The sequence below is a fragment of the Schistocerca serialis genome, chromosome 1 (genome assembly GCF_023864345.2).
Source record: "Schistocerca serialis cubense isolate TAMUIC-IGC-003099 chromosome 1, iqSchSeri2.2, whole genome shotgun sequence".
In the NCBI taxonomy this organism is placed as follows: Eukaryota; Metazoa; Arthropoda; class Insecta; order Orthoptera; family Acrididae; genus Schistocerca; species Schistocerca serialis.
Window position 1 is genome coordinate 677,167,401 of NC_064638.1, and position 527,066 is coordinate 677,694,466.

The 527,066-nt window shown below is 39.7% G+C and overlaps 1 protein-coding gene, 1 non-coding gene and 1 pseudogene across 3 annotated transcripts; 2 read left to right on the forward strand and 1 right to left on the reverse strand.

Annotated features, from left to right (window-relative positions):
- Positions 1-35,676: 35,676 nt before the first annotated feature.
- LOC126480126 (ionotropic receptor 25a) lies at positions 35,677-452,897 on the forward strand. Of its 2 annotated transcripts, XM_050103840.1 has the most exons (19): positions 35,677-35,828; positions 102,719-102,798; positions 123,015-123,158; positions 146,315-146,474; positions 160,229-160,371; positions 168,313-168,536; positions 183,502-183,659; positions 192,974-193,091; positions 209,940-210,152; positions 224,454-224,648; positions 266,350-266,549; positions 283,134-283,272; positions 298,593-298,843; positions 330,334-330,533; positions 378,507-378,639; positions 403,905-404,035; positions 434,473-434,656; positions 448,438-448,510; positions 452,386-452,897. In XM_050103840.1, exons 2-18 carry the CDS (start codon positions 102,726-102,728, stop codon positions 448,481-448,483), a joined length of 2,712 nt encoding a protein of 903 aa, XP_049959797.1. In that variant the 5' UTR covers positions 35,677-35,828; positions 102,719-102,725; the 3' UTR covers positions 448,484-448,510; positions 452,386-452,897. The 2 variants fall into 2 exon arrangements, with proteins under 2 accessions (XP_049959797.1, XP_049959799.1); XM_050103842.1 differs by lacking the exon at positions 224,454-224,648.
- LOC126429947 (5S ribosomal RNA) lies at positions 263,639-263,756 on the forward strand (annotated as a pseudogene).
- A 5,084-nt stretch (positions 452,898-457,981) lies between the features above and the next one.
- Positions 457,982-458,056, reverse strand: Trnas-uga (transfer RNA serine (anticodon UGA)). The gene has a single exon. It is a non-coding gene; the product is annotated as a tRNA-Ser (tRNA).
- Positions 458,057-527,066: the final 69,010 nt, after the last annotated feature.

Sequence of the window (527,066 nt, forward strand, 5' to 3'; positions counted from 1 at the left end):
ATGCGAGTCCAGTGTTTGCTAACCCACTCACTAAGTGCTAGTCTGAGATGAAGAGGTTGGCAATGGAGGGGAAGTCATGGTAGGCCGCATCAAACCAGCTAGAAAACTGATGACACCTGTGTCCTCCTTTCCAACCTCATATATATATTGTTGATGGTGACAAAGAGAATGATGGTGGTGAAACCCAATGCTGGCATGTAGCCTGCTACTCTCAGACAGTACTGAGGGGAGGAGGAATTTAATATCCACATACTATGTGTTACATGGATGATGCCAAGATGAGACTGTGGAGATGTTTGAAACTTAATCCAGAACATGAACGCATTTCTGATACATTCTGGTGATCAGTAGCATCTCCTACAATTCCCAAACAAATGAAAATTTCTTCTGCCACCAGGTACTCGCAACTTCGAACTTTCGTGGCATCATACGAGTGTGCATTAGCGACCACTGCTGCAGAGGCGGGCCAAGACTTTGAGCTAAAGCCTTTTTGGTGAGTTGCAGAGGATACACTATCATGTCTGCCTTCACAATAGACCGAAAGGCAGTCACTTTGATACTCCTTTTGCGACTCTCATCATACACTGTGAGACAATGGTGTGTACGAGACGAAATACTGCCTTACACAGCAGTGCGGAATGCTCATCCCCACGCACCTGTCCCTCACAATGCCATCCCCAACAGCTGACCGTTGGAACTGATTTGCCAGTTCAGAGGATAGCAAGGGCATTTTTACAATCAATATTTATTTATGTATTCAGTTCCTTGTTGATCAGTTTGTAGCCTGCAGCCCACTCTCAGACTGGACAAGGCATATTATATTTCATTACTTACACATTAGTATTGACTCATACGTACCTTTAGCTAATATTAATGACAATACATCACATTATATGAGTAGTAGGACAATATATGTTCTGAAGATTTTGTTTGTATGGGTTGCATACATTCAGAGACAAACCTATTGCTAGCTGGCCGTGTTGGCCGAGCGGTTCTAGGCGCTACAGTCTGGAACCGGGCGACTGCTGCAGTTGCAGGTTCGAATCCTGCCTCGGGCATGGATGTGTGTGATGTCCTTAGGTAAGTAGTTCTAAATTCTAGGGGACTGATGACCTCAGAAGTCAAGTCCCATAGTGCTCAGAGCCATTTGAACCAATTTGAAAACCTATTGCTCTGCTAATTGATTTATGAATCCCACACTCCCCTTCCCCCTCCTCTACACACATTCCTCTAGGAAATACCCAACTCCTACCCTTTCCCCTTGCTGATACAAGCACATGTTTGATATCAGTTTAATTGAATAATTAATTAAATCTATAAATTAATTAATCCTTCCCCTTCTGAGAAATCCTGCAGCCTTCCTCCCTCCCCTCCCCTTCCATAAAAAAATTCTGCGCTGAGCTGTTGTTGTGGAAGGAAATATTCTTTATTTTTGGAAATTATAGCTGTTACCTTGCTGGAAAATTTTCTGGAAATTTGTGGGAAAAAGCTCTATGTGTGCTCATCTTGATGAGGCATCAACTCAGCCAGTGTACAATGTCATTGCCAGAGGACATCCCTCCCCCCACCTCTCATCATCTCACCTCCTCTCTCGCCACACCTCCCAGAAAATATTGGCGAGAAAATTCGCTGAGCTAGTGGAGTGGAAGGATCCCGCAAGTGGAAATTCAATTATATTGAAGAGGACATAATAATAATAGTAATAATAATGATAATATGTTGTTTATTTGTCAAATTCAATTTGGATACCAATTTGCAGGGTTTGGAGCTCTGTTTTATTTGGTGCGAAAGCTCATTATTCTCTGTTGTTTATTTAATTTTGGAAGATGCAGTTCTTGTAAAATAAATCATGAAAAAGTAATTAAATACTAAAATAATTAATTTTTTTCTGATCACACAAGGAATACTGTTATGAAACGCAAAAAAACATCACTTGTAAGTACAGTAGTCACTTCGTTAAGCGAAAAAACACTTGCACTGCAGCTGTGGCATCAGAACGGAAGCAACCTTCTTCCTTTGCAGTAGCTGCAGCACAATCGGAGCAGTGGTGCACCGTGCACATCGAAATAATGCTTGGGGGCCATGCCACACACCGAAACTGCTGTCAGGGCTTGCTATCAGAGCCATACACTGGGCTTGCGTCACCGCAAGGAGCTCGACCATCGTAGCAGCCACCGGACCGTGCTAATTCCCAGAATAAAAGCATCAGGTGCTGGCATCTCTCTGAAACCAAGCTCACTTCCTGCCTCTCTCTCTCTCTCTTTCCATTTCTCTCCCTCTCCCCCCCCTCCCCCCCCCCCCCCTTTCTCTCTCTCTCTTTCCCCTACTCCCTGACTCTGTCTCAAGTGGTTGCTTCCTGTTTCTGTGTGAACCAACGTGTGCAAACACGCACAGACCGAGATGTTCTCTCCACGCTCTCCACCACTCTTTCCTACCAACTCTGTCCACTCTCCCCCCAAGCAGACCTGGTGCTGGTAGTCGGTATATCCCTTTGTTCACACGCTTCCGGTGACATGGAAACCTATATCGGATGGAACAAAGGCATTCCAGAAGAACTAGATATCGTGGGTTGTGTGCCACCAGAAACCATACTGACCCTACTTTTGTGCTGAAAACAGTAGGGGATACCTGGGAAACCCATATAACCTTTCCGACAATGCTGAGCTGTGTATATCTTGGTAATAGGTCCCCCACTGTAACAAATTGAGTGACTAAGTGATTAAATCGGTACCTTCTGTGTGGGACAGTTTTACCTTGCATCCTATTGGTGGATACTACGATTCCTATATGTGGAGGAAAATTCTGGAATTCAATCCCACAATTGCCCGATTTCCTAACCCTACTCTTCCCCCATCCGGATTTTTCCCCCACCTCTTATCGGTGGATATTGACACAGTCAGGTTGTTTGGCTGGAAGTCTATTGCACTGGAGAGCTGAGAAAATTAAAATTTCAGCCCAGTTACGCCATGTCCATACACATTTTGCAGGAGAGGTTGGACAGATGCTGGCCCGGAATACTACTATCGGAAACAATAAACTGATCAGTTGGGAATTTGACGTCTTCATTGGAAGCGGTCCTGTATAAAATGATAGTGCCCTGCACTATTCCTAAGCTGCACGCTCATCTCTCGGCATCCACAGTCCGGCCGTTCCGGACAGACAGAGGTCGGAGAGAGTGCCACCATGACCGCACATCTTTCAATCAGTTTGCATGGGGAAGATAGTCTTCCAGCGAAAACACTCCCCACACTGGATCTTCTCAAATTTGCACGTGAAAGTCGGAGAATACTGGCAACACACGCTATCGCGAAGGCTGCCCAACGCATACATTGTATTAGTTCGCTAATCACCCTCCCAGAGGGCGCCGCGAGTGAAGACGCAAGCTGCATTACATGTGACCGCTTGCCCACTAACTCACCCTCCCCGCAACCGCCCGGCGCAACCGATCGCAGACTGGAAGACTCGCTAATCCCCATTTTGTGTTTCATACTAGAATGTCGTGTTCCCAGTTTGGCACAGCTTTGCCACAGGAAACACGAAAAACACGAAGCCGTCGTAGACGTCCGTCTTCTGGTCGGCTCCTGATCGTTGTCAGAAGGAGGCTAGTTTTTGATTACGCAAAGGTTTCTGTTATTCGGAAAAGAATAACCCGCATTTCTTTCCGTAATCAATATGAATTTTGTAATTACCTAAGGAACCTTTAACAATGAACAATAAAAATTGCATTTGCAAATGAAATCATTAATAAATGGGTCAGCTATGAGTTGTATAGAAGACAAGGAGCGGCCTTTGTCTACGACCGGGATGCCGCAGTATTCTGTGCTGTAGCAAAGGCTGTTTGACATTTCTAAAAATAATATGACATGGAGGTGAAAAAAATAATGGAAAAGAATAGAATAAGAAATCTGGTAAACACTAAATATATTCAAATAATTCTCACAAGCAATTAGGCTTATCTATAAACAGTATAACTTACATAAGTAATTTTCTAACTGTATGGTGCGATCAGATTTCAGCCTGTCCTGTGCCGACTTCTTGGTTCACGTTTTTGTCACAAATTACAGTCATTACTTTTCTCCTTCCTTCGAGACAATTCTTGCACCGTTCAACACCTTCATAACAATAACTTGCCGGTTTACAGTATCGAACATAAATTATTTGAATTTTATTAATCAATAACTGTTGTCTGCACGCTGGCAAGAGCGCTCACTTTTATGGCTTACAGACGACCTTCTTTACGCTTTCACATTACAAGCAGAAGTACGATAAAATCTGAAGATCTGCAAAGGTTTTTTACTGTCATCTATTATTTAGATCGAAGTGGAATGTTCAGGTCAGCTTCTGTTACAATGTTTCTTTGACTGCGCAATCGATGTATTTGCGTCCGCGCTAGATGCCCGTCTTTACAGTTACGCAAATTATATAAAACAATTGTCTTTCAAAGAATAGGTCTCATCTCATAAGTTGATCATTTAATATACAGATAGGTGAATGCCTTTCCAAGGGTACTCACAGCTTTCATACGACGGAAAGCCCGATAATATTACACAGTCTAATCACAACAAAATATTACGACTGCGGGAGTCTGAAAACGATCAAAGGGCCGGAAATGGCTACTCTTGGCGACTGTGACTCTGGAAATATCAATTTCTCACGTAAATTTATAATCTCCTTATGACTGCAAGTAACTTTCCACGTAAAATATCTCATACTTCTTACGATTATCGATGCATAGAAATCGCGATCTTCCATGTCAAATCCGTACCTCTCTTGTGACCAGGCATAGCCCCACCCATTTCATTTTTCTTTCAGAACGCCGACCACAGGAATTGTAGCTCCAACAGCCTAACATTTCCGATTATCATTTAGCATCCGAAAAATTATGGTATACCCACACTCGCACCAGCTGGGTGTCGTTTTGCATGGGGTTGGGACACTTCCGGCGAGTGACATTTGCACGGAGTTACACTTTCACGGAGCTCAGGGCTCTTGCCAGGCTAACCGGCTTTCCACAGGTGCAGGCACACTAAAGAGTCTAGTAGTTCAGCACATCTATTCGTGCGAGCTGGCTCGCTCTCAATCCACAGCAGTGAGCAACTGCGTATTGGTTCAGGGTGGCTCATTGACGCGTTTTGTGGCAAATTTATTTTTAAGGCTGTTGTATTAGTGAAAACTTGCAATGAAATTCTTCATAATGAGAAACGGCAACGAAATTCAACATCTCTTTTAATATTTTGATGATCCAAAGAATGGGGGGGGGGGGGGGGCTTGGTAAGTAAGAAACATGTTGCAGCCCTAAGATGACTGCCGTCTTAGAACGAAATTTAAATTGACTAACCTATATTTCGCTACCATTTTATTTAAACGTTAAACATAAAAGCACAGAATATCAATGAATATTACTTATTTTTCTTTTCACTAAGGGACCAACCTCTGGTACCATTTTTTTGAGTAATGCTAATTCGAAGCTACGCTCTTAAATCTGCCAGTGAGCTTCTATGGGTGGATTTCGTTCTCTGCATTGCTTAGAAAACCAGCATGTATATGTAAGACTAAAAATCGACATAATCGTAGCTGCATACTTCTAAAGTCGTGAAAATTTACGTTGAAGAAACAGAAGTCGACGAGACTAATTTTGCTGTGAAACTATGATCACCCAAACCTCACTCTGTTGGTATATAAGTTCTAGCTGCCGCCAAGTTTCCACACTGTCAGCATAACCTGAAAATCAGTCAATCTGCGCGACCCTTTGCAAGCCGAAAAGCATTTTATGGTAACTTGATCTAACTGCAGATTCGTTCGTTGGGCGTTCATCCACAAAAACAAAAATGTATTGTCGTAGTGAAAATGTTGGCACAATTATTGAGATCTTTATTTCTCTGCTCCCATATGATGAAGACTTTCTTCAGTCATATCGCTTAAAAGCGTTTTTTTCCTTCTGTTTTTTCCCCATCAACTTCTCGCCGTTCGCCTTTCAAGTGTCCATGAAAGTGTGCATGAAAGCTATTGTAATGTTATTCTAGACTGAATTTTTTCGTTGTGTTCAAAGTTTTGAAGCACATTAATAGAACACTAAGCGTATCATGATACCATCACGTACAATAAACATATAGACGACGCCATTACAGAGCTTCCACCACCTTGAACTATCCCCTGCTGACATGCAGGGTCCGTGTATTCATGAGGCTGTCTCCATACCCGCACACGTCCATCCCCCCGATACAATTTGAAACGAGAACCGTCCGAGCAGGCAACATGTTTGCAGTTACCAACAGTCGAACGTCGGTGTTGACGCCGCCAGGCGAGGCGTAAAGCTTTGTATCGTGCAGTCTTCAAGTGTACTCGAGTGGGCCTTCAGTTACGAAGGCCCATGTCGGTGATGTCTCGTTGAATGGTTCGCACGCTGACACTTGTTGATGGCCGAGCATAGAAATCTGTAGCAATTTGCGGACGGGTTGCACTTCTGCCGCGTTGAATGGTTCTCTTCAGTCGTCATTGGTCCCGTTCTTGCAAGATATTTTTCCGGCCGCAGCGATGTTGGAGGTTCGATGTTTCACCGGGTTCCTGACATTCACGGTACACTCGTGGAATGGTCGCTCGGGAAAATCCCCACTTCGTCGCTACGTCGAATATAGGATTTATATTGGGAAGTTTACGCTTTCATCTTAGATCATCACTGTATCAGTAAATTTAAATAATTTCCCTTCCTCTGTATCGTTAATCGGTGGGTAGTCGGATGCAGCCTCACCTTGTCAGGATTCAGTGATATAATATCGGTGTTCATGGTGCTGCTGCTGTTGTGTTGACTGAAAAATCAGATTTTGAGCCGCGCCGGGTAGCCGCGCGTTCTAGGGCGCCTTGCCAGGGTTAGGGCGGCTCCCCCCGTCGGAGGTTCGAGTCCTCCCTCAGGCATGGGTGTGTGTGTTGTCCTTAGCGTAAGTTAGTTTAGGCTGGATTAAGTAGTGTGTAAGCCTAGGGATCGATGACCACAGCAGTTTGATCCCTTAGGAACTTACCACAAATTTCCCAAATTTTCAAGGACGTCACACACATCCATGCCTGGGGCAGGATTCGAACCCGCGACCGTAGCGGCCGCGCGGTTCCAGACTGAAGCGCCTAGAACCGCTCGGCCACTGCGGCCGGCTTTCAGACTTTGAAGGAATACATGAAGTACTACTATATTAATTTTATTGCTATTATTATTAAGGCAGTCCCATCTACTACGAATAATAAACTGAAAATGACAGGTATAGACGAATCTTACCCATATGGTAGGTGTCTCTTACAGAATGGAAGAAAAAAGATTGCAATTTAACATGGAGTCGAACGTCTGCCCATATACATAAAAGTCTACTGGTTAATAATTCAATACAGTGATGACCAGCAAACAATTTCTCTGTTAAAGGTGTATGTAGCGTACCTACAACTAATTGCGTGCGGCTAAGTGGCCGGCTGTGTAAATCTTTCAATTCAACGTCGCTTCTGCGACATTCGTGTCTTTCAGACACCCCAGCTATCTAACGGCGGAAGGTCGATCAAAGGCAGGCTTAAATTTTCCGTGGTCGACCGGGATTTGATTCCGCACCTCTCGAATTCCAGTCACGCGTTTCACCATTAGAGCATTAGGATAGGCTAAAAACATCACATTTTAATTGCACAAAAGCTTGTATGTCTTACTGGAGTAGGTCTAGAATACAGAGAGGATCATTTTTCGGTATACTTCAAGTAATAATAAGTCCTCTTTCCCGCGTTCTCAACGTAGTCCGGAAAAATGGCGTGTTGCATGTCATTCGCGTCAGGGCTGTGACGGACTTTGGCTGCGATTTTCTGTCACCACTTTTTTGCTGTCATGTGTAGGCCTACATGCCTTCTGCCGCACAAGTGTAACACAATCGCTCCAGTTTAAGTGTTTAGCCGGTCTTACATCTAACTCAATGAGGAACCAAACAGGTCTTCTGCACAATTTAGCTTGAAGCGCAAATGTGAGTTGACTTGGTAGTGGGCTAGAGGGGTTGTTTGTGATTTTAATTTGTAAGAATCAGCTTATAGACGCTATTGGAATCATTTGTCTAGCACTATGATAGAGCTGAAATGAGAGTGTGCAGAAGATATGTTGTTTGTTCTTGTTTTGATCTTCGGTACGAAGACTGGTTTCATGCAGTTTTCCTTGCTGGTCTCTTCTATACAAGTCTGTTCATTTCTCCATAATAACTGTAAACTATGTCCACCTTAAATTTCTTGCTCTATTCAAGCCTTGGTCTTTTCTACAATTTATACCCCGTAGACTTCTCTCCATTAACAAATTAACTGATTAACTATTCCTTGATGCCTCAGGGTGTGTTAACATATACCTTCCTCTATTCAAGTTGTACCATAAAACTCTTTTCACCTCAGCTGAATGCTGCACCTCTTCGTTAGATATCGCTCTATGAATTTGCTTCAGCATTCTTCCGTAACACGGCATTTCAAAAGCTTCTATTCTCTTCGTGTCTGGACTGTTTACTGTCTTCGTTTCACTTCCGTATGACGTTACTAAGCAGACAAGCTTTCAGAAAATACTTTCTGACATTTAAATTTTGATTCTATGTTAAACAAATTTCTCATCTTTTCTGAAAAGAGTTACTTGTTATTGGCAACCGACAGTTCGTATCTTCGTTAATTCCGCCAGTGTCCGTTATTTTGCTGTCCAAATAGCAAAACTTGTCCACTAGTTTTAATATCTCATTTCCCGATCGAATTCCTTCAGCATTACTTACTTTAATTCGACTACATTTCACAACTTCGTTTACTTTTGCTGATGTTCACTTTACAATCTGTTTTTGAGAGACGGTCACCTCCGTTTAACTGCTCTTGCAAGTCCTTTGCTGACTCTGACAGAATTATGAAGTCTTCGGCGTAAGTAAGTTTCTATTTCTTCTCCCTGAAATCCATTTCCATTTCGATATGTCCTCCTAGCTGAATTTGTTTTGTAGTGTATGGACATATTGAATCATATGGGGAAAGGCCAAAAATTACTGCAAAAATCTTTTGCAGTACGAGGTTTCGAATCGGGGCATCCTGCAGATTGGTATAATAGAAGTGTACCATGTCTAGTAATGCAAAAATTATAGAAAACAGTCGTCAAAAGGTGCGTACATTCAAAAATCTTCTGGCAACTATAGTTGGCTGACACTTCAAAATACCTCTTTCTACTTCTCTGTCAACTGAAAAACAGAAGAAATATAACTTTTCAGGACTTATTTACAAACTACGTCTGCCATAGAATGTACCACTGATTATAATTGGCCCCCTTGCAACGCGCAGTTTGGTTTATACGGGTGTCATTTGCACAGTGAGTAGTTCATATTGATGTATTTGGTCCTTGTAATACAGAGGTCACTTTCCACATTGTCTTCTAAAATTCGTTATAAGTTGCCGTTTGTTATAGAACAGTTTATTATTTTATGTGATTATGGGAACACACATATTCCAGGGGCAAATTTTACTGGAGAATATTTTAGTGAGAAATAATCTGAACAATAGAATCACATGCCTGGTATTACACAATGACTCTGTAGACCATCCTGTTTTCATTTTTTTATTCAATATTCTCAATATTGCGATTTTTTCTGTTGTGGCGTTGATCCAAATATCTAGAGAGCAATTTTAATCATCTCTTAATTTTTCGGAAAACAGTAATTCGTTGTTTTTTTCGCCGTCTGAACAAACGAAAGACATGCTAAAGAAACTGCTATTATCTCTTTGTCAACGACGGAATATCACCACTTTTCCTCTGTTGGTACGGCTATTTGGCTCACAATTTTGTCATTAATTAAGGTTTGTCGGTCTCACAACTGACGAACAATGTTCGACCTATCTGTACGGAAGTAACCTGCTAATGTCTTAATTAACTTATTTAATACACGACAGGTTTCTAACCCTAATGACGCATCTTCAGGTGCCACCATATGATTATGGAATTATAAATGAGTGGTACTTATATTGAGTGTCGAGGTGTGCGCCCCAGTTGCTGGTCCTACGCTCCAGTGTGTTTATTTGGTTTGCTTGTGACCTCTCATGAGCGACTGGCTCGACTGTCACTCATTTATGTTCCTGTACTTTTGTGGTGGCACCTGAAGATAGGGCTTTAAGCTTCGAAACTTATCGTGTAATAAATATGAAATTACTGGCAACTGAAGAAGGTTTTTATGCTAGTAATGCGTTCCCCTATTGCTGATGTTGACCTGATATTGTACATTACTGGCCATTATAATTGCTACACCAAGAAGAAATGCTGATGATAAACGGGTATTCACTGGTCAAATATATTATACTACAACTGACATGTGATTACAGTTTGACGCAATTTGGGTGCATAGATTCTGAGAAATCAGTACCCAGAACAACCACCTCTGGCCGTAATAACGGCCTTGATACGCCTGGGCATTGAGTCAAACAGATCTTGGATGGCGTGTACAGGTACAGCTGCCCATACAGCTTCAACACGATACCACAGTTCATCAAGAGTAGTGACTGGCGTCTTGTGACGAGCCAGTTGCTCGGCCACCATTGACCAGGCGTTTTCAGTTGGTGCGAGATCTGGAGAATGTGCTGGCCAGGGCAGCCGTCGAACATTTTCTGTATCCAGAAAGGCCCGAACAGGACTTGCAACCTGCGGTCGTGCATTATCCTGCTGAAATGTAGGGTTTCGCAGGGATCGAATGAAGGGTAGAGCCACGGGTTGTAACACATCTGACATGTAAAGTCCACCGTTCAAAGTGCCGTCGATGCGGACAAGAGGTGACCGAGACGTGTAACCAATGGCAGCTCATACCATCACACCGGGTGATACGCCAGTATGGCGATGACGAGTACACACTTCCAATGTGCGTTCACCGCGATGTCGCCAAACAACGATGCGACCATCATGATGCTGTAAACAGAACCTGGATTCATCCGAAAAAATGATGTTTTGCCATTAGTGCACCCAGGTTCGTCGTTGAATACACCATCGCAGGCGCTCCTGTCTGTGATGCAGCGTCAAGAGTAGCCGCAGCCATGGTCTCCGAGCTGATAGTCCATGCTGCTGCAAACGTCGTTGAACTGTTCGTGCAGATGGTTGTTGTCTTGCAAACGTCCCCATCTGTTGACTCAGGGATCGAGACGGGGCTGCACGATCCGTTACAGCCATGCTGATAAGATGCCTGTCATCTCGACTGCTAGTGATACGAGGCCGTTGGTATCCAGAACAGCGTTCCGTATTACCCTCCTGAACCCACCGATTCCATATTCTGCTAACAGTCATTGGATCTCGACCAATGCGAGCAGCAATGTCGTGATACGATAAACCGCAATCGCGGTAGGCTACAATCCGACCTTTATCAAAGTCGGAAACGTGATGGTACGTATTTTTCCTCCTTACACGAGCCATCACAACAACGTTTCACCAGGCAACGCCGGTCAACTGCTGTTTGTGTATGAGAAATCGGTTGGAAACTTTCCTCATGTCAGCACGTTGCAGGTGTCGCCACCGGCGCCATCCTTGTGTGAATGCTCTGAGAAGCTAATCATTTGCATATCACAGCATCTTCTTCCTGTCGGTTAAATTTCGCGTTTGTAGCACATCATCTTCGTGGTGAAGCAATTTTAATGGCCAGTAGTGTATGTTTGTACCGTTAAGTCGGTAAGTTTATATAGGAGACCGTCTTGATCACTAGTTAGTAGTTTCTGTCGGGAAAGTACAGCAACTTTGTGCTACAATGCGGTATGTCACCACATCCGAATTACCGATCTCATTCAGTTTCATCAAAAGAGTGGCGCACTTGTTGCGTCATTGGTGTAGCTACCTCTGTGATACAGATTTTTTCTGAACTTGATTGTATCACTGAAATCTAAATCTTCAGTAATTATCCATGTCCCGGTCACCATGACCGTCCTTCCACCCCGTCGGTACAATCGTAATTCTCTTCCGATCATCTCGCTGTCGACGAGGCAATAAACTGTAACCTTCCTTCCTTCCGTCATTCAGTTTCACCTCTTCAATTGACAACTCAAGCACTCTCTTTTTGTCCCCCTGCAGCAAATATTAATTCAGTTGTTGAAGTTGTTGATATATTCTGATGGCTAAAAATTCCACCAGTGATCTCTATACGTATCATCGTCTATATATTCATTTAGCTTCGACTGTACATATTCTTTTCTGGTTATGTGAGCTTCCCTCCAAACTAGTGCGTGTCACTTCAATAACTTATCACACTGCTGATCAGTCCTCCGCGCGCGTGCTCTGTTTAGATAGCTACTCAAAGCAATCAATATCACTTGACCTTTCAGCTGGAGACTCTGTTTGTAGGACAGATGTGCCTTTTCAGTGCCTAAAATTCATCCCCGTACTGAGTTATCCGCATGATGTTAACATATTTTATTCTGATCGTATGGCGAAAATACTGAAATGAGCATCATGGTGAAAATCTGGAAAAAACTAAATAATCGACAGTACTAACAGAGCTTGATTGTAACCTTCACTAACATATGGTTGAGATAGTGGAAAATAATCATACATCCAGAAGTATCCCGGTAGCGTTAATTGATATGAGGTTTATGAAAGAAATGTAACATTTCGTGGTCAAACTTAATACATTGTTTTGAAATCGCACCTACATGGCGATCATTCTCCAAATATGTCTTATTAAAGGTCTCTTTTGTTAGAGCAGTTTCAGGCACTTACTTTGGTAACTCGAGGTCACAGTGGTCAGTGTTCACCACACTCTTACGATCGTTATCACAGTTTCGGTGTGATGCAGCATGCAATCTCATTACCAGACGCTATTATGCTTTTATAGGAAAAAATTAATCTTTCCTCTTTTTTTCCTCAATATCGCCCATTGAAAACAAGTGTCTCACCAATGTTAAATGGTCGCTGTTCATCACATTTGCCAGTAATCGGATGAGCTGTAGTGGTAAACCATATAAATGTCCTTCAACAACGCCTGTTGCCCTTCTGATTGTGGCAAATAATTCACGTTGAAACGATCCTATTTGAAATGAGAAAACAATTTTCTGATGTAACCTCTTCGGGGCACTTACCTCATACATGACACAAATATTTCCAGATGTCTCCACTGCCCAAAGCTCTGTTTGAAATCCAAAGAGAACAAAATGTGACAAACGTCAGTCTCTCTTTCCGTTCCACGCTCCATTTTCTAGCACTTAAATAACGTTCTTCATAACCTTGAACAATGCCACATTCAGAGTTACCATAAAAACGTATCTAGCACCTCAAATAAAAAACGACGTTTGATGAACATACTTAAGCAAGCTGCGTGGCAACAAGCCAACTGAATCTTCACGAAGTTATGAACCAATCTTTTTTTTGGGACAGTTTTGCCCGCATGGGTAGATTACATATTTTAGTATTGTTCAAGGCATATGCTGCAAGAAACAACGATCACAACGCTGTTGCCCACACAGTTATATTAAATAAAATGTGGTTTAAAAAGCAAAGAGGCGACTGTGCTCCGTGTTTCAGCTTGGCATTTGCGCTGCGCCACGTTTGCCACTATACCACTAATGCACGCAGCAGTTCAAGTGGAAAGCAACAGTTCCTGTAGAAAATTCTGCATGTTACCATGTTGCCAATTCGTGCAGATGGCCGTTGTGTGAATTTATTTCAGAGATTACAAAATCAAGGCGCAAATTCGCAATGGGTATTCGAGGCAGCTGTTGAATGACGCTGCGACAGGACAAGGGAATGAATGTTTTGAACAGGCTGTATCCACCTGCACAGAGTTATAATTCTCATCCATTGTGGAGTATCTTTCATTACCGAAAAATCATGAGACAACTATATATGTAGTTTGGAGGTCTTTTGGGACGATTCTAGCTTCGCATCCTCAATGTGTGGATTCAATTCACACTCAGGCAACTATTGTTAACAAGCACGAACAGACCCACTTCACCTCTGGTGCCACCAGTTGAACAACGTAGGACAGCGCCGTGATTCCAAATCCACATTAAACATGATGTCCCTTTCCTGCCGACTGGAGGAGCGTCGTTGTAGGTTGGGTCTTGACAGGGGCGGAAGTTGCACCTAGTAGAAGCTCTATTACCAATACGCTGCCTTATGCCAGAAATTTTATTTCATTAACGAACCAATCATTATGTAAGGTCGTTGCATACTTATTTCTTATTGTATTTGAATTTGAGAATTTTAAAATCTATATACTGGACTGGGTTTCGAACTCAGATCTACCCTTTCGTCGGATTTGATCCCTTTGGGACAATACCGTGCCATCGTTTCGTAGTTTGCCCAAGATTCCATACTCTACAAGAATTCCATGAAATGAGACTGTCTGGATTCGAATCCTGGTCCGGCACAAAATATTTCATCATGTCATTTCGAGCTGTAGGATGTGCACACCAAATAACAGCTCAAAAATAATTATGATTTTAAACATCTCTTCATGCGGTGCCAACAATAACGACAAGTACCTGTTTCGACTATCAGTCAGACATGGAACTTGTCATCACATCATTTTAGGTTCCAACACCCACTTCTAACTACTGTTGCAAAATAATTCAATAAGTAACACTTCTTAGAGCGCAGTCAACAACGGTGATATGTGTTGGGTTCGACTTCCAATCAACCAGAACTTTTCGTCATGTCCTTTCCTGTACACATGTTCGCGTGTCTCGTTAGTGGTGACACTGTCGTGTGTGGATACTATTTATTTGTTCAACACAACATAAGCGATTAATTGCAACAAATAATCGTAAGACTGTAACGAACACCTACATCTACCATTTGTTTCTGGTTTGTAGGGAATGGCAAGAATCAGAGAGTTTACACTGCGTGCATAAAATGTAGCAGACAGTTCACTGTGCACATCCATCTCCGGCAAGTGTCAGAGGTATTTGGGATTGAAACGTACGTGGCACTCGAACGAGTTGTGACTTGACATTTACTTGCAGGCACAGGCTGTGGCAGTGAAAGACTGGATGTGTCCAGCGTCCTCATGGAATCAACCATAGGTAACGTCTCGGTGTTAGTTGCTGTCTGTGTACTGATGTAAGTCTCAGCTGCGGTAAAGGCTGGCTTGAGTCTGTCGATGGATGTTATGACGGAAGAGCCATTGACATCGACATCAAATATTTTGTCATAGCGTGCCAATACCACGTGTCGACCATCGAATGGTGGTTGGAGAGGTATTCCAATGGCATATGTTTTTGCAGTAGAGTAAGTCGCAGAAAACGATTGGTCGTTGGTAGAATGTTCTTTTGAAACAGCAGGACGAAGCTTGCAGATCTGCTGGTGAAATTTTTGTGCAAAGTCTTAAAGGTGAACACAGACTACTCTGACGTGACGTGTTCCCACGTCACGTCAGGCAGCGTGGGACCACGTCAGACATGAAGCTATGTTCACATTGGCCTGACGAACAGCAGCATGAAACAACTACTTCGTCTGCACTGTATTTTCCGACAGTTTGTTTTGAACTTGCAACCATGAATGTACTGCGTGTTTTTGACATGCTGGAAGAAGGAGAAGAAGAAATGGCTGCTCTGTGTATTGCATCCATTTGCTCGTTTAGAGAATGGGGGCGAGACGAATTCGGGGGGTTCCAAAATTTAATGACTCAACTAACAGAAGATGAAGAGCGGTTTAAGTGGTATTACAGAATGACAAAAACTGAATTCTACCACTCCTGAGCTTGGTGGTCCGATAGTAGAAAAACGCTCCACTCAACTCAGGGAAAGCATTCCGGTGGAGATACGACTTGCAGTTTGCTTGAGGTAAGTGCTAATACTTTATTGTATTATATATCTGGGAGGGAAAAAAATATCAAAGATACATTATGGAATTTTTATTGATTTTCTTTTCACAAAGTACGTTTTATTATACATCAGAAAGGTAATTACAAATTAGAAAAGTTTTCTTGCTGTTTCTCTTGCCTAGTGTAGGACAACGTTGAGTCCGTTGAGCAGTTCAAGCTGTGTTCAGATCGTTGAGGAGATGGTGTTGAGGAGGATTGATAGAATGATGATGGATTTGTATTAAGAGTATTGTGGTAACCAGGGTTCACCTGAAATGAGCTCCCACGTGCTGCTTGCAACGCTGCCCCCAAAACAATGGTGCTCACTTCCATCTTCACTCTAATTTGCTCGTCAGGACGCAATTTTTTCACATTTTTCGCCATGCTGAGGAAAAAAAGTTCGCGTTCACCGTCCACGTTGTCACTTGATGTAGCGTGTGCCCTTTGAAGAAGTACTTGGGAGCACAAGCGTTGGTTTTCTTTCATTATTTTAACCATTTCTTGCACAGATGACGACAAACATTTTTTTTCCAACATAAGGCCTTACGGGCTTCGCTGAAGGTTGAGTAAAAGTTGTTGGAGAATCTGACACATTAGCAGTGGGATTGTCGATGGCCTCCGCCATTGTAGGGACTGCACTTTTCAGTAGATCGTTTCTTGGTGGATTGGATTGAGAACTTTCAGACGAGGCCACTTTCGTGTCTGTTTCATCAATCGGACATAAACCAGTTTCTTCTCGTGTTCCATCATAATCTTCATTATTGGGGCTGTCTTTCGCATTTCCTCGAGTTTTCCTTGTTACGAGAGTTGGATTCAAAAAAGCCATTTCATCTTCAAATTTCCATTTGCTCAAACTCTTTGCTGTCTGTCCTGATTTTGTGGCTCTACGGTGTTTAGCCTGGATGTACGCATTCCGCAGTTTATTCCAGTTGTCTTTACATTCATTACCTACAACAGAGAAATTAGTTTAAAATTCTAGGCTAGTCTTTATAGTGCGTTTAAAATTAGTTGCGAATTTTGGCGTTTGGCTTGCCGGAGGCGACGTGACTCCGTTACCCAGGCAACACCAATGCCGAGCCAGGCTTTCCCCCCGAGCCGCCACCGGTGTCGGCCTGTAAGGCGTTCCTGTCGCCAGGCCGTGGGTAAACACTACCACAATTGTTTCTTTGCCACCAAAGAACGTTCTCTGTTCATTATTGTCGTTACTCTACTGCTAAAGAATGTTTACCTGGCGGCCGGCTCCTTTTAGGCGTGGCGATATCGCCGCCTGCTGGCACGCGTTGGCAACAACACTCCCCTCCACTCGCTCCGTACCGAACTGTCAAAAGTGGCAAGTAATTTTAAACGCGCCATAATTATCTATTAGTTATTCATTTATTCTCCTTTGGCGCTCAAAGGCAAAGGTCGCGTAGTTGCCAAAGGACAACGTGAAGATTAATAATTCAGTAAGTGGGCATTTTTCACTGTTCACAGGTACTTGGCAACTGGCAATTCTTACAGAACATTGGGTTTTTCTTTTCGGATTGGATTTTCAACTATTGGAGAAATAGTTAAAGAGTGTTGTGAGGTAATTTGGAAAACTCTACGACCGATTTACATGCCAGAACCAAACAAAGATGAATGGGTACAGATAGCCAAGGATTATGATGAGGAGTGGAATTATCCACTCTGCATAGGAGCTTTGGACGGCAAGCACGTTCAAATCCTATGTCCAGCTGGTGCTGGTTCATTGTACTATAACTACAAAGGAATATATTCCATTCTTTTATTGGCTTTGGTAGATGCAAATTACAAATTCACGCTTGTTGACGTTGGAGCTTACGGCAAAAGTAGCGATGGAGGAACTTTTGAGCGATCTGAGATGGGGAAAAAGATTTGAAAGCAACAAATACGCCGTTCCAAAAGACAAAGAGCTACTACCATCAATGGAGATTCCTTATGTAATTATTGCAGATGAAGCCTTCCCTCTTAAAACCTATTTGATGCGTCCATACAGCAAAGCAGCCATTACAAGTGACGAAGACAAGGTATATAACTACCGTCATTCAAGAGCTCGACGGACTGTAGAAAATGCGTTCGGAATTCTAGCCGGGCGCTGGAGAATATTTCTAAAGCCTATTGAAACTAAACCAGAAACTGCCGATCTAATAGTATTAGCTTCCACCTGTCTACACAACATGCTTCGGAATACATCAAAAAATATTTCCCCTTTCGAGGAACAAATCAGGTTGGAAACTGAACACATTCATGGTGTAGCCAACCTCGAACACATTCGTAGAAATTTCGTGAGATAAGCGGCCATCACCATAGATAAGTTCAAAAAGTACTTCGTTTCCGATTATGGTTCAGCAAGTTGTCCTTGGCAATGGCACTCCATTCGAAAGGGTAGAGTTACTCCATGACACGTCCAGTATTATTTACTTAATACGCGCATTCGTTATAACCGACCGTTTTAAGTTCAATTGGGTGTTATTTTTAATTACAATTCATATAATCCAATTTATATAATAGATATCTGTTATATTCATATCTGGTTTTACTTGTTATGGATTGATACTTTTTTCCTATCAATATAAAATATAACGCCTATTGAACTATTATAAATTGTAAAAAAGAAAAACTAATAAAAAATATGGAAACAGTAACTGTTTTCACTAACCTGTAATGCCGAGTTTTTCTCCTATTTCGTCACAAGCCTCTTTCCTTGAATGCTGGTTACGATATTCCCGGTTTGTAGGGTCGTACAGCACCGGATTTGACCGAACTTATTCAGTCAACATCTCCTCCATCTTCAAATAATAATTGCAAACGGTAGAGGAGAAACCACTGCACACTTCTGACGCCTTCCCACGACTGACGAAAATCTAGAACTTTAGATATTCTTCCCACGCGTCATTAAAGGCGTGTAGCGTCAGATTGGATCATCCAACGCATTCCCACGTCACATCAGCTCAATATAAACATGAGCGCAGAAAACCCTGTGTTGGATTTTTATATCACGCGCGTTATGACGTGAGCCTACGTGTTTCCACATCACGTCAGAGTAGTCTGTATTCGTTCTTATGCTTCAGTAGTATTGTTTGATGTGCCAGTAAAGAACTCTCCCAGTAGTCGAAGTGTTTGCCTATACACTATTTCAGCTATTGTTCCTTTGAGGCCTTCTTTGAAAGCTGTCTGCAAGCCTAGTAGAACAACAGAGACACTGTGGCATGGCATCTAAGTGAGACCTTCAGTTGTCGATAGAGCTATCCTACGAGACCATAACGGCGGCGTGTTAGGTGCAGATTCGAATACGGTTCATATAAAGCAATGCTGATAATGCTTTAAAGAGGTATGACTCGAATTGCTTGTCCTGATTGGTAGTGACGTGGAGAGAGATACCAAAACATGAGATCCGTTCATGAAAGATGGACATGACTACAGTCGGTGCCGCTGCAGCTTTTATGTCAAAGATTTCAGCCAATGAGAGAGAAGCGATCAAGCGGTTTCTGACCGTATCGGTACCCTTCTGATGGTGTAAATATGCAGTAATGTTGGTTCAGAAATGCTGAAAGCGTTGTCTCGGTGGGATAAAAGCACCGAGCGAAGTTGTAAGAGGCCGATCTATTTTGTTGTGACAACAAGTATTGCACTGGCGAACAAACGACGCAATCTTTCTCAATGTTTGGGAAAAAAAAATGTCTTCTTCATACGTCGTACAGTAGCTCTTACTCATGGATGAGAGGTTGTGAAGGCAGGAAATTGCTTGTTTGCAAATATCTGCCGCAGCTAATGGTCAAGCTTGTGCCATTGATACATCGCAATGCAACTCTACGTTCGAACTCCGTATTTGGATGCGCCAGAGCTGCAAGCCGACGATGTTTCAAGGCCTATCTTCAGTTCGCTGTCTCCTTTCTGAGCGTAGTCAAGTTCTATGAGGTCAAGTTCCTTCGTGATGGCGTCAGTGTGAGATATTGCAACTGCTGGGCCATTCTGCTCACTGTCAACATGTTGAATATCTGTAGCAAATTCTGCAATAAAGTCCAAATGCCGCAACCGTCGCGGTGATATCTTGCCTGTCTTCTAATGAAAAGTGAACACTGTAAGATGGCAAGAACTATGCCCCTTACATGAAGTCATTAAATATCACCTAACTCACGTTCAGCGAACAGTAGGGCTGATCAAAAATGACTGACAAGGCACAATGCATCTTGTAGAGGGTATAGTATGGACGTATTGGAATAATTAATGTTGGGTGATGGTTTTAAAGTAATTCACACGACATGAAAACTTTGTGGAAACGCGTCGATTTACTGGAGGCCAGTTTATACCAGGGAAGTATTCGAGTGACCGTGGCCAGCTGGGGAGCGACGAAGGGAAGCGACAATAGGCAGCTTAGGACGGTTCAAGCTCTGAGAAAGCGGTAACGGGGTGCGCCCTCCAGCTGCCTTAAGATGAGTGACAGTGAGTGGGTGGTTGACCCCGACTCCATGCTGGTGTACCGGGAAGCAGATGGGGAACTTGTATGCCTGTTGATAAATGTCCATCGTCCCGTTTTCAGTGAAACATGCGAGAAAGCCGCCCAAAGCTACGGTGGAGCGGTCAACAGAGGCCAAAATATGCGTGTTCGTGACTATAGCAACTTCACGCTAAATTCACGGTCTGCAGAGTCTGAAATAAATCAGGTGAAGAGCGACAGAATGAAATACGCCGGCTTCCGATGGGAACGTAGGACTAAGGAATCTGAAGTACTCTCCTGGGAGTCAGAATTCCGGAAAAATTGGTGTTTTGTGCAGACGCTAACCTTGATGGATGGCCTGGGAGGAGCTAAATAGCAGAAGTTGAGAGGAAGGGAAATTTTGTGGGAATTTGTTCACTTACCAGAGCACGCATTGGTCGGCGCTGGGATGCGACACATAATTAAAGCAACTTGCGCTGCAATTGGCGTAATTGGTTTTCCTGGAGGGGAAACCAAGGCGAAGAGCGGACTGGGAGAAGTCTCCGTATTAGTCTTCCGTTCCCAGCCTGCCTAGAGTGCGGACGTGGCGTTCTTTACTCAGCTTGCCTGAGAGAGAGTGAGCATCTCTGCAGTTTAGGACTTAGCAAACGGAACGATTGAGCTTGGAGATAGAAAGTTTTCGTTCAGCTATGTACTGAGCAAGATAGCTAGAAGTGAACAGACGAGCGCGACCTTGCAGCACCACGAGGTCGGCCGACATCCGCATAATGACGTCGACCCGCCACGCTGAATTCGGTGATACTGCGCCCGCTCCGGCTACTGATTAATTTGTTGGATCACGTCGACAAAGTTTCCATGAGGGTTTCATGGGTCGTCTATTGTAGAATTCTTTTCGCATTTCGCATTACGCCTGGGTCAGTCGATAGGAATTACTTTTGGGTTATCGCGCTTTACTCCATGCAAACGCAATTTATTACCACTGCCTGTTAGGAGAGTCATGTAATGTGATGATTGAAGGTCGTCAGTTAAAATAAATCTGTGCTAATAGACTGCATCTGTTTTCAATCAAGTAGTTGAAATCCCAAGTGACTTTCTTAATTAAATTTATGTTCAACATTTGCATCTGGTGTTCAATAGCTGAATATAACATCAATGTGCACCACTTTTTAATTAAAAGGGATCAATTCTGAATTAATTCATGTCAACACTGCCACCGCAGTTCAATCAGGAGTCACAGGGCCTTATTACTTTCTTTGCGTTATCCGACATTGCAGCAGTTTTGCACTCTCTGTTGATCTGTTAGTCAATTACCTGGGGTGAACACACACCAAAACCAGATAAGTGACGGGTGGGGTGTTACAACACAAATGGTTTATGGTCTGTGAGAAGCATAAAATGTCTACCTTAAACAGGTGCCTAAAATTTTTTGATTGAGACATATGCTACACAGAGCCACGTGGCTACCCCAAGCGGCGCTATAAGATTTAATGTTCATCTTTTGTAATGGACTTTCCTGCCGCAAACAGCATAGGACGTAATTATTACTATTTTTACAACTGACCGTCCTGCGATACACACAATGCGATTCTTAGACATATGAGAACATTTTCATTTCGTTGTACTGTTTTAATACCTGTATCCTTGTTTCAGTATTTTGTTCTTATTGGTACTACGGCTTTACTCATCATTTAAAAACAAGGATTGCCTTGACAATGTACAATATTGCAGACACCGCCGCTACATGGTGGAATCTGGATAAAGCTCTGTACAGGGAAAGTATAGCTATCCTTTTCCCCTCCACTTGCTGCTGCCTGCAGTTAATGATTGGCTGAAATCGCAACATTTGACATTTCTAGCTGTAACGGGACCCACTGCTTCGTCTGAAACATAGGACATATTATGTCTTTTTGCCTGGTTCCTCGAAAGCAATTGCACGGTTTGCTTTCAGCTGTACTTGTAGAGGCCAGAAAAGAGCAAAACTTCGTATCATTCCTAATGAAGGGAGAGATGCAGGGGAAGAGTTTTTATACATTATAGTAAATCATATTAAGATTTAATACTCCCTAAAGGGTAAAACACGTAACAAAGTTCCGTAGTGTTTCTGAACAAATTTAGCATCAAAGGTTGTTATTTTATTTTATTTGTTTTTTAAGTCTTCAGTCTTCCGACTAGTTTGCTGTGGCCAATTTCTCTCCCACGCCAGCCTTCTTAATTTCAGAGAAGCACTTGCACCCCACGTTCTCAATTATTTGCTGTATGTGTTCCAGCCTCTGCCCTCCCCTACAGTTTTTGTCCTTTACAGGGGCTCTTGTACAGGGGCGTGCAAGAATTTAGCTCGCGAGCCATGTCCTGACACGTGGGCCATGGCACTCACAAGGGGAGGCCGCCAATTGTGAAATTCAGATTCGATTCATACTGCGCATAATAAAAGCTCATGGCCAAAGGTGTAATGTGGCAAAGCACCAAGATGCACTTCTCAGCCGTTGTCGACAAAATCGACAGTTAAAAGAAACCGTTGCGGTGAAATACTCTCTACGATTAACAATTTTCTACAGCGTTGTGGCGCAGCGGTGAGCACTCGGGTTCGTAGTCCGAAGGTCGCCGGATCGAATCTCGCGCCATGCAACTTTTTTTTTAATATTAGTTTTTTGTAATCCAAATATATATATATATACTATTAATGAATTGCTTATGCATGTTGGTGAAGGCGGATCGCTCTCCAATTGTACCGCCTCCATTTTCCCCTTTTTTTTTAACAGGTGTACCAAAGCTCTCCCGTCCGCACTCATTTTCGACGATGTTATAAGTTGCGCTAGGGACCGTGTCTACCTTCTTTCGAAGTTAGCACGCAACTACGCTGTTATGCGGCGGCTCGTTTCGGCCCATTCAACATCTGTCCTTCAAGTGTAACGAGCGAGTAACGGAGTTTATATTTCATACCTGCCACAGCAAATTTGTGTTCGTGGTGTCTCTATTCTAATTCGAACGTTTGACTTACACTATACGTATTCGTTTCGGAATATCGTTTCTACGTCTTCCGTTAACTATACGTGGATAACATTTGTGAAATACAACTTTGTTTGCGGAAAACATAATGATGTTCGAAGTCGCCAGTTTTTCCACGACAAACGACTTTCAACAACTTATTATATGCATAATTGTTGCAACTGATTGCCGGGAATTTACAAAAAACAAATACTAAAAAAAAAATTAAAAAAAAAAAAGGTTGCATGGCGCGAGATTCGATCCGGCGACCTTCGGATTACGAACCCGAGCGCTTACCGCTGCGCCACGACGCTGTAGAAAATTATTAATCGTAGAGAGTATTTCACCACAACGGTTTCTTTTAACTGTCGATTTTCTCGACAACGGCTGAGAAGTGCATCTTGGTGCTTTGCCACATTACAGCTCTGGCCATGAGCTTTTATTATGCGCAGTATGAATCGAATCTGAATTTCACAATTGGCGGCCTCCCCTTGTCAGCCTGTCTGCACATTTCCCCCACCACCACCTCGGCATGCTGTCTGACTTGAGGAGTGGGAAAACTGCAAACGCACCGCCTTTTAAGGGCAATGCAGTCACACTGCATGTAACTTGGTTTTATATTTTACATTTCTCAACAAGATAGTTCGCAAACGAAACAAATTTTCACTCGCTGAAAACATATTGTAATTCTCATTTGGTACAAACTGCGGGCATGTGGATGGACGCAGTCAATATCACAGACTGCCACGTAATTGCAACTTATTTAATTCTGTAATCGAGAAAAAGCCTTTCACACACATATGTTGGTCGAAATATTGTAACACGTTTCCAAGCTCTTTATGGAAACATGGAAACTGTACCCGAGAAAACAATTTAGATATCCTTGACAGTTTAACGTAAAAGGATTCGTCTTTAAAACGGAATTACATTGCGTACTGGACTGTGTTTGTCAGACATTGTTCCTTCTACAATGCGACTTATTTTAAAAAATACGTCTGTGTATTAACGTGAGCAGTGTGCAGTCAACTATACTTAAAATGCGAGGTTCGCAATGCACTCCGGATGTTCTAAGTTTTGCTTCTGCACTCCTTTTTCCTTTATAAATTCAATAGTATCGTGTTTTAAATCGAAAAATCGTTCCAGGCATGCCCCTTGACTTAACCAACATACTTTGCAATAATATATAAATTGTCCACACTATTTGTTCAGTTCCATCGGAGACCGTTGCCACTGACACTGCAGTAATGCCTGAGACTTCAGCAATATTATTGGACATGAAGAGGGTTTTAAGGGCGCACGACGGCAATAGCAATTTTACTGTTAGTGCCACCAGTTTCTTAATGAGCTCCATACCTGCAAATTTAGCACAAAGTGCTTCTTGATGTACAGAACAGTGAATCCCGTCTGTCGATCGTTGTGATTTTTTACTCTCTAACTGCCAACTCAATAGTACTGTGATGTCGTTTCATAGTAAATTTACTGCACTCGTCGGTTACCCAACTTTACATTGCTTACGAGATGTTGAGAATTCTTATCCTTCTGTTATTCTCATTTCTCTTTAAAGGCTTCTGACGATAGATTGCTAGACTGCCTCTTCTTTTGCAAACACTCACTGGAGCTGTGAACTTCTTTTATATCGTGACCAAATAGCGAAGGGTAAACAGCGCTAACACCACGATTCTTCCGAACCGAAGAGAGTTGTACCGGCAGAAAAATACCGCTCCGCAATAGTAAGTGAAATTTTTATATCTCAGTGCTGTCTGTTCCGCCGAACATGTCCAACAAAACAGGCATCACTCAGGTGTACACATTTCTGCAACAGCGCGATGGCTCCTTGACGTTTGTTTCAGTGCGAATGCTCTAGTAGCGTCCGAACTCCTATGGGAATCAATAAGTTGCGAGCAGGGGGTTAATGGACGACGGACGCTGCCCTGGAACGCGTTTAAGTTCAGAATTTGGGTCGGACAGTAAGCGTGTCCTGACGGCCGAAGTCGTTAAGGCAATCGTTCACTCGAGAAGCAGAGCATCCGGTTTCGAGCCCTGGTTCGGCACAAATTTTCAGCTCTCGCCATTGCCCAACTACAATCCAATTTTCGGCTGGAAGCTCCGAGTTTCCCACCCATTCTTTCCCTTTCCTTTCCCATCCTCTACTTCATACAAACTAAGTGAAATGTCGCGTTGTAGCGGGTACTTTTTTATTGTGACAAGTCACTGAGGAATGAAATAAATAGGAAGTGCAGGGAAGCTAAGACGAAATGGCTGCAGGAAAAATGTGAGGACATCGAAAAAGATATGATTGTCGGAAGGACAGACTCAGCATACAGGAAAGTCAAAACAACCTTTGGAGACATTAAAAGCAACGGTGGTAACATTAAGAGTGCAACGGGAATTCCACTGTTAAATGCAGAGGAGAGAGCAGATAGGTGGAAAGAACACATTGAAAGCCTCTATGAGGGTAAAGATTTGTCTGATGTGATAGAAGAAGAAACAGGAGTCGATTTGGAAGAGATAGGGGATCCAGTATTAGAATCGGAATTTAAAAGAGCTTTGGAGGACTTACGGTCAAATAAGGCAGAAGGGATAGATAACATTCCATCAGAATTTCTAAAATCATTGGGGGAAGTGGCAACAAAACGACTGTTCACGTTGGTGTGTCCCGCGATATACCATCTGACTTTCGGAAAAGCATCATCCACACAATTCCGAAGACGGTAAGAGCTGACAAGTGTGAGAATTATCGCACGATCAGCTTAACAGCTCATGCATCGAAGCTGCTTACAAAAATAATATACAGAAGAATGGAAAAGAAAATTGAGAATGCGCTAGGTGACGATCAGTTTGGCTTTAGGAAAAGTAAAGAGACGGGAGAGGCAATTCTGACGTTACGGCTAATAATGGAAGCAAGGCTAAAGAAAAATCAAGACACTTTCATAGGATTTGTCGACCTGGAAAAAGCGTTCGACAATATAAAATGGTGCAAGCTGTTCGAGATTGTGAAAAAAGTAGGGGTAAGCTATAGGGAGAGACGGCTCAAATGGTTCAAATGGCTCTGAACACTATGGGACTTAACATCTGAGGTCATCAGTCCCCTAGAACTTAGAACTACTTAAACCTAACTAACCTAAGGACATCACACACATCCATGCCCGAGGCAGGATTCGAACCTGCGACCGTAGCAGTCGCGCGGGCCGGACTGCGCGCCTAGAACCGCAAGACAGGGAGAGACGGGTCATATACAATATGTACAACAACCAAGAGGGAATAATAAAGAGTCGACGATCAAGAACGAAGTGCTCGTATTAAGAAGGGTGTAAGACAAGGCTGTAGCCTTTCGCCCCTACTCTTCAATCTGCACATCGAGGAAGCAATGATGGAAATAAAAGAAAGATTCAGGAGTGGAATTAAAATACAAGGTGAAAGGATATCAATGATACGATTCGCTGATGACATTGCTATCCTGAGTGAAAGTGAAGAAGAATTAAATGATCTGCTGAACGGAATGAACAGTCTAATGAGTACACAGTATGGTTTGAGAGTAAATCGGAGAAAGACGAAGGTAATGAGAAGTAGTAGAAATGAGAACAGCGAGAAACATAACATCAGGATTGATGGTCACGAAGTCAATGAAGTTAAGGAATTCTGCTACCTAGGCAGTAAAATAACCAATGACGGCCGGAGCAAGGAGGACATCTAAAGCAGACTCGCTATGGCAAAAAAGTCATTTTTGGCCAAGAGAAGTCTACTAATATCAAATACCGGCCTTAATTTGAGGAAGAAATTTCTGAGGATGTACGTCTGGAGTACAGCATTGTATGGTAGTGAAACATGGACTGTGGGAAAACCGGAACAGAAGAGAATCGAAGCATTTGAGATGTGGTGCTATAGACGAATGTTGAAAATTAGGTGGACTGATAAGGTAAGGAATGAGGAGGTTCTACGCAGAATCGGAGAGGAAAGGAATATGTGGAAAACACTGATAAGGAGAAGGGACAGGATGATAGGACATCTGCTAAGACATGAGGGAATGACTTCCATGGTACTAGAGGGAGCTGTAGAGGGCAAAAACTGTACAGGAAGACAGAGATTGGAATACGTCAAGCAAATAATTGAGGACGTAGATTGCAAGTGCTACTCCGAGATGAAGAGGTTAGCACAGGAAATGAATTCGTGGCGGGTCCCATCAAACCAGTCAGTAGACTGATGACCAAAAAAAAAAAAAGCGGGTACTTCCGAGAAGGAGCGAGCAAAGCCTAGACAGGCCGAGCCTCGGACCATCCGCGGCCCGCACACCCGGCACTCCATGGCCGCTCCTGCTCTAGCACCACGGAAGTTACCTCCTGATGCCTTAACACACATCCGATAACCCTGCCCTTTCTTCCTAATTATGTGAGGTTAAATGTTTTGTACATCGATGTCTTTGGTTTCCAGATGGTTGAAACAAACAGAGATGACGTTTGACTGGACCAGTACATCTGCTTATTGCTTCATTTCATTTTGTAACTAAAGCAAAATTGTTAAAGACTCCTGCATGCTTTTCTTATCCTTTTACTTGTGCTTACTGTATGGTTAGAGCAAACAAATAAATAAAATAAGATAAAAGAGCTCTTCGTCCAGGCCGTGAAGGCCCAAGGGAAGCCTACCTGTTGCCGTGTCATCCTCTGCCTTGCTGTATCATACAGATGCTGTATGAAGGAGTTGTAGCCACCACTCCGTTTTACTGCCGTTTTGTAGACCTCCCAGACCGTAGAGCCGCTTTTACTCAATCAGGTAGCTCCTCGACTGGCATCACGAGGCTGAGTGCACCCCGCATCAGTTCTCTCAACAAAGAAAAGGTTTTGGCATTACTGGGAATCGAACCTGGGTACTCAGCTACGTAGGAGGACAAAAGAAGAGAAGAAAATCTTATAAAACACGCAAATGTAATAGAAACTGTACAGTCGATTGGTTAAATTCCTGGAATTTTACATCTATTTTTGTGCTAGACTATGCCATTTCAAACGTAAATACTAGACAGAATATGCTTGTAAAACAATGCTGGTTATTTATTTTTTAAGTTAGTTTCAGACCCAGATATAGTGCTTTGTACATGATTTAAGTGTCCGTTATACTGTAATTGCTATATGCAAGTGTCGGATGTTACTTATCAAGTTATTGTGATTGTTTCATGCTTGGTTGTACATCTGTGAACATCTGCGTGCCCATTATCACTAACGGATATATGTTTTAGACAATACTTTGCTGCTGGTTCAAATGGCTCTGAGCACTATGGGACTTAACTTCTGAGGTCATCAGTCCCCTAGAACTTAGAACTACTTAAACCTAACTAACCTAAGGACATCAGATGCATCCATGCCCGAGGCAGGATTCGAACCTGCGACCGTAGCGGTCGCGCGGTTCCAGACTGTAGCGCCTAGAAACGCTCGGCACCCCGGCCGGCACTTTGCTGCTGTAAATAATCCTTTACTAATAAATGAGAGCTGACAACATCACTTCGGTAAGAAACTTAGCCGGAGAAAAACCTTTAATCTGATCTGTTAAATACAGTGAGGTGAGAAAAATCATGGGATACCTTCTAATATCGTGCTGGACCTCCTTTTGCCCGGGATAGTGCGGCAACTCGACGTGGCATGGACTCAACGAGTCGCTGGAACTCCTCTGCAGAATTATTGACTCATGCTACCTCTACAGCCGTTCATAATCGCGAAAGAGTTGCCGGTGCAGGATTTGGTACAGAACTGACCTCTCGATTACATCCCATAAATGTTCGATGGGATTGATGTCGGGCGATCTGGGTGACCAAATCATTCGCTCGGACTGTCCAGAACGTGCTTCAAGTCAATCACGAACAACTGTAGCCCAGTGACATGGCACATTGTCATCCATAAGAATTCCATAGTGCTCTGAAAACACGAAGTCATGAATGGCTGCAGACGGTCTCCAAGTAGTCGAATACAACCATTTCCAGTCAACGATCAGTCCAGCTGGGCCACAGGACCCAGTCCATTCCATGTAAACACAGTCCACACCATTATGGAGCCACCACTAGCTAGCGTTCCGCCTTGTTGATGACTTAGATCCATGGGTTCGTGGGGTCTGCGTCACACTCGAACCCTACCATCAGTTTTTACCGACTGAAATCGGAGCTCATCTGACTAACCTACTGCTTTCCAGTCGTCAAGGGTCCAACCGATATGGTCACGAGCCCAGGAGAGACGCTGCAGGCGATGTCGTGCTGTTATCAAAGGCACTCGCGTCTGTCGTTTGCTGCAATAGCCCATTAACACCAGATTTCGCGGCACTGTGCTAACGGATACGTACGTTGTACGTCCCACATTGATTTCCGCGGTTACTTTACGCAGCGTTGCTTATTGTTAGCACTTACAGTTCTCGGTTGTTAAGTGGAGACCTTCGGCCATTGCCTTGTCTGTGTGAGATGTAATGCCTGAAATTAGAAATTCTCGGCACTCTCTTGACACTGTGGACCTCGCAGTATTAAATTTCCAAACGATTTCCCAAATGGAATGACTCATGCTTCTGGCTCCAAGTACTATGCCGTGTTCAAAGTCTTTTAATTCCCGTCGTGCGGCTATAGTGACGTCGAAAACCTTTTCACATTAATCACTTGAGTACAAAATATGTCAGTTTCGCGAAAGCAGTGCCCTTTTATACCTTATATATGTGATCCTACCGCCATCTGTATATTTGCATATCGCTATCTCATAACTTCTGTCAACTCAGTGTACTGTATATCTACCTGTACTGCATCTGCCACAGTATCTGCAACACAACTATCAACAACTTCTTGGGCATTCTCTGTACTATCTAAACCAACAATATCGTCTACTGTTCCACTGTGCACAGCGCAAAAATCAGCTGCACTTGCGATTCACTGTGCATGTGGCCCAGACTGTCCGGTCCCAACACACCAGCCATCACCACCCAATGGGGCTGATGCTAGTACACTTAAATCACACATGTTGCTATACCCACACTTAATCAGTTCGCTTCAGACCACACTCACTCCTGCTACCTCAGAGTCCACAGTTCCGCTGGATATCGGAGCTAATACTTGTTACATTACTCACCTTAACTCCAGCAACGTCATTTCTCTGTGCCTCATGTAACTTCTGAGGAACTTGTATTACGGCACCACCAAGAACTAATTTAATCTTCTCACTCAAAACATCGTCCACCCACCCATGACGTTCTTCTGTACTCTTCACAGGAGCGATAGGTTTAATTAAATTAACGATAGTCGGATGTCCTGCAGAAACAGGTAAACTACCCACAAACCTGCTCCTCTCCCTTTCGGCTTCCACCTTCTCTCTCCTCTCTGCTTCCTCTCTTTCCATTTTTTTGATTCTCTCCATAATCAACATATTGGTCACATACCAAGGCCTGCCTCTGCAACTTCTCTCTGTACTTCAGATTTCTATGATAAACTAATTCCTTTTCCCCAGCATCAAGTGCTTCTAATCTGTTAGACAGCTCCACCTTCTCCGCTAGCAACTTACCCACTTCACCTCTTAGGATTTTAAACACATGTAGTAGCTCCTTGTGGTCTCGACTACTCTGCTCCCTGTGGTGCTGACCATGATATGATTTCCTCTTATCAATTATATAAACACAAGTGGAAGAAAGACACTTAAGCACTTCACTATTCCTACGCTTCCCACTGCTTAAATTCTGTTCCTTGTTTTTCGCTCGGCACAAAAATCAAATAACCGTATCAGTATCATATCACTTCTTGCTATAACTTAAGTGCTCTCACAACAAGTCCTAAACACCGAAACAACGACTGAACTTAGCTTCACATCCTGAATCACTACTCATCGTTAACATCTATGCTACTAGACGACGAGTCACTCCCGTTGCTCGTGATACACAAATTGCCCTTATGAGCCAAGTGAGTGCTGACACTTATATTTACGCCATCTCAAAAATACCGTTTGCATTCACCTGTCACATGCTAAACTTACAAGTACAATTAAACCCCTGTCAAAACGCATTGACTCACATGACACTAGCCGTCCGAAAAAAAGACTCCACACACCCCACCACATATCGATGAAACTGCACCCATGCAGAGTCTTCTTCATCCACAGATGGCAGCTGTAGGCTGCAGTTCGGATGTCACGCTGTGGAGGGGGGGGGGGGGGTGGTACACACTCCCCTGTCCACTGGCAGTGACGTTAGCTCTCCTGGCACTATTCTATCGGGAGAGCGGAGGAATGATGGACTGGTGGAGTCCAGTGGTAGATTGGTGATTGAGAGAAATACCTTATTGTACTTTAGTTACACATCTCGTCATTATCAATGTGAGGCAGACACGCCCCATTCTGGTGTGGCGGGCAGGCAATGGCCAAGAGATGGCTGGGTTATGCCCCGGCAAATAGGTAAACGCGTCAGCGCCCTGCTGTGCTGATGTCAGGCCAACAGCAACCCAGTGGCCCGTCACTTGTCCAAGGCTCTGAGTCAGCAGCGCTCAGCTTCTTGTGCTGCAACGGCGTTCTGCTGTTGAATGCCCGTGCCATCCGACTCAGGCCTGGCTCCTGTCCAGCGCGGCGACGAGGAAAGACTGTCATGCTATTTGGTTCCGCCAGTTTTCTGTTAAGATTTTTGCTTTGAGGCGGAAGTGAGACGTGTGCCAGCCAGACTTGTGAGGAGAACTGAGTAAAATGTTGCGACTAATGTTTCAGCAAAATCTGTTTGCAGTATGTTATCTTCACGGACATCAAGTAATGGTACAATAGTTCGAATTGCATTATCTGAAAATATTCATTCATCGGCTGAAAATAGTCTTAGAACACAGGAATTTGCTTGTCCGTTTTCCAGATCCAGAAATTAGTACGACTGGATGGACAGCAAAAGAAATAATCAGAAGTGTTGTTGCCTGGAGATGTTTCGGGAGCTGTCAGTGTGCATTCTCTTTACTACCAGTGTAAATCGTCGGTTTTGGATTATGCCAGTGAGGTGTGGACTTTAAATTAGAATACGTTTCAAAACCTAAAGCTAGTTTAGCAAGTAGTGATGACACATGATAGAAGAGACAGGAAGAGAAATAAATGGATCAAGAAACAGACTGGCATGGAAGACGTGATCATGACTGTAATGAATTAAGTGGAGACGTACCAGACACGCGACTAGACGTGCAAAACGAGGATGCAGCAGACAACACAAGATGGAGAACTTAAATGAAGGTGGCTACATCATATTAGAAAGCGTACTGTAGGCCGTAATACGTGCAAAATTCTACACGTGACCGTCATCCAACAGTGGATTTCTTTATTTCCAGATTGGTAAGTTCTTTCTCAAATTAATTGCAATTTATGCCTACTATATTCTTCTCAGAGTTTCTTTCCGTCTTCCACCGTCCCTTGTGATCCTGCTTGCCAAGCAGGTAAATTCCTCTATCACTTCTATCTCGTCTCTTCCAGTTCTTATTCTTAAAGATTCATATTCTTCTTCAGTACTGCATAGTCCTACGATAACGTGTGCAGTAAATCCTTTCCATTGTACTGAGGAGCTTCTGAAAATCTCCTTCCGTCTCCGTGACCACAGCAATGTAATCTGCGTAACACGGCATATCTGTCTTTCGCCCATTAATTTTGGTCCCCACCTAAGTAGTTTCGCGAACTTGATCTACAGTTTCCTGCGTGTAGGCTCTGAGTGTGAGAGGAGAGAGAGCACATTCTTGTCTCACGCCTTTTCTAATTTTTGTTTCTTGCTCCTGGTGAAAATTGCCAATCATAGGTAATTTGTTCTTATAGAAGCTAAATATCCTCCGCATGTCTTTGTATTTTAGATCTGCTTACTTCAATACTCAGAACATCTTTTACCAGAAAACATTATCAAATGCATTTTCCATGTCTACAAAGGCAATACAAGTTGGTTTACTTTTTTGTATTCGCTTTTCGATAAGAAGACTCAGCACCAGAACCGCCTCTCTTGTTCCTAATCATCTCCTGAATCCAAACTGATCAATACTTAGCATATCATCCATCTTCTCCTCAGAATAACCTTTACGAGAATTTTTCATGCAGGCGATATTAGGCGTAAGGTTTGGTACTCTTCAGTATAGGATCGATGATGCATTTCTGGAAGACAATTGGTATCTCTCCTAATCAGTTTCAGCAGCATCATTTTCATGCTGTCAGCAACATTCTTGATTACTTCTGTAGGAACGCCGTCGCACCCGATGCTTTGTCCTCTTTATCTTTAAGAACTTTCTTAGATTCTTCGTCTTCTTTGTCATCCTCGTCTGATCCCATTCTTGTCCTATTACATCTTCCGATAAAGGTGTTCCGTCATACAATTCCTCTAAGTTGATGATCATGATCTAATAAATTTTAGACTCTAATGGAAGGGTACTAACAAAGAACATTTTTTTTTGTAAACTGACTTAGTTTCGTGAATGAACTGTAATCTAATCTTTTTTCTTATCCTCCATGGATTTTCTTTCTACCCCAGAAGGTAAGTACCCCAATGATGGGAACCGCTCCACCAATTAGTTTCATGAAAGACAAAGTTTATTGTAAGCAGAGCTGATCTCTGGAACCTTGCTGTGGGATTGCTCACATATTTAAAAATTTAATATTTCAACATATAGAACAAGCACTACAAATGTAGTAAAATTGTTACTCGGAGGGGCACGCAACAGAAAAATTAGAGGTACGTCTGTTTCAAACTTAGATTACTTTTGTACTATCTCCTTTTCTAAAGTGGCTGCTTGGTTACAGCTTGAACCGTGACATCAAATGAATTCCACGAAAGTACAGAGGGACATAATTCAAACAATTATTTAAGGTGTGACAAATCGGGCGTAATGAAAGAAGCAACTGTTCAACGTTTTCGAACATGATGGTCGTATAATAATAATCCCAGTAAGGGTGAAAATTTAGAAGCACCCACGAACATAAAGGTGCGATATTTCGCTGCTTTGATATGAGAGTTCTCCACCAACGCGTTTAGCACTGTGTTCAGTACAGTGGAACAACATTGTGTGCAGTGCAGCAACAGTGAAGTCCACATGCACGTATGATATAATTAAGTGTCTGAATATATGCGCTATGCATCAAACGCAGTGTCATTCCATTGTCTTCCAGTTTTCTGACTCAAATTGTGAATGATATTATTTTTCTTCATTTTATGCCCACGACAATGTTGACAATGCTGACAATGTTGACTGGAACACTCTGTTTCAAATTCCGAAGGTGGCAGGGGTAAAATACAGGGAGCGAAAGGCTATTTACAATTTGTACAGAAACCGGATGGCAGTTATAAGAGTCGAGGGACATAAAAGGGAAGCAGTGGTTGGGAAGGGAGAGAGACAGGGTTGTAGCCTCTCCCCGATGTTATTCAATCCGTATATTGAGCAAGCAGTAAAGGAAACAAAAGAAAAATTCGGAGTAGGAATTAAAATCCATGGAGAAGAAATTAAAACTTTGAGGTTCGCCGATGACATTGTAATTCTGTCAGCGGCAGCAAAGGACATGGAAGAGCAGCTGAACGGAATGGACAGTGTCTTGAAAGGAGGATATAAGATGAACATCAACAAGAGCAAAACGAGGATAATGGAATGTAGTCGAATTAAATCGGGTTATGCTGAGGGAATTAGATTAGGAAATTAGACACTTAAAGTAGTAAAGGAGTTTTGCTATTTGAGGAGCAAAATAACTGATGATGGTCGAAGTAGAGAGAATATAAAATGTAGACTGGCAATTGCAAGGAAAGCATTTCTGAAGAAGAGAAATTTGTTAACTTCGAGCATAGATTTGAGTGTCAGAAAGTCGTTTCTGAAAGTATTTGTATGAAGTGTAGCCATGTATGGAAGATTAGATGGGTAGATCACATAACTAATGAGGAGGTATTGAATAGAATTGGGGAGAAGAGGAGTTTGTCGCACAACTTGACTGGAAGAAGGGATCGGTTGGTAGGACATATTCTGAGGCATCAAGGGATCACCAATATAGTATTGGAGGGTAGGGTGGAGGGTAAAAATCGTAGAGGGAGACCGAGAGATGAATGCACTAAACAGATTCAGAAGGATGTAGGTTGCAGTAGGTATTGGGAGATGAAGAGGCTTGCACAGGATAGAGTAGCATGGAGAGCTGCATCAAACCATTCTCTGGACTGAAGACCACAACAACAACAACATGCTCTTGACGTAAGACGGACACTGAATGATGTATATGATGTACATACTAAATGTCTGAGACTGTAAAGAGTCATTAAAAGCAATCAAATCGCTTTTTTACTTTTTTTGTACAGTATGTGGTTCCGCGCCATCAGTTGCAGTAAATGAGACCGACAAAACAGCGCTCCATATGGCATGTGACGGCTGAAGTAGAAACGTGACATTTATCAACCGCCCACCGTTTTAGCGAGCTGGCGTTGCCATCGATCACCGGTTTGTTGTGCTTCGGGAGCTGCACACACTGGTCGCGTCCCATTTCGTGACGCGCGCGCCGCCAAGACAGTTCATCGATAAGCGAGCTCGTCCGGCCGGCAGCTGACCACGGCCGGCCCACCGAGGAAGGTGAAGGCAGGGCCGCGTGCGAGCTTCCTGCAGGCGAAGTCGGCCCGCACGCCTCCTCGCCAGGACGGCGTTGCACGCTAAGGTAAGTGATTTACTGTCAGAGGAAAGCAGTCGAATAGCTCTACATCAACGGTCACTGACTACTCCTAAATGTAGGAGAGATCGAAGTTAAAGGAAGGAAAGAAGACTATGAATTGGAACTCTGGCTCCCTAGAACCGGCTACTGAAACTGAAAAACGTCTGCAGCTATTTGTTTAGTCACTCTTTCTATACAACCTATAAGATAGTTATTATGTTAAGAGCAGTCAGAACGTTTTATCAGACAACAGAATTCTAAGTGAATTCCTTCTGTACATGTTGACCGATCAACCAGTTAGTCTTAGATTATGTAATCAGCTGTAATGAAGAAAGCGGTTCTTAATCCGAAGTTTTTACCGCTAACGGTCGTATTGTAGGTGGAATACCCTTTCCTCTTTACCAGCCGGCGGGAGTGGCCGAGCGGTTCTAGGCACTTCAGTCTGGAACCGCGCGACCGCTACGGTCGCAGGTTCGATTCCTGCTTCGGGCATGGATGTGTGTGATGTCCGTAGGTTAGTTAGGTTTAAGTAGTTCTCAGTTCTAGGGGACTGATGACCTCAGATGTTAAGTCCCATAGTGCTCAGAGGCATTTGAACCATTTGAACTTCTTTTCCATCTTGGAACTGGCTCAGCCAGCCAGCTACAGAAAGACTTAACGCTCTAGTGTGCAGTATGAACTACTGCATAACTTCTCATACACGCAAAGCATAGACAGAAATGACAGTAAATATAAGCGTGGCTGTTGGTTAGAAATATATCCGATAGCTAATTAAGCTATCAGCTGTGTACCAGTTTCTCTGCACGACGTTAAAAAAGACGAAAAATCATGTACTTCTGATCAGAAATTGGCACATCTCTCGTATTTTACTAACGTTGTATGTGTCCGTGAACTATATGATTTCCTGCTCCCCTGAAAGTAACTCCGCTTCTTGTCCACTTCAATGTGTTACACAGTTCTATAATGGCGACTCATCACTTAATGAAAGCCAACATCGCAAATATTGATTTATTTAAAAATGATGACCGGTTTCGACCTTTATGCCGGCCGTCTTCAGATTCACGGTACCATATGACTGAAGTCGGCGGTGCACAGAACACACACACACATCACATGACCGTTTACTTCACGCTTTTACCATTTTCAAGGCTGCGGTTCCTTGCGTACACCCACCAAACTGTATCTCTTTTACCAATTCAACAACGCTGAGCTTTCTTCTTCCTTCCTCTTAAGTTACTTCTTAGACCAACCTGACTCCTATACCTCAAAGACATCGTCAAGCCCATCCTAATATGTATACCAAAGCTCACACTTTGCTGCTTTTGTGACTCTCCTTACAATTTCCTTGAACGATTTTTACAACTCGACTTCTCTATTGCCCCAAGAGTCAATCTATTTAACTGCTCACTTCTTGACTTGAAATATTCGGAGGTTATAAGACTAGAGGAAAGAATACAGATTGGCATTTAACACCTCGTCGACAGTGACAGAGGGAACACTTGGCCAGCTAATGTAGGAACGCAACAGGAAACTATGACCTGTTTGGATGAACCGGCAAGACATTCGTCCAAAGTGATTTGGAGGAACGATGTAAAACTAAATGTGGAAGACCAACGAGGATATTTCGCTCGTTCCTTCTGACCGCGAGTCAGTTTCTTAAGCCTGAGTGCCATCACTTTTGGCAAGCAATGTCGATTTGAACCATGATTCGTTGAAACATTAGGAGGGGCTGCGGAAAACGGATGTACGATTATCCTAATGAAGGCGTTCGGTTAAACAGGTACTGGCGACTTAGGCCATTAATGTATTCGACTCTTGCCTTACGAGGAAAGTAATGTTCTCTTCCTCCTAAGGTGTGACGTCGGTAACATAATAAGAAAATACACTTTTGATCATTTTTGTGCTGGCCCTTCCTTAGTAACAAACATACCCGTATACTGAGCATATGCACCTCTTCAGGATACTCATGCTTTAACAGAAACAAATTTAAATTATTATTTTAAGGTTTTTAGGTGGATAATGTAGATGAACTGCAACTTGTCAGAAGTTGGTTCATCAGTTTAGCGAGACAGTTATAAAAAACATGAACAACAGAAGAGACGTATTAAAAATTGACAGTTTATGAGAATTCAACAAACAATAATAAAAATAATAATAATAATGTTGACTGGTACTCACCTTCCATGCCAGGGTATAGTAGTCACATTTCTGCCAATTTTATATCCACACCTACGCGACTAGCAATAATTCGGAAGCGAAATTCGAAGATTAAAGGTATTCCAACGACCTTTCGAACTTTACCCTTATTCGACAAAGGTGCCGTAAAATTTTAGGTCTAAAAAAAGAAAACACAAACTCAGCTTCCTTCGAAACCGTGGCATCGCGTATACTACGCCAACAACTGGTGCTGGCAAGTACAACGAAAGAAGATTAGTGTTCGGCGTTGCATCGACGAAGAGATCGTTGATGAGGGAAGCCAAACTCGCAAGGAAACATCCCGGCATTGCCCTTCACTGATTTAGAAAAGCCATGGGAAATGTAAATCTGAATGTCTCCAGCAAGAACAAAAATAATTCTCAGGGAAGTTATACTTAACCTGAAGGTTCATTTATAAGTTTATTTGTTTACTTCGTAGGGCCCTGTTACAGATGGTATGCCCTTGCGTTCCGCCGATCTTTGAACTGACACATACAGACTGTTATAAGGGGACCTACAACTGAGATGGGCTCAAAATCATGGTGCGAGACGGCACGTTCCACGTAATCAAGTGATTACCAGAGACGAAAGAAGCAATAAGTCCCAGAATGAAATACCGGGACCGCCCGAGAACTGAAACCCAAACCTCTGGATTTGTAGTCTGACGCTCACCACCTGAGATTCCGAACCACACAGTAACTCTGGAATTACCAACTGGATCTTACGACAAATAATTATGAGAACTGAACAGGTTTCCAAAACCACACTCAAGTAAACACGAATGGTAAACATTAAGAACGGCTTTTATCGTATGAAACACCTTAAAATTTCGAACGTTTTATTGAAAAAAACTGTTGCACCTACCTCCTCGACTTCAATATGTCGTACTACCTAAGAATCTGGTGGCACATTTTCTCCTTTCATTCCAGTAAAAAATCACAATTTAGCTGCTTAGCTGTGGGACTAAGGGCTTATGCAAGTTCTGGGGTAGTTTTCAATCATATTTAACTTTGAATAGCTTATCCTTCCGTTTGAAACTGAGAGAGGCATTGTAAAGAGAATTCTGAGAATTATATACTAACTATTTTCGCAGGAATGGAAATTACACATCCAGAATTTCAGTTTTTGCTGGGCGGTACCTGACAGCTCCGAGCAAAGTCCTAAAGCATCAGTGCACTTCAGGAATACGGAAGAAATTTCTCCTCCTGCATCAGGCAGCGTCTTCTAGCCATACAGAAAAGTCTGTGATGTTCTTGCATCGAAGGTAAAATCTTCTAGGTTGCTAGGTAGCTTCCTGCTCCTCTTAAAATTTCTTGCTCACAGGTCAACGTTTCAGCGTCAGCTGGGACCGTCTTCAGGACTCTTCTGGTTTCTGTTGTTAGTTAGTCGACTTGTGAAGAAGAAATCTGATGAGGAAGATGACGCGGCTGACAACCTAGAAGATTATACCTTCAGTAACAAGGACGGCGTAAGCTTGTAGACTTATATTTTCGTAGGTCATTCTCATGACACAGAAAACCAGACACCCTTGCATTTGCCTTCAACTGCTTGAATCTTCTCCCACTAAATGAATCACTTTGTCATATAAGGAGAAACAGACGTTTACGCCAAGTTATTCTTTATAGTCACCCTCGAATTCAAACATTTTATTTGTAGATTCCATCTTAAATAAGGCTCAGTGCCGATTTCTTCGGCCACCTATCGACTAAAGGATTTTTGTGTTTCAAAATAGCTTGTTACATCACTTAACGACAATCTAACGAAGTAAAGCGGACAGTGCGGACATACATATTTATAGAGTGGGTGTCAACCGTCTTTCAGCTGAAGTAACGCCACCAGCTTCGCGACTTCCTTTAAGTGCAAACACTTTGCTGTTCTTGCACTGAACTGTCAGTGTTTTTAATCTACACTGATGAAAAAAAAAATTGCAACACCAAAAAATTATTAATGTAGAGTAATAAAATTTCGAGAATAAATTTCTATAGGTACAGTAGTTAAGTGACTAACACTGAACGCTCACAGGTTAATGTAAGCGCAACATAAGACATTGCAAATGTGAAGAGCTGGTACATTATCAACCGGCGTAACAGCTAGAATGTTGAATGCAAACTTGTAAATGTACATGTATTGTGTTGTGCAGGTGCCAGAAGTCAGTTTGTGGGGCGGAGTTCCATGCTTGTTGCATTTGCTCGGTCGATACAGGGACGGTTAATGCTTTTTGTGAATGGTGCTGGAGATTTCGTCCAATGACGTCCAATATGTGCTCAATTGGAGACTGATCTAGTGATCGAGCAGGCCAAGGCAACATGTCGACGTTCTGTAGAGCATGTTGGGTTACAACAGCGGTATGTGGGGGAGCGTTATCCAGTTGGAAGACAATCTCTGAAATGCTATATATGAATGACAGCAGCCGGCCGCGGTGGCCGAGCGGTTCTAGGCGCTTCAGTCCGGAACCGCGCAACGGATACTGTCGCAGGTTGGAATCCTGCCTCGGGCATGGATGTGTGTGATGTCCTTAGGTTAGTTAGGTTTAAGTAGTTCTAAGTTCTAGGGGACTGATGACCTCAGATGTTAAGTCCCATAGTGCTTAGAGCCATTTGATTTTTTTTAAATGACAGCACAACAGGTCTAATGCCTAGTCTCCTGCTGCCATATGAAATCGCACACCAGACCATAACTCCAGGTGTAGGTCTAGTGTGTCTAGCATGCAGACAGGTTGGGTGAGGTCCTCAACTGACCTCCTCCCAGCCCACACATAGCCATCACTGGCACGAGGGCAGAACCAGCTTCCATCAGAAAAGATGAAAGAACTCCAAACTGCCCTCCAATGAGCTTTCGCTTGACACCACTGAAGTCGCAGATGGCGGTGGTTTGGGGCCAGTGGAATGCACGCTGCAGGGCGTTTGGTTCGAAGTTGTCCTTGAAGTAACCGATTTGTAACAGTTCTTGCGTCACTGTGTTGCCAAGTGCTGCTCAAATTCCTGCTGCATATGCAGTAAGATGCGACAGAGCCATAAGCCAAACACGATGCTCTTCCCTTTTGGTAGTGCCCCATTGGCATCCGGAGTCTGGTCTTCTTGCGACCGTACTGTCTCGTGACAACCACTGCCAGCAATAGCGTGCAGTGGCTACATTCCTGCCAAGTCTGTCTGCATTATCGCAGAAGGAAAATCTCGCTTCATGTAGCTCTGTTACACGACATATTTTAAACTCTGTGAGGTGTTGATAATGGCCGGCCGCTGTGGCCGAGCGGTTCTAGGCGCTTCAGTCGGGAACCGCGCTGCTGCTACGGTCGCAGATTCGAATCCTGCCTCGGGCGTGGACATGTGTGAAGTCCTTAGTTTAGTTAGGTTTAAGTAGTTCTAGGTCTAGGGGACTGATGACCTCAGATGTTAAGTCCCATAGTGCTTAGAGCCATTTGAACCATTTGCTGATAATGGCGTCTTTGTCCCCTTGAAAAACCTTGACTAACATCAACTCACCACATCCAATCTCAGAGGCAACTAATGCACACGACCCTTACAGCGTGTATTTAAAGCATACCTGATTTGCATCCTCAAAGTGGCGCTATTGGGGCCACTCTTAGGCGACTGGAACGAAATTTGAATAGTCATAAACTGTCGTTTATGTCGCACAGTTCCTCCTTGGTGTTGTGATTTTTTCCGTCAGTGTACATTAGAAACGTGCCGACCAGAGTGAAATTGCTTTTCTTGCACTATTTTAAGGATATCGAAAAACATGGGTACGTTGTTAAGAGCTTATTCTCTAGTCATCTAGGTAGGATTCGTAAGACTAATATTACGGTGCTGCCTGCCTGCCTCCTGCGACTCTTTGTTAAAACGATGTGCTATTTTGTACCACTCTGTCAGCTATCTCCGCAGACCGTTCACTGTAAGTCCATAAAATCGCCTTCCCATTTCAAAAATATCATCAAAGATTTCGCGTTTTAAGCCTCCTATAATATTTTTACAACTGACCTCATCTCAAATCTTTGCTATAACTCTTCTTTTCAGTGTGTTACGTGGAACATGAAATGACTTTGCTCCTGAAGAAGATGACATCTTATCATTCTTTACTGGCTCAGTCGCATTTTCCATCGCAGGAGTGTACCATGTTTGTTGCTCCGATTTCTAGTCATGATGTCCTAGTACCTGAAACAATACTGAGCGACGGCAGCAGACTGTTTTCAATTGATTTTTTTATTAGGCCGAATACGAGGGTTGCAGCTTTAATGGTACCAACTACTTATTTACAACTTTACAAAATAAACAGGTTTCAAAGATTTACTGTCCTTCAAAGTAGTCATTAGTATTGTGTATAAACCGTTCCAGAGATGTGGAACTCTTAGGATACCCTTGGCACCGCCAGTTGATAGTTCGAGTGGAGCAGTCTGTTAATCGGAATCCCAGTAGTTGCGAAGCCGATGCCACGAAGTGATTCCTTCAGTTTAGATACGCATGCTGTCAAGATTGTTTAGCGTATGCTGCTGAAGTTATGCTGGGAATCCCTTATACATCTTCCATACAGTCCCGATATCTGCCCATGTTATTCCCATCTTTTTGGAGCCCTGGAGAAAGACATTCGTGGTTGTCTGTCTGCTTCAGACGAGAGGTGCACGCTTGGGTTCAATCACGTTTCCAAAGGCAACATCGAAAATTTTTACGTGAAGGCAATGACCGTCTTGTCTCACAATGGGATAAATGTATTAACAGTTGTTACAAGGCGTTCTATGCCCAAACTGTCCTACGACCTATTTTATAAAGCAATATGCACATCACAACAGTCAGTACAGTCGATTCTTTATCGCTGTGTGATAACTGCACATAACATTCAATACTGCCAATGATTGCACAGCTAATTACGTCTTGTTTTCCTTTCTTCTTGTTATGGTAAGCGCGTCATGTTATTTTCGGCAGCCTTGGGAGCTTTCTCAGCCGGCTCATGATATCGAAGTTAGCTGAGAAGGAGTGGGGAGTCATGTACTTGGTACTGGTACTTGTTCATCGCTGTAGTCAGCCCCCCCCCCCCCCCCCTCCACCCAAAGCAGGTAAAGGATACAGAATATTCACTGCATCCCGTCTTCGCCCTGCAGGTGTGCAGAGGACGGCCTGCGTTTCGTAAAATCTGCATTGCATAAGACACTATGAGAAATCCCTTCTGGAGAGAATAAAATCTGAAAAGCCAGATGTAGCACTTAGAACTTGAGGCCGCGGGAGGGGCCACTGTTCATGGCCATGCTGCGAAGGAATATCCTTTTAAATTCAAGTAACAGGGACTTTGATTGGCTCACAGTAATCATTTCTGAAGAAGGTGTACTTTCCCAAACACGTCTTCATGCAAGCCTTTTGGTTGGTCGTGGCTAGAAATCATCCACGAAGTGGGAAACATTTTCTGCCTTCCTTCCCATGACAGACCACTATTGGTTGACTGTGATAAAATCTCTGCGAGTAAGAATTTTTTAAACTTATTTATAGTGCTGTTATTGGTCAGAACTTGCAAGGTCTGCTGTAATGGGCCTGCAACACTCCTACACTGGCAGATCCAGCCCAGTTTCGGACAGTAAAAGTCAGAGGGCGCTTGCTGTGAGGAGATAAATGAGTACACACTTGTTCCAGGTAAATCGGGAGTACACTTCACTTTAGGCAGCCACTTAGAGATGTTCAGATGTCCCTGTGTTAGAGCTGAGTTCAGAGGACAAGGCTGGACTAAGAATTTCCAGGCCGGCCGAAGTGGCCGTGCGGTTAAAGGCGCTGCAGTATGGAACCGCAAGACCGCTACGGTCGCAGGTTCGAATCCTGCCTCGGGCATGGCTGTTTGTGATGTCCTTAGGTTAGTTAGGTTTAACTAGTTCTAAGTTCTAGGGGACTAATGACCTCAGCAGTTGAGTCCCATAGTGCTCAGAGCCATTTGAACCATTTTAAGAATTTCCAGCAATTACTGCCACCGTCTTCCACACACAATTCGTTAAGGAATGGTATGCATGGGCCATAGATGCAATCACTGAGCAAAGGGGCAACATGTGGCTGGATAATTTACATCAGGGTTCATTTGCGCAGCTTTAACGTTCGCGGACACGTAGTTACTACCATCATACCCTTTGGCGATTTTGTTAGTGTTTTCACTTGTTTTCCTTAAACCATTAACCATTTTCCGAGTAACTGTCTATATCCGCATTACAGTTTCGTGTTATGCTTTTTTTCTGTCCAGCCACTTGTTCCAAGGCTATAGTTCATACCTACAACCTTTCATATATTTATTAACTGTTTACGTGCTTAATTGAGTGGGTAAATCATTTGTTCAGTGTCTTATGGTGATAATTTGTTCACTGTCTTATGGTGGTAATTTGTTCAATGTCTTATGGTGATAAATCAAATTCTTATAGCGAGCTTTACTTTCCTTTTATAGCCAGATGAGCCCCTACATTAATATACACATGTGAGATCTGGTACCCGTACTTTTATGTATAATTGGGCCAACCCCAAGTAGTTTTCCTTCAGTAACACGTTATCCATTGTGCAACATCGTTTCTCTTAAATTTACGTGATCTTCTTAGTAGGAGCTTCCTTTCCCTGTAGTTCACCAGGACTCGGACTTCAGCATCTTACAAAGAACCCCTTGAGCGCGATGTCACAAGGTAGACCAATGATATTTATGACATTCGACTCCCCACATATTGTCTACCATGCAGCCACAACATTGGCTGCTAATGGCAACAAGGAATGGGACTGGAGGTTTCCAGTGGTAAGCATAGCATGAGGCTATAGAGTGTAGCTGGACTGCTTAGTTGACGAGTAACTCACTACAGTGCTAGAGGTGTTGCTAAAGGAGAGCAATGGCAACGATAAATAAACCAAACTTTGCATTATATCTATAACAGCAGTTGCTGAAGTTGACATCTCGTCAGAAAGGAACCCAAGGAATTTCGCAGAGCAAGAAATAAGTGTCAGATAAAATATTAAATATTTTGCGTTTCTGCAATATGAGTCAGTGGAATGTGTGGTATCGTATACGCTCGACTGTGCGGACAATGCACATGAGGAGTATAATGATGACAATACCTGCTTAACAAGTGAAAGTGATATTAAAACAGGTCTCGAGCCATGTAGTCCATCATCCTTATCATACAGGGAGCCACAAATCCAGCCTCTACTGAAAGTAGTAAAGGACAATCGTTGTCCAAGGAGCGGGCACTGAACATAATTACGTGCATGAAATATCATCAGAAGCATCGCAAAAAAAAGAACAGATTTCTAATACGTTTGCAGCAATCTGGCCGTGTAGTGCATCAGAAAAACTACGGATATTCAAGGTAGAACAAGGCACACGCATTGCAAAAACTGAAGTTTGCGCGTTTCAAGGACGTTCACTACAATTTACAGGATGTGCTACGGTGACCTGCTACGGTATGCACATCAAATGGCGCGCGACGTACACTGAAGAGCCAAAGAAACTGGTACACCTGCCGAATATCGTGTAGGGCCTCCGCGACCACGCAGAAGTGCCGCAACACGACTTGACATGGACTCGACTAATGTCTGGAGTAGCGCTGGAGGGAACTGATACCATGCATCCGTCGGAATGCACAATGGACATGAATGGATGCAGGTGATCAGACAGCAGCATGCTTACGTACGTGTCACCTGTCAGAGTCGTATATAGACGTGTCAGAGGTCCCATATCAATCCAACTGTACATGCCCCACACATTACAGAGCCTCCACCAGCTTGAACAGTCACCTGATGACTTGTATGGCCAGTGAATTCATGAGGTTGTCGCCATACCCGTACACGTCCATCCACTCCCCACTATGTACAATTTGAAACGAGAGTCGTTCGACTAGGCATGTTTCCAGTCATCAACAACCCAATGTTGCTGTTGACGGGTCCAGGCGAGACGTAAAGCTTTCTGTCGTGCAGTCATCAAGGGTACACGAGTGGGCCTTCGGCTACAAAGGCCCATATCGATGATGTTTCGTTGAATGGTTCGCATGCTGACACTTGGTGATGGCCGACCATTAGAATCTGCAGCAATTTGCGGAAGGACTGCACTTCTGTCACGTTGAAAGATTCTCTTCAATCGTCATTAATCTCGTTCTTGTAGGATCTTTTCCCAGCAGCAGCGATGTGGGAGATTTGATGTTTTACCGGATTCCTGATATTCACGGTACACTCGTGAAATGGTAGTACAGGAAAATCCCCACTTCATCACTACATCGGTATTGCTGTGTCCCATCACTCGTGCACCGACTATAACGCTACGTTCACTCACTTAAATCTTGATAACCTACCATTGTAGCAGCAGCAACCAATCTAACAACTGCGCCAGACACTTGTTGTCTTATATAGGCGTTGTCGATCGCAACCCCGTATTCTGCCTGTTTACATATCTCTGTATTTGAATATACATACCTGTAACAGTTTCTTTGGTGCTGCAGTGTAGATCAAATAAAGCGTCAACTTGACCATGCACGGCAAACTGCGGAATCGGCCCGAAAATTTGTGGATGAGATAAACAAAGATATCCCATCGGTTAGCAAGGCATTTGTTTTCAACTCTGACCAGCTGGGATCTGAAGAGGAAATGCATATGGAAGGAACCCTGGAAATTAGAAGTACCAAGATATAACATCAATGCGGTGACGCTTTTGTATACAATTACGTCGGCTGTTAATGTGGGTGGTAAACTGGTTGGAAAGTTATTTATTGTACTGCGAGAAGTTGGAGGTGCTCTGCTCCCCTGCAATTCTTTCTCGTGTGCGTGATCTTGCAAGGGCGGAAAGGAATATTTGTGCCACAGCAAACAAGAATGGGAAAATGGGCGTAAGATAACTACAACTATGGTATAAGCAGTAGTTTTGGATAATAGGTGGTCAAAATAACTTCTTTTGCTGGATTCCTGGTCTACGTGTAAAAATCATACTCCCATAGAGTAAACCATCCCCCTTGAAAAGTTTGTGAGATTGCAACACATACTACCGGACACAAACAAAACGAACAAGCTTCTTCCGAACAGGCCGTGAGGACCCAACGGTACCGACCGGCCTCCGTATCACCCTCAGCCCTTCGACGTCACCGGATGCGCATACGGACGGCCACGTGGTCAACACACCGCTCTCCTGGCCGTCATCAGTTGTCGTGACCGGTACTGCTGCTACTTCTCAGTCAAATAACTTCTTAGTTGGTCTCACAAGAGCTGAGTGCACCACGCTTGCCAACAGCACTCGCCAGACCCAGATGGTGATCCATCCAAGTGCTAGCCAAAACCGACACCGCTTAACTTCAGTGATCTGACGGAAACCTGTGTAAGTATTGCGGCAAGGCCATTGGCATGCCACCTGGAACCACTGGACATATCCATCCTTTGGATATTTGTTTTTTCCGCATTACCTGCAGCTACGTTTAAAGGATAGCCAGTTTCGCGATAAACTTCACGGCAGATTGTTTCACATTCGAATGCATGCCATTATACGATAACGTTGGAAGCTGAAGGAGTGAATTAAAATTTGTGCTGCAGCCGGGACTCGAACCACTATGGAAGTGGCGTGGATCTGCTAGGGGTGATCAAATGACCTGGAAAATTCATTTCAGTGAGTCCAAATATGGATTTCAAGGCGTTAATAGCGATGCTGGCTTTAGTTAGGTGCTACAATATGATTATCAGGTGGTGGTGGTGGTGGTGGTGGTGGTAATGGAGCTCAGGCGACTTCGCAAATGGTCAAATGTCATCAAGTTAAGCAAAGCACCATGGTAAGCTTCACAAGACACCATCCAGGAAATGCTGCCAGATCTGGGCTGCATTCCGAAGACTGAATGTCATGAACATTCTTTCAGACAATCCAAACAGTGTGACAATGGCTCTTGTGTGAATGTCTGCAGGTGCCTTAAGAATCTGTGTCAATGTCTTCATGCAGCCAGTTGTGCTAAATACACTCTGAGAAATAAACGCACCACAGAGGAATTATCCAAATGGAAATCGGTAGATGTGATGTACAAGTATAAAAAGCAAATTATGACAATTTGATAAAAGGTGGACGATTTATTCAGGAGAAAGAGCTTCACAAATTGAAGATGCCAATAACGTGTTGGTCCACATCTGGCCCATATGCAAGCAGATATTTTGATTAGCATTGATTGACAGAGTTGTTGGATGTCGTCCTGAGGGATATTGTGACAAATTCTGTCCAATTGACGCATTACATGATCAAGATGCTGAGCTGGTTGCAGGGCCCTGCCCAAACGTCCTCAATTGAAACGAGGGTTGGGGGGGGGGGGGGGGGGTAGATCTGGCGACCTCGCTGGCCAAGACAGAATTTAGCAAGCACGAGTGCAAGCAGTAGAAACTCTTACCATGCATTATATTCCTGAAATGTAAGCCCAAGATGGCTTGCCACTATAACGTAAGGATGCCATGGATGAGCACCAAAGGTAGTCTGCTACGAAAAGAAATGACACATCAGATCACCACTCCTGGTTGTCAGGCTGTATGGCGGGTGACAGTCAGGTTGGTATCCCACCACTATTTGAGGCATCTCAGGACGCATCTTTGGCCAGGAATCTCATTGAATGGACTACAGTTGTCTTCTGTGATGAGTCCCGCTTCGAACTGTACCCCAATGAACTGCGAATACATATCTGGAGATGCCTGAGACAGAGGAGACTACCAACTTGATTGTCACTCACCTTATGGTCAAACAACTAGGAGTGATGGTCTGGAGTACTATTACTTTTCCTAACAGGACCACTTTGTTTGTCATCCATAACGCCCTTATAGCACAGCGGTATGTCGACGATATCCTATGCACCATTTTGTTGCCTTTCATAGCAAGCCATTCTAGTTGTACATTTCAGCAAGATAATGCCCGACCACAAACGACGAAAGTTTGTAGTGCTCGCCTTCGTTGTTGCCAAACCCTGTCTTGGCCAGCAAGATCGCCGGATCTCTCCCCAATTGTAAACAGTTAGAACATTATGGGCAGGGCCCTTCAACCATCTCAAGATTTCGATGATTTAACGCGCCAATTGGACAGAATTTGACACAATATCCCTCAAGAAGACATCCAACAACTCTGTCAATCAATGCCAAACCGAATAACTGCTTGCATATGGGCCAGAGCTGGACCAACATGTTATTGGCTTCTTCAGTTTGTGAAGCTATTTCTCTCGTATAAATCGTCCGTCTTTTCTGAAATTGGCCAGCCGGAGTGGCCGAGCGGTTCTAGGCGCTACAGTCTGGAACCGCGCGACCGCTACGGTCGCAGGTTCGAATCCTGCCTCGGGCATAGATGTGCGTGATGTCCTTAGGCTACTTAGGTTTAAGTAGTACTAAGTTCTAGGGGACTGATGACCTCAGAAGTTAAGTCCCATAGTGCTCAGAGCCATTTGAACCATTTTTCTGAAATTGTAATCTTTTTTTGTCTGTGTATGTACATCATTTGAATAATTCCTTCATCTTTAATCATTTGTTCGTTTCTAAGTGTATAACGGACCCCACTAAGAAGTGGCTGAAGTCCTGCACATGCAGTACTAGACACCAGTCTGTCACCATTCATGCATCATGCATTTAAAAGGCAGTCTCCATACGGGTGCCACGATTTGTCTGTCTCGGGGATTAAGTGCAAGGCAGAGGACGATGGCCTTCTCGATGGTCAAATGATGCCTCGTCACAACCTGGCTTTGAACTGAGCCTTGGCTTTAGTGAAACAGTGACTGTCTGGGCTAATGTGGAGTGTAGCCGGACCTACAGATCCCTGTGGTTTGTGCCATACGTTTTTATACTAAAATTGTTAGCCCTGTAAGACACAGTGCCTCAGCATTTCTATAGTTGGTCACAAGTCACCACAGACAGCAAGAGATGGGTAGATCAGATGTGGTTGCAATGTGATGAACTGCCGAATGTTTAACTACCCTTGCATCAAATGTGCAACAGTTGGACGAGTGAGCTACAGAAATTTGGCAACAGTGTTAAGATATGGTTTGGAGTACTTCACTGGTTTCATGTTGAGGAAAGTGGCCTACTGCTACTGTCTGGCTATCTTCAAACAAGTCACTGAGTTAATCAGCTGGGCGTTTCTGATGTCAGCTATCAGCTTGTAGTGGTGAAGATAATCGACACCCAGGATCGACACATTGACATCAGCCACAGTGAACATGCGAGGGAATGTGGAGTGTTGCCTGACGTCCAAATCCCTGCGGTGTGTGCCATGAGTTTTTATACTACTACTGTTATCCCCTGTAATAGACAGTGTTTCAGCAGTTCTGTGGTCCCTCAGCATGGCTTACGGGAATATGACAGGCCAGAACCCGTGTTGATAAGATACTTCATGCTAGCGGTTCGTTCCATCACAAAAAGGTGCGTTGATATTGCACTGCAGCCAGGTCCATATAAGTCTAGCGACAGCAGGTACTTGGGTGCATGCGGGGCAGCTGGTACTTTGTTGTGTCATTGATGAAGCGTACATATGACCAGCAAAACTTATTCAAAGACTGTTATGACGTCAGCAATTGGTGCTGTTACTGGGCCTGATATTCTTCGGCCATGAGTGTGCCAATTGGTCGAATTCATGCAAGGTTAGTGCTTCCACCTGAGAGCCCACATTCTGGACTAGGTTGTGCAGCTCAGTGTCTGCTGTGGTAGGTGTATGAGGCATGATTCACTATGGGGTGAAAGTTCATGCTAAGGCTATGGCATCGTGAGCTGCCAAGGCTGTGCTATTATGAGCCATTGTGAGCACCTGATCAGCCAAGTCTGCAGTGGCATCTAACTGCATTTCTGTCAGGGCGGCAATTACTGCCTGCACCTGAGATGAGAAGCACCCAGAGAGAATGCAACAGTGAATCCAGAACCATGTCAGACTGTTCAAGGCTTCGCAGGTGGCATGTGAACTGAGAGACTTCTATCGAAGCATTCCTCTTGGCTTAGCAACTGATGCACCCATTGTTCTTGTAACAATGAAATCCATTGGGTTTACTCTTCCTTCAACCATTTGTATGGAGACTGCATCGGCAGGGTTGACTATACCCCACACTTCGGCTGTGTGGTTTTGGCTTAGTTGGGTCATGAAGTGGCTAAATGTGGCAAAGATCACAGGTTACGCTGTTGTTCAAGAAAGCCACCTCCACTTGATTGAACCACATGAATGGATCACAGTGTCGTAAAGGCAGCAGCCTAACCAACACCTGTCCTATTCTTGGCGTCACTCTGATAGCGTGGCGCTGATGTGCACACAGAAGTTTTATTCAGCTGACTTAGCGCGTGTAGAGCCTGTCTGTAGCTCGCTCTCCAGGCTCTGGTTGCATTCGAGCAGATCATCTGTTATCCTTTGCACTTCCTCTATCGGCGCCATCCTGCTTTAGAACTAAGTTATTTTGCCAGGATGGGGAAGACACACACTGTAAATGACACAACACACACAAGAATAAACATTCGAAGTTCCAAGTAGTGTCCACGTGTAACTATGTACAACTACATAATTGTTAGTATGCGAGGACATAAGTATTGGTCAGTTCACATTTCTGCATCACTCTTTCTGACGAAAGTTCGTCACACCCAATGTGTTAGCCTACAGATCATGCCAGGGTCACCAGTGAAGTGTGAATATGTGGAAATCGCCACTTTTTAACTCAGCTGGGTGATCAGCCTGCTTTACTGTTGCACCCACACCCTATGTTCGGGAAAGAGACTGTGGTGACAGTATGGTGATGAGAAACGAGATAGAGTCAGTTGCTAAAAATACATTTATTTGTCGCAAATCAATACAAAGGCAATTGACACATAAGTTCTGTTTGTAAATGCCAAAGCATTTACGGTTATGTGGCCTCGGTAAATGCCATTAGCACATATGGTTCACTCTTGTCGAATGTCACAGGGCTCGAACACTGGTGCTGGAGGGTGTAGTCTCCTCTGTGATACTAGTATGCTGCACAGTCGGGTTGGCACAATAAAACAACGGAATCATGTCTGAATGAATTGTGTAAAATAAACTTCCAGTGCACGCTGGTGGAGAGCCTATGGTAGGTCTACTCATGTGGTCCATGGACAGCAGAATCAGACTAATGTATCCCATATGAAAATGTCACTCAGCTCGCATTGCTTTGTTTGACTCACCCCATGCACACCACACTGTTGCCAAAATTCGGCCTAACGGTATATGTGTACACTAGCAGATACCAGGTGCCTCTTGCTTAGTGCTGGCTGTGAACTGAAGTTCTGCCATCAACGCATTTCTGCACTATGGTGGACACAATATTGCCAAATGACAGCAATGGTTTAGTGTACAGTAATGTGCTGCACGTGATCGTGCTGCTGAATCTTTGTTTAAATAATTCATACAGCAGTGACCGTGCAGAAAAACGACCTAGAATATTGAAGTGAAATTATCCCGACTCAAAAAAAACTCGAATTTATAAAGATTTACCAAGCACTGAAACATTTTTAGGGACGAAATTCTTCAGTTTTTCCTCTCTGATGTTATGAGGGCGTGCTAGAAAGTAACGCCTCCGAATTTTTTATGTAAAATCTCTGAAAGCGTTTTAAATAAGACAAACACTGCAGGGTGTAACACAACAGTGTGTAATGTAACTACGACGGTGCATGAAAAACAGCATGCTGTAATCGAATTTCGAATTCAGAGACTTCATCCACACATCGGGCCACCTCTTCTTCAGCATGACAATGCCAGCCCACGCATGAGTGCTGCAACTTCTGCAACAATCCGACACCTTGGGTTCACTGTCACCGATTATGTTCCATACAGTTCCCACTTGTCTCCGTGTGATTTTCATCTGCTTCCAATAATTACAGGGCATCTTTGAGGACTTCACTTTGCTAGTGATGAAGTGGTGATAACCGATGTGACATTGTGGCTTGGTGAACAAAGTCAAACATTCTACAGTGACAGTATCAACAAGCTGGTCTCTCATTGGGAAAAATGTGTTTGTCACTGGGGTGAATATGGTGAGGAATTAATAGGTAGAGAATAAAGATGCAGAATGTTAATACATTTGCATTATTTAAAAAGCTCTAAGAGCTTTCACATAAAAAGAAGTCTGAGGCATTACTTTTCAGCACACCCTCGTATACGTCTAATATCTGCCCATTTTACAGAAACTAAATTATTGATTGTGCACACTCAAGGGGTAGGCTCCTGTATTGGCTGCTTCCTTTTGTAACTACTTTAAAACATGAAGTTTATTTACAGATGGTTATAATCACGAAAAAATGGCTCAGACTTTCGTATATATAAATCTTATCTGTTGATCATAACTGCTTGGTATATGTACACATTCAACAGATTGATTGGCAGTACACTCCCACTTTATTGAATTTATCTAGAACTTCTCTCACTTGAGCATATAGTCACATAAATTTTATCTAAAATGTTAATCTTTTATTATATTGTGCGCTAATATTTTCTGCACATAAATTGCATCTTTCTGGTAAGACAACTGAAACGAGATGTTAATCACACTTACCTATGAAAAGTAACTTTTACTCCTTTGATGTATTTCAATTTGAATCTGTAATAGCAACAGATATACACCACTGCTGCTACTAATAAACAAGTGTGTGGAAACAGGGCAAAAAAGTGTCACATTAAAGTTTCAGCTTTAGTTCAAAATACCCAACAGAATTACAGCCTACACATACAATTTTTGTTTGATGTTGTCTACATGTGCAGTACACCACAGAAAAGCAGGAAAGGACAGCAACACTCCTATATCCGTTCATAATAAGAATAAACCTGATGCAAACAAATACAAACGCGATGATTGGTCACAAGCCGTAGCACACATACACTGGTATTGCTGCGCTCTTGGAAGTAGGTCCTACTTATGTATTAGATATCTTACTACTAAGTTACTTTAAATGAAACTTTAAGATATTCAAATGTATTAACAGCCATCAAGGTTTTTCTTAATCACGCTTTAGCTACGCAGTTTTTATTTCAAAAATCGTGTACAGTCATAGCCCCTGCAGCGTTGTGCTCTGATTGTCGCGCTGTTAATGCGTAGTAATGAAAATGGCTGAGGCCGCTTTCTCTTCCATAGTGAAACGCGCTCGTGGAACACAGTTAAAAAGTGTCGAGAAATAGGCTGTTCTTAATGTTTTTCATTAATCTATGGACATAATGGGCTTTGAAGTTTTCCCATAGTTGTACATACCGCAGTTGATTAATTGATTCGTATCGAACTTTTTTTTTTAATTTTTGCGAGCATTAGTGTTCCATTTTCATACACTTTGGTCTACATAAGCACACCAGACAAAACGTTAATCACCCCAGAGATATCACCCTCATATCGTGAAACACCGCCTCCAGCCTTAATAATGGCTTTTGTTTGGGAAGGAAGTGAGCCCCAAGTTTCTTTTGATGTAACCTGTACAGCTGAAACCGAGCAATGGTGATTAGATCCCACAGGGCTACTAAACTTATGCTATGTTAATTTCTGTGTGTCACCCACTCTTGCAAATAGTCCCCGATATTTTGTGTAGGACTAAGATCATGCAATTTCATGGGCCAGTCGAGGCGCGATAGGGTGCCAGAGTGTTAGCCAAGCCAGGAACATATGCGTGGTGTTGCCATCTTGGAAGACAGGAATGTCCACAGCATACTCATCTGCATCCACATCAGTACTCTGCAAGCCACGGAGGGTACATATGGTACCACACAGAAGAAGATATAGAAGCAAGAACATACTTGCTCACCCACAACGTTGAAGTAAACATTCTGTTTCATGTTCACTGTACCTTGAATAAGTGGTGCCATGTCAGTCTTACGAGAAACATCCCCAAAACATCACAGAACTACCTCTGACCTGAACTATGCTTTTCAGATAATGCCGTTTAATCGTCTCGTTGAGCCATCAGTCTACTCGATACCATGTATCACTTGAAAAGAGCCAAATTAGCTACTCATAGGACCATACTACATGTCTTCTGTCAGCTACTGTCCAGCTTTTGTGTTGTTATGAAAACTGTGGGAGAATATTCATGTTCTGGCCACTTAAAAGCTCAAAAATTAAGGAGCATGATGCGTGAACAAAAGAAAAGATGGCAAAGGTGTATCTCCTCAACAAACTGCTAGAAATTCAAATGAAGGTCATTGATGATGCAAAAAATGCAAAAACTGGAAAATGCAATCTTCGTTTTAGTAAATTCTGGAGTCAATGGAGAGTTTGTCGAATATGAGGATCTTAATCTGCATACACTGATGGAAAAAAAATCGCAACACCAGAAAATACTTAATGTAGAGTAATGACATTTCAGGAATACATTTGTCTAGGTAACGTATTTAAGTGATTAACATTGCAACATCACGAGTTAATGTAAGCGTGAGATGAGCTATTGAAAATGTGTTAGCTGATATATTAATAACCGGTGAAACTGCCGGAATGTTGAATGCAAGCATGCAAACATGCATGCATTGTGTTTTACAGGCGCCGGGTGTCAGTTAGTGGGATGGAGTTCAATGGCTGTTGCACTTGGTCGGCCAATACAGTGATGTTTAATGCTGTTTGTGGATGACATTGGAGTTGTCATGCGGTGATGTACCATATGTGCTCGATTGGAGGTAGATCTGGTGATCTAGTAGTCCAAGGCAACATGTCAACACTCTGTAGAGAATGCTGGATTACAACAATGGTATGTGGGCGAACGTTATACTGTTGGAAAACATCCTCTGTAAAACTGTTCATGATGTTCATGAATGGCAGCAGAAGAGGTCGAATCATCAGATTGACGTACAAATTTGCAGTGAAGGTGCATGGGATAACCACGAGACTGCTCCAGCAGTCATATGAAAATGCACGCCAAGGCATGCCAGGCTGGTCCAGTCAATTGCAGGCCCTCCACCGGCTTCTTCTAACCAACACACATATATCACTGGCACCCAGGCAGAACCAGCATTCATCAGAAAACACCCTGCCGTCCAGTGAGCTCTCGCTTAACATCATTGGTTCAAACAGTGTTGGTTTGGGGTCAGTGGAAGGCACGCTATATGGCGTCTGGCTCGGAGCTGTCCTTGAAGTAACCGATTTGTAACAGTTCGTTGTGTCACTGTGGTGTCAAATGCTGTTCAAATTGCTGCTGCAGATGGGGTACGATGCACCACAACCATACTCCAATCAGAATGGTCTTCCCTCTCCGTAGGGCCACATGGCCATCCAGAGCTCGGCCTTCTTGTGACCACACATCCTCGTGATCACCGCTGCCGGCAATCATGTACAACAACTAGATTCTGGGCAAGTCTTTCGGCAATATCGCAGAAAGAACTTCCAACTTATCGTAGCCCTATTATATGACCTCGTTCACACTTAGTGAGGTGTTGATAATAGCTTAGCTTAGTTTTGAAATGTGAAGTAAACAACTCAAACTGGTATATAGGCTTAAGTCCATGGTTACTAACTAACGTAATGTTATTTTACAGCCTTAAATTTCGCTGTGACCTCCTTCTCAAATTTGCAAACGAAACTTCGCTGACACTTTGTTTTCATGTACCTATGTTATTTATATAGTTTACTCATAATGGCCTTACCACTACAGTAAGGATAGTGCACACTGACACTCAAATGACACACACGCAGTTTCCCAAGGTGGCTGCCAAGGGTAGCCCAGTCACCAACTGCTGTCATGCACAGCACTACAACAGTGGCACCTGATGTGAATGACATCTTTAGATGGGCATGCACAGGGCTCTGGGGCGCTCAGTTGTTAAATGTGTTCAAGACGTGCAAACTGCTGTCATTGTATAGCTGTTGATTTTACTCCATGACCAATAAGTTGCATTTCTTTTATAACCATGTGTACTAGTTAGAACCCAAGTGGTCACATCGAGAGTCGAATATTCTGTGTTTCGGATTGTGTGGTTTTTCTGCTGTTTGGCTCTTCCATGGAGATCTTATTCCAGTCACTTTTGCAACAATAGCAGGTGAATATGGCCATGCTGGAATTTTTTATGCCTACTGAAGTGGACTGACAAGGCAGCCAGTCCACAGTGACGGGTAGCCGATAGAAAGGCACGCGTACACACTCACGCCGACGGGCGTCAATTCTGGAACAGGATAACTATTGAATGGTAGCAAGAAAAGTACGTAGCTGCTTTATACTTAACTTTATTATTTGATGACTACAGCATTCTTCTTGAGACATTTATACTATAACTCTCAAAGCAGGTAAGGCTAATGGTGCCTTGCTAGGTCGTAGCCATGGACTTAGCAGAAGGCTATTCTAACTGGCTCTCGGCAAATGAGAGGAAGGCTTCGTCCGTATGGTCGCTAGCAATCTCCTCGTACAACTGGGGCGAGTGCTATATCGTCTCTCGAGACCTGCCTTGTGGTGGCGCTAGGTCTGCGATCACACAGTGGCGACACGCGGGTCCGACATGTACTAAATGGACCGCGGCCGATTTAAGCTACCACCTAGCAAGTGTGGTGTCTGGCGGTGACACCACATTCCTCCCCCGCAAATCGGCGAACTTTCGTGAGATAAGGCTTCCGCCCGCCGTGGAGAGGACCCCATGTTGACGTATGCGACGAGGTGGGGAGCCTAACAACAGGCGAGGCTGTGCCACCCGCACCCGGCCATTCGGTCCGAGGGGAGCTAGGAAACGCCTGAAAAGCTAGTCCAGGGTGCACGTCAACATGCGGTGTATGCGCCCGTAAAGAAACATGAGGGGCCGAAGTGTCGAACTCCATTGCGTCGGGGTAGCCGACGCGCGATGACGTCATGTGGTCCGGAGCGGTCGGGAGGTCCATGGCGGAGGACAGCTGGTCACGGGAAGCGATCGGCGGCGCGTGACCCTGGGAGGCGCTTGGCGGCTGCAGCGAAGCGTCGAATGCGGGCGGCGCCGGCGGGAGAACAGGCGGCGGCGGCGGCGGCGGCGGCGGCGGCGGCGGCTGCGGCTGCGGCGGCGCGTCGCCATGGGGCAAATGGGAAGGCATCGTCGGTAACACCTGGGGATGAGGCGAGCCAGTAGATGGGTCCCCAGGGCGCTGACCGGACGGCACCGTCGCTGAAAGCAGACGGGGAGCGGCAGAACCCGTGCGACGACAGAGGCGCAGCTGATTGAGATGCCGACGCACCTCACCAGAGGCCCCCAAAACCAAATACATCGCGCGGCCGAGGCAGCGAAGAATGCGCCCTGCGAGCCAACGCCGTGAACCGCAATAGTTGCGATAAAATACAACGTCGCCTGGAGCAAAAGCAGGAGTCTGCCGCTGCACAGGAACCTGATGCGGCGGATGCAGCAAAGACATCAAGGTGCGATGTCAAAGGTTTGTGGTCTGTGAAGATGGTGAAGTGACGACCATACAAGAAATCATGGAACTTAGTAACACCAAACACGAGAGCCAAAGCTTCTTTCTCTATCTGTGAATAATTTCTTTGCGCAGACGAGAGCAATTTGGACGCAAAGGCAATAGGGCGATCATGGGAGCCAACTTTGTGCGCAAGCACAGCACCAATCCCGAAATCCGATGCATCTACCATCAACAAAAGGGGTTTCTGGGGATCGAATGGCGTAAAGCACGTATTAGAAAGCAACGCCGATTGCAACTGGCGAACGGCGCGTTCGCATTCCGTCGTCCAGAGAAACGGAACACCTGTACGGCGTAAGCGATGAAGCGGAGCTTTAATGAAAGAGGCATTGCGCACAGTCACTCACACCTTGTGATGCTAAATCGTTTAATGTTCTCGCGACCTCATGACGCAATGCGTGAGGAACATTGCTGCTCTGAAAAATTTCGGTTGCGCGTTTACTTTCAGTTCCAAATGTGCTTCATAGTTTTTAGCGCAACCAAGGCCCGGTGCAAAAATGTCTGCAAATTCGTCACATAAGCAAGAAACACTGTCTGAAGGCACAGTCTGATTCACTGAGAGGACCTGATTTACAATAGATATGTTAAACAACTGAAATAAATCTAAGCCAAACAAGTTCACTGCCGTAGAAGAACGAAGAACGTAAAATGACACCAGTTTTGTTTGTCCCTTGTATGTGGCAAGAAGGCTGCACTGTCCTAACACAGGTATTGTCTGTCCTGAATATGTGGTTAGCTTAACATTTGCGGAACGCAACGGAGGTTTGCCCAGTTGTTTGTACGTGTCGTGATTGAGCAATGAAACTGCAGCTCCGGTATCGAGCTGGAATGGTATCACTTTGCCTTCAAAGTCTAAGTCCACAAAAAGTGTATTGTTCTGCTGACGACAAGAGCGACGGTTTTGTGCAATTTGAACAGACACTGGTACAGAATCACTTGCTAATTGACGTGATTCTGGGGACGTCGACGCACAGTTTTTGTGGGACGAACACAGGCACTGTTAGAGAAAGTGTCACTGGACGAAGTGGAATTAACGACATGAATGTCCATGGGCGAAGGTCCACGAGCCTGAGCGTCCTTGGTTCGATTCCGGCGCGAAGCAAAGGGCCTGGAATGGTTGTGATTGTCTGAACGGAGCTTTTTCTGGCAAACACTTTGAACATGTCCTTTCTTATTGCAGAAAAAGCAAATAGCTTGGCGTGACGGGCAATGTTCACGCGAATGTCTAGTAGCACACCGCGGGCATGATTTCACTGCATTTGTGTGCTGGCGCGGCACACCTGGCTTAGCGCGCGGCGGCAGCTGTGCGGACGTATGTGAGGGCAGTTGACCGGGCCGCGCAGCTCGAGAGCGCCCGGCGGGCCGGTTAATGTTACACACAGCTGGCGAAGTTTCAAAAGATTCCTGAGCACAGTCAAGTGTGTCCTGTCTATCCAATATGTCTATCACTTGTTGAAGGGAGGGATTAACTAGTTTCAAAATTTGCTCCCGTATGCGAACATCAGAAACGTTCTGTGCAATTGCATCACGCACCATTGTATCTGAATAAGAAAGACCACAGTCACATTCAAAGGCACAGTCCCTAGTAAGTCCTTGCAATGTTGCTACCCACTCCCTATTAGTTTGACCGGCCGTACGTTTTGTACGAAAAAACGTATACCGTTTTGCAACCACATTAACTGTTTCTTTGAAATAGACATCTAATGCAGACAAAATTTCCTCGTAGGACAGAGTTGCTACGTCTCGTCGGGGAAACAATTTCACTATCACACGGTAGGTGGACACACCGACACAAGAAAGCAAAAACGGCTGCCGCTCATTACCTTGAATTCTGTAGGCAGCGAGGTGGAAGGCGAACTGTCGGGACCATTCCTGCCAGGTCTCTTGGTTCGGGTCGTAGTGCCTAAAAGGCGGTGCAACGGCAGGTTGTGGCGGCGGTAGCGGTGAAGCGGCGGCGGCCGCATCGGTGTGCAGCGCACGTTGACCCTGGACGAGCTGTCCAAGGGCATCCAATAACGCCTGCGTCTGCTGATTCTGCAAACGATAAAATTCGGACAGTACATCTGGCGAAGCGATGACACAAATAAATTAGGGCAAAGCAAAACACAAGATCCTTTGTAGACTCGTCGCCAATGAAGTGGACTGACAAGGCAGCCAGTCCACAGTGACGGGTAGCCGATAGAAAGGCACGCGTACACACTCACGCCGACGGGCGTCAATTCTGGAACAGGATAACTATTGAATGGTAGCAAGAAAAGTACGTAGCTGCTTTATACTTAACTTTATTATTTGATGACTACAGCATTCTTCTTGAGACATTTATACTATAACTCTCAAAGTAGGTAAGGCTAATGGCGCCTTGCTAGGTCGTAGCCATGGACTTAGCAGAAGGCTATTCTAACTGGCTCTCGGCAAATGAGAGGAAGGCTTCGTCCGTATGGTCGCTAGCAATCTCCTCGTACAACTGGGGCGAGTGCTATATCGTCTCTCGAGACCTGCCTTGTGGTGGCGCTAGGTCTGCGATCACACAGTGGCGACACGCGGGTCCGACATGTACTAAATGGACCGCGGCCGATTTAAGCTACCACCTAGCAAGTGTGGTGTCTGGCGGTGACACCACACCTACATTGACCAAGACTAAGTCGTCGGATATTCATCTGACGCCATTCTTCCGCCCTGATGACTGTGCACAAGATTTAGATGCTAAGGATAAGTGGCTTAGCCAACATTTCATGGCGTTCTGGGTGGTCGACATAGAGGTCTGTAAGGCTCTTTTCTTATCATGGCTACCCCCTCGTATTATAACTTACTATGCCAGTTAGCTACTCGGCAATAATCAGCATCGCTTCCTTTTGAAAATATGTGTAGGTTGCTATCATCCTATCACCACAAGCATACACAGGTAGTCACTGAGTATACTGAACTCTACCAGTGTTGCAAACAGCTTCAGCAATCATATCGAGCATGGACGGCTGGGCTTCACGCCCTAAATTGTAAATGTTGGTTCATCATGACAAAGTCTCAGGAATCTTACGCAGACATCATGGTCAGAGATGCAATCATTCGTTCAGTCCCAGATAAGAAGGTGAATCAACGTGCCCTTCAGTTAGAAGAAGTTTTAAATACAGCAAAGTCGTTTGGGGTCACCTGTGCCACAGGCCACCAATTAGAAGCTTCGAGTGGTGTCGCCCTTCTTGATAGCGTGCATCCCCAGCGCATGTAACCTAGAGCAGAGAGGGAAGAGGAGGTAGCTGCAGTACAAACAAGCCAACTGGGCCGATGCAAACAGAAACGTCATCGACTTCAGGAATACTGAAATCCACTTCCTTCATGCCCATCTTGTTTCCTCCTATAGCTTGAGCGAGAAGCCTGCCCCAGATAGTGGGGTAGTGGACCTCTTGCCATAAAAGTAAAAGAAAGGTTGCGAAGCAGCAGTATGTCAATCTGCACGTCCTCTCCCATACACTTAGATATTCATACTTTATCGCCGTCTCGTTCGCCGTTGTCTGCTGGCCAGAACAAACTTTTCAGTGAAGTGCAGATGATGTATAAGTCATTAACAATACAAGTTGCATGGGGGCTGGCATGTCGCTACTGCTACTCTACTCAGAGACATACACCAGGCTAGGGTACCAACCAGTGGTATGCGTCAAGTGCTGATTGGTGAGTTATAAGAAACAACAGATTGTTATTCTTGGCCAATTCAAGGCTGACCCAGTTTACAAGTCAGTTACCCATTCTGTTACATACAGCGTTAGATTGTGTGAACAATTTCACAGCACACATCACCCACACATCACCCTCAAACCCTCTGCCTGTCTTCGCTTTTTTCTGCTGCGGCTGGTACCAGTAGTTTTATGTAACCAGTTTAAGACGAAGCTGGATTGGCTTATCATCACTGGGAGTGATTAGAGTGGTTTCCTCAATGGAATCGGCTGCACCCTTAACAATCACAAAGAAGCCATCCAGTCAGCTCTGGCTCTGTGGCAACTTCAAAGTCACTTTTAATGCACAGTCAGTCATAGACACCAACCCTCTGCTTTTCTTGGAGGACTCACGAAGTTGGCTGGGGATCAATTCTTTTCTAAAATCGACATGGCCAAAGCCTACCTTCAGATTCCAGTGTATGAGGTATCAAAACAGATGCTTGTGGTTAATATGCCTTTCGGCCTCTGTCAGTATCAATGGCTAATGTTTGGAGTCGCCAGTACACCAGCTATCTTTCAAGGTTTTTTAGAACAGGTTATCATTGTTGCCTCTCATTGAATTAACTATCTAGATGATTTCGACGTGACAATTGCTACCATGAAGGATCACCTACCTAACCACCATTCTTTGCTTACCTTGAATGTAATCTCACTAATCCCACTTTTTCCGGCCTTTCATTGTTTATTTGGGTCTTGAAATTCCTCCACAGGGCGTGTGACCCCTGCAAAAACATATCGCCATTATTTTGGCTTTACCCCATCCTTGTAATCTACGAGAATGCATGCATTCCTGGGCAAAGTGGCGTACTATCATAGGTTTAGTCCCAGAGTGGCTACTTTCTCCCTCTCCCTGAATCTACTGCTTCGGAAAAGGGCTTCTTTTGTTCGTCTGTAGACTGCGAGTGTGTGCCTTTGTGTAGCTTAGGGATAGTCTTCGCTCTACGACATACCTTGCAACATTTCAACCCAGCAAGCTTGTGGTCCTGGCTAGGAAAGTGTCGCATTATGGTGTGTGGGGTGGTTCTGGCCCATCAACATTCAGAGGGCTCCGGACAGCTTACTGCCTTTACATCTAAAACATTCCACTCAGCTCAGCATCATTATTCCCAGGTGGAAATAGAACCTCTTGCTATCTTATATGCCTTAAAAAATTTCTTGTGTTCTTGTGTGTTGCAAAATTTGATTTACTTACCGACCATAAGCTCTTGGTTTCCCTGTTTGTCATGTCAGCGGCCTTACTGTACAAAGCCACTCATCGTCCTCAGCATTGGACTCTGTTCTTGTCCCAGTACAATTACGAGGTCTATTTTTGCTCCACGTCACAACATGTGATTTCAAATGCTCTGTCCTGGTTTCCCTTGTACACATGATGTAACATGGTTGGCATGACTGTGGACAGGCTGAGTGTCAGACTTGGTTCAGAATTTTTATGTATTGCGGCATCGCTTCTCCGCTCTTTGATGACGTTATTCTCCTGTCGACAGAAAGGCTTAACACATACATCATGGTTTCAGTAGCTCTGCAGCAGGATGTGATCCGCTTATTACATCAGGTTCACTGGAGGATCTCTCACACAAAACTGTTGGTGAGCCACCATTTGTTTTGGCCAGGCATCGATCGGAATGTGGAACACCTCGTTGTGGCATGCCACAAGCGTTCAGATCAGCAGGTGGCAACGCCTACTATTTTTTCGCCGTGGCCAGCCTCTACACAGTCTTGGGAATGAGCCCACATTTTGCTGATCCTGCTTTAGACACTTCCTGATTATTGGCAACCGATGCTTTTCGATTTTCTTATGTCGTTCGTTGTCAAAGCAGTCTCGAAGACATTCTCCACATAAGGCTTGCATTGCACCTTGGTTTCAGACAATAGTCCTTAGATCATGGTGCAATCTTTCAAGGACTTTTGAACACGCAGTGGCATTTGCCACGTTATGGCACTCCCTTCTATCTGCAGTTGAATGGCAAGGTAGAATGTCTGGTCCGAACATTTGAAATGCAGACTCACAAGTACTTAGAAGATTTACCAGCTGAGGAAGCTCCCATATTTTTTAAGCTCGTACAGAACTACAGCAATTGTGACAAGAGTACCGCTAAGCTCCTGCATGGCTTTCAGCCACGAATGCTGCTCATCCTCTTGCTGCCAGACAGGTATCCCCCAGCAGCGCCAGTTTTGTCAACGTTTGTGCCTGACACACCAGTCTGGGCCAGAGCGTTTGGATGGTGTGCACACTGGATTCTGGCTGTAATCAACAGCCATCACGGTTGCCATGTCTTCATGGTTTGCAAAAAAAAAAAAAAAATGGATCTGAGCACTATGGGACTTAACATCTGTGGTCATCAGTCCCCTAGAACTTAGAACTACTTAAACCTAACTAAACTAAGGACATCACACACATCCATGCCCGAGGCAGGATTCGAACCTGCGACCGTAGTAGTCCCGCGGTTCCGGACTGAACGCCTAGAACCGCTAGACCACCGCGGCCGGCTTCATGGTTTGCACCAAAGATCGACTCATGGCACACTACCAGAATCAGCTGCATTCCAGGATGGGAGCACAGCCCCCTTCTAGGGACGTGACCCCAACACCTCGTTCTTCGTCAGTTCTGGCCACTCAAGGTGTCGAGCAGCCCTGGTCTTGTCCATCCATCCTGATTGTCGGAACTTAGTCTGCACCAGTGGTGGGTTTGCTTTCTGCAGTCGGTGCCAGCACCTCCCTCTTCACTGAACAGATACCACTGTCAGTGGGGATGGAAGCCAGGTCTCCTCTCTAATCCTCCATTGTCACTGCCCATGTCAGTGCCGCTTGCCATGGATTCTGATGTCCAGATGGCTCTCACCCCCTCTCATTGGTCCTGTCCACCAGTCATCTTGGGATGTGGATGCGGTAGAGGTGCCCTTTCATCTGTACACATTGGTCTGAGTGGATCAATTACTTCTCATGCCTTTGGCTGCTGCCACCAACACTGCCATATATGTATCTAGAGTCACAACATTGTAGACAGTGATGCCTGATCTTCCACCTGCGAGGATGGTGTGTAGCAGCCCACTGATTACTACACCTACTGTGCGTAGTGGATGTACGTCGAGTCACTATGGCAAGTATAGTGAGTCCCAACATCAGATTGTGTGTATGCAACTACATGAGACTGCCACCAGAGACTGTCCAACCACCATGCATGCGTAGCACTACACCAGTGACACCTGGCGTGGATAGCGTCTTTATGAGGACATGCACAGTGTCTCCTGCCCCTCCATTGCAAAATGTGTTCGAGATGTGTAAATTTCTTTCTCTGCGTTCTTGTTGATGTCACTCTGTGACCCAATAAATTGCAAATCTTTAATGGCAAAGTGTTTCTTTGCGTTTCTAGTTAGAATAGACGACATCTGTTCATTACGGGCCATCTAAATCCGTATCATATTCTGGCTGGAAAAAAGCATAGATTTTCTTTTTAATTAAGTAAACGATTGTCTCTCCTCATGTAATTTCAGCTGTTAATGTACAAAGCGGAAACGACATTGGTCGCATTACCAAGAAATGATTCGTTGAAGAGTGTTTGTGCGTAACTGCGTTTCTACCCTCACCTGTGTCCTTATTTTGTGGAAAGCTTCTTGAAATTTGATCAACTCAATAAGCAAAAGCCATGATGTTTTAATTATCATCTCGAAAAAGGAAAATGAAATAATTAATTTTGTGTTTGTTGGTTAGCAATTACATGTCTGAAGTTCTGATATATGCTGAAATTCCTGCATCACGGTATCACAGCATGCTGCTATAAGAGGCAACGCATTTCTGCATTTGAAGAGGAGCAGTTCTGCAACAAACACGTGTGAGTGGCAGAAGTGGGTGGTGAAAATGCATCATCATGTGGACAGTGGTTAGGCTGTCCAGACAATTCTAGTGCTGCCAAACAAGTCTGAATGATGCGGAACAAAGTAGCAGAACACTTCTCTGGGAAAAACCAGATTTTGTGGCCCTGGTGCTGGAAGACCAGAATGTCACAATTGATGTGATAATGGAAAAAGTGAAAATCAGCCACGGATCAGTTTCAGACATTTGAACATGACAACTGTAGCCACCCAGGGTGTTCCCATGTCCCCTCACACCCATTCAAAAAGCCATCAAATAAGCAGAAATGTTTCAACTATGCCAGACCAATTGAGATGAATCCTGTAGCTGCCTAATCGTCAAATCGCCACAGACAAGTATTGGATGTATCACTATGACCAAAAGACCAAGAAGCAATTCCAGCAAAGAAAACATGCACATTCACTACCACAAAAAAGATGTAGACGCAAACATCATTAGTAGATGCCAAGTATTTTTCGCAACCACCATGGTATGGAGGTGACAGGCTGTGCACGTAATGTGGCGACTGTCCCAACCAGGATCACTTTACTGAAATTACCTGATGAGCTGACAAAATGAAGCGCCTCGGGTAACTGTCCAAAGCGGCGCTTTTGCTCTACAACAGCGCTTCAACTCATTAAATGGTATAGGCATGCGAATTCAAATACAGAGATATGTAAACAGGCAGAATACGGCGCTGCGATCGGCAACGCCTATATAAGAAAAATGTCTGGAGAATTTGCTAGATCGGTTACTGCTGCTACAATGGCAGGTTATCAAGATTTAAGTGAGTTTGAACGTTGTTTTACAGTCGGCACACGAGTGATGGGACACAGCATCTCCGAGGTAGCGATGAAGTGGGGATTTTCCCGTACGACCATTGCACGAGACCAACAACGAATGAAGAGAATCGTTCAAGGTGACAGAAGTGTAACCCTTTCGCAAATTGTTGCAAATTTCAATGCTGGGCCAATAACAAGTGTCATCGTGCACATCATTCAACAAAACATCACCGATATGGGCTTTCGGAGCCGAACGCCCACTCGTGTACCCTTGATGACTGCACGACACCAAGCTTTACGCCTCGCCTGGACCCGCCAACACGCCGGCCTGTGTGGCCGTACGGTTCTAGGCGCTTCAGTCTGGAGCCGCGTGACCGTTACGGTCGCAGGTTCGAATCCTGCCTCGGATGTGTGTGACGTCCTTAGGTTAGTTAGGTTTAAGTAGTTCTAAGTTCTAGGGACTGATGACCTCAGATGTTAAGTCCCATAGTGCTCAGAGCCATTTGAACCATTTGAACACGCCAACACAGACGTTGGACTGCTGATGACTGGAAACATGTTGCCTCGTCGGACGAGACTCGTTTCTAGTTGTATAGAGCAGATGGATGTGTACGAGTATGGAGACAACCTCATAAATCCAAGGACCCTGCATGTCAACAGGGGACTGTTCAAACTGGTGGAAGCGCTGTAATGGTATGAGGCCTGTGCAGCTGGAGTGATATGACATCCCTGTTACGTCTAGACACTACTCTGACAGGTTACAGGTACGTAAGCATCCTGTCTGATCACCTGCATCCATTCTAGTCCAGTGTACATTCCTACGTACTTGGTCAATTCCAGCAGGACAGTGCGACACCCCACACGTCTAGAATCGGTACAGAGTGGCTTCAGGAACACTCTTCTGAGTTTCAACACTTTCGCTGGCCACTAAACTCCCCAGACATGAACATTATTGAGCATATCTGGGATACCTTGCAACGCGCTGTTCATAAGAGATGACCCCCTCGTACTCCTGCGGATTTATGGGCAGTCCTGCAGGATTCATGGTGTCAGTTTCCTCCAGCACTACTCCAGACATTAGTCGAGTACATGTCACGTCGTGTTGCGGCACTTTTGCTTGCTCACGGAGGCCTTACACGATATTAGGCAGGTGTACCAGTTTCTCTGGCTCTTCAGTGTATTTTATCTAACCACCCTACTCCCCCTTCCCCTTCATCCCTCCCTATTCCTTGCATAGTCCTAATATGGCATCTGGTATCTTCTTGTCGTTTCCTAACACGAAGACACCACTGTGCAGCAAGCATTTCAAAAATGACGAGGTGATTGTTGTGGTGTAACTTTTCCTGACCGGTCAAAATGCTGACTTCTATAACTGAATCGTCTGCTAATATTTCATTTCTGCGTTATAAATTCTTTTATTATCCGCACTGCCTCTGAGCAAAAAGGAAGTATAGATGTAGACGCTCCTTGCAGTCTTACGAGTTTTGCTTGTTCGTTGCAATAAATTATTATGTTGTTCTGTTGTGTGAATAAATAAAATGCATTTACATACGTGGACGTTTGGTGACCCTGAGTTTTCGAATTACGCGCCAGAACGGTCGCATCGCACACCGATAAGTTAATCATCACGGCCGAAACGAAATACAATTATGTGGTGACTGCACTTAATGAACAAATGACTACGGAAATACAAGACATTCTAGCTTTGCCGCCAAGTACTGGAAGATATGCCTCTACCAAGAATGCGCTTGTAACGTGCCTGTCGCAGTCAGAAGCTAAGCGACTTGAAATATTACTCCGCACTGAAGAACTCGGCGATCGCACATCATATTAACTACTTCGTCGTCCTCCTACGCTATCAGTCAACGCTGTTAACTACGATATTCTGCGGAATATATGGTTCTCGCTCTTGGCTGCGGATGCACAGAGAATACTTCCAGTTTTCTCTTGTGATATCGACGCTCTCACTCGAACTGGTGACTGAATAGTCGAGATGTATCTATTAACGGGCGTCGCGACGGACTCCGCCAAACTACCGCTTCTCTAGGAGCACTACGAGGTGCATTCAAGTTCTAAGGCCTCCGATTTTTTTTCTCCGGACTGAAAAGAGATAGAAACATGCGCATTGTTTTAAAATGAGGCCGCGTTCATTGTCAATACGTCCCAGAGATGGCAGCACCATATGGCAGATGGAATTTTACCGCGAGCGGCGAGAATGAGAACTGTTTTAAATACTTAAAATGGCGACGTTTTCCTTACTTGAACAGCGTGCAATCATTCGTTTTCTGAATTTGCGTGGTGTGAAACCAATTGAAATTCATCGACAGTTGAAAGAGACATGTGGTGATGGAGTTATGAATGTGTCGAAAGTGCGTTCGTGGGTGCAACAGTTTATTGAAGGCAGTACATCGTGTGACAACAAACCGAAACAACCTCGGGCTCGCAAAAGCCAGTCTGACGACATGATTGAGAAAGTGGAGAGAATTGTTTTGGGGGATCGCCGAATGACTGTTGAACAGATCGCCTCCAGAGTTGGCATTTCTGTGGGTTCTGTGCACACAATCCTGCATGACGACCTGAAAATGCGAAAAGTGTCATCCAGGTGGGTGCCACGAATGCTGACGGACGACCACATGGCTGCCTGTGTGGCATGTTGCCAAGCAATGTTGACGCGCAATGACAGCATGAATGTGACTTTCTTCTCGTCGGTTGTGACAATGGATGAGATGTGGATGCCATTTTTCAATCCAGGAACAAAGCGCCAGTCAGCTCAATGGAAGCACACAGATTCACTGCCACCAAAAAAATTTCTGGTAACCGCCAGTGCTGAAAAAATGATGGTGTCCATGTTCTGGGACAGCGAGGGCGTAATCCTTACCCACTGCGTTCCAAAGGGCACTACGGTAACAGGTGCATCCTACGAAAATGTTTTGAAGAACAAATTCCTTCCTGCACTGCAACAAAAACGTCCGGGAAGGGCTGCGCGTGTGCTGTTTCACCAAGACAACGCACCCACACATCGAGCTAACGTTACGCAACAGTTTCTTCGTGATAACAACTTTGAAGTGATTCCTCATGCTCCCTACTCATCTGACCTGGCTCCTAGTGACTTTTGGCTTTTTCCAACAATGAAAGACACTCTCCGTGGCCGCACATTCACCAGCCGTGCTGCTATTGCCTCAGCGATTTTCCAGTGGTCAAAACAGACTCCTAAAGAAGCCTTCGCCGCTGCCATGGAATCATGGCGTCAGCATTGTGAAAAATGTGTACGTCTGCAGGGCGATTCATCTACATCTACATCTATACTCCGCGAGCCACCTTACGGTGTGTGGCGGAGGGTACTTATTGTACCACTATCTGATCCCCCCTTCCCTGTTCCATTCACGAATTGTGCGTGGGAAGAACGACTGCTTGTAAGTCTCCGTATTTGCTCTAATTTCTCGGATCTTTTAGTTGTGATCATTACGCGAGATATATGTGGGCGGTAGTAATATGTTGCCCATCTCTTCCCGGAATGTGCTCTCTCGTAATTTCGATAATAAACCTCTCCGTATTGCGTAACGCCTTTCTTGAAGTGTCCGCCACTGGAGCTTGTTCAGCATCTCCGTAACGCTCTCGCGCTGACTAAATGTCCCCATGACGAATCGCGCTGCTTTTCGCTGGATCATGTCTATCTCTTCTATTAATCCAACCTGGTAAGGGTCCCATACTGATGAGCAATACTCAAGAATCGGACGAACAAGCGTTTTGTAAGCTACTTCTTTCGTCGATGAGTCACATTTTCTTAGAATTCTTCCTATGAATCTCAACCTGGCGCCTGCTTTTCCCACTATTTGTTTTATGTGATCATTCCACTTCAGATCGCTCCGGATAGTAACTCCTAAGTATTTTACGGTCGTTACCGCTTCCAATGATTTACCACCTATGGCATAATCGTACTGGAATGGATTTCTGCCCCTATGTATGCGCATTATATTACATTTATCTACGTTTAGGGAAAGCTGCCAGCTGTCGCACCATGCATTAATCCTCTGCAGGTCCTCCTGGAGTACGTACGAGTCTTCTGATGTTGCTACTTTCTTGTAGACAACCGTGTCATCTGCAAATAGCCTCACGGAGCTACCGATGTTGTCAACTAAGTCATTTATGTATATTGTAAACAATAAAGGTCCTATCACGCTTCCCTGCGGTACTCCCGAAATTACCTCTACATCTGCAGATTTTGAACCGTTAAGAATGACATGTTGTGTTCTTTCTTCTAGGAAATCCTGAATCCAATCACAAACCTGGTCCGATATTCCGTAAGCTCGTATTTTTTTCACTAAACGTAAGTGCGGAACCGTATCAAATGCCTTCCTGAAGTCCAGGAATACGGCATCAATCTGCTCGCCAGTGTCTACGGCACTGTGAATTTCTTGGGCAAATAGGGCGAGCTGAGTTTCACATGATCTCTGTTTGCGGAATCCATGTTGGTTATGATGAAGGAGATTTGTATTATCTAAGAACGTCATAATACGAGAACACAAAACATGTTCCATTATTCTACAACAGATTGACGTAAGCGAAATAGGCCTATAATTATTCGCATCTGATTTATGACCCTTCTTGAAAATGGGAACGACCTGCGCTTTCTTCCAGTCGCTAGGTACTTTACGTTCTTCCAGCGATCTACGATAAATTGCTGATAGAAAGGGGGCAAGTTCTTTAGCATAATCACTGTAGAATCTTAAGGGTATCTCGTCTGGTCCGGATGCTTTTCCGCTACTAAGTGATAACAGTTGTTTTTCAATTCCGATATCGTTTATTTCAATATTTTCCATTTTGGCGTCCGTGCGACGGCTGAAGTCAGGGACCGTGTTACGATTTTCCGCAGTGAAACAGTTTCGGAACACTGAATTCAGTATTTCTGCCTTTCTTCGGTCGTCCTCTGTTTCGGTGCCATCGTGGTCAACGAGTGACTGAATAGGGGATTTAGATCCGCTTACCGATTTTACATATGACCAAAACTTTTTAGGGTTCTTGTTTAGATTGTTTGCCAATGTTTTATGTTCGAATTCGTTGAATGCTTCTCTCATTGCTCTCTTTACGCTCTTTTTCGCTTCGTTCAGCTTTTCCTTATCAGCTATGATTCGACTACTCTTAAACCTATGATGAAGCTTTCTTTGTTTCCGTAGTACCTTTCGTACATGATTGTTATACCACGGTGGATCTTTCCCCTCGCTTTGGACCTTAGTCGGTACGAACTTATCTAAGGCGTACTGGACGATGTTTCTGAATTTTTTCCATTTTTGTTCCACATCCTCTTCCTCAGAAATGAACGTTTGATGGTGGTCACTCAGATATTCTGCGATTTGTGCCCTATCACTCTTGTTAAGCAAATATATTTTCCTTCCTTTCTTGGCATTTCTTATTACACTTGTAGTCATTGATGCAACCACTGACTTATGATCACTGATACCCTCTTCTACATTCACGGAGTCGAAAAGTTCCGGTCTATTTGTTGCTATGAGGTCTAAAACGTTAGCTTCACGAGTTGGTTCTCTAACTATCTGCTCGAAGTAATTCTCGGACAAGGCAGTCAGGATAATGTCACAAGAGTCTCTGTCCCTGGCTCCAGTTCTGATTGTGTGACTATCCCATTCTATACCTGGTAGATTGAAGTCTCCCCCTATTACAATAGTATGATCACGAAACTTCTTCACGACGTTCTGCAGGTTCTCTCTGAGGCGCTCAACTACTACGGTTGCTGATGCAGGTGGTCTATAGAAGCATCCGACTATCATATCTGACCCACCTTTGATACTTAACCCAGATTATTTCACATTCGCATTCGCTAATAACTTCACTGGATATTATTGAATTCTTTACTGCTATAAATACTCCTCCGCCATTGGCGTTTATCCTATCCTTGCGGTATATATTCCATTCTGTGTCTAGGATTTCGTTACTGTTCACTTCCGGTTTTAACCAACTTTCCGTTCCTAATACTATATGCGCACTATTTCCTTCAATAAGAGATACTAATTCAGGAACCTTGCCCTGGATACTCCTGCAGTTTACCAATATTACGTTAACTTTTCCTGTTTTTGGTCTCTGAGGACGGACGTTCTTTATCAACGATGATAATGTCCTCTCTGGTAAGCCGTTAGGTATTTTATCCTGGTAGGTCGAGAAGTAACGCAAGTTTCATCGATTTCGGGTGAGTAGTTAATTAGAAAAAAATCGGAGGCCTTAGAACTTGAATGCACCTCGTACAAGCACAAGTGGCTGAAATGTCTAAGCAAGTCGCGGCCAATCTGGCCTCACAAAAGATTTGGAGCTGTGAAAAAGGAAATGCGGTCGTGAGTCAGTAGCGATGGCGACTGATTTCAAGCCGAACAGCTGTCGACTTCCTTTCTTGGCACAGGTGCGGTTCTCTCAGTTTACCCTTCCTCTTGTCTTCCACAGCGGAAAACCGACTGTAGTTACCTCTATACTGTGAATGAATCTCGCATTAATGCTTACAGCTACATCAGCTTACATCTAAGTTTAAACCTTTGACGTGAATTCATGTAAAGATTCATTGTTGCCAATGTGCTGTATCCTATTGTCGGAGAGGACTTCTTATCTTTTTATAGTCTCCTCCCAGATCTTCGCAATCACCGCCTGCTTAATTCTGCAATACATTTGTCTGATCGTTGGTACATATGCCATGTCAACAGTGCTAGCATCAAAGTGATCCCAGGTACTTCACCATACAACGACCAACTTTGTCAGTTCCCCGCAATCACTCAAGGACGTATCCAAGGGGGGGGGGGGGGGGGGGAGGGAAATCCAGGGAGTCTGCCCCCTCCCGCACTGTCACCTCTAAATGAAATTACACACGTCCTAGCTGCCGTGTAGTGAAATTGAGACTTACGGTATTTTGATCTTCAGTCATACAACGAAAGAGGGATACGCAATATCAGCAGTTAGCAAGGCCAACGATAGATAGTTTATATCTATATACATCAGTAGTACTGTCGGCTATCGCCCATTCCTATTTCAGCCAAGACCAATTTGTTGGTCTTTCTTGAGCTCAGTTGTTGTTTTGCTAATTAGTTCAGTTATTTCTTGCAGTTGAATTTGATGTAAATGCGACCGTTTATTGTTTTTGCACTGTGGTAGTTTCTAATTACGGATAAGTCTGTAAAAAGACCGGAAAAGGAAACCGATGTTGTTTCGTCCGTTAACGTTATTGCAAGTTAAAATTATGTGCGCACTACCTTAAGAGCCTAATTACCTATCGATAACAGTTTAATGTTAGCACTGGAGTCGTTATTCGGAGGCTGCTACAACTTTGCGGTTGCAATATTTCGGTATTTCACAAGGCAACGGAGCGGTAAACATCATGACAAATTAATTTTAAATTGGTGCATGACAGTTCAGCGCAATTTGTCTGTGTTGCCCAAGAATCGCGATGGTCAACAAAAATATCAGCCAAACGGCAATGGTTACATTTCTTTGAAAGATTTGCTCAATAACACAGCTCTACAAAATAAAATTTTTTTTTCGTTGCCACGGAAGTTTGAACGAAAATGGGATATTGTTATAATACTCATTCCGAGTATATTTGTACTTTTTCCAAATTGGCTCTGGTTTTTGAGCTATAGGTTATTTGTGGAAATGAGAGTTTCATGTGGATAATATCGACTGCAGGGTCCATATATGGTGTAATGTATTTGCTACCTGTTTTTTAATTAGTGATATTGTACCACCTTTATTAAACAATTGTGCTCAGGGAGTGCATCTGTGTGGTTGAGGATTACATCATGCAAGGATCACACTGTCAGCATGTGTTCAGTCCTGTTGTGCGGTGCGTGTGTTGAAGATATTGAGGGTTGTACAGATTTGAATTCGGCGGTACTCGACATTCATTTGTTGGCCGAGGTAATCCCCGCAACAGCCGATAGGTAGCGTTCAGTGCAAACAAGAAAAATGGCGATGGTCGAAAGTCACACACATGTGCAGTGCAGCTTCAAGGAGATAGAACCTTTTCATCGTGACGTAGCAAATAAGAGGTGAGTATTCATTTCACACAAAACAATTAATGATGTTTGTTGGATGTGATTGACATGCAAATACAAGAAAGTTCTACATAATATGTAGTATTTGTGCAATTTTGTTTTAGGAAAACATGAGTTCTTCACGCCGTCGTTGCGTGAACCATCCAGATGAGTTCTGCTACATTTGTGGTGAATACGTTCTTCAAAAGAACAGGAAGAATATCACTCCTTTTGTGAAGGAAGCGTATCTGGCATATTTCGGAATTAAACTTGGAGATCAAGACAAGGCGTGGGCACCCCATAAAGTTTGTAAATGCTGTGTGGAGTGCTTACGGCAGTGGACAAAACGAAAAAGGAAAAGCTTAAACTTCGGAGTGCCTATGGTATGGCGAGAGCAGAAGAACCATACAGATGATTGCTATTTTTGCATTGTTAATGTGAAAGGTTTTAATAGGTTCAAAAAACGAAAGTGGGAATATCCCGATTTGGAGTCAGCAAGAAGACCGGTGGTGCACAGCAACGATGTTCCTGTACCAACCTTCACAACATTACCCACGCTAACATCATCAGATGACGATGTGCACGGCGAGGAATGTACAAGTAGTGGTTCGGAATACGAAGGACGTTCGACCAGAAGGAGCTCAGTGACTTGATACGAGAACTCAATCTTTCAAAGCTAGCATCAGAACTCTTAGCATCCAGGCTTAAGGAAAAGAACTGTCGTCATCCAAGTGTTAAAATAACAGCTTACCGGACGAGAGAAGAAAACCTTCTTCCATACTTCAACCAAGAAGAGGTTATAGTGTATTGCAGCAATATACCTCGACTTTTACTTGAATTGGGGCTGCCGGAATATAGACCAGAGGACTGGCATCTCTTCATAGACAGTTCCACTAGAAGTTTAAAATGTGTTCTCCTACACAATGGCAATCGTTACGCATCTATTCCAATTGCCCACTCAACAAAACTTTGTGAATCATATGCTAACATCAAGATGGTTCTGCAGAAAATTCAGTATATGCAGCACCAGTGGTTGATTTGTGTTGATTTGAAAATGGTGAACTTCTTGCTTGGACAACAAAGTGGATACACAAAGCACCCATGTTTTATCTGCATGTGGGATAGTAGGGCAAAGCACGAACATTGGAAGCAGAAAACATGGCCTCCAAGGGAACATATGGCTGTTGGTGAAGCAAACATCATTATTGAACCTGTGGTTAGTAGGGACAAGATTGTTCTTCCACCATTACATATTAAGTTAGGACTAATGAAGCAATTCACCAAAGCTTTAGACAGAAATGGTAATTGCTTCACATACATCTGCAATACGTTCCCTGGACTCAGTAGTGAAAAACTTAAGGCAGGAATATTTGATGGTCCTCAAATTCGCAGGCTCATCAACGATACCAATTTTACAAGTGTCATGACTGTCACTGAAGCATCGGCCTGGAACAGTTTTGTCGCTGTTGTAAAATGTTTTTTGGGCAATCATAAAGCTCCCAATTACGAGGAACTGGTCAAAGACATGCTCACTAACTTTCAAAACTTAGGAGCTAACATGAGCATAAAATTGCACTTCCTTCACAGCCACTTGGATCGATTTCCTCGTAATCTAGGTGATTTCAGTGAGGAACAAGGAGAGCGGTTCCATCAAGATATGAAAGGAATAGAGGAAAGATATAAAGGAAGACGGGACAGGCATATGATGGCAGATTATTGCTGGAATCTGCAACGTGACTGTTCTGAAGAGACCTATAAAAGGAAAGCGTGCAGGAAGCGGTTCGTCATGGACGGAAAATGATATACTTATAGAGAAACTTTTCAATTATGTTTTATACGTGGACAAATGCCTATCAGGTTTTCATAGAAGCTATTTATAAAGATTATTTTCTTTTTTTAATTTTAGTTTGTAGCGCTCGAGTTCAGTATTAGCAATTTTTTCAAATTTTTTGAATAAATCATGCATTATCTCAAAAACTAGAGCCAAACTGCATAAATGGTTGCTATATTCGTCCTCAGCACCACTAACCCATCCTAAAGCCACACAAATATCCTTGGCAAGAAAATGAGTGTTGACCAGTGTAATCTATCATTAGTAGTCCAAGTGGCAAAATATCGTCCAATCTGGTCACTCGAGCGACACTCTGTTACGAAAATCGTTTTCGATACGGAACGATAGGGAAGGGTTTGTGGAGAGTGGAAGGAGTATGTGATGAGAGAGCATTCCATAGTTAGTTCGTTTTTAAAAGATTTGTTCTGCGGGCTGCTTGAATTTGTCGGAATCGGCTGTTCCCTGCACCCTTTTCTCCCCCTTTCGTCCAAAACCTGTTTACGCTCTTATACAGTATTGTAATAATTGAAGCTAGCAATTCCATGCGCAATTAAATCTTATAATGTGCATGCATTCATGCACTAAAAATGACTAAATATGCTCAATTAAAGGAAAACGAGCAATGTGAAAATGAAATCTTTTGTTGTGATGCATTTTATTTCGTTTTAAAACAATGTATAACAACCAGTGTTTCCAAATTCTCCACCGATTTCGAATGGCTCTGCGTGTTGAGCCGCTGAGGTAGCGTTCAATGGTTTTCGGAGGCGAGATGCCGCAATCTTGAAAATTGTTTTCTGTGATTTCCCATTTAAATTTAGGCAAATCTTTGGTTGGTCCCTTACTAGAAGCCCACAGCCAATTCCTTCCGAATCCCTTTCTTTCCTGACACTTTCCCGTCACCTTAAAGATGCAGCTCCTCTGAGCATCTCATAGTCCCCTAGCATTAAAAGCCACATGATAAATAAATAATAATCCAAATTTTCCTTATTTAGGCTCATGCATTTGCTGCAGGAGCATTCTTTAATACGGAAAATGATCTTTCTTACACTGCAAGAAGTGACAGATGCATGCTTAAATAAGGAAATTTGGGGAAGTGTAATGTTGAATAATTCTAGTATCTTTGCGTTTCCGCCACTATAAATTATTCTAGCTTCTCTGTCGAACGGAGATCTTTTTACTCCAAATTCCTACCGGTATCTATCATGATGTCCAAAAAAATTTGCGCGCGTCCAGTTATGATAACTTCCTCAGCTCAAATCCTGAATTAAAGAAGATAAAATGACCTTGGAGGGTGAAGGAAACTTGGATCTTGACTGCTTCTTAGTGGTTTGGCAAACTACAGTGTTCCTAAGTAATGAGATTGTATCTCCGTTTGGTGAAAACTCCGAGATCGTTGTAGAATAAAATGGTTCATGGTGCTTTATGGAAATTTCCAGAATGAATGAAAACCATTGGTCTTTTTAAGGCCCTCTTTAGAAAACTGGAGACCACTTTGAGAAAATCCTGGCTACGTCCTTGATATCACCCGTCCGCCACCTACTTCAGCACTGGTAAGACACTGAACGGAACATCACATAGTCACTACAACAGGGCTGTCAGTTTATGCACGGCCTTGTCGTCAGCATCCAGACAAACTAAAGACCGCAGAGCAAGAGTTGTCTTTTATGTTTTCATAAGGGATTTGTTGCCCTTCAGGTAGTAGCTCGGCATCCCCACTCCATATTGTTCCTAAGAAGAATAACACGTGGCGACCATGTGGTGACTATCGTCAGCTGAATGGCAGAACGATACCTGATCGTTATGCTGTGCCACATAATGAAGGCTTTGCTATGCACATTCACGGTAAGACTATTTTCTCCACGATAGACCTCATTTGTGTTTTTTACCATATACCAATTGCACCAGAATATGTACCCAGAACTGCTGTTTGTGCTCGATTTGGGATTGAAGAATTTGTGCGAATGACATTTGGACTGTGCAATGGCGCCCAGACTTCCCAGTGCTTCGTGGATGAAGTAACTAGAGACTTAGATTTTTGCTGTATCGCCGGCCGGAGTGACCGTGCGGTTCTAGGCGCTACAGTCTGGACCTCTACGGTCGCAGGTTCGAATCCTACCTACCTCGGGCATGGAGGTGTGTGATGTCCTTAGGTTAGTTAGGTTTAAGTAGCAATAAGTTCTAGGGGACTGATGACCTCAGCAGTTAAGTACCATAGTGCTCAGAGCCATTTGAACCATTTTTATTTTATTTATTTATTTATTTATTGCTGTATCTACATTAATGACCTTCTTGCAATGTCATGCAGTGAATGAAAGCATCTAGCATACTTACAGAAACTATTCACTAGGCTACAAGAACATGGTTTAGTGATCAACCAGCAAAAATGTGTCTTCAGAGCAACGGAAGTCAAGTTCTTAGGGTAGATTATCAATGCACAAGGGATGCTTTCACACTGGACTCGCATTCGGGAGGACGACGGTTCAATCCCGTCTCCGGCCATCCTGATTTAGGTTTTCCGTGATTTTCCTAAATCGTTTCAGGCAAATGCCGGGATGGTTCCTTTGAAAGGGCACGGCCGATTTCCTTCCCAATCCTTCCCTAACCCGAGCTTGCGCTCCGTCTCTAATGACCTCGTTGTCGACGGGACGTTAAACACTAACCACCACCACCACAAGGGATGCTGCCCCCTCAAGACAGAGTGGAATTCTCAGTTCCCTCAGCCCACTAAAATACAACAATTACGTCGTTTCTTGAGCTCGACCATTATTTTTAGACGTTTCATGTTTAATCGTGCATTTTTGGCAGTACCTCTCAATGAAATGTTGAAAGGTTGACCTAAACCTGAAGACACAGGGATGAAGGAAAGCATCTTCGGCCAAAGTGAAAGCTGCTATTGCAGAGACCATATTTTTAGCTCCTCCTTTTCCTGATGCACCTCTCTCTGTTATGGTGGATACATCGTCAGTTGCAGTTAGAATTGTGTTACAACAATATGTGCAACATAACGAGCAGCCTCTAGCTTTCTTAAACAAGAAATTATCGATATTGTCATGATCTTTATGTGGCATATGCCTCGATCAAAAAGTTTAGGCACATGCTTGCAGGTAGATATTTTATGCTTCTCACAGACCATAAGCCATTCGTGTTTACTTTCCAACAGAAGGCAGACGCTAGCTACAACACCTGAACTTCATTGCGCAGTTTTCTATGGAATTTCAGCAAGTTGATAGTAAGCAGAATGGACCACTAGATGCACTATCTTGTGTTGACGCCATTGTGTAGGAACTTGACTTCGTAGAACTTGTCAACGCCCAGGAAGGTGGCAAAGAATTGAAGGCATACCTTGAGGCATCGTCAGGCTTACAGCTTCGACGCATCCAGATACGGAGATCGGAAGTAGCGCTATACTGTGACGTATCAATGCCACAAGCGCGACCGTTAATTACTACGGATTTTCACAAACATTCAATTTCGTCTCTTCACAGCCTCTGTCATCCACGAATAAGGGCTACTGTATGATTGAAGAAGGCATTTATCTGGGCAAATATTGAGAAAGATTGTAAGGCATTTGTTCGCCAGTGTAATGCTTGTCAGTGCAACGAAGTAACTCTGCATGTGACAGCTTCGTTCGGTACCTTCACTCCACCGACTCAACACTTCGAACATGAACATGTCGAAAGTATTGGACCTTCGCCACCGTCAGAATGGTACCAATATTGCCTGACAGCAATTGACCATTTTTCTCGTTGGCCTAAAGTGTATTCTAAAAGACCATCAGGAGCAACTGTAGCGTGACCTTTTTCCGTGAGAGGATCTCAAGCTTCGGCGTTTCTCTCCATGCCACGACTGATCAGGGCAAGCAATTTCAGTCATAGCTCTTTCAAGCTCTCTCAGTATTGCTTGGCTTGATACGTATTCGAACCTGCACCTACCACCCTGTCACTAATGGTCTCGCGGAACGGCTTCATCGACAGTTAAAGACTTCGCTCAGATGCCATGCCACATAGCGCTGGAGTGACAGCGTACATGTTGTACCATAAAAAAAACAAAAAAACAAAAAAAAAAGAAAAAAAACCAGACAGCCTGTAAAGAAGACCTCTACGCAGCAACAGCTGAATTAGTGTATGGGCAGACATAGCTATTACCAGGAGAGTGCTTTACTGACATATCAGACAGTGTTACTGAAGTCTCAAATTTTGTGCAACATCTTCGCACGCAGATCCACAAGCTCCGTCCTGCCATTTCTAAACAACATTCTGCCCAGCGCATTCGTTTCCTGTGACTAAGTCCTGCAAACACGTTTTTTTCCAGCACGATGCTGTTCGAAAAACTCACCAATCATCATACGGCCCACACAGAGTATTAACATGCCACAAGACATTCAATGATATCAGTGGCAGTTCCGTCACAATACCCATCGACAGACTCAAGATAGCCACAGCAAACGCCGGAACAACAGCCACGCCTAGCCTTCCACCGCCACAACCCATGCTTCCAAGTGAACCTCAAGTCGTAACTCGTTTTGGACGATGCATACGTTTCAACCCCAAATATTGTCGGCACTTGGGAGGGAGTGATGTAGACAGTATGTGGATCGCCTGCTAGTATTTCATGTGTATAGCGTAAAATCTTTGATTCTCCGCAGTGCCTCTGATTAAAAAGGAAGTATAGATGTAGACACACTTTGCAGTCTTACAGTTTTCGGTTGCCAGTTGTAATTAATTATTATGTTGTGTGCACCAATGAACTGCATTTACACATCACATAACCAAGGTCTCTGCTAAGTCATTCATTATTGCGAAAAATGTGTTACATTAACGAGTGCAGTAGTAAGGAAATATAAATACTATTACCAAGTTACATGGGCACAGTTTAATTTTTTCGAGCTCATAATTGCAACTTCATGACAACCCTTCATACAAACATATTCTTGCAATATGTCAGAAAGCAGAAATAAATCACAAATTTACTTTTGTGCAGCCTCTCAGAAAATAATTTGCGGAAATATTACGCACAGAGAAATAAATTAGTACCTTCTTCTTAAAACCATGCCTTGAAAACAGTTACATTCTGTCTGACATTTTTTTCACCTACACCTAGAAAAGATTTTCGCCCCCCCCCCTCCCCCTCCCAGATCTCCACATATTCTGGACAGACATTATACTCCATCTGCACCCATTCCCTTATCCTACGATTACCACACCTGTGACCATCGATGCTGCAAGTATTTCCAATTGCACCATCCTACCACCACCTATACCAGTCCTGCAACTGGGAAAACGTACACTATGAAAGAGAGTGCCACCTGTAAAAAGACGCATTCATGTACCAGCTGTTATGCAAACATTGTTCAGCCTTCTACATTGGTATGAGTACCACCAAGTCATCAGTTACGATGAATAGGAACAGACAAAGGGTATATACTGGCAACACACAATACCCCATTGCAACGCACGCCCTACAGTATGACAGTTGTGATCTCAGTGCTGGTTTCACAGCATATGTCATCTGGATTCTTTCTCCTGACACAAGTTTTTCAAAACTCTGTAGGTGGGAACTGGAAATACAACATGTGTTTTGTGCTCATCACCTCCTGGCCTAAATGTTCGTTAGTCTCTTATATTCTAAGCATTTTTTTCAGTAACTGTTGCTTTTCTTCACTCCCTTTACGTTGTTTTTGACGCTTGCATGATGTTTTTCTCAGTAATATCTGTCTTTCTTATCTTTCTGTCTTCCGCTTAAAGTTCTCAGGTTTTCAAACCGCATCCAGTGCAGGCACCAAAAGCCCACTTAACTTCCAGGGACAGCAAATCTTGGTGCCAATCGGTTGCGCTCAGCTGACTTTGGGTCTTCGGCTTGTAGTGCTCCCTGGTGAGAGACAATGATAGCTTACATTCGCCTTTAGGACAAGGTGCTTTTGATTTATTTCGCACGAAATTCAAAATTGTGAGTTAATTACAGAAGTTCTTAATCTCATGTACGTTGTTGCAGTCTTCACACCACAGTGTGTCGAAGTGCCTGGGCTACTTACGCAGTTTTTAGCACCTGCAGTTTACAATAATGAGAACTTTACAAAAAATTTCTCTAAAATATACTCCACAACTAAAAACATACTACGAGTACTTTTTCACGAGGAAAGTATTCCAGTTCTTATTATCTTAACTGACTAACACTACACGTTACAGACTACAGAGAACTACACAGATATATTGGTCCGATTTCCTTGTTTATCGCCGATGGCTACACTAAGACCGTGGACACCTGTTTCCTTCATTAACCTGAAGCTGAATTTGACCTTCAAGTAACTTCCAGCGAGAAGTTAGTTTCCAATTACATCAGTTTACGAGTAGCTTTGTATTTTTATGTAGCATTCATTCCAGCGGATTGAATCTGCCAATAACACAGAGACTTGTAATTATATTTCACAAGCCTGGAGATACAGAAATATTTATTGGTGTACTACACTGGAGTGGATGATCAGCTGACAGGTTTTGTGATGTAAGCTAGTTAGCTTAACGAGCCTGTTACTAGAATATGATCTATGCCGTACCAGTGTTTTATGTAGTTTTTGTCTGAAGCAGCCGGCCGAAGTGGCCGAGCGGTTCTAGGCGCTACAGTCGGGGGCTGCGCGACCGCTACGGTCGCAGGTTCGAATCATGCCTCGGGAATGGATGTGTGTGATGTCCTTAGGTTAGTTAGGTTTAAGTAGTTCTAAGTTCTAGGGGACTGATGACCTCAGAAGTTAAGTCCCATAGTTCTCAGAGCCATTTGGACCATTTTTTTGTCTGAAGCATTCTGAAAATCAGGCAAACTGCCTCCATAGTTCCCTCAGTCATGCCCGTTTCTATCATTAGGCAAGACTAGGCAGCCGCGCAAGGCGGCAAAATTTTAGGGGCGACAAAGACCGGAAAAGCAATAATTTTAAATCAGACAGCGAAAAAAAAATGAGAAGATGAGGTAAAAGCACGGAAAAGAGAAAAATTAAAACACGGAATTTTTTTACAAAAGCGCAAGGAACGGTTACGTACGAACTTGCAGCATGCTGTAGGTGAAAAATCTCCACTGTCTATCCTGTATCCTGTGTGGTTTATTTACTGTTGTTGAGTTGGCCATAGCGCCGCTTTGATCGTCTCTGCAGGGGCAATTCTTGTACATAGGCTTTTGTCTGTATTGTCACACATATGATACGGATGGTCTGAAAATGATCACAGGTGTCCGAAACTAATCAATATCAAGAAATAAAATGCAACTTGTGACGCAACTACAACGATTTATTTCAGTTAGTTACGTCTTTACTTACTTTTACGAAAGTAAATACATTGCTTCCACCTAAATCTCAACTGAAGTAGCCACTACTGAGTAAGAAACGGAACTCGCTTAGACCACTGAGCCACCGGTGTAGCTAATAATAGTTGTAGAACTCTCGATAGAGAATGCAAACAAAGTCATGTGTTTATTTAATCGCAAGAAAGTGGATGCTGAAAAAGATGGGATCTATACCTCATTCTAAAAATATTTCAATTAAAACAGAAACGAAATAACACCACAATTATCTAGATGATCTAGTTTAATGCTTCTGCATGACTCCCGTCAGTATAGCATAATTTACAAAATCAAGAAAATATTTATTCACGGCAGAAAATAGTTGTTCGTCCATTTTCTTACAACTGAATAAAATAAGTAATTGATGACAAATTTGGTTGCACTGGTATATTCAGTTGCATTCTGCTTTAAAATATTCAGCACATTATTGCCATTTTAGTTTTTTTGGGCAATATTAGAAACTGAGGACAAGAAATAATAAGTTGTGGACATTCGTTGCCCTCAATCAGTTTTAAAGGTACTAAGGAAAAAGCATTAAAATTGAGGACTGTCAACAGAAAATGAGGATGTCTGGTCACCTTAGTTTAATGATTAAAAATATGACAGGAAATTTGCATTTTTATGCGTTGGATGGTGGTGGTGGTGGGGGGGGGGGGGTTCGATATCCGGAAGATCGATGGTACAATTGTAAAAAAGAGGGGGGGTCATTTTTCAGTTTTCGCCTACGCTGGCAAAACACCTACCAACGGCCCTGCCCACAGCAGTATTGACCTCGGAAAATTTTATTCCTTAAGACGGTAAGGTGCAAACTGTGTTGCAGAAATTCGTGATAATTGATTGTGAAGACTACTTCAGTACTGGAAAACGGTGTGAGCTGTGAATAAAAACTGCCTGTGGTAATTTCATTGCGATTAATGTTTCTGCTGATAAATAAAAAGCAAAGAAAATTCTCAGTGCTAATGACAATGAGTTAAAAAAGTAAAGCAAACTGTCAAAGCACACATTTTATGGTGAGAACCATGACAAAGTGCTCTACCAACTGAGCTACCGAAGCACGACTCACGCCCGGTACTCACAGCTACTTCTGCCAGTACCTCGTCTCCTACCTTCCAAACTTTACAGAAGCTCTCCTGCGAACCTTGCAGAACTAGCACTCCTGAAAGAAAGGATATTGCGGAGACATGGCTTAGCCACAGCCTGGAGGATGTTTCCAGAATGAGATTTTCACTCTGCAGCGGAGTGTGCGCTGATATTAAACTTCCTAGCGGATTAAAACTGTGTGCCCGACCGAGACTCGAACTCGGGACCTTTGCCTTTTGCGGGCAAGTGCTCTACCACACTTGCACTTGACCGTGAAAGGCAAAGGTCCCGAGTTCGAGTCTCGGTCGGGCACACAGTTTTAATCTGCCAGGAAGTTTCAATCGGTATATTGATGCTAAAGCTCCCAAAACAAACAGTAACTGAATATCAACATTTCATAAGGGAGGGTTGGGACACTAGCGGGCCAACCCTACATCTACATCCATACTCCGCAAGCCACCTGACGGTGTGTGGCGGAGGGTACCTTGAGTACCCTCCCTTGGTTACCATTTTTTTCTATTTGATACTAAAATACTTGATTTCGTTTATGTATTGACCAAAACTTTTATTACACTGCAAAGATAAACTAATGGGACATTTATAATAATATGTGAAATTCAGTAATTTAGTTACTTCACTGTGTATTGACTTCAAAAATAGCACTTTTTTTATTTGAGATAGTGAAATTCATGTTAATTTAACTGTAGCATCTAAAATCGAGTCAGTTGGCAAAATTTCAATATGGCAGCAATAAACAGTTGAAAGGTGAAGATCACTGACCATAGATTAGATTAGATTTACTTTCATTCCAATTGATCCATAGTGAGGAGGTGCTCCAGGATGTAGAACATGTCAGGAAAATAATAATACATGACAAATATATATAACTGAAACAAATAAGCTACTGTACCTTCCACAGGTCTCAAGTGGAATGATCATCATTTTTCTAATGAACACTATGTGAGAGAATCATTCTACTAACACATTTACAAAGATCACATTAATGCATCGAATTTAAAATTTAAAAAAATGTTTTTTATTTATATGATAATAAACATATAATAGGACTACTACAATACCTACTTACAATGAACGCATTACTGCACTGAAATGGTGCAGAAGTATATATATATATATATATATATATATATATATATATATATATATATATCAGTTGGTTCTACTGAGGAATTCATCAATGGAGTAGAAGGAGTTGGCTACCAATAAATCCTTTAGGCTTCTCTGAAACTGAATTTCATTGGTTATTAAGCTTTTTATGGCCGCTGGTAAGTTATTGAAAATATGTGTTCCTGAATAATGCACACCTTTTTGTACAAGAGTAAGTGACCTTAAATACTTATGAAGATTATTCTTATTGCTAGTATTGATTCCATGAATTGAGCTGTTGGTTTGAAAAAGTGATATATTTTTAATGACAAATTTCATTAAGGAATAAATCTATGGGGAAGCAGTGGTTAGTATCCCTAGTTCCCTAAACAGGCTTCTGCAAAATGTTCTTGAGTTCACACCACATATAACTCTTATTGCACGTTTTTGTGCCCAGAAAACTTTGCTTGGCTTGATGTATTACCCCAAAAAATAATCTCCTATGATATTATGGAATGAAAGTAAGTATAGTGTGCCAGCTTTTTCATTTTTATTTCCCTATGTCTGACAATTCGCATTGCAAATAGAGATTTGTTAAGACGCTTAAGCAGTTCTGTGGTGTCCTCCTCCCAGTTGAATTACTATCAAGCTGTAATCCCAAGAATTCAACACTGTCCACTACTTCTATCCACTTGTCATCGTATGTTAAGCAATACTCGTAGGACATCCCTTACACGTTCTGAACTGCATGTAGCGTGGTTTTTTCTGTTTTTTTTTTTTTTTTTTTTAAGTTTAGTGACAAAGAATTGGCTAGGAACCAGTGATTAATGTCCACAAATATTTTATTAAGCGATCTTTCTAAGACCATGACGTCATTTAACTGAAACCAACATCTAATTCATGTGACTCGGGGCACGAAGCCGAGCATGTCATTACGCATTTGTAGTGCACAGTTTATGACATTTCTGTTGCGTATCAAATGTTGTGCTTTTTAAGTAGATGCAGAGGTAAAGACCTTCACATATGCTCAGATTAGATAGTTATTTTGTTTCCTACAGATTAGGTAAAGTGAAGAAAATCTCAGTTATGTAAGAGAACTACTTTAAAGTACTTTCAGAGCTATTTCCATAAGCTGAAAGTTAGTAAGGATGTAGGTCCATGGATGTAAAACTTCGTGAATGACTAAGATTTTGAGGCGACACATCGTTAATATCTCGCACACTACACGAGCATAATCAACATTTTGTACTACATTACGCTTCCCATCTTGATATCGTTTCGGTCTCTGTAACTAGTGGATTAAGCAAAAGTCAGAAATATACTTTCTTACAAAAGCTTCCTAAAGCATTTCACACATATTCTTGAGGAATCGTTAAAAAACTAATGCTGCGGTCGAAATTGTTATTTTGTCTTCCAGTCCTGTGGAAGCGGCGAACTACAAGAATTCACAGGGCAAAAAAAAAGTATTCACTATTCACTGAAGAAGAGTCATTCTGTCGCTTGTTAGAAGAACTGTCTATGCGTTTCAACTTGACCACATGTAAAAACGACAACTACTGCTTTATTATCAGGAATTACGGAGAAATTGGGTTTACTGCACTATTACATGTGTAAGAGTAGCTCTATAGTTCGCTGAATTATCAAAATCCATGCTTTATTTCAGCTGTAAATGAGAGAAACGGTAACTGCCAGCTCCACTTCACACAACGCGTAATGACGGGAACTCGGCTTTCTGCCCCGAGTCACGTGACTTAGATGTTGGTTTCAAGCATTAATACGGCAGAGATGCGCGGTCTGTGATATAAATGGTCTATGTTACTGACGCGAACGTCAACTGAGGCAGTGACACTAACCAAACAGTTTTAAAACGAATGTACCAAGTCTCGTCCTGTGCCAACCCTCCTTATCCTCGCCTACAGTATTTTTATTTCATCAGTTTCGATTTTGATGAAATTTTGTATAAATTACACGTTTGAGAAGCCTAATATTTGATATGAGAGTAGAAGGGCGTTGTGGCAACATCGTTCATTCCGTTATTTTATGGGATAGCAAGAATAAAATTCATTACCGGTACGAAAATGTAGATTATCAGCCCTGTATCTTTGACAATTTGCTGATATAAGCTTTTATTAAAACCACATGCTACAGTGCGAAAACTGCAACTGTAGTTTCACACTTTTGACATGACAGCTGTCTTAACATAAACAAACACGCAATAACGAAAACACAACAATAAAACACAAAACACTGCAGTCTGCCAACAAAGGCGTTACAAGCTACAGACCTGAAGTCACTCGACATTAATGCGAGCCTCACGATTTCTTAAGGTGCTATCCATCTATATCAGAGGATGAAAGTCAAGGCAGAGAAGAATGTACAAAGCAATAGATTTAACAAGCAACGCTTACAATATGGAATGGAGTTATTCCTAAGTACGCACATATTAATTTAAAATAAACATTGTTTACAGTTCATTGTACCCTACAGGTCCTTCTCCCGATCGACTTTCACCGATTTATTTGCGAATTTGTTACTTACACTGTCTTTAAGCTTTCGTTTGTCTGTTTTCACGGTTTTTTTCTTCTCGAACTTGCCCAGTCACAAAGCACTGTTGTAATTTTTTCGAATGAAGATTTTTTCTTATTATATCTTTCAGTTATATGAAGATAGTAACTGTTCTCGAAAGAACAGATACTATTGATGACCGTGCAGCTTCTCTAGAATAAATGGTGATAAACTCAACCCCTCTGCTGCCGACAGGTGTTGTTGATATACTTCGATGGGGACAGCTGAAAATGTGTGCCTTGACTGGGACCCGAACCTGGGATCTGCTGCTTACATGGCAGACACTCTATCCATCTGAGCCACCGAGGACACAGATGAATTGCGCGACTGCAGGAACTTATCACTTGCACGCTTCCCGTGAGACCTACATTCCCAACTGTCCACAATCTACATACGTAATGTACCTAATGGATATTTGCCCATCCACTCATTACTCGCGCACACTACGGTGACGATTCCCGTAAGAGTTTGGCCAACCTGTGCGCATTCGCACATTCTACAGAAGCTGCACGGTCATCAGTGGTATCTGTTCTTTCGAGAACAGTTACTATCTTCATGTATATAGTTAAAGGTTACCCAGCCATTGACCTTCGTCTGTGCGAATGCGCACTGCTTGCCCGCACTCTTACGGGAATCGTCACCTTAGTGTGCGCGAGTAATGAGTGGATTGGCAAATATCTATTAGGTACATTACGTATGTGATTTTTCAAATTTCTAAACACATTCTTCGAATTAAATTTCACGTAGTCCTATTCTGAATACAATGCCACTTTCCTTGATGTTGACCAAGTTAACACTGATGGCCAACTACAGCCTATAAAACAAAAGCAGTACTTGCATTTTCACAGTTGCTAACCTTTCCAAGTTAATAGTCCCCCCACCCCCACCCTCCCCCCCACCTCCTCCCTATACAGCCTTGACATTCGAGACAGAGGTATTTGTGCAGATACAGGCTCTTTACATCTCCACAATATCTGCGTCAGGCCCTATACTACTTACATACCCATTTCTCCAGACCACGACTGCTATCTGTGTGACCATTAATGCTGTAAGACTTTCCATTATACACTCCTACCATTGTCTATACTGGCAAAACATATACTATCAAAAGGAGCACCGCCTGTAAGTAAAAAGACCCATGTTGTGTACAAGCTGATAAGCAAACACTGTTCTACCTTCTTCATTGCTATAACTATCACCAAGCTATGGGTTATGTTGAAACAGCATAAGTGGAGGATGTATACCGCCAACGAACATATCCCACTTGTAACCTCCCTCTTACTAACCGGCCTATTCTGCTTGCGATATAAAATATGACCATGGATTGCATGTATGCCTAATGGATTTTTTCTAATTGTATATATTGTACAACCGACCCTTCTGATGGAAAATCTATTAAAACTAAAAGTAATTAGACTGAACAGGGATATAATTCGGAAAATGAAAGTTATTTTGTGCATTCACTCACGAACAACACTGGGCAGAAAGGGGTACCATTGATCATGAATCCGAAAGTTACACTAATCAACGAAAAGGAAGTAATTAACAGTCACCTGCCCACTAGGGCAATTTACATCCAAAATCCTGTACAAGATGACGGGAAAGAAACCATGTATTATTAAACACTGATGTAGCAACTAACGGTTGCCACGTTTTTTTTTTTTTTTTTTTTTACACTAATTTTAAGTGAGTATGTAATGATAAAGAAAACTGAGAAGTCACTCTCACGTTAAGTTTGGCATTAAATTTTGAAAAAGGCAATCGAGTAATGATTTGAAAATATGCAGTTAAACTGTACGTTAGTATTTAACTTCATTACATGAAGAATAACTTTCAGTGACCTCAGCATAATGTCATCAAAGAAATTTAGAAAAAAAGCAAGCACTATTAGAATACGTGCCAAACCAAACAGCCATGTGCTCCAAGCTATATGTAAAATAAATAAAACTTCCGCACTCTTAATTTGTGCATTTCTTTAGATTTGGATTTTTTCCAGTGATTGTTTCGCAAACTTGAAAAATGAAATTGCTATACTTTCGTCATATACTGAAGCCTCTGTTGTACAACAGTTAATTGAAAGTACACTGAGGCTAAAATTCTTCAAAGAGAAATTATTCATTAATGGACTGGCTGCAACTATTCAATTTCTTTCTTATGACATTCAGTTAGCATATTAGGGGAAAAAAAGGAACAAGGATCCTGCTTGGTAACAATGTCTGGGGGCAATGAGGACACAATCGCCCTGAGTTTAACTGATTATTATTTAAATAAATCTTATCAATCAAATCACATTCAGTTGTGCTGCTGGGTTAGCCATTAATACTTTCTACCAGTGGACACTCTTACTTCAGTGCTGTGCATACGCCAAAACTCGGAGCCGATAACGAATCTGTGTTGCTGGAACTGCTGCTGTTGTTGAAGACGGTAACATCTTGTGGAGCCACGGCTAATTACAGGAACGGGCAATCCTAATTAATACAGCCTCTTCCGCCCGTCCACTGTCCTTCCTCCTGCTACTAGTCACCTGGCCGGCGCTCGTACATGATGCCGCCAGAATGGTACTCTCTACGGCGAGAGCGTTAACACCATACTTCTGCACACTACAAGTGCTGGAACCTGTCTCTCGCTCTCTCCACGCGCTCTGCGCCACAACTTCCTACCCTAAGATTTTACAACGCACAAGCACTGCTATTATCGTTGCCAGTCGATGCAAATAACAATTCCTTTGGCTTTTCCCAGAGCTTATAAGTTTCACAGTAAGACACAGATAAATACAATGAAAATTCAACAGTCTTTTACCTAAATTTACACATACAGTGAATCAATGTCATTACTTATTAAAAGAAAGCATTTAAATTATAAATATTTACGTACAATTCAGATATATATATATACTCCTGGAAATTGAAATAAGAACACCGTGAATTCATTGTCCCAGGAAGGGGAAACTTTATTGACACATTCCTGGGGTCAGATACATCACATGATCACACTGACAGAACCACAGGCACATAGTCACAGGCAACAGAGCATGCACAATGTCGGCACTAGTACAGTGTATATCCACCTTTCGCAGCAATGCAGGCTGGTATTCTCCCATGGAGACGATCGTAGAGATGCTGGATGTAGTCCTGTGGAACGGCTTGCCATGCCATTTCCACCTGGCGCCTCAGTTGGACCAGCGTTCGTGCTGGACGTGCAGACCGCGTGAGACGACGCTTCATCCAGTCCCAAACATGCTCAATGGGGGACAGATCCGGAGATCTTGCTGGCCAGGGTAGTTGACTTACACCTTCTAGAGCACGTTGGGTGGCACGGGATACATGCGGACGTGCATTGTCCTGTTGGAACAGCAAGTTCCCTTGCCGGTCTAGGAATGGTAGAACGATGGGTTCGATGACGGTTTGGATGTACCGTGCACTATTCAGTGTCCCCTCGACGATCACCAGTGGTGTACGGCCAGTGTAGGAGATCGCTCCCCACACCATGATGCCGGGTGTTGGCCCTGTGTGCCTCGGTCGTATGCAGTCCTGATTGTGGCGCTCACCTGCACGGCGCCAAACACGCATACGACCATCATTGGCACCAAGGCAGAAGCGACTCTCATCGCTGAAGACGACACGTCTCCATTCGTCCCTCCATTCACGCCTGTCGCGACACCACTGGAGGCGGGCTGCACGATGTTGGGGCGTGAGCGGAAGACGGCCTAACGGTGTGCGGGACCGTAGCCCAGCTTCATGGAGACGGTTGCGAATGGTCCTCGCCGATACCCCAGGAGCAACAGTGTCCCTAATTTGCTGGGAAGTGGCGGTGCGTAGGATCCTACGGTCTTGGCGTGCATCCGTGCGTCGCTGCGGTCCGGTCCCAGGTCGACGGGCACGTGCACCTTCCGTCGACCACTGGCGACAACATCGATGTACTGTGGAGACCTCACGCCCCACGTGTTGAGCAATTCGGCGGTATGTCCACCCGGCCTCCCTCATGCCCACTATACGCCCTCGCTCAAAGTCCGTCAACTGCACATACGGTTCACGTCCACGCTGTCGCGGCATGCTACCAGTGTTAAAGACTGCGATGGAGCTCCGTATGCCACAGCAAACTGGCTGACACTGACGGCGGCGGTGCACAAATGCTACGCAGCTAGCGCCATTCGACGGCCAACACCGCGGTTCCTGGTGTGTCCGCTGTGCCGTGCGTGTGATCATTGCTTGTACAGCCCTCTCGCAGTGTCCGGAGCAAGTATGGTGGGTCTGACACACCGGTGTCAATGTGTTCTTTTTTCAATTTCCAGGAGTATATATATATATATATATATATATATGGGGAGCAGGTGCCATGTATCCTGCATTTTCATTGTTACACGTGCCCCACATTTCATGACTTTTTTTCTAGAGGGAAACAAATTCAGGGAATGTCCTACAATTTAAACAAACAGAAATGCAGGTGCACACAGTTAATCAATTTTATCTGCATAAAATCCAGTAATCGCTGGGTTATCAATCCAAATAATTATTGCAGTTATGTAGAGGGCACTTTATTTACATGATGACCGTGTGTCATTGTTACTCAAAACATTATAGTATGACAACAAATCTTAAAAACAAACACTTCCTTCAAGAATTCAGTAAGTTTAAATTTACTACAAATATTATGAAAAACATAGTCAATATTGGCATAGAAAAATTCAGGCATCATTTAAAGGTACATAAAGAGTAGTAAAAAAAACTTTCAGAACAGGATAAGAAGTAGTAATTACAAAATTCATTACATAAATGTGTATAATGAAGATGAATTTTTTTAAGTGGGCTCTCGCATTGCGCTAGTGAGTGTGTTTTAAATAACGTCGATACCAAACATAAACATTTACATCAAAACGCTTAACTGCTGGCACTGAAATAAAACCAAATGGCGTTGCACACGCACATTCACAAAGAACGCCGCAGCGCCAAAGAGCCGGCAACGACTCAGTTCAAGCGTATCATTGTTGCGTGCGCTATAGCGGCACGCTAGATCTCCATGTTTGTGTATGCAGTGGCATTTCAGAACATTCACCTGCCTCAAATTGTTGTTACTCACTCCTGAGTAATCTCAAGGAGTCCTCTTTTTAATTCCATCACAATGGACAACTCAACACTGTCCATTAATATACACGTGTACCAAGACCTGAAACTTACAGTTCATCTAAGTGCATCGGTAATAACTCACATCATACAGATTAAAATAAAATTTTAACATAATACATACATATACAAAGTTCACAAACTCACTAATACTAGAATAGCACGTAATGGCTTGGTTTCTCTTTTCTCATTTCGGACTAATTAGTCCTTGACTGGTACAATTATAAATTGACAATATTACGCACACCTAACAGCTTTCCTGATTAAGGAAAAGCAAAACAGTAAGCGTTAGTATGAGGTGCATTGATAATCTCAAATTGTCCATTGTAAATTAATTTAAATTTTGAAATTTCATGGTCGATCTCGCTTGACTTTTTGTGTGCTTTAACAAGTTCAAGATCGCCAATAGCAAATTTGGCAAACCGCGCCTTAGCGTCATGACGCCGTATTCGCGCTTCACCTTTCTTTTTAACCATTTCTTATAGGTGTTCTTTCTTTACTTCAATGTTAATATCAACTCTCGGAGGGAAATCAATCATTTCTTCCACTAAACTTTTAGACTTATGGTCTAATAGTATTTCTTTCGGAGTGTAGCCCGTGGATTCATTCGTCAAGGCTTTCATTATTTTCTCGAAATCACCAACGTAATTGCCCCACAATTTGTGATTGTGGTGACAATACGTTCGGCAAAGCCGACCTAATTCACGCATGTACCGTTCCGCGGGATTCCCGCTTGGGCAACAGTCCGAAATGTGTATTACTTCAGTGCCATTACTATTCATTCCTTCATTACATAATTTGTAAGTAAATTGCGCTCCGTTATCGGACAAAACCGCTTTTGCTTTGCCGACGCGCACAAGGTAATCATTAACAAATCTGGTATAAACCGCTCTAGCTGTTGCCTTCCTTATCGAATATAAGTTGATGAACTTAGAAAATGTTTCTAGGACCACTAATATGTACGCGAAATTCCCTGAAGTCTTGGGCAGTGGACCATAGAGGTCCGTACGAACCAAATCCAGCACATCGTTAGGTCTTATGCTGTGCATACGGCCACGGTTCATGCAATTCGTTACCTTCACCCTCTGGTACTTATCACATGACTTTATTCTTCCAGCAACTCTCTTTTGTATATTATTAAAATTTACAACTTCCGCTAGCTGCTCAGCACACATCTTTGGTCCGTAATGACCATAAGCTAAATGACAGTACTCAATTATCTCTGTGAAGTACTTGGCTGGCCAACAAACTCGCCAGTTATTGCTATCTTCACCTTCACGTTTGTACAAGATATGGTTATATATTTTGTAATACTTTCTTAGTTTCTCCTCTTCTCTACTCTTTTCGTCATACTTGTTCTTAACAGTTATTAGACAGTCGTCCTCGTTTTGATGACGACGCATGTTTTTACAGATGCTCTCTACTCTTTTACAAACTTTTGCATCTTGAAAGCAGTGCAATTTCAGTACGCCTTCAGACTCGTCCTCCACAAGCCGATGATCGGTTTCAGGCAAACGTGACAGCGCGTCCGCTATACAGTTGTCTGACCCTCTCACGCAACAAATGTCATAATAAAACTGCTTCAAGAAAAGAGACCACCGTGTCAATCTTTCATGCAGTAAACGACAATCCTTCAGATAGGTGAGCGCCTTGTGATTCGTGTGAATTATCACCCTTCGGTCCCACAAATAACCTTTAAATTTTCTGAAACGCCATACGATATCGAGACATTCTTTCTCAGAAATCGTATAGATTCGCTCACATTTCGTCAAATTTCGGCTTGCGACGCGACTGTTCTGTGCTTTATTTTCTCCTACCTCTTTAAACAATTCTACTCCTAAGCCATAATTTGATGAGTCCGTTCCCGTATGAAATGGCAACGCAAGATCAGGATGGTAAATATGTTATTCTGTAGTAATTCATTATTCAGTCTTTCAAATGCGGCCTGACACTCGTCAGTCCATACAAATGGCGTATTTTTTCGCAACAAGTTGTTCAGGCTTGGATCGTTGAAGGCGTGCCCCTACACTAACTAGCGATAGAATCCTGAGAGCCCTAGGAAACTCTTTTACTCTTTCCTAGTCTTCGGCGGAGGACAGTTCTTTATTGCCTCCGCTTTTTTGTGGATATTTAGTGATACCCTCTGTTGTCACAATATGACCAAGAAAATTCAGTTCTTTCTTCACAAAATCACACTTGCGTAACGCACTGAAAACTTCATCTAACAATTCGCAATGTTCTCGCCACGACGAATTCGCCAGCAGCACATCGTCCACGTACACTGTCAGTTTTGAGCTCAGGGCAGCACCTAACACCTTATCTAGGGCCCTGATAAAGACAGAAACAGATATATTTAGGCTGAATGGCACTACCTTGTACTGGTAACATCGGCCTGCACATAAAAACGCCGTATATTTCCTACACTATTCTTCTAAGGCTATTTGCCAGTACCCATCTCTGAGGTCAAGGCTAGTCATAAACTGTACATTGTGAAACTTTGCAGTATATCTTCCATATTTTCTGGTCTATCTGTCTCACGTTGAACAACCTTGTTCAACGTGTGTGCGTCTATCACAATCCTAACACTACCATCTCTCTTATCTACTATTATTAAGGGATTGTTATAGGGGCTGGTACTCCTCTCTATAACATTCCAGTCTAACATCTGATCTATCTATTGTTGGACAGCCTCCTTCTCGGACAGCAGTATCACATACGGTCTTACAAAGAATGGTTCATGGGGTATTACATTTAACTTGCACTGATACCCAATAACAAGCCCCGGTTTGTTGAAAACACGTTCTTGTTTCTCATTATTACGTCATATAGGTCTCGTTTATGCTCAGGTGGGGCGTTTGGCAATCTGTCTACAATGCTCTCTAATTCGTCTTCCAAACAATTGTTGATGTTCATATTGCGGATACCGTAGTATTCCATTTTTCTGCCTAAACCAGTCTCATTAGGACAAGTAACAAGATGAATAGGTTTGTATTCACTACTCACATCGTCACTCGTTTCATCAAAACTCACATTTACTTCGGTCTTGTCTTTGAAAATGTACTTCATGATCTTATTATTGCAGTTAATAATTGCACAATATTTTAACAACCAATTTAAACCCACAATAATATATGTGCACAGATCTGGCACAAAGACAAATTCCTGTTCAAATGGTTCTCTTTGAATCTCAAAACATACAAATATTTGGTTTGTTATCGGTTTACTATTCCTTCCGGTAGCACTTATTATTTTGACTCCCATTACTGTCATTACTACGACTTCTGGTTTATCTTTCAGTAATTCAAAAGTTATTCCTGACATAGCACTTAGCTCTGCCCCTGTATCAATTAAAATTTGCATTTGTAGGCCGTGCATATTAACGGGCACTGCAATCTATCTACACCTGCCATTATCAATGGTTTGGTCTTCGCACAACAAATCCTCGTCTACCTCCAGGTCGTTCCAGAAAAATCCGTCCGGTTCCGGTGCCGACAGTTGTTTATCCGTCGGTTTTCTAATTCTTTGTGTTTGGACGTTTTTGATCTCTATTTGTCTGTCTTGCGGTAGTTGAACTTGTTTTGATCTCAACACTGTAATCTTACTATCAATTTCATCGATTAATGAACTTTGTTTAACCAATAGTTCGCTAATTGTCACGTAAGGTAGGTATTCTTCGGAAAGATGGCTGTCATCTTCGAAGATTTTTGGAGAAAAGTGCTCTGTTTTTTTCTTCTATCTCATCTCCGGATCTCATGCAACCCTCATCACTCTCGTCTGACTGTATAACGTCAGGTTTGACCTCGTACATATTGTAATCTATGTGACTTTCAATTAGTTGTGCCGGGTCATTATCGCCAAATTCATCTCGCCCCTCCTCGTAACATCCGCCTCTGTTTTCAATAGGACTAGCGTCGCTGGGGTTGGCTACTTCAAAAACTTCAGTTGCCGTTCAGGTCCAGTGCGTTCCATTTTAAAACGCTAATTTCTTGTGGGCTGAGAAGCGTCAATTTCTGTCTGCTCTCCCCATTAGCGCACCTCCCATACAATCCTCTATAGCTTTTCAGTTAGTCGTACATCCGACCGAACTGGCCTAACAACACCTCCTCGCGTTCCACAGTTCCCTGCTCGATAACGGAAACTTTATTCGAGATCGGCTCTATTACTTCTGCTGGCAACTCATGCTCTACTGAAACTTGCGTAACCGTTGCTTTAATAGCGGCCGCTTCCTTCTCCCCCTACCGGTACACTAATATCATTATTACATTTACGAGCAGTGACATATGCGTCCACTGCCGTTTCCAGCGCAGTTAACATGACTCTAGGTGCGTCGCTCTCTTTACTCTCTCGCACATCCTCCCATCGCTGAGTTATCCTTTCGGATTTATCATAGGAGTATTGTCTGGGTTTTCGTTTGGGCCGCCAAGGTCTTCCCACGCCCGGTGGGCCCCTAACGGGCGGGGCTAGTTGTTTTCCTGACTAATTCCGACAGACCTGTTGCTACCAGACTGCCGTGATGTATCATTCCGCTCCTGTCTACTATCATTTCTCCAAGGACCACGTACCACATTTGCTTGATACTGGCCCCAATCATTTCTACAGTTGTGGCTATTGTTACTATGACCATTATTGTTATAGTGCTGTGCATTGTTATTACCATGGTGATTGCTACCAATATTATCATGGTTATTGTTATTGTTCTGGTTGTGACTATGGTGGTAATTGTTACCATTCCCACGACTTTTAACATTTTCGCGGTTATCCGCCGATTGTCTTTGTTGTCTACTTCCTTTAAGAACGCAGCAATCGTTCTCGAATTACTGCCGATGTATCTCTTGGAGTCATCTGGAAGCTTCTGCCACAGCCCCCAGACAATCTCTGATTCAGTTTTCAGATCGCGCAAATATTCCAATTTGCGGATCCAGTTTTCACAAAATTCTTTCATGGAGCCGCGCGTGTTTACATCGTAGGGCCTCGACACTACGAAATCGCGCCATACACACTCTTGTTTCTGCTCTGACCAATACTCTTTCAAGAATGCATTTTTGAACTCTTGAAACGTCATGTTTGTTATATCGAGGTTTAAGCCCCATCGCTTAACCTCGCCAGCAAACATGTCGATTACTGCATTTATTTTTCTCTTGTCTGTCCATGATTCCGGCAATACCCTTTCACAATTTCTAATGAAGTCGGTGGCGTGCAGTCCACCCTGTTTTTTGAGGGGATCGAAGCTCTCCTCCTTCGCTAATACTTCAGCGCTATGTGCGTGGTATGACACATAGTGCAGATTTTCTTCTAATCGTTTATCTTACTCATTTATCCTTGTAAGTACTTGGCAAGTGGTAACTGATAACGTTTCCACCTCCTCTTCTTTTCATTACGCACAACCGATTGTCTATTTATTTCATTACACACAACCGATTGTCTATTTACTTTAGCACCTACGTCTGATACTAAAGTCTGTAAACTCGTTATTTTCCCTACATCCTCTTCTCGAGCTACTGCTTTCACTTTTTCATCTACCTTGCTCTCTATTGTGGGACCAACAGTCTCTACCAGTTTCTGTCCTATCCTCCCTACTTCAGTTTCGAAACGACTATTTATGTCTCCTATCTTTGTTTGGGCTTCCTCCCTGTCATGCGTCAGATTACCGATTTCGGTATTCAATGCTACTACTTCTGCTCCAATTTTACCAACCTTTGTGTTAACAATTCCAGTATTACCGTTAACAGTTTTAATTGCTTTATTCTGGTCATCTATTTTTGCTGACTGGGCATCCATTTTACTGATTAACAAACTGAACAAATCTTCTATATTTCCGGAAATCACAGGTTACAACACTGGTTCTGTATTAATAGATTCCTCGTATCCGCCATGAATAGGTTCTGTTTTACTTTTTATTCCGTATTCCATAGCATTTTCAAGTGCCTGGAATTCCATTTCTGCCATTGTTCGATTTTCAGCAGCAGCCTCTTTGATGCTAGCCGCCGAATTCTGAGCAATGGGTCCCGCTTCATGGGTCGTGCATTGTTCAACCGACTGTTCCACATTTGGTACAATCAAACTACTCGTTTCGCCTAATTTATTCATGTTACCCAGATTGCTGATTACTGTGAAATTTAAATGTGCGGCTTATTTCTGCCACTTAATGTTATTGTATGTGAGCGACTTTGTTTGTAGCAACAAGTTACTACTCGCTACAAAACTACACATTGCAAATTCGTGCCCAGAACAATACCAAACTGATATTGTCCTGTCACCTGCGTCGCCACGTGTAACCTCCCTCTTACCAATCGGCCTATCCTGCTTGCGATATGAAATATGACTGTGGATCACGTGTATGTCTAATGGATTTTTTCTAATTGTATAAGGCTATCTTTCCCGAAGAAGTGATACCGATAAGTAGGAAGAAATTGTAGAACCGACCCTTCTGATGGAAAGTCTACTATAACTAAAAGTTATTAAACCAAACAGGGCTATAATTTGGAAAATGAAAGTTATTTTGTGCATCACTAACGAACAACACTGGACAGAAAGGGGAACTACTGAACATGAATCCAAAAGGTACACGAATGAACGAAAAGGAAGTAATTCACTGTCGCCTGCCCACTAGAACAATTTACATCCAAAATCCTGTACAAGATGATGGGAAAGAAAAACATGTATTATTAAACACTGACGTGGAAACTAAAGGTTGACACGTTTTTGTTTTTTGACACTAATTTTAAGTGAGTATGTAATGACAAGGAAAACTGAGAAGTCACTCTTACATTATGTTTGGCATTAAATTTTGGAAAAGGCAATCGAGTAATGATTTGAAAATATGCAGTTAAACTGTATGTTAGTACTGAACTTCGTTACGTGAACAATGACTCTCAGTGACCTCAACATAACATCATCAAAGAAATTTAGAAGAAAAGCAAGCACTTTTTACTTTGCCATTACTTATTTTGCAAATTGGATTTCATATTATTGACTGAACAACTGAGCCTTTTTTACTGACTTGAACAGAATTAAATACTAGAATCCGCGCCAAACCGAACAACCATGTGCTCCAAGCTATATGTAAAATAAATAAAACTTCCGCACTCTTAATTTGTGCATTTCTTTAGATTTGGATTTTTTCCAGGGATTGTTTCTCAAACTTGAAAAATGAATTGCTTTACTTTCGTCATATACTGAAGCCTCCGTTGTACAACAGTTAACTGAAAGTACACTGAGGCTAAGATTCTTCAAAGAGAAATTATTCATTAATGAACTGGCTGTAACTATTCAATTTGTTTCTTATGACACTCAGTTAGCATATTAGGAAAAAAAAGGAACAAGGATCCTGCTTGGTAACAATGTCTGGGGGCAATGAGGACACAATCACCCTGAGTTTAACTGATTATTATTTAAATAAATCTTATCAATCAAATCACATTCAGTCGTGCTGCTGGGTTAGCCGTTAATACTTTCTACGAATGGACACTCTTACTTCAGTGCTGTGCATACGCCAAAACTCGGAGCCAATGACGAATCTGTGTTGCTGGAACTGCTGCTGTTGTTGAAGACGGTAACACCCTGTGGAGCCACGGCTAATTACAGGAACGGGTAATCCTAATTAATACAGCCTCTTCCGCCCGTCCACTGTCCTTCCTCCTGCTACTAGCTATCTGGCCGGCATGCGTACATGATGCCGCCGTTATGGTACTCTCTACTGCGAGAGCGTTAACACCACACTTCTGCACACTACAAGCGCTGGAACCTGTCTCTCGCTCTCTCCACGCGCTCTGTGCCACAACTCCCAACCCAAAGATTTTACAACGCACAAGCACTGCTATTATCGTTGCTAGTCGATCCAAATAACTATTCCTTCCGCTTTTTCCCAGAGCTTATAAGTCTCACAGTAAGACACAAATGAATACAATGAAACGTCAACAGTCTTCTACCTAAATTTACATATACAGTGAATCAATGTCATTACTTCTTAAAAGAAAGCATTTAAATTACAAAAAATTTACGTACAATTCAGAAAAAATATATATCGGTAGCACGTGCCATGTATCCAGTATTTTCGGTGTTACACACTGCAGAGCACGCTCTGCAACATGACAGTTGTCACCTCAGTGCGGGTGTTGGTGTCCCCATATATGCTTTTGGATTCTCTCTCTTGACACTAGTATCTCAGAACTCTGCAGGTGGAAAGGGGCATTACAACATTTGCTGGTTGCTCATCACTCACATGACCTAAATTTACATTATTTTCTAAGCTCTCAGCATTTGTTTTTAGAAGCGATTCCTTTTCTTCACTCCCTTTATACTGTTTCTGGCTCTTTCAATGTTTTTTTTTTATAATCTTTGTCTTGCTTATCACCCTATTGTCTACCTTCTAAGTTTTCAAATCTTGTCTAGTGTAGGAACCGACAGTCAGCATCTCCTTTTCACCTCATCCGGTAAGCCTTCCCTGGCCCAGGGTTCTGGGCAACTCTTTCATAGGTCTTCTCAGTAACTAAATCTCACCAGTCCTTTTCCTTCAATCCTCTTCCTTTCCCTTCACCCTTTCTGCCAGAAGAAGACGCCATTGGCTCCAAAAGCTTGTACATTTTCAAATCTTTCATGTGGGTTTTCTCCTGCTGTCACTTTGTGAGTACTCACTTACTTACCTTTTATCCATCCAATTATATTTTCAAATTCTTATTGTATTCTATGAATGATTCCTCTTTAACTGCAATTTTTCAACTATAATTAAGCTTATACCCTAATGAGACCTGTTTTGGTCAAAGATAAATATTTGTCGACAGTAGTTTATGAAACTGTGTTGTGAAGTTAAATATCCTGAAAAGTTGATGTAAACGCAATGTGATCATCTTTCTTTTAATGTTAAATGTATCTTGAAAAGATTATATAATTGACACTCCTTCAGTTTATATTTCAGGGATTTGTTTCTTCTAACATTAATGACATATTAGTTGTATTACTTTATATTTCATTGTAAGTAATCTAATTGCATTTACTTTTCTTGCAGTTTCATCATGACTCTGCTATTGGTGATGACTTTACTCAGCAACTTACTCTCAGTGTTGGGGCAACCAACAATCAATTATCGTAAGTTAAAAGAAATATACTGACTTGAGCATATTGAGATGAGGGATATACTTATCATCGCAAATAAAGCAAGAATGAAAAATATATCTTGCAAGATGCAAATTTGAAGTCATTTGTATATGACACTATGTGCATTGGCTGAAAAAGGATCAGTAATATAACACCACATGAAACGAAAAAGAAAATGCATAATTATGATTACCTGAAATCATCGGTGAAGCAGGAGGCGATCTTCTATATTTGAGATTCTAGTATCATTTTAGAACACTTCATTGTCTAGATCACAAGTTTTGTTGTGTAGATAACCAGTTACAGCCTTTTCAATAGCCATCTTCAGATTTGTTGATCTGAAAATGGCCAATGAACTGCCTGAAACTGCTTATCTCTGTAACAAAACTAGTGATCTAGGCAATAAAGTATTCTAAAAGGATACTAGACTCTCAAAATGCACAATGCTTCATTTAGAAATTTTGAAGCACTGTTTGTGCCAAATGTCAAAAACTAAAGTTCCTTAGAAGTTGTGTGAGCATAGGCTTCTGCAGGCATGGTCTTTCCAACAAAATATTCTCAGGTGTGTGGCCACATTGTCACGTTCTTATACAGACAAAATTAGCGCCTCTACTGTGAGTGGCATTTTGCAAATGTGCGACTGGACTGGTGCTGCTCTTGGACCTTTTATAACGTTACTTAATCCTGCTCCTAGTCGCATACGTCAAGAGCATCATTGAACCTAATTTTAAATTTGATGGCTGCTGTGAGGACACTGCATATTAGCATGTGCCTATAGGAACAGAAGAGGCATGCACAACGTAGTCAACACAATAAGTCAGGGTGGTAGAACATCACAGTGAGTGCAGCAAAACTGTATAGTCCAAGGAAGATTATGTGGCAGCAAGGCATCCATTTTCCTACAGGAGAAGTATAAAGAAGGTTATTTAAATTGTAAAGCAACTTGCCAGAATGAATTACAATGACAAGAATCAAGAATCTTTATTCACCATAAATCGTTTCACAATGATATGTGACACATACATGCTCCCATCATCTTGCTTGCTTGCAGGATAATCTGTCTGTAAACTGAAGAGCAAGCAGGTGAGTCCTCACCCTATCCAACAATTTCACAAGGAGCACCTACAGGCTGTTTCACAATCTTACACTGACCATTTGCAGTGCACCTTTTGAATCAGTGGAGACACATTGAACCTGAGGAATGCCTCTTTTTCACTGAATGCATTAACACTACACAAAAGACAGAAATGGTAATTAATATTACTAGCACAAGAAACATACACTAACAGAAGCCACATAAAATGCTGCACACTACTGCCAGACAAGAAACTGATTCTTAATTATCCTGTCCAGCACTGGTAGCACTCTTCTGGGAAAGATTAGTTCCACCACTGCATGCACTGCTCACTTCTCAGTTTACAGACAGACTATATCTCACATATGAGCCAGCAGTGCTTGCAGTGCTACCCCGTTGGGTGTGACAGCAAACGTAATGGCCAACACCATAATACACACACAATTGTTTCAGCTACCACTAGGCACTGCAATAGCAGTACTATGTCACTGTGGTGGCTGGCTTCTCATTTCTTAATACCCAGCAATAGGAATTAAAAATTGCCCTAAGCCAAATAAAAAATAAAAGAAAGAAATAAAAATTACTTTCAAAGAGGATATCCATCCGCATCATCTCACTTTTGCGACCCAATATGAAATCAAGGTCACTGATGTTCTTGATGACCAATGCTAGGAGTAGGATGAAATTCTGAATGGGACACTGGCTGAGTAGTAAATAACCTCTCTGATGAGGACTTCTTGAAGCACTGGCTTAAACGTTGCTCGATACAACAACTTAACAATGTGATCAAATGTTCAGAAAAGTTATATTAAGGATTTATTGAAGTTTTTCGGATTTCACATTGGCAGGGTGTATATGCCCTGGGACAACTGGGGAAACCCCAGGAACTTTTTCATTCGGGGAAAAATCCATGAAAAATATGAGAATTCTTTTAGTATTCCAGAAGTTTTTCGTTGACTTAATTCTCAGTTAAATTTTTGCAGTTTTGACTGGTACGAACTGATACTGCGACAAAGAATTTTACTTTAGCCCGCTATTGCAGATAGCACTGCAGCAATAAAACATAACGAGAGAATAACGGCAGACTAAATTTTAGCTGCAAAGAAAATGCGCCATTGCAACAACAAAATACAGCGCACACAAAAGTGCCTGTCGACAGCACATTGTGTGAAAAGGCTTTAGAAGGAAGACTGAGCAATGCGTCGTAACAACAAATTGCTTTCGATGAGCGTGACGTCACAACTGTTTACATTTCTGAAAGGTCGCGGTAAAATACTGCAAATGGTGGTTTGAGAAGCGTTACTTTCAAAGCAAATTTACTTTTACACAAGATGAATTATGTTACGTTTGAGAGTGTGTGATGAGTTTCATAAATCACGGAGCGTCCTACTCTAGAACTGTAAGGACCAGCCGCTTAGAAAAATTTAGGGCCCAGAGGACCAGCCATTTATGCCATTATTTTTTGATACTTGCACATTAGTGTTTGACGTACCATATATTAAAGTTTAACATACGATAGAAAAGACCAAGCTTAAAGGTTTGTTTTTCGTACTTATTTTAGTTCTTTCATATATTACAAATTATGCAATAGGTAACGTTGGCAACTGGTGTAATTATCCTTCAAAAAGAGTGCGAGGTGAGTTCTTGAGCAATTTCACTTGTAATACGCTTTTCTATGAAAAAGTAAAAGTGCTCAACGGAATTATTTTCAGCCAGATAACCCACGAAATGTTTGGTGCAGAGCACTGAAATTTATAATTCTGCTGGTCAGAAATATTCAGCTGTTGCAATTTAAGCTGTACTCTTTAAGATCCTGCCTAACCACATCTACGGAAAAAAACCGCAAAACATTTTTGACGACCATTGTTGGATTGTGAAAGCATTGTTTTTCTTGTAGCTATGCTGTATGTATTTTAACTTAAACCAGTAACTTTTCGTAGTTGTGTGTTCGCGCTACTTAGATGTTGCTATTAGCCAAGACCACCTACAATAATGTATGTAGATGAATGTATTGTAGGTCGTCTTGTATTAGCTGACTGAATCACGTGCCCTATGCTCTCAATATGCGCCACAGTCTAACATGTCACTGCCGTGTAAGGTCACGTGACATGTGCTATGACTGGCTGACCAAAGCGCATTGCAGTAATGCAATTGAATTTCAGCTCTTCGGAAGGTAACGTGTTGTAGTTGGTGGAATTCGTGGGAAATTATATTGTTACTTGACGTGGAAAAATGTATTTTATCTCGGGATGTAGTGTATTTTTAACGGGGAAAATATATGATTTTAGCCAGGAAATGCAAAAAAAAAACAGAAAAAACGGATTTCTTTTTTTTAATTGCCCACAAATACACCATGTGTTGAACTATTCAGGTTTCATGCTATGATGGATTGTAGTGGAAGACATGAAAGAAAATTCTTAGGTAACAGATCACTGTTACTATTCAAATAAGTATTTTATGGCACCCAGAACATAGCTTTCTTTTCCCATTAACTCTCAGCTACGTGACTGGCCCCAGAAAAAACTTGATTTGTACGCTCTACCAACACCACATACACACCAGCCCCACCATAAGCAAAACGTGTCTAATCAAGGGAAGGGAGACCTGTAGCAATGAACACTTGGATCTGCTACCTGAATTTAAATTTTGTCAAATATATTACACTGGTATGTGCTATTAGTGAAGATGATTGATTACATGAGTGGCTTCTCCATCAACATGCTACTTTTCTATTTCCCATATGTGCTGCACCTTTATTTCCCCTCTGGCTTTATATCAGTATATACCGTAATTATTTTCTTTTTTGGCATTTTGAATCTTCCTTGGAATAATATGCAAAAAGGCAATCACTCACCTATAGTGGATTGATGTTGGTACATAGAACAGGCAAAAAGAAACAGTATTCACATTAACTTTTGAAGCCTTGCTGTTCCTCTTACACAAGTACACACAATCACACACGGTGTCACACAGACAACCAAATGCGTGCTCCTGCAGCAAGATTAACTACTGATCATCAGTTATTGAGAGCAGTTGCCTGGGCAGATGAAGATGGGGAGGGGACAAGGAAGGATGCATGAGACAAGGAAGGGGTAGCAGGATTTTGTGACACAGCATTTTCGGCTGATGACTCAGTGGCTGCCCAGCGAGATGAAAGGAGTTCCAAGAGTAGATCATGTAAGAGGGAGAGGGAGAGGGAGGGGAGGAAAGAAGAGTAAGGTAGAGATGAAGAAGGAGTCAGACACACAGACAGAGAGAGAGGCTGCCTCCATGTGGGGGACGAAGAATGGTGGGAGAAGGCAGTACACAATGTGATCAGGGAAAGAGTGGCATGGACAGAAGAAAGAAATACAAGGGAAGAGGAGGCAGTGGGAAGCAGGTTAGCAGAGGTTTAGGTCAGGGGGATTGTGAGAGTGCAGGGTATGTTGGAGAGACACCTGTGTAGTTCAGAGAATCTAGTGCTGGAAGGGAGAATCCAAATGCCTTGCACAGCAAAGCAGCTATTGAAACCGTTTGTGTTGTGGCATGCAACATATCCTATAACTGGTTGGTCATGCGTGCAATTTGGCAATGGCCATTTATGTGAGTAGATAGTTGGTTACTTTTTATTCCCAGACAGTATGCTGTACATGAATTGCAGCATAGCTGATATATAAAGTGGTTGCTTTCACATGTGGCCCTCCTTTTTATTGGGTAGGAAATGCCTGTGGTAGAAAGTGGTGGTTGGGTGTATGGGACAGGCCTTGCAACTGGGTTGACCACAAAGAAATGAACTGGGGGGGTACAGGATTTGGAGCAACATGGACTAATTCCGTTAGTTGGGTGGGTGATAGAACATTACTTTGGGTTATGTGGATAGGATTTACTCTGGTTTCAGGGCACAATCAGGGGTAGTTGAAGCTCTAAAGAAAGATGTGACTTGAGCTTTTCAAGGCCAGGGTGATACTGGATGATCAGAGGAATGCTGTGTGGTAGCTGGTTAACAGGTTTACTGATGTCAGAGAAGGAGATGGCACAGGAGATTCACAATGGTAGGTGTGGAAATTAGATGCAAAAATACACAATAATGATGGAGGAAATGTGAACACTAGGAATAATTAAAATTATTGGTGGGTAGAATTTAGGACATGAAGATGCATCAACAATTAGTGCAATCATGTAGTCATGTGTTGTGAGCGGATGAGACCATTAATAAATTGTGGCTCAGAAGTCAGAATGTATGGGGTTTTGAAGGTCATCATAAAACAAAACATTGGAAAGAAGATAAATAACAGAAACTGCACAGAGTAGTGCATTATACAATAGTACAAAGGAAAGCAGCACAGAGTTGTGGAATTGCCATTAGGCAAAATCAAACAATGGGAAGTCCAGGTTGGAATATCAACAATTATAGAAAGGATAGATTGCTACTCAGTGTAAAGATGTCACATTGAGCTGCAGATCGGTAGAAGGAAAAAACTGTTACACCTAAGGCCTATCACCAAAGCCTTCATCAGAAAAGAAAAATACACACACATTCACACAAGAAAGCACACCTCACACCCACATGACTGCTATCTCTTGCTACTCAGGATGGACTGAAACTGAAATGCATCAAATGGGAGTATCAGTCTGTAATGGAACAGGGAAGTGGAATGGATGGCAGGGTATGGGCAGGAGATGAGTAAACAGTGCTGCATGAGTCAGTGTGCAGTGACTAGACATGGCAGACAAGCCTACCTCTTGCAGCTTCGGGAGGCTGTGGGGGATGGAGAGACGAGCAAGGGGGTGGGGGGGGGGGGGGGGGGGATAATAAAGAAGAAAGGAGAGGAGCAGAGAAGGCGAGAAGATCAGTGAGTGTATTGGCAAGGAGCAGTGCACAATGAGGGTGAGGGGACATGAGTTTGGAGAAGGTGATAGGATGGATGGGGCAGAAACCTTAGCAAAAGATCTTGCTGAAAACCCAAGGAAATTCTGGTCTTACGTAAAATCGGTAAGCGAGTCAAAGGCTTCCATCCAGTCACTCACTGATCAGTCTGGCCTGGCAACAGAAGACAGCAAAACGAAAGCTGAAATTTTAAATTTAGCATTTGAGAAATCTTTCACGCAGGAGGATCGTACAAACATACCGCCGTTTGAGTCTCGTACAGATTCCTGTATGGAGGACATAGTGATAGACATCCCTGGGGTTGTGAAGCAGCTGAATGGGTTGAAAATAAATAAATCGCCAGGTCCTGATGGGATTCCAGTTTGGTTTTACGGAGAGTACTCTACTGCATTGGCTCCATACTTAGCTTGCATTTATCTTCAATCTCTTGCCCAAGGTAAAGTTCTGAGCAACTGGAGAAAAGCGCAGGTGACACCTGTATATAAGAAGGGTAGAAGGACGGATCCTTAAAATTACAGACCAATATTCTTAACATCAGTTTGTTGCAGGATTCTCAAACATATTCTCAGTGCAAATATAATGAATTCCCTTGAGACAGAGAAGTTGCTGTCCATGCATCAGCACAGCTTTAGAAAGCACCGCTCCTGCGAAACACAACTCGCCCTTTTTCACATGATATCTTGCAAACCATGGATGAAGGGTATCAGACGGATGCCACATTCCTTGACTTCCAGAAAGTGTTTGACTCGGTGCCCCACTACAGCCTCCTAACTAAGGTTACAGCATATGGGATTGGTTCCCAAACATGTGAGTGGCTTGAAGACTTCTTAAGTAATAGAACCCAGTACATTGTCGTTGATGGTGAGTGTTCATTGGAGGTGAGGGTATCATCTGGAGTGCCTCAAGGAAGTGTGGTAGGTCCGTTGTTGTTTTCTATCTACATAAATGACCTTTTGGATTAGGTGGATAGCAATGTGCGGCTGTTTGCTGATGATGCTGTGGTGTACGGGAAGGTGTCCTTGTTGAGTGACTGTAGGAGGATACAAGATGACTTGGACAGGATTTGTAATTGGCGTAAAGAATGGCAGCTAACTCTAAATTAATGGAGATGAATAGGAAAAAGAATCCTGTAATGTTTGAGTACTCCATTAGTAGTGTAGCGCTTGACACAGTCACGTCGATTAAATATTTGAACGTAACATTGCAGAGTGATATAAAGTGGGACAAGCATGTAATGGCAGTTGCGGGGAAGGTGGATAGTCGTCTTTGGTTCATTGGTAGAATTTTGTGAAGATGTGGTTCATCTGTAAAGGAGACTGCTTATAAAACAATAATACAACCTATTCTTGAGTACTGCTCGAGCATTTGGGATCCCTATCAGGTTGGATTGAGGGAGGACATAGAAACAGTTCAGAGGTGGGCTGCTAGATTTGTTACCGGTAGGTTTGATCATCATGCGAGTGTTACGGAAATGCTTCAGGAACTTGGGAGTCTCTGGAGGAAAGGAGGCGTTCTTTTCGTGAATCGCTACTGAGGAAATTTAGAGAGCCAGCATTTGAGGCTGATTGCAGTACAGTTTTACTGCTGCCAACTTTATTTCGCGGAAAGACCACAAAGATAAGATAAGAGAGATTAGGGCTTGTACAGAGGTATATAGGCAGTCATTTTTCCCTTGTTCTGTTTGGGAGTGGGACAGGGAGAGAAGCTAGTTGTGGTACAAGGTACCCTCTGCAATGCACCATATGGTGGATTGCGGAGTATGTATGTAGATGTAGATTCAGAAACTGTTGGGTGGAAGGTTTGGGGACACTAGGTCACCATAGGTTGAGGCCAGAGTGGAGAATGTGTTCTAGGGATAACTCCCATCTGCACTGTTCAGAAAGGCTGGTGGTGGAGGGGAGGATCCAGATGGCCTGGGATGTGAAGCTGCCATTGAAATCAAGCGTGTTATGTTTAGCTGCATGCTGTGCAACTGCATGTTCCACTTTGCTCTTGGTCACGGTTGGGCACTGACCATTCATCGTGGGTATAGCTGGTTCATAGTCATACCAATATAAAATGCTGATGAATGATTACAGCAGAGCTGGTAAATGACACGGATGCTTTCACATGTGGCCTAGTCTCTGTTATGCTAGGATAAGCACGTGACAGGACTGGAGTAGGAAATGGTGGGTGGGTGGACTGGGCAGGTGTTGCACCTGTTTCTTCCACAAGGACATGATACTCCTGCCAAGGGCTTGTGATTGGGAGTGGAAAAGGGATGGCCTAGAATGCTGTAAAGGTTGGGAGGGGTGGGGGAGGGGCTGATGGAAGACCACTTTAGGACAGGTGCAAGTGGGAAGAGTCTTGGGCAGGATGTCCCTCACTTCAGCTCAAGCTGATAGGTAATCAAAGCCTTGAAAAGGGATGTCGTACAGTTGTTCTACTTTAGCATGGTACTGGGTGACAAGAGCAGCTCTCCTTTGTAGCCTGTTCTCAGGGATAATATGAGAATTTGAGGTGTGTGGGGATGTGCCATCGAAAATCTACCTGCTCGCTAGGTCTGGGGGTAATGCCTTTTTGTGAAGGTTTTTGAGAGACCTTCAGCATACTGGGCAAGCCCTCAGAGAGGAGGATGTCAACGTCCATTAAGGTGGAAGGCTGGGTTGAGAAGGATCAAGTGAAGTGGATGGGAGAGAAGGTGTTGAGTTTGTGAAGGAACGAGGATAAGGTGTGGTGACCCTGAGTCAACATCATGAAGGTATCATTGATAAATCTGAACCAGATCAACGGTTTGCAAGAGCAAAATGGACCACCCATTTGCACACTGTACAACTGAGCATAACGTGATAGATTTCAATGGCAGCTTCACAGTCTGGGCCATATGGATCCACCCCTCCACCATGAGCTTTTCTGAACTGCACAGATGGAAGACATTCTTACAACACATTCTCTGTTCCCAAAATCATCCTTGCCTCAACCTATAATAACCCACTGTCCCCGAACCTTCCACCAAACAGCTTCCACCCCTCTTTCCTACCAACATCACCCAACTCATGTCCCCCCACCCCCATTGTGTGCCAATTTACCCACAAATCATTTACCCTTCTCTACTCCTCTCCTTTCTGCTCCCCCCAGTTTTTTTTATTTTTCTCCCCTTCCCTTCTCTCCCTCCCCACAGCCTCACAACACTGTAAGTGGTAGCCTTGTCTGCCACCCGTAGTCCCTGAATGTTCCACCAGGCAGCACTATTTCCTCGTCACCTCCCCCCCCCCCCCCCTTCTCCCCCCCACACACACATTGTACAGTGCTATCCCCTAAAGACTGTTGCTCTCCCATTCAGCATGTTTCATGTTTCAGTTTCAGTATGTCCTGAGCAGCCAGGGATAGTGGTCACATGTGTGTGAGGTGTGCTTGCTTGAGTGAATATGTGTGTGTTGTTCTTTTCTGGTGCAGGCTTTGGCTGAAAGCCGTATGTGTACCAGTCTTTTCATTTTGCCTCTCTGCTACTCAATGGGTCATCTTTACAGTGAGTAGCAATCTACTCTTTCCATAACTGTTGATATTTCAGCCTGGACTTTCCATTGTTTAATTATATCGAGTTATAATAGACACCACAAAATGTCATACAAATGCCAACAAGACATCAAAATTGTTGTTCATCTGTAAGTTGTAGTTATGGTCCCATGCAGTTTTCCATGCTGATCTAACCTGTAGTAGCCTCTTTGTCACTGATTGACTACTGCTACCAAAATTCATTTGAAATTGCTTACTATAGTCCCTTGCCTCCCTTTACAATTTTTACCCCCCACACTACCTTCCATTACCAAACTGACAATCCCTTCATGCTTCCAGGGTCATCCTATCAACTGTCCCTTCTTTTGTTCAAGTTGTCCCATAAATTTCTGTTTTCCCCATTTTGATTTAGTACCTGCTCATTAGTTACTTGGTCTACCGTACTTTCCTGATCTTCAACATTTTGCTGTGGCACAACATTTCAAAAGCTTCTATTCTTTTATTGTTAGAACTGCTTATTGTCCACATTCCACTTCCATATAATGCTGCACTCCAGATCAATGCCTTCAGACGATACTTCCTAACATTTAAATTTGTATTATATGTAAACACATTCCTCTTTTTCAGAAATGCTTTTCACACTGTAGCCAGTCTGCATTTTATACCCTTTCTACTTGGGCCATCATCAGTTATTTTGCTTCCACATTCTTAGCTGATCCTGATAGAATTATAATGTCGTCAGCAAACCTCGAGGTTTTAATTTCTTCTCTCATACTTTAATTCATTCTCCAAATTTCTCCTTAGTTTCTTTTATTGTCTACTCAGTATACACATTGAATAACACCAGGTATAGGCATATGTTCACAGTTCACCTCCATACAATGCTACACTCCAGATTAATGCTTTTAGAAAAGACTTCTGAAACACTTAAATTTATATTTGCCAATAGAGCACTTGATATTTATACAGCTGCCTCTCTTTTCTCCAAAGGTCTCTTTAGTTTTTATGTTGGTGGAATCCATCTTTCTCCTATTAATACATCTTCCTATGTCCTTGCATTGCTCATCCACCCTTGTACAATTTCTGTGCCTCATTCCCTTCTTGACTACTGCTTCTTTTTCATGTCCTTCAAACTCATAACTGCAGTCTGCTTTTTGTATAAATTGTAAATAACCTTTGCATGCTGTATTTTATCACTGCTACCTTCAGAATTTTCTAAGAGTATATTCCAGCCAACATTATAAAAAGCTCTCTGTAATGTTACAAAAGCTATAAATGTGGGTTTACCTTTCTTCAGTCTATCTTATAAGATAAGTCATGGTGTCAGTATTGCCTTTGCATATTCCCAAAGTTCTCTGGAACCCAAACTGACCTCCCCTAAGGTAGGCTTTTATCGTTTTTTTCTGTTCTTCTGTACATAATTCAAGCCAGTATTTTGCAACAGTGAATTATTAAACTGATAGTTGAGTAATATTCACACCTGTCGGCACTTGCCTTATTGAGAATGAAGTTGTTATACCCTCCTTTAAGTCTGTCTCATATATGTTGAAAGCCAGATGGAACTGATTTGTTACAACTGGCACTCCCAAGGATATCAATACTTACGACAGAAAGTCATCTGCTCCAGGGTCCGCGTTTTGACCTAAGTGCTTCAGTCCTCTCTCAAATTCTTCTTACAGCATCATATCATCCAACTCATCTTTATCTAATTCCTCTTCTATTTTTTTAAATATTGCATCCAGGTCATTTTCTTTGCATAGCCCATCAGTATATTTCTTCACCTTACACTTTTCTCAGTACTGGCTTTCCATCAGAGCACCAGATATTTATACAGCTGCATCTTTTTTCTCCAAATGTTTCTTTAATTTTCTTGTTGGTGAATCCATTTTTCTCCTAGTCATACATGCTTCTGCATCCTTACATTTCTTGTCTGTCCTTCTGCACTTCCCATCAGTTTCTTTTTTAGATGTCTGTGTTCCCGTTTCCCTGCTTCATTTCCTGCATTTGTATAGTTTCTCCTTCCATCAATATCTTATGCATTATCCAAGGATTTCTATTGAATATTATCTTTTTGCCTATTTGACCTTCACCTTCTGCTGCCTTCACTATTTCATCTCTCAGAGCTACCTATTTATCTTCTATTGTGTTCCTAATACCTGTTTAAGCCAATCAAAGCTGAATATCCCCTTTAAAACTTTCAACAATCTCTGATTCTTACAACTTATCTAGACCCATGTCGCTAAATTCTTCAGTTTTAATCTGCAGTCAATAACTAATCAGTTAGGCTATGGTTCACATTTGTTCCTAGTCATCTTTTGCAGCTTAACATCTGGTTTCAAAATCTTTGTCTTACCATTATGTAATCTGTTTGACACCTTCCTGCATCGCCAGACCTGTTCCACCTACACAAGTTTCTTTCATGATTTTTAAACCAAGTATTAATGATGACTACATTATGCTTTGTGTGAAATTTTATCAGGCTAATTCTCTCTTTTCTTTCCACCAGCACATATTGTCTTACTGTTTTTCCTTCTTGTCCTTTTTGTACCATCAAATCATAGTTCCCCCATCACAATTAAATTTTAATGTCCCTTAACTGTCTGAATAATTTCTTTTATCTCATCAAACATTCTCTCAGTCTCTTCACCATGTGCAGAGCTATTAGACATATAAACTTGTAGTACAGTGGTAGATGTAAGGCTTGCATCTGTCTTGCTGCTTACTATGCTGTCATAGTAGCTCACCTGCATTCCTATTTTCTTATTCATTATTGGACTTCTCCTGCATTACCCCTATTTTGTATTGATTACCCTATAATGATGTGACCAGAAATCCTATTCATACTGTCACTGAATTTCACTAATTTCCCTCATATCTAAACTCAATCTATCCATTTCCCTCTTTAAATTCTTTTACCTGCTTAGCTGATTAAAGTATCCAACATTCCGTTTTCTGACCTGTAGAATACAGGCTTTATTTTTCCTAATGAAGACAGCCTCCTGAGTAGTCCCTACCTAGAGATCTGAATGGGAGACTCGAAAATATCTTACCCAAGAAGACACCAACATCATTCAACCATACAGTAGAGCTGCATACCATCAGGAAAAATAACTGCTGTCTTTTCCTCTTGCATTTGGCTGTTTGCAGTAGTAGCATATTAGTGCCATATTGGCTGATCTTATAAGGTCATATCAATCCTCCAGACCATAGGCTAAGCAATTATTGAAAAGGCAGTCACCCCAAAACACATCTTTGTCTGAGCTCTCCACAGATACCCCTTCGATGTGGTATGGCTGTTTGTATGGTACAGGCACACAAGCCACCCCAGGTTGGTAGGGTCCTTTCATCATACATAATAAACTAAAATTTTAATCAGTGGTATTTGCAGGGTGTTTTACAGAGTTAACTGATCTTAGCATGAATACTATGCTTGTTTTGATAGATGATATGTAGATATGGTCATTGCACAGCTGTGGGTAGAGTAATGCCACACTCAGTTTCTGCCTATTCTTGTCCAAGAGAGTTGGAGCTCCATCTCTAATGAAGTTCATGGGAATTAAATTCTTACTTTCCATCACTACATTAACCCTTTCTGATCCACTCTTGGACTACGTCCAGTGTTATAGTTTTCCATTATGGCTCTGTTATCAGACAATGTCCAACATGGTACCATTATTGTGCCTTGTGTCCAGTCCATTGTTGGAATTTGTTAGCTGCATGGCAGCACTTAGTATGTACATCTGACAACTCAAAGCATGTTGAATTCACATGTTTCTAGTAGGATAATGGTTGGTAGAAAACGTGTAAGTGATGATGTTGGCTGGTGGCTACTCGAAGACACTGAGGATGAAGCTGAATTTAGTGATGAAAGTGATTCTAGTGAATGAGTATCTACCAGTGAGAAAAATGCGCAACCTGTAGTAAATATCGGGAAAGTTTATCGTGATGGTGACAATGATCTCATGAATTTTCCTTTTGTTACGCAGCAATGTCTCACCATTCCTCATGGTGTTTGATCAAAATCCAAACTTGAATATTTCCAACTCTTCTTCAGTCTTATTAGTGAAATTGTGAATGCTACAAATATTTATGCTAAAGAAAAGAAACAGGAAATCACTCCACATACAAAACATTCAATTTGGCACTCATGGAGAGATGTTTCATTATAATAGTTAAAGGCTTTTCTTGGTGTAGTATTGTTTGTGGCCTTGAGTTTGAAGGTGAAATTAGTTGACTGTGTTATAGAAGACTGGCTAGAATGAACACCATCATCTCCATCAAAAAAGATTATGTTTTTTCTCACATACCATATTATGGAAAGACAACTACAGAAAGCCTAAGTCATCCAGATTTACTTTTTGCAACCTGAGTGGTGATTCACTTGGCACAGCAATTGCTAGCTTGTGTGTGTGGTTGAGGTTATCACATCTTTACTGACAGGTTGTACACAAGTCCTCAACTTACTCAGAAATGACACAAAATGAAATTTCCTCTAACAGTTGCAGTTATGCCTTATAGGAAGGATTTCCTATGTGATTTGAAGAAGACAAAACTTATTGAATGTGAGTTATGTGCCTATAAAAGTAATATGAAAATTATGTATCTTTCATTCCATGACAAGAGTTTAGTGATAATGCTGGTTAGAGTTGGGTAGAAACTTTTGCCCTCAAACCCAATTGATCACTGATTGCAGAAAGAAAGAGCCTGTGCAGTTCCCGCTGTTTCTTTGGAATACACTAAGTTTGTGGGTGGAGTAGACAGGTAGGATCAGTACTGCAGTTGCTGTGGCTTTTATTATACAAATATACAAGTGGCAGAAAAAATTATTCTCCTGGATGATTGAAGTTGCTATAGTGATCAGGTAGACTTTTTACTCAGCAGACAAATATGTATGTGGAGAACAAGTGCAGACTCATCTTTCCTAGAGAAGGAGTCTAATCAGATAGCTAATCAGTGAGTGAGAAATACCGATTCAAAGAAGAGAGGAAGACTATCATTGTCTGACTCTGAGGAGAGACTAAGTGGGAAGATGCATTTTATACTGCAAAATTGGGGAAAGGATCAGTGAAAGATTCCATGGTTTGAAGCAAATGCAAGGCAAAAGGGAGAAGAAAAGAAACAATTTTCTACAGCAAAACATGCAAGATGAAGTACAGACTTCAACTGGGAGAATATTTTAAGAAGTACCACACAGAAAAAAATTATAAACAACCATAAACATAAACACTATATTATATTTCAAAAATTAGTGTAAAAGAAAATAAAGTTGTAATCCCTTTAATCCTCATCTGCATAAAATAAATAAGTGTTGGGGAGAATGAAGTGAGTATGGAAACTGGATTGTAAAGAGTTAAGTAGTTGTTACAATAGGGAAGGAAAATGTGATTTCCTTGTATTAATCCTCTGTTGCAGCATATTTGACATCCCACGAAATATGCATGATTGTATATAAAAATGAAATGCCAAACTTCATACAGTCTTATGCTTTCTGGACCAACCTGTATGCCTCAAATTGATGTTGCACATGTTTCTAGGTAATATAACTTTACTCTCTGCAAAGTGCAAAGTTCATGTTAGTTTCTATTCTTTCTTTTAAATTATCTGAAAATTTTTGGTGCACATTCGTACAAAGTAGTTAACTAGCTGGCTAGCTTCTGTATCATATGAATAAGAAGGAAGTGAAAGATATGGATGGTAATCAGCAGAACAGACAGAGAAAATAAAATGCAGAGAACTATGATCAGCTACAACTTTTTCTTCTTTCTTCATCAACATGCAATATCTACATATACATACACTCCTGGAAATTGAAATAAGAACACCGTGAATTCATTGTCCCAGGAAGGGGAAACTTTATCGACACATTCCTGGGGTCAGATACATCACATGATCACACTGACAGAACCACACAGGCAACAGAGCATGCACAATGTCGGCACTAGTACAGTGTATATCCACCTTTCGCAGCAATGCAGGCTGCTATTCTCCCATGGAGACGATCGTAGAGATGCAGGATGTAGTCCTGTGGAACGGCTTGCCATGCCATTTCCACCTGGCGCCTCAGTTGGACCAGCGTTCGTGCTGGACGTGCAGACCGCGTGAGACGGTGCTTCATCCAGTCCCAAACATGCTCAATGGGCGACAGATCCGAAGATCTTGCTGGCCAGGGTAGTTGACTTACACCTTCTAGAGCATGTTGGGTGGCACGGGATACATGCGGACGTGCATTGTCCTGTTGGAACAGCAAGTTCCCTTGCCGGTCTAGGAATGGTAGAACGATGGGTTCGATGACGGTTTGGATGTACCGTGCACTATTCAGTGTCCCCTCGACGATCACCAGTGGTGTACGGCCAGTGTAGGAGATCGCTCCCCACACCATGATGCCGGGTGTTGGCCCTGTGTGCTTCGGTCGTATGCAGTCCTGATTGTGGCGCTCACCTGCACGGCGCCAAACACGCATACGACCATCATTGGCACCAAGGCAGAAGCGACTCTCATCGCTGAAGGCGACACGTCTCCATTCGTCCCTCCATTCACGCCTGTCGCGACACCACTGGAGGCGGGCTGCACGATGTTGGGGCGTGAGCAGAAGACGCCCTAACGGTGTGCGGGACCGTAGCCCAGCTTCATGGAGACGGTTGCGAATGGTCCTCGCCGATACCCCAGGAGCAACAGTGTCCCTAATTTGCTGAGAAGTGGCGGTGTGGTCCCCTATGGCACTGCGTAGGATCCTACGGTCTTGGCGTGCATCCGTGCGACGCTGCGGTCCGGTCCCAGGTCGACGGGCACGTGCACCTTCCGCCGACCACTGGTGACAACATCGATGTACTGTGGAGACCTCATGCCCCACGTGTTGAGTAATTCGGCAGTACGTCCACCTGGCCTCCCGCATGCCCACTATACGCCCTCGCTCAAAGTCCGTCAACTGCACATACGGTTCACGTCCACGCTGTCGCGGCATGCTACCAGTGTTAAAGACTGCGATGGAGCTCCGTATGCCACGGCAAACTAGCTGACACTGACGGCGGCGGTGCACAAATGCTGCGCAGCTAGCGCCATTCGACGCCCAACACCGTGGTTCCTGGTGTGTCCGCTGTGCCGTGCGTGTGATCATTGCTTGTACAGCCCTCTCGCAGTGTCCGGAGCAAGTATGGTGGGTCTGACACACCGGTGTCAATGTGTTCTTTTTTCCATTTCCAGGAGTGTATATACTCTGCAAATCACTTTGAGGTGCATGGCAGAGGGTAAGCCCTATTGTACAAGTATTAGGGTGTCTATCTGTTCTACTCTCATAAGGATCATGGGAAGAATAACTGTTTGAATGCCTCTCTGCATGCAGTTATTATTCCTATACTCACAATCCGTATGTGAGCAATACATAGGACGGTATAGTATATACCTAGAGTAATCATTTAAAGATGGTTTTTGAAAAATTCGTAAAAGATTACACAAAGCTATGACCATTCATGGTGCCCTTCTCTATTTATATTCAATATCCCCTGTTAATCCCATCTGGTACGAGGGCAGTTCAATAAGTAATGCAACACATTTTTTTTCTCGGCCAACTTTGGTTGAAAAAACCGGAAATTTCTTGTGGAATATTTTCAAACATTCCCACTTCATCTCGTATAGTTTCATTGACTTCCGACAGGTGGCAGCGCTGTACGGAGCTGTTAAAATGGCGTCTGTAACGGATGTGCGTTGCAAACAACGGGCAGTGACCGAGTTTCTTTTGGTGGAAAACCAGGGCATCTCAGATATTCATAGGCACTTGCAGAATGCCTACGGTGATCTGGCAGTGGACAAAAGCATGGTGAGTCGTTGGGCAAAGCGTGTGTCATCATCGCCGCAAGGTCAAGCAAGACTGTCTGATCTCCCGTGTGCGGGCCGGCCGTGCACAGCTGTGACTCCTGCAATGGCAGAGCGTGCGAACACACTCGTTTGAGATGATCGACGGATCACCATCAAACAACTCAGTGCTCAACTTGACATCTCTGTTGGTAGTGCTGTCACAATTGTTCACCAGTTGGGATATTCAAAGGTTTGTTCCCGCTGGGTCCCTCGTTGTCTAACCGAACACCATAAAGAGCAAAGGAGAACCATCTGTGCGGAATTGCTTGCTCGTCATGTGGCTGAGGGTGACAATTTCTTGTCAAAGATTGTTACAGGCGATGAAACATGGGTTCATCACTTCGAACCTGAAACAAAACGGCAATCAATGGAGTGGCACCACACCCACTCCCCTACCAAGGAAAAGTTTAAAGCCATACCCTCAGCCGGTAACGTCATGGTTACAGTCTTCTGGGACGCTGTAGGGGTTATTCTGTTCGATGTCCTTCCCCATGGTCAAACGATCAACTCTGAAGTGTATTGTGCTACTCTTCAGAAATTGAAGAAACGACTTCAGCGTGTTCGTAGGCACAAAAATCTGAACGAACTTCTCCTTCTTCATGACAACGCAAGACCTCACACAAGTCTTCGCACCTGAGAGGAGCTCACAAAACTTCAGTGGACTGTTCTTCCTCATGCACCCTACAGCCCCGATCTCGCACCGTCGGATTTCCATATGTTTGGCCCAATGAAGGACGCAATCCGTGGGAGGCACTACGCGGATGATGAAGAAGTTATTGATGCAGTACGACGTTGGCTCCGACACCGACCAGTGGAATGGTACCGTGCAGGCATACAGGCCCTCATTTCAAGGTGGTGTAAGGCCGTAGCATTGAATGGAGATTACGTTGAAAAATAGTGTTGTGTAGCTAAAAGATTGGGGAATAACCTGGTGTATTTTAATGCTGAATAAAACAACCCCTGTTTCAGAAAAAAAATGTGTTGCATTACTTATTGAACTGCCCTCGTATAAGCCCCATACACTTGTGCAATATTCTAGAACCGGTCACATGAGTATTTTTGTAAGCAATCTCCTTAGTAGACTGATTGCACTGCCAGTACTCTACCTGTAAACCAAAGTCCACCACCTACTTTACACACAACTGAACCTATGTGATCATTCCATTTCATACCACTGCAAAGTGATACAACCAGATATTTGTATGAGTTGACCAATTCCAACAGTGACTCATCGATATTATAGCTGTAGGATACTAGAATTTTTCGTTTTGCGAAGTGCAAAATTTTACATTTCTGAACATTTAAAGCTAGTTGCCCATTCCTGCACCACTTTAAAATCTTATCAAGATCTGACTAAATATTTATGCAGCTTCTTTCAGATAGTACTTCATTATAAATAACTGCATCATCTGCAAAAAGCCTGATTGTACTATTGATATTGTCTGCAAGGTCATTAATATAAAACATGAACAGCAAAGGTCCTAACACACTTCCATGGGGCACACAAGAAGTTACTTATACATGTGACAATGTCTCATCATTCTAGATAACATGCTGCATCCTCCCTACCATAAAGTCCTCAGTCCAGTCACAAATTTCACCTGATACACCATGTGATTGTACTTTTGACAATAACTGTAGGTGTGGTAGTGAGTCAAATGCTTTTTGAAAATCAAGAAATTCATCATCTACATTATTTCCTTGATCCAAAACATTCAGTATGCCATGTGACAAAAGTGCGAGTTGGGTTTCACTAGATTAATGTTTTCGAAATCCATGCTGGTTGGCATTCTGTAGAAGATACCTCATTATGTTTGAGCTCAGAATATGTTATAAGATTCTACACCAAATCTTTGTCAAGGATTTGGATGGTAGTTTTGTGGATCACTTCTGCTACTCTTCATTTAGATGGGTGTGGCCTGTGCCTTTTTCCAAGAACTGGGCCTGGTTTTCTGTTCAAGGGATCTACAATAGATTATAGTTAGAAGAGGGGCAAACTCAGCTGCAGGTTCAATATAGAATCTGACAGGGATTCCATCGGGCCCTGGGACATTTTTAACAATTTCAGCTGTTTCTCAACACCAGTAACACTGAAACTTATTTCATTCATCTTTTCAGTGGTATGAGGATTAAATTGGGACAATTCTCCTGGATTTTCCTTTGTAAAGGAACATTTGAAAACAAAGATAAGCATTTCAGCTCTTACTTTGCTACCCTCTTTTTTAGTTCCTGTCTCTTTCACTGGGGACTGTACACAGCTTTGGTGCCGCTAACAACCTTTACATATGACCAGAATTTCTTTGTGTTCTGTGAACGATCACAAAAGTATTTGGTTTCCTTTCAGGGTCACTGTAGACTGTTCTCTTTTGATGCTTGTGTTTCTGTCAGTTTATCTGTGATCATAAACATAATTGTTTCTTATGACTTCAAACAGTTCCCTTCCAATACACAGTAAGACTAAATAAGTCCAACAGTTTTGCATTACATGCAGATTGTTCAGTGATCAACATACTACACAATTTCTAATAAAATTGTCATCACAAAAGTTATATGATGCATAAACGGTAATTGTAAAACTAATTATATAATTTTTAACAAACTATGGTATTAAGCTTTGAAAAAATAACTATTTTATTTTTATTTTGGAAACTGAGTGCTACATATTCTACCAGTATGGAATATATTTGTATTATTCATAGTGGTGTAATTAAAGCTTACTTAAAAAGTAATTTGGGTTCACGGGAATTGAAAAGCTGAAATTTTGTTTTATTACTACATAACATTTAGATTTACATAGTAATAGAGAAATTATGCATATCTAACATATAGCTGTAAAATGCAAACCATTTCTTTTAGTCCGTTCTGTTTAAACAACAAATATTGCATCAAAACATGTACACTAATTTTGTTCATTTTCAGTCCATGTAAATGATGACAGGAATGTGATTCCAGATAAAGCTCTTAAGCAAGTTGTTTCTGACTTATCAAAACAGGGGATGATTTTTGATGGTGTTTTTAAGGCTACAGCAAATGGCTCTGATGTTGAGTCTTTGATAGATTCTAGTAAGTATATTTAACAAATTCCAAAATTTATTTTTCATGTTTAATGAAATTGGAACCTATAACTTTATTGTTATTAATTCATTGACTTACTAGCAAATAGGAGTATGTTATTCTCTGTATCTTTTATTTATTATTTATAGTTTTTGATCTAACTGAAGGAAAGCAGTATTTCAGTAGCTCTGTTTTCATTTCTCTTCAAAGACAAGAAAATAGTTGGATTTAAAGAGCAGCTAGATGTTGATGTTAAGTATACTGTTTTATTTCTGACTGCCTTTTTTCTTTTCACGTCATCTAATCTAGATATGGAGCAAATACAGGATGTTTCAAAAAGAACTTTACAACCTTAAAAATTTGTATCAATTTATTGAAATGAGATATAGAGCTCAGTATAGTGTTATTTTGTAGTGAAATGCATCAAGTTATTTTTAAAACCTTAAACTAAAGATGTTGTATGTGGCTTCCATTGGTTATCCTGCAAAATCCCATCGGAAGTCAATTTCTTCCCAGACTCACTGTAGCATTGCAGATGTAACTTGCTCAGTGGCAGCGTAAATTCTTGCTCTAAGTTTAGGTAGAGAGCTGGCACAGGAGGTACAAACATGATATCCTTGATCAATCCCCATAAAAAAATAAGGTGGTGTCAAGACTGGGGAATGTGGAGGCCATGCAACTGGCACATCACAGCCAATCCATTGACCTGGAAAGTGGTCCCTGAGAGAATCTTGGATGTCAGCCATGTAGTGGGCTGGTGCACCATCTTACATGAAGTAAACATTTCGTTCTTGGTCATCCTAACCAATCTGTGGTATCAAAAATTGTTGTAACATATCCAGACAAACTGAGAAAGTTTCTTGTTGACAATTCTTTCTATTCTGTAGAAGAATTTCTGCTATATAATTTGTGATGCGAATGTATAATGATTTGTTTCACATCATTACAATCTATTGTGCAAAATGATCCATGGAACATGTTACTAACTAACTAAATAAATAACTTTATGTTTGTTCTCTCCATGCAATGGATAAACTTTTTTTTAAATAAAAACCTAAAATTAAATGTTTCCTTTCAGTTTATGTGTCTGGCAGTCCTCTGATTATAATATGTATTTTTTCAGCTTGCATACAGAAAATTAATCTTTGTTGTACTCCTTTTACCCCTAAAACAAAAATGTATAAACTCTTAGTACATCACTATCATTGTTTCATGCACTACATAATCATTCTTTGAATTACTTTAAGGAATGGAAACTTTCCAATTTGAGAAAATTGCAATTATTTATTTATTTGCCATTAAGAAAAATATTAATTTATTTGTCCATCTATAGACAATAAGAAATGTATCGGTGTTGTCAACATATATATGTACACATTACAGACACATATGTATATTACATAATGTCTACAAGAACAAATATATAAATAGATATGGAGATAAAAAGGATAATTTATTCCTTGCAATTTCAGTACTTGAGATAATGCAACAATCCTTTATGTTGTATTGGGTACTAATCCAAGTAGATTTTTACCCACATAAGACAGGATACAATATGTAAAATGTTTGCTTTTCAGGCTATATTTGTAAAATGTTGATGTTTAGATCTCTCTAAGTATGAATATTTACACTTCTACAATGTGACATTAATTTACTCAAAACTCTATCAAGTGACTGCAGAAAAGTATCAATATTTCGAAAGGAGGATCTATGCATACCTATAACAAAGAAAGGAGCAGTGCAAAATATGGATGTGAGAACTGTAATTCTGAAATCTTTGTGAACACAAAATTTTTTCACACACAGCACTTTTCCTGTGGTGGTTCCTTACACTCAAGTAAATGGCAGCACCACCCCCTTTAATGTTTGTTTTTCAGTAAGATGTAGTTAGGTTACAGCTGTCTCATTTGAAATAGTGAATGTAATCTATTGATTTCTGGTGTTCTGTAACATCTACAACATGTGGCACCCATCCTTTTCTAAATGATTCAAAAGCATCTATTTTGTTTCCTGTGCCTTGTACATCATAATGCAAAACCTATATATTATGCTTGCGTGAATTTAAGCCTGTGTTAGGCATATGTGATTCACATACACTGGCATTATCTAGTGTACATTGTCAGTCTGAAAAGTTCTCCCCTGATAGTGAAAATGACAATTTATGTTTTCAAAGGAGTTTTATTTTTCAATATAATCTCCTCAAATGTGAATACTTTTCATTCAGCAGTGTTCCAGTGAATGGCAATGTGATTTGCGGATAGTGTTCTGTTTTACTTGTATATTTCTCTTTGATTTGAATTTGGTATTACATTTTAGCATGACACAAATAATTTGATGTGTGACCTTTTATGATGTCTGCTGATGTTGATTTGATCATAATTTGTTGTAACATGATCTATTGAACTACTGTGTGTCTTAATCATTGTACTGGGTACTACTCCAAGTAGGTCTTTAGCCCCATAAGATAGGATACTTTCTGTAGTGTTCATCCAGAACACTTTCTTGACTTCTTTCACATGGATCATGTTGGATGTTTTCAAGATCACATTTAAACTCGGCCCTGTATGTCCATCTTTCCAGAGATGGTTGCGGGACCTCAGCTGTTCAGATCAAATGTTCAGCAGATGACATTTGAAGTGATCACTGTATCAAAAATCTACAGATACAGTCTCTGAATGCTGGCACCTATTTTGACCAGAACAGTAGTTGGTATCTTCCTACACATTGTCCAGGGGGCTGAAGATCACCTATCACCAAAACTGGTAGTCCATTAAAATCACAATTTGGAAATTAGATGGCTGAAAGGTGTTTGATTTGACATTCTGTAAACTTGGCTGCCCATTTTTTCATGGTGGAAACTGAAGGTGAACAGCCACCATATGTATTTATAAGACACAACTGAATTGTGGTCAGTGTTAAACCTTCTTTTGCAAAGAATTAAATCAGTGCACAACACTCAATTTTTCTATTTTTGTCGCCACTACTGCTTCAGACAACTGCCTACAGTCAGCTGCTGACTGGAATGATTTGCAATTTGAGATGGTGTCAACTAATATTTGTATGAACATAAGGTGTAAAATATCATGTGTGTAGTGCTGTGATCTCTGGGTGAGGCTAAGAACTTTTCAGACAGCCCTTGTAGCACTGGTGGAGGATTTTATTGCCCTATCAAAACTTCACAATTGTTTTACAGATGTATTGCTTCAGAGGCATGGAATTTAATGACTGGTTTTTGCAAGACTTTGTAATTTTTGTCCTTGAGAGAATGGCCTCTGTGTGGTATAACACTGCAACACTGCACATTCTTACCAGGTCCTCTTTTTTTTTTTTCGCTAGTGGGTGAAATATAGTCAGAATCACAATGTTTCAACATTCGCTATTACGATGAATCTATTGCTTAAATACATTAATGCAAAAACCAGTAGTACACAGTAATTCTGTTTGTACAGTAAAGAATCACTTCACTTAAGTTGTTTCTGGTTGAATCTTGTGGAAAATGTACATGTTTTACGTTGGCTTTGTTTTGTCTAGGGGTTTGCTTTGCTGTTAGATACAAATTGTAACATGTGTATAGAAACAAAATATGCTAATAATTACAAGCTTTGGCATTTCCTACAGTGAACATGGATAAAAAACAATCAAATAAAAAATTAGAATTATTCTACGTTACAAGTTACAAATTTGATAGAATTAAAATGCATTATTTTGAAATGAGGAATAAATAATTCAAATGAATATATGTCACCAGTTACTACCTAACAAAATTTCATTGCCAGCCTCATCATTGCAGTTTCCCAAGTAGAAAATCTAAAAGCTTGTTGTGCCCTCCTTTGAAATTTGCAGACAATATGTTGTCATAATTTGCAGACAAAATGTTGTCATCACTTCGTATTCCTTGTACTTCTGTTTAATATACTTCTTTACCTACAGTCACTCCTGTGTTTTCTTTTTCTGTTACCTTTTCATCACAATAAATGCAACACAAGCTCCCAAGCAAAGAAGGGGATTCATAGTAGACTGCTTGCACAATGAGGTTTGTTCTTTTGACAAATTTTTGTGCATACCCTTTTATTCCCTTGCATCTGTGATTGAGCATGATGAAAGAGGCATGGTGTGGATGTACCTAAGCACACAGCAGAATGGGGCATGTGACTCTCTGCCTGGATACACCAAGAGCTGTGATACACACAAGTCAAAAGATGATAATACAATACATCAATTATCAAAGCTACAGTTACAAAACTTTTGAAAGTAGATTTTATGTTCTGTTCTTATGTCACTTCTTCAGATTTAAATGTGAAATAAATAACATTTTTGATAGTGATCATTGACATAGCTCAAATTTAAATATGAGACTTAAATGAACAAAAGTTTGATTTACTTTTTAATTAAGCGGATTTTAATGTTTGCACATTGACAAGATAGTTTGTTTGGCTTTAACTTTGATGACAAAACAGTGAATTACTATATTTCCACAAAAATGTCTTCTGTATCATGGAGTCGTGTATTTCACATATTGTGAGGTCCACTACTTGAAATATCTATATTGCTATATGTAACAAGATGAGCTCTATTGGTCAGTTCCATTACAACAGTTAACTTACTGTTTACTATTTCTTGAGTATATGTTATTAGTGAGTCCAACCCTAATCTGTTGAGATGTAGACCATGGTTGTGTGTAATCGTCATCCTTTTCAGCTTATGTCAACAAATGTTACATTTTTAAACTTGTGCATATATTTTGGATTTCTTGATTTGCACTTTGCACCCCTTTACTTACATATAGCCAACCGGTATGTCATGACAGTGTGGAATGGAGATGATGATCACATTTTAGCTTCTCAGCTCATTCAGTGTCGTTTTGATTGAAATGACTAGGTCTCCTACTTTGTCTCGTCCTATGTCATTTGTTGCCACCAAGAACCTGAAAAAAATCTTTGTTTGCTAATGCTGTTATCTCACCATGGTTCATAAAGTCACTGCCCGAAATTTCATGGCTGGTGTAACTGTGCTAGTTATTTTGTGACTGCTTGTAGAGTAAAATTCAGTAGCTAATTTTTGCCCTTGACTATCTGCATCTAGACATATTGTACTTGTTCTTGCTAGTTAGTAGTTACTGATTTGAGGCCTTCCAGTACTTTTGGTGCTGCATGATAGCACTTTTTGCTTTGTCAGTTTTGTTTATAGTAACTCGTAATGCGTATGAGAAATTCTTAATTTTGGCTGAAACCTTCCCCTCTGTAATAATTACATTAAGGCCTTTGAATATGTCTGCTTGTGTCTGTATATGTGTGGATGGATATATGTGTGTGTGCGAGTGTATACCCGTCCTTTTTTCCCCCTAAGGTAAGTCTTTCCACTCCCAGGACTGGAATGACTCCTTACCTCTCCCTTAAAACCCACATCCTTTCGTCTTTCCCTCTCCTTCCCTCTTTCCTGACGAAGCAACCGTTGGTTGCGAAAGCTAGAATTTTGTGTATATGTTTGTGTTTGTTTGTGTGTCTATCGACGTGCCAGTGCTTTCGTTTGGTAAGTCACATCATCTTTGCTTGCTAATATATATATATATATATATATATATATATATATATATATAATATGATGCACATAGAGGGGAACAGCTCTATATATATATATATATATATATATATATATATATATATATATATAGTTATTATATATATATATATATATATATATATATATATATATATATATATATATATAAAAACAAAGATGAGGTGACTTACCGAACAAAAGCGCTGGCAGGTCGATAGACACACAAACAAACACAAACATACACACAAAATTCAAGCTTTCGCAACAAACTGTTGCCTCATCAGGAAAGAGGGAAGGAGAGGGGAAGACGAAAGGAAGTGGGTTTTAAGGGAGAGGGTAAGGAGTCATTCCAATCCCGGGAGCGGAAAGACTTACCTTAGGGGGAAAAAAGGACAGGTATACACTCGCACACACGCACATATCCATCCACATATACAGACACAAGCAGACATATTTAAAGACCAAATATGTCTGCTTGTGTCTGTATATGTGGATGGATATGTGCGTGTGTGCGAGTGTATACCTGTCCTTTTTTCCCCCTAAGGTAAGTCTTTCCGCTCCCGGGATTGGAATGACTCCTTACCCTCTCCCTTAAAACCCACTTCCTTTCGTCTTCCCCTCTCCTTCCCTCTTTCCTGATGAGGCAACAGTTTGTTGCGAAAGCTTGAATTTTGTGTGTATGTTTGTGTTTGTTTGTGTGTCTATCGACCTGCCAGCGCTTTTGTTCGGTAAGTCACCTCATCTTTGTTTTTATATATAATTTTTCCCACGTGGAATGTTTCCTTCCATTATATATCAAACAAACACAAACATATACACAAAATTCTAGCTTTCGCAACCAACGGTTGCTTTGTCAGGAAAGAGGGAAGGAGAGGGAAAGACGAAAGGATGTGGGTTTTAAGGGAGAAGTAAGGAGTCATTCCAGTCCTGGGAGTGGAAAGACTTACCTTAGGGGGAAAATAGACACACACTCAAACACCATTCAGGACACAATGAAAGGTCCTAATTTCAGTTTTCTGCAATGTGGGCTTGAAATGATTGGTTTTGAAAGATCTCTTCCTATTAATGATAATTACCTCTTCTCTCTTGTTGTGCGACAGTGCTGATCATGATGTGGAAGTCATTTTCTTGAGATTATTCCCATGCATCTGAAGATTTTTCTGCAATGGTTCATGATGCACATAGAGGGGAACAGGTCTACTTGAAGCTCATAGAAACAAAATACTTTTCTTTCATGACTGTTCCACTTTTTAGTTGTCAGACACTTAGGGACTGAATATATGTCCATACACCACGGTGGTCCATACACCATGTTGGATGAGAACACAAGTGTTATGTTACAAACATTAAAACAAGTGAGGTGTTGCAAAAAATCTGAAGGTACAGCATTTTTAATTTTTCTGCCACCCTCTCAGATAAATTAATGCAGCATAGTATGAATTAATATATCTTTGGCACATTCAGCTGGCATCTGTATGAATTAATACAACTCCTTTGTCTATGCTGATAAACCTTATAGATACCTACACAACTGCACCCTACTGTATACTGACATGATCCTCTATTAGTGGACTACAGTTTACAGTAGTAGTGCAATCCAATATCTTCAATTTTCTATCTTTAAACATTTTAAATTATGATTTTTGGCCTGTAAGTGTATGGAAGACCTTTATTGGAGGCCAAAATTTGAATCTGATTTTTGCCCAGGACATGTAAGCATTATAATATGCACACTTATGTTTACAAATAATTTACAAAAAGTGCATTTGAAAGCCCGAGTTGTTGCTCACCTTACTGACGTATAACCATTGTCTGCTACTGGCATGGTTAAGCACATACATGGCACGTGGTGTACGTTGCATGCACACTTTGTGAGTTCATTGGTACCACTGCTACAGAAAGGTTGTCCAAGTTTGTGACACCATTTTTCTGGGAAAGTGTTTATCGCATTGCCTCAAAGTGGTTTGCTGTGGCATGTGCATACTGTGATTATTGATGCTGTGATGAGTAGGCTCATCATTTATGGCCAAAGGTAATGATTCCCCATAATAATTAACATATTTCAGTGATCAAACCCAAGTTTAAAATGTTTTCTACTTTATTCTGAACCCTCCCTTTTGTAAAATGTCTGTCATCCTATGATTCTGTTGAGGGTCGAAATGTTTTTCTTTTCGTAAGCATTCACACCTTGTTTTTCACCTCGACTCATGGGTACACTAGTTTGCCATATTTGTTAAGCATCCTTCACAATCCTTTTTTGAGATGTTATATTTTGCGCCCAGGACAATTAAAAACCAATTTTATTTTGCATTTTATGTGGTTTTTGGCATCAGAGAAATTGAAAACTGATGTTCTTTTGCTTTTTAAGCAATTTTTGGCCTCAGAACAACTGAAAACTGATTTATCTTTATGAGTGTGATACAACCTTGCTCAGTGGGTGGGCTTACCTAATTAACAGTGCCACAACTGTTGACTGCCAAACTTGTGCAGTCATGCACATTGCACTGTACAAGTGATGTAATGTGCAACTTAGACCAAAGCCATCATATGTCATATATAGCCCATATCAGTTTGAAACTGGAACTTTTATTATAAAAACTGATGACATTTCAACAATAACTCATGAATATTACCTAACATGGTTAAAATTTCATCAACACAGCCTAGTAATTTTCAGTTATAGAAAATTTATTTATTTTTATCCATCCTTGAGCATTTTTATGCAATCAGTGTTGTCATAGAGAGTTTTAATATTACTGTACATATAAAATAAATACAGAAGTATCATATAAACTATTGACATACTATGCTAAATACAAAATAGTTTACAGCTAAAAATAATTTAGTATTTCAAATCATCCCTAGAACAGTTTTGAAATTCTGAAATATTGGGGAAGTCTTTTCCTGTCAACCATTTTCCATTTATTGTTTTAAAGTCATTAAGTGAGACATGATGCTCACATAAAGGTAAGGTATTAAATAATTTTATTCCCAGGTCTTTATAACTTTTCTGTGTTTCCTTTAATGTAGCTGTGGGCATATCTATCTGTTTCATTTCCCTAGTTTTATATTGGTCTATAGCTTCCCTTAAGATGTTTTTTTTTTTTTTAATCTTTAGTCGGCAACATTATATAAAAGGTGATGGGACAGTCAATACTTTTATGTCTTTTAAAAAGTGGTCTACAGGAGGTTTTATAGTTAGTAACTCCAGAAATAGGCCTGATAGCCTTTTTTTCAGATCAAAAATTTTTTTTTGACCCCTGGAGAATTGCCCTATATAAGGATACAATACTGCAGATGGCGGTGAAAAAAGACATAGTGAGAGTTAAGTAACAGAGGTGTTGTACCCATGTCTGTAGTTTAGCCAATAAGAAGGTAACTTGTTAGAGGTTTCTGAATACATGGTCTGTGTGTTTGTCTCAGTTAATTTGGTATCAAAGTATATACCAAGTAGATCAACAGCTGAGTACTCAGTTTCACAGCTTGTTAAACTGAAACTATATTAACTGTCTAGTTGAAGGGTAGCACACTGAATTTGAACAGTACAGATTCATAGGACATGCTACTATGAATATCATTCACAAATATTATAAACAGTAAAGGGCCAATCACAGAACCCTGAGACATGCCTCAGTTATATCTAAGTATTGGGACTTTTTCTTGGCTTCTGGTATAATAAAAATAAAAGAATATTGAAAAATTCTTCCTTCATACAGCAATATTTTCAGATACAGATAATGAGAAACACATTCCTTTAGAAAGTTTCTAAGTTATACTGTGAGATTATTGTCTAATCTCTCCAATTGAGAGAAGATGGATTGTCAGTGGAAAATCATCATTTGACATTCAGTGTAGAACAATGAAAGTTTCAGAAAGTAATGTTGCATGAGCTTGAGGCCATGTGTTCGCTATGCACAAATAATGAAAAGAATTCATGATGCTCTGAGGCCACAAATATTAGTGTTCATTGGAAAGGTTTTTGCCTCCACAACATATGTTTTGCCCACTGTCATAACTCTGATGGCAGATATTAAAACTACGCTGCACAAATCTTTTACAATATGCTTAGAGAGATAAACCTTAATTTATTTCTCCTCTTTGTAAGTTTGCACATAAATATAATTGACACTGTAATTGCACACATCTCCCCACAATAAAATGTTCAGTCTTCATAAACTTTCATTAAAACAGCAGTTCTCAGAAGCATTTAAGGAGGATATTAACTTGTTGTTGTATGACTTATTCAATTTCTTGAAACTGTCATTACCTTCATGAAAAATGCTTTTAATTTGTAGCTCTAAAGTTCTTCACACTTGTTTTGTAACCATTTTGTAAATTTTACGTAGCATCTGGTTATTTTGGACAACAATTAAGTCTCTTGTAACTGTAATCCTGTCAAAATTTACATTACTTGTCTTTGAAATTATACTAGAGTTAGAAATTTTATCTTGTGAAACATGGATGTCACTGGTTTCATCAATTGAATTTTCTCTTTCAATGACAATACTGTCTTCACTATCATTACTATTAGTGTTCCTGACTGTTGTATTACTGAACCCACTATCAGTACTTAGCTTCAACTTAGGAATTTTGTCACTATCAACGTCAAGATGATCTCCCACCTCCAACAGTGTTTTACTGTTTTCTTTTAACTAATCACTGCTTTCCAATTTGAGCTGTTCATTGTTAAATTTCATTTCTAATTTCAGTTCTAATTTTGTGCACCACTATTCTCTTTTAAGTTTTAACATAAACTGTTCACTGTCTTCTATTTTGAAAACCTGAAACCATTGTCTTATTTGGACATGTTTTCTATTTTTAAAGCCTGAAACTGTTCACTACTTTTCATTTTGAGAGCACAAGACTGTCCACTTATGTGGATGTGGTTTTCTACTTTGTTTTCTATTATGACCACCTGAAACTGCTCACATGTTTGAATGGAGATTGATCTCAACACTTCTACTAATTTTTGTTTACTTATTCTGAACTACCCACACATTGATTCAGCACATTTCCAATGAGCCCACTCACATCTAGTGCTTTTATTACTCAGTTTTTATTATTTACTATGATATTAGAAACAAAATAGTCAAAACTACAGATTTGATAGCATGCACTTACCTCCTCCCATCCAGTAACTGAGCATAAATATATTTTGTTGGACTTTTTATTCTCATCTGTTACTAATACTTGTTGCTTTTTGGAATAACCTGTTCACATTATTTTATCATCTAATGTTAGTTGCAGTTCACCTTCAGTCCTTGCATTCTACATATAACCTAGCAGATACTACCTTTCTCATGAAGTTTCTATGCAATTTCTCCTTTACTGTAATATACAAATCAGCAACAGTGGCAACCAAAAATTAAAAGTGGCCTGTCCACAATAATTACATGAATGTTCTCTGTTGAATAAAACTATCATATTTTCAGAACAAAACAAAAGTATTATTATAAAGATATGTTCATCAATGTGCATTTTTGCAGATAATTGCTTGCAGATATAAATATGTTACAACTAAAACATGACAGTATCCAAGACCTGAATTATATGACCAACCACATAGAACTGTTGCACCACAAATAATTTACTAAGTACACCTTGTGACGAAGGAGGCTGGGATTTTGTTACTTCCTCTCTTGTTTTGCAATCTGCCTCCTTAAATTCGTTTTTTCACTTTTAACTAATTACCATTAACACACAAGAGTATAATCTGCATTTTCATAAAAGAGGAAGGTTGGTCCTCAGTTTTAAAGAATGTATCTAATTTTGTGCTTAGTTTTGTGTATATCATCAATTTCATAATTTATTTTGACTATTCCTAGTTAATATTTTTTGTTATAGAGTGAAATCAGTAATTGTTTAGTAACTTAAATTATGTTGTTGACTTACAAACAAATATAAATTCTGTAATAGTGATAAACATTTGGAAAGAGAATCTCTAGGATTCTTAAAGTATTTATTTGGCTCTATTTGAAAACATGTTAGCAAAGCCAGCTCTTAATTAATTCCAAAATAATTACTGGTTTCATCAAAAATGTATAACTGTATCTGCTAATTTCATCATTTATACAAATAATTTGGCCTAACTTTTGTAGTAGAAGAAACTTTTAAAAAGAAGGGAGTTTTTGATATAGTCACTTAATTGAATAAGTTTTGTTTTAATTGTAATTTCTGTAACTTTAACATTGAATAATGTATAGTTCCAGTACCTATTATTCTGCTGATGTATAAAGGCTCAATTTTTGGTCCTGAGAAGTCAGTCCACGGCTGAGTTTCAGACGAGGAACCCGTATTGGATAGATCAACAACAATGCATCCGTGAAATAAGTATAACACAAATAGGCTGTGTGTTAAAACAATGACAGTATCTGTTCAATATGTACCATACTATTCTGCAAAAACTGTAAACTGTGTGGCTCAGTTTTTACTGCTCATAGATATTGAACAGTAAAGTATTTATTGTAGCAGTATGCTGATGTTTGCCTGTAAACTATTAACGAAGCTTATCAAAATTTGCCAGTAAGTAACTGGCCATATAACTGCTTTTTCACCCAGTATAACAACACAGTACATTGACACCAACGACCATCAACAAAGAAATAAAACAGGCGAACATCACAACCTGAGTGAAACTGAGACACATGCCACATCTAACACAAAAAGCAACAGAAGCAGGTGAGACTGGAGGCAGCTGGATGCTGTTATATCGGGGAGTTGGCTGCTGATACAACAAGAACTGCCTCTATGATGTCGGGAAATTACCACACAGCTGGGCTAGCCAAGGGACCAGAGTTTTAAGATGATTGATGCAGCGGAAAGCCAGAGCTGTTTCAGCAGTGATGGCAGCCTGATAACTTCACTCAACCAAGCCATGGTTTTGTTGTGGCTTACATGATAGAAACTGATGCTGTAACAAAACAATGATGGATCAAGTCCATTTAAATACTCATCATTTTTCTCAAAGGTATTTCGTTCTGTTAGCCACACCTATGATCATTTATGAGTGTCCATATATGACAACCAGACAGCACCACTGGACTCTGCTGCTGCTATTTGCAGCTCTGCAACTTGTGCCAAGTCTGATACTGACAGACCACATTGGGTCCTGCTTCAGCTTCCGTCAACCTCCTATCCTTGAGATCTACAGTTAAAGCGCAGGACATTGCAGCCAGTCAGCCAGAATCACCCATCTGGGCATACTCCTTGCTGCCTGTATTTATAAGTGTGAGAAGATACTGCTGCTGCTGTGAGCCACCTCATTTATGATGTATCCGTGTTGTGATTCTGTCCACCTCCTCTTACCCCATCCTGTATAGCTAGGCAGTCTTTAGTCCACTTCGCATGCCCCTACATGGTGCTGGATTCAGTGTCCTTGCAGAATCACTGCCATCATCACCCACCGGCTGCATGGTGCTTCCAGCTGTTAAACCGCCCACTGATAGCCAAGTCTCTTTGCAAACAGAACAGGTTTTTTTTATGACAGCATATTGGTGGATAACAGACATTCATTCACCACTCCACTTCTGCCTCATCCAGAGTGGTGGACTACTTACCATCTGACCTCTATTAACTTTCACCACCAACAGTAGAGGCCTGCTATCCCCCCCCCCTTCCCCCCTCCCCATAATGGTCTCTATAAGTGGCATGAGAAGTCATCACAGATGTCTGCAGCAGGATCCAAGGCCAGGTCTCCAGCTACAGCCTGCAGTTCATCAGCGTAATTTTGGACAATGAGGTTTTTATTTTTATTTTTGTGGTCTTGGTGATTTGTTTAGTATGCAGCCATGGTGGATAGGAGTGATGGGCATAGGAACATGAAGTTATAATTTGTGAAACTTGTGGCACCAGTGGATTTACCACAGTTCAGAGTAAATTGTATGTAAGTACAATTCATGGTTGGTGAGATGCCAATATTGTAATTTAGTGGGTCATGAATTACCTAGTATGCAGGCTGTGGCAGCTATGTATAGATCTTTCTGACATCACGGGCATGAGACACATCAGTACTAAATCTTGATGAGCTATGATACATCTTAAGGATTAATATCATTGTTTTTGTACTTATGCTTGAGTGGTTTTGGTAGCTGCCCTTGCTTCATTAATGTTTGGTGTAAATTAGATAATTTGTATTGTTGATAGATAGAGGTTGCATATGTGATAGAAACATGAGCAATGCCAATACAACAATCAGTCAAATCTTTGATAAATCAGGTGGTTGAACTGAGTGAAGAATGCCATATTACAGTGGCAGGTGGACACTTAAACAACTGCTAATGCATGTAGGCACTGTGAGCAAGTTTGGATGGCAGAGCAAAAGCTTCATTCAGTGCACCTGTTCCTTCTGTGCATCCCATGGCAGCTAGTCTAGTGGCTCCTTTCTCAGCTGGAGCAACAGAGGATTTGTCAGCATTTACTGACAATCTGGATTATGCTTCTTGTCCAATAATTAGTTGGATGAAGTGCATTTGCACATGACAGAGTTATGATTGATGGGTGAGGCAAAGCCATTTGTAATGTATTATGAGGGGTTGAGTAAGGCATGCACATTTGAATAACTATAGGCATTGCTGCAAGCAGAATAGTTCCAGATTCTTCAGGGAACAGCTTAACAGAAATGAAACAAGTTGGTGAAAACATTCTTAAATAGAATAAGAAAAATTAGTACACAGGCATATGAGTTAATGCAGAATGAGGAAACAAATAAAATTATGCTGCAACAGGCAGAGCAAAGAGCACAGAGCACTAGACATGTGTCTGAGGGCACTTTGTAATCTACCCTCTCACAATTTGTTGATGTCACTACTATTGTCAATGGTAAAGTCTCTTTTTCTCAAAAATATGAGAGGAGAAAGATTTACAATGAACTTTTTACTTCTTTTCTTGTAGTTGGCTCCAGTTCTTCATGTCTTGGGGCTGATTCTTGAAGCTGCAATTTTTGACATTTTAGGTTCTCATGGTCCCAAATGATGTACTTAATTTTGAAGAATGCCTATGCAAATTTTTGTTTTCATTTTAAATTTTCACATTAACGAAGCTGAAATTACATTGTTCTTCCAAAATACAAAAACATGTCCAGTCACATCAGAGGCATACCTACTACTGCTTCCTCACTCTGTGGTAATAACAATATTCCAAAGAGTTTACAAATTTTCTTGACAAATGAAATTCTATTAATTTATTCATGAATCCAGAAATAAACATAATAAACAGTATCAGATTGTGTAATTAATAATAGAAATTTTAAGCGTACCAAATATTTAGTAATTTCAAATGTTTCTAAAAAAATAATTTTAACTGTACATACAGAGTGAGTACATATCGATTGTAACAATGAAAATAAAGTAATTTCTTTTTATAGATTTTAGCTTGAAATATAACAACTCATGTACATAATCATATGAAATTTTTTAGAAAAACAACTGAGATAATATTAACCTGTTCAAAATTCGAGAATATTCCTGGTATCAACTACTTCTGTTGAGAAAAGTAATGCTAAAGGAGGATGTCCCTTCACAATATCCCTCTCACAAAATTTGGAAACAATGTGTTTACAATATTTTGTGACTTACTACAAGGTTTGCCAAATGGTGTACAGAATGATGCCAAAAGGTAGAATATAGATGTATAGAAGTATCTGATACATAACATATTACAGAAAATATAAGAAAAATATCTACTATACAAGCCATAATATATTCATGTATCAGCACATAGCATTCAGATTTTCAGACCTGTGGAACATTCTGTCACAAAGCAAATGATACGAAGTCAATATTACAACACTAAAATTATAGAAATAAGTGCAGAGACAATGTAAATTACTAGAATTAAAAATAGCAAGTTTACCTCTTCAAAAGAGAAGAGAAAAAAAATTCAGAGTCTAAATGTACGAAGAGTGAGCCAACTTGAAGAACTCAAAATGACGGGTACAGATAACACAAAATCAATCAGCCACATCAACCACAGTATTTAAGGATATGTTGATCCATGAAAGGAGAAAATAATCAAAAAATATTAGGACCTAAGCTTACGATGTGGGGATCGACCCATGAATCCAAAGCACACTGGCTACACACCAGCAAAAAATGTTTTGACATTACAAAATGAATAAAGTATTAGTTGAAAACAGTCTTGGTTGCAATTTTAGTTTTTTTTATTTATCAAGTACACATTTCACCTTACTTAGGCGCCTTCAGGCTGATCTTAATTTGATATTTCTTAGGATGATCCTTTAGACAGTGTAGCTAAAGGGTATCTTCGAGTACGTCAGGCCAACATTGCCTTCGTTAACCTCAGTAAATGCATTCTAGATGGATTTGAGTGACTTCAAGACCTGCATAACATGTACACATTCACAGGAGCAAATTATAGAATAAGATAGGGTGTTAGTAGCTAATGGGTTCTACTCATTTAGTATCATGGTATGTATGTAACAAATTCTTAAGCACAGATCTATTACAAAACATAATAGTATAGTTCTATGAATGTGCAAGTACAGTGTGTCATAGATTTAAACTCAGTCAATAGATAAGACAGCAAGATAATATAAGCATCAGGAGAAGACCAAATAACCACAGGATAATGGAAAAGAGCAGGAGAAAATGTTATTGCAAAACTAAAAGAAATTGTAGATATCTGGAAAACTGAAAAAAATCCCCACATATTAGAAGACAGCAATCACACATCGTCTGAACAAAAAAGGAAGTAAAACAGACCCCAAAGACTATCGTGGGATCTCTTTATTGTCAATAACATACAAAATTGTGTCTGAAGCCCTACTAAACAGAGCAGAACCTCAGCTGTATTGAAAACTAGGCGAATACCAAGGTGGATTCAGAATAGGTCGATCATGTGTAGAACAAATCCTTAACTTCAAAAATTCAATGGAATATTTGCATAGTACTTCAAACAAAAGTTATGTCATCACGTTTGTCGACTTTGAAAAAGCATATGACAGTACAGACCGAGAATCCCTTTTTGAAGTGTGAGCAGAATTTGGACTAGATCCAAAGACAAAAGACATCATAAAAGAAACACTTACAGAGACCAAATCCAAAGTAAAATTTATGGGAGAATTGAGCACAGAATTTGAAATAGACGCAGGAGTACGACAAGGGGATGGGCTGTCCCCAGTGCTCTTCAGTTGTGCTCTTCAAAAAGTTGTTTGAGAATGAAGAAAAGCAGGTGCACCAGCACACAGACTGGGACCAAAATGTAAGGGCATAGAATTAGACTGTTTAGCATTTGCTGATGACAGGGCACTGATCACCCAAGACATTACCAATGCACAGAAACAGCTAGAATTATTGCAAGAGCAGGCAGCAAAAATTTGATTAGAAATTTCTTTTGGAAAAACAAAATTTTTGACTGACATCAAAGATGCACCTTCTGATCTCAAAACTGGTAATAACTACATTTCTCAAGTAAAAGAATTTAAATATTTAGGTGAATGGATTGCAGAAAATTGTAATGAAAAGAAATCTATCAGATCAAGAGTCCAGAAAATGAAGATGGCATTTCAGTTAACAAAAAACGTTTACAACAAAAAGAGTTTCTAGTGGAACTGCAAAATATGACACTACACAACTGTAATTAAACCTGAAGGTCTCTACACATCTGAGACACTAAATCTTCAACACATAACACTAAAAGGGGAATTAGATGTGAAAGAACTTAAAATAATGAGGAAATCCTAGGACCAAGAACTAAAGATGGTGTGCATTATCCAAAACCAAATGCAGAAATATATAAAAATATCTCCAAAATAACAGACACAATGTGCCTGAGAAGAATCCAATTCATGGGGCATTTAGAAAGAATGGCCTCAAACAGGTTAACGCACAAAATCCATACATTTTTAAAGAACAAAACTACAAGATCAAACTGGTACAAACAGACAGAAAAAGACCTGAGAGAATTAGGGTCTCCAAATCTACATGACAGAAATGAAATCAGAAAAATCACAAACACATGGGGTTTTGAGGAAGAAGAGAGAAAAACTAGCCAACATATGTGGTCTGCACAATGAAAACTAGTCCATTCATTGCGTATGAAGGAAGGCCAACAAATGTTGATTACACATTGTCCTAAGTGATCCATCTGTGAAGAAGAAGAAGAAGAAGATAAGACAGAACTTTAGAAATCACAACATCTTGCATACTACGTTCCTGACAAACAAAGCACAATTATAGAGTTGTACGAACTGGCAAACATAGTGTACATTTTCTTCCACACTAGGAATCACTATGCATCCATGTTCAAGGTTAAAGTACCTGAGATTTTACCAATTTGCTTTGCTTACCTGTATCTCCTTTATCTTTACACTTACAATTGGCAGTTCCACAAAAGGATATCCCTTTATTACTCACACACTATTTGTCAAGGAGGGAATGGATAGAGAATCAAAAGTATTTGGCTAGTGCAATTAAAATTATTATGCAAATAGAGGAAGTAGACATAGTGACTTAGATACAGGGTTAATGGAGAGGTTTTTCCTCAGAAGTGCTATGGGTGTGGATGTGTAGACCACACTCAGAAATAGTGCCACTATCCACAATGCTATGAGTGCAGGTTGGTGGGGCAAAGCAAAGTAGATGGCATCATTATAAGGATGGGAATGCCTCAGCTACCAGATGGTATTCATAGTAAGGCATAATGTTAAAAGGGCCTGCACAGAAGTGAAGTGTTGCTAGATGGGTGTGGTGAAGGGAATGGAACATAACTTTTTTGTGGACAGAGTGGCTCATGTGTTGATGACTTGTCTGGGCCTTTTGGGTAGGAACAGACTGAATTTTCCATCATCTACAGTAGATGGAGAGGGGGACATTGATGTGCCATCATTTGGGACAATATTGCTCAATTTCTGTAGTGGAACAAGGAATTTTTGGCAATATATGGAAGTATTCCTCCATGCTGCTGAGGATACGCTGCAATCCTGCAGCTGGATTTTCTGAATAAACGTAACACAAAAATTGATTTTTCACAGAACACTATTAAATTCAGTGAGCCATTGTTCCACCTGGTAACAATCACTGGAGATGACACTTTGTTGTAAGGTTTGTAATCAAGAAGGTGGAACTGAACAATTTGTGTACACATTCATTAACTCTCAATTTGCATGATATGGTAACAACAGTTGTGCAGAAATTACTCTGGGTGAGCAAACAATATGTTGTCTGTTATATATCTGTTGGAACACAATGACAAATTGGATACTTCACACTGTTCTGCACATAGGAGTGTGGCATGCTGTACATAGGATTGTGGCATGCTGTACGTAGGAGTGTGGCAGTCTTGCATGAAGTAGACAGAAATTACATAGTTCCAATAAGTAAAGACTATTTTTGCTCTGGCAAAATAGATATGCTAAAAGGATTATTGATTGCCAATATGAACATTTTGTCAAGGATGATTTACATGGATTGATTGTGAAGACCTTCACCACAAGCAAAAACCGTCAGTGCATCTGCATTACACTAGCAAACACAGCTCTTAAGAGGGAAAGACAGAATAGCTATGGAAATTCTGTTAATACAATTCATGAATTTTTTCAGTCCTAGAGGGCCATGAACAGTGACACATGTGACACAGCATCAAATCCCAATGGAGGATAATCCTCCTATGTACAAAAAACCATACACAGGTATCTCAGTACTTGCAAGCAATACTGCAGGAATTCACCAATCATCAGTTGAAGGATGACATTACTGAAGAGAGTCCATGGGGAGTGCCCCTTCTAACTGTGCCAAAGCATTCATTAGATTGGGCAAATAAATACAGATTTTGTTGTGATTACCAACATCTGAATTGAAGAACAATGATGGAAGCATATCCTACATCAAATATAACAGAAACATTGGACAATGTTTGTCATTGTAAATAATTCTTCATGATTGGTTTAAAGAGTGGCTATCACCAATTGGAAGTAGTTCCAGAAGTCTAGCCAAATACTGCATTCACCATTCCATGGGGAACTGCTAATATTGGTGGCTGCCATTTGGGCTTAAGAATGCACCAGCCACATTCCAGAGGTTATTAGAAATGTGGTTTATTTGTCTCATGACATACACTTGCAATTCATTTGGTTTGCGAAGAGGAGACATGCCAAAAATTGATAATACTGTTAAAGCGATTTTTTATGCTAATAAATAATAGCACTAAAATAAATAATAAAACTATAATGATATCTCTTGGAATATATAACATGTTGTGTCCTGCTCAAATTTCCAGTTTGTCCTGCATGAATTCTTACACAGAGTAATAATGTTTCAGTGTCAGTGCCTCATGTAGCTTTCTTTTAAGTTGACCTAAATTCACCTGCATTATCTTGTTCCCTTTTAATTTATTACAAATTTTCGTTCCCATATATTGAGGTCCATGGGCATACAGTTTGAGGCAGTGGATGGGGAGCATAAAATTGTCTTTTTTTCTAGTATCATATGAATAAACAAAATGGTTTCCCTCAAATAATTCATGTCTGGTGCACAAAAGGTAATAACCTCATATATAAAACATGGTTCTTTATGATTTGCAGTGCACATATTTAGAATGATTTGTTTCTGTATTTTTAGTATCCACACTATGTTTGTCAAGTTAGCCAAAAAACAATCCCATACCTAATCATGGATTCAAAGTGCTGTTTTTCGTATGTCCGTGTCAGTTGCTGTTCATAATATTTGCATTCCAAAAGAAAAGCTGCTCAGTTTGTTTGCTAGGTATTCAATGTGTGCCTGCCACCTTAAAAATTTCTTTCTACATTTAAACCTAAGACTTTGACTGAGTCAACTTCTATATCTTTGTTGTTATGAACAATCTTAATGTGTTCACATTTTGACTGTTTGGTTTTGAATTGCATTGTGTGAGTGTTAGATATGTTTAGATTTAACCCATTTAGCTGAAACCAAGTTTCTAAGGTACTGAGGGTACTGATCACAGATACGGGATTTTTTTTCCAAATCCTGATTTTCAACTAAGAGAGAAGTATCATATGTGAACAGAACTGATGGGGAGCTGGTATTGAATGTTAAGTTATTAACATAGAAAAGAAACAGGACTCAGCCTGGTATGTATCCTGAGGTATTTTTTCCAGACAGAAAAATAATTTGCACCATTTAAAGGGATGCAAACTCTTTGCTTTCTCTTTGATATGTTGGATTGAAGCCATTGTAGGGCACTGTTGCTAATGACATACTTTTCAAGTTTTTAAATAAGTGATGCATGGTTTACAGAATCAAATGCCTTTGTGAGGCCACAGAAAATTCCTGCCATCTTGTTTCTCTTGTATAACAAAGTACTTATTTTCTCAATGAAACTGTTCACTGCATCTTTCCTGTTTTTCCCCCAGCTGGAAACCAAATTTATTGTTTAGAATAAACAGGATATTTTTTGATGAAGTTCTGGATTCAGGCAACAGCAAGTTTTCGAAATATTCTAGATATGACTGGGAGAATTGAGATAGGATGATAATTTCCCATGATCTCTCTTGATCCCTTCCTCAAGAGTGGTTTGACTTCAGCAAATTTCGGTACCTCTGGGAAACAGCCCTCTTCAAAACATTGATTTATTATTTGAGTTAGTGGGTTTGCAATTTTATTGTGTATCACTTTAATAACTTTGGCGGATATTCCATCCCAACCTGCCAATTTTTTGTTGTTTAATGTTAGGATTGCATTTTCTATGTCCTTCACAGAAACTTTTAAAAAATTTGTAAAGTTTTCAGAGTTTTCATTTAGGCCAAAGAGATTCACTTTGTTGTAATAATGTATTACATCTACAGCAGACCTCACTACATTTGTAAACAATTCATTAAAGTACTCTGGTATATGAATTGGACTTACAATAGTATTTCCTTCAATGTCAATTTTTGAAATTTCTTGGTTACAGGCTTTAACGCCAAACTCAGATTTAATGACTGATCACACAACTTTTGTCTTATCTTTATGGTTTAAAATTAGCCTGTTATTTAAAATTATTTTAAATATGGTTTTATAGAGTCTAATACATTCAATGAAATCAGTATCTTTATTATATTTTAATTCTCTGTGTAGGTGCCATTTCCTTCCACTGGAAATTTTTATGTCCTGGGTAATCCTCTATAATTTATTTGTCATTTTAATGCTGCAGTCTAGGTGGAAATGTTTCATTAAAGACACCAAGAAAACTATTTAGGAATTTCTCAAAGTTTTCATCACTTGAGTTACAGTGATACAAAGGCCATTTTTTTCTCTTTCATCTTATTACTAAATATTAGTACGTTTTCTTTGCTAAAATTCCTTCTCATATATAAAATGTTCCTATGTCTCTGTGGCAGCTCAATGAAAAATGCACACTGGTTTGAAATACCTAGATGTTAACAAAAATTATACACATCTTGATATACATATTTAATTACAACACTGTCAATAGAGGTTACTGATTGGCCATTGTCTCAGGTAGATTCAATGAAATTCAATTTTAAACCATATTTCTTTACTAAGTCAGTGAATCTTGAAGCATAGCTACTGTTACATGTGATATCAACATTAAAATCACTAGCTATTACAATATTTTTCTTTTTTTCTCTGCAAAGGTCTTTGAGCATAATTCAAAGCTGAGATAAGAATAGTTCTGTTGTTGACCTCCCTGGGATTCTGTATACTGAGACTATTACAATATTTGCTATTGAGTCCACTATTTCCAAACAATAACTCTCAAACACAAACTCTTCATTTAAATAGTTGAAACAATTTCTGGTCTCATAATTTATATCACTATGTAGAAGTATCCATGAACCACCATGTAACTTGTTTCTTCTGCAAAAGCTACTTGCTAGCATGTACTTCTCTATTTTGTTTAAATTTTTTTTTGTCCTCAGTAAACCAGTGCTCATTTAAAAAAACAACTCTAGTATTTTCACATTTTGACACAATTATTTCCAATTTGTCTATTTTGGTGTTTTGATTGTCTGAAGCATCGGTGTTTAAACCATTTATATTCCAGTGTATAACATATCTGCCATGACTGTTACTAATAGGCTTTAGCATATTTCCCTTTCTTTTGTATGTCGTTTGAGATTTCTCATTGTACTATTACTATATAAAACTTTAAAGGGGCTTTTGTGGGCAGAATTTATTTTAATGGTATGTTCACTTTTAGTGTGATTTTGCATTTATTGTATGCTGCTTCAGTATGTAATTTTTGTCTGCTTTTCAGTGACAGACAGTGTGCTTTGCAGAACTTGTACTGTATTCAGCTCACTTATTTTTTACCTGAAGACTTGAGATGTCCATTTTCAGTGCACTGATTGTAAACTGTAACTCAACACACGTTGATTCAATGCAGGGAATTCTTCCTTACAGTTTAAATACTTTTCCTTCTTAACAGCAAAATTGACATTATTTCATGAAGAAACTTGATGAACTATCACCTTGTCTGCCACCTTGATACTTTGATCCTAATGCCAATGACAATAATGATGATGATGATTATGATGATGATGAAAAAGTCTGTCATATATCATTTTGTGCAAAACATAATCCTTAATTTTTTCATTTTGTTGATTTTGTGTATTCTTTTTAATCACATGTGTGCCATTTTTGACTAAAGATTTACATATTTGTTTGTAGTGTGTTTTGGATACAATTCATCAATTGATCAGAATAAAAAAATTCATATCATACTGGATACAACATTACAAGATGTGTCTTCTGAAGCAGTGAAGTATTTCACAAGAGCCCTGGAACTGCCAACAGTCTCTGCATCCTGTGGGCAAGAAGGTGATCTGCGGTATGTAAGCACAGTGCACAGCATTAATGTTTACACTCATCTTCTCATTAACATTACAATGTGTAAATTGCAGTACAGAACTAACAAACAAAAAATGGGATAAATGGATTTTCTGCTCTTAAGGGATGGCATTCTGAGGACAGAGACTGTTGATCAGTGAAAATAATGTGCAGTGGAGAGGACGTACATTGGACAACAGTATGGAGACCTTTTTACACCTCTGCTGTCCCTCAAAAAATATAAAATAACCTACACTGCCTTTGGTCTGCAACTCTGAAAAGATGTCTGTACTCTTCACCAACACCAGCCCTGCAAATAAACAATTCAAGATAACAGTGTTAACCATTGAAATGCATAGTTCCAAAATAAACAAATGACTGACACAGAAACTGTTTTATTTGGATAAATGGAATAGGCAGACACTCACTTTCACCAATTTGATGTATATCACACAGATGTATTTGTCTGAGAGAATGTTTCTCACATCAGGAAAAAGAGCAATAGCTTTAAAGCTCCTGTCACACATCCTTCATATGTAACAGAAAAACCTGAAAAGTGCTCGTCCTGATAGTAAAAATGACAAATTATGGTTCCAAACAAGTTTTATTTTTCTAATATCAGTCCATCAATGTTCCAAAGCCATTATTCCCTCTCTGTAGTGTTCCTCTGGAAGTGCTGCAAGGTACAATATATACAACTACAACTGTTCTTTGGTTGCACAAAAAGCGCTGACCACTCAGGAATTTCTTCAATTTTGAGAATAGATGGAAGACCAAGGGAGACAAATATGGGGAATATGGTGGATGTTCCAGCACTTCATAATGCAAATCCCTCAATTTCCCCATTGCCAAGACACTTTTGTACACAGTGAGCACAGATAGCACCCAGTTTGCACAAAGCTTTCTTACATTCAATTCCTGGTGCAATATGTGAACAACACATTCGTTTGATATCCCTAGAACATTAGCAACTTCATTCACCTTTATTTATCAATCTTCCAAAATCGTATTAAGGGCTTTGTTGATGATTTCTGGTGAGCTTGCACTTTTTTTATGTCTTTCAAGTGGATCATCACGGATGCTTTCAGTGTCACTTATAAACTTTGCTGCTCATTTCTTCATGGTGGAATTTGAAGGCAAAGAGTTGCCATACATGTTTGCAAGCCCCAAACGAATTTTGGTCAGTGCTGAACCTTCATTTACAAAGAATTGAACCACTGCACAACACTCAATTTTCTCCATTTACAACACCAGCCACACAACTGCTTCAAATGACTGCCTACATTCAACGCCTACCTGGGATGATTTGCAATTTTACATGATGTCCACTAACACATGTACCCATGTGAGGGGGAAAATGTCACACAAGTAGTGCTGCAATTTATGGGCAAGGATGAGAACTTTTCAGACAGCACGCACATACACAGACACAATGTCTGCTTGTGTCTGTGTATGTGTGGATGGATATGTGCGTGTGTGCGAGTGTACACCTGTCCTTTTTTCCCCCTAAGGTAAGTCTTTCCGCTCCCGGGATTGATTGGAATGACTCCTTACCCTCTCCCTTAAAACCCACTTCCTTTCGTCTTTCCCTCTCCTTCCCTCTTTCCTGATGAGGCAACAGTTTGTTGCGAAAGCTTGAATTTTGTATGTATGTATGTGTCTGTTTGTGTTTCTATCGACCGGCCAGCGCTTTCGTATGGTAAGTCACATCATCTTTGTTTTTAAATATATTTTTCCCGCGTGGAATGTTTCCCTCCATTGTATTGATATCATTAATTTGAACCCAACAATTACGTTTGTTATTGTCACTGTTGCATTTCGAAATCTTTTCTGTCGTCTTATTTTCTCTTTCTGTTTTTGCCAGTAGTTTCACTTTGTATTCACCTTCTCCTTTTTACCGTAATCTGCTGTACAATTTTATCCCGCCTATGTATACTCAATAATACGTAACCCACTTCTAAACCATTAAACAAAAAAATTTTTTTGCCGCTTTCAACACTACCGCCGCTATAAAATCCACCATTTCTAGTTCACAAACAGTTCCTTTCACCTTTTAAACAACCATTTCGGCTAGTTCTAATAACTTTCGCTTTATTTCCATTTCCGTTTTTCCCACATCACTGATAATTTTTAGCCGCTTCCCACAGGTTTTAACGTCATTATTTCTTCGTCAGACAATTCTTAGCATCATTTTCATAATCTTCCACCACAAAACCACTCCTTTTAAAATATTACACGCAGTTTTTTCGAAATTTTCTCGAATTTCTCCGTCCTCTAACGTGTTTTGGCGGCAACACAACCACCTAACCTTTGTGCACATCGTTGTCTACCAACCCAAGTCCAACATAGCCCAGCTGTAACCAACACCTTTTCGCCTTTTTTCACAACAGATCTCCAGTTACTTTCAAGTCCACCTTTATCCCTCCCCGTATATTTTTATTTTCATTTTCATTTCAGCCTCATGTTACACTTTCCACCTTCTAATACCATGTCACCCTCACAACACCCCCACAACGACCCCATTAAGTTTTATTTACATTCCCTCCGCAAACATGCCTTCGCCCTAGCCAGATTACGCTCCCATATTCTATTTTCTCAGGCTTGTCTGACATTTGGCATTACCCCCAAAGGCCTCACACTTAAAGTTCCCATCTCTGGCTGCAACCCTTCTTTCCATCAGTCCCTATACCAGTTCCAAACTGAACAATCCATTGCCCTCACCCACCTAATCCTTCACCTACACATCAACTCAGCCAATGAACACACCCGTCAACTCCTATCCCTAATAAAAGTCCTTAATCTTTCCTCTCCCACATCCACACCGGCTGTTCAGAGCATCCTCCTACAGGCCAACCGTAAATTAGAACAGCATGCCACCCTCCACCTCAAAAAACTGTCCTACCTCCTGGTTTCCCACCTCCGGAAAGGCAACTCACTCACCCTTCACAACCTTTCCAGCAAACCTCAACCTCCTCTCATTGCACACAAACCCAGTCTCTCTTATCTACTCAATCTCCCACTTCCAGCTCCACTCCCTCCAAAACCGCAAAATTCCAATCAACACAATCTGGAACCACAACACCCTAATTCAGTAGTTAACCTTTCCTCCAAACCTCTCTCCCAATCCGAAACCTCTGTCCTATCCAAAGGCCTCACCTTCAGCCCCACTCCCAGATTCAACCAAACAGCCCTCGTCAAAGATTTACTGTCCTACACTCGTACTCTCTGCTGGAAATATCACGTTGCAACGAAGAAAAATGATCCTAATCCTACTCCTAATGATCCAACTCCCCAAGACACCATCCAAATTGAACCCTGCCTGGAACAGTTCCGTCCTCCGTCACAGCGGGACCCACCTCCTCTTCCTCAAAATCACCCTCTCCAAACCTTCCAGGAATTTCTGAGTTCCAGCCTTGCATCTCAATCCTTCTTAAAAAACCTTAATCCTACTCCCAACATCACAACTGCTGAAGCCCAGGCTATCCGTGATCTGAAGGCTGACCGATCCATCGTCATTCTTCCGGCGGACAAGGGTTACACGACCATGGTACTTGATCGTCGGGAGTATGAGGCTGAGGGACTGTGTCAGCTTTCAGACAACACCACATACAAAGTTTGCCAAGGTAACCCCATTCCCGATGTCCAGGCGGAGCTTCAAGGAATCCTCAGAACCTTAGGCCCCCTGCAAAACCTTTCACCTGACTCCATCAACCTCCTGACCCCACTGACACCCCGCACCCCTACCTTCTACCTTCTTCCTAAAATCCACAAACCCAATCATCCCGGCCACCCCATTGTAGCTGGTTACCAAGCCCCCACAGAACGTATCTCTGCCTACGTAGATCAACACCTTCAACCCATTACATGCAGTCTCCCACCCTTCATCAAAGACACCAACCACTTTCTCGAACGCCTGGAATCCTTACCCAATGTGTTACCCCCAGAAACCATCCTTGTAACCATTGATGCCACTTCCTTATACACAAATATTCCGCACATCCAGGGCCTCGCTGCGATGGAGCATTTCCTTTCACGCCGATCACCTGCCACCCTACCTAAAACCTCTTTCCTCATCACCTTAGCCAGCTTCATCCTGACCCACAACTTCTTCACTTTTGAAGGACAGACATACCAACAATTAAAGGGAACAGCCATGGGTACCAGGATGGCCCCCTCGTACGCCAACCTATTCATGGGTCACTTAGAGGAAGCCTTCTTGGTTACCCAGGCCTGCCAACCCAAAGTTTGGTATAGATTTATTGATGACATCTTCATGATCTGGACTCGCAGTGAAGAAGAACTCCAGAATTTCCTCTCCAACCTCAACTCCTTTGGTTCCATCAGATTCACCTGGTCCTACTCCAAATCCCATGCCACTTTCCTTGACGTTGACCTCCACCTGTCCAATGGCCAGCTTCACACGTCCGTCCACATCAAACCCACCAACAAGCAACAGTACCTCCATTATGACAGCTGCCTCCCATTCCACATGAAACGGTCCCTTCCCTACAGCCTGGGTCTTCGTGGCAAACGAATCTGCTCCAGTCCGGAATCCCTGAACCATTACACCAACAACCTGACAACAGCTTTCGCATCCCGCAACTACCCTTCCAACCTGGTACAGAAGCAAATAACCAGAGCCACTTCCTCATCCCCTCAAACCCAGAATCCCCCACAGAAGAACCATAAAAGTGCGCCACTTGTGACAGGATACTTTCCGGGACTGGATCAGACTCTGAATGTGGCTCTCCAGTGGGGATACAACTTCCTCAAATCCTGCCCTGAAATGAGATCCATCCTTCATGAAATCCTCCCCACTCCACCAAGAGTGTCTTTCTGCCGTCCACCTAACCTTCGTAACCTGTTAGTTCATCCCTATGAAATCCCCAAACCACCTTCCCTACCCTCTGGCTCCTATCCTTGTAACCACCCCCGGTGTAAAACCTGTCCCATGCACCCTCCTACCATCACCTACTACAGTCCTGTAACCCGGAAGGTGTACACAATCAAAGGCAAAGCCACATGTGAAAACACCAACGTGATTTACCAACTGACCTGCCTACACTGTGATGCATTCTATTTGGGAATGACCAGCAACAAACTGTCCATTCGCATGAATGGACACAGGCAGACAGTGTTTGTCGGTAATGAGGATCACCCTGTGGCTAAACATGCCTTGGTGTACAGCCAGCACATCTTGGCACAGTGTTACACCGTCCGGGTTATCTGGATACTTCCCACCAACACCAACCTATCCGAACTCCAGAGATGGGAACTTGCTCTTCAATATATCCTCTCTTCCAGTTACCCACCAGGCCTCAATCTCCGCTAATTTCAAGTTGCCGCCACTCGTACCTCACCTGTCATTCAACATCATCTTTGCCTCTGCACTTCCGCCTCGACTGACATCTCTGCCCAAACTCTTTGTCTTTAAATATGTCTGCTTGTGTCTGTATATGTGTGGATGGATATGTGTGTGTGTGCGAGTGTATACCCGTCCTTTTTTCCCCCTAAGGTAAGTCTTTCCGCTCCCGGGATTGGAATGACTCCTTACCCTCTCCCTTAAAACCCACATCCTTTTATCTTTCCCTCTCCTTCCCTCTTTCCTGATGAGGCAACAGTTTGTTGCGAAAGCTTGAATTTTGTGTGTATGTATGTGTCTGTTTGTGTTTCTATCGACCTGCCAGCGCTTTCGTATAGTAAGTCACATCATCTTTGTTTTTAAATATATATTGTTACAGAGAAGGATACTATATCTGCAATTCAGCAAAAGTTAATAATGTGAATTAAAGAATTGTAACTATGTAAATGGAAAGTTCTGGCTGAAAGCCAATAATTTAAGAATGATGGTAACAGTTCTACTAACGATAAGGAGGACACTGAAGAGGGAATGCCAAGATAATTAGCTGGACAGACTTTCATGATAATGAGGGACCTAATTACCCATGTGGGCAAGGAAAGGAGGGTTTGAGGACATACTGAGAGTGAAGGAGTAGGAAAGTAGCAATGAGGGAAGACTTTTGTAAAAGGAATGGACTAACAATTGGCAACACTTGGTTTAAGAAGGAACATCATCTAACATAATGTAGTCATGATCTTTTGAGTAAATCTGTGGTAGACTACATGATATGTGACCACAACAAAAGGAGTACAGTCATGGATGTCATAGTAACACTTCCTGTAGCCTACACTTCCTGTAGCCTCAAGTAGTAATCACCATGTTTTAGTTGTGACAGTGAGAGCGTTTAGATAGGAAAAGTGGGCAGAAAGGCATGAAAGAAGGACAAGAGTGTGGAAGTTGAAAGAAGAGATATCCAAAAAAGAATTTCAGAAAATAATAAAGAACAGTATAACAAAGGATGAAACACAGTCAGTAGAGGAACTGGGAAAGTTCGAAACAATGATGGTGGAAGCAGCAGAAAAATTGTGTTGTAGAACCAGTAACAAGAAAAATTGAAAAGATAGCACCCCTGTGAAATAATAGAGTAAGGGAGAAAGTTACAAAGAAAAACAAAGAATTCCTTATATGATTACAGAGGAAACAAGAAAGGAATACACTGAGAAGAAGAAAATGGCTAAGAGACTGATTGAAGCAAAGAAAAGGAAATAGATAGAAGAGTGGAGGAAAATGACAGAAGCAGGCAGTGAGGAGAGTAAGAAGGTCCTGTAAGGAATGGCCTAGCATAAGAAGAGAGGCATGATGAAAATAGTCAGGATTATCAATAAAGAAGAAAATGAAGCTGAGAATGCACAAAAAATCAAGGAGATGTGGAAGTAATATTTCAAGGAGTTAGTAAACTCCAATGGAAATGTGGAGGAGGAACATGAAGAACCTCGAGATTTAAAGGATGTCAAGATGGATATAATATGGACAGAATAAGAGGGAGCAATAAAATTAGGAAAGGAGGAAAAGTGCCTAGACTGGATGAAGTAAGCATGGAGATGATGATAGTAGCTGGTATTGATGCATGTTGCATATCTGAATCAAGAGAACAGTACAGAAAGGAAAAAGGGCATCTGAAGACTAGAAAAAATGAGATCATAGTACCAGTTTTTATGGAGGATTTGTAGGGAATTGTGAAAATTTTAGAAGTATTTTTATGTGTCATCCTTACTAAAGTATTTTAGAAGATCTTGTAAAAGAGAGTACAGGAAATAGTACAAGGAGGTTTGAAAGAGTAACCATGAGAGATTAGACAAGAAATATTGACTGACTCTAATTTTTAGTGTAAGGCAGCGCTAAGTGAGACACTAGAAATACTGTAAAGTTTTAGGAATGGTGTTCTTGGGCATTGAGAATATGTATGACAGTGTGAAAAGAAGCAAGATATGGGAATCCCTTTAGAAAAGAGGGATTGGAAGGCTGACTATGTAGAAAAAATATAAAGGAAAAGTTTCAAGAAAATGTAGGTTTTTCACATGTAGGAGAAGAGAAGGAGAGGGACAAAAAACTAAACATTAAGGAGTAAGTGGGTGGACATTATGTATTGAAACTTAGTTCCAAAAAAATTTGAAGTGATGGTGACAGTGAGGAAAAAGATGAGAGGAGCAACAGATATACGTATTAGAGGGGCAAGTATTATAGAAAATGGCAAGTTTCAGATACCTATGGAGCATAACAAAAAACAGCAAGAGAAATGATAAGGAGATTAATGAAAGAGGAAGGCAAGTCCAAGTGTAAGAAGCTTGGTTTGGAACAGGGTGCCACCCAAAAGCAAGCAGTTGTTATATCGAGTGCATTATCCTCCAGTACTGACATATGCATCAGAAACATGGCTAATGAAGAAAAGGCAAGACAGAAGGGAACAATTGACAGGAATGGGGGAAAGAAATACAGTAGAAGAAGAATGGGTAGTTTTGAGGGATGAAGTAGTAAAGGCAGCAGAGGATCAAGTAGGTAAAAAGACAAGGGCTAGTAGAACTCCTTGGGTAACAGAAGAAATATTGAATTTAATTGTTGAAAGGAGAAAATATAAAAATGCAGTAAATGAAGTAGGCAAAAAGGAATACAAACGTCTCAAAAATGAGATTGACAGGAAGTGCAAAATGGCTAAGCAGGGATGGCTGGAGGACAGATGTAAGGTTATAGAGGCTTATCTCACTAGGGGTAAGATAGATACTGCCTACAGGAAAATTAAAGGGACCTTTGGAGAAAAGACAACCACTTGTATGAATATCAAGAGCTCGGATGGAAACCCAGTTCTAAGCAAAGAAGGGAAAGCAGAAAGGTGGAGGGAGTATATAGAAGGTCTATACAAGGGCGATGTACTTGAGGACAAAATTATGGAAATGGAAGAGGATGTAGATGAAATGGGAGATATGATACTGCGTGAAGAGTTTGACAGAGCACTGAAAGACATGAGTCGAAACAAGGCCCCGGGAGTAGACAACATTCCATTAGAACTACTGACGGCCTTGGGAGAGCCAGTCCTTACGAAACTCTACCATCTGGTGAGCAAGATGTATGAAACAGGAGAAATACCCTCAGACTTCAAGAAGAATATAATAATTCCGATCCCAAAGAAAGCAGGTGTTGACAGCTGTGAAAATTACCAAACAATCAGTTTAATGAGCCACAGCTGCAAAATATTAACGCGAATTCTTTACAGACGAATGGAAAAACTAGTAGAAGCCGACCTCGGGGAAGATCAGTTTGGATTCCATAGAAATATTGGAACACATGAGGCAATACTGACCCTAAAACTTATCTTAGAAGCTAGATTAAGGAAAGGCAAACCTACATTTCTAGCATTTGTAGACTTAGAGAAAGAGTTTGACAATGTTAACTGGAATACGCTCTTTCAAATTCTAAAAGTGGCAGGGGTAAAATACAGGGAGCGAAAGGCTATTTACAATTTGTACAGAAACCAGGTGGCAGTTATAAGAGTCGAGGGACATGAAAGGGAAGCAGTGGTTGGAAAGGGAGTGAGACAGGGTTGTAGCCTATCCCCGATGTTATTCAATCTTTATATTGAGCAAACAGTAAAGGAAACAAAAGAAAAATTCAGAGTAGGTATTAAAATCCACGGAGAAGTAATAAAAACTTTGAGGTTTGCCGATGACATTGTAATTCTGTCAGAGACAGCAAAGGACTTGGAAGAGCAGTTGAACGGAATGGATAATGTTTTGAAAGGAGGATATAAGATGAACATCAACAGAAGCAAAACGAGGATAATGGAATGTAGTCGAATTAAGTCGGGTGATGCTGAGGGAATTAGATTAGGAAATGAGACACTTAAAGTAGTAAAGGAGTTTTGCTATTTGGGGAGCAAAATAACTGATGATGGTCAAAGTAGAGAGGATATAAAATGTAGACTGGCAATGGCAAGGAAGGCGTTTCTGAAGAAGAGAAATTTGTTAACATCGAATATAGATTTAAGTGTCAGGAAGTTTGGACAAGAAGAGAATAGAAGCTTTCGAAATGTGGTGCTACAGAAGAATGCTGAAGATTAGATGGGTAGATCACATAACTAATGAGGAGGTATTGAATAGGATTGAGGAGAAGAGAAGTTTGTTGCACAGCTTGACTAGAAGAAGGGATCAGTTGGTAGGACATGTTCTGAGGCATCAATGGATCACCAATTTAGTATTGGAGGGTAGTTTGGAAGGTAAAAATTGTAGAGGGAGACCTAGAGATGAATACACTAAGCAGACTCAAAAGGATGTAGGTTGCAGTAGGTACTGGGAGATGAAGAAGCTTGCACAGGATAGAGTAGCATGGAGAGCTGCATCAAACCAGTCTCGGGACTGAAGACCACAACAACAACAACAGTGTAACTCAAGAAAGGATTTGCCCAAAAGCTAGCAAAATTTTTGGTCTTCCCTCTACTATTCTGTGCATTGTTACTATTGCTCCTAAATTATTGAATTAAACTACAGGTGAGTATGAGTACATTACAGCAAAATAGTGAACCATATTTAAGCTAACAAGGAAATTCTACCACATTCTGAGTTGCCACTTCACCACATGAATCTGACTCATGCAAACAAAATAAAGAAAATTATCTCAAAATAACACAATCTGTTGACAGCTGTGAAAATTACCTAACAATCAGTTTAATGAGCCACAGCTGCAAAATTCTAACGCGAATTCTTTACAGACGAATGGAAAAACTAGTAGAAGCCGACCTCGGGGAAGATCAGTTTGGATTCCATAGAAATATTGATGTATGTGATAAATACTCTTACAGGCATTCTGTGCTCTGTGCATGTGCCGCAAAACAAATAATGATTACAATATTAAAGATGAAAACATATGAAAATCACAGTTTACTTAGAATACCTGGAGTGTGAAGAAAGAACTACCATCACTGAGAAGCAGCAGAACAATCTCTGAGTACATGAGCTGCAAAGACTTTTCTCCATGAGAAAAATTAAGTTGGTGGAAGAAAAGTATTGGAAACTGTCAAAAGAAGAGAAAGGAAAATGTCTTCAGATAATTATTCATTGTATCATAGTTTATGAGAGATAACATTGTTCACAGATGTCTTGTGTGGATGTTTGTAATAAGAAAATATTACGTAATTATATAACCTGTAGCAGTTGATAGTGTAGCAAGCAGGAAGTGCATCCCTCAGAAATTGGAGATTCCCTTCTTTTCCATCTACACATGCAGGACATCACAAAAGTGACCATACACATCAGGAATGTTTGTATCTAAGTTGGTACTATGTACATCAGAATGTTTTTTTATCTTTTTATTTTTTGTTTGATGCAATCCACTGTGACATATAATTTATAAATGTGAAACTGAAGGTTCTGTTTTGGATGCATCTCACAGTGGGCAATCAGAGACATCACCAAAGATGACAATTATGAAGTCAATATCTGTTCGACCATTATGGTTAGTCTAAAAAAGTCCTGAAGACTATTAGTAGCTGAGTTCCCATAAACTTCACATCAGTCAACCCAAAGCATATTACCTCAACAGAACTTCAGAGTGTACATTCCATGCCTAATGCATGGGTTGCTGGAAGATGGTCCAGACAAGTGGTTATGATTTTGTGAAATTATGCTTGATCACTGTCAAGTTGATCAGAATTTCTTACTTAACATTTTGTGTTTTTAAGAGGTCACATTCAAGCTATTGGGTATATAAACCAACATAAATGTACTTACTGGTACACATAAAACCATCGTATTGTCTTGGAACAACAAATAAATCAACTCAGTGCAAATTTGTGGGCCAAAATATCTGCACATGGTGTTATTGGGATGTAGATTGAAGGAAATTTCACTGGAGACAAGAATTCAAGAGGTTACACCAGGACTCATCAAGCATATGAACTATGATCAACCTCTACTTCCAACAATGATGGAGTCCCTGTGCATTATGCATTTGCTTGTATAACATAGTGTAATAATGTTTTGAAAGGAAGGGTGCTTTGCCATTATGCTGCACTTGAATTCCTACCATGATTCCCCAGTTTTGCCACAATAGATTTTTCCCTTTCAGTCATGGTTAAAGATGAAAACTATGGAAGGAAACCACAAACTCTTGCTGAGCTGAACTGTTACAGTTAGGACACCTTCCACAACCTGGACAACAACATTCAACTGTGTATGCTTGTTTTCACATACCAGGTAGATTTCAACAGTGTATTCATGAAGAAGAGAGACAGTTTGACTATAAAAAGAAGTGGTATGCAATGAAATTTGTTGATAGGCCTGTATCATGTTTGAATTATTAAAAGTTAACGTAAGCAATAATAAGTGTGTCATGTCTTTTGTGCTGGCCTGTACATTTTGTTTAGGAAGCAGTAAATTAGATGCTATGCACACCAGTAATTACAGGATATGATCATCACAAACCCGCCACTAAGTACGAATGAAATTGTAAAGAATAGACTAGAATATCAACCTGAAGTGTTCACCTTACATATTGGAGACAGCTGATTGACAGATTACAACAATAAGAAATTTTTATGTTCCTTAGTAGGTTTATTCTGACATTATTTTTATTTTTATTTTCTTTTGGAAATAGGTAAAGAAAACTTATTCTAATTTCTGCATCAGTGAATATTGTTTTTATAGATAGTCTCATGACTCCCAAAAGGCATGAGACTAGTTTATCAGTGCTCTTTCTGCCAGTTCCTTAATAAAATCACACAGTTCCTGCAATTTATTTGTTCTAAATCTCCAAATCACATTACATCTCTTCCTTTGTAAGATGTCATTGCATATAGTAAGCACTGAAGTAATAAATGTTTACTAAAATAAAAATAATAATTTAAAAAAATCTTCAAGGTAACTCACAATCCACGAGTCAGCAGGAAGTTGGAGCACCAAAAATGATTCATAAGTATAAACATCATACGCTAACACTAGTTTTACATTAACAAGATTATAAAATGTATTAAATACTAAAAATTATAAATATATTAATTAACAAATGATAACTCTGAAACATAAAAAATAGGGAAAGATCTCAATGAGAGAATTCATAAAAACGGAAGAATGTGTCTTCTTTTTGTGATGCATATCTGATGTAAACAGATCAGTAATATTAAAGATATGTGTCCTTAAAGCTGAAGGGTTTTTTCCAATTAGGAACTCGAGAAATATTTTGTAATAAGACAGTCATGCATGTTTTCACCCAAGCAAAACAGTTTAGCAGTAAACTATATTGAGAAATATTTTTTAGTAAGTCATTCATCTTATTACCCAAGTAAAACATTGTAGCTGGAAACTACATTAAGAATAATGAAATTGTTCTTGAAACTTCAAGAATTTCTTAGCAAAGTAGAAACACAATACAGGGTGTTCACAAATCACGTACCATTTTTGTCTTATTGTTAAAAATGTTGACTTTTTTGCAGGTAATATAAAAGAATGTATGCAATACAGGGAAGAACAGCTGTTGCTGCTGACTGACTGTATCCGGGACTACCTGAACGCTACATTTTCTAGGAGATAAATTAGCTGTGCAGAGCCAGGACTTTTGGCTCCCTGCTCACTTGATATGATCCCAGGGGACTGCAACCTTTCAGTTGTTCAAGATCAATTATTTTCACTTGGTGCACTTCAGATGTGATGAATTCCCAGATGAAAACATCCACTGAGGTCACGTCAGGTGAGTAGGGAGCCCAAAGTCTTAGTGATGCACAGGCAGTCCATTTCCTAGGAAATGTGGCATTCACATAGTCACAGATGCAGCTGCTCAGGACGACAGCTGTTCTTTCTTCTGTTTGTACAGCCTTTTGTACTCCCTGCAAAGAAGTCAAAATTTTAGCAGTAAGGCAGAAATGGTAAGTGAATTTATGAACATCCTGTATTTATCTATTAGGCCTATAGTTTCCTCAATATATTTTCAGAAACAGTAAAAGAATTTCAGTAAACAGCTTGATAAAAAGAAATGTATTTGTATACTGGTATCACACTGGACCCGTTACTATTCATATATACATTTTTACTGTGTGATAAACTGTTCTTTGTACAACGTGATTTTAATCATTGATAACACTGTTTGATTTCATTATTTATATCTGTTGTCTGTTCAGGCTGTTTGCACAAAACATACATAAATAGTGTAGTACATTGCTAAACATATTTATTACCTGTAGTCTTCCATCAACTGTAACACTTGCTTCTCTCTCTCTCTCCCCCTCCCTCTCCGTCCCTCCCTCCTTCCCTCCCTCTCTCCCTCTCTCTTTCTCTGTCACACACACACACACACACACACACACACACACACACACACACACACTACTTCCATGTTTCAGAAAGTATATATTTAATTTTCAATTGCTTTTACAGTTACTGGAGAAACATAGACAAAAATCAAGAGAAATACCTAATACAGGTAATGCCTCCCATAGACACCATTCCTGAATTCGTTCGTAGCTTCTGTAGTGAGCAGAACCTCACTAATGCTGGGATTCTGTTTGATGACACATTCAGTAAGTATGCCTTTTGTTTCACCTTTATCTGAATAGACAAAATAATTTGCTTACAATATTTTTGGCTGAAACTTACTGTTTGATAATGAAAAATCAGGAAAGAGTCATAACAGCAAATGATAAATTTATAACAGGGGCCACCTCTGAACTTTGTTTAATATTATTTTCAGAGAGAAATATATGTTCAGCAGAAGAAAAGCTTAGCTCAAGTCCTACAAAGTTACAGTGTTTGGGGTAGTTAGTTGATGTTTAGCAAATCACTGTTAGATTTGTCTTTGATTATTTTCTGCATTGGCATTTATTGTGCAATATTTTTCTAAATTTGTTACTTCAGGAAAAGTGACTCTTTCATCTTGTTGTTTGAGTGATCACCCCCTCCTTTTTATCCTTCACTAACTTATATCTCTCTTCTCACTGTGGGAGGAATGAATAGTTTCAAATGCTAGGAAATTATTATTATTTATTTATCATGTTCTGTGGGACAATGTGAGCCAAAGTCACTTAGTCTTGGAACAGGTAAGTACATAATTTAAAGAACATTTATTAAAAGAGATGGGAATGTACTTGCAGTGGGGAGAATTAGAATTCTGAGTAACCTCAGTGGTGACCTACATGAAGTTTGTGAACTGGCATTGCATATCAGTTTGCTGGGGTAAGATTTTTTTAGTGAGAATACAGAGTTGCCTCAAAATATAATCCCACATGAAATAATAGTGTTAAAGTAAGCAAAGTAAACAAGCCTTTGTGTTTCAGTCTGAGAAATGGTAATTCTTACAGCGAAAATACTAGCATTCAGTCTCTGCACAAGGTGTGGAATGTGATACTTCCAAAGCTTTCCATCTATCTTGAGTCCAAATAATTTTAAATGGTTCACTTCACTGACTGTCTGACCACCCAAGTGCAGAAAATTTTCCTTTTACAGGACTTCTATGTCAGATACACTATGTATTACATTTTGTTGCGGTTAAGCATTAATCTGTTCTCTGAAAGTCATGTACTAATGTTACCAAATACGCTGTTAGCTACATCACATATGTAAAATTCTATGTCTTTCAATATAACACTTGTGCTAATAGTGTGGAAATGGAATGGCTATTAATGTGCAGTGTTTGCAGAATGGATTTGTAGTTAGGGGTTCTTAGCCAATAAATAGATGGCAATAACACTTAGAAAGTGTATTTTTTGTGTTAACATACACTTTTTTAAATGGAACAATGCCTACTGATGTTAACAAACTAAAATTAGATAAATTAGAATGTCAATGATGTTTGTTGTGGGGTTCTAGTGTGGGTCGTTTACGAGGTATCATCTTTGGAAAAGTTCCCACACCAATACTTGTACAATATATGTGGTAGCACACACTGAAGAACAACATACATGCATAACTAGTTATGTGGATTGTGACCAGTAATGAGTCAGTTGACCATCGCTGACTGTATTCAGAATGATCACCAGCAGCAGCAATACAGGCTTCTAGTTTGGTATGGAATGACTGCTGTACATCTGTTGGCATTTCAGCAGAGATGTCTAAGCAGGCTGCAACAATGCATCATTGCGTATTATCAGGTGTAGTTTGTATGTTCTCATAAAGGGCATCTATCAGCTCTCTCACAGAAAAAAAAAGTCTATAGGAGTCAAATCTTGGAAATGGCAGCCAAGATGCATTTCCTCTGCATTGATTTGGAAACAATTCATGAAGATATTCTGTAGTATTTTGTGCACTATGTGCTGGACAGCCATCATGTTGGTACCACAGGTTCTTCCTAGTCTTCAGAGGAACATCTTCTAGCAGTCATGAAGGTTGGTCTGTTATGAGGCTGCATATTTGTGTGCGTTCAGTGTTCTGTCTCTGAAAAATGAGTCTATGAGCTAAATAGTTTACACTCCATGGATGCTGACATTCCACCTGATGAAGCCAATGGGGCTTGTCAACAGACGAATAATGCACATTTTGGCAGTTTACCTGGATGACTAGTAAATGTGATTTCATCACTGAACAAGATACATGTTACATCTGATGTATTCTCTCTTAATGCCCATGTACAGAAGTTAACATGATTCTCATAATTGTTTCCATGCAGCTCTTAATGGGAGAGATCTAATAGGGATGGAATCTATGTCAATGGAAAATACATAAGACACTTGCCTGACTTACGCTACTTCCTTGTACGATTGCGTGGGAGCTAATGTGCAGATCAACTGCAGCAGTGGCAAGAATATTAATTTCCCTCTCTTCTGTCATCACTTGTTTCCTTCTGTTATGTTGTCTAGGAGTTACACTATCACTTTCAGGCAACTGGTCGAAGAGCTTGGGAGTAGCATTAGGAGTGATTTAAAATGGAATGACCATATAAAATTAATCGTCGGTAAAGCAGATGCCAGACTGAGATTCATTGTAAGAATCTTAAGGAAATGCAGTCTGAAAACAGGGGAAGTAGGTTACAGTACACTTGTTTGTCCGCTGCTTGAATACTGCTCACCAGTGTGGGATCTGAACCAGATAGGGTTGATAGAAGAGATAGGGAAGATCCAATGGAGAGCAGCGCGCTTCGTTACAGGATCGTTTAGTAATCTCGAAAGCATTACGGAGATTATAGATAAACTCCAGTGGAAGACTTTGCAAAAGAGACACTCAGTAGCTCGGTACAGGCTTTTGTTGAGGTTTTGAGAACATACCTTCACCGAGGAGTCAAGCGGTATATTGCTGCCTCCTACACATATCTCTTGAAGAGACCATGAGGATAAAATCAGAGAGATTAGAGCACACACAGAGGCATACCGACATTCTTTCTTTCCACAAACAATACAAGACTGGAATAGAAGGGAGAACCTTGCGGAGTATGGATGTAGATGTAGATGTAGATAAATAATACTGAGATGGTTGACGTCTATTGGGATATCTTCCCGCATACACTGTACAAGAATGAACTGCATTCTCAAGGAACACACAAGCACACTGTAAGCAAACATAACTACACTATACCTAGCAACTGCACGTGTTGAATTTCACAAACAAGTGTGGCAGTGGAATCTTTTCAAAATATGGGATCTCATAAAGGATTTGCACTATAATCCTGCAACAAACGCAACCGACATTCCAATTTAACCTACTTTTAGTTTGTTAATGTCAATAGGCACTGTTCCAATTATAAAAGTGTGTGTTTGCAAAAAAGTTTTGCTTTATAATTATTATTACAATCTGTTTATTGGCTAACAGTATGAGCCTCTGACTACCAATCAATTCCGCAAAAACCGCAATTCAGTAGCACTTTCCTTTTCTGCAATATTTGTGGTGTGAGTTTTAGGTTATATATGTCACAAAAAAATCAACAGACCTAGAAGAGACAGTATCATGTACTTTTATATGTTCTTCTTAACAGGATTTAGTTTACAAATTGTACTTTTAAGTCTGCATTACACGCACATTTGTTGACAAAACTGTGGTAGCTATGCTAACAGTGTTCTGTTTTTATTTAAGGAACTATAATATTCTTTTTGAATGCAAGTTTAAGGAAATGTAATGCTATTTTCACAAGCAAACTTTGAAGACCTTGCTAGGTGATGATGAAACGGTTTCCATACAGTACTGTTAGAGTAGTAACTATGCAGCTAAAATGAGGCTAAATTCAAATATGTATCATTAGTCATTATGTATGTTATATTCTGCTATTAAGAGAAGTTTTGTGCTGGAATAGAAGGACCTATCGTTGATGTTCTTCAACAGAAACATCCAGTAGCAAAAAGGTTGTAGAACTTGGAATCACTCTTAAAATCCCTCTGTGTGGTAAATACTAGAACGTAGTGAATATAAAACCTGTTACATCGTGCATAAAGTAACTTCAGCTTTGAAACAAAACCAAATTTTACATCATCATTTTTGACTAAATACAGTTTTGAAGCAACTATAGACAAGAAGTATGGCTATATGGAAATTAAAGTGTTAGGAAAGTGAAGTGATTCTTTAGATGCCATGAATGCTTACATGAAATTTCCAGAAGTACAAAGGAATTATACAAAAGGGGATGATAAGGGAAGTAGACATACATATAACAACAATAAGTGCAGTGGCCTAAGTGATAAAAAGAGAAAGTTACTAGTTCCGGGTGATAGCTATGGAAAAGATATTTAAAATAAACTAAATGAAATTAACTTCAATGTGACATCTTTCATAATACCAGTGTACCTATGTGTGGAGTAATAAATGACTACAACAAGCAATCTGAGCCACTACTAGAAAAATGATGTGTGCTTCCGTTTTTTCTTTCTTTTTTTAAAAATTTATTTGTGTAAAAAACATGAGGCTCTAATTATGTGTATCACAGTACTGCTAAGCAGATAGTCAGAGCAATAGTGGAAGGCCTAAATAATTAACAGAATGTTAACATCATCCTTTTGAATATACCTACTCAATAAGACTTAATTCATACTTAATATGTAAACAAAGAGATCAAGAACACTAATTGGAAACTGTAAAAATGTTTGATGCATGTCCAAATAAGTCTTTTCTTGAACATCAGTCCCTTAAAAGAACTCATTATATTGGGCGCACTGGAAAGCAATTTATGTGTCAGCAATTCAATATAAAAAAGTTCCAATCCACAGACTGTGTTAAAAATGAAAATAGAGGGGCAGCCAAAACCACACTCTTATGCTGAGGGTGTGATGGAGAAAAATGATTAACAGTTGGCCATTGAGAGGCAATGAAAGCTGTAAATAAAACACTCGCCTATGCTGAAGTTTTATGCTCACCAACAACCATAACGTCACCTATAAGACAAGGAAAATCATCAACAGAAGAAAATACAACAGCCACATTGAAAGCACATGGAACAGCAGGTACACAGAAAGTACTGTGATTTTCTTATCTGAAGAATTTTTAACCAAAAGCATTAAGAAGAAGCCTCTAAGATAAGTCACACCTCAATGAACTAGTATACCATAGGGGAAAAGATGACTTAAAACATTTAGATGTAAACATACACGTGTTTACTGTAAGAATTTTACAACAGAATGTGCAATAGGTGCCAAGTAAATTAGATTTAGGTACTGGTAGCAGCAGGACTACTATATGTTTCTATTACAAGGGAAGTTGGTTTAAGAGAAAACGAAATTAGTGTTTACAACATAACAGCCTATAAGAAGCTGACTTACTTCTGCAGATATGAAAATGATAGTGGATGGGTTATGGTATATATACACAATGAAATGAAGGATTGCATTCCATGGTCAGTGGGTAACTGTATAGAAATGTTATTTGAATAAGCAGCAGCACAAAGTTCAAAGGGGAAAAGTGTGTGACATTAGAGGCATACAAATCACCGGTCAGATGAATTGTCTTCTAAAGCAGCTAGATGTGGTTTTAGACAAGGGTATCAGGGAATTTCCTTACATAATTGTAGCAGGTCAGATAAATATTACCATTGGAAAAGACAATTGTTCTACAAGGAGATTCAACGAGCTAATCAACACCTGTGATGTTGGTCCCATAAGTGCAGTAAAAATACAGACACTAATGGATCATGTAGTTACACACTTTATATTAAAGACAAAAAGTAAAGAAAGGTCTTAAATGCAGCCATTTCAGATCACTACCCATCAGAGGGTATTAGTTGAAGTTATCAGACAAGATAGCAAGGTCAGAAAAAACCTTTTAAATAGTTGCAGCAGATCTATGCAGGCTGCAAATATTACTGCAGTCTGAAGTCTAGTATGACATAGGTTTCACAGGAAACATAAATAAGGGATGCAAAATATTTTGCAAAAAATTAATCTGCTACATAAATCTTGCATTCCAATAATATGTAGAAATACAAATGTTAATTACAATAATAGCTCAGTCACAACAAATGTAATAAAGTAAAACTAACACAAGAACACTGTGATACCTATATGGACAAGAAGAAGTCATATAATGAAAAGATGAGAGAAACCAACATCAAATAATACAAGAACAAAACTGCAGTTTCTACTAACCTCACGAAGACCATGTCGTCCCACATAAGGAAAGAGAGGGAATGTATAGACATGAAAAACAATGGGAATGTAACTATCAAGAAGAAGGGAAAGAAAGTCATGGTTTCTCAAAAAGTTAGGAATATTTTAAACCAAAATTATTTCAGATTATGTCAGATAGTGGACAGATTAATAAAGGAACACTCCAACAACAATGGATAAAATGAAAATGTTTATTCCTTTTTCCAACAAATGGCTCTGAATTAGTAAAAATAATATGTGGTTTAAAAACAAAAAGTACTGTGGGCTACATGGTATGTCTACCAGACTAATGTTTCAACAGATAATCTACAAAAGAAAGCTCCATGAAATACAAAAAATGGAAACAATTACTTCAGTGAAAATAATATTTTTATAGATATTAACTAAACCATATACATGCAAATGCAAATACATTCAAACAAAACACATAACTGAACACTACTATTATAGCTTGGAGAACTGGATCTAAAGACACAGAAAGTTATAAATCCTTGAGGTGATAGTGGACACATCCTTGACATGAGAGAATCTTGTAAAATATGTTATTAATGAGTACAAGAATATTTATGATGAGAAAAATTTGGAGGACAATAAACACATGAACACTACTAATAACATGAAATAGCAAGCCCATTAATCATTACCAAATTTTATCATGGTCTGACAAAATGCTGCAAATGTTCATTTTCAAGGATCACTAAAGCTATAAAAGAAAGCTGTCAAATGCATGGCAAAATTAGCTCCCTGAGATTCCTGCAAAAATAAATTCATAGAACTAAAGATATTAATATTAACATCATTATACATATATGAAACAATTATTTTATGCCAAAAATAAACATGCTACATTTTTAAACAGAGACATCCAAGATTATATCACAAGAAGTAAAAAGCAGTGTGATTTCAGTTGCCTGAGACTGCAGTCATGTGTGCGAGTTGCATTTATGTGTGTGTGTGTGTGTGTGTGTGTGTGTGTGTGTGTGTGTGTGTGTGCGCTCGCGCGCTCGCACGCACATGTGTGTGTGTGTGTGTGTGTGTGTGTGTGTGTGTGTGTGTGTGTGTGTGTGTGTGTGTTAGTGTGTCTTTTGTTGACAAAGGCCTTAATGGTCAAAAGCTATAATTGTGAGAATCTTGTTGTACCTATCTGCTATATGGTGAGTGGCAACCTTCCTTCTCTAATATTGTTACATTCCATCTTGGATTCTCCATTGTTTGAAGTAAAAATGATTATTACATTGAAAGAAATCACCTCAAATTAAATGGCAAAGGGCCTTTGAATGCAGGATGCTTTCTATACAGCAGTTTGCCACATGATATACAGATCACAGAAAAGTATATCTATTTTCAAAACTAAATTAAAATGTCACTCATGTCAAAGAATATCATGAAGTTAAAAATTAAAGTAATATAACTGTATAAGCATTGAATTTTTTTGGATAACCTTCATTGGCTTTAATGCACGATAATCATATCTGTACATATTCATTGCTTTTAAGTTGTTATTTTATTATAAATAAACATTTTGTCTATTGATATATGTTTGTGTCACTCATTGAAACATTTTTTAAAAAAATCTGTGAGTGTGGTTTTGTGTGTGTGTGTGGGGGGGGGGGGGGTTGATGGGTGTGAATGTGTTTTTAGATTTTTATAATAAGATAATCATTAATTTTGTTGGTGTATTCATGTGACTGTAATTTTTAAACTCCACATAAATGTTTTACCATTGTACAGAATGGTCCACAGACAAATAAAACCATTACTTTTACTATTATTATAAGACTTTTTTATTTAATGATGCTAGTATCTAACAACTGCATAATAATTCTACTTTTGAATTATAAATTAGCTGACTCTTATTTAACTAAAAGCAAATATCCTATAACAATAAATTCATTATTATGGAAAATAATTTAGTAAAATTTCACCTTCCATCTTCTGTCTAAACAGTCATGGACCATAAATATAAATCCTTGCTCCAGAATGTCCCAACAAGACATATAATCAATGAAATCAAATTTAAAAATATTGGAGAACAGCTATCAACATTTAAGCAACGTGAAGTGTTCAATTACTTTATTCTTGGTAGAATGGACACTGTTAACAAAGTGCTTGAGGCTGCTGCTGATATGGAGTTTTATGGTCGCCAGTTTGGATGGTATGCTGTTACACAGGTTTGTGTCTGTTGTTGTATGCTTGCTACTGTCTGTACATGCATGTTATATTCTCCCTCTCTCACATAAAAGAACCTACGAAAATTTAGCCTTTTGTGTGTACCATGCTGATTTTCACACAGAGGAATGTGAAAAATTAGCAGAAGGATTTCTTCTTCCTACATTTTCTTAAACTGACATCACATCTGTTGAAACTTTTTCCTCATAATACAACTTTAAATTATTCAGCTGAATTTTTGTTTTTTGTTTGTACTTTCTCTTAGATTTGTCATGTGACTTCACTTGCAAGATTCACTTCAGAAAAAGTTTTGTTTACTTACTTGTGTGTTCCATCATACCTTAGAATGTTACTTGGAATGGTGTGGAACAAGTTAGTTTATTTCCCTTTGTTAAGTTGCAACTTTGCAAACATTGTGGGAGACATTCTAAAATATATTTGCAATGATCCAAAAATATTAAACAACTAGCTGTACCCAACGATGCAAATGGAAAGGAGAAAGCTGTGCTTATATGGGAATTGGATATACAGTCTAATCTACTTTTCACCCATGTCTCTGTCCATCTACTCCTCTCCCTCTCTTTGTCCATCTCCTCCACCTCCCAACTGTCCATCTCCTCCTCCCCCTCTCTTTGTATATCTCTTCCCCCACCAAATCTCACTGTCCATCTCCTCCTCCACCCCGTCTCACTGTCCATCAACTCCTCCCCCTCTCTCTGTTCATACTTTCCTTCCTGTGTCTCTCTCTCCATCTCTTCCTGCCCCACTCTCACCCCTCTCTCTGTTCATTTTCTCCTCCCCCTCTCTCTCCAACAGCTCCTGCCCTGCTCTCACCCCTCTATCTGCCCATAACCTCCTTCCACCACACTCTGATCTCATCCTGCCGTTCTTTCCCCCACTCTCTGTCCATCATCACCTCCCCCTTTCTTTAGAAACCTTTTTCTCCCCTCTCTTTCCCCACCTCCTCCTGTCCAGTCTCTCTGTCCATGTCATTGTTTCTCTTTCTATGTCCATCCCCCCCCCCCCCCTCACCCCTCAGCCCATCTCCTATTGTTCCCGCTCTCAGACATTGAGCCTTGTTTATTGTTATTGTAAATTCAGATTATAAGCCAATATGCTGTAATTATGACTTTCCTGTTTGAGTTAACTTTTCTGTTAGCGTTTATAAGAGTGCAAAGCTATATATATTGTCTATGGAGCAAGAGGTGGAGCAAACAGAAAAATAGACAAGTCAGAAAGATATGGAAAAGTAAAAGGTATAGTTACTGAGGAGAAATGCTAAGACCGAAGAAATTAATGTAAATTAAGGCCAGGTGGGTGGCGAGAACCAAGGACATGTTGGAGCACCAGTTTCCACCTGTGGAATTCTGAGAAACTGGTGTCTTTGGTGAAGAATCCTGTTGGCATGTGTGAAACAGGCACTGAGTGTAATGTTGTAGAGCACGCTCTGCAACAGGGTGTTGTGTGTTAAGAGTATACACCCTCTGTCTGTGCCCATCTCTTCTTTGCTTTATGGCTTTAGGCCTGGTTTATCTAGCATCAAACTGTAAAATCTCTGGTTATAGATGTGCTGGAATGTTTTGAAAGCCATTCTTTTGCCTATGCTTGGTTCCATTATCTAAACAAAGCATTTGATACTGTGCCAAATATATAATAATATCTAAATTTCAACAATATTGTCGCAGAAGAAGCTGAGTAGCACAGTCGCCGTGGTGTAGTGGCTATGCTACTAGACTGTTGCATGAGGGGTTGTGAGTTCAAAACTCACCTGAATTTTAATTTCTATATACATTTTGAGTACATTCTAGAAGTATCCACAAATGCCAAGAACCATTGTACTGGAATATTCTGTAACTTTATATATATCATATGTGTTCTGGGCGGAGGCATTTTGCTTTGCGCTCTTGTATGTGCAAGTGCTGAATAAACCTTCATTAAGTGAAATTAGTGTTCGTCATTCATCTAATTACACCTTCTTCTACGTGACAATATTCTAGTGTAGATGCTGGCTATTGTGACTTGTGAGAACGTACATTATCGATGACACAGTGGCTCCCATCAAGCCACGATAGAGTCGCCATTTATGTGGCGAGAAATCAAGCTCAAGCTAAATTCAGCAGATCGCGATCTATTGGAGAAGAGGACGTTATGATGACAGCAACTGTGTGCCACCACATGAGACATCCTACCAGGTTCTCTGGTAATGACGGCCAAGATCCAAACAAGTGGCTGAAGGTATAAGAACATATAGCAAAATTTCACAAATGAGATGACACCATGTGTTTGGCTAATGTATTTTTCTACTTGGAGGGCACTGCCAAGCAATGGTATGAGAACAGTGAGGAGAAGTTCACAAGCTAGGAAGTATTCCAGGTGGAACTGTGCAAGTATTCCGGCGACACAATGACAGAAGCGCATGGCTGAAGATAAATTAAAGTGCAGGGCACAGCATCCAGGAGAAACTACAGCATCCTACATTCAAGACATCTTGAAGTTGTGTAAAATAGTGGATCCTAGAATGAAGGAGGAAGATAATGTTGCACATCTCATGAAGGGCATTGCTGAGGACATGTATCAAGCCCTACTCCTGAAAGAGGTTTCGACAACAGACGACTTCATAAAATGGTGCCAGTATATCGAGACACTGCATCAAAAAAAAAATTACACGCAAGAAGTCTGAACAGCTTCCAAACATTGTATCGATGTCTGTGATGGAGGAAGAAACTTATTTCACAAGTGTTCTTCATCAGATAGCGAGAGAGGAAGTTCAGAAGTCACTTGGATCGCACAGCGAGCAAAAAACCGAGGCACTTCAAGGGGTCATAAGGGAGGAAGTGGAACAGACCTTGAACCCAATCTCCCATCATTTATTTCCGTTTAAAACAGTGAAAAAGTTGAGACCCAGGCAAAGTTACATTCCTACAATGCTGTATAAGGAACCTCTTTGGACACTAAGGAAGACTGGCATCTGGAGGACCCAGGATAACCAACCAGTATGTTTCCACTGTGGACAACCAGGACATTTGGTGCACTGTTGTCAAGAAAGGTGGTGGATATTTGATGATGCCTGCACCAGAAGACAACAGGCCTATCTTAGTCAACGCCAACTCTGGGATGACGAAGATAAACAAGAAGATGTGGATGCAGAATGACGTAGGTCACCATTGCCACAAGCTAGCTGTTGGAGAGGTCGCTCTCCAACATGCCGATCAAAGTCTCCATCACCGTTTAGAAGCTCCAGCCTATCACCTAGCCACCGCAACCTGGTAAACTAAAGGGTGCGACCTTCCTTGGAGGTGAGGTCGCTGAAGAGAAAAATCCCCCACTGTCGATCACTGCAAAAATGATAGGAAACTAAGTTGATATCCTCATGGATGGCTGACCAGCTCAAGCTATTGTGGACTTTGGAGCATCATATTCACTCATTTTGGAGAAGTACTGTTGCCAGTTGCATAAAAGTGTATTCATCGACAGCAAAACATCTCTGCTGAAGGTGGCTAATGGGAAATATATAAAACCTACAGGAAGATGTGTCATTCATGTGGGTATAAGTGGCCATATACAGTTCTTAGAATTTGTAGTCTTACAAGAGTGTAGTCATGATGTCATTCATGGATGGGACTTTTTAAAAGCTTCTCAGTCAATTATAGATTGTGGTCCTTGAAGATTATGCTAGACAAGATGAGATACTGTGGACAGATAGAGGCGCATCTGAGTGTGTGGAGACTATGTGTGCTGAATGAAGTGATCATTCCTGCAGTCAGTGCTAGAAACATAACTGTCATGTATCATGCCATGCGTCAACCCTTGGATTCTGTAGTGGAATGTAAGAGAAGCATACCACTGAAGAATAACTTGACTATCCCAGCCTCAGTCACCTTGTTTAAGAATGGATTCGGTGAATTGTGGATAGTTACCTGTTGCTGAGAACTGCAGATCCTTCCAAGATGCATGTGCATAGCAAATGCTGAGCCATTAATTGCAGAACAGCTAAGCATCATAGAAACCTCCCATGCTGAGTCTTTGGGCAAAATTAGCACAACCACTACGAGACAAGATCTTCTAGTTTGACTGTCATCAGATCTCACTAAGGAACAACAGAAGAAGCTACTTGCCATTCTTCAAGAGTCCTCTGAATGCTTCAGTCCACAGGTGAAGAGAAAATTAGACATATTGATGGTGAAGCACTGGATTAGCACTGGAGACAATCAACCAATAAGCCAGAGAGCATACTGTGTGTCAGAAAAAGAATGTCGAATAATTAGGGATGAGGTAGAGAAAATAATGAAGAATGACATTATTCAGCCTTTGCAGAGCTCATGGTCATCACCAGTGGTTCTCATCAGGAAGAAGGATGACAGTTGGCACTTTTGTGTTGATTACAGGAAGCTTAATAAGATAACTTAAAAGGACGTTTACCCTCTTCCACGAATTGACGATACACTAGACTGTCTGAAGGGGGCTAAGTTTTCCTCAACCATGGACATGTACTCAGTATACTGGCAAATTGAAGTAGATGTGGCTAATCGTGAGAAAACTGCATTCATCACCCCATCACCCTGGAGGGGCTTTATGAGTTTCAGGTAATGCCATTTGATTTGAGTAATGCACCAACAACTTTTGAAAGGATGATGGGTAATCTTCTAAGTCACCTGAAGTGGACGATGTGTCTTTGTTATTTAGATGACATTATTGTGTTCACAGAGACATTTGATGAACACATAAAAAGACTGATGGCCATTCTTAAGTGTCTCCAACAAGGCGGACTGAAACTTAATCTAAGAAAGTGTCTCTTTGGAGCAAAAGAAATCAAAATACTTGGGCACCTTGAGTCAAACAAAGGTATGCGGCCAGACCCAGAAAAGGTGAGGTCTATAACAGAATTTCCTATTCCTAAAAGTATTAGAGATGTGAGAAGCTTCCTTGGATTATGTTCTTATTACCGTCATTTTATCAAAGACTTTTGTATCAAAGCCAAGCCACTCCAAGAGTTTTTAAAAGCAGATACTAAATTTACTTGGGGTGGTGCTCAACAAGATTCTTTCAATGTGCTGGGAAAAGCTCTGACAACTGACCCCGTCCCTCATCTGTATGATGAGAGAGCACCTACAGAACTACACACAGATGCCAGTGGGTATGGGATCGATGTTGTTCTAGTGCAAATTTCGGATGGAAAAGAGAAGGTTATAGCCTATGCTTCTAGGACACTTACAAAAGCCAAGAGAAACAACTACAGAAAGAGAATATCTTGCTGTGACCTGGGACATGTGCAAATTTCGACAGTATCTCAATGGAAGGCAATTCACAGTTGTTACAGACCATCATTCACTTTGTTGGTTGACAGGTCTTAAGGGTCCAACAGGACAACTCGCCAGGTGGGTACTACATCTTCAAGAGTATGACATTACCACAGTGTACACAAGTGGAAGAAAACAACATGCTGAATGTCTTACAAGAAACCCTGTGCAAGACCATCAAGACTTTGATGAAGATAGTGACTGTCTCGCTGCACTCCAGGATATCTCCGCTCAGCAGAAGAAGGATGCCAAGATATCTCAAATTATTCTTGCCTTAAATTGGCCAGAGGATGTAAAAGGACAATTTAAGGTAGTTAATGGATTACTTCACAAGAAAAACTTTGATCCATTAGGAAAGAGGTGGCTATCAGTGATTCCTTAACACTTGCACTTAGATGTTCTACGGAAATTCCATGAGACACCTGAGACTGGACATTTAGGATTTATTAAGATGTGTGATAGGATCCGCCAGAGATTTTTCTGGCCAGGTTTATTTAGGAGTGTCTATCACTATGTGCCGCACTGTCGAGAGTGCCAGAGGAGAAAGGCAGTTCCTCAGAAACCACCTGGCCGACTCGTACCAGTTCCACCAGTAAAACGCCTTTCCAGTGTGTTGGGATTGACCTCAGGTTTCAGATAGATTATATAATGGTAAGACAGAGATTTAGGAACCAGGTTTTAAATTGTAAGACATTTCCAGGGGCAGATGTGGACTCTGACCACACTCTGTTGGTTATGAACTGTAGATTAAAACTGAAGAAACTGCAAAAAGGTGGGAATCTAAGGAGATGGGACCTGGATAAACTGACTAAACCAGAGGTTGTACAGAGTTTCAGGGAGAGCATAAGGGAACAATTGACAGGAATGGGGGAAAGAAATACAGTTGAAGAAGAATGGGTAGTTTTGAGGGATGAAGTGGTGAAGGCAGCAGAGGATCAAGTATGTAAAAAGACAAGGACTAGTAGAAACCCTTGGGTAACAGAAGAAATATTGAATTTAATTGATGAAAGGAGAAAACATAAAAATGCAGTAAATGAAGTAGGTAAAAAGGAATACAAACGTCTCACAAATGAGATTGACAGGAAGTGCGAAATGGCTAAGCAGGGATGGCTAGAGGAAAAATGTAAGGATGTAGAAGCTTATCTCACTAGGGGTAAGATAGATACTGCCTACATGAAAATTAAAGAGACCTTTGGAGAAAAGACAACCACTTGTATGAATATCAAGAGCTCGGATGGAAACCCAGTTCTTAGCAAAGAAGGGAAAGCAGAAAGGTGGAAGGAGTATATAGAAGGTCTATACAAGGGCGGTGTACTTGAGGACAATATTATGGAAATAGAAGAGGATGTAGATGAAGATGAACTGGGAAATATGATACTGTGTGAAGAGTTTGACAGAGCACTGAAAGACCTGAGTCAAAACAAAGCTCCAGGATTAGACAACATTCTATTAGAACTACTGACAGCCTTGGTAGAGCCAGTCCTGACAAAACTCTACCATCTGATGAGCAAGATGATGAGACAGGCGAAATACCCTCAGACTTCCATAAGAATATAATAATTCTAATCCCAAAGAAAGCATGTGTTGACAGATGTGAAAACTACTGAACTATCAGTTTAATAAGTCACGGCTGCAAAATACTAACGCAAATTCTTTACAGACGAATGGAAAAACTAGTAGAAGCCAACCTCGGGAAAGATCAGTTTGGATTCCATAGAAATATCGGAACACATGAGGCAATACTGACCCTATGACTTATCTTAGAAGCTAGATTAAGGAAAGGCAAACCTACGTTTCTAGCATTTGCAGACTTAGAGAAAGCTTTTGACAATGTTGACTGGAATACTCTCTTTCAAATTCTGATGGTGGCAGGGGTAAAATACAGGGAGTGACAGGCTATTTACAATTTGTACAGAGACCAGATGGCAGTTATAAGAGTCGAGGGACATGAAAGGGAAGCAGTGGTTGGGAAGGGAGTGAGACAGGGTTGTAGCCTCTCCCCGATGTTATTCAATCTTTATATTGAGCAAGCAGTGAAGGAAACAAAAGAAAAATTCAGAGTAGGTATTAAAATCCACGGAGAAGAAATAAAAACTTTGAGGTTCGCCGATGACATTGTAATTATGTCAGAGACAGCAAAGGACTTGGAAGAGCAGTTGAACGGAATGGATAGTGTCTTGAAAGAAGGATATAAGATGAACATCAACAAAAGCAAAACAAGGATAATGGATTGTAGTCAAATTAAGTCAGGTGACGCTGAGGGAATTAGATTAGGAAATGAGACACTTAAAGTAGTAAAGGAGTTTTGCTATTTGGGAAGTAAAATAACTGATGATGGTCGAAGTAGAGAGGATATAAAATGTAGACTGGCAATGGCAAGGAAAGCATTTCTGAAGAAGAGAAATTTGTTAACATCGAGTATAGGTTTAAGTGTCAGGAAGTCATTTCTAAAAGTATTTGTATGGAGTGTAGCCATGTATGGAAGTGAAACATGGACGATAAATAGTTTGGACAAGAAGAGAATAGAAGCTTTTGAAATGTGGTGCTACAGAAGAAAGCTGAAGATTAGGTGGGTAGATCACATAACTAATGGGGAAGTACTGAATAGGATTGGGGAGAAGAGAAGTTTGTGGCACAACTTGACTAGAAGAAGGGATCGGTTGGTAGGACATGTTCTGAGGCATCAAGGGACCACCAGTTTAGTATTGGAGGGCAGCGTGGAGGGTAAAAATCATAGAGGGAGACCAAGAGATGAATACACTAAGCAGATTCAGAAGGATGTAGGTTGCAGTAGGTACTGGGAGATGAAGAAGCTTGCACAGGATAGAGTAGCATGGAGAGCTGCATCAAACAAGTCTTGGGACTGAAGACCACAACAACAACAATGGGATTGACCTCCTCAGATGATTTCCAATGTCTGCTAGTGGCAATAGATGGATTATTGTTTGCCTGATTATCTGATAGCCTATGCCATTACAAAAGCCGTGAAAACAGCCAAAGCATTCGAGGTAGCCAAATTCATTGTGGAAGACATTCTGTTAAAACACGGTGCCCCAAGGTAATTAATTACGAATCGATTGAAAGTTTTTCAGTCAAATCTTGTGACAGAGGTAAACCGTCGGTCCAACATTACTCATCACATGACGACTGCCTACCATCCGCAAACTAACGGGCTTACTGAATGCCTTAATAAGACCTTGGCCAACATGCTATCAGTGTTTGTCAATGTTGGGCAGAGCAACTGGGATGAGGTGCTACCTTTTGTGACGTTTGCCTACAACACCGCCAAATGAGACACCACAGGATTTATGCCTTTTTTCCTGGTGCATGAGCATAAGGTGACTACGATGATGGACACTGTGTTTCCGTTGCATCCTGATAACATGGATGACAATTACATCAGTCAGGTGTTAACCAGAGCTGAGGAAGCTTGGCAGTAAGCTGGACTCCACATGCTGCAGGCTCAAGAAAACAGTTGCTGAAGGTTTGTCACAAGCCACCGCCCTGCTGTATACCAGCCCGGTGACCTCGCCTGGATCGTCACTCCTGTTTGGAAGCTTGGTCTCTCTGAGAAGCTCCTCAGGTGCTACTTTGGACCTTATAAGGTTGTAAGACAGTTGTCTGATGTTACTTACGAAGTTGAAGATTTCAACCCTGACACAAGGTGACGAAAGATCAGAGATATGGTCCATGCCCTTCAAATGAAGCCCTATAAGGATCCTGCAACCCAGGGTAAATTCAAAGCTCCAGCAACAGGAAAAACGCGGAAAGGTGAAAAAGAATGTAGCAGCAGGGGCGAACATCAGTCATCGGGAGTCGGAGTATGCAGAACTGATGACTCATTCCTGAACTAGGAGGATGTAACACTGAGACGCTGTTCTCTTAAGGAGGGAACAATATCGCAGAAGAAGCTGAGTAGCACAGTCGCTGTAATGTAGTGGTTATGATACTAGACTGTTGCATGGAGGGTCGTGAGTTCAAAACTCACCTGAACTGTGAAATTTTAATCTCGGTATTCAGTTTGAGTACATTCTACAAGTATCCACAAATGTCAAGAATCATTGTACTGGAATGTTCTGTAATTGTATATATACTGAATGTGCTCTGGCCAGAGGCAGTTTGCTTGGCGCTCTCGTATGTGCAAGTGCTGAATAAACCTTCGTTGAGTGAAGTTAGTGTTCGTCATTCATCTAATTACACCGTCTTCTATGTGACAATATCATACGAAGGACCTGGAACACATACAATAAGAAATCGCTATCCACCCATGCCAGACTTCACCACTATCATACAGTCACTCTTCCAGAAGCCCTCTACACAACAGAAACATCATCATTAACCATCAGCATCAAGGACATTGAGAAAGTGGACAGTGAAATACTCAGAAAAATATTTGGAGCCAAGATTCAAGATCGTATCTGGGTGTGCAAAAGCTCTAAAGAACTGTACTCAAGGATTCAATTTTTCATGTCAGTTGCACAGAAAAGACGATTGAAATTCTACGGACATTTAGCAAGAACGGACACCTGTAGAATGACCAAGAAAATGTTCCTTATCATCAAAGGAACTCGCCAAACCATGGCACACTGGCTAGCAGAAACCCAAAATGACCCCATGGAACTCAGTATTGACCTGCTAGATACCACACGGGCTACGCACAGACAATAAATCAACTCTCATTAGTTTACAACCAAAAACACAATGGAAAAGAATCTGAAATTGAAAAACACATGGACACTAGAAAGAAGACAGGCCCATAGTGAAAGGATGAGGAAGCTTTGGGAAGAAAAGAAGAACAAGAAAGCTTAGAAGACCAGTGCTAATTAATGGTTCTGTGTGCTCCTTGGAGGGTGAAACGAATAAATATATAAATAATAATACCAAGTCAATGAGCTATCATTAATCAGAGTGTATCTGTTAGATGGAAAAGAAGAAGTCATTGTAAATAATTGTAGATTGAATGCTTTACCTTGTTACTCAGGACTGTCACAAGTTCCTGTTATGGCCCCTTTTCTTCTTGTAATATATGTGAATAATTTGCTAAGATTTTTGCCCTACAAGTCAGTAATGATATAATCCTTATAATGACTGATCTGAATAGAGAAAAAGGGGAAAATGAAACACTGACAACGGTTGATACGTCTGCACAATGGCTATGTGACAGTAAACTAGTATTAAATAAAACCAAAACTGAAAACATCCTTCTTTCTTCATACAGTAAGTGAAAAGGCAAACGAGTGTGGATTCTGTCAGGTTACTAGGAATTCATTAGAATCCACAAATGAAAGGAAATGTACACACATAGAGCAGTTGTGCATTAAACTGTCATGTGTGATTTACTTATTACTATGCAAATTAAAACACTGGGTCATTCAAGAACAGCTTCAGTGTTTATATTATGCTTTCTTTCACTCACTCTCCACTTACGGAAATAGCTAATGGGGCAACTCTTCTGGTGCACAAATAGTGTTCATGTACCAATGAAAAAGCAGTGAAAACATTTACAGACATTCCAAACAGTGTTATGCTGGCCACATTTCAAAGAACTAACTATACTTTCCCTCTATATTAAAGCCAGTCTCCCCTCAATGTAAAACCAGCAAGAGATTTTCCCTTGCAGAAGGTCTATCCACAATTATGGAATAAAGAACATAAGTAATATAGATTTAGAGTATTACAGTATTATGAAAAGAATAGATCACTACTCACCATAAGTAGAGATGGTGAGTTGCAGACAGACAAAAAAAGACTACCAAACATGTAAGCTTCCAGCAAGAAGGTCTTCTTCTCAAATAGACAACACACACACACACACACACACACACACACACACACACACACACTCATGCAAACACAGTTCACACAAGGCTGGGGAAGGGAGAGGTAGGGAAAGCAGATTATGGATAGGGAATGGTAAAGTACTGTTTGTGGAAGCATACAGGAATGAGGTAGAGAGAAGGCAGGGCAGCTAGGTGTGGTCAGAACATTAGATGGAGAGTGGGGTGGAGGTGGAAAAGGAGAGAAGTAAAAAAGTCTGTGGGTGGGCTTGTGGAATAGAAGGCTGTGGAGTGGGAACAGGGAAGGGGCAGGTAGGTGGAGGACAATAACTAATGAAGGTTGAGGCCAGGAGGATTATGGAAATGTTGTATAAATTGCGTGGAGAGTTGCCACTTGCACAGTTCAGAAAAGCTGGTGTTGATAGGAAGGATCCAGATGGCAGATGCTGTGAAGCAGTCTTTAAAATCAATAGCATTGTGATGGGCAGTGTGCTCAGCAGCTGGGTGGTCCAGCTCTTTCTTGACCGCAGACTGTCAGTGGCCATTCATGTGAACAGACAGCTTATTGGTCATCAGGCCCACATAGAATGAAGCACAGTGGTTGTAGGCTAGCTTAGCTTGTAGATAATGTGACTGGTTTCACATGTACATCTGCCTTTGATGGGATAAGTGATGCTTGAGACTGGACTGGAGTAGATGGTGGTGGAAGGATGTGTGGCACAGGTCTTGCATCTAGGTCTATTACAGGGGGATGAGCCATGGTGCAAGGGGTTGGGAACGGGTTGTGCAGAGGTGGCCGAGGTTATTGTTTGAGTCGGGAGGTAAGAGGAATACCACTGTGGAAGGGATGGGGAGAATAGTGTGTAGGTCATTCCTCATTTCAGCGCACGATGAGAGGTTGTTGAAGCCCTGGCTGAGAATATGATTCAGCTGCACGAAGTTCAGGGTGTTACTGAGTCATGAGGGTATATTTCTCTGCGGCCATACTGTGTGACTTTGGGAGGGTTTGGGTGTCTGGAGAGAAAAGGCATGGGAGATCTGTTTCTGTACTAGATTGGGAGGATAAGTACAGTCTGTGAAGGCTTCAGTGAGACACATAGTATATTTTGAAAGGGACTGCTCATCACTACATATGCGACAGCTATATGTCGCTAGACTGCATGGAAGGGACTTCTTAGTAAGGAATGGGTGGCAGCTGTCGAAGTAGAGATATTGCTAGTGGTCAGTAGGTCTGATATGGACAGATGTACTGATCTAGCCATTTTGTGGTGGAGGTCAACATTGAGGAAGGTGGCTTGTTGGGTTGTGGAGGACCAGATGAAATGAATGGGTGAGAAGGTTTTGAGGTTCTGGAGGAATGTGGATAGATGTCCTCATCCTCAATTCAGATCAAAAATGTGTCATCAGTGAATTTAAACAAGGTGAGTGATTTGGGATTCGGGTGATTAGGAAGGATTCCTCTAGAAGGCCCACAAATACAACATCTGGGGCACTGTAGTGGGTACCAGCATGGCATCATCTTATTCATGGTTCAGAACCAGTTTCTATTTCAGAAATGGTAAAAAAGAAAAAAAATGTACCTCTAAATGAAGTTGCATGTGTAGAACTAGAAATTTCAGTAATATTAATATTAGCACTATTCATGTGTGGGTTTATATATATCTCGTAATATGACTTGTTCCACATCATATCGATAAAATAATCAGGAAAATGATCTACAGAACATGACATAAGTAAGTAACTAACAGATTCATTGATGACATATTTGTGATCTGAATTGAGGAGGGTGAGGATACCCTATCCACATTCCTCCAGATCCTCAATATGTTCTCCCCCATTCCCTTCACCTGGTCCTCCTCAACCCAACAAGCTACCTTCCTCAATGTTCACCTACACCTCAAAATAGCTACATCACTACCTCTGTCCATATCACACCTACCAACCACCTCCAGCATCTCCACCATGACAGGTGCTACCCATTCCATATCAAGAAGTCTCTTCCACACAGCATAGCCACCCATGACTGTCACATCTGTAGTAATGAGCAATCCATCTCAAAAACTACCAAGGGTCTCACTGAGGCCTTCACAGACTGTAATTACCCTCCCAATCACAAACATTCTGTCCCTTATCTCTCCAGAAACCTACCCCCTTCCAAAGACCACCATCTGGCCACAGAGGAGCATATACCTCTTGACTCAGTACCACCCAGGACTGGAACAACTGAATCACAATCTCAGCCAGGGTTTTGACCACTTCTCATCATGCCCTGAGATGAGGAATGTCCTAACCACCACCCTCCCCACCCCTCCCACAGTGGTATTCCACTGCCCACCCAACCTACAAAATAACCTCGTCCGTCCCTACAGAGCCCCCACTGCCAGTCCCTTGCCTCATGTCTCATATCCCTTTAATAGACCTAGATGCAAGATCTGTTCCATATGTCATTCTACCACAATCACCTATCCCATCAAAGGCAAGGCTACTAGTAAAACTAGTCATGTGATCTACAAGCTAAGCTGCAACCACTGTGCTTCATTCTATGAGGTCATGACAACCAACAAGCTGTCTGTCGACATGAATGGCCACAGGCAAACAGTGGTCAAGAAACAGTTGGTCCACCCAGCTGCTGACCATGTTGTCCATCACAGTACTCTTGATTTTAACGACTGCTTCACAGCATCTGCCATCTGGAGCCTTCCACCAACACCAGCTTTTCTGAACTGCACAAATGGCAACTCTCCATCCAGTTTATACTATGTTCCCATAATCCTCCAGACCTCAATCTTTGTTAGTCATTGTCCTTCACCTACCCATCCCTTCCCTGTTCCCACTCCAAAGCCTTCTATTCCACAAGCCCACCAACAATCTTTTTTATTTCTCTTATTTTTCGGTCCCACCTCATCCTCCATCTAATCTTCTGACTGCACGTAGCTGCCCTGCTCTCTCAGTACCTTGTCCCTACATTCTCCCACAAACAGTACTTTACATGCACAGTTGTTCACAGTCAGGCCTTGGGAGCCAGAGAGCATGGGCATGTGAGCTGCATTTGCATGATTATTTATATATATATATATATATATATATATATATATATATATCTGTGTGTGTGTGTGTGTGTGTGTGTGTTGTCTACTTCAGACTACTTCAGAAGAAGGCGTTGTGGAGAAAAGCTTATGTGTTTAGTAATCTTTTTGTTGTGCCTGTCTGTGACCTAACAGCTGGCCGCTGTGGTTGAGCGGTTGTAGGTGCTTCAGTCCGGAACCGCACTGCTACTACGGTCGCAGGTTCGAATCCTGCCTCAGGCATGGCTGTGTGTGATGTTCTTAGGTTAGTTAGGTTTAAGTAGTTCTAAGTCTAGGGGACTGATGACCTCAGATGTTAAGTCCCATAGTGCTTAGAGCCATTTTGTGACTTAACATCTCCGCCATAGGGTGAGTAGTAATCTGTCCTTTTCATAATATTATTCCATCATGAATATTCCATTGTTAGATTTAAAGTATAATAGATTTAACTGGCATAAAACTGTGTAATGAACTGGCAGTGAGACACCTACCAATGAACTCCCTTGAGAGGTATCTACAAAATCTGTAACCAACAGCATTATGTATGGGGTAGAATAATTCTATAATAAGGTATTATCCAAAACCTAAAATTTAATTTTCAGTGTAAAATGCATGTGTAATGTGTAATTTTAATGTAAAATTTGTTGCACACATATCAAATCCTATACTGAATAGATAATCAGTGATTGATGAATAACTATGAACAAATAATAATGTTTATACTATCAGAGGACAAAACACATAACAATTTTCTGGGGATGTGCAGCCTGTGTATCCAATGACTGAAGCTATTTAAAATGTTAACTGACACTATTGTTAATGTTATAGGATGAAGGTAATCCATCTTGTCAAAAATGTGGTAAAGGAGCATCAGTTTTGCACGTCAAACCAAATGATCCTGAAGGAACTGTAATTGGGTCTGAAAATCCTAAGCTAACTTACCAGTTTTATTATGAGCTGTTTCGGAATACATTTCTTGCTATTGCGTAAGTCATTGAATTATTATGCTCCTACTCATTACAGAATGCAATAATTAATTTTTATTTGTGTACTTTTAGTCATCTTAGCAGATGTGTCAATGACAGAATGTTGAAGGATACATGGTAGTATTCACAAAACCTCTCCAAATAAAATGTAATAGAATAGTAAAATATAGAACTGTGAAATGTCACAATGAAAATCATGGTAATATTAACAATAGTAATAGTAATAATACATTTAAAATGTAAAAAAAGTAATTCAGTTCAAAAGTTTTAATAGTGAACACCACAGGTTTGTTTGTTAACTTGTTTTTATGAAATGTGTAAAATGTCCAAAAAACTCAGCTCAGAGTGTGCTATGGATGATGGATGAAATGCTGACTCTTCAACTAACCTTACACTGAAGAGTCAAAGAAACTGGTAACCTGCCTAATAACATGTAGGGTCCCCACTAGCATGCAAAAATGTTGCAGCATGATGTTGTATGGACTTGACTAATGCCTTGAGTAGTGGTAGGGCTGGAGGGAATTGACAACATGAATCATGCAGGGCCGTCCATAAAACCGTAAGAGTATGAAGGGGTTGAGATCTATTCTGAACACCACGTTGCAAGGCATCACAGATATGCTCAATAATGTTCATTTCTGTCGAGTGGTAAGAGGTTTCCACAATTAATTTCCTAGACATCAGCTTACTGGGATATCAATCTGCACTAGGCTCAGAGAACACCATAGAAGCTGGAGACTGAACAAGCCAGATTCTGCATAACCATCGAGTTCATAAACTCACTCACACATATGGCAAAACATGAAGTTAAACAATGGAAAATCCAGGAAAAAGATAGATGATGAGTTGTACACAAGCACAGGAAGAAGACTGTCGCTGACAGCCATAGACAGAGGTCATGTGTGTGTGAGCTGTGTTTGTGTGAATGTGTTTGTCTATATGTTGTCTATTTTGGAAGAAGGCTTTCTGGCCAAAAGAGTACATGTTTAGTAGTCTTTTTGTTGTGCCTTTCTGCGACTCAACATCTCTGTTATATAGTGAATAGCAATCTATTCTTTTTGTAATATTGTCTTTATTCCCATTATAGCCACTGTTGTTTGGCAATCATTTTTCTAACAATTCCAATTCACACTCATGCGCATGACTATTGCAGAGTTAGTAGGCAGTGATTCTTTCTTATGTCTGTTCCAAACCTTAAAAGCAATATTTGATGATATGTTTCCGGTAAGACCAGTGAAGAAACCTGTGGACAAATCACTAGGCAGGCAGAAAGTTATCAATGTGAAACAATGGTACACACCCGAGCTCAATAAATTGAAGTGTGTTGTAATAATGTGCAAGGACCAAATGAAATCAGCTTTAGACATTCCAGCTAAAGAATTACATCACCACAACTACCTAAAAGCCAAAAAAGCTTATAGGAAGGCAGTAGAGGAAGCAAAAAAGAAATATAATGATACATACTTTAAAGAGGCCCAAAATCCTTGTAAAGCTGCCTGGAATCTTGTAAATGAGAACAGAAAGAAGACTACCTCCTGCTTAAATTCATGTAGCCCTGATGACTTCAATGAATATTTTGTCAGAATAGTGGAAAAGCCAGTGAGTGAAATTCCACACTCTGACCTAGATCCGACTGCAAACATAAGAAATGCAGACAGTTGCAGTATTCAAAACTGGAAGGAAGTACACCCTGAACACATGATAAAAATTGTAAACTCCTACAAACACTCAGAAAGTGTAGACATCTATGGCATGTCCTGCACACTGCTAAAGAAAATTATTGCAGAATTAGCTCAGCAACTAGCCATAGCAATAAACAAATGTCTATCTTCTGGTGTCTTCCCAGACTTCCTTAAACTGGCTTGCACAGTACCAATATATAAGAAGGGGGATCCATGCGAGGTGTCCAGCTTCAGACCAATCTCAGTGGTACCAGTACTAGCCAAAGTTACTGAGTCTGTGATGCACTGCCAGGTACTGAATTACTTTGAGGAAAACAACTTCCAAAACACACAGCACGGATTCCGCAAAGGGAGATCAACAGTGATAGCCACACTGGACTTATTAAAAATGATTTGACAGAGTTTTGAAGAGAGAGAGAGTGTGGCACTGACACTCTGTGACCTCAGCAAAGCCTTTGACTGCATCTCACACACAACACTAATAGCCAAGTTAAGATGCTATGGTGTTGGAGGTGTTGTTCTATCAACACTCCAATCTTATTTGGAAAACCGAAAGCAGTGCACGGAACAACTTCTCTTGAACAAAAACTGGAACATGGAGTGCCCCAAGGATCAGTCTTAGGACCTCTCCTATTCCTCATATATGTCAATGATATGAGCTGTAATAGTCAAATGTTGCAGTTTGCAGATGACACTATCCTTATTGCCAAAGGACATACAGCCGCTGAAGCTCTTGGTGCATCAAATTTGATTTTTGGAGAAATAAAAGAATGGTTGATCATAAATAAAATGAAGATTAATGAAGAAAAAACCCAACATTTGATATGCAGTCCAACCAACATTGAAGAGCAAGAAAACATGGAGACTGTCAGACTACTGGGCTTCAAGATTGAGAGCAAACTCTCCATGAATGATCACACTGCATATGTATCCACCAAACTTTCTCGTGTGATATACCTTCTGAGGAAGCTGAAGAGGGTAATAACTGACCAGTTTCTCACAATAGTCTACCATACACTCTTCCACAGCCACATTAGCTACGGACTGTTGTTGTGGGGACACTTCTCAGGCTGCAAAGATGTGTTGCTATTACAAAAAATAGCCATCAGGATCAAATCCTCTAGCAAAAGACTGGACCACTGTAGCCAATTTTCACAAGGCTAGGCATAATGACTGCTTTTAGCCAGTATATGTTTTTCTGCCTCATTTATATAAAAGAAAATCAAAGGAATTTTAGCATAAGACAAGAAATACATAATCATGCCACTCACTGTAAGAGGAACATTGAAGTGCCAAGGTGTTGCCTATCAAGTACACAAGACAGCTTTCCAACAGTTGCCCTAAAAATGTACAATCAACTGCCTCCAGAAGTGAAATCCCTGCCACCCAAATTATTTCAGAAAAAAATTGCTCAGGACTTGAAACAACATGCACTATATTCCTTGGAAGAGTTTTTCAACAGTTGTTCTAGTGAATGGACAAAATAATAAATATTGTTGTGTTTTATATTTAATTTTGCCAAAATTTAATCTTCTTTTTATGTTCTCAGTTAACTGCACATTTAATTTTGTGTTTTACTTTAAGTACATATTTTGCCAAAACAAAACTTTGTGTGTGTGGTCTACATGGTTATGTAAACATTTTGCTTTGTGGTATTTTCATTTGCTGCTATGAAGTTTTACTTTCCTGTTTAGTTATATTTCATTTTCTCTGTGTTCTATGTGTTTTGTGCACTGCATAAATATTTTCTTTTATGTGTAATATAAATTTTGTATATGGAGAATGGCATTGTAATTCTGTCAGAGACAGCAAAGGACTTGGAAGAGCAGTTGAACAGAATTGACAGTGTCTTAAAAGGAGGATATAAGGTGAACATCAACAAAAGCAAAATGAGGATAATGGAATGTGGTCAAATTAAGTTGGGTGATGCTGAGGGAATTAGATTAGGAAATGAGACACTTAAAGTACTAAAAGGATTTTTGCTGTTTGGGAAGTAAAATAACTGATGATGGTCGAAGTAGAGAGGATATAAAATGTAGACTGGCAATGGCAAGGAAAGCGTTTCTGAAGAAGAGAAATTTGTTTACATCGAGTATATATTTACGTGTCAGGAAGTCGTTTCTGAAAGCATTTGTATGGAGTGTGGCCATGTATGGAAGTGAAACATGGACGATAAATAGTTTGGACAAGAAGAAAATAGAAGCTTTCGAAATGTGGTGCTACAGAAGAATGCTGAAGATTAGATGGGTAGATCACATAACTAATGAGGAGGTATTGAATAGGATTGGCGAGAAGAGGAGTTTGTGGCACAACTTGACAAGAAGAAGGGACCAGTTGGTAGGATATGTTCTGAGGCATCAAGGGATCACAAATTTAGCATTGGAGGGCAGCGAGGAGGGTAAAAATCGTAGAGGGCGACCAAGAGATGAATACACGAAACAGATTCAGAAGGATGTAGGTTGCAGTAAGTAATGGGAGATGAAGAAGCTTGCACAGGATAGAGTAGCATGGAGAGCTGCATCAAACCAGTCTCAGGACTGAAGACCACAACAACATATGGTGTTGTGTAAAAGTTAGTTGATAAACATTGTATTTGTGATGCAGTCTGTCCAGCCATGGCTGGTAAATGACGAAGATATAGTAATAAAGTAATATCATTTTTGTTGTAGTTACTGTCAAACAGGACTGTCACCAGTGAAAACTGTGAACATTTAGTTCAAACTTTGTACATGAAAATAACCATTTCTTATTTCTCATAGGTGATTGTTATCTTTAACGACTTATAACTCACTTAATCACTGTGCAATGTCCTTCATAACTTATTATCACAATATTTTCATCCATTTACTAGCTATTATTCTATCTCTCACATGTCTGGTGCTTTACTCAATGTCAACATTAATCTCTCATTTCATATTTACTATCATTTCACTCGACACCACTTCTTAAATTCTGACCAATTATTTTTTTCTGAACGCCTTCACTCAACTCATTTGAGTCACTCAGTTCCATGAATAACACGTTTGCTTGACCATGCATTTTTCAGCATTACAGAGTCCTTTTAACTATAATATTCTGCAGAACCACAAAGCTATTGTCCAGCCTCATTGATGTTCATCTGTTGTAGAATCTGAGAACATCTTTGGAGCTCCAAACTTATGAGGTATCTCCAGTATGGATTCTGAAAATGATGATTACGAAAGGCATGGATCAAGGAAGTCAGGTGGTTGGCATTTCGTGACTTCTGAAAAATGTTTGCCACAGTATCGTGCCAATGCTTATTAACAAAAGCACAGTCATATGAGGTTTTTAATTAAACTTGTGACCAGATTGAGGATTTTTGGGCAGGGAGGATGCAGTATGTGTTATTAGATAGAGAGTCATTGACATAAGCCTCTGCCACTCACCATCAGGTGGCTTACAAAGTATGGATGTGGATGTAGATGTAGAAGTAGTAGTAAGTATTAATAGTAACCGCAGATTTTAGCTGAGGATGCAGCTATCTATAACAAAGAACTATCTCAAAAAAACTTCAGATTTTGATAAGATTTCAAAGTGGTGCAAATACTGTCAACTTGTTTCAAATTTTCAATTATGTAAAACTGTGCACTTCTCAATCCACAAAACTTAGCATGCTCTAACTACAATATCAATGATTCACAACTGGAATCTGTGAACATGAGCAAGTATCTGTTTGTAACATTTTGTAGGGATATGATATGCTACGATCACATATGTTCATCCATAGAGGTGGAAAGTGGAGGACTTTGGTTCATTGGAAAGCTGCTGGGAAAATTGAGTTTGTCAACGAAGGAGGCAGTTCATATACAATTTATGCATCTCTCTTTAGATTATTGATCAGGTGTGTGAGAACCACGTCAAACAGAAATAGTAGGGAATCTGAACCTAAACATGGAAGGATGGCATGAACGATGACATGTTTGTTTGATTTGAAAGAGATCTTCATAGAAATAATGAAAGACACAAATTGACAGGTGCCTGATGATAGACATGAATTATTCCATTAAAGCCTACTTACATAGTTTCAAAATCCAATGTTAACTGAAGACTAGTGGTATTCTTCAGCCTCCCACAGATCACTTGCATAGAGAGAGTGAATGGAAGATTATACCAGCCATAGCATGCATAGAGGCATTTAAGTAGTTATTCTTACTACAAGTCATACACAGTTGGAATGAGAAGGAACTCTAAAATGTTATATCATTCTAGGAACCTTCTGCAATGCATTTCACGGTGGTTAGCAGAGGTCTGGTGTAGCTGTAGACATACAATACCCAACAACTGTCTTCCAGTTTACCAAAAAACTTGCCTTCAGTAGATATGATATCCTTACAACACTTGATGTCTAAGTGTGGAATTGTTTCAGCATATTATTCCGTATGGTATTAATGAATTGAAATATGGAAAGAAAGCTAAGTTTTAGATGCTTTCATCACCAAAATCAATGGTTTCATAAAGAACATAAACATTTGGGAAGGTCAGTGATTTGGGATTTGCAACTCAGTTTCTTATCATATTCACACCCAGATTTTTTGAGCTATCAGTTTTACATACTACCATACAGAAATTGTCGATGGATGTATTTTCTAGTATCACACTTTGGTAGGGGGTCTACTCTGTGAAAAAAATGGACAAACTGTGTTCACCTAAGAGGGGCTAATTCACAAACTAAAAGCATTCTTCATCTAGAAAAAACAGCCTTTGTCTTTCAACTTTGACATCTAAGAAGGATTCTATTTTCGTTCCTTGCTTGTGTAAAATTCAGTAAAATCATACTCCTCTGAAAGTATTTAGCAAATATTGCTCCGTATTCTTGCAATAGAATTTTAATTTTCATTTCCACACCTTAATGAAGATAGCTTTGTTTACTTTTTAAATCTTTTAAAGAAAATTATTTAATTTGACATTTGTCACTAAAGCTCAATAAATGAATCTCCCATGTGCCTACAAAGTGTAGGCTATATGATCCAAAGAGTGTATTTCTCAGCTGCAGTTATTACAGGTCAAAGAATTACATTCCACAGAGTTTTTCTTTTTCATTTTTATTACAGGTGCCAGTTTCAAAGTATGGGTTCAGAGTCTTTAATACTTGATTCTACAGTATATACAGTTAATTAAAGGATGCCAAAGAATTCTGACACTAACAGTACTTTCAAATTAATATCTCAAAGCTGTAAAACCATTGATATTTTGACTGTACTGCTAATCATGTTTAACCGTATTGTTAGTGGTGTACATAGCTTTGTTTTAGTTGTTGTAGTTGGCAGTGAGAATACAGATGTGATGCAGTTCTCCACTCCACACTAATCTATCACAGGCAAGTTTTTTTTCCATTTTTGTGACTGTTGTCACAAGAAAATAAAAGAAGAAAATTTATCTTTACAAGTTAGTTTGCTGCCCCATACAAACAAAACTTATTTAGCACTCTCGGGATCTCATTTCATAATCTAAATCCCTCAGAATAATGTGTTAGTATTTATTTTTGTCAGCAGTCATCTGATAACATTTTTTCCATCACAACTGAAAACTACAGTGAGTATTTTGAAGCCGTATCACAGTAACATAATGTAAAACTTGCTGCTTGTACAAGATATAGATTGAATAACATTGTGGACCCACGGCGCATGCAAGAGGGGGGGGACTGGGGTATGCTATAACCTGCCTCACTCTTATCTCGTACTGCCTCCCTTTGACATCCTTTGATCCTTAAAACTCCAATATGGTTTCTGTAACACTTCTAGGTAACTTTTTGCTTCGTGTATGTTATTCCTTCTAACTTTGAAATTCCAAATAGTGTATTCCAATCCACTTTGCCTTTCTTTAACAAGACAGAGTGTAGGGTCAGTGTTCCTTTATATGTTTATTTCTCCAGAATCAAATCTGATATTCCCAAAGGTCAGCTTCTAAGAGTTATTCCATCCTGGATTCAGCTGTCAGAGGCTGTATCCATGTGTGTGAGAGTTTTCTTTGCATTTGCATCTTTTTCTCTGTCTCTCTCTCTCTCTCTGTCTCTCTCTCTCTCTCTCTCTCTCTCTCTCTGTGTGTGTGTGTGTGTGTGTGTGTGTGTGTGTGTGTGTGTGTGTGTGTGTGTTATGTTGTGACAGTCTTTTTGTTGTGCTTTCTGTGACTCAGCATCTTTGCTATATGGTGAGTGCCAACTTCCGTTTTCATAATATTGTGACATTCTATCATGGGTTTTCCATTGTTTCATTTATTTTATTCTTCTGTAGATAATTAATGTTAGCATTTTACAATCAGGCCTTATTAAACTGATGGTTCGCTCTAATACACATACTTAGCATCTTCTGTCTTGGCATTATTGCATTCTTCTTGAAGTCCAATAGTATTTTGCCTGTTTCATATATCCTAATTATTACACATAAAACTTTTCCCATGACTGATTGTCCCAAAGATCTTAATAATTATGAAGGAATGTTGTTTATTTCAGGTACCACATTTCAACTTTGGTCTATCTATGGTTTGTCAAATTCTTATTGCAGTATCTCATAACCTAGCTAATCTTCATCTACTTTACCTTCTTCTTCAAAATATTCTCATAAACTTTATATAACTCTAATCTTCATACAGCAGCTTCTCTTTTTTCCAAAGATTTGGAATTATGCTATACTTCATATCAGTCTGATAACATACTTAATATCAGTATATACTGCTGCTGCTGCTGCTGGTCTGTGTTTCACCTCTGGCCTCTCTTACTCTGACATTTTGCACTTTTTGTCAATCTAATTTTCTGTTTCATTTGCTCCATTTTTACCCCTTTCATCAATGAAATTTAATATTTTGAAAGTTATCAAAGAACTTCTGCTCTTTCTAGTCTTTTTGTCAAGTTTTTCCAATGATGCCACACTACTTCATCTTCCAAAGTAATCCTTTATTTTTCTCAATTATAGTCCTTTTCCCTATTTTAGCTGAACCATGTCTAATATTCTGTTCCAAACTATCAATATTCTGTGCTTGTTTCAACTTATCCAGGTCCCATCTCTTTATTGTCCTTCCTTTCTCTGATTTCTTAAGCTTTAGTCTGCATTTTGAACCAATAAATTATGGTCAGAATTCACATCTGTTCCTTTCGAAGTTTTACTATTTGAAGCCTGATTTCTAAATCTCTGTTCTGTATCTTACTGTATACTCTATATGAAGCATTTTTTGTATCTACAGGATTCTTCAGTGTATACAACATTGTTTCATGATTCTTAAACCAAGTGTTTGGATTTATTTAAATTATGTTCTTTGTAAAATTTTACACCACTTTGCTCTTGTTCCTAAACCAATGTTCTCCAACCATTTTTACTTCTTGTCCTTTTCCACTTCTGAATTGCACAATTAATTCTCTGTCTTTCCTCATGTACTGGATCTCATCATACCCTTTTTCATTCTCATCTGTCTATGGAGTTAATCAGCATGTGTTCTTGTACATTTGTGGAAGGTCATGGCTACGATAATTTATTCACTATGCTGCCCATCATAGTTTTCCCACATTCCTGTTTTATTATTCATTAGTAAACCTACTCCTGCATTACCCCTATTTCATTTTGTGTATCATAAAATTTCTGAAATGTTTTTTCTTAAAATATAAATATTCTAATTTGACAGACAAATGATGGGTGAAGGAAGCTGGCCAGATATGGAGTACATTCCCTGTGAAGAATATGAAGAAAATAAAAATATTCCTCCTGTGAGAAAGCTGAATCTTTTGGACACTTTACAGCAGGTAGTACCAGTTTCTGTAATTGAATTATTTGATGTATCCACAAACTAATTACCTGTATCCTCAGTGTTTGTTATATTATGATATTAACCAACCATCAACTATCTCCACATATGATGCCAGAACTCATTACAATTTTAGAGTGACTGTATGAGTTTATGGGAAATGGGAATACGGATAACTGTATATGCAACAAACTACTCCCATAAGTGTCTATACATACATATATTTCAGCACAAAGAAAGCTACACGTGTACACTGTACGAGGTACAAAGGCTGACTGGAACATTAACATGGCAGCTCGTCAGAGCAGTTAGAGTTCAAAGATCATGCTTTACATGGTCGATGTGACCTATCAACGCCATACGGCCCCTGCCTCCGCGCCCTCCCCCCCCCCCTCCCCCCCTCCCCGCTCCACAGTATGGAGTACGGCCTGTGAGGCCTGAGGGGAGGTCGTGTGGGCATCGGTGTTGGAGTGAGTAGTGCAAGGTGGCAGGTGGACGACTGGAAGATCCATCTCAGTCAGGGTGGCGTGCGAAGGCATGGTGATGAGCTGCAGTTCCATATTGTAATCAGACAGCCAGCGGGGGCGGACACTGTGTCAGTCGGCTCGGGAGTAGAGGTGTGGGGAGGGGTGCAGCATGCAAGTGTGCCCGCCCCTAATGCAGATGAAGCCATCCGAGGAGATGAATGCATGAACTCTTGATGGATCGCACTCTCGGGGGAGGGACAGGCTATGCACTATCTTGACATCTAGTTCCTCATTGAGTGTCGAGTCTGCAGTGTCTGAAGGAGCATGAGCACATGGTCATCGAAAGTGACAGTCGACACGTCGTCAATGCGGTTAGGTGGTGCATTGCAGCGCAAGTTGGAAGTTGGAGAGCAAGTCTCTGCAGTAGATGAACCGTCATCAAAACCTACACATGGGGTTGATGACGACACACTTGGGAAATCCGTGAACTGCGGTGACGAATCATCAGAAGGAGAAGACCCTACCATGGGATGAGCTAACTCATTATCGGGCTCGGCAATGGAAAATTCGACCAGATGGTCCGACTGGATGGCAGGAGTGGCATTGGATTCCACGAAAGCAGGCTTCAGCCTATGTAGCAAAACAGTCTGCGGGCAATCTTTAACCATAATGTCAAACGTCATCTCACCCCTCCGAGTGCTTCAAAGGGGCCGAGGTATGGTGGTTTCAGGGGTTGTCTAACAGAGTGTAATGTGGGAGCATGTGTTGAGTGCGGTTGACACGTAAGTGTCCAGTGAAGAATGACTGACAGGCAAGTGTAGCCATGTGTGTCTAAAGTGGGTGTGCATTCTACTAACAAAGTCTGGGGAGGTGGGGAAATCCTCGGGTGCTTGAGGCAGGATAAGTTCCCCAGGTAGAACCAGGTTCTCACCAAAAATGAATTTGATGATAGTTCCCTGTAAGTCAGGTTTAAAGGTTGAATGGAGACCGAGTAATACCCAAGGAAGCACGGTCTGAGGCAGTCATAGCACTTGAGTGCTGTTGTAAGGGTGCGATGCCATCGTTCCACTAAACTGTTGCTTTGCAGGTTGTAGGCTGTTGTATGAATTTTTTTAATACTACAAAAGTTACATAGAATAGTGAAAAGTGCAGACTCGAACAGTCGACCCTGGTCAGTGGTGATGGTGGACGGGCAACCAAAGTTAGCTATCCATGATGAGATGAATCCCTTGGCCACGGTTTCTGCTGTGATGTTGGGTAAAGAAACAGCTTCCACCCAACAAGACATGTGGTTGATTGTGGAGAGGATATATCTGTACCCCTCTGACAGTGGCAGAGGGCTAATAAGGTCAATATGTATGTGATGAAAACGTCCTTGCAGAATGTCAAACTTGCCAAGGGGGGGGGAGAGGTGTGGCGTCTGATTTTGTTGTGTTGTCAGGAAATGCAGTTGCTTGCCCAGGCTTGACAGTCCTGCTTAACATTTTTCCAAATAAAATGCTCAGTGATGAGTTGTGTGGTGGTGCGGACACCAGGGTGGGCGAGGTTATGCAAGACATCAAAGACTTGTGGGCGCAATGTGGGAGGGAGCAACAGCCGAAGACTGCCAGAAGAAGAGTCGCACCACACTTCATCCAAAACGCCAGGGAACTTGGCTTTGGTAAATACAAGCGATGCCTGAGGATCTGTGAGGAGAGCTTGAGATTCCTCGGCAGAGGCCTGGAGAGAGGCGAAGTCAGATAAATCAATGATGCGTGGGACAGTATTGGTCCACAAAAAGAAATCAGCGGGGATGTTTTCTGTGCCTTTGATGTAGCGTACGTCCCTAATAAGTTGAGAGAGCAGATCGAAGTGGCGGAAACGCCGAGGGGGAGGGTCCTCAGGAGGATTGCAGAAGGCATCCATCAGTAGTTTGTGGTCAGTAAGGATGAAGAAAGAACAGCCCTCAATGTCAGGGCCAAAGTGTTTGATGGATTCATAGATCACCAGAAGTTCTCTATCAAAAGCGGAATATTTCTTCTGTGCTGTAGACAGTTTTTTAGAGAAGAAATGAAGGGGTGAGACCATGTTGCCTTTGTGTTGCTGTAATACTGCCCTGACTGCGATGTTGCCGGCATCCGTAGTGATGAATAACTCGGCGACAGATTGGGCAATGACGAGCATAAGTGCCTGAGCATGGTATCTGAGTGTTAGAAGGTTGGTATGGCACTGAACCTTGGACTATGTTCGGGAAGAGTTTGTAATGGGACAAGAAATCCATACCGAGAAATGGTTCGTCAATGTCGGCAATGTAAAAAGTCCACAGGAAATGTAGAGAAGGGGATAGATCCACCATAACCTTAACAGAGCCGACAGTTTGTAATATTGATTCGTTGACAGTGCATAGGAGCAACTTCATCAGTGAAAAAACAGGAGAAGTCAGTGATGTGGGTATGATGAACATCTCAGCACCTGTGTCGACTAGGAAAACTAACTGCGACGAAATGTTGGTCACAAATAATCAACCGCTCAGCCAAGAGGACGAGTGGACAGAGTGCAATGTTCGAGGATGTCTGTGAAGTTCCCCACAGGACTCGGTGTCTTTTAGATCCTGTAGTCGGCGTTTGGGTGCTGGCAAGGTAAGCAGCACTTCTTGGCCTCATCCCTGAAAATCTTGTAGTACCAACAGTATGGATGAGTCGGATGTGGTGGTGGAGGTGATTGTGACAGTGGAGGAGGTTTGTCCTCGTTGATCTGTTCTGAAATGTAAACTGGGACATATGGTGCGTGAGTGATTCTTGAGTGCTCAGAAAGAGGAGAGAGCAAACGAGTACTGCCCAGTGGAGTAGTTGGTGTGGAGGCAGAACAAGCCCTGACTCTGCCCGCAGACGGCTGATAAACAGGTGGCGTAGTGCCAGCCAGTGGTGTGACGGAGTGCGGTCTCCAGGTATTCCTCATACAGGATCTTGATTATTAATTCCTGTGGTGAGCAGGCAAGTCGGTCCAGTGTTGTCTTCTTGGTGAACTCGTATTTTGGCGGCTGTGGTGGCGAAAGGAGGAGGTCACAAATTAAATCTGAGTGGTCATGGAGGTGCGTGACGAGACACAGAAATTTAGTGTTGTCATCAGTCACCTCATGTAACTTGAAAAGATGCTCCACATGCGGGAACCATGAGACAGTGTTATCCTTGTATAAAGGAGGTAGCTTCAGCAGACGGCTGGGAGGGGGGGGGGGGGGGGGGGGGGACGAGAGTGGCTTCAGCGTATCTTGAAAGGCATGCTGTCCCATGGTAGGATAGGCTGTCCTGTAACCTGGCACTACTGGTGTGGGTGTATTTCTAGCAAACACATCCCGAACAATGGCGGGTTGCAATGTCCCTGATGAGTCACAGAAGCACGACGCAGCAGGCACGGTCGGTACTATAGGAACAAATGGGTGAGTGGTGTGTGAGGCTGGACTGTAAGTTAAAGGCACAGTACTTAAATTGTCCACCTCAGAAATGACGCAGAAGGCTGGGGCGGCAGACGCAGACAGTACTGCAGAAGGAGCAAGCAGCTGTATGGTTGGAATTGGGGCATTCCATGTGTGAGAGGGGGGGGTTCGTACTTGGTGTGGCAACAGCGGGAGTCTTCTGTGCACCCTGTGTGGTAGGACCATAAATCGCTTCTGAATCCTGCTGGCAATCACATTGTTGTGGTACAGCGTTCCTGGATGGCAAAGCGCCATCGGGGGTGCTCGAACCCATGTGGTTGAGAAACTGGGCGACAGATCTGGTGGTTGAGCCTGGCGAACTTGGTGTATAAAAATTTCCATTATTAAATTGTGAGGAAGGCAAAACTGACATTGCTTGATAGCAGTTGACTGCGTGTACTTTTTGCACGAATGGTGGCATTGCATACGGCACTACTGTAACCGACGTTGTGGTACATAGAGGATCAGAGCACATGTGCAAATTTGGGTACCTTAGAACACTACACAAGCAATCGATCATTACACTATTCTGGAAATCGTCCACTTCACCTTTCACTTGTTGGCATGCACAGTCCAGCAACATGAAACCTAAGTCCATTGTCTGAGGTAATGGTGTCACACTTGGCCATTGTAGAGCTGCAGAGTTTGAGGTTAACTTCATAGGAGATCATGAATCACCGTCTGTTAGTGGTGAAACAACCATTGGCAGGGGATTGGAGTGGCCTGGTAGTTGTAGCTGAGCCTAGAAATCCTCATATAAAAGGTTGGGTGAGGAAGCCATGGCATCGAACGTAAAACTGTTGATTTCACACAGCCAGCACAGAAGTCGCGGAAGATGTAGAAACTTTGGGGTCACCAATATGGGAAACGGGAATACGAATAACTGTATACGCAACATACTGTTCCCATGAATGTCTATACATACATATATTTCAGAACAAAGAAAGATACACGTTTACACTGTACAAGGTACAAAGGCTGACTGGAACATTAACATGGTAGCTCGTCAGAGCAGTTAGAGTTCAAAGATCATGCTTTATGTGGTCGATGTGACCTATTGACACCACAAGTTTTTCATATATATGATACACGTCCATGACAAATAACTATATAGTATTACTTCATCACAGTTAACATACCATTATTAATTGCCAACAGGTATACTTTTCTTGCAAATGGTAAGTGGTTCCAAACACCTATAGCGATCTATGATGGAGCCACATTCAAAGTCCTTAAGACAATTTAATGGTACCTATTTTGGTCCAGCATTCTTCTACATATAAATGAACAGAAAATATCTAATATATTAAAATAGTGAGCCACATGTAATTTGAGCCATTGGCACCCACAAAAATTCTTCTGTGTGTAACATTGTGGAGCAGGAAAAAAATTTGACAGTTTTTGAAGCCAATTGTTTCACACGTACTAAAATAGAGGAAAGAGTTGGTGGAAATGTTGGATCTAATCAGGGAAGTCACCCAAGAATCTAACTCTGTGTCAAGGGAGACATCACAGTTTTTGTCCTATCCTGATACAGCATCTGGGTGCCTTTCTTAATCAATTCCTGACTAGTTTCAATTAATTTAAGCATTTGGGGTTCTTTTCATAGATGAAGAAGTATCTGCTCATGCAACATTGTGCTTTTGTCACTATCTGTCCATTATGCTTCCAGTTTAAAATGTATAAATCTTTTGGATGTATTAATGTCATAAACAGTGCATCATTTAGCCCTTTTTTGCGTTCTACATACCGTGTTGTTTTGATAGTTATGTAAACTTAGTCTGTTTATATAATCCTACAGAAAGAACAACTTGATAAAAACAGAAAAGAACCACCTATCTACATGAGAGTAGTATGATTATAGACACTTACAACTCTTGCCAGTGCTAAGATGAAGACTGGAACAATGTACAAAGCAGATGCTCTTGGAAATCATCGATAAGGCACACAAAGCGGAAGCAGTGGCTCCCTCTGTTATGGATGGTAGTCAGTGAAGCTCTGTCTTGAAGGAAGGCAATAGTTCCTCCAGTAGCTACGACTGGTGTAAATCAAGAGGATTGTTATATCAGACGCAATGTTGGGACCGATAAGGCATATGGAGTGAAAGCAGTGGCTCCCACTGTTATGGATGGCAGACAGTAAAGGTCTATCTTGGAGGAAGGTAACAGTTCATCCAGTAGTTATGACTGGTGTAAATCAAGAGGATTGTTATATCACATGCGATGGTGGGACCGATAAGGCATATGGAGTGGAAGCAGTGATTCCCACTGTTATCGATGGTAGACAGTAAAGGTCTATCCTGGAGGATGGTGACAGTTCCTCCAGTAGTTATGACTGGTGTAAATCAAGAGGATTGTTATATCAGACGCATTGTTGCCCAAAGGCATAGCAGAAGGTGAACTTAGCAGGAGCAGTAATATGACGTGGAAATCAGTGGGGACCCATTCCTCCCCAGCACATGTAATTATAAGTTGATAATGTTGTGATGGATTCATCCTAAGTAAAATATTCTGAAGGTAAAATGGTTCACCAATCAGATCACAGGTGGACATTACTCATCAGGACCCACAGACAAAAAGAGAATGCTGATTTACTGTGGTAACAAGGAATTCTGGAAAAGTAAGGTAACGTCATACACAGTGGCACCGACAATTAACAGTATTGGGAGGGGGGGGGGGGGGGGGCACACTGGTGGTCTCGCCCTGGGAAATTTTCTAAATTTTAGATGAAAAATAGTGAGTTTTAAAGTTTTTTTTAAGCATTTTAGAGTCATATGATCAACATTAGAACCCCAAAAACTGGACTCTTGATAACTCGACACTTCGGGAAACTCGACAAGCCTGACACATTTTTTTGGCTTTGAAAAAAGAAACAAAGCATAAACATACGTGGTATTTTCGTAGAAAGCTAATTTAATTTACAGTAATAACCATGCTCATAGACTATTACAGAGCTGTTAATATATAGCTCTGAAAAGACTGAAATTATAGTAAGACTGAAAATATTTAAATAAATCCTAAACTGACATTAAAAGAATAAAACATAAAATATTGCTGTCGCACAATAATAGCACTTTCATTAATAAGCGAAATAGCTAATTTAAGCTTAGATAAAATTAGAAGGTCAGAATTGGCCATAATCACGATGATTTATTAACAGCAAAATCAATTTTTGATCACATAATGATCATCTTCAGTGCTTTAGCGTACAAATTAAAGCTTGTAGGCACTGGTGTCTAGTTATAAGCAGTAACAGAAGCTATGAAACGATTACAATCACATTGTTCCAAATGTAGCAATGTGGGAGCCCTTAAGTGCTGTGGAAATAGGTAGTTGTGCACTGTAATGCACACAGTATGTGACTCAGGATTAATTTCAGATCCTGAATGCACTAGGAAAGTGTCTCCAGTGCACCTATCCATTACAAAAAGTCTGTGTGATCCTGTCATTGTGGGAAGGTCAGAAAAAGCTGACAGTATTGTCAAAACATGTGGAAGAAAATGTCAGAACAAAAAAAGCTTACAAGTGTGTGACTTGCAAGTGCTTTAACTGATCTTGATGAGTATGTGCACCTACTGACACTCATCCAGGAAGTTTGGTTACACACATCATTTGGTGCAATGCCAAGCTACTTTTCCAAAACGTTTATGAAACCAGCACCACCTGCATACTCAGCTGTCATTAGAAGGTGGGCAAATAGCATCATCATGTTGCTGCAGCCAAGCATTAAGGCGGGCAAGTTCAGTGATGAGACAACTCACTGATGGCTCCGGCACCAGAGTACGCGTTTGCGGAGAGGCAGTGCCCCTTGAAACAAGTGAGGCTGCAGTGCTTGTTCGGGGCTGCCCATCATAATCTCATACTTCACTTAACACAAATTTGGATCTGCATAACTAATCACCACAAAGTCTACTTTTTTTGCTTGTTCATCAGTGGGAAGGTCAGAGAAAGCTGACAGTATTGTCAAAACATGTGGAAGCTAATGTCGGAACCAAAAAAGCTTTGGTGACTGTCCAGCTAGCAGGCCTTGTTCCACCAATGCGCATGGTGAGCAGAGCACTTGTGAGGAGAAAGTACAAGTTATTGCATCACTTTCCATAACTTTTTGTAAGCATGATTTCAGAAAATATTCCAAGATAGCATTCTGAAGAACAGCAAAAGATTCTTTGCCAAACACACCTGCCAGCTGTTCACTAACTGTAAGGTCCAGTTGCAAAACCACAATAGTAAATTTCTCCACGTCAGAATCAACACCATGGAAGTGAAAATTGGTGATGATTTGCCTTAACCATAATTGTGCATTGGTTGGCCAGAAAGGTGGAATTTTTATATTCCTTATTCCCATGCGAATACTATTGTCGATGGCTGGAGCTGACAGTGGAGTTGATCTCTGTTGTGAGGTATGAGGCTCTTCTTTAACAGGGATGATGGACTTCACAGTGGTGAGCATTAAGTATCAGTATGCACATAGAAATTAAACTGTTTGGCTCAGGGGCACAACTTGTGGATACTTGATGTATACTATTCATATGACGTACAGGTGCAACAATATAGAAACTGAAGCACTTGTGTTACTCACTAAATACACTGATTTAGAAAACACCATACAATGGCTATTTGCACAATAGAGCATCCATACTCCAATATTCAAAGAATATAAAACAGAAGAGATAATACACTTTATGCAATAGCCTTCCTTTTGGTGGTCAGTCGCATTGTCGTTGTCACCACAGTCTTAAAAGAAGTGTTCAGCAGCTCAGTAAATGCAATAGGAAAGGTACTAGATATTGAAAAAGGCAGGAAAGGGACAGACATGGGTGACAGATGAGATACAGGAATTAGTAAGTAATGATAAACATGTAAAAATGTTGAAAGTGAACTGCAAGAATATATAGGGTGTTCCTTGCAACTGAAGACATTGAAATATCTTAAAGACTATATATCAGATCAAAGAAGTGATCATTCCAATTTGTTTGTCTTGGAGGGGAACATCCAGCAATACCATACGTGACATGCCATCCCATCCTGTGTGAGGGTATTTGAAATCTTTTGCAGATTACAATTCTACTGCAAAATCTTCATACATTTTGTCTGAAGTATTTTCCTTGTTTCCCCCACAGATGGTACTGTAATTGGAGAAACAGAAATGGGTACACAGTCATAATTTATGATATAATACTCAATGGCCCTTGAATATCCAATGGCCAATGGGACCCCATCTCCGTGCTGCAAGGGTAGGACAGACCAGTATTTCATAACTTCTAATTGGAAACCCTATGTGCAATGTTGTATACACCCAACACATCAAACAGGGGACTACTTGACACGCCACCAAGCCCATGTAGTGAACTGCTATGTATCATGACAGGCAGTACACTGTGACCGGAGCTTATGTGTCATGCAGGTGTAGAACAAATACCTTCTCTAAACATTACAACACTTGTGCAGTGTTTATTGCCTGCACACCTATGTATCATATGGAGAACATACATGCAAGGGGGTGATGAATGTTGCAACCACAGAAGAAAAAAATTGACAATTTAGGGGGAAAATAAGTTGAAGATATGAACTGAAGTTTGTGAGAGCCCTGGCAATAGTGACAATTTAGGGGAAAAATAAGTTTAAGATAGGAAGTTTGTGTTGGGAGGGCATTCAACTTGGGTAGTTCATGCAGCAATGTTGACGATAGTACTATAGTGGTTTAATGGTCAGCATCTGTGCCTAGTAAGCAAGAACCCCTTGGTTTGAGTCCTGGCTGTGGCACATATTTAAATTCATTCTTCAGCTTCCTTCATTATCAAAGAGATGGATGAGGCTTAAATGTCTTGGGGAAAATTTCATTATGAGATCTATAAGTATTTGCTGTGGTTCTGGTAAAAACAGAAATGGATAGATATGAAAATTACTGCAAAATCACTCTAGTGTCAAAAACTCACAGGAGTACTATAAAATAAATGGAAGGTAAAATTGAAATTAGGTTAGGAGAAAAGAAGTTTTGTTTTAGAAGAAGCAAGAGGAGTGAAGAATCAGTCTTAATATGGTGGCTGAAAAGGCATGTGTTGTTACACATAGAATGTGCAAACTAAAATGGGTGTGGCTCAGTGTGTGACTAACGTCTGTACATGGGCTGTGCAATGAGTGGCAGTGAGGTGGTCAGTCACTGTCCCACATTTTCATGGCCACCAGCAGAGGTTGTACAATATACATAAATGTACCGTTGTCTGAGAGACATCTGTAATATTAATATATGTTCATATCAGGGGAACCATACATGTTATGCAGGTGCATGATACACAGTTTTATAGAAAGCAACACACAAAACTTTTGATACCATGTACCTATCGGTCTACAGTAAAATAACTGTGATTCATTGGGATGATGTAAAAGATAATGGACAAATCTTTTAAAATAATTGACAATTTAACCAAAGAAGATACAGCCATGATCAAGGTTTCAAATTAATGAGCTCAGTAATATGCAACAGATGATTTATCCACCTTTGTCAGTAGCAACACATTTCACCAGTGAAAAGCAGTTCAGCACAAATGTGAGGATAGGGAAATAATATTTTACAAGAATAATGTAAAATTTCAACCAAAACTGTATTTATTTATTTACATATTTTCATTTTCTTTTCATTTGACCAACACAGTAATTGCTTTTGTACATGTTCAACTTAATAACATGATAGAAATTATATGGCTACGAAGTCTTTAGCGACGTAATTCTTGAATAAAAATCTCTCGGTGTACATGCCACGTCAATTCAGGATAAAACTCCAAGCTTTTGACCACTACTTCCATGGTCGTCGTCAGGGCTAAAACTAACTGTCGTAAATTAGCGAGGCTCCCACTTTTGTATGCAAAGGACAGCTTCTGATTGGCTAGAATATGTCGTAGCAACAGCGATATGGCACGTAGTGAAGTGGTGCCCTCTACTTCCATAGATGTAGTTTCTATCCCACGTTGCTTGCAGTGCCATCCTTTGAATCAGGAGGTAAAGTGCAGGAAGTTTTCCTCTGTGATTTTTCTTTATCCAGTGCACTCTTTCAGGTGTTGCTAAGTGCATAGCCGTTGTCTCTGCTGAAGTTATTATCTCTAAGTCTAATTTTGACTGCTCCCCGAATCACAGAGTCCCAGTAATTTGATGCGTGGGTTATTACTCCCGTTTCTTCAAATAAAATCTTATGCTTGTTAAGCAGGCTTTGCTCAGCCACCTCTGATTTTTGCAAATACCTGTATTTCAGGTGGCACTGGTGCTCGATGCAATGGTCGCCAATGGTTCTTACAGATTGGCCCACATAATTTTTGCCGCATTCGCAAGGAATGCTATAAATTCCCGGCACCCTTAAGCTGAGACTATCTTTGACTGGTCTCAACATTTCCTTAATTTTCCTAGGTGGTCAGAAAACTGGTTTTATTCCTTGCCTCTTTAGGACTCTGCCTATCTTTCTTGTTGTAGCACCACAAAATGGAAGCCACGCTATGTGTTGCTCCTCTTCTTGTTTATGGACGGCATCGTGTCTTACTTTCTTGGACAATACTGATTTAATTTCTCTGGCAGAATAACCATTACTCTTGAAAACAGTCATCAAATGGTTTATCTTGGGACCGAGGTGGTCCTTGTCGGAAATAGTCTTGGCTCTGTGTAGTAAAGTATTCAGCATAGCTCTCTTCTGAGACGGATGATGGAAGCTGTGGCAATGCAGATATAAGTCTGTATGTGTTGGCTTCCTGTACACAGAATGGCCCAGTCGTCCATCCGGTTCTCGCTCCACCAACACATCTAAAAAAGGTAACTTCCCTTCCTTCTCTACCTCCCTTGTAAATTTTATGTTTGGATGTACACCATTCAAATGTTTGACGAACTGCTGCAGTGTGTTACTGCTATGTGGCCAGATTAAAAAAGTCTCATTGACGTATCTATAGAAGCATGATGGGCAGAGGTGAGCACTGCTCAACGCTCGTTCTTCAAAATCCTCCATGAAAAATTCGCTATTTCTGGTGATAGTAGCGAACTCATGGCTGTTCCATCCATCATTTCATAATAATTTCCACTGTATAAAAGTAATTGGTCATCGAGGTATGCCAGAACAAATTCAAAATTTCTGAGGAATAATGAGCAGCCAACAGTTGTAATGTGTCATCCACAGGTACTTTAGTAAACAGAGAAACCACATCGAGGCTGACCATGATATCGTTTGGGCCTATCTTCATCTGTTTTATGATATCAACAAACATTTTTGAATTCTTAATATGATGTGGGCAGTGACCAACTATAGGCGCCAACAATTTAGTTAAGTGTTTTGCAAGCCTGTTCGTAGGAGATCCAATAGTGCTAACAATTGGTCTCAACTGGATGTTCTTCTTTTGAACCTTTGGCCAACCACACAATCTTGGTGGCCTAGGTGCTCTCGGTCATAAGTTTTTCATCAGTTTGTTAGAGAGGCCAGAGTTTTTTAGTAGCTCCCTTATCTTCCTGCTGAGCGCTGATGTGGTATCCTGTCTGAGAATCCGATATGTGCTATCCTCCAGTAACAATCCAACTTTCTTGTGGTAATCTGTAGCATTGAGGATTACCATGGCGTTCCCCTTGTCAGCAGGTAAAACAACTAGGTCTTCATCCTTCTGCAACAATTTCAGTCCTTGTCTCTCCTCTCTGCTGATATTTGACTTAGGCGGCTTGGATGTCACTAAAATCCAGCTAGTAGTAAGCCTTACGCCATCCGCTGCTTCTTGAGGAAGATGATGAACTGCTCGTTCCATTCCACTAATAATCTCAACCACAGGTAACTTACGTGGAGCTGGGGCGAAGTTCAATCCTTTACTGAGAGCCGAGCTGGTAGTGTCATCAAGTTTCTTGTCAGAGAAGTTGATAACAGTGTGCTGAATGCCGTTGGACCCAGTCACAGTTAAGCCGCTCACATTTATCGGCCTGTTTCGCCTTAGTCCTGCTTAAATTGGCTCGTTGGTGTGCAGCCAAAGTCATATCCACCCATTCTCATTCCAATGGTGAGAGGACTCCAGCCAGAAATAAATAGCAACTAAATATGAGGTGAGTATGCAGTGGACTTGGTAGTTAGCGATAAAACAGATAATTTGATTATGTCAATTCCATAAAACTACTTTGTTCATCTACACTCAGAATGATCTTTCTACTTTGATTTTATCTTTAACTAGATGTGGCTGATCTCAATTTTAAAACTACATTGTATACTTGCATAGTAAGTGCCTAAGCTTTAAAGATCTTTAAGCTTCTTGGAAAAATCAGTGTGTGTCTCATTAATCATTTTCAGTGTCATGTTGGTCATAAGATGAGCTTACATATATAATGTGTAGGCTTTTGCTGTGTATTGTATTTGTGCACATTCATTAACTGATTGACATCATTCCACCCTTGTTTCAGGTGTATAATTTGTATTTGTTTCTTTCCTGATAATACTATATTGCATGTTTGCTTCATGAAACCATTAATCTAATTATGTAACCTGATGGAAAATATTTTACTTGTAACCATTTAATATTAAATCAGTAGGTTTCTAAGAGCTGAAAGATATGTAACAAATTGGTTTACCAATGTTCTTGCAAATATTTTACCAACAGCTAAACTTTCAGATAAATAAAGTTACGGCATTGTCATATACATTTAGATCAGAAGGCATCAGTTCGTCAAAATGTCTTCTAAAATCACCAGTAACAATTTTTACATTTTCCTCAAGAATTAACCCTGTGCTCACAACAAAAGTGAGAAAGTGTCTGATAAATTACCAAGCTAATTCATTGCTTTCTGTTGTCTTTGAATCACATGCCAAACTGAAGCAGCGATGTTCAATTTCCTACAAAGATTGCAAAATTCCAGTTAATAGAGACATCCTGGGAATCATATATAGTGCTTGCTTGACATTTATCTTTATTCTTCATTCTTTTCATGGCTGTCTTATTTTTTGACACAATAGTGTGCTACTTGTTTTTGAGATGATATTTGAGGTTAATTTATTTACCCTTATCACATTGTTGGTGAAAATGATGAAAACAGGACATAATGTTTAAACTATTGCATTCACTCCATTTTTGTAGCTATATATTTATTTATATCTTCACAAGAAACAATGATACTGATAATCAGTTGGAAATACATTAATGACAACAACCAATGACTGATTGATCATTTTGCTACACCAAATTGGTTTCAGATGCAGGGTCCCTCTTTGCATCTTACAGTGTTTTCTTGTTTATTTCAATTAATTTTCTCTTTAATTTTGCAATTTTTTAAGAAAGTGAAAAATGTGCAGAACTGTCTGTAATAGGAAGCTTGCATGGTGATGTATACCGTTTGGAAAACTGCATTTGAGGCATTTTATTTATTTTACCCTGTGTGCTAAACACCAAACATGCTCTCAAGTTTTTACAGCATGTTTTGTCTATAAACAAGATACCATAATGTAGCAGGATAGAACCAAACAATTTATACACCTGATGAGTGTATTCTGTTTGTAGTTTAGAAGGTGTGGAAGAAGCTAGTGGCAATTTGAAGCTTCGAGCCAGTAGCAGTACTTAAAATGTACTCAGTTACCACAAATGGAAATGAAAGGTTTGCAAATGGCTGGGATCCAAGTTCAATCTCAGTTTAACACACACCTTTAACTTATTGCTCAACACAATACATGCCTCACTGGAGAAAAAATATGCCACATAAGTAAGATTCAACAGAGTGTACTTGGGTCAAAGCCTCTGCTATATTCTTTCTTCCAGGGCTGCTAGTTTTACAGCATTGTGGAAGGAAGCCTACGAAGTTTAGAAGGTACGGAGAGGGACTAGAGTCAAGTTGAAATTTCAGATTAGTCCATGAGATGTGCTTGTACAGCTGGGATCTGTGTTTGAGTCCAGATGTGACACACATTTTTATTATGTCACATTTGATCATTCTATAATATGATTCCATTTATGTCATCCATTTTTGTTGCATAGTTCATTAATCATGGAGGCCATTTGTAGTATATTATTACATTCATCTTCATGTATATATGTACAAATACAGTGCAATTCTCAGAATTTGTTTATAAAGAATTTCATGATGTAACAGTGTGATGAAAAATATGATTTCAAAGTAATAACACCATGTTTATATGGTTTGGTGATCTAATCAAAGTGACTACTGCAATTTATTTCTGGAGAATGTACTTTGTTTTTGAATGCATATGTGATACTTATTGTTATATAAGTACTGTATCATATGTGGCTTAGATTAAAAGCACCATGATCATGTTTCTCAATGAATAATAACAGGTTTCATTCTTGCAAGGGCAACAATTCCATAAATTTTCTCCGACATTTTTCTCTGAAAGTAAATATGAGGTGGAATCCAAAATTTTCGGGACTGGTGCTGCCATCTGGAAAGTATGACTAGTAGATCTTTGCACTGCAAGGTAGTGAGAGCTGCATATCTGATGAGTCAGTGTGTGGAATGGCATTCAGCTGGGGGGGGGGGGGGGGGGGGGGTGGACGTGTTGCATGTCCACAATGATTTCTGTAATTCTCTGTGTGGTGTGTGGTGATTTTATGATGGATCCATGAACAGAACAGCATGTGTGTATCAAATTCTGTGTGAATCTTGGGAAAAGTGCTACAGAGACCATTGCAATGATTCAACAAGTGTTTGGGTAACAGAGCATGTTTTCGAGTGGCATGCTCGGTTTGGGGCCAGCCGTACAGACGTCGAGGATGATCCTCACACTGAAAGGCCCGTTAGCCACACAATGCCAGACATTATTGACAAACTTCAACAATTGGTTCATGCGGATCACGGATCGATGTTGAACCATTCAAGACCTTGCAGATGAATTGGCTATTGGTTATGGGACATGTCAACGAATGTTGACTGATGAAATGGGCGTGCATCATGTCGCCGCAAAATTTGTGCCAAGGATCTTGACTGCTGATCAGAAGGCACAGTGTGTTGAAGTGTGCACAGACCTTCGTCACACTGCATCTGATGAGCCAACCTTCTTCTCACAGGTTATCACCGGTGACAAGAGCTGGATTTATGGTTATGCTCCAGAGACAAAGCAACAATCGTCCTAGTGGAAGAGCCCTGGCTCTCCAAGACCCAGAAAAGCAAGACAGATGAAGAGCAAAGTGAAGAGCATGATCATCGTTTTCTTTGATACCAAGGGAATTGTGCATAAAGAATTCATCGCATCCAACCAAACAGGGATTTCTGTATACTGCTGTGATGTTTCACAATGGTCCATGAAAACGTGCATCAATGATGGCCCCAGCTTTGGCGTCAAGGGAACTGGCTGCTGCATCATGAAAACGTGCCCTGTCATATGTCCATGCTCACCAGGACCTTTTGGTCAAAAAACAACATGGTGGTTGTACCCCACCCACTGTACTTGCCAAATTTGGCATGTTGCGACTTTGTACTATTCCCAAAACTGAAACTCAGGTTGAAAGGCCATCAGTTCAACACTCTAGAGAGGATTCAAGAAGCGTCGCTGGTGGTTATGAACACCCTCAAAGAACAGGACTTCCAGAAAACATTTGACCAGTGGCAGAAGTGCTGTGACCGTTGTGTACATGTAGATGGGAACTACTTCGAGGGTGATGGTAACCATTATCCAAAGGTAAGGTTTTCAACAGATGGCAGTACCAGTCCTGAAAATTTTGGATCGCACCTCATTATGTGTGTGTCATTTAAGCATCTATAACAAAAATTTCTGTTGGAGATTTAACAACACCCAAGTCAACCTAGTGTCTAGAGGTACTGTTTGATGTTATATCACCTCTGAAACATTTAACAGTTTCAACATTTACAAACAGAACACTGATTCATGGGAGTTGTTTCAATTTTGTTATGTTTTTATGAACACAAAGTTGTATGCAACCCACTGTATGAAACTTACAATGAATTACCTGTTAATTTTTCAGATTTCAATGCAGAATTCAGGAGCTTATGGTCAAATAACATTGTCTTCTAATGGACATAGCCATATGCAATTTAATATGACAGCTCTTAATGTGAGTTTGAGTGACAATACTGCTACAGAAGTGGGCACATGGGCTGCAGATTTGGATTCACCATTCATTACGAAAGTCAAACCCTCAGTGCCAGTTACGCAGTACACTGTTGTTGTGGCACTTGTGAGTATATTCATTAACAGATATCTCGACCCCCCCCCCCCATTTCTCTCTGTCCCTTTCCCCCCCCCCCTCCCCATCATGCCATCCCTATGTCCCTCCCCCCCCCCCCCCCAATCTCTCTCTCTCTCTCTCTCTCTTCCCCCCCCCCCTCCCCCTCCCTGTCTCTCTCCCTCCCTTTTTTTTATTAACAAGTTTGCTTAAACAGCATCTCTGCATGTTGTTTGCAGAGCAATGTTTCAAGGGTGTGGAGTTGGGGAGACTGATATGTATTGTCTTTGCATCTATGATAAGCAAAGTGATTAAAACGATAACACTAACATAGCATTTTAGACTGTTGTATTATAATCTTTGGGGCTCCAGAAAATTTGTATATGCACATCTAAGGTACTAAACACTTCCTTCACTGTCCACCATCCCCACTCCTTTACCTCCTCAATTCTTACTCATCACTGTTGAAGCCATCTCCCTATACTCCAACATCCTTCAAGCCCATGACCTTGCCACTATCATACACTACCTCTTCTAAGGTCCTTCAGTCTTCAAACCCACCACCTCATTCCTCATACACATTACCACCCATATACTGACACATTAGTTCTTCTCCTTTGAGGGCAAGGTACATAAAGAAATCCACAGCACACCATGGGCATTGGGTTGGCACTGTCTTATGTCAACCTACTTTGTCAACCAATTTGTGAGTCACTCAGAGGGAACTTTCCTAATCTCCCAAAACCCTAAACTCCTTGTCTGATTCAGATTCATTGATGTTATCTTCATGATCTGGACCATATCCTCATTCCTCCACAACCTCAACATCTTCTCTCCCATATGTGTTACCTGGTCCTCCTCAACCCAACATGCCGCCCGCCTGCATTTAGAGCTCAATCTCTCTGATGAATCCCTCCACACCTCTGTTCACATTAAATCCACTAACCACCAATAGGAAAGAACTTGCCCCCCTTCTAACAGCCGTGTACCGCAAGTCTCTAGAGGAACGGAAGGTTCCAAATGATTGGAAAAGAGTACAGGTGGTCCCAGTCTTCAAGAATGGTTGTCGAGCAGATGTGCAAAACTATAGACCTATATCTCTGACGTTGATCTGTTGTAGAATTTTAGAACATGTTTTTCGCTCGAGTATCATATCGTTTTTGGAAACCCAGAATCTACTCTGTAGGAAACTTCCTGGCAGATTAAAACTGTGTGCCCAACCGAGACTCGAACTCGGGACCTTTGCCTTTCGCGGGCAAGTGCTCTACCATCTGAGCTACCAAAGCACGACTCACACCCGGTACTCACAGCTTTACTTCTGCCAGTATCTCGTCTCCTGCCTTCCTACTCTGTAGGAATCAACATGGATTCCAGAAACGGCGATCGTGTATGATCCAACTCGCTTTATTTGTTCATGAGACCTAGAAAATATTAGGTACAGGCACCCAGGTAGATGCCATTTTCCTTGACTTCCAGAAGGCGTTCGATACAGTTCCACACTGTCGCCTGATAAACAAAATAAGAGCCTACAGAATATCAGACCAGCTGTGTGGCTGGATTGAAGAGTTTTTAGCAAACAGAACACAGCATGTTGTTATCAATGGAGAGACGTCTACAGACGTTAAAGTAACGTCTGGCGTGCCACAGGGGAGTGTTATGGGACCATTGCTTTTCACAATATATATAAATGACTTAGTAGATAGTGTCGGAAGTTCCATGCGGCTTTTCGCGGATGATGCTGTAGTATACAGAGAAGTTGCAACATTAGAAAATTGTAGCAAAATGCAGGAAGATCTGCAGTGGATAGGCACTTGGTGCAGGGAGTGGCAACTGACCCTTAACATAGACAAATGTAATGTATTGCGAATACATAGAAAGAAGGATCCTTTATTGTATGATTATTTGATAGCGGAACAAACACTGGTAGCAGTTACTTCTGTAAAATATCTTGGAGTATGCGTGCGGAATGATTTGAAGTGGAATGATCATATAAAATTAATTGTTGGTAAGGCAGGTGCCAGGTTGAGATTCATTGGGAGAGTCCTTAGAAAATGTAGTCCATCAACAAAGGAGGTGGCTTACAAAACACTCGTTCGACCTATACTTGAATATGGCTCATCAGTGTGGGATCTGTACCAGAGAAGATGCAAAGAAGAGCGGCACATTTCATCACAGGGTTATTTGGTAACCGTGATAGCGTTACGGAGATGTTTAGCAAACTCAAGTGGCAGACGCTGCAAGAGAGGCGCTCTGCATCACAGTGTAGCTTGCTTGCCAGGTTTTGAGAGGGTGCGTTTCTGGATGAGGTATCGAATGTATTGCTTCCCCCTACTTATACCTCGCGAGGAGATCACGATTGTAAAATTAGAGAGATTCGAGCGTGCACGGAGGCTTTCAGACAGTCGTTCTTCCCGCGAACCATACACGACTGGAACAGAAAAGGGAGGTAATGACAGTGGCACGTAAAGTGCCCTCTGCCACACACCATTGGGTGGCTTGCGGAGTATAAATGTAGATGTAGATGTAGATGTAGATGTAGGTCTGCATTTTATCAGCTTTAAACCCTCCCACACCAAAAAGATCCCTCCTGCGTTGCCTGACCACCCATGCACAGCGTATCTGCAATGACAAGAACTCCCTTTCCCAGGTGAGGACCTTAATAATCAGTCACTACCCCATAAACCTGGTCCACAAGTAAATTTTCTACGCTGTATCCTCACACATTGCTAATCCATCCACCACCCCCAAGAATCAGATCCGATCCAGGGTTTTTATTATCTATCATCATGCTGTGAAACGAGGGCCATCTTTCCCAAGACACTTCCCACCCCTCCTAAAGTGGTATTGTGTTGCCCACCCAACCTAAACAACATCCTAGTCTATGCCTAAGCCACTGCCAATCCCAACTGCTTGCCACAGGGATCATATCCCGGTGGTAGATCCAGGTCCAAGACCTGCCTAACCCACTCTCCCAGTACTTCCTACTCCAGTCCAGTCATAGGCACCTCTACCCGCCAGTGAAAGCAGCTGTGTCATTTACCAGCTCTGCTGAAACCAACACATAGCTTTTTGTATTGGTATGGTAACAACCAGCTGTCCACCAGAGTGAATAGGCACTGCCAAACTGTGACTAAGAACAAATTTGACCACACTGTGGCACAACATGCAACCGAGCACATCTGGCTCCTTCCCTCTATCACCAGTTTTTGTGAACTACATAGAAGGGAGTTATCCTTGCAACAAATTCTTCGCACCTGTAAGTCTCCTGGCCTCAGTCTCCATTATCCCACTGTCTTCACACCGTCCACATAACAGATTCCCCTTCCTCTGTCCTGTCAGCCCCTCTCACTTCATGTCTCCTTGTCACCTTCATCATGTGCCATTCCCTACCAGTGCTGATACCCGTGCATCATATGCCTAGCCCGTGCACCTGCCACACCTTCATGTCGTATTCCCAACCAGCAAACTGGCTGCCTCTCTCTGAGTTGCTAGCTACTCACCCCAAATCCTTCTTTCTGCCTCTTCTTGCCTCCACCCACACCACCTGATACAATCCCCACACCATCAATCCACCTGCTGAGCATTGTGTGTCTAGCCAGCACCATGTAGTGGCCCTGGCGTGTGTTGCGTGTGTGTGTGTGTGTGTGTGTGTGTGTGTGTATGTGTGTGTGTGTGTGTATGCATGTTTATGTACCCTAGTTAGAGGAAGGATTTATTCCAAATTCTATTAAGTTTTCATTTTCTTTCCTGTGTGCCTGTCATCAACTCTACACCTTCCATATTTGGTGAGCAGCCACCTTTATTCTTAAATTATTTAATTTCTACCAGAACTTTCCTACAATATCTTAACTAACTTGTCTGTCAATTCCTTGGGATATTGAATATAAATAGCAAATCTCAAATATATTCACTTTAAACTGAAAAATTGCTCCAGTTTATGTACAAGAACTTTTTAAATACATTCTAGTACTAATATTGTCTATGTCCTTACTTATCACTACCGTGAACTAAGAAATGAAATGTCATTAGCTATGTGACAGGAGTACCTTGTCCAAGATATTTGCTTCACATGTATAGGACTGTTTCATAAATGTCCAAAATTTTATTTACAATATGCATGAACTCTGTCATGCATGAATAATCTGTGTCAATGCACAATATGGGCCACGTGAAGTACTGGTAACTGGCCTTCTGAGGAATGGAAGTATTGGCTGTGACACAATGAATTCATACACAAAGGAATTACATAAGTTGGCAGTGAGTGGGCATTGATTTAAATCAACAGGGAAGTTGAAAATTTGTGTCAGACTAGAATTTGAACCTGGATCTTCTGCTTAGTAGGCAGTTGCTCTGACTATTGAGCCATCCAGATGTATTGATCGTTATAACTGCATAGACTTCCCTACCATGCCTCCCATCACACCCAAATTCTCAACTTACCCACACACTACAAACGTAGTGCCCCTTGCCCCTTATCCTCAATACCTGCAGAATTTCACTGATTCCTGTAAGAGTCTGAGTTTGTTGTGCATATGCACTTAAGAGCTGTCTGGCCATCCTCACCTTAATTATATACTGAAGAGCCAAAGAAACTGATACACTTGCCTATCATGTAGGGCCCCACAAGCATGCAGAAATGCCACAACATGATGTGGCATGGCCTTGACTAATGTCGTATGAGGGGGAGGAGATCTCTTCTGAGTAGCACGTTGCAAGGCATCCAAGAAATGCTCAGTAATGTTCACGTCTGGGGGGGGAGGGGGGGGGGGGGTTTGTGGCCAGAGAAAGCATTTAAACTCAGAAGAGTGTTCCTGGGCATTTTGTAGCAATTCTGGATGTGTGGGGTGTTGCACTGTCCTGCTGGAATTGCCCAAGTCCATTGTAATGCACAATGGGCATGAACGGATGCAGGTGATCAGAGAGGATGCTTATGTATGTGTCACCTGTGAGAGTTGTATCTAGACATCACAGGGGCCCCATATCTCTCCAACTGCACATGCCCCACATGCCTCCACCAACTTGAACAGTCCTCTACTGACATACAGTGTCCATGGATTCATGAGGTTGTCTCCATACCCATACACGCCAATCCACTCGATGAAATTTGAAACAAAATAGGCAACATGTTTCCAGTCATTAACAGTCCAGTGTTGGTGCTGATAGGCCCAGGCAAGGCATAAAGCTTCGTGTCATGCAGTCACCAAGGGTACACAAATGGGCCTTCAGCTCTCAAAGCCCATATTGATAATGTTTCATTGAATGGTTTGCACACTGACACTTGCTGATCAGCCAGCATTGAAATCTGCAGAAATTTACAGAAGGATTACACTTCTGTCATAGTGAATGATTCGTTTCAGTCGTTGTTGGTCCTGTTCTTGCAGGTTCCTTTTCTGGCCACAGCAATGTTGGAGATTTGATGTTTTACCGGATTCCCAATATTCACAGTACACTCGTAAAATGGTCATATGGGAAAATCCCCACTTCATCACTACCTTGGAGATGCTGTGTCTCAGCGCTCTTGTGCTGACTATAGCACCACATTCAAACTCACTTAAATCTACCATTTTATCAACAGTAACTGATCCAACAACTATGCCAGACACTCTTATATAGGTGTTGCTGACTGCAGTGCCATATTCTGCCTGTGTGGATATCACTGTATTTGAATACACATGCCTATACCAATTTCTTTGGTGCTTCAGTGTATATAAGTGGTGTCTGCTCTTTCGGGCATTGATTTAAATTGTTATCTCCTGCCACTGCTTCCACTCCTTGAAACTTCTAAAATGCTCATTTCCCATTAAATGTTCAAAAAACAGTATTTGTAAATAGTTAAAGTTACACTATTCTCACAAAATTTCCACATTTTGCAAGTAAGTAAGCTATGCATCAGACTAAAAAATGGAATTTCATATTATCTACTACTGGCATCAATATGGATATATTGAATGTAAGGAACAGAGTTTTCGTAGGGGGAAAGCAGACATATGGAAAAGTGAGAGATAATGTGATGCGTCACTCAGAACCAGAGATCCACACAAAAATGCAAGTTACTGAAAATCAACAGGAAATAATTCTGGAACTCTAATATTTGTAAGGAGATTAACAAATCATCTTCATCTTAAATTTGTTTTCGTAATTCTTTTTAGGTGGCAATATCATATTTGTGTTTGTTAGAACTTCAAGTTTAACACATATATTTCGGAATGACACAACAACACATATAAGTCACAGAGTAAGTTGACAAGTAAGACATGTGTACACATTAGCATTCGAATGAGCACTGAGTCCCAGTCTAGCGGCCGCTGCTCGGCTGGCCGCTTAGGTGGCGCAGCTGCTGCATGGCTGGCAGACAGTGCCGCACATATAGGACGCACGTAATTGCGCGGCGGCACTTTGAATGATCGGCGAGTCACAACAGTGTTATGCATTAAAGATGACCAGAAAATGTCCTGTAGGCACCAAATGTGCAATTTCTTCCTGAAAATTCTTTTCTATCTTACCAAGTGTGCATAAAGCTCAGATTTAATTTGGAAAGTATTCTGTTTATTGCTACTAATTGTAGAGGAGATCATATTATAACATGTGAATGTAAGATTTTGAAGGTATCTGACACAATTTTGTATTAATACTAGGAGATGTTGCTGTGTTTCATGTTCATTTCCAGAGATGTCAATGAGTATATTGATTTCATCTCTGTGCCATATAACTGTTGAGAGCAAAGATCAGTGCATCAAGATTCTAGAAAAAGAATCCTTTAAAACAATTTTATGGAACTCAAAATCTGCTATGACGGAAAAAGTCCAATCAAAATGGAACTGCTGGCAAATATCAATTCAGATAGTCATTAAAATGATAGCTTTCAGAATTAAGTTTCTTCAGTCTACAGTACAGACCAAAGAAATATGAAGGAGCAAAAGAATTTAGTAATTAATTAAGGAAGTTATCTAGTGCCACATAGTAAGAAAGCACAAAATAGAATTCACCAATTAATGTAAACAGAAAAAGGTAGATGTGTCTTACATACCTTCCATGACACTAAGTCCTGTGTGACTTTCATAATTAATTGCTGATCAGTTCTATTTATATTTTCTAGTTTTTTCTCATGCGAATGAACATATGGTTTCAAATTTAGCAAAGTTGTGACTTCACATTTGTGCCTCTGCCTACAGCTTTCTAATATCTAGAAAGACTTTCTTCTTGTATAATAATACAAAAATTTATCTGGACCTGTTATTTTGTAAAAGAATATCAGCCAGGCATTTTTTTTATCAGCCGGGCATTAAGCTTTTGAAATTAGATATTAGTCATCCTGATTAAACTGAGAATACCAATTTCATTCTCAAAAGGGTTATGTGGACTCCGTCTCCCAAAGTCCTACATCTCCCTACTTGTTCAGGCCAGTAACCTGGTACTTGCCATCACACAGGCTTACTGAAATGATCAATCCATGTATTCTATCTGTCCTGAAGTTGGTCACAATCAAAACTAAATGCTGTTCACATTCCTACATCTACACTCTGCAAACCACCGTGAGGTTCATGGCAGAGGGTGCATCCCATTGTACCGGTTATTATGGTTTCTACCTGTTTCATTCACATATAGAGCCTGGGAAGAATGATTGATTGTCTCTGTGCGTGCAGTAATCATTCTAATCTTATCCTAAGGTTCCGTGTGTGAGCGACACGTAGGGGATTGTAGTATATCCCTTGAGTAATCATTTAAAGCTGGTTCTTGAAACTGTGTTAATAGACTTCCTTGGGGTAGCTTATGTCTACCATCAAGAGTTTGCATCTCTGTGACTCCCTGCCCTTTGAATTAAACAAACCTTTATACTGCCCTTCTCTGTATATGTGCAATATCCCCTGTTAGTCCTGTCCGGTATGGACCCACACATCTGAGCAATATTCTAGAGTGGGTCACACAAGTGATGTGTAACCAGTCTCTTCAGTAGACTGATTGCACTTCCCCAGTATTCTACCAATAAACTAATGTCTGCTACTTGCTTTACCCAAGACGGAACCTATGTGATAATTCCATTTTATATCTGAACAAAGTGCTACACCCAGGTATTTGTATGAGTTGCCTGATTCCAACAGTGACTCATTGATATTATAGTCATAGGATACTATGTTTTTTTAATTTTGTGAAGTGCACAATTTTACGTTTCTGAATATTTAGAGCAAGTTGCCAATCTCTGCACCATGATGAAATCTTATCACGATCTGACTGAATGTTTATGCAGCTTCTCTCAGACAGTACTTCGTCATAGGTAACTGCATCATCTGCAAAAAGCCTGATTTTAGTATTAATATTGTCTGCAAGGTCATTAATATACAACATGAACAGCAAGGGTGCCAACACACTTACCAGGAGCACACCTGAATTTTCTTCTACATCTGATGATGACTCTCCATCCAAGGTAACATGCTGTGTCCTCCCTACCTAAAAGTCCTCAATCCAGTTACAAATTTCACTTGATACCCCATGTGATCATTCTTTTGACAATAAGTGTAGGTGCAGTACTGAGTCAAATGCTTTTCAGAAATTAAGATACACTGCCTCTACCTGGTTGCCTTGATCCAAAGCTTTCAATGTGTTGTGTGAAAAGTGCAACTTGGGTTTCACATGATTGATGTTTTTGAAAACCGTGGTGGTTGGCTTTGAGGAGGTCATTCTGTTCAAGATACTTTATTATGTTTGAGCGCAGAATATGTTCTAGAACTTTACAACAAATTGATACCAAGGATGTTGGATGGTAGTCTTGCTTCTACTACCTCTCTGTGTGGTGTAACCTGTGTCCTTGCGTAGCTTTTCACTGTTGTAATTTATGCTCTCAGTAGCCATTTTATCATAAATAACATAATTACTTTCTCCACACTATTTGTGTCTTGCCGCAGCACTTTAAATGATAAAATAAAAATGTCAACTTCATCCCCTAAGGGCTTAATTTGGGTATACAATCTCTATTTCACCAAGAATAAGCAGTCAGACAGTTGTTTTACCTTAGCGTGATCCGCGAGTGGAACGGGGGAGGGGGGAATATGACTGTGGCATGAATAGTGCCCTCCACCACACACCGCTTGGTGGCTAGTGGAGTAGATATATAGATGTAGATGTAGATTGGTCACACAGTGTCAGTCCTACATCCTTTGCCTCTGGTCAGTCTAATAACCTGCTACTTACCATCACCAAGGCTTAAAATACATCTGTCACAGTTAGTTATGATATTCTCAGCCTGTTCTGAAGTTGATTGCAACCAAATCTAAATGATACTCTTATTCCTACAATTCTGTTACCTCTTACTTAGCTTTAAATTGTTATATTTTACATTCTTAGTAGGAATTTCATTGTAATTAATGCACACTGCTCAACAAAAGTTTGGAATACTACAATAAAATGTAGTCTATGATACTATAGGTCTTATTGACCTAGGCACTTCATGAATTATTCAGTTAGAGTCCATACACTGGATGGTGATTACTGCTGGCATGCTAAGTGTCCATTTCCCAGTCATATAAACATACTGCTGCCACAACAGTAAACTGTAAGCAGTCTCGTATCAACAACAGCTTCATTCAGTTTGTGCTCAGCACTGCAGTAACATGCCACATAGTGGCATACAACACATTGATAAAGTCAGGATAGTAGCTTTCCTTTCAGCAGGTCATACACAGCAAGATGGTGATTATGTGTAACTCAAAGTGGTATGTCTAAGAGAAGATACAGAGAGATGGGAAATGTGAATGATAGACCCTGCATGCTTGTCCTCATATGACAATACCAATGCAAGATTGTTTCCTCCAACTGTCAGCTCACAGGTGCCCAACATCAGCTGCCAGAAATATTGGAAATGGCTTCTCCTGGGTGACAGGATTCATATCTCAGACCAAATAGTGTGTAGAAGATTGTAACAGGGTGGTCTTCATTCCTGAAGACTAATGAGAAGTTTTGCACTGAACCAACTGAAGTGACACAATTGAAGGATCTGGACTCTTCCACATCAACATTGGATCATTGCAGAATAGAGTAATGTCATGTCTTCTGATAAGAGCAGAATTGGTTCGCGGTTTGCGATCAGACACTGGTCGTGTTAGCAATTCGAGAAGTGCTAGATGACACCAGGAATGCCGATATGTTTAGGAAGTCCACCCACTGGGATGTGGAATGTGGAAGTGTAACATTCTGGGTGGTAATAATGATGGGACAACAGAACCCCCCCAAATTCCCATTTATAGCAATTTGACTCATCCCAGATACCATCAAGAAGTCCTACAAATGACTGTAAGGCCCTACAGATGTGAAATCAGTGACAACTTCATCCAAGTCAATGACAATGCATTTTAGCAGTTTCTCAGTCTCTTGAAAAATGCAGCACCAATCAAATGTATTGGCCAGCACATCCCCCAGAAATGAATGCTGTTGAGCATGCATTGGACCCATTGAAGGTGGCCACTGACCAGCATCCTAATCAACTTGACAATCTGCAGACTCTCACTGAAGCTGCCATTGAGGAGTGAGACCTCACATCCCAAGATAAACTTGAGGCTCATCCAGAGGATGCTTCACAGAATGGAAGAACCCATCCTTGTGTGAGAGGACATTCTCACTACTAAAGACTGATAATCATCATAATCAGATAAAGATTTTCTCTGTTTCTGTTTACAAGATGTACACTTAGGAGAGAGCTTGCTTTGTTTTGTAATTATTTTTTTGTAACTAACCAAAATCATTGTTGTTTTCAGAAGGAATTATGTTTATTTTGCTAATAAGGTATTGTACAAACCTCAATGGGTGTGCTGTAATAAATCATTGTAGTTAACTCTACGATACCCACACTTTAGTTGAGGTGTGTAAATAATTTTAGCATACTGATTCTCTTTACTACAGTTCAAAGCTTGTATTTATTGTAATGTTGTGGATAAATTTTAGCTAAAAACAGAATTCTAAATTTTATTTTTAATTCACATCAAAAGATAGAAACTCAATTTTGCCAGTATAAAACTATGTTTCAAAATTTTGTAGTTACACTGAAAACAAAAATAGTAGTTTGCAGAATGTAGCAACTTGCGTCAGTCCCACCCTCTGCTGGGTTTTGTCATTATACACTATAAACATCTTAAATAAATCACAGCATGGGTTTAAGAAGTGACTGATCCATAAAGATAGAAATGAAAGTTTAATCACAAACGTAGGAGGGATGTATCCAGATTATACTTAGACCTTTACAACCATAATTGTGTCCATATTAGACTTACTCTGAAACTGCTGTACTATGACATAAGGCAGGAAGCCTCCAACTTTTCTAAAAAATAGACATCAGTGTATACAAATAAAACACCAGTGTGTTAATATTGAAAAATTGCCTACTTTGGTTATCTGAAGATAAAATTGTATTAGCTCAGGGCTTTGTACTAGGATCTCCACTCTTTATCTTGTATATAAATATAGCTTTGTGGATGCAGTCATAAAAGAAATAGACTGTAACATGTTCTTGGGTATAGAAGATGATAGATTTCTGATGTGAGAAAACACACTGACAATACCCACTATAAAGAAGTACAAATGTATTTGTGATGAAGCACAAGTTCGTACACAGGGATACCAAAACTTTACTGAAAATGGACTGTGCTTATACCATTCTACATCGTCATCTTTGTTTCCCACATCATTCCATCTTATTCAGTGCATCAGAATATGAGCTTCTGCAGCAATTATGGTCATTAAAAATGTCTGTCCTTCTTCAGTGGTGTCCCACGTATGTCCTCGTTGTTCAGTGTTAAATTAGATTTTGCCATATCCTTGCACCTTAGTCTTGTTCATCCTCTTGATCTTCTGTCTCTCATACAATAGTATTAGTAGCCTGTTAGCATCCATGCATTGCATTTGTCCATACCATCTCAGTCACTGTTAGGATATTTTGTCTTGTAGTTGTACAAGACAGTCTTTCTGACAGATACTGGGAGGAGCAGCAGATGTGCATATTAATGGAATTTTAAAACTGCAAGAGAAAACCATCAGCTATGTAGGGATTGTAGCATCTTTGGAATCCTGTAAAAATAAATGGAAAGAATTGAAATTATCAACTGGGCAGTGACATTAAACAGAGGCTTTCATGAATACAGGACAAGAACTAGAGGCAATTCAATTCAATTCAATTCAATTTATTAGCGTCCTTGTAGTACATCATCGAAATGATATAGGACTTGTCAACCAATTGCTTTGTTTGTACAAAAATGCTTAAAATTATGGATAAAGTGCCTTATTTTATAACTGATTGACACTAAGCATAAAGAGCATAGAAGTACTGACCAACTTCAAAAGAAAGCTGAAGGAGTGTGTCACCTCTGGACATTTGTATAAATTGAATACATTTTTGTAGGCAAATTCATAGTACAAATCTAATTTAAAATTGGGGAAGGAAATAACCACTTCCTTGACACTTGCTCTGTAAGCTAATTAACTGCTATTGCATTGATGTTTTTGTATTTTATGAATAATTCTCCAGACTTTTTTATCTGTATGAGAATTAATTTTGATTTTGCTATGTTTTCCTATGTTTTCTGTACCATGCATATGTGTAAACCAATATCCAGAGCAGTATAGAAAGGAAGTCCCAGAGGAACACTGACAGTGTAGAAGGAGAGAATGTATAGTCCATGTGAAAAACTGTACTTCTGGTACTGTATACTTAGTGCAAGTTCACTTAAAAATATGTTCAGTTAAAATGAATTTTATATGCTTGCTAATGTCTGCAAGGTTCATTTAAAAAGTTGATTTTTCTGGATTTTTCTGGATTTTTGGTAGACTTGTTAATAATTTACATTTTTTGCAAGGCTGTGTAGGCCCCAAACATGACACATCTGATACACAGCCTGGATACCACGTCTTCTTGCAGACTACCTAAATGTGCAGTTTATCAATCCAAGAAGCAGTTACTTTATCATAAAGAAACAGATAATGTAAAAATTAATAGTTGTTTACAAATGCAAATGGAAAAACAGTGTTAATCTCATCCATCAGATGAAAATTTTGAGCTCATTTGTGTCCTGTTGAAATTGTTACAAAATTGACAGTGTAAGCTATAGTTAATGTAGCCTTTGCATCCTGATGGCAATAGTGCTTATTGAGGTAAAGAAAGGAAAAAATAATTTTACTGTAAGTTTTTTGCTGATTAACCAATATTTAATCTTTCTGGCAACATTAAGTGCCATAATCTTAGAAAGTCCTCTGATAGCTACCAGACATGGAAGACATTCTGTAAAGGTGCCATTTATGGAGCTTTCTGTTTCATGGAAAATCTGTAACACGGTACCTACCTAGAGATGCTAGAAAACGAGATCCTACCCACCTTCAAAAATATTTGAATGATTTAATTTCCTGGCACTTTGAAACTTTTGAGTGGGGTTACCTGAACAACACTATTTTATGTTGTTGGATCAGAATAGGTGGGTAATAAAACTACGTTCATTGTCAGAGCCTTCCTGGTTCACCAAGCTTATACCACCCAATATTCATCTGTTTGGGTAAATGAAGGACAGTCTGTTTATTACATCTATGCTTCCCATTATTCAAGATCTGTAACATCAAATTGTTGATCCTGTGATCTCAGGCTTGCTGATCTGTGTTTGACAAGAAACAAACTAGTATTATGCTTCACCAAATGGGTACACTTCATACTATTCACTGTCCAGCAGCAATTGAACTGTGTTCCTATGTTTTGTGGCCTCTGTTTGGCAACCTGTTTTTGAATAGCTTTATATACACTCGATTTATTGTTTCATTTATTATCATTCTCTGCTATAGCTTTGAAACTCAAATTCTGTTTTTTGTACTGTAGCTGTAGTACACAGTTTCCAAGGATTCCATCTTCTATGTTGCTGTCATTTAGAAGGTATTTCTAGCATTAGTTGCTCATGCTGAATATAGCATAACAATGTACAGTGCCTACAGCATCATATCTTGTAACATACTGATACATTAATTAAAAATGTTAAGTGAGGTTATAATTCAAACTTTAAATTTTATAAAAACAATTGCATAAGAAATAACACTGCTGTTGCATAAGAACATGCTACAATCAATGCTATAATTTATAGGTTACATGACTGAATATGTTACTCATAATGAACTTTGATATTTGAGTTTAATAATTCCAATCTTTGTCCTGCTGATATGAAGTTTTTGTTGTGTAAAGTTAGATGAATACCTTTACAAATGTAGGTGAACTGAAACTGGAATTATATGAGCATTAATTTTTCTTTCTCTGTAGTGTTTAGCATATTATATTTGAAATCTTGTTATTATTGACAGCAACAACCATTTGTTATAAAATATCAGGATGAAAATGGAAGTACAAAGTTTAAAGGTTATTGCATTGACTTGATCAATGCAATCCGCAATATCACTAATTTTGAGATTGAAATTTATGAAGTGGCAGATGGTAAATTTGGAAACATGGATGAAGAAGGTAGATGGAATGGAATGATCAAAGATCTCATAGACAAGGTATGAACAGCAAAAGTTGTACTTCTTCTGTTACTGCTAATGTTTCTACTTTTATATTACATCTGTGCTTCATCATTCTGTGTAGATCAAACAATGGGAAATCCAAGATGGAATAATGCCAGTATTATGAAAGGATAGAATGCTACTCTTGATGTAGCTGTGATGACAAGTCGCAGATAGGCACAACATAAAGACTGTTAAATAAGTAAGCTTTCAGCCAAAAAGGCCTTCATTAGAATTAGACACACACACTCAAGCAAACACAACTCACACACACACATGAGCACGCTCGCTGGCTGCCAAGGCTAGCTTTCTTGTTTGGCAGTCATTTTGTTGTACCTATCTGTGTCTCAGTCATCATCTCTGTGATATGGTGAGTAGAAATCTGTCCTATTCATAATATTGTTTAGATGATCAACACTTTTAATTCTGTTTCTAGTTAACACTTTTTTTGGCCTGTACAGTAATTCCAAAATGAGAGAAGCAGAATTAAACAGTAGAGAGTCCAGGTTGGAATATAAGCAATTATGAAAAGGATACATTGCTATTCTCCATAAAGATGAAACGCTGAGTTGCAGACAGGCACAACAAAAAGACTGTTACACACTAAGATTTTGGCCAAAGCCTTCTTCAGAAAAGAAAGGAAATCACACCCCATTCACACAAGTGTCCACATCTCATTCACACATGACCACTATCTCCAGCAGCTCTAGCTGGATAGCAGCTGTTGTGCTGAATGAAGGCAGCAGTCAGGAGAGGGGCACAGAAGGGGGGAAGATAACAGAGTGTGGCTATGGGGAGAGGAGAGTGCTGCCTGGCAGTGTGTGCAGGGACTAGAAAGCAACAGGACAAGGCTGCCAGGGACAGAATCAAGAGGCTGTGGGGGAGAGAGGATGGAGTAGGAAACAAGAGAAGCAGAGAGGGTAATGGACTGGGACTGGGAGTAGCATAGGGATGGAGTAGGATGTTGATGAGGTTGAGTGAATGATATACCACTTTAAGGGGATGGGGTAGGACCTTGGGTGCATAGCCCCTTATTTCAGAGCATGACATAGATGATCAAAGCCCTGAGGAAGGATTTAGTTCACTTGTTCCAGTCTGGTTTGGTATTTGGTGATGAAATGGGTGCTCATTTGTAGCAGGTTCATGGAGGTGGTGAGATGATTAGGGGTGTGTGGGAGTGTGGCACAGGAAATCTATTTATGGACTAAGTCATGGGATAGTGCTTGTTTGGAAAGACCTTTGTGAGACACTCAGTATACTCAGCAGGGAAGTTCTCGTCACTGCAGATACACCTTCCTCAGGTGGCCAGACTGAACGAGAGGGACTAAAAAATCCCTTCGATAAGCCTGGCCAACTGAGGAGGGCATATCTGCTTCACAACCTGGACCACCTGAATCCTCCCCTCCATCACCAGCTTTACCGAACTGTATAGATAAGAGTTATCCTTACAATCTATTCTCACTCCTCAACCAATGATAACCTACTCTCCCTACACCCCATACCCAACAGTTTCCATCCCCTTGTCCTACAACCTCATCCCAATCCACATCCCCTCACCCCCATTGTTTTCACTCTCTGTCAAAGCACCCACCAGTCTCTTGCCCTCTCTGCTCTTCTTGTTTTCCACTCCATCCTACATCACACACAGCCTCCCGAAGCTGCTCCTGGCAGCCTTATTCTGCAGCCTTCTAGTCCATGCATGCTGTGCAAGGCAGTGCTCTTCTCTTGCCCCCATTTGTACTCTGCTATCGCTCCCCAAACGCTGTCACACTCCTGATTGCTGATGTAGTTCACTGCAGCAGTTGAAGTCTGGTTAGAGTGGCTAGAGGTATCAGTCATTGTGAATGGGGCATGCCTGCTTGGGTGCATGTATATGTGTTTCCCTTTCTTTTCTGAAAAAGGATTTGGCCAAAAGCTTAGTGTGTAACAGTCTTTTTGTTGTGCCTGTCTGCAATTCAGAACGTATAATTAACGTTATATGAGATTCATTCTTGTTGGCAGAATGTAAAAGAAATGACAAAAAGACACCAAATGTTACACAAAAACTTACTCAGAAAATTACAAGAACAAGTTTTATTTACAAATATTCTGCAACCCACTAGATATGACTCCTACAAAAACCATTAACATAACAGTAGACTAATAATAGCTTGCACACAGGTGGCCCCCATAGTCCATAAAGAAATTAAACAGGGAGCAGCTTTAATATATGGTACAATAAGAAGAAAGTAGACTTCAATTTATAGTGATTTGGAGAGTCTGTCTAAAGAGACTGAAATTGTTTGTGTAATGAACCATTGAATACCAAATTTTATTCTGCCTTATTCAAAATGCTAATATTTAGTCAAATCCTGACATCATATATGTTTGACATAATATTTCAAGTCACACAACATCGGACAGCTTTAATTCTCTAGGCTATAGAGAATCTGATTTTTGTGTGTAAATATATTGGGAACAAATCTTCTACTGATTTGTTATGGATACAGTTGACCACATTTTCAGTAATCCACACCATACTGTTAAGCCTGTTACTGGTCATGATACTGATATTTTAGATGATTCCTGTAAATGCTAGATTTTCTGTCTCTGAGTTAGTGTTATGTCCATGGATTACCATTCTAACCTCCTGTGTCATTCACTTTGTCTGGTTCAGCAATTAAGTGTCAGAATATTTTCTGCTAAGCTTGTTTTTTGGTTTGAAATTGTAGACTGAAGTTTTTGCATCTGCATTCACTGTCAGCACCATTCAAAGTTATAACATCAGGAGTGCAGTTTCTCTATGAAGGGATGTCTGTTGGAGTCCATTTCACTCTTTATAACTTTCAATTGTTTTTTAAAATTCATCTTCTATTTAATTTTGTGGAAAATAAAGCACAGCTGTTGATAACTAATGCATCATGTGTGAGACTTCATAAATTTGTGGGGGTATTGAAACAAAAGTCACAACAACTGATGTTTTGGACAGGAGAGAGTAGTTTTCCACTTGGTCATTATGCTTAAGAACCTTTTTTATGTGCTAAAAATTACAAGACTCTATGGTTCTTTTTAAAATGTAACAACAGATTTTTTCCCTATTGTGACAGATTTTCGTAACATTTAAGGTGAATCATACACCTGCAGTTTTACTTTTTTGTCTTTCATATTTAATTATTGTAGGTCAAAATGTTTCCACCTCAAGGTTTAAAAAGTATCATATCACAATACATCCTTATCCAAAAGCTTTCGAGTGCCATTACAGTGGTGCAGGTGATGTTTTTAAATTGAGTAAACTAATAATAATATTGGTCATAATATATTACATGATGCCAGACCTCATAATTGGATGTTGCTCCACTTTCCTGACATTTCAGTTTTGGATTTCCTTCTATAGTGTTGGGACAGACTAATAATAAATATGTGCATGTACTCATAAGCGAGAACAGAGAACTATATTTTGTCTTCTGAGATAGCTTTCCATGTCTGAGGAAAAAAGAATGACATATTTGAAAAACTCCCACTAAAGAGACTGACTCATCAATTCTTCAGTAGTCTAGAATTTTGTGCGTCCAACCAGATAGATAGGCTAAGACCAAACATCAGAGGAAAAAATGTGATTCTCTTGTGTACTAATAGACTATCACTTAAAAATAAACATACAGAAATGGAATATTGATTTGAAGAATTAATTAATGATGTTTTGATCGCAAACGAATAATGGCTCACTTACTGCAAACCTGTATTAAATGTACCTTATCAATACTAGTCAGCAACATGTTACTGTAGCACAAGTCTGAAGTATGATGGTGTTTCAGTCTTTGCCAAAGAAACAAATAATTTAGTATATGAAATGATAGATGTATGTTCTTGTTGTGTGGAAGCAGTTTCTGATGTTACAGTGATACTGAAACCAAGTCAGGAAGTAATTGCTGAATCAGTGTACCACTCCTGTAGTAATAACTTTATTTGCAGAGTATCTTGAAAAATTGATAATAAAGCTGTTAAGTACAAAATTGGTGGAGTGCTGATATTTGGTAACAGTAACATAGACATTATATATAGTAATAAAAATGTGAAGCACCCTTTACACACATTAAGATCAATAAACTAGTATTGCCTAAATGAAAAATCTATCAGGTTCAAAGCAAGTTGGATAATATAATGTGCAGCTTCTGACTATATAAAACTAAATTTGGTACTGTAAACTTTGGAATTTCAGATCACATAGGACTGTGGCCCAGGCAATCTCTTCAGCTGAACAAGGAAGGGTAATCAGATCAATCAATGAACATATATAAATTGATTCAGTTGAAAAACAAGTTAAATCACATAAATTTAGTTACATTTCTCACTAATGATATGTCTGCCAATGGATCAACACCAATTTTTGGAATTATTAGTAGAAAACTTGTTGACCCAGATATTGCAAAAAGATCACAAAAAGCTGAACCAATGTAATAAACCTCATGAACTGAGGAACAGGTACACCCCACACCTGAGCAAGCTTATGGAATAAATAATGGTGCACTATGGCAGAATGCATCAGAGACAATCTGACAAGAAAGCTTATGCAGCAGTTAGATTGGCGTACATGCCAGAAATTAGAGCAGCCAAGAGGAAAGCAAATGACAATTATATACCCCACTAAAAAAAACAGGTGTAAAGCAAGATGAAAAGTTATTAAAACAGAAATAGGCTCTGAAAATAAGCACAACAACATTCTAATCCAACTAAACACCTCAAATGCACACTTTACCAGTTCTGGCTCAAATAAAAATCTCTGTGAAGATTTAAATAAAGCCTAAGCTCTGCTCCTAGTTCTAGTCAGTAAACCACCTGATAGCTTATGCTAGTCTCATGTATCTTACAAACAAGTTGGTGAAGCAGTTTCCAAACTTAGCAACACAAACGCAGAAGATTTCTATGTACTGTAAAATTATGTAATAAAAAAATATTAATAAATTATAATGTAACTGGATGAATAAAAAAATCTTCTCACCAAGTGGGACCAGGAGAAAATGCACATAAAAGTTAGGGAAATGTGCAATTTTTTAGGGACAGAGGTTCCTTCTTCTGGCAGAAGGATTGTAGTAGAAGGAATAGGAGTAAAGGAAAAGGACTCTTGAGGTTTAGGAAATTGGTAGAACTGCAGAAAGGTCATTAAGAACCCTGGATCAGAGCAGACTTACTGAATGGAATGAGAAGCAAGCCTTTCCTTCTCATGCTATATGGTGAGTGTCCTCTGACCCAAGATACTGGGTGACTTCTCTGTAAGCCTCCCAATTTCCTAAACCTCACCAGGCCTTTTCCTTCATCGCTCTTCCTTCCTCTACAACCCTTCTGCTAGAAGAACCCACTGGCTTTAAAAATTTGCGTATTTCCTTCACTTTTATATAAGTTTTCTCCTGCCACTGCTTGGTGAGTAGATTTATTATGAACCTAATTGCATTGTATTGTCAAAATTGATTATTTTCACTCAAATATAAAGAAAGGGATTGTACTGCCATTTTCACTCAAATATAAAGAAAGGGACTGTACTGCCACTAACCAATATCATCAGTCAAATGCTACATGAAGGAATCTTTCCCAATTAAGTAAAAATTTCTATTGTAACATCTACCCATAAGAAAGTCCCTTAATAACTATCAACCCATCTCACTCTTTTCAACAATATTAAAAATAATACAATATTGTATGCAGAAACAGATGAACCAGCATTTTGAGCAAAATAACCCATGTTCAATATGGTTACAGATCTCATCTTTCCAACATCAAAGCAGTTGAGACCATTATCACAAAATTATGAGTCTTTTGAGCTTAACCAAATAATCTTTGCAGCTCTTCTGGCTTTGAGAAGAGCTTTTGATACTGTGTGTGGTAGTACACTTATCAAAAATCTTCATAACTATGGAGCTGGGGAGCATGCTCTTCACCTTATTGAGTTATATCCAAGCAACAGAGAACAGTTAGTAACAAAAACAATGAAAGATCAGATGGCTTACCTGTTACAAAAGGCATCTGTTATCACTTGGAACTTGTTTGTTTCCTGTATTTTAATGATTTTAATTATTTATGCTCATTGTTGCCATGTGAGGCTGTAATGTACACAGGTGATACAACTCTAATTTCACAAGTGGCTGATCTAGAGGAGCTGTGACACAGCTTAAACATAGCAATGCTAGATGTCCTAACTGGTTCCAGTAAAATTTACAAATTAATGATAGTAAACATGAAAACAAAGTTTTCAGTTCAACTATCACTGATGAAGATTTCAAAATAATTAAACAATTGGGTTTCGGCATAGAACAGAAACTCAGCTGGGTGAGTCATACAGAAAAATTATGCTCTAAATTGTTTGGAATGATTTATCTGTTTTATATTATGAGGAATGATATAAACAAAACTCTATTAGTGTATGCATATTTTGCATTTTCCCACTTCCCCTTACATACATTATTCTTCTATGGGATAACTACCCAAAAATTGTTTTCAAGTGGCCAAAAAGAGGGTGTCAGTTGTATAGCAGCACTTACTCAAAGAGAATCACATAAAGATCATTTCAAATAGCAAATATTATAATGGCCTCCCCAGTGTTAAACAGAATTTAAATAATTTTAGCCATATGATGTTAATACATGAACACATCACAAGTACTAGACAATCAATTGATTTATCCCACAGTAAGCTGACTAAGGTTCCTGACAGCCACAAATATGTTAGCCTCAGTTTTTTCAACAGACTTCCGAAAACTGTCCATTTTGTCTTCTGTGGAATATTTAAATTTGTTTAAGAAGACTTGTTTTAAAAAAGGAAAGTATTCAGTATAAAAAGTATGAGGAATCAAATTTAAGTAAAATGAAGCTCTCACAAATTACTGTCACACCAAGTTTAACACTAGAAAATGTAGAAAATACAAATGATATCAAATGGTCTCTTAATAGGTTCCTGGATATATAATACTGAGATTGTATTTAAAATTTTAACATTGATTGAAATATCTTGAAATGTTACATACTCTTTCCCTTAAATTTATAAGTAAATATTTACACCAGTAACATGTAAAATGTTAGATAGCAGAATATAAATAAATACAAATTGAAAGAAACAGACATGGACTGTATCATGTTTGACAGCTCAAAGAGTGGTGCACATAAACTGAAATGATTATTGCGTGCTAACAAAATACCAAACCCTTGCAGTTAAAAGCTTGTGATGTTATTAAAATTCCTGGCAGAACAACAGTAGGAATAAACAGAGAATAAATAGTAATTCTGGGCAGCTTAATTAATTTAGTGATCTTTGTCTCTGCTTAAAATAATATAAATAAGTTAAACAAAGCAAGCAGGTTGATATAAGTAATTATAGCCCATTACAAGTGTTTGATTGTGTTATGACTAAGCTTATATGTCAGCAGGCTCAAGTACAAGATTAAGCTCTACAGTATAAAGAGAAATGGTAGTAAATTTCATTGAATGAAGCATTAATGGGTAGATTGAAAACGAGTATAGAACCAAATGTTGTGTTAATGTGAAGCATCCTGACATTTGGGTCTTCTTCTGGCCAGTTTCTAGCATGCTGCCAGCCATAGAAGGATTGCAGCAAGTGGAAAACCTTTTCTTCAAATATTATGATGTTATGTTCTTTGTTTTTGAAATTTCCATACCTGTTTATTTTGATGACTTCTTGAATGGAAGACTGTGGTGTATTTATTTATTGAATCAGTGACTCTAAAATGCACTATGACAAAAAATTTTATACCATTTCTTAATTCCTAACATATTTCTTGAAATTTTTTGCTTATTATTATAGCAAACGCTAATATTAAACAATATTTTATTATACTATACACTTTGTAAATTCAATATTAATTGGTTTTATTTTACTATATACTCCTTCAATGTTTAGAAACAGTACTTGACCAAGCAGTCCTTCATAGTCGATTTGAAATTCTTTCTGTCCATTATTATTGTTGTGGATTTAGGTAATTATCCAGTTTGATGCCAAGATGGGGTATGTCACTCTGTAATAGTGCTGTATGTTCTGTTGTATGTTTATGCCATCAGTTTGTGCTGCATGTTAGCTATATAGAGATTCATTATGGGTGATGGATGGACTGTTACTTTAAATTTTTTTATAATAATTAAATTTTCTAGTATTTTCTTAAACAATGGCCTGCATAATGACCTTTGGTGTATCCCTTCAATAAGTCCAGTAATATTTTTCAGTAATTTAAATGATTTCAAACTTGCTCCACAATTTCCCCAAAATACTATGACATATTTAAATACTGAGTGATCATAAACAAATTATGTAGTCTTGAGCTTTGCACATTATGTACAATTTCTTAATATTAATATTATGAAACATACTTTGCTCCATTTTCTCCTTATACAGTCTACATATTCATCTCAGTTCATTTTCTATTGTGTCCATGTACTTATAAATTTTGTTCTCTCTGTTTTTCCAAATGTTTGTCCATTTATTTAAATATTAGTATTAGCTAGTGTCCTATCATGAGTGGTGAATATATTCATTGGTAAAATTTTTTCCCATTTAGAATCTAAATGTGTGCTCTACTATATCCTGTGAAATGGTTACACTTAGTTACCTTGTGTTTCATTTTCAAATATGAACTTTACTTGTGAGAATTATGCAATTATATTGCATTGTTACTAGTGCGAATTGTAATGAATTATATATACATTACCATCACTATTTCTGAGCCCAGCCTCACAAGTTTGTGGTGGGGGTCAGTATTATAAAGACTGATGTAAAGTTGTTTGTTGATTTTTTAAACTGCGTAGTTGTTTGAAAAATAGCTGGGTTAGAGAATACACTAAGCAGATTCAGAAGAATGTAAGCTGCAGTAGATACTGGGAGATGAAGCACAGGATAGAGTAGCATGGAGAGCTGCATCAAACCAGTCTCAGGACTGAAGACCACAACAACAGATTTTAGTATTCTTAATGGACTGTATTCTCAGACAGTTAGGAATTCAGAAAAGTGTATATATCTGAATTACGCATCAGTCTTGGGAATAAGCTACATATGAGTGTGGCTTCCATCTTGAAAAATATTTTACATTATGATCTGTCATGCAAAATGTTAATTAGTGGTTTATTTTTTAATTGGTGAAGTATGTTATCTGCTCCACAAAAATTGGAGTAATAAAGGTATAGAATCTAAGAAGAACACAGACAAAACCTGCCTTAGAAAATATGATGGTATGGAAAATTTTTGTATCAGTAAGTTTGTAAGTGAATTAGTTTCAGGCAGTGTAAAGTATGTATTAAAGAATTGCACTGCCAGCATTTTTATGGTGTATATTAATTTATCCAAATTTGTTGATTAGGTCACAAGATTTTGCTTGTGATGAACAGTAGTACTTCAGTTAATTGTATTTTTTACTAAAAGAGTTCTCATGAAAAGTGTTCTCACTAATAGGATCAGCTCATTAAAAATAAGAATGTGGATAATAAATTTGAGTGTAAGTCATTGGTTAATGGCTTTCAATATTCATGAACATGTTACATATATATTGTGCAGATGACTGTGTGAAAAGTGAACAGTAAGTGGAAAGAAACATATCCAATATTAAAATGAGTGTAATCATAGCAGTTGAGTGGTTCTAGCTTGCTATGTTAGACCTTCCCGACATTGAGTTATACAGACAGATATTGAAAAAATATCTGATTGGATAATTCAGTGCCAGTAAAATTATGATTAAACTTTCCCTGGTCATAATAAAATACAACAGTAAACCATAAACTTTCAAAAATTGAAACACATTAAAGTACCTGAAATTATAAACATTATTTTTTACTTCAACGATTCTGAACAGAAACTTTCTGCTTTACCACTCACAGTTTACTTTTCCGTTAATTCACAAAGTTTTACAAGTAAACATGCTTACATGCTTTATCAGATCCATTTGGTGAGTCAATTTCCAGGCCCTCCTAATAGTGTTCATAGATATATTTGTGCTCATAAACTACAGACATGAAAAGAATAAACAAAACATTCTACATTATCAAAAACAGTAGAACTTATCATCTAATCTGCAGAAGAATAATTCACACTTTGTTATGCATTTCCTATACACAAAAAATTCACATTATTATTATTCAATGTGGCAAGGAGGGTGGAAACTGGTTTTTATACTCTAACGGTCTGCTCTGAGTAAGACCACTTAACTTACTGAAATGGGAAATATACACAATTGAAAGTCTCAAAATCTGACTTTATAGTTGCAACATTTAAAATGAATCTCTGTTAACTCTTGTTATAAAATTGCATTACACTTCTTAAACTTCCAGATTGATTATATGAGTGTACTTGCTATAATATATTATTACTTGGAATCACTTTTAGCACGAACATAAACAGTAAATTTTTAAAACCATAGATGAGTAACATATGTCACAGAAATGTTTCATTCAACTTTTTCTTGAAATTGCCATAGGTTACATAGATAGTGCCAGCTTTCACTGTAACTCACATAACAGTTTTACCATAGCAAATTGGTATTTACTTGTACATACTTTAGATTTCATAATTAATTTCTGTTTGTTATGAATCAAATCATATACTTATATCTAAAAACAAAGATGATGTGACTTACCAAATGAAAGTGCTGGCAGGTCGACAGACACACAAACACAAACATACACACAAAATTCAAGCTTTCGCAACAAATTGTTGCCTCATCAGGAAAGAAGGAAGGAGAGGGAAAGATGAAAGGATGTGGGTTTTAAGGGAGAGGGTAAGGAGTCATTCCAATCCCGGGAGCGGAAGGACTTACCTTAGGGGGAAAAAAGGACGGGCATACACTCGCACACACACACATATCCATCCACACATATACAGACACAAGCAGACATATTTAAAGACAAAGAGTTTGGCGAGTGTATACCCGTCCTTTTTTCCCCCTAAGGTAAGTCCTTCCGCTCCCGGGATTGGAATGACTCCTTACCCTCTCCCTTAAAACCCACATCCTTTCGTCTTTCCCTCTCCTTCCTTCTTTCCTGATGAGGCAACAGTTTGTTGCGAAAGCTTGAATTTTGTGTGTATGTTTGTGTTTGTGTGTCTGTCAACCTGCCAGCACTTTCATTTGGTAAGTCACATCATCTTTGTTTTTAGATATATTTTTCCTACGTGGAATGTTTCCCTCTATTATAACCAAATCATATACTTACCAACTTTGTTATTCAGAGGAGCACATTCACAAAACTACACTAAGTCAAATCAAAATCCCTAACCATTGTCCTATTTTGTGCTCATATCTGTCATATTAGCCATTACTGCTTCCCTATTCCATAGTCATATTATTCCATCATATTCAATTAATTCACATATTATGTCACTTCTTAAATACTTCATTACCTCCTTAAATCACAGATTCCTGCCTTGCTTTTCATATATAAAGAAAATGACTCTAAAGAATTAGACTCCACAACAACAAATCACAACACTACTGACAAACTTCATTATCTAATATATTAATTAATGAAGTACTGTAAATTGTTATCAAATTTAAGCATCTACAATATAATTTTCCTCCAGATTTTATCATCCCCTAATTCAAAAACAAACCAAGATACTTTTTATCAAAATGCAGCTGAAATACCATTTTAATGTAGGCTTCCATCCTCGTACATTATTTTACTAGTACTCATGACCACATAAAGTTAATGATTGACACAAAGAAAATTTCTGCCTTGAAATAACACATATTTAAGTATCCTCTAATTGAGCACAGTAGAAGATAATTTTCATTATCTGACACACTATTGATAGCATTGTTATAAAAGCAAATGATTCCAGAAAATAAGAATGAAATCATACAGCTCAAGGAGGCATTACTTCCACAATGTTTTCAAAAAAGAGCAATGACCTCCTACCTACTTACTTTATTCATTGTCCTAAATTGTTCCAGTTCTATTAACAAACTGGATATTTCCCAGATTCAGAAAACTTTCAATGTTAGATGGATGAAATTTCACACATTTAACATACAGACACTACATTTACATCATATATATCTACTCCCTGTAAAACACTGTGAAGTGAATGACAGAGGGTAAGAACCAGAGGTTGTACAGAGTTTCAGGGAGAGCATAAGGGAACAATAGACAGGAATGGGTGAAAGAAATACAGTAGAAGAAGAATGGGTAGTTTTGAGGGATGAAGCAGTGAAGGCAGCAGAGGATCTAGTAGGTAAAAAGACGAGGGCTAGTAGAAATCCTTGGGTAACAGAAGAAATATTGAATTTAATTGATGAAAAGAGAAAATATAAAAATGCAGTAAATGAAGCAGGCAAAAAGGAATACAAACGTCTCAATAATGAGATCGACAGGAAGTGCAAATTGGCTAAGCAGGGATGGCTAGAGCACAAATGTAAGGATGTTGAGGCTTATCTCACTAGAGCTGAGATAGATACTGCCTACAGGAAAATTAAAGAGACCTTTGGAGATAAGAGAACCACTTGTATGAACATCAAGAGCTCGGATGGAAACCCAGTTCTAAGCAAAGAAGGGAAAGCAGAAAGGTGGAAGGAGTATATAGAGGGTCTATACAAGGGCGATGTACTTGAGGACAATATTATGGAAATGGAAGATGATGTAGATGAAGATGAAATGGGAGATATGATACTGCATGAAGAGTTTGACAGAGCACTGAAAGACCTGAGTCGAAACAAGGCCCTGGGAGTAGACAGCATTCCATTGGAACTACTGACGGCCTTGGGAGAGCCAGTCCTGACTAAACTCTACCATCTGGTGAGCAAGATGTATGAAACAAGCGAAATACCCTCAGACTTCAAGAAGCATATAATAATTCCAATCCCAAAGAAAGCAGGTGTTGACAGATGTGAAAATTACCGAACAATCAGTTTAATAAGCCACAGCTGCAAAATACTAACACAAATTCTTTACAGACGAATGGAAAAACTAGTAGAAGCTGACCTCGGGGAAGATCAGTTTGGATTCCGTAGAAATACTGGAACACGTGAGGCAATACTGACCTTACGACTTACCTTAGAAGAAAGATTAAGGAAAGGCAAATGTACGTTTCTAGCATTTGTAGACTTAGAGAAAGCTTTTGACAATGTTGACTGGAATACTCTCTTTCAAATTCTAAAGGTGGCAGGGGTAAAATACAGGGAGCGAAAGGCTATTTACAATTTGTACAGAAATCAGATGGCAGTTATAAGAGTCGAGGGACATGAAAGGGAAGCAGTAATTAGGAAGGGAGTAAGACAGGGTTGTAGCCTCTCCCCAATGTTATTCAATCTGTATATTGAGCAAGCAGTAAAGGAAACAAAACAAAAATTCAGAGTAGGTATTAAAATCCATGGAGAAGAAATAAAAACTTTGGGGTTCGCTGATGACATGGAATGGACAGTGTCTTGAAAGGAGGATATAAGATTAACATCAACAAAAGCAAAACAAGGATAATGGAATGTAGTCAAATTAAGTCAGGTGATGCTGAGGGAATTAGATTAGGAAATGAGACACTTAAAGTAGTAAAGGAGTTTTGCTGTTTGGGGAGCAAAATAACTGATGATGGTCGAAGTAGAGAGGATATAAAATGTAGACTGGCAATGGCAAGGAAAGCGTTTCTGAAGAAGAGAAATTTGTTAACATCGAGTATAGATTTAAGTGTCAAGAAGTTGTTTCTGAGAGTATTTGTATGGAGTGTAGCCTTGTATGGAAGTGAAACATGGACGATAAATAGTTTGGACAAGAAGAGAATAGAAGCTTTCGAAATGTGGTGCTACAGAAGAATGCTGAAGATTGGATGGGTAGATCACATAACTAATGAGGAAGTATTAAATAGGATTGGGGAGAAGAGAAGTTTGTGGCACAACTTGACCAGAAGAAAGGATTGGTTGGTAGGACATGTTCTGAGGCACCAAGGGATCACCAATTTAGTATTGGAGGGCAGCGTGGAGGGTAAAAATCGTAGAGGGAGACCAAGAGATGAATACACTAAGCAGATTCAGAAGGATGTAGGTTGCAGTAGGTACTGGGAGATGAAGCAGCTTGCACAGGATAGAGTAGCATGGAGAGCTGCATCAAACCAGTCTCAGGACTGAAGACCACAACAACAACAACGTCCCATTCTACCAGTTTCAATCATGTATGGAGCACAGGAAGAATGATTGTTTGAGTGCCTCTGTGTATGTGGTAATTATTCTAATCTTATCCTCACAATCCCTGTGTGAGTGATATGTAAGTGGTTGTAGTATATGCCTAGAGTCATCATTTATAGATAGTTCTAGAAACTTTGTTAGTGGACTTTCTTGGGGTAGTTTATGTCCATCTTCAAGAGTATTCCAGTTCAGTTCCTTCCGAATCTCTGAAACACTGTGCTGTCGATGAAACAAGCCTGTGACTATCCATACTGTCCACTGTATATGTTCAACATCTCCTGTCAGTCCTGTTTCGTATGGATCCCACTCATTTGAACAATATCTTTGAACCAGTCACATGAGTGATCTTTAAGTCATGTCCTTTGTAGACTGATTGCACTTCCCTGGTATTCTTATGTGCGGTTACAAGTTGCTTATTATTTTCAAGCCAAATATGTTATTAGATTTAGGGGAAACAAGGACACAGGCATTGTCACAAGTAATTTTGATTACTGTGAATAGACTATGATACATATGCAAAAATTGTCATATGTCCTCATTTACACTAATGGATTTTTTCCTTTGTTTTCATCAACAGTAAATCCCCTATTCTGAAACTAGTTGACTTTATATTTTCATCATGTCTCGTTTTTCATTCTAATGCCATTTTCTTCGTCGTTTCTTCAGCTAGCCTCTACATATTTCCCATGCTGGGCTATTTCATTTAAATCTGTAAATTCTGTTTCTGCTTTGATAACATTAGTAGGTCTGTCTCAAACCTTTAACTCGCAAGGGCCAAACTCTGTAGATTCTTTCCACAAACTGGTTTTCTTACTGCAGTATCCTTGTAATCTTCCCCGCCCTCCTTTGTAGTCGCTACTGTCTGATATGATAAAGTCTTTTCATATAATTCGAGAGGAGTAAGATTTACAATAAACTTTTTACTTATCTCTTCTTGCACAGTTGGCTCTAGTTCTTCATGTCTAGGGGTCTGGTTCTTGAAGCTGAATTTTTCCCATTTTATGTTCTCATGGTCCAAATGATCTAAATAAATTTGAAGAATGTGTGTCCAGAATTTTTGTTTTTTCAGTGTCAATTTTTCTATATCACACTGTCTTTTGAATTTTCACATTAACAAAGCTGAAATTACATTGCTCATCCAAAATACAAAGTTATGTCCGATCACATTAGAGGCATTCCCACTACTACCTCACTCTGCGGTAATAACAATATTCCATAGGTTTACAATTTTTCTTGACAAATGAATTTCTAGTAGTTTATATTATCATTTTATAAATGAATCCAGACGTAAACACAATAAACAGTACAAGATAGTGTAATTAATGATAGAAATTTTAAATGTGCCAAATATTTTCTAATTTCAAATTTTTCCAAAGAAGATAATTTTATCTATACATTCAGAGCTATTACGTATCAGTTGTAACAACAAAAGTAAAGTAATTCCTTTTCATAGATTTTAGCTTGAAATACATCATGTACAAAATCATGCGAATTTTTTTAGAAGAACAGGTGAGACAACACTGATTTGTCCAGAGTTCGAAAAATATTTGTGATATTGAATACTTCTGTTAAGGAAAAGCACTGCTAGAGAAGGATGTCCCTTTACATCCTGCAGAACACATTGTTCTTCTTTGTGACCTCCTTACTCGTGTTTCCTTGTGAAAAATAAGTGGAAATTTTTATGTCATTACTTTTGTGCATCCCCATACATTGCATAAATATTTCAGATGTAACTCGAGGTCCACTGTCTGATAAAAGTAACTTTGATATCCCACACTATAAAAATTAAAAGTTTCTAATTTTTCTGCTGTAGTTTTTGTGTTTACAAGAGTTCTGCATGTTTTGAAAACATATCAAAAACTACAGAAATATGCTTATGTTCCCCCGTGAATGTTGCCAATGGGCCCTGCAGATCTACATCTACATCTTCGTGGATATTCTGCAAACCACACTTAAGTGTCTGGAAGAGGTTTCATCAAACCACCTTCACAATAATTCTCCATTATTCCACTCTCAAACAGTGCACTGGAAAAACAAACATCTGTATCTTTCCATGCAAGCTCTGATTTCCCTTATACTTTTATTATGATCTTTTTGCCTATGTAGGTTGGCTTCAACAAAATATTTTGGCATTTCTAGGAGAAAGCTGGTGATTAAATTTCTGTGAAAGGGTTCTGCCACAGTGAAAAATGCCTTTGTTTTAATGGTGTCCCTCCCAAATCCTGCATCACGTCCGTGACACTCTCTCCCCTATTTCACAATAATACATAACATGCTGCTCTTCATTGAACTTTCTCAATGTACTCCATTAATACTATCTGGTAAGGATCCCAGACAGTGCAGCAATACTCCAAAAGAGGACAGACAAGTGTAGTGTAGGCATTCTCTTTAGTAGATCTGCTACATTTTCTAAGTGTTCTGCCAATAAAATGCTGTGTTTTGTTTGCCTTCCCCACAACATTTTCCATGTGTTCCATGTGTTAAATTGTTCATAATTGTAATTTCAAGGTGTTTAGTTGAATTTATGGTCTTTTGTCTAATCTTATTTATCATGAAATTGGAGTTTAACAAACTCCTTTTAGTACTTGTGTGGATGACCTCACACTTTTCATTATTTAGGGTCAACTGCCAATTTTCGCACCATTCAGATATCTTTTCTAAATCGTTTTGCAATTTGTTTTGATCTTCTAATGAGTTTACTAGATGATAAATGACAGCATCATCTGTAAGCAACCTAAGATGGCTGCTCAGTTTGTCTCCTAAATCATTTATATAGATAAGGAACAGCAGTGGGCCTATAACACTACCTTGGGGAACGCCAGGAATCACTTCTGTTTTACTCAATGACTTTCTTTCGGTTTCTGCAAACTCTGACCTCTCTGACAGGGAATCATGAATCCAGTCACATTACTTAGACAATATTCCATAAGCACGCAATTTCATTACAAGCTGCTTGTGCAGTGAAGTGTCAAAAGCCTTCTGGAAATCTAGAAATATGGAATTAATTTGAAAACCCTTGTCAATAACACTCAATACATCAGGTATTTTTCGCAAGAATGATGTTTTCTATATCCATATTGACTTTGTATCAATAGACCATTCTCTTCGAGGTAATTCATAATGTTCACAACAATTGTTCTGAAATCCTGCTGCATATTGACAAGAATGATATGGGCCTCAAATTTAGTGGATTACTCCTACTACCTTTCTTGAATATTGGTGTGGCCTATGCAACCTTCCACTCTTTGGGTGTGGATCTTTCATTGAGTGAGCAGTTGTGTATGAGTATTGAGAATGAAGCTCTTGCATCAGCATGCTCTGAAAGCAACCTAGTTGGTATACAGTCTGGACCAGAATACTTTCTTTTATCAAGAGATTTAAGTTGCTTAACAACTCTGAGGATATCTACTTCTAAGCTACTCACGTTGGCAGCTGTTCTGAATTCAAATTCTAGAATATTTACTTCATCTTCTTTTGTGAAGGAATGTCAAAATGCTGTGTTTAGTAACTCTGCTTTTGCAGCACTGTCGTCAATAGTATTTCCATTGCTATAACACAGAGAAGGCATTACCTGTGTCTTGCCAGTAGCATATTTTATATATCACTTTGGATTTTCTGCCAGGTTTCGATATAAAGTTTAGTTGTGGAAACTGTTATAAGTGTCTCAAATTGGTGTCCATGCAAAATTATGAGGTTCTGTAAAGAGTCGCCAATCTTGGAGATTCTGCATTTGTTTGAATTTGGCATGCTTTTTTCAGTGTTTCTGCAACAGTGTTCTGACCCATTTTGTATACAAACGGGCAGCAGCTTCATCATTTGTTAATTTATTTGTTATTAATGTCTCAATTGCTTTCAATACTGTTGTTGTTGTGGTCTTCAGTCCTGAGACTGGTTTGATGCAGCTCTCCATTCTACTCTATTCTGTGCAAGCTTCTTCACCTCCCAGTAACTACTGCAACCTATATCTTTCTGAATCTACTTAGTGTATTCATCTCTTGGTCTCCCTCTATAATTTTTACCCTCCACACTCCCCTCCAATACTAAATTGGTGATCCCTTGATGCCTCAGAACATGTCCTACCAACCGATCCCTTCTTCTAATCAAGTTATGCCACCAAGTCCTCTTCTCTCCAATTCTATTCAATACCTCCTCATTAGTTATGTGATCTACCCATCTAATCTTCAACATTCTTCTGTAGCACCACATTTCAAAAGGTTCTATACTCTTCCTGTCCAAACTATTTATTGTCCATGTTTCACTTCCATACATGGCTACACTCCATACAAATACTTTCAGAAATGACTTCCTGACACTTAAATCTATACTTGATGTTAACAAGTTTCTCTTCTTCAGAAACGCTTTTCTTGCCATTGCCAGTCTACATTTTATGTCCTCCCTACTTTGACCATCATCAGTTATTTTGCTCTCCAAATAGCAAAACTCCTTTACTACTTTAAGTGTCTCATTTCCTAATCTAATTCCCTCAGCATCACCTGACTTAATTTGACTACATTCCATTATCCTCGTTTTGCTTTTGTTGATGTTCATCTTACATCCTCCTTTCGAGACACTATCCATTCTGTTCAACTGCTCGTCCAAGTCCTTTGCTGTCTCTGGCAGAATTACATTGTCATCGGCAAACCTCAAAGTTTTTATTTCTTCTCCATGGATTTTAATACCTACTCTGAATTTTTGTTTTGTTTCCTTCACTGCTTGCTCAATATACAGATTGAATAACATCGGGGAGAGGCTACAACCCTGTCTCACTCCCTTCCCAACCACTGCTTCCCTTTCGTGTCCCTCGACTCTTATAACTGCCATCTGGTTTCTGTACAAATTGTAAATAGCCTTTTGCTCCCTGTATTTTACCCCTGCCACCTTCAGAATTTGAAAGAGAGTATTCCAGTCCACATTGTCAAAAGCTTTCTCTATGTCTACAAATGCTAGAAATGTAGGTTTGCCTTTCCTTAATCTCTCTTCAAAGATAAGTCGTAGGGTCAGTATTGCCTCACGTGTTCCAATATTTCTACAGAATCCAAACTGGTCTTCCCCAAAGTCGGCTTCTACTAGTTTTTCCATTCGTCTGTAAAGAATTCGCGTTAGTATTTTGCAGTCATGACCTTTTAAACTGATAGTTCAGTAGTTTTCGCATTTGTCAACACCTGTCATTTCATTTCATTTCATTCCATTCACATGAATGGACACAGGCAGACAGTGTTTGTTGGTAATGAGGATCACCCTGTGGCTAAACATGCCTTGGTGCACGGCCAGCACATCATGGCACAGTGTTATACGGTCCGGGTTATCTGGATACTTCCCACTAACGCCAACCTATCAGAACTCCAGAGATGGGAACTTGCCCTTCAATATATTCTCTCTTCCTGTTACCCACCAAGCCTCAACCTCCGCTAATTTCAAGATGCCGCCCCTCGTACATCACCTGTCATTCATCAACATCTTTGCTTCTGTACTTCCGCCTCGAATGACATCTCTGCCCAACCTCTTTGTATTTATATATGTCTGCCTGTGTCTGTATGTGTGCAGATGGATATGTGTGTGTGTGTGTGTGAGTGCATACCTATCCTTTTTTCCCTCTAAGGTAAGTCTTTCCACTCCCGGGATTGGAGTGACTCCTTACCCTCTCCCTTAAAACCCACATCCTTTCGTCTTTCCCTCTCCTTCTCTCTTTCCTGATGAAGCAACCTTGGTTTGAGAAAGCTTGAAATTTGTGTGTGTGTTTGTGTGTTTTTTATTGTGTCTATCCACCAGCGCTTTCCTGCTTGGTAACTCACAGCATCAAAGATGATGTAACTTATCAAACAAAGCTTTGGTATGTTGATAGACACACAAACAAACACAAACACACACACAAAACTCAAGCTTTCGCAACCCATGGTTGCTTCATCAGGAAAGATGGAAGGAGAGGGAAAGACGATAGGATGTGGGTTTTAAGGGAGAGGGTAAGGAGTCATTCCAATCCCGGGAGCGGAAAGACTTACCTTAAGGAGAAAAAAGGACAGGTATACACTCGCACACACACACACACACACACACACACACACACACACACACACACACACACACACACACATATCCATCCGCACATATACAGACACAAGCAGACATATGTACAGGCAAAGTGTTTGGGCAGAGCTGTCAGTTGAGGTGGAAGTACAGAGGCAAAGATGTTGTTGAATGACAGGTGAGGAATGAGCGGCGGCAACTTGAAATTAGTGGAGGTTGAGGCCTGGTGGGTAACGGGAAGAGAGGATATATTGAAAGGCAAGTTCCCATCTCCGGAGTTCTGATAGGTTGGTGTTAGTGGGAAGTATCCAGATTACCTGGACGGTGTAACACTGTGCCAATATGTGCTGGCCGTGCACCAAGGCATGTTTAGCCACAGGATGATTCTCATTACTAACAAACACTCTCTGCCTGTGTCCATTCATGTGAATGGACAGTTTGTTGTTGGTCATTCCCACATAGAAAGCTTCACAGTGTAGGCAGGTCAGTTGGTAAATCACATGGGTGCTTTCACATGTGGCTCTGCCTTTGATCATGTACACCTTCCGGGTTACAGGACTGGAGTAGGTGGTGGTGGAGGGTGCATGGGACAGGTTTTACACTGGGGGTGGTTACAAGGGTAGGAGCCAGAGAGTAGGGAAGGTGGTTTGGGGATTTCATAGGGATGAACCAAGAGGTTATGAAGGTTAGGTGCATGGCGGAAAGACACTCTTGGTGGAGTGGGGAGGATTTCATCAAGGATGGATCTCATTTCAGGACAGGATTTGAGGAAGTCGTATCCCTGCTGGAGAGCCACATTCAGAGTCTGATCCAGTCCTGGAAAGTATCGTGTCACAAGTGGGGGACTTTTGTGGTTCTTCTGTGGGAGGTTCTGGGTTTGAGGGGATGAGGAAGTGGCTTCGGTTATTTGCTTCTGTACCAGGTCAGGAGGGTAGTTGCAGGATGCAAAAGCTCTTTTCAGGTTGTTGGTGTAATGGTTCAGGGATTCAGGACTGGAGCAGATTCGTTTGCCACAAAGACCTAGGCTATAGGTAAGGGACCATTTTATATGGAATGGGTGGCAGCTGTCATAATTGAGGTACTGTTGCTTGTTGGTGGGTTTGATGTGGACAGATGTGTGAAGCTGGCCATTGAACAGATGGAGGTCAACGTCAAGGAAATTGGCATGGGATTTGGAGTAGGACCAGGTGAATCTGATGGAACCAAAGGAGTTGATGTTGTAGAGTAAATTCTGGAGTTCTTCTTCACTGTGAGTCCAGATCATGAAGATGTCATCAATAAATCTGTACCAAACTTTGGGTTGGCAGGCCTGGGTAACCAAGAAGGCTTCCTCTAAGCGACCCATAAATAGGTTGGCATACAAGGGGGCCATCCTGGTACCCATGGTTGTTCCCTTTAATTGTTGGTATGTCCGGCCTTTGAAAGTGAAGAAGTTGTGAGTCAGGATGAAGCTGGCTAAGGTAATGAAGAAAGAGGTTTTAGGTAGGGTGGCAGGTGATCGGAATGAAAGGAAGTGCTCTATCGTAGCGAGGCCTTGGATATGCGGAATATTTGTGTATAAGGAAGTGACATCAATGGTTACAAGGATGGTTTCTGGGGGTAACAGATTGGGTAAGGATTCCAGGCTTTCGAGAAGGATGGGAGACTGCATGTAATGGGTTGAAGGTGTTGATCTATGTAGGCAGAAATACGTTCTGTGGGGGCTTGGTAACCAGCTACAATGGGGCAGCCAGGATGATTGGGTTTGTGAATTTTAGGAAGTAGGTAGAAGGTAGGGGTGCGGGGTGTCGGTGGAGTCAGGAGATTGATGGAGTCAGGTGATAGGTTTTGTAGGGGGCCTAAGGTTCTGAGGATTCCTTGAAGCTCCGCCTGGACATCAGGTATGGGATTACCTTGGCAAACTTTGTATGTGGTGTTGTCTGAAAGTTGACACAGTCCCTCAGCCATATATTCCCGACGATCAAGTACCACAGTTGTGGAACCCTTGTCCGCCGGAAGAATGACAACGGATAGGTCAGCCTTCAGATCACGGATAGCCTGGGCTTCAGCTGTGGTGATGTTGGGAGTAGGATTAAGGTTTTTCAAGAAGGATTGAGAGGCAAGGCTGGAAGTGAGAAATTCCTGGAAGGTTTGGAGAGGGTGATTTGTATGTGTGTGTGTATATATATACACAAAGATGATGTGCCTTTTTTTGGTTATGGTTTGGAAGTGGGTTACATCTTATTGAGTATATATAGGCGGGATAAAATTGTATAGTAGATTACGGTAAAAAGGAGAAGGTGAATACAAACCCAACAATTACGTTTGTTATTAAGTCACATCATCTTTGTTTTTAGATATATTTTTCCCACGTGGAATGTTGATATGTGTGGATGGATATGTGTGTGTGTGCGAGTGTATACCCGTCCTTTTTTCCCCCTAAGGTAAGTCTTTCCGCTCCCGGGATTGGAATGACACCTTACCCTCTCCCTTAAAACCCACTTCCTTTCGTCTTTCCCTCTCCTTCCCTCTTTCCTGATGAGGCAACAGTTTGTTGCGAAAGCTTGAATTTTGTGTGTATGTTTGTGTTTGTTTGTGTGTCTATCGACGTGCCAGCGCTTTCGTTTGGTAAGTCACATCATCTTTGTTTTTAGATATATTTTTCCCATGTGGAATGTTTCCCTCTATTAGTTCATATCTTATATATATATCCCATAATCCCCTTGGCCTCATTCTTTGATAGCCACTGTTCTTCACCCACCTTTCCCCTTGCCTGTTCCCATTCAAACACTATACTGCTTTCTATTCCATAAATGCACCCACCGTCTTTTTACTTACCTCCTTTTCCATTCCATTCCATCCCCCACCTACATCCACTCTGTCTAAACTTTACCATGCCCCACCCCTACCCTGCTATCCCTCCCCCTCCCCACCTGAGCCTCCTCCTTACCCCCACCGATCAGATTGCTTCTCCCCTTGATGCACATTTGCTCGCAGCCTGGCCTCAGCAGCCAGAGACAGTGGTCATGTGTGTATGAGTTATCTTTGCATGAATATGTGTGTGTTGCCTACCCCAGAGGAAAGTCTTTTGGCTGAAAGCTTACTTGTTTATCAGCCTTTCTGTTTTGCCTGTCTGTGAATCAACATCTATTTCAAATGAATGTTTATATAGATATTGTACAATTATCAGTAAGATGGCCAGTCCAGCAACATCAGTCAATGCATCCATTTTCAATATGAATTTGTTGTGTTGAAAGTCGCCAACTAGCTCTAGTTTGATACAACCTGCGAGACTGTTAACTCGATGTGAAACAGTGTCATGTGAAACCAGAACTATAGGATGATGTTTTACAAATTTTTCATTGAGCGTGTATTGTGTTACGTCTGCCACATATGGTTTTATTAAATTCTCAGGGATAGTGTGCTCTTCACTTGCTTGTGCAATATGATAGCCGACTAAATACGATTCCTTGGATTTTTAACTTACAGTTTGGTCACATATGTCATATTTTTTTTTGAATTCTTATTAATTATTCTTTCAACTATATAAAAATTTCTTCGTTCTTGCCTTTGAAATTGGATGTACAGATTCTAAATGTTGGTCTATCTTAGCAGGTACCATGAAACTATTTAGAAGTATCTTGTTACATAACATGCAGAGAGGTGGGCTGTAAGAATCAATAAATCTAAGTTTGATGCAAGATACTTTTTTTCATGTTTAGTAATTCGTTAGCTACATTACTGCTTGACACCATGGAGCTTGAAGTCATTACACCACCTTCTTGAATCTCGTAATATGGATCAGAAATGTTTGAGGTTGATGCTGTATCTTTTGAGCAAACTGTCTACGTCTACGTAGATACTCTGCAAGTGAAATATGGTGCATGGTACCCTGTACCACTACTTGTCATTTCCTCCAGTTCCACTTGCGAATAGAGTGAGGGAAAAACAACTATCTGTTGAACTCCCAATGCAAGATTTTGTTGCAACACCTTTAAGCCAATTCTCTGTTCTGTCTTTTAAAACCAATAGTTTAATTTTATAATGTGACAAATATAGAATAATATTGCCACAAGATATTGAATTTTGCAACCATAGTCAATAACAGCCATGAACTGAATATACCACGGACTGAGAGCATTGCGGGTATTCATCATGTGAATGAATTGTGAATTGCAGTCCAATTGTACTCAGTGCTATGTGATTCAGGTTTATATAGCCTTGAGCAGTGAAGCACAGAAACTGAAGTGACAGTATCCTTCAAGGCAGTTCAACATGTTTTTGTATAAGAGAGAGATGGAGAGAGTGTAGTGCACTGTTCGCAGCATGTGTAGATAAGAGAAAGAGAGAGAGAATCAGCACAGCCACTGAATGCTTGTGGAGTGACCTACTCACACAATCTAAATTCTTTTGTTTGTAGCTTTTGAATGTAGCATTATAGTAGATGTCACTTCATTTTCAGTTGTTACACACTGTGAGAAAAAATAATTTTTGTAAAATGACATTTATAAGCGTTTTTCCCTTAGTTTCCTTTGTTCTTCAAGATGAGATTATTTTGGAAGAGGCCTTGCAAAGCCCCATGGCACCATGGAGCACACTTTGAGTATCATTGCTCTACATATTTTGTCGATAATTAGACCTGCAGTAGTTTCATCACAAAAGCTACAGCCCTCTAATTTTATTTCACTATCATCTTCAAGTCCATTTTATCACTACATCTTTTTCTTCACTATATTCTAGTTCTTTGTCCCTTTCCTCAGACATACTGTCATCATAAGGTTCATTTTTTGTCTTTAGCTCCTGTCTATCATTAAATACATCGATTTTCCTTTTTCTCGTTTATCTTGACGAGGTAGTATACAACAGTCAGTAACAAAAACATTTTACCTTAGACTTTCTCACTGTAGAAAGCTGCTGCAATCAATACTGTTATCTGCTAGAAACCTAACCATATTTCTATGTTCCTTTGTAGGTATGCAGGTCCTGTGATGACTGGCCCTTCCCTGGGGAAGTGGTGCCAGCTGACCCCATCTTCTCATTGGCTGACTGGAAATAGTTCCACTATGGTGGTGTCTATTTAATATTTGTTGATGCAACACTATAATTAACCTTGTCCTTAATCTCCTGTGCACCCTTCGGTTTACTTTCCAACCATTGTTTCATTTGACATGTGCCATACAAAACCTTTATTACACATCGTTCATCATAGTTCATCTATTTCAAATGATTTTTAAATCTAATATCACTGGCAACACGTAGTTCATTGTTATGTCATCCCTTCACAATTTTCATGTTTTAACACTCTGCCACAACAGGAATGCATCCTCACATGGAGGCACCATATGTGATGGGTCCTTACCTGTTTGTCCTCAGAGTCTCAATTCTGTCAAATCCTAGGTGTCTGGTAGCTCAATGTCTTAATGAAATAGATAAAAACTTTTTTCTAGGATTGTGAAAATCATGTGCAACACACACTTGCTGCAGTTAAGTGGCATTTCTCACATTTATCGGCACTATAAGTTGTGCACTTAAAAGGTCCAGTGTCACATTTGCATATTACATACAGGTAGGCATCTTCACACTTCTACCTCCTAAACTTAGGATTACTAGAATGTTGTGGAATGATTTCATAATTCTCTGATAACACCAAATCAGTGAAGTGACACAATAGTCAATTAATACAGTGAAGCTGTGACGCAGTGACAATGTATCATAACAAGCACAGTTCACACATTTTTGTCATATAAACAGTCAACAACATGATTAAAATATCCAGTGCATAAGTTTCATGGAACAGTTACACATAGTTGTTTCATATTTGCTTTCTGAATACAAAATTTGCTAGTGAGAATTATGCAGATGTACCACATGCTTGTTAATGTGCCCCGAACTAAATTTTCTAGATGTTACCATTGCTGTTTCTAAGCCCAAATTGGTAAGTTTTGGGTGGGATCAGCCTTACAAAGACTGTTGTAAAGATATTTTTTGATTTAGGAAACAATGTAATCATTTGAAAGATGGAATCTCTTGACCTAGGTTTCAACCCAAGTAAATGGGCCTTCTTCAGAAGTCTTATTAAGTTTTACAGGCTGATCATGATGTGTCACCAATTAGCTTAGTCATAATTAAAATTGGCAATCATAAAAACAGCTGTCTGCCTTTGTCATACACAAAATAATATACATAGTAGATGTGGCATGTGTGATCAATAATGGATAAACATTCAACTGTTCGAATGAACTATATGCCCAGACAGAAATTTAATTTATATAATATACTGTGGGTTAGGAACTTAGGAAAGTTTATAGAACCATATTATACATCCATGTTGGTGATACCGTACATATGAGTATGGTTGCCATCTTGAAAAATATTTACCATTAGTATAAATTATGAAACATTTTAATTAGTAGCTTAATTAATTAGTGAAGGATATTATCCAGGTCATAAAAAAATTGGAGTATCAAAAGTACAGTATCAAAAGTCAGAGACACAAGCACATAGGCAAAACCTGCCTTATAAATTATGATGGTAAGGAACTTTAGTATTAATTATTTTGAAAGGTAATTAGTTTCAGGTAATTGAAAGTATGGCATTAAAGAGTAGCACTGACAGTCTTTTTAACGGTGTACACTAACATGTCCAAGTATGTCAAATAGCTATGAGGTTACCACTGCTGTGCCTCTTTTGTTAGGAGAACAAATATAGGCTCCATGAACTGTGACAGTGTGTGGCTAAAGCTCTTTGGTTATAACAGTCAGGGATGGTGTTGCTTGTTTATGGCATGCAGTGAGGCAAGATTACTAGAATGTTGTGGGATGGTGTCATAATCCTGATTCCATACCTGCCATCTACAAAGGCATTAATAAATCAATAGTTGCATCTTAGTCTGCTGTACTTTCTGAATTTCATCCATTAGTAATAAAATATAATCAGTTAGTCAACAAGTAATTATTAAAAGAAGAAGAGATGTTGATTACTAGTTAAATGAGACAAGGAACTAGGTGGACTCTCGTGTAGCTCATTAAATTTTGCATATGATGAACAGTAGTATTAAATTTAGTCAGTTTTTTTAATCAACTGATTTCTTTTGAAAACTGATCTCGCTGATGGGATCCACACATTCGAAATAATAATCTGGATAATAAATTTAGTTGTAACCCAGCCCAATTATTGATTTGAAATTTTAACGTATGTGCTACATATATATTATGTAGGTGACTGTACAAAAATTGAATAATAAGTGGAAAGAAGAAAGTCAAATATTGACTCTTTCTGATCCACTGTCAGACTATGTCCAAAATTATGATTTTCTGTTATGGTGTCCAACATGTTACTATTATTGTGCTTTCTTTCCACTCCATTGTTGGAATTCACTAGGCACATAGCAGCACTTAGTATGAAGATCTGACAGCTCAGCTGAAGTGATGATCATAATGCCAGGTGGCCTCTCAAAGACACTGAGGACAAAAAATGCAGTGATGAAAGTGACTGTGAAGAATCTTCCACCCTGTGCAATGATATGAGTTCTAGTGAATCAGAATCTATTGTGGAAAGTGATGAAATCAACCAGTAGCAAATGCCTGGAAAGTTTATCGTGATGGCGATGGTGATATCATGAAGTTTCCTTTCTCTGTCATGCAGCAGGGTTTTACCATTCCTCATGGCATTCAACCAAGCTATGAACTTGTTTCCAGCTCTGCTTCACCGCAATGTTATTAGTGAAGTTGTGAATGCTACATGTATGGATGCTAAAGAAAAGATACTGAAAGTCACACTACATACAAACCACTCAATATGGCACTCGTGGAGGAATGTTTCATTAGAGGAATTGAAGGGTACTCTTGGTGTATTATTGAATATGGCCTTGAATATGATGGCAGAATTAGTTGACTATTTTACAGAAGACTGGCAAGAACAAACTCCATTTTTCAAGGATTTTTTCTTGGCTGTGTAAATGAAAGAAATGTGGTTGTAGGTGAGAGCACAGTAGGATTCAGAGGAAGAATTCAATTCAAGTGCTACAACCCAAAGAAGTCTACAAAGAAGCATTTAGAACTTTTCTATCTGTGTGATTCAGAAAATGATTATGTTGTTTCTCACATTCCACATTCAGTAAAGACAACTACAGAAAATCTAATTTGTCCTGATTTTTCATTTGGCATAGCAACCACTAGCTTGTGCAGATTGTTCAGGCTATCACATTTTTCTTGACAGGTTTTACACAAGCCCTCAACTTGCTTGGGAATCACACAACATGAAATTTCTTCTAACAGGTACAGTTTTGCCTTCTAGGAAGCATTTTCCATGTAATTTGAAGAAGACAAAACCTTCCGAATGTGAGTTATGTGCCTATCAAAGTGAGATGAAAATTATGTGTCTATGTGTCTTTCATTCCATGGCAAGAGGTTAGTGATTATGTTGAATCCATTCATTGGTTCTCAGCCCCAGTTGATCACTGGTTATGGGAAGGAAGAGCCTGTACAGTTCCTGCAATCCTCTGTTATTACATCCTTACTTGCTTAAAATAAATAAGAGTTGGGGAGAGTGCAGTGAGTAGAAAAATTGGGTTGAAAAGGGTTAATAGGAATGCAATCATAGCAGTTGGGCTGGTTCCAGATTGATATGTTAGAATCTCTTGACAGTGACCTTTCCTTCAACTGCCTCTTATGTCACAGCAGCAACTTTCAACTTCGAAACTGTTTAAAGTATGCAGCATTATTGGGCTGTCACCCTATGAGGTACCATGCCGTAGAAAGATGCCTTCATTTGTTTGATATGTTTAAGCTTAAACTTCAGAAGAATGGGGACTAAGTAAATAAATTTGTGAAAATTTTGCAGGATGTGTGGTACAAACTGAAGAAAACAAATGTAAGTGCACTTGAGTGAGAGGAACAGACTGGATTGTGTATTAGTAAATTACATCAGTGGAGAGTTGGGGAATGGGTTGCTGGTGAATCTGTATACATCTATGGAGGTGGGGGGGGGGGGGGGGGGGAGAAAAGAAAAGAAATTTCTGTCCTGAAACAAAGAACCATATCAGGTCGTAGAGATAACATCACCTGTCCACATCAAGTTGCAATATCCAATGAAAACTTCCACTGTGCCATTTAAAGGGACTTTGCACATGTGGCCTAAGTACCAGTACCATCACCAGTAAAGGTTGTTGGATCTAGGACAAGAGGAAGAGAGCAGGAATTGATAATCGAGGTATACAATAAGAGTCAAATTTGCTTTGATCGCAGTGTCAAATAACAATATAACAAGCTTGATGATTTTGATAGTGTCTGTATAGGTATTAAGAATAGGACATTGGGTATTGTCAAACAATAATAGTGCATTAGTAACTGATGCACACACTTCTTGAAAGAGGGAGGGAAAGTGATGAAAATTCCTTTCTGATAGTTGGGGTACTCCAGAGAGCATCAAAGATGTCATAATATTGGTGACTGTAAGCCTGTTCAGGGGAGAAAGAGTGGACACACTATGAAACCAACCACGAAAATCAGAAGTGTTGTCTTCAGGATAAACAGATGTATACTAAACAGTCACCAGTGGACATTAAGGCTGGTCTACAATACATGAGAACTGAGAAACAGGATATGAAGGTTGAGAAACAGGGTATGAAGGTTGCAGTGAACATTTGCAGAATTGTGTAGGGAAGCAGAGAAAGGAGAAGTGTTAGCTGAAATAAAAGGAGACTGTCAAAAGTTATGGCTTTTGTAGAGAAGTTACATCAAGTAGTAGATCTGATGGCACAAATCCTGATTTGGAATAAAAGAGGATGGTCAGATGCAGGTGGGAGGCTGCTGAAAATAATGTTTAGAACAGTGGAATGATGATTTTCAGGAGTTGAACAGCACACTAATATGAATACAAGCAATAGGGCATCTATGGAATGGCATACAAAGCAATTGATGAATCTAGTGCATGAAGAAATGAATAACGCTAGGGTAGTGTGAGAACTAACCATGGAATTTGTGTGACATATAAGGAGTATTATGGGAACAATAAATAACAGCTTGGAAGGAGTACAAATTCAACTAAATTTACTGGTGAAAGAATGGTTGTAGCAAAGTTATTATGCTCACTGGTGGATAGTTTGAGTGATGTGAGAACTGAAGTAGCAACATAGCAAGAACCAGTTCATTACATGATACACAGACAATTAAGTCCTATGTTGTTGCCACCACAGTAGTTAGTAACCAGACTAAAAGAAGTACAACATGAATTAACAGCAGAGTTTCAGCGCATGGTAGAACCAATGGAATGGAGTTTCAACTATTCTATCACATGTTAACAATGGTAGTTAACACAGATGGAGTGAAACTATGTGTAATGGTCCAGTTCCCAGTAGCAAATATGGATGCACAGTACCAATGTTTCATGGTTCATCCTTACCCAGTGAAGTGGGCAGCCATGGGAGTATTGGTACAGGTTAGGACACAAGAAGTGTTGCTAGTCTTGGAATGGGAGGAACCCTTTGATATCAGAAGAACAACCATGGTGGCAGAGAGAGAGAGAGACAGAGAGACAGACAGACAGAAAGTGTATTACAGTGTGTATCCATCTAAGATGGTTCAGACTAGTTTGCAAGCATGTGAAGTACAACTATTTCTGGGTAAGACGGAAGCAGCTGAATGTCAAAGTGAAGTGTTGCCACCACATCTTTATTTTCAGAAAGTGAACACATGTTGGGTTTGCTTGATATTTTCTCTGGAAGTAATACTGGGAAAATATTACAAGCAAGGAGAGCTGAAGGGCATGCTGAAGATGGAATTGCAGGATTATGGGTTGCTAATCAATGATACAACTGTGACATTGCAGTCATGACATTTCATCATCTGTCTACTGTCACTGGAAGATCTGCCATTAATCTGACACAACCTTTATTGTATCAGCTGGAAAGAATGCTAGATGTGTTGCCAACCAAGCACCTAACCTATTTAAACAATGCCCTGAAAGCAGACCTACATTCAATAGACAAATTCTTATTGTCATGAAAGAGATGGATCAGTGGAACAAAAATTTCAACAAATCATTAGAAGCTACACCACAATGCTATGTCTGTAAGTGTCACAGTTTCTAGTGCTGTATTGGTTCTGATTTCATTTTGTGTAATGTACATCTATCATAAGCAAAGATCAGTACGCCCACACTTCAAAGTTCCAGTACATCAGATAGCAGTTAATTGGTCAACCAGCAGCAAATAAGCTAGTAAGGATAATCTACCTGATGAGTGAAGAGCAGTGAGTAAAACTGTGAATAATAAAGTGTTTGTGAACTGTGTTGTGGAAAAATGATTGTACTAGTGTATAAGTAATAAGTTAGGGGAAATATATTCTACAGGAACACAAGTCCAGCGAACCGAATGGAGTAAATAAAGGTTTAGCATTAAGAGCATAACTGATGAACCATATGTGTCAAGCTAGACTAGAGTAAGAAAGAAACCAAGAGCATTGTATACACTTGTTGACTTCTGTACATATGTCAAGACTTTCCCAGAAACACACTGAGCAAAATACAAGGCTGATTTTTTGAAGGACAGGGGAGTGTTGCACTGTAAAACAATATATTTGCTGCAGTGACGAAAAAGCTCAGACACTTTACTGAACAACACAAGAAGCACAGGAAAGTTGGTCAAACCATAACAGCTAAGCAGAATTTCAACAAGGTGAGTCTGCTGATGTAGTATTACAGGTATATCACGAACTAGTTTCCTCACCTCATAGCCAAGATGGGCTGTACGAGACACCAAATCACAGATGCAGTAAAAAGACACAGCAGCTACAACTTAGATGGCCTGATTTCCCCATGCCCAGGACATAGGACTATTATAAGTTGTGGCAAAGAAACCAGTATGGTAGCATTATAAGCACAGGACATTCCCATATAAATATTGTACTCTGTATTGTAAGTATTCTGTCAACCCTATCTGGTACTGATCCCACACTGGTGAGCAGTATTCAAGCAGTGGGCAAACAAGTGTACTGTAACCTACTGCCTTTGTTTGCGGACTGCATTTCCTTAGGATTCTTCCAATGAATCTCAGTAAGGCATCTGCTTTACCGGCGATTAATATTATATGGTCATGCCATTTTAAATCACTCCTAATGCCTACTCCCACATAATTTATGGAATTAACTGCTTCCAGTTGCTGACCTGCTATATTGTAGCTAAATGATAAAGGATATTTCTTTCTATGTATTCACAGCACATTACACTTGTCTACATTGGATTCAATTGCCATTTCCCGCACCATGCGTCGATTTGTTGCAGATCCTCCTGGATTTCAGTACAATTTTCCATTGTTACAACCTCTCAATATACTACAGCATCATCTGCAAAAACCCTCAGTGAACTTCTGATGTTATCCACAAGGTCATTTATATATACTGTGAATAGTAACAGTTCTACGACACTCCCCTGCAGCACACCTGAAATGACTCTTGCTTCGGAAGACTTGTCTCCATTGAGAATGACATGCTGCATTCTGTTATCTAAGAACTCTTCAATTGCCGGCCAAAGTGGCCGTGCGGTTAAAGGCGCTGCAGTCTGGAATCGCAAGACCGCTACGGTCGCAGGTTCGAATCCTGCCTCGGGCATGGATGTTTGTGATGTCCTTAGGTTAGTTAGGTTTAACTAGTTCTAAGTTCTAGGGGACTACTGACCTCAGCAGTTGAGTCCCATAGTGCTCAGAGCCATTTGAACCATTTTTTTTAACTCTTCAATCCAATCACACAATTAGTCTGATAGTCCATATGCTCTTACTTTGTTCATTAAACGACTGTGGGGAACTGTATCAAATGCCTTTCAGAAGTCAAGAAACATGGCATCTACCTGGAAACCCATGTCTATGGCCCCTTGAGTCTCGTGGATGAATAGCACAAGCTGGATTTCACATGATCATCTTTTTTAAAGCCCATGCTGTTTCTTACAGAGTAGATTTCTAGTCTCCAGAACAGTCATTATACTCAAACATAATACATGTTCCAAAATTCTACAACTGATCAACATTAGAGATATAGGTCTATAGTTCTGCTCATCTGTTTGATGTCCCTTCTTGAAAACGGGGATGACATGTGCCCTTTTCCAATCTTTTGGAATGCTACGCTCTTCTAGTGACCTAAGGTACACTGCTGCAAGAAGGGGGGCAAGTTCCTTCGCATACTCTGTATAAAATCGAACTGGTATCCCATGAGGTCCAGCGGCCTTTCCTCTTTTTTTTTTTTTTTTTTTTTGTCATCTGTGCGAAAATCTAGAGAAGGAACTACAGTGCAGTCTTCCTCTGTGAAACAGCTTTGGAAAAAGACATTTAGTATTTAGGCCTTTAGTCTGTCATCCTCTGTTTCAGTACCATTTTGGTCACAGAGTGTCTGGACATTTTGTTTTGATCCACCTACCGCTCTGACATAAGACCAAAATTTCTTTGAATTTTCTGACAAGTCAGTACATAGAACTTTACTTTCAAATTCATTGAATGCCTCTCGCATAGCCCTCCTCACACTACATTTCGCTTCATGTAATTTCTGTTTGTCTGCAAGGCTTTGACTATGTTTATGTTTGCTGTGAAGTTCCCTTTGCTTCTGTAGCAGTTTTCTAGCTTGGTTGTTGTACCACAGTGGCTCTTTTCCATCTCTTACAATCTAGCTTGGCACATATTCAACTAATGCATATTCTACAATGGTTTTGAACTTTGTCCACTGATCCTCAGCACTATCTGTACTTGAGAGGAAACTTTTGTGTTGAGCCATCAAGTACTCTGAAATCTGCTTTTTGTCACTTTTGCTAAACAGAACAATCTTCCTACCTTTTTTAACATTTCTATTTACAGCTAAAATCACCAATGCTGTAACCACTTTATGATCCCAGAATGAGATTTTAACTCTGCAGTGGAGTGTGCGCTGATATGAAATTTCCTGGCAGACTGACCAAGACTTGAACTCAGGACCTTTGTCTTTCATGGGCAAGTGCTCTACCATCTGAGCTAGCCAAGCACAACTCACACCCTGTCCTCACAGCTTCACTTCTGCCAGTACCTTGTCTCCTACTTTCCAAACTTAACAGAAGCTCTCCTGCGAACCTTGCCCGTGATAGGCAAAGGTCACGAGTTCAAGTCTCGGTCCAGCACACAGTTTTAATCTGCCAGGAAGTTTCATATCAGTGCACATTCCACTGCAGAGTGAAAATCTCAATCTGGAAACATCCCCCAAGCTGTGTCTAAGCCATGTCTCTGCAATATCCTTTCTTCCAGGAGTGCTAGTTCTGCAAGCTTCGCAGGAGAGCTTCTGTGAAGTTTGGAAAGTAGGAGATGAGTTACTGGTGGAAGTGAAGCTGTGAGGATGGGGCATGTGTCATGCTTAGGTTGCTTTATGATCGCTGATTCCCTGTTCTGCATTAACTGTTTCAAATAGTTCAGGTCTGTTTGTCACCAGAAGGTCTAATATGTTATCTCCATGCGTCGGTTCTCTGTTTAACTGCTAACTTAAAAAAAAAATTCACTGGCTTCTTTGTCCTTGCCACCCATTACAAACGTTTGAGTCTCCCAGTCTATATCTGGTAAATTAAAATCACCACCCAAAACTATAACAAATATTTACACTTGCAATATCTATTTACATTTAATTATAAGTTGATTGCTGATTTATGTTTATGTTGAGTGTTAAGGTAAATGCCAGCTGATAGTCAACCCAGAAGGGGCTTCTGAATTAACATGAGAACATGTGACATTATGGAAGTGAGCACTGTGGCTATAAATGTTGGTACTAAATTTGGGGCTGATAAGCGTACATTTAAAAGGTCTCAAAACTTTATTATGGAATATGGGGAACATACAGAGAAACATAGTAACGAGACTGCATTTGGTGAATGCAGTACCACCACTGGAGGACATTTTATGACTCCTATTCAGTATGTCTTAAAAATTTCACATAGTAAAAAAGGCATACCATTTTATATACTGGAAGAAACTGAAATCTATACTATTCTAGATAATGTGGAAAATAATTACTAGAAGCACCGTAGTCAAAAAGTTAAATAATTTTTCCATAGTCCTTACTACAACATTTTTAAAGACATTGTGGCTGCAACTATCAAAGCCTAAGTCCACTTTTCATGAGCTACTCACCACCAGTGTGGACATCCACACAACCCAGCAACATTAACACAAACCAGTGGCTCCAAGTACACTGACAAATAATGAAATGTCTATATTACTGTCCATTCTATGGCTACTGCATACTGGTGGACTGTCATTGCTGTGAGACAACTGCTGAGTCAGCTTGGATAGCTGCCTCTTCATCACACTTACAATTATTTTGCATTTAGTAAGTAGTTTTTGTATTTTCAGGCATATTTTACTTTGCTGCTAGTACTTTTAACGTTTTGTTATTGTTGTGGTCTTTAATTGACTGATAAGATGACACTCTCCTTGTTGGTCTATTTTGTGCAAGCTTCTCATCTCTGAATAACTGCTACAGACTACATAATTTTGAACCTGATCATTGTGGTCAAGGCTTGATCTCCCTGTACATTTTTCATCCCCAGCAATTCCTTCCATTAGCAAATTGACAATTACTTGATGCCATAGGATATATCCTGTCAAGCAGCCACTTCTTTTAGTCAACTTTTACCATAAATTGCTTAATTCTCCAATTAAATTGCCAATCCTTGCACAACTTTGAAATTTTATCAAGGTCTGACTGAATATTTGCGTAACATTTTTAAACAGTACTTCATTGTACACACATCAATGGAAGTTTTGCATCACCTCAGTTCCAAGAGTTCCGGGACCTGTACAGAAAATTAGAATAGAGGACAACATAAACATCATCTCCACCATTTTTATTGCTCATGAAAACCACGCATTGCATGTTGTACCACCATATAATGAGACCTTCAGAGGTGGTGGTCCAGACTGCTGTACACACTGGTACCTCTAATACCCAGTAGCATGTCCTCCAGCATTGATGCATGCCTGTATTCATCATGGCATACCATCCAGACGTTCATTAAGGCACTGTTGGTGCAGATTGTCCCTCTCCTCAATGGCGATTTGGCATAGATCCCTCAGAGTGGATGGTGGATCATGTCATCCACAAACATGCTTCCTCAACCTCTCCCAGGCATGTTCGATAGGGTTCATGTCTGGAGAACATGTTGGCCACTCTAGTCAAGCAATGTCATTATCCTGAAGAAAGTCATTCACAAGATGTGCATGATGGGGACTCTAATTGCCACCCATGAAGACTCACCCATGAAGCCTTGCCAATATGCTGCCAATATGTTGTGCTGTCAGCTGGAGGATGGCATTCGATTATCGTACAGACATTACAGAGCTTTCCATGACCACCAGTGGCGTACATCTGCCTCACATGATCTAACCCAAAAACAGCAGGGAACCTCCACCTTTCTGCACTCACTGGATGGTGTGTCTAAGGCATTCAGCCTTACCGAGTTGCCTCCAACCACATCTCCGATGATTGTCTGGTTTAAGGCATATGCGACACTCATCTGTGAAGAGAACATGATCCCAATACTGAGCAGTCCATTCAGCATGTTGTTGGGTCCATGTGTATCGCACTGCTTGGTGTCGTGGTTCCAAAGATGGACCTCACCATGGATGTTGGGAGTGAAGTCATGCATCATGCAGCCTATTGTGTACCGTTTGAGTCATAACACGATGTTACGTAATTGCATGAAAAGCAGGGTTCCTCCGAGCCGTCATCTGTAGGTAGCAGTCATCCACTGCAGTAGTAGCCCTTGGGCAGCCTGAGTGAGGCATGTCATCAACAGTTCCTGTCTCTCTGTACCTCCATGTCCAAATAACATAGCTTTGGTTCACTCTGAGATGCCTGGACATTTCCTTTGTTGAGAGCCCTTCCTGGCTCAAAGTAATAATGCGAGTGCAATCTAACCGTGGTATTGACTGTCTAGGCATGGTTGAGCTACAGACAGCACAAGCCGTGTACCTCCTTCCTGATGGAATGACTGGAACTGATTGGCTGTCAGACCCCTCCATCTAATAGGCGCTGCTCAAGCATTTTTGTTTACATCTTTGCACGGATTTAGTGACATCTTTGAACAGTCAAAAGACAGTGTCTGTGATACAATATTCACAGTCAACATCTTTCTTCAGGAGTTCTGGAAACTGTGGTGATGGAAAACTATTTTTGATGTGTGTATATCACTGCATCATCTGTGAAAAGTCTGAGGCTACTATTAATTAATGTGTGCAAGATTATTAATATACAGCTTGAACAGCAAGGCTACCAACACATATCCTTGGGGCACACCCAAAGCTACTTGTACATCTGTTGATGGTTCTATATCCAAGATAACATGCTGTGTTATCCCTACCAAAAGATCCTCAATCCAGTCACAAATTTCACTTGATATACCACATGATCTTATTTTTGATAGTAAGTGTAGGTGTAGTATTGAATCAAATGCTTTTCAGAAATTGACAAATACTGCATATAACTGACTGGCTTGAGCTGTGGTTTTCAGGATGTCATGTGAGAAAAGAGCAAGTCGGTTTCACATGATAGGTATTTTCAAAGAGAATGTCATTTTGTTTGAGATATCTCAACACGTTTGAGCTCAGAATGTGTCCTAAGATTATACAGCAGAAGGATGCCAAGGATATTGGATGGTAATTTCAATGGATGGATCTGACATGTGCAATCTTACACAAAGGAAAATTTGGAAGTCAGCTTTTACATGTAAATAAATTTACAATTGTGAGAAACTTTCACTTAACTGAATTTGTTAATGCTTCTACACTGACATGCCAAAGATGAGCACTGCAGCATCAGATTATCACAGTCAAAATTGCTAAAATTGTGAGTCACCAACAAAGCAACTCTTCTGCTTGAGGTGGCCAATGATGCAGCTCATGTCCATCTTATAATCTCATTTCAAGACACTACCCATTCCTTCAGCTATTCTACCAAGTCCTTCACAACCTCAGACAGAATTACCATGTCATAATCAATTTTCTAAGCTTTTATGGCTTGTCCCTTAACTTAAATCCCCTTTTCAAATTTCTCTTTGTTTTTCTTTGCAGTTTGCTCAACATACACATTGAATGCCACTACAGAAAGGCTATAAACCTGTCTCACTCCCTATTCAACTATTGCTTCACTTTCATCTTACTTGACTCTTGTAACTGCATTTGACTCTTGTAACCATTGTACAAAGCTTTTGCTTCCTACATTTCATCCCTGCTACCTTTAGAATTTCAAAGAGTGCATTCCAGTTATCCATGTCAAAAAATATAAATATGAATTTCTTCATTCTATCTGCTAAGATAGGTCAATGAGTCAGCGTTGCCTCATATGTCCCTATATTTCTCTAAAACCAAAACTGATCCTCCCTAATGCACCTTCTTCCACTCTTACTGCTCTTCTGTAGATAGCCTGTTTCAGTCTTGTGTAACTAGGGCTTATTGAACTGATGGTTCAGTAATATATGCACCTGTCAGCTCCTGCCTTCGTTGTAATTGGTATTATTATGTTATTTGTGTAGTCTCAGAGTATTTTTGTCTCTCATATATAGCTTTGTCATGGCTGGCTCTCCCAAGGATCTAAATAATTTTGAGAGCATTTTGTCTACTTCAAGGAAGTTGTTTGTACTTTGGTATCATATCTCCCATCTGATCATTGTCTTCATCCATTTCCTAGTATTATCTTCAACTTCATTTCCCTTGTACAGGCCATCTATATGCTCCTTTCACATTACACCTTTAATTTCCTTGCATAGTACTGACTTGCCATCAAGCTCTTGAGATACTCATACAACATTTCTCTTTTCTCCAGAGATTTTGCATTTCTCTCTGTACTATTCCTGCTTAGGCAACGACCTTGCCGCAGTGGATATACCAGTTCCCGTGAGATCACCGAAGTTAAGTGCTGTTGGGCATGGTTGGCACTTGGATGGGTGACCATCCAGGCTGCCATGTGCTGTTGCCATTTTTCAGGGTGCACACAGCCTTGTGATGCCAATTGAGGAGCTACTTGACTGAATAGTAGTGGCTTTGGTCAAGAATACCATCGTAACAACCGTGAGAGCGGTGTGCTGACCCCACGCCCCTCCTATCTGCATTCTCCACTGAGGATGACATGGCGGTTGGATGATCCCGGTAGGCCACTTGTGGCCTGAAGATGGAGTACTATTCCTGCTTAGCCTTTTTGCACTTTCCATCAATATAACTTTTTTAGATACGTGTATTAACTTTTGCTGGCTTCATTTGCAGTGTGTTTATATTTCCTCTTTTGTCAGTTAAATTTAATATCTCATATGTTATCAGATGATTTCTTCTGGGCCTTGTCTTCTTGTCTATTTTATCCTCTGTTGCCTTCACTATTTTATCTTTCAAGGCTACCAATTCAGCTTTTGTTGTGTTCCTTATCCTGTTTAAGACAGTCATTTTGAAATTCTCCTTGGTTTTGTACCTTTTTACAGATTCTTCAGTTTTAATCTGCATTTCATAGCCAGTAAACATGGTCCGAGTTCACATCTACTCATTGATATATTTTTCACTTTAAAATCTAGGTTTGAAGTCCCTGCCTTACCATTATATAATGTATTTGAAACCTTCTGGTGTCTCCAGATCTCTCCCACCTTATACAGTCTTCTTTCATGATCTTTAAAGCAAGTATTAGCAGTGATTAAATTGTATTCAGTGCAAAGTTCTACCAAGCCAGTTCCTCTCTCATTCACTCCCCCCCCCCTCCCCCCTCCCTCCCCCCCCTCCCCCCCCCCCTCCAGATGATGCCTCCTACTATTTTCTATTTTTACTTCACCTTCCTTTTCCTACTATCAAATTCCAGCTCCAAACCACAATTAAATTTGCATCCCCCTATACTATTGGATTAGTTTCTTTTATATCATACATTCTTTCAGTCTCTTCATCATCTAGTAGTCATACAAACTTGTAGTATTGCAGTAGATGTTGGCTGTGGTGGTCACTATGCTGTTCACAATAGTTCACCTGCATTCCTATTCTTTTATTCATTATTGGAATTACGCCAGCATTACCTCTAACTGATTTTGTGTTGATAACCCTGCGCTCCCCTGACCAGAACTCTTCTTCTTTCTGCCACTACATCTCAATAATTCCCACTACATTGAACTTCAACCTATACATTTCCATTTTAAGGGCACCAGAGTAAGGAATAGAATAGAATAATTTTATTGTCGCAGATTAAAACTGTGTGCCAGACCGAGACTCAAACTCGGGACCTTTGCCTTTCGCGGGCAAGTGCTCTACCAACTGAGCTACCCAAGCATGACTCACGCCCCATCCTCACAGCTTTCCTTCTGCCAGTACCTCATCTCCTACCTTCCAAACTTTACAGAAGCTTGCAGGAACTTTAGTTTTCAGGACTCGATCAGTTAGGCCTACTTTGAATTTCTTTGTTGGAATGCAGTCAATAAAGTGTGCCAAAAAATACTTTAAAAAACTTATCAAATAGTATATTTGCTGGCAAATTGTTACTTAAATTATAGGGTGTGTCTCCATGACACTGACCAAACCAGTCTCTGTCAGCAAGGGAATTACAAAATCTATGAATTTGTTTCATTTGAGACAGGTCTGGTGATCACAAGTTCTTAGTTCATGGAGTGATTTTTAACATGTCAATTTTTCTTCATAAATAATAATTAATTTGTGGTCCTTTATGTTCAGAAGATAACAATTGCACTGAAGTTTCTTATATTGTTTTATTAAAGTAATTGGTATATGTAATTGGTAAATATATGAACTACACGTTCTCCCATTTAAATTCCCTCAGTAAATATTTTTTAATTAGGGATCTGTCACCACTCATACTGCCAGCACCACTGGCACCAAGATTTGTGACATTTACTCATTATTTAACTATCACAAATATCATTAAGCAGTTAACTAAGAACTATGATTTCACTGCAAGGTAGTAAAATTACATGTTTCTACATTCACACATTATAGTTTCATTGTCGTGTCCCACAAATTGCAACAAACTGTGATTTCTTTCCACTTATGGATATGATAATTACTATAAAGCCAAAATCAGTTATCTTTTCAAATAAAATAAAATATTGTACCCTGCTACTAGTACATGTGGGTGTCAGTGCACCAAGTGTAGCGTCACCATGCGTGTATACTTAAATCAACCATCAACTGTATCAGCACTGGCCGGCCGCAGCAGGCAATCATAGGAAGCTGCACATAGCATAGTCCCTGCTGTACTGTCTACCCATGATTCACACCCATATAAATGTGGAACAGTGCTGGCTCACCCTTACTATGTTCTTTTAGTTTGTACCACTTACATCAGTTGTTCTGTGTATCGTTTATGTTGCGCCCTCTGTATGTCTTGTTACATGTGGAATCTTGAGAGGCTTGTTTCTGTTATGGTTCTGTGGTTGATGAATAAAGCTATATTTGTGTTATATTGGTTATCACATAAAATATGGCTAAAGCTGAATTCTGATACTTGCTAACATTTCAAAACTGATTTTCAGTGAGATGTAGTAGAATAAATCATTTGGTGTTACAGCACATAACTTCATATTTTTCAGAAAGCACACATAGCACTAGGAGCACTGTCAGTGATGGCAGAGCGTGAAAATGTGGTGGATTTTACAGTGCCTTACTACGATCTTGTTGGCATCACAATACTGATGAAAAAACCAAAAACACCAACATCACTCTTCAAATTTCTTACTGTTCTTGAGAATGACGTATGGCTGTGCATACTTGCAGCCTACTTCTTCACCAGGTATCACAACTGACATTACAAGTTTGTTTAACAGTGCACACTACATAAATTATTTGAAATAGTAATCTTAGTTTTACATTTTTTTTCTTTCTTTACTGTGTTCTAGTCTAAATTCCTATATAACTCTCCTTACAGGTTACTGCATTTTTTTGGTTTCTCAATGTGTATTTCAAGTGTTCTGTTCTTATTTCATATCTACGTCCACATCTATGTACATACTCCACAATCCACTGTATGGTGTGTGGTGGAGGGTAACAATACTAGCCACTTTTTTTCCTGTTCCACTCACAAATAGAGAAAAGAAAAACAACTGTCTTTATGTCTCCATACAAACTGTAATTTCTCTTATCTTAACTTGGTGATCCTTATGTGAAATGTACATTGGCAGCAATAGAATTGTTCTGCAGCCAGGTTTAAATGCTGGGTCTCCAAATTTTCTCATAAGCACTCCACAGAAGAAAATCTTTTTCCCTCCAAAAAGGAGGGACTTACTGGTAAGAAATCTTGAGCAGTACTGAAGAATGGGTTGCACCAGTGTTCTACATTTGACCTCTTTACAGATGAACCTACACTTTCCTGGGATTCTTATAATAACCCTTAGTCAACGATTTGCCTTTGCTACTACCATCCTTACACACTTGTTCCATTTCATATCACTATTTAATCAGAATGATATTGTCAAGCAGCACTCTGCTAATGCTGTACTCAAACATTACGGAATTTTTTCCTTACTCGTCTGCATTATGTTACATTTTTCAGATTTAGATAAAACTGATGTTCATCACACTAACAGAAATTTTGTTTGTTATATTGTATCCTCCTGCATTCACTTCACAATGACACCTTCATGCACAAAAGTGACATCAGCGAACAACTGCAGATGGCTGCTCACCCTGTCTATCAGATCATTTATGTATATAGAAAATAAGAGTAGTCTTAAGGCACTTTCTTGGGTCACTCCTGATGATACTCATGTCTCTGATGAACACTTACCTTTGAGGACAATTTAATGGGTTCTATTACGTAATGAGTCTTCAGGCCACTCACATATCTTGGAATCTATTTCACATGCTCATACCTTCATTAACAGTCTGCAGTGGAACACTGTGTCAAATGTTTTCCAGAAATCTGGGAATATGGAATCTGTCTGTTGCCCTTTGTCCAAGGTTCACAGGATATTGGGTAGAAAAATGCTTTCTAAAGCCAGCTATTTACTTAAAGAGTCATGTCAGTACTACCAGATCAATATTCTAAGAATATGCTTGATGGTAGGCCATAAAAAAAAAAGATTACCAAAACTGAACCATAGTTCTGTTTACTGGTCAGAAGGAGAGACAGGCATGCACAGAAAGTCATTAAACGAATGGCTGTTAGAAACAGTGTTTCTTTCATTTGCCTAAAAAGAGGTAGGGGGAGGAGCAAATGACAGGGATTAATTTAAAAAAACCACCTAGTACCTTAGGTCAAAGGATATACAGCATACATAAACCAATCAAAAAGCACTGTTTTGCACTTAGAAGTATCAAGAAAAAACTGTTGGGTCGTTTCACTTATTTTTACTCTCTTTTCTCTTATGGAAAGATCTTCTGTGGAAAAGCACCTAAAGTAAATAAAGTATTTATGTATAAGAAGCGTGTCATAAGAATATTATGTAAAGTACAATCTACACATATTTTTTGAGGATCCTGGAACTATTACACTCACTTCCCTGTTTATTTACTCCTGTAAAGTGTTTATTGCTCACAACTTAATTAATCAATTACAATGCAAGACATAAAACATTTTTGTGTGTTTTTGTCTCCTTTTCTAGGGTTCAGAGTGGAGTTGTGTACTTTGATGCAATGATATTGGGGCAGTTCCTGTCTAACATAGCACAAAAAAGTGGGAATTCCTATCAGTTAAAAAGAGTGTTAAAAACATGCCTCATTAGCCATTCTTTCTTCATATTGTCTGAATGTCTGTATTCAAGGATTGAAAAGTTCACTTACTTACATGGCAAATAGTAGTGTTCCTTGTAAAACTGTATGACAAGTCGTAATATATTGCAAACCAGACTCTGTGCCTAAGGAAGAAGACAATTATGTTCTTTGAAGGATACCAGTAAAAAAAAAGTCAACATCAAGCAGCCTGTGGGTGGTAAACAGCAGATCTTCAGTATAACTGAGGAAGCAGCAGCTGTTTTCTAAGTAGCAGCTTTCTATATAATTAACTCCATTAAATTTAGCTTGCATAAGAATGAACATCATTAAGAAGTATCATGATTTTTTATTTTTAATATGGTATAAATCACTGTTATTTCCTTGTCTTTTATTAATGTATAACTTGACTCATTTGACATCCCTGAAGAATCCTCTTCTTGCTGTGATCTACAGAACATGGCAAATAAATGAATGAAAGGTGTTTGTGATACAAACAAATAATCTGATTGTGGAAAGCATGGCATCTACTAATATGAAAATGCCACTGCATAGTGGTGATTCGAAGTGTGAAGATTGAAAGAGGAGTACATAGGCAGTAGTGATGTAGTTAGAGATGTCAGGTAAATATTTTGACTAAGAGGGAAACATTCCCGGTCACAAACATTTTTTTTTAGTTGAACTATAAAATGAATAGCACAATAAGATGCAAGTTTGATTCCTATGACGAAACGTTTATGTATTTGGTGCTCACAATAATATAAATACCGCTGAAAATTTACTTGCCAATATGAGAAGCTTGTGACAAGCACCAAAATTGGTGTGACATGTTTCATCTTCATAGAAAAAACAGTTGTAGAGGGTGGAAGACACTGAGCTTTCTCTCTGAACTCATACTAATAGGAAACCACACCATATGAGAAAGCAAAAAGACAGAGCTTAAAGAAAAGCTTTCAGAGGGCACAGGAAGCCAAAGACAGCAAGTATTGTGACAATTCAGTTAAAAAATTGTAGATAAGAGGCTAAAAGTGACAAGTAAGTTTCTATATAGTAGAAGATTAGAAAATTATTAGTGGAAAGAGTAATATGATCAAAATACAGGATGTTTCAAAAAGAATATATGTATCACAAAGTATTACATTGTCAAAACTATCAATTGCTGCATCACATGTAAGTTATTGGAGGAACAAACACATTGTCTGGTTTATATTCCTTGATGCTAGATGTCAGTTTTCTTCTATTTGTTTGGTTACTATCAATTATTGAAAAATATCTATTCCACAGCAGAAATCATTTTGTGTTTTTGAGTTTGTGAAGTGTAATTCTATGATTACAGTACAAAGATATTTCAGGTTGAGGTACCAAACTGATCCTCTGAATCAATGGAACATTTGCAGGCAGTATCATCAGTTTGTAGACAAAAGATGTGTATGTAAAGGAGAGAGTCCTGGCTGCACTCATGTTTCTGATGAATTCAAATCTCTTTCCAATCAATTCCTTGAGGCAACCAGGAGTCATAATTGCCTACGATGACTGTCTGGTGTACTATGAGATGTCAGTTGGTAGAAAGCTGTACAAGTTAGAGCTTTTACAGCTTCTGCATTATTATCATAATCACAAATATGTGGCATTTACTAATGAGCTTCAGATTGCTATTGACAAAGATAGCTGATATGCACAATGCATTATGTTCAGTGATGAAGTGACTTTTCACCTTAGTGGGAAAGTGAACAAGTACAACATTTGAATTTTGAGTCTGTAGAATTCATACATTGAACATTATACAAGATTCACCTAAAGTTAATGTGTTTTGTGTAATAATACCACTAAACTGTTTACAGCCCATTCTTCTTTGATGGAAACATTGTTAACATGAATGAGAACAACTTCATTTTTAACAATATGTGGCACCCCCTCACTGAGTTGCAAAGTGTGTGAATATCTGAATGAAACTCTACCATGACGTTGAAGTGGTCCTCAAACACTGGCAACTTAGCACTTCTCAGCTGGCCTCTACAGTCACTGGATTTGACATCTTGTTACTTCCTCCTGTGGGGTTTCATGATGGATATTGTGTATGCTCCAACACTACCACAGAAAGCAGAAGAACTGGATACATATTGCCATAGCACCATTGATGATGGACAAGCTTACCTGTGTATTGGAGGAATTCGAGTGCTGATGTGATATTTTTCATGTCGCTGGTGGAGGACTTGTTGAACAAATGTAATCTAAACATGTTCCATTAATACGTGTCCCAAGTTTCATAATTTATGTCTTATAGTTTGACAAATATATGCAGTCACACCCTGTACAATGAATAAGAAAAAGAGGCACTTTTGAGAAACAAAAATATAGGGTGATTCAGAAAACCATTTACAAACTGATGTGACACATCATGCATACAACAAGGAGCAGTAATTTAATAGTAACTGGGGATCACAAACACCACAAAAGAGACCTACAATCACATGAGGACATTGCTACACAAACATGGACTGAGTGCATGGAGATCATCACCATTCATGCCATGGAAGCCTTGGGAGCAACATGGCTAGCTACACACACCATGAAATGTCTGAGATGCATTTGAGGTATGGCACAGCCAACTGCAATGGACTAGAAGCCATATGATTGTATTGTGTGAAATGTCAAAATAGGAAGATGCTGCACCACACATTATTCACCATCCTGCGTTGCTGACTATGCAAAACCAGCTTGTTCCATCTGCACAAGCCAGATGCTGGTTCCCAACAAACAGCACAGACACTTGTGGCAGAAGATACATTCTCAGAAGGGTGCAGTGGATGCCACCACCAAGTGCATGAGGTGTATGCCACACCATTGATATCTCCCAAAACTCCATCTGGTGCACTGCACATGATTAAGGACTGCATCTATTGCCATTCACAATGTTTCCAGGCATTGAAACTGGGGGATTATAACAAGTCCATGGGATTTGCACAGTGGCTTCTGAAGGAATCTGCTGCAGACTGAAGCTTCACAGTGAGTGTCCTCTTCACCGATGAGGCTGCATTCTCACTCAAGGTTGTGACTGAATGTTCATAACCTGCATATGTGGGTCGATGTGACCCCACATGTTACAAGTACCCATGCCTTATAACACAAATTTACCCTTGATTGTGGGCTGGCATCATTGGTGACTGTTTAATTGGTCTATATATTCTCCTGGACTGACATGATCATTGTACATAACTCATATTCCTTTGAGAGGTTCTACCAGACATGTTGAATGATGTTCCCATGCCTATTCATCACTGCATTTCAGCACGACAGAACTGCTGTGCATTTCAGCAGGCAAGTGAGGGCACATCTGCAAGCAGCCTTTCCTGGCCACTGGACTGGTTGGGGTGAGCCAGTTGCATGGCCATCATCATCACCTGATCTGTCACCAACTAATTTTTTCCTGTGGGTGTATGAAACATCTGTTACATTTCTAGATGACCTAGTGGGCAGGATTGTTGCAGCAGCTTCCTTTTGTTTAACATCTTCTGGAATAAAATAACAGACACAAGGATGCTTTATTTGCCACTCAGACCATTCAGATAGTTCTCACCAACACCACCAGTCTGAACTTTGGAGGTAGGTAGTGCATATACAGCTGGTGCTCGTCACAAATGTCACCGATTTCAATGTGACCAAGGTAAGTAGTGTCATAAGAATGCTCATGCTCTCAGTTAATTGACACAAAGGCCATCATAGCTCTAATACTATTAGTATTAGTAGTAGTAGTAGTTTCATTCATCTGTGGGTCACTTTTACAAGAATTTTGAACATGTTTTGATATTACAGTTTAAGGACATACTTGCAGCTATAATTTGACAAGGATCTGACAGATAGTCAGCCATGGGCTTATAGCAGGAACTTTCCCATATTTTCCTGAAGTAATTTAGGAAAACAGTGAATACCTAAATCAGGATGGCTGGATGGAGACTGGAGCCTCTATCCTACTGCATACAATGCTAATCTGTTTAAATGGTGAAACCTTATTCCGTTTATCTCTTGTGTATGAGTACAATACTCTTTAGCAAAGAAATTTATAATAATGTAAAAGCCTGAAGACCACACACACAGGATGTGATCTCACAATATCAGTGACTAAGTCTTAATACTCTTATTAATTAAAGTGGCGTGGATTGCTTGAACAGAAAATGTGTTTATCATTGAAACTTTATAGTTCTAATACAGACTTAAGATATGATGGCTTACCTCAAAACTCTTGCAAACAATCAACAAATGTAAATGAAAGTAGGAAGGTTAGAGTTTCATATCCTATCAGGAATAAGGTCATTAGAGATAGAAACTTTTGGGAAGAGAGAATTATAGCACATGGCAGTTCATTGTGAAGATGTACATGTACACAAACAATTATGAGGATGTGTTGGAAGATATGTTGATGAAACAAAGATATGTACCACATCAGCGAAGATAATTTCATTCATTTATTGCTCTATGTGCATGTCAAGAATAACAAACATCACCAAAGAAGCATAATACATGCTGTCTACAAAGACTCTGTATTATCAAGAAGAAAAGGCTCACTGAAAACCCTTCTACAAAACTGCTTTTCTATTGAAGGGAGTGTAGCAAAGATTATTTCTACATCCAGCACTTTGAATGATTAAAGTTTTGAAGTAAACCATGAATGCATTACTTTCTCACATGTTATTTAACTAAGAAGAACTTACTAAAGAAGTAAATGATGCCATTTGATGTAAATCACATCTGATAATGTGGCACTTCAGGCTAAAAGGAGGGATCATGAGAATAATACATTACATTCCCAAATGGGAAAATGTTAAACTGTAATAAACACAAGTGTTTAGTGCAGAACTGTTGGAGAAGACCTCAGTCCAACCATAAACCACTGTCAAAAGGAACATTCTATGTGGCACCAGATTCAGGCAAGCTATTATAACAGGTTAGGAAACAGGCTTTAGAGCATATGAATGTATGTCACACAATTCTCATGTGTTAAATTCACCCAAAAAATGTCCAGTTGTTTTTTTATACATTCATGACACAGTGGAGAATATGGCTGCCAATTTAATATGTTATTAATGGAATGAACAGATTGAACTGATGATTGATTTGGCCATTGAAGCAATGTCAGAGTCATTTTCAAGTGACAATAATATATGGCATAAGAGGCTGGCACATCTATACTCTGACACAATGGAAACTACATAACACTGTTGTCAGAGGTGTTATGAATATGAAATCTGTTAATAAACTACAGTGAAACACAGTTGGAAGTTAAGTGGACTAGACTTCCTTTACAATTGTCTACATCTCAAGCTAAGAGAATCCTTGAATTAGGTCATTTAGATCTGTGTCAACCAATGCATATGATGCCAATTAGAAGAGAAGGATACTTTCTAATTCTAACCAATGATACACAAATAAATAATAACCAGGTACCAAAAATAACTGAAAAATTGATGAAGGGTCATGAATACCAAACCGAAAACAGGATTCATATCTTGTGCTCTGAAAGCAGTTTGTAACTAAGATGCTAATGAATGTTATGAATGAAGGAAGAGCCAGTATCAGAGAACAGTACCTCTCACTCCAGAACAAAATACAGTAGCTGAATAATGTAACAGCATAATCCATGAGAAGACATGGTACTTTCTCCTTGAAGACAACTTACCCAAAAATACTGTGGACAATTGGGCTCTGTAGTAGCATATCCCCTCAACAGTCCATAATATTATTAATAATATACACATATCAGTTGGTTCTACTAAGAAATTTGTCAGTAAAGTAGAAGAAGTTGGCCACCAATAAATCCTATAGGCTCCACTTAAACTGAACTAAGATAATCTATTTACAAGTGTTGACAAGTTATTGATACTATGCATTTTTGTATAATGGACACCTTTCAAGACCAAAGTAAATGAATTCAAATCTTTGTGAAGGTTAGTCTTATTTCTCATGTTGATTCCATGGACTGAACTGTTGTTTTGAAAAAAAAAAGTGTTATTTTCAACATATTTCCTTAAGAGATAAATGTGCTGTCCAATCATATTAATGTGACCACCTCTCAAAATGCTGGATAACCAAATTTTGTTGTGCGGACCACTAGGTTTTTTGTTTGAGGACCCATGGTACAAACAGCCCAATCAAGGTGATCCGACAGATTCTGGTGAATAAGAGACCCAAACTATTTAAAACAGTTAACGCAGAACAGGGAATTGCATTTCACTGTCTTTTACTTTCACTTTTCACAACCCCCCCCTGCCGCCTCACCATTTACACATTTATCTGGCCAGTGCACTACTGTTTAACTTTCCATAAGCCTCATTAATAGTTTGCAGGTGAACATCCACATACTTCTACAATAGTTTCCTGTTGAACATCTATGAGCAGTAAAGCCTAACCACAAGTTTCACAGATCTTAAAGAATAATCAGGTATGTATGGAATAGACACTGTCACTGTTTTTACACAGCCTAATTGTTTAACACTTATTCCACAGTTAATTTGAAGCATTGTTATTGTTCTAACCTGCACAGGTTACTCCTCTGAAACTAACCATAAACTATCTCATGGCCAAAAACTGGGGAAGTTTAATTTACAGAAATTACAATTAAAACTTGATTCATGAAATTAACTGAATACATCACAAGATTCCATCTTTTTAACAGTTTCTTCTACCACAAGAGTTAAGCTGAATTATTTGTTTAAATGCTTAAATTTACATCATTATGCAAACAATACTTTTGACAAAACTGTTAATTACTTTAAAATTAATTAAGGGCTGGCTTTGCTAACATGTTTTCAAATTGAGCCAAATAGATAGTTTAAGATTACTAGTATTTGTTCCTCCAAATGTTCGTAATTAGTACAGAATTTATATTTTTTTATCTGTCAGCAATAGAATTTAAATTATGAAACAATTACTGATTTCACCCTATAGCAAAAGATACGGTAGTAACAAGGCATAGTTGAAATGAATTAGAAAATCAATTATACACATAAAACTAAGCACAAAATCAGATCTGGTGTTAAACTCTTTAAAACTGAGGGCCAATCTTTCTCTTTTATGAAAATGCAGATTATATTCACATAAGTTGATGGTAATTAGTTAAACATGAAAACATGATTTAAGGAGTCAGATGGCAAAACAATAGGGGAATTAAAATTATCCCAGCTTGCTTCGCCACAGAGTGTACACCAAATTTGGTTGAAACTGCTCCAGGCTTTCTTGAGTTATGCTTTTATGACTCCTCATTTCATTCCAACTGGCAGCCATAGTGATTGTATGGGTGTATTACTGTCCCAGTACTTTCTTCAATCATACATGTACTAAGTTTGGCAGAAATTGCTTCAGCTGATACGGAGAGATGCTGATTTGTCATTGTCTTTGCAATCCTCACCCCAAACACTCCCTTTCCTAGTGGCACAAGTTTATCTGGTCACCAATGAACCTAGCATTCCATTACATTGGACAAACAGAAAGATGAGATTTTAAATGGAAAAACCTGTCTATTTTCTGTACCATCAAGGAAACTGAAATTGATGCAAGCATCTGTGTAAGCATGAATGAGTATAAGAAATGTACTTTCCTTTACAGAGTGATTCATCAGAGATCTTCTTAATTTTTGTAAAAACCTTTTATTCTGCATCCTGGTTCCAATTCCCTTCTGGTCTTCCTCATCTCTGATCCAGTTTTTGTATGAGTATACCACTCATTTTTAACTATACAAAAAAAAACAATAAATCATTAGTTCCTGAAAAATATAGTAATCCTATATGTGCAAATTCACATGAAATATTTGCTACAACAAGAAAACAAGGTTTGTAGTGCAGTCACCCTTCTGCTATCTCTACTTATAATTTTCCTTAATGTGGACCTCATATGCAAATAAATATTTTGTCCATGTGCCTGGAATCAGTACGAACCTCATAGAACAAATCCACGGCGCACTTGTACCTATTCTTACTTGTAGGATCATGTTACATAAAAGATATAAAAGTGTTGAGTAAACAACTTTTGATAATGTCTATAATGAAAAGACTTAGATGTTGAAATTTGCCTTCCCATTTTGTATCAAAAAATTACTCTCCCATAGTCAAAATGTTAATCTTTATACAGAAGCTGTTATCCATAGCTGACATTACTGTAATTGGGCAGCAATAGAAACTGAGCCTGTATGTCTCTACTTGCAGGCTATTAATTATTATCAGTGGCTGTTACCAGATATAGTTTTTTCATATCAGTGTTCAGAGTGGAGCGGATTCTGCTTATTGCAGATACTGTTCTAATGGTACATGTAACAGCATTCAGTCTTTGAACAAGATCCTGAACCTGGGCTTTCCAGGACAGCTTACCATCTGGATTGTTAAAATTCACTAGCTTTGATATAATTCCTGCTTTGTTCTATGTGATATCCTTACCCCACTAGTCAGCTGTCAAGGATGCTGGTTAGTGCTAGTGCCCTGGTTTAAACATTCTAATGGAAAGCAACTTTCGAAGAGCACAAGAAATGAAGACCTCCAATGTAAACAGTGCTATGAAACAAGTTCATTCTTTTGAGAAATTGTGCAGTAAATTTTCAATAAAATCTCTAATAAGATATTTCTATTATGTCCAATGTGATTGTTTTATTTAGATAAATCATTGGTTTTTAATATGCTTACAACGTTTAAAATGGTAAATTCTTCAGTGGGTACTTAACATAGTTTATTTGCAAACTCAGTGCATTTAATTTGAGTTAGCATTGACTTACCAAATTTAAGAAGTTTTTTTGTGAAACCTCTCAAAAACACAAATCTGAAAGATCCCAATTGTTTCATTTGTTGATACTAAGAATTCCATTAACAATTTTTGCAACAATAAAGTATGAAACCCTCAAAAATTAATTCGGCACAACGTAAAATTAATTTTAGCAAGTACCTTACTACAGCATATAAACAATTTTAAGAATGACCCTTGACGTTTAGCATCACCTTGTCACATAAATTCATGGCAATTGTGTTAAAGGTCATAACTTATCATTGTTTACTTCCTATACTAATTTAACATAGATATACCCACTTAGCAACAATTTTTGGAGCGCATTTGCATACAGGAAGATATTTAAGATCTTTATTTGAGTCATACTTACCAACATCATCCTCAGATTTATACAAATCAACCCTCAAATGCATTTTCCTAGCATCAACACCCCATGTATTACTACTACTGGTAGCCATGTTTTGGCACTTTCCACTGTTTACATGCACACATCCTGACAAAGTTATCATTAACAGGAATCTGCCATTTCTTAGTTTATTGTGAAACTATTGGTTATACAAGATGATTCAGCTGCTGCCACCTGTGGGTTTTATGCAAACTGCAACACCTTCAAATACTAGACACTAGATTTTCTTGCACTTGCTATGCAAAAACCATTTTTCCTGTGGACATTATGAACAGGACCTTTTTGTAGGAAATTTAATGTAGTTAAATTTTGTATTGGATACATTCTTTGCTAAAGGCCAAGGTTTTTAAATTATTCAAGAAAAATGTACAAAAATGACCTTCCAATGTGTTTTTCTTGAATAACCTGAAAACCGTGTCTTTCGGTGGAAACATATCCCAGTATACAATTTAACTATATTTAATATCCTGCAAAAACATCCTGTTCATTTTTTTTCTGCAGGAGTAGGAGTTTGCACGTAGCAAGCAAGAAAATATGAAAATCTCTAATAAAATCTTCTCAAGCTTCCAGCTGCCTGGAGTAGTTTAAAATCCACAAGCTTTTGGCCGAGTGCTTCTTGGCTATTGTCAAGTTGTGACTGTCTTTTGGATGCTGCTATCATCTTTATGTAGCTGTGCTCCCTTCTTTGCCATCACTAGTGCTTACTCCAGTGACATATAAGCTAACATTTCCATTGCATGCCCACTTTAACCTTCCGATGGCTGGGTCCTAAGTCATGCATAGCCATTGCCTTTACTGCGGGTGTTGTGACAAATTCTTATCTCAGTAATTTCTTCTATTATACTATCTCAGACAATAACGGTCCATATAATAATGTGTCTCATTGAATGCAATACAATGTCCATTTTCTAGATCATGCTCTGCTGCCACTGATTTCTCAGGGGACTGAGAGTGGAAACATCTCTTAGGTTCTACACATCGCTGTTCATTAGTATGCACAGTCTATCTTCCATAAAATGGTTCACATAAACACACAGTATTCTATATACTCTTGGTGTTCTGAGGCTTATATTGTGTTTCATAGTACTCATGAGTTGTCAATATTTTTCTAGAACCCTAGAACCCTTAAGGCTGAATCAAGTTTATACCCATTAGGATCGAGCTTACCTTCCCTGTTACTAAGCCACAGAATGGAAAAAATGCAAGCTTCTTCAAGTGCTCCTCAGGGTTTTTCTGCTTATGTCTTTTCAGAAAGATAGTATAATTTGGCAGTTGTTGTAGCCATTTTCCTTGAATACTTTCCATAATTGACTCAGTATCTTCAGCAGCTTTTATGCATCTAAAACAGCTTCCACTTGCTGCACCAAGGTTCTCAGAATAGAATGTTTCTACAACAGATGGTGACAGCTGGTAGCCTGCAGATATCAGTCCTTGTGGGTGGGTTCCCAGTAAATACTGTGGCTGGGACACCCATTTGCTTTAGGGCAGATGACAACATCAAGGAAATGTGAGGCACAATCTGTCTGGCCTCAGGACTATCAATACCGTGGGGTTGATAACCTCCTAGCTCCAATACGAGAGGAGATAGAGCAAAAAACTGTTTTTTCTTTTTTTTTTCAATACCTGCCCTGCACAACATGCATGCTGCACATGAACAGTATCAGCCTGTGAATTCAGTTGGTTTTGGAGGGTAGCATACATGTCATCGGCAAGAAACGGTTGAATGCATATGCAGGTGGGAAACCGTATCAGCTTGTGAAATCAACTAGTTGTGGAAGGCAGCCTCTCTCTTCCTACCTCTTCAAAGCACATACACAAACATGAGTCAATGAGATAGGAAGAGAGAGGTTTTAGGAGTTGTTGTGAGTACACACACACACACACACACACACACACACACACACACACACACATATACATACAAATATGAGTTGAAACACACACACACACACACACACACACACATACAAATATGAGTTGAAGAGATAGGAAGAGAGAGGTTTTAGGAGTTGTTGTGAGTTTTGTTAATGCTTAAGATAGAGTGGAGGAAATTTACAATAAATTCAAAGAAGATGTAAAATGGTGTTAATTTTTAGAAAACCCAGATTCCATAAATTATGATTACTCAGGCTGTGAAGACAGATTTACATCCAGGATTCCATATGGATGACTACCAAAACATGATGAGTATTCTAGTCTACTAAAAGTACTGATGGTGACAAATACCTGTTTGAAAGTTTGTCACTCATTATATTTAAAGTATCAGCATTCATGCTTGATTAGCTGACTGTATGTTAGAAGCTGCAGGAAATGTTGGTGAGTGAGTGCCAAATCACCAGCATTGTGAAGTCTAGTGTACTGTTGGCTTATGTGACTGCTAACATAGGGAAAACAAAACAGTAATTATCAAAATTGCCATATACATGATTGGCAACTGAGAATGTTAGTTACAAAAGTTCGTGCTGCAGTAGTTTTACATGAAATAAATTGCTAAAGTGGTGCACAGTGGTTATAATAGTAAATTTTGTAATTTACTGTGCAAAATAATCTTTTGTATCTGATCCAATAATACAAAATATAAAACATTGATTTTTTTTCTTAATCACAAATTGGCTTTTGTGGATAATGTTTTCATGAATTGTAGACATATTGCTTGATGCCCTCATTAAGCAGGTTTTTTTTATGAAGTGAACATATTTTGGCAAAATACAAATATATTATATCTATTTACAATACATTTTATAAGCTTGTAATTAAAAAGTTAATTATATTAGTTTCTATTGCTGTGGTTTTATGTGGAATAAATTACCAAATTAACACAAAATAAAGATTATCTAGGATTTCGTATTATAGATATATTATGTCAGATCCAGGTCTAGTACAGTCTCCAACAATCATTATTTCCTTATCATCCGGTAAGTCTCCCCTGATGCGCACTTCTGGGTGAGTTTTCTAAACTCTGCCCCTTTTCCTAAACCCCTTCAGTTCCTTTCACTTCATCCCTCTTCCTTTCCCTTCAACCCTTCTGCTGGAAGAAGGAGCTAGTGGCTCCAAAACTTGCATAAGTAAAACTTTTTTTATATGTGTGTTCTCCTGCCACTGCTTGGTGAGTAGATTTTCTATCTATCCAGCTACATTATACTGTCAAAAATTGATTATTTTCGTTGTTATATTTACAGTTTCTATTAGATCAATGTGTGTTTGCAACTTTCCACTTCAATATATACATTATTACATTATGGGTTGTGTCACAAACAATATCTCAACAAACTTGTTCACACTATACGTATTAAAATACATAAAATACAGGTTTGTGACCTCCCTGATCCCACTAGTTTTCCTCGTTAGTCTTCTACATGAATAGCAAGTTCTATACAATTAAAAATTTTACCTCTCCAGTGTTTCTTCCTTTACAGATGACCTAAACAAATATGAACTCAAAATAATACTACATACAATGTGTCTAAGTACAGGTAACACAATTCCAGTGTTAGAGTTTCTTCCAATCACACAACTTTTCACTAACTACAAGATGTGATCCATTCTCAGTGGTATGTAATATAAAATATAGAGAGTCTATTTCACTTTTATTTCACAAAATATTCCTACAAAATAACTGTTAGATGTCACAATAGCACATTACCATTTTCTTGCAAGAAGAATCACTGCTATTTGTTTGCAATTTGTTTCCAGAAATTACTTATGAAATAATACTCTTTTACTTGATTAGTGACACAAAGCTTTACAGGTGTCATTAACATTGTGTTCCACCATATAGTCTCTGGCAATACACATGAGTATAATATACTGAGATGTGAGACATTTGGTATAAGGTTCATTTGCACAGTTTGTCCCACTACAAACTGTTGGCCTAACCACTGGCCATGAGAACTACCTAATTCCAGAATCTTTTTCTTTTTATTGAACTTAAAACTGACTTTGGTGTTTTAACTGTTGAAGTCTTCTGCATGTTTCCTACACCTACAGCTACAAGACAGTCCTCTACACTAAACTCTAACAATTGATCATATCTATTGGTGACACACAATTTGCAGTTGTGTGAATATATCCTCCTCCTAGCAGCCTTCCTACCAACTGCCAGTTCCAGTTCCCAGTGCCCTTCTCCCTCCTCATCCTGTACCAAGCAAGGTGGCACAGTGGTTAGCACACTGGACTCGAATTCGGGAGGATGGCAGTTCAACCCTGCGTGCAGCTATCCATATTTAGCTTTTCCGGGATTTCCCTAAATCGCTCCAGGCAAATGGTGTGATGGTTCCTTCGAAAGGGCATGGCTGACTTCCTTCCCTATCCTTTCCTAATCAGATGAGACTAATGACCTCGCTGTTTGGTCTCTTCTCCCAAACAAACCAACCCCAACCCCTCATCCTATCTAGTCTGTCCCTTGTGTTTAATAACTGCACCTGGAGGATACAGATCTTACACTTCTGCTCCTCCATTAACTTACTTTTGCTACATGTCCTACACTTCCAGGAGAGGCTCTCACCTGAATACCAACTGTCTTTCTCATTGCATTCCCCCCAATTAGAATACTTTGTACAAATTTTACACCATAGCCCAGTACTCACAAATCTATGACAAAGCCTACATTTTTCCATCATGTTAAAATTTTTGTAACTGTAAAGAAAAACTATGTTTGTACATTACCTAACTTGTGATACTATGTTAAAATAATTTTACATAAGGAATTAACAAAAAACATTAGAACACATGCAGAGGAATAAAGTCTGTACTCCCTCTCTCTCTCTCTTTCTCTCTCTCTCACTCTCTCTCTCGCTCTCTCTCTTTCTCTCTCTCTCTGTCCATCTGTCTCTCTCTCTGTCTGTCTCTCCATTAACAGATGGAACAAGAAAGGGAGTGACTAATTGCTTCCTTAATGAGCACTGTGATTTATGCAAATAGGTCATTGTAAATTAACAGCAAATTTTTATCAAAAATAAAGAGAACGCCAATGCGATCCAACACAGATGTAGACCTAAATGTGCCCTGTCTCCCCTCTTGACTCTCTTTGACAAATATACTGTTCGAGGTTTTCCCAATATACTATCTGCGTAAATGGTTTTCAAGTGTTTGAAGGAAATATAGGAGATTTCTACGAGGCAACTGCTCAGCATCTTCAGACACTGCTGCAATATAAGAATGATGCTGTGGTGAGCCAATTTATCTGGTGGCTCACTAGAAAAGGGCTTTCAGATAAATGGCAATTGTTGTTTAAAATGATTTGTGTCTTTCAGTTCCTCATTTTCTATTTTGATATACTTTTTGCTCTTTCATTTTGCCTGATGACCTTTCTTTCTATGGAAGACTCAACAAGCTCCAACATTTTGTTGTTCATTGTCCTTGCCTTTTATCTATCTAACTGTACTATTATGTTCATATATGTTTTGCGAATGTTGGGTAATTTGGTACCTCTTTTTTTCTTCATATTGTACCTTGCAATTCTAGACTCCATTACATAGTTTTCAACTGATGGTGTTGCAGTTTCTTAATGTGGGTCTTTGATCGCTGGAGTCCCTACAGTTATCAGAATAATCGTGAAAAATATAAAGACGATGAAGAGAAACGAGAATTTGATTTAAAAGAATGCCTTTGGTTTTGCATGACATCTTTAACACCACAGGTAATATCTTTAACATGTATTTGTGTATTTATATTATGACTTTCAATAATTATAATGTTAAGATTCCAAATTTAATCCATAATTACCCCTTATGAAGCATGTAGCCATACATTACCATTCATGTAATGTGTGACTTTTATAGATATAACATGCTACACTTCATACTGTCTGTTGTGAATAAAATCAGTGAAATATTTCATTATTTGTCACATAGAGCTTTTTCTTGTTCTAATGCAGTTACAGTAACAGACTGAGTCTGAATGGAACTTCCTGAACAAATATTTTAGCTGATATGTGAATAAAATTTTAAAATTCTAATACGTGATTATACTACATCTGACATGTTTGTAATGCATTTTAAAATTCTAGTATGTTAATGTCATACATTTGAGGTGACTGAACCATTTAATCATTTCATTATTACATTAACTTTAGTGTTTTTTGTACTAAAAGGAGTATTTGCATGATAAAACTCTAAATTTACAAGTATGCTGACTAGTAATCAGAATGTACTATCAGGGGATTGAACTCCCAGTAGTCTTGATAAACACGTATAAAAGTTTGGATCGGTTGAATCAGATATTCTGGAATGTTTATGAATGACCCTATTTCTGATACAGATATCTTTATGTTGTTGCTGAAGGAAAAGTGTGCCCAAGAATTTGTTTTCTATTGTTCATGGATAGGGAGGGGCACCTAAAAGTATAGTTTGTAATCATTTGTTCGTTAAATTAAATTTTTAGTGAATTTGTAAAAACCTTTATGGTACAGTTTTCACACTGAATTTCTCTTTCTAAAATATGTAAATAATACTGCTATCATTTTATTATTGATAGATTTGATTCCTTTGTTCCTGTTTAATATGTAATTTGGATGAATAACAAGGGTAATGCCATAGCAGTGACACTCACAAAATTTAAATAGGCATTGTTACAATAATAATTTGTCAATCATCAATTATTGTGAATCAGACTGGCAGAATTTTATGACACTTAGTAATCAAATATAAACTGATGCTATTCCCCACCTTTCCCTTTTCACCCAGTTTTTACATCCTCTTTTGACACTTTATGGTGAAAATATGTTTCATTTTTTCTTTTTATGGAAAATCCAAAAAATATGTGCTGGTAAGCAAAAACATTATGACTGCTGCCTATTGTGATGTTGGATGCCACCTGGTGGAATTGCGGGCATGTGATATGGCAGCAAAAGTATGTCAATGTAATAGACACAGATAGGGAATCTCCCTAGCAAAGATATGAGCTACAAATGGTGAAATCCATTGAGATAAGTGACTTTAACAAAGGACACATTATTACTATGCAGAACCTATGAACGAGTATTTCAAAAAGAGTGAAGCTGGTTGAAAGTTCATGTTCTACTGTCATGAGTATCTACAGAAAGAGGTAGGACAGTGAAACTACCGCTAGGTGCTAAATGGTTAGCTGTCCATGGTTCGTCACAGAAAGTGCAGTTCAGAGGCTTGTCTGTTCTGTAAAGTAGGATAGATGATAATCTGATACATCTATGCTGAAAGAGCACAATGCTGGTGCACACATAAGTGTTTTGGAGCACATGTATATTGTTGTTGAACATGGAACTCTGCAGCAGACTGCCCCTACTTGTTCACATGTTGACCCAAAGACTTCATCAATTGCAATTACAGTGGACATGGGATCATTGAGATTTGACCATTGATCAGTGGAAATGTGTCATCTCTTTGGGTGAATCACATTTTTGCTACACTAGGTCAATGGTCATCTCCACAAATGCCATCATCAAGGTGAATTGCAGCTCAAAATGTATAGTGCGCGATGGGCATAAGCTGATGGAAACAGTATTATGCTGTGGGAGACATTCTCCTGCAATTTTGTGGGACCTGTGGTAGTAATGCTGATAGCTGCAAGCTACCTGCATCCCTTCATGCCTCATGTCATCCCCAATGGCAGTGTCATCTCCCAGCAGTATAATTTTCCATTTCCTGGAACCAGAAGAGTTGAAGAGTATTATAGTGAACTCATGTTGATGTCTCAGTGACAAAATTTGCCTGATGTAAATCCTATGGAACCCATCTGGGTCACTAATGGGCACCATCACTGCACACACCGATCAGTAGCCCATTATTTATGCAAATTATATGACCTGGGCAGGGACACCAAATGCCACATACCTCCACAAACCTACCAACAAACTGTCAGATCCCTGATATGCAGAAGGAGTGATGTATTTCATTCAAAAGATGGATGACCAAGCAATTAAGCAGTTGGTCCTAATGTCTTGGCTCATCAATGTATGCTATTACATTGACTTTCTGGAACAAGCCCAAACAGTATATTGTTGGAAACAGTAACCAACTGTTATATTTGTAGTGTGTTTAAATATGTATTTGGTGTTTCTAGTAAATGCTCAAGATTTATATGAGGTAACTGCTCAGCATATGCAGGTACTGCTTTAACTATAAGGTGCTGTTGTGGTTAGCCAATTTATCTGGTGGCTTGCTAAACCAATGCAGATGCTCATCAATGGGGAGGCATTGTAACATCATCACAGATAACGTTCACACTCGACCCCCTCCCAGAAACACATCTTATGGATTGTAACAATGAAAAAATCAGTTTCAATTTTAATATTTTTCACATTATAATTAATAGATTGAGTATTGTACAACATATTTAGCCTGGATGCAAACACTTACAGATCCATCTTGATCACACAAACTTTTACACTTCACTATTACCGGCTTTGGCTACTGCCATCTTCAGATCATAAAATATTCTGAAGTAGTATCAACATGAAACTAAACATATAGGTACATAGTAAGTGCACTTACTATCTACCTGCATGTTTAGTTTCATGTTGATACTACATCAGAATATTTAATGATCTGAAGATGGCAGTAGCCAAAACCGGTAATAGTGAAGTGCAAAAGTTTGTGTGATCAAGACGTACCTGTAAAATAAAGTGCCAAAAATATGATCATGGACTCATTTTCAGACTTTATGTTTTCAATTGATAACTGGGCACAAACCACATGTGGTATATGTGCTTGGGAAGGCTGTTTTATCACCTATCTGGCCATCATAGCTTTGAGCTTCTATTAGTGCATTTTCATTAGATTCATTTACCCCTGATATCTTAGTATCATCAAAACTGGTTCCCATATCACTACTGAAGCGATGTCCTATATCTCTGTTGATTAAGTCATTGTCTATAAATATTTTAACTGTTTCTATATGGAAGCATCCTTGGGACATTGAAGTGGGTGATAGATAGTATCTTGAACTATCCATACTCATGTTGTGTCTAATATCAAGACAGTGGTCAGGAGCAGCAGATGTTTCTGGCGGACTTAGTCCAATGTTATGCCTGTATTCATTGCATTTGTCCTTAACTAATGTGTTCTCTCACACAGACAAGAGATCTTAACACACTTTTGGGATTCTTAGACCAGTATCATCTTTTAAAGAATCCAGCAACATTTGTATTCATGCTGGAGAGCAGAAAACAAATTTTATTTTGTGTTCCTTGAAATGTCTGTTGATTTTGAACATACCACTCCTATGAGACAGGAAAATTATAATTAAGGAGTAGTCTGCACCTTCTGGCTGTTTACTGTATTTAATAAGTACAGTACAGGTTAAATGCACAGTGGATCTGCTTCTTGGGATATTCGTTCCAAAAAACAAAATTGTGACTAAATTTTGATGTTAGGCTCTCAGAATCTGGTATACCTCAAGATCAAAGAATTTATGTCCATTATGCATTGTTGTGTTGAGCTAAATCATGACAGCTGGTAACTCATAAAGCAAATCAGCATATGATGGATTTCAATAGACACAGTGTTTTTTTTTTTTTTTATTTTTTATTTTTTTTTTTTTTTATTTAAATGAACTGCTGCTTTCAGAAAAGGATACTTTCTATTTTTTCTCCACTTCCAATGAAAAAACTACTAGGATGTGTTGTGACTCGCCAATCATTCAAAGTGCCGCCGCGCAATTACGCGCGTCCTCTACATGCGGCGCTGTCTGCCAGCCATGCAGCAGCTGCGCCACCTAAGCGGCCAGCCGAGCAGCGGCCACTAGACTGGGACTCAGTGCTCATTCAAATGCTAACGTGTACACATGTCTTACTTGTCAACTTACTCTGTGACTTATATGTGTTGTTGTGTCGTTCCAAAGTATATGTGTTAAACTTGAAGTTCTAACAGGATGCACATAGGCTACGTTTCATTAGAATATATGCTGCATTGTGACCTCATGCCGCCAAACCCTAAAGGTTTTGCCTACATATCTTCAACATAAATATATGTCAGAGCTACTGATTTAAGTGCTTTATCCTTGATGTCCTCCATAAAAAGGTAAGCCACTATGGCAGATATTTATTTATTTAGCATATGGCACAGTAAATTGTACAAACTTATTAAATGTGAGTATTAAAAACAGTAAGTATGCATGTAAAACATACTGGTCATATAAAAAGAGGGTACAAGAATATAAGAAACAATAAAATATATGGAAACACACCTACAGCCAAATGTATATATTGCTGATATATTCTATCATCTTTTTTGTAGCATCTTAAAATATATCCTCATTTTTTTCTGTTTTCCATCATTCCTTAGTTGTTTCAGAATTCATTGAATTATGTTCCATCTTTGCAACTAAATTGAAGACCTTTTTTTGACGTACATGTTTTGCTTCTTTTATTTATGAAACATCTTCAGTGGCAATTTCTAATGTTACTAGTCCTTATGTGGGCTCCAAGAACTGTGTTTACCCAGTCCCCATAGTCCAGATGGCCAATTTCCAGCATTTATTCACTCACATTAAGAGGGTGCCTTACAGTGAATTAATAGGATATTTGTTTTATGCAACTCAACATTACCTGATTTAATAATAACAATAGTTTTTTATTCAGCATTGAAAAATCCAATACAATCCCTAGAAATAACACAATTTCAGGATGTCATTCTTCTGAATACATCAGTTTACAAATTACAAACTAAAGATCTGTAACAATAAATATTACTTGCTAATATATTTTAAATTTTTTTAATACACAAATAACAGTGTTACATATATCTTCATTATCTTTGGATCACTTGTGAATTACTTAAAACTATGCACCTGACATAGTTACAAAGGACTTTTCAGGAAGATAAAGAATTCGTGTAGAGAATAAAATGGAATTTCAATTAAAGTTATTTGTAGCCTATTTTTATTTTCTAGTAGAATTGGCTGTGAGACCTTTTGGTAGGGCACTTCATGCTTTAGCCCAGCATGAAGTGTATTTCTTTCATGTAAAGCTGTTCTGTGACTATTTACATGGTATCTGAATTTTTGTCTTGTATCATGCTGGTGTAGGCCACAGTCTGTTGAAGGCAGAGCAAGAGATTTTGGAGGTTGGCTGACACACAATAATTAACTCATCTGTGTACCAGTGTTCACTAATAACTAAAATGTCAGAGTTATCAATTCCTCCATTGATACTCAACTCATTGTGCTTATTTCTAAGACTTTGAAAGTTTTTCTGAATAATTCAAATATAAAATTGGTTTGCTGAATACTGGCTTGACAAGTCACTCTACCAGATTCATTGTTTTTAGGACTACAAAAATTGATTTAGGGCTACCAGGCCATCCAGCAGGCTTTACAAGTTTCCCTGGTCGCCAGCAGTGGCTGTTTGTGGGATAACTCCTGTTTGGGTCGGTTGTGCCATTCCATGGCAGTGCACTTATTTGCACCAGTTTGTGAAAAATTTCATATGATTTCCTGACAATCTTTTTACCTATCTTATTCATGTGCATGCAATGAGTTGTGTGGCAGATCTCTTTGTGGCTTATTGACTTAACGAAGACACACTGTGAAATTTATTACATAATGCTTTAAGCCTTGCTTTACACACATCCATGTTGCAATAGATTGTTCCATTACATCATGTTCATGTGGAATGTTAACAACAATCACTTTAGTGCCAATTAACTTACCGAGTGTCACTTTCATGTATCTGATAGCATCATTTGCTTAATTTTTAGCTATGTCATTTATACCTTCCATGACAAAAGCACAAGAATGATTCACTATCTTGCATATATGGCCTCGCCTCAGCAGATAGAGGTGGTTGATATTGAATGTGAGCAACAGCTGTAAAGTCATTTTGGATACTCACAATGTTTTGCACTGTTCTGCAACCATGACTGTCTCCATATATTAGAAACTGCCTCTTCTTCTTGTCCTTGCTTCTTCTGTTATTCTCTTGGGACAAGGTATGCTCTTAATTATTTTAGTTACTATCAAAGTGATCCAAAGGTATACCATTGGAAAGGCTTAAAGAGAATAATGCATTATATAAAAGGAACAGTAGATTATGAGATGCATTATAGAAATGAGAACAACAATGAAACTGTAATAACCTATGCTAACTGGGTGAAAATCTCACATAGAAAATCAACATTAGATTATGCTGTCAATCTGCTGGTGTCACTGTAAGTTGAGGTACTCAAAATCATAGTACTGCAGTGTTTTCTTTTACAGAAATAGAATCCTTATCTCTTGTGTTGTAGAATCTTCATGCTTTGAGAAGTTGTTCTATCACCTAACAATTTTGAAAAATGAAAAACTTAAGTCAGTCTTGTATTGCTTCTCTTTGTAAATGGGGATGTAAAAGACTAAAACACTTAGATGTTTAGTATGAGTTTGCTGGAGACATGTTTGAAAAGGAAAACTGATCTCCAGAACATTGCTATGGAAAACCATTAGGTGACATTTTTGTAAAATTGTTGTGCAGACAAGAATTTGAGAAATTGTCACAAGGATTGTAAATGTCTGAAGTTGTAGACTAATGTTATATAAAACTGAGGCAAAGTGAAAGAATAGCAGTTCTATATGTGGCTCCTAAAGATTTCATTGCCTTGTATCCATCTTCAGTAATAAAGAGTTCTTGATCTGTTATTACTCTTTAAATGCATTTGTTTATGGTTTTATTAAGTGTGTCACATATTCTTATTTTCTTCATTGAATAAATTAAATGAAGCTAAATTTTCGTCCTTGCAACCATGTTCCGCTAACAATTTTCTCAACATCAACAGTCATAAAACAATAACCATAAATGCAAAAGAAAATTGGATGCATGCCTTATTCACCATTTGCTCTACAAATCATCAAATAATGTAGAATCAAGAATGGCAGATTCTTGTTAACTGCATAACAAGTAGTAATATTCAATACAAATATGACTATTCTTGCAGTAAACAGATAACTTGAAAGGCAGTCACTCTGATCATTGGAAGACATATGAAAATAAATCTTAGAAAATACACTATTGTTCACATTTTATTTTATTTGAACAGATAACTGGTTTTGACTTTACATCATCACAGATCTTACAGAGGAAAATAAGGTGTCTCAGAATTTGTGAGACTTGAACATGAACCCATTTTGGAGCAGCAGAAAAACAAGTAAGGCAACAACACAGAGGACATACAGTCATTAAATGAATTGACAAAAAAATGTATGTTATACTTAAACAATGTATATTGGTGAATAGGGATATGGGAATGGAAATTCATTAATAATTGCTTGAATAACTGGAAAAATTGATTGGAAAGAAAACTTGAAAGAAATTTGAAGGTAATTTATGAATTTGTGCACAATCCTGAGTGAACTATAACTGACACCAATATCAACAGACCTTTAATATCGTTATATTCAAGGTCAATAAACACAATTTGATTTATGTTCTGCTTCACATGAATTCCATTGCGGTTAGTCTTGATTGTGACAATGCTGATGCAGGAATGCTCCTCCAGATATCACGTAAATTCGTCTTGTTTGCACCGAACCTCTTGATGCAAGATCTCGGTGGCGAGTGAAATGATGAACAGATAGGAGTTGACTTCTTAACTGTGTGAATAAATATTGCTTTTCTAATAACTTTTTATAACATTTTTAACGAGCAATTGAAATACACATTTTTAACAATGCTGGTGTGATGGATCCAAGCATATGTCCATACACTGCCACTTCTCAAAACAAAACTGTGAAGATACATGAGTTAATAAATTGAAGAGGGTATTTCTTACTTTGTTTCATACAGATATTTAATACATATAAGAAAAGAAAAGAACGAAAAAATAATATAATTCAATACAATTGCCCCCCCACTGTGCACTGAGGCCATACGGAGGTGCCCAGTGTCTGAGCTTGTTTCCCTTCTTGAGGTTTGATAATCCTGGCCATAGGGGCATAGCCTTTATTTTTGGCCACTGGCGTTATTCTGAATGCTTACCAATTGATATGGGCATGTCAGCTTCTTTTAACACATGCATATATAAGTTTTCTCTCCTAACAAAGTGCATGCTGTAACTGCATAGTCCCATTGTTGACAGTCAACATCTGCACAGTGTAAAGCATGGACACACAGCCCAATGTCTGTTATTGCCACAGTTCGCACCCTCATATCCCATGCGAGTGTCCATGTCATTCATTAACAGTAGCTTTCACTGCAAAAATCTGTGAAGCTCGTGTTCAGTGGCATGATCCTTTCTGAAACCTTCAATGCGGTGACAACTCGTTTCCATATCAGTGGCCCGAGGAATTTATTTCATCTTGTTACTCTCACTTATTTAGTGAGAGACCAGCCGTACATCTGACATCCGTCGACAAGGTAGATTCCTTGCTGCTTTTATGACGTTGACAAGCACAGAAAATTCATTCTATGCGAAATATTGCTGTTTTTTGTTTACCACATACACACCTATGTGTTGTTTTAACATACATACACTTAGCACTTTGCAGCTGTGTTTCATATGTTTTTGCGCTTGATTTTTGAGCATCTTTCATGCAGTTGCATTACATAAAGTTTCTGTAGTGTCCTTTCCTCATACTCTACACATAACATAATAAAATACAATTACAAAATACACTTGTGCTTTTCATTTGCTGACATGGCATTATCGTCGCTCATATACATTACAGTCTGTAACATATTCTCTCCCCTTTTTATATACAGGGTCATTACTTGTCATTTTGTTTCAGTACATTTTGTTAGATTTCATTTTCATTACATTATTCGCTTCCAATTGTAGGGGTACATATTTTACTCTCGTTTTGTTATACATGCTTCATATAAAATTCATACACTAATAGATTCTGTTTTCATTTATAGCATAAATTGACATACATTTCATTTCAATTTCAATGACCTCTTGTCAGAGCATAATTATCAAATCAAAAGAATCAAAGAAGTAAACAATAGTTGCTACAATAGATACTACGTGTCGCTCAGTGAACTTCACATGGCCTCACCTCTATAGCATTCTCCAGGAAGGATCTACATACTGCAGGATTGTCGAAATTCCTTGAAAAGGCACTTATGTGCTCAGTTATGTCTTGTTAACAGACTTAACTGTGATCCCAAAAACAAAATAGTTTGTTGTTTATAAACACAATTCAAATCTGATGATACCAATTGTATCAAATACTTATTCAGTGTTTAAAAACGCAGCTGCATTTTTAAACACTGAATAAGTATTTGATACAATTGTGTTCATTTTATAAAGGATAACCATTTCATATCCTGAGGTTTACAGAGTTATACCATCAATATAATATGTTACATATAATGAGTGTAAAACAATGTTCACATAAGTAACAAACGTGCATAAAAATTTCAATGTAATGCAGGTGTTTGATGCTTTCATGGGTAGTCAACACTCACAGTAGTTAGTTTTCAACCCCTTGGTTATTTGGTAGTACTCAACCTTAGTTGAGCATCATGATATGCAATGTACTGCAACTGTTTTCTCCTTCACATACCTTTACACTATCATATTCATACATATCGTAAACTTACAACTATATTCACTTGTGATGTGGTCCTTTCTTATGTTTATATGGTAACTAACACCTTACAAGCATTCATCTTTCTTCACTTGAGTATATGTTGATGCATTGTACCCTGGAAGAAAAAACTTAATACTAACTTAAAACTAAATCTTCATAGGTAAGTTTATAGTGGCTTGATGGCTACTGATACCTTTTTCATATATTCAACCATGTATTCATTCACTTCAGAGTGCATTTGTGCTATCACAAAACTAATTTAATGTCATGTTGCATCTCTACTTACCTTATAAATCTGAAAAATAAGGTGTATGAGAGGTGCAGTATGACCTCTTATTCAGTTTGCCACTTATACTGTATTCGTTTGTTTACCTCCCGTGAGACCTTTCTCATCCATCAAGTATAATTAGTGCATGCACTTTCAATACTTAAATTTGTAAATATTGTTATATATAGATATAATGTATATAGTAGCATAGCTTAAGTCTTGTAGTGTCCCTTTCCTGTGTATAAAATCTGTTAGCTTATCTCTGTGTGTGTGTATTGTGTAGATAGGATAGACTCTCTTTTAATTTTCGATGTCCCTGTATATTCAATAGGCTTTACAAATGCTAGTGTGGACTGTAGCTCATCAAATTTGTTTTGGGTGCTCCAGCCAGCTGTATCTTCTGGCATGCATGTGCATGTGGTTCGTTACTAACTTGCTCCCCAACACACATGCGGGTGCGTCGCTCTGATGCCACTTGCATTGTGGTGAGTTGTGTATTGCACTGCATGCTACCACACATTTCACTAATTCATTTATTTGTTTTCAACTGAGCTACGCGCAAGGCGGAGCATTGTGTTTAGAGTATCATCATCTCTAGACACATAAAAATAAAATTCTTCCTTGTTACAACCACTCATCTTATCATTTACACATTTGACATATAAGAAAAAACACAAAAAAAATCCTTTACAACTACCAACATAAATTCTGGAATGTTACTTTCCAGCAGTCTAAATCTAAAATTATTATATACATATACAACTTAGAGGGTATACAACCCTCTTTTCAATATGTAAACATTTTCAGCTCATGCCCCCACTCTCCTCCTAGGTCACAGAATGGGGGCCTACCATGAACAGTTCAAGTATTCTGGCATCGCAGTGGCATCGGTCTCTGGGTTAGGCGTAACTTCCACTATATGGACTGTTCGTGTTTGATTACGCCATTTAGTACACTGTGAGGCTCTCAATTGAAGTTCTCTATGTCTTTGCATGTTACTTGGCATATATGCATTACTTTACTGGCTGAATTCTACTGTCTGTGGATTATTCGGCTGTCTGGTACTGTTTTGTCTTTGTCAAGTGATTGGCTGATTATTGCCAGTAGCTTGTGTCTGTATGTATTGTACAGGCTGTCCATACTCCACTTGCCCATTGTAGTTGTTTTTGTTAAATTTTTGCCCAGTTCTTTTATATCTGCCCTTGGATTTATGGCTGTCTCCATTGCCATTGTGACTACCATTACTGTTACCATAGGTCTGTGTGGGGTAAGGTTGCCATCCGTGCTGTACTACGAATTTGTTGTTCACTTGTTGGTCTATAAATCTCTGTACCACTATATGCATATTAACAGGCTTGGGTTGTACTGGTCTCTTTGTGTATAAAGTCTATTGAGTCCAGTACAGACAGAAAGGATTCGTTGTCTTGTTCCAGAATTATAGTGAGTTTTTCCCTAATGTGGGCAGGTAGATGGCTCTTTAAAATTTTCAAGATGTCTACTTGAGATACCAGTTTAATCCAGTATCTACTTTTATTCAAATATTTTTCAAAATAGCCACTTAGCTTCCATGTTTGCTACTGAATGGAGCTGCTTTGATTACCTCATGTCTGAGCCTCTCATGTACGGCCTCAGAGCAATATGTATCCAGAAAGGCTCTCTCAAACTGTTCATAGTAGTGACAACATTCCGCCATGTCTGTAGCCCATAGTTGAATGTTACTCTGTGTGTATCCAACAACAAATCTAATTTTCTGGGCTTCGGTCCATGTATAATATAAAAGATTTCGAAATGCTCTGATAAACGCCACGGGGTTGGTTCTTTTCCCTTCAGAGGTCATCATCATCATCAGTGTTCTGCCTAAAGGCAGGTTTTCACATGGTAGTTCTCCAGGCTCTACGGTCTTCTGCCATCCTCTTCAGGTCTTCATAATTTCCTCTTCCCTTTATGTTGTCCATCACCTTGTATCTCCTTCTTCCTCTCAGTCTTCTCCCACAAACCAATCCTTCCTAAGCATCTACTAGCAAGCACTCCCTTCTTCAGAGGTAAATATCAGAAAGTGTTGATGCTTAATTAAGCCATCATCTGCAAGTAATGTTGACAAACACACTGCGCTGTCAGTTACAGCCATGTTTATGTTCACTTTTGGTGTAGCGCATGGAAATTGTGCTTGCTTGACAGGTACAGCTGCCGGTAAGTGTTACTGCATTCTGCAACCTTTGCTATTTTCCTTCAATGGGCTAGCCACCTATTGTGCATAACCAGTGAAAGTATCTAACTTCTCTAAAAGCATGGATTTGTAGTTTTAGCAATACTGCCTCATAACCTTTCCTCTGCTTCCTTTAAACCTGAATCCATTTTTGCTAGAAATTGACTTTCTTTCTCTTTTAGGGCTTCTTCTACTGTATCTACATAATTAATAAATTGAAGAGCATTTTTCTTACTTTGTTTCATACAGATATTTAATGATGTATCAAAACATTATTCTTTTCACAAAATAACTCATTAATTTACTTTGGGCAGTGTCAATAACTCATTCAGTTTACATATAGCTCATATACAGGGTGGTCCATTGATCACAACCGGGCCAAATATCTCATGAAATAAGTGTCAAATGAAAAAACTACAAAGAATGAAACTTGTCTAGCTTTAAGGGTAAAACCAGATGGTGCTCCCGATAGATGGTGCTGCCATAGGTCAAACGGATATCAACTGCGTTTTTTTTAAATAGGAATCCCCATTTTTATTACATATTCATGTGGTACGTAAAGAAATATGAATGTTTTAGTTGGACCACTTTTTTCGCTTTGTGATAGATGGCACTGTAATAGTCACAAACGTATGACTCACAATTTTAGACGAACAGTTGGTAGCAGGTAGGTTTTTTAAATTAAAATACAGAACTTAGGTATGTTCAAACATTTTATTTCAATTGTTGCAATGTGATACACGTACCTTTGTGAACTTATCGTTTCTGAGAATGCATGCTGTTAGAGCTTGATTATCTGTAAATACCACATTAATGCAATAAATGCTCAAAATGATGTCCATCAACCTCAATGCATTTGGCAATACATGTAACGACATTCCTCTTAACAGCGAGTAGTTTGCCTTCAGTAATGTTCACACATGCATTGACAATGCACTGACGTATGTTGTCAGATGTTGTCGGTGGCTCATGATAGCAAATATCCTTCAACTTTCCCTACAGAAAGAAATCCAGGGATGTCAGATCCGTGAACGTGCAGGCATGGTATGGTGCTTCGACGACCAATCCACCTGTCATGAAATATGCTATTCAATACCGCTTCAACTGCACGTGAGCTATGTGCTGGACATCCATCATGTTGGAAGTACATCGTCATTCTGTCATGCAGTCAAACGTCTTGTAGTAACATCGATAGAACATTACGTAGTAAATCAGCATACATTGCACTATTTAGATTTCCATCAATAAAATGGGGGCCAATTATCCTTCCTCCCATAATTCCACACTATACATTAACTCAACAAGGTCGCTGATGTTCCACTTGTCGCAGCCATCATGGATTTTCCATTGCCCAACAGTGCATATTATGCCAGTTTACGTTACGCTGTTGGCGAATGACACTTCGTCACTTACAAGAACGCGTGTAAAAAATCTGTCATCGTCCTGTAATTTCTCTTGTGCCCAGTGGCAGAACTGTACATGACATACAAAGTTGTTGCCATGCAATTCCTGTTGCACAGAAATATGGTACGGATGCTGTCGATGTTGATGTAGCATTCTCAACACCGTCGTTTTTGAGATTCCCAATTCTCACACAATTTGTCTGCTACTGATGTGTGGATTAGCTGTGACAGCAGCTAAAATACCTACTTGGGCATCATCATTTGCTGCAGGTTCTGGTTGACATTTCACATGTGGCTGAACACTTCCTGTTTCCTTAAATGACGTAACTATCCAGCGAATGGTCCAGACACTTGGATGATGTCATCCAGGATACCGAGCAGCATTCATAGCACATGCCTGTTGGGCATTTTGATCACAGGAGCCATATATCAACACAATATCAACCTTTTCTGCAATTGGTAAATAGTCCATTTTAACGTGGGTAATTTATCATGAAGCAAATACCGTCCGCACTGGTGAAATGTTACGTGATATCACGTGCTTATACGTTTGTGACTATTACAGCGCCATCTATCACAAATCAAAAAAAGTGGTCCAACTAAAACATTCATATTTCTTTACGTACTACACAAATATGTAATAAAAAATGGGGGATCCTAATTAAAAAACGGAGTTGATATCCGTTTGACCTATGGCAGTGCCATCTAGCGGGCCAACCATAGCGGCATCTGGCATCTGGTTTCCCCCTTCAAGCTAGACGAGTTTCCTTCTTTGAAGTTTTTTCATTTGATGCTTATTTCATGAGATATTTGGCCCGGTCACTACCAATGGATCACCCTGTATATAAGAAAAGAAAAGAATGAAAAAATATTATGATTCAATACATTGGGTACAAATCTTGATGCTGTACACTATTCACTGTCACATACTTTGTTAATCAGTTCAGTTAATGAGTATGTATCTTCTATGTCAGTGCATTATAAGCTCCTTGTTTTTCTGCTTCCACATAATGCATTCACATTTATGTTTCAGAAATTTGTAATACTTTATTTTTATCTTCCTCTTATGGAGTTTTGGATGGCTGTAAACTCGTGACTAGTTATCTGTTCAAATAAAACAACACTGGAAGAAGGCTGGGAATTCTGTGATTTATTTGAACAGATAGATATTTCCATGACGCATATCTGAATGATCATCTAGATAAAATGCAAGGAGTAGAAGTCTAGATATAATGCTAGGACTAGGAGTCAAACATCAGCTATTTGACTTAATGTTGATGTAACAACCTTTTTTCAAAGCAGTGGATTTCTATCAATTTTTTGTGATACACTTAACATTTTTAAGGCCAGATCGCCATAGCACTCAAATCTTAGTTATTTTTTACCACATTTCCTAACAATTGCTTAATTTAATTAATATATATCTTGATTTATTCCATGTTCTCTCCTTTATGATGGGATTCATGGAATAACAAAAATAAAGCACTTTTTAATAGCTGATAGTTTTCAATACACTTCACAACTGTTTACTGAACAAAATTTTCATTTTCTTTGCATATAGAAATGTGGAGTAAGTTGTTCATGATACTTATGTTTTATAGGGAGGAGGAGAGGCTCCAAAAAACCTTTCAGGAAGACTCGTAGCAGCTACATGGTGGCTGTTTGGTTTTATCATCATTGCTTCATACACTGCAAACCTGGCTGCATTTCTTACAGTGTCACGTCTAGATACACCAGTGGAATCACTAGATGATCTCTCTAAACAGTATAAGATTCAGTATGCTCCTATTGCAAACTCCTCAGCGCATGTATACTTTCAACGAATGGCTGCTATTGAAAATCGATTTTATGAGTAAGTTGGCATTTTTATAACATCTCACTATTCTGTATATGTGTACATGACATCATTATTACTACAGCTGTTGTTTAGCATTGCTACTTCTTTTTAGTACAATCAGCTTAAAAAGTTTACTGCTCTTCATTTCAAATTCTAAGCAGTGGGATATCTAATGACTTTAAATGCAGAACATTAGCAATCCTGTGACTGTAATTTGCCTATCCAATCAAACTTAATATTTGTTCTCCTTTTTGACACAAATATCTTACAAAACAAATGATTCTCATCTGGGAGAGGGGAAAATGGTAGTAATGGTGTAAGAATGCAAGAAATAAAATATAGCTTTTGGCGACAGCCTTCACACGCGCATGCGCGCGCGCCCACACACACACACACACACACACACACACACACACACACACAGGGAGAGAAGCACACACGAGATGCTGGAGTTGGTTGTCAGGTGTGCATTAGGTATTTTTGTGTGTGTGTGTGTGTGTGTGTGTGTGTGTGTGTGTGTGTGTGTGTCTTACTTTACTGATAGAGGTTGTGTCCATAACCTATATGAGTGTCTTTTAATCATGTCTATCTGCAAGTTGGTGTGTCTTCTTTGTGGTAAGTGGCAATCTATCTTTTCCTATATTCCTCCCTGGAGTTTCCATTGTTTGAATATGAAGTATACCATTATTCAGTGTCATACTTTTTGTAAAGCATTTTATGAGTGGATATAAATAGTTTTTATCAGTATACATTTAGACAAGTAATAAAATAGATGGAATGAGAACATTGGCCATCCATGCTGCTTAAGTAGATGACATTGTAGCATTGCAGTGGATTTGAATTTCTTTCTGTACATTCAAACTGCTTCATGAATGACTTATAGTGCCTTCCCCTTGCAATCCCCATTGTAATATAGGCCTACACAGGGTAGCAGCTCTTCTAGAAAACCAGGAATTCTCAGGGAATTACATTTTACGTGGAAAAAATCAGGGAAATCTTATGGAATTTCATGAACTTTGTAGAATCTAAAGGAATTCTGTGTTTTTAACCTAACATTGGAATTTAATTTTATTGAGCTTTATAATCACAAAATTTGAAATACTTAACATTTCAAAGTGTGTTAATTATTTGAATATTAGTCTGTACAAATTATAAACATTTAGAAACCGCAGATAAACTACAGGAGAGTGGGAAAAAGGATGTTGTTGAGCTTCAAACAATTACTCTAGGATTACATTATGACCCCGTATGTATCAGATACATAGCAATCATGAAGATAAGATTAGAATAATTACTGCATGCACAGAAGCATTCAAACAATCATTCTTCCCACACTTCACACGTGAATGGAACAGGAAGAAACCCTAATAACTGGTACAATGGGATGTACCCTCTGCCATGTACCTCAGAGTCATTTTCAGAATATAGATGTAGATACAGATGTAGATGCTCAAACCCCAGCCCCCCACCCCCACTCCTCCCCTCCTAACCCCTCCCCCATGCTTGCTGTTAATTTCTCAGGAGCTTCTTATAACATCATCTTCTTCCCTGTCCCTGGTATTCTCAGGTGTCCCCCCCACCCCCCTTCTCCCCATGTTGGAGGTAACAACTGTCCTGACACAGCCATCATAGGAGGATCACATCTTACCATAGAGGAGAATAAGTGACCAGCAATAGCAGCTACATCATCTGCAAGCTCTACTAAACTACTGTGAAATTTTCTTAGGGGATGTGACCTAAATCCTGTTTACTTTCATGAATAAACAATGTACCGTCTTACATGTGCACTTCCTTGAATGATAAAGAGCTAACCCAACTGCCTACATTTAGGGAATAATGATACTCAATAAAGTTTAATTATATGAGAGAAAGTACCATAATTCAGTGTCACACTTTTTGTAAAGCATTTAATGAGTGGATATAAACAATTTTATCTATATCTTGACAATGTCTGTATTGTCTCACATGACTAGTTTTGATGTAACATTACTGTCATCTTCAGACCAACCACTGTGAAAACAGTGTTAGCTTTGCTTGGCACATTTATTGTGGAGTCTCTGTTACTGGTACACATGGGCTAACTTTCCCCAGAAGTGTGTACTTGAGAAAAAAAACTGCTGAGGAAAGCTAGCCCACATGCACTAGTAATAAGGGCTCAACAATAAATGCACCAAGGAAATCTAATACTCGTTTGGCAATGGTGGTGCCTAAGGATGGCGGTATTGTGTGCCAAAACTAGTCATGTGAGATAATAAAGACATTCTCAAGATACAGCTGCGTCGGGGCTTTTTTTCATATACGTCATCAACTGAAGTCCCTTGTCCATGCAATAGGGTGGACATCCATAAACAGTTTAATTAATTTCAACAATTTCCTCTTGACTAATGGGATGCTCAGTTGTCATGGTTTGGGCATGTTTAGTCTCTATCATTCTTATGGCTCTGCTCATGTTCTATCTTTTTTCCTGCCTGTTTTGATCTTAGTCATTCTTTGCTGTCCCTATTCTGTACTTCACATCATTTAGTTCTCTTTGTTTTCATTTTATTTCCACTTTGTTTATATATTTTTTATTTTCATTTTATCTTGGTTAGATCCTTTCTTTCATCACTGCTTCTTCTCCTGCTAACATTTCTTCTTCTTCTTCTTCTTCTTTGTCTGCAGTTGTTTCTTTAAATTTCTTGCACCACAGCTCCTTCAAAATAATTAATTGCTCCTGCCTTCTTTCGATTATTTCTGTTAAGAAACTCACAGTTCATGTTTTCTTAGATTCATCAACTTTTTCTGCTCCTTTGAGTTTCCACATTTCATAGAAAAATAATATTAAGTTCTATGTCTTCTTTCTCATTTTCAATAACATTAGCCCTATAGTGGTACTGTATGTAGCCCCTATTGCTTGTTCATGACATCCACCCCCAGCAATATTACCAAACAAACTTGCACAGTATTTAAGGTACTACACTGTCATTTTGGTTGTAGTAGGACTCAAATTTCTAGGTAACTGCTACTTCTTAAATTCAGTTAATAAACTGGATTGAAGCAGCTGTTGCTACAATCACTGAAGATACACTCATCAAGGTTTGGAAAGAACTTGGCTATAGACTTGATGTGTGCCGTGTGACAAATGGTGCTCACATTGAACATTTATAAGGTTCTTGGTAAAACTGTTTGAGTTGCTCTTTCATTTGACATATCATATATAACTGTAAGTGTGATGTAATAAATATTATAAAGCATTAAAACCCCAATATTCGTTTATAAACACCCTGTACACTGACTCTGGTTCCACATACAAGCTTTCTTCATACCATGATGCCATTTAATGTAATGCAACAAGGCAACAGTAACAACAATAAACTACATAATGATTAATGCAGCATTACACATTAGTACATCATATAAGCATATTGGCAGCAGTTGCAAAGTGGCAGGCCAACTTACAAATAAATACTGACAAGACCCGATCAAAATATTGACCAAACAAGGTGAATCATTCCTGGCCAAGGGAGTGACAAAAAAGATGGGAAGGGTGGGGAGGGTAAAATCCAATATTTTTTGTGTCCTGCCTACAGTCCAAACCAACCATTCTGCAGTAATTCCATTTCCTTTAACATTGTGCAGGTGCTGCTTTTATCCATCAGTTTTCTCACTATCATTTTACTTTAAAATACATGAATGTAAGAGCAAATTTTATTTATATCAGTACATGTTTTGTTTTCTTATATGCATACCCCCTGGAATGGTCTTGTGTGCCACCAATAATATTCATACCACCATCTTGGAACCCCTTTTCTGGAGTAAGTACTTACAGTCATCATTTGCACCTTGCAGAAATAGTATTAGGACACCTAGATATTTCAGTATTGGAGGGACTATGGGGTACAAAAGCCCAAAGACCCAAATGACTGCAAAATGGCACAGGTGACACCGGTATATGTTGTTGTGGTCTTCAGTCCTGAGACTGGTTTGATGCAGCTCTCCATGCTACTCTATCCTGTGCAAGCTTCTTCATCTCCCAGTACCTACTGCAGCCTACATCCTTCTGAATCTGCTTAGTGTATTCATCTCTTGGTCTCCTTCTACGATTTTTACCCTCCATGCTGGCCTCCAGCACTAAATTGGTGATCCCTTGATGCCTCAGAACATGTCCTACCAACCGATCCCTTCTTACGGTCAAGTTGTGCCACAAACTCCTCTTCTCCCCAATTCTATTCAATACCTCCTCATTAGTTATGTGATCTACCCATCTAATCTTCAGCATTCTTCTGTAGCACCACATTTCGAAAGCTTCTGTTCTCTTCTTGTCTAAACTATTTATCATCCATGTTTCCCTTCCATACATGTTCGTCTTATACCCTCCTTTCAAGACACTGTCCACTCCATTCAACTGCTCATCCAAGTCCTTTGCTGTCTCTGGCAGAATTACATTGTCATCGGCAAACCTCAAAGTTTTTATTTCTTCTCCATGGATTTTAATACCTACTCCGAACTTTTCTTTTGTTTCCTTTACTGCTTGCTCAATATACAGATTGAATAGCATCGGGAAGAGGCTACAACCCTGTCTCACTCCCTTCCCAACTACTGCTTCCCTTTCATATCCCTTGACTCTTATAACTGCCATCTGCTTTCTGTACAAATTGTAAATAGCCTTTCTATCCCTGTATTTTACCCCTGCCACCTTCAGAATTTGAAAGAGAGTATTCCAGTCAACATTGTCAAAAGATTTCTCTAAGTCTACAAATGCTAGAAATGTATGTTTGCCTTTCCTTAATCTTTCTTCTAAGATAAGTCATAGGGTCAGTATTGCCTCACGTGTTCCAACGTTTCTACGGAATCCAAACTGATCTTTCCCGAGGTCGGCTTCTACCAGTTTTTCCATTCGTCTGTAAAGAATTCACGTTAGTATTTTGCAGCTGTGACTTATTAAACTGATATTTCAGTAATTTTCACATCTGTCAACACCTGCTTTTTTTGGGATTGCCATTATTATATTCTTCTTGAAGTCTGAGGGAATTTCGCCTGTCTAATACATCTTGCTCACCAGATGGTAGAGTTTTGTCAGAACTGGCTCTCCCAAGGCTGTCAGTAGTTCCAATGGAATGTTGTCTACTCCCGGTGCCTTGTTTCAACTTAGGTCTTTCATCTACATCCTCTTCCATTTCTATAATATTGCCCTCAACTACATTGTCCTTCCACCTTTCTGATTTGCCTTCTTTACTAAGGGCTGGTTTTCTGTCAGAGCTCTTGATATTCATACAGGTGGTTCTCTTTTTTTCTCCAAGAGTATCTTTAATTTTCCTGTAGACATCATCCATCTTACCGCTAGTAATATATGCTTCTACATCCTTACATCTGTCCTCTAGCCATTCCTGCTTAGCCATTTTGCACTTTCTGTGGATCTCATTTTTGAGACTTTTGTATTCCTTTAAGCCTGCTTCATTTACTGTGTTTTTATACGAGATGCATTCAAGTTCTAAGGCCTCCGATTTTTTTTCTAATTAACTACTTACCCGAAATCGATGAAACTGGCGTTACTTCTCGACGTAATTGCCCTGCAGACGTACACATTTTTCACAACGCTGACGCCATGATTCCATGGCAGCGGTGAAGGCTTCTTTAGGAGTCTGTTTTGACCACTGGAAAATTGCTGAGGCAATAGCAGCACGGCTGGTGAATGTGCGGCCACGGAGAGTGTCTTTCATTGTTGGAAAAAGCCAAAAGTCACTAGGAGCCAGGTCAGATGAGTAGGGAGCATGAGGAATCACTTCAAAGTTGTTATCACGAAGAAACTGTTGCGTAACCTTAGCTCGATGTGCGGGTGCGTTGTCTTGGTGAAACAGCACACACGCAGCCCTTCCCGGACGTTTTTGTTGCAGTGCAGGAAGGAATTTGTTCTTCAAAACATTTTCATAGGATGCACCTGTTACCATGGTGCCCTTTGGAATGCAATGGGTAAGGATTACGCCCTCGCTGTCCCAGAACATGGACACCATCATTTTTTCGGCACTGGTGGTTACCCGAAATTTTTTTGGTGGCGGTGAATCTGTGTGCTTCCATTGAGCTGACTGGCGCTTTGTTTCTGGATTGAAAAATGGCATCCATGTCTCATCCATTGTCACAACTGACGAAAAGAAAGTCCCATTCATGCTGTCGTTGCGCGTCAACATTGCTTGGCAACATGCCACACGGGCAGCCATGTGGTCATCCGTCAGCATTCGTGGCACCCACCTGGATGACACTTTTCGCATTTTCAGGTCGTCATGCAGGATTGTGTGCGCAGAACCCACAGAAATGCCAACTCTGGAGGCAATCTGTTCATCAGTCATTCGGCAATCCCCCAAAACAATTCTCTCCACTTTCTCGATCATGTCGTCAGACCGGCTTATGCGAGCCCGAGGTTGTTTCGGTTTGTTGTCACACGACGTTTTGCCTTCATTAAACTGTCGCACCCACGAACGCACTTTCGACACATCCATTACTCTGTCACCACATGTCTCCTTCAACTGTCAATGAATTTCAATTGGTTTCACACCACGCAAATTCAGAAAACGAATGATTGCACGCTGTTCAAGTAAGGAAAACGTCGCTATTTTAAGTGTTTAAAACAGTTCTCATTCTCGCCGCTGGCGGTAAAATTCCATCTGCTGAATGGTGCTGCCATCTCTGGGACGTATTGACAATGAACACGGCCTCATTTTAAAACAATGCGCATGTTTCTATCTCTTTCCAGTCCGGAGAAAAAAAATCGGAGGCCTTAGAACTTGAATGCACCTTGTATTTTCTCCTTTCATCAATTAAATTCAATATCTCTTGTGTCACCCAAGGATTTCTACTAGCTCTCATCTTTGTACCTGCTTGATCCATATAAAGTGCAAAATCCTTAACAATGAAACACAATGCATCAAATTAAACAGCACTTTAATTAATCATTGTTCTTTGATATTCAGCAAATATTCATATGCTTAACAAGGAGTGTGCTTTATTACCATTAAATATACCTCCAAACAAGTTATGTGTTAGCATGGATTGAGTGTACAGTATATGATAAGCTACAAAATATGTTCTGAAGTGATGACATTTTTCACTGAAAATTGTATGGGCATGAATCAGTGAGTTAACATCAACATATATGTGAGGTAGAAAGTCTTGATGATGTCAGATTTAATTGCAAAAATGACTGCATAAATCTCAAAACATATAGTATTTCAAACAAATGGCAGTCACATGTAATTTTCTGTTTTAGATAGATGACTGTATTTAGACACATAACAAATATGCTTACAAGTTCTTTGGCAGAGTGACAAGAGCTGTGTCTATGTAAGAGATCATACGCTAAACTACAAAATCAGCATGAAAAATTCAATATCCATTGAAATAGAGTCAAATTACTTTCTTACATTCCTAATATACTGCAATTAATTCAAGCCAAAAGAAGGAAGACCACAGTCCCATGCACATAGTCAGTTAGTTTGTCCAACAGTTTACCAACAAGATCCTCAAATTAATGCTCTAGAAGTAGCCAATGAATTACATGCTAACAATAAATGTAGCAGTAAGTACAAAAGAAAATTGCAGATCATAAAGACTAACAAGGAAAATTGAATCAATTAATGAAACTAACAAGAAGGTCCAGTATTAGCTGCCAGACATAAAAATCGTGTTTCATTTCATTATAGGAATAACAAAGAATATGATACAGAGTGATATAATGAATAAAAATCTTTCCTCAAGAGTGAAACCACTAAATATCAAAAACAATTTCATTTTCCTACAGAACGTTAGCCTGAATATAGATGTGGCTAGCAGTTTCATGTACCATGCCCTCAAATGAGGACATGTAATTTTCAGCTCATTTCTCTTGTCCCTAAAGTCTGAAGTTGCCATCAAAGTGCAGACTAATAATGGTTTCAAGAATGTCTGCAAGATGACAGTGTGATACAGTAGTAGCTCGATATAGCACAGTTGTCAGGGGGACATGATTTACTACTGCATTTTAGCCTAACCTGCAGTATATCAAGAATGAGCTGAGTAATGGCAGATTACACGTGGAAAGTTAGCATATCCACACAATGGAATGTTATACATATTGTACTATACTGTATTTAAGTTTAAAGAATATTAGAAGCAAAACATTTCAGAAACTTATCTAATAGTGTACAGTAATTAAACAAACATCACTCAGACATCAACCAAACAATAAGATAAGTTTCAATACTGTATATGTAGTACACTGTCAAATAAAGTATGATAACTTACAACGCTGACTGCATGCTAAAGTATATTATTATTCTACTGCTTTAAAGAAGTCAGTTAGTTTTCCTTGTCAGGTCATTTCACACATTTGCTTTAGTGTGTCTTGTATTATGTTTATCTGGGGCAACAACTCATTTTGGTGTGGTGCAATATGTCGCTCCATCCACATAATCACTTTATTTATATTACTCAGTTTTCACATGTACTGGGAAAATCACCTATACTTTCTTCTCTAGTTTTATCATCCTCATTTGGTTCTTTGTTTTTGATGGCTACCCACCAGTTCAAGTCTTCAAGATCAGTTATGCACTGTACAGCATCACATGCAGACTGGATGTCACTGCTGTTGAAATCTGTGTCACTGTGGAGTTCATCTGTTGCAGTTTTTTTTTCAATGTAACACTTGTTCCAACAATTCCTAATAGCAATCAGACCAATGCTTTGACGTGATGGGTCTGTTGTGACACTCTTATTATTTACAGATTTCAAGAACATTTCCATTTCTTCATCTGAAATTACAATTGAACTGAGCAGCTTATGGCAATAATGAGGCTTAAATGATAATATGATACTCTGATCCAGTGGCTACATTAATGCCATCATGTTTTATCGCCAAAATAAAGTTTTTACTTTTTCATGTTCTGTTTGCAACAAGTCAGCAGCTGGATGAGTTGTACAGTGATCAGTGATTAGTGGAGCTTCTTCTTTCAGCTTAAGTGGCCATAGGTGCTTTCTCACTGATGAAACAAACTCTTCTTGAAACCATTTCCTGAGAATGTCACATGTCATCCAAGAATTCTTCAGATACCTGTTAGTGAATTGTAATGATGACAAGTTTACATGCATCAGACATCTTGGGTTTTTACTTCTACCTATTCAAAGAGGTTTCAGTTAATGGCTGCTTGATTTATTTGTGACAAAGAGTTGGATTATTCTGTCTTTATACATTTTCAAACCTGTCTTATTTCCCTTTAAAAAAAAAAATCAAGGAATCTGGCTGGAAGCAATCAATAACAAAGAGCTGTTTCATCACAATTTGATGATCATTTAAATTTTCCTCTGCCATTAATTTATGTAGAATTTCAGTAAATTGTGAAGCAGATACACTCTCACAGGCCTTTATTCTCCTTCAGTGGTCTTTGGCAGCATTTCCCTCTTGAGAACCATCTGTCAGCAGCTATAATATCTCTGTTGCCATGTAAATCAAAGTGAAATTTTTCAGCTTGAACTTTGATAATTGGTCCCAGAAGTGGCACATCTTCATTTCTCTTTATTAAGAACCACCTATCATGGATACATCAAGTACATTGTCTTTTCTTAAATTGCCCTTTTTGTATCTACAGGGTGGTCCAAAAGTCCGGAGACACCTGATAAAATCCAAATGGAGTAGCAAACAAGGAAACAGAGTCCCTACACACGAGGAACGGGAGGGGGGAAACTTTATGGCTATGCCACCAACATGGCGGCCATCTTGAAAGCCGCCATCTTGAATTCAACTCCAAAATTTCAAATGGAAATGTGGCCATGTCACATATCAAACAGATAGAGAATTTCACTAGAAAATCAATGCCATTGCTATTTTAAACATAGCTTTATTCATTCTTGGGCTATAGCCAGTTACATGTGGCAGCGGTGGGATGCTCGGCAGTGTGAGTATTACATACTGTGAAGTCATAAAATGGTGTCTGAAACGGTGCAAAATGACTATCCCATGCCTGATCTGTTACATGCGTTTAACTGTTAGGTATCATTTACTCAATCACTGTTTCCTTATTTACAAGTTACAAAATGTCCTTAACACATGAAGAATGCATTGAAATCATCTTGATATCAGGAGAAAGAAGCACATGGGTCATTGCTGAGGATTTCAACAGTCGTCAGCCAACCAGACAGCCCATCACTCACAGCGCAGCTGCCAAGCTTTTAGCCAAATTCCGAGCAACAGGAGAGTCACAGATAAACCTAAGGCTGGAAGACCAAAATCCGCCAACAATGAAGCAACAACAGTGAGCGTGTTGGCATCATTTAGCAAGAGTCTGCGAGGGAATACTTCATCGCCTGTCACAAGAATGTGAGGTTAGCCGTAACTCCATACTGCGAATTTTATCGCAGCACAAATGGCACCCGTACAAAATTCAGCTGCTCCAACACCTGAACGAGGATGACCGACACCGTCGGGTACAGTTCGCAGAATGCGTGACACAGCAGCTGCAGATAAACCCATGTTTCCCTATCAGGTGCTGTTCAGTGATGAAGCCAATTTCTTTATCAATGGTGAAGTGATCAAGCAGAATCACAGATAATGGTCCGACACAAATCCGCACTGGATTGATGCTTCCAAAACGGTTGACACACAAAAAGTGATGGTCTGGTGTGGTTTGTGGGGTACCAAATTCGTTGAACCTTTTTTGTATTGATGGAATTCTTCCAGCATGATGGAGCCCCACTACATTATTGCCACAATGTGCGAGCATACCTGGATGTGCCGTTCCCTGAAAAGTGGATTGTCGCAGGGGTGCTGTTGAGTGGCCACCACGTTCACCAGATTTGACTCCCTTGGATTTTTATCTTTGGGGTCATGGCAAAGCACTGGTTTATTCTGTGAAAATATGGGATTTGCATCATCGAAAGCAGCGCATTGTTGATGCGTGTGGTCAAATTCAGCCAGATGTGTTGGTCAAAGCCTTAACAATCCAACATAATGGACAACATATTGATACATTCCTATGACTGTTGGTGGTCTCTCGGGACTGTGTAGCATCAGCGTAATGTCTCTTTGGCACATAACATGCATGCTGCCCAGCGTCCCACCGCTGCCACATGTAACGGGCTATAACCCGAGAATGAATAAAGCAATGTTTAAAATAACAACAGCATTGTTTTACTGGTGAAATTCTCTATGTGTTTGATATGTCACATGACCACATTCCCATTTGAAATTTTGGAGTTGAATCCAAGATGGCGGCTTTCAAGATGGTCACCATGTTGGTGACATAGCCCATAAAGTTTCCCCCTTCCCGTTCCTCGTGTACAGGGACTCTGTTTCCTTGTTTGCTACTCCATTTGAATTTTGTAAGGGTGTTTCTGGACTTTTGGACCACCCTGTATTCCCGCATTACTTTCAAATGTGTTTACAAAACTACTAAGTTGATTCTCTTCTTTCATCCATTTCTTCTGATTGTTCCTTCAGGTATGTGATACTCAAGTGATAGACTTGCTTTAGTTTCACCATTCTTTACACCATCAATAAGTTTTAGATTATCACTCAAAGAGTACAGTTTCTGTTTATGTGACATTGTAACAAGCACTTAAAAATCTATGCTATGATTGATTATTTATGTTTGACATGATGGTTGAGCTTAATTCGATTGTTGGCTAGCATTGTTGCATAGTCAGTTTGTTGACTATGACGGGGGACCCAAAAGTAACCAGAATCGTAATGCTGCACATCTTGTACTTGTGGTAGCAGGTTGCACTGTCAGAGGGTTGTAGTATGAGCTCTGCTGAGTCATTCTGCCACGCGGTGTCACCCAACAGTGAGAAGTGTGGTTTCTTTAGCAGTTCTTTGAGTGTGCGTACAGTGCAGACATGACACAAGGAAATGGCTAGTTCTTACGAACAATGTGCGCATGCGGCAGTGAAGTTTTGTTTCTTGCTTGGCAAGAACGCAGCAGAAACTGTTTGCAATGATTCAGACAGCCTACAAAGACCATGCTCTTAGTAAAACACAAGTGTAAGAATAGTTTTCTCGGTTTAAAAAGGGAGAAATGGTGGTTTAAGATCATCTCCATTCTAGTCGACCTTCAACTGCTTGAAGCGAAGACAACATTGACAAAATCCGTGATCTCATCAGTGAAGATCGATGCCGGACAATCGAGCAACTCGAGAACTTCTCCAGGTTGTCCTGGAGCTCAATTCAGCACATCTTGACCATTGATTTGGGGATGCGAAGAGTGGCAACAAAATTTGTGCTGAGCCTTCTTACTGGAGATCAAAGGGATCGCCGCGTTCAAGCCTGTCTCGAAATGAAGGACACTTTCAAAGATGATCCACATTTTTTCAACAAAATCATTACAGGTGATGAGTCATGGTGCCATGGGTACAATCCAGAACGTAAACAACAGTCATCGCAATGGAAGTCACCTGGCTCATCTCGACCAAAAAAAGCTCGACAAGTGAAATCAAATGTGAAAACGATGGTGATCTGTTTTTTTTTTTTTTTTTGACATAAAAGGGATCGTACACTCTGAATTTGTCCCTGAAAAGCAGACAGTAAACCAACAATTCTATTTGGAGGTTGTGAAATGGCTTCGCAGAAGTTTGTCGCGAAAACGTCTGGCTTTGTGGGATTCTGGCATGTGGTTCCTGCATCATGACAACGCTTCCACACAAACAGCTCTCAGTGTTCACCAGTTTTTGGCCTCAACGAAGATGACTACCTTGACCCACGCACCCTATTCACCAGATTTAGCACCCTTGGACTTCTTCCTGTTCTCAAGGATGAAAAGAGACCTTAGAGGGAAGCGTTTTGTGGATGTGGAAGACGTAAAATGCAATGTCATGAAAGTTCTAGCAGATATCAAAGAGGACAAATTTAAAAGGGGCTTCGAACACTGGAATGAACGTTTGGACAAGTGTATTAATGCTAATGGAGTGTACTTTGAAGGAAATTAAGGTTGTATTTCAAAACGATAAAGTATATGCTTTCTAGAAAAAAATTCCGGTTATTTTTGGGTCTCCCCTCATATGTCACCATGTTAACCATGAGATATATAATAAGTTTCTGTCCAGCAACAGTCCTGATATGTTGATAACACAAACTAAAGGTTGAATTTAATTACATCCATCTATTTTGGTAATCATTTAGAGAGCTTGGAGGCTGCAGCAATAAATTATAGTGCAGAAAGACTCCATGTAGACTGTAATAATATTTGTTCAAGTTTAGAAACTATAGTGAGAGTGGAAAAAATCGTTCTTATATGATATTTTGTTTTAGGTAACACACTTCATACTGCATTATATCTGAATCCATGGTATATCAGGCTTCTACTGTAGTTTCTACATGGGAAGCTTAATTCTGTCACTTTGTTCTCTGTTTAACCACAAAGTTGTGTTGTGAAAATTGTTCATTGATATGTGGTCTGTGTCTGAAGATGTCTTGGGTTGGAGTGATCACTCTGACTGTGACATAATCTGAAGTGGACGCCCATCACTGATCTTATTACATGTCTTCAGAAACAAGTAATACAAATAATGATATTCACAACATTGAAACAAGTGCAACAAATAACACTGATTTGAAACTGAAATTCAAAGAGATCTTTCTGAACCAGAAATACCAACAAAATCTGTAAAAAGGAATCTGATTTGGTTCATTGAATTAGGCAACTCAATCAGTGTTCAACTATTTACTGGAAAAGCAAAAGTATGCATTTCTGGAGAAAGTCCCCTTCATATCTTTGTAGTGTTACTTCCAAAGAGCTTCCTAGCTGAAACAGTTCAGCAGATCAGAATGGAAAAGAATATTTCTCCACCCATGTTCCTCAACTGGTGACATATTTCAGTATAACACTAGTAATTATTTATTTGCAGTATATGAGGAAATGACACTATTGGTCTGAGGAAACTGCTTTATGCATGAACTTGATTGTTGATGTTATATCTTACAGGATATATGAAGAACTGCACCATTTACTTCAAAGACGTTTCTACAACTTCTCAAGACAATACTGAAAAAGCTGTCAGATTACAGCCAATTTTGGAAGTCATGAATCACAACTGTCACAAGGATTTTGAATCTGAGGAGTTTCACAGTGTTGATGAGATAGTGAATCCACTCAAAGGGAGATCATTGTTCAAATAGTATCTGCCTAAGAAACCTAAGAAATGGGGCTACAAAATGTGCATTCAAACAGCTGTGTCTGATTATGTGTATTGCTTCAAACTGTTTCAAGATGGAGAAGGATGAAATGGTGCCTCTCAATGTGAGGCTGCAGGAGCTGCTGGGCTTCATCTGTGTCATGACAGTCTTGGAAAGAACCACAAGGTTATGCTGCCAATCTTTTCAGTAGCATTCCCTTGGTGCTAAAACTGAAACAGCTAACCATGTGATATGTTGGAACCTTTTCCAAATATAAACTGTATGGAGCAGAGAGAAAACTGAAGTTGGGGAAAGAATTACAGAAAAAGCAATGCAGTGGTTGTTCAGTAGCAACATAAATGGATGACATTACTCTCACGAGATGGATTGACAATTCACTAGTAGCTCTTCTATCATCATATGTTGGAAGAGAACCTGAAGGGGCTGCTAAATGGTTTAGCCAAAAGGAAAAGAAGTTTACAAACATCAAATGACCCCACTGTATTGGAATTTATAATAAGCACATGGGAGGAGCTGACCTGATGGACCGGTTGCCCTGTACGGGAATGACCCTACAAACCTTAGGTGGTACATGACAATTTTGTGCCACATGCTAAATGCTACTGTAGTAAATGGCTGGATATTCTGGAAGATTAGTGAATGAGAACATATGACCTACAGATGAAAGCCCACTGTTGTCAGGACATTCAAAAAGAGATACTGTCATTCTATATCCAATGAATTACAACACGATGGTGGATCACAGTGGCCTGCCAAGTCAAGTGGTCCAAATGCCAACAGATGTCATGATCAAAACTGTAGATGAAAAACATGAAGTGTGTGTTATTGTGTGCCCTTACCTATGAAATTTTCATTAGCAAATTGTTTTCAATTTCGTCTTGATAATTCATGCATGAGAGTGGGAGTGTTACGTAAATTGCAGCAAGACTACAGAAACCATATTAACTTATCTCAAAACAACTTTCAGCACCAAATTTCTTTGTGCCAGAACACTTTCCAGAAGTACATAGATATATTTCATCTACATTAGCACAATGTTTTGCCCACAGAAACTATTAAACAGATAAAACATTTTTGCCTGAATACTTCTTGTTAAGTACCCAAGTAATTGTTGTTTGTCAAAAGGGATAACTCCTTAAAACACTTCTTAAACTGTCACATTGTCTTTCATATTTAACTTATTTGTGTGTTTCATGTAGGAAATATACATTATAGCATTAAAAAGCTAGAATCTACATTGTTTTTGACAGAAACATTCATCTCATAAAAAAGCTCCAAAGCTAGAATAACTTTGTCACTGAATATTTTTTATACTCACTGTAGGCAGTTATTGGGATGATTTCATTGCTTTTAAAGACTATTTCATAGATTTTCCAGTTATATTAATTCATTACCTATGGTCTTTACAGCTTAATTAACTAGGAACCTCTAAAGAAATGTACTTTCTTTATGATTTGCTTACCATCATGCTTTTCTTTTATGGAAAACTAATTTTATTCAAATTGGTTTCAGATGCCCATATAATAGCAGTTAATTATTTCTTTGTTGTTTTATTTAAGAATAATTGTTCAGTCTAAATTGAAACTATCATTACAGCTGCTCTATTGGCACTAGCAGGTAACATGCTATACAAACTAAACTATCCTATCTCTTTCTTGCAAAAAATGTTTAGATTTTCTTTAAAAAGAGAGGTTGCACACAACAGGACCAACTTTGATGTTCTTCAAAAAAGTTAAAGGTCCAAGACAATACCTGAGCATAGGTTAAGGGAGAGACAATTTTTGTGACAGCAAACTTTTTGTATTCGAGAAGCGACATTTAATAGAAAGTTGTATTAGTCAAATAGAGTCCTGTTTGAAGTAATTACAGCTCTTGTGATATCTCAAACATGGTGGGTAGGATAAAAGCCTGACATGTGTCTCTCCATAAAAATGTGAATCTTTATGCAAAAAGGAAAATGTCTAATAAGTGCAAGGATGGTATTACCAAGATGAATGCATGCATAACTAGCTTAAAGTATGTAATAAGTGCTCCAAAAATGGATATTACAAAACTAAAAGAAGAAAAAAGTGAACAGAATAAAATATTTGCTAGATAGTTCAATCTGTTTATGAAAGCAACCAAAAGTGAAGTTCAACAGTGCAGTGTGTAGTTCTCTTGAACCACAAGATGCGAAAGGACAGTGTGAATAATGCAAGACAAGAAAATTTATTATTGCAAATAAATAAGAAATCAAGTATGAATGATGTCAATGAAAAGATCAGTAATGCCTATTCTCTCAAAAATAGTAGAACATTGCATACTGCAGCAAATATGCATACACCTGTCAGACAATAATATATTAAATGATTCTCAGTATGGATTCAGGTCAAACTTATCAATAGTCAAAGCAGTTGAAAACCTTATCTCTTTCGTACTAAGGGCATTTGAGTTAGAATTATCTGCTGAAGCCATTCAAATTGACTTGAGTAAGGCTTTCGACTCAGTTAACCACAAATTATTATTAGATAAACTGTGTTGCTATGGAATCAAACACTTGGAACTCTCACTAATTGAATCATACCTCAGCAATAGAAAACAAATAGTAAAGCATAATGACCAACAGTCACAGATCTTAAGTATAAAACGAGGCGTTCCTCGGGGCTCAGTGCTTGAACCTCTACTATTTATATTGTTTGTAAATGACTTTCCGAATAACTTACACTGTAAATCTATCCTCTATGGTGATGACACAACATTAGCTAATTCTGGAAAGGATATAAACATATTGAAGGAGGAAAGTGAAGAGTGTCTCAAAATATCTAATATCTGGTTTAAAGCTAATGACTTATCTATGAACCATGAAAAGACTGTCAAGATAATCTTCAGTTTATCAAACAGTAACATGGAGTTATCATCTGTTAAACTACTAGGAATACACATTGACTCAAAATTAACTTGGGACACACATACAGATTATGTATGTCGAAAGCTATGATGAGTTATCTACCTACTAGCCAAACTACACACATGTGTTACACAAGATTTATTGCTTCAGTCATACTATGCCTTCTTTCTACAATATGGCATTCTTTTATGGTGTAACTCTCCAGGAGCCAAAAAAATTTTCACTTGGCAGAAGAAAGCAATTAGACGTTTTTACGGAATCACTGACAACAAGACCTCATGTAGACCTTATTTTAGAGACTTAAAAATTCTCACAGTCCCATCTCTTTACATATATTGTTGCCTATTAAACATAAAAGAAAACTTAAACCACTACACTATAAGGAAATCAGTTCATCAACACAATACTCGGCAAACAAATATGATTGATATACCCTCAACCAGGCTTAAGAAAACCCAATCTAGCTATGAATACATAGGCATAAAATTTTTCAACACTTTACCCGTACAGGCTCAATTGGTTTCAATGGATATTTTCAAAACTAAAACCAAAGTGTGGTTGAAGAAAAATACTTTCTACAGTGTAGAAGAATTTCAGAATAGTTGTAAAGATGATCTAATTTATTGATAAACTAAGGCTTACTATTATGTATAGTTATGGATGTAGAGGCAGCTAGCTATAAGCTAATAGGGTACAACACTGTCCTTTTTTTCCATGTAATATTTTTGTTATATGAAACATAATGTACAAATAGCTATAATACTTCTGACAACATTGATTGCATGTTAATGCTGATAAATTATGGCTTACTGTTATGTATGGATCTAGGTGTAGAGGCTGTTGTAAGCTAATAGTTTACAACATTGCTATATTTTTACTATGTAATATTTTGGTATGTAAAACATAATGTACAAATAGCTGTAACTCTTCTGATGACATCGATTGCATGTTAGTGCTGAAAGATGGATAAAATAAATAAATAAATAAATAAATATCCCCACATAGCTTGGCGATGAAGACATGCCTTATACAACAAGACACTACTTCTGTTCTCCCATCTCCATCCACCCAAAAACCAGAACTACATAAGAAAGTAATTATTCTTGGTGACAGCAGTTCAAAGTAAGTGCACTTTTGTAGCTTACATGGCTAGGTATTTGCAGATAATAAATAAACAAGGAGGAAACACCCTCAATACCTCTTTTTTGCTGCTTCTCGTAGAATTTTGGCTCACTGAAAATCATGGCTCACTGAAAACAATAATTTGTCTTGTTTAGCAATATGATTGAGCATGTTCTTGAAATTTGCACACTGCTGCTATCTGTTTCATCATCATTCATTTCATTTTCTTCATCTCATATCTATTTCCACAATACTGAAGAGATCAAACTCCATATTATTACCAACATCAACAAGATTACTTCCATCTGAAACCAAACTTTAATCTGAACACTACTGCTATCCGTTATCATTCATTTTATTTTCTTCATTTCATGGATACTGCCACAATTTTCAACAAATCAAACTCCATACTATTACAAACATCAGCCAATTCACTTCCAGCCAAAACCAAATGACTTCACAGTCCAGCTGTTTATGCCATAACTTCCCAAGTATTTGAATCAACAAGTAATAAGATACAAGAAGTTGCGGTTCAACAGTCTTAAAGTACATTGATCTTTTACATCCATAGAGTTTCATACACAATTAAATACTTCTTTTACAAAGAGTGTCAGATTATTACTAAAAACGCATTATAGAATGGCATTTATAATTTGAAACACATTCATAATTCTGAATAACATTAGTAGTATGGAAAATGGTTATGTTTTCTGAAAATACAGTTAATATTAATTTCCATGTGTTATTTCTTTTTATGAAAAATAAAATGAGGAAACTGAATTATTGGAAATATAAAATTATGACTCTGATTCAGTGGATTGTGTCATGAATTTTATGCAAGTATCATATTTTACAATATGTGACACAAATAAATGCACTGATCAGTTGTACTACAATAACACACCAAGAACTTTGCAAGCATATAAATGTGAACAAAATTCTTAACCTATATAATAAAATTGCCCAATGTCTCTTTAACAAGTGACTTTTAAAAGTAAAACTTGTTCGATATGTACTGGTATAGAAGTTATGGTGATTAAGGGTGGTTGTGAACCCAGTTATGTAAAACAAACTGATATTTGTAGATGGCATAAGAGGATTATTAGATATTTAACCAAATAATACTATATACAGTTACATTCAGCATAAAAGTTTTTCACAAAACTATTGAAAGAAGTGTTCTTTGCATTTTACATACAATGTCTAAATGTTCATTTGTCAGTATTCCTTACAGCAATTAATATCATAAAAATTACATAGCATTTTGCAATAGCACAAAGCAATATTTTACAAATGTTTATTTTCTTTCCAGTAAGTTATGGTCTTTTGAATGTAAAAAAATAGTTATCAGCTCAGTTCATATAATTTTTCTTGCAGACACTGAAATTTTGTTGATATGTTTTCTCAGGATGGTTTACATCTATCTTCAAGAGTCTTCCATTTCAATCTTTTGAACATCTCAGTGACATTCTCTTGTGGGTCAAACAAACTTCTGATCATTCGTGCTGGTCATCTCTTCATACATTTAATATCCCATGTACAGGTGCAGGTACAGCTCCCTCACACTTGAGCAGTATTTAGGACCTGTCACACAAGTGATTTGTAAGCAATCTCCTATGTAGACTGATTGCACTTCCCCAGTATTATACCAATAAACCAAAGTCTACCACATACTTTCCACACAACTGAGGCTATGTGATCATTCCAATCTATATCACTACAAAGTGTTACACCCAGGTACTTTTATAAGTTGACCCAGTCCAACAGTGACTCATTGATATTATAATCATAGGATACTATCATAGGACACTACATTTTTTCATTTTGTGAAGTCCACAATTTTACATTTCTGAACTTTTAGAGCAAGTTGCGAATCTGTGCACCACTTTTGAAATCTTATTAAGATCTGATTGAAAATTTAAGCAGCTTCTTTTAGACAAACTTCTTTATAGATAATTGCATCATCTACCAAAAGTTTGAGGATACTGTTAATATTGTCTGTAAGGTTATTAATACACTGCGTGAACAACAAGAGTCCTCCCAACACACTTCCTTGGGGCACCCTTGAAGTTACTTCTACATCTGATGATGACTCCATCCAAGATAACATGCTGCATTATCCCTACCAAGAAGTCCTCAATCCAGTCGCACATGATAACCCATAGGATTTGTGTGGAAATAGTTTGAATCTTACCTTCAGGACAGCACTCAGGTTGTAGAAACCATCTTAGATCATAATAACCAGAAAATCAATTGGGTTTCAGATGCAAAAAAGTGGAAATAGGTGTCCCGCAGGTCAGTTTTCTTGGTCTCTTATTATTTTTGCTTTATATAAATGACATAAAGAATCCAAATATTTCTACCAAAATTATGTTGTTCACAGATGACATGAGCATAATTATAAGCGATGACAAAAAAATCATTCTCCACCACAACTGACATAGTCTTGAAGTATATACAACAGTCATCAGGTTACCTTCCACTGGGAAAGTGGGTGCACTCAGCGACTGTCATGTAATTTATATATGATAGAGTGCAGCAATCAGTTGTCCTTTTTTTTCCAGGTTTTATTACACAAATCCCGATTTTGGCTAGTGCCTCGCCATTATCAATGCACTATTTTTTAATCTCAATGCAACTTGGTCTCAGCATCATAACCAGAGACTCACATCTCATCACCAGTTTTTATTTTCATGACCCAAAAGCTCTTCAAAGATTGTAAGGCAAATGTCTCTTTGGTCTTGACTCATGAACCGTGGGATGAACTTGGTGGCAACACAATTTATTGCAAGATGCTGTGTCAGGATTCCATGACATGATGCAACTGAAATATTACATTCTTCTGTAATCTGTAGGACAGTTAGTCTTGGATTGACACCCACAATTTCGTTGATGTTCCTGACATAAACATTGTTGGTGTATGTTGAAGGGCATCCTGAACAAGGGTCATCTTAAACTTCCATCTGGCCACTTTTAAACCATGTAAACCAGTCATCACACCAAGTATGGCTTAAGCACTCATCCCTGTAGGCTTCCTGCATTATTTTTTGTGTCTCTTTAAAGGTTTTCTTGAGTTTCCTGCAAAATTACTGCAGATGCATTCCTCCTGTAACTCTGTCACTCCAAAATTTGCAAATTGTGCAACACAACATTCTACACTTACACATTAAACACAGGTACATGCTGGGATGCCAACCACATTTCACTCCAGCATACCATTGCTGTAAAATTATGAATGTTCTGGAATTTTTTTAACAGACCTCGTATTTATTGACCTGTGAGCACCTTATGATAGCTACCATATCGAACTGGGATATTGGCTATCACCTGCTCTGTGTAATACCCTGCAGAAGAATAGCATAACTCCTTAACAATATGCTGACTGACAAGACCATTTTAGGTAATAATAGGCAACACCACTACTGACTAGAAGACCCTCAACAAAGGCAATGCCTCAAGGCTCCATCCTAACTCCACTACTATTTAGCTTGTATACTGGTACTGCAGGTATGACAACCATTCAGTGCAAGAAGTTTGGGTGACAGCAACAAAGCACAAACAAATCAAGCTCTTTGAAGATATATTAACAATAGACCTAAGTAAAATGGGACAATAATTTTGTAATTGGGGTCTTCAACTGGAACCTAACAAAACTGAATTCATTTGCTTTCATTTGAGTGATATCCTATCCAACTGAAAGTTGGGCAAATTTTTCATGGGTAGCCACATGTCTTGTAACAAATATCCATGGTATACTCTAGAGAACATTGCCACTTAAACAGCATCTAACAAAGACTACAGTTAAACTGAAGTCAAGAAATAATATTGTGCAAAAATTATGTGGTATAGCATGGGGTTCAGTAGTTTCAACTGTATGATGATCTGCTCTTCGACTTGTCTACTAAGCAGCAGAGTATTGCTGCACTGTCTGGATAAACAGCAGTCACATAAAGCTGGCAGAAACACAATTAAATAAAACAATGTGGATTATTATTGGCACAATCAAGTCCACTCCAGTATTGTGGCCGCCTATCCTGAGCTGTATTCCACCATCTAAACTGAGAAGAAAGAATAATCTTCTCAGGAGAGGTAAGAAAATCTTCAACAACCAACAGCCGACAATTCCTGATTGTATGGTTGCTGTCCAAAGCAACAGACTCCGCTCCAGACATCCCCCACTGAGAAACAGAGTGGTATAATAATACTCCACTAGCACCCCAGACATTTCTCCATGGCAACAATAAACTATGGAGGCTTGATCTGTCCCAGAAGATATGGGCTACATTTAGCAGGTTCTGGATAAACTATGGGAGAGTGGTGACCCACTATACAGATGGGGAATGACTACCACTGCAGAATGCACCTGTGGCTTTCCAAGACACACACTGCCGTAGACATTGTGGAAGAGTGGCCCTAAACTTTGTACCCTGGAAACCCTCTGACTTCTTGGACACTATACCAACTATGATAAATTAAGTAAATAACATGTTTGTAAATTTCCAAATTATGTACATATTGTATTTGTATTTCTGAATTGGTGTGTAACTGCCATACAATTTATAATGATAATAATAATAATAATAATAATAGATGCAGAGGTGACATATCAAGCTAAAACTAAACAAAGGTCGCTACACTACGCATGCATTGATTACCAAAAAGCTTTTGATAATGTACCCCACTCATGGTTACAACTAATATTGTAAATATACAAAGTAGATCCTAAATTGATACAGTTACTAAACATAGTAATGAAAAATTGGAAAACCACACTTAATATACAAACAAATTCAAATAATATCACATCACAGCCAATACGGATTAAGCGTGGAATATACCAAGGAGACTCATTAAGTCCTTTATGGTTCTGACTTGCTCTGAACCAACTATCCAACATGCTAAATAATACAAATTATGGATATAATATTACTGGAACATACCAACACAAAATCACCGATTTCCTGTACATGGATGATCTAAAACTACTGGCAGCAACAAATCAACAACTCAACCAATTACTGAAGATAACAGAAGTATTCAGCAATTATATAAATATGGCTTTTGGAACAGATAAATGTAAGAAAAATAGCATAGTCAAGGGAAAACACACTAAACAAGAAGTTTACATATTGGATAACCACAGCGACTGCATAGAAGCATTGGAAAAAACAGATGCCTATAAATACCTAGGATACAGACAAAAAACAGGAATAGATAATACAAATATTAAAGAAGAACTAAAAGAAAAATATAGACAAAGACTAACAAAAATACTGAAAACAGAATTGACAGCAAGAAACAAGACAAAAGCTATAAATAATTATGCTATACCAATATTGACCTACTCATTTGGAGTAGTGAAATGGAGTAACACAGACCTAGAAGCACTCAATACACTTACACGGTCATTATGCCACAAATATAGAATACATCACATACATTCAGCAACAGAAAGATTCACATTAAGCAGAAAGGAAGGAGGAAGGGGATTTATTGACATAAAAAACCTACATTATGGACAGGTAGACAATATAAGAAAATTCTTCATAGAACGAGCAGAAACTAGAAAAATACACAAAGCAGTCACTCATATAAATACATCGGCTACACCATTGCAATTTCATAACCACTTCTACAACCCTTTAGATTGCATAACATCAACAGATACAAAGAAAGTAAATTGGGAAAAGAAAACACTACATGCCAGGCACCCGTATCATCTAACACAGCCACACATCGATCAAGACGCATCCAACACATGGCTAAGAAAAGGCAATATATACAGTGAGATGGAAGGATTCATGATTGCAATACAGGATCAAACAATAAGCACCAGATATTACAGCAAGCATATTATTAAAGATCCCAATACCACAGCAGATAAATGCAGACTTCGCAAACAACAAATAGAAACAGTAGATCACATCACAAGCGGATGTACAATACTAGCAAATACATAATGCACCAGAATACATGACAATGTAGCAAAAATAATACATCAACAACTTGCCATACAACATAAACTAATAAAACAACATGTCACCACATACAAGTATCCACCACAAAATGTACTGGAGAATGATGAATACAAATTATACTAGAACAGAACCATTATAACAGATAAAACAACACCACATAACAAACCTGACATCATACTCACCAATAAAAAGAAGAAATTAACACAACTAATCGAAATATCCATACCCAATACAACAAATATACAGAAGAAAGCAGGAGAAAAAATTGAAAAATACATCCAACTGGCTGAGGAAGTCAAGGACATGTGACATCAGGATAAATTTGACATTATACCAATTACATTATCCACCACAGGAGTCATACCACACAATATCCACCAGTACATCAATGCAATACAGCTACATCCAAACATATATACACAACTACAGAAATCTGTAATTATTGATACATGTTCAATTACCCGAAAGTTCCTAAATGCAATGTAACATATACCGTACAGCTAAAAGGAAGTCACACTTGATCAAGGTCCACGTCACTTTCCATTTTGAACCAGACATAACATCTGAGAAAGGAAAGAAAGAAATAATAATAATAATAATAATGAGTCAGGAAAGGTTCTCCAAGGCCAAAAAAAGCTCATCAGGTCAGGTCAAATGTCAAAGCCATGCTGATAGTTTTCTTTGAATTTGAAGGATTACTTCATCATGAATTCATCTCACAGGGACAAACTGATAACTGAAGGTACTATAAGGATGTGTTGCAACTCCAGTGAGGATATGTGAGAAGGAAATGGCCTGAAATGTGGCTCTTACATCATAATAACACACCTGCACATTCATCCCTGTTGGTGCTTGACTATTCCACAGAAACAAAATCATTGCCCTGCCTCATCCTCAGTACTCACCAGACCTGGCCCCTGTGGACTTCTTTTTTTGCTTCCAGAGTTGAAAACTCTGTTGAAAGAAGATCTGCAATGATAGAGGAGATAAAAGAGAATTTGCAGATGGTACTTTGCAGGATCCAGCAAGAGATGTACCAAGACTGCTTCCAGAAGTGGAAACAGCGTGGTAGCAGTGTACCAGTTGTGAAGGAAGTATTTCAAAGGACTAAAAAATAAGTATAGAAAAATTTTGTGGACAAAGCACCAGAATTTTTTCAACAGGCCTCACTGAGATCTGGTACAATTAAACATTCACATGTAAAAGTCACTCCTTCAATAGTACAAGTTAATAAAGTTTTATTTATTTGTTTATTTATTTTTGACTACCTTACTGTGTCTTCTTTTTGTACCTTTTATTTTTGCACTAACTACAGGCAACACAGTATAATTCTTTTCATGACTCAGTTTTTAATTTAATGCTTCTGATATTCTGTATGAATTTTACAAAAATAATTTTGTTTTTCTGCTTATCTGTGTTAGTTTCATCTTTGACCTCTTTGAAATCATTACTGAGACTAGATTCTATATCATTTTTTATTCTACACTTTTATTACTTTTTCCCAATTAATTAACCTCACTGTATATTGTTTGAACGTACTGACTGAAACATGAAACTTTTGTGTTGGAGTGTTTTGCAATTTGTAAACTTTCTTCAATAATTTCCTCAGTTTTATCCTTAGTTGCTTGTTGCAAATTTAAAACAACTGATTTTGAGTGTTCCTTGTTTCTTTGATCCAAAATTTGTATTAATTTTTTTAATTCTAAATATCCCTCTTCAAATGATTCATTCTCATCTTTAATTGTTACATCTAAATCCCTTATGTCCAGCACCTCTTCAGTCCTCCCTCGCCGAGTTTTTAGTTCAGTTCTAGTTTTTATCTTCAGCTCTAAAATTGTCATCTTGGCTAAACTTGTCACATGTCTCAATTAAATAAAACACTTAATTTTTTTTACTTATGTTGATGTGTCCATGTATGCTGCTGTTGTTGGTCAGGTCAGTTCCATTTTTGTGCTTGATAATTATCATCCACCACTTCTAACTCTTAAATGACTATCAGTCCATAATTTTTGCATTTGTGCTGCTTCCCATGTAAATTCACAAATAATTTCTGTTTCTTGATCTGCAAAACATAAATAAGCAGCAGTATCCAAATATTGCTTTTAAAAGATTCAGGACTGAGCACCCAGAATGGAGCCCCTCCCTGTACCATCACATAAAACAATGAAGAATAAAAGCTCTAAGCAATTTTACTTTTTTAGCTTGCATCACTCAGTATGTACAAATAATAAATAAGTCAGGAGGAAGTCACTCAATACCTACTCCTTGCTGTTCCTTGTAAAATGTTTGACTCATTGAAAATCACAGCTTGCTGAAAATGATAACTGTCACATCTAAAATATTATTTGTCTTTTTCTTGAAATTTGAGCACTGTTGGTATCTGTTTCTTCATCATTCATTATATTTTCTTCATTTTGTGTATATCTATACAGTACTGTGCAAATCAAATTCTACACTACTACAAGCATCAATCAGCACACTTACAGCTAAAATCAAATGACTTCAGAGTCCAATTGCTCACACTATTCCCTCCCAAGTACTTGAATCAATAAGTAATAAGGTTCAAGAAGTCACAGTTCAGTGATCTTAAAGTACATTGACATATTGCATCCAAAGAGTTTTATACAAAATTAAATACATATTTACAAATATTATCAGAATATTACAAAAAGCACATTATAGAATGATGCTGATAATTTCAAATATGATTATAATTCTGAATGAAATTAGTAGCATGAAAAATAATTATGTTTTCTGAAAATAAAGCTTATGCTGATTTTCATGTTTTATTTGTTTTTACAAAAAAATATAAGATGAATTTGAACTGTCAGAAATAAAATATAATTATATGTCTGAGGATGTTTTAGCGTTCTGTGAGAGTGGAACCAAGATTATCTTTGCTGCTGTACTTATCTTCTACATGTGCGATTACATTGAGTGCACAAGGCTCACATACATCTAGTTTGCATGATTGATCACTGCTCTAATGGTTCTTTTCTCTTTTTTGAATCATGTGCCATTGAACAGTTTGTAAATAATTCTCCTTTGTTAATTGTAGTAATATATAGGACATCTTCAGGGGATCTTGGCCTCTTTTTGAAACAGCTCAACTCAGTATAAATTTTTTAACACACAGGTGTGGGAAAACAGACCTGGTAAATTTTATGTACACCTTACCCTCATCCCAGCAGTCAATTTTCTTAAGTACAAATTCAAGCATCCTTGTCAAAAGCAGTTTTGTAGAGCATTGGAAAGGGGACACATTCACAATTATTAAATTATTCATGGTCTCTCTGACCAAGATGGTCAGAGACTTATTATTAATACTATCAATATTTGTCAGGATAAAACTCAGTCACAATGAAAGGTAGTGACACGTATAAATGAAGAAATGATTAAATCCTGTAAATCATATCTCCAAGACGTAAACTGGAGATACGTCAATTGTGAGATAGATTTCAGTTCCAAATATGATCCCTTCAGCAATGAAATGGCAGCAGTATTTGAAGATTTCTTTCCAAATAAAGTTTACAGAAATCAACTTTAAGGAACCAATGAAAAGCCTTGGATCTCATGATGTATAAGGGTATCTTAAAAAGAGAAAGGGGGGGGGGGCAGAAGAGGGAGAATCGTACATTGCATCAAAAAATTCAGGCTACCCTACTCAATCAAAAATTACTCAATGTACTGTAATATATATTTAAAAAATCAGACAGTCAAAAAGTTTATAATTTAGCCCCAAAACCAAAAATTCTGTAAGAAAATCAACGTAGTCTGGGACATAATAACGAATAAGACAGGTGCCAACAGTACAGTAAAACCAAAGACATCATTTTAAATATTAAACATGTAAACAGGCAAGAGATAATGGTAAAACTCTTCTGTAACAATTTCTTAAGTGCAGCTGAGCAAATAGATTGCACTGGCTCTTTAGAAAGTTACATTTAAATACTGAAACACCGTTTTCCTAATATGTGAGATAAACATATGCTCCATAACTAGAAATGGGGTAAAGAAAACCATTGCCTCTTTAAAAAACAAAGGATAATTAGGTATAGATAATATTTCTAGTAAACTTCTAAAATTTTATTCAGATCAGTGGTGCAAAATTTTGACCCACATATTTAACATTTTTATGTATCAGGGTGTCTTTGCAGATGGAATGAAGCTTGCTATAATGAAACCTCTCCACAAAAAGAGAGACACAGCACATCACAAATTGTTGTCCCATCTCTCTCTTGATCACATTCATGAAAGTACTCAAGAAAGTACTGTATTCCAGAATTGTGAGGCACCACAAAAACTTTGACATAATCAGTGAAAGACTAGTTGGTTTCCAGAAAGCTATGTTCACAACAGAAGCTGTAATTTCGGTCATAAATGATATACTGGAATCATGCAATAAAAAAATTAATCCAGTTGGAACATTTTATGATCTCTCTAAGGGTTTTGTCTGTGTAAGTTATAAAATACATCTCAACAAATCATGCCACTATGGCATGAGAGGGGCAGTAGTAAACTGTCTAAACTCCTACCCCAAGAGAGGAAGCAGAAGGGAGTTTTGGATGAGAGCAACAAATGAGCTTTATAGCGGTAGAGTGTGATTGAGGTGCTGTACTCCGTGGAGTCCCCAAGAGATCTTTCCTTGGTCTGCTGCTGTTTCTAATACACAGCAAATAAATGACTTAACTTTGTCATATAAAGCATGTATGTTCACTGTGTGTGACAACATTAAAACAAGAAACAACAACAATAAAGAACAAACAGTCCACTGTATGACACTGATGTCAAAAAAAACCTTTCAGAATACATTTATTATCTATCTTTTGGTTGCATTATTTTTTAAGAAGGGCAGTTTCAGTTCAACATGAGCCGTCTTCAGATCTATAAACAACAGTAAAATAACTAATAAGCAAATACTCTACAAAAATACAAAATGTTATCATACTGTGCCATAATCCAACATCAAATACACCATGCTACATCACAAAATAAAATAGTGTGATGCAGTATCTAAGTTTTGATGGTAGTCACAATGATTACTTTTCTAATCAATATAATCAGGTATATTCTGGCATGTCTGATTTTTGATTATGGCATGTTATGATATGGTAACATTTTGTATTTTTGTAAATTATCTGCAGATTAGTTATTTTAGTGTTGTCTACAGATCTCAGTATGATTCATATTCCAGCAAAACCAGCCATTTTAAAATGTTAATGCAATCAAGACAGATAATAAATCTGTTTTATAACCTGTAATTGCAGATTTTTATCTCCAGGGACATTCAGATGTCAATTTTTGATTTCTTTCAGGACTTATAACCTGTTTGAAAGTAAGCTCCAATCACAAATTCCCATAGGAGATACCTACTGTACATGGCAGTCAGCAAATACAAAGGATACATTGCACTAAACTCTTGAGCCTCCAAATACATAGCAGTGTTAGCTGGGACCAACGCATCCTCCAAACCATAGAAAGAGTATCCTCTGCTATTTTTGCCATTAGGACAATCTCACATATCAGACGCATCCATGTCACAAAGTTCACTTATTTTGCGTTCTTCTACTCTATTATGTACTACAGAATTATTTTCTAAGGCAATTAACCTACATCAAAGACAGTTTTCTTTCTGCAGGAGAAGATTGTCCAAATTATGTGTAGAGTATGCCATAAGAACCTCCTGTCGCAGTCTCTTTAAGGAACTTACTACAACTTCCAAATATTTTTATTCCATTATGGGCTTCACAGCTGAGAATCCTGTGTACTATGAAACCAATCAAATGTACCATGATCCCAGTACAAGAAGGAAGGCTGACCTCCACTCTGATCTCAAGAATCTAAGTTGGTTACAGAATTATGTACAGTAGTCCATTTATTCCAGTATTAAAATATTTAATTGCCAGATAACATCAAAGACCTATGTAGTTACAGTACATCATTTAAAAATAAATTGAAGATACATTTACTTGATGAAACTTTTTATTCATTAAATGAATTTTTAACAGAGATATGTAGATTTATTTCACATATATTTTTACTAATTGTTTGTTGTGTATTGTACAACATGTGCTGATACATGCATACCTTTTTTCACTTTGCTTCTGTGGCGACCTAGTTTTATGTTTTTGTTTTTCCTGTAACTTCTTTTTAATCAGCTGTGCTGTGTTCTTTGTTATGTAAGTTTATGTATGTTTTTTATCTTGTTCTCCATCCTAGCATCACATACACATAAAAGGATCTATGAGATATTTCCACAGATACATAAGTAAATGAGAAACTTGAGAGACTAACCAAGTAAGGTGAAGTAAAAACATTGCCAAATCCTTTGTAAGGCTTCAGCTGGAGTACTGCAATTCTGAATGCGACTCATACCAATTGTAAGTGATTTCAGACATGGAGTGAATACAAAGAAGGACAGTAGTAGCTTTCTAGGAAAATATTGAGCTATGCAGAAATGGTACTGCTATGATAAAGGAGCTGAAGTGGAACTCATAATGAAAGCCAGAGAAAAACTCATCTCCATGGCCAAGGTCACTAATGCACACTTGTGTGGTGGTGTTTGACCTGAGTGTAAGCCAGTTCAAATCCTGGTGGTGGAAAACATTTTCACTGTCAGTATTTGACTAGCAAGGGGGGCATGTGACACTGTTGATGCTGATCCACCCACTAGATGGGTACAATAAGTTTGGGGGCCCTATTGGTGCTATTTGCAAGGTGTAGGCTATGTCCTGGCACTGGGTTTCACCTTCTCCCTTCTCTCATCATTATCTAACACAAACATTACACTACATTCCACACACACACACACACACACACACACACACAAAGAGAGAGAGAGAGAGAGAGAGAGAGAGAGAGAGAGAGAGAGAGAGAGAGAGAGAGGACATACATGTAGTATTACAAATATTTTAGTGGAACATGTTGTAAATAATAAATGATTAAAAAAGCCAGAGAAAAATTCAGAGATTAGGTAATATGTATACGGATCTTGCAGCTTTAACTTTCTGGTCTTGTGTTAAAAATAAGTTTAACATTGGAAACAGAAGTAAAGCAGTTTATTGAAAGATGTCTTACATCCCTGGCTTGAGGAAGTACAGCAGTTGAGGAAAAGACTGAAACTGTGTATTCTGAGAGAGTACATGAAGTTCAGTGATTGCATGTGTAAATATAATCTGCATAACTAAAAATATGCATTGCTGCAGAAACATGAAAGCTTCATTGAAATTTAATGTGTCAGTAATAACAAAAAACCAATATCTATCATATTTTCTTGTTGGATCTGTCTGATGCTGATGCAATAAAAGTGACACTAAATTGATAATTGCCTATGCACTTAACTGTGAAACTTTGTAAATGATTTGTTTGTTTCATGCTAAACTGATAGGATATGGAAGGATATGAGTCTGAATGACAGCTTAAGTGAAGTTGAGAGAGCAAAGCTAGCTGTTTGGGATTACCCAGTGAGTGATAAATACACAAAAATCCTGCAAGCCATGACTGAGGCTGGATTTCCAGCCAACATGGAGGAAGCATTAGAAAGAGTAAGGGCTTCAAAATCATCAAGTGAAGGGTTTGCTTTCATAGGTAAGTTACATTTAAATACTGCATCTTCATACTGGTAAGCAAATAAATATGGTAATAAGTGATACATGACAATTGATTGTCTCATGAACAAAACTCTAGCAGAGAAAATGATGACTTCAGAGTTCCTCACGATGTAGAATTTGAAATTTATAACTTTTATTTTATACTGTAAATGATTCACTTTCCATATAAACGTAGTCTCCTCACATAATGTCATTTAAAACTGCAACTCATGCTGCTATTGCTCAAGATATTTTGTCTGGAGCTACAGGAAAAATACAAGAAAAAGAACAAGTTACTAAAACTCCGTCGTCTATGCATCAATGACCAGCTATTTTTAACATTAACTATTTTTTTAAAATTATCTAGAGCTTCAATGGATTTCTCTGTGTTTCTTCATGTTTGTGCTTGTCTACTTTGTGGTTGTTCCTGTATCTTACATTTCATAAACAACTTTTTTTATGAATCTGTCACCATATTTTCCATATTTTTGCTCTTTGATCTGTGAATTAATCTGCACCACAATCCTGTGTAATCAGTTTTGTATAAAGAATTCTTCTACTTTATGTTTAGGATGTTACTGTCTAAGAGAAATCTCATATGTTTAAGGCTACACTTCCTTTTATAACTGGTTGTGTGATTCTTTAAAGGAAGATTCTAACTCCCAAGTATAAGACAGCTTCAGACATCTGAGTCCTTTACAAATGAGTTTATGTGCTAAATATTTGCAAGAAAAGGTTTAGAAAAGGTTTGAAATTGTGTTTAAAGTTCGTTAGAATTCACTAAGTATTCTCATTATCGAACGCTGGATGAGTAAGTTCTGGGTAGTTCCACTCCTTTTAAGCAAAAGCTAGTTTTTTTTACCCCATCTCAGTGTTTTATGTTATATCTCCTGGACTGTGTGGTGTACAATGATATAATTTTGTAGGTACATTCAGCGGTATTTTTGGATACTATCTGCCAAATATGTTGTGAATAGTGTTATCAGTGTAGAAATAATAAATTAAAACATCAGCCTGATGCTGAAGTTCTACTGTATGAACCGTGCAAGTGTAATAACTGTTAAACTTTCCCTTTCACCATTTTATGGAGAGTTTGTAGTGATCCAGTTACACATGGCTAACAAAATTGAGACCTAACCTGCTATGTTATCTAATTCAGTTTTGAATCAAGCCATGTGTAGTGATTATGTCACAGCCTTGCCACCAATTTTTTTTCAAATTACCATAAAACACTGAATCAATCCTGCTCGTTGCAAATCTGATGTGTGGGGAGGGGGGGAGGGGGGGGGGGGGAACCCTCTCTGATTTCTACTAACAAAAGTTTGACCATTTTGCCTAACATTTATCTTTGCATACACAGTTAATTATGGTACAACTGCATTTATATATGGCTATGATGATGTGGCAATAGGACATTTACTTCCAAGTGAACACACAGCGCTCAGTCTGACACTTGCCTCTGCGTGTGTTGCACCAATCATGTGTAAGCAGGTCTGCTGTCATTGACTGTTGCATTTAGCTATGCACGAGTGATTTATTATGTCTCTCATGCACAACAGTGAAGTAACATAGTTCAGTAGAGGGTTTTAATGTTATTTTTATTGCAGAATTACAGTCTGTTCATTGATCACAAGAATAACATGACTGCGAACTAGCCACTGTTGGCAGTAACAAGCACACCCATAATAAACAGTTTTTATACATCTGTGGCATAATTAATGGTTCATGCACATGGTAGTCAGCAATGGCGTGAATATGCATTGAAATTATAAAATATTTAAAATGCACATGGCACAGACACAGTTCTTTTCAGAACACCGTAACTACAATGTCATCTGTCCATAGCTTATATTGTCATGGTGATGCAACTCTGTTCATTTGGTGGTTTTACACAGTCTGTTTTATACAGTCTGTCCATTTTAAACCTTTTTACATTCTATTACAGGAAGGAGCAGAAATGTATCTCATCATTAATCAGTTTCATTTGCACCAATTGTTTCACAACACAACATGATCAGCATGCTTTTGACTTCCTTCCACCATTTCAGTTCAAACATTAGTGCAACACATGCTCTACTGACAATGTTAACCCTCACACTCAATATTCTGATCACTCTTGCTCTGCTTGTACAGTATCTTAGTAAACATGTAACTTTACAAAGCCAAAATTAAAGGAATAAATGAAAAACAAAGAATCAGAATATTTACATATTCAGTAAACAAGAAAACCTAATTACTAATGTCCAAAAGGGAAATAATAAGAGTTCCATATTATTATTTTCAACAATTAGTTACTCATAACATTATAGAATAGAATAAATACTATCCTATACCACCAGAAATCCATGTAAAAAAAAAAAAAAAAAAAAAAAAAAAACAGAAAAATCATCTTATATAGTTTGCAACTAGTGATGTCTTCACATGTGTCAGTATGGAGTTTCTTAAAGACTTGAAATTATGTGTAACGCTTGTTGAAGTTGTTAACTGCTCTCATTCTCTACCACTAGATGAAACATAGTCGATGTATTTGTGTGCTGTGAGTTATGCTGCCTCAAGACATATATGCAGTTTCTAACTGTAATACTTGTCTTATCATGTTAAATCTTAAACATGATTATTCTTGTTATTGAGTAGATTATGAGAGAATTTTAATTTAGTAATTTTGGTCAATAATTACATGAAATATTGAAAATCAAGATTTTGTCGCCCCTGGAAGGTGTTAGATAGACAACCTGCGACTGGTGCACGGTGACCATGCATAGGTTTTCTTGTGTAATAATATAGATTTTTTCTTGTGAGTATATTCCAGATCATGCAGTCCATGTTACAGTGATTGTTCTCACTTAAATACTTTTCATAGGCTTAATCAGCATCAGCTGTTCTGTCTTCAGTACATGGTAGACATATTATTCATAATGCCAAAAGGAATTGAGTGAGAGACTACACTGAAATGTCTCCTGTTGTTCATTGCAATAATTTATCCTTAAACCTGTCCTTTATCATCATGACTACCATTGCTCCCCAGTTACTTATACGTAACCCCTTTACAAGCCAGCTTTCATTGTTCTTGCAATGTTCTTATTGATTCACAGTTGAAGCACAACACATATTTATATTTGATTTGATATGAGTTATTTCATCTCATAACATACAATATTCAGATTATGTGATCTGTTGTACTGGATACATGTCAATAAATAATTTTAGGGATTTAGTTTACAGACTTAAAAATAATAACAAGTACAGGTATCAAACAATTTTTAGCAGTACAATACTTTTACATTTTTGTACTATTTTTATTTCATTTTATTTAATTTATATAGAGTTGTTGGTTGCCCTGTTTAAATTATCACCTCATCATTCATAAACTCCTTCACTGAATAATAATATTTTTCCATTAAGAGTTCATGTAATTTTTTTCTTTAGATGTCCAATTTCCATGCTCAGAATATTGTAACCCTTTAATTTATTGTATATTTTCATGCTCATGTATTGAGGAGCTATAAAATATAGTATTAATCACTGTGGAGGGAGCATAAAATTTTGTTTTGGCCTAGTTGTGTCAGTGTGTTTGAAGTGAAATTCTTTGGAAAGTTCAGGCTTACTGTATAGGAAAATTAGAATTTCAAAAATGTATAGTGAGGGGACAGATAATATATTTAGTTTTTTAAACAATGGGCAACATGAGGTTCTCGAATGTGCGGCACACATCTTCCTAATGATTTTGAAGTTTTAATATCCGTACCATATAACCTGAATTACCCCAAAACATTATGCCATACCTGATGACAGATTCAAAGTAACTATGGTACACATTTTTTCAGCTGTCCATGTCTATTACATCATGTATCATTGCCATGGCAAAAGAGAGGCTGTATAGTTTGGTACCTAAATATTCTGAGTGTGCCTGCCAGCTTAAGTTTTCATCCAAGTTTAGTCCTAAGAATTTCACTGTGCTTGCTGGTTCTATCTTCACATTTTCATGTAGGACATAGATCTCACTTGGTTTAGATTGTTTTGTTTTAAATTTCTGCAGAGCTCTTTTTGTTTTTTTATTTTTTATTTTTTTATTCTTTTTCGTTATTTTTTTCTTCCAATCAGCACAGAAGTGTCATCTGCAAATAGGACTGACCTTGCTTTGATGTTCAAGGATAAGTCATTAATATAGAACAGGAAAGAATTGGTCCCAAAAATGAGCCTTGGAGAACACCTAGTTTCCCATTTCGATGAGTAATTTGCGGAGTTAGATCTTAATTTATAGAGCAGCACAGAGTGATTCACTGAATCAAATGCTTTACTTAGGTAACAGAATATACCTGCAACTTTGCTGCTGTTATCCAATGAGGAGCTAATTCTTTCAACAAATGTGTTTATTGCATCTAAGGTACTTTTTCCTTTTTGGAACCCAAATTGATTTTTATCAATGATATTAAATTTTGAGGTAAAATTTAATATCTGTGTTGCTGCAAGCTTTTCAAATAACTTAGAAAAAATTAACAGGATAGAAACAGGTCGGTAATTTCCCATTTCTTCTTTTGGGTCTCTTTTGTGAACTGGTCTTACTTTGGCATACTTCAGTAACTCTGTGAATCATCCTTGCTCAAACGATTGATTAATTATTTCTGTCAGAGGATGTGATATTATTTTAAACACCATTTTAATTACTTTAGTTGGTATACCATACCATCCTGAGGAATTTTTGTTTTGCAGGGATAGTATAACATCTTCTACATCTTTCGATGTAACATTTGTAAATACAGGAAGCTGTTCAGAATTTTGAGTAAGGCCAAAGAACTGCACATTATCCTTATAAGTAGACACATTTACATTAGATTTAGCTACATTTATAAAAAAAATTATTGAAGCAGTTTGATATTTGAACAGGATAACATCCTCGTCTTTGATTTTTTAAATTTCCTGGCTGTTATTGAACAGATATTCTAGTATTACAAATACAGTATAACCCTGATTTTCTGTGATCTTGATTTAGTGTAAACCTGCATTTGACAGTAGAAATTTCAACTCCTGAAAATTATTCCTTAAGTGCAATGCAGTTTTATATTCGATTTAACGTAATTCGCATTACGGCAAAACCTGCATTTAGCATTAGGAATATTAGATATTGAAAACAATATAATAGTGGATTTTGCGGCCCGAATGCAAGCCACACTTTTTTTCCAGTTTTCGGAATGCAAAAAACCTCCTGCAGTTAACATTTGGGTGCAAAGCCTAAGAAGTTCCTAAAAATGCTGCTAATTGCTGCCATAAATGCTTGCAGCCTTTATTGCAGCTTTTTGTTGCTAGAAGCCACCAAAGAAGCCATTGTGTTAGTTTCAAGTAATGAATGTTAAGGTATTTTTTATCATGGGCGAATTTAGCAATTTTTCAAATATTCATAGCAATTAAATGAAACTCTTTACATATACACCATCAAAATGGAAGTTTTGAAGAAACTTGACAAGCCTGGCTTTTCATTTTGACAACTCCAGCTAAAGAGAGCAGTGCTTGCAAAAACGTTTGTTAGAGTCTGCTTTTGAAGTTCGGTAAGACACGGAGACTGCGAAAGTAACAACTTTCAGCTTGATTCAGCAACAGAAAAGCATTTTATGGACCAAAATGTGGCCGCCACTATGAGTTGGAAGTTGTAGTGAACGTTTTTGTGAGGAATCAGTGCCAGTGCTTACCTGTAACTGCAGAAAAAATTCAAGAAAAATACGGGGAAAAACTCTTCACATTTCAGCGCTATATAAAATTCATGCTGGCTGTACAGCCAATGGCCATAAACTGCCACATGGAAGACTTTACCGAAGTCCAAAGTGTTTCCTACAGATGTTATTGTACATGCTACCAAAATTGGCTGGTTCATGGAGGACATGGTTTTGGAGTGGATCAGACCTAGTACCTTGCTAGGTTTGCCATGTAGGCTTGTGTTAGGTTAGCACGCAAGTCACTGTGCACCAGCTGTGATAAAAAAATTAGTGGAGGGTAGAACAGACTTAGTTGTAATTCCAGAATGGATGACGTCCATTCTGCATCTGTTAGATGTTAGTTTAAACAAACCTTTTATGGACAAGCAGAAATATACAGTATGTATACACAGTGCCTAACGAAAGAAGATAGGCAATTAATGCCTACAGGACATGTTAAGTGTGCAAGCTTTTCTCAAGTGTGTGTGTGTGCATTAGTCAATCTTGGAAATGTCTCCCAAGTGAAATTCTTCATCACATATTTAAAAAATACTGTATTTCTAATGCATTTGATGGCACTGAGTATGATGCTTTTTATGAAAGTAGCAACAAGGAGTCGCTAGCATTAGTAATATAACATGAAACATCATGACTGTGTTCCAGTATGCAGTGTAGCGAGCTCGCCTGCAATGTCACAGCTCACATGCATGTAGGTCTGGAATACTGTATTCAATAGATATCATGAATTTTCACTGTTGTCAGTGTTTTGCAATGTAATTGTAATTTTAAGTGTCCCAAATCCCTGAGAGGTAGGGCCACTTAACGCTTTGTCCATCATATTATGAGCCATGTCTTTCACTTTTAAGTGCAGCTTGAAATCGGGGCAATTTCTGGTGTGTGGCTTGCATTCGAGGTCAGCTTGCAGTCGGATAAATATGGTAACTACAGTACTTGCGGCGGCTTCTAGCAGGATTTTTCAGAACTTTTGTAGGCTTTGCCTCCAAATGCAAGCATCGTATAATACAGGATTTAAGAAACTATGAATACCAGCATTTATATTGGATACGATAGATCATTTTCCATATCGATTCCTTGCTACATGCATGAGCAAGCTCGAACTTAGCCGACCGTGGCTGGAGACTAACAATGTACAGCGTGCTAATACTCACATTGCTTTGCATGCTTGCATGCGGCCGAGCTCTGTCCAGGTCTGTACGTTTGTAGCAGCATTACAGTATAGCATCAGTTTATGCAAGTTTGCATCAGTTTGTGTGTTACTGTGTACTGCATGGAGAATCTGGCTGTATATCAGTTTGCTCACTCACATCAGATATTGAGGAAATCTGCGAAGATGGAGTAAAACAGAATGATGAAGATATCGAAGAAGAAGATGATGTTAGGAATGAAGAAATGCAAACACCATCATTCAGTGAAGCTACTGCCAGCATAGACATTGTCCGGAGATTTGTCACAGGATTTAAAGTGGACAACCCTGTTATAGACAGAGTAAATCAATTGGAGATGGACATTTTGAACCTAAAATCCAACAGTGCTAAAAAGCAGACTACCAACTTTGATTACAGGTATTTCAAAAAATGAGGCACTGTAAAAGTTGTGTAAATGTGTGTTGTATATAGGAAAAGGAACTCAATTCATTATATTACTGTAATTATGTAAGTATTTTGTGGATGTTTTAATTTTGTAGTGTGCTGGGAAAATATGATCTTTGACTACTGTATTAGTGCTACAAAAAAATTTGTAATTACAGTATTGCGTATAGGGTAGGTATCTCCTTGTTTTATTGCTGTTATTGTGTAAATTATGTGTGTTGTTGCAATTCATGTCAATACAGGCAAAGAGTTCTGGAAATGGTTTGGTTTCTATCGAAACCTCGATTTAAGGTAAATCCCCATCTAAGGTTAAAAAATTCTGGTCCCTAGAAAAACATTTAAAAAAAATAGGTGTTCTACTGTAAAACCATAGGGCAAGGCTTACACTAGCTTCACAGAGATAATTGATGACATACTACAAGTACTGGGGCAATCATTTCAGTGAAATAATTACAGTAAAAATGCATATACACACACATTGCCGCAATGAAAATAACAGCATCTGTATAAAACACTTATATCAACATTTGAGAAATTGTTATCTTCATTCTTAATAATAATAATAATAATAATAATAATAATACTCTTTCCAACATCGAATGATTTATTGCATATGTATAAAAACAGGTTACAATTCTTGATATACAGCACAATAATAAATTCTTCTGAATACATAATTGATTAACAAAATTATTAAATCACAAATAAATTGTTTGCGTAATGCTATTTACAATTTTTTAAGCACTTCTTATTCTGCATGTAAGTATGGTATTCCTCTAGAGTGTAAAATGGATTTTGTAACAGAAATTTCTTTAGCTGAAATTTAAGCTTCATTGTGGGTAGGGTCGTAACTTTTCTGGGCAGTGGATTGTGGACCCTTTTCATAGAGTGCTGTTCTATGGCAGATGATGTAAAAATTTTCTTCATTTGTATTGTACTGATACAAATTGGAACAAATGTTGGGCTGCAGTCTTTTAAAAAGTAATATGGCTTTTAGAATATACATCTTTGCTATGGTTAGTGCACCAGTTTTTGTAAACAAACCATGGCATGATTCTTTATATTGTGCTCCACAGATGATTCTTATAGCCCTTTTTTGAAGTAGCAACAGCTTATTTAGATTTTCTTTGGTTGTTGCTCCCTAAATTTCTATTCCATAATTCAGGTTCGAGAAAAAGAGAGCATTGTATGCAGTCTTTAGGACAACAGTGTCTTTGCAGAACTTGCTAATCACATTAATTGCAAATATATTTACCTGTCTGAAGAAAATAATTCATTGAACATAGTAGCAATTTCATGTTGATCTTTTACTACCATCCTATTCTGGTCAATATTGAAGTCCATACAGGATTTGTCTCTGCCTTTTATAAAACTGTGTATCACTTCCCAGACACCAGTAGTAACACTGTGTGAAGCATGAAGTTTGTTTGCAGCACAGCTACTCCTGGTCTGTATTAATAGATTTTTATAATATTCTTGATAAGTTTTGAAGGCCTCCGTTAGCTTGAGATTTTGTTTATCATTCAACATTGCACTATGGAATAATTTTAACTTTCCCTTCCTTCAATGACATCAATATTTATCCACATACTTCTGTTTATATTTTTTAGTTTGTTTAACTTTTGTGGCTGCAACTGGGCATGTGACATCAAAACAGTAGTAGGAAAGCTATCATTCTCAAACCATGGTATATGCACTAACATGCAGTTCAGTCTGTTGATGTTATGATTACATATAATTCTTTTGCTTCCATTACATAATTCTTTTTAGAGACAAATAGTGATGTGTTCAGACAGTACTATGGGTATAGTCACTGTCATACCACTGGGCAATTAGTTCAGCAGTGCTAAATTAATAAAGATATGTATCCACACTTCACAGTGATGAATGAGATAACCTAATCTACATGAAATACTTGTATTCACATTTGACAATCATGAAACTGTTTGGCTGTATCTTACCTTTTCACAAATTCCTTAACATAGTGGAATGAATGAGTCAAGAAAATTGAGATAGTTTAGTTTTAAAAAGTGGTTCACTGTTCCATAATTTTTTAATCTCTATGGGATGAAGGTTAAAAACCTCTGCACCAGCATACTTAGCATGTCTCTGCACCATTGACAGATTTGTTTTAAACTTTTGTTTTAGGCATCAGTCTAATATTTCAGGACATGAGTGTTAACTTAACTGTATTGAATTTTATACACTTGTTCCAACTGGTTTCAGTTTTCAACCATCGTCCAGGGGCTATATTAAACATACAGAAGCAAACAATACACACTACTGAGAAACAATTCACAAAAAATCCATAGCCATCAAGTACTGAACATCAGATAATCAAAAAGGAGTACTTACAAAGCAAAAAATGATACGATTTTTACATTTCATATATCATGCTACGGATGAATGCCATACTACAGGGCATATTATGATACACATCGACAGCTATCAGTGAAATATTGTGACTCATGTAACTGAGATACAGAATGTCAAGAATAACTGTAGAACCACAGAAAACATATGGTACCACAGCAAATACTGTACCCATCAAAGATATTAAAATCCATGAAACAAACATGATTTACATCTGATCATTATAAAAACAGCCAATGTAGACTATAACATTTTTTAATAAAAAATATATTCACATCTGCATATTACTGGGCGGTGGGGGGGGGGGGGGAGGGGGGGGGGGCGGGGGGAGGGGGGGGGGGAAGGTTGAAGATTACAATATTATACTTAAGAACAAAGTACATCCATTTGGTATGAAACCAAAATTGTTTTTCTTGTATATGGTGCAATGTCTAAAATCACTTAACAAAGAAATCTTTAAAAGTAACGGGAATAAAATTATTGTTGAGAAATAAAAAGTACAAAACATCACATACCCATACACTATGTGATCAAAAGTATCCGGACACCCATTTTTCATATTAGGTGCATTGTGCTGCCACCTACTGCCAGGTACTCCATACCAGTGACCTCAGAAATCATTAGACATCATGAGAGAGCAGAATGGAGCATTTCACGGAACTCACAGACCTCACTGTGTCATAAGCCTGTAAGTGTGATTTCCACAGTCCTAAACATCCCTAGGTTCACTGTTTCTGATGTGATAGTGAAGTGGAAACATGAAGGGGACATACAGCACAAAAGCATACAAGCCAACCTCGTCTGTTGACTGACAAGAGACCGCTGACAGAAGAAGAGGGTCGTAATGTGTAATAGGCAGACATCTATCCAGACAATCACACAGGAATTCCAAACTGCATCAGGATCCACTGCAAGCGCTATGACAGTTAGGCAGAAGGTGAGAAAACTTGGATTTCATGGTTGAGCGGTTGCTCATAAGCCACACATCATGCCGGTAAATGCCAAATGATGCCTCTCTTGGTGTAAGGAGCGTAAACATTGGACAATTGAACAGTGGAAAAACATAGTGTGGAGTGACAAATCAGGTGGACAATGTGGTGATCCAATCACAGGGTGTGGGTATGGCAAATGCCTGGTGAATGTCACCTGCCATCGTGTGTATTGCCAACAGTAAAATTCAGAGGCGGTGGTGTTATGGTGCGGTCATGTTTTTCATGGAGCAACTTGCACCCCTTATTGTTTTGTGTGGCACTATCACAGCACAGGCCTACATTGTGTTTTTAAGCACCTCGTTGCTTCCCACTGCCGAAGAGCAATTTTGGGATGGCAACTGCATCTTTCAAATAATTCAGAACCTGTTCATAATGCACGGCCTGTGGCAGAGTAATTACATGACAATAACATCCCTGTAATGGACTGGCCTGCACAGAGTCCTGACCTGAAACCTATAGAACACCTTTGAGGTGTTTTGGGATGCCGACCTCATGCCAGGCCTCACCAACTGACATCGATACCTCTTCTCAGTGCAGCACTCTGTGAAGAATGGGCTGCCATTCCCCAAGAAACCTTCCAGCACCTGATTGATGAATTTATGCCTGTGAGAGTAGAAGTGGTCATCAAGGCTAAGGGTCCGCCAACACCATATTGAATTCCTGCATTAATGGTGGAGGGTGCCTTGAACTTGTAAGTCATTTTCAGACAGGTGTCCAGATCCTTTTGATCACATAGTGTAACATCCATTACGTGCTTGTTGTAGGAGTATTACATCATAAAAGAAGTGACATAGAAACAAGAAATCTAGTTCAATACACTCAATGCCTGGGTAAATCACCGGTACAAAAATCTTTCCAAACATTTGTGGAGTAATGAAAGAATTCATGCATAAATGTGCTAGCAACATTATAATTGCACTGCAGTTCTAACATGTACAACAACTTAACCCCATATTCTCAGTAGAGAATTATCCAAGGGGGAAATATGCAGTAATATCAAATACACTAGAAAGTGGTCTGGAAGTGACCATCATAAATTCAGAACACCAGGGAAAAACAGTGGTTTCACCTCATTACTAGAAATTATATAAGATACTGAACACCAGTTTTATGGGAACATTATAACAATTCTGTGACAAAGTACATTCTCATATATGTAAGAAGTAAACCCTAATTGAGTTGTGTTTATAATTATCTCATAATATATAGATTAACAGATATCAAACAAACACATAACAAGCACATACGGCTTAGAAATATCATGAAGACCCAAATGTAGAGTCAGTAAAGACATCAGTCTTTGATGAACCAGTGAATAATTGGCCAACATTAAAAAAAATTGTAATTTCTATTCTCTTGCAATGTTGGCCAGTTACTGTACTGGAAGAATACAGTTGTGTAAAACATGTTTGTGTATTCAATCAACTAAAAGAGGGGACTCATTATTGTTTGGAAGGTGAGAGTGTTCAACAAGCTTGCCAGGAAAGATGAGCAGTTTACAGTAGAGGATGTCAGCAAGTGACACTTGCGTGTTTGCTTTGTGAGTGGCACATATACCCAGGAGTGTCCATAGTAGTGCCTCTGACTAGGAACCACTGTAGCACATGAGTGCCACATTAAGGGTGCAGTGCCAATGCTCCATGAAGCCATTGCTCTGTGGGTTGCAGGCAGTGGCATGAAACTTATCAACACTGCACAGCTCACAAAGTTTGGTGAATGTTGAGGATTCAAACCTGTGGCTCTGATCAGTCATTATAGATGACGGACAACCAAAACAAGAAATTCTGGAGGTGATGAAGGCATGGGTGACTAAGTCAGCTATAATATCAGATAGAGGGGCAACATCACCCTACTTTGTCACTCAGTGTATGATTGAGAGTACATATTGAAATCCCTTAGAGGCAGGAAACAGGCATCCTTTGGTGATGCCAAATTGCCCTAGAAGGTGCGTGCATGTCAACTGATTTACTCTTGCCACGTCCAATCATGGTAATCATTTGTAGTTTCCAGCCAGATGAATCATTTGGTAACCAGTTTCATAGTGGCCTTGATGCTTGATGAGTGAGATCATGCAGGGATTTGAACACTACTCATCAGAGAGGAGGTAATACAACTCATCGGAGAATACCCGTCGGTGTCACACATGATGGTGTTGGCTGAGCCTGTCAGTAGGTATGGCTTGAGGATCAGTGCACATTTTGTGTTCTTTAGCAGGCCTGAAAGCTCAGTGTTGTTGGCTTGCAGGTCAATCACCTCAGCCATGTCAATGGTGGATGTGATAATGTTCACCTGCAACAGGTAATCATTAACAATATTGTTAGGACTACATATGTGGTGTACATCTCTAGAATGTTGGCTGATTATGCCCATGTGCCACAGATGATGAGGAGGAATGTCTTTATCTGGATTGTGGATGGCATCTGCATCTGCATAAAGATGGTGAACTCTCACACCTTGATATGGGAAGTATCTCACTGCCTCATAGACTGCGAGGAGTTCACAGTAGATTATACACCGCTTTCATTGGGCAGATGAAAGGTTTTTGGAGAACATTTTGAGAGTCTTGGTGGTATTGCTAATGTGCTTTTGCAAACTGCACCTATAGAAGTATTGCTTATGTCAACGGTGACTGAGATGCGGGCATCAGGTTCCAGGTGTGACAGTGTGGGTGAGGGCAGACTTGAGAGCTTCAAATGCTTGAATTGTGTCACTTGTCCATGGTACTTTTCTCAAGGATGAGGTGTTTCCTCTCATCAGTGCATTAGTAAAGAGAGCCTGCATAGAGGCAGTATAAGGGAGGTAACAATGATATAAATTTATAATGGCCTGGGAATCTTCACTGTTTGCAGTAGTCCATGGATAGAGGGGGGATATGAATAAATGCAGCATGATCAGATGTTAGTTGTTTGCCCTCAACCAACACATTATATCCTACAAAAGTTACACTGTCAAGAGTTAGTTGTGATTTCTCATGGCTCATTTCGATACTGTTGTTATGGAGTGTGGCCATGACTTGAGCCAGATGCTGCTCATGAACAATAAAGAATCAATAAACTGCTGCCAAGTATGAGTCACGTTTTTGAGGCCATACAGCATGAAACAGTATTCAAAGAACCCAAAAGGAGTAATTATAACAGTTTTGGGGGCATCATCCTTTAGCATGGGAAATTGATGGTAAGCTTTGTGGCAATCAATTACACTGAACACTCTTGCACCATCGACCAGTTGGGAAAAGTTCTGAATATGTGGCAATGGAAAATTTTCTATAATAGTAGGAGAATTCAGAACCTGTCATACAAACACAAACAAAATGAACTATAATATGTTTGTTGCGTGGCCATCTTCTGCAGCAGCTGTTAACATCTGTTACTATAGGTTATCCGTGTAGAGCTGACTGCAGTCTAATTAAAAAGAATTACACCAGATGCATTTTGCTTTTATTTACAAACCATGTTCCATAGCTATTGGTGTCACAGATAAACACTGTGGCAGTGCAGAATGAAAAACAGTTAAGAAAGTCAATTGTAAATAGTGCAGCACTGGAAATACTGCAAAATGCCAAAAACCGTCAAGTGCAGATGTGAAATGAATCCAGTCAACACTAACCACTGCTAGCAAGAAGGTAAGGAGCAGATTATGTAAAGAAACACCAATAACCATGGAAGATGCTTTGTAAATAAAAGCAAAACACATCTGGTGTAATCCTTTTTAATTAGATTGCAGTAAGCTTAAAATGGATAACTTATAGTAACAAAATGAACTACCCTTCTCCTGGACGATGTACATAATGGAAGACTAATTGCTGTCTGATGGGTGTATAATGCCCACATCAGGTAGCTCCCCAATGGTTGTTTTAGGTTGTGGGGTTTTTAGGGATTGACACAGTCAGTGAGTCTTGTGTTGTATGGTGGTCTCTCTGCAGTATTTCAGTATTTATTCTGTGACTAATCACAGCTACATGTTTATCATGCAAACCCATGATAGAATCTTCACTATTGGTCTGAGAGATTGGTGCACAAGAAGGAATCACTGGGGAATGAAGTGTCACTGGCCTTAGAGTCCTATGGAAGAGGCGGCATCGGAGAGAACGTGAGCATAGTTGCCAGAGTGATGTCGGAAAGCAATGAGTGTGTGATGGTGAGCTGACATAGGGTCTGATGAGGTCCTGCCACTTGCATGGATGCTGCATTGATCAGCTGGTGAAGCACAGCATTGTGAACTCGTAAAGTGTCAGAAGCAGAATGCTCAAGTGTATGCTTGATCAAGGATGCAGTGCGTTGAGCCGTTAAAGCAGAGCACTCAGAGAAAGAGCTAAGGGGGGAGTTCTTGGAAGGCAATAAAGGAGGAGAGCCAAAAGAGCCTGTGATTAGGGAACCAGAAGCTTGTTGGAGTGATGAGGCAGATTGGATATTAGGTGCTACACCTATATGTCTAAGGAAATCTATACCAAGCACAGTTGCATCCACATTTGTGACCTGGAAACTCCAGAGAAAATTTAGATCTGGAGCGACATGAAGATCTGCTGCACTGAGGTCATTGATAATAAAGTTCTTATCAGCACGTAAGATTAGCTTTGTTGGTGATTTGTGAGCAGCAGCTGATGCAATAGGTATGACGCTAGCCTCCGTGTCCTTAGCTGTTAGAAGTCTTAGGAATGATGCATGGTCCATAACTCAGAGATGGCCACCTAGAGTGGTGGTGTTGTTCACTGACTTTTGTTTCATAAGACTCAATGTGGAGGCATTGCAGACCGGGACACCTGAACCAGTCCATGAGCAGAGTTTTGAAATGTGCAGGGAGGTCAACTGACCTGTGCAGCAGTGCGAATGTACTATGGAATGAACAGAGGGGGTACATGGGGTGCAGGTTACTCCATGCCACTTGTGCATCATCTGTTGGTTCCAAATGGAGTGACTGTGTGTCTGTGTTGGTCAGGAGGGGGGGGGGGGGGGGTTAGATGGTATAGCAAGGTAGTGTGTGCAGAGGTTGCTGGGTGAGATGGATGGGGATGGGGAGGAGGGTTTTCAGTAGTACTATCCCTGTTCTCCCTGCATTATCAGGGTTGGTGAGAAGGTGTCTATGTCGGAGGATGCTATACGTCTGATCTGTGAGGTGGAGTTTAGGCCCCAAAGAACCTAAAGCATGAGAAAGTAGTTGTAGTTGTAGCTAGCATACTGGAGCTTGTTGAGCCACAAGATCCATAACACCCTGCCAGGCATGAATTCCATTTCAACCAGTGCCTACAGTCAGCACCAGAGTTGGGGTATAATCCACAATCCCAAGTTTTCTTCATGTATAATGTGGTGAATAACTCTGGATGGAAAGTATGACAAATGCTCATTTACCATGGCTTTGGCAACAGAGTATTTGCAGTGAGCAAATGGGCAGAGAATTGGATCACTGATAAGGTCCATATGGTCATGTAGATGGCTGACCAGGAAGATAACGCATAAGTCATCAATACTATGGATGTTGAAAAAGTTGTCAATCATGATGAAACAGGTAGGGGGTTGTCTTTCTGCATGAAAGGGGGGGGGGGGGGGGGGGGGAACTCATGAAACCTGCAACCTGCTGTTCAGAACATGCTGCGTAGTAGATTAAAGCTGAATTAGAGCATCCTAAGGCTTCAAGATTGATGAGGCACTGAGACTGGAAATATCTTGATAGAGCAATGGATGGTTTCCCAGAGCAGCATCAACTAAGATTGTCATGGGGAGGGGGGGGGGGGGAGGAGTTTGAAGTGGTGACCACACACCACATGATGCACAGTATGGTAGGTGTGAGAGCGAGCATGGCTGACCAATGCAGCGGGGAGACTGTGGGTTGTGCTTGTCAAATGCAGCAGCAGTGTACTTTCTTCCAGAGTGAGACCATGATGTAAGATAGCACCTCCATGATGTGGACGGTATGGAAGCATGGTAGGCCATTCTGGATGGTACAGTCATGACAGCAGAAGGTGATAGCAGAATATGTGTAGTGTACAGAATCAGAGAATGTACAGTACCTTTAGTGGCATGTTGAGTGTAGCAATTTACAGTCTGGTGACCACTGAGCTCCACTAGTGATGTATGTAGGACATTATCCTTGCACTGGCCTGTAACATCAGGTCCAAACACATGTGTTCAACAATCAGTGGAGCTTTTGGAATGCCATATTGATGTGAGCTTACATAAACACCAAAGAAAATGCCTATGGTTCATGTCATTGTGAACCCTCATAGGTTAGAGAGCTCACTTGTGTCATATGAGGAAGGAATGGTTCCTGTCCCATTTTTACAGTAACATGAGGTGGGCATGCATCTGCAATTCACAATCTGAATGTAAAACATGATAAAAGAACACAAAGTTTGTTGCATCATACAGCATATGGCTTGTAGTTTGTAGAATGCATACAACACGCAATCACTGAAATAATGAGCAAAGAAGCAAAAACAACTCTGGGATAACCAATGTGGTGAATTCTCTTCCTTTTTTATATGATGAATGAATGAAAATCACCAACAAAAGATATTCTGTGGAACAACTTTAATTAAAAAACTACAGAACACTCACAAGAAGAGCAATACATGAGAAAACCCTTGCAAAGACAAGGATGTCAAAGAAAGTGGATCAAGTGGTGCTGTGTTTGTGGTCAATAGTCTCCATAAGACAATGGTATTCGTAAATTCTCCAGTCATTATAAAAGATAAGTAACATTATTTCACCAAAACTGTGTGGAACTTGCTGTTTGAGAATATTCATCACCTCATGGAGATCTGAGCTACAGCATACCAGCAAAGTGACCCTTAGGAAGTGTTTACTAAAGATATTGGCAGTCTCTTGCTTATCACTAACTTCATTATGGTTGTAATTAATGACAGTATCAGAAGCCTTTGGGAGAGCAACAGAGCAACACCTGTGTCACTTTTTATAAGATTGTAGAAACTTATTTATTTTGTTACCATAATTTTTCATGTTGTTCAAAAAGTATATTTCTTTTTCAGTTTTTCAATTACTTTTAAAATCTTATAATATTTTCTGTAGACATTCTTTTTATCAGGGTTATCTGAAGATGTGTACCCAATGAATTGATCTTGTTTCCTTTTATGGCATATTTTGATACTCAAGTGCTCAACGACATCACTTTGGTGTGCAGTCAGTAGGTTCTTTGTGAGAATATTTTTTTGAACAGTAATACAATTTCACCACTGAACATGTTAAATGTGGTACTGGCTTCAAGTTCTTGATGAATAGGCAGCCAGTAAACCTCCTGAAGATACAAAATTGTTAAGGCTTTTGGGCCACTTGTTGACAAACTGCCTGTTGGATCTGTCTCAGGTTCTTCAATTGAAGTTTGTCTGATGACTTTTCTGATGTTTCACCAGCATGAGTGGCTGGCATTGTCAAAGCTTCACCCTCAATTGTTGGTGGTGGACTAGAACTGAGCCTGCAGCTGCAATTATACATACTGGTGCATCAATGTTCAAGGGCTTATCCGCAGTCATTCCTGGTGCAGTTCTCTCCTTGATACCAACGATCATTCTCTGCAGCATGGGCATCCAGGATCCATTTACCTTGAGGATTTCTTCTTTCTTTTTGAAGCTATTCTCCAGTCTGTGTACTTCTGCAGCTTCTCAAAACAAGCAGGTGTGATAGCTCTTCTCTACAGCCAAAACTTCTGCATCGCCAAATTTTACTATGTGGTTGACCTTATACAGAACAATGCTTTGCCACAGCTGATATCTCCATATGCCCAAACCAGCAATGTTATTTATGTCCTGTAAGTCTGGTGTTTATTGATCATCCAGTCATTCCAACATAAAAATTTTCGCATGCACATGTCATGCGATATATCCCCTACATTGCAAATGGGTCGTTTTTCTCCTTTGCCAATCTGAGACACTCTTTGATCTTCTTTTTCAGTTTATAAATAGTCTTTATACTGTGTTTCATGATATATGGCTGATTCTGCCCGTCACTCTTGGAATGTATGGCAGAATGGCCATTGCCGACACTTATTTTTCCAGTTTGTCACTTTGTTGAGTGTTTGACTTTGTTACATTTCTTACATAACCGATGGAGTATCCATTGCTCCTCAGAACACTTTCCAGGTGTTGCATCTTGCATCTAAAGTGCTGCAGCTCACATACTCATCTTCCTTGCATTATGAGCTTATTAATCATGCCTCTTTTCTGCCTCAGGTGGTGATTTGAGAGTCTGTGCAGGTATTGGTCCATTTGCATCAGTTTTGATACATGCTGTGTCCCACATTTTCATCATCCCTTGTGACCAGCACATCTAGAAAAAATTTTTGTTGGCATGGATGCTGTTCAAGTGCCTTGGGAAGTCACCAAGCTATTCCTCACCATAACTCCATACAACGAAGGTATTATCAACGTATCTGGACCACATCTTAGGTTTACAACATGCCAAGTCCAGTGCCTGTGCTTCTAAATGTTCCATGAAGAAGTTGGCCATCACGGGACTGATACCTGCACAGTCTGTCAAATCACCACTTGAGGCAGAGAAGACTCATGATTAAAGTGCTTGTAAAGAGCCCCAGAGCTAGATGCTAGATGCAACACCTGGGAAGCATTCTGAGGAGCAATGGGTACTCCACCACTTATATAAGAAACGTAACACAGTCAAACACTTGGCAAAGAGACACATCAGGAAAAAAAAAAAAAATGTCGGGTATGGCCTTTCTGCCATACATTCCCAGAATGACAAAAAGAATTGGCCATATATCATGCAAACACAGCATAAAGAATATTTATAAACCAACAAAGAAAATCAAAGAGTGTCCCAGATTGGCAAAGGAGTAAAAGGACCCACTTGCAATGTTGGGAATACACCACATACCATGTACATGCAGAAAAGTTTATGTTTGAATGACTGGATGATCAGTCAACACCAGAATCACAGAACATAAGCGACATTGCAGGTTGGGGCAGATGGAGAAATTGGCCATGGCAGAGCAGGCACTGTGTGAGGCGGAACACATACTCATAGTAAAATTCGCCAACACAGGAGTTCTGGCTGTAGAGAAGAGCTACCATACCCTCTTGTTCAGAAAAGCTACAGAAATACACAAAAAGAAGAATATTATTCAGTTAGATAGATAAAAAATTTACTCACCAAGCAGTGGCAGAACACACACATAAAAGACTGTTGTGATTGGCAAGTTTTCGGACCCAGTGGCTCCTTTTTCAGGCAGAAGGGTTGAAGGGGAAAGAAGAAGAGTGAAGAAAAAGACTAGAGAGGTCTAGGAAAAGGGGTAGATTTCGGGAAAGCTACCCAAAACTGCATGTCAGGGGCGACTTACCGTATGGGATGAGAAGGAAAGACTGATTATTGGGGACTGCATCAGACAAGATTTGAAAACCTAAGAGCTTAAAGGTGGAAGGCACGGTAATATGCAAGACAGAGATTACTACTGAAACATTGTGCACGAGTTAATAAGAGTGAAAAGCTAAGTGCGTTGTATGTAACAAAGGTGGGAGGGGGCAGTGAAAAATAGACAGGAAAGACAACGAAAGATGTGGAAAACAAAGACAAAGTGAAGCAAAGAATAATTACAGTGAAGAAAAGCTGAGATGGAAGAAATTAATGTAAATTAAGGCCAGGTGGGTGGCGAGAACCAAGGACATGTCGTAGTGCTAGTTCCCACCTGTGGAGTTCTAAGAAACTGGTGTCTGGTGGAATAATCCAGATGGGGCATGTGGTGAAACAGGTGCCGAGGTCACGAATGTTATGTTGTAGAGCATGCTCTGCAACAGGATATTGCGAGTTGCCAGTATACACCCTCTACCTATGCCCATTCATCTTAATTGATAATTTGGTGGTAGTCATGCCAATGTAGAAGGCTGAACAGTGTTTACATAATAGCTGGTATATGACATGTGTCATTTCACAGGTGGCTCTCCCTTTGATAGTATACATTTTGCCAGTTAAAGGGCTATTATCGGTGGTGGTAGGAGGGTGCATAGGTCAAGTCTTTCAGCAGGGACGGTCGCAGGGGTAGGAGCCGTAGGGTAGGGAAATGAGTGCAGAAGGAGCATAGGGTCTGACAAGAATATTGTGGAGGTTGAGAGGGTGATGGAAAGCTACTCTGGATGTGGTACGCAAAATTTCAGACAGAATGTATCTCATTTCAGGATGCTGAAGTTTCCTTATAGTGTTTCCTTATAGTGTTTGCACAGCCATTTTGCTTATCTTGCCCCTTCATTGAGTGAAACCCTCCTCTGTAACACTGAATAAATAATTGTCAAAATTAGGGCCCAATACACATTTATAGCAGTTCCTTGACGAATATCTTGCTCATAAAGTATTGTGGCTCATTGTAAAACTCAAAGCTTGTGTCTGCTGGGTATGATTAGGTTCAATAATACAATTTGGACACTGCTTTCATTCGTTTCTTCATCGGCTGTTTTAGCCTCTTCATGTCACTTGTGTTTCTACAAGATTCCACTAACTAAATTGCCATTATAATAAGATCATTTACAAATTAATTTTTGGCTGAAATCAAATGAATTTACAGTCTAATAGTTCACACCAACTTCCAGTTCTCTCCTCCATAAAGGACAAACACCATACTAACTTGTTCACACAAATCAACAACAAAGATACATGAAGCTACAATTCCGCAATCAGGAATTACTTTGACCTTTTACATCCAAATACTCTCATATAATTAACCCTTTAACTGCTCTGGACGTGTTAACACATGTGCCTTTGTACCTGTCCTGTGTGCTCTGAACATGTTTACATGCGCCACTAGTCCTTCTACCTGAACTCTGAATGTGTCTACACATTCTACATGTTCAGAGCACACAGGGACAGGTACAAAGGTACGCCTGTTAACACGTCCAGAGAAGTTAAAGGGTTAACTACTTCTTGTAAAATGTTTTCAGAGTAAATCATACAATTAAGAATAATGACAATCATTTTAAATTATGTTTACAATTTCAAATTAAATTGGAAATAAATGTTAAATGATTTTTATATATCAGTTCTGCTTATGAAAAAGTATGGAAATGATTTTGCTTTTCAGATTTAAAATTTTAATTCCATTGGATCATGTCATGAATTTAATGTGAGTATTGTATTCTTTAATATGAGAGAGAGAGAAAGAAAGAGACTGATAGGAGCACTGTCAAGTTCCATTACAACTGGCAGCCATATGCTCCAACTCGGAGTATCATCCTTTTTACAAAAGATCAGTGATTTTATTGAGGACTCTCTAAATATTTTGACGTGTAGTTTATTGCTGACAATATATTGGGCAATGTACCAACAGTTAAATATGCAAGACAGCCAACAGCTTCTCGATATGGAGCTTTCACAAGTTTATCATTGGTCAACTCATCTGGTAGTAGATCTTGGTCAGTTTGGGTTGGGACAGGATTTGCTTCTGTCATTTCAATCTGTCAAAGCATGTCTTGACATAACTTTTCTGATTCACCTCTATTGATCTATTCTCTTGACATATAATATTAATTTTTAAGGGATGTCCTACTGACTCTGCTGTAATGTTAAATGGATCTTGAATTTTCTTCAGGAAAACTCCAATGTCCTTCTTACTTGCAGATATTAATCCATCATTTACATACAGAACTACAAAGAGTTTATCATTGCATCCTTCTCAATTGAAAAAAGCGGGCTCTGCCTTACATTCCACAAGACCATGGTTCACTAGGATAAAATTTGTGTATCCACCTCTGATTGGAAAGCACAACCGAAAATCAATTGCTTGTTTAAGTAGCCACACTAGATGTATCTGTCCTTAGCAAGTGCAATTATCCTAGAAGATTTGAGGATGTAGAACTTGCTTTGTACATATTGCATATTTTGTCTGAGTAATGCTATTTACCGGCTTATTACTTCATGAATGTTTTGAACCTTTGTGTGACAGTGTCCTCAAATTGTTCATATTGCACACTTCTGTGAAACAAAAAATAGTAGTTTGCCAGCTGTTGTCTAGCCATATTGGTGCATTTTTCTTGCCTTAGATAGTGTGTGAGTGCATGCAGAACATGTATGTTGTATTTGCTGGATAAAATATCAAGAGTGCTTTGTCATTTCCACCATGATCATGGACATTAATGGGGGAGTATGTGTATGCTCTGTTCCAAACGAGAAAGGCCATAAAAGATAAGCAAATCCTTCTGACTGGAAGAGAAACAAAGCAAAATGCATGTGATAGGATTCAATCTCAAGTATCATATTTTGCACAATTTCAGTGCAAAAAAGGGAACTTTATTATCAGCATAACTGTAAACAGTAATATAGGCTGTGATGTGTTAAGTTCTTGAGGAGTTTCTTTTCACCCCCTGGTCTTTGTGGACTACTGGCACATAGTGCTTAAACAACAGCTTCTGCAATAGACATTTTCATGTCCCTTCCCTATTTTTGTTTGCCTCCTTGGCTCCCACTTCAGATTTCTTATGTCATCTGTGGCTGGTGGCAGTACTGACAGCACAAGATAGATCATGGCTGGCATGACATCTCAACTCTGAATGCAGATTGCATCAGTAGTGATCTTGTGGTGCCTATATTATCTAGACAGCTGTGCTGCTTGGACAGCCAACATCACTTCCTCGGAAACTATCGTCAGCATCTGCGCAAGGTGTGAGACCTGTTCAAGCAGCGCAGACAGTGAGCTGATGAGTTGGGCAGGTCTTCATTGGCCATGGCAGATGGTATGATGTGGCAGGTTGCAGCATCAGTATGGACAGCATTGGTAGCACTTGTGCTGCTGACACCTGTTGCTATGATAGTGTCTTCACCAGGTTGTGGATTTTCCTCTTGGTGAGTTGATGTCTGTGTTCCTCCAGTGTGGTTACTGTTATATGCTTGTTGGTGCATGCCCACCATCTTCTGCTACTGCCCCCAGATGCAGAGGATTTGGCATCTAGTGTCTTGCTCATTGCTGGCAGTGCTGACCAGCATCTGTGCACTTGGGCATGGTCATCAGATGGGATGGTTGGCCTTTTTCTTGAGTGGGACTGGTGGGCTGCTGTGGCCTTAAACACTTCACAGCTGTGGTAGCTCAGGCGCCACTACAGTTCTTGCACTTGGGTGGGTACAGCTGGGTAGAGGGCAACTTGCGCTCCCATGTTCACCCATGCAATTACATATGCCTTGGGGAAAGTACAGCAGCATACTATATGTCCCATGCTTTTGCAGCAAAAGCACTAGGGTGAACCTTTCTTGCTTTGTAGACATTCAGTGTTGAACGGAGTGTCACCAGCCTCTTCATTGTAAAGGGCTTCTTGATCTCCTGGTTATTGATGGTGATCATCAGGAGTGAAGTTGACTCTCTCTGCATCTGGATGAATTTGATGTGTATCACTGTATGTACACCAAATTTGCCATCCTCCAGGACTGCTTTTAGGAGGGCAGTGTGCGTGCACTTTGGTGAATCCTTGAAAACCACATTGACGGGACTGTCTTCGACAATGGCATCAGTGCAGAAAGGAATCAAGAGCTCTGCTACCTCACTTGTGACCTTCCTGAACCCTTCAACTTAAGAGATGGACTCACAAATTGTCATTTCCGTGAGCCCTCATGGTGTAGATGGCTGTCGTGTACTGTTTGAGGTGCTGCAGGGATCCTTTGTAGTTGATCTTCACCACCATGGTGATGGGTGGAAGCCAATGCTCAGACTGCCTTACAGGGAGTACTATATTTGAACTGGCTACATCTTCTGTGGACTGGTTTTTGGCCATTTGCATGGCCTTCCTCTATTCTGCCACCAGCAGTTCATAAGACATGGCAATTGAGGTGCTGGGGACTGTTTGTGTGGCTGGAAGTTTTCGTCAAATAGAGTAAGTTCTCAGGTCTAAAGCCACAGTTACCTAACTGAATGAGAACAATGAAGCGTTCAAGGATTGCAGAAGAATTTTCCAATTTGGAATAAATGTTGACAGCCAATGGTGAAAGGATGCAGTTGCCGATGTCATTAAGCCATCTAGTCAGTGGTACGTCAGATTTGCCACTGTAAAATGGTTTTTTTTGGGAGAAGTAAACATGGGAATGCCTATAAAATTGATGCTGGTGAAGGAAGAGGGATAGGCACATGAGGCAAAGCCTACTTGTCCAGGGAACCAAATGTTATCTGAACTGGAACAGCCTTACAGGAAGCAAATGTGTGTCATTATGATTTCCCAGTCAAAAAGCATTTTGAGCACACTTAGAAATGAAACAAAAACTTCCTTTTTCTGTAAGAATATAATCAATTTTCAAACAGCTGTGAACAATACAGATGAGGACTTAGACTTTGAAATTCACCCAGAACATAATGAGTTGCCAGTGTGATTTAGATGGGACAGGACTGGACCAGTGAGCTTCTGATGTCCTAACTACTTTCACACTTTTGTTTAATGTCACATACTTTGTAATCACAGTCAGTTCAAGTCATGAAATCATTTTCTTTTCTCCTTTGTACCATTGTTAAGGTACCTTTTTACTATTTTGTAATGATAATGGGCGTACATCAATATCTTCAGAATCAAAAGCCTGTAGATCCATGGGAACAAAAACAAAATTCAGTGAATCCAAATTATTTTAGGTTATCATTAGTAAAAGAAAAGCTGAATATTTCATTTGACTAAATCTATGAACAAGTAGTCTTGCTTTAAAGTGATCAGTTTCACCATCAGCCTTATGCTTAATTCTATAAACACAACAGTTTGTAATGGGCTTATGATTTGGTTGCAGAGGTTCCAAAGTCCATGTAGGATTTCTCTAATGAAGCCATTTCTTCTTACATTGCATTTCTCCAACGTTCGTGGTATATGACTTAATAGCCTTTGTATGATTATTAGACTCATTTACTTCAGCTAGTATCATGTCGATAAGACAATCTAGTTTCTTTAGTTGTTGCCTGTTTCTCAATTCTCTCTCACTAGAACTTGTTTCTGCACATTCTTGAAACACATGTGCATCATTTTCATGATAAATCTTTGATTTTTCAATGCTCACTTCAGTTGGGAGTAGTGCCATTGTCTTTCTAGTTTTTACAGGTTCAATGACAACATCCTTCCTCCAAATAATCTGTTTTTCCAATTCAATCCACAATCAAAAGCCATAAATCCCACTGGAATCATCAAAAAAGGTGCCTGGTTTTCCTTTTGGAGCCCATTTCTTTCAACTTTCCTTAAGAATAAGACATTTCATCCAGAAAATATGGAGCTTATTTAGCTGCAATGTCTTTTCATTGAACATTGTTTAGAGTGTTCTACCATTCACATGACTTTTACCAGCTCTATTTATCCTATAAACATCTGTGTTTACTGCTTCTGTCCTTAAGAGTTTAGACAAACGCTGAGGTAGCAACAGGGTTTCAGTTAGTTCCACAGCACTTCTGATGGTGCACTAATCACATCCATAATGCTCTGGAGTATAAGGATTAGTGATGATGAGTTGTAAACAATTTAGTTTAATCAAATCTGACACTTCAGTGTTCTCAAACTCCTGTCTGTCATCAAATTGAAATGCTTTTATGTTCAGTTACAGAGCTCAGCATTTCTGCAATCTTTTCTGCAGTCTCAGACTTCTGCTTAAGAATATATATAATGCTTAGGCTTGAAAAATCATAGGTAAAGCACAGAAAATATTCAGCTGCTTCCAGCAATTGACACTCCATAGGTCCACACAGATAAGTGTGAGTCATTTGTCCAGGTTGTGTAGCTTGCTGCTGTCATGACTGAAAATTACTCTGATGCTGGTAACCCTTAATTCATCCCTCACAAAATTCTTCACCACTATCTTCAACTTCAGCGTCACGTTGCTCTAAGAATTGTTGAACATGACATTTGTTCTGATGTCCCAAGCATTCATCCCAAATTTGCATAGATACCTTCAATGCAAGAGTTACCTCAGGATTACAAGGATGAATTGGTTTTGTCACTTGAATCAGCATCTTCAATAAATTTTCACTGTGTATGCCATGCATTTTAACAGCACCAGTGTTTCAGAACTCACATTTGTCTTCCAATGAATTAAAATCTAATCCCGTGTCCATAGCATATGATACAGAAAAGAGATTTCCCTGCCTTTCTGGAGTACACAAAACATTATCCATGTTGCATAACTTCCATTCTCTGTTGACAAATGCTTCAAATAAATGCTTTCATAGCCAAATCATTGCCCTTATACATCTGCAGTGATTTTGCAAACTTAGTAAACAATTATGTAACACTCAGTTTTCTTAGCTTTGTGATTTGTTACTCTATAATCAGTAATCAATGAATTCTTATCTAATCTTGCACTCATTACTTCACCAATGAAAGCCTGTCAGGCAGTTCACTTTTATTTTGGTTACGGACACTATTTTGTTTTTGTTTAACACTTGGCCACATTTTTTTTAAATATGACCTAGTCCAACAGTACTGAAACATTTAAGCTTCTTTTGGTTTATTGACGTTTCATATTCCTGACAGTGGTGCCAACTGCATTTCTCATTTCTTTAACATTTGCTTTGTAGCCAACAGTGCAACTAAGTCATCTCATTTTTCTTTCTGATAAGCATGATGACTTTCATCAGATGTTAAAACATCCATTATAAGTTTCAGTATCTGTTGATCTTCAGATCTTGACCACCACAATCGTTGTAGACATTCATATCCATTAGGTAGTGTGTCAAGCAGTTGCACCATTAATGATGATTTGTGTTAAGTTGCAGCTTGCAAAGTTTTACAAATGGGTGAGATATCACCATGTTATCACCTGAAATCATATGAAAATTGAAAAATTCTGACTGAACAGAATGTGCAGCTAGCTTTGTTTCCTGTTCAAATGCAGCTTGTAACTTGTCCCACGTATCTCACACTCTCTTACACGCAACAAACAGTGCCATGACTTTTGTTCAACAGATCCAGCAATGAACTGATTTGTTGCAAGATCAACCTTGTCCCATGTTTTTAGTGCAGCGCTAAATGCACCTATTTGTGCTGTTGTAACATCTGCTGGCAAAGGTACCAGTTTTTGCACATTACCAATGCCCACCTCATATGCACCATCTGACGCATGTAATATGTTCTGTACTGTAGACTTCCATATGGTCCAATTTTCAGCCCCATACACTTTCTCAATCCCATCGAGAGCCAGTGTAGCCACATAAAACAGTTCATATTTATAGCTTCAAAAATTCCACATGAGAACATGCCAGACAACTGTTCACATAAAGTATGAACTGTGAAAACTAAACAATCCACACAGGTGCATTTCTGATAGATGTACCCAATTTCTTTCTTAAATCCAAGGAAGGGTCCCATAATCTATTGTAGAAACTCAAGAAAGAGGGACAATGACGTAACCCATATATTTAGGACAACAACAAAAGGTATTGCATAAAGAGACATGTTACAGAGCAAAGAGATTAATACAAATATTTCACTTCAATGAAAATAATGCATGAGAGTAAATCAGTAAATGAAACATAACATTCTAAATTGCAATTTATGATGTCACCTGTTACTGATGGTCTTAAACATCATAGCTCTGCATTTTTTTGTTAAGTTTCATGTTAGATTTTGTACATGAAAGTGGAAAAAATTTCACTTACTTTTCTTATGACCATTTACTAGTGGCTTATGGCATCATATTCTGGGGCAATGCACTAGTGAGGGAAAAAATTGTTTGATTCAACAGAAGCATATAATAAGGATAGTATGTGGTGTCTTCTCTAGAAGCTCTTGCAGACAGCTCTTTAAACAGTTGCTCATACTGACAATAACATATGAGCTCACTGGGCTATTTTCCAGACAAGTAAACAAACTGCATGCTCACAGGTCCTATCAGTAACAATATGGAGTGACTGGGAAAGCACACAACTACAATAATTCTGGCTCAAATATATCTAAAGTTAGTTGTGTACCATGTTATTTGGCCCAAATAACAATTAAGTTTGATCTGGCTTAGCACAATAATTAGTGAAACATTTATATAGTTAATCACAGATTTTCAAATACATTTACAATCAGACTGAATAACAAAATAATGTACAGATCCTGGATGGTTTACATTCATATTGTAAATTTATTACAAGCAAAAGAATAAGTAACATATATGAAAAGGTAATGGATTTACTGCAATTAAGTAAATAAATTGATTGACAGAGCAGAGCAAAGCAAGCAGTGTAACAAACAAAAGTTCTGAATTATAACTTATCTAACAGTTTGTTGCATGCATGTCAGTTTCAGTAAGTTGCAGTGGTCACAAAAGTTCAAGTAAACTCATTAAAAGATTAAGTTAACTCAGACACTGCCATCAGTTCTACTACTCACTCATGTGTCACTATAATGTCCCGGTGCTGTCACGTACAAGTATGCTAAATCCATAATGATCCTGGAGAACTTAAATATTCTCAGCATGATGACCACCCAGTCTTAGCAAGCTTACTGACCAAGATCACACTGACAAAAGACCATGCGGCTCCTCTGCTTACTTGCTCCAGAGCAAGTGTGCCTCATGGTTTCCATATTGGTGAAGGTTGCAACATTCAGTGATCAGAACTAACCTAAAACTTTGCCACCAAACCAAGATTTCAGGAGGGTTGGCGCAATATCACACACTAACAAAACATTTACATACTGTATCTTCTTTCTGTTTCATAACCAACTACTAGGTAAATAAAAAGCTAACTCCAAGATAAAATCTATGGGTTGCCGATTCATCCCCCAACATCACATTTCCTGATCATGCTACAAGATGATTTTGGAGATATCTCGGATGTGGTGTATGTTAAGCTCACTGCATGCTTAATGTGGGGAATATACGAAACGCACTCTGATAATTTAAATTCTGTAATATATTATTGAGAAATGTATTAATATATATTTTGGGGTTGGTCCAACTCAGAGCCGTCAATTACGAGCTGCATCTGTTCCAGAGCTTGGTCGAATGACTAACCACTCAACTCAAGATGGCTACATTTACTGTATACAGTATACATATGTAATAGATATATTCACAAATCTATAGATATTTATATACTGACCCGTTCTAAATATCTGTGTCTTATCCTTTTGTTTATTATTTTTGTCTTTGTTCTCAGAAGAAGTCACAGGACCTAATGAAGTACATGTTGGCATTTTTCCCACCACCGTGGCTCCACATAACCCAAAGCACATTTTTAAGTGGTAGTTAGTGAATTCTATCTACATCAGTTATTACATTGTAGTCCCTACTACAGTGTCAACAGGCTGTACCTAAATGATAATCTGCCTGAGTGGAATTCTTTGTTCATCATCAGTGATTTAAATATTGACATGTTCCATTGTGTATGTCTTTGGATAAAAATTTATGATTGCCAATACTTTTGAATACTGAGATTCCTAATCTAAGCATGCAACAGAACTATGTATTTTCCTCATATGTGGACTACATCTCCTCTGCAACTTCTTCTGCACTGGAAAGTCAGAAATGTTTCAGATACAAATCTCTACTAACAAATTAAAATATTTCTCCAGAAACACTCACATATTGACTCTTGTTTACAACTAGGAAACACTTCATAATAATTTGTACCAACACATGCATTATTCTCCCACCCTCTATATGTGCCACTGTCTGCCAATGCATCCATCCATCTTTCCCCATTCCTCTCCTTTTTCACTCCATTGCCGCTCCCCCTCCCCACCTCCCTGTGCACAGCCACCAAATGCTGCGCCTGTTGGCAGTCTAGTCCCTGCACACCCTGCCAGACTGTCCTCTTCTCTCCTCCTGCCCATACACCCAAACTACAGATTGCTGTTTCCATTCCATGTGACAGTTGCACTCTGGTCTAAGCTGCGGGACATGATGGTCATGTGTGCATAAAGTGTGCTTGCTTGTGTTAAGGTTAGTAACACAACAGTTTCTACAAAAACATTTGTGATGTTTATGCAAATGTGTTAGATGTTCATAAATGACAAGGTGGTTTTCTACCTTCAAATCCAGTAATTTCGATCCTTCCAGCTTATATCAATCAGGATTATCAACAATGACATGTTAAGAGTAGAAGTCAAAGCAAATCCATGTCAGACCACCATGGAACTGTTACACACTCCCAACTAACATTGGTCACCATCCGAGAACATTTGCAGCTGATTATTAATGAAAAACGAAGTTATTCAATCCACCACATGCAACTTATTGCTATAGTGGGACAATACAGAAGAATTTTTGATTTCTCGATCACTGGAGATGAAAAATAGGTTCTAAGCCAAAAATGAGAAAGGCAATGGCTCTCTCTGAATGAATCACCTCAAATTACAGCTAATCCAGGTTTACATGGCAAATATCCACTTTTATATGTTTTCTCAGGTTGTTCATTTTGAAGAGTTAAAACATGGACAAGCTATGAATGAAGACCTTTAATGTGAACTGTGGAATTGAGTAAATAAGTTTTTAACTGAAAAGTACCCAGCAATCATTACCAAAAATTGCATTATTCTGAAACACGATAATACAAGACAACACTGCACAAGAGGAAGCCTGGAAAAAATTAATGAATTTTCTGATATTGTACCATTGGTCTTCCATTTATTCTGATTGCTACAACATTTCCTCAGTGGTAGAAGATGTGAAACTTTGGATGATTTCCAAAATACTCCCTCCAAATATGTTGCTCAAAAACCAATTGATTTTTGTTGATCCAGCATTGAAAATCTGTAAATTAGATGGCAAACTGTTCTGGTAACAAGGGTGATTATACTCCAATTGAACTTACTTTGTGATTGATGTTCCAGTAAGTCATGTGGTAGGGGCCAGCCACCAGCCAATTGTAGTCTTCTCAAGTGCCATGTGCTCACTATGTTGCCAGTTTTGTAGGGACATGCAGTGCTTTGTGAAGCAAGGCTGGCTGGATGCTGACAACACTACCCCCCACCATTGCAATCAGCCCATCACAAAGTAATTACAATCAGAGTATACATCACTGATTATAAATCCCCCCAGGGTGCTCACCAAACTTTGGTGAGTTCTTGCTTGGCTACCATGGGGCCCAGCATTTGCAGCAACTCTCTCCTTTCCATGCTGCATGTCTGTACTTCTGCTATCCTTTTTACCCTCCATTGGGGAACTTGACTGGGATATTTTTGGGAATGTGTTCTGAGGTTTTAATAGCCTGACATCAGAACAGCCCCTCATCTGTCTTTTCTTTCTTTCTTCAGTTTCCATCTCATACCCTCCTTCCACCTCAGCGATTGAGGTTCCTCTATATTTCTTCCTCCCTGTGTGCTCCTGAAGGCCACCCACACATTTGGCACATAACAGGTGACTGATTAATGCATAATTCCCAGCCCCAGGTCGACAGGTAGGGTTCACATGTGCCCTGGTGCAGACCAGGCCCAGGGAGGGGTGATTGCCTGAGCTGAGACTTTCTCAAACTGCCATTTGTTCTCTCTGTCAGAAGTTCAGGAGGTGTGACCTGAGGTATGAAAACTCACATAAGGTGGATGAGCCCCCTCCGAGGTGCCCTCAGTCACCAGGAGTATGCCATTGGAGATACTGGGAATCGAGGGGAATTTTTTTGCAATGAGTCGCTCACCTCCATCTCAGTCTGTAAATGGAATGAGGCTAAAGATTCAAAGACGCTCCCAGTCGCACCTCGGTTCCTCGTGATATCACATACTGAAAATGGGCAGTCCTTTGCTACAGCTAATCCATTTATTATTCATAAAGGTGTTGATGCAATTGCTGGCCTTGTTAAATCTTGCTCTCATCTACATAACTAGAATTTGCATTCTGAAACCAATAGCTATTTTTGAGCCCAACAACTGCTTACATCTTCTCTCCTCCACTGCTATATTGTTCATGTTGAGGCCCTTCGAATGTTGAATTCCTCATGTGCTGTTATTTGCAACCAGCTGCTTGATGATCTGACTGAGGAAGAAATCCAATCTTACCTCTCTGATCAGGGCACCACTGCAGTGCATCGGGTAATGAAAAAGGTTGAGGCCACCTTAATTCCTACAAGCACTCTTTTTCTCACTTTTGATCGAGTAGTGCTTCCATCAAAAATCAAAGCAGGCTATGAAGTCATCACAGTCTGAATGTACATTTAAATCCCAATGAATTCCTACTAGTGTCAACATTACAACCCTATTCAAATGTCCTGTAAAACACTGCCAAACGTCAGTAAACACTTCCGGGCTAAGTTGCAGTGGTCGATCTGTAGAAATTCTTCTCCCTGACGTTTCGTTCTCAACTACGGAGAGTCGACGACTGGCTGCTAGGAGCTGGGGCTGCCACTTATATGGAGATCGTAGAGGGCGCCACCACACGTCATGTGGCGTCGATGTGTGGCTATCTCTGGCTATCGTCTGTTCTCTCGATTGCAGGCAATCGATTGTCACATGATTGATGCAACGTCGACCGCCATATATTGTTCAATTTTAATTCTTCTTCTTTACGATTAAAATTGTATTGATGTTTGTGGATTTCAATTGCCTCTCTATATATACATGTATAATAGTGCGACGTCCTTTCTAGCACGCTTGTCTCACCAAATTTTATTTTGTGATCTCCATCCTTAAAAACATGTTTCGCTACTGCCGATTTGTCGATATGTCCCAAGAGACAGTTTCTTTTGTGCTCCGTCAACCGTGTATTGATGCTTCTTTTTGTAGTTCCTATGTAAACCCTGCCACAACTACACAGAATTTTATATACCCCTAGGGTGGCTATGGGGTGACGAGCATCTTTTGTTGATCTTAGGCATTCACTAATTTTCTTAGTAGGTCTGAAAATAGTCTCTACCTGAAACTTGGCTAGTACTTTTCCAATGCGATCAGTGATGTTATGGATGAACGGAAGAAATACTTTTCCAGCTGATGGTTGTTGCTGTCATTTTTAGGCATTTTTCTACTTGGGTGAAGTGCTCGGTTAATCTCGTTTTTCGTATAACCATTTTTCGCAAAAGCCATTCGTAAATGATTTAGTTCTTCTTGTAAGTAGCCTGGTTCACAAATATTATTGGCCCTATCCACTAGTGTTTTTATGACCCCCCTCTTTTGCCTAGGGTGGTGGTTTGAGTGCTTATGGAGGTAGTGATCAGTATGTGTACCTTTCCTGTAGACCTTATGGCCTAAGGTCCCATCCGCCCGTTTGATTACTGATACATCCAAAAAGTTAATTGTGTCCATTCTTCTCTTTTTCCATAGTAAATTTGATCTTCGGGTTGATGCTATTTAAGTGCACCAGGAAATCATTCAAGTCTTCTTCCTCATGATTCCATATTACAAAGGTATCATCAACATACCGATACCACTTCAAGGGGCTTTTTTTGGCCGACTGCAGTGCTTGATGTTCAAAATATTCCATGAATAAATTCGCAATTGCGGGGCTTAGGGGACTTCCCATGGCTACCCCATCAATCTGTTCATAAAATTCACCATTGTACTGAAAATAGGTCGAGGATAGACAGTGTTGGAACAAGGCCACTATATCAGTAGGGAACATATCGGCTATATGAGAGAGAGCTTCATCAAGTGGAACCATAGTGAACAAAGACACTATATCAAAGCTGACAAGGATGTCATTAGGACCGACAGTAATTTCCCTCAATTTCTCAATGAAGTGTAGAGAGTTTTTAATATGACTCTCAGTTTTGCCTATGTAAGGTTGTAACAAAGAGGCAAGGTGTCTGGCTAGTTCTTGGGTAGGAGCTCCAATTGCGCTGACTATTGGTCTCAAAGGAACATCAGGCTTATGTATCTTTGGTAATCCATATAATCTTGGAGGATAAGCCGCCGTTTTACAAAGATACTTTTTAACTTCTGTAGGAATGGAAGACTGTTTTATCAGACGATTGGTGGCATTCAGCAAATTCGTTGTGGGGTCCTTTTTCAACTTCTTATATGTGCTGGGTTCCAGGAGATCACTGATCTTCTTGTGATAATCCTCAGTATTCATTAAAACAGTAACATTTCCCTTGTCAGCGGCAACTAATAACATTCTTGTCTTCATTGATCTCCCGCAATGCCTTCCTTTCTCCTTGAGACAGATTGCTGCTGGGTGGCTTAGCTTTACGTAGTATCCTGGACGTTTCCATCCTAATTTCATCAGCAGAATATGATGGTAACTGACGAATTCCTGCCTCTATATTAGCAATAATGTCGTCCATAGGAACCTTGGATGGAGTGATTGCAAAATTTCCTCCTTTAGACAGAACAGAAAGTTCTTCCTTAGACAATTCTTTTTCCAATAAATTAATAACCGTTTGGGAATTGTTTGGAATCAGTGTTTCCTGTCGACCCTCTTGTAGACGATCAAACTTCTCCTTCTGCCTATTGCAAGACACTTCTGCACTAATCTCCATAGATCTAAACACCGATCTTTCCAGTCTGCTTTGACCTTCCCCCTGAGGATGGCATTCCATCTCATGGGGGGGGGGGGGGGGGGGGGGTCATGCCGCTGATCCAGGATGATGTTCACAGTCAAACCATCTCACTGAACACTCAGTGACAAGCTGTTGCACTCTGCATTTTCCTTCCTCGCTTCATCTTTTCTCTTTGTAATGTCTACATCCCGCCATCATTTGGTTTCACCAGGGCAGACCTCCTCCAGCTTATTGGGCAACTCCCTCACCCCTTTTTGCTGCTTGGTGACTTTAATGCACACCATCCCCTTTGGGGCTCTTCCACAACATGTCTGAGAAGTGCCTTCTTGGCTGACCTTCTCAATCAACTGAACATCATCTGCCTTAACACTTAAGCACACACAGACTCCATGCACACCTAGTCCCATTTGGACCTCTGGTTCTGCACCACCTGGCTTACCCATCATCTTAAGTGGTCTGTTTTCTCTCATGTGTACTCGAGCAACCTCTTGCTCTGTGTGCTGTCTGCTGACTCCTACCCCCCGCCCCCCACATCTAAACCAAATTGGTGGCTTTCTAAGGCCAACTGGAGGCTTTACTTCTCCCAGGCAACTTTCGCCAAACAACAATTTTCCAGTTGTGATACCCAGGTAGAATACCTTACAAATGTTATCCTTACCACCACAGAATGTTCCATTCCTCAAATTTCATCTTTACTGCGCCATGTCCCAGTCCCTTGGTGGACTGAGGCATGCCATGACATAATTTGTGCGCAAAGACATGCTCTCCACATTTTCCACCATCATCCTACAATGGCGAACTGTATTCATTACAAACAGTTGCATGCACAGTATTGTTGCATTCTTCAGGATAGCAAAAAAGCTAGCTGAATTTGATTCACTAGTTCTTTTAACAGTTACACTCCCTCTTCCATCATGTGGACCAACCTCTGTCTCTCTGGGACCAAGGTCCATTCCCCACTTTCGAGCCTGACTGTAGCAGATGATGTCATTGTGGAGCCCATTGCAATCTCCAACACCTTAGGCCACTATTTTGCGGAGATTTTGAGCTTCACCCACTATCACCCTGCCTTCCTCCATTGGAAATGAGAGGGGGATGCTTGGGTGATACTCTTCTCCTCTCACAGTCACACCTGTACTATGAGGGAGCTAGATCATATTCTCACTTCATCCTTATCCTCTGCCCCAGGGCTGGACAATGGTCACATTCAGATGTTGCAGCACCTTTCTCTTGCAGGCACCTTCATACATACAGCAACATCTGGGCAGAGGGCCTGTTTCCCAGATGCTGGTGTGAAGCCACTTTGCCGGCCGAAGTGGCCGAGCGGTTCTAGGCGCTACAGTCTGGAGCCGCGCGACCGCTACGGTCGCGGGTTCGAATCCTGCCTCGGGCATGGATGTGTGTGATGTCCTTAGGTTAGTTAGGTTTAAATAGTTCTAAGTTCTAGGGGACTGATGACCTCAGATGTTAAGTCCCATAGTGCTCAGAGCCATTTTTTGTGAAGCCACTTTCATACCCATACCTAAGCCCAATAAGGACAAACACCTTTCTTCTAGCTACCGCCCCAGTTCTCTCACCAGCCGTATTTGCAAGACAATGGAATGTATGATTCATGCCCGGCTAGTATGGTGGCTCAAGTCTCACAATTTGCTAACCACTGCACAAGGTGGATTTTGAATACACCGCCCTGCAGTTGACCATCTCCGGTCACTTTGTCAACCCACATCATTAATGGTTTTCTGTGGAAATACCAGACTATGGCTGTGTTTTTTTATCAGAGAAAGCCTACAGCTGCTGCTGGAAGACTGGTATCCTCTGTACTCTCTACATGTGGAGCTTCCGAGGCTGCCTGCCCCATTTCCTTCAGGAATCTTTAAAGGACAGAGCTTTCAAGGTATGTTTGGCCTCTGCTTTGTCGGATACCTTTATCCAGGAAAATGGGGTGCTTCAGGCTCTATCCTGAGTGTCACCCTCTTTGCTATCGCTATTAACCCAGTTATGGTCTGTCTCCTGCTGGGCATCTCCGGCTACCTTTTCATCAACGATTTTAGGGCCTGTTGCCATTGTCCGTGGACTTTTCTCCTTCAGTGGCGTCTTTGGCCACATCTTGATTGTCTTTACTTGTGGAGAATCAACAATGGCTTTCACTTTTCCACTGATAAATCATTTGTTTGCATATCTGGTGATGCAATTGGTTTCTTCCACCATCTTTACATCTTGGGCCTGTTGCTCTTCCATCTGCTGAAACTACAAAATTCCTTAGGATTGTGCTTGATAGGAAACTTTATTGGCCCTCCCATGTGTCTTACCTGGCTGCCTGCTGTACCAGCCCCTCCATGTGCTGTGTTTCCTGAGCAATACTTCCTGGGGAGTGGATAGGACCACTGTCCCCCATTTGTACCAATCTCTTGTTTGTTCGAAGCTAGACTGTGGGTGTTTTGTTTATGCATTTGCGCATCTGTCCCTCTTATGCTGTCTAAATGCAATCCACCATTGTGGAGTCTGTTTGACCACTGGTGCCTTTTGCACTAGCCTAATTGAAAGTCTCTATGCGGAAGCTGACAAACTACCACTGTTGTACCAGCGTCATGATCTACTCAGTGTATATGCATGGCATTTGTATTCCATGCCCAGCCACCCATCCTATGCCTTCTTCTTCAATAACTCCTTTGACCACCAGTATGGGATGTGGCCCTCTTCCCTGTTACATCGTGGAGTTCTCGTTTGGCTAGTACTCCAGTAGCTTAACTTCACTCTACCTGCCACTTGCCTGATGGGTGTGAACCCTTCACCACCTTGGCTTCATGTGGCAGCCAGTGTTCACCTTGGTCTTCATTCTCTTCCTAAGGCAACTACTCCAATTTGATCTATCACTGCATATTTCTCAACCTTTGCTTGGAACTTAGTGATATTATCTTTGTGTACACTGATGGCTCTCAGACAACCATGGTGTCAGGTGTGCCTTCATCCTTGGAACTGATGATTTTCAAAATTCTGGAACACTGCTCAGTGTTTACAGCAGATCTCTTTGCCATGTATCAGACTAGACAGTACATCCAGTGATGCAGGCTTTTTAGTTGTGCCATTTGCCCTTCAGAGCCTGTGTGTGCTGTAAATAGTCCATCCTTAGTGCAATGGGTCCAAGAAAGTTTCCACTTGCTAACTCTTGAGGGAGTCACTGTGGTGTTTATGAAGGTCCCTGGTCACTTTGGTATGATAGGAGGCTGCTAATGCTGCTGCCAAGGCTGCTGTCCTCCTACCTCAGCCTGCTAGTTCTTCCATTCCTTCCAATGATCTCTGTGTTGCCATCTTTCAGCAAGTGGTGTCCCTTTGGCATCGCCACTAGTCTCCCCTTCATGGGAACAAGCTCTGGGGAATTAAACCTCTCATAGCAGTGTGACTGACCTCCTCCTGGCTCTCTTGCCTGAGGAGATCATTTTAGCTAGGTTGCATATTGTCCACTGTCATTTTAGCCATCGTCATTTATTAATTGGTGATCTCTCATCATTTTGTGCTCATTATCATTAAACTTTGATGGTTCACCATTTCCTGACCAAATGCCTGTTTTTCAACCACTTATGTTCTAATGCATGTTTGTCATCTGAGTTATTGGCAATTTTAGCAAACTACATGCAGGCTGTCAACCGCATTTTACTTTTTATCCATCATAGCAATGTGAGAAAGGACATTTAATCTTTAGTTCAGAACCTCCATTGTCTCTATGCCGTATTTTGTGGATCTTTCTCCAAGAGGAAGTTGTCGTTCTTAGCTCCCATTTCTTTCATCAGTTGGGCTTAATGTATAGTCATTTTCAACTCCTTTTTTGCATTAGTGTTCTACAGTTCTGACATGGGTGCCCCAAAACAAAACCAATTAAAAATAGAACTCGTTAACAGTTTATCTCTTGGAATTTAATGTATAAAAGTGGTATTAATTTCCTGTCCCTTTTGTTTATACTCACATTGTGTAGAATCAAAGCATTTGAGATATAGTTCCATAAATGATGGAAATTATGTGGACTGTGGAGGGTCCCCACAGAATTGGAAAGGAGGGGGACATTTAAAAAATATTGATAAGCAGAAGGGACAGCATGAAAACACATGTGTTAAGACATCATGGAATAATTTCCATGGCACTTGAAGGAGCTGTAGAGGTTGAAAACTGCAGGGGAAGACTAAGATTGGAATATATCCAAAAGTTAATTGAGGATGTTGGGTGCAAAAGCTACCGTGGGATGAAGAGGTTGGTGGAGGAGAGAAATTCTTGGCAGGGTATATCAAACAAGCCAATAATAGACTGATTTTTGTTGGGGGAGGGGGGGGGAGTGATTTCAAAATAGTATGAAAAGTTTAAATTTCAACTTTCTGTAGCACTAAAATGAAATGAGTTGGCTTTTGATGGCCAGAAGTCCCACATGGGGAAATTCGGCCACCAAGTTGCAAGTCTTTTCAATTGATACTGCATTGGGTGACATGTATGTTGATGATGATGATGAAATGATGATGAGGACAACATAATACCCAGTTCCTGAATGCAAAAAATCTCTGAGCCAGCAGGAATCAAATCTGGGCCCACTGCAAGGCAGTCAGGTGCACTGACCATTCAGCTAAGTGGGTAGACTCTGTAGCATTAAATTTATGTGTTGCTTTCTACCTCACTTGTAGCTTTCCTCCCTCCCTAAACATCCAATTTATATCATCAACTCATTGTTCATTCAGATTTACTGACATAGCTTTTCCTTTTAGCACACAAGTATATTTTGTGACCCTTGATGTGTCTATTCCTTCATTTGGATTTTTCTCAGGAATTTGCTTCTAGTATGAGGGTGAGTCAAACGAAAACCTTAAATATTTTTAAAAATATTATTTACTGCACAGAAGTGGTAAAAACTGTATCACTTTTCAACATAATCTCCCCCACACTCAATGCAATTCCTCCGGCACTTACAAAGAACATGAATTCCTTTAGAAAAAAATCTTTTCGTAATCCGCACAACCACTCATGCACCGCGTGGCATACCTCTTCATCGGAACGGAACTTCTTTCCTCCCACTGCATCTTTGAGTGGTCCAAATATAAGAAAATCACTTGGGGCAAGGTTTGGTGAGTGTGGTGGATGAGGAAGACACTCAAAATGCAGGTCTGTGATTGTTGCAACTGTTGTGCAGGTAGTGTGGGGCCTTGCATTGTCATGTTGCAAAGGGACACCTGCTGATAGCAATCGACGTCGCTTTGATTCGATTGTAGGCCGCAGATGATTTTTTAGGAGATCTGTGTATGATGCACTGGTGACAGTGGTCCCTCTAGGCATGTAATGCTCCAAAATGATGCCTTTTTCGTCCCAAAAGAGAGTCAGCATAACCTTCCCTGCTGATGGTTCTGTTCGAAACTTTTTTGGTTCTGGTGATGAGGAATGGTGCCACTCCTTGCTCACTCTCTTCATTTCCAGTTGGTGGAAGTGAACCCAGGTTTCGTCCCCAGTAACAATTCTAACAAGGAAGCCATCACCTTCTCGTTCAAAGAGCTGAAGAAGTTCTTCACAAGCATCAACACGTCGTTCTCTCATTTCAGGAGTCAGCTGCCATGGCACCCATCATGCAGACACTTTGTGAAACTGGAGCACAGCATGCATAATATGGTGAGCTGACCCATGACTACTCAGTAAACATGCTGCAATGTCATTCAGTGTCACTCGGCTGCTTTCCTTCACTATGGCTTCAACTGCTGCAATGTTCTGTGGAGTCACAACTCGTTGTGCCTGACCTGGATGAGGAGCATCTTCCACTGAAGTCACACCATTTGCGAACTTCCTACGCCATTCGTAGACTTGCTGCTGTGACAAACAAATGTTTACTGGACTCCATGTAGGAATAGATCGTGTATGTGGTATACTTGTTTTGCCAGTCCTCAAAGCATCTGTTCAGTTCATAGGACAGCAACAAGGAAAAACTGCAAATTATGAGTTCTGCTGTATTTACGTCTTGATGTGGGTCTTGCAATTTTAGTCGAATGTGGTGGAGATGACTGCTTGAATGACCAAGCTATATGTCTCACAAAAACAGTGAATATATTTGGTGATCAGCAAATGACATATACGAACTGAATGATTCCAAAAATTAAGTCGTGTATCTCCAAATGGTTGTGTCCCTCTGTGTTAAATGTAATCTGTGTTTCATTGAAGAAATTAATATGCATAAAATAATTGGTGAACTGTGCTGATGAATATCATAAATGAGAGTTAGCTCTGCAGTATTCATTAACCAATGTCCAGCCATTTTCATAAGAATGGAAAGATGTGACACTAGTATTTTTTGTGAACAACGGTTTCATTATCTGGGCAATCTGTGTGCCATACATGCATGCCTGCAGTGTGAAGCTCCTCAGTGAAAACTCTTGTGCAGAATACAAATATAGTTTTTGAGAATGGGAAGGAAACAATTTTCACAACATTTTCTGGCAGACTAAAATTGTATGCTGGACCGAGATGCAAACTCGACATTGGAAGATAAGATATTGGTAGAACTAAAGCTGTGAGGAGGGTTCATGACTTGTTCTTGAGTAGCTAGTAGCTCAATCTGTAAAGCACTTGTCTGCCAAAGGCAAAGGTCCTGAGTCTGAGTCTCAGTCTGACACACAACTTAAATCTGCCAGGAAGTTGTATATCAGTGCCCACTCTCCTGCAGAATGAAAATTTCATTCTGACAACAATTTTCACACTTGTTGTTGCAAGCAGAATGCATGCAGGGTGTTTCATAATGACATTTTAAAAATTCAGGAAGCAGTTCCTTGCACAAAAACAAGAAAAAAAATGCATGCCTTAAGAGCTATGAGCACTTGTTCATCCTCGATACTGTGAATCACATCTCTTCTACATCAAGTTCTTTGCTTTCCATATATTGGATGTGGACCAAGACAAGAAACAAAAATCCAGTAAAGATGAGCTCTAAAATGGATCCCTTAAGAGTTATGACCACCTTTTCACTAAAAGGGATGTGTTTCACTGTAACAAAGAGGAATAAGTGCTCATAACTCTTAAGACATGCATTTTAGAGCCCATGTTTACTGAATTATTTTTTCCTTGTTTTGGTCCATACTACCTCCTCCCAAAATATGGAAAGCATAGAGCTTTTAGTAAAAGAGCTGTAGTTCACAATATTGAGGATGAACAAGTGCTCATAGCTCTTAAGATATGCACTTTATAGCCCATGTTTACTGGACATATTTTTCTTGTTTTGGTATAAATAACCTGTCACCAAATTTTTCAAAAGTATTTTGAAACATCCTATATGTGTGAATCCATTGGTATATTGATAACCTACACATAACACAAATCTTAAAAGGCCTTTCCAGCCATGATGGGCAGCTGTTAAAAGTGCATGATATAAGCCCTGCTGACAAGAGTAGTCTTATCGAAAGATCTTTTAGACAAATCAGCAATGAGAATCTGGAAACCTTTGGCAGACATTTGCAGGATATAAGGCTGAAAATGCCAATGATAAATTTTACCTATTCCTGAATTTGAAAAAAAGATAACCTGTATGATTGCAAGAGACAATAGTTCACTAAGGGAATCAAAATATTATGTAAAACAAAGAGAATGCCATATGTTTCATTCAGAAATTCTAACAAACGTCAGAATAGAGAGCACTACAAATTATAATGTAGCATCCTAAAGAATGTAATTAAAAAATCAATGCACTTGTTTATTGAATCTCAAATTGACAGCTCAAATAATAAAGCAAGAACTCTTTGGAAGTTTGTCAAAAGGGAGACAGGAAAAATTTCAGTATCAAAGTGAGTCATAATGGAAGCATGGTAGATGCAGGTAATGTAGTTGACAGTATCTTTAACAACCATTTTTTGACAGCAGCAGATCAAATTGGTTGTAAAGGATCTATTGTTGAAGCCAAGAACTTTCTTCAAAAAGAAGTCCAGAACAAAATTAGTCAGATGCATATGCCCTATATTACAACCAATCAGAAAGTAATAAACCAAATGAAAAATTAAAATTCCATTCATGTGGATGATATAGCTATGAAAGTATTGAAGCTCTGCTACAAATTTATTCTTAAAGTTTCTCTGTCACATATTGAATGAGTCTATAAATCAATGTACTGTCCGTAATAGACTCAAAACTGCAATTGTTATGCCACTGTTCAGAAAAGGTGATAAAGCTGAGGTTTCCAACTACTGGCCAGTCTCATTGCTAACAAGTCTTTCTAAAATCCTTGGGGAACTTATGTTCAAGGGTATCATAGGTCACCTTAATAAACATAACATCCTTAACAAAAATCAGTTTGTATTCCAAAAGGCTATTTCAAATGAACATGCCGTTTTCTCATTTGCCACCCAACTCTTCAAATACATGACCAATAAAACGTCATCAGTTGGAATCTAGGGTGATCTGTTTAAAGCATTTGACTGTGTAGGTCACAACATTCTACTTAAGGAGGCTGAGCACTATAGCTTATATGGTAAAGTAGGGATGCAGGTCGAATCATACCTAGAAAGTAGAAGGAAGTTTTGAATAATTCTGCAATGTGCATGTGCATGATTTGACTGGGGCACAGTGAAATGTGAAGAACCACTCAGCTTGGTGCTTGGTCCCTCACTTTTCTTCATCTTTATCAATGATTTGCCATGGTGTATGACACAAAAAGCGCACTTCACCTTACTTGCAGATGACACAATCATTATGACAGACAAAGCACCAAACTGCAATTTAGAGAACTCTGTAACCACAATATTCAAAGAAGTTCTAGACTGGTTCACATCAAAGATCTGTCCCTCATTGTTAAGAAGATTTAGTTCCTTCAGTTTCAAACAGCAAACAAAGTACTGGAAAATACTGAAAGAAAATGTGGTGACAAAGAAATATTGTGAGTTCAGTCTTCCATATTCCTGCGACTACACGTTAATAACACTCTAAACTGGTCAATTCATATAATCAATATTTGTTAAAGACTGAATTTGGCAGCCTTTACCATTCATTCAATTTCATTTGGATATTTCCAAGATGCTCATACAAAAATTTTTTCAAACAACTGGGGATGCACACTGTGCCATGCCACTACATTCTTTCACTAAGTGCTTTGTGAACAATAGTCATAAATTTACAGAACAAAGAGTGACTATCATGATCATGATACAAGGAGAACACATGATCTTCACAAAGATGTATAAAATCTTAGCATGGTACTGAAAGGAGCACATTATTCAAGCATAAAAGCATGCAATAAACTTCCAGTTCATGTTAAATCAGTCCTTGGAGATAAGACTAAATTCAAAAAACAGCTGAAACTTTATCTTTTGAATAGTTCTTTCTCCTCTTTACAGTTATTTACAGGAAGTTTTTGTCAATATGTAATAATTAGTGAAATGTGTTTTATTTTAAGCATTCCTATAACAAATGATTGTGTAGCACTAGTATATCAATCATTCACAGGAAGCTTTTTATGTGAATTAGAACATAAATCTTATGATTTATTTGTGTAACCATTATTACTACTGTAATTCATGTTGTTATTTTAACACACGAGTCCTACATATTTGTTTGCATGTTATTTAAAATGTAAGCCTCAAGATCATTTACATATGGTTATTACTGTAGTAATCTGACACATTCTACTTCCTATCAATATACTCATATCAAGGATCCATGAAACTCAATTATAAACAAAATAATAAAAAAAAAAAATTATGGACTGACAAGCAGAGTGCCCAGAAATATATTTAACAGCAGTGACACTGTTAGTCAAGTCTGCATCCCGATACTTGCTCCTGTTAGTGAAGCCTAGAGCCTGATATGTGACTTTCAATAACAGCTATCAAAAACTGCAGTCTCCTGTGGTCATTGTATCATGAGTTCACTGTAATGACTTACTGCCCATTCAGGTAATTTGGAGAGTATAAATAAAAATATTCGAGGTTCAATACTCAGTCAGTACAATAATTTTTTCTCATATTTGTTGTGATTATAATCTGTGACAGTATTTCAGGTGCATGAAAAACAAATTGATCATGATTTGATTTACATGTTGAATTAGGTGCCCCATTAATTGGCTGGATAAGCCTGCAACAGGATCGTGTCTGTCAAAATAGTGTGATGTAAATGATTAATGGAAAATCTCATATAAAGATGTGAAACAAATACTAACAAAGAGATAGAGGGGCTGTCCAGTACTTACCTCAGCTCAGTACAGCCGATAGATACACAAAAAACAGAACCGAAAATTTACGTTCCTAGCTTTCAGAACAAATGTTCCTTCATCAGGGAGGAGAGAGGGGAAAGAAAGGGAAGAAGGGAAAGTGGATTCAGTTACTCACACCCCAGGTTATGAAGCAACAGGGAAAGGAAAACAGGGAGGGTAGCAAGGATGGAGGCATGGTTGTCAGGGGGAAGCCAAAGATATTCTACTGTAAGTACTGTGCCAGCTTCAAACCAAAGAGGATGCATACAGAAGTAAAGAGGTATACAGTATAAAGATAAACACAACTATGTAGGATGAAAAGATGCGTGAATGGCTAAAGACGAAAGGGAAAGAGGAGAAGACTGAAGAGTAAATGGGAGTGAGGTTGTTTAATGTAGGTTCAGTCCAGGGGGATGGCGGGATGAAAGGATGTGTTGGAGTGCAAGTTCCCATCTCCACTGTTCAGAGGGACTAGTGTTGGGTGGGAGAAGCCAAATGGCACACACGGTGTAGCAGGTTCCTAGGTCCCTAGAATTATGCTGGAGGGCATGCTCTGCTACTGGGTATTGGACATCTCTTAGGCGGACAGTTTGTCTGTGTCCGTTCATGCACTCAGCCAGTTTGGTTGTTGTCATAGCGATGTAAAAGGCTGTGCAGTGCAGGCATGTCAGCTGATAAATGACATGTGTTGTTTCACACGTGACCCTGCCTTGCATTGTGTATGTTTTACCAGTAGCGGGGCTGGAGTAGGTGGTTGTGGGGGGATGCATGGGGCAGGTTTTGCAGCGAGGTCGGTTACAGGGGTAGGAACCGCTGGGTAGAGAAGGTAGTCTGGGAATATTGTAGGGTTTAACAAGGACTTTACGGAGGTTAGGGGGGGGCAACAAAAGGCAACTCTGGGTGGTGTGGGGAGAACTTTGTCAAGGGATGATCTCATTTCAGGGGTTGACTTGAGAAAGTCATATCCCTGGTGGAGTAATTTGTTGATGTATTCAAGGCCAGGATAATATTGGGTGACAAGGGGGTACTTCTGTGTGGTCTGGGGCTAGGAACATTGTTGTTGGACGGGGAGGAATGTATTGCTCGGGAGATCTGTTTGTGGACAAGGTCTGCAGGGTAGTTGCGGGAGAGGAAAGCACTGGTCAGGTTATTGGTGTAATTGTTGAGGGATTCATCACTAGAGCAGATACGTTTGCCACGAATACCTAGGCTGTAGGGAAGGGAACGTTTGATGTGGAATGGATGGCAGCTGTCAAAGTGAAGGTACTGTTGTTTGTTTGTGGGTTTGATATGGACAGAGGTGTGGATGTGAGCTTCAACAAGATGAAGGTCAACATCCAGGAAGGTGGCTTGGGTTTTGGAGAAGGACCAGGTGAAATTCAGATTCTAAAAGGAGTTGAGGTTATGGAGGAAATTAAGGAGTGTTTCTTCACCATGAGCCCAGACCACAAAGATGTCATCTATAAACCTATACCAGGCCAGGGGAATCAGTTGTTGGGTCTTCAGGAAAGCCTCCTCCATGCGGCCCATGAAGAGGTTAGCATAGGATGGAGCCATCCTGGTTCCCATGGCTGTTCCCCTGATTTGTTTGTAGGTCTGGCCTTCAAAAGTGAAGGAATTATGGGTTAGGATGAAGTTGGTAAGCACGATAAGGAACGAGGCTTTTGGAAGATCTTCGGGTGGGCATTGGGAGAGGTAGTGCTCAAGGGCAGAGAGACCATGGGTATGTGGGATGTTTGTGTAAAGGGATGTAGCATCTATGGTGACAAGAAAGGTTTCAGGTGGGAGAGAAGTGGGAATGGATTTGAGGCGTTCTAGGAGGTGGTTTGTGTCTTTGATGTAGGATGGGAGTGTGCGGGTGATAGGTTGGAGGTGTTGGTCTACCAGAGCTGAGATATGTTCTGTTGGGGCTTTGAAGCCTGCTACAATGGGACAGCCACGATGGTTCTCTTTGTGGATTTTGGGTAATATGTAGAAGGTAGGAGTACGGGGCTCAGGTGGAGTGAATAAGTCTATGGAATCCGTTGTGAGGCCTTGTGAGGGACCTTGGATTTTTAGGATTTTCTGCAGCTCAGTCTGGATGGAGGGAATGGGATCCTGGGTAACAGCTTTGTAGGTTGAGGTGTCGGAGAGTTGACGTAGTCCTTCTGCCACATACTCCACATGGTCAAGTACCACAGTTGTGGAGCCTTTATCCGCCGGGAGGATGACAATAGAGCGGTCTGTTTTCAGCTCCTTAATGGCACAGGATTCAGCTGGGATGATGTTGGGGTGTTCTTCAAGAAGGACTGGGAGGCAACAGTGGATGTGAGGAATTCCTGAAATGTCTGCAAGGGATGGTTTTGGGGGAGGGGAGGAGGATCCCTTTGAGAAGGCGGTCGGAATTGTTCTAGACAGGGTTCAACACTGGGTCTAGTATTTGGGGGCCTCCTCTCATTCACCCGGAACCTCAACTGGAAATATCACTTCACTACCCAAACAACCTAAAACTGACATTTTTTATTATTTTCTCTCTGTTGGTTGCTAGATTAGAGCCTTATTCATTCTAATTTATTATTTTTTTCATACAAAATGCAATTAGTTCCATCTTGTCCCTGTCCACTGCCTTAATTTCTGTATCTTCTTAAATACTTCTTTCTCATTCCTGTAGGAAGTTTTGCACTTCTCTGTTGCCACAATATCTTCAAGAAACTCCAATAATATCTTACCATATCTACTTGCACCAAAAAAAATTTAAAAAGAAAAACAAACATTGTGATGAGTCACTATTTGTCATTTCAATACATATTTTTAACTCAAATTCTTGATTACCAGGTGATGCAACTGATATACGCTATCAGGTTTTGACAAATTGTGACCTGCAGATGGTTGGTGAGGAATTTTCACGCAAACCTTATGCCATAGCTGTGCAACAAGGTTCTCCTCTGAAAGACCAGTTTAATAATGCGTAAGTATTATCAGAGAAAGAAAGTGACAAGTGATTGCTTTAGGATTAACTTATAATAAATAAATAAATAATATAATAAATAATTATTACAGATTTTGAGACATTTATCCAATGACAGGAATTTGCAGGAAAGTAACATACATTTTTAAGTAGACTGTTGTGACCTAGATTTCTGGCTTGTACATTGTACCTGGACTATTGATTTAGGATAGCCATCAAAATTTAGATTTTTTGATAGTTTGTGGTACAGAAGTTGTTTTCTGTTTCACAGATTATGATATAATGGCTCTTATTATGTGAAACTTATTTGTATTAAGATAAGTGACTGAATTACCACAACAACACACAGAAATATCTTTGATGATGACAAAAGTCATGCCACAGCTTTGATGCCACAAGATACTAAACACAATAGGAACCATTTGGGATGCACATCAGCATCTCAGTAGCATTACAGCAGTGTCACGCAAAGTACTGAACTGACAAGTTCAGATGGCCTGTAAGATATCTCCTATTAGATATTTGCAAATATAGTACAGAGCAGCTTTTTGCTTTTAGTGATTATGCTGACAGTTCTTCAGTCAAATACGATGAGGATGATGATGATGTGTAATATTGAAAATGTTATTACCAGTAGGAATTCTCTCATAGAAAAGATAGATTTGAGTGCTTTTGAGATAAGAGAGAACATTAGTAAACAAATTAAATTTAATGTATTGAATTGCATGGCCATCATTTATAATAAAACCATTGAGTTTGTGAGGTGTATCTAATGTTTGCAACTATATTCCTACAATGTTTTACACTGTAAATTTTTTTGATAAACCATCAGAGCAACAACAGCAATAGTATATGATAGTACATTGCATGAGGGTCATTGAGTAAATAATATCCCTTTTTTTTCTCATAACACATTTATTCTTAATGGTTCAAATTTGGTGACAGTAGCACCAATGTTTTTTCCACATCTACAATTTTTCTGTGCAGTCTCCATTATGTTCTATTGTATGACACCACTGTTGCGTAAAATCATTAATTCCCTGTTGATAAGAACTCTTTTCCTGTGCTCATAGCCATGTTTTCAATGCATGAATTACACTCTCATCACCTTGAAACCTGACAGGAAGCCCTAGTCACACAACATTTGCGTTTACCTTGAAAATGTGTCCCATATAGAGAATACTTAAGTGAAAGTCACAGGGCACCAGGTTTGGGCTGTAGGGTGGGTGGATGAAGTAGTGATGCCTTGGGTCATTCCAGCGACTGCCAGAGAAGGTTGAAAAGACCATAGGCTGAGACTTCCTGAACTTGTGCCATACGGTTGAGAACTGTAGGGTCCCTCTAAATAGGTCATGTGTACACTACGTATCAGAGACTGCTACTCAGGTAGCTGATTGTGTTTGGGGTGCACACAAATGTTTTTTTTAGATTAGGTGACTCTACATCCAATCCGCATAATGATGGCTGCATGAAACCCAGAAATATCAGTATAAAATCAAAAGAAATGTCTTCCACAGATCAGAGTCTTAAAATCCTAATGGTAAACTGCAGAATCATTCATAACAAAGTGCTAGAGTTTGAAGCGCTCATGGAGCAGTGAAGTTTGCATGATACTGGGTATAGAAAGCTGCTTGATGCCTGAAATTGACAGCAATGAGATTTTTGGGGAAAATTTAAGTGTATATTGAAAGGATAGGCAAATGGGAAATGAAGGTGATGTATTTGTCACAGTAAATAGAAAACTCAGATCCACTGAGACAGAAATTGAAGCTGCATATGATATTGTTTGGGCAAGACTCAGTATCAGGAGTGGGCATGAAATGGTAATTGAATGCTTCTAAAGCCCACCAGACTTACCTCCTGATGTAACCAAAAACTTCAGAGAAAACCTCATTCACTTGTACGTAAGTTCCCCAATCATACTATAATCATTGGTGGAGACTTAAATCATCCAACAATTAATTGGGAAAATTACAGTTTTCATAGTGGTGTGCGTGATAAGACGTACTGTGAAACTTTAGTAAATGCCTTCTCTGAAAACTACCTAGAAGAGATAGTTTGGAACCCCACTCAGGATGGAAATATATTGGATCTAATGGCAACAAATAGACCTGACGTAATTTGGGGAAGTCAACATGGAAACTGGTGTCAGGGACCATGATGCAGGTGTGGCAACAATCATTATCAAAATGCAAAGGACAACTAAAACAAGCAGAAAGACATATATGTTCAGTAAACCAGAAAAAAAATCAGTAATGTCTTATCTCAGTGAGGAACTCAAAACTTTCAGCACAGGTCAGGAGCATGTAGAGAAACTATGGCTAAGTATAAAAGAATAGTTGACCACACATTGGGTAGATATGTACCCAGTAGAACAGTTCATAATGGGAGGGAACCTCCATGGTATACAGTCACTGTATGCAAACTTCTTAAGAAACAGAGATTACTGCATAATAGGTGTAAAACAAAGCATAGGGCTGTAGAAAGAGAGATGCTGAATGAAATGCATTTTTCTGACAAGAGAACAATGTGTGAGGTCTTCAATGGCTACCATAGCAGAATACAGTCAAATGACATTTCACAAAATACAAAGAAATTCTGTTCATATGTAAAGGCTGTTAGTGGCACCAAAATGAGTGTCCAATTCATAGCAAATAAAACAGAAACCAAAATTGAGGGTAGCTAAGCAAAAGCTGAAATGCTGAACTCTCTTTTCAAATGTTTCTTTACAAAGGAAAACCCAGAAGACTTATCCCAATTTATTCCTTGTACCACTGAAAAGACGAATGAAATAAGTATTAGTGTCAGTAGTGTTGAGAAACAGCTCAAATCATTAAAATTGATAAAAGCTCCAGGCCCTGATGGGGCCATATTCTATATTGAATTTTTTGTGGCGGCGTTCATAGCGACAAGCAATTCGCTGTAGAAACGGCTTACGAAGTCACCGCCACACTTTTAATAGCGGGCCGACCGGTCCGCTGGAACAGCGAACAGAAAGATGAAAACCCAAACACTCTGATTAAATAAAAGTCGGTACTTATCTTTATTAACGAAGATACAGAAACAGTAGTGAACTCCGTGTCTACAGAAATCTGTCTAGTTCGAGTCGGAGCGGCTAGGTCAGTGTCGGCTGACGACAAACAACAACTCTGCTGCGATGAACACACAACTGACTAGCAAGTACACAATTCGGTGGCGAGTATACAACTGAGCGGCGAATACAGAACTGTCCTAGCGCTCGCGACTCCAGCGCTTAAGAAACCAGAAGCCAGCGGTGGCGCGCGCAGACTTGCGGCGATTTCCTGTCTCGCTGGCGCTGCTTATGCGGACGGCGTCTGGACTTTGATGCTGCCAACCTTTTGGCAGCGGGCTCGGGTGGCATTACTGGCTAGGATATAACACTCCTCCCCCCCAAATCGCCGCACCGTCGTTGAATAATGACGTGGCGAGCATCGACGGCGGGGGAGGGGTCTGGCCGCAGGTGTAGCAGTAGAGACCGGGGCGGAGACGGTTGTCGGTGGCAGTCCCCGGTCCGCACCCCAGAATTGGCTGCGCGGGGCCTCGGGAAACACCGACTGAAAACCGAGGTCAGGGAGCACGCCTGTGACCATGGGCGCAGCTTCTGGTACTGGACGCGACGGGGCGTCGGGACCCACGAAGAGAGGCAGCGTCTCCTGACCCTGCGTCGACGGCTGCTGAGTGGGCGCTGGACAAGGCGCTGCGGTGTCAGACTCCTTGGGGGTGCCCAAGGAAAGCGGCTGCAGGACAGGCTGCACAGCCACCGCTTGGGAAGGCGGCCCGGCTGAGGGGTCGACGTCCATCAGCTCCCAAGGCAGTGGCGACTGAAGAGGGATCGCAGGCGCCGGAGCGACCACCTGGGGCGCTCCCGGATGAAGCTGCACGGGGGGCATCAACGGGACGGGCTGTCGGCGAGGTAGCGGCGACGGCTGCTGCTGCTGCCCTGGGGGCGGCAGCGAAGTCGGAAGGCGCGGCTGGAACCCGCCGCGTACCAAATCTGTGGACAAAGAACGAGCGGCAGAATCTGGGCGGCCAGCACGGTGCAACTGGTTCTGATGCCTCCTGTGCACCCCAGTAGCACCTTGAACAGTATAAAAACCGCGACCCTGGACACTGATCACGGTACCACATTCCCAACGCCGGCGACCGTGATAAACTCTGAAAAAAACGGCGTCGTTGCGCTGAAAACGCGTGCGATGCGCAGAAGCGGCAGGTCGATCCGGGGGGTGCAACAACCGTAGTAGGGTGTGATGACAACGGCCGTGGAGAAGCTCCGCAGGTGAAGGGCCGTCACGTGGCGTGGTCCGGTACGACGACAGGAACGTGATGAGGGCCCGCTGACGAGAGTGCGTAGCACGAAGGCGGTCCATATGATCCTTGAATGTGCGTACAAAACGTTCCGCTGCACCATTCGATTGAGGGTGGAACGGCGGAGTAAGAACATGGCGAATGCCATTGGCAGACCAAAAACTTTCAAATTCAGCAGAGGTAAATTGTGGACCATTGTCAGACACTAAAACTTCTGGAAGACCCTCAATACAAAAAATTGAAGTCAAGGGCTGTATAGTTTGTGCAGACGTTGTAGAATGCATGGGCACAACAAACGGAAAATTACTAAATGCATCTATCACGATGAGCCAACGAGAATTCCAATATGGACCAGCGAAATCAATATGTACTCGCTGCCAGGGACCGGCAGGGCGTGCCCACTCAAAATAGCGTTGAGGCGGAGCAGCTTGGTGTTCGGCACACGTCGAACAATCTGTAGACATCTGCGTAATCTGCTTATCAATGCCGATCCATGTACAATGACGGCGGGCAAGCTGCTTGGTGCGGACCACTCCCCAATGACCTTGATGCAACAAGTCGAGGACCTTGGATTGGAGCACTTGGGGAACCACTACACGAAGCTGGTCATTCTCGGTGCGTAACAGCAAAATTCCGTGCGAAACAGACAACAGATGACGTTGCGGATAATAGCGACGAACCACAGGATCCGATATGTCCTTTGCCTTGGACGGCCAACCACGTTGAACAAAACGTAATAGTAAACTCAGATGAGGATCCGTAACTGTCTCACGTGCCACCTGAGGATAATCAATCGGAAAATCCCGGAGGGATTGATGCTCATCGGCGTCAATCTGATGGCAAGAGTCGTCAGAGGAATCGAAGACATCATCCGCAGCAATCGGCAATCTAGAAAGCGCGTCAGCGTTTGCATGCTGAGCTGTAGGGCGATACAGTATCTCATACTGGTATTGTGATAACAAAAGAGCCCAATGTTGTAGTCTCTGAGCTGTCCGCTGAGGAACTGGTTTAGACGGATGAAACAGTGACGTCAGGGGCTTGTGATCTGTTACTAAATAGAATGGTCTACCATAGAGGTAGTGATGGAATTTTGTGACACCAAACACAATAGCCAACGCTTCCTTGTCCAATTGGCTATAATTACACTGAGCTTTGTTTAGCAATTTAGATGCGAACGCAATAGGACGTTCGGTGTTACCGACTCGGTGAGACAACACAGCACCGAGGCCGAAAGAAGAGGCATCACAAGCTAACACCAGAGGCTTGTTAGGGTCGTAATGGACCAGACAACGATCATTCAATAAAGCCTCTTTAAGCTGCTGAAAGGCTGATTGGCAATCAGCTGACCACACAAACGGAACATTCTTACGGCGGAGACGATGCAACAATGCAGCAATCTGTGATGCATTAGGTATAAACCTAATATAATATGTCAATTTGCCAAGAACTGCTTGCAATTCCTGCAGATTGCGAGGGGCGGGAAAATCACGAATAGCTGCTAAATGTGACTGGGAGGGATGAATGCCTTGAGCATTAATAACATGTCCCAGATACTCCATCTCCGTAAGGAAAAATGAACATTTATCGATGTTGCAACGTAGGCCTGCTTGAGACAACACTGTAAACAAACACTCCAAATTACGGAAATGTTCAGCAGGCGTCCGACCGGACACAACAATATCGTCTAAATAGTTGCAACACGATGGCACATTAGCCAGAAGTTGTGATAAAAAACGCTGAAAAACAGCTGGAGCTGACGCACAACAAAAAGGCAAACGCAGAAAACGGAACAACCCCAATGACGTGTTTATTACAAAATACTGTTGTGATTGCTCGTCGAGGGGCAATTGCAAATATGCTTCATGGAGATCAATTTTGGAAAAGAAACGAGCTTCCCCTAACTTATCCATCAGCTCGTCCGGTCTAGGCAAAGGAAAAGAATCAATGACAGTCTGAGGATTAACTGTCGACTTAAAATCAGCACACAAACATAACTTGCCAGACGGTTTCTTTATAATAACTAAGGGAGAAAGCCACTGGCTCGCTGAAATGGGTTGAATAACACCGTTGTTTTGCCAACGACAAAGTTCATCTTCTACAGGTGCCCGGAGGGCGTGAGGCACTGGACGAGCACGACAAAATCGAGGCTGAGCATTATCTTTTAACGTAATATGAGCGGCAAAGTTCGCAGCACAACCTAGTTCGTCTTTAAATATGTCACTGTATCGTTTACACAAATCGGTTATGCTGTCTGGAGGAACAACAACAGAATTAATTTGCAACACATTGTCTTGGATAGACAGGCCAAACAAGTCAAAACAGTCTAATCCGAAAATGTTTACACTGTCTGTAGCGCGGAGAACTGTGAATGAAACTGTTTTTGTATTGCCACGTAATGTGGCTGGCACGCTACATACACCTAACACAGGAATTTGTTCTCCACTATAAGTAGCCAAAGAATGTTTTGCCGCTGAAAGTTTAGGGCGGCCGATAGCCGCATACGTAGCACTATTTATGAGAGTCACAGACGCACCAGTGTCTAATTGAAAATTGAAGGTCTTATCCTGAATGCGTAGCTTCACAAATAGTTTATTACACTGTCTCTGGATCGGTGCAGTGGAGGCGGAAGACACAAAATCAGCGCGTTTAGCGGGTGTTCGCTGCTTACGACAACTCGTGGGTTGGGCGGGTGGAACAACAACTCCCGCTTCACTTGCAGTCTGTACATTACGTTTTACAGCGTTTGAATTACGCTTGGGTCGCATAGCAGAGGGCTGGGTGGGTGGCTTATTGCGAACAAGTTTATTACCCACACGAACCGTGGAAGAGTCTTTAAACGCGACCTTCTGGGCGGGCTGGCTTTGAAGAACATGAATATCCATGGGCTGGGCAGCACTAGAATTGTTCTTGCGTTTACGCAAACAAACAGTCTAGATGTGTCCTTTCCTTTGACAAAAGTGACAAACCGCGTTTCTCAACGGGCAACGTTCACGAGGATGAGCAAGAACACACTTAGGGCAAGACTTAACTCTATCATTTTGCACACGCGGCTGACGAATGTGTTTAACATGACGCGGCCGGCTAGTGTTTACAGTCTGACTCTGCCGGTGGGGCCGCGGGCGTGACATAACTCGCTTAGCACAGGCAATTTGAGAAATACATGGCTGATCTAACTCACACTCAGCATAGTCAAAAGTATCTTGGGCTTCAATGATGTTCATCACAGTTGCTAATGACGGGTCAGGCAACTTTAAGATAGCAGCACGAATACGAGAATCTGCAATGTTTTGAGTAATAGCGTCTCGTAACATGACATCACTGTAGGAAGCTCCACACACACAATTAAATCGGCACTGACGGGTGAGGCCCCGTAAATCTGTTAACCACTGTTTATTAGATTGATGTGGCAGTTTCTTTAATCTGAAGAACTTGAATCTGGCTGCTGCCACATGAACTCGCGACTCGAAATACTCAGCAAGCTTGTTAACAACAACGTCATAGTCTAAAGCTTCTGGCTGGGATTCCGGGAACAACTTACAAAGTAGTCGATAGACTTCCACGCCTGCAGTGGAAATTAAATAAAGCTGCCGCTCAGTACCTGTGATTTTGTAGACTGTCATGTGCGCCTGCAACTGCGCGAAATATTCTCGCCATTCTTCTCGTGATGCATCAAAAGCACGGAAAGGTGGTGCTGCCTTTGCTTGTTCCATTTGTGTTGGAGGATTAGTTGCTTGTTGGGCAATTGCTTCCACCAGACTTTGTATTTGCTGACTCTGTAACAAGATCAACTGTTGTAAGTCGGCAGACATAGTGAACACAAATTAAACCAGCCCCCAAAATTTTATCGCTATAATTAGTATAACCAGAAACAAGTTGAACCAGCCCTGCACACGAGTTCGGAAGTCCTTGTCGCCAGTTTTGTGGCGGCGTTCGTAGCGACAAGCAATTCGCTGTAGAAACGGCTTACGAAGTCACCGCCACACTTTTAATAGCGGGCCGACCGGTCCGCTGGAACAGTGAACAGAAAGATGAAAACCCAAACACTCTGATTAAATAAAAGTCGGTACTTATCTTTATTAACGAAGATACAGAAACAGTAGTGAACTCCGTGTCTACAGAAATCTGTCTAGTTCGAGTCGGAGCGGCTAGGTCAGCGTCAGCTGACGACAAACAACAACTCTGCTGCGATGAACACACAACTGACTAGCAAGTACACAATTCGGTGGCGAGTATACAACTGAGCGGCGAATACAGAACTGTCCTAGCGCTCGCGACTCCAGCCCTTAAGAAACCAGAAGCCAGCGGTGGCGCGCGCAGACTTGCGGCGATTTCCTGTCTCGCTGGCGCTGCTTATGCGGACGGCGTCCGGACTTTGATGCTGCCAACCTTTTGGCAGCGGGCTCAGGTGGCATTACTGGCTAGGATATAACAGAATTCATAGCTGAGTTAGCCCCTCTTCTCACTATAATCTATCATAGATCCCTTGAACAAAAAACCATGCCCAGTTCTCGGAAAAAGGCAGAAGTTGTCTCCATATACAAGAAGGCTAGTAGAAGTGATCCTCAGAACTACCGTCCAGTATCCATGACATCAATTTGTTGTAGAATCTTAGAACATATTCTGAGCTCAAACACAATGAGTTATCTTGAAGAGCATGACCTCCTCAATGCCAACTAGCATGGTTTTTTAAAATATCGATCATGTGAAACCCAACTCGCACGTTTCTCACATGATATACTTGGACCAAGGGAACCAGGTAGTTGCAGTGTTTCTCAATTTCCAAAAAGCATTTGACTCTGTAATGAACCTATCCTTATTGTCAAAAGTGCAATCATATGGTGTATCAAGTGAAATTTGTGACTGTATTGAGGGCTTTTTGGTAGAAGAACACAGCATGTTATCTTGGATGGAGAGTTATCATGAGGTGTAGAAGTAATTTCAGCTGCCCCCAGGAGAGTGTGTTGGGACCTTTTCAGTTCATGTTGTATATTAATGATATTGCAGACAATATTAATAGTAAAATCAGGCTTTTTGCAGATGATGCAGTTATCTATAATGAAGTACTGAGAGAAGCTGCATAAATATTCGATCTGATCTTGATAAGATCTGAACGTGGTGCAGAGATTGGCAGCTTGCTCTAAATGTTCAGAAATGTAAAATTGTGCATTTCACAAAACAAAAAAAATGTAATATCCTCTGGCTATAATGAGTGACTGTTGGAATTGGCCAACTCATACAAATACATGGGCATCACACTTTGTAGGGATATGAAATGGAATGATCTCGTAGGTTGTGTCATGTGTAAAGCAGATGATAGACTTCAGTTTTTGGTAGAATATTGGGGAAGTGCAATCACTCTACTAAAGAGATTGCTTGCAAATCACTTGTGTGGCCCATCCTGGAATATTGCTCAAGTGTGTGGGACCCATACCAAATAGGACTAATAGAGGATATTGAACATATACAGAGAAGAACAGCATGAATGTCACAGCTTAGTGTAATCCATGGGAGAGTGTCACAGAAATACTGAAGAAACTGAAATGGTAGACTCTTGAAGATAGACACATATTACCCCAAGAAAGTCTATTAACAAAGTTTCAAGAGCCAGCTTTAAATGTTTACTCAAGGGATATACTGCAACCCCCTACATATTGGTCACACAGGGATCATAAGTATAAGATTAGAACAATTAGTGCATGCACAGAGGCATTCAAACAATCATTCACTCCATGATCCATAAGTGAATGGAACAGGAATAACCCTAATAACTGGTACAATGGGATGTACTCTCTGCCATGCACCTCAAAGTGCTTTGCAGAGTATAAATGTAGATGAAGATGTAGATGAACTACATTAGTTTGTGTGTTCCTTTGTTCAGAGACTTGTGTGTGTGGGGGGTGGGGGTGGGGGGAGGGGGGCATTGTCATGTTAAAGGAAGATTTCTTTTGCCTTCTTGTCAGACCAAACAAACTGGAAATGGTTCTTGAGTTTGTTCAGATTCTTCATATATATTCTGAATGTATGTTTGACCCTTTTAGCAACAAATCCATGAGAATGACACCATCAACCATTCCAAAGGACTGTCATCATGACTTTGCCACCAGAGAAAGCTGCCTTGAATTTTTACTTTTTTGATACTTGTGGGTGGAGACACTCCAGTGACTGCCCTTTTGTTTCTGGCTGAAAGTGATGCATCCATATTTCATCATGTCATGGTTGGGGAGAGAGATAATGTGAATTATCCAAAGCTGAAGTAATTATCATTTAGCCGCACCAAAAATTATCTGCCCAGAAACATGCGCAAGTATAAGTGCATGCATGTTAACAATATTGTGTCAGGTCTGGAACATTTATTCAGTGTTAATTCCTTTTAGCTTCAGTTTGTGGCTTGGTATTTATCTTTTCTTCCCAATGATGTACAACAATGCTGGTGTGGCTGTGGTGACTATTTTCCTTTCGTGTTGACTTCGTCTCTGAAAATGTTCATTTAAAAATGCAAGTTCTCATGCACATCTGGAGAAGGAAATTAGGATGTAGCTCAGTAGTAGAATGAAAACTTCAACTTCTGCATATTATAACTTTTACTTAACACAACACTGAGAGAGCACAATTACATGTGTCTTCATCACACCAGCTCAAAAGACTGACAGATACTGAGATTAGAGGGGAAAAAAAACAGATGAAGTACATAAAAAATTGATAGTTTTGTGTTTCAATTTTCTGTTGTCATTGACATCATCATACTTCCTTCAATATCTTTTCTGCATGGGGATGATGTGAATATTTATTTATATGTGTAGGTCATTTAAAGAACATACACAATCACCTGCAATAATGTGTGACTGAGAGGCCTCTCCATTGGCCTTAAACTGCTCCAAAATTTCAAATGAAATGGATTTTCTTTGAATCTTGAGTTCTGTTCTCAGAGTTTATGGAACCCAATTTGAGCACTGATTTTAATATGCAATAGGTTCAGTCACAGCATATCTTGACCATGGCTGTAAAGTTTTATGGACTACATCTGCTCCAGGTGCTATAGTAAGAAGTAATGCTGAAAATTATATAGCTTAACAAGTTATGTGACATAACATGTTATTTGGCTTAACACAATAACAAATCCTTTGAAATAAATATGAAAAGCCTCTTCAAAGATGTTTGCAGTATATTCTTCAGGAACAATACATTTAACTTCTCTTTGCAAATCTTTCTTAATACATAAACACTGTATGGACTGTTCCCTTCAGATCAGACATATGAATTGACGTTTGTAAAGATGACAAGAGAATGCCATGAACACATTCCCCAGACCATCATGCTGCTTCTTCTGACCTGGGCCTTTAAAAGGCATTGTTGCAGAACCATACACACCAATGCCTATTTGTCCAATGGAGGAGAAAATCTGATTCATCTGAAAAGGCCATCTGTCAACACTCAGCAGGCGTCCAGTTGTGGTATCAACATGCAGATTCTGAGCTTCGTCGGCACTGAACTGCAGTCAGAATGGATGGGTGAACCAGGTGCCTGCAGCAAAGGCCCATACACAGCAGCATTCACTGAACGGATGTTGAGGAGATGCTGTTGGTAACCCATTGGTCCATCTGGGTGGTCAGTTGGACATCTTACACCCCTATACATCTACATGGCCATTGTTGACCCCTGTCATCTAAGGCCAGTGGTGCTGCACAGTGGCCTCAGTGTCGGTTTTGGATAGTGCCATTTTGCCTTGCATTGTGTACTTTAAATACAGCAGCATGCAGTTTATGAACATAGCTGTTTCAGAAATGTTCCCAACCTAGATCCAAAAGCCAATGATCATGCCCTTTTGGACATTAGATAAATTACTCCACTTCCGCATAATGACCCAGCTTCACTGTTTCCTGCTTCCCCAGACGCATTTATATACCCTCCATTGCTAGTGCTTTTACCAGCCATCTGTGAGTGGTTATTGCATTTTGGGCATCAAGTACAGACAATGGTCATATTAATGAGGCAGGACCATGTAGTGCTTCGAGCATAGGACTATTGAGAACCAGGTGATCTCAAAACTGTTACAGCCACTGGAAACTTATATGGTTATTTACTTATTAAATAATGTGTAAACACCTGAGTGAATTTTAAAAAGACTTTATTTTGTCTATATCATTTAAACAAACGTTTCATCATATACAATGAACATTACATAGATACCACTGCAAGCTCATACTTCAATAAATATTAATGGATAATAAGCATGCAAGATGTAGTGCAGTAACACATCACCTCCTGCCCCCCCTTCCCCCCCCCCCATTTTCCCCTCCCCCCCCCCCCCCTCTCCACCACCAAACATATCTCTTGGTGAACACATAATTGACATTGGTCTGAAATGGTTGGGTGTTGAGACCACTTTTCAGGACTTGTAGGGGTGAAGTTGCTGGTGTCCACTCTGTGGGACTGAGTAAAATCACTGTCCTCTAACCAACAAGTGATGCACTCTCCATGCCTCCCCAGGATGGGATCAGAGTCTGGGAAGGTATCTGCCTTTGGGGCTGTTATGTTTTCTTCTCAGGTCACAACATTCCTGGTTTCTTTTTCCCCATTTTTACTTCCCTCTTTTGGGCATTGATAATATCCTCCATTGTTCCACACTCATTAGCCTTTATAGTGAGACCTTTTTTCCATGAGTTTTATTTCCTAACAGTTATTTTCGGAGAAGTTTACCAGAATTGCAAGCTCACACACAACAAAAAAATCTCTTTTAGTAAGCTTACAGTTACACCACTATCTCAGACAGAAAGTAGTATGTAACACTGTTGGACTGTAACCATAATTTTTCCTCTGATGGGTGTTATAATGCACCTTGAACTATAAATGAAATTTGGAACATTAACTTTCACTTTGTACTTTATACGATAACTTTGTGCTTTTATTTAAATGCTCATTAAATAACTTCATACAATCAACTACATGCTACACAAAGACTTATATTGCATTCTGAATATCTACTGAAGATACACGTTTTCCAAGAACTATATTTTTGTGTCAGTTTGCAGATGTTAGCAACATCATGTTGATGAGAAGAAGACTAGGGAGGGCTCAAAGTATTTGATTCAGAACAGGGTACATGACATGCTAACATCAATGTTACATTGTAAAAGCATTCTAAGTATACATAGCTGCAAAATTTGACATCATTTTTGGACAGCCTAACATAAACTTTAACAGGCACAACTGTTTTCTTTGAAGGCCTTTTGGCTGAGAGCTTAAATGAATACCAGTCTTTTTGTTGTGCCTGTTAAAATTTATGTGAGGTTGTCCAAATATCATCTCAAATTTTGCAGCTATGAATGCTTAGAATGCTTTTATAACATGAAAATGATGACAGCATGTCATGAAGCCTGTGACAATAAAATATAATAGAGGGTAAACATGTATCTGACAGATGTATTCAGAATGCAATGTAAGTATTTGAGTAGCATATAGTTGACTGTACGCAGTTATTTCATGTGCATTTGAATAAGAACATGAAACTAATATAAAAAGTACAAATGAAAGTCAATGTTCCAAATGTCATATTTAGTTCATGGTGCATTATAACATCCATTAGAGGATAAAATCGGGTTGCAGTCTAAATGTATGACATACTTATTTCTGTTTGAGGTAGTGGGTGTAGCTGTAAGCTTCTTAATCAATATTTTTTGTTGTGTATGAGCATGTAATCCTGGTAAACTTCTCCAAAAATAATTTTATAGGAAATTAAACTTATGTCTCACTATGAAGGCTATTGAATGTGGAATGATGAAGAATAGAATCAGTTACCAAAAGAGGGAAGTAAGAATGAGGAAAAAGAAACCAGGAATATTTAGACCCGAGAAGAGAAGACAACAGCCCCAAATGCAGATATGCTCCCAGCTTCTAGACCCAGGCTCACTGCTGCTAACAAGGTGATTGCTTTTGCTGACACCTTTTGCCATAACAGCTGTGCATATCGACAGTATCTCATATGGAAATAAAGAGCAGGTGATGCTACTGAGGACATGCATGCAAGCATTTCTGATGACTACTTGAGCTGTTCCTTGTGATTGGTGTTGTTGATTGCTGCAGACAAATGTAAACTACCTGCACTGTGCATTTCCGCAAAGTGATCTTTATGCCAAAATGGTGATCTTTCTACAAGTTCTGTCTGAGATGCAGTGCAGAGCATAGCAGTTTCTGTGGTGCAGTGGTTATCAAGTCTGCTTAACATGCATAAGGTTTGGCGGGGAGGGTGCATCACTGGTGAGCTGGAGGATAGTTATGTTGCTCAGTCCCCCAGAGTGGACACCACCAACTTCACTTCCACAGGTCCCAGAAAGTGGTCTCAACAACTTACTATTTCATACTAATGTCGATTATGTGCTCACTAAGAGATAGGTTAGGGGAGGAAAGATGGTGAATTGTTACTGCACTACATCTTACATGCTTATTTTCCACTGATACGTACTGAAGTATGAGCTTGCAGCAGTATCTATGTAATTTTCATTGTATATGATGAAATATTTGTTTAAACAATCTAGACAAAATTCGTTTTAAAATTCACTAAAGTGTTCACATATTATTTGGTTAGTAAATAGCCATAAAGGTTTGCGGTGGCCTTAACCAGTGGTGGTGGCAAGACGGGGGGAGGGGGGGGGGGGTATCATATTACAATGGAGTATCATATTACTAGATAAAATGACTTCAGAAATCAGTGGATACATTACTCCAACAGATTCAATCATTTTTTTAAATAACTATTGCGACCAAACTGCCGAATCCCTCTGTCAGTAAAACTGGTATATTTTCAACCGACTCGGTTGTTTTGCCCCTTCCACTGACAGAATGACCCGCTTCCTAATTCCGTATGTACATCACAAATGTGGTCCTGTAGCTATCATGCTTTTGCGCTTACTGCTACATATATTAACAGTAATTAGCACGGTCCTAATGGTAAGAGGTAGTAGTGACTTCAAGTTGTTAATATTTGAATACAGCACAGCTGCCACACTCTCAGTTCACTTTTACTCCGCTACTACCCTTGCCATTGCACAACATTAACTATGTGCTGCTTGGACCTTGCTAAGCTATTAAATTCACTTGCGTGTACTTTTTGACCATTACTTGCCAGTATTTACCAAAGGATTAAAGCACACTTCTGACCAGACTATGACCCAAAGAGCTGTGATGATTGAGTGGGTTCAATCCACAGCCTACAGCGCCTTACAGTTCACACAGTAACACTGCCTACCTGACCCACTTAACTTTGTAGTGAGCTTAAGTATCCAATCATCACTGCTATCAGCAGTGGGTAATCCTTCCAGCATGACGAGATAAGCAGACTTACCATCGATTCCTCCTGAAAATACTTATAACTATGGTAACCAGCTCTGAAGGAGCAAAAGAATAAATCAATTTTGTGCTCGTTTCAAAGTGAAACGGCTTGAGTTAAATTTAAACTTAATTTTGAATATTTCTATTACTGATCAGTCAAGATGAATCAATAAACCAAATACTCTTTCAATTTCTGTGTGTTGACTTGATAATTACTACCATGGAAATTTATACAGCTGGGCTTAACAAAATTCTATCTTTCAACTTTATGTAATGATTTTGGATATTACTCTTGGAACAGTTAATACAGAATTATTTAAGAAACGTTGCTTGAAAAGTTACTCAGAAAAATTTAAGTTAACTATAAAATGGTGACTAGCAAATTCTTGTGTGACCGTTGTTCTTTTCAACATTCTTATACACTAAAGTTTTCTCCAATAAAAGAAATTGTCAATGAAAGAGGCGATGGTGGCCTCAGTCTGATTTCACTATACTACGATGGGGTTACTATACTTTACCATGAACAACATGCATTGTATTTTTACTCATAATTGTATTCTGTCCTTTGTACTTGCATCAGAATGTGACTGGTATTCTCCTTTTACAGTTCTATAAAGTTAGAACTAAACAATTATAAACTGTCTTGCCTTGGGTACTCAAACAGGTGCACATGGTGATAGGTATGTGGAAAACGCAACCGTTCATGCCTCATACTCTCAATGGCAGCTGGAACTATGAGCCATTACACTCATATAAGCCACTGCACATTTGCCATAAAATTTGGGCTCAGAAACTCTTGCAACCCGCCCCAATAGTGTAGAGATGACTTTGATAAATATTAGTCGTGTTTTATTCCACTAACAGTGATGGTATTCACCTCTTCACTGTTGCACAACCACTTTTGCATGAGCACACTTACACCAGTCCAATCACGTCAACACTACCCAAGCTACTCCCTTTGTTCAGTCCCTGTGCCTCCAGCTACCACGAGCGACGCTCGTCTCCCCAAGAGTGGGGGGTTCCCCTTCCATAAATTTATCAAAATCATTTAGTGTTTATGCAAATTATATCAATTACCCTGGAGTTAATACCATTTGTAATTATTCACCAACTAGCACTTAACAACATTAAATTATACAGTAATAACTTACAATTAACAATAAAAAGAATACATTTAAGTCTGAGAGCTTATTGCGTTGGCTGACAGATAGCATGGTGATGCCTTTTCGCTCATTCTCACTGGCCTCAGCTCGCACTAATTCCAGGTTTTGCCAAGAGATGGCATCAGGATGAGCGCCCTGGCCGTCTCACACCAGCACGCTCGCTTTCGATGTGCAGGACTCCAAATTACTGGCAGCCTACGATCATTTCAGTTCCGTTACACTATGTAGCAATATAGGTTGCAATGTATTTCAAACACATTTTAACAAAAGAATAAGAGTGGCAAATAGCTTACTATGTAAACCAATAAATATAATTTAACTCAGAATGGGCATCTTATTATTTATTAATACTCATTTTTTACCCTGAACTTCAAAACAATTACCAAAAACTACTTTAAGCAACACCATATTTTACCAATTTGTTGGTAGAGGGCCCCAACTCTCTATTTGTTAAGCGATATTCCATTCCCCCAAACCGCCCACGCCCCCCTGCCATTAGCACCCCCCCCCCCCCCTCTTGACTGACACCTAGAATTGCCCCTGGCCTTAACTATTCTCAATAGCATTGTGCTCAGACTATTACACTGTCCAGCTCCATTACTATGACCACTGCCTGTATTTGACATCCAAAGTACAATAACCACTCACAGATAGCTGGTAATAACACTAGCAATGGAGGGTATATAATATGTGTCCAGGGGAACTAGAAAGCGGGGCAGTTGTGCCATAATGCAGAAATGGAGTAATTTATCTGACGTCCAAAAGAGCATGATCATTGGTTTTTGGATCTGGGTTGGAAACATTCCTGAAACAGCTATGTTTGTAAACTGTTTGAATGCTGTTGTGATTAAAGTATACCATGCATGGTGAAATGACGCTATCCAAAACTGACACTGAGGCCACTGTGGGCACAACGGGCCTTAGATGACAGGGGTGAATTGTGGCTGTGTTGATGTATAAGGGTGTAAGATGTGCAACTGACTCCCCAGATTGACCAAAGGGTTACCAACAGTATTCCCTCAAGGTCTGTTCAGCAAACGTTGCTTTTTATGGATCTCTGCAGCAGGCACCTGGTTCATCCATCCATGCTGACTGTTGTTCATCGGCGACAAAGGCTTGAATTTTCATGTTTATACCATAACTGGATGCCTGATGAGTGTTGACAGATGGCCTTTCCAGATGTATCACATTTTCTGCTCCATCAGACAGATGGCCATTGGCGTGTATGGCCCTGAAACAATCACCATTAAGGGTCCAGGAGTGGAGGATGTACCATTGTGGTTTGCAAAGTGTTTCCATGACATTCTCTGGGTAATCCTGGCATTCTCATAGGCACAATGGGTCACCAGAAGTATGTTTCTTCCCTAGATACTATTTATTTTTTCATCAGCACACTGTCATTTACTAGTAGGACAATGCAATGTGTCACGCAGCTCAGAGTGTAGATGCTTGGTTTGAAGAGCACCAGGATCAATTTACTACACTCCCCTGGGCACCAACCTCCCTGGATTTAAACCCAATTGAGAACCTGTTGGACTACTTTGATCACGCTATTTGCACTATGAATCATCAACTGAGAAACCTAGCAGAGCTGGTCACAGTATTGGAGTTAGCATGGCTCCGTATCCCTGACAGTACCTTCCAGAACCTTGTTGACACTCTTCCTGCCCATCTGTGCTGCAAGTGGTGGTTGTTAAGACATTTGACAGGTGTTCACTTTAATGTGACTGGACCTTATATGTCTGCATCTCTAGCCTTTACTTAGTACTGAAATTGCTTAAAAGATAGAAAATATGATACTGCACGATATTATAACCAATAACATTCCTTGCACACCAATATGTACACTGGAAGACCTACATAAGCTCCTTAAAGGGGTATGGATCACAACACACAGTTCATATGGGGCAAATTTAATTGAAAACATTTAAATGTTTTGCAAATGAGTGGACTTAAATGAAGACAAATAATCTGGAAAAAAACCTTCTGCCATACACCTTATCTTCTGACACTAAGACTCATCAGACACATCCCATGCCTTATGTGTAACATTGTACAGAAAATGAAGTATGAAGAAATAGAGTGGTCAGCTTGGGTACTTGTGTCACTCAACAAAATTCACAAAGACTGTGAATCCCCTGAGGAAACATGGCACATAATTGCAACCACTTCATGTCAGTGGTTTCGAAAAGTGTATCCCATTAATCATCTCCTCTTACACCTATCAACCAACCTATCTCTCTTTGCCTATAGGCTTAATATGAGCCTACCTTCTGCCTCAAATTTTCCTTTTCATTTCTTTTTGTTTCTTCATAAATATTTCAATGCATCACCATTATTAACATACAGTTTAAACATAAATATATAAGTGAATCTCTTTTCTTTCTCTGCATCAGTGACCTCCTCACCAAATGTTAATGCTACATTGTGACTATGAAATGCAAAGATTTGTTTACTTTCACACTATTGTCTTACATGATGTTATATTATAAGGCAACTGTGTGCACTCACAAGGAATATTACTAGCACAGAAATATGTGATCAGTCTGATCTATAGAGTCAGTTTTCCATTCTTCAGGTGTCTCAGACTTCTAATTCTGCCATCCCTGTACATACATTACATCACAATATTTTGTTGACCATTCAGTAAATCATGGTACATCTTAGATATAGAAATGTTAATTGCTACTAAGATAATCACAGGTAAAAATGGCCGCTGTAAACGTTCTTCTGTAATTACAGCTTGTATATAAATTAGTCTCTAATAAATATCTTTGTGGTTTTGTTAATACTTAAAAATCAGTAGTATATCACTAGCAATTATTTCATAAAGCTGAGAAAACAGCTGCCTATGTTTATAGTAGTGGATTTCTGCAAGTTCTTTGGTGGTCTGCCCTCTGAATACTACATTGGGAGCATCAAATTTTGCTATACTTAATCTTAAAATCAGCAGGTTACCACTGTCTTATGAAAAAACTGTTTTACAGTTATATTTTTCATCTGCTTTTTATGTACTATTGCACGTAGATACTTGTCACAAGAACAATCTTATCTTCTTTGTTCTTCCTTTCTTCTCTTTGCTTCTCTCTCTCTCTATCCCTCTCTCCCCCTGCCCTCCCCCCACCCTCCCTCCCTATCTGCCTTCCAACACAAAAAATCTATAAAAAGTTAAAAAATAATATGTGTTGCCCCTTTGAGTTTAATATAAGTAGTAATATTTTGACACAAGTGCTGTCACATAGTGGGACTACTAAGGGACACTGCAAGACATGGGCCTTGTAAGATAGATTAATGCATGAAGCTAAGTTTGTATATACACATATCAAAAAAAAAGTTTTGCATCACCCGGGTGCCAAGAACTCCTGAAGATTGATGTTGACTGTGGATATTGTATCACAGACACAGTCCCTTTGACTGTTCAGAGATGTCACTAAACCCGCCCAAAGATGTAACCAATCATGCATGACCAGCACCTATTAGACGGAGGAGGTCTGACAGCCAATCAGTTCCGGTCATTCCACCAGGATGGAGGTACATGGCTCTTGTTGTCTGTAGTTCAACCATGCCTAGATGGTCAAGACTATGGTTTGATCACATCCATTGTTACTTTGTGTGAACAAGAGAAGTATTCCAGGCATCTCAAAGTGAACCAAAGTGATGTTGTTTGGACATGGAGGAGATACAGAGAGACAGGAACTGTCGATGACATGCCTCACTGAGGCCACCCAAGGGCTACTACTGCAGTGGATGACCACTACCTACAGATTATGGCTCTGAGGAACCATGACAGCAATGCCACCATGTTGAATAATGCTTTTTGTGGAGACAAGGACTTTGTGTTATGACTCAAACTGTGTGCAATAGACTGCATGATACCCAACTACACTCCCAACATCCATGGTGAGGTCCACCTTTGCAACCATGACACCATGCAGCAAGGTACAGATGGACCCAACAACATGCTGAATGGACCGCTCAGGATTGGCATCACGTTCTCTTCACCAATGAGTGTCGCATATGCCTTCAACCAGATAATCGTAGGAGATGTGTTTGTAGGCAACCTGGTCAGGCTGAATGCCTTAGACACACTGTCCAGCGAGTGCAGCAAGTTGGAGGTACCCTGATGTTTTGGGGTGGCATTATGTGAGACCAAGTATGCTGCTGTTGGTCATGGAAGGTGCTGTAATGGCTGTACGATAAGTGAATGCCATCCTCCGACAGATAGTGCAACCATATCGGCAGCATAATGGTGAGGCATTCATCTTCATGGGTGACAATTCGCGCCCCCATCATGCACATCTTGTGAATGACTTCCTTCAGGATAACAATATTGCTTGACTAGTGGCCGGCATGTTCTCTAGACATGAACCCTACTGAGCATGCCTGTGATAGATTGAAAAGGGCTGTTTATGGATGACATGACCTGCCAACTACTCTGAGGATCTATGCCAAATCGCCATTGAGGAGTGGGACAATCTGGACCAACAATGCCTTGATGAACTTGTGGATAGCATGCCACGACAAATATGGGCATACATCAATGCAAGAGGACCTGCAGCTGGGTATTAGAGGTACTGATGTGTACAGCATTCTGGACCACCATCTCTGAAGGTTTCGCTATATGGTGGTACAACATGGAATGTATGATTTTCATGAGCAATAAAAAGGGTGGAAATGATGTTTATGTTGATCTCTATTCCAATTTTCTGTACAAGTTCTGGAACTCTCAGAACCGAGGTGATGCAAAAGTTTTTTTATATGTGTAATTATGTAAAATATGATATAAAATAATAGGTAACTGAATTCTTTAACAATGTTAGGCTAGTTGAAGATTTGTTGGTTTCCATGTTTTATATAATAAGCAATTATAACTTCACTAGCTGGTTTGAAGTGTGGATGTGGGCATTTAGGATTGGAAGAGGTGAAGCCAAATAGAAGAGACTTGTACCCAGCAATAATGATAGTACACTGTTCTAGAAAAGATAACTGCTGTTAACTTTCCATTTATTATTATTATTATTATTATTAACACTTGGATCAAAATGTTACTACTTATATAAAATGTAAAAGGGCAAAACTCTTTTGAGAGGTTTTTCGTGTCAGGAAGTTTTCATTTATTCCTTCACTAAAATGAGATATAAAGCCGTGCAGTATGTTGTAGCCATGATAACATGCTACTGGCCATTGAAGTTGCAACACCATGAATGTGACACAAAGGGAATGTCAAATCAGCAAGAAGTATACTACGTATTAGGAACACAGTATATCTGGGTATGCAAATGATTTGCTTTTCTGCACAACCACACAAAGATAGCAGTAATGCCATCTACATGCTGTGCATAGATACAGATTTTGCAGAATTTTTATCATTCATAAATCACATTTGTGTGTTGTATGTCTGTGAGAAGATCATGTTATGGCTCATGTAAGGAGAGATATTTACCAGCATGTGTCAGGATTTAACAGTTGCAGGATCATTGCGCATCAAGGCTGCAGTTTATCATTCTGTGATACTGCTGCTTATGTTGATCAGAATCTCATGATTGTCATATAAGTATGGAATCAGTGGGTTTAGGAAGTCCATATTCAATGCCATGAATGATCTCCAATGATCCATATGGCTAACAACTGCAAAACACAACTTACATTTCATCTGACTGGGCAAGATCATAATGCCACCTCACATATCTAATGTCAGGAAATGGACTTGTTTGCAGCAACACATTATCCGCACAGACAATGTGAAGATCTCTAGAGCACCACAGACTATCACCATCATGAGAATTATTGTGGCTTACCTCGACCCAGCAGCAGGAGTTACACTGACAGTGATGTGTTCGATAACAATGCTGAACAAAGGAGTGGCATCAAATCATCTTTTCAGATGAGTCCCAGGTTTGTATACAAGATCATGATGAGTGAAAGCTCCTAGAAGAACAAAAGTTGTCAATTGGTGTTCATCATCATCATACAGCTCTGGTACCTGGTGTGGTGGTACAGAGCATGCCATTAGGTACACACCACCGTCACATCTGATTTGCAGTGTCAGTAATTTAGAAAACAGCTGTTACACTGCCGATGTATTGAGACAGTGGCTGTGCCCTATTTTTGAGGTCTCTATGATGTTACCATTCAACAAAATACCAAAAAGCAATGTTTGTTGCTAATTTTGGTCTTGACCTAGTTCAGCATATGCTTCGGATTTCTCAACCACTGGAAGCTCTTGGTTACGGGTTGCTGAGATACTAGGCTGTCATCACTTGCCAGTCACTATCATTGATTAACTCTGGAATAGAGTACAAACAGCATGGAAAAATATTACTCATGTCTGTCAACTAAGCTCAGTCGAGCTTGAGGCCCAGGTGGATTAGAGCCATTATTGCTGCTAGAGGTAGCACCCCTCTTCACCAATTTTCTCACCCTGTATGCTTCCATATCATCTACATATCTGTTAGAATATCACCAGCTGCATTAGCGACTTTTTCACCAGAGCTTGGTTTACTGAAACCATGACCTGAAATGAGGTTCTCCCTTTCTAATACTTTTTCCATAAAATCAAGCATATTTCATCATTCCCTCCTCCCCCTCCCTTCTCTCTCTTTTGCGCACACACATACACACACACACACACACACACACACACACACACACACACACACACACACACACACACACACAATATGCAAAAATGCAAATCAGCCAAAAAATTCATTGCAGTTTTTTGGTCAGATTCTATAATTCTTATGAACCCATTCCCTTTGCCTTATGGTTCTTATCCTCTCAACCACATCCTTTAAGACTTGCTCTACGGACTCACCAACTTCCACATACTGATCTTTCCCCTGCAACATTGCCTGCATATGCATTTGACTCATATATTGAACACACTTCTTCTTCCCCCTCTCTGTGACCATCTCTTCCTCCCTTTACCTGTCTACCTCATCCTCCCACCTCTACCTCTCCATCTCCTCCTCACCACTCTGTCTCTTCATCTCCTCCTCCCCCTCTCTTTGTCCATTTCCTCCACCCCAGCCTCTGACCATCTCCTCTTATCTCTCTTTCTTTTCATCTCCGTCTCCCCCTATTTTCCACTTGGCCACTGTCCCTTTATACTTTAAACCTGCCTCATGCATATCCCCCTCCTTGCCTTTCTGTCCATTTCCTCAGCCCCCTCACTCTGTCCATCCTCTATCCATCACAATCTGCTCCCCACCATTCTCATTGACATTTGGAGTCCATGCAGTACAGTTCAATAAAGCAGGCTGATATTACTCCAACATGCCTGTCATACAGAGCAGGCTACACATCAGGGGTTTGAAAATCATTTATTTGTCCTTTATGTACAGGCAGGCACACAAAGCAGATCGATGAAGCAGGCCAGCATGCCAGTCATACAACGTGGCCTACATGTCGGGGTCCTGCAAACCATTTCTTGCCCCCAACATGTAGGGAACCCTGCAAAGCAGGTTGATTTGACATGCAAAGACTGTTACCAAATAATGTGCCTGTCGTGCAGGGCAGCCCATACACCAGGAGGTGAGAGAAAGACGTTATTACCCTATCTCCACTCCCATTGGAGCTAGGACGTTACAAACCCCACAGTGCTGATACCCATGAGGCCTGCTGTTTCTATGCCAAATTTGGTTGAAATCACTCCATCAGTTTGGAAGGAGATCCAGGACACACATATACACTCTGCTTTATATATACAAAACAGATATCATAGCAGGAAGTGCTGCCCACAAAGCAAATCTCAAATATTGATTTAAATGCAGACTCTGGCCAGCCTTTTATAGTGGTATGACAGCCAAAAAATTGTTAATAACAATGAGAGGACATAGCCAGAGACTATATACTGGAAACAAATACTACCCTGTTGCAAGAAAATCATGGCCCTAATTCCTGTTCTGCTACATATGCTATCTAGATTCTCCTCCCCTCTGCCACTTCCTCAGAATTTTAAAGGTTGGTATTTGCTCTATAAATTGTGTTTGGTTCTACCATCTACCTGGCTTCAGTTTGTCATAGTTTTTCTGGTCTTGTCCTCCTTTCTCGTTATTTCATTTCCTTGCTTTTCCATTTCATTTCATTTGCTTCCACTCTGTCTGCCATCTTTCCTATAATCACATTACCCCACCTCCCCAACCCCACCCCTGCTCCCAACCTCACCACACACACAAACAAAGCAAATTTGTCAGGAATTTAAATTGCAAAAGACAAATCACACTTGTCTTTCATCAAGTCAGCCATTTTAACATAGATTTTTTTTCTTCTGATTTTAAATAAGTTTCTTTTTTCTGTATTTGATTATGCACAATCAATGATAATTTCTTTTCTCTTAGTGATGCAGTCCTGCTTCTTTGTGTTTATTGAGTTTCAGCATAAAGGAATACTGAACAATGTAATAATACATCAGTGTATAATGGAAATGCACCTATATTGTTTCTCCAGAATTTTGCAACTGCTAAACAAGAGAAAGCTTGAGAAACTGAAGGAACAATGGTGGAATCAGAATCCAGAAAAGAGGAATGACTGTGAGAAACAAGATGATCAATCTGATGGGATTAGTATACAAAATATTGGTAAGTTGTGGTACTTTCTCCATGGAACTGTGAATAGCTTTAAATGTAGTAAATCTTGTAAACGCTAAATTTTTTTTTCCTTAGGTTGATTAAACCATAGTGCCAACAGCTTGGTACAAATTTAAAATAATATACACAGAGAAATTACAATATAAATAGTTTGAACATGATTTTAAATTATTTTACAATTTCCACATACATTCAATACTTACAGCCACAACTACAGACAGAATGGAATGTTAAAAAAAGGAGAACACAGCAGAGCTTGGGAAGCATATACCTGGAGACCAAAGTGATTGTGTAACCACAGATAGTACACCAAATTTCATATACACGCATTACTGTCTCGTGTAAAACAAAAAGGATTTTGTATGTTTGACGATCTTCATGATACATAAAACAGGAGCACTTGTTGGAAAGGGAACCTTTAGGTTCACAACATTTTGCAGTAAACAGTGTTGTTGTGTTTTTGAAAAACTTCAGAAAAACAACATTTGATTTAGATCTCCTTTCTTCTAACAGTCACAGAAAGGCTTATTCTTGATGCCTATTTAATGCCTATGGGAAGGAGTCAAACTGTGGTTGGTATACACTTGTGCCAAGGTAGTAATCAGCTTCCTGCTCACATGAACATTTTGAAAAGATGATAGATTAACATTTGTAAGAAGGCCAGAAATACTCCCCTCCTTGCCAACTGCATTTTAAGAAACTAATGCTCTGGTTCCCCAAAGCTCATAAATATTTGAAGAAAGTCATTATTTAATACCAAGAGCTGCAATAAAAATTTTTTATCGAGTGGTGTAATAAATCAGTGACCCTCTATTTTGGGGCAGTCACATATTTGATTATTTGGTGGTATGTGTCTTACTTATCACCAATTCTAGATTGAATTTCATTACATGTTTCTGAGGATTGCACATAATCAACCTCCAAAGAATTAAATGTATATATTAAAGCAGAACCTTTCCAAGCCAGCAGTTAAAAATTGTAGGCATTAATTCATGTCCTTCGTAGAGAAGTTTATTCAGCTTGATCATATAACAAGCAGCTATTAATAAGCACAGTTGATTTGGTTCCTATGGCAAACAAAATATTCAAACCCTGCTATGTATCTGTTTGCACTAAGTCTCTGCATGTACAGTATCAGTGTCCACGTAAAATAAAATTATGATTTTAAGTCTTAAATTCGGTTTGAGCTCTTTCTAATCAGCAAATCCCACCACTTTTCAGTGATGGACAAAGTGTAGACCTGTCCTTTCAAAAACTGTGAATTTTATGATAATAATCTCAGCCTGTCATAATGTTATACAACCAAAGGTAATTCCTAAGTGTGGGGTATCAGTCAGCTCACCCACTGATAATGTGAATAAGTCTATCTCCTCACTCTCAAATACTGTGTAGTGGTTATCATTTCAACTTAAAAAATTCGTGATCAATTTCACACGATCATAATTTTGGATGACCACAGATAGCAATCTATCAATTCTTGAGTGTCAACATTAATTATTATTTTGACTTTATGTACTTGAGTGAATATTAATAATGCTTTGATAGGCCTATATAACTCTCAAAGCACTTGCAGTAGTAATTTCCTGTAAAATAGCTTCACAAACACATACATATTCACTTATATCTAAAAACAAAGATGATGTGACTTACCAAATGAAAGCACTGGCAGGTCGATAGACACATAAACAAACACAAACATACACACAAAATTCTAGCTTTTGCAACAAACGGTTGCTTCATCAGGAAAGAGGGAAGGAGAGGGAAAGACGAAAGGATGTGGGTTTTAAGGGAGAGGGTAAGGAGTCATTCCAATCCCGGGAGCAGAAAGACTTACCTTAGGGGGGAAAAAAGGACAGGTATACACTTGCATACACACACATATCCATCTGCACATACACAGACACAAGCAGACATTTGTAAAGGCCCAAATGTCTGCTTGTGTCTGTGTATGTGCGGATGGATATGTGTGTGTATGCGAGTATATACCTGTCCTTTTTTCCCCCCTAAGGTAAGTCTTTCCGCTCCCGGGATTGGAATGACTCCTTACCCTCTCCCTTAAAACCCACATCCTTTCGTCTTTCCCTCTCCTTCCCTCTTTCCTGATGAAGCAACCATTTGTTGCGAAAGCTAGAATTTTGTGTGTATGATTGTGTTTGTTTATGTGTCTATCGACCTGCCAGTGCTTTCATTTGGTGAGTCACATCATCTTTATTTTTAGATATATTTTTCCCATGTAGAATGTTTCCCTCTATTATATATATATTCACTTAAATACTTTATATGGTTTTATTACTGAGAACATTATCCATTCTATATCGTGTAAACTTAAAATCAATTATTTAGTATATTGAAGTATTTGTGGATCATGGAGATACTGATCATCCACAACCTCAGTTTGTAATGAATATACATTGTTTCATGTAACACTTTCTTCTTGGGTAGAATGCTGGCCTACCTGCCTATGCAGTTTTCTGAGAAAGCACAACTTTTTTCTTTCTTCATACTTTAGGTTATAGTGCCGACTAAACATTAATATTAATTAGTCTTGTGGTTATTGGTGCACATATTTTCATATAAAAACATGCATGACTCTGTCATGACCCAATATAAGGAGTGTGTCTGACAAAAGTCTTACTTGTGCTCTTTCTACCAGTGAACTGGCAATTTTGTGATTAATTTGGCCTTATAAGGACTGGCACAGGAATAAATTCTTATTCTGTAAACCATATAATGTTTTAAAAATGGCTAGGTTGGATTTTACTGTTTTAGATACAATACAATACCCAATAGAACGTTTACTCATAAAAATGTTACTGGTTATAAATGTAGAGAAGTACCTGGACACTTATTCTCTTGTGATTTAGATAGCTGATGTTATGTACAGGAGTGCCATATTGCAAATCATGGTAAATTATAAGCAGTTATTAATTAGAGAGTTAATTATTCAATTTTGTATGTCATATTCTACAGAAAAATTGAAGTAAGAAAATTATGTAGACAAAATTCAGGCCGGCCTCTGTGGCCGAGCGGTTCTAGGCGCTTCAGTCTGGAACCGCGCTGCTGCTATGTCACACAAGCTTACCACAGCAGAGTAAATCTGCTGTTTCAGAGCATTGCCTTGGCACCAGTCATCCTATGGAATGTAACAACATGGAGATTGTGGCATACAGTTCCAACTAGTGAAATAGTGTTATTGAGGGATTTGTAAAGACTAAATTAGAAAGTTGCTTTATACATAGAGATGGAGATTTTTGCTTAAATTTGGTGTGGAGTTCTGTTCTCTACCTCATTATAAAGCAGAGGTACAGGGTTAATGCTACATCATCCACTGGTTATTATTATTCACCATCAATAACTTCTGATATTGAGCATCTCTTTTTGTTGAGTAATTGCAGTAGCATTTATTACTGTGTGCATGTGTTATCTTCCTGCATATGCTGTGCATACTGATGTTTTAAATTTTCTTGGATGGAGTTTTCCTGATGCATTTATGTCTTGAAGCTAGCAGGGTGTGCACCTGTCAAGATATTGTAAATTATCAAACAACATTACCTGGCTCCATTCTCATAAGTTATTTGTATATTTTATACATTGAGAGAAACTTGAACTCCAGCTTTTCTTTTGTCCATGACTCTAAGTGTTTTGTGCTTGGATATACAGGCTGTCTCACCTAACTCTCCCACCTCAAATATATCTGGAACAACAATAGATATTCAAAAACTGTTTTCACCAGAATGAACTTGCAGCAGAGACTTAGGAAACCAAATACTTTGCAAAATTTTAAAAAGTAAAAAAATAATATTTTCAACACAAACCTGTGCATTTTTAAATAGTCACCCCCTATTATTTCATATGCAATCAATAGCATGAAAAATCACAAAAATAATGTCAGTTACATCCCAAGAAATTGCAAAGCAAAGTTGATGCTTGAAATAAATGAAGTGCACAGCTAGCGCACGTCCTGAGACCCAAGCATACACCTCACGCTGCCTGTGTCAGGGGCTCACACAATGGGAAGGTATGCACAATCCACAAAAATAAACAATAACACATCCAATGCAAAGTTACATTTTTCAAATTGTAAATGTATGTTTATTTCAACGAAATGACAACTAGAGCTACAATTAGAGATAACACACTTGAACTCACTTTTCTAAACACATTTACTAGTGCCCTGTCACCCACAGAAACTGTATTGTTGTATATTACATCCAGCATACAAAATACACCCACATCTTGACCGATGAAATTGTGTCACGTCAACATATGTTCAAAGTGTTCTCCATTTGCATCAATACATGTTTGCAGATGGGTAACGAGAGAGTGCTGCACAGATTTTAGAGTTTCTACAGATATTGCCGCACATGTCACAGTAATACAATGTTGCATATCCTCTAATGTCATTGGGGGATCTTGATACAGTCTGTCTCTCACTGCATCCCAGAGAAAGAAGTCTAATGGCGGGACCATGCTGGCCATCGCACAGTGCCTCCCTGCCCCAACCATCTATCTGGAAATGTCACATCTAGAACATCTCTGACAACTTTTGCATTGTGTGCAGGACATCCATCATGTTGGAACCACATTGACAGACGAGTTTCCAATCCTAGATCCTCCATGAGGAGCGCTAGTGTGTGTTGAAGATATGATGCATATTGCTGTCCGTTCAATGTTCCATGGTAAAAATAGGGACCTACAATAAAGTTATCAATGATACGGCACCAAACATTGACACTCCACTGTCATTGATGAATAACTTGGTGAATCCAGTGGTGATTTTGCGCAGACCAGTAGCGCATGTTCCACAGATTCACATTACCATGATTTGTAAATGAAGCCTCATCCATAAAAACATATTGCTTAGGAATACTGAATTACCTTACAACTGCTGTAGGGCAAAATGACAGAATGCAATGGGGGATTCAAAGTCATTCCTGTACAGTTTTTGGTGCAGTGAGATATGGTACAGATGAAACCAATGCTGATGCAAGATTCTGCACACACTACTGTGGCTGATTCCTACACCTCGTGCAATTTCTCGTACACCCACCTGAGGATTGTGCACTACAGCAGCCAGAAAAGAAATTTTGTTTCCATTGCCAGTCACTGGCATTGTATGTCGACATTTTGTGGGAGCCCAGCTTCCTTTTTCTGTGAGTGTCTTGCAGATGTTGGCAATGGTTTGACTGACACTGCCGATCTGGATAGTATTCAGCATACAGTGTCACAGCTGCAGTTGCATTTCTGTGACATTCGCCATAAATTAAAATAAAATCTACTTCTGCTTTATTACTGAAGGCCAGCATATTGACTAGATGATGGCAAATATAACAAGCCACCAGAAAACAGGATTTAATGTGGCAACATATGTGAATTATGTTACAGTATGAGAGCAGTTCAGCAGACCAGATCAGGAGACTCTTGTTCACTGAAGGTAGAGTGTGTCATGGTAATGTTTGTATGTTTACTGCAGGATACAGGTGCCAGTGCAGGCAACCCCTGTTCTGAGCACAGTATTGCATGTGATACATTATGTTAGAAAATGTGACGCTATTGCTATCCTTTACAAGCCACACATTTCAGAATTTATGAGGTTTAGAAACGTGAAACCAAGTGTGTTACCACTATTTGTACCTCTAGTTGTCATTTCACAACAATAAACATGTGCAGGACATCCATCATTCTGATACCACATTATTTGACACATTATAAGAGGTGGACTAGTTCAAGTAAGGTGCAGCTCAAGAAGGGGCTAAACTATCCCCCTTTAAGACTGCCATAAATGAATTATGGGCCAATGATGTGTTGTCATACACTACCACTCCATACATTAACACTCTACTGACATAGTACACTACCTGTGCGCTCCATTTATTTCAAGCATCAACTTCGCTTCACAATTTCTTGGGATGTAATTGACGTATTGTGATGCAACCAATGCCATTATTTTTGTGATTTTTCATGCTATTGATTTCAGATGAAATAATAAGGGGTGTCCATTTAAAAATACACAGGTTTTTGTTGAAAATAGTATTTGTTTACGTTTTAAAAGTTCATATAGTATTTGGTTTCCTAAGCCCTTCCGTATGTTCATGCTGGTGAAAACCGTTTTTGGATATCTATTGTTGTTCCAGAGATATTTGAGGTGGCAGAGTTAGGTGAGACACCCGGCATATGTACTAAGTGATGGATTTATTTCTGTTATTTGATCTGTCACTTCTAAAGTCAAGTTTGTGGCTGATAGCAGAATCCAACTGCAACTTTTACATCATATGTGATTGTTATTCATGCCCATCCCATTACTTATACAAACCTAGTTTCTTATTTATTTGTCACACCACATTCTGTGAAGATTGTCCTTTTGGCAAACACTTCAGTTTTTCTGGAGATCTTGCTACTATCAAATTATGGCCTTAAACATCTGTTGTTTCCAAATGTCATATGAGTCCCCACAGTTTATTTATGATACTTGAAATCTTAACACTGTTTTAACACTTCTACAATTTGTCACTAATAGTTTCACATTCCCATCTACATGGGGCATTTCTTGACTGTGATATTAGTCTACATCTACATCTACATCTACACTCTGCAAAGCACTGTGAGGTGCATGGAAGGGGGTATGTCCCATTGTACCAATTATTAGGGTTTCTTCCTATTCCACTCACACATGGAGTGTGGAAAGAATGATTGTTTGAATACCTTTGTGCATGCAGTAATTATTCTAATCTTATCCTCATGATTCCTTTGTGAGTGATATGTAGGATGTTTTAGTGTACTCCTAGAGTAGTCATTTAAATCCTGTCCTTGAATAGTTTATGCTTGTCTTCAAGAGTCTGCCATTTCAGTTCCTTCATTATCACTGTGACACTCTCCCATGGATTAAACACACCTGTGACCATTCATGCTGCCATTTTCTGTATACATTCAATATCCCCTCTAATTCCTATCTGTTATAGGTCCCACACACTTGAGCAATATTCTAGAATGGGTCGCACAAGTGATTTGTAAGCAATTTCTTCAGTAGACTGATTGCACTTCCCCAGTATTCTACCAATAAATTGAATAACCAATAAACTGAAGTCTGCCACCTACTTTACCCATGATTGAACCTACGTGATCATTCCATTTCATACCCCTACAAAGTGTTACAACCAGGTATTTGTATGAGTTGGGCAATTCCAACAGACTCATTGGTATTATAGTCATAGGGTACTAAATTTTTTTGTTTTGTGAAGTGCACAGTTCTACATTTCTGAACATTTAGAGCAAGTTGCCAGTTTCTGCACCATGTTGAAATTTTATCAAGATCAGACTGAATATTTATGCAGCTTCTTTCAGATAGTACTTCTTTATAGATAACTGCATAATCTGCAAAAAGCCATATTTTACTATATTGTCTACAAGGTCATTAATATACAACATGAACAGCAAGGGTCCCAACACACTTACCTGAGGCAAACTTAAAGTTACTTCTGCATCTGATAATGGCTCTCCATACAAGATAATATGCTGTGTCCTCCCTGCCAAAAAGTCCTCAGTCCAGTCACAAATTTCACTTGATACCCTTTGTAACAATGTTTATCCCTGCTAATCAGAATCACATATTCTTTAAAAAAAGTCCTTATAAGCATTCTGCATACAGGCTGCTAGATTGGTAACAACCTCAGGTGTGTAATGCACCCCAGCTTCATCCAACAGGATCTTGCAGCCCTCAGCCTTGTGGCATAAGCGTAAGAATTCATGTTTAAGTTATCACATATTGTCAAAGTCTCTGGTCCAGACTTTTAAAGTCGCTCAGAATCAGAGGTTATGAACAACACTAAAGATTGCAAACTTTGTAAAAACACCTTGGCAAGGCTGGTTGTTTTCACCTTCTCTGTCAGTCGGTGGAAGGAACAAAGTATGACCTCAGAATCCAGGCAATGGGCATCATTTATTTCAGTGTGAGCAATAACCTTCAGCTGGTTACAAGCTGTGCCTCAGTTGCTGATGAGATGTCATTTTAAATAGAGTCTCTCTCTCTCTCTCTCTCTCTCTCTCTCTCTCTCTCTCTCTCTCTCTCTCTCTCTCTCTCTGAGTGCACATGGTTCTCCTTCTCACTCCTTCTCATCACTTGTTTCCATTTCTCAAAGAGATGCCATTAAATGCTGTACATCTGAATTCCTAATGATTAGTAGACCTCACCTCTTCTATCTCTGCTTTGACCTGGCCTGGGATGTATATGTGTTTCTGACAGGCTGAGCTACCACACTGTGTCATGTTCACTGTCATACTTGTCAATAAAGAAGATGAATATGAGCTCAAACTTTTTTCATGATGACATACTTAAACAAAACATTCTTGATTTATTTGGTGTGTAAGATCCAGATAAAATCAAGCTTTTGGCAAAATCCTTCATCATCTTCATCAGGAACAACTATCTGTTGTGATTGCTGTTATGGTGACCATTTATAGCCAAAAGATAATTTGTGATTGGTCTGTGTGCATCATAAATATGCTATGCTACTGGAGATTGTGTCCATAACTGCAATGGTGATGCCAGTACTGTTACAGAAACAATTCAGAACATTTCTGAGTGTCTTCTCAGCATTAAGAGCTTGCTTTCATACACTACTAAGATCATAGCAATTATGGCCATTGTTCTCATTACAATTTCTGTTGCTTTTTGAATACAGAATTCCAGTTTGTAGAACCATGAACATTATTTCATATACATCAAACATCATTCTGTTTGTTCAGCAGCTGCTAGTTTTTCAAGCTTTCAATTTGAGCATCTTGCACTGAACCAAAGACCAGCACCACCTCACAGAGTGGTACACACTATCATCAATCTTGCAGACAAGAACTTAGGTGAAAGAACCATTTTGGCATTGAATAGGAGGATTGAATTTTGCTCCTATGCATTGCAAATTGCCTATTGTGGAGATTATTATTGGAATGGAAGCTAACAAGGTATCTCTCACAGGATATCACCAATGAGGTAAGACTTGTGACAAGTCATATTAAAGCCACAGTCAAACATCAGCCGAGCAGAGAGAGAGGGTCTCCATGCTTTACAGACATATGAAGATCTAGCTGTGCATTCAGCTAAAAAGAAAAATGCCACAGTTATTCTTAATACTACAGAAGATCATAGCAAAGTGTCATTGCTGTTGGAGGATAATACATACAAATGCCTATAATTTTAGTCTAGTTTCTCATAAAGCAGAACAATGTCAGAGCTGCTGAAGAATTTTGGTCTATCTAATAATGTCTGAAGAACCTCAGAGCTCCTAGACCTCCCAGGCTGTATGGCCTTCCAAAAAGCTGCAAAGAAAGCATTTCATTAAGATCTATCATTAGTGTTATTGGTTCTCATACCTAAAGGCTAGGCAAATATCGAACCTGACTAATGACTCCCATAGTTGCTACTGTCAATGAATATTAAAAACTATTACAAGGAAACATCACCAACTTGACCCTCATATTTTAAGGAGAAGAGAGCACATTTGCAAGTTATCAGCTTCAGCAAGTGATCCCACATAAAAATCTGGGCTGTAATTTCGATAGTTCGCAGTTATGATCTTCTGAAAGTTCAGCTTTTAAACATGTGCACACACCAGATGTCACTCCCTCTCCCCAACTGCAGCTGCTTAATGCTCAAGCATGAAGAACTGTAGAATTAAGTGAGTAAGATGTTTGTGAAATACTGTTTTGACCTTGATAACATACTTTGTTTATTGTGTCTAAGTGTGCAGTTTCTAAACTGTAGCTGCTGCCAGAGATCTCGTTGCTTTGAACATTTTTATGTGGTGGTTGAAAAATGTGGTGTAAGTGAATGAAATGAATGACTATGTCATTAAATAAGTTGCAGCAGTATTTAATTATTAACATCACTATTGTGCATTATTTTCTTTGGAATTTGAACTTGACTGGCATGACTAAATTGTACATGATAACTCATTAACTCCATTTCATAATAATTCTTCAGTTGCTTATATTTATTCATATTGATTTTAAGGCATACATACAGCCACAGAATACTGACACAACAATACTATTAAAATAATATTGAACTTACACTCATCTCTAGAACATTATGACCACTTACCTGTACATCCAACTTTGGCCTGGATAACAGCAGCAGTGCATCATGACATGAAAGCAATGAGGCCTTGGTTGGTCACTGGAGGGAGTTGGCACCACATCTGCACACACAGTTCACCTAATTCCCGTAAATTCCAGGTAGGGGGCGATGAGCTCTGACACCATGTTCAGTTCCATCCCAGTTGTATTCAGTCAGGTTCAGAACTGGTGAGCTGGGAACCAGCACATCAATTGGAACTTGCCCCTGTGTTCCTCAGATCACTCCATCACACTCCTGGCCCTGCGACATAAATTATCTCGCCAAAAAATGCCACTACCATCAGGAAACATAATCGTCATGAAGGGGTTTTCATGGTCTGCAACAGTGTACAATACTCCTTGGCCATCATGGTGTCTTGTACAAGTTCCACTGGACCCATGGATGCCCACATGAGTGTTCCCCAGAGAATAACAGAGCAGCTGCCAGATTGTCTCCATCTGGCAGTAAAGGTGTCAAGGAGCTGTTCCCCTGGAAGACGATGAATTTGTGCCCTCCCATTGACATGATGAAGAAGGTATCAGGAATCATCAGACCATACAATAATGCTCTGCCACTGCACAAGCATCCAGTGCCAGTGGCCATGTGCCCATTTCAGTTGTAGTTGCCAATGTCATGGTGTTAACATTGGCACATGCATGGGTCATTGAATGCAGAGGCTCATTGTTAAGAGTGTTCATTTCACTGTGTGTTCAGACTCTACCACTTGCCCACCTGCTTAGCTGAGTAGTAACATGTTTCCCTACCATGCAGCAGGCCCAGGTTCGATTTTTGACTGGGTTGGAGATTTTCTCCGCTCATGGACTGGGTGTTATGTTGTCATCATCATCATCATCATCTCGTCATCACTGATGTGGAAGCTGCCCAGTGTGGCTTTGCCTGAAAATAAAGACTCGCAAGTCAGTGGCCAAACTTCACTAGATGAGACCTCATGACCATCAATGGCACACAATCAATTCATTCTTTTTTCTGCCCAGCATTAAAGTCTGATGTTAGTTTCACCACAGTTCACTGCCTGTATTGTTTTACCAGTCTTCCCAGCCCTTGATGTCAGACATATGTAATGAGGGGTGGCCTCCTAACCACACAATGTCTGGACATGGTTTCACTTTGGTTTTGCCATGTGTTGAAGACACTCACTACAGCGCTCCTCAAACAGTGACAAGCTGTGCAGTTCCCAAAATGCTCACACTAAGTCTCCAGGCCTTCAGAGTCTGAGCTCCATCAAACTCACAAAGCTTGTGTGTCTTCCCCATTCTACACACAGACATGCTCACTGATACTACATGCACTGTGCATGTGTCTGATTAGCAGTCATTCCTTGCCAGGTGGTACTGCTATCGCTTGGACAGGTTTATATTGATAGGAGATCAGTGGTCATAATGTTCTGGCTGATCAGTGTATCTGTGCATGAGGTTGACATATTCCTGTGGCATAATGTGTGCTTGAATGAGATTTCAAAATACGTTGGGCAGATGTGGCCATCTCTACCATTCTCTTCTCTCACATTCAACATTGGCACCACATCTGCACACACAGTTCACCTAATTCCCGCAAATTCCGGGTAGGGGGTGATGAGCTCTGACACCATGTTCAGTTCCATCCCAGTTATATTCAGTCAGGTTCAGAACTGGTGAGCTGGGAACCAGCACATCAATTAGAACTTGCCCCTGTGTTCCTCAGATCGCTCCATCACACATGAATAGGAGTGCTCTGGTCATCATTCCACTGTACAGTACTTTACTCTTTGGCATTAGGCAGCTGCAGTGGAGCAGAGTGACTGACAACATCTGGTGTGTGCAAAAGTTTAAAAGCTGTACTTCCATAAGGTCATAACTGCATCCTATCATAATTATGGGCCAAATTATTTGTGTGGGATCAACTGCTGGGACTGGTATCTTGCAAGTGTTCTTTTTTCTGCTTAAGATATGAGTTCAAGTTGGCAATGTTTCCTTGTTAGATACTCACTGACAAAACCAAGCAAATCAGAGTTGGCTCAAACAATATTTTGATCATTGTGGATGTAGTCTCTCTGTTTACAAAAGTTCATGTGGCATACACATTGAATATGTTGGCAGATAAGCTTCCTCCTGGAACTATAATTTGTTCCGTCATGCTTTAACAACCACCTACTTCTTGTATAGTAGTAATCTTTATGAATGACCAATGGAATGATGATGAATTTGGCTCCATTTCACCCATCTCCATTTTACCTATATGTTAACAAAACATTTATTGTCTGTCCACATGGTGCCAAATGGCTGGAGCAGTTAACTGATCATATGAATAATATACATCCAAACATCTGATTGACTGTCAAGACAGAATGGCAAAAAAAGCCACAATTTTGAGATATTTCGCCTGAACAACAGTTGGATGAGTAGCTCAGCCACTCTGTACACAGCAAGTTGACTGACAAAGAATTACGTCTCATTGCTCAAAGTTTTCACCACCCTTTCCTTTTTAAAATATATTTATATACAGTGCTACAACTGTTTATTATGAGAACCACCTGGTTACAGAGATTAATCTTCTGAAGTATGTAATCTGAAAGAATGGCTATGAGGACCAAGGTGTAAGATAAGCACTCTCCAAGAAATGAAAACACAAATAATGTTGAATAATCATGTGACAATCTACCTATAGTGCTTCTTCCTTTCTGTGGTGCTAAATTTAGCAAAAGAGTTATGATCCTGGGAATAAGATGCTGAAGACCTATTTTCTGACTATCCAAAAAGGTGAAGGAGAGTCTCTATCTGATTAAACAAAGTCTTGGTCTCACGGTCCCTGGAATTTATAACATACCTTGTGAGTGCATAAGCAAGTACATTGGTCAGTCTATCTCTAACATTACTGACCACTGAGCAGAACAAATTGAGTTCTTGAAAAATGAGCAGCTGCTGAAAAATAAAACAAAAATCACAGTGATTGTGTTATTAAAGTAACAACAGCAATTAGAAAGTGCAAGAACTTCATCTAGGACAGGAGCTATGTTCTTGTTAGCAGAGCATGGAAGCAAGCTATCAACACTGAGAAGATACAGAGAAATGTGATGAATTATTTACATTCCTAAGAGACCACTGGCACCACCAGAGCAGGCATGAAAAGAATCTCAGGCAGCACGATGTAATGATGACGTACACTGTCCAGTCACATTGTGTCTACAGCCTACATATAATCACCACAACAGCCATGACAGCCAGTTTTTCCTAATGAAACTGATGGAGAATTTCATTGTAAACTCAAGAGTTTATCCAGATCTCATGTGTCATGTAAACTGAGAATGTGTTATGACAGTTTTACCCTGGGCTCTCATGTTTCCCCTGAGCAGAGAAGCTAGTCCTGCCACTTGTAAGGTCACTAGCCTGATGGAGTTTGTCTCCACTCATTGTCTCAGTGGTAATGACCTCCAGCCTGTAGATAAAATAGAACTGCAGATATTTTATTGACTATTGCGAGGTATTCATTCAATATGTACATGATTAAACAATTTTTGTTTCACTAATTTGCACATTTATTCACTTCCGGTTGATTCTGATGATGCTGTGGTCAAGTTTGGTAAATCTTTGGTCATGTGACTGAAGAAAAATTTTTTAATACACTTGCCATAATTATAACATAGTTCTAAAAGTCACTCCAAGTAAAATAATTATGTACATCCCAAGTCTTTAATTTTCATTCCAGCTTACAAACACAGTTTTTTCTAATGTTTGTTACACAAGCTGACATGAGACACAGACTTTTTCACATATTTTGACACAAGTGTTATATGTCTAGATTCTCACTGCAGACTGCCAATTTTGGGACCAATGTGGTCCTATAAAGACTGGTGTAAAAATAAATTGTTATTTTGTAAACTACATAATACTTCAAAAATTGATTAGGTTAGATTTTACTGTTTTGATTGGACTACAGGAACTGATCGGAGTTTGAACTCTAGAAAATGTTACTGGTCAGAACTTTAGAAAAGTACAGAGATCCTATTATTCTTCCACTATGTGAGTCCCCTTGTTTACATGTATGAGCACATTGCTGCAAATTGGGGCAAATTACATTAAATTATTGCTTAGTAAATTAATTACTCAACATTGTCTATCCTAATCTAATTCCCTCAGCATCACCCGACTTAATTCGACTACATTCCGTTATCCTCGTTTTGCTTTTGTTGATGTTCATCTTATATCCTCCTTTCAAGACATTATCCATTCCGTTCAACTGCTCTTCCAAGTTCTTTGCTGTCTCTGACAGAATTACAATGTCATCGGTGAACCTCAAAGTTTTTATTTCTTCTCCATGGATTTTAATACCTACTCTGAATTTTTCTTTTGTTTTCTTCACTGCTTGCTCAATATAGAGATTGAATAACTTCTGGGAGAGGCTACAATCCTGTCTCACTCCCTTCCCAACCACCGCTTCCCTTTGATGTCCCTCAACTCATATAACTGCCATCTGGTTTCCGTACAAATTGTAAATACCTTTTCGATCCCTGTATTTTACCCCTGCCACCTTCAGAATTTGAAAGAGAGTATTCCAGTCAACATTGTCAAAAGCTTTCTCTAAGTCTACAAATGCTAGAAACATAGGTTTGCCTTTCCTTAAATTAGCTTCTAAGATAAGTCATAGGGTCAGTATTGCCTCAAGTGTTCTGATATTTCTATGGAATTCAAACTGATCTTCCGCGAGGTCGGCTTCTACTAGTTTTTCCATTCATCTGTAAAGAATTCGCATTAGTATTTTGCAGCTGTGACTTATTAAACTGATAGTTCAGTAATTTTCACATCTGTCAACACCTGCTATCTTTGGGATTGGAATTATTATATTCTTCTTGAAGTCTGAGGGTATTTCGCCTGTCTCATACATCTTGCTCGCCAGATGGTAGAGTTTTGTCAGGACTGGCTCTCCCAAGGCTGTCAGTAGTTCTAATGGAATGTTGTCTACTCCCAGGGCCTTGTTTTGACTCAGGTCTTTCATTGTTCTGTCAAACTCTTCACGCAGTATCATATCTCCCATTTCATCTTCATCTACATCCTCTTCCATTTCCATAATATTGTCCTCAAGTACATCGCCCTTGTATAGCCCCTCTATATAGTCCTTCTACCTTTCTGCTTTTCCTTCTTTGCTTAGAACTGGGTTTCCATCTGAGCTCTTGATATTCATACAAGTGGTTCTCTTTTCTCCAAAGGTCTCTTTAATTTTCCTGTACACAGTATCTATCTTACCCCTAGTGAGATAAGCCTCTACATCCTTACATTTGTCCTCTAGCCATACCTGCTTAGCCATTTTGCACTTCCTGTCGATCTCATTTTTTAGATGTTTGTATTCCTTTTTGCCTGCTTCATTTACTGCATTTTTATATTTTCTCCTTTCATCAATTAAATTCAATATTTCTTCTGTTACCCAAGGATTTCTACTAGCCCTCGTCTTTTTACCTACTTGATCCTCTGCTGCCTTCACTACTTCATTCCTAAAAGCCACCCATTCTTCTTCTACTGTATTTCTTTCCCCCATTCTTGTCAATTGTTCCCTTATGCTCTCCCTGAAACTCTGTACAACCTCTGGTTTAGTCAGTTTATCCCAGTCCCATCTCCTTAAATTACCACCTTTTTGTAGTTTCTTCAGTTTTAATCTAGAGTTCATAACCAATAGATTGTGGTCAGAGTCCACATCTGCCCCTGGAAATGTCTTACAATTTAAAACCTGGTTCCTAAATCTGTGTCTTACCATTATATAATCTATCTGAAACCTGTCAGTATCTCCAGGCTTCTTGCATGTACACAACCTTCTTTTATTATTCTTGAACCAAGTGTTAGCTATGATTAAGTTGTGCTCTGTGCAAAATTCTACCAGGCGGCTTCCTCTTTCATTTCTTACCCCCAATTCATATTCATCTACTATATTTCCTTCTCTCCCTTTTCCTACTGACGAATTCCAGTCACCCATGACTATTAAATTTTCGTCTCCCGTCACTATCTGAATAATTTCTTTTTCTTTTCATCATACATTTCTTCAATTTCTTCATCATCTGCAGAGGTAGTTGGCATATAAACTTGTATTACTGTGGTAGGCGTGGGCTTCGTATCTATCTTGGCCACAATAATGCGTTCACTATGCTGTTCGTAGTAGCTTGCCTACATTCCTATTTTCCTATTCGTTATTAAACCTACTCCTGCATTACCCATATTTGATTTTGTGTTTATAACCCTGTAGCCACCTGACCAGAAATCTTGTTCCTCCTGCGACCGAACTTCACTAATTCCCACTACATCTAACTTTAACCTATCCATTTCCCTTTTTAAATTTTCTAACCTACCTGCCCAATTAAGGGATCTGACATTCCACGCTCCGATCCCTAGAACGCCAGTTTTCTTTCTCCTGATAATGACATCCTCTTGCATAGTCCCCACCCGGAGATCCGAATGGGGGACTATTTTACCTCTGGAATATTTTACCCAAGAGGACGCCATCATCATTTAACCATACAGTAAAGCTGCATGTCCTCGGGAAAAATTATGGCTGTAGTTTCCCCTTGCTTTCAGCCGTTCGCAGTACCAGCACAGCAAGGCCGTTTTGGTTAGTGTTACAAGGCCAGATCTGTCAATCATCCAGACTGTTGCCCCTGCAACTACTGAAAAGGCTGCTGCCCCTCTTCAGGAACCACACGTTTGTCTGGCCTCCCAACAGATACCCCTCCGTTGTGGTTGCACCTACGGTACGGCTATCTGTATCGCTCAGGCACGCAAGCCTCCCCACCAATGGCAAGGTCCATGATTCATGGGGAGGGAGACTAATGATAGTTAACTATTAAAACTCTACAGAAGCAGTTTCTGACTGCTACTTCACCCTGTTAATGTGTACGCTGTTACATATCATATCCTTTCATTTATGATGGAATCTATGAGCAAAAAATATGAATTGCCTCTTTCAATGGTATAAATTAATCATAGATAAAGTTCCAAGAGAAATCCTGATGCTAAATTGGTAAATATGTACTGCTTCTTTGAATTTTACTCACTTCAAGGATAAAACTGTAAACCATATAGAATTTTCAGTTACGGACAGCAACCTTACCATAGTTGCAGGGGGCAACAGTCTGGATGATTGGCTCGTGCGTCCTTGTAAAATTTGCCAACATGGCCTTGCTGTGCTGCTACCAGTACTGCAAAGAGCTGAAAGCAAGGGTAAACTTCAGTCATTATTTTTTCCAAGGGCATGCAGATTTACTGTATGGTTATGATGACGACATCCTTTTGGGTAAAATATTCCAGACATAAAACAGTCCCACATTCATATCTGCAGGAGAGCGTTGATATCAAAGAAAAACAAAATTTCCATTCTTTGTGTCAGAGCAGGGAATGTTATAACCCTTAATATGGTAGGTAAGTTACATCTTCCATAGATCATATGAACAGTTCTTTTATCAAAATTATGTGGAACAAATCAGTTTACAGAATATTTATACAAGTTTAGTCTTAACATTAATGAACATGTTATTTTCTTAGCCATACTCATGCAGCTACACTTTTTACAGGCTATCAGTTTTTAAATAGAAATTCATCCATGGAATAAAATGAGTTGTCCAAGAGAAGTGATATTAGGTTAGATTTAAAACTTGCTTTGCTACCTATGAGACATTTTATGTTATTGGGCAAATGACCAAAAATTTTTATTGCTGCATATTGAACTCCGCTCTGACCTGCTGAGAGCTTTAATAATACAATGGGCAATAAAGGTAATTTTTCCCTCTAGTGTCATAGCTATGGACACCACTCTTCTTCTGAAATTGTGGTGGATTAGTTACGACGAATTTCAGTAGCAAAAATATGTGTTGTGAGGATGCTGTCAAAAATACTTAACTGTTTGAACAGGTACTTGTATGATGACTGCAGGTGAATACTTTTTGCTGGCCAGATCCCCATCTTGAGACTGATACAAAAAATTAAATAACTGTTGTTAAAAGTACAAATGGTTTAAGATTCGTGTTTAGAAAGATTCAAAATTGTAAAAAAATTACTTACAATACAACAGTTATTACAGTTGCATGGCATCCCATTAAATGCTTTCACTGAAAGTTCTTTTTTTTTATTTTATTTATTTATTTATTTTTTTTTTTTTTTTTTAAATACTCCGCAAGCCACCCAATGGTGTGTAGCGGAGGACACTTTACGTGCCACTGTCATTACCTCCCTTTTCTGTTCCAGTCGCGTATGGTTCGCGGGAAGAACGACTGTCTGAAAGCCTCCATGCGCGCTCAAATCTCTCTAATTTTACATTTGTGATGTCCTCGGGAGGTATAAGTAGGGGGAAGCAATATATTCGATACCTCATCCAGAAACGCACCCTCTGGAAACCTGGCGAGCAAGCTACACTGCGATGCAGAGCGCCTCTCTTGCAGAGTCTGCCACTTGAGTTTGCTAAACATCTCCATAATGCTATCACGGTTACCAAATAACCTTGTGTAAGTTCACACCATAGACCAGATTGTGGTGCTTTATAATTTTTTTAAGAAACCTGATTGGTGCAACAAGTACAATGCTAACTGTAGAAAGTAGATTGATGTTGCTCATAAAAAATGATCCTAAACTTAGCATATGAAACACTGATATGGAATTCAATAACATCACAATATTTTAATAGAATTTTATAAACACTTTAAAAAATTAAAAAAAACTTATATAAGAATTCTAACTGGTGCAAAGTCTGTAGCACTCACAATTGCCCTCCATGGATTGATATAATACACAAAAGATATTCCTCACTATAACATATGAAACAGATGAGAAATTTAATATTGTTAAAAACTTTAAAAGATCTTTACACTAATAAGCCAAAAAACTGATGTAGGCATGCATATTCAAATACAGAAATGTGTAAAAGGCAGAATACGGCACTGTGGTTGGCAATGCCTATATAAGATGGTGGTGGTTGTTGGGATGTTTAAGGGGGACTAAACAACAAGTGTTTGGCGCAGTTGTTAGATCAGTTACTGCTCCTACAATGGCAGGTTATCAGGATTGAACATGGTGTTATAGTCAGCACATGAGGGTTGGAACACAGCATCTCCGAGGTAACAATGAAGTGGAGATTTTCCTGTACAACCATTTCACAAGCGTGGATCAGGAACCCAACATTTCTGCACCCAGAAAAAGATCCTGCAAGAATGGGCCCAATTATGACTGAAGAGAATTGTTCAGTGTGACAGAAGTGCAACAGTTCTGCAAATTGCTGCAGATTTCAATGCTGGGCCATCAACAAGTATCAGGATGCGAACCATTCAAGAAAACATCATCGATACGGGCTTTCAGAGCCAAAGGCCCATTCATATCCCTTGATGGCTGCATGACACAAAGCTCTACGCCTTGCCTGGGTCCGTCAACACCGACATTGGATTGTTCATGACTGGAAACATGTTGCCTGGCTGGACGAGTCTCGTTCCAAATTGTATCGAACAGACGGATGTGTATGGGTATGGACACAATCTCATGAATCTGTGGCCCTACATGTTGGCAAGGCACTGTTCAAGCTGGTGGAGACTCTGTAATTGTGTTGGACATGTGCAGTTGGAGTGATATGGGACCCCAGATATGTCTAGATACAACTCTGACAGGTGACAAATACGAAGCATCCTGTCTGATCACTTGCATCCATTCATGACCATTGTACATTCTGATGGACTTGGGCAATTCCAACAGGGCATGTGACACCCCTACATCCAGAATGCTACAGAGTGCCTCCAGGAACACTCTTCTGAATTTAAACACTTCTGCTGGCCACCAAACTCCCCAGACATGAACACTGTTGACTATAGTTGGAATGCCTTCAACATGCTGTTCAGAAGAGATCTCCACTCCCTCGTACTCTTACAGATTTGCGGGCAGCCCTGCAGGATTTATGGTGTCAAATCCCTCCAGCACTACTTCATAAAGTAGTCGAGTCCATGCCATGTCATGTTGCGGCACTTCTGTGTGCTCCTGGGGGTCCTACATGATATTAGGCAGGTGTACCAGTTGCTTTGGCTCTTCAGTGTATAGCATATAAAACATAAATGAGGGGTCTAATATCATTAAAAATTTTAAAAGAAACTTTAGAATGTCCCAAAAACATCTCCTCTTCCTATTATTTGGCAATTGTAGAGGGAGTTTCTAATGAGCAATTCATAATAATCATTACAACATTTTTAAAGACATGTTATAGCCTTACTTTTGGATGGCGTAAAAGGCTCTACTAAACATCCACTGCTGTCACCCTCAGCACACTGGCGGTGGCAAATTGGTCACGGCAGAGGAAACTTCACCATGGTGTGGTGTTAGGTCTGGAACAGTAGAATCTTACTCTGTGATCTCTAAATAAGAGGGACAGAAATTATTTTTGGAATGTTCTGAAGTTTCTCTTAAAGTTTAGTTCAATTCAATTTATTGCTCATAACACGTAATTTTAGATGCACGTGCATTTTCAACTAAGTATAAAGTTTTTTACAATTACAGTTTTTTTTTGTTTACATTATTTCTTACTACATTTTAACTCATGATAAATTCAAGTTATACAGGCATTTTTGGATAAGCCACTGCTTGACTCGCTGTTTAAAAGCATCCCCCGTCAATATCTTAACTTCATTTGGTAACAAATTTTTGAAAACAGCTCCTTTGGCATAGGGGATTTTTGCTGTTAAAGTTAATCTTCTGTTAACCATATGAAAATCTTTTCTATGTTTTGTTTCATAGTTGTGAATATCCATGTTTCTTTTCATGATCTTAGTGTTTTCTTCCACTGCCATTAAAGTTCCTAATATATACATGACATAAACTGTGAGAATATTGTGTCTAAGTTTTTAATTGTATTAAACTCCTCATTTATGTTTTATATGTTATTCTTAGGAACATCTTTGTGTGAATTATTTCAGTCTATAGAGAGCACTTCTGAGTAGTACTAACTCTGTAAGAAACATTTTTTATGAATGATGTAAATCGATTTTCTACAGACAGGTTTCTTTAAAAAAAATTATAAAGCGCTCCAGGTTGGTCGATATTTAATTGTGACAGAGAATTTTCAGTGCCGCATTTGACAGATTGCTCTTTAACTCTGATAAATGGTTTGTTGAACTACTATTGCATTGTAACTAACTTCTAAATAATTTTGAACCTTTCTAAACATAAATCTTAAACCATATGTGCTTGGAACCAACTGCAATTTAATTTTTTTGTAATAGATCTGAATATGGGCAGCTGGCCTGAAACTGTTTATTTGGAAATAAAAGAATCTGATCAGGAGACTGAATTTGAACAGTTTTATATAAGTAATGATAGTGCACACTCGCAGATGATGCTTGTGTCTAGGTTTTATATGCCTCTATTTGTTGTTCAGAACTGAGTATCATTTGGCGTTTTTTTCTATGGGAAGAGTCCATTTCAAGAGAACCATTTAATAATTCTTTGAAAAACTTCATTAACAGTCTCTTTTGTTGCTTTATCTCTGATAGGATTTGTTATAACACTGGTACCATGTGTAAAAAGCATCAATTCTGCTTGTTAAATGTTAAATGGAAGGTCATTCACAATTATAAGGAATAGGAGTGGACCCAAAATTGAAGCCTTTGTGATTTCTCTCCAGTCACTAAAATTTTCTACACCTTCAACATTGTTTGAATTATTCAGCATAACTTTTTGCGTACTGTTTGTTAAGTATGATTCAAACCAATTGTGTGTAAAGTCATCACTTCCTTAAAACTTACGTTTTTGCAAGAGAGCTATGTGATCTACATAATCAAATGCCTTGAGAAAATCACAAAAAAAACTGACAATATTTTGTGATTTAAGACACATAATATTTGGTGAGTGAATATATAAATAGGACTCTCAGTCAAGCAGCTCTTCTGGAATCCAAACCATGATATACTAAGTAAATTGATTCTACTTTAATGTGAGACTGCTCTTGAGCAGGCTCTATATTACTTTTTCGAATATTTTGGAAAAAGATGTTAATAAGGATAATTATCCAAGTCTTTCTTTTCATCTTTCATATAAAGAGGTTTAAAAATTGCATATTTTAATCTGTCTAGAAAAAAATCCCTGTGTCAGTGATGTACTGCATATGTCACTAAGGACATTACTTATTAAGTTAGAATAACTTTTCAGAATTCTGTTTAAAATTCCATCAACAACATATGAGGTTTTGTTTCTTAGAAATTGTATAATTCTCTGAATTTCAGTATATTATGTTGCTGTTACTTCTAGTTGCTTTAAGTTTTGTGGTATGACATTTGTAATATATTCTTTTACTACTTCAACTGAATCATTTATCAGTATTTTTGCCGTTGCAGTTAGAAAATAATTGTTAAAGTCCTTGGAACTTGTGAATTATCAGCTACAACATTGTCATTTAGTTTAGTTGTTATGGCATCTTCTACACTGACTGGCTGTCTTGTCTCCCATTTGATAATAGTTTTAATCTTATTATCTGCATTATTTATTGACCAATGACAGGAAAGCTGAAAGGTGGAAGGAATTCAAAGAATGGCTCTATAAGGGAAATAAACTCAAAGATAATAATACAGAAAGGGAAGAGGAAAGAGATGAAGATTGAATGTTATATATCATACTACAAGAAGAATCTGACAGAGCTCTGAAATAGATAAGTGGAAACAAGGCCCCTGGAGTAGATGACATTCCCTTTTAATTATTGAGATCCTTGGGCGATAAAGCCGTGGCTAAACTTCAAGAACAATGTTATATTCCATTTCCAAAGAAGGCACACACTGACATGTGCAAGTGTTACTGAACTCCAGATTTACAGAAGAGAGAAAATATGGTAGAAACTGACCTAAAAAGAGATCAGTTTGAGTCCTGGAGAAATATAGGAACACATGAGACCATATTGATTCTACAATTTATCTTAGAAGGTTATAGTGACACAAGAATTTTGGTGTAAATTCTAGAGACACTCGGACTTCCACCATCTTGAACACCCAATATGTTAAAAGAAAGTAAGAGAGTGGAAATGTATCCAGTGCACCACCAGTTTCTATGTGCAAGTTGGAAGTTTGTAATGAGAAGATGAAAAGCGGGGCAGTCGAACGACGCCAACAAGTGTTTGCCGCAAGAGCCACAGACGCTGTGTGAGAGAACATGGAGTAATTAAATGCTATTCTTTACTGTGTTAGTGAATGTGATGGTTGGAAGAAAAAGAAGAAAAAAAAAAGAAAAACGATCTTTTGACTACAGACTTTTAACTTACTTCATGTCTTAGCTCTGAATAAAGCTAGATGCATGGGACGTCTATAAATTATTTGGTTGTTAAAACCAGGCAATTGTGACTACATTTATTTGTATCAAATGGGTTAAAAGCTCAAAATATGAGTGAAATACGAGAAGACAGAAAAATTTACATGTAAAATGTGAGAATGTTATTCTGCATAATCCAATACATTGTTAATTAGTGAAAACATAAAGTTTATATATTTACTCCACACGTTCTATCATCAGAAACCGTTAGAATGTGGTGACTGATGTGATCAGGACTCGAAGAAAGAGGAATTTTAAGTCTAAACTGAAGAGTTTCCTCATAGCTCACTCCTTCTATTCTGTCGAGGAGCTCCTGGAAGAGATAAAAAATTAAGCAAATTCCAGTGTTACATTCTTGATTTTCTTTATTTAAACTAACGACTTGTCGCCAGAATATGTTTCTTATATTTCATTTTATCTGTTTCTACAATCGTGTTATAATTTCATGTATTGACTCGTTCCATGACCATGGAGACTTCTCCTAAATGTGGTCCCACGGAACAATAAATAAATAAATAAACAAAATCAAGATAAAAAGATACTGTGAATTGCTATAGCAACCAATAGTAACAAGGCAGGGAAATTGTCTCGCTGGGTTGGATTCTGCATAAATGGTAAAAAAGGGTGAAAATTAATAAGTTATGATGAGATATATTCGATGACGAAGATCCAGTGTGGAGAGTAAGCAGCCCTCACACACATCACGGGGGCATGGACCCCGTAACCAGCAACCAACGCCAACAGTGCCAGCTGCTGCTCACCAGTGCTGACTACAAATTCATTCACTGACACTGATGCTGAAACCAACCTTTGATGCTGCTGGCACCCATGCTGTTCACCAGCACTGATTACACACCTGTTCACCAATGCAGTATAAAACTCTACGCTGGGTGATCGAAAGTCAATTAATTGAATGTGAAGTTAAGGACACTGATCAATAATAGACTGTTAGTATAGATATTATACTCAGAGGTGAAATTCTTTATGATAACACAATCTAAAAGTAAGAAAAATATGGATAATACTCAAAAAACTGGGGAAAAATCAGAACCAGCCATGGCCATAACAGTAACAAAAGAAATGCCAGACTGGGTTGAAGTAGCACTAAGTCTTAAATTAGACTCATTGAATACTCAATGCTAGATTAGATGACCAAAGTGCAGCTGAAAATGCTCAAATTGCAACTTTCAGTAAAAAATCAGATGCACAGAGTGCAAATTTAGCTACTTTAAGACAAGAACTAACTCTTGATTTAGATTCAGTAAATACTCAGTTAAATGATAGCTTAGATGAACAAAAGCTGGATTCAGCTGTGATAAGAAAGGAACTAAGTGCTACTTTAAGTGAAAAACTAGAAGCACAGGGTGAGGTTTTAAATGCGAAGTTCAATGCCTTAAATGATAAAGTGGAGAGTTTGCAATTAGATTTAAAGAATGAATTAAGTAATTCCCTGACTATCCATGTAAACCAACTGTTCACTGACTTTAGTCAGACCCATAGTAACCAGTCTCAGAACTTAGCTAAAGAACTAGAATCTGAATTTTGTGAGAAATTAGGATCATTTCAAAGTATATGTTACGCCACATTTGATGCAGTAACACAGAGACTACACACTTTAAGGGAACGTGTCGAGAAGCAGGACAAGGTAATTCCTAAAGTCCAACCACAAATTGCAGGTGTTAACATTCGAGTTGATAACAGGGAAAAGAATTTTAAAGAGAAACTAGCAACATCAGACACAATAAATATAAGTAATTTGGAGGAACAGGTAGAGGAAATAATCGATCAAAAAGTTGCCACAAGGATAATCTCCGGAAACATTTCATCTGTTGCTTTTTCCAAACTTAATGATAATAGCAATGTTATAGATGACTTCTGTGAAGAATTAAAACTTGTCCATGACAAAGTAGAAAATAGAATAACTTTACTTAATGTTGTGTTTCCTAATAAAGTGGTAATTGTTTTGTTGTAGGGAGGCTTTCACACAAAATTTAACGAGAAGTATTGGTTCACAAGTAATTGAGTGAGGTTAATGTCAGATCCGTGGGATCTGGCTGGAGTCACATCTGTCTCCGAGGGACATTAACATTCTGTGTTAACGGGCGGAGTGACGACCATCGGATCCCTAGTTGTTTTTGGTGTTTCTTCTGCAATAACATTTTCCTACACCAAATTCCCCCAGCTTCTTACACTATCCCCCTACTTCTTACACTATCATTCTACTTCTTATACTATCCTATCTTCCACTATTTGGAAGAAGTCGTCCTCAATTGTTAGAGGATCATGCCCGATAAGTATTTAAGTCGCCTTCACGCTTTGCTCTAGTCAGCAGTGGTTTCGATTGTAATGTCGACAGTAGCTGACGCAGTCTCTGGAGGAGTGTGTCCGCTAAGTATTTGGAAGTAGTTGTCCTCAGTTGTTAGAGGATTGTGCCTGTTAAGTCACCTTCACTCTCCACTCTAGTCAGTGGTGGTCTCAATTGTAATCCTGACAGCAGCTGATGCTCTCCACATATAGTTAGGTCTTATTTTTGCCTAGCTAGCCAGTCTCTCCCACCATACATGTATAGTTAGGTCTTATTTTTGCCTAGCCAGACAGTTTTGCTTAAGTTACCCTTCGAAAGTCATTTGTTATCCAGTTGGTCTACGCAGACCTGGATGCAATTAATAACTGCAAAGAATATTAGATTAATAGAAAATATGATTTTGTATGAATCATTACATAATTGTGATAATATGATACATAATTTTGTATTTAATCCAGATTTTTTTTTTTTACCTTTTACGAAATGTGATGAATAGGTGAGGGTTTATATTAGTTTTTGGAGGGGTGGGTAGTGTAAGAACAAACATGGCTATCACAGAACACACACCATACCTCCCAAACATCCCTTGCAAACAAGTGTGACTAATTCTTCACCATTTGGCATTCCATAGGTGCTGAGATTTTTCTTCTGCGACAAAATTCCGATGCTCTTGGAGTATCCTCTGATGTCTTTTTTCTTTAATGGCATAAGTAAGATCTTTTAATGTTTTACACATACGAACATATGGACTTCCTGTGTCATAGCAGCTGCCAAAGTGTGGTGGTGCCTATTATCTGGCGTTCTCTGACGTCTACTGAAACGAACCTATTTCTAATAGGTCGCTGGAAAATATTGTGAATGGTGGTTTGAAAAGCGTTACTTTCAAAGTAAATTTCCTTTTACACAAGTTGAACTATGTGTGAGAATGTACGATGAATTTCTTAAACCGCAGAGCATTTGATGACGAGCCATTTAGAAGTATTTCTAGCCCAGAAGATCAGACATTCACGTCATTATTATGAGCAAATTGATGTAATGCTACGGGGAGCTCTCTCTTCTCTGCAGTAGCTAATTTATTTGTGGAAAACTCTGAGGACAAGCCATTGGACTTTCCTAAAAATTTTATGTGATGTATCTTAAAGTGTAACACGTGCAAAAAATATCAACATTATGTGTGAAAGCTTTTCTTTTCTTGTAAGAACACTATGTGTGTTAACTTCTATTAGCTGACTACATCACATGTTCTATGATCTGAATATCCACTGCCATCGGCTGGCAGGATCACATGACATGAGCTAAGACTGGCTTACAACAGCGCATCGCAATCTCGATTACAATGGTTCGGAAAGTAACATGCAGTGTTTGGTGGAATTTGAATTTATACTTTTGTAATATGAAAATATGCAGCGTACATGTTGCTGCACATCAAAAATCTTCCCAAAAGGAGTTTTCTTCCCTGAGTTTCGTTTTGTAAAGTGCCGGGAAATTCTACGCTCATGTATAAAAACATAACCATTCAATGGATTGATTAGTTTTACAGTTCTGAGGGAAAATATACGGTCACTTAATAACATGGAAAAAGTATGTTTTCATCCAGGAGCAAGTGTATTTTTAACCGGGAAATCTGGGGAAAATCCTAGATTTTTTTTTTTTTTTTTTTTTTCTTTTTCTTTGTCCACGTATACACCCTGCACTCAAGTTTCGGCGAGGTAGGGATCTTGGGGAAGGGTTTCCTGTCTTTGGGGCTATCTTCTTTTTATTCTTTGATCAAGATTCTATATTGCATATGTACATTAAAAAAACTATGATAATTCTACATCAGGGATAAATAAGAAGGAAGTGTGAGTAATTAAGGAGAACATAAACCAAGGAGGAACTAATAAGCATAAGCCAGGGAGGAACTAATTGTGATAATTATCCAGGAATGTCAGTTGAACATTTGTTCTAATGATGTGTAAGATAGTGGGACAAGTATAGCATAAGTAAATGTAAGATATATTGTATAGTCTATATAAATGTGGTGTCTACTGCAAGCTTAGAAGTGGAAGAGTAGCGGAGGACTCTAGGTGATTAAGTGAAGCATTAGGAAGTGAGTGTTAAGTGTGAAATACATTTTATTTTCCAGAGGATATTTAATTATAGAGTATATAAAGATGTATACTTGGGAAATGAACCATGAGTCATGCTCAGGATGGATAAAGGGGGCAGAGGGGAGGGGGGTGGGGGCTGCACCCAGCATTTATTGGATATAAAGGGCAGATAGGCAGACCTGAGAAAGGCTGACCTATACTGTGCGAACAGGGGAACCAAGAAGGGGATTGACCTGTACCAAAGGAAAATAGGAATTAAGAGGGATGTACCTAACGAAACAGAAGGAGGAAATGCTCTCATAGGGTCAACCCATATGTAAAGTATAGGTATTGTTCCTAAAGGGAAAAGGACAGCATCGTGGAAGAAGTCACACATTTTGTAGGAATTATTCTGGTAAATTTGAATTCTATATTCCAATGGCATTATTATGTTTTATGTTTACGAGTGTCAGAACATTTTCATTTACATAGAGTTCCTCCAGATTACAAGTTACTGTAGGTAATGAAAACAGATAGTTATTATCAAAATGAAAAAAGAAGAGCAAGATATTAAGTACACAATTACTAAAAGAAATAGAATGTATACTGATTAAAATGTAAATTAGCGTTATGTGAGATATTAAAGTACATATTGAATATGTATAAAATATCGCGTGTTCAAGCTAAGGGGAGGGTTATGTAGTGACTCAAGAATTTAGGTGTAAATTCTAGAGACACTCAGCCTTCCACAGTCTCAAACACCCAATATTTTAAAAGTAAGTAAGAGAGCGGAAATGTATCCACTGCACCGCCGGTTTCCGTATGCAGTTTGTAATGAGAAGACAATAAACGGAACAGTCGAACAACGCTGACAAGTGTTTGCCACAAGAGCCACAGATGCTGTTTGAGAGGATGCGAAGTAATTAAATGCTATTCTTCGCTGTGTTAGTGACTGTAATTGTTGAAAAAAAAAAGAAAAACGAACTTTTTACTACAGACTTTTAACTTACTCCATGTCTTAGCCCTGAAGGAAGCAAGATGCATGGAACATCTATAAATTATTTGGTTGTTAAAACCGGGCAATTGTGATATTTAATTGTATCTAATGGGTATTGGTGTAGTTGACTTGCAAGAGTTTGTATGATGCTTATATGAAACTTGTGGAGAGGAAAATACACCTGAGCTGAACTGAAAGTATGAGAGTACCGAGTTATTTCAAGTGAGAGAGATAGTAATTTATTGATTACTCTAACCAGCATTATTTCTTTGGAGAAGAAGTTATGGAGATTGACGCAGCCGCATATCCAGAGAAGAGGATCGGCTAAACATTTCAAGCAAGTCAACTGTAGTAAGAGAAGTGTGAAATTCACAATCCAGTTTTGCACCGCTTCTCTTGTCGCCAAAACCATATTGATTCTACAATTTATCTTAGAAGGTAGACTGAAGAAAGGCAAACCTGCATTTATACCATTTAAACCTGACTGCATGTACAGGAGTCAAAGGACATGAAAGGGAAATAGTGATGAAGAAGGGAGTAAGACAGTGTTGTAGACTTTCCCCATTGTCATTCAACCTCCATGTTGAGCAAGCAGTAAAGGAAACAAGAAGAATTGTGGAAGGGTATTAGAAGTTATAGAAAAGAAATAAAAACTTTGATGTTTGCTGATGACACTGTAATTCTGTCAGAGACAGCAAATGACATGGTAGAGCAGCTAAATGGAACAAATAGTGTATTGAAAAGAATGGAAACAGTTACTTCCATAAAATATCTAGAAGTATGTGTATGGAGTGATTTGAAGTGGAATGACCACATAAAACTAATCTTTGGTAAGGCAGATGCCAGACTAAGATTCACTGGAAGAATCCTCACATGAAGGAGATAGCTTACAAAACCTTCATTCGACCAACACTTCAATTTTGGCAGTCTGTGATCCATACCAGATAGGATAGGACTGAGATCCAAAGAAGAGCAGCACAATTCATTATAGGTTCATTTAATAAAAGCAAAAGCATCACAGAGATGCTCAGCCAACTCCAGTGGCAGATGCTGCAAGAGATTCGTTCTATATCACAGTATGGTTGACTGTTAAAAGCTCTGGGAGCGTATGTCCTTAGAAGTGTCAACCAATGTATTGCTTTCTTCCATGTATATCTCACAAAAAGACATCAAGATAAAATTAAAGAGATTCAAACCTATACAGGGATTTTCCAGCAATCATTCTTCCCACAAACCATTCATGACTTGAACAGGAAAAGGGGGAAGTGATACTGGTACACAAAGTACCCTCTGCCACATACTATAAGGTAGTTTGCAGAGTATATGTGTAGTTCTAGATGTCATGAAAAGAGATTATAAGATGAACATCAACAAAAAGGAAACAAGAGTAACTGAATGTACTTGAATTAAAAGAAACTGAGCGGGAGCAGTTATGGCCTGAAGAAATGCATCAAACAAGTCTTTGGACTGAAGACAAACAATAACAACAAAAACGTGTAATTTAAACCTTGATGTCTGAGTTTTTTATTTTTAGCTGCAATGATAATTACGATGATACTTTTAATTTCTCTGTATTTTTGACTAAATTTGGTAAATTTCTGTCATACAGAAAATTTACAATTTCATCTAGGGGCTTATTTATGTGATTTTTTTACAGGTGGTGTATTCATTGTGATTTTTGTGGGAATTGGGCTTGCATGTATCACTCTGGCGTTTGAATACTGGTGGTACAAACTGAGACCACAGCACAATGCCATTGTTGAAGCAGCTCCGCATAGAACAAAATCGGATTCACTGCAAGCACTTAATATGATGCGAAGCAGTTTCGACAAACGATATGGGTAATTTTCATATGCAATTTTGGGTACCTTATTTTAATTATAATATTGTAAAGCTGAAATTGCAAACTATGTTACAGAATCTGTATTGATTGTGTGTGTCATAGCAGTAGAGAGTACCAAAGCTAAGACTAACTTTAAAAACCTAATTTGATGTTGAGCTTCTCGCATTTGATATTCGTTCTTCAGAGCAACAAAAACATCATTATTCATAGTTTTATGACAAGATAAATATACTAGTTGCATAAAAAATTTGAATGCTTCGGATAGAATCAAAAATATAATTAACCAGACAGAAGTTGGGACGAAAGTGAAGTGAGATTTCATCATCATCATCATAAGCCAAGAGATCCACTGCTGATTAAGCCATATTGTAGGCAGTGGCAAGCATTAGGCATCCATTAACTTGGTTCCATGTTGCATCTGTTTGATTTTTAATGCTATCTGTCTTGCGCCTTCCTTATCTCTTAGAATCCAGCAAAGACCTTCCATGGAAAAAAACTTAAAATCAACATATGCATGTACATGTAAGGCAATTATTATGCTATTGTGGCTTGTTTCTGTCAAAAGGAAAGAATTTACAGAGGTTATTTAAACATATTGCATTACTCTGCAGAAGACATGCATACATTAAATGTTACATAGTACTCATGTCATGTGACATTGTAGATAACAGTTACACTAAAGATACAAAGCACTACAGCTGTGTGTGTAATAGCATACTGTCCCACCTTTGGAATTCAGTACAGCAGTGATTCTGGGTGACATAAAATTGACAAGAATATAGTAGGTTTCCCGTATTTTTCACCAGATGTCTATGGACAGGTCACTAAATCTCATAAATTATGGGTGGCACAGAGCTGACACCTGACAGCATCTCAGATGTTTTCCATTGGGTTCAGATCGGACAAATTTGATGCCCAAGGCATCAACAGGAGTTCACTATCATGCTCCTCAGACTACTGTACTAAGGCTATGATGCAGACTATTATCCTGCCAGAAGAAGTCATATCTATGAAGGAAGCATCAGGCATGAATGGGTGCATGTGGTCTGCAGTAATGTTCATGTAATCCCCAGTCTTCATTTACTACCACAGGTCACATGGAAGCCCAGTTGGATGCCTCCCACAGCATAGTACTGCTCCTACTGTGCACAAGCCCACCAGTGCTGCTGCTGAGCATTGCTTTCGTTGAAAACCTAAACAAAAATGGTTGCTGTGACTGGGCTACCATAGAAAATTTATTAATCTATAGACAATCTGAAAACTCTCAGATCTCCCAGTTAGTTTTGATAATATATCTCTGTATACAAAAGTTCCTTTATACATTCCTTTGAAGCTACTTGGGAGGAATTATGAGGTAAACATTATGCTTTTTTCAGACTTGTGCTACTTAAACACACTTTTTATTCAGCAACCAGTGCTATAAGTAAATTAAGTTGCCACTAGGAGTAAATAGAAGAGGTCACCATTAGGAGAACAGTATCTCTCATAGTGGCCAACTGTCTTACACATGACTTTTAAGAGAAAGCACTATATTCAGAAACAGTGTAACTTTATGCCCATTGTCAAAAGGATGAGACTTGTGATCTCCTCTTGTACATCAGAAACACTTCTAATGTTCATTCAGCATTTAAATTAAATTTATTTTATGATAAACAGGAAAAACGCTGGACATTTTGTTATGTAATAAATCCTGAGAACACTGGGGGCACAAAGGGTGCAGCAAGCTCTATATTTTCAGGCTGCAAGTTGTCACCATACTTCACAATGTTCAGTTTCACATGGTATGTTTGTTTCTGATCTGATGACGTGTTGTGAGATTCAACAGCTGACGGTAGCTTTTTGACAGAAAGGGTATGCAGAAAAGCAAAATAATCATTCATTGCTGGTAGATTAAGTTCATGTAAGGAACCATGTAAAGAAATGGAGGTTTCCAACATCACATCCATCTTTCCTTCCTTGGAATTGGAAAAATACTTAACAGCACAACATTAAATATATGGCTCATCCATCCGCAAAACTGAGGAACTTGCTGGGTCCCATGAGAGATCATTTTAGCCTTAGCCAACAAATGTATATGAGATTTTGCCTCACAGTGGTATGTTGTATATTGGGCAAATGTGTCACACAATCCAAGACATTGTAATAAATATCATCAGCACACATGCCTGGGCCAACCACATTAAAGTGCATTGTCTTAGCAGAAAAAATTGCATCATGTGTTTTCAGTTTTGTCCCCCTGCACTCTCGTCATCATATTTTGACAAGCAAGACTAGAATTTTTTATGAGAAATCTGTCACTTCACCATGGAGAACCCACATAGCAACAAATTTTGCTTCATTTCTCAGCCACAGTGATACCTGGCAGCGATACCCTGTCTATATTGTCTATATTCAGAAGGGCTCACCTTGGTTCCCCCACCCGTAGGGGACTCTTGTTGCACTGCTCTCATGAACATCATCTCACGATGAAGACCACTGTGATGTGGATGCCTGCTGGCTGTCACAGTATTACAATGCAGAAACCAAACTCACACTCATGTGGTTTTGATGCCATACCCAATTGCCTTCTCAGACAAATCTGCCCTCATGTGTCTCATACCTTGTCAGATATAATAAACTGCTCCTTCCTGTATGACCAATTCCCTAAAATTTCAAGGCAATAAAAGTGATTCCTCCCTAAAAATGATGAAAATGGTGATGCTAATAACTACAGACCCATCTCAAACCCTCAAGCATATCAAAAGTTCTTGAGAAAGCATTATGTGAGGGTGACCATGTTAAAAAGGTTTAAAAAAAGTCCAAATGGCTCTGAGCACTATGTGACTTAAGATCTGAGGTCATCAGTCCCCTAGAACCTGGAACTACTTAAACCTAACTAACATAAGGACATCACACACATCCATGCCTGAGGCAGGATTCGAACCTGCGACCATAGCAGTCATACGGTTCCAGACTGAAGCATCTAGAACTGCTCAGCCACACTGGCTGGCCTAAAAAGATCCTATTAGTAACTGTTTATTTGGCTGTTATCAGTTTGGCTTTTGAAAAGGGAGATGAATAAATGGGACCCTATATTCATTCCTAAATGATGTTTATAGTAACCCAATGACAGAAACCATACAACAGGAGTATTATCTGATCTCATTACTGCCTTAGATCTCGTCAGTCATGAGTTACTGACAGAGAAACTGGTACATTAAGGAACTGAGGAAAAATGCAATGATTGTTTTAAATCAGATCTTCCAGACAGGATACAAAGAGTTGAAATCCGTTCAGAAATAATGGCAGTATACAATCAAAGGAACAAGCCATAAGACAAGGCATTCCTCAAGAAGCGACACTTGATCCATTTCTGTTTGCTATACTTATCAATAATCTGTACCAAAGCATTCAGAAAGTTCAGTAACATTTCCCAGTGATGCCAGCATACTGTATTCAAATTACTATACTAATAAACTCAATGACATCATTTCTGATACAGATTCCAAGCTGGAAAATGATTAAGGGATTAAAGGAGACCACTTACCAAAAAACAGACATAGTGAGTTATTGATAGACACACACTGGAGAAAGAAAACTAGCTGGCTTTAGGAGTTGCCCTATGATGAGCTACAGTAAAATAAAACAAAATATGGTAATTGAAGAACTTCACAAGACACAATTGCTAATAAAGCATTTTACTGGCTGACTGGTTTCGACAGAGCTATGCTTTCATCGTTGGATTTTATGCTTTTGAATTTGAATGAAAGCATAAGATCTGATGATGGCAGCATAGCTGTGTCAAAATTGGTCGTCCAATAAGGCGCTTTTCTTAGTGATCTTGACTTGTGAAGTTTTCTTCATTAACTATAATATGCAGATTACCCCCAGACTGATCATTGCAGGAAGATATAAAAGTAAAATACACACACACACACACACACACACACACACACACACACACACACACACACACACACACACACACACAGAGAGAGAGAGAGAGAGAGAGAGAGAGAGAGAGAGAGAGAGGATAATGTGTTTGTGTCTGCATCCTACATGATGCTGGCTAGACTCACAGTGCAACTGTTATTTTTCAGCCAGTGTAATGGTTGCAGTGGCGGTAGTATCTGGGGCAGGTAGAGGGAGAGAGAGGCAGGAGATAGGGAGAGGAATTGTGGGTATGTGGCAAGCCATCGAGAGGGAGGCATCCAGTTTGGTGACTAGGGATGCAGGAAGGAGGAGTGGCAGGGCTGACACAATAGTAGTGGCCAGTGGGAAGCAGTACAAGCAGTACAAGCCACAATGTGGGAAGAAGACATTGTGGCTTGAACTGGGGTGGGGTGACAGGATGGAGGAAGGTGAAACTGTTGGATGGAGAATGTGGGGACAGGTGGTTACCTGAGACTGAGGCGAGAATGATTACGGAGTGCAGGATGTGTTCTAAGGACAATTCCCTTCTGTGGAGTTCAGAGAAGCTGGTGGAAGAGAGACGGATCCAGATGGCTCAAGTTGTGAAGCAACCACTGAAATTGAGCATGTTGTGCTCCGCTGCACATTGTGCCACCAGATGATCAACATTGTTCTTGACAACACTTTGGCAGTAGCCATTGATCCTGGTAGACAGCTGGTTAGTACTAATACCATCATAAAAGGCTGTGCAGTGTTTGTAGTGGAGTTGGTATGTGACATAGCTGCTTTCACAGGAGGCCTAGCCTCTGATGGTTTGGAGTAAGCCTGTGACAGGATTGGAATAGTAGGTGCTGGATGGGTGAACTGGGCAGGTCTTCAACCTAGGTCTGACACAGGGATATGATCCCTGTGGCAAGGGGTTGGGAATGGTAGTGGCATAGGGATGGACTAGGGTGTTGTGTAGATTGGATGGGCAAAGGAACACTACTTTAGGAGAGGTGGGAAGGATCTTCAGTAGAATGATCATTTCAGGGCAGAATGAGAGATAATAAAATTCCTTGTGAAGGATGGGTTGAGTTGTTCCAGTCCAGGGTGATACTGGGTGACAAGGGGCACTCCTTTGTAACTGATTCTTAGGGGTGGTGGGAGACTGGTGGTGTGTGTGTATATGGCAAGAAAAATCTATTTGTGGACTCAGCTTTGGAGGTATTGGCTGTGTGTGAAGCCCTTTCTGAAGCATTCAGCATACTGGGCAAGGGAGTTCTCATCACTGCAGAGTCGTATACATGGGTTGTGCTAGGCTGTATGGGAGGGGTGTTTAGATGTGGAAGGGATGGGAGCTGTTGAAATACAGGTACTGTTGGTGGTTAGTGGGTTAAATGTATACGGAAGTGTGGATGGAGCCATTGGATAGATGGAGGCCAACATCCAGGAATGTAATGTATTAGTTAGAGGAATACCAGGTGAAGTGGATGGCCCACAAACAGGTTGACATAGGAAGGGTCCCTGCAGGTGCTCATGGCTGTGCAGCAGATGTGTTTGTAAAACATCCCTTCAAATGAAAAATAGTTGTGTCAATATACAGTTTATAAGGTGTATAAGGAATGATATGATGGGTTTGAGTCTGAAGGACCAGCCCCTAGACACAAAGACCATACCACTGGGGCAAACCAAGGTGCAAGACCTGCCCAGCTCACCCACCTGGCACATCCTACTTCAATCCTGTCATAGGTTTATCCTACCCCATCAGAGGGTGAGCCACCTCTGAAAGCAGCCATGCTATATATCAACTCTGCTGCAAACTCTGCTGCAAACTCTGCTTTGCCTTTTTTGTTGGTATCTAGCAACCAGCTGTCCACCATGATGAGTGGCTACCACCAAATTGTTGTCAAGAACAAAGTTGACCATGGGTGGCACAGTATGCAACTGAGCACAACATGCTCTATTTAAATGGCTGCTTCACAACCTGAGCCATCTTGATCCTTCCCTTCACCACCAGCTTCTCTGAAGTGCACATATGGGAACTGTCCTTCCAACACATCCCCCACTTCCATAATCACCCTGGCTTCAGTCTCAGGTAACACACTGTCCCTGCAGCCTCCACACAACAGTTTCCCCTTCCTCCATCCTGCCATCATCTCCCAATTCATGTCTCATGACATCTTCATTGTGTGTCACTTCCTACCAGCTATTACAGTAGTGCCAGCCAATATACCTGCCATCCATCCCTCATGCATTCCTAGCTGACAACCTGCCTGCCTCCCTCCATGCTACTAGCTGCCCATCCCCAGCCCCCTCCCCTGCCTCCCTCTCCCTCTATCCTCCCCACCTGACACTACCCCCAAACATACAGTCTACCTGCCATAGCTGCCAAAAAATAACATTGGCACTGTGAGTCTAACCAGCACTGTGTAGGAGCACAGGAGTATGTGTGTGTGTGAGTGTGTGTGTGTGTGTGTGTGTGTGTCTTTTATTTTATTTTATTTTACTGTAGCTCATAAAAGGGTAACTCTGAAAGCAGAGAAGTTTTCCTTCTATTTACATTCTACAAGAAATTTCCTACAAAATTTAAACTGTTACTGTACAAAGACAAAATTTTCACTCATCACTTACAGTTTCATCAATCACATATCATGTTATATTTAAAAAGGTACCTATAAACTGAGAGTAACCACAAAATTCCTCAGATTGTGAGTAGATGGCATTCTACTGTGGGACAAACATTTTAAAAAGTTAGTAAATTGACTGAGCAGTTTGTGCTAAGTGTTTAATGATCTGAGTAGAGTCTGTGATACTGAAACACTAAAATGTGCGTATTTGGCACCTGGATACTCATTACTCACATACTGCATTCCATTCTGGTGTGTCACACATCGAGAGATATTTCTTGTGCACAGGAGACTATTGAACATAAGTAGGAAAGTATCTCTCTTCTCCACCACTAAACATCTATTTCTGGAGTTCAGTATCCACTACCTTGCATTTTTCTTCTTGTAACAGTGTGTTCTATTCATGAAAATTTACATATTTTTACAAAAATAAAGACCTACATTCCAGCTTTGCATTTATGGTCTGGCAGTTTCCAGTGATTAGGGGTAGCAGTGTGGTACTGGTGTGCAAGACTCACACTCCCCCTTGGCTATTTCGAGGTGCTTCACTGATCATTTTTCAGGATAGCAGCTGCGATGTCCTGCACAACTTCTTCTCCAAAGATAAGATGCTACTTTGGAGGAATTTTTTTTATAGTTTTAAAATAACTCCATACACTCGAGAATACTTTGAACTCAATCTCATTTCATTTTCATCACACATAACAATTTTCATACAACTAAAACATTTTTTGTAAGCTCAACACGTTCCGGCCCGTCAGAAACTATCACATTCATTTTTCCATAAACAGAGTCTGCAAATCTCTCCAAGTTTATCAAGACAACTGTCCCAGACCTTAAGAAAGTAACAGAATGAATGAATAAGTAATTGTCTCTTCTTTTCTTTCAACAACATTCAAATGTTCACACAATAATGTTTGACATCGCACAGAGTATGGTGCGCTTATTCCTTGAGCTGGACATGTAACTTCTTAGGCGGGCTTGGTGACTACCTGCCAATGCCGATCATCTGTCCGATACATGTCCATCCTGCATACACATAATTATGGTGCAGTTCTACTTTACCACACTCATCTCTAAAATAACGTGTGTTCAAGATGGTAGAAATACGAGGGTCTCTAGAATTTACCCCAAAATTCTCGAGGCACTACAGTGGGTAGCCAATTGCTATGTAAAAAGACACTGCAGTGTAGGGCACATGGCAGTCCTATACAACATCCTACCCAAAGGTTAAAGTCAGATAGAGAAGAATTCAGAGCACATGTAAAAATGTTTCCTCACAAGAACTGCTTCTGTACAGCTGAGTAATTTTTGACACATTCTAAAACAACCCAGTTAAATGTTTTCTTAAATGTTTGTATTTAGAGATTGTCCAGCTGGAATTTATTCAAATGAATTATTCTGAAATGACAGTATATAAAAAGAATGATATAGTAGAAGTTTACACAAAGAAAGACACACAATTAGCAACTTTGAAAAAAATGGGACAACATTTGTAAGTCTCAAATCATACAGAGAATTGTGGCTGGAGTTTCCCAAAGATAATGCTAACTTGTTTGATCTGTGGTTATCCCTGTGCAATGTTTTCAAGCAAAGAGGAATAGCAAGTCAGCTTGTGGTTTTTGTCATACATGTATGTAAGGAAAACAGATGTCACAGCACCTTAAAACACAAAAAATAAGAACAACCTGACAACTACCATAGTGATCTAATTGGACCAATTACCTGAATTTTGCATGATAATAACAGGTATGTTTTAACATTTACTGATGACTTTACTCCTATCTCTTGTGTACATTTTCTAGAAACCATGTTAAAAGTGCCAGAATTTTTCAAATTTTTGAATCAATATCTAAAGCTCATTTTAATTTGAAAATAAGTCATCTTCATAGTGGTAGTGGATAAGAGCATATATCAAATGATCTGAAGGGTTTCTGTGTAGACCTGGACATTCAATTTGAGTTCACAATGCGATATGCACTGCAGCAAAATGGGGCTTCTGAATGTTTTAAGTAGGATTATTTTGGATAAAAATGTTATATGCCTCTCAATCAAAACTTGACGAGAATTTCTGAACAGAAGCAGTGTTGGCTGCAGCCTATATTACCAATAGGAGTCCAACTAGTGCTTTGGAAGGGAAAGTACCATCGGCTCTACAGTGTGGGAGACCAAACTTGGAGAAGATGTAGGTGTTTGGTTGCGTAGCACTTTTAAAACATCCAAAAGAACTGGTAGTTAGAAAGTTCTCATTCAGTTGGATGCATTTTTATTGGCTGTTGTCCAAATGGATACTGATCTTAGTGCCCAGAGCTGAAGAAAGTAATTTCAGGGAAAGGTACCATTTTTTGATGAAACAAAATTCACTTCTGATGGAACATCTGGTGAACAATAGCTTTTAGGAAAATAAGAAAACAGCACAGAAGAATACACAATAGAAGAAAACAGGACTGAAGAATACGAAATAGATGAAACAATAAAGAAGAAAAAAAGATTGATAACTCAAAAGTAGTAGTCAGGATGCCTGACAAGGTAGGAAGTGTTTGATGAAACAACTGAGAAAGAAGGATTCCAGCATGATTTGATGATTATGCAGTACTGGCCTTGTGTATTGAACAATTATTTTGTTGCTGACATTTCTGAATGCTATAAGCATGTACAAGGGAAACATGATGAACATGAATGGAAGCAAGTGATCAATGAATAAAGAAAGTCACTGGGACTTCATGAGACATCAGAGTTCACTCAGGGCTTACCAGAGAAGTGACCAACTGCTAGTAAATGGTTCAAAATTACACATAATCAAGATGGAAAAATTGAGAGATATACGGCAAGGCTTATAATCAAAGCTGTCCTCAGAGGAACGGTTATGATTATGATGAAATGTATGTCCCTATTGCGCATTTAGCTATATTGAGAACACTGGTGTCAATCATCATTCCGAAGGAACTATATATGTGCCAAATGGATGCCATAGATTCCTTTCTATGTGAAGATCTACATAACTATGTCTACATGAAGATCCCTAAGCTGTCGCAGATTAAAATAATCACATCTTCAAATTAAAAAAGGTCTCTTATGGATTGAAGCAGGCTCCTCATAGGTGGATTGCAACATTTGATAGTTTTAACAAAAGTACTGGACTTAAACAGTCAAATATTGACAGATGTTTGCACATAGGCAACTTGGAAGATAGTAGAACGTATTTTCTATTATATGAAGATTATAATTGTTGCAAGTAACTGTACGAGGTCAAAAAAATTAAAAGGGCTTTGGAATAACCAATTGTCAGAGACCTTAAATCATTTCTTTGCATTGATTTCAAAAGGTCAGATGACAAAATAATTGTGGCTCAACCTATATACTTACATGAACTAATGGAATTTTTTGACATGAACAGTAGGAACATGACTAATACACCAATGGAGACAAAACTAAAATAGAAAGCAGCCAGAACTAATACCCGTAATTATCAATATTACATCAGTGTATGCAAACCATTACGTCAATTGATAGGTTGTCTGATGTGTGCCATGTTTACAACATGACCAGACCTGAAAGTAACAGTAATTATTTCACCAGATAACGAAGAAACCCAATAGGGAGTCATTGAAAGGGGCTTAAAAGAATACTAAGATACATCAAAGGAACATTGAATTTTGTTTTGCATTGTGGAAGAGGAGGAGCAGAGTTTATTCTCTGCTACCTAGATGCAAATTTTGGCAGTGGAGAAGGTAGGAAGCCAACATCAGGATTCCTTTTTCAAGTGCATAGACATGCTGTTTGTTGGATGATGAAACGACGAAGCTATATCGCCTTATCTTCAAATTAAGCTGATTATGTAACATTGGTCATAGCACCAACTGAATGTCTGTGACTCATTCAACTGTTGACTGACTTGGGTCTCAAGATCAACTACCCAGTAAAGATTTTAAAATACAACAATCCTTGTATTCATTTGCTTGGAAGATGGGAGCATGAGTGAATGATTCACATTGACATTAAATAAAATTTTGCCAGAGACTATGTGAGCAAGGGAATTATTGATGTTTATTGTGTAGACACAGAGGAAAAACTTGCTGACTTGTTAGCTAAGCCATTACCCAGTGAACAATTTGAAAAGTTACAAAATGGTTTATGTTGAGAATTGCAATTCAAATCTCTCAAATAAGTTTTTTCCAGTATGTTCCTTTTTCTTTTAGATGGCAACTCTATGTTATTATATTTTATTCTGTTGATAGGTGTTTACCATGTGTTACAGTTCCTAATTCTTAGTGAGAAGTCAATAAATGTTATAAAAAGTTCGTAAAATAGATCATATTTGGTACAAGTAAACTGATCATATGTGTGCCTGAGGAATGCCCACAGCTCTCTAAATTTATCATTAAATAGCACAACTGTTTAGCCAATTTATTTCATTCTACAGATGAAACTGTTCTTTTTCTTATTATGAGTTAATTATAATATTATACAAATTGTAATTGTGTCTCATCCTATGTCCATGTGTAACAACTTACAACAGAATTTGTGTGATCAATAAATAGCAAATCTAATCGAAACAACTCTGAAGTCAAGGCTGCTTCAAGGAAATACTGTGGGTTGTGTGACACTTCAGGACTTCCTGGAGTATTCATTGAATGTATTGGTTTTCTGACATGACTGCTGAAGCCCTGGTATAGTTTCCAAATTCTCTTTTCCATATCTTTATTCTCCTCTACCATAGCACAATTCAAACTCTAACTTTGGTCATAGAATCAAAGAATTCCCCAATACTGAAAAATCTATCCAAAGATCCATGTGATTTTGCATGTTCTGGTAAAGTTCAAATATTAGTGCAGTTGTAACTGTACCATTCTTGAATTCATACCATCCCTCTGCCAGTTGCTCTCTGTGTGCACTGTTTTTTGTGACATTTTTATATACTTTGCCCACCTTTCATTTAAATTCATGGCTTTAGTTTGAACACTGCTCTCTAATATTCATTTTAAAAAGTGAAGTAACAAAACCCCCCTTCCAATCTGATGACATCCTTATCTGACTGTGAAGGACATGCATCCATTATTTCTCTGTAATGCTTGTTGTCTTTGTTCATTTCACCACTTAACTCTTTGATACCATTTGATTTTCCTAATTACATACTTTCAACTGACTTCTACATCAATACCTATTCAGTCTCTAATGTTGTTATTTTGTAGCTATTGTGCTTCATTTATATTCAGTAGCATGACAAATTAATTATTCACTGTCACCGTGATATACTAGGAATTTACCTCTGCTGCTGTTATCAGCTGACAATAATTTTGCCAGTTTCATCTTTTGTCTATCAAGATTCCTTGTAACAATTTATTACCCGCTATGTCATCCTTTAGCCAATTGCCCCAATTAATTAAATACCTTTCCCTCTTTTGTTCTGGTGACTTGTTTTGATTCCTTTTAGTCTAACCCATGTAATTCTTTATTGATTTTATCACATAATAATCTTTGAAGTATTTCTAAAGGCATTATACTTCCTTGAGAGTGCATCCGTCACTACCATTCTACTAATGTGGTAGCTACCAGTTTCTTTTGCTGCTATTAGATCCACTTATTTTTTCATCTGCTCCAACAAGGCACTCCCCCAGTTCTTTCACAGTTCCCATATCTGTTCTTGGCAAACCATTCAGTGCTTTCTTTAACTGCCACAACTTTATCTTTGTCCTAAACTTTCCACAATTTGAGTTTATTTTCTTGTGTAGGTCTTACTACTTTCAGTTTGTTACATCTGAACATTCCAGTAAGAAGGCACATGATCTATTTATAGTACTTAAACTGTGTACTATTTTTACAACCAGAATTGTTTCCCTGTTGGTGTTTGCTACTAAATACATAATCAGTTGCTCTTAATGAATGAAGCCATAGATGAGATCACTAAAACACACTAATATTATCTCAGTTGGCACAGAGGTTAGTTGGTTTGAACCCTGGTGGTAGAAAAAGTTTGCATCTCTAGTAATTGACTGTCAAGGGGAGGAGAGGTAAAACCATAAATTTCCTGATCACAAACTTTCTGCCATTTACAGACATAATCAAGAAGGAATACACAGGAATAAAATTATATTGCATTAAGAGAAGAATGAAACTTAAAAACAAAATGACTGTTGGAGTGTACTTTTATTTGCAGTAAGATTATTAAAATTAGTTTTCTGTTAGTGAAGAGAAGAAATTTGACTTTCACGTTACAGATAGGAAATCACTGTTAAGCTCAGCGAAAAAAGGAAATGATAAAAAAGTAATTTGGAAGCCTCTTCAATGGAAATTATCTATCAGGGATTTGGAAGAAAAAAAGGGATTGTTGTTAAAGAATAATGACCCAGCAATGATAGCAAAATACTGAAAGATTGAAGCTTAAAGCTTATAGTAAGAGTTGATGGAGTTGATGAAATAACTTTACATTTAGACAATATTATAAAAGGGTAGTTGCTACTCACCATATAGTGTTGTTGCTGAGTAACAGAAGGCACAACAAAAAGACTGTCAAACAAAGCTTTCAGCCAAATAGGCCTTCAACAGAATTCAACACACACACACACACACACACACACACACACACACACACACACACACACACACACACACACACACAACTCACAAATACTTACAGAAACACAACTCTCACACACACATGATCACAGTCTCTGGTACCCAAGGCCAGACTGATGTGTGCGTATGTTGTCTAATTCTGATGAAGGCCTGTTTAGCAGAAAGCTTAGTATGACAGTCTTTTTGTCATGCCTGTCTGTGGCTCAGCATCTCCACTACATGGTGATTAGCAACTACCCTTATAATATTGTCAGTATTCCATCCTGGATTTTCTGTTGTTTAACTTCACATTTTCCTATAAGTGTGAGTGAGTCCATGAACTGGCTGGTTACTCAGAATTTGGAAATAAGTGTATAAAATGGGAGAAACACTACCAGATATCCAGAAAAATCCCATCCTCATTCTGGTGAAGAAAAAAGAGAAGTAAAGTATTACACAGCTATTCTGAGATGCCATACTCCTAAATTGTTGTATATGGAAGAAAACAAACTAAACTAAGATATTCAATACTCACTATGAATACCATGCTGAATTTCATTTTTCATGAACATTGTCAAATTTTATTCAAAAATATCAGAATGTATGCAGCTTATTTTTTTTCTTTCATAGCCTGAAATATGTGTATTTTGCTACCACTTCTATAGTGTGATATACAGCCAGCTTATCAAAATAACCAAAATGTTTTTCTTCCTTTTTTTTCCAGGCGGCGTCAAGGTGTTGCATTGGCAGGAGTTACAAATCCATGGTAGTGGACTCTGATGCAGATACATATTGATGTACGCACAAGCATTCTATAGCTTTTTTTCTTAAAACTTTGCAAGTATTTCATAATAAATGTTGTTACTGCAATGAGATACTGCAATGAGATAATTGTGTTTTCATCCAATTTTGACTTTAGTGTAGAAGTCTATTTAAAGAGATCACTGATAGTAAATATATCATTTTTATATTATTAATTACTTTTGTACTCTGTGTGGTGTACTATCAGAGTTTCAGCATGATTTGTTCTGGTGAGAGATAGAGAAAATTTCATGGCCTTGCCAGTTTTCTCCCTTCCTCTATGCCACACATGTTGCAGTTGTTTTTTCTCCTGACATCTGGCAATGGTGAAACATGCTCCAAATTGGGATGTAGGTTCTATTGATGACACTTTTCAAAAATGTAAAATACATGAACACCATTGTTGTCATAAGTTCAAGTAACACTTTTTGTGCTCCCTTATGTCACCCATAATAAACACTATACTCACAAAATGACTTTCGCTATATACCAACAATCACAAAAAAGTATCACTAAATGTTCAGTACATAGATAGAAGCACTTGGGACAGACATGTATGTCTCACTGATGTTATTGACTCATGCATTATTTGTTGCTTTGAGTGTTATCATCTCCAATATTGACTTTTTTATTTTCTCATCAAACTAATAAAAGTTTTCTTTATACCGACAGAATTGTCAATAAGGAGTGTGACTGTAATATAAGTTAAATGTTTATTTGACTCTACAATAGTGAAGCCATAGTCACAGTGTATAAAATTTTTCTGTAAAATTGGGGTTACACTCACTAACAGTCACAACAAACTACGTCATCATTTTCAAATTTAAAACATCAGTTGGAGAATATACAGGGCATATATCAAAAAGGATGGCGCAAACTTACACAGCTGAAAGCACATGATAATAGAAGCATAAATGTCAAGTGAGCATGGGCTCTAAAACACATACCTTAAGAGCTATGAGGTGTTCTTTTGTGAAACAAATCTCTTATACTGCAAGCTCTTTTCTTTCCATATTTTGGGAAGTGGTAGTATGAAAAAAAAAAATGAGAAAAAAAGGTCCCGTAAACATGTGCTCTAAAATGCATCCCTTAAAAGTTCATTAGAAGAGTTGTGTTCCAAAGTACCAAAGATAAACAGGTGCTCATAGCTGTTAAGGTATGCATTTTAGAGCACATGTTTACTGGACATTTTTTTCTTGTTTTGGTCCATACTAACACTTCCCAAAATGTGGAAAGCAAAGAGCTTGCAGTATAAGAGATTTGTTTCACAAAAGAACACCTCATAGCTCTTAAGGTATGCATTTTAGAGCCCATGTTTACTTGACATTTGTGCTTCTATTATCATGTACTTTCAGCCATGTAAGTTTAGGCCATCCTTTTTGATACACCCTGTATAATGGGAATTGTGACCATACATCTCACACCAATTACAAAAAATAGTGAGACCAGGCAACCGGGGCAATGGTGACACAACCAAATCACTACAATGTATGCCCATTCTTGCCCAACCATTCACTCCACGTCCTAATGCAGAATAGATAAAAACTACACCAGGGTAAAAATTGCCAATGATTCTTGCAATATGTCCTACTGTGGCAAGTACAAGTGTTGTGAATTTTTATCTATTCTATGAGTGGCAACTATTTATTTGTAGCTTGTACAACATAGATATGTGTTTCAAAGTTTTACTGAGCCTCAGAGTAGTCACCAGCATTGTGTATAACCTGTTGCCAGCAATGTGGAAGTCATAGGATACTCTTAGCAGTGCCAACTTTGTTGACAGTTCGAGCAGCATGGTCTATTGCCTGACAAATTTGTAGCAGTTCTGAAGTGAATACCGTGAAGTGTCTCCTTCAGTTTAGAAATCGAGTTGAACTCATGAGGGCTTAAGACAGGAGAGTGCAATAGGTGGTATAGCACTTAGCAGCTCCATCAGTCAAACAAATCAATAAAAGCTTGCACTGTATGTGCTGGAGCATTGTCCTGCAAAATGATGGTCAGGTCCTGCAGAAAGTGTCATCACTTCTGTCTCTATGCTGTTCATTTTTGGAACACAACCTACCACCCGCTTAGAGACAGAAGTGATGACTGTCAACACAACTGGCACTGCTAAGAATATCCTACAACTTCCACATCACTGGCAACGGGTTATACACAATGCTGGTGACTACTCTGAAGGTCAGTAAAAGTTTGAAATAAGTATCTATTTTGTATGAGCAGTAAGTAAATAAATAGTTGCCACTATTAAAGTTCCAACCCTCATACATTAGGACATGGAATGAACAGTTGGGTAAGCATGGGCATAACTTGTAGTGACTTGGTTGTGCCACCATTGCCTCAGTTGCCTGGTCTCATTGTTTTTTGTAACTGTCAGATTATGTCACAGTTCCCATTACATATTCTCCAACTGATGTTTTGCATTTCAAAATGACGACATAGTTCATTTCAACTGGTAATGTAACCCTTTTTTTAAAGAAAGATTTTTATGTACTGTGACTATGGCTTCACTATTGTAGTGTCAAATTAACATTTAACTAATAAAAGTGGACTGGAAACAGTTTATGACCACCACTTACCTGAGAAAGTTACAAAAAATATTAAGGTATCAAAAGGAACCTGCATTTAAGTAAAGTTACAAGGAGACAAAATGTCTGGCCACTACTTATCTTTGGGAAGCCATATTCTAATGAGTGCCAATAGATACATATAAAGGTAAAATACAGTACACAGCTATTGGAGTTGTTAGTTTCAGGGAGAAAAGATAAGTATGTTGAGAAAAGGAGAGATAAGTCAGTCAGGTCCCAGGTTTAAGTGTCCCTCCTATTATGAGAATGTTGGCAGACAATATGAAGGGGGAGGTAGGCCTATAACAGAGTGCAGGAGGTCAAAGATAGTATATTCATGTACATTGTATCAGCTCCAGTCCAGAGAAGACATAAATGCAAAATAATAAGTAAAAATGGATTAAAGGGAAGAGAAATGAGGAATAAAATGAATAGTGCAGTTAACAACAGGACTTCACAAAAGACCAAAAACATTAGAGGCATGAGGAAGCTGAAAATATTTTTTTAATTAGTAAGTAATTGAGTAAATAATGAAATTCTAATGATGGAGGAATAGAAGGGGAGGTTGGAAGTTGTTATCAGAGCTTCAGTCCAAAAGGGTAGTGAGGTGCATGGACATACAAAAATAGGCTTCCACAGCCATTCTCACAAACAATAAAATTTTTCTGGGATATGTGACTACATTGTCAATATGTAAAACTACTGACGTTTCAGCCACTGTTGCAAGTGACCTTCTTCTGGGTGTTTTTGTTACACAAAAACACCCTGAAGATGGTCAGCTGTAACAGTGACCGAAACATTGGGAGTTTTGCATACTGATAATGCAGACACAAACCCAGAAAAATTTTATTGATTGTGCAACGATGTGTGTAAGAACAAAGTCCCATCTCCAGAGCCCATGGAAATTAGTTTCAAGTGGAAGAATCCAAATGGCCTTTGTGACGTAGCATATACATAGGTCTATAGAGCATGCTCATAATCTGGGTACTAGAAGGCCTTGAGGCAAGCAGTTCTTCTATATGTGTTCATGTACGCAGGTACTTTAGTGGTGGTCATTCTTGCACAAAATCCATACCATGAACACATGTTAGTTGGTAAATTATATGTGTGGTTTTACATGTTGTTCTACCTTTAGTGTTGTAAGATTTACCAATGATGTTGCTGAAGTAGATTATAGTTTTAAAGTGAGAAGGATTGCAGATTATGAATCTTATTATTAGGGTAATGGTCTAAGAATTTTATCTGATTTGAAAATCACTATTATGTTAGTGGATATATTATGGTAACACTGTGTATCCTTTTGAAAGTGATTCAGACAACTGACCAGAAAGCATGAGAACCAACTTTGTCTAGGCTGCATCATGGACTCAGACACAGCCACAGAAGATCATGCTGGATTGGACCTAAGTGTGAGCCCATCACTGCAGACCATTCACTCCCAACTCCACAACATTGGTTGCAGCTGGTATCATCTAGACAGTGCTTCAAAATGCTGGAATTGCTTTTACACTACAGACTCTTGCTGATATTACTTATTTCAGATGCACTGTATTGTTCTTTACAATTTTTGAACTTGATTGGACAGTACTTTGAAAATTAAGTTAATTTCTTGATTACAACTCATCATCATCTGACATTTATATTGTTGAATGTATATATGTGCTTGTATTTCCTATGCTTCGCACAAATCATGTTGGGTGAAGGGCACTCAACGTGCTTTCATTAGATCCCAGTCTAAGTTAATATAGAGTGAATATATAAAAAACTGGTCAAAAGTAACACTAGGATTACAAACTAGTAAAATGCTATAAAGGAAAAATACCCAAAGGATCTAATAAAATACATGCAGTGCAGAAGAGCTGATTTCTTCAATCATCTTGAGGGATAAGTGTAGTATTCCTGTCTAACACTCTGTCCTAAAGGAGAAGCACTGAGTCACCAACAGGCACACATATAAAGAAGGAAAACATGCGAGCTTTTTGAGTAATCTTTTTTCAAGCTAGAGTAAAAATACACACACATACACACACACCTATGCTCCTACATGGCACTAACTGGACACACAATGCTGTATTTTCAGCAAGTGGACTTGGTTGTGGTGGGGTTTGCACCAGGCAGAGTGAGTAGAGGGAGACAGAGGTAGAAGGTTCGAAGAGGGTATGGTGATGAGTGGTTAGTGGCTTGGCTGGAGGCAGCTGGTTTGCTGGCTAAAAATGAGGGTGGGAGGTGTGGAAGGAGCACAGACTATGCATACGACTCATGATTCTCAGAGCCAGTATGGAGTGGCACATGCTGATGGTGATATAGGGATGTGAATTTAGGAGGAAATGACAGGACAGAGGAAGGGAAAACTTGGGTGGAGGATGTGCGGATAGTAGGTTATTGGAGAGTGAGGCCTTCCTGTCACCCCCTTCCAAATTCACATACCGACGTCACCTTCAGTGTGCACTGCTGCCTACCAGCTCCGACAACTACGTGACATCAAACCAGACACAACAAAGTTACCAGTTCTTGTGCTCTCTGGATTGCAAACCCACACATAAACTTAAGGACTTTCTAACTGCTTGCTTGTACAACCTGAAATATGGTTCACAATTTTGAAGCATATTTTTAGACATCAGCTGATTAGGGCAGACCCCAAACAGTTTACTTTGACAGTCAGCAACCTAGACCAGAGAGCTATCACTTTAGTTTCAGACATAATTTTACACCCACCTTGCCAACGAGCTTGCCTAATTATTAAAAAGGTTTTAGTTTCCCGTTGCACTAAACTATCAGATCAAAAGCTAAAACAAGTGCTGTATCATGAAAAATCTGGTAACAAAAATCCATTTTTGAAGATGTTTACATGCTGTTATAGATACTAGTGTGGTTTCTGGTGAGTTGTTATTGTATATCTGGCAACAACAGCTGTCTCCACAGGTGCAGTTAGCTTTTATAGCACATGCTGCCATGGTGACTATAATGTCATCAACTACAGTTGAATACAACTGACAACTGCTGAGCTTACCCAAGGTCACTGTACCTCACTGCTCTACTGCTTCATACCGACACCTGCTGAGCATAGTTGAAGATAGGCATACAGTTAGTTACATGCTGGCCCAAATGAGAGATTACATTCACAATGTTCTACTACTCCTTGGTCTCAAAATCACAGCCATGTCCAAGACACCTCTACTAATATCTGATGCTACCACAGACATTTAGATCTCAAGCTGTGAAGTACACAACACAAGAGCAATCTGGATGCGGTGTAACAGACCACAGCACCAGCAAAGACTGGCATTAAGGAAAGGAGTGTCCTCTCCCAACCATACACAGACAACAGCACAGTGTCAAATACACTACTGATGGCAATATAGGATCTGGTCAAATGACTCAGTCTCTGCTAACTCCAGTGTGTAGTTACATATTTCCAATAAAATTTCCGTTTTTTTTCCCTAAATGTCTGATGAGCTTCTAAATTTAATGGCTATAAGCAACTGTATTATGGCTATAAGCAACTGTATTATCTTCACTCATGGCCATACAAATCTGACATCGAAAGAACTTTTGTGATCGTGGACATCACTCTGCCTATCTTAGGTGCTGATTTTATTTCCCCTTTTATTTCCCCACACTTATGGTGGACTTGTGGGTTTGACAAAGGTATGTTTAATAAACTGGATTGACACTCACAAAGTGATGTGAACTGAAGGCTGTTCTGTAGTTGGCATGGTGAGAAGAGTCAACAGTATAAGTGCACAGCTCTCCTGGGACACTAACATTGTGCATAATGAAGAGTTAATATTGATGCCACAGGGATTGACTACACAGTGCATCATTAAGCAAAAAATATATATAAGTCTGTGGGCATTTTCTTTACACCCAATCCCCAATAAAGACAGCTCACAATCTCCTGTGGCTAGTACCACGAACCAAAATCTAGAACTCCTCTGGATAGGTATGCCTTACCTAATACCCAAGAATTCACATAGACTTTGGCAGATGCAAAGGTTTTCACAATTCTGGAGCGCCACAGTGCTTATAATCAGATCCTGGTAGTGTTTAGTGATATACCAAAACCAGTAGTGATTACACCTTTCCACTATTTTGAAGTCTTGCTTGCTGAGCAAGGTGGCACAGTGGTTAGCACACTGGACTCACATTTGGGAGGATGTGGTTCAAACCTGTGTCCAGCCACCTGATTTAGGTTTTCCATAATTCCCTAAATCTCTTTAGGCAAATATCAGGATTAGTTCCTTTGAAAGGCCATGACCGATGTCCTTTCTCATTCTTCCCTAATCCAACAGGACTGGTGCCCTTGCTGTTTGGTCCTCTCTCCGTGAATCAACCAACCAGTTCTTGTTCATAGCATTCTAAGTCAGAAACACTGCTCAAATGTGTCAAAGTTTCATTGATGAAGTTTTGCAGTGACTGCAATTTTATTTTTCATATTTGGATTATATCCTGGTATTCTATTCTAATGCACAGATCCAAGACATACATGTTGACAAAGAACAACAGAGACTATATAGCCATCAAATTGAGTTATTCAGAAACAAATGTATCACTGACAAGAGTGAAGTAACTTTTCTGCATGGTGAATTTTTATCACTGTCGCCTTCCTGTGACAGCTTTCATTAAAGCTCTGCTAATGACTGCACATTCTGATCCCAACACCAAGGGCAAACAAATACTCAAACAGACTCCAGAAATGGACATAGCTCTCCATCATCTACAGGCTAGCCTCATGAAGACAGTGCTCCTCACCAACCTAGTACCATCTATGCCATTGGCTATTGTCATGAACACCAGCCAAAGTGAAATGGTTCCACTCTACACCAAAAAGTCAGTAACTGTTGGAAGCAGTCAAGATATTTTTTTTTTCAAAAGAAATTACAGCTAAGGCCAATGCAATGGAGTGATTACGACAGAGAGCTATTGGTCAGTTATGAAGGTGTAGACATTTTCTCCCTAAAATCAAAATCCGGCCAGTGACAATCTGTATAGACTACAAACCAATCAAATGCCAGGGATAGGTGTTCCCCTCGACTGCTCTGGCACATCTTAAAGGGGCATAAAAAACAGTCACCACTTACTTTTCTTACATCTGCAGTATGGTTAATGTTTTGAGCTGCAACAATCTCACCATGGCCCAAGCAATGGATAAATAACTGCAAATTTTATCAAATGATCATTCCCTTAGACTGATGTTAAGCAAGTCAAGGTATCAGGTAACAACTTCAAAATATGATGTGATGCCTCACAATGGGAGACATGGCCCTGTGTTTTGTGGCAGTTTTGTAAAGTGGCATTTGACAGTGTCCACTGTGCTGCACATCCATGAGCAAATTCCAGGAATAAATTATTAACCAACTGTTTCACGTGGACTCACGTGTACCTTCATGCCAGCACTGTACACTACCATGTTCTGCACATATTGGACATTTCCCTGTGTCTCCTGTGAGGTCCAGTCCTTGTTGGCCCTCTACCTGTCTCTGGAGCTGAAGGGCAGAAGCTATACCATTCACAAATACATCTGCCAAGACAATTGCAAAAATTTTAATCACAAACTGGTTAGCATGCTTTGGCTATCCACTACGTATCACAACAGACCAGAGCTGGCAAACTGAGTCCAATGTGTTCAAAGGGTTGTCTAAAGCTCTCAGCTTCCACCATCATCACATTACAAGGTACCTTTCTGACAGCTATGGGATGGTTGAAAGGTGGCATAGAACTTTAAAGGCTGTCATCATGTGTCACCAAGAGAGGTGGACAGAAACCCTTCCTCTGGTCTTTTTAAGACAAAGCATGGCCTATAAATCTAATATCGATGTGTTGATGGCTACAGTAAAATGATTTACGGGGAGCCACTGAGGATCCAGGAAATTACCTCATACCTGCACCACTGCCATACCATTGCTGTTGGGACAGCAGATTTGGGAGCATATCACATATATCCAATGACCATCTGCTTTGCACCATGTTAAACACTTGATTTTTGTACCCAAGGCATTGGCAGACTGCTTTCATGTACATCTCACCAATGTAGTGAAGCCAAACAATGGAAAATCCAGGATGGAATATAACAATATTATGAGAAGGAAAGCTGCTATTCACCATATAGTGGAGATGCTGAGTCACAGATAGGCACCTATCTGCAACTCAGCATCTCCGCTATTTGGTGAGCAGCAACTTTCCTTCTCATAATATTGTTACAATGTAGTGAAGTGAAACAAGTGGGATTTTGGTATGATGTATGCCACTCCATGCATGATCTGTCATCCTTTTACCTTACAGATATCTTGTGCTCGCTGTTCTGGAAGTTATTTGCTGATTTACAATTAAGGGTGAAACAGATCTCTCTTAAGTAGTAACTAAATGTAGATCACAACATGTGCTTGTGGACAGATTTGACATTATTCTAATGTATAATGTTTAATTGTTCTGATATTGGCATTATCGCCTATGCCCTTTGCTCTGTGACTCCTGACACACTGCCAAGCCAAGACACCAAAGCATAAGTGTGCCTTGACAGCAGATGAAGATGTGCACTTGCTGTCACATCTTGTTGGTATTCAGAGGTGATGTCTTTCATACCCAATCTGCTCATATGGCTCTGTGGAAATGAGTTATCAATCCACAGAGTTTGATAATTGTTCTTTGAAAGAGTTGTTTATCAACAGTATATGTTCATTCTTGTCAAGTTGCAATCATATTGCTTTGCTAAATAAAAGTTATCTTCATTACTTGTTGGTATTAGTTTTGCCTACAAGTGGAATAACAGAATGGTATTTCATTCACAAAAGTACAACTTAGACATGATTATTTGAAAGATGATCTACATCACTGCAGCCCCTAGACAATGTTGCCAGTGTCAAGATGAGTAGTATTTGAAACTTCCTGGCAGATTAAAACTGTGTGCCGGACCGAGACTCGAACTCGGGACCTTTGCCTTTCACGGGCAAGTGCTCTACCAACTGAGCTATCCAAGCACAACTCACGCCACATCCTCACACCTTTACTTCTGCCAGTACCTCGTCTCCTACCTTCCAAACTTTACATAAGCTCTCCTGCGAACCTTACAGAACTAGCACTCCTGAAAGAAAGGATATTGCAGAGACATGGCTTAGCCACAGCCTGGGGGATGTTTCCAGAATGAAATTTTCACTCTGCAGTGGAGTGTGCGCTGATATGAAACTTCCTGGCAGATTAAAACTGTGTGCCGGACCGAGACTTGAACTTGGGACCTTTGCCTTTCGCAGGCAAGTGCTCTACCAACTGAGCTACCCAAGCACGACTCACGCCCCGTCCTCACAGCTTTACTTCTGCCAGTGCCTCATCTCCTACCTTCCAAACTTTACAGAAGCTCTCCTGCGAACCTTGCAGAACTAGCACTCCTGAAAGAAAGGATACTGCGGAGACATTGGGTTAATCTGCCAGGAAGTTTCATATCAGTGCACACTCTGCTACAGAGTGAAAATCTCATTCTGGATGAGTAGTATTTGTTTATTTTCTACCACCTCTATGATAAAACTGTTATCACTAATGTACAAAAGTGGTGTTATTCTCAGTTTACAATTAACAAAACTTTGCCTTTTTTGAGTTCATTACAGTAAGCATTGTATTAGGTGGTTAGACACTTCAAAGTACAGTACATAATGAGGTAGCTGCACAATGCATATGTCAGGTATGTTTTCTAGATCATGTCAGTCCATCACACTCCACTTTCAGCTGACTACACAATGACACAAAACTAGTACATATACAGTTAAGAGGGTCGACCATGGTGCTCCATGGATGCACACCAACATCTGTGAACCATGTGTGTTAAAGCATGAGTTGCAAGTATACCTTTTGCAATGGACAACAGGGTGTCCACATGGAACAGCTCCAGTAGATCACACAGGTCAGAGCTCATTTTCTCCATTGTGTGTATACTGAGAAGCGGGATACTGAGAAGCGGGAGATCTGAAAGTCTTCAAACTTATTTTACAAGCAAATGGCACATTTCTGGGTATGAGTTCCTTATATCAAATTTTATCTACTAAGTCTCTTCTGTAACCCTTAGAAGACTCTAATAGAAATTGTGAAACACCTTGTATATGTATACATACTGTAAATTACAGTCACCTGCTGCATTTCTCTGTCTGTATTTGAAGGCTAATCTCAGGAACTGCTGTAGGGATTTTGATAGAGTTGCACTAACAGACATATTAATTCACAATAGAGGGTTGTCTAATTTATTACCACTATGCAGAACAAGTTGTCTGACCATAGACACTGCCACCCATGTGAAGACAGGACAGGTTGTAAGTAATAATATAAAAGACTTCACTTAATTTTATGGGTTGGGGGGAGGGGGAGGTATTAATGACACAGAGGACATCCCCCATCCACTTCAGTTGACAGCTGCTCATTGCGCATATATGTTGGTCCTGCATGATGGATCGCATTCAGTTTCATGATCTAGTTTATGAAGATCTGTATCAGATAATCCTGAAAGAGGGATTCAAAGAGGGGATCCCAAATCATGACCATCTCGTTCACCTCATTTGGTTCTTCTTGTGGGATCATATGAAATGTCTTAGACTAAAGAGGATCTCTTGGCAAAAATTATTGCTGTAACAGTTTTCAAACCACTCCACGATTGTCTGAGCAGATACGGTATTATGCCTCTACTGTACCTGTACAGTGGTTGTGAATGTAGCAGCTTGTGTAAAAAAAAAGGTTGTTTTTCACCACCAACAAACAACCAATAAATTTTAAATGTTTTCATTGTCACTTATAACTTTATATCTGTTTCCGAAGCAAAATTTCCTTTCTCATATTCATATATTTGCCTTCCTCCATCATCCATGTAAGTTTGTACCATCTTCTCAGAAACATACAGTATAATGTACTTGGAAATTCACAGTAGTAACCCAAACACGACACCACAGAACCAACTAATCTTTGTGAATTGTAGTTTTATTAAATTTTAAATCTGACCTCAGCAAATTACATTGTAACAGCTAGTTCATGCAGGAGAAATAGTAAAGGTGGGGGAAGTGTTATGCTAATCCACAACAATATAAATGGAAACTGTGTACATAGTCTTGATTTACGCAAAAAAGATAATATTGAAAATGTAATAGAAGTAACAGGGCAGAAAATAAATTTAGGTACTTGTCCACTGTACATCTTGAACATCTACAGATCAGTAAAAGATTGTATAGCCACTTTATCAGAAATTATTGGAGAACTCTTGCATATCATTCTAAAAAAACTTCATGCTTATTCACTATGTGATCTCAACAGTTATACATTAAAAGATACAAAGGACAGTAGGAAACTCCTTAACACAATCAAAACATGTGGCTGAAACAAGGAAATATCAAAACCAACATGCACAACTGCAAACATCTGTACACAGATAGATAATATACTCACAAATCTATGCGATTTTCAGTACAAAAGGGAAGCTATAGAAACAGCCTTGTCAGATCATGATGCAATAAAAATATCCTTAAATTATTCCACCACAAAAGAAAGGGTACCAAAAACAACATGGGAGAGTAGGAATGTAAATGAACAAAAACTTAACAGCCCTTAAGCATAATCTTAGAAACATATACAATCAAATATGTCTGCTTGTGTCTGTATGTGTGGATGGATATGTGTGTGTGCGAGTGTATACCTGTCCTTTTTTCCCCCCAAGGTAAGTCTTTCCGCTCACAGGATTGGAATGACTCCTTACCCTCTCCCTTAAAACCCACATCCTTTCGTCTTTCCCTCTCCTTCCCTCTTTCCTGATGAGGCAACCGTTGGTTGCGAAAGCTAGAATTTTGTGTGTGTGTGTGTGTGTATATATATATATATATATATATATATATATATATATATATTAAAAAAAAAAGATGATGTGACTTACCATACGAAAGTGCTGGCAGGTCGATAGATACACAAACAAACACATACATACACACAAAATTCAAGCTTTCGCAACCAATGGTTGCTTCGTCAGGAAAGAGGGAAGGAGAGGGAAAGATGAAAGGATGTGGGTTTTAAGGGAGAGGGTAAGGAGTCATTCCAATACCCGGAGCGGAAAGACTTACCTTAGGGGGAAAAAAGGACAGGTATACACTCGCACACACACACATATCCATCCGCACATACACAAACACAAGCAGACATTTGTAAAGACAAAGAGTTTGGGCAGAGATGTCCGTCGAGGCGGAAGACAGAGGCAAAGATGTTGTTGAAAGACAGGTGAGGTATGAGCGACAGCAAATTGAAATTAGAAATTAGCGGAGATTGAGGCCTGGCGGATAATGAGAAGAGATGATATGCTGAAGGGCAAGTTCCCATCTCCGGAGTTCTGACAGGTTGGTGTTAGTGGGAAGTATCCAGATAACCCGGACGGTGTAACACCGTGCCAAGATGTGCTGGCCATGCACCAAGGCATGTTTAGCCACAGGGTGATCCTCATTACCAACAAACACTGTCTGCCTGTGTCCATTCATGCGAATGGACAGTTTGTTGCTTGTCATTCCCACATAGAAAGCTTCACAGTGTAGGCAGGTCAGTTGGTAAATCACGTGGGTGCTTTCACAGGTGGCTCTGCCTTTGATCGTGTACACCTTCCGGGATACAGGACTGGAGTAGGTGGTGGTGGGAGGGTGCATGGAACAGGTTTTACACCGGGGGCAGTTACAAGGGTAGGAGCCAGAGGGTAGGGAAGGTGGTTTGGGGATTTCATAGCGATGAACTAAGAGGTTACGAAGGTTAGGTGGATGGCGGAAAGACACTCTTGGTGGAGTGGGGAGGATTTCATGAAGGATGGATCTCATTTCAGGGCAGGATTTGAGGAAGTCATATCCCTGCTGGAGAGCCACATTCAGAGTCTGATCCAGTCCTGGAAAGTATCCTGTCACAAGTGGGGCACTTTTGGGGCTCTTCTGTGGGAGGTTCTGGGTTTGAGGAGATGAGGAAGTGGCTCTGGTTATTTGCTTCTGTACCATGTTGGGAGGGTAGTTGCGGAATGCGAAAGCTGTTTTCAGGAACTCCGGAGATGGGAACTTGCCCTTCAGCATATGCTCTCTTCTCGTTATCCGCCTGGCCTCAATCTCCGTTAATTTCTCATTTCAATTTGCCGCCGCTCATACCTCACCTGTCTTTCAACAACATCTTTGCCTCTGTACTTCCGCCTTGACTGACATCTCTGCACAAATTCTTTGCCTTTACAAATGTCTGCTTGTGTGTGTGTGTGTGTGTGTGTGTGTGTGTGTGTGTGTGTGTGTCTATATATATATATACCTGTCCTTTTTTCCCCCTAAGGTAAGTTTTTCCGCTCCCGGGATTGGAATGACTCCTTACCCTCTCTCTTAAAACCCACATCCTTTCATCTTTCCCTCTTTCCTGACGAAGCAACCGTTGGTTGCGAAAGCTTGAATTTTGTGTGTATGTTTGTGTGTCTATCGACCTGCCAGCACTTTCGTTTGGTAAGTCACATCATCTTTGTTTTTAGGTATATTTTTCCCACGTGGAATGTTTCCCTCTATTATATATATATATATATATATATATATATATATATATATATAGTTATAATAGAGGGAAACATTCCACGTAGGAAATATATATCTAAAAACAAAGATGATGTGACTTACCAAATGAAAGTGCTGGCAGGTCGACAGACACACAAACAAACACAAACATACACACAAAATTCTAGCTTTCGCAACCAACGGTTGCCTCGTCAGGAAAGAGGGAAGGAGAGGGAAAGATGAAAGGATTTGGGTTTTAAAGGAGAGGGTAAGGAGTCATTCCAATCCCGGGAGCGGAAAGACTTACCTTAGGGGGAAAAAAGGACGGGTATACACTCGCGCACACACACACATATCCATCCACACTTATACAAACACAAGCAGACATATTTTTCAGAGAGATAAGGGTGAACTAGAAAATAACTGGAGATCTGGTATGAAAAAATGCGAAAAAGTGTTGGTTAAGTTGATCCTGTGGTGAACTTGGGTTGGTAGACAGCGATGTGCATGAAGGTTAGGTGGTTGTGTTGCCGCTAAAACACGTTAAAGGACGGAGAAATTCGGGAAAATTTCGAAAAAACGTGTAAATGTATTAAAAGGCGTGGTGTTGTGGTGAAAGATTACGAAAATGGGGCTAACAATTGTAAATAATGACGTTAAAACCGGTGGAGAGCGGCTAAAAATGATCAGTGATGTACGAAAAACGGAAGTGGAAATAAAGTAAAAGTTATTAGAACTAGCCGAAATGGTTGTTTAATACGTGAAGGCAGCTGTTATTGAACTAGAAACGGTTAGCGGTATTGTTGAAAGCGCAAAATAAAAATTTTTGGTTATGGTTTGGAAGTGGGTTACGTATTATAGAGTATATATAGGCGGGATAAAATTGTATTACGGTAAAAAGGGAAGGTGAATAGAAAGTGAGACCACTGGTAAACGCAGAAAGAGAAAATAAGACGACAGGAAAGATTTCGAGATGCAACAGCGACAATAACAAACGTAATTGTTGGGTTCAAATTAATGATATGGTTATAATAGAGGGAAACATTCCACGTAGGAAATATATATCTAAAAACAAAGATGATGTGACTTACCAAATGAAAGTGCTGGCAGGTCGACAGACACACAAACAAACACAAACATACACACAAAATTCTAGCTTTCGCAACCAACGGTTGCCTCGTCAGGAAAGAGGGAAGGAGAGGGAAAGATGAAAGGATTTGGGTTTTAAAGGAGAGGGTAAGGAGTCATTCCAATCCCGGGAGCGGAAAGACTTACCTTAGGGGGAAAAAAGGACGGGTATACACTCGCGCACACACACACATATCCATCCACACTTATACAAACACAAGCAGACATATGTCTGCTTGTGTTTGTATAAGTGTGGATGGATATGTGTGTGTGTGCGCGAGTGTATACCCGTCCTTTTTTCCCCCTAAGGTAAGTCTTTCCGCTCCCGGGATTGGAATGACTCCTTACCCTCTCCTTTAAAACCCAAATCCTTTCATCTTTCCCTCTCCTTCCCTCTTTCCTGACGAGGCAACCGTTGGTTGCGAAAGCTAGAATTTTGTGTGTATGTTTGTGTTTGTTTGTGTGTCTGTCGACCTGCCAGCACTTTCATTTGGTAAGTCACATCATCTTTGTTTTTAGATATATATATATATATATATATATATATATATATATATATATATATATATATATATGTGTGTGTGTGTGTGTGTGTGTGTGTGTGTGTGTGTGTGTGTGTGTGTGTGTGTGTGAGCGCGCCTATATATAGATATATATACACACACAGTATAGATGATGTAAGAAAATGTATACAGTCATAATTTGCAAAATGCTAGTTATTAAGCATATTATACTACTTACTACTTCAATTCTTGTGATACAAATTTGACTTGATCTATACAATGTATGTTGTCTAGGGATCCAATAAAATAAATAAATAACATAAATCTACATCTACATCCATACTTCACAAACCACAGTGAAATGCATGTGCATAGATCACATGAAGAATGAATAAATGTCTCTGTGTGTTTAGTTTAGCTTAGTTTATTTTATTAACATTCTTTGCATCACTTACATGATATAGGAATTACTGTAGTACTGTACACCACATGCATAGCACAGTTGTACAAATTGATATAATGAATATGAAATTAATGTTTGGAGTGTATTAAAAAATGATGCCAAGAACTAATGCAATGGTCTTATACATGCTCTCTGACCAAGTGAATAATTGAAATATGTGAAATACACTCCAAGAAACATATTTATTGCATCATTTATAGTCAAAAGAGTATATAACCAAAATATGAAATTAACAATGAGTACAGCACGATTGAAATGACAATGAAGAGAATACAAGTGTTCGTTAGTGATTTAGGGATTCAAAATATTCCTCTGTCTTATAAGAACATTTCTTTAACAAGTAATGTTTTGATTCTGATTTAATTTTCCCTCTCCTTTGATTCGTCAATGGCCTTGCCGCAGTGAAAACACAGGCTCCCATCTGATCACCGAAGTTAAGCACTGTCGGGCGTGGCTGGCACTTGGATGGGTGATCATCTGAACCGCCATGCGCTGTAGCCATTTTTCGGGGGGCACTCAGCCTCGTGATGCCAACTGAGGAGCTACTCAACCGAACAGCAATGGCTCTGGCCAAAGAAAACCATCATAACAGCTGGCAGAGCAGTGTGCTGACTACTCGCCTCTCCTAGTCGCATCCTCAGCTGACGATGACATGGCAGTTGGATGGTCCTCATGGGCCACTTGTAGCCTGAAGATGGAGTGCTTCTTTGATTCCCTTGATGCAAATTGACAGAGCATTATATAGCTTTACTCCATAATGGCTCACATGTTTTTGAAGTTTTTTTTTATTTTTCTTGCTCTTTCTACAGACAGATTCTTACTGTTACATGTGTTGTATGAAAATCTCATTTTATACATAAATTACTCAAGTCTCCTCCCCCCCCCCCCCCCCCTCTTCCCCCAGGACCGTGGACCTTGCAGTCGGTGGGGAGACTTGTATTCCTCAGCGATACAGACAGCAGTATCATAGGTGCAACCACAACAGAGAGGTACCAGTTGAGAGGCCTGACAAATGTGTGATTCCTGAAGAGGGGCAGGTGTCTGTTTGGTAACTGCACGGTCAACAGTGATGATTGACTGTAATATCAATCAAAACAGCCTTGCTGTGCTGGTACTGTGAAAGCTGAAAACAAGGGGAAGCTGCAGCCATAATTTTTTCCAAAGGGTTGCAACTCTACTCAATGGTTAAATGATGATGGCATGCTCTTGGGTAATATATTTCAGAGGTAAAATAGTCCCCCATTCAGATCTCCAGGCAGAGACTACTTAGGCAGATGTCATCATCAGGAGAAACAAAACTGGTATTCTATAGACTGGAGCATGGAATGTTAGATCCCTCAATCAGGAAGTTAGGTTAGAAAACTTAAAAAGAGAAGTGGATATGTTATAGTTAAATATTGTAGGAAGTAGTGATGTTCGGTGACACGTGAAACAGGACTAATGGTCAGGTGAAAATAGGGTTATAAACTGAAAATGAAATAGTAGTAACCAGGAGTAGGTTTAATAATGAACAAGAAAATAGGAATGCAGGTAAGCTACTATGAACAGCGTAGTGAATGCATTATTGTAGCCAAAATAGACAAAGTACACACCCGCCACAGCAGTACAAGTTTATTTGACACCTAGCTCCACAGATGATGAAGACATTGAAGAAATATATGATGAGATAAAAGAAATTATGCAAATAATTCAGGGAAATGAAAATTTAATCATAATGGGGTACTGGAATTCAACAGTATCAAAAAGAAGAGAACAAAAAATTATAGGTGAATATGGACTGGACTAAAGGAAAGAAAGAGGAAGCAGTCTGGTAGAATATTTTCCAGAGAACAATTTAATTATTGCTAATATCTGTTTTAAGAGTCATGAAATACAGTTGTACACACAGAAGAGACACTGGAAGGATTTGGATTGATTATATAATGGTAAGACAGAGATTTAGGAACCAGATTTTAACTTGTAAGACATTTCCAGGGACAGGTGTGGACTGACCACAATTTATTGTTTATGAACTGTAGACTGGAACTGAAGAAATTGCAAAAAGGTAAGAAATTAATGAGATGGGACCTGGATAATTTGAAAAAACCAGAAGTTGTTGACAGCTTCCGAGGGAGCATTAGGTAATGACTGGCACAAATGAGGAAAAGGAACACAGTAGAAGATGAACAGGTAGCTTTGAGAGATGAAATAGTGAAGGCAGCACAGGAGCAAATAGGTAAAATGCCACAGCATAGTAGAAATCATTGGATAACACAGGAGGTACTGAATTTAAGTAATGAAAGGAGAAAATGTAAAACTGCAATGAATAAAGCAAGCAAAAGGGAATACAAACATCTAAACAGTAAGATTGGCAGGAAATATAAAATGGCTAAGCAGGAATGGCTAGAGGACAAATGTATGGCTTTAGAAGCATATATGACTAGGGGAAAGGTAGACACCACCTACAGATAAATTAAAGAGGTATTTGGAGAAAAGAGCAGCAGCTGTATGAACATCAAGAACTCAGAAGACCAGCCCAAGCAAAGAAAGAAATGCTGAAAGGTGGAAGTAGTATATAAAGGGTCTATACAATGGAGATGAACTTGCAAGCAGTATTATAGAAAGAGAAGAGGATGTAGATGAGGATGAGAGGGGAGATATGATACTGCGAGAAGAATTTGACAGAGCACTGAAAGACCTAAGTCGAAACAAGGCCCCAGGAGTAGACAACATTCTATTAAAACTACATATAGCATTGGGAGAGGCAAAACTCTTTCATCTGGTGTGCAATATGTATGAAACAGATAAAATACCCTCAGACTTCAGGAAGAATGTAATAATTCCAATTCCAAAGAAAGTAGGTGCAAAATACTAACACAAATTCCTTACAGAAGAATGGAAAAACTGATAGAAACCAAAGAAATTCAGGAACACATGATGCAATCTCACCCTTCGACTTATCTTAGAAGACAAGTTAAGGAAAGGAAAGCCTATGTTTATAGCATTTTCAGACTTAAAGAAAGCTTTTAACAATGTTGACTGGAATACACTCTTCAAAATTCTGAAGTTGACACAGGGATAAAAAGGCTATTCACAACTTGTACAGAAACCAGAGGCAGTTGTAAGAGTCAAGGGGCATGAAAGGGAAGCATTGGTTGAGATGGGTTTGAGACAGGGTTGACGCCTGTCCCCAATGTTATTCAATCTGCATGTACAACAAGCAGCTAAGGGAACCAAAGAAAAATTTGAAGTAGGAATTAAAGTCCACGGAGAAGAAATAAAAACCTTGAGGTTTGCTGATGACATTGTAATTCTGTCAGAGACAGCAGAGGACTTGGAAGAACAGTTGAATGAATGGTATGGACAGTGTCTTGAAAAGAGGACATAAGATGATCAACAACAAAAGCAAAATAAGGATAATGGAATGAAGTCAAATTAAAGCATGTGATGCTGACGAAATTAGATTAGGAAAGAAGACACTTAAAGATGTAGATAAGTTTTATTATTCGAGCAGAAAAATAACTAATGATGCGCAAAGCAGGGAGGATATAAAATATAGACTGGCAATTGCAAGAAATGTATTTCTGAAGAAGAGAAATTTGTTAACATCGAATACAGATTTAAGTGCCTTGAAGTCTTTGGTGAAAGTATTTTTATGGAGTGCAGCCATGTATGGAAGTGAAACATGGATGATAAATAGCTTAGGCAAGAAGAGAATAGAAACTTTTTAAATGTGGTGCTACAGAATAATGTTGAAGATTTGGTGGGTAAATCACATAACTAATTAGCAGGTACTGAATAGAATTGGGGAGAAAAGAAATCTGTGGCACACTCTGATTAGCAGAAGAGATCAGTTGATAGGATGCATTCAGAGACATCAAGGGATCACCAATTTAGTACTGCAGAGAAGTGTGGGGAGTAAAAATCATAGAGAGAGACAAAGAGGTGAATACAGAAAGTAGATTCAGAAGGATGTAGGTTGCAGTAGTTATTTGGAGATGAAGAGACTTGCACAGGATAGAGTAGCATGGAGAGCTGCATCAAACCAGTCTTGAGACTGAAGACCATGACAATAACTACTACTCAGGTATGTTCAAATTGCTCTGAGCACTACTGGACTTAACTTCTGAGGTCATCAGTCTCAGGTATGTTTTTGTATACAGTACACTTTTGGATATGTACAAAAATGCCACTGTAAATATTTTTAACTGGCCTGGAGTGTGTTTGTGGAGAGCTGTGTGCAATACAAAATTCTCATGGCTATTATCTGTAATTTCTCTCAAGCGAGATTTTGTTTCACCAAGAACATTATTCCATAAGGTACAGCAGAATGGAAATATTTGTTCTGTAATTAGTCTTGTCCTCAGATTAATATTGGAAAGAATTACTCAGTTAATGATGAGGAAATGTACCATGAAACACTGCATTTGACTGGTGTACATAAGATCACAAGAAGCCAGAGCAACAAGAAAAATAAAACCATTATAAAACCAATATTTGATGGTGAAAACAACAACAGCAGTAGCAGTGGTGATGGTATTGACATTTACCATAAAGTAGTGAACAATCTCCTGCTGAGAGAGAGAGGTGTCATCAAATAAGTATGGAGACAGACAAATAAGTATGGAGACAGTCGTTTGAGAACTGCACAAACCACCATGCAAAACGTACCCTTGTGGGCGTGTTATGAGAAAACATTCTGTTTGAAGCCACCTACATAGGGAGAAATGATCATCACAATAAAATAAGAGAAATCAGGGATTGCACAGAAAAATTTAAGTGCTCATTTTTCCCGCACACTGTTCAAGAATGGAACGATATAGAGACAGCTTGAAGGTGGTTCATTGAACCCTCTGTCAGGCACTTTATTGTGAATTGCAGAGTAGTCACATAGATGTAGATGATTAAAAGTTTGGATGACTTACGGCAGGCTGATCTTGTAGATATGAGAGAATATTCACATGAGAATAATGGATTCAAATATACTTTAATGGTTATTGGTACTCCTAATTTGCATGAGCATTACCTGTTAAAACAGAAATGGGGAGAAATGTTGTGGACATATTTGAGCATTTGCTGCAGACAGGGACAAATCGTCACCCAGGCAACCTCCAAACAGATCACGGTGGAGAGTTTTACAATAGATATTTCAAGACTGTGATGCAACGGTATGGAATACATCACTACTCAAAATTAACCCACCTGAAGGTGAGTATTGTGGAATATCTGAAGAGAACAATAAATTGTCAAATGTGGATGCATTTTAATCTTCGTGGCTCATACAAATGGACAGATATCCTCCCAGAAATAATTGCTCAGTATAATAGAGCCAAACATAGCAATAAAAATGAGACCAATTTATGTTCATGTTAATAGAGTGATCACGTTAAAATGCTGGATCCACATAAACAGAAATCTAATGTAGGTGATTTGCTAAGTATCTCAAAATACAAGTTGGCATTTCAGAAATCATACCCACCAAACTGGTCCTCAGAGATATTTACAGTTTCAGAGGTGCAAAGGATGAATCCTAGAATTTATATCTTGAAGGACAGTAAAAGTGAAAAAATTGCAAGTTGCTTCTACACCAAGGAGCTGCAGAGCACTCAGAACCGGATGTGTTTCTCATAAAGTCATATGACATTGGGGAAACAGAGCACTAGTTAAATGGTTTGGTTTTCCTGCAGCACAAAACAGCTGGATTGACATTGTTAATTTGCTATATAATGGGGTGCACAGAGCACAACCAGCACAGTAGCATAACATGTGTACAAGGAGATGCATTAAAGGAGGTGGTGGTTTCTATACAAACTGCCAGTGAAATTACACTTTCCGGGATATAACTAGTGTGGACCTGGAACAAAGCTTCAGAAATGCTTGGCATCGGATGATAAGGGGGTTAATGAGCTCAATTATTCATGTATCGAACACAACATTGCATATGCTGTAAATAAAGATCTCCCAAGTCACCACATTGCAGATAGGATTTTAGCTGATAAGGCTAAGGTGATATGCAGAAGAAAGGACATTGGTGTAGGTCAATGCACTGCAGCATTTGTAGTTGATAAAACCTTGCATGGAAAAATTAAGTTGGGATTAGGAGTGATGAATTTCAAGTGAGTTATGAATGCTGCATGTTGTGCACTAAACAAGAAGAAGAAGAGTGGGAAGCAGAGCTGTTTGAATAACTGTATCCTGACAGTGATGTATGCAACTAAAAGTGCTCTGAAGCAGAAGGATGCAGGAAGAAGAAAAAGATGATTGGTTAAAGCACCTCGAATTCTACCTGTGCCCAAGAGGTCTGGTGGTTTTCTTCCATTCCTCATCCCAGCCATCTCCACTCTCTCACTGTGGTTCCACTGGCTGGTGGTGATGCGGCTATTGGCAGAACAGTCAAGAATGCGCAAAACTCCCAGTAACAGCTAGAAGAAGCAAGAAGACATAACCACTTGATGGAAGCCGCAGCCATCAGAAAAGGACTATACCTGAATCGATTGTCAGCCAGGCATTTGCATTGGAAGGAGTTCTCGCATGCGTCGGTGTTCCACAAGGGTTTACCGAGTAAATGCTGCTTTGTTTGCAGTTATTGTAATTGTCTTTTGAAATTCCATCAAGGTCATCATCTCACTTGCACCTAGTTCTTTATGGTTTTTCCACAAAAAAATCATTGTTTGTATGTGAGGATGTAAGAGTTACACCACTTGTGGTTTTACATCATTCACACTGATGAAAGCTCGTCACCACATATTTAGCCTACGGATCACATCAGGATCACAAGTGAAGCCAGAACATGTGGGTATCTCTGCTTACATGTCAGTTAAGCAGTGAACCACATCTGTGCACTATGTTCAAGACGTAGGCTATGGTAACAGCATGGTGACGAACTTCATAAAATATACTTTTGCTGTAAACAAATTTATTCTACACAAAAGAGTAAATGAACACACAACAAAATAAATTCTGATTAGAATGTCTATGACTTGGTTATGATGGTAATGGTGCTGCACTGTATTTCTACTCAAACACTGTCCTCGAGGGTACGCACTACTCTGTGACGAGCGCATTGGCCGATTGCGTGACCATGGGAGAACAATGGGCACATGTCCAGAACAAAGCGAACTTTCTTCGCAATAGAGAGACACTATGTATTTTGCAGGCATGATAAAACAAAAGCAAAAATGAATAAAGAGAGCCAAACAAACTTCTGTTAATCTCAACCCACGTGGTCTGCAGATTGCAGTTATAGATCCTGGGGAAATGCATCTATATTTTATGGTGGTTCACTTCTAACTGCTGTTGTTGACCTGCAGCTATGTGTGCCACATATGTTGCCAGAATTTTGCCTAATTGTAAGTGCACGTGCCGGGGGCTATCTGGTGCAGCCTAACTTGTGCCGTTAGTGAGCAGCCCTAGTCTGTCCAAACATTTCTGCAACCTGGCTGCCACAATGTAACAGAAATACATTATGCAATATTCAATGCTATTTAGATAAAGAGCCAAGGAACTGATAGCTATGTTACTACATTATTAGCACACTGATCCGTTTCTGCGATCTGATTGCCAAAACTTGAGTGTGTACAATTACACATGACAAGAGGTCATCTTCGTCCTGCTCATTAACACCTATACATACCAAAGCCAATTGCAGATCTTACCATTTTTTTAACAGTGTCTGCGAGCAGAATTTGAAGTTTTCTTTCACTAGCAGCGTAAGAGTCATCTTAGTTCCTCCTGTCTTCCCTCATAATATACGTACGCCCCTTCTTCGAGACCCAACTTAGACCCTCATAAGCAGTCATACAATGACGAGTGTCCATTCTTCTGGAGCGTCCTCAAACTTCTCAATAATTTTCCGAAACTTCTACATCAGACCAGGCTGACTGATGAAATTCTCACATTTTCATGCCCAGAGGCCTACAGCTAAAGAACGAATTTGTTTTGGCTCTGTCCTGATGGTGCCTCAAAGGAGAGCGCATTATTGCGTTACAGCAAGCTGTTTCCTATGACACTCCTAAGATTCCTATCTGCTTTTTTTTTATATATATATATATATATATATATATATATATATATATATATATATATAAAAACAAAGATGAGGTGACTTACCGAACAAAAGCGCTGGCAGGTCGATAAACACACAAACAAACACAAACATACACACAAAATTCAAGCTTTCGCAACAAACTGTTGCCTCATCAGGAAAGAGGGAAGGAGAGGGGAAGACGAAAGGAAGTGGGTTTTAAGGGAGAGGGTAAGGAGTCATTCCAATCCCGGGAGCGGAAAGACTTACCTTAGGGGGAAAAAAGGGACAGGTATACACACGCACACATGCACATATCCATCCACACATACAGTTTGTTGCGAAAGCTTGAATTTTGTGTGTATGTTTGTGTGTCTGTCGACCTGCCAGCACTTTCATTTGGTAAGTCACATCATCTTCAGCATTTCTAATTACAATTGGCTGGAATGGCAATTTCACAGACAGATAGCAGATCCAAGTAGTCCAAAGAGCACCATTAACTTAACATTGGTTGCAAAAGAGATGTCGATGGGAAGTAGGGCAGCATTTGCCGAAGGGTGTTGCGTGACTGGACAGGATGAGGGGATGCCCATCATGAACCGACACTATGCCAACAGCAGGTAACACTGGAGCTGTCTGAACAGCTGCAGAGGAGCCATTGGCATTCTGCATGAGTTGATCACTGCTCCCACATTCCTAAAGCATTTATCTGTGGTGAGGGCATCATAACGTACAGTAAAAGTCCTGGAAGGGGGACAACAATGAGCTTTGGGTGGAGAAAGCAGAGAAGGCAGTGCCAGTCTCCTGATAGGAGAGCAATATACCAGTGGACGCTATGCAGGCTCTGTGAAAGCCTTCTCATCCCCAAAACACCTATGTGCAAGTAAAAAGATGATCTTGATGGAATTGCAAAAGACAATAACAATAACTGCAAACAAAGGGTGTCTACCCGGTAAAACTCTTGTGGAATACCAACGCATATGAGACCTCCTTCCAAAGCAAATGCCCGTCTGAGAATCGATTCCGCTATGGACTGTAAACTGTCATAGCCCTCCTGGCACACTTTCTTGTCTGCATTTCACAAACTTCTTTAGGAGTTATTATGTCTGGTGTTGCGGAATATTGTCACATACACAACTTGCCAGTTGTCAAAGAAAGTGGGGTCATTTGCTATATTCCCTCTTCTATCAGTCTGAAATGCAAGTATGATGAAACTAGGTGTCTCTAGCTGCAAATGGGTTTTCATAGCCTGTGTTTGCCTGCATGCAATCCATAGAACAGGGTACTAGAAAACCTCCCAAGAGCAAAATATTAGTGATAGAAATTCAGGACTTTTAAAAGCTTTAAACACTGTTTGTCTGATACACTGATATAAGGTATTTTCCATGTTATATTTCTGAGTGTGATAATATTCTTCTCTTGATCTCCTTGAATGTATGAGTTATTATCTGTCACACTCCATACCAGAATTATTTCCTGTTTAGCATTCATAATAATCTGCCTCATGTCTTCAAAGCAGCCCATAACCATTTTAGAGGAATACATGCAGTAAATTGCTTGTACTCTGCAACTGCTCTATCCTCCAGATTATCTATGAACCATCCTGCATTTTCAAAACCATTCTAACTCATGAGTGATGCAGAGACATATGTTCTAAGGGTTGACGCTAAGCCGACACTGTGTATGTGGTCAGTCTCAGACCCACTGAGTTCATAGCGTATCTCTTGAAATAGGACTGCTAAAGTTTTAGGTGTAAGCTTAGATCCCACTGTAGTACTGCCATCAGTTTTCTTGAATGATGCCTCCAAATATTTCAAACTCTTGCATGGAAGTGTCAGTGTGCCTTGATGCTGGATGACAATCCTAATTTCATCATTCTTGTTAAATTTGGTTGAAACGTAAGGTTTATGTAAGAAGTATTGCTGACATATAAATCACTCATCATACTGGTTATATTGAGGAGGACATCACTGAGTTTTCAAGCCAACTGATTTAAGAAAGTTGTAGTTCACATATGTTATCACTTTGCAGTTCAGTAGCAAAGTAACATGCTGTTGACTGCATGCACTGGTTTTGTACCTTACGTCTGTCCTGCCTTAAATGTAATCGTATAATGATTTCCTCACCACAAAAATCGACAAGTTGATTATTCTGGTCCACAATATTCAACTCCAAATAGTCCAATGTCTGAACTGACACTGTAAGGTATATTGCATTGGCAGGAGTCTCAACAATCCTACACTGAAGTAGAGATGGCAGGTGACACACTGGACAATAATTCTTTCTTTACTTTTGGAGACATAGAGGCAACACACTTATTATGGTGACAACAATTCATTCCAGCTCGTCTATTTGGGGGGAAACATCAAGTTGCTCTGGAAAAAAGTGTGACATTGTCCTTGCCTTTTGGCAAAGAAAAATCCGTCACCATTGCTGTCATTCTCCGTTGCACCTCATCCATTAGTTTCAGGTGGCATAGGCACGCTCAAGGCTCATTACTGAGGAGTCAGGTTCTAAGTACGATGTTTAATTAGCATGTATTGTACATATATCTTCTTCATTGACTGGACTACAGGACTCCAGTCTGGTATTCTTGTGCTGGCTACCACTGCTTTTAGTCCATTCTCCAAGATACATTGTGGGTTGTTGCATGCTGCATGTACAAGTGAAGGTATAAGGTATTCAGAAGGATATGACACAGGAAAATGACTATTGTATGTAGTGTGGAATGAGTTAACCAGATATGCCATTTGATTCCATAGTTCATAGTATGTGACAAAGGATCAAACACTGATTTAGGATTATGGACTAGTTTAGTTCCATTTCATGTGATGCCAGCCTGTTTGCAGAATTGTTTTTGTCAACATCCAAACTATGATGTCAGCAAATGACACACCTCCTACCCCACCATCAACACCTGCCTTGGTGTGTGTCACAGCCCCCATTGTTGTCTGTCTACGAGGAAACTGGTCTGTAGGGACGACACAGCCTTCCATGCCGTGTAGTGTGGCACCCCTGCTGCCTTGCTGTGCTCGCTTCCTGCCTCTGTTGTCTTGTCCCACAGAAAATGGGACAGCCAGCCACTATTTTCACTTTTGTAGCCACTGGCCATCTTACTGTGATTTCCATCCTGTCTTGCGAGCAAATGTGAGAATCATTTGCTGGTCCTGTCTTGTGAGCTGAGCCATCTGCACATTACTTCCAAATAAACATTAGTTTCTTACAAACTTTTTGTACATACATAGTAAATCAGAAATTGACCTGATTAGACCTTAACCAAAAATTTTCCTCAGGGAATTATTTATGAAATTGCCTTATATATATAATGGCTCTATGACCTCCAATATTTTGTTTTTCTTTTATAAAAGTTAAATTCTTCAGCTCAGTAGCCCAAGATCATTCAAAGAGATATAAGAAATTTTGTGTTTGTTTACTACTTGTAATAATAGTAATAGATTACAAGATGGATGTTTAGCCCTTTATGATAACTTGTGTATACACCTGAATGTACTATGCTTCAATAAATTAACATGCCTAAACTCTTCATGACCATCATGCTGGTACAATCATATGCGCTTTCATGGTGCTATGCAGTTTTAACCCAATACAATTTCTCTCAACTTTAGTCAAGAGGCTGGATCAAACAACTTCCTCCCAATCACACTTCTCTATATACATCCACTTATCTGCTCCATCTAATGACCTGTCGATCGACTTTTTGTGTGGTACCTTCCCCTTATTACAATTCAAGTGATCCTTCTCTTAGACTGGGTGTAGATTTTTCCTTAAACTCACAATAAAGAAAACAGAAATGCAAACATACAAATCCTCATCTTTGAATTATTCAAATTTGGCGTGGAACAAATATCATCCAGAATAATTGTAAACATAAGTTTAAAATAGAGAGACAATTTCTCTGTTCCTATGTATGTTTCCTTTGTAAACCTTTATCTTCCATGACATGTTCTTTTGTTTAAATTGATACAGGTATGTTTATAGCATAATTCTTGTCTGATGGCCATCCAACTTCTGCTAGTGCCCATTGTACAGCCTCTGTTTCCAGTTGCCCTTAACATTTCACATCTTCCAGCATCCACGTGCTCCTAAACAAACATAAAAAAATGTTCCCAACTTCATCCCTCCTGAAACCCTTTAATATTCAGCACAATGCATGTAGGCATGGCCTACATAACTCTTCTTTCCAGTCCTACCTATATTTAGGTGCAAACACTCCTCGGCGACCCCTCCTAGTCTTGGCATACTATTAATCTGTGTCCAAATGCAGCCTTGGCATGGAACTTAATACCATAACGATCAACACTACTTCCCTCCACTCTAAGAATAACCCTGCAAAACATCAATGACATAGTTGCTCTCAATACTTTGAGTAGCAGAAACCTTCTGTACATTATATCCACTTATCACAAAAGATAGCTTCTTGAAGTCTGAGGGTATTTCGCCTGTCTCATACATCTTGCTTGCCAGATGGTAGAGTTTTGTCAGGACTGGCTCTCCCAAGGCCGTCAGTAGTTCTAATGGAATGTTGTCTACTCCCAGGGCCTTGTTTCGACTCAGGTCTTTCAGTGCTCTGTCAAACTCTTCACGCAGTATCATATCTCCCATTTCATCTTCATCTACATCCTCTTCCATTTCCATAATATTGTCCTCAAGTACATTGCCCTTGTATAGGCCCTCTATATACTCCCTCCACATTTCTACTTTCCCTTCTTTGCTTAGAACTGGATTTCCATCTGAGCTCTTGATATTCATACAAGGCGTTCTCTTTTCTCCAAAGGTCTCTTTAATTTTCCTGTAGGCAGTATCTATCTTACCCCTAGTGAAATAACCCTCTACATCCTTACATTTGTCCTCTAGCCTTCCCTGCTTAGCCATTTTGCACTTCCTGTCGATCTTGTTTTTGAGACATTTGTATTTCTTTTTGGCTCCTTCATTTACTGCATTTTTATATTTTCTCCTTTCATCAATTAAATTCAATATTTCTTCTGTTACCCAAAGATTTCTACTAGTGCTCATCTTTTTACCTACTAGGTCCTCTGCTGCCTTCACTACTTCATCTCTCAAAGCTACCCATTCTTCTTCTACTGTATTTCTTTGCCCCATTCCTGTCAATTGTTCCCTTATGCTCTCCCTGAAACTCTGTACAACCTCTGGTTCTTTCAGGTTATCCAGGTACGATCTCCTTAAATTCCCACCTTTTTGGAGTTTCTTCCGTTTTAATCTACAGTTCATAACCAATAGATTGTGATCAGAGTCCACATCCGCCCCTGAAAATGTGTTGCAATTTAAAACCTGGTTCCTAAATCTCTGTCTTACCATTATGTAATCTATCTGAAACCTGTCAGTATCTCCAGGCTTCTTCCATGTATACAACCTTCTTTTATCATTCTTGCTATGATTAAGTTGTGCTCTGTGCAAAATTCTATCAGGCGGCTTCCTCTTTCATTTCTTAGCCCCAATCCATATTCACCTACTATGTTTCCTTCTCTCCCTTTTCCTACTGTCGAATTCCAGTCACCCATGACTATTAAATTTTTGTCTCCCTTCACTATCTGAATAATTTCTTTTATTTCATCATACATTTCTTCAATTTCTTTGTCATCTGTAGAGCTAGTTGGCATATAAACTTGTTCTACTGTAGTAGGCATGGGCTTCGTGTCTGTCTTGGCCACAATAATGCGTTCACTATGCTGTTTGTAGTAGCTTACCCACACTCATATTTTTTTATTCATTATTAAACCAACTCAAGCATTACCCCAATTTGATTTTGTATTTATAACCCTGTATTCACCTGACCTGAAGTCTTGTTCCTGCTGCCACCGAACTTCACTAATTCCCACTATATCTAACTTTAACCTATCCATTTCCCTTTTTAAATTTTCTAACCTACCTGCCCGATTAAGGGATCTGACATTCCACGCTCCGATCCGTAGAATGCCAGTTTTCTTTCTCCTGATAACGACGTCCTCTTGAGTAGTCCCCGCCCGGAGATCCGAATGGGGGACTATTTTACCTCCGGAATATTTTACCCAAGAGGACGCCATCATCATTTAATCATACAGTAAAGCTGCATGCCCTCGGGAAAAATTACGGCCGTAGTTTCCCCTTGCTTTCAGCCGTTTGCAGTACCAGCACAGCAAGGCTGTTTGGTTAGTGTTACAAGGCCAGATCAGTCAATCATCCAGACTGTTGCCCCTGCAACTACTGAAAAGGCTGCTGCCCCTCTTCAGGAATCACACATTTATCTGGCCTCTCAACAGATACCCCTCCATTGTGGTTGCACCTACGGTACGGCTATCTGTATTGCTGAGGCATGCAAGCCCCCCACCAACGGCAAGGTCCATAGTTCTGGGGGGAAGACAGCAAAGAACTTGGAAGAGCAGTTGAACAGAATGGACAGTGTCATGAAAGGAGGGTATAAGATGAACATCAACAAAAGCAAAACGAGGATAATGGAATGTAGTCAAATTAAGTCGAGTGATGCTGAGGGAATTAGATTAGGAAATGAGACTGTTAAACTAGTAAAGGAGTTTTGCTATTTGGGGAGCAAAATAACTGATGATGGTCGAAGTAGAGAGGATATCAAATGTAGACTCGCAATGGAATGAAAGTGTTTCTGAAGAAGAGAGATTTGTTAACATCGAGTATTGATTTAAGTGTCAGGAAGTCGTTTATGAAAGTATTTGTATGGAGCGTAGCCATGTATGGAAGTGAAACATGGACGATAAATAGTTTGGACAAGAAGAGAATAGAAGCTTTCGAAATGTGGTGCTACAGAAGAATGCTGAAGATTAGATGGGTAGATCACATAACTAATGAGGAGGTGTTGAATAGGATTGGGGAGAAGAGAAGTTTGTGGCATGACTTAACTAGAAGAAGTGATCGGTTGGTAGGACATGTTCTGAGGCATCAAGGGATCAGCAGTTTAGCATTGGAGGGCAGTGTAGAGGGTAAAAATCGTAGAGGGAGACCAAGAGATGACTACACTAAACAGATTCAGTAGGATGTAGGTTGCAGTAGGTACTGGGAGATGAAGAAGCTTGCACAGGATAGGGTAGCATGGAGAGCTGCATCAAACCAGTCTCAGGACTGAAGACCACAACAACATCACAAAAGATAACCCAGTCTTTTCTCTTTCTGTTTTCATCTACTTATTTCTCCAATCTTCGGATCCATTATGAAAGCACAATTTTTCTTCCTCAAATAAAAACATGTTACTGACCTCACGCAGTAATGGCTCGCTTCTTTTACAATTCCTCAACACCTTTTACAACTCTACCATTTCAATTACTGCATAAGTAGCAATCATGACAGAAGATAACTTCACAAAAGTCTAAGTTAACAATACCTACTCCTCTGAATTACTAATCTGTCATTTGACTCTGAAATAATTTATCCAACCAAATGTCTTCCAATTGAGCTAAATGATACTTTGAAAAGAAAATGTAACATGGATCTCTACTTCATTGTGCAAGGCTGATTACCTCCTGCTTGCATTCAAATTATACATGTTTGTTCCACACACAAACACCTTCTTATTCTGTGAAGGGCTTCACATTGCTGATACGTTGGACACCAATTGTTTTTCCTATTTTCATTGATTCCAGTTCGGTATATGATGAGAACTTACCAACGCCTTGTGTCCTAAGTGGAGCTGTCTAATTCTCACTTTCTTGTGAGCTCTTTCCTTCCTTTTCATGGCTGCTGCCCTGAGATGGATTAGCGCTTGTTTGACAACATTTCCATCTTGTTCCTTTTCTCTCAGAGGGTAGGCCACTGCTTCTCTCATCCAGGTCTGTTCTTCAGTACCATGATGAGTGGAAGCTTGGTGGAGCCTTGTAGCAGCTCATTCATGACATCCTGGAAGTCTGGCAACAAAATGTCCCAGTTCGTGTGCTGTTTTGATTAATAAATCCTATATAGACTTCCTAAAGCATGCATAATGCTTTTACAGGATTGGATGCAGTTCTGTAGGATGAAATTAAAATAGATCTAATCCTATGTCTTTTCAATGTTTCTACCCACTGTTTCTATCAAAACTGGAAATAACCCTTTCCACATGACCCACTTGTGTCAATAAATACCTCTTGAATGCTTACAGAACCACCACTGGTGTTGCTTTGCATAATGGTGCGAGTGTCACGTATTTTGAAGTTAATTCTGTAACATAACAAAAACCTTGTTTTGACCTGGTCAGGGGCCATAGAAGTTCACAGGCCTTGAGAAGCTTCAATTTCTTTGGAATAATCGGAAATATATGTGCCTGCACACCTTGCATTGAGAGTTTACCCTTTTGGCATTTCTTACAATTAGTTAATACCTTCTAATCCTCCATACCACATTCTTAAAATGACATAATGCCTCTAATTTCAAAAGCATTTTCCTGGTCCAAAGCGAGCGTAGCTCAAATGAATGTATCATATCATATAGTCGATAAAATCTTCTGAAAGGTAGAGCAACCACAGTGATTCATCTGTGTTCCTTCTACAGAATAATATCCCTTTTCTCAATAAATAATACTGCCTGATATTCCTTGACTCTTGTCCTCCCACCCATTCTTGATGGCTAGTAATACTGGGTCTTTATCTTGCCTTTTTGCTATGTCCTTTATTGACGTATGAGGTTTCCCCTAGCTATCTTTTTAAAATTTTATAAGGAGGAACTATAATTCTTTATGGTCAGTGTACACTCTTATTTTTCTCCTGAACAGGAAATAACGAAATTTCTGGAAGGCCCACATCACTGTTAGTGCCTCTAGTTCAGTCGTGGAATAGTTCTGCTCACCTTTAGATAGCACCTTACTGCCAAATGCTATAATTTTCCTAACTGTTCTGCCATCCTCTTCATATTTTTGAAAGACCTCGATACCAAGCCCCATCCTTGCCAAGTCCCTGATTATGCAGAAATCTTCCAACAGACCTGGATGGGCCAGAAACTGTGCATTAATCAGTTCTGATTTTAAGGCTTGAAATTCTTCCTTTGCCATCTCATCCCACACCCAAGACATTTTCTTTCCTATCAACCCACACAGGTGTAGGGTCACTTCTCAATCTTTTCCTGGTGTTTTGGGAAGGGTGTGTGGCAATTGCGTCACTCTTCTCTGGATCCGGCTGTGTTCCTTGTGCTGAGACGATTTGTCCCAAAAACTTTATATGCAGCAATCCAAAAGATGATTTGTCTAGAGTGACAGTAACGCTGTGACTTTTCAGGGTGGTAAGAAGTGTCCTCAGTACCTCATTGTGCTCTCCCCATGAGTTTTCAGCTATCAATACACCATCCATGTAGTTGGTGATATGTTGCTTTGATGTATCATCCAGTATGCTATCCAAACAATGGATAAAAGCAGTTGATGATATATTTAATCCAAATGGTAGACTTTTGAATTGGTAACATCTATTGAACCAAGAAATGGCGTATATCTGCTACACCATAGGTGGAGCTCTATCTGCCAGAAACTTTCTCATAAATCGATCGTCGTAAATAACGACATTTCATGAAACTCCTGTACCAAGGTCTCCAGCACCTCTGGCTTACCTGTCTCTGGTGTAATTTTAGTGTTGATCTGCTGAGAGTCCAGTACAAAGAGGACTCGCTGATCCTTCTTTAGCACCACATGTAAGGGACTCTTGTAAGGTGATCTTGTGTGCTCGATTATTTTTTCATTCCGCATCTTCTTCAATTCTTCATAAAGCTTCTTTCTATGTACAAGTGGTATTGTGTATGGTGTTGACCAAAACATCTGATGGTCACTGACTACGAATTTGTATTGGAGATTTCTTATTGTAATTGTCTTGGGCAAGAATATCTCCACATTACTTGAAAAATACCATATGATTCTCGCTTGTGTTGATCTTTGACATCATGCATTGCCTCCACTATTTCCTTAATCTTCTAATCTAACTCACACCTCATCTGTCCCTCCTCTTCAGAATCGCTGCAGCTGGTTCCCATAAAATTTTTCATTTCTTTCTATCTTTGTTTCTGGTTCCACGAGTAATCTTAGATAACTCATTGGGACCTGTGCCCTAATAACTTGTTCCTCAAAATTTATTAGCAATTCTTTCTCTCTTTGAAGCATAAGCCCATGTCTAATGAGGCATTATTTTCCCTCATGAAATCTATGCTGAATATCAATTCTGTGACAAGCTTATCCACAACGATGAAGTTCATGTCCTTGACATGTAAATTCTATTCTAGCCTGCCTATTTACTTCCCCGTATATGCCTACAATTCCCCCCTTTATGGGTGCTTTTTTTTATACACAGTACTCCTTCTCACATCTTTCCAAGGAGGCATTGGAAATCACAGAGATTTCACTGTCACCATCAAAAATTCCCTTCACTTCTACCTTCCTGGCTCTCTGACTTGTCTTCGTACTTGAGTAAGTTTATCACTTCCTTTTTCACTCTATGCTCTCTTGAATAATTCTGTAGGTTCACCTGTTTTGTCTCAGTTTACTTATTTCTGCTCTGCAATAGGTTTTCCACCACCTTTGGTCCAGCCTGTGTTTTCAAATTCCCCTAATCATACTCAAAATTTTATTTCCAAAGTCCTACCTAGGATTCCTCATCTACATCTTGTAGATCATCAACTCCCAGTCTTCTTCATCCTCTTCTCCCCAATTTTCGTCTTTCTCTAAAGAATGGCTTACCATATAAATGCTTATTCTCTAATCCCCACCATTATTTACAACTCGTACCTCTTCATCACCCACATATTGTTCATCTTTTCCATCATTTTCGTCTCTCCTTTGCTGCTCCCACTCTGACATACTTACACCATTTACAACATTGTCCTACATCTACGTGATTACTCTGCTATTCACAATAAAGTGCCTGGCAGAGGGTTCAATGAACCACCTTCATGTTGTCTCTCTACCGTTCCACTCTCGAATGGCACGCGGGAAAAACGAGCACTTAAATTTTTCTGTGTAAGCCCTGATTTCCCTTATTTTATCCTGATGATCATTTCTCCATATGTAGGTGGGTGCCAACAAAGTTTTCGCAATCGAAGGAGAAAACTGGCAACGGAATTTCATGAGAAGATCCCATCACAACGAAAATCGCCTTTGTTTTAATGATTGCCACTCCAATTCACATATCATGTCTGTGACACTATCTCCCCTATTTCGCGATAATACAAAACGAGCTGCCCTTCTTTGTACTTTTTCAATGTCATTTGTCAGTCCCACTTGATGCGGATCCCACACCGCACAGCAATGCTCCATAATAAGGTAGACAAGCTGGTGTAAGCAGTCAATGAATTGTACATAATTCATTTGGACAGAAACGTTAAACTGAGAAACTGAGGTTCGAAGTAATTCTGAATGTTGCTGGAAATATTAAACCATCTAGTTCCATTTAATTTTGCCTTCATGTTGTAAATCAACTAAGAACAATGAACAGTGCAGATTCAAGATGCACACAACAGTCGATGTATACAGAATGCACACAACAGTCGATAGGGCAACTCGTGAAACTCATGACGATGCGTGTCTACGTCACGTTGACGTAGGGCTCTCCTCACCTAGTGTGAAATGAATGCTACCTGACCTGTTGCACCTTCTAAGTGTTCTGCCAATGAATCGCAATCTTTGGTTTGTTCTACACACAATATTATCTATGTGATCGTTCCAATTTAGGTTATTTGTAATTGTAATCCCTACGTATTTAGTTGAATTTACAGCCCTCAGATTTGTGTGACTTATCGCGTAATCAAAATGTAGCTTATTTTTTTTAGTACTCATTTGAATAACTTCACACTTTTTTTTATTCAGGGTCAACTGCCACTTTTCGCACCATACAGATATCATATCTAAATCATGTTCCAAGTCGTTTTGGTCATCTGATGACTTTACACCCCCCCCCCCCCCCTCCCCAATGAACCATGGACCTTGCCATTGGTGGGGAGGCTTGCGTGCCTCAACGATACAGATAGCCGTAGCGTAGGTGCAACCACAACGGAGGGGTATCTGTTGAGAGGCCAGACAAATGTGTGGTTCCTGAAGAGGGACAGCAGCCTTTTCAATAGTTGCAGGGGTGACAGTCTGGATGATTGACTGATCTAGCCTTGTAACACTAACCAAAACGGCCTTGCTGTGCTGGTACTGCAAATGGCTGAAAGCAAGGGGAAATTACAGCCACAATATTTCCCGAGGGCATGCAGCTTTACTGTATGGTTAAATGATGATGGCGTCCTCTTGGGTAAAATATTCCAGAGGTAAAATAGTCCCCCATTCGGATCTCCGGGCGGGGACTACTCAAGAGGACGTCGTTATCAGGAGAAACAAAACTGGCATTCTACGGATCGGAGAGTGGAATGTCAGATCCCTTAATCAGGCAGGTAGGTTAGAAAATTTAAAAAGGGAAATGGATAGGTTAAAGTTAGATATAGTGGGAATTAGTGAAGTTCGGTGGCAGCAGGAACAAGACTTCTGGTCAGGTGAATACAGGATTATAAATACAAAATCAAATAGGGGTAATGCAGGAGTAGGTTTAATAATGAATAAAAAATATGAGTGCAGGTAAGCTACTACAAACAGCATAGTGAACATATTATTGTGGCCAAGATAGACACGAAGCCCATGCCTACTACAGTACTACAAGTTTATATGCCAACTAGCTCTACAGATGACAAAGAAATTGAAGAAATGTATGATGTGATAAAAGAAATTATTCAGGTAGTGAAGGGAGACGAAAATTTAATAGTCATGGGTGACTGGAATACGAGCGTAGCAAAAGGGAGAGAAGGAAACATAGTAGGTGAATATGGACTGGGGGTAAGAAATGAAAGAGGATGCCGTCTGGTAGAATTTTGCACAGAGCATAACTTAATCATAGCTAACACTTGGTTCAAGAATCATAAAAGAAGGTTGTATACATGGAAGAAGCCTGGAGATACTAAAAGGTATCAGATAGATTATATAATGGTAAGACAGAGATTTGGGAACCAGGTTTTAAATTGTAAGACATTTCCAGGGGCAGATGTGGACTCTGACCACAATCTATTGGTTATGAACTGTAGATTAAAACTGAAGAAACTGCAAAAAGGTGGGAATTTAAGGAGATGGGGCCTGGATAAACTGACTAAACCAGAGGTTGTACAGAGTTTCAGGGAGAGCATAAGGGAACAATTGACAGGAATGGGGCAAAGAAATACAGTAGAAGAAGAATGGGTAGCTCTGGGGGCTGAAGTAGTGAAGGCAGCAGAGGATCAAGTAGGTAAAAAGATGAGGGCTAGTACAAATCCTTGGGTAACAGAAGAAATACTGAATGTAACTGATGAAAGGAGAAAATATAAAAATGCAGTAAATGAAGAAGGCAAAAAGGAATACAAACGTCTCAAAAATGAGATCGACAGGAAGTGCAAAATGGCTAAGCAGGCATGGCTACAGGACAACTGTAAGGATGTAGAGGCTTATCTCACTAGAGGTAACATAGATACTGCCTACAGGAAAATTAAAGAGACCTTTGGAGAAAAGAGAGCCACTTGTATGAATACCAAGAGCTCAGATGGAAACCCAGTTCTAAGCAAAGAAGGGAAAGCAGAAAGGTGGAAGGAGTATATAGAGGGTCTATACAAGGGCGATGTACTTGAGGACAATGTTATGGAAATGGAAGAGGATGTAGATGAAGATGAAATGGGAGATATGATACTGCGTGAAGAGTTTGACAGAGCACTGGAAGACCTGAGTCGAAACAAGGCCCCGGGAGTAGACAACATTCCATTAGAACTATTGACGCCCTTGGGAGAGCCAGTCCTGACAAAACTCTACCATCTTGTGAGCAAGATGTATGAGACAGGCAAAATACCGTCAGACTTCAAGAAGAATATAATAATTCCAATGCCAAAGAAAGCAGGTGTTGACAGATGTGAAAATTACCGAACTATCAGTTTAATAAGTCACAGCTGCAAAATACTAACGCGAATTCTTTACAGACAAATGGAAAAACTTGTAGAAGCTGACCTCGGGGAAGATCAGTTTGGATTCCGTAGAAATGTTGGAATACGTGAGGCAATACTGACCTTACGACGATTAAGGAAAGGCAAACCTATGTTTCTAGCATTTTTAGACTTAGAGAAAGCTTTTGACAATGTTGACTGGAATACTCTCTTTCAAATTCTAAAGGTGGCAGGGGTAAAATACAGGGAGCGAAAGGCTATTTACAATTTGTACAAAAACCAGATGGCAGTTATAAGAGTCGAGGGGCATGAAAGGGGAGCAGTGGTTGGGAAGGGAGTGAGACAGGTTGTAGCCTATCCCCGATGTTATTCAATCTGTATATTGAGCAAGCAGTAAAGGAAACAAAAGAAAAATTTGGAGTAGGTATTAAAATCCATGGAGAAGAAATAAAAACTTTGACGTTCGCCGATGACGTAATTCTGTCAGAGACAGCAAAGGACTTGGAAGAGCAGTTGAACAGAATGGACAGTGTCTGGAAAGGAGGATATACGATGAACATCAACAAAAGCAAAACGAGGATAATGGAATGTAGTCGAATTAAGTCGGGTGATGCTGAGGGAATTAGATTAGGAAATGAGACTGTTAAAGTAGTAAAGGAATTTTGCTATTTGGGGAGCAAAATAACTGATGATGGTCGAAGTAGAGAGGATATAAAATGTAGACTGGTAATGGCAAGGAAAGTGTTTCTGAAGAAGAGAAATTTGTTAACATCGAGTACAGATTTAAGTGTCAGGAAGTCGTTTCTGAAAGTTTTGTGTGGAGTATAGCCATGTATGGAAGTGAAACATGGACGATAAATAGTTTGGACAAGAAGAGAATAGAAGCTTTCGAAATGTGGTGCTACAGAAGAATGTTGAAGATTCGGTGGGTAGATCACGCAACTAATGAGGAGGTATTGAATAGGATTGGGGAGAACAGAAGTTTGTGGCACAACTTGACTAGAAGAAGGGATCGGTTGGTAGGACATGTTCTGAGGCATCGAGGGAACACAAATTTAGCATTGGAGGGCAGTGTGGACGGTAAAAATCGTAGAGGGAGACCAAGAGATGAATACACTAAGCAGATTCAGAAGGATGTAGGCTGCAGTAGGTACTGGGAGATGAAGGAGCTTGCACAGGATAGAGTAGCATGGAGAGCTGCATCAAATCAGTCTCAGGACTGAAGACCACAACAACATGACTTTACAAGACGGTAAATGACAGCATCATCTGCAAACAATCTAAGACGCTACTCGAATTGTCTCCCATGTCATTGGTATAGTTCAGGAACAATAGAGGGCATATAAAACGTCCTTGGGGAACGCCGGATATTACTTCCGTTTTACTAGATGACTTTCCGTCTGTTACTACGAACTGTGACCTTTCTGACAGGAAATCACAAATCCAGTCGCACAACTGAGGCATTACGCCATAGGCGCCCAGTTTGGTTAGAAGACGCTTGTGAGGAATGGTGTCGAAAGCCTTCTGGAAATCTAAAAATATGGAATCAATTTGACATCCCTGTCGATAGCACTTATTACTTCATGAGTATAAAGAGCTAGTTGTGTTTTACAAGAACGATATTTTCTGAATCCATGCTGACTATATCTCAATAAATCGTTTTCTTCGAGGTACTTCATAATGTTCGAATACGGTATATGTTCTAAAACCCTACTGTAAATGGACGTTAGTGATATAGCCCTGTAATTCAGCGGATCACTCCTACTTCCCTTTTTTTGGTATTGGTGTGACTTGAGCAACTTTCCAGTCTCTAGGTACGGATGTTTCAAAATGGTCAAATGTGTGTTAAATCTTATGGGACTTAACTGCTAAGGTCATCAGTCCCTACGCTTAAATGCTACTTAACCTAAATTATCCTAAGGACAAACACACACACCCATGCCCGAGAGAGGACTCGAACCTCCGCTGGAACCAGTCGGTACGGATCTTTCTCTATGAGCAAGTGGTTGAACGTAATTGCTAAATATGGAGCTATTTGATCAGCACACTCTGAGAGGAACCTGACTGGTATACAATCTGGACTTTTTTTTTTCCTTTATTGTATTTCAATTCCCCATCGGGGCGGGCTGGCAGCAGCATATGCACTGCTCTTCAGCCGAAAGACAGAACAAAACAATAGAAGACATTTAAAAACAGCAAAGGAGAGAATAAGGTGAACATAGATATAAAAAAGGGGGAACATCATGGAAGGCAATAGACAAAAAACAGGGTGACTGTAAAATGGAGATAAAAAACTGTTTAAAAGTAGCACACACAAAAAGCCACACACTGCGATGATTAAAAGAACACAAGGCACAGTATGACTGGAGCATAAAGGTGTTGACGGATGGCATAGCACATAACGTAACACTGACGGCGAACCTCAAGGCAGTACACAACTAAAATCACACCTCTTGACGCACATGAGAAACAGCACTAAACACAACACTGATGTGGCACACTGATGATGATCAATACAGAGGATCTGCCAGGTTCTAGGAGATGAGGGAGACCTGAAGAAGGGAGGGAGGGGAAGAGATGGGGGAGGGGAGCGGGGGGCGCACGGAAGAGGGCCAGGTAGGGAGGGATGTGGGAAGGAGAGAGGCAAGTATGGGGTGCAGGGTCTCAGGGAAGGGGGGAACGGAGGAAAGTCCGCTCTGGGAGGAGGAGGAAAGAGGAGAAGGGGGCCCTGGGGAGGGGGGGGGGGGGGGGAACAAGGCCAGGTTATAGTTGGAAGGAAGGGTAGATGTCACGGCGAAGTTCGTCATCCAGGAGGGGGAGGCATTGGAAATTGCCTTGATGAAGGAGATGGAGGGTGTGGAGGTGGAGAGAGGGAGGGATACAGCGATAGAGGTGCGGCAATGGGCGGGGGGATGGAGAGGAAGGAGGAAACCAGAGGGTGGGGGGGATCAACCCTGCGAACAATGTAAAGGATGCGGAGATGTTGGAGGAACAGGAGGAGGTGGGGGAAGGGGATCAGTTCATACAGGAGCCGTGTGGGGGAAGGAAGGCGGATACGGAAGGCAAGGAGGAGCGCATGGCGTTCAAGGATTTGGAGGGCCTTGTAAAAGTGGGTGGGGGCGGAGATCCAGGCGACGCTGGCATAACAGAGGATAGGACGGATGAGGGATTTGTAGGTGTGGAGGATGGCAGAAGGATGCAATCCCATGTCCGGCCGGACAGGAGTTTCAGCAGGCGGAGGCGGGAATGGGCTTTCTGCTGGATGGTCAGGAGATGAGGGGTCCAGGTGAGGTGTCGGTCAAGGGTGAGGCCAAGGTATTTCAGGGTGGGGGTGAGTTGGATAGGACGACCATAAAGGGCGAGGTAAAAATCATGGAGGTGAAAGGAGCGAGTATTGCGGCCTATGATGATTGCCTGGGTTTTGGAGGGGTTGAGACGGAGGAACCACTGGTTACACCAAGTGGTGAACTGGTTAAGGTGGGTTTGGAGGGTACGTTGAGACCGCTGAAGGGTAGGATAGAGAGCCAGGAAGGCGGTGTCATCAGCATATTGGAGAAGGTGGACTGGTGGGGGTGGCTTGGGCATATCAGCTGTATACAAGACATAAAGGAGAGGGGAGAGGACAGAACCCTGGGGGACGCCAGCCGTGGGATAAAAGATACGGGAGTTGGTGTTGTGGAGGGTGACATAGGAAGGACGGTGCGAGAGGAAGGAAGCGACCAGACGGACAAAATTGATAGGCAGGGCGTAGGTTTGGAGTTTAAAGAGGAGACCGGGATGCCATACACGTTCAGAGGCATTTTGGAGGTCAAGGGAAACAAAAATGGCAAAGCGACGGGAGTTGAGCTGGAGGGACAGAAGGTGAACAAGGTTGAGGACTTGGTCGTCAGCAGAGAAGGAGGGTCGGAAGCCACAATGGGTAAGGGGGAGGAGGTGGTGTTGAGCAAGGTGCTGATGGATACGGTGGGAGAGGATGGATTCAAAGACCTTACTGAAGACGGAGGTGAGGCAGATGGGACGATAGGAAGAGGCGGCAGAAGGGGGTTTGTTGGGTTTGAGGAATAAGAGGACGCGGGAGGTCTTCCACAGGTCAGGGTAGAAGCCAGTAGAGAGGATGACATTATAGAGATGGGCAAGGACAGTTAGGAAGGAATAGGGGCTTTCTCGAAGGTGACGGTAGGTGACACAGTCATGACCAGGGGCCGTGTTGCGTTTGGACTGGAGGAGAAGTTTAATGTCTTGTGCTGTGATGGGAGTGTTGACGTCGAAGGGGGGCAACTGCCCCAAGTACTGGAGACTAGGAGCAAGTGGAGCGACCGAGGTATTGGCACGTTCCATAACGGTGGGGAAAAGAGAATAATCAAAGTGGGGATCATCGGGGATGGAGACGACCTCGGAAAGGTAGGAAGCGAAGTGGTTGGCCTTACTGAGGTTGTCAGGAAGGGGGCAATCGTTATGGAGAAGGGGGTAGTGGGGAGTGGAAAGGGAACCAGTAAGACGATGGAAGGCGGACCAGTACTTGGAGGAGTTGATAGGGAGGGTGGCGTTGAGTCGTTTGCATGTCTGGCGCCAGTCTCGGCGTTTCGTTGCTGTAATAAGGTTCCGTACGTGTCACTGTATTTGCCGGTGGCGTTGGAGTGTATCCCTGTCACGAGCGCGCAGGAAGGAGCGACAGAGGCAGCGGGATTCACGGAGGAGGAGGACAGCCCGTGGAGGGAGAGTGGGACGGTGTGGGTGGATGGTTGTAGTAGGAACATGGGCCTCCACGGCGTCAGTAATTACCTTCTGAAGGAAGGACGAGGCGTGGACGATGTCGTCAGGACGGCGATAGGTAAGAGGGTGGCTTTCGACCTGGGTGGAGATGGAGTCCCGGTAGGCATCCCAGTTGGCATGGCGGTAGTTATGGACGACCTTGGGAGGGGGTGCAGGGTGCGGAGCCCAAGGGGGGCAGTTTGCAGATGTTATGGTGAGAAGGACAGGAAGGTGATCGCTACCTGTGGGGTCAAGGACGGCGACAGTGATACGCCCAAGGAGGTTGGCGGAGGCAATGACAACATCGGGGGTGGTGTTACTTTCGGGTCGGGTGTGCTGGGGAAGGGGAACAAGGTCACCTTGGATTGTGGAGAGGAACTGATGCCACCGCCGAAGGGCAGCAGGAGTGCGGCTATGGATGCGGAGGTCGGCGGCAATCACATAGGTGGAGAAGGTGTGTTCAATGTGTGAGATGAAGTCATAAGGAAGAGGAGCAGTGGAGCGGACATAGATGGTGGCACAGGTAATGGTGAGGGAGGGGAAGAAGACGCTAAGGATAAGGTGTTCAGTGGGGTCATTGAGGAGAGGTTGTGGCCGGACAGGGATATGCTTAAGGTGGCCAATTGCGACTCCACCCTGCGCACGAGGACCAGGAGCGTCAGTGCGGTGGAGGAGATAGGGGGAGGTGCGGATAGAATGGTGGGGCTGGAGAAAGGTTTCGTTCAAGAGGAAGGTGTCGACCTGGTGGTGGGAGAGGGTGTGCATGAGGAGGTATTTATTGGAGCGGAAGGAGCGAATGTTCTGGAAGAGGATGCGAGACTCGTGCCGCGCCATGACGGGAAGGAGGAGGGGAAGAGAGGAAAGGGAAGAGACAAACTAGGGTGTCGAGGCGGGTGAAGGTGAAGTGGGCTTGGTTGTGGGAGTAAGTGGCGAAGGTGTTCAGGTGGAAAACAGAGCGAGCAGCAAGGGATATTTGTTGGAAGGTGTGGGGGCGCTGAAAAGGGTGAATGTTTTAGAGTACAACGGTAATGAACCGGATCATGTCCTCGGCCGTGGGGGGTGGACGGAGGGAATTGTTGGGATGGACAGGGGGATCGACGGGGCGAACTGGGACTGTAAGTTCAGGGGAAGCTGGAGGGTGTTTAGCTTTACACTTGTGGGAGTATGTGGGATGGGGGCCATTGCAGGTATTACAGGAAGGAGGAGCAGCGAGGTTGGGGCAGTTCTTAAGAAAGTGGGAGGCCTTGCAATGGGGACAGGTGGGGGGGGTTTTGCAGTTGGGAGTCAAGTGGTCATTGTACATCAGGCACCGCTGGCAACGGTAGGATTGGTGAGGGGATTTGGAGGATTCAACAGGGTGGCGACAGTGGTATATCAGGGCACCCTGGGTGAGGAGATGGTCTATGGATGGGGCGGATTCAGAGAATACCCGCATGAGGTAGGTGGGACCAGAGGCATTGTGGATATGGCAGGCAGAGCAGATTTCCAAGTCCGGGTGGGAGTTCAGTTCTACCAACACTTCATCCTCTGTGATCACCGGGCTGAGCTTGGTGATCACAGCAGTGTAGGTGGGGGGGGGGGGGGGGGGCGACGGGGAGGCTGGGGCTGACGAGGAGTGGAAGCGGAAAGGAAGGGTGTCAGAGAGGCGTGGGGGCCAAACATAACTCGTGGGAGTTTTCGCAGGAGGTCTGTGTGAAAGGATGGGGACGGGGACTTGATAAGGACTGAGTCCCTGCGGGGAATGAGTTGGGAGATGGGAGCACCAGGTAAGTACTTTCGTATTTCCTTGGTGAGGGTACGAGCGTCAAGGAACTTAGGATCGGGAGTTGACAGGACAAAGTGTGGAGGGTGGGGGCCAAGGTATGGGTGGCAGGAGGAGGGGTGGTGTCCATGGTGACGGCAGGGGGAGGGGGAGGTGGTGTTGATTTTTTGTGGGAAGTGGCGGGAGCAGAGTCGGATAGGACGCGCTTTTGGGGTTTTTTGGAGACTGGAGGCTGGGAGGAGGGGAGAGGGACAGGGAGGAGAGGGAGATGGCGGGTGGCAGATCCCTGTGGCGTAGTGGAGGCACTGGGAGAAGCAGCTGGTTCAGTGGTGGCGATGGTGGCTCGGCGCGACGTGATGCGTGCGGGAGATGCAGAAGACGAAGCGACGGGGTCGGTGAGAGAGGGGAAGCCGACCACCTGAGGGGCGGCAGCAGAGGCGGCAACAGAGGCGTACGTGAGGGCGGGGGTAGGAGTGGGAGCTGTTGAAGGTGTGGAGGCTAGAGGAAGGGTGTAGAGGTGTGGGTATACAGCGGGGGAGGAGATAGGGGATGGGTAAGTGGGGGAAGGGAGGGGGAGGAGTTAGGAGGGAGGCCAGGAGAGGCACTCCAGGAAGTGACTGTGGGAGAGGGGGAGGGGGAGGTGTAGATGACGGTGGAGGTGGGAGTACTCATTGCAGACGAACGGCGCGGACAGACAGACGTGCAGCAGGCAGCGGCGGCGGCGGCGATGGTCGGCGGCGAACAGACGGACGAACAGCAGGCGGCGGGTAGCGGCAGCAGTCACGATGACGGCGACGGCCAGCGAGCAGGCAGGCAGGCAGACGGACGGACGGACGGACGAACAGTGACAGCAGCAAGCGGCGGGCTCACAGACAGACAGACACAATCTTCGAAGACGGAGATTCCACCCTGAGAGTAGCCCAGGCTTTGCAATCTAACGCTTTCGAAGGAGGGGATCCAACCCTCTAGATGCAATCTGGACTGGAGGCCTTGCCTTTATTAAGTGATTTAAGTTGCTTTGTTACACCGAGGACATCTACTTCTATGTTTCTCATCTTGGCAGTTGTTCTTTGGTGGAGGAGCTTCGGAAAACCGTGTTTAATAACTCTGCTTTAGTAGCACCACAGTCTAACATAACAGTCGCGACACTTCGCCTCGATTTTGTTGCCTTCAGCGCCAGCAGTGCTCCAAGCGGCCGGTAGGTTGAACTGTGAGTTCGGCGCGATCGTGAAAACGAATAGTGATTGTTTATTTTGATTTATACAATGGTTTTTACAATCGGGAGCGTTTGTAGCGCAATAAATTGCAACAGCAATAGGAAGAAGACACCACAGCTGTCTCTTTTAGGTTTCCTAAGGATCCTGAGAGGTATATACCATCATGTTACTAAACTGTATCGTCACGATTCATTTGCAAATGTATGTGTATAAATCATGAATGTTTCGTTTTAGGAGGAATAAAAATGGCTAGTTAATAGCAGACGAGAAGACCTTATGAAGAAAGACCCGGTTTACCTGTATAATAATATTAGGTTTTCTTCGCTACATTTCGAACAAAACCAGGCCATGAACGCAGACAATAACAAACTCGTGTGGAATGCAGTATCCACACTGTTTGACATTCCAAATAAGCCACCTCAACTGACGATGAAGAAGAAACTGCCGCAAAGATTCGACAGTCAATCTAAAGCTGTAAAACAGTCCTATGACACAGAAGCAGCTAGTTCAACTCTCCATTTATTAGTGCCAGATTCGTGAGAATCATCAACACAAGACCTGCTTTGACGATGAAGTGGTTAGATTAAGTGCAGCTGTTCGTGTCTTACAAAAGCGTGTGAAGTGTCAGAATGTGCAGGTCGCTAGACTTCGAGCGAAACTATTATGGGACAAGGAAAGTGCCTACAGACAGATTGTTTGAAAATTATTCAAATATTTGGTTTTTCGTGAAATGTAATGTAATCAGCTCATTATGTTTTTAGCATATTTCTTCCACTATTTGTCAGTTGCTTGTCCCACTTAGAATAATATAAAGATGAAGGTCGTGGAAACAAGTGACAATGACACACACAGTAGGCCTACAGAACGATAAACGAGCTGTCCATCGCTTTTACATGTAGAGGTACATGTCTGTGCTTCTTACATGTGAATCTGTGTGTTTATATTCTTTTGATATCAACGTGGTAAGCTGCAATCCTGTCCAATGTCACAAGTGTTTCTTCACGAATGTGTTGTAGCTTGCCACTCTATTCATGGTTTTTGTCCATACTTGCGCTTATTTTAGAATCATTTTTAGAAACATATATGCCTTCTGGTACTACACAAACTCTTGGAGGCAAGACACTAATTCGAATAATTCGGAAATTACGTAGGAAATGGATGCAAACAAACATTATGCTTACGACGCGTCTGACGTTCACCTTACCTGCCGCTCTGAGCGCTAGTGTCGCTCCATCTGTCAAACGGCAACAACTTTTACAGCAGTGAGTGTCGCGACTGTTGTATTAGACTGTGGCAGCACTGTCATCAGTGATTTCAATGTTGTTATCGCGCAGTGAAGGTACTGACTGCGTCTTGCCACTGGTGTGCTTTATGTATGACCAGAATCTCTTTGGCTTTTCTGCCAGATTTCGAGACAGAATTTCGTTGTGGAAATTATTAAAAGTATCTCGCATTGAAGTACGATCTATATTTCGAACTTCTGCAAAACTTTGCCAATTTTGGGGATTTTGCGTTCTTTTAAATTTGGCATGCTTTTTTCGTTGCTTCTGCAACAACGATGTGACCCGTTTTGTGTACCATGGGGGATCAGTACCATCACTTATTAATTTATGTGGTATATATCTCACAGTTGCTGTTGATACTATCTCTTTGCAAACATTCCACAACTTTTCTACACTTACATGATCAGATCGGAAGGAGTGAAGACTGTCTCTTAAAAAGACGGGGAAACTCTTCCCGAGGAAAACCTTCATAAAATTTCTGGACAGCTTTTGCGTAAAAAAAATTGACCTTTAAACGGGAATTACACTGCAGATCTATCAATTCCATTTGCAAATGCAGTGGAGCACTTTCAACTGAAATGGCAAAGGGTCTAGAAAATATTTCAAAAACAATGTCAGACTGGCAGTGTCCTGAAAACGTTTAGAAAATTGTGGCTGTAGTTCCTCCAACACAGAAACGAATTCGTCAGAATTATCGTTTTCTCTGACTTTAGAGAGTGTAGGGAAATGGGCGGTATTCTTTGTCATGAGTTGTTCCTTCCACATTGCGAGTTTCTTACTAAATGCATCCACTTTTCCATCAGGTCAGAAATAAGCTGCTTCTCACTTTGCAAAGTCTCATTGAGAACGTTCAAGTGTGCAGTCAGATCAACTAAAAAAGCGAGGTCTGCAATCCATTTTGGATCTTCTAATTTTGTCTCTGCCATTCCTTTTTCCTTCAGAAACTCAACAATAGCGAGTCTTAAATTCAAAAATCTTTCAAGACATGCCCCTCGACTTAACCAACGTATTTCACAGTGGTAAATAACATCTTCGTACTCTTCGTTCAGTTCCATGAGAAACTGTTGAAAATGATAGTGTACTAAGCCATGCGTCTTCAGAAAATTTACTATGCTGACTACCAACTTCATCACATGCTCCAAATTTGCATATTTAGCACAAAGAGCTTCTTGGTGTACAAAACAATGAATTCCGTACAAATCTTCCGTCCATCGTCCTAGTTTTTTACGCAACAATGCTACAAGCCCATTTTGAGCCCCTCGCATTTCTGGCGCTCCATCCGTGGCGACTGAAACTAACGTTTTCTATTTCAGGCCAACGGCTTCAACTGCTTTTAGCAAGTCGGTACCCCTCTTTGTGTCTTTCATTGGTACTAAATCTAACAGTTCTTCCGTCACGTGCAAATTTGTGTCGACATGAACATAAATCGCTAGTTGTGCTGTGTCCGAAATGTCGGTCTACTCGTCCAAAGCAATCGAGAATGCAATAAACTTGCAAGCACTATCAGTTGACTGCCTGTAAACATCCGCTGCCATACCAGCTATCCAGCGAGCTATTGGCTGTCTAGAAAGACTAATTTCACTAAACTTCTTTACTTCCAGTGGCGTCAAGAGTTCCGCCGCCTCAACAATACACTCCTTGATGAAATCACCATTACTGAAAGGCTTATTCGTTCTTGCAATTTTGAGCGCTATTTTGTAGCTTGCTCTTAAAGGCAGGTCGCTACGTTCGGTTGCAGGCTAAAAAAAGGGAAAAAAAATTGAGTGAACTCTAAATTCGAATTCTAACGACAAATATGTACAAATACAATCATCAGGAACACAAATATTTGTAAGGGTTACTCACGTTCGGTCCGTCTCGCTGCATAATACTACGTCTTCTTAATTCCGCCAACTTATTTGATCTTTCAGCCCCAACCAAATCATTAAGTTCTTTGTGTGTGATGTTATAATGCCGTTCTACTTCAAATTTGCGGTGCCCGGAGAGTATGCGACTGCATAATAGACATTGAGAATTTTCATCCTTCTCTTCGAAAAAATATTGCAATTCCCATTCAGCTATGAAGGCTTGTGACGTGTGTCACTACCCCACCTCTTTGTGAGCGTGTGTTCCATTGCAACAACCACTATACAGTACTTACAAACTTCTTACGAATCGCTAACAAATAGCGAGGAATAAACACGGCTGCCACTACGAATCAACTAACGCACCATATGCCGGATGAAAAGATGTCACGTTGCACAGCTAGTCTAATGTCACGCCGTGCCGAGCAGTGCTGCGAAAGACTGAGGAAAGCCGAGTAGTGGCGAGGCAGACCGAGCCCTGGGCAGCTCACGTGCAGCACATCTGTACACGCGTGCAGTTTGGCACACCGTGGCCGTCCCTGTATTAAGTGTAACCCGGAAACCCGTCACCCGATGGCGCAAGTCAAGGAATCTGCATCCTACACGGTCACAGAACCACCTGAGCCTCTGATTCAGACCCTCCACTCGGCTCTGCACCAAAGGACCACAGTCGATTCTATCGACGATGCTGCAGATGGTGAGCTCCGCCTTAATCTCGAAAACAAGACTGGCAGTCTTTACCATTTCCGCAAGCCGCCTGAAACCAGACAAAATCTGCTCCAATCCAAAGCGACACACGTCATTGGTACCGACATGAGCCACCACCTGCAGTTGGCTGCACCCTGCACTCTTCATGGCATCTGGAAGCACCCTCTCCACATCCGGAATGACTCCCACCGGTATGCACATGGAGCGCACACAGACTTCCCTCCCCTCCTTGGCAGCCATGTTCCTAAGGGGCCCCATTACACGCCTAACGTTGGAGCTCCCAACTACCAGCAAACCCACCCTCTGTGAATGCCCAGACCTTGCAGGCTGAGAAGCTTCCTCTGGAACAGGGTGGACGACTGCATCTGGCTCAAAGACATCGTCAGCCACAGATAACGCCCTAAACCTGTTCGTCAAACGAACTGCTCCAAGTTATTCTGTGGGTTTTCTAATGACTCATCCTGCTTCTGGCTTTTGTCACCGTTGATTCTGATTTACTGCATACCTCTGTTGCGAGCATATGGTGGCCTAATCTCCGTGATATCCGCTTGCTGCATCGTTTCATTAGGTTGTGGCCACATTGGTATAAATTGTGAGTGATTGTTCGGTTGGATATACTTTCCTGCGTTTCTGTTTGGTGGAAATGGCTAGAACTGCCCACCCATGTCTGGTGGTCTGTTTCTGTTATTTCTTTTGTTATCCTCTCGTTGTGGTGCTCCACAAAAATTATTAGAATTGTTCTTATTGTTCTCCACTTTCCCCTTCTTCCCTTCAGCTTATTCCCACTGGAAGCAAACAACTCATGTTATGTGTTTTTGATTGTTTCTATGTCTTCATAACCTCTGCCAGCTAATACTTGCTGACACCTGATAGGTGATTTCATATAGCAAAATTGTATGATTTCGCTTATGCTATATGGCGTAAAAGACTGCCAAATGACTTCACTGGACTACTCTGTTCTGATCGTTGGTTGGTTTTGGGAGTAAAAGGACAAAACTTTGGGGTCATCAGTCCCTCTATTCTGATGATTCTAAGGCCTTATGCATTGCAATTTCTCGATTGATGTGCTCATGAGTTCCCTTCGACCAATATAATCACAAAGAAAGCATCTTTAAATTGCTGCCAGATCTCCTCCTAAATGAGCACACAAGAAGTCTACCTTAAGTTGCAAAGGCCATGATAGTGGTAATGATAAGCTGAATTGAGATATTGACAATCCGCGACACGTTGCGATGAATAGATTTGCCAATGTCCACGTATGTTTGGAATTTCTATCAACAGTTTGTGATTCTCTGTATCCTGATACAGGTGTGCCCCCCCCCCCTTCATTGTATGCTGCTCACTCACTGCTTCTACGTATCCTTGCAACAAACTTGTTGTCTATTGCATGTCATCATGAGTGGAGTACCGTAATTTCGTGAGTTGACACCATTCCAAACATGAACGTCATGCGATCTTCTCTCCTGTGCTGTATTCGAATGGTCAATTATTGATTTACCCTGGTTGAAGCCGTATTCGAATTTCCAGGATTCTTGTGTCTCTTCTATATTTTGTATGGGATTAATTTCTCCTCATGCGATTCTGATAGTACTGTGGTTTCGTCTAATTTCATGGCAATATCAGAATCAATCTTGTTCAATGTTCTTCTGATTTCTACCATGCGTGTTTCTTGTTCTTTCTGCCTCCTGCTCTCTTTGTCCAAATCATTTTCCAGAACTTGTTGTAATTGTGTATTTATTCCTTCCTGTGCTTTCTCTGTGTCTTCTGCCAGATGTTTAGGGGATTGCACTACCTTCTTGGCTTCCGCAGCCTCACCCTTTGTTTGCAATGGAAATAATTTTACACCATTCACACTTTCGCTCAAAATATCCCATTTTTCCTTTATCTCGTTCCTAGTTCCCTTCATTTTATGTAACATTTCCTTTCTCACTGCCTCATTCTTCTGCACCATTGCAAAATTGCAATAAATCAAGTACAGAGTTATTTTGCTCATCTCTTCTGCTGGGAGTTGACATTCCTGAACTCAACTGAGAATGCGACTGCAGTGGTAAAACTGCCCTGCTGCTCCCTTCTACCTGGTAACCTCTGATACTTTTAACCACACCATCGTGTTGTGAGGGATCTCGCTCCATATTCGAAATTTCCATTAATATAAGTAACACCCTAGGTTCTCTCGCCATGTACAGATACATAAAATATTATTAAGCCTGTTCAAATTAATTTCAATGTTGATAGATCGATAGAATTTGGTGCAAAATCCACACAAACCAGAGAAAGCCGAAATATCATATACACTGAGTATTTAATTTGTGCCAGCAGAAGTTATACGACTAATGCAGATTTAAATCTATAGAAATGTGATTATAAATCAAACTGATTTTAATTGTCAAAAATTTTACTTCTCTCTTTGCTCTATGAGCTTTACATTAGAAAAATGTTTTAAAAATATTCCTAAAAATAGTAAAATGCAAGTTTTTATTCCTGTCTACATCACAAAGTCTCCAGTCACTGTCATCATCCTGGCACGAATATGCCAGAAAAATTCTCTACCCCACTCCCTACACCCTTAGGTAATTAATCTGCATCAGTATGTAGATGCCAATGAAGACGGTAAACTATAGTTTGTTATGTAAGGATTATTAATTAACGTTAATTATGACCCTACAGATTTCAAAATGGTGCTAGAATAGCGACTCTGTAATTTAATTTTGTGACCAGGTGAGATACATACGTAATGAAAGTCAAAGATACCATAAGTTCTATTGTTTCTAATAAATACTCACACAAAGCGAGTGTGGTAGTTGCTCTGAAGTATGACACAAACATGTTTAAAAACATACTATTAACTGACAAATTATCACAAGAACTTGAAACAGTTACAATTAACTAAGGTTGGTGGTGATTCAACACAAATATCTGAAAGGTAGTTTACTACATTTTTAGCAAACTGATTCGTTTCCGCAGTCTGACAGCAGTGATTGCCAAAATTTGAGTTCATAAACTAGTGCGTGCCAGAATGGCATCTTCCTCCTACTTATTAATGCTCTAACATTTACTGAACACATTGGGCTTTATACACGCCGAAGCCAATTGCAGATCTTAGCTATTTTTAACAGACTCATTGTGTTCTCTGCCAGTGCTACTGCCAGTAGCCTCTGTGTCGGATACCACTCGTGTAAATCCGGGAAAGCTGCCTGACACCAGCTTCACATCATAAGTGTTTCTCTCACAAGCAGTGGACGAAGTGTCTCCTTAGTTCCTCCCATCTTCCCTTGTAACATTAACCCCTTCTGTAAGAGCCAGTCCTAGCATCTAATGAGTAGTCATCGAATGACAAGTGTCCATTCTCCTGGAGCGTCCTCCCAGTTCTCAATAATTTTCCAAAACTTTGATGTCAGTCCAGGATGACCAACAAAATTCACGCATTTTCACGCCCAGAGGTCTACAGCTAAAGAAAGAAATTTGTTTTGGCTCTTTCCCATTATGTTGCAGCATGTTGTTTCCTATGATCCTCCTAAGATTCCTATCTGCTTTACAAACAGAATGAGTCACTATCTATTGCCACCTAGAATAACTCCGAAAGTATGGTAGTAACTGAAACGTTTTTTGGGACAAATGTTGCATGGGACAATGAGGGCCATTATATGATGTTGGCTTTTTGTTGCTAGGTGGGGTCACTTCAGAGATATGAAGGTCAACTTTGTTTTTGTAAATGGGATGCTGTAGTTTGGTACACCTATCGAAAAGAATCCATTGATTTGTAACAGTAAAGTCTACGAAGGTCACAAAGGTGGCATGAATGACCGTTTACAGAAGGTGTTCGAAGTGAAGACAATTGGTATCAATGCAGTGCTGCAATCTTCTTATCATGGATTGAGGGGTATTCCTTATGACATCGGCACTTCTTGAAGCACATGCTCTGACAATTCTCTCTCGCGTATCTTCAGGTGTAATTGGAAATCTTTATAAACAATATCTTTTACAAATCCCCACAAGAAAAAATCCAGAGGCATCAAGTCTGATGAGCAAGCCAGCCATGACACATCTCCTCCGCATCCAATCCAATGATTTGGAAATTGTCTCTGCAGCGCATTTCTGGCCATCAGCAAAAAATGTGTCGGACACCCATCGTGTTGCCATCACATTCTGTTACTTGTTCCTCAAGGTATTTCTTCCAATAACAGACCTAATGTTTTGTGCAGGAATGTTGTGTACTTTCTACCATTAAGATTTCCTTCAATTATATAGGGGCCTATAATTCTGTCCTCCAGAATCACACACCATACAGTCACCAACCACAGTTTTTGGAGTGTAACCTGCTGCCGCAGCAACGTGGATTTTCAGCTACTCAATAATGCGTGTTATACAAATTGACATTTCCATGGTTCGTAAATGTAGCCTCATCAGTAAATAAAATCAAATTAATAAATGTGTGATCCCTCCGAATCTGAAGTTGAGCCCATCGGCAGAATTTAAAGTGATGCATGCAATCTGTATCAGTTAATTCTGGTGGGGACTGATATGGTAAGGTTGATATTTATAACGATGCAGAACATGAACAACACTACTCTGGCTCATGCCTGATTCCCTTGTGATTTGAAACGAATTAACACAAGGATATCGAACCACAGTGGCAAGAGTACCAATTGCAATTTCCTTATTAGTAACTTTCCTTTGCTGGATATGTTTCCAATGCATTAAAGATCCAATTGTTCTCAATTTATCATGTGTATATTTAAACATACGATGTGTAGGGTGAGTACATTAAGGATATCTTTCAGCATATAAGTCTCTCTGAATTTCGTTGGCATTCTCCATAAATGAGAAGCATATAGACTTGTTCTTCGAAGGAATACATCATTCACATTCACTTGACTCAATGGTACTAATTTTACTGTTCCTATTAGTGTTGTATTGCGAAACTGTCGAATGGTGTTTACATGTGAATGGCACGTTAGATGGATATGCCGTATTCGGCGAATATTTACTATTTGCACGATATAGAAGAGAAAATTGTCAGAGCATATGCTTTGATAAGTCCAAAGTGATAAGGAATACCACTCAATCCATGATGCAACTTTTGTCCTACAAACTTTTCAGCTTCTATCATACTTTCGGAGTTACTCTAGGAGGCAATAGTTAGTGACTCACCCTGTATATGAGGAGGCAGCTACAGATATTTTTTGCGTGAGAAAGTTGCAATCTAACACTTACAGAATCCTCACACCTCACCTGGCTTGTTCTGTCGAGAGCATAGAGCCATAGCTACCCATAGCTTTGACAGAGCCTCTGTAGTGTCCACTGGTATATTGCTCTCCTGTCGGTAGTCTGGTGCCATCTTCTCTACTTTCTCTACCCAAGGCTTATTGTTGCCTGCTTCTGGTACCTTTACTGTACTTCTCAATGCCTTCACCACAAACAAACTCTTTAGGAACATGGAAGTGATGGTCATCTCGTGCAGAATTCCAATGACTCCTCTGCGGCCATCCAGTGCACAATTCCAATCACTCATCTGTGACCACCCAAATGTCTGTGCCTTACCTGCTGTCCACATCACATTACCTCGTTACGGGCATCCCCTTATCATGTTGTAATATTAGTAATTTTCGCCTCACAAACATTAATATACGCTCAATAGTAAACGCCTGATGGCCTAAAGTTATCGAACAATTATAAAGTAAAAGAAATGAATCATCGTATAGCAGCGACAGAATCTATTATTCTTTATCTTTGCCGTTCTTGCGTGGTGCCAGTAAATCTCTATGTACATGTATCGATTAATGGTATAAAAAAGAATTCTGTTGTTTCAAGACAAATAAGGCTTTTGGCGCCTCACCTTTTACTGTTTGTATTCCATGAGAGGCGGACGCAGACTTGCTGCGTTCCACAACTGTATTTTATATTTGATGTGAAGATATTGAGTGAATATGCTAATTGTTATTTTTTCCAATCAGAAAAGATGTAGTTTCTTGTAACTGATATCGAACAGACAGCATCAAGAGGACATTTTGACTGTTATGTATAAAGTATTTAATGACAATGGTCATCTATTGTAATTTAATATGAAAAGGTACGTAGCATTAAAAAAAACGTGTGTTAAAGATAAGTGTGCTTATTTTCGTAAATTAACCTTGATGAGTCCATCTCCTTATTTACTTAACTGTTAATTATTTTGTGTTACTTCATCATCAGAAATTACGATCACACTGATGGGCCGAATGCAGCATGAGGCAGAAGGAACATTATCGTTTTCCTATTATTTCTGAACCAACTTTTTTTTTAATTGTGTAGTGTTGCATTTCATTTAAAGTCTATAAATCTTCTGGTCCCTTAGTGTTGATCCGGGTATGACTACATCGCGACTATAAAAATGCACAGAAATGATAATGTTTCTTCCGAGCGATCTCAAATATATATATATCAATATGCTGCTCTTATTCAGGTATTTAATGGTCAACGTATGTTATTATAATAGCGTAATAAATCCCTGATTCTGTTGCCAAGTGGCCCACCAAAATATTCACTTTTTCGACATAAAAAAAAAGTAACAGTTCTTTTTATTTTCGTCCCCCAAGAACAACGCTACACTTGGCGCCCGAACAGGGACTTGATCAAAAATCATTTCATGTATGTGTTTATTAATTTTTCAGTGCTTGTTCTAGTAATTGTTTGATTTTTTCATGTGGATGCAATTCAATCGAGAAAGAGAAGTGGGAAAACCTTTTAATTAATTCAGAAGAACGATTGATGAAATTACCAAAAAACGCGAGTATCCAGCTGTATCATTATCAAGACAGCCATAGTAAGTCAAATTTTTATACGCAGTAGCCAAGCTTTCGTAGTGACGTAGCGTCTTTCGAGTTGATCACAACGTAAACCTGTCTTTCCTTGCCTTGAAACAGCTTTATTTCAATTTGTCCATAGTCCATTCTTATGTAGTTAAATTTAGTGAAAGTGTACCATTGTCGTCAGTGCATAAAAAAAATTACGATATGGCGGATAACTACGCTCAAAACTGGTAAAACGTGTGATATTTCATTTGTTTGTAATTAGTAGGAACCATCTTGTCTTCTTGGCGTAAATGAACATCAGTTGTTACCCAGAGTTAAAATTTTATCTTAGGTCCCAGTAAGCCATAGCACTACGTCACAGACAAACGACTGACGGCAGTGACAAACAATATCTGTAGCATTTTGACGTTTGACAAATAATTCATGAACATGGCTGACGGTAAACAGCGGACACAAACAAAACCAGACGACAGCGGTGATGCGAATGGACCTCACTATCCATTACGATCACACGCGATAGGTACACGAGCGGAGGCAGAAGCAATTTCGACCGAAGTTTTAGAAGCTGGTCCTAGTGTGCAAACTATTCCCGCTTTTGAAAAAAATGACTTGGCTGCAATGATCGAAGCAATAATGGAACGCAAGTTCGAAAGTCAAAGACAGAGAGAGGCGCAAAGACAGGAACGTGAAAAGCAGGAAAAATTAGATGAAAAGGCCCGCGAAGAAAAAGAGAAGGCCGAAAGACGGCATAATAAAAATCAGGTCCTTACAAATCTGTGCAACTCAGTAAAAGCAGACACAAATTCAGTAAAAACAGATCTGCAAACGGAGATAAATGACCTAAATACACGGTTAAATTCGGTAAAGGCCGAACTAAAGGCAGACATAACAGCTGATTTAAATACCCTGTTGGGTAATGTCCAAAGCCAAATCAGTAGTCAGATCACGATCATGAGGCTAGAAATTGACACACAAGTAGAGTCAAAAATAGAGGATATTTCAAAACGGTTAGATGAAAAAATCGAAGCAGCCAAGGGAGAGATAAATTCGAAAGTGATGGAATATCAAAAACAAACTGCGACCTTAAAAGAAGATTATACTGCAATCTCTGATAGGGTCAAAGGAGTTAAAACCGCAGTAGACACGATCGAGAATGTTGTTGATTTTCTTTCCAAACAGATTGAGACTCTTAATGTAGAGGATCAAATAAAGAATACTGTTAAGGCACGTGCTGAAGCATTGTCCGACCACTACCAAGAGTGGATTAAAAACAAAAACCGATTCATAGAAAACAAGGTCAAGAACGAACTCAGGGAAACGGTCAAAAACGTGGCCTTTGAAATATTGGCAGCCCCTGGAAAAACAGGAGACACGGTGATGTCAGAATTAGGCCAGATAAGACGAACGTTAGCTCAAGATTTACCTGAATGGCGTCAACAGATAGTTGATGAAGTTCGTACACTAAAACGTCAAGTTGAAAATTCCCCACCTCCCGTGTCAGGAGACTGGAATAATTCACCACGAAGTAATGAACAACAGAGGGTACATTACCGTTCACCATTTGTTAACGGTCAAACTCATAGTTCTATAGAAGCACAAGTTAACCAGGGTACCAGCCCACCCACTTTTGTCAGTTTGATGCAGGAGGAAAGCGTGATCAAACATCGTATTTTTCCGACCTTTCACCCACAGAAAAGAGAAATTCATCCTATAGTGTTCCTCCGAAATTTTTCAGGAATTTTCCCGAATAGCTGGAGTGACCGCCAGCGAATTCAATTCGTTAGTGGATTTATCGTAGGCGATGCTGCCTTATGGGGAACCGAAATGGTCGACTCTTGTAAAAGTTACAAAGAGTTTGAACAGATGTTTTTAGCTAAATTCTGGAGTTCTGGTGTGCAGCAGCGCCTGAGAAAAGAGGTTTACAACGCCGAAGTGTTTAACAGTAAGCGCGGTAGTTTGAGAAAATATTTTGAAAAGTATTTAGCGAAAATCAAGTTCTGGGATTCGCCGATCACCGCCAAAGACGTTATTATGATTCTAAAAACTAAGCTACCGATTGCGATCAGAGAAACGTTAGTAAACGTGTCTGAGGACGATACGGACACTTTCCTATCTGTGTTAGACTCGTTAGATCTGATTTACGAGGACGCTAGAGTTGATGTTGGCAACGCCCACTTCAGTGCAGGCGGCCAGCACAATACAGAATACGCAGGCAACAATGGTGGCCGAGCGAAAGCGCGTCACAGCGACAGCCAGTACCAACCCCACAACGGTTTAAAAAATAAACGCACTACGTACTCCAACAGCAAATACAAAAATAAGTACAATAACGGCCAGAGATACAATCCAATATATAATTTGTCACCACCTCAGTACGAAAATGCACATTATAACACACAGCCCCAGCAATATGGAAACACGCAACCGATCAACGGTAATTATCAAAACGATCAGTCTTACGATTCAAATCGTCAGTGGAAAAGAAATAAATGGCATAATCAAGGTGGAGACCAATGTACACCTTTCAGTAACGGTTACAATCAACACAAGCCACAGCAAAATACCTTTCAGCCACAAAATATACACTTCACGCAACAAGCGAACGGACCTTCGGGAACTCTGAAGCCTAAACGCCCGCATAATACGCAAATTTATTATGCGCAAGCGAATACGCCAGGACAACAAGATCCGTTTCCAACCGAGTTCGTACCACAAAACCAACACCAGTTCCAGACGGAAGAAACATTAAGAAATATAAATCAGCAGGAAAGTAAGCGTCGAGCGGAAAATTAAAAGCAGCACCTTTGAGCCTCCTAGAGGATGCTGCAGGTTTGAATGGGGGCACCCTGTCCCTTAGTCCACACGAAATTAAAGGAATTAGGTATGACAAAGAGACAAACTTACGGGATGATCTAGTAGCAGACACTGAGACGAAAGACAATGATGACGTATGGGACGAACAAGTTCAAGCTTCCATAAGAGTATCAATTGCCAACATACCAGTAACAGCCATTGTAGATACAGGAGCTAATATAAATGTCTTATCTTTATGTTTATTTAAGCAAATATCCTCTGTATGCAAAGTTTTATCACTTCCAATTCAAGGTTGCACCGTATCGGGAGCAATTGGTCCACTAACACAACGTGTAAATCTTCAGACTCAGCTTCAAATCCAGATAGAGTCTATTTCAGTAACGTGCATTTTTCTTATTGTTAAAAACCTATCAGTGCCATGTATCCTGAGTATGGAATTCTTGACGCAGACGAAAGCTAAAATTGACATCAAGTGTGGAATCTGTACTCTAGTAGCGAGCCAGCAACAAGTAACTGTAAATTCGTTAAGAAGTAAGGTGAAGACAAACTTTGGGGTGCTTCAAATAGCAGTACGGCCATGGACTAAAAGACAACAGTACAGTCAGACAGAAGAAATGACAGATCTTGAAAGTGTTAATGACGATGAGTATTAAGACCTAATTCCCGGTCAGAATGAATTATACGGTAAAGCTAGTGAGTCCATTGAATTATCCAAACAACAGAAGAATGAGCTTTACAATTTGTTAACAGATCATGTTCAAGTATTTTCTAAGAAACCTGGACTAATAAAAGGCTTTGAATATCGGATGGATGTCCTGCCCCATTCAAACTTGCTGTAGAACAAGCTATTCCATTCCATATGCGAGACGCGAGCTGTCAAGTGCGAGATCAAGAAAATGTTACGCTGGAATGTGATAGAAGTATCTCATTCACCCTATTCGAGTCCTTTATTGTCTGCGCTAAAATCAGATGGTAGCGTAAGGCTAGTCCTAGATGCAAGATTAATCAATAAAATTATAGTACCCATAAGAACGAGACCAGAGGCTCTTGAAGAGCATCTGCAGAAGTTTCATGGAGTTAAGTATTTGAGTACCCTTGATCTGAAAAGCAGTTACTGGCAAGTAAAACTTGCGCAGGAGTCAAGGAACTACACTGCGTTTATATTTGCAGGTAGATCTTACCATTTCAAAGTTGTACCGTTTGGACTAAATGTGAGTTCCAGAATTTTTATTTCTGCCCTTGACTATGTACTAGGTCCTGAACTTTTAGATGAGGTAACAGTCTATGTGGATGACGTTCTTGTAGCATCGAAAAATTGGGAAGATCATGTGGCCCTTCTGCAAAAGATATTTCAACGATTCAGAGAGTATGGTGTTACAGCAAATCTTAAGAAATCCAAGTTTGGAAAAAGTGAAATTAAATTTTTAGGACACATCATCACCCCTGAAGGAATTAAACCCGACCCGGAAAAATTGTCTGCTATAAAAAACTTTCCAACCCCTGTTACAAAAAGGCAACTGAGAGGATTTATCGGTCTTACGTCATTTTTCAGACGTTTTGTTCCCAATCAGGTATTGAACAATCCCGCTCTTCACAACCTTTTAAAAAAGAATTCACATTGGAATTGGACGCCGGAATGCCAAGACGGATTCAAGAAAATTAAAGACAGTCTGGTTAACAGTAACATTCTCCATCATCCTTAGATGGATAAGGAATTTTGTATTACTGCAGACGCTTCCTTTGTGGGTATCGGCGCTTGTCTTTTCCAGATTCAATTAGTAAATGGACACGAGCAAATCCAAGCGATTAGCTTTGCGAGTCGAGTGTTATCAGAGTGTGAGAAGTCTTATTCGGTTACGGAGTTGGAGGCACTTGCCGTAATATGGGCTTTTAGGCGATTTAACTATTATATCTATGGAAGAAAAATTAAAGTATATTCAGACCATCAAGCCTTATCATTCCTCCTTACATGCAAGTTGCAACACCCTCGTCTTACTCGATGGTGCTTATTCCTGCAGGAATATGACTTTGACATTGTATATATAAAAGGTAAAGATAGCACTTTCTCGCTCACCTGAGGGCTTATTAGAAACCAGCGAACTGGTGGAACAAATGTCTAATTATAAAGTTTTATTAATGAAAGATCCAATTCACAGAAAGTATTTTCTTCAGTTATGTAGGCAGATTCAGATTCTTCAAAATACAGATCCAAAATGGAAAAAGGTTAGACAAATTCTTCACGAAAATCCAGCCCACAAGTTGTCCAAGTTTTATAAAGTTCATAACCAAGTGCTATTTCATAAGACGTCTGAGTCATCTGAGAGGTGGTGTGTTTGCATCCCTCGAAATTTCATTGAACATCTTCTGTGGTACACTCACATTTCATGGGGTCACTACGGACCAGAAAAATGTAAAAGGAAAATCTCGACTTACTGTTGTGTTCCGAATCTACACCAGAGAATTCATAAATTATTGAGAAACTGTGTCATCTGTCAAAAGGCAAAATCCTTAAACATTTCCACTTCAATTCCACTAAATCCAATAGTTGCTGAAAGGCCAAACCAGCTTCTTAGTATTGATTTAGCAGGTTCACTACCAACCGGTAGGGGGGGGGGGCGCTAAATACTTAGTAGCAATCCTGGACAATTTTTCTAAGCACATAAGACTGTACGCAGTAAAATCTTCTTGTGCAAATCCAATAATTCGTCACATTGTAAATGATTATTTCCCATGATTCGGGGTTCCAGAATCAATCTTGTCTGATAATGCTTCAAATTTCACATCACGCCCGCGGCGTGCATTTCTTGCTCGCCATGGAATCAAACAAATTTTGATATCCCTGTTTCGACCGCAATCGAATCCGACAGCAGGATCTTCAAAGAATTTAACAGATTTATAAGGACGTACATTCCGAATAAGCAATCTAAGTGGGTAGACTTCGTAACACCATTCGAACAGATTGTAAACCACCTTCCTCATCTGTCGACCGGATTCACGCCACATGAGTTAATGTCAAGATCAAAAGAGAGGAATGAATGGATAGACCCCCTTCCAAAGTTACAAGACAACGAATTGGACCTAGACGCAAAAATCAGGCAAGCTCTCATATCATTGACAACGTATGCTAACCTCCGAAGAAAGGCATTTGACAAGAAGGTAAACAGAGTTATAGATTTCAAAGAAGGAGAAAAGGTATTAGTCAGGACTCACTTTAAACCATCCCTGTTGTTAAAGAAGAATCGTAAGTGGCAACACATTTATGAAGGTCCCTTTGTGATAATGAGGAAACCACACATTGGTTGCTATTTGTTATCTGACCCTGCCACGAATAAAATCAAAGGATTGTTCCACCATCATGATTTAAGAAAATTTTATAACGCCAGGAATTAAGTTAATTTAAGCTGTAAGAAAATTCTAAGGTATTGGAGATCAGGATTAACCAATGAGTAACAAGAACGGAACTGAACTGACTACGGACGTTAACTGGTGCTAAAAGGAAACCTTATATATTAAAACAACGCGTCTGGAAAATAAAATACACAATAAGTTGTAGACAAGTATTTACATGAATAATCTTTATGCAAACAGGAGGACATGTCCTAGAGGCGATTTTCAATTTTAGTTATAAGTTAGTGTGTAAAAAAAAAAATGGTGTACTCGAGAGGTATTAATTAGCCCCGAGGTACTAAAATGAGGAAAGAGGAAGGAGCGAATAATGCACTTCTCTCACTAAATAGTAATATGAAAATGATGATTACATGTGCTTAGTATTAGTAAGTGAAATTTAATCGAGGACAAATTAATGACCTGTTTAAAAGGAAATACTTAAACGCCCAGACAAAAGAGGAAAGTTGCAAGAAAAGATTCGATTCCATGAGGTTATTCCCTATTTTCAAATGTGACGTAAATAAGGCACCACCTGTTAGCGCAAAACAGTCGGTAGATTTAACTTGTAAATTCCAGCACAGTGCTGTGCCAGCGATAAAATAACATCTCTTTGAAGTGAACAGATACCTAGGATTAAGCATGAACAGATTGATAACGCAGTGCAATTGTTCTAAAAAGGCCTGACGTTAACCTTAAGTAAAAGCGTGATGGAATAAAAAGGAAGTTTATTATATAACGCAAAGTAAGATGAGTCCAGACTATAAACAAGCAGAGTAAAAGAAGATATGAGTAACATGGTTTATTATGGCAACTTCACGGTACTATTGAGCATTAGCGATACTGCAAATTCACAAGCTAGCAGCACATAGAATAAGGATCTCGCCCAAGCTTCACAGGTAGCGACAGCAGCAAACAACAAAACTCTAGTGAGAGGCTTATAAATACAAATGATAATTAATACCCAAATGCGTAATGCATAAACTTGACTTAGTCTAAGAAATGAGCAAAGAGTAGTAAGCAAGTTGCAGCAAGATACATATTAGATATACATGCTTGAAGTGATAGATTTTATTTTAAGTGTGCACTGCAATATTTATTGTTTTCTCTGTGATTATGTGATTATTGAATCCCTTTCCTAAGTGCAAATCCTTTAAGATCCTTGATCCTATCTACTCCTCAGGATCAACTTGTAAAGATGCTCGTGTGCTTAGGAAGTGAGGCACTACATATAAAAATGAGTAGGTTCGCGACGCGCATATTGCTTTTGTAATGCGCAAGGTAAATTAAATTAATTTTCGACCTGGTTGAGGAGTAATTTAAATTCTGTCGACGATCAGCGAGTAGGCCCGCTTTTCCCACCTTTCTTTTTTCGACTGTTTGTATTTCTACACGAAACTCAGAGGCGGAATTGCTATTTTCAAATCTGTCCTCGAACTTTCTTTAAAGACAAGCACATACGAGAAAAACTTTTGACATAAATGAAGCTCCCCTCACAAGTCACTAAATAAGACGAGCACTAAAAAAATTGTATTGGTCCTACAAAACGAATAAGCAAGCGTGATAAAGATTACTATGAATGAAATTAATTTGTAAAGGAGATTGGAATGGATTTGGTCAAAGAAAAAGGACTTATAATAGCCTACCTGTGACCGTAGGCATAAATAAAAAAAAAAGACTAATTAAGAAACAATTGTTTTGATTCAAAGTGGTCAATTAAATTATCTCTCGATTTAAATGAACTCTTGTAAATATTAGTATGTAAATCAACTTGTAAACACCGTGTGATGTTATGACGCGAGAATTTCTGTTAATACACCGTTCACGCAGACGCTCACCACAGTGCAAATGAAGTTTTAAAGTTCGACGATTTTCAGTGGCAGTATTCTACTGCACCATATGTGTGAAAATTTCGTTGATGTGTGCAGTGTGTAATAATCAGTGTCATTCCACACATGCAGTTGCAGCGGTAGCTACCACTTACCTGTGAATCCGTAACTGGATAGTGGACAGGAAGTGATGTGAGGCAGTTTCGGTGGCAGAAGCTCCCTCCAGCAATCTAAAAAGCACAAAGCCACGATCCGCCGAACAAAAGCGACGCACGGCACCTCAAGCTCGAAATCAACGCTCTGCAAGAAAGCTCCGGTCACGTGCGCGCGCACAGACTGAATTTCAAGATTGCTCGCAACAGTGGAGGCGGACAGCCACCACGTGACGAAATAATGTAAACGTTCAACCGCCAACACAGTTGCTGTGCGCTACATTCTGTAGCAAAAACATTCACACTCAGTACTGAAAACATTTTGCATGTATCATAAACCTTCCGAGAGACTCTAAGATAGAGAAGTTAACGTAATTATTATAATGACTGATTGTACACAGAGACAAGTCACAAGGTCACCTCTGAACACTGTTCAAATGTAAACTTTAATGAGAGGTCACGATACGAATGAAAATAAGCACACGAAAATACGTCAAAGGATCGGATCCTTCCTATATCCCATCCCACATGTATATAAAATTAGTTTTGTAAGCTATTCTAATATAAGATATTTTATCTGTTTCATATGTGAAATAATTCGGAGAGCCACACTCGAGCCCTGAAAGTGAAAGATATGGACTTCCTTGTCGAAGCCATCACCAGTGGCCGCTCTACAATCCAAGTCTATCATAAATAGTGTATGTGCGACGAAAATAAATGTATAATTAACTGCGACGACGGACAAGGCAATCAATCGACAAGACGATGACAATATAATGAATACTGTCAAAACAGAAAGTTGTGTACCAGTTGTGATAGTCAAATTACTTTTGCAACGATGAAAAATGAAGTGTGACTCTTTTCCTTATAAATTTTGTAAATATGTGTACTTATAGCCTTAATTTTAAGAATCCATACAAACACTGATAGAAACACAGAACAAATTCACAATGATCCACCGTCAGTAATTACAAATTGAAACGTTAATTCTTTTATTATGGAATGAATATGAAATGAAACTTTTAGTAACCTGTATGTTACATCCGAAAATTACAAATATTCCAATGGGCATGAGGATGAAAGTAATACCTTCGGTATTCCTTCCCTCCTCATGGGAGGCAGTGTAATATTAGTAATTTTCGCCCCACAAACATTAATATACGCTCAATAGTAAACGCCTGATGGCCTAAAGTTATCGAACAATTATAAAGTAAAAGAAATGAATCATCGCATAGCAGCGACAGAATCTATTATTCTTTATCTTTGCCGTTCTTGCGCAGTGCCAGTAAATCTCTATGTACATGTATCGATTAATGGTATAAAAAAGAATTCTGTTGTTTCAAGACAAATGAGGCTTTTGGCGCCTCACCTTTTACTGTTTGTATTCCATGAGAGGCGGACGTGGACTTGCTGCGTTCCACAACTGTATTTTATATTTGATGTGAAGATACTGAGTGAATATGCTAATTGTTATTTTTTCCAATCAGAAAAGATGTAGTTTCTTGTAACTGATATCGAACAGACAGCATCAAGAGGACATTTTGACTGTTATGTATAAAGTATTTAACCACAATGGTCATCTATTGTAATTTAATATGAAAAGGTACGTAGCATTAAAAAAAAAACGTGTGTTAAAGATAAGTGTGCTTATTTTCGTAAATTAACCTTGATGAGTCCATCTCCTTATTTACTTAACTGTTAATTATTTTGTGTTACTTCATCATCAGAAATTACGATCACGCTGATGGGCCGAACGCAGCATGAGGCAGAAGGAACATTATCGTTTTCCTATTATTTCTGAACCAACTTTTTTTTTAATTGTGTAGTGTTGCATTTCATTTAAAGTCTATAAATCTTCTGGTCCCTTAGTGTTGATCCGGGTATGACTACATCGCGACTATAAAAATGCACAGAAATGATAATGTTTCTTCCGAGCGATCTCAAATATATATATATCAATATGCTGCTCTTATTCAGGTATTTAATGGTCAACGTATGTTATTATAATAGCGTAATAAATCCCTGATTCTGTTGCCAAGTGGCCCACCAAAATATTCACTTTTTCGACATAAAAAAAAAAGTAACAGTTCTTTTTATTTTCGTCCCCCAAGAACAACGCTACAATGTCCAGTACACTCAACAGTTGGCGAATGCTGCCCTATCTGGCGTTAGCATGACCATTTAAAGTTAATGGTGCCCTTTGGCTTACTCTTATCAGCTGTCTGTCTCTGAAATTGACATCCCAGCCAAATGTTATTCTCAAGAAATAAAATGCCTACAAGTACTTCATGTATTGGCAACCACTATCAGATAATCTTTAATAAAAATAAAGGAATATGCTTTTTTACAAAGATCAAATTAATTCAGTCTACATATCACTCTGTACAATTTGCATACGAAATATCAATACTGTGAAAGTCAATGACACCATTAGTTTCACTGTCTTTCAGTGGCGGCCACTGAGACATTCCGTTGGCAATGCCAAAAAATCTTAGTTTGGTAGTATCGAACGTATTAAGGAATTTTGTCAATAATTCATACATTTCATAAGACATTATATCAAACAAAACGTACAGGGAAATAGAAATAAACACCCATTACAACAGCGCCCTTCTTATGCATAAAATGTAACACAAACTCCGAAAATCTCTCTCACACACACAAATGCATGCGCGCGCACACATATCAACAGCACAATTATTTGCTGCTCACAGGGTATGTGCAGACACGTTTATGTGGCAGTCGTACGTAGGGATGTTTTTATGTATGGTTACGTAAGATACCATACCGGTGGAGATCAAGCCTGAACGTTAACAACACTGCCAACCTCAGCCAACAATTGCACTCTAGCAGCTACCGAATGATTTGTGTGCTCTGCTTTGCTTTCTGTTGTGCTTGCTGGTTGTTTCCTATTCTTATTTTGATATGAGTGCAGAGAGCAATCTTGCTCTGTCACAGGTTTTGAACAGGACTTCCACAACACCAGATAGAATCAGCCGTCCATATGTCCATTATTACGTTGGCTCTGCCATCTCAATAGCACAGAATACAGATGTAGGCTGCCAGCCCTGTAGAGGGAGACGTGGCTTGTTCCCCCACTCTGTTCTTCTACCCTCGACAGCCAAAACTCCTCGTTTGTTTTACGTTCATGGCCGACTGCCAGAAAATTGTCTGCTACAACATGAGTGCCAGTACGACAAATAATAGAGCTTTTATAAATTATTCGAACTTGTAATCTGGATTTTGCGAAGCAAATTTAATCAAATTACCAACATTTGAAATTAAAAACATTGTACTCACAAAAAGCAGCAACTCCATGACTTTGGGAAGACAGCTCCAAAATAATTAGTAGGAACAATATTGGAAATCCATTCGTCGCTCCTTCTTGTTGGCAAATAAATCTGTCATTCTTGAATTGAAATCTTTAATTTTACGCACGAATGTCTTTTCACAGGCTGGCATCCCTAAGGCACTCAGTCGTTTTTCTCTCATGGTGTTTCGTGGGAATGTTTTAATTCTCTTGAGCACTGAAAAGCACCACTCAACTTCTGCTGTCGAGATAGGCATCACGATTAGCACTTTCAAAACTTTAACAGTCTCTTCGAATGTGTCACAAAGCTCATCCTATAGAAACAGCGAAAGTGTGCCAGAAACTGCTCTCAACTCAGGCCTAGCATAGATGACTAGAAGCTCACCCTTCAACTTCCTTTTTTCCAGAAATGTATATGTGTCTGTAATTTCAAGTATTTGTCAGGAAAATTTGTGATATATTTCTCAAACTGATTTACATCAAATAAATTAGCTGCAATGAGGTGTCCAGTGAGCTGAAAACATAATTTTATTTCAGAAAGGATGGCATCACATACTTCTTTTTATGCTCATCAAGAATCCATGGTTTCTTGGCAGGCATTGTTTTGTCATTTACGAAACTAATTCCATTAAGGATGGAGTCAACATCATGTTTGGTGTTTTGCCTTACCGCTGGGATGTCTTTTTATGCTTTAGTCAGTTCGGTTATCTTCTTCTGAAGCTGACTAAAAGGTATGTCTGCATGAGGCATTACCTTATAGAAAAGTGGTAGCCAGAAAATGAATTCGTTATCTTGCAGTCTTTGTTTGTACGAACCATCTTTTTCAAGATACTTTTATGTTCTCATTTGTTTCAATGACTTCCATAACAGTCATAAGATCTTCCCTGTTTTCAAAAACATCTTTTACTACTCGTAGATGGTAATTCCATATTGTGACACACACACGGGGCAAGCTTTTCTTAATAATGCTATGCAACACCTTTGATCTCTGTGGCGAGTTGGGAAAGAAAGAAAAAATACCTGAAAGATGTGCAAAAAAGATGCAGGCTTTGTAATGTACAGAGGCTGCTGTAGACATAATTAGGTTGAACTGATGTGCTTAACAATGGATGTAGTTCAAATTTTGGTATTTGTCTTTAATTAATTTCTGAACCCGATTCGACTTGTCACTCATTATGTTTGTATCATCACAACTCTGAGTTATTGGTTTTGCTCGGTCTTCACAAATTAATGGTTAAATTTCTTTCAGAATACTCTCAGCTATAGTATGAGCATTCTGACTTTTTGGATTAACAAAGTTCCAAAATCTTTTGGCAGGTTCACCCTCAACAATATAACGCAATACAATGACCAATTGAAATTTGTGGTCTCATCCGTGAATATTGCAACATAATCGGCATGTTTTATTTCTTTATGAACTTTATCATAGTACACTTCCAAGATACATTCCAGTACTTCATTCTGAACAGTCTTAGAAATGCCTTTGAGCACAGTTGCTTGACTGAGGTGAACTTGAAGATTTATATCCTGTTCTGCAGTGTACTGGATTAGCTCACAAGAAAGACTCTTATTTTCAGGGGTATCAGATTCATCATGACCCCTGACAGCCAGTTCCAAAGCACCACAGAACCCTAAACAATTTACAATTAAATTCAATATAGATCTATTCTTTTCTACACGTTTGCTATGGCTGTGAATTGTTTGTCTATATTGTGAATATAATTCCTGCTGAATGATGGTTTTGCCTGAAATGAGAGACTAAGCACATTATTCATGTGTCAATGTGACATTCCATGTGCTTTCATTTTAGACCATTATGCCCAATGTCAATTATTCTGCTCTTACACCAATGAACATCTCCCCCGAATCACACACAAGGAAAACAAAAAACAGTGATGCTTTCTACACAGCCACAAATATATTTGTTCTTTTGGTAGATTTCAGGGTTGAACTTATGCCATTGGGTTTTTGTTTGCTGCTGCAGATTCAGATTCAGGAGTGGCCTACCTAATGTTTTTATCCGAATTTTTTAATTGATAGTCCTGTCACTGAATGGCGTTTTTAATAACTCATTTATTTTGTTCATGTTTGCTATTTTCGCAGTCAAATGAATTTTCCCTTACAAATAACACTTTGCACATGACTATATACGGTCAGTTCCTGATCTCACAATCACTACGATGTGTTTGTAAAGAATTGTATTACACAAAAGTAACGAGTAGAAACAGAATTACCACACTGTTGCTTGGAAAGCAAATGCTCAACAGGTGGTGAATACATTAGTTCGGTACCAACAGCTCTGCTGTTGTAAAATATACCAGCATTGAAATAATGCATCTCAGTTTCAAAATCTAAGGGCATAATTATATTTATAATGATATTTAAGTGTATTATTTCTATATTCAATTTAGTTAAGCATTAATTTGCGTTTACAAATGCATTACCATTAACTTGCAGAAAGACTGTAAGGCTGGATTACAGGAAGTTTGCACCCCAATATATTCTAACTTGGTCGCTACATGGCAGAGCGTGCGTCTATAGGTTCTGTACTTAACTGCTCTCCTGCGGAAGGAACATAAAGCTCTGAGTCATAACAGCCGTGGCTCCACTTCCACCATAAGGAGTGTGTGGACACCGACAGCCAAACCTTTAACATAGAGCTTATGAGGCCAGATGGTGCCAATCTGCAGTTGGCTTCAAGCTTCAGCCAACTACCACGAGAGCATGGGCGGTGAAATGCTCGTCTTCAAATCAGAAAATACATACTCCTAAGCAATGTTTTATGTTCACTTGTATTTCTCTTTCTTTCTTTTTTGTCAAGTGTTACCACGGCACAGCGGCACTACCAAAGAAGTCATCCCTGCTGTCTTTCACAACTATACAATACGCTGACTGCTACAAAGCACAAAATAAATTTCAGTGAATCTGTACAATATGTGAATGTTCCAGAAGCAGAAGCCAGTAACATGAGCTTTAATGTACTGAAAATATGAACCAAGTTTTATTTCCCTCCCCTTTTCTACAATATTAACTGCAGTGACAAATCTACAAAATACACTATTCCATGAACTATTTGCTGGCAAACTGATTCTGCAATATTTCACATATAAACATTCAGCTTTCATCTCCCATAGAGCCCACAGAAAACCAAAGACAAAAATTTTGTAACCAAATTTTACACTACTGTGCTATATTAGTCAATGATAGCACCAATATGAACGCTATTATATTTACACAGAATTTTAACGAAGGGTCAAGAATAGTTTTAAAGCTTTAAATCCTCAAATAAATTTCCATTTCATGGCAGTATTTACACTCAAATATTAAACCAAAAAGTTATTATCATTATACTGAAATAAAACATATCTTAACTGTATTGAAGCAGGCAAAAAGGAATACAAAAGTCTCAAAAATGAGATTGACAGGAAGTGCAAAATGGCTAAGCAGGGATGGCTAGAGGACAAATGTAAGGATGTAGAGGCATATATCACTAGGGTAAGATAAATATTGCCTACAGGAAAATTAAAGAGACCATTGCAGAAAAGGATACCACTTGTATAAATATCAAGAGCTCAGATGGAAAACCAATTCTAAGCAAAGAAGGGAAAGCAGAAAGATGGAAGTAGTATATAAAGGGTCTATACAAGGGTGATGTACTTGAGGGAATGGAATGTAGTCTATTTAAATCAGGTGATGCTGAGGGAATTAGAAAAGGAAATGAGACACTTAAGGTAGTAGATGAGTTTTGCTATTTGGGGAGCAAAACAACTGATGACTGTCGAAGTAGAGAGGATATTAAATGTAGACTAGCAAGGCCAAGAAAAGCGTTTCTGAAGAAGAGAAATTTGTTAACATCAAGTATAGATTTAAGTGTCAGGAAGTCTTTTTTAAAAGTATTTGTGTGGAGTGAAGCCATGTATGGATGTGAAACATGGAGGATGAATAGTTTAGACAAGAGGAGAACAGAAGCTTTCAAAACCTGGTGCTACAGAAGAATGCTGAGGATTAGATGGATAGATCACATAACTAATGAGGAGGTACTGCCTAGAATTGGGGAAAAGAGGAATTTGTGGCACAACTTGACTAGAAGAAGGGATCGGTTGGTAGGACACATTCACCAACTTAGTATTGGAGGGAAGTGTGGAGGGCAAAACTTGTTGAGGGAGACCAAGAGCTGAATGCACGAGTAGCATGGAGAGCTGACTTGTTGTGGGAGACCAAGAGCTGAATGCATGAGTAGCATGGAGAGCTGCATCAAACCAGTCTGTGGACTGAATACCACAACAGCAACAACAACAGTATTGACTGTACTGCAGTAATATTTAACTCAGCGAATTCACACGTTCAGTTTCAGTACTTTTTAATTCATTTCATCACTTCAGAAGATGGTGCGATACTCTGTCACAAATAAGTGATTATAAGGAACTGCTGAATACTAGAATTATATTCCTATCACACTGTTTAAGGCCGCTTTGCTAGTTTAGAAGGTATTTCTTTACTCAGCTGAAGACTAAGCTCATTCTTTCGGCAAGACACTAATTTTCCACATGTGTAAGGAAACTATTTTAAATCTGTGCTGTCGAATGAACCAGAGTACAATGAGAATGGATCCATGTAATGACAGACAACTGATGAAGTCCATTGGTGTCAGTGGGGGAAGTGACATTGTGCAAGAAAGCAGAACACCTTCTAATTTTCATAACTTAAACAGAAGTTGGCATGACTGTGTGCAAGGCTGGGTGTCTCCACATGTAAGCTGACTCATACGAGAGGTGGTGGGGGAATGCATATGTAAGAAATTCATGCTCATGTAAACCCAGCTTAAGTCAACCTACACATGGAACCAATGAAATTGCACACTGTCATGCCAACTTACATGTGAGTTACAAAAGTTAAAAGCCATTTAACGTGCTTGTGAAATAACGACCCCCCCCCCTATTGCCTGTACACTACAGTAACTGCTGATGTGTGGAGCTGCTCTCATTCTGCTCTGGTTCATTTCTTGTTTGTATATGTGAAAAGTTAGCAGCATGGCAAAATAATTGGCTTTTTTTTTTAAATAAGCGGGAAACACTTTATAAAGTAGCAAAATGTTCAGAAACACTAATAGAAATGTCGTTTTAGCATTCAGCAGCTTCTTATTATGACTTACTTATTGTAGAGTAATACACCGCCATTTCAAGTCACAAAATAAATATAAAAAATATTGAAACTGAAAGTGTGAAGTTGCTGAGGTTCATACTACTGCGGAACAGTCAATACTGTAAAGCTATTTTTATTTCAGTATATTGATAAAAAAAATTTACTTTAGTCTTTGAGTGTAAATAGTAACATTAATTATTTGTGGCTTTAGAGATTTAAAACTACTCTTGACTCTCATTAGAATCCAATGTGAATACAATTAATTTCGTATTGGTGCTGTCACTGAGTAATGACTGTTCTGCACAATAGTACAGTTTCACTACAAAATTAAGCATCAGTACCATACTGGTAAGACAAACATATATTTAAAACACCTGTGACATATCAGAACCTTGACTAACTCTGAAAATGGTAACAAAGCTGAACTGTTGAGACAAAAACATTATGTTCTGATTAATCTGCTTCGAATTGCAGATAGCTTAAACCCTACTTTCCAATGTACCTTCAATGTATTGTAATAACTTAAAAATTTAGAAAGAGTTCTCTTTGGACTGCAATGAAATTACTGAAGTGACTCCAGTTGCCAGATATTGTATTTTACTTGTAATTTAATGTGAGCTAGCTATGCACCTTGCACATGTGTATTAGACTTTTGTATAGCGAATGTAGTTCAAAAGCTTTTCAGAATTGATTTTACTCTTTCGAAAATGATTTTCGAACGAAACGTCATCCTCAGCAGATAGGTCCATTGTTAGCTATAGGATGTTCCCAAATTGTAACAATTCTGGAGAATCGAAGGGCTAGGTCGAAGTGGGTGCGATATATTACTTTATACATATAGTCCTTATTACAATTTTGTCACCCACCAAATACATTGCTACTATGCCTTTTGTTGTAAGAAAAAGAGTTTGATGTAAGGTTGGTCCTGATGAGGCACTTTATATATGGCGTAAAGGACATGGAATGTGTGAAAATGTAAATTTTGTTGGTGATATGACTGTATATTTTCATAAATAAATTGCGACCTTGAAGAAAGGTACACACTGATCTTGCCAGAAGTCAAGAAGCAGTTCTTCATGTTGTAACCCTCAGGTGCACTTATGATGCTATCTGTGTGATGAACAACTGTGCATCTCTGTGAGTCATTGAAACTTTCAAATCCACCAAGTTATTTGGGAGAAAGTTTTAAGGTCAGTGTTGTCTGATAATATCGGAAGGTAACCCAGTTCCGCCATGTTCCTTTATGTTACATTAGTGGATTTTGTACTCTTGTACTGTCTTACTCTTTATTATTATTATTGTGTATTGTTTTCGTGGCAAATTGCAAATGTTCCATGGCGACTTTGATTTTATCCATTGAGTGTTCTTTAACAAGCGAGGTAATATATCCCAAAGCGAAAAATTATTTATGTGGTTGAATAACAGAAAGGGGCTGATACCCACACTATATAAACGAGAATGTAAGTAGCTCAAGCAGGTTTCACTAAATAATATTTAAAGTGAAAAGTTAGCTCTAATGAAGGCGTAAAATACAGTTATTTGTGACATTGTTAGTTACATACGAAACAAAAGCATAATGGATAGATTCTATTTATTTCCCTATAATTAGTGTTTGCGTGTGATATATTGGTTTGGATCATCAGAGGGAAGCTTGCCTTTCTTCGTCAGAAAGGCAAGCTTCCCTCAGGTGATTCTAGTTATGTTGAGTTTTGGGATGTAAATTACACGATCAATTATCTTGTGTTCATCATGAGCATTATTGGTAAGCTGTCAAGAGTAATCTATATGTTAAAGCGATTTATGGATTGTGTACCCAAATAGTATGATAGAACAGACTATTTTTCTCTCTTCCAGAGCATACTAACATATGGTATGGGGGAACTCTAGCGCAGAAGAAAACTATTAGGATAATTACCGGTTCTTCTTGTAAGGCAAACTGTAAACCATTGTTTTGTGAACAAAAGATCATGACTCTAATGAACTTATAAATGTACTATGTTTTAATTTACACAAAAAAGAAGTCACTGGAAGCAAAATGTAGAGAAAATGTACATGATTACAATACAAGAGAGAATAGTTGCATTTATACTCCTTATCACAAACTGAAGAGGGGCAGTAGCCTTTTCAGTAGTTGCAGGGGCGACAGTCTGGATGATTGACTGATCTGGCCTTGTAACACTAACCAAAACGCCCTTGCTGTGCTGGTACTGCGAATGGCTGAAAGCAAGGGGAAACTACGGCCGAAATTTTTTCCCGAGGGCATGCAGCTTTACTGTATGGATAAATGATGATGGCGTCCTCTTGGGTAAAATATTCCGGAGGTAAAATAGTCCTCCATTCGGATCTCCGGGCGGGGACTACTCAAGAGGACGTCGTTATCAGGAGAAACAAAACTGGCATTCTGCGGATCAGAGCGTGGAATGTCAGATCCCTTAATCGGGCAGGTAGGTTAGAAAATTTAAAAAAGGGAAATTGATAGGTTAAAGATGGATATAGTGGGAATTAGTGAAGTTCGATGGCAGCAGGAACAAGACTTTTGGTCAGGTGAATACAGGGCTATAAATACAAAATCAAATAGGGGTAATGCAGGAGTAGGTTTAATAATGAATAAAAAATATGAGTGCAGGTAAGCTACTACAAACAGCATAGTGAACGTATTATTGTGGCCAAGATAGACACGAAGCCCATGCCTACTACAGTACTACAAGTTTATATGCCAACTAGCTCTACAGATGACAAAGAAATTGAAGAAATGTATGATGTGATAAAAGAAATTATTCAGGTAGTGAAGGGAAACGAAAATTTAATAGCCATGGGTGACTGGAATACGAGCGTAGCAAAAGGGAGAGAAGGAAACATAGTAGGTGAATATGGACTGGGGGTAAGAAATGAAAGAGGATGCCGTCTGGTAGAATTTTGCACAGAGCATAACTTAATCATAGCTAACACTTGGTTCAAGAATCATAAAAGAAGGTTGTATACATGGAAGAAGCCTGGAGATACTAAAAGGTATCAGACAGATTATATAATGGTAAGACAGAGATTTGGGAACCAGGTTTTAAATTGTAAGACATTTCCAGGGGCAGATGTGGACTCTGACCACAATCTATTGGTTATGAACTGTAGATTAAAACTGAAGAAACTGCAAAAAGGTGGGAATTTAAGGAGATGGGGCCTGGATAAACTGACTAAACCAGAGGTTGTACAGAGTTTCAGGGAGAGCATAAGGGAACAATTGACAGGAATGGGGCAAAGAAATACAGTAGAAGAAGAATGGGTAGCTCTGAGGGCTGAAGTAGTGAAGGCAGCAGAGGATCAAGTAGGTAAAAAGATGAGGGCTAGTACAAATCCTTGGGTAACAGAAGAAATACTGAATTTAACTGATGAAAGGAGAAAATATAAAAATGCAGTAAATGAAGAAGGCAAAAAGGAATACAAACGTCTCAAAAATGAGATCAACAGGAAGTGCAAAATGGCTAAGCAGGCATGGCTACAGGGGGAAAGCAGAAAGGTGGAAGGAGTATACAGAGGGTCTATACAAGGGTGATGTACTTGAGGACAATATTATGGAAAAGGAAGAGGATGTAGATGAAGATGAAATGGGAGATATGATACTGCGTGAAGAGTTTGACAGAGCACTGAAACACATGAATCGAAACAAGGCTCCCGGAGTAGACAACATTCCATTAGAACTACTGACGGCCTTGGGAGAGCCCGTCCTGACAAAACTCTACCATCTGGTGAACAAGATGTATGAGACAGGCGAAATACCCTCAGACTTCAAGAAGAATATAATAGTTCCAATCCCAAAGAAAGCAGTTGTTGACAGATGCGAAAATTACCGAACTATCAGTTTAATAGGTCACAGCTGCAAAATACTAACGTGAATTCTTTACAGACGAATGGAAAAACTTGTAGAAGCCGACCTCGGGGAAGATCAGTTTGGATTCCATAGAAATGTTGGAACACGTGAGGCAATACTGACCCTACGACTTATTTTAGAAGCTAGATGAAGGAAGGGCATTTCTAGACTTAGAGAAAGCTTTTGACAATGTTGACTGGAATACTCTCTTTCAAATTCTGAAGGTGCCAGGGCTAAAATACAGGGAGTGAAAGGCTATTTACAATTTGTCCAGAAACCAGATGGCAGTGTCTTGAAAGGAGGATATAAGATGAACATCAACAAAAGCAAAACGAGGATCATGGAATGTAGTCGAATTAAGGGAGATGCTGAGGGAATTAGATTAGGAAATGAGACTGTTAAAGTAGTAAAGGAGTTTTGTTATTTGGGGAGCAAAATAACTGATGATGGTCGAAGTAGAGAGGATATAAAATGTAGACTGGCAATGGCAAGGAAAGCGTTTCTGCAGAAGAGAAATTTGTTAACATCAAGTATAGATTTAAATGTCAGGAAGTTGTTTCTGAAAGTATTTGTATGGAGTGTAGCCATGTACGGAAGTGAAACATGGACGATAAATAATTTGGACAAGAAGAGAATAGAAGCTTTCGAAATGTGGTGCTACTAAAGAATGCTGAAGATTAGATGGATATATCACATAACTAATGAGGAGGTATTGAATGGAATTGGGGAGAAGAGGAGTTTGTGGCACAACTCGACTAGAAGAAGGGATCGGTTGGTAGGACATTTTCTGAGGCATCAAGGGATCACCAGTTTAGTATTGGAAGGCAGAGTGGAGGGTAAAAATCGTAGAGGGAGACCAAGAGTTGAATGCACTAAGCAGATTCAGAAGGATGTAGGCTGCAGAAGGTACTGGGAGATGAAGAAGCTTGCACAGGATAGAGTAGCATGGAGAGCTGCATCAAACCAGTCTCAGGACTGAAGACCACAACAACAACATCACAAACTGTGAAGATCTCTGAACTGATATGAACTCATAGGGCACCTATTACGTAAAAACATTCCACAATCTACACAAGGATTACCTAAAAAGCATCCAAAGAAATTCTGTATTACTGGTTAGTTTCGCACCCATTCTACAACGGAAATGAATATTACAACTGTAATACTAATAAGAAGCCCATTGCTTCTTTTAAATTATCAGTCGTACTATACGTTATCTATTGCTGTAAAGGTCAAATGACAATAAAATAATAATTATTATTATATATTTTCGGTAGCAAATAAATGTCGATGTGTTGAAATATTAGTCGCTCTGGGTAGCTACTCGGTCTTGCGCGCCTTGTCCAGTTCGCGCGGCTCCCCGCGATGGAGGTTCGAGTCCTACCTCAGGCGTGGGTGTGTGTGTTGTTCTTAGGCCAAGTTAGTGTAAGTTAGATTAAGTTGTATGTAAGCTTAGGACCGATGACCTCTGCAGTTTGGTCCCATACCACTTACAACAAAATTTTTTCCAATTCTGAAATATTGTTCCAGTTCTCAGCTCCTTACCTCAGCACTTTACCACACAAATCTGATCAAGAACATACACTATGAAGTTTGCTTTGGTCTTAACAAA

Bases quoted from the DNA above. Each gene is read 5' to 3' on its own strand.
- LOC126480126 (XM_050103840.1), top strand. From the start codon at position 102,726: ATGACTCTGCTATTGGTGATGACTTTACTCAGCAACTTACTCTCAGTG. The intron at 123,159-146,314 runs GTAAGTATATTT...ATTTGTTTGTAG, and splicing joins TGAGTCTTTGATAGATTCTA to TGTGTTTTGGATACAATTCA. The intron at 283,273-298,592 runs GTAATATCTTTA...TATGTTTTATAG, and splicing joins TGACATCTTTAACACCACAG to GGAGGAGGAGAGGCTCCAAA.